The 509967-nt window shown below is 37.8% G+C and overlaps 9 protein-coding genes across 14 annotated transcripts; 5 read left to right on the plus strand and 4 right to left on the minus strand.

Annotated features, from left to right (window-relative positions):
- Positions 1 to 12326: 12326 nt before the first annotated feature.
- SESTD1 (SEC14 and spectrin domain containing 1) lies at positions 12327 to 55974 on the plus strand. 2 transcript variants are annotated; one of them, XM_088527005.1, is made up of 19 exons: positions 12327 to 12343; positions 13033 to 13135; positions 22506 to 22590; positions 24830 to 24938; positions 28411 to 28501; positions 29824 to 29937; positions 36142 to 36255; positions 37662 to 37759; positions 38584 to 38639; positions 39774 to 39985; positions 43666 to 43788; positions 45633 to 45827; positions 46598 to 46712; positions 47588 to 47747; positions 48141 to 48222; positions 48533 to 48655; positions 49808 to 49999; positions 51789 to 51910; positions 55225 to 55974. In XM_088527005.1, exons 3-19 carry the CDS (start codon positions 22536 to 22538, stop codon positions 55352 to 55354), a joined length of 2091 nt encoding a protein of 696 aa, XP_088383131.1. In that variant the 5' UTR covers positions 12327 to 12343; positions 13033 to 13135; positions 22506 to 22535; the 3' UTR covers positions 55355 to 55974. The 2 variants fall into 2 exon arrangements, with proteins under 2 accessions (XP_088383131.1, XP_010220847.1); XM_010222545.2 differs by lacking the exon at positions 12327 to 12343 and having other exon boundaries at positions 12965 to 13135.
- A 12523-nt stretch (positions 55975 to 68497) lies between these two features.
- Positions 68498 to 125262, plus strand: CCDC141 (coiled-coil domain containing 141). The gene is given in 30 exon segments (XM_088526951.1): positions 68498 to 68643; positions 69799 to 69921; positions 75730 to 75921; positions 78622 to 78730; positions 79690 to 79943; positions 80837 to 80956; positions 84559 to 84753; positions 87826 to 87998; positions 91190 to 91331; positions 93134 to 93253; positions 94379 to 94570; positions 96076 to 96252; positions 97873 to 98052; positions 98909 to 99034; positions 99687 to 99875; positions 100166 to 100345; positions 101482 to 101631; positions 106437 to 106577; positions 107098 to 107292; positions 108870 to 109053; positions 110125 to 110234; positions 111606 to 111716; positions 112420 to 112506; positions 114616 to 115505; positions 116801 to 116973; positions 121416 to 121573; positions 121672 to 121801; positions 121896 to 121974; positions 121976 to 122055; positions 125141 to 125262. Coding segments are annotated over 30 exon segments (5184 nt in total). The 5' UTR covers positions 68498 to 68541.
- A 7442-nt stretch (positions 125263 to 132704) lies between these two features.
- Positions 132705 to 364901, plus strand: LOC104572228 (titin). The gene is made up of 312 exons (XM_088526952.1): positions 132705 to 132795; positions 136679 to 136882; positions 137470 to 137757; positions 138183 to 138271; positions 138362 to 138606; positions 140308 to 140601; positions 140857 to 141004; positions 141494 to 141613; positions 142964 to 143101; positions 143910 to 144047; positions 144524 to 144661; positions 146213 to 146488; positions 146593 to 146715; positions 147634 to 147903; positions 148187 to 148252; positions 148787 to 149045; positions 149361 to 149421; positions 149535 to 149747; positions 150469 to 150611; positions 151241 to 151443; positions 151574 to 151804; positions 152345 to 152589; positions 153249 to 153472; positions 153577 to 153741; positions 153873 to 154041; positions 154455 to 156145; positions 156238 to 156519; positions 156813 to 157079; positions 157196 to 157468; positions 157586 to 157849; positions 157949 to 158209; positions 158750 to 159010; positions 159353 to 159616; positions 159709 to 159969; positions 160107 to 160367; positions 160780 to 161040; positions 161141 to 161282; positions 161370 to 161535; positions 161720 to 161951; positions 162503 to 162787; positions 162896 to 163021; positions 164639 to 164827; positions 169047 to 169097; positions 180591 to 183143; positions 183833 to 184111; positions 185140 to 185703; positions 186186 to 186467; positions 186561 to 186839; positions 187240 to 187518; positions 187615 to 187893; positions 188014 to 188301; positions 188423 to 188701; positions 188813 to 189094; positions 189210 to 189488; positions 189609 to 189887; positions 189983 to 190261; positions 190377 to 190664; positions 190773 to 191051; positions 191184 to 191465; positions 191584 to 191862; positions 192006 to 192284; positions 192382 to 192660; positions 192813 to 193100; positions 193341 to 193619; positions 193868 to 194149; positions 194767 to 195045; positions 195155 to 195436; positions 195954 to 196232; positions 196358 to 196645; positions 196843 to 197121; positions 197218 to 197496; positions 197596 to 197874; positions 197994 to 198281; positions 198414 to 198701; positions 199597 to 199878; positions 200627 to 200905; positions 201019 to 201300; positions 201446 to 201724; positions 201842 to 202129; positions 202323 to 202601; positions 202716 to 202994; positions 203072 to 203350; positions 203499 to 203786; positions 203947 to 204234; positions 207024 to 207305; positions 207554 to 207832; positions 207976 to 208257; positions 208374 to 208652; positions 209120 to 209407; positions 209559 to 209837; positions 209948 to 210226; positions 210325 to 210603; positions 211114 to 211401; positions 211544 to 211831; positions 212439 to 212729; positions 213533 to 213820; positions 214791 to 214883; positions 214999 to 215281; positions 215626 to 215809; positions 216152 to 216241; positions 216353 to 216620; positions 216717 to 216977; positions 217590 to 217799; positions 217906 to 217983; positions 218098 to 218124; positions 218829 to 218876; positions 219777 to 219833; positions 219943 to 220020; positions 220287 to 220535; positions 221180 to 221272; positions 221727 to 221804; positions 222455 to 222523; positions 223156 to 223239; positions 223483 to 223545; positions 223802 to 223873; positions 224235 to 224315; positions 224778 to 224855; positions 225051 to 225131; positions 225606 to 225683; positions 225927 to 226007; positions 226175 to 226258; positions 226609 to 226707; positions 227528 to 227605; positions 228409 to 228483; positions 228650 to 228724; positions 229005 to 229080; positions 230025 to 230116; positions 231052 to 231135; positions 232692 to 233000; positions 234934 to 235011; positions 235212 to 235286; positions 235498 to 235581; positions 235782 to 235865; positions 236405 to 236485; positions 236724 to 236813; positions 237021 to 237104; positions 237994 to 238092; positions 238264 to 238347; positions 238983 to 239066; positions 239264 to 239347; positions 239539 to 239910; positions 240560 to 240640; positions 241556 to 241639; positions 242065 to 242145; positions 243522 to 243602; positions 243801 to 243881; positions 244875 to 244955; positions 245156 to 245266; positions 245493 to 245573; positions 246186 to 246263; positions 247708 to 247788; positions 248162 to 248245; positions 248576 to 248692; positions 249459 to 250382; positions 250485 to 250568; positions 251269 to 251352; positions 252046 to 252144; positions 252477 to 252541; positions 252578 to 252644; positions 252909 to 252992; positions 253953 to 254036; positions 255104 to 255187; positions 255329 to 255526; positions 255859 to 256053; positions 256279 to 256377; positions 256659 to 256742; positions 257399 to 257482; positions 257821 to 257916; positions 258490 to 258564; positions 259294 to 259374; positions 260765 to 260950; positions 261387 to 261464; positions 261842 to 261901; positions 262119 to 262202; positions 266470 to 266526; positions 267208 to 267603; positions 267805 to 268080; positions 268283 to 268558; positions 268727 to 268866; positions 269354 to 269480; positions 269572 to 269835; positions 269927 to 270193; positions 270332 to 270595; positions 270750 to 270889; positions 271012 to 271138; positions 271261 to 271527; positions 271629 to 271895; positions 272354 to 272620; positions 272709 to 272848; positions 273533 to 273659; positions 274439 to 274581; positions 276921 to 277044; positions 277895 to 278161; positions 278250 to 278347; positions 278533 to 278701; positions 278801 to 279067; positions 279199 to 279465; positions 279553 to 279831; positions 279938 to 280346; positions 280449 to 280573; positions 280678 to 280944; positions 281582 to 281851; positions 281961 to 282263; positions 282407 to 282709; positions 283056 to 283243; positions 283331 to 283445; positions 283817 to 284101; positions 284390 to 284541; positions 284681 to 284828; positions 284942 to 285119; positions 285212 to 285333; positions 285436 to 285723; positions 285818 to 286114; positions 286211 to 286397; positions 287031 to 287146; positions 287250 to 287549; positions 287839 to 288138; positions 288225 to 288330; positions 289467 to 289663; positions 289772 to 290077; positions 290177 to 290455; positions 290896 to 291195; positions 291295 to 291597; positions 291692 to 292066; positions 292164 to 292466; positions 292977 to 293276; positions 293373 to 293669; positions 293772 to 294056; positions 294148 to 294441; positions 294847 to 295146; positions 295249 to 295557; positions 295648 to 295838; positions 296125 to 296554; positions 297087 to 297395; positions 297810 to 297958; positions 298055 to 298087; positions 298185 to 298314; positions 298409 to 298708; positions 298796 to 299113; positions 299201 to 299497; positions 299602 to 299901; positions 300584 to 300898; positions 300995 to 301143; positions 301435 to 301585; positions 301685 to 301966; positions 302065 to 302367; positions 302450 to 302752; positions 302870 to 303151; positions 303520 to 303819; positions 303905 to 304207; positions 304309 to 304617; positions 304695 to 304976; positions 305217 to 305516; positions 305631 to 305924; positions 306027 to 308993; positions 309093 to 309413; positions 309523 to 309807; positions 309988 to 310287; positions 310441 to 310743; positions 311715 to 311990; positions 312105 to 312404; positions 312495 to 312797; positions 312994 to 313293; positions 313414 to 313701; positions 313826 to 314122; positions 314235 to 314537; positions 314628 to 314933; positions 315702 to 315989; positions 316103 to 316393; positions 316488 to 316775; positions 316901 to 317491; positions 317574 to 317678; positions 318167 to 318364; positions 318453 to 318749; positions 318867 to 319454; positions 319549 to 319851; positions 319959 to 337064; positions 337421 to 337717; positions 337819 to 338406; positions 338509 to 338811; positions 338952 to 339248; positions 339656 to 339943; positions 340031 to 340330; positions 340422 to 340724; positions 340883 to 341188; positions 341298 to 343064; positions 343179 to 343475; positions 344322 to 344609; positions 344712 to 345011; positions 345091 to 347157; positions 347249 to 347551; positions 347632 to 347937; positions 348037 to 348327; positions 348440 to 348739; positions 348847 to 349152; positions 349412 to 349717; positions 349815 to 350096; positions 350384 to 350977; positions 351060 to 351347; positions 351470 to 351769; positions 352263 to 352565; positions 352857 to 353159; positions 353279 to 353863; positions 354006 to 354311; positions 354401 to 354700; positions 354930 to 355505; positions 355598 to 355903; positions 355996 to 356589; positions 356710 to 362651; positions 362731 to 362884; positions 363799 to 364092; positions 364226 to 364901. The coding sequence occupies exons 1-312, from the start codon at positions 132705 to 132707 to the stop codon at positions 364522 to 364524; spliced, it is 103167 nt and encodes a 34388-aa protein (XP_088383078.1). The 3' UTR covers positions 364525 to 364901.
- LOC148594306 (uncharacterized) lies at positions 170346 to 176384 on the plus strand. The gene is made up of 2 exons (XM_088527033.1): positions 170346 to 172772; positions 173067 to 176384. The coding sequence occupies exons 1-2, from the start codon at positions 170361 to 170363 to the stop codon at positions 176382 to 176384; spliced, it is 5730 nt and encodes a 1909-aa protein (XP_088383159.1). The 5' UTR covers positions 170346 to 170360.
- A 4189-nt stretch (positions 364902 to 369090) lies between the features above and the next one.
- PLEKHA3 (pleckstrin homology domain containing A3) lies at positions 369091 to 381229 on the minus strand. 2 transcript variants are annotated; one of them, XM_088527046.1, is made up of 8 exons: positions 381141 to 381229; positions 375537 to 375653; positions 374449 to 374604; positions 373904 to 374040; positions 372701 to 372865; positions 371501 to 371544; positions 370817 to 370932; positions 369091 to 370533 (listed from the first exon to the last, which is right to left on the minus strand). In XM_088527046.1, exons 2-8 carry the CDS (start codon positions 375556 to 375558, stop codon positions 370406 to 370408), a joined length of 768 nt encoding a protein of 255 aa, XP_088383172.1. In that variant the 5' UTR covers positions 375559 to 375653; positions 381141 to 381229; the 3' UTR covers positions 369091 to 370405. The 2 variants fall into 2 exon arrangements, with proteins under 2 accessions (XP_088383172.1, XP_088383171.1); XM_088527045.1 differs by lacking the exon at positions 381141 to 381229 and adding an exon at positions 379525 to 379617.
- Positions 379967 to 384421, plus strand: FKBP7 (FKBP prolyl isomerase 7). The gene is made up of 4 exons (XM_088527054.1): positions 379967 to 380154; positions 381170 to 381321; positions 383318 to 383451; positions 384191 to 384421. The coding sequence occupies exons 1-4, from the start codon at positions 379967 to 379969 to the stop codon at positions 384350 to 384352; spliced, it is 636 nt and encodes a 211-aa protein (XP_088383180.1). The 3' UTR covers positions 384353 to 384421.
- A 1690-nt stretch (positions 384422 to 386111) lies between these two features.
- PJVK (pejvakin) lies at positions 386112 to 393818 on the minus strand. Its single transcript, XM_010219376.2, has 6 exons — positions 393537 to 393818; positions 391600 to 391795; positions 389859 to 390000; positions 388825 to 388942; positions 387704 to 387808; positions 386112 to 386472 (listed from the first exon to the last, which is right to left on the minus strand). The coding sequence occupies exons 1-6, from the start codon at positions 393745 to 393747 to the stop codon at positions 386171 to 386173; spliced, it is 1074 nt and encodes a 357-aa protein (XP_010217678.2). The 5' UTR covers positions 393748 to 393818; the 3' UTR covers positions 386112 to 386170.
- Positions 393819 to 409635: 15817 nt separating this feature from the next.
- OSBPL6 (oxysterol binding protein like 6) lies at positions 409636 to 449249 on the minus strand. 3 transcript variants are annotated; one of them, XM_010219379.2, is made up of 24 exons: positions 448979 to 449249; positions 442781 to 442876; positions 439895 to 440017; positions 436886 to 436939; positions 435065 to 435178; positions 434773 to 434937; positions 434145 to 434277; positions 433796 to 433899; positions 432807 to 432899; positions 428000 to 428074; positions 424469 to 424634; positions 423576 to 423706; positions 422834 to 422941; positions 419586 to 419720; positions 417689 to 417776; positions 417225 to 417478; positions 415884 to 416021; positions 415471 to 415534; positions 414835 to 414913; positions 413844 to 413988; positions 412545 to 412689; positions 411404 to 411530; positions 410706 to 410828; positions 409636 to 409921 (listed from the first exon to the last, which is right to left on the minus strand). In XM_010219379.2, exons 1-24 carry the CDS (start codon positions 449078 to 449080, stop codon positions 409813 to 409815), a joined length of 2871 nt encoding a protein of 956 aa, XP_010217681.2. In that variant the 5' UTR covers positions 449081 to 449249; the 3' UTR covers positions 409636 to 409812. The 3 variants fall into 3 exon arrangements, with proteins under 3 accessions (XP_010217681.2, XP_010217679.2, XP_010217680.2); XM_010219377.2 differs by lacking the exon at positions 428000 to 428074; XM_010219378.2 differs by lacking the exons at positions 428000 to 428074; positions 432807 to 432899.
- Positions 449250 to 498456: 49207 nt separating this feature from the next.
- RBM45 (RNA binding motif protein 45) lies at positions 498457 to 509091 on the minus strand. Of its 2 annotated transcripts, none has more exons than XM_088527006.1 (10): positions 508687 to 509091; positions 507573 to 507695; positions 507322 to 507448; positions 505976 to 506089; positions 505470 to 505649; positions 504513 to 504642; positions 503380 to 503476; positions 502939 to 503105; positions 501555 to 501751; positions 498457 to 498839 (listed from the first exon to the last, which is right to left on the minus strand). In XM_088527006.1, exons 1-9 carry the CDS (start codon positions 509089 to 509091, stop codon positions 501559 to 501561), a joined length of 1536 nt encoding a protein of 511 aa, XP_088383132.1. In that variant the 3' UTR covers positions 498457 to 498839; positions 501555 to 501558. The 2 variants fall into 2 exon arrangements, with proteins under 2 accessions (XP_088383132.1, XP_088383133.1); XM_088527007.1 differs by having other exon boundaries at positions 502939 to 503102; positions 508687 to 508993.
- Between the last annotated feature and the right edge of the window lie 876 nt (positions 509092 to 509967).

The raw sequence follows: 509967 nt of genomic DNA on the forward strand, positions 1-509967 counted from the left end.
GAGCAAGGGTGTAGGGGGAAGCGTGGGAGCATAATATGTGGAGCACAAATCTGCCAGACACCCAGCTGCTCTATACATATATATGTATAGTATTTTTAATTTTGGGGAAGCTGCAGTGACACCACAAAGTCTCCCAAATCATGGCTCTGTATACTCATATTTTTTAGATCCTTTTCAAGTTCATCCTTTTTATACATGAGCTTGTCTTTCCAATAGCGTTTGGATGAAGCCATGAAAAGCTCTCCCTCTCTTTAGAGTGTATGTATCTTAATCATTTGATTAATCACTTAATCATTTGACATCCTTCCTTTCTTTAACCTCTTCTGCTGCATCACGCGCCTTTAGTGGTGGAAGTGATGCTGTAGCCACCGGCTGTTGCAACTCCCCTTCGGACTGCCATTTCCCCTGCGTCTCACCCGAACTGCTCAGTAGCTGCTTCCTTCTTTCCATATGCTGCCATCTATCTCTGTGACATTCATTTTCAAAGCTTATTTAACTGTACCTTCAGATTTGGGAACGGGGAGTGTGAGAGAAGCTGGTTTTATTTATGCTTTCTATTAGTGCTTCCAGGCTTTGGTGAATTACCAGCAGTGTCTATACAGTCCCAATGACCCCTCACTTCTGTGGCTTTGCTCGGACCTATTCAGGTCAGGAGCACTTGGCTGGGAACATTCAGAGGGGGCTCTGCGTGCTCCCATGAAGAGCAGGGATGTGTACTGCGCTTCAGTACCTCTTCCTACCGCAGCACTGAGCACAAGGGTCTTCAGTAGGTTTTGGTGCAGTCAAACACCGTCTCTGAAAATCCGCTGAGTGCCAGTGTCCCTTGGAGCACATCAGCCCATTAATGCTTGCTGTGGAAAACGTGGGTCTGATGCTAATGCAGTTGGTGGTGGATAGAAAATGCTCCAAATGCAAATTTTAATGCTGTTTCCTTATAAATCAGTCCCTCTAGCTCCTTAATTATCAGTGCCAGTCTCTGAGTTGTCATTATACTCCTGATGTTGAGGTCTAGATTGAAAGTGGTGTCTCCTGTGCTTCACAGGGAAGGATTTTCTTTACTGTTCTGCCAGGGATCTGTGTGTGCAACATGAAGCTGATTAGTGCGCTTGTCTCTCTCCTCTGCACAGGGCTCCATCACTGTGCCTTTCCTGTTGCAAAGCTACTTATTTTTTATTCTTCTTACAAAAAATATCCTACACGATATTTCTGCAGTATTGTCATTTATAACTATTTTTGAGAAATGACAAAGTGAAGCAAACATCAGGCTTATTTTATTATGCAGTTCATAAATGTGGCTATACCTGCTGTTTCCCTTTCCTCCTGTGCTATAACGTTTTTGCAGCCTTTTGCTTCTTCACAGCAATATTAAATCTCTAGATCAATAAAAAGAAAGTGAATTTTCACTGGAATGGCTTTCAGACATCTAGGCTTTCAAAAGCACAATGAAATAATTTCCCTCTCCAGTAAAATAGATCAGAAATTCTTTGGCAAGCAAATGCATGTACTGCTTTGCTATGTGTAATATAAGGACAAAAATAAAGTATGATTCTTATATTATTCTTGTTTGGAAAATGATTGTATACAACCTGTTTCCATTACCAATAAGCACAACTTATTCTTTTAACAATGCAAAAATAATCATATATATTTATTAGGTTATTTAGTTTCCTTATGACTAGATGTCACCTTGTTATATCTACAGTATATGTAAAATCTATTACTGCTTGTGACTATTGCTAACAAAATAAATTGAGAATTTGATCATATGTAAGGAGTAAAATAATCTCATGGCAATGAACTGTAAATATTTTGCACATTTTCTAAAATTTATTTTTGACTCTTTAAAGGGAGAGTCATGTGAGTTTGTTTTTTTTTTTTTTTTTTTACAAAGCTTTGAAAAAAGCTTTGTCTTTAAACATAAAATTAGAAATGCATATCATTTTTAGCAGATAGGGCAGCAAGTACAGCCCTTCGGAAGATCCTGCAGTTCATTAATGACTTTTGGAAGCATGCTCTGCCAGGGAAGGCTGAAAATGCAATTAAAAAAAATGCACAGGGGTCACTGATAAAGTAAAATGAGTATGCAGAAAACTATCCGAGGGTAAAAACGTTAAGACCTAATCTGGAATAACCCCAAAGACAGTATTTTATTTGCCAGCTACAAGGAGAGGACATTTCAGGCTTTGATCTGCTTTTTGTTTTGTTTTTCTGCAGATTAGCTGCTGCAAATGACTAAGGCTGTGTATTTGTGCCCCCTCAGTGAGAGAAGCAAAGAAATGCTGTGCATTTTGGTTATCATCTGGGAAGTATCCAGCACTCTGGCTCTGGGAGGTAAAGCACGTTTGTTCAGAATAACACAGACCTGGCCTCTAATGTCTCTTGAAAGAAAAGGGAAATTCAAAGATAGGTTTGTTGGTTTGAGTCCTGTTTCATGCAGCTAAAAACTCTTCTGTGTTATTCCAAAGGACTTTGGATAATTAAAAAATTCATTTTAAATCCTTTATATGGCTCATACGTTTATATGGTGTGTGTGGGTATGTATATATATATATTCTAAAATCTAGACCACAGTTCTGCCAATGGACCTATGGAAATGTTTGAAATCAATAAGGCTTAATTGTGGTAGTATCTCCCAATGTAGATTTGATTATAGAATTTGCATTCCAGTGTAAAATTAATAAGCACAAATCCAAAATTTTCAGCTATATAGCACAGGTTCATCTAGTTCATGGTAAAAATAACAATACAGAGTAGGTCCTCACTCTGCAAACATTTTACTCAAATAAGCACCTTCCTATTTATGTGAGTGGTCACCATGAATGCAACAGAACTAATTATATTTATGCAGATTAGTGGGACTGAAAGTAGAATAAAGTGGGTTTTTTTTCTATTCTAGCCCATCAAAAATGGTTTATTCTTGATTTTAATTTTAAAAAGAATGAAAGAAGACGACGTGTGATGTCTTAGAGAATCTCTGCAGTTTACAAATTCTGAAGGATCCCAAAGCATTTCTGTGTTACTAAATACATCAGTGTATGCAGAATCTGCCACTTGCTGCCAGAGATATGACATATATGCTGAAAAACTGGAATACTGGAGGGGCACTAAACTCAATTTGATCAGGCAGAAGCCACTTGAGGAAGGGCACAGCAGAAGCTTAGAAAATCCCAGATAGTCAAATTGGTTGGACAAGAGAAAAGGTCCTCGAAGACTTGTGAAGTCAAGGGATGATACTAGGCACTGTGAGAGCATTCAAAGGGAAAAGCATTTAAGACTTTACAGAAGAGATTTACTCTTTAACTTGAGGTAGAGTTTGATAAATATTTCTTTCAATGACAGTATTGGCTGGATCAGCTTTGGGGAAAGAAAATTATTTTTGCCTAGGGGAGGCTGAAAAGCTTGTAGCCTCTGCCTGCAGAGACACAAGCTTAGTATCCTTGTGTATGTCAAACAAAAAGGTTCATTAGGACAATTTGCTGCTTTGCCGAGATATGGAAGACTGGAATGTTTCTTGCCAGCTCTGAAAAAAATCTCATCTTTTATATTTTGTTCCCCTATTTTACTCCAGGTTCTTAATACTGAGGCACTTATAAATATGGGACAGCGTATTAGAAACAATTTGCCATTAGGATAAAAAGGCAAAAGGCTGTCTGGATCCAGTTTCTCATTATTATTAGAGGACACATACATATTACTTATGGATAAAGTATAAAAAACAGCTATGGTCCGTTTGGAAAAAAAGAATTTTAAGAAGAATGAAAACAATTATTTCACAAAATCATGCGAATCTAGCAGAATCCCTGCAAAACGCTTAAGCAAAAGGACCTTGCACCTCTGCATTTACTGGGTTCTTTCAAACGCCTGTACCCTTGAAATATACTTTGGATTCAGATAAATCAAACATGTCAAAAATCTTGAAATCTTAGGCTGTGTAAAAGAGGAGATAGAAGTGAGCAATAGCCTTACATCAGTGGTATCTTAGAAATCAAGGCATCCATTAAAGAACTCCAGAACTTGGAAAGTCTTTGGCCCAGCTGGCTATTTCACTAGGTGTAAATTCAGCTTTCTTCCTACTCCGCCTCAAAAGACAGTTCTGCAAAATCTGCAAAGGAAGAGAAGCGCCGCTGTTCTGCTGAAGGCTCAAGCGGCTGCTGCTGCAAACAGCTGCTCCTCTGCTGAGCAGTCTGACAGCAAACACACACCTCGGGCTGGAAGGGGCTACAAAACACGGGCATCAACTGGCCAGATTTCGCGGACAGATACAGACAGACCACAGCGATAGTTACACGCTCTGCACCAGACTATGAAAAGCTTCTATCCTACAGAAAAGCTTTCATCCCAATCCTGCATGTATCTCTGAAACTAAAAATAAGAAATGACAAAAACCCTAGCTCTTGGTTCTGAAATATGAAGTAGATTTAAGCACCTTTATTACCATTACAAGAAAGACACCTTTGGAGCAATAAGATACTCCCCAATATTTGATGTAGTATAAGAAATTAGATCATATGCCACCAAAACATTTTAATTTCTTACTTAATTCAAGTATAGAAATATTTTCTCCCACTGCCATGTCCTAAAAGGAGCGTTGCAGGCACATACTTGAGCTGCCTCTTACTGTGCTCCCCAAGTTTCCTTTCTTATTTTTTTGTGTACATGTAGCAAGTTTCTTTATAGTTTGTGATACTCAAAGGAATATAGTAGGGAATTTTAATTTTGCAATACATTGGGGCTTTAACCTACTTGAGGGCTCATGGGATGGGAAGAATATGAGGATTTTTAATGATCTGTTCTTTAGAAAGGATAACTTGCTGAAGTAAAATCTGCTACAAGTCTGCAAGGGAAGTGTAAATTTATTATATTTTGCAAATTTTGTAAAATGTTGCGCATGGTAACTTACTGCAGGATTACATTCTTTTACAATATTTCTTATTGTGGATTTTTTTAAGTATTACCTTATTAAGTAAAAACTGATGCATGATTTTGTTCATCTCTTGTCCTATTTTTTCACATCTCAGTATGAGCTGTTCTGAAATTATGTTAATGTACTGGAAGACAAAGTGCCAAGTACCTAATTTAGTACTCAACAGTACATCCAGATTTCAGTTGTTGTATAACACTAAGTACAGTAAAGATGAAAATCTCAAGAAATCCTTCCCTCGGATCGGAATTATTGCTAGTGTTTTGGATTGGATGGTAGTATTCATTTTCCATTTGAATGGTAGCTGATTCTCAAGGTGGCCTTACTGAAGTCAGTATTCTGTTTGTAAGGTGCACGAACTCTATGGAAAAGCTTGGGATTTTAAAACACCTCTCTGAACTAGAAGCAACGCCCATGACTGGGCTGCTGGGGCTTTTGGATGTGTTTGAAAATCCTAGTCATTCTGCCTAAAAACAGATTTTCAGAAATATTTTAAAGATAAGGAATAGCACAATTAGGTATATTTGTGACTTTTCCACTTTGAAGTGAAGGTTTTACAACACAGTTTTGATAAAACAATGAGAAAATACTTCCCTGCATTCCAAAATATTCCAGGTCTCTCTTATAGTTATAGATGTAATTCCTTTATTTGGTAATATAATTATTCCTTTAGACATGAAATTCCATCTTGCTGGAAGAAGATTTCTGGCATGCAGGGTGAACTCTGAATATTGAGTAATTGAATGCTCAGTAACATTGAATCTCTGTAATATAAGGCACTTTTCTACTCCAGAAGTTATATTTTGAGGCTCTTTAATGCTTAATAAACATGACAAACTATAAAGTCAGGCAGCTTTAAAAACATCCACAGACTATTAGACACGGTGATGAATTTTGACCAGATCAGCCACTTACTCCTAAATATGGCTTTCCCTTAAGAGTGAGGAGCTCTGGCTTATTGCCTCTAAAAATAGCTCCTATTTCTTATTCTCCTCCTATTCACTGCAGCTATTGGTGATAGTGATTAGTGTTAGTATACACTATGGAAGGCAGTAGTTGTTCATAAAGTTAAAAATCCAAGCCAGAAGAAGAGGAATCTGTATAGAGAATGTATTCAAAATCCATAACTGAGCAGCTGTTAACACAGAAAAATTTGCTATTTACACACTGCAGAAACAGATGTTATTGAGAATCTTCTTTCAATCTATCTTCTTTCCAAGTGCTTTCCATTCTGACTCCCCCAAAAAAGTACAATTTTTTTTCTCTTATTCATTAACTTCATGTGTATACAAATATCCTGGCTTCTGGCCACTGATACAGCTACTCTTATGTTGTGTATCTTTGTCACAAAAAAACAATGATATTTCTTGGTTAATGTGCTGGCTATTTTCAAATCTGTGAACCTGTAAGGATTTTCCATCAAAGGTACAGACTCCTTTATAAATATGCCCTATGGAAGTATAACACAAAAAAACTTGCTTTTCTCCATCACTTTTCAGGTACTTTATACATTTCCTCAGAAGGCGCACCCTTTTCACCTCTCCTACAGTTCTATAAACCACAAGTTGAAAAATACAAATATAGATGATGACTAAATCCTCTCTGTGTTCCCTGTTGAAAACATGAAGGCACAGCAATCTGGGTGTTCTGCATAGCAGAATAGTCTTGAAAAGGGCTTCAAAAAAGAGCAGGAACTGACTGTACAATGTATCTCTTGAGGTTGCAATGCATGAAAATAAAATATTTAGAATGTCAAGCAAATTGTGTGGTGCCTTTGTATGTCTGACTTAGGCTGTAGTCAATTTATTTCAGAGCAGAGATTTTAATCTCAGCTCATTCTGAGGGAAAACAGGCAAGTCAAGCCTACCTCCTACCCCGCAAGGAAGTGTCCTAACCAGCAATGCAGCTAGATTTCAACACCCCAACATTCTTCCCAATTTTTTTTTTCAGAAAACTGAATCAGAAAAAGAAGTTTTTGATTGAAAAATTGCACTTCACAAAAATCAAATTTATGGTAAAATATTTTAATCAATTTTAATAGGATTATCTCCTGGTCAGACCTGCATTATGATCTGCAATAGCCCAATACAAGGAAGGCACAGAGAAGGTATATTGCCCTCTTTGTCTTCCTTTTTGCTAAGACCACAGTACATAACACCTATAGTATGGCACACCTTTCTTCATCTCTGACTTAAGTCACCATCTCACTGCTTTTACCCTGCTAACATTTTCCTATATCTGCTAATACTTAATTTTGAAGCTGGAAATTAAATATAAATTTAATAAAAGCAAAAACAGCGATAGTAATAAATACAACTTCTTCTATAGGCTAATGCTAATAAACCCCGTGGCTGGGGAGTGAGCAAGTTGTAGATGTCAGTAAGTAATCAAGCCTCATTAAAAAATCTCTGTTCATCCTTTTTGTGGTGCAAGCAGAAGAAAGCCATGCGGAAGAGTGAAAATGGTTCCAACTAAACATTGGATACTTTGTGTAGGAGTAATTCAGAAGGGCTCCAATAATCAGCATTCTTTCTTCTATTTCCGTAGCTAGCACTGTGGAGTCGTGTGCTCTCTCGTTGCTGTTATGCCCTGTGGGGTCACTAGTGTGGTGAGTCTGGTTGTTGCTTTAGTCCCTGGCCCACTGCCAGACAAAAATTACTTCTCCCTCCCATGCAGAAAGCAATTGTGGGGAAACCATGTTTGCATTTAAGAAACCTGGGAAGCAAGAAACACTTCCTTGTGCCTCCCTTTCGTGCTCAACTTTGAGACTGCTCCAATCAGACCAGTCTGTCTCCAAGAACGGAGGGATATCTTTCGCAAAGCCACCGACCATGGATAGCTTTGCTCCCCCTGGAACATTTCCCTCATGTACCCACTCAAAAACAATGCAGCTTTCAGGCTTTTATTTTATATATATCTTATATATAAGTATATATATATATATAATATGAAAGCCCTTGTTTCCTAAGTAAGAAGAAAAGGACAAATTACAAAGACTGTAATTTATAGAAAACACAAAGTATTCGAACAAATCAATAAGTCATTGAAAAGTTTGCTGCAAGGCATTCAACCTGACAGCCTCTAGTATCTGGAAGGATATAATGAAGTCAGGGTGTGCTTTATTATTTCTGCCTGGGCACTAGGAAGCATGTGAAAAATACACAGAAATGTTTCTTCGGTAGCTTGCAAAAATTCATGCTGATGTCTTTCGCTACAGACATACATCACTCACGCAAAGACCTTTGCAAAACAAAAGCTTTCCCTATTTTACATTTTCAATGATGAACTTCAAAATTACTGTCAACATGAGCTAGCTATTTAAAAGACTGGCTTTATACACCTATTATGCAAGTATGGATATAAGGAAACACATGTTTTGATACCTGCCATCAGCACAGCTGCCTGACTCGCAGCTTGTGCTAATGACAACCTGGAATCTCACCAGTCTGTGCTTCTGGGGACACAAGTTTCTACTTCTAGTAAGCACGCCATTTAAGGCTACATTGCTAATTGTTTCAGCAGAGTCAAGATCTCCTCATTTCAGGATTATAAAGCTGTTACTTGTCTTCAAAGGAACATTTCCTCCCCGTTTTTCTGCTAATAGCAGTTAGATGTGGCCGAGTTCACCCCCGGTATCTTGCTTGTTTCTGTGACCTGTTTGAAGGTGTGCTGAGTGCTTGTATTCTTACTGTCACTCCCGCTTTCCCTAAGCCTTCTAGTACTGCTCATCAACATAGGAGGGAATTCTCATACTGTTCCGCTAGCATGGATTTGGCTGTACAACAAATATGTAACGCACTGGAAAGCACTAGATTCCACTGCTGGTTACTGCGAATACTGTCTTGTTACGATCATAAAGCTCCACATAGAAAACTCCCCAGTTTTCCTTTACGATTCATCAGTGCGAGCCTACGTGAATCCTACAGTACACGGATAATTGCTGAATTTATGATACATGATTTATGAACTGCAATGGCAAGCTCTAGCTCTAGCCCCTTGCGCCGGATCGCACTAGCTTGCGCCAGCGTGACTGCTGGCAATCATTCCTGCGCTGCAGGTGAAAGCGAGTGCCTCCCTGTCGCCTGGAGAAGTGGAAGCAGCCACAAAGCGAGGCAGCAGGATAAATCCGTCCAGGTGGAGGGTTTCCAGCCCACTGCCACAGGACTGTGCCCAGTAGTCGCTCCTGGTGCCCGCAGCAAGTGCAGGCAGCGCCAAACTGAAGAGCAAGCCTCTCTTGCACCTGGTGGCACCTGGAAAGTAGTGTTTTTCAGATGAGATGAGATAGTTTTTCCAAGAGAAAAGCAGGAAGCAGTGAGTGCATTGTGAGAGCACAGTTTTGTCCATAACAAGGGCCCTGTTGTGCCTTTAAAGCTCAGGATGTTTCCAGCCTATTCACTCTTATTCATACTGGAGTAAATCTATCATGGCTGCTGGAACATAGACTAAGGCCATTTTTAATCAAATGGATCCTTGATACAAAACTATACTTTATTCTTTCTTCTGATGGTGACATATATGCAAAGGAAGTTAACCATGGCTCTGGACTTCCCGTGTGATCCAACATGGTTCCCCTCAGATCCAACCCTAGCAAGGCCTGCAGCGGCAGACGCGGTGAAGAGTCAGGGAGCTGGTTACGTCGTCCTGAGAGCCAACCCCGCGTGGCTGCAGCTACACCGCAACCTGTGGCGACTGTTGGGTTGCCCTGACTGAAAGGCCTGACACCCGCGCGTTGCACAACTGTGAAGCACCGAAAGGTAAAGAAAAATCCTTATAAATTTAAGTACATGAATTTGATGCATGGTTCATGTGAGATGAATGGTGCCATGTACTGTCAGCACAACAGATGCCTGTACAAGTATGAAATAGCAACTAAAAACATCAGTACAGGAGTCAGCTGCCGTTTTCCCCTTCACTGATTTAACTTGCAGCGTTGATGACACGTTCCGCTGGATTTTCCCTTGTGCAAGCTTTAAAAAGTGTCCTAGAAGTTGATTCTGGGGCACCCTCCACACACACCACCAAAATAACGTGGTTTTCCTCTGCGATTCCTCCGGCCGCGCCCCCGCCCCTCGGCTCCGGCCCCGCCAGGACCGTCGTGGCGGCGGCGGCGGCGCCCCCGAGGGGGCCGCGCGGGCGCCCCTGGCGGGCGGGCGGGGGCGCCTGAGGCCCCGGGGCGGGGCCCGTGCAGCCGCCGCGCCCCGCGGAGCGGCGGGCGGAGCGGCGGGAGGCGGCGCTCGGTGCCTCGCAGCCGCCGGGAAGGGCGCGGAGCCGCCCCCGCTGCCCTCCCCTCCTGCCGGGCCGAGGCGGCGCAGGGCGGCCGGGTGTCTCCGGGCTCCGCCCCGCGCCCGCCCCGCGCCGGGCACCGGAGCGGCGCAGCCCGGTGAGTAGCCGCGCCGCGGGGCTGGGGCCCCGCCGAGGGGCGGCGGCGGCGCTGCGGCCTGGGCGCGCTTTGTTCGCCGGGCGGCGGGAGGAGCGCGGCGGCGGCCGGGCCTGGCGGCAGCGCGGGCGGCCCCGGCGCAACAGGTCGCGGCGCTCGGTGCCGTTGTACGGGGCCGCGGCGGGCGCGCGGGCGCGGAGCGGCGCGGGGGGCGCGGGGACGCGGGCCGGGGCAGCGCCCGGGGCTGCCGCGTGCCTCGGGCGGGCAGCTCCATTGTGCGCTGCGGCCCGACCCGGGGCTCCCCCTGGCCCGGGCCGGCCCGGTTCGGTTCGGTGCCGCCCCGCTCGGTGCCCCGAGGCGGGCGGCTCCGCCAGGTGCTTCCGTGCGCTGCCCCCCGGGCCTTGGTGCGGGGCGGCTGCGCAGGGAGGGGCGATGGCCGGGGGCGCCGCTTTGTTGTATATATTATATAGGTGTTTCTTTTTCCTTGTTTTTTTTTTTTTTTTTTTTTTTTTTTTTCCCTTCGCGAGCACAGCGGGCAGTGCTTGCGCGACTCGCCCCGGTGCACGGATGCTTTTGCACTTGTCCTTTTATCCCTCCCTGTTGAACCCGCAGCAAAGGCGGCTTCCTCGTGCCTCGTAGCGCTGCATTGTGCTGGTGGCTCAATGCAGACTTTGTTCCCTCGTTAAAATTCACGGGGAGATAAGGAAGTGTTGCCTGCTATTTTTTTTCTTTTTCTTCCCCCCCCCCCTTTTTTTTTTCTTTTCCTGCCCTTTCCCGTTCCGTGACATTGTCTGCCAAGGTAGGGGCCATAGTGCACAATGAAGGTGGCCGTGGTAGCAACAGCTCTGCCAATGAACCCTCCTAAGGGCTCCTATTTCCGCAGCACGGTCTTGTGTTCTTATAAAACTGCATCATTTTTATTACGCGCGTCCTCTACTGAGCAGATGTTTAACGAGGAGCGAAGGGGGGCCAGTAAAGCCTGGTCGGAGAGGCCTAGCGCTTGCCCTCGGGTGCTGGCCAAGCTCTGCTCTCTGGGAAAGGAAGCCCTCGCTGGTTGAGGAATTGTTTTTAATGGGAGGGATTTCACATTTTGCACACATTTTTACATTGAGGGTTGGTGCTCCTTGGAGAACCTGGGCAAGCAGCTGTGGCCAATTGTTTTTCCTAAAGTAATATTTTATATGACACTACAGCTTTCCCTAGAGTCAGAAGTTAAGAAAAAATATAGTATTAAATATTTATTATATTTATTGTAAAATATATTTGTATTGAGTTTAAGAACTGGTATCATGATTTTTGTAGTGACCACTGTTTCAGTAAATATGAAAGCTATGAAACGTGTTTGGCTTCACCTGTAATACACTCCACACAGGTTTGTGTCGTGAGGTTTTGCCAAGGGATGGGAGTTGATCAAGCTTCCATGTGTGTCTTAAAGCAGTCACTGAGGTTTTTCAAGTGACACTTTTAGTGTCTATCTGTATTACAAGATGCGAGATTAAGATGTAGTGATTCATTTTAGTTTGCAGGAGTATCTTTCTTTTGAGTAAAAAATATATATATCTATATATACACACACATATAAACACACACACATATGTATAATATGTTGCCTTTGCCCTTCTTTCCTCTTGCCTGAAGCTCTGTGTGGATTACCACTGGTTGAAGGCGTGCTACAAGGACTCTGGTTCTTGTTACTTTCCCACTGCTTCCGGTGCTGCCTCAGGAGCATTGCCTGCTAATTATAAACAATGTTGATGTCTACCATATGTTTTGGGGGAAAATACGGAATTCCTGCTGTCCCACTCCAGTCAATGTCTAGCTTACCAGTATTCATCAATCTGTAAAGGAAACATTGACTCCCTTATCATGTAACTTCATAATAAATTCTTGTTTTCAATCTCCAAATAAATTAAGGTTTATTTGGACTTATTTGAAAGGACTTTTAGTTTCTAAAAATATGGTCAAATCCATTTTTCATTTAAATTTGCAGAACCCAGGATCCATAGCTCAAACTTGTGTCCTTAACAGATATCTCAGTGCAAATGGTAAGTACGATCAATCTGTTCTGTAATGAGATCATTAAAATCTTTGTGCGTTGTTCTTAGATCTGATGAATACAATGTCTTTGACAATGTCCTCGTGACTAGTGTTGGACAAATGTATTTAAACTGTAATTCAAACTCATGCCTTGTTTATCTTGGGTGTGCTACTTGGGTTTTGTCTTGTGACTTTGTAAAATTTTTAAAAGCTAGCATAACAAAACCAAAGTTTCACATATTTTAAGTTACAGAATTTGGTTTAGACTTAGTTCATACTTACTAAGGTTATTAAAATGCTACAACTTGTGAATAAGATATATTGCTGTTTACAGTGGCTTTTTACAGTATTAGTTTTTAATGCATCAGAGAATGAGCAAGCTCTAGATGGGAGATTGGCAAATTCTAATTTGAAGAGGGAGATAAGATTCTAGCTGATAAGGAAGCAAGAAAAAAATAAATAGCATCAAGGAAGATTGCTGCTGTTTTCTTAGTGTGAAGAAGCTTGTGCAGAGAAGAGAAATGAGAGAGTGAGCACCTCGAGTGAAAAGTAGAAAAATCCACTGGCGAAACTTTCTATCCTTTAGACTAAATGAGAATGGGAGATTCCAAAGTGAGGTTTTGCTCACAAGGGACTCTAAACTGGATAAGGAAGCAAGTGAAAATATGGAATATGGAGTATTGTTTTCCCATTCTAGGTGAGAAGATGAACTGCTGCATTTTGGACAAGCTGAAGTTTGGAAGGCTGGGACATAAAGAATCCATTAAGAAGGAAATTACAATAGTTAAGAGGAGATGAAGGTATGATGTAGTGCTTGACAGAACCAGTGATTGAAGGGAGGTAGTTGTAGTAAGCACACAAGAATTTAGAGTAAAGCTAAACGCTTGTGGAGTTGGCAGAATTGAATTTGAGAGAGATTTCATGAAGGATAAATGCTGGCCAGACCAAATATTGCAAAAAAGAAGGAAGTCAGAAAATAAATGGCCCTCCTTAAGGGAGAAAGTCTGGATGGACACAAAATACGTAGGTAGGAGGTGCTGTCGGTCATCTGCTTCTGGTGTTTATGAAAATGTTGCTTTCCTTCCAGTCAGTGCACTTGCTCAGCGTGGATTGTCGGTTTTCTCCATGCCAATATAATTTTTGCTCTATGCAAGTATGTTGCATATAAGATGTTCCAGGCAGCAGGTAACAAGCTTGTCATGATCTTCCCTGAAACATGTGCCCCTCTCAGAAACATTTATTTGTATATGATGGTGGAATGTAATAGCCTTTATTTCGAAGGGGTGGGAGAGATGCTGTGGCTACTGCAGGTAGTTTCTACAGCCACTTAAATTTGTGGGTTGAAAAAGAGGTTTAGAAATGTATTTCTTTTTGCTACCCTGCAGTTGTAGTAACATTATATTGATCTGCCCTTTTGCACTGAAATGGTGGAGGGTCTGAGCCACACACAGTTATGGCCAAAGCTGTTATACATGTTGTTAGGCGGTTGTAGAATTTGACTGTTCTCTTACGTAAAATGTTATAAAAGGAACAAGAAGTACTAATCTTGCATCCCAGAGGAAAGTTTGTTTGCTCCACACTGCCAACAGTTGCAGTCATCAGTGCAGCTGTTTCTTTTGACTTTGACTCTTGACTCAGCTGCTCCTGGCCTGGAATTCTCCATTCTCTTTACTCCTGCTATCTTTTCAGTTAGTTTTTATCAAGAACTGAATACTTGAGTGCCATGACTTTTCATCACAGAAATCAGTACCTTCAATGCTATGTTTTGTGTGCGTTGGCTTTCTCAGTAGAGTTAGCTGGGGAAGAAAGTGTGTCTTTTTATTCCACTCTCATTGATGTGTGGTTTTTTTTTTTTTTTTTTTTTTTTCCCCCCGGCATGTGTCCATGAGGATTTACAGGCTGTGTGGTTTCTGTCTTGCTTCACCATGAGCTCCAACTAAGTAAAATTTTAAGAGCTGAACCTGTGATTCTTGTTGGTGTTACAGAAGTGTGATGAACAGAAAACTTCTGCCCGATGCTTTTGAACACAACATTTCAATTGACCTATTGCCATGTAGAATGTAATGGAGAAGCCACCTCCCAAATTGCATCATGTTGCTTGTTTTGTGGTCACTTTATGCTCTGATGCGAGTTGGGACTGTTTCAGATGACTACAGTTTATGCTGTTTTGGATGTGTGTTGCAAGAGAGGGAAGAAAGCTGATCTCACTCGGCTGTCACCACAGGCAACAACATACACAGGCAAGCTATAGAGTTCTGCAGAAAGGTAGACACAAGGTCTCTTTCTGTAAATGTGGTGGAAAAAGAAACGTGGAGACGCATACAAAAGCTGAGACTTATTTTCTCCTTTATTCTAAATTAGAGAGGTCTGGAAATGCTGAAATTTGAAGTATACCATATATGTTTGGAAAGGCCTGAGCCTGGAAAGATTAGAAAACTGTAGCAAATTGTCGTTTTGGTGTGTCATATGCTGCAGCATCATTAGAGACTTCTGCATGTTTTTCTTTGGATAAGGGCAAAACTGCTTGGAGCTGCTGGTCGTGGGCACGTCCTCTGATGCAACCAAGCAAGTGAGATTCTTTTGAGTGTGCTAACTGCTTCAGACTGTCCTGCGCCTACCCTCGTGTGAACAGACCGAGGTGTAGTGTTCCATAGCTGTGTGTGCAAACGTTGTTGTGGCTTCTCTCTTCGAGTGCTTCTGGGCTCTGGCCTTCTTTCCCTCTGGCAGTTGCTGTAAAGCAGAGGAAAAGGGCTCCCATTCTGTGAAATTAATAGTTAACTGGGATCAAAGTAAACCCTTTTTCTTCTCTGATGGCATAACCTGTCTTATTCACTAGTTGTCTTTTTGCTGTCTCACTATTCATTAGATTACTCATCACTCCTTTTTGCCACTCATCTTTTATTCCACTTTTCCCAGAATGTTAAACAGGGAGTAGTTAACAGCAGAGGGCTCTTCTAAATTCTGTTATTAGAAGTCCTTAGCAGACCCAGTGTCTAAGGTAACAGTGAAGCTTCCAGTTGAAAGGGGGGCACAAGAAATGGGCTCTAGCTTCCAAGCTTTGTTTTTTTTGTATAGCTTTGACCATATGCTTTGCACATTAACTCAACTATTAACCAGAAGTTGGATGCCTTTTTTCAAACCACGTGTGCATCTGCTGTGACAAGTTGCTGAATTAGAGTACTAATTGCTTGTTTGTAATGGAACTGACAAAATATGCTTGTGTGTTTGGGTTTTTTGGGATTAATTTTTTGCCTTAAAATTAATCAAGCTTGCATATTGATGAAATGTATATTGTCTGTGGCTTTTGTTTGTTCAATCCTCTAGTATGAACTAATTGCTTGTGGAAGATCAGGAACATTGTGTACTTACAACTTGAAAATTGGTTGCAACATAAAACTTTAGAATTCCCTCTTTTATCTGATAGTTTGTTGATCAAAAGAAAATAATCAGCTTATAATGGAAGAGGATAGTTTGAAAAGGTGAAGCCTTGCTTTATCTTCCACAAATGTGTGAAGTAATCTCTTTGAGGTCTTAAAGGGCTCTAGCTTAGAACAGCTTTACCTTGAAGAGTAAAACATACTGGTCATCTGCATCAGAGTAACCTCTGTTCCTCTGTCAGGTTTTATTGTTGTTTTGAAACTGTGCAGCTGAGTAACTGTACCCGGTGCCTCTGTGCTCTTTAATTACGAATTAAATCAATGAGTGAATGTTTACAGCTTTTGTCTGCTCTTCAGGCCCATTTGTTTGGTGTGTTTCTCAAATTACCCTCGGGTGCCAGCAGTCATATGGAGATACCTTTCTTTGTGTTGTCCCTGACTTTGTGACACCTCTCTCCCACTGCTCTAAGATAGCTTCAAAGCAAGGTGGCACAATAAGCTACATGGATATTAGTGTTACTGAGCTTTCTGTCTGTCTTATGCACACAGATTTTATTTCCATGTGGGACAGATGAACTTTGTGCTTTGCGGGCTGAAGTTAGCATATGAAAAACTTGCATGGTAGCTCAGGGAATTAAGCTGTTCATTTTGAGAGCCATAAATTCAGAAGCTGATTTATTATTTATTTTGTAATCAACATATATGATTAAAGGCTTTTTTTTTTTTTCAGTACGTCAGAGATGTCTAAAGTTATTTGCACTATTGTTTGTGCCTGGACTTGCAAGCTGCTACAGCTTTTGAGTGTAGCTGCCCATCTGCTTCTTGGTTATTTATAGGCAAATCTATGGAGTTTCTTATAATCTCTCAAGTCTTCAAAAACCTTACTGAATTAAACATCGTGATACACTTGTAAAGAGGGAATTAATATATAACAGCTCCATTTTACAGATGGAGAGATCGAATGAAGACTAAACAGGATAATTGGCTTGCTGAAAGCCATATGTATATTTCATAGTGGAACAAGAAATGGAAACCAGCTTTTTTCTAGTCCTGTATGTAACAGAACAGCTATGTTCTCTTGCTTGATATATGATGAGAGAATGATGAAATTACTCATTCTTTGAACCTTACAGTGGTTATTTGTGCACAGACTAATCCATTTAAAGATCTTGCTGTATGTACTGAGAGTATTAAATGTTTTTGGATCCAAAGAATTTGTGTAATCATTTTTATCTTAATTCTCTTGGAGCTTGGGTTCATTTCGGTGGTTAATGGTTTTTGTGGAGTGATTCCAACTGGATCACTTCAGAAGGAAACATTAACTGCAGGGCCAGGTTCTCCCTGATGTCTTCAGGGCATCATCTCACTTTTGGTCCTCTAGTCAATTGCAAGTCCTTCAGCTTCTTTCTTCCTTTTGTTTCAAATAGTGTTTGAGCTTCTGTTCTTATTTATTATGAGAGTAAAGATTTCTTATAGCAAAATCAGATGATACGCTTTCAGTTATCAGAAACTATATGCATAGGACAGTGCTTTTTTCCTTAAGAATTTTGAACTTTCCTTGGTAACACAGTGTAATTACAGTCTTGTGGAATCTAAAAATAAGAAGGAAGACCACCTGCATAGGCATGATTTGATTCTATGGTGGAATGCAGCAAGAAATAGTATTTGCATTTTATGTATTGTGTAAATTTGTAGCTGACCTGTTACTTTGTTTACAGTTGCCCGTTCCCACCTATTCCTATCACACTTATGTATTTAAGAGAAATGTCTTCATGAGTAGTATTAGTTTATGCTTGGGGGTAGTGGGAAGAGTTTTCACTTTTGCTGTGTCTTTCTCCAACACATTTGGAACACCTTTCTGGTGCTTAGGTTTAAATACATATATTTACTGCGTGGGTTTAGTCTTGCCACATTTCTCTGGGGGAAAAAATGGTTAATGAAGAACAATACTATATTGATTTTAAAAAGCCTGAAAAAAATAATTTGAGTGATTTTTTGTGTGGCTCTTTAATGGGTTGCTTTTATTCAGCATGTTTCCTGTTAACACAGGTTTTATAATTTGGCATATGGTATTTTAATTGCCTGAGTAAATCGAAGGTGGGCATTCAGCACTCCGGATTGTTTCTGGAAACCAGAAAACCAATTAAACCTCTTCAACTTGGCTTCATGTCTGTAAAATTTGAGCATGTTATAAATACAGCATACTGTGTGTTTTGTTTTGGAAGTGATAAAGTTCAGCTATTTTTTAAATACTTAGGTTTCCTTAAGTGAAATCTGTACTTTTCAGTGTTCCTGCTTTTCCTCTGTAGCTTTTTTTTCTTTTCTCTTTAATGGGTCCAGATGCTTTCATTTATTGATGAGTAAACACTGGTTCTGTTCCTTTCAGCTAAACAGTGATGCCACATAGCTGCTCATTATTCTATCCTAATTTTAAATTGAGAGCTTGTCTTCCTTTGAACAATGACTTTGCATGTTACTTACAGGACTAAATATGTCTATTTCTTTTAGTAGGGTACCTTTGGAAAATACCTTTGACATCTCCCAGTAGAAAGTAAAGGCCAGCCCTGTTGAAATTGCTTATTTGCTATAGAGAAGTAGCATTTACGTTTACTCGTTCTGATATTCTCTGGAGTGTAGAAGATAGAGAGGGGTATTAAACCCCTTTTTATTGTGGAGATTTTCTGGCATGTTCTGATAACTTACTCTGGTGAGAGTTTCTTTGTAGACAGAGTGCATTAAAACTTTTACAAAAAACAAAAAAGGGTAAATGAAAAATTTAGGAGTTTCTGGAACAAAGACTAGGTGGTTGGAATCAACAGTAATTGTTCTGACTCAGTTCCCTCCACTCTCTGTGGGCAGAATGCTTCCTTTGGTTCCAGGAAATATTGAACAAAAGAACTATTTTAATCGATGGACAGCAGTCTTGCACTGTGGCAGAAAGCCAGGCAGTGCTTTAATATTAAATAACCTGGTATTTTAACAACAGCAAAGAATAAGTACTTCTTAGAGTCAGTAAGTTTGTATAAACTTCTGTTCTTATGTGAAGGTATGAAGATGTGTGTGTAGGTTTGTGTTCTCTTCATTGATTATACTGGAGAATCATTTATAGTCATTTTGAAATATATCTTGAGGAGAGGGTAAAATCATTACTAGGTACGTGTTCTGCCTGTTAGCTTTGGCAGCTGTCTCCTAAGTGACTTCAGTGGGGTAGTTCAAGTGTGGTTGAACAGTTGGGTGGTTTCTGGAAAGAATTGAAATTGCTGTTCGTTTGCTGTTGTTTGCTACATAGTTGCCCAAAAAGACACCAGTACTGAGGTCCTGGTGGGAGCAGTGGGGATGAACTGTGTAAAGCTTTGCACTTGGGAAGAGGAGGGACAGCAAAAAGTTGTTGAAATGTTATTTCTGTGTTTCGCAAAAAATAATTATTAGACTTTTGGGTCATAATAAAACTCATTGTGTTCAACAAGAAGAGGAATAGCTTTTATTTACCCCACTCAGGCTCTCTATTTGAAGTTTATATTTTTTTTAGAGCATTTACAGTTTTGATTCCATTAACCTCCCCCTCCCACATAAGAATATACTGTTTGTATATGTAAATACTACTTAAGCCTTCATAGAGAAGCTGAGTTCCCAGTCTGAAGCATTATGCATGGAGTTGAATATATGTGTATATGATTGATCTGTTTTTTGTTGTAAATGGATATCGGCATATCTCTCAACATAAAAAAATTATTTTTTTTGGATTGATCCATGCAAGTATGAGAAATAGGTTGCTTTGTAAAGGAAAGTGAAGAACAGGATCATGCAAGATAGATACCCCCATTTATGGTGACCTCAGGTTGCTCTCTTTTTCCCTCAAGGCTGACAAGTCCCTACTTTTACCTTTCAGGTCTAGTGTGTGCAAATCTGACCAGTTCCTAGCTTGCCTTGGCCACGGCAGCAGCAGTTCGTATAGTCAGAATTCATGGCCCAGTGACTGCTTTGCATAATTCCACCCTGTAAGGGTTTAAACAGTCTACTGAAGAACGCTTATCTAAATTCAAAATTTAACTTTCCTGCTGGGCTTCCCTCAACCTGAAGGTTTCGAAGTCTTTCTATGCTAGTTAGGGTGTTGATATGGTTAAATGTCTTGTGATAGATGAGCCTGCAGCTGAGCTGAGGATGGCGTTAGGATCATCAAGTGTGTGTTCTCCCCATGCTGGCATTACTGGCTCCTGCTTTCATGAAGGATGTCCTGCCCATGACTTGTAAATTCATCTCTGAAAACGCCATGCTGACCCATAGTGCTGCCGTGGGCTTTGCCTTTTCGCTTTAGATGCCGCTCTGCCAGCACCGCGTGAATGACCAAAGCTCCCTCTGCCGGCATGCGCAAATCCCAGGAATCGACTCCTGGCAAAATGCAGCTCTTCCTTTCAGAGCAAATGGTGCAGGGAGCCCTTCTCTTTGGCTAATGCAATACTTGGAATGGCCTCATAGGTTGTAGCTTTATAAAGCCCTTGAGTTCTTGGCATCCTGATGTTCCACACATTTCTGCAAACAATAAATTGCCAAAGTATTGGACAGTTTTCCTTGGCTCAGTCAAACATCTTGACGTTGTTTTATCCAAGTAAAGTAAATCCCCCAGTTTGAATGGTAGCCCCGGGATGTTAGTTTCATGCTGCATTCTGATGATCATGTCCTGAGTGCTTGACTGAGCACACCTTCCGAAATGGGGCTTGCTGCTTAACCTGCTCCTTATCTCCTTCTTCTACCCTGATCAAAATCCCTTCCAGAGACCACCTTAAACTGTCATATCTCTGGCATTCTTGAAAATCCTCAGCCCATAGTTAGATTTTGTGTAGTCTCCTGATGGAACCTGATGAGCAGGACACGTGTTTTTCTACAGGTGGTGACAGCTCATCCTACCAAGCTGCCTGCTGCCTTCTCTGACCCAAACCAGGTACAGCACCTAGCTGCCAAGTGCAGCAGTTGCAGCGGTTGATTATTCTGATTGCTTGCTAGGTATATTTGCTCTGAATTAATTGCTCACTTTTTGTTTCTTTTGTTTTTTCTTGGTCTATATTATTTTTATTTGTGATCTTGCAGAAGTCTATTCCTTGCACTTAATATTTATCATATTATACATTCAAAGTATATTTAAAGGAAATATTTAAAGAACACTATTTTCGTAAAAGTTTTTGTTCTTTTGCTTACTGTTTCTGATTCACTTGTGGAAGTGTTATACCCTAAGATTCAGAGTTGGCTACTGTTTTTTACTGCGTTCTATGGCATAACTCAATAATCTATTGATTTTTAAAATTGTTTTACATGGTTTGGCTCTCTTATTCCTTGGGTTAATTTATACTTTTACTTGATATAGTATAACATTTTATCTGTATCACGTTATTGATTGTTCCAAATATCTCTGAGGCACTTGAAATTTCAGGTAACCGTTTAAAAAATTGTCTTTGGGAAATTGCTTCCTGATGTTTTGTATATACAGTATTTCTTGTATATAATTCTCAAGAACATGTTGCAGTACTTAGAGTCTCCCTGTGTTTGCTTAAACACTTCTGAAAAAGAGTAAATTGTCTTGATAGGTGTATCAAGTGTGACCCCTTATTCTTGAGTAAATGAAGTGCTACTTTATAATAGCTCTTAAACATGCACAAATCTAGTGGAGTGAGTGACTTCTGCTTCACTTGTGTGTGATATCTAGGAACAGGAAAAAATAATGCTCAAGTGTAAAACAGGTTTCTGATAAAGGACTCTGGTGTTAGGATTTTTTTTGTGGCTGAGCAGACTATCTGCATAGTCCTTCCACAGCTGAAGTTTTATCAGTTTCCTCAGTTTCCTGATGGAATGATTTATATGCCTCTGCATCTCTTTTTTTTTGAGAGTTTGTCTAATTGGAAAGAATAAATTAACCTGAAAATGCAGAATGTACGTGGTCCATGGTGTAGGGGCAATGGGAGGGGGCAAATACTCAAGAGCAGGAGTGGGTTGCTGGGGAAGCGTGGGGCACTGCTCTGCGGTGGAGTAAAACACCAACTGAGAAAGGCTCCCGAGGGACACCTCACTGCTCTGCCTAGGCTGTGGGTTTGATGTCCGCTCCATTCTCTGGGAAACGCTGGAGGTTAATCACAGCGAATCATGGGGGATAATGTAATGAAAATGGGATGAGGCTAAGAAGGGATTTGGAGACAAAGGGAGAAGCAGCATATCATGTATATGCTAAACCTTTTCTCTCTGTTTGGGTGGTTCCGGTTTTGTTTCTTTTTTTTTTTTTTCTTTTTTTCTTTTTTCCTTTGACTGAAGACCTACTAATTGCAGGTTAATGACAGTATCCTGACATAAATGCATAAGTATTTAGCATGAGGTATTTAAATAATTACTATATTCATAGTAATACAACCTAGGCTATGTAAAAGTGTAAAGAGTACTAATCTTACTTATTTTATACCTGAATAACCAATCAAACAGATAATCTGTCTGTAAATTGCTTACATTTTAATGGGTTTTAAAATAGGGCTGTTACATAAATTATCTCCTTGTCTTTGCCTGAGACTATGCTATAGTTTCTTTAAACTGGGGAGAAAGAAATGTTTAATTTTACATGGATTTACATGGAAAATGAATCTGTGTCCCCTCCCCCCCCCATTTTTTACAACACCTTGAATTGCTAAATGTTATGAGTTGGTTTCGATTATAGTGTGCTGTACTTCCTTCAAGAAGTGTTTTGGCCAGTGCTCATTTTACTGAAATGCGGTAATTGATTTCCCATAATCGACAACCTTAAATTCTTGTGTTTCAGAGCAGCACAGTGCAAACTATCTGAAGTAGAATGGAAGCTTCAGTGATACTACCCATTCTGAAGAAAAAATTGGCTTTTCTTTCAGGTATGGTTTCTGGTTTCCTTAAATGGTTCCTGTCTGTGTAATTTGGGTGGGGATTTCAGCTTGCATTTTTTTATACTTGCTGGATGTATCTAACAGAGCAACGTGGGATGTATTTAACAGAACTATATTGTAGCTTGGCATGTTGTCATATTTCAAAAGCATCTCTGAAACTTTTAATCTAGTAGCCAAGCTACTGCTCTTGGTATTTGGCAGACTGCTTTCACTGTAGACTGTAACTCAACAGAGCTGATACCATGAAGTTTTGCTCCACAAATAAAAAAAAATGATTTAGTAGGGCTCCATGAATAACTCTCTTGGTTTTGTAAGTGGTTAACTGCAAGAGTTTCCAGGTTTTTTTTCTTCATTTTTACCACCCCATTCTTTTCCACGTGGACAGAAGCAAAACGAACTATACATTGCAAGATTTTGGATCTTACCAAGTACTTAATCCATGCCACTCTGGTATTATTGTATTTATTAACTTGATTTTAACTCTCTGCATCCCCTGTCCCCTCAAAGCCATGAAAGCCAAAAAGGAGTACTAGGTAAGGATGAATGATGTTCTCATGCTGATTTCTCTGCTGTCAGATAGCTGTGCTGGCTCCTGGCACTTTAATGCTTAATTTGGAGGAGGTAGGATGCTTCTCAACTTCACAAAATGAGAAAGATTTCTATAGTATTATTTTGGTTTAGTTTATTTCAGCTAGAGACTAGTTTATGTCTCTCATTCATTTGAGAAGTGGAACTTGTTCCTTTTTTTCTTTTTTATAATAGGAGTTTTTTGATTTCTAAATTGCCTGAAACAGTAGACATTTTTTTCAGTAGTATCAACAGATGCGTAGTAGGGCTGATAAGCATTATACCTCAAGCAAATTCTGATTAACTAGAGTGCATTTGCTGTTTGGCAATTAAAGCTGTCTGTTTCATTTTGAAATGGAGATGATTTTCATGAGAAGTAATTTACTGAGAGGCAGTTTAAATGCTAGAAACCCTTTAGAACTTACTGGCTACATACCAGTTTAGGTTTCTCTCTCTGAAATGCGAAGGTTATGGTAAATATTTATACAGCAGTTAGCTTTTAGAAATAAATTAAAATAATGAAATGAAGATGATATTACCATAACTAAAACCAAATAAATAATTATAATTGTTTAGTGTGGTTATTTTTGGAAATGTTACAGACGAAATTTATGATAGCTAACACTTCTGATACCTTAAGTTAATAATCCCTGAAAACTTAGGTAGGTTTTTAATATTTCCTTGAAAACACAGTTTGGAGTTGAAATGATTATTAGGTAATAAAGACTTAATAGTTAGTTCTTATATAAACCACCAGCTGTTGCTTTTCATGGAGAAAAGAATCAAAGATAATCCCTACTTTTTCCTTGTGTCATGCTATGACAAGCGTGGCAGGCTATTTACCTGAACTGTATATACTGAGTTGCTTAAGAAAACTACAGAAAGTCACAGTGCAGGTAGAATATGGATGTTTGAATTCTCACTGATAGTGTCTACAGGTTGGGGGGACAAACCCTTAGCTGGAATACAAGATGTCACTGTTCTTTAGAGTGTTTGTGCGTTCAACAGTAGCCAAGCCTGAGTTGTGGAACAGTCTGCTTGAAAGTAATGCATTTACATCATCTTATCTTTGCCGCCTTCAATATTTTTGTTACTGGTGCTATTAGTATAACTCGTGCCAGAAGGGTTTAAAAGCACTTCTGAAGATGAAAGCATCTCTGTGCTGTGCGGTACAGGGCCCTCCTTTGTATAGTGGATGTGTCTAGAAGGTTTTGCATTTCAGTTACAACTGCTGTGTCCATACTTATATTGGAAGCTTACCAGATTTCTGACAGACCGATAGTGTAGAAAGTTCTAGGAGATATTTCTTTGAAAAAAATAATCTAGATATGCCAAAATGCTTCTGGAACACTTAATTTTTGATGTTATTTATGTTGAAACACTAGATGAGAGACTGGCAGATGCAGATATGACCTATACTCTACCTTTGGTGGTACATGAATGTGATGAATGAATCCTCATAACTTCAGCTGTGATTTTTTTGTAATAACTTAAAACTTTAGTTTCTTGATGCATTTGGAGACCATCTAAGTAGAATTATAGAATCATTATGGCCGGAAAAGACTTTGAGTATCGTCAAGTCCAACCATGAAAGTACGAAGCATTTCTGTTACTTTAAAGCCATCACATCTTTCTGATGACTTTTTTCCCCTCTAAACAGGAGGGAAGGACAGAAGAAGTGGCCTCATTCTGACAATTCCGCTATGCCTTGAACAGACGAGTATGGATGAGCTGAGCGTCACACTAGACTACCTTCTCAGTATCCCAAGGTGATTTCAAGTCATTCTGTTCAGGGCTGCTCAGTTTTCTGGTGCTGGAAGGAGTTGTATTTTGTCTTTCATTTTTCCATTATCTTTTAAGACAAAGCTCACGTAGATGGTTGTTTTAAATGTGATAGCATCTGGTTTAATTAGAAACAACCTATTTCAATAAACCGAGGTATATCTACTAATGATAGTGTAAGTCCTTTTATTTTGTAAATCCATGGCTTTGCCTTTTTTTCTGTGGGTATTTCTCCCTCCTTTCTTGGCGTATCTGTGTTAATTTCATTTATAATGGCAGTGTGCTTTACATTGCTATATAAATTAATGAGCCACTACAAAGAACTCATAAGTTTACAGGGATAGTTCATTGCAGTTGCTGGATTTGCTCAAACTAAGAAATCATCCTTTTCTTCCTTTCTTTGCTAAATGCCTGTTTTTGTAGCCTGTAGTGCCTTAAGCATGTGCTTAATTTAAAAATATATGAAGTATCATTGATTGTTTAAAGTTGAGAGCACTTAATGTGCTGAATTGCAACTCAAGTAAACTGCTTTTCAGACCTTACTGTAAAACTATCATTGATTAAGTTCTGCTCTTGTAGCCCTGGAAGCTAACAGTGGCAGTTCTTGATCTTACATTTGTTATTACCTTTTTTCTCTTATGACAGAGGTTGGCCTCCATTAAAGCCTTGCTTTATTTTGCTTTTGGAATGGATTTATAAAGAATAGAAGTCCTTTAGCTAAATGCTTATTTCTAATCCTTTCAGTCTGTATTTTTAAAATGGCAAAACACTGATGTAATTAGAGAATGCATTTTGTACTGGAATCTGCAAAGGCTTTAAAAATGTGGATCTGAATTTTTGTAGTTATCAGTATTTAAAAAATGCCCTGGTTGGAGAGATGGAAGCAGGGAATTAATTCAGGTTGCTTCCAAATAAAATATCGAAATGAAGATGTGTATATTGAGCAACATTTTAGTGATGGAAATTTTAGGGATTTTTAATCAGCTTATTGTCTTTTATTAAAATGATGAAAATCCCAGATCATCATCTGTGCGAGCTGCCTCATTGGCTTGCAGACTTGGCTGTGCTCGCGGAGCAGATGCGGGTGGTGGTGTTCTCGCAGGCATTCATTATTCTGCAGGCTGGCCCTGATGCGTGGCTTTAGCTGTGTTAGTGTAAGAATAACTCTCTGAAAATTCAACCAAACCATGCCTCATACACCGTGCAAACTGGGAAATCCGTTTGGAAGAGAAGCTTCATGTTTTCACTTCTAATATTGTTAGTCAGTTATGTGGAAAAAGTGGCCTTCCTTTAGGGGCATAGTATGGAAAAATCATTGTCATTTTTGTTTGTGTGTTTTCTTAGTGGGAATTGCATACTTTTTAGAATAATCAGTTGGCTTTTTTGTCCTAGAAAATCTATCTAAACATTGTTTGGGGGCATGGGAAGGAGGACATGCCCAAAACCCAGATGGGTTTCCATGAAGCTTTAGGGTTACTTTTCTTCTAGCTTTTCCATGGAAAGTAACTTGATATATTTACCTTTGAATTCAGTTATGCATGCCATGACATGCTTTTCAACTTTTAAGCATGAATATTTGGATATTTGACTAATCCTTTCAGAACTAGTAGCTTGTGTGTTTGACTTTTGTTGTTTTTGAATGGGTTAAGTAATGATAGAAAACAGGTGCTGATACTGCTCGTTTCCAGTGAGCATAAAGAAAGCAATGTCTCAAATGTAATAGTGACACCATTCATCTTGCTGCTCTTGGAAGCAGTGTTGATTTGCCTCTGTGATTTGTTCTGATAAAACAGGGAAAAAAAAAGGCTTTTAAAAAGTGTTTTTAGGGTATTTGTGTGTGTAATCTTAGAAGTTCCTTAAAAGGTTGGTGGCCAAATTTGTAGTTATTTTTTCTTGAGTAGCATAATAGGGTAGCTTTGTCATTTTTTTAATTCCAAGATAATTTTTTTTTCTGTCCTCCATCCAGATCCGATAAAGTAAATATGGATATGCTTAAATGCAAATTAAAGATCGGTTTAATTTTCTGAACACGTGGAATAGTGATTGCTTTTCCAAGAAAGCTGCATCTTTTTTTGTAAGCTAGAGATCAGAGGTGGCTTTGTTTGGTGATGACATATTTGAAAGATTGGGCCCTAAAGATTGGCTGTAATGTTTTTCGGATACTCATGAGTTTGACGGATAGAGGTTCAGCCTCCAAAGTTGCAATACCAGGCATTTTGGTTCAGGGAGAGGAAACTTCTCTAGTCCTTCATTTCGGAAAGTAAGACTAGAAGAGCACGACATAGCAAAGGGACAATTAAGAATTATGCGGCATGTTCATGTCTGAGAAGCTTTAAGGCTTCTATTTGAATTTAGAGCTTGTGTTTTCCAAATTCCACTAAGTTATGAAGTTGAAGTTGTAGATCTTTAAAAACTACTGCTTGTGTTTACCTTGTGGATGTGTCTTACGCCTTGCTGGCTAAAGTCTGTGAATGGGGCTTTGCTGCTTTATGCCTGTGAAAGGGAGAGACTTTTCTTTGGGGACTGCTGTGCTGTGCGATGCTAAGATTACAGGCTCCTTTCCGTGCCCTCTGGCTGCTCCTGTGCTCGCTTTGAACAGGTCACTCTTCCAACTGGTGGTGGCATCCAGAGGTTACTGCCCGCTTGGAGCTATCTGCTCCAGCTGGAGCTGGCAAAACCAGCTGCCCGCTTCATTCCGAAGGAGCTGGATAGGTTTTGTGGAGATGGGCCGAGAGTGAGGAAAGTTTTCACTGTGCTTTCCCATTTGGTCCTTCAGCAGAAGTGCCTTGGAATATTTGGCTTTGCAACTAGGTACTTTCAGCAGAGCTTTTGTTTGTAGGACATGTACTCAAAGCCTTTTAATTAAAAGCATAGTAGACGCTGTCAGTTTAACATACTTTCTGTAGAAAGCTATATGCAGAGCTTCTGCGTTGAGGCTTTTTATGCACTGTAATTATTAGATCACCTATTTTAAAAAGAAATTTAGCTATATTTGGATGCTTTCCTGCTTGGGCATGTGTCAAATGATTTTTTTTTATTATTATTTTTAATTGTATTTTCACGTCTGCACCAATTTAAGTCACCTTATGAAAACTAACACCCCTTTGCCTTCCTTACTAAGCAGCAAATTAATTTATCCTTCAGATGATTTTTTGAAGCTTTTTTTAGTGCTCGCAAAGCCATTTCAGAGGTACCGAAGTTTAAACAAATGCTTTTGTTATGAGATACACTTCAGTGCTACTGCAAAATTATAATTTGGGATATCTATTAATATGCATGAGCATTAAAAATGAAAGCTGTTTCTAATGGCGCATACTTAATATTTATACGAGCTTTTTAAAGGAAAAAAACAATGTAGTTTTATTTGTATGATTGAAATACAGAGTACAGAGTCACTGTGATAGGGCACTTGATGAATTTTACTTTATTTGTAAGGTTTGTTTTTTCTTTTACTTTTAGTGAAAAATGTAAAGCCAGAGGATTTACTGTGATAGTGGATGGCAGAAAATCTCAATGGAATGTGGTAAAGACGGTCGTGTTAATGCTGCAGGTAAGCCTGCTTTTTATACGTTCATAGTTGACAAGTTAGTTTTATAGATAAGAACCCAATTAGCTGCATTACTGTAACAACAGTCATTTATTAATATTTTTATTTTTTAAAAAAAGATCCCATTTGCTCTGTGATAAGATTTGGAACAGGAAGAAACAATCTGAAGAAGAGTAATAGGCTTTGTGCGTTACACGCTCAAAACATAATGTTACAGACATTTTTGTAAAACAGATGATATGAAACTGATTTAGTTTCAAATTCTGGAAGCTTCACCTTGATATCATCAGTCTGGATGTCTGTGAATGGTAGAAAGATATGCAGGGCAAAGTACTAAAAAGTAGGGGGAAAAAGGTGCCAATTACTGGTTTAAATGTTTAATAATAATTTGTTGATTTATTTCTTCAGAACTGTGGGCTTAGTCTTCTGATTTCTGCCAAACAATATAGGTTATTCTGTTGTCTCAAAGATGAAAGAGGCTATAATACACAGTATGTGAATAGGCTGGAGAACCATCATGCATTTTGGATTGCTGTTTTTATAACTCCGCAGGTGATGACTGAGGAAAAGTGATCTCTGTTTATCAGAGTGGTTTTCCGAAGCCTCAGAAAGTGTATCAAATATCAATAATTTGATTTTCTTGTCCCACTGAACAAAATTTGTGCTCACGAGTTCCTTGGTCTGTTTCAAGTTGTCTTTAATCTACTTTTGCCTAAGATGCAATTTCTACAAATAGCATCCAGCAATAGTAATTCAGTCCCTTGTCTTCCAGTTATGGCCTTGACTGATCCTTCACTCCAGCTAACACCCCATTGTGACAGTTAGTATGAGCTTTTGATTATGATTGCTGACTTGTGTACATCTTTGACAATGTTTTGGCAATGTTTTGTTTCTTCCCATTTTCAAATACTAGTTTTATAAAGCTTATTTTTTTCTAAAAGTAAGATTGTATGCATATATTTGTATAATATATATATATATATACACACACACACACACACACACAAAGCACAGGGCATAGATAGAAAATCTGGTTCCTTAATACTTTTATTTTAAACGAAGTACCATAAATAAAATTCAGTTAAGCCAATAAGTGTTCTGTGATTAGACCGCAAAACTGGGAGCAGAGGCCAGATTTTCTTTTTAGTTCTAACACTACCTTGTTAATGGGATTTAGTGCACTTCAAAATAGGATGGCACCAACAAAGCATCTTAAATGTAATAGCTTTTGTTTAATTTATATCTGTAACTTCTAAATTCTTGAACGGAGGGCAACATATAAGTGGTATTTGGACCTCAATCGTGTAAATGTTTTTATTTTACAGAATGTTGTTCCAGCTGAGGTATCGCTTGTTTGTGTAGTAAAGCCAGATGAATTTTGGGATAAGAAGGTTACACATTTCTGTTTCTGGAAAGAGAAAGATAGACTTGGCTTTGAGGTATGTAAAACTGTTGTTTACTTCAGTTAGAAATGCTGTTTTTAGAATACTAGTAATTGGATAAAAAGGAATAGTTCTTAAAAGATGGATTTCTTTGTGGATATTCTTAAATTACTGCTGCTGCTCCATTAAATGGAGTAGCTACTGTTGCCGCTACATTAAATGGAGTCATTCTTGAATGTGAGATCTGCTTTACTTCTTTACCAGATTATAAAGGTGTTTGATAAACCTGGTCATGTGCATAAGAGATTATTGTAGAGTGTTTAGTGTGAGTTTTTTGTAAATGACTCTTCAGTAATAGGTTTCAATAGAGTTAGATTTTTCATAGTGTCACTGAATCTGTAGCAATTATTTAGAACAGCATCTCGCTGCTGGCACAGGCATCTCCTCCTCTTTGAGATGATCTTGCAAGACTGGAGGGAACCTATTCCCCTGGGTGCTGAAGATGGGCAGATAGTGCCCTGGCCTCATGAGGCAGAACGTGCACAAGAGCCTCAACACTAGCTTGAACAGATCCATTCTTCTGTCTTTTCGGAAAGTTAACAGAATGTAGGTTGTTTCTAATATTTTCTATATTTAGAAAATTAGTCATCACACAATCAATCTTTCCAAGCATTTTTGGAGCTGATCTTGTTTGAACTGGAACTGTTTTCCTGTTTTTACCAAATACTAAAAGGTCTGATTGTTTTGCACAGCAAAACACTATCATTGAAAGTGGTGTGTGTGTGTGTTTGTTTATTTATTTAATGGAAGGGTTTGGTTAGGAAAATATTTTGCAGCCCCTTCTAATGCTAGATAACTATTACTGATGTTAAGATCATAACATTCCTAAATGTTCCTGTAGAAAAGGTAATTTGGGGAATATGAGCATGGGAAGGTATCAGCTAAAGAGTTACCTAACTATCTACTAAATAGTATAAACTCAGAGTTTATGATTCAGGTATAACACTGTTAATTCACTTCAATTTTGTCCGGTTACTCTTTTTTTTAATCAGTCCTTACAAAGAATAGGTGACTTAATTTTAGAAACATACTTCCTGCATGTGAAAGTGCCTTGAAGGAGTGTGGGGGCGAGGGAAAACTTCCATTTTCCAGTCAGCTGGCCAAGCCCTTTTATTTTGTGTTTATTTTTGTAGATTCCTTTTACAGCATTGCTCAGTGCTTTTTTTTTTTTTTTTTTTTTTCCTTCTTTCTCATCTACTTTACATTGTGATGGGTAAGCAAGTCCTGCAGCTCTGCCTTCAGGCTGTTTTGTCTGTATTTTCTCTTTAAGCAGTTTCTTAAGGACAAATTAGAAAAGTAGCCCAAGTTCAGCAGAGTCGCCTGAAGATTCTCTGCAGCCAGTTGGATGCTACCTAGTAAAGATACTTATGTGCTTGAAACTTTGCTATGGCATGCAGTTGCAAGTGTGACCATCTTGTGACTTAAATTACAGTTAGTGAAGTCTCTTTTCGACTTCACGGAGTGTCTATCCCTTTCCCTAAACCCCACGAGGACCTTTGTAAAGAAGCGTAGTCAAGGCATATTTGTTCTACCACAATACCTGGGAGTTCTGCACATACCAGCTCAACTATGGCTGTTTCCATGCAAGAATGTGATGATGAGAGGAAGAAGAGATGAGTCTGGTGCTTGTGCCTGTGGGCTGGTGCACCTCCAAGCTGAGCATTGAAAAAGAGAGACCAAACCACTCATCTGCACTCAAAGATATGATTTAAGAGCTTATGTTCAGAAAGTGATTTAAGTTTGCACTGTTTAATTTCACATAGTTGCCTTCAGGTCTGTAGTTATCAAAATTCAGGGAATAGCAGCAGTAAAGATGGACTCTTTCTTTATCAGTTCTTACTGTGTGATTTTAGGCTGTCTTTCTGCATCTGTGGATTTGGTCCTTAGACAAGTTCATTTGAAGGCTGTGGTCTAAAAGAATTTTTCTTGTGCCATCTGTAAACCAGTGTGGTCATAAACATGGTCTTGCAAGCTTTGAAATTAATCTTCTGCAAGACTTTTTTTATGTGGTTTTATCTTTAGTATGACTCAGAATGTATTTCTAGACAAATATGCAGAATGCCTACAGAAAATTTGAAATAGTAGTGAAGCAAGGATAGTTTAACATGGTTATAAGTTTATTTATTATTGTTATTAAGGATTGACTCATAGTCATTCCTGGTATTTCTGTAATGAAATTTCTTACACGTAATAACGTTGTGAGAACTAACTTATGCCAATGATGATGGAATTGTTGGCATGAACCAATGGAACTGTGTTTTTTTTTTTTTTGTACTTTTTTGTTACTGAACCATGACCATGTGTTCTTGGTCTGAAAGTTTGATCTGTGTTTCTCTTGTTATTTTAAGAGTTCAGAAATTTTTAGGAATGGGGAAAATATTTAAGCATTAAAGATAAATTCTATGCAAATATAGAGCAAAATGTGTCAACTTTTATTTAATAATTAGAGTGATGAATTGATTTAGAAGAAAAAAATCGCATTGAAATACAACAGCTGCATGCTTCTCAGGAGGAAAACTAGCTTCTTTTTTTTTGTTTTTGTTTTTTTTTTTTCCCTTCCCCTTAATGACTCCTTGTATTTTGGTTAGACGGGAAGGTCAAAAGTTTATCTGACTAAAGGGTAAATAAGTAGTTACTAAAATCTCACTTGGATTGTTGTTTGCTCTGGAGGTTTCCCCCCTAATCCAGCAGTGCCGTTGGGCCGACCGCGACAGCGAGTGCCCCCGCGCAGGGAGGGCGCCCGCCGGCTTGGGGCGCTTGTGCTGCAGCTGCCGGCAGGTGACGAGCGGCTGTTGGGGCAGGGAGGCCACAGCTGGCTCTGAAGAGTGTGCGTCATGTGCCCTCCTCCTGCTTTTCTTCGCCTTGCTTTTTTTTGTGCAAGAAAATGTGCGTTTTCTTAAATGTCTTCACTAAAACATAGAGAAAGCTTGTGAGAATAGCAGGATAAAAATACTTGCTTTTCCAGATGACAAAGAATGACCCGTAGAAATAGGTAAACTCATGTTCTTCCATTAGGATCCGTTAGTCTCTGTTAATCTATTGCTTGGCTGTGTTTAGGCAAACTGGCTAAGATGACCCACCGTCTCCCAGAAATCTTTATTTTAGAGAAAGTCATACATCTTACTGTCTTTTTTTTTTCTTCCCTGTTACTGATGTGACTGCAGAGCACTGATAAGAGTATGGAAGCCTCTAGCTTCTGCATGTATTTATAGCTGCATAATTATATATCACTGGCATTAAAAACAAAAACCACAGCGTGTTTCAGATCACAGAGTAATTTGCATAGCTATTAGTCAGGAAGATCAAGATTACTCTTGTACCATTGAATAAATATGGTGTAAAATTTTAAATGAAAGCATGGAATCTTTTCATTCACTTCAGAGTATGATCTCATTTTATTTGAAATAATTGCTGTGCACTTGTGGTTTCAAATCTCTTCCCTATTTCCTGCTACCTGATCTGTTTTGAATATGTTGCTTAATGCTGCCATGCAAAGCTATTGCTTGCAGTACCCTCCTGTTGGTTCCAAAGCAGAGCTTCTCTGCTGCCCTGAGAGGTGTTGGGCTGAGCTGGAAGGCGCCCAAGGTAAACGCGGGAGCTGAGAAAAGCTGCTCTGTGGATAGGTGTCAGCAGCTGGGCTGACTCAGCTGAGGAGCAAAGCGCACATCCTTCGTCTTCCTTGCCGATAGTGCTGGCCTTGCACGCTCCTTAGTGATTTCTTTTACTGTCCAACAGAACTTTCCTCTGTCCATTTAGTCCTCCCCAAAACGTGTATTAGCAACCACTCCTTGTGCTCACTGAGGTGTTTCTCAGGTCCCCTCCGCATGGGTATAAGCGTGCCCTGTAACCCGAGAGTTGTTTGAGTAATTGCTCAAAGAAAAGTGTCCCTCGACAGGGATGTTACACTGTGTAATACTTAAGTAGTAAGTCATGTTGCTAGTTGCTTTTTAAATGAATGAAGAATAGGATGCTAACATTAAAGTTGCTAACTTTTATTTTTGGGAGTTTGGGAGCTGTTGCTTTTGGCCTTTTTATTAACGTACTGCACACAGTGGTATGAAGCAAACCATTCTCTTGGGGAGTAGCCATTATGTCTTGTATTCGATTGAGCTTTTCATTCAAGATAACTAGAACAACTGGAGGAAAATGGGTACCATAGAAGTAACAGAACTGGTAAAAACTTCGTGTTTTGCTGTTTGCACACAGTGCATGACCACTCGTAGGCTGAACGAGCGGGCTTTTGTTTTTGCATCAGAGTGGGAGCGTTTGCATATCAAAACCTTGGTTTGGATATTAAATTAGTCCTTTGAAAATCAGTTTGCTTTGAAAGCGAAGAAAAAAGCATGGCTGCTATTCTTACCCTTGTGGAAATTTTGGAGCAAAATTTAAAAGTTCGTTTAGAATTGATATATAGGAAATCATGGGCTCAGTAATAAACATGAAAAATTTAAAGTGCCTGGGGGGCAGCTGAAAATCAGACCTTAGAATACATAGCAAAAGGATCCTGTTTGTCCTAGATCCTGATAGGTTTTTAATTTGTATTAAGAAATACTTTTGAGTCAACGAAATTACTTAACAAAAATAATCAATTGCAGACAGCCTCCGTTCATACGTGTGCCTTACCCAGGGTTATTGAGAGCTGGTCAAATGGCAGAAAGCTATCCCAGGGAATGGCATCCTGCTCCCAGAGGGAAGAGGAATCGATGATTTCTGTGGTTATTAGGCTAGTGCAGTTTGATAGTGATAATTGTAGAGGGAAAGATGGCAAGGAATTGAAAGTATGCTGATAACAAAGTATTAAACTATTGAGGATTCAGAGGAGCCTGTGTGAGCGAGTGCTTTGTGAAGCATGAAGGACAGAGGAGTATGATGGAATGTGAAATAATGTAAATGTACCTGTCCTAATTACTTGAGTGCGTAATGTCAGCATATCTTGAGTAAATTATTTTTTTCCTTTTTCATAAATACATAGGATGTGAAAGAGAATATAAAAATGACGTCAAAATATAAATATATGTCAAAAGAAGAAAGAATAAAACAAGCCTTTTACCTTTTGGTCCTGGTGTCATTGGACGTTTGGCCTGGTTGCCAACATGCAAAGTAAATCTATATATTGCAGTTGTATGGGATGAGAATGGCAGAGCATCTCCTATATTGGCTGGATGTTATTGGAAGACATTCACATACTAGGATGCATTAAATATTCAGTCATTTGTTTGGAACTATTCTAAAAAAAAAAAATTACAGAATAGTTCAGGCTGGGCAGGTCTGTCGTCCAGCCTCTGCTGAAAGCAAGATCATCTGTGAAATCAGACTATTCAGTCAGGTCTTGAAAAACTTCCAAGGATGGAGTCTGCATCAACCTTTGCTTTTCAGTTATTGAAGATCCTCTTTCTCCAACCATGTAGTGCCAATGTGTCTGCTTTCAGAGACAGATTTTTCCATATGAGTTGTTCCAGTGGTAGCATGTCATGTATTAAAGCAAGCTGTGCTGTCTTCAATATGGATAAGGCTCAGCTAGGAGGCTATAGTTTGCAGTAAATGAGGGGAGGATTTCATTGTCTGACTGGCAGTGGATCCCAGTGTTTTTCTTCATTTCCTGAAGTAATTGGTGCTCTTCAAAATTGTCTTCTGGGTAAATGACTCAGGCTTTTGAGCATATTCAGATTTGAACTTGGCTGTTCATGGGAGAAATATGACTGATACAGCTCTTACTGGGCTTATTTGCACAGCAAATGTATGCACTTGTGTGGCACAAACTCAGGAGTGGATCTGCAGGGTAGTGGCACAAACCATTCTTTGAATGGCTCTGCAGCACTGTATCTTGCAACTGCAGTCTCTAAAAATGGATCGTGTGAAGAATCACTTAATGAGAAGGCATCAGTTACCATCAAGAGAATAGTTACCTGAGAAAAACCTTAAAAAAACAAGGTGATAGAGGTCATGTCCTTACAGGGTTGAGCATGGTATGTAGGTTCTATATCAAAATTATGCATCTTTTAAGCCCAAATTAATTGCAACTGTTTACGTAAGCATTTAGCAGCACGAGGGTCACCTTTTGATATCAAATAAAAGGTCATCTGCTTGGTACCTCTGGACACACTTTTTCAAAACCTATGAGGTTCCTAGGGAAAAATATGAGCATTAACTATCTAATATGAGCATTGCTAAAAGTATGTACAATTTTCTGTATTGTTGCAGGTTATTTTAGTATCTGCCAACAAGCTCACTCGATATATAGAACCATGCCAACTAACAGAAGATTTTGGAGGAACTCTCACCTATGATCACATGGATTGGCTGAATAAGAGGCTGGTTAGTTTTCTTTATTTCTTTCAAATGTCTTGAACCATGAATTTTTATTTGTGTAATAACTTATATGTAAAGAATTTTTCATACATATATAGTAGAGAATTGTACAGTTCAAATGCATGAGTAGCCTCATCATTATAACTAACACTGGCTTTGCTCAAGGCATGATAAAGCTAACATAATCAATTTGTGGAGGCAACAAGTTTCTTAGGGAAGCTCTTAGGTAGAGCTTCACCATAGAAGGGCTGGGCACAGGGCAGAGTAATTGCAAAGGGAGGCTACTGGTAGGAGAAATCCAAGACAATGAGGGAAAACTTCATTCTGCAGGTCTGTAAGGTTGTTTTGTAGGCCTGGGTTTCTTGGTTGTTGCATGGTTTTCACAGACTCACAGAATGGCTGAGATTGGAAGGGACCGCTAGAGATCATGTAGTCTAACCCCCGTGCTCAAGCAGGGTCACCTAGAGCACGTGGCACAGGGCTGCATCCAGGCAGGTATTGAAGATCTCCAGAGAAGGAGACTCCACAAACTTTCTGGGCAGCCTGTTTTAAGCTGCTTTGGCAGTGCAGTTTTCCATGTGGATGCAGTGTACATGTAGAAGCAAATACATTGTTAAAATCAATTGTTAATTATTTTGTCTATTGTTAGTGCACATAGCAGAATACATTCTTAATCTGTTCTTCGTTGCTATTTGTTTTTCAGTCATTTAAATTGAGTTTTAAAAACAGTGTAAAAACGTGGGTGAAAATATTTGCCATTTCCATGTAATATGTTTTTAAAATGTGTGTTCCAATCTACAATCTCGAGGTTGCCTTTAGTATCGTGTATCTGCTTATACAGAAACCCCTGTTCACTCCCTCATTTTCCTTAATTTCAAACTTGGCCAATGTTCTGCTAATACCTCTGTAAGCCTTCTTTCCTTCCTGGCTAGGTGGTTATAATTTGGCTTCTAATTGCTTCTTACATTCAGAAAGTTCATAAGCACAGTACTTCCATCCCAGACAAGACTTCATATTTGGTTCAGGTTTCAACCAAAAATATATTGGTCATGCCTCTTCAGTTACATAGCACTAGCTTCATTTCACCTACTTATATGATAATGAAGAACCTTCTTCAGAGGCTTTTATGAAGTTGATGAAGATATCCAATATCACCATTCTATGATAATGACTAAGAATTTTAAAGAAAATTCAATTTTCAGTCCTCCTGCAGCCATAAAGAGTTTTAACATTCTGTGTTCACAATACTCTATTCTTCTAGTGTTTAGAACCTACTGTATGAACGTTGGGTAAATAATTGCACTTTATTACCATTGAAATATATTAACAGAGTTAGTGAATAAATTTGTACTGATGTCTTCAATACTGTCTGTTACTTAATTTGCCTTTTTTTTTAATACATATCCTTTTAGGTATTTGAAAAGTTCACAAAAGAATCAACATCATTGCTGGATGAGCTTGCTCTAATTAACAATGGAAGTGATAAAGGAACTCAGCAAGAGAAAGAGAGGTATGTGGTAACTTCTTGAAAGAGAATAAACTCAGTATAAACTTTTGGAAATGAAAACAATATCAAACAAGTAGGATGTGTCTTTAATATATTGTGAAACGTATAAAGAAATTTTAAAGCCTTATAGTGTGGACAACAAAATTCATCAGGGTGTTTTTGTACAGGTTCTGTTAGCTCTTGACTGCATATGGTTGAACTTTTGATACAAGTTGAAAAAAACAGGCCTTCCTGGCTAATTGTTTTTCTTGATATTTAGAATCAAGATGATGGATGCTAAGCTTTCTAATCAATATTTGTGTCAACGTGCTGCAAAACCATCTGAAGAACTGTGGTTTTTTGTTGTTGTTGCTTTAACCAGTGTGTTAAAATATGCATCAAAACAATGTAAGGGACAAGTTGTTTATTTCATATGACTTTGATAAGTAGGTCTTTTTACAGATTTCAAAAAAGAAAAAAAAAAAGTGTATTTAAGGTTTTGGATTGAAATGCAGAAGATGAAGTTTCAGTTTCAGGCTTTGTTGGAAACTCCTTACATGACAGACCAAGTCTCTAAGGCTTTAATCTTGTGCTGTTATCCTTGCCAGCAGGTCACGTTCCAAGAACAAAGCTTGTAACAGTGATAGTGGTGGTGTTCAGTTCTGTTAAAGTGAAAAACAGCACTGTTCATAGTTATCTGCACTTTTTATGTCTTGTTATATACAATGTGTTCTCTGGAGGAGTACAGGGGGAGAAGAGGTGTGAAGAAAAGCATGCAAGCTCTTAACAGCTGTTTAGTGCTACTGTAGTAAGGATGATTAATAATATATTTATTACTTTATTTCAAGATCTATAGATTTGAACTTTCTTCCATCAGTCGATCCTGAAACGGTACTCCAGACAGGTACAGTAAGTTGCCAAATGATCATTTTGGTCAATAAAGTAATGAAATTTGTTTCAAGTTTTTTTTTTTTTTTTTTCTGGTAATATAAATGTCTTTCAGGGTGGATTTATTACTCATAGCATAGTGCCACCACTGATTTAGACTAGACTACAAATTTCTTTATGGATTTGTGCCTTGTAGGAACAGGAAGTAATGTATATCAACACACTGGTCAGGGTTTTAAAGAGTGCTTAGGATCTTGTAGCCTTGTACTAACTAACACACAAATCATGTATGTAAATTGCTACAGAGAACTGCTGTACATGCACTCTCCATAAGAACTTTAGCTTATTTAAATGGGGGAGAATATTGTTGAAATTGAAACAATGTTCAAGTTCCTTCCTGCAGCTGTTAAATCTCTTACATATAAAGTGGCCATTGACCATTGGGCTCTCTTATATATAAAGTGGCCATTGGTAGTAGATTTTAGAGTCTAAGTGTGCATTCTCCTCTAATGGTAAGATTCTTTGGCAAAACAACAGCTTTAATCTTGAGTAAGTAGCTCCCAAGAATGTTAGTTTATATGCATTATTTTCTTAATTATCACATAATGACAATTCTTTAGAGCTATTGACTTTAAAAACTTCCATTACGTGTCTCAGGAACTCATCAACCTTTTACTTTGCTTGACCCGCTATATTGACATTTGAGAAGTCAAAGATTAAATAAATTGTCACCAGTTAAACTTTTCTATTCTTTAATGGAAATTACATACATACATAAAGGAAGAAACCCTTTTTTTTTCTTTTTTCTTCCTTCCTGGTCTGGGATGATTCATTAACATTTCCAAAGTTTCCATTTAATCTAAGAATAGTTTTTTTTGTTAATCATTATTATTCTCAGTATAAGTGTCGAAGGTTTTTCTGTGTCTGAAATTTGTCAGATGATTTTTGCCTCATGTTGACTGACAGAACCCCACACACTGGATGATTTGCTGCCTGTTGTTAATAAAATTATATCAGTAAATGTGCCCAGTGCATAAAAGATGTATCACCAGGGGATCTAAAAGCAATTTTGCCTACAAAGGCAAAATTTTGTCTTTGGGATTTGCTTTTTGGATCTCAGTGAGCCGTGTCACTATTGATATCTTTAAAGGTCATGAGTTACTATCTGAGTTACAACAGCGTCGATTCAACGGCTCGGACGGAGGGGTGTCCTGGTCTCCAATGGATGATGAGCTGCTGGCTCAGCCGCAGGTCATGAAGCTGCTGGACTCGCTCCGAGAGCAGTACACCCGCTACCAGGAAGTGTGTAGGCAGCGTAGCAAGAGAACCCAACTAGAGGAGATTCAGCAGAAAGTGATGCAGGTAAGCACAAAGCTGCTCTTCATACTATGAGATGCAAGTTTGAGTTTGTGCCCCAGGGTGTTACTTCCTACCAGTACAAATCAGGGATGAAGATCTTCATTCCAGTCTTTATGATCCCTTTCACTTCTCAGAATGTGACATGCTGGTTTGACTTGGTCCTTTATGCTTTGGCTACATTCAGTGAGTTTCCAAAGTCACCATGTTTTGATACACAGATAGGTTTAGCATACAGAATCCAGATGGAGTCTCTCTCCTCTCCCCGCTGTGTTTATGAAGAATCCCTTTGCTACATAACATGTAGCCGCTCTTGTGCTGTCAGCGGCTCAAATGCCTCGCATGGTAGCAAAAAAAACAACCACTCACACATAAGACACATTTGGCTGCAGTTTAGCTTGTGAGTTGGAAAACTTCTCCTGTTCACACTGAGTTCACTACATTACTGAAAATAAGCCAGCACTAATTCCTTTTTGCCTAACCCTTGATGTTTTACTGAAGATAAAGTGATTAAACTTTCCATCTTTTGATTTCCAGGCTACCCTGACCAGAGTGATTACAAACCTTTCTAGTCAATTGGGTGTTAAAGGTCGTAATGAATTGATTTGGTCCTTTGGATGTAGGCATGTAATTGGCACTTGCAACAGTTTTATAGGTGTAGTCTCAGTAGAAATAATCAAGGAAATTGAATTAATGTATTATTGAAATTAGATTTATATTTTTAAGGTTCTGTAATAGTTTGAATATCAGAAAATGGAGCGCATATTGTTCTTAACCTTTAAACGTTGACATTTCGAATATGCAGGGAAGGAATCAAGTACTTGCACCTCACAGCATTCCAGGTAGGGGTAAATATAAAAACTGATCCATCTTGCTATTTCTAGCAATAAAAATATAAATGTACTGAAATAGCATTTTGCACTTGTATAGTCATTGATCTTTTTGAAAAAGGGAGTGAGGGGGATGCGAGTGTGATTTTTTGATATTTTGAGCTGAAAACAATAAAAATATGTAAAAGATGAAAGCAATAGTGTGTAGAACACATTATCATGGCAGTAGATATACTCAGGTGATAAGGATTTTTTTTCCCTGTGGTTAAGTTATTCAGTTTGAACAAGATGTGCTGATTTAAATGAGTTTATAGCGCAGTTTGGCAGACAGCCATTGTTAATGCATTTAAATAGACCTGTTTACTGGGGCATCAGCCTGATTTTGCAATATTTGAGTTAGAAATTGTTATTGGTTTGTTCTATGTATGCTAAGTAAATCAGCTAAGTCTCAGCACATAAGAGGAATGCGCTTAGCTATTGTAGTATATTGATAGTTTTATAAAATACATTTCAAAGATCTTTAAATAGCATACAAATGTGTGTGAGGGGAAAAAAAAACTTAAATCTAAAAATGGATTTAGTTTCCAGGTAGTCTGTAGGAGAAAATTAGCTTAACAGAAAAATAGGAAGATAATGAGGGAGTAGAGGAAACTGATTGAGGCAAAATGTTCTGAAACTTACTTTGCCAAACGAAACAGAAGTGGCAAGATAACGTGCTGTAACAGTATGTGGCTGGACTGAGTGGGTACATATGACACACGCTCTTGCATTGCAGATTGATTTAAATGATTTGGTTTCCCGTTATCTTGTGTTACAGTTATGTTCCTCTTTCATTCTTCTTCGTGCTTTTGATATTGCTTATCGCTTCTGGTTGTCTTTTATTTGTATATCTATTTTATCTTCATTATATGCTTCTTCAGCAAACTGTGATACGCTTAGTTCTTGTTCTCTTCTCAAAACACTTGTGAATGACCATTCCTCTTCCCTTGTGTCTTCAGAATCCTGCACACTCTTCCAAGCCACCACTCCTTTTGTTGTTTCATAATTTTCATAATTTTATTTCTTATGCTTTCCTCCCTCATTCTGAGGCAGAAGATAGTAATCATTTTCAGAGGTATTTTGATGAGTGGTTTTACTAAGCACACTGCTAACAGACATATATAGATATATTATGATAATCATCTCTTTGTCTCCTCGTGCAGAATTGTTAATTATTGTTCTAATCACTTTAGAAAAAATATATGCCTAGCCTTGCAGTTGTGGCTAGTCACTGACTATTTAAAAGAATATTTTATGAAAATAATACTACTTTCTTCTCTGTGTCTCTTAATGATCTCTCTGCTTGGCTCAATTAGGTTTCGTGTTGGGCCACAAGGATTCCTGGGCCACAAGGATGACTGTGCTGAACTAATCTGTTTTTCAGAGGCAGAACAGTAGTAGCTGGACACTTGAAATAGGGCAGTGGCCTTGGCTGCAGAAGGGGCTACTTTCAGCAGGACCATGATTTCTGTATTTGAGTTTTCCAAGCCCCACTAAGGTCTTGATGCCTGTACTTCTAGGTCATGTTTAACTAGAGAGATGGCTATGCAGGGATGGTGGGTGCAACAGGGAGTTCATCTTAAAACAAAAAGATACTAGAAGAGTAGAGACAACTGAAAGACCCTAGAAATGATATATAAGTAAATAAAAGCCAGGATGGTCTTGGAAAGAAAGAGTATGCTCTGAAGTAGAGCTTCTTTAAAAAGTTTGTTACAGTCATGGATGACTAGATGTTGGAGTGAATGGATCAAACTTCCTGTAATGGTGATGGTCATTCATGATCATGGTCACAATGTGGCCCAGTGGCACTGAGGAAATGGTTCAGTTCCTATATTTTGAGGAAGTATAATACAATATACAATGTCACATTGTAACCATAAAGACAAGCAGAGAAAAAAATGTGATGCTGTTTTGTCATATTTGCTTAAAGTCATACAAAATAGAGGAAGCTGTTTTTGCATGCTTTTTTCTTTTTTTCCCCCCTAAGAATCAGAATGAGTGGTTTTCCTATATTTATTTCAAGACTCTAGTCTTGTGCATTAGGTTTCATCAGGATTGCTTCTGTTTCTATTTCTGCTTCTGTCTATTATAGCATTTTTGCCATAGGGATCATCTAGTAATTCTGATTTATATCAAGAAAACTCAACTCGGCTTTCCTTTGAATAATTTTAACATGCTTAATCTATTAATTTTCCAGAAAAGTAAATCCAGTACTGTAGTCTAAAATGCTATCAATGTCACCTTGTTGAGAGTTCTGCAAAGGCAGATACCATGAAAAGTTGCTGTTAAGACTGAAAGATGTTTCCGGTACATGAATGAATTCAAGGCCTAAATATATAAAATACAAAAGGTGTTTGATTTTGAAAAACGTGTGTTTGTTCTGTGTATGCTAACATATTCCAAAAAAAGAGAGGACTCATGCATGAGGTAGAATGCAACAGTTCACTGTTGCTATGGGCATTTTAAGTCATTTAAGGGAGAAAAAAAATATTCATTTGAACATTAACTCCATTATCAAGACAACAGTTTTAACCTTGCTCATTGACAGAGATATGAAATGACAAGTATTTGTGTGACAAATCTTTTCCTAGGAGACATGCTTTTATGGGGCTGACAGGTTAAGGTTCTGACAGTGAAAGGTTCTTTTTACCTCATGAAAGCTTTTGATGAATGTAAATGGCTTAAAGACTTCTATCAAGCCCTTTTAAAAATAAGTAATAATTCATGCTTTTAAAATATTTTTGTTTATGTTTTGAAACTCATTTTATGCTAGTTTTGGTTTAATTAATTTTTTTGTCATCTTTGTGTTCTTGACAGGTGGTGAATTGGCTCGAAGGACCCGGATCAGAACAGCTAAGAACCCAGTGGGGAATAGGTGATTCAATTAGAGCCTCACAGGCTTTGCAACAGAAACATGAGGAGATCGAGAGTCAACACAGTGTGAGGCTTCCCCTACCCTCTTCAAATAGTTCTAAGTACAGGAAACTATCTACAGAGTATTTTGGTCACAAATATCTAAAAATTGGGGAGGAGTATGTGGTGATATGGGTTACGAAGATGACTACATGGGCAGTTTAGGTTGTTAATATGTCGCTGCATATCAGTATTTTCTAGTGTAGAAAGATGCTGACTTTTATGTATGATTTATCCTGTTTTAATTGCACTATAGCAGTTATTAAATTTTCACTTTTAATTAGGAGGAGTAAATTTCCTTTCAGCCATTTTGGTAGAGAGAAGAACTCCCTTCACTTCTGCAGGGAATAGGTTAACATTTGCTCTTTATTAAGCTACATGAAACAAGTTTCAGCTCTTTGTAAATGCTTTTATTGGTTCTAAACTTAAAGTATAGGTACAATAATGAAATTTTGAAGACATTGATTTATAACTGCTTTGACTTGATACCTTTGTTGCTTCTAATTCTGAAGACTTCCTATGGTTTAGTAGAATTAGATACTTTATTCTAACAAATTCCGTGTTCTGAAAGAGAAAGTTGCCCCCAGGATGTTTCCTCTTGTCAGACTTTCTACATGCAGACACTGACAATTCAAACAGCATTTCCTGAGCTCCCTTTTCAGTCATTTCTTCTTTATTGTATGTTACTGTTCTTTTCATTCAGTTCGTTCATATACTAGAGATACCATTTTGGGCAAATATTGGTCTTCATGGTTTTAAGCTTTCCTTTCACTGCTGTGTCTAACTAGAGGCATAGTTCCATATTATTATCCTGCTGATAATACAAAAAAGTCATAATTATATATTTTATTTTTGATTTTAGTCTCTCAACTTCAGAGCTATTTTGCTGAAAATCAACTATTGTAACCATTGATTTTAATGAAAAAAAATGCTGTTTCTTTTGATTCTCATGTCGTAGTTGATTTATCACACTCAGTAAGGTTGATTTGTACGTCTAAGTGTCTAAAGATAGTAACAGGAGTTGCTTGTTGCTGTTGTTTAAACTGAATTTATTGAATCCATAGATCTATATCCCCCCACCCACCTACCTTAAGTGCCCCAGTTGGAGTAGAGGAGAGATTTATTATGCTTCTAAAATTTGGCTGATATAACTTAGAGTCATTTTTTTTCTTCATCTTTTCATACCTAATTTCTTATGTTAGCAGACAGAAAAGGTTTTGGGTAAACAGGAAAAAAATCAGAATATGCATATTTACGCTGTACATTTTGCATGCTTTGTAAATAAACGTGAAGCTTAAGGCATAATTTTTTAAAAAATTGCAAACATCCTAATTAGTGACAAGTGTGCTAATTAAATCAGATACTTAAAGCCAATAGATGGTGCTGTTCAGTTGCATTAGAAATGCATAGGACATTTAAAGGTCATTGAACATAGACCAAAATGAAAGCTGTTGAACAGACATGTTTTGCTTTACAGGCTTGTAATTCATGCAAGGTGTGAATTTGTTCTTGCAATATCAAGTAGTTTCCATATCCCCCAGAATGATAAATTTTCATACTATTTTTTTTGTGCATACACCACCATGGCAACATTAGTAAACTCTGCTGCTTGTTTTCAGTAATCAAGATATTGGAAGATGAATTTTACATATTTTTAAATAAATAGTATAAATCTTTCCTTACATAAGAAACAACTTTCTTCAAATAAGAAACAGCGTCATTTAAAAATAAATTTCCATTTTTGGATACTCTGTTTTAACCTGAAGATAGATGTTACTTTTATTTCAGCAGTAGTGCTTTTTCCCCAAATATTTAAGAAATTTACTGCTGATTTAATAATATTTTAAAGCTCAATTTTCTTGTATTTTTAGGAATGGTTTGCTGTTTATGTTGAGCTTAATCAGCAGATTGCAGCCCTCCTAAACGCAGGGGATGAGGAGGACCTTGTGGAGCTGAAAGCGCTGCAGCAGCAGCTGAGCGACGTGTGTTACCGGCAGGCCAGTCAGCTGGAGTTCAGGCAGAACCTCTTACAAGCAGCACTCGAGTTCCACAGTGTTGCCCAAGATGTAAGTTTTTGCTGTTGGTATCTTACTGTCTTGATATTGAAAGTATTCAAAATATTGGAAAAGATATAGCTGGAAGAAAGTTGTGATGTCACTTGGGAAATAAGGAAGGTCTTCATTTACCAGGACTGAAACTTTGTGAGGCTGAATGTTTCCCTTTGTAAGTGGGAAATACACCGTAATACCTCTTACACTTCAGTAGTAGTTGAACAGAAGTTTACTAGAAAAAAATTGCTTTCTTCTGTCCTTTTCTATTACAGGCATATGCATTGACTGTACCAAAAGATTATATACTCTTCACAGCTTCTTTTTAACAAACCAATGTTCATTCTTGTACTTATCTAATGACTTCTGGATTGTAGTGGAGTATTTTATTTCTTTGCTTTGTTTCCCTCTAGCGATTTTTACCCTTAGAATGCACATAAGCAGTTTTTTTTTTTTTTTTTTTTGTTTTAATCCTAATTTTCTGGTTGGTAGAGATGCAAAAAGAAACTTGAAAATGAGAGGTTCTCAAACATTTAGAAAGATGAGCACAAAACCAAACCTCTGAAGTGTAAAACTTTCTGAAGATGAGTACTTAACTAACCTTATGATTTGCGAGGAGTTGTTGAGGGGACACAATCTTGATAATAATACTCTTTATGTATAAAGAAGTAGGTAAAACTAGTACAGGATCTTTGCTATTTAACTTCTTAGAGCAGTTAGAGTGAACTAATTAACAATGGCAGGAAAAAATATGGATACAATTTGTCTTTTTCTGTCTTTCATTTTAGTTGTCTCAGCAATTGGATGGCTTACTGGGAATGTTGTGTGTAGATGTAGCACCAGCAGATGGGGCTTCAATTCAACAAACTCTAAAACTGCTGGAAGAGAAATTGAAAAGTGTTGGTAAGCAAAATATTTCTGTGTTTCGATCATACACTTTTAATAATTACATTATAGTGAGGCAGGAAAAGTAATGTCTACCTCTTGTGGTTCTTGCAAAATATTGCCCCACTGTTTGACTTCCTTATGCGTAAAATCCAGGCAAATTTTCTGGAAATGTCTTTTAAAGGTTTTGTGTGTATTATAAATCTTTTTTACATGCAATTACCATGTTTTGCCTTTGTAAACACACCTTGGTGGAATCTTTTGTTTTTATTATATTAATCAGCCATGGAAATACAATTCTTTAAATAATCTTTTCTTTCTCTTCCCAGCAGTGACCCTTTGATAAATAAAATAATCATCTATTTGGTTTTAGAATACTTGTCTTGAACATTTTGCAGTAGCATTGGATGTGTGTTTTAGTAAAAGTAATACTTAACATTGTTATATCGTCATGTGCATCCTGTTAGGAGAAAGGGCTGTGAAACTATGGGCTATGAAAACATATATGGGTGAAGTAATTATGCTTGGAATAAAATACTGCATAAGCTGGATACTCCTTCAGGAGAACACATAGTAGACCTGCCAGATAATAGATGCAAGAACAGATTTTTAAGGGTCGGCATATTGGTACAGAAAAATGTGTCAGCCATATGAGATGTATCATAAAATAGTAATTTCTGCTATGAAAGAATGTTTAGGCAGCAACTGCCTAGAGGTGATAAATATTTTAAGTATCGCGCAACTGTGTGGAAGAAAAATGTTAATTAGCTATAATATGCTGAAAACTTGTTATAATGCTGTCAGCTTTCATTTATTTTCTTTTTATCTGCTGGATCATAAAACGGTAAAGGCTGTAGAATTTTTTTTTTTTTTTTTTTTTTTTTTTGCTTTAGACTTAGGCTTGCAAGGCTTGCGTGAGAAAGGTCAAAGTCTTCTTGATCAGATATCTAATCAGGCATCATGGGCCTATGGAAAAGATGTAACCATTGAAAACAAAGAAAATGTGGACCACATCCAAGGAGTGATGGAAGATATGCAACTGAGAAAACAAAGGTAGTAACAACAGTCCTAATCATTAGGGTTTTCTATTAAGATTTTACTGATAGCTTACTTTAAAAATGCGTTTTTAGAGAGACAGTTTTATCTTCAGTTAAGGGATGTATTACAGTTAAAATTTACCCTATTTGTAATATAGTTAAATGTAACTTGCTCTTTTCTTTCTCCTTGCTTTCCCCTGCTTTGTATTAGTTTGTGAGCTAGAACTTGTGTGTAATACTGACAAGATATGTGAACTTCATTGGCTTCAGCTAACTCAGCTGAACAGAGTATGTACATTTTGAATGCTATCACTGTAGTATCCTTCAGGTGGTGACAAGAAATTGGAATGCTAGAATTTTACTAGGTTTGTAAAAACTAATCGGTGTAGTTTCTGTGCTGCTGTTTAAGGTGTGAGGATATGGTAGACGTGCGTCGACTAAAGATGCTTCAGATGGTGCAGTTGTTTAAATGTGAAGAAGATGCTGCTCAGGTATGAGAAGGGCTGCATAACTTCATTTTATTCTTTGTAGTCCACTGACTAAATTCATGGGGGTTGATGGCACTATTTTTGTCAGTTTCAGATGTAATTTTATTTAAATGAATTTGCAGATTGAAAATACAAAAAGAAATAGCAATTGACTGAAAATAGTGTATTTGGTGATTCCATGCATGATCAATTAACTATTTTTTCCAAATAAAAAGTATCAACCAGCTTATGTCAGTTGGTTCACTCCTCTGGAAGTTTTTATACCAAAATAAGAAATTCAATTTCATTTGTAAAATTTACCTCTCTCTTTAAGGCAGTAGAATGGTTAAGTGAATTGTTGGACGCTCTGCTCAAGACACACATCCGTTTGGGAGATGATACTCAAGAAACTAAAGTTTTGCTGGAGAAACACAGAAAATTTGTTGATGTTGCACAGGTGAAATGACTTTTTTCTCTAGAAATTTGAGATCTGTGCAGATTCCAAATCGGATTGCTGCCCTATATATATGATTACTGAACCACTATTAACTAGTTGTCTTCTTAGTTAACCTTAATGCTTGAATAAAGAAATGCAGTTTGCTGGAACTGGTGATTAGATTAACGAGATTTTTTGCAGTAGTGACACTGCAGCTCTGCTGCCTTTAGTTTGTTCTGCTTTATATAGGCAACGCAAACCAAGAACATAAATGACAGTGACTTTTTTTTAAAGGCGTGTATTTCAGACAGTCTTTGTAATGATGCTTGAAGTATTGCAATGAAGATAATGAAAAACGAGTAAACCGCTTGATTTCTCAGTCCGTTATATGTTATGAAACGGAGCTTGCCTTTCATTTGGTTGTCCAGATCAAGCTGACTCAGAGTATGTTTGTCATGCTCATAAAAGGAGCCCATTGTACTAGTAGAGTTAGAGATAGAAGAAAAGTAACTTCTCTTGGCTGTATCAGCCAAGTAAAAAATCCTGTTGTACAGAAAGGTACTGAAACTCAATTCATTAAAGCCATGGGGCTTCTTTGTACACTTGTTTGCAAACCTTCAATATGCAAAAGGAGCGTGTGTAAGTTGGACCTTTTTCGGGTACGTTTTCAGATGCTTGCTGTTATTTAGGATCTCCTAGTTCAGATTTGCCAATTAACAGATGTGTTTCTCTTCAAATTACACCACCTCTGTGATGAATAGTGACCATGTAAGGACGAGGAGGAACTAGAATTGACTGTGGCTGTCAACCAGCATGCCATGGATGCTGGGTGACCAGAAACATGATGGCAGTGGAGTTGGTGATACTTGGCAGTAGATATCAAGCATCCCATGTAAGATCCAAGCCACTACTTGCTATTTTGAAGAAGGTCTCTTTTTTAGCCAGGATGAGTGCTGCACTTTAGAGGGCTCTTTGAAGAATATACTGCCAGTTGCAACAATTTGGTTTGATAAACAGTTTTGTTCATGCGTCAGCAGTGTTTTTCTAGTAGACCAAATTAGTTCAATGTATTTTGTGAATCTGATTTAAGGAGGTTTGACAAATCTGTCAGCTGTCATTTTAAGATCATTTGAATGCAGAAGTTCTAACTTACTTTCTCTCCCCCCGCCCTAGAGTACTTATGATTATGGGAGACAGTTACTGCAGGCTACAGTTGTGCTGTGCCAGTCCCTGCGATGCACTTCAAGATCCTCAGGGGACACCCTTCCAAGACTGAACAGAGTGTGGAAGCAGTTTACATTAACTTCTGAAGAAAGAGTACATAGGCTGGAAACTGCTGTTGCATTTCATTCAAGTGCTGAAAAGGTGAGTGTGATAAGAAAAGTAGCATCAAAATCTAAGCATGATATAATAAAAACATGTAAGGAAAAATAAATTCCCAGTGCATATTTTGGACATTTTGAATGTTAAAAGACAGAAAGAATAGGAATTGAAGAAATAGAATTATTTCAAAAGAATTATGTTGTTACAAGAATTATTTTTTCAGTACTTTATTATTTTCCCATAATAAGTTGATTTAGGGACTGTATAACAAAAAGGAGAATCATCTTGAACAGATGGCGTTGGATTGGAACTGGAAGTAATTTTTTTAAAACTGTTAATACTAAGATGTACTCTGTGTAATGTTGATCATAAAGCATTTTTTGTTTGTTTAGACTGCAATTGTTAAGATTGCTTGATTTGTGTTTTTATGTAAGATACAGTACAGAGTTGTGATACTAAAGAATTTTGCAGAATTGAAAGCAATAAATTGCCTTATACACTGCTTATAATTTAATCTTCTTAAAAGTTGTGTAGGTGTATGAAACTCTGAGGCATTTCATTTTCTTACATGCTGAGTTGCTGCACCTTTATTTTGCACTTGGAACATGCTTGTTTCCAAGCTCTCCTCTATCCTCGTGTGGCTTTCACACTTCTACTGCATGTCGCTAGAAGCCACAGAGAAGGATGAGTGGTCAGCAACGATGTTAAGGAAAACTTGCTGCTCAATAACATCTTACCTAAGGGGGAATGCTGGGAGTTCTCAAATACCTGAATTCCAGAAAGCATCCTTGAATATAATGGGGGACTTGACCTTTTGGTATTGGAAATGTTCTTTCTCTGGGTTTATAAGTAATAAAACAGTTTAGGACATCCATTTCCAATGTTGACACCATTGTCATTTTAAAAAAATGCAACTTTGAACACAGTAAAAGTTATGTTGTCTTTACATAAAAACATGGATGAAAAGTTTATCAAAATGCTCGTCTTCATTCCTTTCTTGTTTGTATTAATGGAAGATACTCTGAATTCATGAGAATTAAAAGTTGCTGGAGATTCATAAAAGCGGAAGTATATCATTTGTGCTGCCAAAGAGCTGAAAATAGTCTTACTTAACACTATATTACAAGCATTCTTTCCTTATTACAGTAGTTAATTGCTATATTCTTAGGCAATCATAAATAAAAGCAAGTAAGTAGATGCTTGAAAAAAATGTCCTGTCCAAAAGTTCTGCTGGCACTATTTTTGCCTATTAATTAGTGAGAAACTTGTGATCATAATATCCATGCTTCATAACTGGGCGGGAAGTGAAAAAGGAGGAAAAAAGAACTGCGCATTTGGAAGAAAGCATGAATTTAAGCACTAATATGGATCCCACTCCAGCACAGAAAGACTTGCAATCAAATTTTTTGATCCTAATTTACTGTGTGAATTCATTGCAGGATATGGTTTTTAGTTTTCAAATGGCTTGAAAGGGGTTCTTCATTATTCGTGTTTTTCTATTTCATATTACTGTCTTGCATGTTTAATGATGCAGGTTAGTTATTGTTGGAATAGCAAGACTTCTGGCAAGACCTCATTCTTCTTTTCTTTGTACTCACTTAGCAGTAGTACAAAATACATCAACACAGCTGCACTTGGCTGAGCTTTTCAGAATAGCTGAGCGATTCTCAATTCTTCAGATTTATCAATCTGTTTTGATTGTTCAAGACTGATCTCATATAAACAAAGTGCTGAAGATGCTGAAAGAGCTTTCACTGTGCCACTTAATGGCACTTTAAAAACTAGTTGCTATCCTTTGTGTACTTCAGTCTGTTCCCTTATTGTTTTACAGATTTTGCAAGAATGTCCAGAGCAGCCTGAAGCTCTTCATGAAATGGAACAATTTGATGAAATTGAAACTGTTGGGAAATCGCTGCTGGACAGATTAACAGTGCCTGTAGTTTATCCTGATGGGTGTGTAAAATGTTACTGTAATACCTTCTGAATGTGCTTTTGGTCAAGTTTCATAATGGTCTCCTGTACCTAAGAATTAGGAATGCTTATTGCTGAAATGGAACAGGTATTATTAGTGCTCTAATGCTCGTTAAGAATTCTTCCCACTTTTTCATTTATTCAGCTTATAACACAGTAACTCTTTCATACTCATTGAGAAGTGGTTGCTGTCTCAGACTACAAAAAGTACACTGAATATGGATTCTCAGTGAGGATAATACTGTTCTCTATGTACAGTAAAATACACTTGCCCAGGGGGATGCTCAGAATTGATTTCTTTTAACCAGATATAACCAGACCTTGGAACTAGGCTCTGGGTGTGCATATTTTGTTCTTTATACAATGAGTCACCCAAGAAGACAAACTAGTGACTGAAATAAGAGTGATGTATTCCATATGCTGATTGACTGCTCTTCTGCCAAGAGCTGAGGCGCTTGTCTGGCTCCTGTTGCTGCAAAGTCTGGTTCTTCACTTCTGCTGCGGATGTTGAAATGCAGGAATCAAAGGACTAAAAATATTAGAAAGACTGATGCAATGGTTGCCTTATGTGTTTCCCAAGTGTTCCTTGCCAGTCTTTTCCTAAGACTTTTACTAACAGCTACCATGTCAGCTACTCACTAAGTTGCAGTTTTGTGGTGCTTTCTCGATGAGTAATGATCCCAGTTATTTTGACTTTCAATATTACACATCTGTGATCAATCTCAAACTTGACTGTAACTTTCTGAATGCTGTGGACTATTCCTTCAGCTCATTAACGTGAGTGTGAAGCTCATCACTTTTGAAAAGGCTGCTTGCTACTATCTGGTCTTTCCATTCCTAGACTTAAAAGAATTTTTAGAATGACATTGTGAATGTTTCCCAAAAAGGAACCATATTTTCTGTTTCCAGCATGCTTTGAAATAGAAACATGGACATATTTTTGAACATATGAAAATACAATCTAAACAGTCATATTTTAATCAAACTTGTTTATGTCTCCGTTGCTTTTCTGTTTATCAGAAACGCATGCACTCTCTTAAACTGAGTCAGTGCATACCTGATGTGGTGCTGGATAGTTTTTGTCTTGCCTATGAACCTTGCCATATACTAGATAAATATTTTATTGGAAAAAGTCGTCTTTCCTACTCTTGAAAACAGTTTTATCCTGTGTTTGTGTAACTGTGGATTAGGGAATACTGCATATGCCATGCCAGGGAGCATAAAATCTTTTCTATGTAAAGATGGAGCCCATTTGTAATGCCCCATAAAACTGCTCTTTTCTTACACGACTGTTGGTGTTCTTAGTAGGTTTAATTCTTTCTGTTTTTAAATACAATATAATTATCTTCAAGTGTAGGTGGTAATTTTGTCATATTTCATTTTTAAAAGGACAGTTTAACCATACTTTTTTCCGGAATATATCTTTACATTTAGAATCTGATATATAGCAACTAGCTCATCATGTGATATATATTTTTAATTTATTGTGGATGAATGGCAGAAGACTATTTTTTCAATGCACAGCTTAGCGGTATTCTAGTAGCACTCTGTGTACTGAATATTTTACTACTGCCTCAACAAATTTTTCTCTTTGGTGAAGTGTTTGTAATTTATTTTTTCAAGAAAGCAAGATATGTTAATATCTGTAAGTGAATTGCATGCAGTTGATACTGTCCAGCCATATGGCTTGAAGCAACTAGTCTGTACTTTTTCCCCTATAAGTGGTGTACCTTTATGATAAGGATGGTAAAAGAGACTTCAAGGATGCCATCGATACTCTTTTTTAGATGATGAATCAAAATGCTTTTACTTAATGACTTTGTTGTTCGGAGAGGTAGCATTTAAACGGAAACCATCCTTTCAATAATGTGTTTGAAAATAGCCAGGGCGTTTCAGGCTACAAGAACTAACAAGCATGTTGTATTTGTTTATATTTAAAACTTTTTATAGCAGATTTTGCATGCATTAGTGACATGATAAAAATAGTAGTTGCTATTTAGTCTTAAAATGATTTACTTTAGTAGACTATTGGAGTAAAACCAAATGTGAGTGTTTTGCAGAACTTGCCTTGGCACCAGTAAGCTTCTAGGAAAGTTCCCCATTAAAGAACAAACTTGCTGCACTGCTGAGTTTTGACTCCTAGTGCAGTGTTCAATGCAAGCACGAAGCACAAGAGCTGCAGGTGCGCGTGCCTGTGTTCTAGGCTGCCTCACTGAATCCTGAACACTATTTTTGGCCTATCTGGAATTTCTTCATCTGAATTCTGCCTGTGCCTTCTTCCTCAGAAGTGGAATTTTAGGTGTCCTAACTCCCAAGATCCCATGCTGATCCTCCCTGGGCATTCTAGTCTTTGCAAATTGTTTGTTAAATATTTCAAAAGGGTTTTCTCATTAGTAGAAGTGGTTTAAGAAATACAGGGGAAACATCAAAACATCGTAAAGTGCCAACGGGCTTACTTCTTCATTAGCTTCTTCATCACTTTTGGGCTTTACTGAGTATCTGCTGGGAAGTCCAGATTCCCCTCCCTGTCCTGCTCATGGCTTCTGGACTGCATAAGAAAAAAATGTGTGGCCTTATTTGTGATCATGCACACAACTAGTCACCTCCTATGCAAAATACTATTTTTGTTTGGTATTTTCATCCTCTAGAGCACTCAAGTTTCTGTCCTACCACCATTTCCCAAGTCTGTTACCTCTGTGCATTGTAACAGGGTTTGATGCCTGTTTGGCTTCTTTTGAAACATTTATTCTGTTCATATCCTCCTTTTGCTGACAAGTTGGTTCATGGTTTCCCTAACACATCAGCTGCTATTTTGTTATATTTGAATGAGCTAAATCAATTTCAACTTGCTTGTCTTCAGTTTGGGAGAAAGATGATGTAACTTGATGGGATATCTGACTTCACACACAGAGATCATACAACTTCATTAAGAGTTCATGGATAGACAGACCTCCTTCATTGCCACGCTGCTCAGAACTCTGATTGGCTTGTAGGTAGCTAGACAACAGAAGTACAAATAGTATTGAGAAATCTTCATGCAAACTTTCAGAACAGTAAAGTACTGTTCTGAAAGTTCAGGGAAACTTTTGGGTGTGAAAAGACAATTATTTACATTAATTTTACCAAGATGTGACAAATTTCATCACTGTTGTGTCCTCAAAGCTTCTTTAAAGGTGGCCTTTAAACCTCAAGAGAAAAAACTGCCTATTTTTCTGTGCTGCTTCCTGTTTGTGGAGTTTGACATTCACATGTATATTCATGCACTAATTTTTTTTTTTTTTTTTTTTTTTTTTTAGTTCTGAACAATACTTTGGGAGCCCAAGTGATATGGCTTCTGCAGCAGAACACATCAGAGAAAAGATGAAGCTGGTTAGCCTGAAAAAGCAACAGCTGAGACAACCAGAAGCTACTACACCAGAGAGCTAATAGACTGATCCTTGTCTATCAATTCATCATAGGACTTCAGTTTGTAATCCAGCATGTTGTTTGCATATTACAGAATTTGGCATAATATATTAAAAAGCATTTCACAGGCATTATAAAAATCTCATCTTTATTTCAAATTAAATGTTCTCAGTATCTTAACACTGTACATCTATCAAGCCATAATTATTTAACATGCTATGAAACCACAGATTTCAAGTATCTTATGAAAAGGAGCTGTAAACTTTGCACTGAAATTTGCTGTAAAGCTTTACCTGACCTGTCAGCTGCTTCTTAGTTAAACAGCTGATGCAAGCTTTGAATGGTGCTAATGAAAGCGTTAGGAATTCCACCTTAAAAAATTGTAGCTCTTTGCTTCCCCATTCCCAGGTGATGTAGTAATTTTAGCCTGTAGGCAAGTACCTGCAGTGTAGACAGTGGTGACCCTATAATTTTAATTTGAAATACTTTAAAAAAAAAAATCATTTTTATTGTGCCAGTATGCAACCTGTCCATCAAATCTTTGATATATCAAATTCATTAAACAGATGGTTTTCCTCTTTGTATTGATAATGTATTAAAAGCTGTTTGTGCTTAATAAAAATCATCTTTTTAAAATCTAATATATATTTCTTTTGGCTTGTATTCTCATTCATGTTACACTCTGTGATAAATGGTAGTAAAAATCTCTCAATCTCACAACATATTTACAATGCGTGTATTGTTTTTTCTTGTAAACCACACTGTTTAGTACCTTGTAGCTATAAATGGAACTGCTGCTGGGAGTGGGAAGCCATTCCTTTTTTTCTGACTTGCTGGTAACGGTCCTCACACATGCCCATAAGTCACCATTATACTAATAACAGCCTTGTTCCCAGGTAAGACTAGCAGGCATCTCTTGTGCTTTGTTTTTAAATCTTGTTTCCATTTGAATGCGCATCTTGAATAGTGTGATACCCGTAGGTGCTGCCTTTGAGGATAAAGACCTTCATCTAGTTAAACAGAGTTAATGTAAAGTTCTTAAATTAAAACCATGATGTTAGTAATAAAGTGAGATTTAAGGGAAGGGAATTGAACTGAAACAAAAGCAACCGTGCATAATTTAGTTACCTCCTTATTCTTAAGGATTTAATTTGAATAAACTTAGTATCTTTTTTTCTAGAAAATGGTGTGGTATCTGACCATTTCCAAATACTGTCAGAAACAAAATAGTTTCAGTATATTTGGTATCTCACCATATTTTGCTCCCAGTCAACAATAATGCTCCATTCTTGCAGATTCTGCTATTACTTTTCACATTTTATGGATGGATCTGTCATTCAGATACAGATTTGTCTTCGGTTTTTCCATTTTTCTGCACAGAACAGTCATGTGAAATACAATGATTTTTCTATTAAAAAACAGTCAAACTTAATACCTAATGTATTTTGGAAAGAAACTGTTTTTAATATATTAGATGCTATGGTATGATATTACTGTAATGATATAGTTGAAAATGAACTGTAGTTTTATAGACTGCACTTCTAAAGGCTTTTTTTTACATATAACATCTTACACTTGCATTTAATTTTTCATTCCATGTGAGATTGCAGCTTATGCAATGGCTAATGGGAGAATTTATTAAGAAAGAAAAAAATATATATTTAATGGTCGCTCATTTAATACAAAGTGTAAATATAAAAGTAAACCAAGACTATAGTCATTAATAAGCACTATGTCTCTACTTGTTCCGTGTTTGTTTAGAAATAGATTCTTGTTAGAATTAGTCTGCAGTGTAAAATCATGTTAAAATGTTAGTTTACAATGCACAATTATGTTATGAACTCTCAGGTTTTCTTAGGTTTCTAATTCTATTTTTTTGTTCAGTAACATGATTACAGCGCAAGATCCCTAACTGCTCGTTCACTTGTTCATAGGACCTTTTTTGTTATTTGCAGTGAGGAACACAGCTGGGAACAAGATAGGGACAGGATTTTTCTACCTCGGAAGTGAAGTGACATCTGGAGTAAAGAAAAATTAATAATAAAAGAGTAAGTAGATTCTGATCACAAGGAGAGGCAACTGAGGGCTTTCAACAACAGTAATGATCTACAACATGTTCATGCTGCCTCCTGCTTCTGAATTCTTTCTTCAGGATAATTTTAATCTATAAAATAAGGGAGGTGATGCGTAGGATGAACTAGGTACGTAAAGGCTAATGAAGCTTGGTGATGCTTTGTACATTGTTTGGAAGGTTTTTTTCCTGAACTCTTTGTGTCTCAACTCTCTCCAGGCTCTTGTAACAGCTGGAAGGGGATCACTGCTGTAAGAAGGGCTTATGTTAGACTTCTGTTCTCATATGAAGAAACTGAAGCTATAAAGAGAATTACTTTTTTAGTTGTTGCAGGCAATAACTCTACAGTCATCTTAAAATAAGTTTAAATATTAAGCATGCTTTTTATACTTATGTGGCTTTAAATATAAATCCTATATATGTTTGCAGGTTCCTTAGCTCTTCTGCAGTTTGTTTTTGATTACTGTCAGATACCTGACACAGATATGAGCTCCTCTTAGGAAACATCTAATGCACTTCAGAGTTGTACATAAATAGGAGGAACACTATGCATATCTAACAAATCCTTCTCATTTAAGTTCAAACACCTGTGCATAAAACCTCTGAGTAGGCCCAGTAGAAATATCATTAATTTCTAAAGCTCTGTGTTTACTGGCCTTTCTTTATGGAAGCGGATTTAGCTACAGGCCATCTGTCCAACTTGCACAGTTAACAATGTCACTGGCTGCATTTGACCAAAATGATCTGAAGGACTGCCTGCCAAAATGTGCTTCTTCCTGTGGAAGTGTAAATGCTTTGGGTTCTTTTGAGGATCTAGCCATTAGGTATTCCACTTTGTTCTGTTGTCTTTGCTGTAATACTGTCGCTACCAGAAAGCAACATGATATTTACATTAAGCAAATTAGAAAATAGTAAAAAAAGACTCGTCCTGGAATACACACAATTAGATGTTTGGGTAAAGTATAAATATTTATACATAAATAATAAATAATATATAAATGTATTTATAATATAAATAAGTGTTTAGACTAAGACTGTGATAGCTCAATGTAAAAGAGGCTAAAGACTTCTGAAGTAGAGACCTTTGGCTCGATCTAAATGTGCTATAAATGCTTGCCACACAGTATGCTTTTGGCTTAACCTTTAAATACTCTGCTGAAACATATTCAAAATTTTAAACCAAGCCTTCATTCTAAGCATCTACACTCAAAGCCCTCATAAATAATAAACATAGTTGGGAAAGATGAAGTGATTCTTCACCTCTAGACCCTTCCTGCCCCAGGAACACTCATTCAATAAGAAGGAGTAGACATCTATCTAGAAAACGTTGCATATAAGCAAATATTGCAGCATCTGAGGTGGTTCAATCTGAGGAAAAGGTTATGGTGGTAGGCAGATACACAACAGTGCATGCAAAAGACTTGCAAGCAGAAAAGGAATCGTGCTTTGCTGGTGGTGATTAGGACTAAAGCAGAGGACTCGAGCTGCAGCCTGAAGGATTTACAATGGCATTGGCAATGAAGTTCTGGGATAGATGGTCTAGAGAGACTGTAGGGTCTTCATCACGAGACATGTTCAATAGCAGTTGGCAACAGAATTGCAGGACTGAATATACTTTGATCCAGCCTTGTGGATCTAGCCCTATTTCTGACTGTGATTACATAAGTAATTGGCAGATCACTCTTACATTAATTTCTACTCAGGAACCTGAATCACAGCATCACCTTTGAGTGTGCCTCCTCCCAGTTTTATTTTCAAAAATAGCTGGCAATTTGATTGATTAACTGAGCAATATAGAATTGACAGCATTGTTGAGCTGTTTTGCTGGTATAATGACAGGATTTGAATTGTGGGACAAAATGGAGACTGAAGCTCATCTTAATGGTTAAGAACCACCTCTCAGAGGAACTGATGGAAAACCCTTTGCTTGAGATGCTTCATATCAGAACAAAACAGGAACAAATACTTCACCTCTCAACCCCCCTGATTGCCATTCACTAATGTTCTCTTTGCAGAAGTTTGTGTTAATTTTAGTAATATAATTTTGAGAAGTGGTTCATTACATTTTGCTTTATAATATATGGATTAATATTTCAGTTTTGGGGGAGTTTTCTCTGTATTCACTTTTTATTTTCTCAGAGTTTCGAATGCTGGGTACATGACAGCACATTCCCACTCTCATCGCTGACTTTCCAGGCATGTGTGGATTGCTGATGATCCCCATGCCTCACGGGATTAGAGTTTGCAGAGTTCCAGTGGGCTGGAGAGCACTGCTGAGAAATTTATTTTAAATACTTCATACTGCACCAGGATTTCTTAAAAGCCTTGGCCAAGAGATAAGTACATTTAATGTTCCATTTTCCTCGTAAGGCTATTGGCTATGAGGAAAGTGTGAAGGTTCAATTTTGTCAGGCAATTATGCAGCATTGCTACTTGGTATTATGAATGTGCGATGCGAGTCTGGCTTTTAGAGGCTCTGGAACAAGCAGACTGCTCTGAAGCTTTCTGTGCAGCTCTGCCTGCTGCTGGTGGGCAGTAGATAACTGTAGGCTGTGTAGGGTGAAGCTCGTGCAATCTATTGTACATGTTTGCTGCTGCGCATATCTGTGGTGATGACGTGAACATGATGCCCCACTGTCTGCTTTATATCACTAACTGCTGCTTGGAGCATGGTCTTCCTCCTCTCAGACACAAGTGTGTACAGAGAAATGTAGCAATGCAGTTGTCTGTGGCCAGGCTTTTTATTAATGCTTTGATTAAGCATTGACAAAAGGCTGTAGTGATTCCTATGTCCAATGAGTTTGTGAGGTTTGTATTACCACCCATCAGATATGGCCAATCTGTTAGGTACCTGCTATTTACAGGCATTATTTCATGTTGCCTTACCTCTGCAGGGCTAGGCATTCATGAAGCCAGGGCTTTTGCTCTTGGAGATGACAGAAAGCACATGAAATACTGGGGATTCTTTCTAGTATTCAGCTTTAGCTGTAACATCTTTGCTATGTAGATGTATTTGTCTGCAGGTTCTTACCAGAGGAATGTCCGCATTCCTACCACTGAGCTGCCTTTTCTGCTTACGGTTTTGTCAAAGACCTTGCAAGTCAGCCAACAAATGTTTTTAAAGAGGTCCTGCAGTGATCCAAAGGAAAGAAAATCCAGTTTCAGGATGGACTATTGGCTACTGCTAGTGAATGGTGGGAGGAGGGTGGTGGGTGCGTTCCCTGCTTCCCAGCAGTGGTAAATGTAATGTTAGTCATGGAAGCCATGCACATTCCCCAAAGGATATTAAAAATGCAGCACAAAACATTCTCATCTCAGAACACTGTGGTAAGTTTTTGTTGTTTGTTTGTTTGTTTTAGATATACATCTCTGTGTGTGTATACACACACACACACATATATATATATATATATATATATAGTGGTGAGAGCTGAAGAGTAGTATGCTTTTTAATTGTGTACTGACAGAAAGGAGAGGAAAACTAATAGAGTGCCATAAAACCATTTAGTGAGTTGAAAGGGCTTAATTTGCAATGAAAATATGTGTATAAATCATATTTATAGCCAAAGTATTAAACAAGTGGGCTGCAGGGAAATTTGAAAAAATTTATCTGGCCACTTGAAGGCTGTCAATCAAATACCATGCAAGCAGAAGGAACATGGGCACAGTGAGAAACAGTAACACAGAGAAAGGAGTTAAATACAAAATACTTATTAAATATCAGATCAAGTGTATAAAAAGCTACACAGCCTGTCAGGTAGTCTAGCAAACTACCTTTGAGTGCCCTTGCCTGGAATACTGTAAGCCAGGTCTGAAACATGTATAGTTACTGTAGATGATGCTGCCTTAACAAGGGTGACTTAAAGTAAATTCATTTTGACCTTATGAAAAAGCATTTGTGCAAGGAAGGTGGAGAAATCCCTGAAAGTTTGTGTAATTTAGGCCTCGTTCGAGGATCCTTCTTTGACATGTGGCTATTTAGAAGTCTCAACAGCCAGTCAAAAGATTTTGTTGGATTAAAGCTTTGTGATGGAGTCCTGCAATGGACACAGTGAAATAGGTTAAAAACAAACAATAAACCCATATACTCCCTAACACTTAAACAAAAGAAACAAAAGTGCACGGTGGTTGCGTAACTAGAAAGGAAGGGGAAGGAGGGAAAAGTATCCAAACCTAAAAACATAGTTTTCCATCTTGCAATTTCTCTTATTTAAGCTTTTTTTTTTTCATTTAAAAATCACATTGTGTGTTTATAAAGATCCAGTGCAAAAATAGAAAAATATGAAATATTAATAATGTGAATCCATTAGCATTATTATGATTTTTGGCATGCTACGTATACACCCCTTTATCCCAGGGACTCACCTTTTAAATGAGTAACATCCCCGCTTATGGCCATTCGCACATTAGCAGATAGGGACAGAATAGAGCAAGACCCACTGCAGTGCTCAGAGATTTGAGAAAATTACGTTGATGATACCATGATATGTTCTGTTAAATGTCAGTGGATTTTTAATGTGACCTGTCACTAATCTTGCTTTAGAAGTTATTCACCATCGTGTGAACTTTACCTCAGTGCCCTGGCAGTGTTGTTATTACCAGTGGTGACACAGTTCTGTTCTCAGACCATAACGTTTAGGCAAATGAATATGCTGAGAAGTATTCCCAAGTACTGTCTCGTGTTCTAATGCTGAAACTATATTAAGCTTAAAAACAAAACAACACCCTCTCTGCAACTTAGAAAATGCAGGAAGTTTGCAGCTGTACTCAACCTGATTAATATTTCATCTTTTTTCCAATCCTGTTGCACAAAGAAGGTCCTCGGCGCTGCTTTGTGTCAGCCTTCAGAGCTGTTTCATAGTGCTTGCCTGCCTTTTGTCTCCATGCTGTTACATAAAGGGATAACAGGAAGTTATACAAACAGATGTACATTCATCCAAGATGACATCCCCACAGGGTTAAGTCTGTTGCTTCCTGCTATGGTTCCTTGTAGTGCACTCTTGATGTGCAGACAGCTCGGTCACCACAGTGACACTTGGAAGTGATGTAAAGAACACATGAATCACAGAATGTATGAATAAAAGTGATAGAAAGATACAAATATAGACAAAAATAGTGTGGTCCACTGCTATGGCACTAACCTGCTGTTGCAGATGGAGGCCGTCAGATGAGATTTGAGGCCTTAGACCCAGAATGAGGAGCACATCACTGGTTCCTGGTCACTGTACAGCAGTGTGAGCTTCTGCCCTGGCCACAACACACAGATTCCAATGTGTAGGAACAAATCTTCTCCAATGTGTAGGAACAAATCTTCTCTTCAGTTAGCATTGAAGGAGTATGGAGAAATAAAGTATACCTATGTACCACAGAAAGTATACAAAATAAAGCTTCCTAACTTTATGTAGAACTTAAATTCCTCATTGTTGTATGTCATCTTCTGCAGGGTGTTCAGTGTCGCTTGGATAAACTGGGAACAGTGTGAACGTATTAAGGAGAAAATCTTTATATCCTGTAGTCATAGGCCTGCTACATTGGGTGTCAGCAGGGAGCACACGTGTCTTTTAACAAGCCATTTCTAGGCAAATGAGCAGTGGGGAGAAAATTTTTCCTGTTGGTGCTTGTTGTTTTCATTTGTCTTTAGCCTTAGTCACACAATTCAGCACTTAAGGCTGAGAGGGACAGGCAGGAATTGGTATGTGCTTGGTTTTTCAATGACCATGGTCTGAAAGAGGGAAATGTGTGACCAGAATATACAGAGGAATGTTCAGCAGTGAGAGCCCCCAAGTAATAGTGTTGTACAAGCTGGAGTTATCTTTTTAAAACAAACCAAAGCACTGCTATTTATAGTTCCACTGATAAATGTCTTTTCTAAAAGGATTATAAAGCCCTCGTGGCTCTCTAACACCTAAAATTGAACTCCCCTGTTCAGTTCTACTCTTCTGGATAAAGCCTCCTCAATATTATATGCCTAAAGTAATGTGCTATTAAAAGTATGGCTACATAAGATACTTCTCTAGTTGTTCTAAATTTAGCTTTTTGAAACTTGTGTCCATCCAGGCAGTTACTGTGTTTTTAAATCAGTTCTTCCAAACAGTGAAAAAAATGTGTCTGAAATATTTTGTTGCTGTTAATATTACTAATTAATTTCTGGTTAAATGAGTGACTCATACTGGTCTTTTTTGCATCAATTCTGACTTATTAAGGTTAAGCAGAGATATCCTTTCCTTAAAGCATGCTCCTAAGAAACCAATTGCACAAATAATGCCTCTTTGGGCAGCATATATGATTTTAATTGATGTTTAATGTAAGTACTGAAAAAAAATAATTACATGGAACAGCCTTTCTATACAGCTAAGTTGTAAACATAAATTGAATGCAGGAATTGGTAACATGTGCATTGTATAACTGCCTTGTTAGTGGGACAGCGTGCAGCTGCCTCAAATATAGACCGGGGCTGCAATCTGCCTCTTGGCCCTCCTTCTCTAAAGGGAGAAAACATCGTCTCACTCACGCCTATATTTGGTACACGGTGCCGGTGCTGCTGTGCTAACGCACCACATCGCAAAGGAATTTCAAATGCTCCTTGAGAATTTAGCAACAAAAGTCCTGCTGGCTTTCTCGATGTGCTTGAATGAGGCTACGTGTAATAACCAGTCTTCTCCCTGCTGCTGCTTGTGGAGCCTGAATGATGGATTCATGAGTTGCCCAGGGTCTCTTTGTCCCCCTAATGGGATTGAACAGACCAGGCCACAGTTTTCACCACTGACCAGCTTGCGATTGTGCTGAGCAGTGCTTGTACCACCTGCGAGTTGGCTGCTACGACTGCTCCACTCTTGTACTCATCAGTAAAGACCCATAGGCCAGGCAGTCATTTGCTTTGGACACCTCCCAGCGAGGCGGAAATGTTCAGCGTCCCCAGCGGCGCTGATAGGTGAGTCTGAACTGGAGGATACTGTGGTGGGGAGAGCCTCAGCTGCCACTTCCTCAGTAACCTCGGGAGGACGCCCAGGTCCACTTCTCCACCATGAAATGAGAAGGCATAGATGGTTTCACACCTCACACTTTTGAGTGTTCTTTTTTGCTTAGTCTTTCACTCTATTAAGCTGTTAAAACTCAGTTATATTTTTGCTGTTATTTGCTGCTTGAATGGCTGACAAGTGTAGGTATGTTTTCCTTTCAGTCTTTCCATTATTTGCAACTTTAAGGAAAGGCATAAATGTGACTTGATTTTTTTTATTGGATCCAATAGCAAAATAAAATAAAACTCGCAAAGAAAAATGACAGTAAGTAATTAATGTGTTTGCAGACATCTGTTCAGATGAGTCAGCTTAACGACGCACCCTTTAATCAGGCAGAGCTGCCAATGGTCTCAGAGTTGACTGTGGAGACTAGTGCTCCTCTCACTTTCTCTCTTTCATTCCCTCAGGTGTTTTCATGCTCTTCAGTTTATTGTAGTGTTGGAAAAGCCATTAGGCTTATTTGTGAGTAAATAATCCATAAAGAAGATTCAACAAGGAAAGGAAATGCTATTTGGAAGCACTGAAGTTTTCATGCCTTTTCCAAAGAAGAAATGTGTTTTCCTGCTGCTGGAGCTCTCAGTCCCAACACCTCTGTTCTCTGTGCTGTAGCTCTTGAACCATGCTAAGCTGACAAGATAAGAAGAAAGCAGACCAAGATAAGCAGGCTACAACAGAACTGGGTTTGTTATTTCTGTATATTTGAAAACAAATTGATTCACTGGTGACTCTATGGAGGAATTCAAATAACATTATCATGGTGACCAGAAACCTGAGCTGTTGCTATGTGTCAGCATTGCTTGCTCCCCCTTATATGAGCCAGGTAAAGACCAGGAAGGCAAATTTTTAAATAACACATGCCAGAAAGAATGGTCCCTATCTATTCATGGTTTAGCTGGAGATCTAAATTTAAAGGTTAGATGAGCTTTCTTAAAATATGAGAGGAGGCTGCAGTGACACATGGGCTCATAAACCCGAGTTAAACTGGGAGGAACTCTTGTGTTATTTGGGACATGTTAGGGCTTCAGGTACTATTTTGGCAAGTGTTGGGTACAAATAGCCTGTGGAAATCCTCTAGTATCTGAAAAAGAGGGAAGCAGGGAGAAGAGAGGGCTGGAGAGTAAAGAACAGGACATGAAATATTAATGATCAATGCACCAACAGGCATATCAGCTGTCACTACTGCCCAAGTCTGTTTACGGGTTTTTTTTAAATGTGGTTGTCCATGGAAGCAAACAAACAGCAGATACCGTGTGTATTCTTGCACTTAACCAGAAATGTTAAGTGTTTTGCTGGTGTTTTGATCCTTGGTGTGTTCTGCTTTTCGCAGCTTGCTTTGCTTGTGCAGCTCCGCATGCTGAGGGCAACAGGCGGCTGTGCCTGGCGTCGCCCGGCCTCTCCGCACCACTCCCTCAGCGCAGGCCCGGGAGGGAGCAGAGGGAGGACTCGTGTTGTGGCTGTGCGCTGGACCGAGGGAAAGGCCCAGCCAATTTTATCTGATCAAGTGAAACTGCAAATGGTCCCACCACAGTGGTGTGCTGGGGAGCGAAACGTTGTGGAGCTGCTGTGGGAGCCACATGGCCCCGGCCTGCAGCCTGGGCTTCAGGGAGGGAACGGCCAGCCCATACCCGCCCTGGTCTCATCGTCACTGACTTTGCTTGAAAAATGGTTATGACTGGCTCCCCTCCAACGCCTCAGTTCCCCTCCATTTTCCAGCAGCCTTCTCTGGTTAGTTTCAAAGTAGTCATAGCATAGTCATTTCCAAGTAAGTAGTTGCATGTTCCTCATTTGACTTATATTTACTTTTGACTTCTTTCAGGAGGAGACATCTGATTTTCCTCCCTTTGTTGTCTGTCAGGGCTGCCAGACTGATTTTTGTTGTATTTGGGTTTGCTTTTTTAGGAACAAAGTGGTTTGGCCAGGATTATTTCAACCAGCTTGTTTTGCTGAAATTCGCTCAATGAGTGTTTAGCGAAGAGGGGTCCCCTTAAGGAGAATTACCTCTCTCCTGCCCCACCTTTGCTTGTGCCCTCTATCAGGCATGTTTCCCTCTGCATGAATCCAGGGCTTCCAGGTCATTTCCCTTAAGACCCATCCCCATGAGGATCTTGAGCCCACCAGAAAATGGCGCCAACGGATGAGAAAGTAGGACCCCACAAAAAGCAGTGGCTGCAGACTTGCAGGGGTTTTCTTAGTTCATTTGTTAAATGTCTATGTTTTTCATAGACAGATGATGAATACTTCCATTTCCACTTGGTGCCGTTCTTCTCTCGTCTTTCACAAAACACTAGCTGTGAGAAAATATTTACCTTCTGACACAGTTTGCCTGTTCCTGGCTTTCTGGCAGTTTTGTCTCTGCTTCAGATTGAGGAAGTTTGACAGGTAAGTAAACAAGACTGAGAAAGGCATGCATATGCTGTTAAATTTTGTTCCCTTGGTCCATGATTAAAAAATACAATAATAATAGTAATAATAATGCTGCAGTCCCCAAATTCTCAGCTTTGTGCCTGTGTCATGCTATAAGATTTTTTTTTCCTGATGCAAAATAAGGCTATATATTCTGTTTTAAAATTTTCCTCATGTCTTCTACCTTCAAATTTTGTGTGACCATTAAATTTTAAACATTTTGTTCTGCCACACCAGTTAACCAAATGCCTAATCTTGTCTCAAGGATTACTGGTTAATATCTTTGCATGAAACTTAGGAATATCTATACCAGGCTTGTTTTAGTCCGAAGGCTTCTGGGCCTGTGAAAGGTATTCCAAGTAGTTTAAGAAAGTTCTGTGATATTTGCTTCCATTGTTGGTCACTGGAAAGTTCATGGTTCTGTTTTGGCATAAAGGTTGGGTGTTCTTTGACAGGAAAAAAAGCCCTGTTTTGATTTCCTAGCCCTGTGTAGTTCAGGACAGTCATCAAAAATTTGGAAGTGGGGGCACATGGAAAAATAAGGGGTTGTTAGATCCAGTTTCCTGCAGTTCAGAATGGTTAAGTTGCAATGTCTACACTTTAAACTGCCACACCAGCCTTCCAGATCCTCTCTTCTAAACTTAATATATCTAAGTGTTACATATTTTTAAGCAGATACAGCAAGCAGATGCTTATGAAGCAGTTATGGCTGTAGTTACGTGGGATAGTGTTGCCTCAGTGACCTGCAAACCTAAACAGCAAGTGTCACTTTCTCAGCTGTTCTGTCAAAAGAAAACCCAACAGCTGCTGCTGCTTAATACTGTAGGCTACTTGTAGCATGCTCTGGGCTTCTGGCAATAGAATTAATATGCTGAACAAATACTGTGATTTAAAAGTGTCCATTATTTCCATGAATGAAAACCTTGGAGTGCAGGCTTTAAACAACTAAACTTGAGTTTTTACAAAGACTGCATTATAGATGCCTTCCCACTCTGCTGATTTAGATCAAAATAAAGACTACAGAAACAAAATTAAAATGAAAACCAGAGGAATTGTCTTAACATTAGGAAATAGTTAGGAATTCGCATGAAGTACTTGCTTTGCTTCAGTTGTTATGGTGACTATACATTTAAATATTTTGGAGAAAAAATACCATCTGCTCTGATTCAATAGCTGATTTATGTAAACGTGCTCATCCTGTTTAAATACTTTGACTTAGAGGAAGAACTGTGTTCAGCAAATATATTCAGTAAAGAGTGGGAAAAAAGTTATTATTTGCAGAATGTGAAAATATAGCTTACAAAGGTGCTTTTTAAAATGTTTGAAACCCCACGACGTAGGATTTGCCTCCTTAGCTTCAAAAGTACAACTGATTATAGCTATTTTAAGAATAATTTTTTCCTTTAGTTATCTGGTATCAGGTGATGCTTGTGGAGGCAGCCCGTCACATTTCAGATGGTGACAAAAAAGAACAGGCAGTTTAATGCTACCAAACTAGGGGTGTGTCAAATCTCTCTCTCAAGTACGATAAGCTCAATGGGGTTGTCTATTTTTAACCTCCTGTTCTTTCCTTTTGGCAGAGTAATCGGTGTTAGCTGAGCTCTTTCGCTGAATGAATCCAAGCAACCCTGCTTGTTGCGTTCTGAAATGAGTCGTGCACCTTGGAGGGGTATACCAAGACTTCTTTAATGTATGAAGTCCTCATTTGAAACACAATGTCAAATGAAAGCAATTTAGAGCCAACGTTTTCGACGACAACCATCAGTTCTGTTGCTGTTCAGGCTGGGGATTCCAGTATAGTTATAGCTGTACTTAAGGTAAGGCAAGAATCTCTAACACTTTGCCCTCGACTTGGTACTTTTCTGCTACTCTGTGGTTATTACTTGGGTAAATGTTCTGCACAAATGAACAGCCATATAGCATAAATGACAAAGCATATATCTGTAATTAAGTAATGTTTAAAAAGTATTTCTTATAAGTTAATGCTTGTTTCTGTTCCTGTTGTTCTATTCTCATTTGGAATAGAATAATTTGGCCAAAATGCATAAGCTAGTTGAGGCAAGGAATTACTTTTGCTTAGTTTAAAAAGTAACAGCTGCAGGGTGCCACAAAAATTTGCTAATAAGCATGAATATTATCTTTTGAAGAGCTTAAACCATAATTCAAATTATTTTTAACTGTACTTAGACTGCTATGTAGTCTTATTGATACCAACTTCACAAATACAGATTTTGCGTGTCAGCTTTGGTGTATTTGCTGAGAAAAATCAGCTCAAACAGGTGGTTATTTTTTAAAGCTGTGAGTTTGTATTCTCACATGTGTTCATAGGAGCCCTTATGCATCTGTAGCTGTCCTCATGAGCACCTAGAGGCCTGTTTGTGAACTGGAACATGCACGTAGAGATTGCTGAGAACTTGGGATGTGGAGTAAAGCTGAAAGTACTCTAGGTGCCCAACTGCAGTTGGAATTTATTGGCAGTCAGAGCCTTCATTCTCAAGGCAACTTGGAAAACGCTGTAGCCGAAGCCGCTAGTCTGACTGTAATGCGACATAAAGTGATAATGTGTTAGGGCTGTCACCAAAGGTTTGGGTGGCTATTCAGAATGGTGCACTGTTACTCCAGCCCTGCAAGGGAGTGAGTGTTCTGTCCTGTCAGGTCTTGCCCTTCCTAGAAGAGTTTGTCTGCAAGGAGTAGGGGTGTAAATTTGTTACAAGGAAGGTTAAGGTATTTAAGGGTGAATCTTCCTGTGTGCTGTGGGATCCAGCAACATCGCTGCTTCATTCTCTGTCATTGCCCTTTATCAGAGTAGTGCTTCTCGGACTGCAGCAGTTTTGTAGCACAGAGAGGATTAGGTGGTCCTGGAAGAGAACTGGGTATGTATGGATGTATAACCTGAAAGCAAGAGTCTGAATAAATCAAAAGAAGGAAAGCCTGTATTTTCTGAAACATATATATATATTTTATTATTACAGTGTGGAAAATGGGTGAATCTTCAACTGGCTGAATCAACACCAAATTTATTAGAAATTGGCAGCAATCAAGATGAGACTCAAAAACTATTGCAAGATCATGAACTCCTCCTGGCTAAACTTAAGGTAAGGCCTCTGATAAAGCCACCCAGAAAAAATTTAGCCTTTGCAGTTCAGATACAGCAGTACATATGTGCAACAGTGACATAGGTACCTGGACTTCTTGTCACAATCTCTTTGTTTAGGGGGTTTCACATAAATATATTCAAAGACTCACAGAATGTGTGAGACTGGAAGGGACCTCTAGAGATCATCTAGTCCAACCCCCCTGCTCAAAAAGGGACACCCAGAGCATGTGGTGCAGGGTGGCATCCTGGCGGGTTTGGAAGATCTCCAGAGAAAGAGACTCCACAACCTCTCTGGGCAGCCACCAGGGAGGTAGATCCAAGATAAGTGTTTGCACTGGAAAAACAGGCTAAATGGTAAGGGTGTTTTTTTGTTGTTGTTTTGTTTTGTTTTGTTTTGTTTGTTTGTTTGTTTCATTTTTTCTTTTCTCTCCTTCTCCCTGACAGTGAAGATACACTGTTTTTTTTTTTAGTTTATGCATTACTGTCAAATCAGAAAATTGCTACAGTAACTCATAAATATAATGGAATTTCAAGACTTTAATTTTTTTCTTCAGGTTGTGAAAGGTTTGTTCAGTTTGTTTAGTAAACACAAGCAATCTCTTCATAATTGTGAAATAGATATTCCAAGCACATTTTTTATCGAGTATTAATTGATGCAAGTTATGGCAGGAATGACACTTCAGCATCAGGTATTGCTTGTCTTCAGGAAGGAATGTTTTAGTCCAGTAGTAATGCTGAAATTACAGATGCAGCGTTCTTGAAAGCGAAATGTATCAACAGTGACATTTAGACACTGAGCAATTACATGCTTACATGAAAGAAACTGAATTATTTTAGATGTGTAATTGCGACATAAAGATGAGTCTAAAGGCATCCCAGAAGGCACTGCGACTTCCTGATTCAACGGGGCAGATATTTATTTCTACGCACAAAAAAAATTCTCTAAACTCTTGGAGCTGTATGAGGTAGCATACCTTAGCATGTTCTATCTAATTTTCTTGAGACTGCATGAAATTAAAGAATGTGAGCTGGTGGATACCTGTTTGCATCCTTTAATATTAGTGATCTTGTACTTCCCCAGTTACTTCAAACATATGGGAGGTAATCTATGTAGAGTGTAATCTAGTATGGCATATACAGTGGAATTTTAAGTAGTGTGAGGAGTAGCATGAAAGAAAAAAAGCAAGAGGAGAGTGGCCCTGCTCTTGTTACTTTGGCATGTGCCTCATCTTTACTGCCGTCAGTGTCAGACCCAGGCATCTGGAGATCAAGCTGCTACATATCCTTCAACTGCTCAGGGTTAGCTGGGTTCTTATATACTTACAACCTGGAGAAACTGAATCTTTGTCAAAAATAATTTTAAAGCCTATATAATTCTAATCTTTAAAAGCAAAAAAAGTTCAAACTACATTTTAATATTGAATCATGTTAAAATAGTAAACATTTATAATTAATGTTAATATTTTAAATTGATTTAAAAATGACTGTAACTATTGTTCTGTGAGCAATTGTGCAGGTGCTACTGACAACTTGACCATGACAGTTAACGATGACAGTAAAAAAATCAAACACTTTGAATAGGCTCCAACTTGAAACCCAAGTATTAAAGAAAACAGGGAGAAAAAAATATAAATATACATATATATATATATGTATATTTATGTATATATATATGTATATATACATAATGTATATATGTGTATATATATATGTATATGTATAATGTATATATGTGTGTATATATATATATATTTATGTGTATATATATGTGTGTGTATATATATATATATATATATATATATGTATATAGATATATAGGTGGATGAAATTCCTAAGTGCATCCACAGGCTCCATTCTATTCTTGTTTTACGATCTTGAAACTAAAAAATAAGTTTTAGGTATTTCTTTATGTTACGAATCACTTAAATTATAAGAAAATGAATAATCTAAATGTATTTGATGCTGCTGATGCTGATTCAGTTGCTTGATGAATATAATTTATATTCAGTTAGCCTAGGTGCATACTGTTCAAGAAGCCTTTAGCTTCTTTTTCATGTAGCAGTGTTTACTGCCTGTTCTGCTAACAATGAAAATTAAAATAATAAAATACTCACCAATATTTTAAATAATACTGGTGAAAATACTAATATTTTTCATCTGACTTGTAAGGCCTTATAACTGTGATTGTATGAACCCAGATGTCTAATCTTTACTCAGTCTCCCGAAGTTTAATAGATTCGATCAGAAAAACTTACTGTGCATTATCTGTTACAGGTTGATTATGAGTGACAAATATCTTGTTTCATTATTGGCGTAATTTTTACTGACTGTGCATTTCATCAAATATGACCATTCCTTCCATATAGTAAGCTGTTAACATTTGTTGGTAATTATCTAGCCCGCTGTTACTAAATCTAGTTATCAAAATTTTTTACAGGAGTGATTCTCAGTTCTGGAAGTATTTATTATAATACTTTTTTTCCACTTAGTATTTATTCATGAATTATGCATTTCCTGTGTGAAGATGGATGAAGTCTAAGAGCTCATAATGTTTCTATTGAATATTTTAATTATTTATCTGAGCATAACAAAGAAATTTGAAGTGCGGGCAGCAGAAAGCTCAAACTACAACACAAAATAGCAATTTTTAGATAGTACCTGTTTTAATGATGTTTTGATTCTCTTTTGTGTTCTTTCTTACCCTCTGTGAGCAACATAATTTCGTAAATTATAGCAGTAATGATTTTGTAGTGCAACACTGAGTTTGTTTTGAATTGTTTTCCAATTTCTCATTTATTAACAAATTCATAAAATAAATCGTTTTTCCTGACACTAAGATATTGATCCTGGATACACTTAAACACATGCTTATCTTTATTTTGCTGATTACTTTAATTAAATTCAAAATAAGGCTCATGTGCAGGACAGGCAAAAAAAAATCCAGAACTGACCGAGATTTACATGGCACTAGTCCTCCACAGTGGAAGAATTACATGTTTACTATTTCATACTTCATAGAATCAATGCTGAAAATCCTGTGCACTTACAGGAGGTAATTTATGGAATATCTGACCGTGTTGGCAGATAGAAATATTCTGGGTCTTTGTCTCACATTATATTGTAAACTCAGTCTGTTTGGATGATGCATTTGGATTTTTTTTTCAGATGTATTACTTTTCATCCCAGTACAAGTACTGTAAATTGTAATTAATATTCATGACAATTTTTTTGCTCTGCTTCATATGTTGAGGATTCACAGGTGTAAGGAATTATAAAATCTGGCACAGCAAAGAATGATCAGTTTGTGGTATTTTTGATGCTGCAGGAAAAGGAATGTAATCCAGCGCTCTGTTCCAGGCAGCTGTTACTGACTCAGCATTGCTAACGGAAGCTTTTTTTTTTTTTTTTCCTTTAAAGAAAACTAAACTGATTTGGCATTTAGCTATTCTAATGATACTTTAATGCAAGAGTTAATTGATAAAGTACAAAATCATAGTATATTTATTTTTATATTTATTTTAATTTTTATGTTACTTTGATCCCTAAAAAAAAAAAATCTCTGTATGTACATCATTAGGATATTAGGAAGAAAAAATACTCAAAATACTTTCCTTTAATTAAAAAGTATTGTGTTGTATTCAGTTACTAATTTAAATTTGTCCTGGTGAATTTGGGAATTAGGTCCTTATGTCTGTTTTAATGAAAAACAAAATAAATTTTTTCAGAAGATCTCCATTTCAAGTATTCATGGTTTAGAATAACAACGGACATGTTGTTATTATTACTCCAAGAATAAATGCTGAACAGGAAACAGTAGATTTGAGACTATAACGTGCACATGATACTACAGCATCTAGTAAAATTTTCTTTCAATACTCTTTCATTTATATTTAGAATAATGATATTCTTTATAGCTGGAATTATTTTATTCATTTTCATTAAGTTGTCATGCTGACCAGCGATCACTGGAGAAAATGCTGTCTTGGTGTTTGATTCTCCCAGTACTATTGCTTTCTGGAGCAAGTGGGTGTACTCTTTGCTACAGCAAGTTACTAAGACAGATGGTGGGTATTCTTGATTTCCCTTCCAAGTATAGTCCTCGTATCATGAAATAAACTGAGTGACAGAAATGCTACACAATAGAAACAAATTTAGTCTATAAACTAAACTTTAAACCTACCATCGTAATTAATTTGGCCCATATTGCTCATAATTATTGACTTCAATTCATACTTCACAAAAATAAATTACAAAATAAACTATATAATTAAGTAAGCCATTTCCACAGGTGATTTCAAGACCTCACCAGAATTTCTCAAACGAGTAAATAATGTGGACAAATGGGCAAGTATATGCTGTCATTGTGCCTGTAGTTTACTTCTGCGGATGATTTCTGTTTAAAATAAATATTTTCTATAAACTGTAGTCTGATTTTTGAAGAGAGGTTCTATCTGTTACCCTTTTGCTAACTTCCTTGTTCCATGGCAAATACCAGGGAAAAACATCATTATACAAATATGATTTTTTAAAAATTTGCATGAGCTCAGTTCATTAACTCTGACAATTATCATTAGTTTGCTCAAGCTGACTTTTAAATTTTATTAAATCATACAACCAAATAATCTCTGCAATATAAAATTATCATGAGTCTGTACGCTTTAAGGGTTCTGACTGCTGCTTATAACACTTGTCAATCACTTGCAACAGTGTATGACTGCCTATATATTATATAGGTAAGCACTACTGAATAAAAATTGATCGGAGTACTATGGCTTAGGTTCTTAAGGCCAGCTGTTTTTCCTGAGCTGATTCTTATCTCACTCTAGTGTAATGGAGATATAAAAGAGTTTCTATCAATAGTTATTTCAGCGTGATGGTATCTACCTCATGAAACTGATCTGAATTTTTCTTAGTTGACTCTGTATAGAGATAACTTAAAATAATTTCACTGTTTCTTTTATGAAAAAATAAAAACTTGCTTTTTCAGTACTGTTTTTAGAGAGAAGTGATCAACTCTTTTAGTTCTAAATATAATTTCTGTGTGGTCTACAAGGTCTAGAGAAGTTTGGAGATTGTGGTTGTGGGCTTAAAACAATTCAGAATTAGTTTTCTGCAATCTTTTTGGTTTGATATGTAGGAGAATTTCAAGTTTTCCTGTTTTAGTTTTATTACAGGCTCTCGTATGAATATGAACTATGATAGATTTAAATTTGCCTATTATAAATTTATTTTTGCATTACACATTTATTTGATAGCACCTGTAATAACAGAATAAAATGGCACTTTATTAATTCATGCTCATGATAAATGCCCCAAGTAGGGGGGAAAAAATTAGAACAAATGCTAATCAAATATTTTTACATACAGGAAATGGCCCAACAGTTATCTTTCTCATGATGTTAGTGAAAGGAATGAAATACAGTAGGATGAACCTCTTGACAATATGGATATTTGTGTGAATATTAATATTATGAATATGTGGCCAATTTAAGCAAAGTTGCAGAACAGGAAGTAGTGCACATTGTTGTGGGTGGCTGTTCCCCCCTCCCTTGCATTTGTTCAAATTACTCTTGCCTGGGTTTTTAAACACTTGTTTTTAAACAAAATTGCATTAAAATGTTGCCTGTAAGTGAGGAAGAAATTCAGAAGCTTGCTGTGAAACGTAAGAACAGCAACATTGCTGTCATTAGGATTTGATTTGCTAGTTCCACTGAAAAGATACATTGAGGAGGCCAATATCAGCAGTATGGTCTTTTGAGTTCTGTTTGCAAATTTCTTTTTTCACTTTTTTTTTTCTTCTTGTCAGACTTTGGAAGACCAAGTGTGGAACCTGCTGCATGAAGCAGACAAGGCTGCAGAGGAGAACAAAGACCAGAGCCTGGTGTATGATGCTATGGCCAAGACTCTTGGGGATGCATGGGATGCGCTCATCATTATGCTGGAGAAGCGGAGGGCACTTCTGGAACTTACAACAGTGTTCTTTGAAAATGCTCTGGAGGTTTGTATTTAAAAGCAAATGACTCTTGATTTGAAAACTAACTCCCTCATCTTTCAAGAATTCTTTCCTTTGTCTGTCCTTTATTTTTATATATCCATTGCACTCTGAAAGTTTGGTTGTTTAAGAAAGGAATTTCTAATGCATTCCATCCTTTTTTTCCCCCCTGCTTTTCTGAGTAGTAGAAGATGAAATTGATACAAAACCATACAGATTTTCAGAATTATCTTACTAATGACATATCCAAAATTTGTTTGAAAGAAAACAAAATTTGTTTGAAAGAAAAAGGACAGTGAAAAATGGAACTGGACCAAAAAGTAAAGTATGTAATTCAGTGACTATTACATTCTTCAGAACATCTTTCATTCCTTTTGATTTAAATTATTTGATACTGAAAGCGCTAAATTCTTGAAGGTCTTCTCTAATGCTTGCTGACCACTGAAGATCTTGCAGTGAAATATGTACAGCTGTTACAGTTATGCTTAGAAACTAATTTAGTTTGATTTGCTAATGCTTTACTCAAGATCTCCATATACAGCCATGTGCAAGTGGCAATTGTGTGAGCACAGTGACGGATTTCAGGTTGTTGCTGTTACCCTGTCTGTCCATTTACCTGTATCTCTTAACTCACAATAGGGAGCAAAAGCTGAGAGGGTTTCCACACCCTGCAGCCTTGTGCTCACCCTGTGTAACCCCATGCCTTCTGCTCTCCTCATGTTCTTGGAGTTATGTAGGGGCTTTAGATTACGGAAGAAGGCAAAACTCAATCCAAAAGTTGAAATTAAATAATGTGAAAATTTCAAATCTTTATTTCAAAATGATACATTAAAGAGCAGGACTAGGTCACCAACATGGGAGAAAAAAGAGAGTTTTAACAGTTCTCCCAGGTTCTCCACTGATTTCTTTAATGATCTAATGTCAGAGCTACAGAAGCAACCATTCTAGTGCAAACTGTCCAAACACCTCTGAGGGGAAAGATCTCCAGATCAACAACCTGCTACAGTCTACAAAGAGATTACTACAGATTTTACACAGGCATCACTGATACGTTGCATGCAATCAAAGGTTGACCCAGTGCAGAGTAAAGAGTACTTTAATTGACCCTGTAACAGGCTTTCATTACTAAAAACATAGCTGGGGCAGGGCATAGATCATACCTGCTAGATGCAAAAAAAGAATGCAATAGAAATTGTTTAATTTCATTTTTCTTTAAAAGATAGCCTGTGATTATTAATCTGTTTTTAATTGTGATAAAGGACAAGCTTAATCTCAAGAGTATTCTTTAATGAAAATTAAAACTCAAATCCCAAATGTTGACATACAATGGATTTGTTTTATAGCACACTATCAAGAAGGAGAAAATATGGAGTAATAGAAAAAGCAATGAACTTTTCATCTTAACTTCACTGTACATATCAGCATCTTTGATTACCCTGAAATACCAGTGTAAACTATCTTGATTTCTTTGTGCTTGCAGTGAAGCAATAGAAATGATAAACACCAGACTAAGATGCAGAATTTGGGTCTAGATTTTTAGTATGTTTGAATATCCTAACCCAAGATCATCATCATTCCAAGTAATCATACTAGGAAATGCCCCTTTACAGATGGAAACCAAATAAAGAATCCCAGTCTTGGGCTTTCATTGAAACTTTTGGCAGCCAGGGCCTGGTTTCATAACAATGAAATTATTTAGAAGGAATGGAAAAGAGATGATAAAAACAACTGAAAAAAAGGATTAACAAAAGGAGGAATATATTGCTAGCTGACATTATCTCTTGATTTAAGTCTTTTGAAAATGCATGAGTAATACAAGCAGTGTTTTGTATATTGAATGTCTGACAGTCATACTTTAAATTTGTGGCTTACCATTTTGTGCTAAAACTTCTAGTAATTCTGATTAGTATTCTGAATAATTTTTCAGTATACCTGTCCATGGGTAATATCCATTCTAAGGGATAATACCAATTTTAAATCATTCTCTGCAATCGTAAGGCAAGTCAGAAGTTTAAAGCATTTTAATTACTGTATAGTGGGACTATCTTGGCAGTCTTTTGCTTATGCAGTTGCAGAACTAGTTGAACAAATCTGCTCTATATCCATGAAACACAACATGTTTCAATAATTAAAATATGCAACATCTGGAAAACTGAGCTGCTAACTTCAATCTTTATGACAGATATAGTCCTGTTGCCCTATAATCTGCTAATGTTTTTACCATAATATTGGTTTAAACTTGCTACTCATTGCTACTGTCACAAGATTGCTTTGAATGTCTGATCTATGTCTGATATTTCCTTCAGCTGTTTGGAATTTAATGTTTTAACATGAGAGAATTCCTGGATATGAGACCAAAGTTAACAGTTCATTAACCTTCTTTTAAAATAGGTCTTCACAAAAGGCTTTAGAATTCACAGATTCTTCCATAAGAATTGTCAATGGATTTGAAGACTGTGTAAGATTCACAAAGTGACAGATGGTAATTATAGGATACGGAAGTTGAATATGGGTTCTGAATGTGAACTTCGGAAGGATTGAAGAAGCTCAGAGGCTACAAAGTGTAGCCAGCAGTCACTAAAAATGCTTATCTTTTTCCGAGAATTTAAATTTCTCATAAATTTCTCCTAAAATACAGAAATTATTTTGGAGTTCTATAAAAGAATTATGATGTGTTTCCTCCCACCTTTTATTTTCATAATGCAGTTTGCTGTTAAAATTGACCAAGTTGAAGATTTCCTGAGAAATACCCAAGAGTTTGAAAATACTGAATCTTTGAGAGAACTACTTTTGCAACAAGAGCATCATACAAAAGGTACAGACAATATTCCATTCCTGGTAGTGTGCATTGACATTTGAGTTTAAAACATTTTAGAACAAATATGAAAATCTTCTAATAGGGAAAAGAAAATGATGCAGTAATTGAACTCTGTAGCAGGCCTCCTGACAGCTGTGAAATTCCTGGCTGTTGAGCTATCTTGTGGTTCCATGTTTGTGGCTGCAGTGTATCAGGGCAAGGCAGTGTTGGTTCTGTGAGCTGCTGAGAGCCTAGGGTGACTTTCAGTGCTGATTGGCAAGCAAGTTCGAAAACGATCTGTATGTTCCACTGGAAATTTCGTCAAAGTCAGCACTTTGCTAAATGAGCTAGGATTTTCCCATGGAAAAAATTCCATGCAAAAGCTTCCAATCAGCTCTAGTACCACCTTTAGAGTCTTGCAGCTTCTTGAGAGTGGCCAAGGGATAAGCTTTACCTTTGCTCTCCTGTATTCAGGGGTGAGGTTTGAGGAAAAGTGCTGAAGTGAGGATGGGAACTGTGAGCTGTAGCTGGCAGCTGCACGGCTATGCAATCTAGTTGCATATGTTAGTTCTCTGTATTCTTCCTCTGACTTTGAGAAGCTGGGCTGTGTTTTACATCCCTGTCAAGCTGTCATGTCTGTTCTAAGATGTTCTGTAGCCACAGCCCTGCAGCTCTGGTAGCAAGGTGACCTTTGCCCTTCCACCACAAACTTTCTGCACCTAGACAAATTCTTGTCTGTTGCTTCTCTTTGTTCCTCTATGAGAAGCATCTTCTGCCACATTATGGTATTCTTAATTAAGAAATGCCATAGGATATAAACTTTCTAGAAGTCAATGTTTATAATGTATATGGGCAATGTATGAATATATATTAAGCTTGTGTATGTTGATAGGTATATAGCTCTAAACAATTTTTAGAATATGCCACTGCATTTAAAAGCACTTTTTTTTTTTTTCTGTGAAATTCTATTCTTACAGAGCTCCTGGAAAGGTCACTGGCCCTCTTAAACAAAAGTCAAGAACTAACTGAATTCATAGAAGGATTCAAATCTGAGGGGCCAAATGCAAATCCTGAACTGATTCAGGGAGCCCACAGCAGCTGCTTGAAAATTGACAACCTCCTTGAACTGTTACAAGACAGGAGACGGCAACTGGACAGAGTTCTTAAACATCAGCGCCAGGGACTGGAGCAGGTTCTACATGTTTGTGTGTGGCACCAACAAAAGAAGCAGGTAAGATGCCCTCCTGCACCTTCTCCTTTGTGCTCATCTGCCAGGGTTCAAATTGGATAACACAGAGGATAAAGGCAAATGCTACCACAGAAACTTCAGCAACATCAAGCTCTATTCTTTCTCATGAGAGGCTCCACAAAAGTTTCACTAACTTGTTAGTGCAAATATACAGAAAGTCTTGCAGCCCTAGAGTTGTTGGGTATAAAGTTTGCTCAGAGAAGGAGGAACCTATACAAATTTAACTGAAAAGGTCAGTTAAAAGACTCAAGTGGAGGGTTTTTTTTTTTTTCAGTATTTTCTGAAGTAGGCTAATTTTGGTATAGTCTGCAGCAGTGCATTCCTAATTGTGATAACCCTGTAACTATCGTGCGGTGCTTCCAAAATAAAGCTTCCCATTGTGTCAGAGGAATATTAAAGACCCTTAGCTATTGTCTACTCACTAGCTTTGCTTGTGAGGTTAGTTGAATTGCAAAGCACCTTATTCAGCAAGATCTATTCAGATTTTTTTTTGAACTACATAATAGCTTATATATATATATATATATATATATATATATATATATATATACTGACGTAATAGTATGTCATTAACTTAAGTTATTGAGGCCAGAGATGGAGATGTCCTTAGTCTTCGCTTGAGTATCCTTGTAAAATGTTCAGACTTAGCATCACGAGATTTTTAGGGAAAATTTGCAATATCATTATCCTGTTAAAAAACATGCGCTCATTTTTTTTTTTTTTTTTTGTCAAGTTCTAACTTAATTTTGCTTTTGCCATAGGGCAAAAAAATAGGGCTTCCTTTGTAGATGATACTGTTTTCTAAAAGTTTTAGAGACTGATCAGTCATTTCTGAAGTTCTTCATTAATGATTGGGATTTTTGTTGTTTATCTAGGTAACATCTTGGTATGAGAAGAACATCAGAGATTATTTTCACAGGCAAAACCTAGGCATGTCTTTATTGGAAAATGAAGAGTTAATTCAAGAGCACAATGAAGTGGAAGTCAAAATGAAAGTAAGAAATATGATAGTTGATCAGAGAAACAACTGCAAAACTGAAAAACAGAGCAAATTCGTGCATATAATATATGTATATATGAGTAGGTATCTGGTGCAGGTGCATATGTTTAAGTGAGAAGTTTTTCACTGTTACTGCCTTATTACACACACATGCACCCACACATGCACAAAAGTATTTCTTATGATTTTCTCATTTAAAACTTTTATAATTATTGATGAGGCAATCGAAGAGTAATCTTTTCTGTTGTGTGTACTGCTTGAACTGAACACAGCTATATACTTTCCCATAGTGTCTGAATGTCCATGAGCAGTTTGTAGTGGTATTCTGTGAGAAGTAAGGAGGGCATTCATAAGTAAGTCTTCACCCACTTTGGAATTTCTGTATTACAACCTTCAGCGGTGAAAATGCATCTTTTTGAGGAATTTTGCCTGTGTATACTGTGACTTTGAGGATCTGGTGATAAGTCACTGTGACATGCTGAATGAGCATAGCTGTTCTGATGGAAAGATGGTGGAAAGTTGTGTTCTGAACAGTCTCACACAAAGATCTGTATGTATGTTTGTTGGCATGTGTTGTTGCATTAAGACTTACATGACAAGCAATTTGGTTAAATTGCTCAGAGATTAGCCTTGTACCCATTTGCAGGGCTGACAAGAGATAGAAGAATGGCTTCTCACATTCTCCACTCAATATCATGGCATGAAGTTCAGGTTGCTGAGCTGGAATGTGCAATGATTTTGACAGAGGTGAAACCACTTAACATTAGCAATGTTTTGTATGAGAATCAAGGTCAAAGATAAAACCAACAATTCATACACAGTTTAAAGCAGAAAAACCCTCACCCACATGTAAGACTTAAGAATAGAAAGGGGAGAAACTGATTCAAAGGAGAGTGATTCTGTTGCTTTCTAAGCTTTTGTTTAGGAAAAAGTGATTCAGTGGAGCCATCTGCTAGCACTGATGAACTGCTTTCTGTTGCATTTCTGTGAATTGCTTGGCACAATAAAAAAAGAACTACTAGCTCCACTTTGTGGCCAAGCAACTGCAGCGATGAAGAAAAGCATTCAAAATTGCATTTTACATAGTTTCTGCCACTTTTCAGAGCTGGACAGGGCAGGGGGCAGTTCTACCTTTAATAAGAACTAGTAATGTAATGATGAGTGCTTCTTTCCTGTGTTATAGATCTGCACACTTGCTCAAGCTGGAATAGCCGTGCCAGGTCCTAATGTGATAGAGATTCAGTTTGTTCTACTGCAGTCTCAGGATGCTGCTTAATGATCGAATGTGTGAGACAGTTAAATGTTTGCCCGGGGCTGCCCTCTCTGTCTAGCCATGCACCTATGTAATTCTCTGTGTGGATGCAAATTTACTGGCTTTCCCGGGAGTGGCAAGCTCTAGAGGAGACTGGCAATTGTTTATCAGATCTAGCAGATGTCTTAAAGCTCTTTTTTTATAGCTAGAATGAACTGTTTTCGAACACTGGAAAAGGACTATGGGCAACTTTATTTTACCTAATCAGTCATCTGTTTTCTAATTCTCATTAACATCTGTATGTTTAACTGTTCAAATGTGAATAAAATCCCTATTAGGACCTGATTATAGGATGCCTTTGGTACCAGTCATCCCAGCTGCAAGTAATGGAAGATGATGACATTGTGTTGCTGAAAGGATTGAGTATCAGTCACCTAATTTGAAACCCCTTGCTCACAAATAGATCTATTAAAGATGAGTACATGGAGAGTCATTCTGTGCTATCCATTTCCAATATAAAGACAAATAAGCATAGCACAGCAGAATATTACTTTGGGCAGGGATGCAACGTAAGAATTTTATGGACGAGGTATTGTGCATTAAAGAGTGCACTGCATGGTCTCACTTAATATAAATTACAGGCTAAAGAATATTGCATCCTGAGCTTAGGAGTGATCATTTTAATTTGAAAGGAAAATAAGGAAGAGTTAGCTCTAAATGCTAATCAGTAGTAGAAAAATAAATAAAAGAAAAAATATCTCTCATTGTTCCCCATATTCATCTCTTTCTACTTCACCGGAAGCTAAAAGCATCTTGTTTAAGGCTTCAAATAATACTTATGTGAGGTATTTTGAGTGTTTTCCCTGGAGAATTGTGCAATTTCATTGGGGCCTTTGAATCTTCCAAAGCAGCACATTTTCTGCTATATGCAAGCAAATACAGTGGGCAGGATTTGGCCTGCAGGTGCTTGTCTGTAAAAGAGCTGAACTTCAAATGGCTCAGAGAACTTAGTCCTTTTCACCGTAATCACCACACTTCTTAAGCTTAGATGTGTTGTGCACGAGTAAGTTGGGCATTGTAGGAAGTCTCTTGCCTGCCTGTTTCAGGTTGAGTCCATAGTGAGGGACAGTTATAATTCATCTGGAGAAGGCTCTATTAAATAAGGCTTTGAAGAAATGTTTCTATCATACTGGTTGTTGTGAAACCATGGATGGTCTCAGAAAAGGAATGCACTGGCCTAGGCCAAACTATGTCTCATCTCATTTTCTGTATTTCAAAGAAGGGAACAGCAGCATAGTGGAGCTTGCAGTTGCTTGTCAAAGATCTGTGAGTAACCAGATGGCTTATTTTGTGAAAACTTTCAAAACTACATCTTTTTCTAGCAATAGTGTAACTAAAAAAAACCAAAGTTGTGAAGCCAACATTATTCTGGCATGCTGAGAAGGAAAAAAGAAAACCTGCTCTATGTTCTTGCTGTGATATATTCACACTTTACAGCAGTTTTATGGACAATTGTCACATTGTAAAATATTTTTCTGTCTGCTGATCTAGACATTTGATGTAAATCTAGGGAAGGACATGTTAAATGAATTTCAAAAAGGTTTTTATCTTATTTCAAAGTATATTTAATTATCAGGAAAAGTTAAGGGAAAGATGCTGCCTGAGATGTGGGAAATTGCACAATAACAGCAGGAGGTGCTTTTATTTTGAATAGCATAATACAGTCCTCTTAAGTGTTGACAAGCACAGTAGGAACAAAGTACATTAGTACATTATCTAACAGTTTTACTACCTTATTGCCTCCTCTAAAGTAATAAAGCAAAGCAAAAAAAAAAAAAAAAAGTACTTGTGAGACAGACATGGAAAGGTTTCTTCTTGACTCCCTTCAATATTTTTTATGTTTGAGTTATCTAGTCTAATACTCTTTAAATATCTCTTTATAACTTGTTATAGTATAGATCATACTGGCATTCATCATAGGTAAAAATGTGGAAAGAAAAATTTTGTTCATGCAATAAAGTGCCTTATTTGCAGTATTGCCTTGGTTGGGTAATATTCAGGTGTCAGTGGAGTCAGTACGCTAGAAACACAAGACAGATTAGGATGAACAGTTTAAAAAAGAAATAGCAGTTGATACAGATAATCAATTTCGATTAGGTGAACTTGCTTCAAACTATTCAGTGCAGACAAAGCTCCTCCATGCAAACTTGTACTGATTCAGTTCAGTCCATTTTAAAGCATATCAATTTTAAAGTACCTGTCTCAAGTCAATAATGTTTCTGGCTGTGTGGCTGGAAATTCAGTGTATGATCCCCTTTTTAGACTACCCCTCCTATCTGTCATAGGAATGGAATTCTACTGTGGAACTACTGAAGGCTGAAGGATTTAAGATCTTGCTTTGGGAGGACTCTGCAGATAAAGAACATCTGAAGCTTTCAAATCAGAAAATCTGTCTGCTGCAGGAAGAGGTGTGCTGCCGTATGGAAGAAAGGAAGGCCCTGCTCCAAGAGGCCAATGTTTTTTTTAATGCTGCTAATAAGGTTGGTAACAAGCCAAGTTTGCCATAGTATGCTGCTAATACAACTGTTACTTTGGTTTTAAAGACTGTTATACATGGGATTGTGCAAATAGAATTTGTAAAACTGTTTTGGAATGCGTAATTCTTAATCTGATTAGCCTTACTGTGATTGTCTGCCTCAAAATTATGTCAAATGGCAATTGTGTATTTTCAAAATGCATTTTAAAAAGTGTGTATGTGGGGAAGAGCACTCAGCTTTCAAAATAAGGATTATATCCTTCTACAGATAAGGTATATGAGAAATGTGATCTGCTATACTTTAAGATCACAGCCTCTGTCATAACAAGGTAATGCTATATAAGAAAAGATACAGGAGTTGCTCTAAAATGTGCAAATTGTTACAAGCTAGAATGGGCACCAGAAGCAGTGTCTATATGTGAGGAGTTCTTCATGGGCATAATTAGTAATCAGACATAGCAGAAACAAGAACAATAAATAATCTTTCTTTTGGGGCTTGTTATACACTACATGGACTAGACATGATAAAGTGGAAAAGAGGCAAATTTTTAAAAAAGCCCAAAACTAAGTCACCACACAAAAGGTGAATGAAGGCCCTGAATTTTGAGGATGTTTTTACCTTCTGAAGGCTATAGTGAGGTCAGCAAGGGAATGTATAGGCAATAATTTCCATCACTGCAGTGCTCGTGTGGAGATCCAGTGATTCGGGTTCCAAAATCAGGTACTTGGAACTTTCACGGGAATTTTTTAAACTATGGAGAAATGAGCTGTTGGAACAATTTATCACCTGTCTACTAGATGTTACGTGACCAAAGAGTGATATTCTTTGGTTAAACTCAGAAGTAATCCGGAATTATGTAGTTTATCCTTGTGACAAAATAATTTCTGGTATTGTATTCTAGTATTACAACCCAACAGTTAGTTGAAGGAAATTGATTTGTGCTAGAGCAGAGGAATTAGGCAAATAATCTTTTATCTTATTTGTCTTTCTTGTCAGTAGAAAATGTATTTTAGGTTTTTGCAAATAAGTACTGTCAGAACTGAGATGTATTTTTGTTAGAAATGTTTTCTCGGTATCCTCGCCTTGATTTGGGAGTATAAAGCTTTTGAAACATGAGGTCTTTAGTCAGCAGTACTGAGCAGCTGTATATTACATCAAAACTAAAGAAAACAACGGTTTCTGAGCTTTTTGGAAATATTAAACTCTTACATTCTGCTATATGAAGTAGTCCTGTTTAGTTTTAAGACTGGATAAATTTGAAAATGAATTGCTATATTTATCATAGAATCATTATGGTTGGAAAAGACCTTCAAGATCGACTAACTATAAACCCATCACCATCGTGCCTGCTCAACCATTGAAAAGGAGGACCTCAGACTTAAATGCTATGCTTAAAATGTGAAATCTCTGTTTTACATTTTATGATAAGTCTATTCTTCTCAAGAAAATTCATCAAAGAGTATTAATAAAGAAAATCTTTTTCCAAAAGTTTCCAGTTAGAAGATAAGTTTGAAAAGCTTCTATTTTAAAGTGTCCAAACACCAAATTGTCATTTGGAGAATCTTTAAGAGCTGGCCATATCCAATAGAGATTGAACAACTCTCTTGATAGCTCAACTAAATGTTCTGAAGACACAATCTTGAAGACTTTGCCTGCGCTAATTTGTGTTTTGAGCAGCAGGTGGGGCTGTAATCACATGTTGCCTTGGAATTTTTTTTTCTAACAGCTTTTGACAAATACTTGGTATTGAAATTATTTACACACCCTCAAAGTTCTAGATGTCTTTTGGTTCAACGGGGCTGACCTTTCTTGACTACTGAAAGAAAACTTTCTTAACAGTGAGGGTGACAGAGCACTGGAACAGGCTGCCCAGAGAGGTTGTGGAGTCTCCTTCTCTGGAGATCTTCCAAACCCGCTTGGATGCAGTCCTGTGCCACGTGCTCTAGGTGACCCTGCAAGTGCTTGGGGTTGGACTAGTCAATCTCTAGAGGTCCCTTCCAACCTTAAACATTCTGTGATTCTATGATTTATAACAAAAGAAGCCCAAGAAGGGCAGGTGAACACAGTGCTAGGTTTGTTGCTCATTACTCGATTAGGAGGAGCTGCACTAATGTACGTCTACTGCTTTGACAGCAGAGGTAGCAACTTTTCACAATACAGCAAAAGCTTGAGAACGTTTTCTTAAATAAATTTAAGCAAATAAGTAAGACTTTACTGAGTTGAGTATATTTGCAGATTCACGTTTTTAGTTAGCTGTGGAGCATCTTGTGCTTTGGTCTCTCAGTTACTTTAAAATAGTTCTGATTTGGAGACTTTTCAGATGTAATAATTTTAAAGATTTTTATTTTGTAAATCTATGTTTTAAATGGGAAATTAAGGCTATTAGATATTTCCTACAAGAGAGAACCAGCTGAAGAGATTGTAGATGGTCTCTATTTTAAGCTAAAAAAAAATGAAAGGCTTTCTTTTTTGACACAATGGTATGTTGACTAAAACAGAATTCTCTTCTTTTGCTTGTAATGGCTTTTATCATTTAATGATGATATAAAATACTAAAAAAAAAAAATGCTATAAGAGTCATTGGGTTAAAAGGTGTTGATACTGTAATTATTTCTTTATTGCCAAATCCGTAGTCTAACTTCTCATTGGATGTCCTTTTGTTGGATGGGTTGATGGATACACGTTTGATGTTTTTAAAACATTAAAAACGGGGTGAAATTAATAGCGTACTCCACAAACCCTAGCGCAGTAGCATGCCTTCGGTTGTATTCCTTGTGTTACTTTGGTTTTACTTCAGTTTCCAATTGGCCTGACTATTGCTGAAAAAGAGAATAATTTTAAATTCTAAGGCTTTTTCATGCTGATATTAATCTTAAATGCTGTGGAATTATTGCTGTTTTACTTTCTGTGATCTGTGAAGTCAGTATCATACAGTGATTCAATATACTGCTGTTCATTTCTGAAGAAATAGGCAATACTAATTATCCATTGATCATCTGTTTTATGTAAAAAAAAATCATACATGTGTAGATATTTTAAATAGAAATACTAACAGTAGATGCTTTTCTTTTGCAGGCCCTTGGTGCTCTTGAAGATATTGAGATTCACCTTAAAATCGTTAATGCAGAAGGCTTAAGTTTGCCTATTTTGGCAATGAAGCATGAAGAGTTACAGGAAGAAATTAAAGTGTGTGCAGCCAAAGCCTTGCAAAAGGGACAAGCCTTAGTTAATAAAGCAGATTCTCACAGGTATTCCCTCCATTATTTCATATCTACTCCATTTTTCCGTATCTGCCGGTTGCTTTATCATAGTGCTAGCTAGAACCAGGCTGCGTTTACAGCCAGTGTAATAATCGACGTGGGTGAGGCCAAAGTGACCTCAAAATCACATTTCAGTTATATATATATTTTTGCATCTCACTGTTACTATTCATACAAGCTGAATCTCTTTCCTTGGGCAAGTCCTGTGCTATTTAGAAGACAGATATCAAATAGCGAGATCAGAATATTGGGGTAGTAAATAAAAAGTAAAATGTCAATAGCTATGAATACTCCTTGCTGCCCTTAAGACCTTTTTGAAACTTATCATTGTAATAAATAATGTGATTTGCTGCAAGACAAAAGATACACCTATTAAGCCAAATGCAGAAAATATGGAAATCTCCCCACTTCTCAATATCTTTAATTCATGAATGAAATCACTTTGTTCTTCCATGCATTTTGCTAATATTAGTGATGATATGCTCTGCAGATACAATTGTTATATTGATGTAAAACATTGATGTAAAATCTGTCCTACTAGTTTAATATGTGCTCCTTTTCAGAAGAAGAGTATACATGTGTTTTGAAGGACAGTGAGTCGTCTTTGTCTTGTGTAAACCAGGATTCTGTCCTTAAACACTGACCAATATTTAGCCCAGTAGTGAGCCCGCATAGGACAGGAGAATTAGTATGAACATGAGGCCCAAGGGAGAAGAGAGATTTTGATAGGAAACAGGACTTTTATGAAGATTAAATACTGATTACTCTTTATTTCCCATACTGCACAACTTACCGGTAGTCAGAACTGCCCTTGCCAACTTTTCATTTCCTTTACCCACCAAGATGGGAAAGCCTGTAGGAGATGAGCAGTCATCACTTAAAGACAGTGAAGGGTGTGGATCTGAAAAACTTTACATGTCTTTTCAAAAATCTTCTCTGTCATCATATAGAAAAGAAAATATTATCTGACAACAAGATACATAGCTGTTAAGTGTTTGCCATCTGGTAGGTTTCTCAATCCAGATGGCAGCCAGTAGAAATTTGTGTGGAATTAGCAAATAGCTTTGAGAGCCCTGAAGGAATAGTTAAAGCACAGTTGTTTTAGAACTTCTTCATTTATGACAGAGGAAATAATGTCACATCCTCAGCTACTTATCTGATTCTGCTGGTTTTAAGAAAGTTGGATCACACCTTGTTCATTTGGATGGAATTATGCTCTCCATTGCATAATTTCCTCTAAATGAGATAGTGGAAAATGAATTTTAATGCAATATCAAAGGGACTATGTGTGGTCTCTGTTTAACTGCACTGAAAGAAGACGGAGTAGGGAGCATTAGGAGAAGAATTAAAATGTAAACGGATTTCTGCATCCACATGGTTTGTTGTCGTTTTCAGAATACCCCAAAAATGACCCACGGAATTTATATGCATGTGCTCCTGAATAGCTTATGATCTATAAAAGTAATACTGCCAACCCTTAGACAGGATAGCTATATCTTTAAGGTTTGTGCCACTGAATTAAATGGCATTATTGTAAATAAGACTCTCGGTAGAAATGTAGAATGATGATATTTTCAAATAAGACACTGCAGTCTTATTATATTATAGCTTATATTATAAGAATAAGATCAAATGTCAATAATTTACACATGGAAGATGAGTAGATTATGGAAAAGCCGCAGAAGCAGTTGTTAAAGAAAGATAATGGTAAACCTGATTTTGAGATTCATAATATTAAATCTAGCTAGTAATGCAGAAGTGCAGCAAAAATATATATTTTGTAAATCTAAAAAAAATTATACAATTAATATATTTGTTGATAGCCCTTGTTATATTTTCAACTAATTTTTGTGATCATGATTGTAAGAATTATGTTTATTTTTAATACAGATTAAAATTAATTTCACTGTTAAAAATTGTGTTATTTCATCAAAGCAGTAATGCTTTTGAAGATTTGAAGATTTTATTAAGATCTAACTTATTTTAAAAACTATAAACCTTAATGTTAAGGAATGATGCTAGTAGAAGTTTTTTCTTTAAAAATTACATTTTAAGGAGTGGTAAAAGAGAGGAGTAACATTCTTACAGTTCAAGAATAAACAGCAGATTAAGAGATTACTAATTTTTGAAAGCGCAGTTTACAAAGCAAATTAAAATTTGGATTTTCTTGGTGAAGAATTCTTGAATCATATTCAAGCAGAACAGTCTGTTAACACCATAGTTTACATAAATGCTTGTAGAACAAGGTTTCCTTTTAAGAGAATTTAGCTATTTAGCCTGAAGTTAGGAGAAAACTTCCTGTAATTTGAAAGGGCAAAGGAGAAAATATTGAATAAATACAGAAATCAAAGTAATCTTATGATGAAATTAAAGTGATGAAAGTCATGTTTTGAAAGGGTTCATCTTACAAAACCTCTTACTAGGAATACATTTTAGTGATAAATCAAACGATATGTGGGTTTTCTCCTATCAGAGTTTCAGATTTAAGTGTATGTGATAATTTCCTTACAGTTCTTTACAGGAAGGTGTTTACCTCATTCATTCAGATTATGAATTGCCTACCCAATGTTAAATGTTTTAAATTCTAAAATAAGACGGAGTTTTGTTAATTGATTTGTTCTTTACTCCATCTTTGTGCTGTTTGTAAATTGGGAATCTGAGCCTGACCTTAGACTGCCACATTGGCTGCTGAAGGCAGCAATTGGTGACTTAAAATGCGTGCAACATGTTTTTTTTTTGTTTGTTTGTTTGTGTTTTAATGCAGCTACTGTAATAATGCTGAAACATTTTGAAAATCAAAAGAAAAAGTGTCTTTAAAAGTAGAAACAAGATGCCAAGTATTTCCACTCTCTTTAGGGACTTTCTGTTTATGACCTTATTCTTCAGACAATGTGATTAAAGCCATATGAAGCTATTTGTGAAATAAGATGAATCAGGATGTCTGGCATGCAAATCTGATGTATGCACTGGTAGTAAATGATTAGTTTGGAAATACTGTATTGTTCTTATCAGCTTTGCTTGCATTAATTTTGGTTTTCTTTTGAGGGTTTTTTAAGGGTTAAAGTTCTTGATAAGTTACTTGTGACAGAAATCAACAGAAGGATTTTTCTTTTAAGCATTATTCTCTTGATTGCCGGGCAAGCCTTGTGAATACTAATAGTTGCATATTTCACTTCTAGCTCTTGGATAATGGGAATTCAGAAGATGATAGAGTGTATTCAGAAAAAAGTAGATCAACTAATTGGGCAGTGTCCAAATTACAAAGAACTTACTTTGAAGAAACAACAATTGACTGCATCACTTGAAGATCATCTAAATAAGGTACCTCATAAAATGCCTTCTTGTTAATGTATTCATGAACAGTGCATTGCACTTCTGTAATTTAGCTGTGTGAATATTAAACTTGACTTGAATAATTCCAAATAACATATTGGCTTGTTAGCACACATGATTGTATTTGGAATGCTGACTACTGTTACAGGCACCAGTGAATCCAATGCTATTCTGAAAAATGCAGCTGTTTCCATGAGAACATTATACCAGTGATTTTTAATAAAGCATGGATTTGTTTAGATAATGAGCTTTTATAATTTGTTCTTTGTTGGAAAAGAAGCAAAGCAGCAAACAGTCAGGACCGTGACTTGAATGCAGGCTGTCTGTATTCTTCCTATGTCTTCAATTTCATTTTCCTGAAGCTAAAAAAAAAAAAAAAAAGTATGGCAAAATTGAGGTTTAATAAGAATGGTGACAGTGGACCGCAGCAAATTTTCAGTAATGCTGAAATAGTGTGTCCTTTCACTATAATTGCCTTAGCTCTTTCATGGGTATGAAATGAGTAGACTTCTTGAAGTGGCTGAATGTTCTCTTTTACTGCTGACCTTTTTAATGATTTATCAGCGATGAAATGGAGACAGGCCTTCAAAACAACATGCCCTGTGTATATTCAAATTCAAATGCAATATAATCTTTTTAACAAGGTTCAGACGAAGGAAATTCCAAAATGCAGACTGAAAAAGGTAGATAAGATTTAATAACTGAATAATTAGTTCTGCTATTTCTCTGTATTTGCGTAATGTTTATAATGAACTGTTCATTCTAGTGAGATTTCAGTTTGCAATAAATACATCCGTTTACACATATTTTTCCAAAGAAGAGATTTCTTGAAATTACAATGTGATAAAAAATAACTTAGAGGGTTTTTTTTTTTACCTAAAAAGATATTTGCTGGTAGCTGATGTTGTTTTTGCAATGGTTGTCACTGTGACATGGTGAATTTAAAGATTTAATTATGAATGTAATTTTTACTCAGGAAGTAGAACTAGTTTTGATGCATATTTTCATTCTGGCTTTTTCTGCCATTCTGTTCCCCATATTGTATTAGAGGGCATTTGAAAATCTGAGTCATATTATCTTTCATTGTAGGAAACACTGCCCATGTTGCTGTTATTTTACCAAGCAAGGTACTTAATAGTGCAACCTTTTGCTAATGCAGAACATTTTTCAAAGAATTGGATGCTAAATTCAACTTCTGCAGAGCTTCATTTAATAAAGATTGAGCCTCATTCGGCAGACACTTATTAATAGCTTAATAATCATTTATTATACATGTGTGATGTCTGTTATCTGCCATTGCTTTCCACAACGTGTTCTGTTATCATTGTCTGATATATCTGTACATCTTGCAGAAAATTGAGTTATCTACTTGTATCTGCACAAAATTATTTTTTTTGGCTCGTGAGAAAATCTTTAAATGTATCTGTTGGAAAAAAAAAATACGTATAGTCTTATTGTAAAATGAAGCATAATCAAAGTATTTATGCCAGGATTATAATATAGTAAGGACTTCCTGAAAGAAAGCTGAAGAGTTGGGAGCACTTCACAAAACATGAGCAAACCAGAGTTTTTTTCTTCAAATTCTGACCATGTGTGTTAGGTTTATAATAGTAGAATTTTCTCCCTTCATATTTTAATTTATCGAATAGTTTGATTATACGAAGTACATAATATAAACACTAACAATCAATTGGGTTTCTTTGTTCTAAAAAACCTAAGATTTTTAAGCTGTCTGATTAAGTAAATTAACTATATAAACTGTATAACTATATAAATGTTTTCAATTAAAGGTATCACAATCAATTAAAATGATCACCCCAGTGATTTTAACTGGTATGGAGATTGGTTCTTATTTGTCCGAGTCTGAAAGAGTATTGAATAGACATCTTGAACTGGCTAATCAAACGAAGGTAAAGAAGAGAATATGTTAATATGTTGAATATTTTTAGAAATAAATGTGTATTATGTGTATTTCTAAACCAGATGAGAATCTTTAAGTTTGTTATGTATTCTTGGAAAGAAAATAGACCTTATTTTGTTTAAACCTGCCATTAATGAATGAAAGTACAGAAAGCGCTGCACATCAGTCTTCCTTATATGTTTAATTATGTCACTGCCTCCATCTTGTGTTGTTACTACCTCAAGATGTTGCTGTCAAACTTCAAGTGTCTTTTAAAAGAAACACCTAAGCAAATACCCTGCCGTCTGAAATGATTTCTTGACTTTGTCAACTTTTTCATGTTTAATTCAAGACCATATACTTTAGGCTAGGTTGGATGTCATTCTTTACTTATGTGCGCTTCAGAACAAATAGTTTCTAAAAGTTTCTTTCAGTATAAAAATTGAAATTAGCATTTAAGAAAGGAGAGAGTATATATGGCTTTTATGTGCTAAGGATGATGCTATTTAACAGGAAAAGTAGCTGCAACTAAAAAGAGCTGTACTCGTATGAACCTATGATTTAAGAAAGCAGCTTTGAAAACCAGAATCCTGGACCATGGAAAGTGGTAGCAATTCTCAGTACATTTGCACAGTCACCTGGATATTGGCATTTGATGCAGTAACAAACATGATCCACTTCACATCTGACTTGGCAGATTTGCTGCGTGCAGGAGCATTGGTTTGGGCTGGTATATGGCAGTCTATTATAGTTAGGAAGCAATCACGAATGGGCCTGTGCATACAATTATCATTTATTTATCACTTTTGGCTACCAGTGTGCACACATGAAACATATCTGTGGTTGATTCTTTACAATGTGATGTGGCTTGCTTAGTCTGAATGCTGACACTCCCCCCCCTTTTTTTTTTTTCATTCAAAATTACTATTTTAACTTCACTGATTGTTTCTGGTGTCAGAATGTTACAAGAATAAATGGTCAATTCCTGCATACGGTAGTGTGAACCACTCTTCAACTAAGCAATTGAATTATAAATATATATACATACTACTAATGAAAATTAATCATGAGCAATCAATTTTCACAAGTTCTTTTCAGTTATTATACAGTTTGTCCTTTGCTTGTTTCCTCAAAGGAAACTTCACGTGAACTGGAAGCAGCTGAAAGAGTCATAAAAGATTTGGAAGAATTTGAACCTGTGCAAGTGGCAGTTCTTTCTAGCAAAGCTGACTTTTTGAATGAAGAACTGAAAAAAATTAAAAGAAATATTAATTCAAAGCTAGAAGTTCTTGAAACTTATGTGCTGTTTTTAAAGTCAGCTACGGAGGTATGCTTTATTGTCTGGCTTTGCTGTGAAATCTTACAAGTACTTTTACGTGTACGTTTATCTAATAAGATAAACTATATAAGCTACAGCTGCTGCATCACTGCAAGTCTTTGTAATCTGTTTTAAAGGAGATCTCTTTCCTCAGAGCAGGTGGTCTTGACTCTGTTAATCTCTATTGTAGAAAGTATTATGATTGAATTATTACTCTCTCTCTCTTTCTGTATCCCTCCCTCTTCCATTATATACGTAATATAAATATTCACATGTATGTACTCTGATTTAGTAAATTTGCTGGTTTTACTTCATTGATTTAAACATTTCTTATAATGTCAATGTGAACATGTTAATGTGAACATGTGAACATGTTAACAGGTTTAACATGTTAATGTGGTATGGTGAGGCCACATCTGGAATACTGTGTCCAGTTCTGGGCCTCCCAGTACAAGAGGGATGTGGATCTACTAGAGAGAGTCCAGCGCAGGGCTACAAGGATGATCAGGGGCCTGGAACATCTGCCCTACGAGGAGAGGCTGAGGGAGCTGGGCCTATTCAGCCTGGAGAAGAGAAGGCTGAGAGGGGACCTGATCAGTGTCTATAAGTACCTCAAGGGAGGCAGTGAGGAGGATGGTGCTGGCCTCTCTTCAGTGGTGGCCACCGACAGAACTAGAGGTAATGGCCACAAACTGAAACACCAAAAGCTCCCCAGGAACTTAAGGAAAAAATTCGTAACAGTGAGGGTGACAGAGCGCTGGAACAGGGGGCCAGAGAGGTTGTGGAGTCTCCTTCTCTGGAGATCTTCCAAACCCGCTTGGACGCAGTCCTGTGCCACGTGCTCTAGGTGACCCTGCGTGTGCAGGGGGGTTGGACTAGATGACCTCTAGAGGTCCCTTCCAACCTTAAGCATTCTATGATTCTGTGAATGTAGTATGTTGATATTTATCTACATACAATCTTCAATTGAAATGCAGATTTGACAGAAGTTTAAAAGAAGTATACACCAGCCCTTGCTGAGATAATCTGTGTGATTAATTTTGATATACTACATATTTTAGGATATTTAAGATAAAACTGTTGGTGCTTTTTGTATATTTAGAAAGACACTGAAGATGGAATTGAATCTTTTAAATAACATGAGCCATCAGTTTTAATTAGTAGTGTGAGTATAAATTGCCAAAAGACTGGATCTTATCTACTTCTGAGTATTGCTAATTTTAGTTCCTGCATATTAAACAGATAAAGTAATTTCATTGATATAGTGATATATAATATTAATGTAATGATATATGACAGAAATCAAACAAGTGCCGCCAGCTATCTGCCTGCCATCTGCAGGTTTACAGGATATGTAACACATTTTTATTAGCTAATTTAAATATGAATTTTGGATAGACATTTTTTAAGCGGTGGAAAATGGCTAGTGCTCAACATTACCGTGCCTATATACTTACTGATTACAACAACTCAAATTTTGATTTGTTTTGAGTGTATTTGATGTCTTTCCACAGGTGAATGACCATATTCGAAATCTGAAGGAGCTGTATAAATCAGAAGTTCTGCAAGCAAACACTGAGACTGAAAATAAAACTGCAATTGAGTCAGCTAATAATCAGTGGCAAAAGGCTATAAAGAAAATATTTTCCACTCAAGATATGGGTCACAGTTTTCTTAATTTAGTAAATATGGTGAGATTGGTTCATGGCATTACCATCTTTAAAAAAAATGATTGTTAGAATTCAAAAAAAAATCCTCTAAATCCATGCTTAAACAAATCATGGCAGATTAAGTGTATGGGTGAAGATAGTTTTCATTAGATAATCTGCCTAGGACAAAGTGGTTCTGCTGTGTTTCAGTGTACACATAAGAAGAGGAGATAGGAGAAGAATTAAATGATTGGCATGTTTGTATAGAATCACAGTTAAAGATCAAACTAATTCAACAAATAAAAATATTGATGTGTTCATTTTTAACCAGAATGAAAAATGTAGTAACCAAACTTTCACAAAATAGGACTGTACAGAATTTGATATGGAAATGTCAAAATGTTTGTAAAGGTAGGATAAAAGAAAATTTTAGCTTGAAAAGATCATAAAGTGAACAAGCAATTTGCAGCATTTGTTTGTTTTGTTTATTTTACCTCCACTAAGAAGCAGTCTGTATCTGTGGAATGTAGAAAAATGTGCACGAGATCTGCTTCCTGAGAGATAATCTTCCTTGGTTTCTGTACATAATAATTCGCACATGATAATTCGAGATACATGTGCACATCCCCCTGATTCATAATATCAATTAGTGTAGAAGGTTTGATTATTTGGCTATTATTTTTGTTTTCTAGGCCAGATTAGGCAGATGAAGCAGATGAAAGGGTGGTGATGAGTGCATGGGATGGTAACCAGCAGTAGCATGCAAGATGAGCTGGAAAACAAACTCAAGCAGGATGGGGATACTCTGGCGGTTAGTCTGAGCCGAAGTGTTCGCTGTCGCAGCTGGATACAGCCAGGCACAGAGAGGCTAATAAGACTTAAGCTGAGCTGAGTGCATCTGAATATGTAGTTACACTTAATTCCCTCGAAGTAGAGATGTGTCTTCTAAAAGATTAATTTATCTATAGCTAGAGGTATGTTGCCAGCATATTTACTGCTGCTCATGATATAGTTAGATACGACTTTCAAGGATCTGGGAAGACAGAGACACTAGTAATTTACACATCCCTTTCCTTAGTGGAAAACATTGTAAAATAGGAAAAGCTTAAAGAGCATTAGCAGATTTTCTAAGGTGTTTGTGAGCTGAGTTCTGGCAAAGAGGAAAATAAAACAAAAAAAAACAACATTCAAATGCTGACCACGGTATCCCTCCTTCAGTGCTGCCTTGTTTTTCAAAGGAGCAGTCTTGTCTTCTCTCTCTTTGCTTTCTATTGATAATTCCCCAAAGTATATGTAGTTCTGTCCATTCAAAAATTGCTTGTTTTCTTTCTCTGTTTTTTTAAATGAGGTATCAAACAGCCATCAGATGGTAATACGCCTATTTTTTTGTGTTTTAAACATGAACATTAATCATACTTTCAGTATACAAATTTGATTCCCCTATGTTTGTTTAAGACAAAAACAATGCCTTTTTAAAAAAAAAAAAAAAAAAGGCACAATATATTTAAAAGCATGCAAGCTCCCAGGAGTTTTCGAATAAACTAGAGCAGGTTGATAGTTTCTATTAAGTTTCCCAAAACTTTACTTTTAGTATTACGGACACTGTACTTATATTTTTATGCAAATTTGTGAAAGAATCATGTTTCATTAATTGTTTACCAGGTAAATAAGAGCTTAATAGTAGAAGTAGAAAAATCTGTACGAGTAACAGAAGACATCATTATTGATCTCAGTAAAGAAAAGAAAGAGCTGACTGATCTTTGGGCAATCTGGAATTACAAAGTTAATCAAGTAAAACCCATCAAGCAACAGTGCTGGATATTTAAAGAACAACTCAAAAAGGTAAGTAAAATACTTACAAAGAAAATAAATATAGCAAACACTTCTGGATTATTACTTGTATATGACTCTCACCAAATGTTATAGATATCATATAAGAAAATGAGATTATCTGTAAAACACTTCTCCATAGTCTATTTTACCATTATGATAGTCATCAAGAAATACTTGAATTTCAAATTTTTCTTGATTTATTTTTGGCTTTATTGAAATGCATACAAATAATGATTTGAAATGTTCATATACATGTATACCATAGCAGCACTGCTACTTCTGTGTGTTTATGTTTGGTTTGTTTATTTTTAATGGCATTTTGCTGTGGCTCAGTAGTTACTAAACCAAAGGGTTTTTTGTTATTGCAACTCCCAGAGTGTCCAACCATGTCATAAGGAAAGAGGATTTAAACCTTCTTGGCATAGAGATGGTGCGTAGGGTTCCTTAAAAGCAGTATTAGCTACTCTAGCAGGAGAACCAGAGGTCTTTGACCACAGTGTGCATGTAGTGCAATTTGTATTTGTCACTCAATCACAATCCTTGGAAGACACTGTATGATTGAGTCCTCGTGTCTTGGTGTCTGAATCATTTTTGTGTTCTGTTATAAGGATCTCTGTTTTCCCATGGTAAAGTCAGAGGATTTGAGGCGGAGGTTTGTAGTTTTAAAAAAAGGGGGGCGGGGAGGGGGCAAAATGAAAGATAGTATCATCTTAAGAATCTCTCATTTTCATAGTAGTAGTCTCACTGAATGAAATTTACTGTCAGCATGAGAATGGTTTGGGGTGGGTTTTTGTTAAGAGTTTAGATTTGGATTTAATTTTATTTTCTACGGATAGAAAAACTGAAATGTTTCTCTATCTTTTAGACTACCTTGGGGTTAGAGATTCTTCAAGATGCATTCAGACTTGCAGCGATAGTGGATCTTGGAAGTGACCTTCATATTATTTTGGAGCTACAAAAAACACTTAACCAAAAGAAACCACAGTTTCAGGTGAGAAACTGAGCGAAGTCCACAGAGGAGCAAATGCTTTTTTTGGTGCTGCAAAGATTCACAATCACATTTACCTTACATAGAGTGTCTGGGATTACAGTAATTCACATTTTTTGTATTTATATTTTGCATGTTCTTACATTACTTTCCTGAAAAGAAGATTAGTGTACATTATAAGGGAAGGGAGAGAGAATTTGCCTTTGGTGTCCGTAGAACATCTTGTGTGATGTCAGCTGCCACTTAAGGTGATACGCAAGCACAGGAAGGGGAAAAAGGGTACTCATAAAAGGAAGAGCACCAGCACACATGGTTAAGAGTTGCAGGCCTGCTCTGAGACTGGGATAGGTCATATTGAGCTTCCTACCTCTTCTGAATGCTATTTCTGATTTTTAGTGAGCTGTTCATTCATGTGCTTCTGTTCTCTCTTTCCTCTAAGAGTCAGTGTGTGGCTCTTAAGTTTTGGTTCAAGACTGTTCCTGGGTCAGATTCATGTCTAGAGAGTACAAAAAAAAAAAAAAAAGAATCTGGAGAGTAATATAAGGAGTGTGACATTTATTTTTCTCCAAGACAATTCACCATGGTTATGCTATTTTTTCATTAATTGTAAGGGAAATCTTGCAAATAAGAGTAAATTATGTTGCTCCTTTTCTAGCAACTGAATGCTGAGCTTGAGTACATGGTAAAATTATTAGAACTGCTGAGCCAAGAAGGATTTTCTGGCAAAGAGAATTCTAAGAGAATAAGTGAGCTGATTCATCTCCATCAAATGATAAAGGACACAATGAGGGAATATGATAATGTCTTCAACAAGACAGTCCAATTCCATCATGTTAAAAAAGAAGTGAGTATAATCTTTTAAAATGTACCTTCTTGTTAATGCAGCTAATCTCTTTCTGGTTTTGGTATTTGTCATCTCTCTCTTTCTCCCCAAATTAGCAGCACTGATCCATCTAGTGTTCAAGACTAAAATTCCGGATTTGAAATGACATGAAATTTGTAGAGTTCAGATTCTACAACCATTTCTTTTAATATTTACATGCATCTCCACACGGTTTAGGTTAACACATTATGGTTAAGAAAGGAATGGTAAGTTTCCTTTCACACGCTGATTTTCATTTTAATACTTTCCAGCTGGAATGCTTGTCAAAATCAGGAGAACTGGATATTCCTGAAATAAATGAGAGCCCTGAAGATGTGCACTGTGCGAAAGCCCACCTTGTGAATGCTCAGGAGAAACATGCATGGATCAGACATCTGTATAGACTGGCTCTTACACAGGGAGCATGTATTGTGTCTGCAGTGCAGCAACCTGTGAGTAGGATTACAACCATCTGTGAAGTCAGGGCTGAATATGACAAAAAATGACAGGCACTATCTGACCAGCTTTGAGAGAGAGAGAGAGAGAGATATTTATAGATATATGAATATATAAGGTATTAGTACATTAAAAAACCGAAATGCATAGCTTTTAGAATAATTTTAAAAGAAAGAAAAAAGAATTAATACAATCATTTTTAGACTTTTGTTTGCAGATACACATCAATCAAATTAAGAGACATCTAGGACTATGGAAATCTATTCTTCCGCAGTTACTGTTATATTATTAATTATTTTTGCCAAGAGAAAATATGTGTTTTTTCTGAAATCTCATTTCAATTTTTATATGATATGTAACAATCTTACCTTAAAGCCATTGAAATAGATTTGAAGCAGGGAGGTAATGAGTCTTGAAATATTAGCACTTATTATTAGGAAAATAATTAAAAAAAAAAAAAAGACTGACTTCCAGCTCTAATATTTTTTGTGCAGGTCCTTACTGGTGCTGATTCTTTGATAGCCATATCTATATATTAGGCTTCTGCTACTTCAGAAAAGCAGCTTTTCAAATAATTTTTTCTGTAAGCAAAGGATAACAAACAAAAAGAAATCTAGAAAGAAAATACAATAATGTTACCTTAGTAGTGGATTTCAGGCTGATTTACTTAGAGTATTGGTCATCATTTTAGAAAGGAATTATTTATAGGGGACAGGATTGTCATTGCTCTGTATTCGTTTACTAGGCAGAAACAAAGATACTCCTTTATGAGCTGTTCATGTTATCCACATAACCAGTCTGCTCCTCAGAGTGGGAAACTAAGATGGAAAAGGCATAGTCAGAAAACTACTGGTATTCCCGCCTCCAAAATGTGTTGGGCAGCAGGGAGGAGCTCCCCTCCAAGTGGCAAGGGTTTAGAACTACTACTACTTCTTGGTTCAGAGTATCACCATGGTGACTTTGACTCAAAATTATTTTCCAGTCTGTCTATGAATTACACAGAAGAGGTATAAATCTTTAATCTAGCCCATTAAAACTAGTTATACATGTTCTGCCTCAAAAAGATTTTAAACTGATTAAATCAGTAAACTACTTGTGTTTCTTATCCTTTTCCTGTCTCTTTCTTGTTTAGAATCACTTAAATCTTTCTGTAAATAATCTGAAGCGGGAACTTGCTAGACTTGAGTTTGACAGCATTAGCTGGAGCTCCAAAGCAGAAAAATATGAGGAAGAACTATCACACAATTTCCAACACTGTGCTGCTCACGAGGAGATAAATGAGGTCAGTTAGAGAAATCTCAACATGCTAAAAGGCATGTGTGCTCTAAAGAGCTATAGTGTGGTATAATGTGTAGTATTACTGTTTACCATAGCCCCAAATGTAAATGAAATGGGTGTCAGTGACACTTGCTGCTTGTCACATGCTCTGTATATCTGATTTGTAAAGTATAACAAGTATATTAGGTTGTCATAGTTAATGGCAATCCACTGCAAAATAATTGCGAAGCTTACTTTAGATTTTGATATCAATTGTGGGTTTTTATTGTATTTTAATCTGGGAATGTCATCTTGTCTGACTAGGTTTAATACCTGTCAATTATAGAGCTAGTTATTGAGTAATCTAACTGAAATAATACTGAATTGCCCTGTGATATCTTTTTCTTTAGTTAGATACTCTTTTTTACTATAAGTTAGTATTGCAGATAACAAATATTAATCTGTATGCATTAACCTGCATGTGCACTACCATTTTTTTCCTGTAGTATTTATGATTAATTTTAAGGGGTCAAGAAACTAGATGATCAACTAGTTCAAGAATTCTGAAGTTATGAATAAATCAACTTCAATCTTTTAAAATTAATTTTATCGTTTAATTTTAACGTGTTAATTTTAACAATTTCAATTACTCTGACAGCATTGTGAATATCAAGCAGATCTATCTTAAAATAACAATTCTTTAACCATCTGTCCAGTCTAAGCTAATTATTTCAATTAACATGTGAGCAGAAAGGAGCAGCTCTTAGTATCTGTCAGATGCTGAACAACCAACCAGGTAGTTTAGCTGAGGTTAACCAATACACAAACCAAATTTTAAAGCTGGGGGAAGATGCTTGAAATTCTGGAGCAGCTGCTTAAATTCCACTATGTATAATATGGTGGTTTTAAAAATATAAATAAAGCATATGAGTCAGGATTGTGGGGAATATGACTCAGTGGTGCCTGAAAATACCATGCTCTGATCACAAGCTAGCTATCTATGTTGCTAATACATTAGTGTTTCTTTAAACAGTAAGGAAGCAAATACTCGTGTTTATAGCAAAGTGGTATCTAGTATGAGTTTTGAAACAATCTTGGAGGACCAAAGAGTAAAACATGTCTTTTTGTGAATCTTATCAAATTTAAAGAGAATTTACAAAGGCCAAAAAGGACTTACTCTTGCCTTCTAAATCTTCGTAAAGTATAAGGAAAGTTCATATGACATTTGAGATTGCCAGTTTGGGCTTCCTGCCTCACTAACTAGATTGGATAACAGCCTCTGAAGAGCTGCAGCTCAACACTGCCCTGCAGTCATTTGTAGCACAGTTTATAGCTTTGTGATAGAGCTGAGTCAGGCCAGTAAAACTTCACATTTCTGCATGCCTGCATGTAACCTGCAACAGAAGCGTAACAGACCCTGAGCTCTCAGCTCTCCCCGATCATATCCTATATTTAAGCCTGAAAATGTGGTTTTCAATCGTAGAGGGTACTGACCTATTGCAGTTCGCAGGTCAGTAGAAATTGATGATTCAATTGACATTTCTCACATTTCTCATCATCACAAATTGTGATGTGATCTTAAGTCATGACCACTAATAAACTGAGCAACCCCTTTTCTTTTTTTTTCCTGCTTTCTGGCTGACTTTAATGTTTGTCCCTCTGAACAGCTATTTTTAGTCACCCTACTTTTATGGACTATTTTAATTACTAGAGTTACTAGAAGTTTTTTTTGTGGGAATAAAAAGGGAGAGGTGGTTAACATCACTGAAATGCCTCCAAGAAGCTTCACACAGGAACTGAAACTTTAGTGTTAATACAAGCATTTCAAAAGCAGCTTTATAACTTGCTTTTTTTTTTTTTTTTTTTTTTCTCGTTTATTATCTGCTGCTTGTGTGATAAGTCTTAGCAATTGGCATCCAGCCCCCTCCTCCTGCCCATGGGTCTCCACCCCTGCCAGGCCAGCTATAGCTGGGAACAGCTGCCTGATTAATGACTCTGACACAATGGACAAGTCACACGCTTCCACCAGGCTGCTGGGCTGAGGTCTCTCCAGTATCAGAATGTATAGTTTCTTTAGCATTTCTCATTCCATTTTTCAGGAAATGGTGAAAAGCTGAGCTGTGTTATGATTTGTCTAAATATTAAGAGTCTTTTATTTTCCTTAGTACAATTGCTGATGTTAACAGGAGTTCTGTATATTTGTGCTCGGTGGGGATCAACTGAATCAAGCCTGAGTTGAGTGTGGTTTTCCACTGAGGCTGAGAGAGAAGAGTGACAGCAGCTGCAGACCTTTGACATACGAGCCATCACATCTGAAACAAGGCGATCTGATTTCGCATACTGCTCTTCGGAGAGCCTCTGGCCTTATAAATGATCCTTAGCAAATGTACATGCATAAATAAACATACAGAATACACGAAAATAAACTCACTCATCTCTTGTTTTCCTCAAATAAGCCAACAAATAAGAATTCTATGTTCTGAGCACAAAATATCATTCTACAGAATGCTGTCAGATAGATTTTTATTATCCTGGTGGGATAAAAAGCTTAAACTAATTGAAGATCACAAAGCCGCTGATAGCTGCTTTTTCATTACACTGAGTGAATGCCATCTGTTTGTCCATTACTGAAATCATGGGTAGCATCTTGCTAGATGAAATGAAAGCGAAAAATGTATCCCTCAATGGATCAGCATTAGTATGTAGTAATAGTACTACTAATAAGAATAATAATGCGTATTAGCTGTTCCACTAGCAATAGTTAAAAAATGAGCATTTATTTCACCCTAGGTTTGGAAAAAATGTCTTTATGACTCTCTGATGTTAAAAATAAAATAAAATAAACCCTCAAATATGTTAGTTAAATATCACATTGCTGGTATGACCTAAAAATACTGAACAAATAAGTAGACTTAGTTCCATTATGCATGTCTGGAGAAATGGACTGTAAAGCATTTTGAATGACATTTCTCTTATATCACTTCCTTTAGATTAATTTAAATCAGCATAATTTATTCTACACTCAAAAAAGCACAAAATCCCAGAGAATCTGAAATTCTTAAATCTTTCAATACTTTCTATAGTCTTCTGTTTCAAATTTTATAAATCAATTGAAGATATTTTCATGGCATTCAAATATAACCAAAATAGTACCTTTAATAATATACCAGATCATTTTTAAGCATTTTTTTGTGTACAATATTCAAGGAAATTGCTCTCATATCTGAGGCATTAATGACAGCTTTAATATATTAAAAAAAATCTTTGCATTTGAAAAAGACTTTCAGATGAAGAAGTTTTGAAATAATATAGTATTTTATACTCAGTAAAAGTTCATAAAACTTTAAGAGTAATTTAGCTGTGCGTTTGATATGCTTATTTATAGCACATGACTAGCGTAAAGACTGAGATGGTTGAGTAAGTACATAAAAGTAAAAATATAACGACTATGCATTATAATTAATTTTCATGGTATGTAAACACAGAAAAAATCTCTATCAAATCTATTGTAACTAAATTTAACATTGTTTGTTTCAGCTAGTGTACGTCCACCTAAGAATCTTAAAATGCATAAATTCTCCAAAATTGGAGCTAATGAGTCACCTTAAATTATAACATTATAAGAATCATTTTCTGTATTGTTTGTTTGCATCACCAGACAGTACTGACTGGTAATGGTACTCTTGTGTAGCACACAATTTCTGTAGCTGTAGTTAGATGACATTTTCTCTGAGTATTTGTTAGGCAGAGCTTCTCTACTATACCACCACACTCCCCAAATCTTTATTTTAAGTACAAATACTCATATATTCTGATCCTGAAAAGAAATGAATTCATCTTTGCTTGTTGAAAATAATCTTATTAAGATGTTTGGACTACAACAGTGTATAAAATTAAGGTCAAGTGTAACTTTCATAATAAGGACTTCCAGTATTATTCCATTGTTAATTAATAATATTTTCTTCCAGCTTATTTCCTGTTCATTAACATTGTTGCAGGTCAATCCGTAGCTTTTATAATGATTATAGAATCATGGAATATAATTGAGGTCAGAAGGGACCTCATGTAGCCTTAAAATAAATTCTGGTAAATATCAACTTTCTTCTCCGCTTTAAATGACCCTTGAGTAGTAGTTCCCAATATAGTGATAAATTCCTATTTGAATCTCCTAACCCTGCCCCAAAAAAGTGATGTAAACTAAATGTCGAAGAAAGGCGCTTCCAAAAAAATCAACTCTACGTGCCCAAAGCTAGTTAGACTGGTTTTCTGGAAGGTAGGCATGGGTAGCGATTTTTATGGCTATCACTTTTCATTGTTGGAATGCATACAGTGTCTAAAGATTGTGTTCTGCCTGCAGTTAAAAGCCTAAAAGGAACCTAAAGGGAGTTTTTACACAGAACAAGGATCTAATCATATTTTGTCCCTCTTTTTTGTACCAGCTCTTCTGGAAACAAAGCGCAGCAGTCAGAGCAAATAAAGATTCTTATGTGACTGCTGTCATCTTGCTGTAGACATGTTATGGTCTATAGTCTATGTTGTTGTCTATAGTCAACTGTAATCTTGCAGAAACAAATTGTACTACCATATATTTTTGGTTATTTATAACCAGTATTATTTAATGTTCATTCTGCAAGGTTATGAGTTTCCAGTGCTGTTAAGAAATTATGAGGCATTAAGGATGCTTTATGATATGCTTTACAGTGTTACTAATTTCTATATCAAATTCTCAGATTAGAGTGTTTAGATTGTTGCCTTTTAAATTGCTCTTGAGAAAAGCTATGTTAATGTGTGCTTTCCTTTTTACTGAAAAATATGCTCACTCTGTTTCAGCTCAGAGAATCATTTAAGGATCTTAAAAAGAAATTCAACAATCTGAAGTTTAACTATACTAAAAAAACTGAAAGAGCTCGAAACTTGAAAGTACTTAAAATACAGATTCAGCAAGTTGATACGTGTGCTGAGAAAATACAGGTAATATTAGAAATCGTAATCTTGATGAAAACTTCATTGGTTAAAACGTTCTGGCCTATACTAAGTAGATGAGACGAGATGCAAAGTATATTGTGAGTCTTCCTGTCAATCCTTTTGATCTCCTTTTTTCTGTCTTGGACTTGGTTACCCAGTCAGGTTTTGAATATTTCCAAGGAAGGAAGTCCATGGAGACTTCACAGCCTCTCTAGGAAACTTGTGAGTGATACTAACTGTATCAAATCTTAAGCCATATGTTAATACTGCAGGCCATAAATGTCTGTGGTGCTTAAATGGACCTGAATTTTGACTTAGTAGCCTTAGTAGTTTTTTTTTTTTTCTTTGCAGATTCAGTGAAAGGTTTGTTCAACCTTAAATAATATAGTCTTACGTCTTATGCGGATATTTATTTGTAAGCTCAATATTTAACCCAATTCCACCTTTAACAGGTATAGGTTATGTTTTGTTTCTAGAGACAAATATTTTTATTACAGTATTTAACACTGCTATATATTTCAAACAGATTCTTAAGAAGAAGATGGTTCATTTAGAGAACAAAGTCATTGATTCTGTGGCAAACCCAGCTGATGCTAAAGGCAAAGTCCTCCTCGGGTCAGTCAGTGAGTTACAAAAACAGCTGAGTGACTTCGGCAAAGTTGTGGAGGATTACAAGCAAAATCTGGATCTTGTGGAGCATCTGCAACAGATGATGGAAGAGGTACTATTAAACCTGAGAACCCCACTCTGGCTGTCATAAGGAGCTAGGCCTGTGATAGATACAAGTGCTTATAACTACCTCAGGCAAAATATGTGGCTTTCAAAAGTAGCAGCTTAGTGAAAATCTGGATTTTCTTCAACTTTTTCTTTGTGATTTTGTAGAGAAAGGGGAAAAAGCAAATAACTACCATATTTTTGCTCTGCTACGGGTAAGAATGTGGTCTCCACCTCTATATGATATTCATAGTGATTCAACATATTAATTATCATACTTCTGAGCTTTTTTTTTTTTTTTTTTACAAATGTATTCGGGGGTAACAAAAGTGCTGCAGGGCCCTCTTTAGTAGCTGTCAAACTGCAAGATCTGGATCACCACAAGTCTCTCCTTACTACTTGCTAGCAAGAGCTGTCGGTGTGGTACGTAAAGTAAGAAATGAAATGCAAAATATTCAGCTCCATAACACAGCAGCACATAAAATTCCTTAATTTCTGTGTGGTATATTTTTACTGAAGTGCAGTCTAAGTCTTTCTCTAGCTTTATTTTAATATATCCGAGGACTGCCTGATGCACTGTTTAAAAAAAAAAAAAAGAGAGAAAGCTTATAACAGTGTTATCTCTTGTCCTCTTGTGTTGGTGCATCTGTTGTGAGTCAACCACATTCCTATCATCATTGTTTATTTTTAGAATTAATTCTGTACAGATTTCCACAGTGATCTAAAGACATGATGGGTAAATTCCCTAAATGATAGATCATAATGCTAAATTTTGGTCTAAAAGAAGTTACCAGTGTCCAATGATCTGAAAAATGTGTCATTCCATATATTGTTAGCAAAACGATTTAATAACAGCTGTACATTTACTTTTTTTAACCTCCTTGTAGCTAAACTTTCAATTGTTATTTACTCTAAAAGTGTGAAATAGTACCTTTTGCTCAATAATTTTCTTTCAGGGGATAGGCCCAGTCTTAAACACTAATCTTAATGATAATTAAAAATTGTGACTATTAGGTGTTTGCCATAAAGCTGCAATACACATAGTGCTGAAGTGAATACCAGATTCTGCCCTACTCTATGTATCGTTAACCAAAAGTGATTATTAAGAGTTCTAAAGCCCATTCTTGTCAGCAGAAAGACTCTGAAGAACTGTCATGTTTTCTGAGAATAAACCCCGTTTTCCAGTGGAGTAGATCTAATCAACCTTACTGCCTTTATACAGGTAAAACTGTGGCCAGGATATGAAGTGTGGGGAATTAGCCGGCTGATATTTGAGATGGAAAGAACTCAGAGATGTGTATTTGCAGAAGCATTAACCAATAAAGAATATCACTGTGCTTGTAAAACAAACATGGTTCTAACGTTTAAAGAAAATGCAGCAACTATTAATGTTTCAAAGAATATGGTAATATTGGTAATGAAAAAATGTTTTGCAGGTTAAATTGTTACAGGAAGAGTACAGCATGTCACTAATTATTGAAAGTTTAAAGAATAGTCACGTCTATTCTCCAAAAGCTTGAACTGCTTAATTCTTTATAATATAGTTTTTAATGCAGTATTTTTATTCTTCCAAATGCACCTCAGTGTCAATTTTGGTTTGAAGATGCGAGTGCAACAGTTTTTAGAGTTCACAAGTATTCTTCAGAGTGTAAAACAAGAGAAGCAATAGAGTCTCTCTACAAGCAATTCAGTAAGTTTATTGAGCCCACAGTGCCTCAACAAGAAGAAAAAATTCAGGAGATTACGGAGCTTGCTAAACGATTATATGGTGAGGATCTATCTTGTACTGTGGAAAAAACATAAGATAGGAGAAAGTGGATTTCCTATTTTTTTTATTTAAGAAGAAAACACCATGAAAAACCAAGTATTGAGGATTGACTGAGAGAGATGAAGTATTTCAGAACAAGTTATTTAAAAAAAAACAAAAGTAAAAATACTGGAAAGCTGGTAGTTGATATGTTATCTGTATACAGTCTGAGGTCACCTCGAGATTTAAGAATGGATGTCCTTGTAATATTTATGAGTTTGGAAATAAGTCTTCATGGCTTGTGCTATTTCCTGACAGGAAAGCCTCTGAATTCAAAGTGTATTACCATGCTACTCTCCGTGCTGAGTGTGTCTTTTACAATAACACTACCATTACCTAGTGATATTTGATTGTTAACTTCTTAAGTATTATATTAACACAAAATATGGACTGTTCTGTAAATACTTTATTTGCAGTTGTCTTGATTTGGGACATTGCTCACCAATGAGACTTGGGGTCAACAAATTTGAAGATCCGTGTAGTTTTCCTGTTTACCTTGCTCATGTACTTGTTGAAGTTACTTAATCCAAAGCTAAAGTATCTATCTGAATGTGCAAGGATATGGTATAGCCTATAAAGAAAAGTAGTAAATCTGATGAAATGTCACCAAAGTCAAACAGAGCTTTTAAGTGCCTCTAATTTAATGTCAAAAAGCCTATTTAAAGAATGCTGATGGCGCTTATTTTTTCTATCTGTCAAATATTTTAAACATTCCTATTTATAAAAGATTTGGGAGAGTGGATTTCTGACACCAGCTCGTTAGAAAGAGTAGGAGAAAGGAATTGCTTTGTGTTCATTAAGTTTTTACATGGAAAAATGCTTCCCCACTCCACTACTTTTGCAGAGTCTGTGAAGGTCCATCTGAACTAAGGTAATAATAGGTAGAAAAGCACATTTGTTCTGTATCATAAAACTCCTTTAGCAAAACTAAACTTAGATTAGTATTATTGTAGTATTGTGGGATTACAAATTACATTAATTGCTAAGCATCTATTTGAGATATTCTATTTTTATGCTATTTTCCCTTTACAGGTATTGAAGAAGGAAAGAAATATGCTCAAAAAACCATATCAAAGTACAAAGAGGTTCTTAATTCTATTGATGAGTTATGTAGATCTCTGAGACAACTTAAGGAGATTCAGGTATTTTTCTTTTACTTGGATTATTTTGCAACTGCATCAAAATATCAGCTCTAGTGTCTGGAACAGTACTTTTAACATGTTCTGATAAGCTTCTTTTAGTTAAGTATGATTAACTAGAACATATCAACTTAGGAAGAATTATGGCAAGGCAGCAGGCTGCAGATAAACTTCTTAGTAAAGACTCAGTTTACTCCATCATCCACTCCAAAAAAGGGAATGCATCAGAAATGTGCCAGATGTGACAATAGGTAATGGGGTAATTCTTTTGTGAACTTAAGAATTAATATATTTAGATATCATGCTTTTGTTGATATTGAATGTTCTTTCACTTATCTGTGGTGCAGTTACTCATTATTGCTAATAATACAAGGTCTGAGTAACACTCAGGAATTACCTTAAAAGCTGTGTAAGAGATTTGAAAAGTATAAATGAGTTTCAGAAGTCATTGGACAAATGAATGGAAGAAATGTTAAGACTGTCAAGCTTAATTTCTGAATCCGAATGCTAGCTTAAGTGCTTATACCCTGCTGGTTATGAGTATGTGAAATACATAAAACTGTAACAATGGAACTTCTGTTTCTCCTTGGCTGGTACTACTGTGATATTCTTTGAAATCTCTAGATTTGTTATAACAATTTTGAAGAATTTGTGAAGTCTTCATAAAGTACTGTATGCCTTTCCAGATTTCTTCTATATTTGTACTTGTTTGCAAGAAGTTGTGCAGTATTTTAGATTTAAGCTAGGCTAAGTATTAGCCAAGAAGCTTGGTGTAGCTGATCAAGTAGCTGGTGAAAGCTGAGTTAAATCACAATGAATATGGACTATCTGTCTGAGAAGTAGAGGGATGGAGTAAAAAGTCAATTGATATTCCAGCTGCTTGTTTTATGCATAGAAGACCTTTTCCTCTTGCCACCTTTTAGACAAATTTGAACATTCTAGGGATTCCCAAATGATTCTTTCCTCTGCAGTCTTGACCTTCCAAAATGTCTTTCTGATGGATGTTTTTTTCTTTATCCTCGTTTTTCCCTAGTAGTTTGACTTTCCTAGTCCTTTGTTTTCCCTTAGTTATTCTTGGTACAAATTTGTTTAATATCCTTAGATTCTTGGCCAACTGTTTGAGGTCATCTGTCTGTGATATCCTTTGTTTTCCCCACCTCAGAAAAGTTCCCTTCAGCTTTGAAAAAAGTGGTCTTTGCTTATCTTGAAATGAATCATATTTGCTGAATATATCTCCATAAGAAATTTACACCTGTTCTGATAATATGTTATAGATTAGATTTTGTTTCTTTTTTTAATCCTGTGTTGTTCAGAATGCAAGTCAGTGTATAATTACCAATCGCTACCTTATTTAATTTTCTTTTTACATGACAGAAAGGTGCGTTTGCTGAAGAGTTGGCTGCAGTACAAAAAGCAGAAACAGGAAATGGTCAAGATGTATGTACGGATGCTATTAAAGACAAAGCAGGGGAACAAAGGCAAAAGGTTAGTTAGATTTTCTGGACTAGAAATCTGTTTCTTAAAACACTTGGTATACTGCTGAAAAAACTTGCTTATTATTCTAGAGCCTCCCTTAAGATTGGTGTCATCAGTGTAATCTATGTACTCATTTATTCCTCTCTCCTTTTTAGTCCCCCTCTACCTCCCAACCAAACTCCATGTTCTTCCTGTCTCCCTTTGTCTCAGCCTTCCTTTTACTCACCTTTGCATGGAGTAGGCTCTGGTCAGGTGATGAGGTTGATGATCATCTCTGAAAATAATTTTCCATTTTAGTCACCAGACTGTTGCTGCTGTTCTCCATTTCTCTTCCTTACCTATATGTCATCTTGCATGGCACTGTATTTCCTTTGTTTTCATACTCATACACATACCAGTGTTCCTTCTGGCTTGTTACCACAGTATTTCTAATGCAACCATCCTGAATGCAACCATTCCTGCTTCTCTCAAGGGAAAGCAGAATTTGCTCTCTCCTTTCTAATCAGATTTACTCGATGTGGAAAGTAGTATTTTGCAGAACACAGAATTTTCATATTTCTCTGTGGAAGAAGATATCAGTAGAATTATAAATACTTCCCTCAGAGTTCAGCATTCAAACTAAGAAGTGGTAGCTGGGAAATATATTTTTTTATCTGCTCAATTATGAAGTTCGTCATCAGGAAAACATTAATATTTAACATTTTTCTTTCAGGTTACGTCAGATATTTTACGCGTGAATTCAGAAAGCATTGCAGAGAAGAAAAGCTACACTCTTTCTCCTTCTGCCAACACTAAACAGGTATCTTCAGTTTGATAGTCTTTTTTTTTTTTTAATCAGATTGATGTTCTTGCATAGTCTCAAAAGAATTTTCTCTCTTAATTCACTGCTGCTCAGAAATGACTGACGGACTTGTAGAAATTCAGCCAAAATTAACATTCCTTCCATGTAAATAGAGAAGGTCCTCTTCTCTGTGTTGAGCCATAACTTTATCTCCATTGTAAGTCAGTTTCACTATTGAGTTTAAATTTTGTGGCTGTTCCAAAAGCCTTCAAGTGTCTCACCCAATATATGACTGTACCCCTGTTTTGTATTTTGCTAGGCCACAGTGTTGTCAGTCCTTGACAGACTGTGCCTCAGCTGCCAAGGGGAGAAGTCAAGGGAATATGAAACCTCAGATGTGAGGTATGGCAGCTAGATACTTCTCCACCCTTTTCATCACTCCATACTTCACTTACAGAAGTAGCAGGTTCTTCTCACTGGGGCTTTTGTCTTCCATTTCCATCCCTTTTGAGGAAAGGCCTGGCCTAGCCCCTCATTCAGGATTAGCAATATCTAGCTCAAGGCTAGTAATATTTAATTTTGCCTGTGCTTTTGAGAAATTACAAGAGAGGTTTCTTGTATTAATTTGCTTCAGTAAGAACTGTCACACAGCCTAGACCTTCTCCTGGTGCATTCATCATTATGCTCCTCTCATTCCAGGTGGCATACCAGGGCTGAAAGTCCTTCTGGTGGCCAGGCTTGTTTGACAGCATGCCCACTGTCCTCTTGACACTCTTTTTCCCCACTGGAAAGTATTTTCCCCAGTTCATTTTCCAGCAATCTCTGGAGTAATTACATTCTTTTTACTGAAAAAATGAGTACACACAGTAAAGAAGCTCTCAGTGGATATTGTGGTTTCTTTGAGCAATTGGAAGATTGTCACATATTTCTCCAAATTGGAAAGTGGTTTATTACTTACCTCATTTATACCCATGATATGTTCAATTTGAGAGATATTTTGGGGATCAGACTTCATTGGGGAATTTTGTAGAAACAAGTTTAATACCCAATCCTGAACCTGATCTTACTGCTGAATTAAGTGATTTAGACAAAGTAGATGCAGTAAAATTCTAGCTTCTTGTTTATCAGTGGGTCTGGCAGGGCACACTTAGCTTTGTAATAATACAAATATTAAGCTAAAAAAAAGAAAGGTACTTTCCTGCTTCTATATTAAAACTAACATTGCTATAGAAGGCAGTTCTATTAGTACTTTTTCATTTTGTTCATTTTGTGTTTGGATTCAGTTATATTTAGAGCAGTAAAGCAAAAATAGAGGCCTGATGGATGTGTCAGTATAGTTTCGTGATGGATATTGCCAGATATATGTGGTTCTGAGAGCAATGATGTCTTGAATATCACCTAGTTGATTTGGTGCATCTATAGGTGATAGGAGCATTGGCTACCAGATTAAGGGTTTTTGTGTAGAATTTAACAACAGTAGAATTCCATAAGAAAACATATTGAATACCTTCGTGAGGTAGGCCTGAATATGTGAGTGTACAAGAGGCACCTAAGTAATTAATAAACCAGATAAGGTCTTGTTGCTTTGCTGTTAAAATTAATGAACTCATACGCTACAAATACTCCTCCTGAAATAAACGTGTGGCTTTTTTTTTTTTTTTAATCGAAGGTAATAAAAATAATTTTAACAGGCAAGATCTTAAAACAACTGACACAGAAGGAAAAACATAAAATGGTTGGAAAATATATTAAAGATTTTGGTTTAACACCATGAATCTTGAATGTAACTAGTGATCCTCTTTCTCTAAGAATCGAAGTGCAATAGCTTGACTTTCTGTATTGTTGTGTGTCTGGTTCCCATATAGGTGTCATATAGAACATCTCTTCCTCTATCCTCCTAATTACAAGTAAACAGCACTTAGAGGAAATAAATCCACAAGTTGTTTTCTACATATTTCCTGCTGCTTCTCAGAACTGATTAATTTAGCTTAACTCAAAGAAATTTTTCTAATACTCTTGCTATCTTTTGCATAAAATGTTGATTGGTAGATTGATAACTCCTAACTCCTCTCTCTTTTTTTTTCCTTTTTTATCTCTTCCTTCTCTTCTTTCCCCTCTTAATTCAAGGAAAGGAATAAACTGGCTGATGTTCCAGTTATCTGCCCAGCTGGTGAAGATTTTGTTTCACAGGATATAGAGCTGTCATCTTCAGCCAAAGAGGATAGTTTACAGACTGAGTTCCTGGCAGAAGAAACACCCTCTGGAGATGAATATGAGTGTATATCACCTGATGATATCTCTTTGCCACCGCTTTCTGAGACACCAGAATCCAACCTCTTGCATTCTGAAACAGAGCTAGAAGAGCAGTGCTGCTGTAGCACTCATAGCCTGCATGTCAGTTCCCATAGCTTGCACATGCAGAAAGACATTAGTTGTAAAAAAATTGCTCAAGCATCTGATCTCTTAACAAATTCTGCTTATGCTGATGCTACAAAGAATAGGATGCAGAGCCCATCAGAGCAGTTTGAGAAATGTTGTGCGTCTTCAATAGATTCTTCTCTGAACGTCGGAGGGGAGTCTCCTCTGACTGGCAGTTTACAAGAAATACCTGAAGCTAGCACTGCTTCCTGCACAGTAAATGCCAAACCAGCCTATAGCATGATAAGTGAAGTGTGTGAAACACACTTGAAACACCTTGAACACCATAATAGAAGCATGTCAGAAACACAAGAACAATTGCATGACTTAAATAACTTTACTAAAACCCAGGACGGGCTGCATGCTTTGCCTGATGCATTCTCAGGTTTCATGTTTCAATCAGACACCAGCAGAAGCTGTCAGAGGCAGATGGTCACCCGAGAAGAGATTAGAAGTGCATCAGAAAAGAACAGCATGGCCAGTCTTTCTGGACAGGCGCCTAACTTCTCCCAGCTTCTGTCTAACATAACCGTCATGGAAGGTTCTCCGGTAACTTTGGAAGTAGAAGTAACAGGATTCCCAGAGCCTGCACTGACATGGTGGGTAGCTTATAATGAGAAGAACTAAATATACCTACTAGTAAGACAAACTGAATCACATATGACTAGATTAATTAATCTATACACTAGAATAAATGACTTGAGACTTTTTTACTCGCCACACATTTGCATGGTTCCCACTTTGAAAGTTTTGACAATTAACCATTTGAAATAATCTCTCTGCACTTAATTTCATGAATAATGAAAATATCAAACCACTGTAAGCATATCAAACACTTTTTAAATACTGCATATACTTTTTATGCTCATTCTCACTGACATTCCACATCTTTAGCAATTTGTCAGAAAATGTCCACTCCAGATTTATTGTACGTGAACTCTTCTGCATTCTTGCCATTGTGTATTTATATGTGCAACACACACAAATATGTATTTATAGCCACTACATATGCACACATGCACACATAAGAGCGTTACCAAAAACTGGAGACATGTTACATGTATAAAAAGCCTAAATATCTGTACCAGAGCACTAGTTTTGTATTAAATATTTTGTCTCTCTCTTTTTGAATTGCTGTATGTCCTATGAGATTGCTTTATTCTGTATTTGTTAGAGATGTAATATAAATACATTTTAAGATGACTTTTCAAAATACTGTACCAAAGATAGAGACTGAAATAGGGGCAGAATTTCAGCAGTAGTCCTCTATGTCCTGACATATTTTGATTAAATTTTACTTTGCTCTCTGTGTTCTCATGTTTCCCAGGAGAAACCTTTCTTTTCAATATATTACATTTAGATAACATATTCCTTGTAATATATTTCCTGTCAGATTGTTGTATACTTTCTGAACTAAGTAAATATCAGGGGAGTGGACTGCTTTATGCAGCCCTGAAGACAGGTTCATATGTTGCTTGCTTTATAGGTTGCTTGTTCATCTTTAGACCCTGTTCACATGGGATGAGTATGGATTAATTCAAAACCTTATTAGAAAGAAAAAACATTGTCTCAGTGAAAAACTGAGGGTCCAATCCTTTATTCTACTGAGGGTCCAGTACCGAACACAGTCACACACAGCTGTGTGACTTGCCCATGTAGGACTGTTTTCAGAACCGTGGGACCCACACTTTCTAGTATGAAGAATATATTATCCAGCAATTTAAGTCATTTAAATATACATCCATATTGGCATGTAATTGTTTTAAAATAGGCACTGCGACTAGCTCCATCTCTTGTTGTCCAAGTTAGTGTTATAGAGATTGTCTGAATTTAGGAAGTTCTGCTTAGCGTGTAGTAATATAAATCTGACTTGAAAACTGCCTCTCTGCTTCAGGTACAAGAAGGGCCAGAAACTGACTGCAAATGGGCACTTAAAGCTTTTACAAAAGGAGACAAAGCACACGTTGTTCATTCAGAAGGTGTGTGATAAAGATGCTGGCCTCTATGTTGTTCGGGCTAAAAATTCTAATGGTACTGTCTCATCAAGTGCCATTCTCCATGTGCAAGGTAACAGGCCACCTATCACAAGAATAGACTGGATAACGCTGTGTGTCATCTATATGAGCATATCACTAATGTACTGGCTATTCACGTAAATACAGTATTGACTGCACTGGATTTAACCTGACAACCTGAAATTGAGCATCTTACTGCATCTTTCACAAACTGTACCAAACTGCTTTTATGTCACACTTAATATATTGCTTGTTTAATACCAGTATTATGTTTATTTTCCTTTGTCATAGTGATGTTTAGATAAAAAGTTAAAAATATTTTGTAGGATCTGAGTCAGAGTACTGTATTTAGAAGTTTTGGCATTAAAAGCATTGAGAACAGTTTTAATGTTTATAGGTATCATACATTAAAATGCAGAAGTATGGGATCAGTGTTTATTTCACATCAGTATATATTTTAGGATATACTTATGGTTTTGAGGGGTTTGAAAATTTTTTGAACATCAAATGTGTTATTTCCAATGCCATTTTTCTCATACACATTTTAAATAAATTTCTTTGTGGGATAAGGCTCCTTAGGCAATCGTAACATTCATGATTGCACTAACATAAATCAGATCTACATCTCAGTTTCAGCCTAGAAAAACACAGATAGTCTCAACAGATGAAAGATGCTAATAGAGATGCACCTGCCTGCACTGGATTTGACCCAGAACTGTCAGTACTTGTGTGTTACTTAGCATACAGTAGATTAACACTCCCCCCCCCCCCCCAAATATTTACAAAATAAGGATTTCAACATACCTGTCTTGCTGGTGCTTATGTTGGTCATGATTCTTGTGATACTTTCTCTGCCTTCTTATAAAATATATCAATATGTCAAATAATTTACTAAATTGTTAATACAAGGAAAAGTATTACCTTAAGTGAGCATTTATGCACATTTAAAATATCGAATAATCATCTTAATTGAAGAAATACTCAGAAGAGTAATGCACACCCACATCAAGTAGAGATTGCTTTATTCCAGTCAAGTAGAATTCTTTTATAATTCAAAGGACTAATATTCAAACCACGAACTTCTTCCCTAAAGTATTGAATTTCATTCTTGATAAGAACTCTAAATATTATTCCTTGAATAATAATTTAAATATTTGATACAACCAAAATAGCTGTGCCAATATAAAATTCATTTGAAGAACCTCGAATGTAACTTTTAATGTATTCTTAATTAATGTATTAATGTAATAGCTACAACAAGCAAGTTTTTTTTTTATTTAAAGAGCGATATTAGGGAGAGATTAGATATCCTGGCAATTCAGTAGGATACTGAAAGGGTCCTGGGCTTTAGTGCTTGCAGAGAAAGGTGTAATGAATGTTGATTACTGATAGGTTAGCAAATCTGGATTCTTTCATATACATATACAGTGAATGAAAATGAGTTCTAAAACTTTCTGATGGAAACTTGTAGCTGTTTTCAGCCCTGATTATCTAAAACAGTGGCAATGATGTGCTCTATGCTATGCTAGTATTTGTATGAGAGAGAAGCACACTCCTTCTTTGGCAACAAGTCCAAAATCCATTTTTTTGCTTTCGGTGTTTTTTTTATAGTCCATGTTGTGCAAGCTTCAGTTCCTCCTTCACTCTGCAGGAGCAGACAATACACAAGGGGGTTACTTCTTTCTGGTTCTGCAGCTTTCCTGTTTGTTTTACAGTACCGAGCTCCTCTAATCATCGTCACATGATTCACCTTTAAGGATGTGGAGACCCCAAAATATTTACAGCTCTTTCTGCTCATTTAAAAAGCAAATTTAAATATCAGTCTCCCCAGTTTTAATGCAGCAGTTTTATCCTTAAGCATATTGCAAATGTAGTCTCACTTTCTGCTTCCCTGCATGCAGATTAAAAAAGTGGCGAGCAAGATTGCTTGACTGCAAGAATTTTTTTTTTTTTCCCCCCATTCACCTAAAGAAGCAGCCCGACTGTGGGCCCAGGTGTGAGTATTTAGGCAAATGGCAGCAAAGGCATTTGGCTGATTAGGTAGGGATAAAATGTAGCTGAAGCTACAATGGAGAAGGTGGCTTCTCAAATGTTTGCTGAAGTATGCCTGTTTGTCAACCTTGATCTGGATGCGTTGCTTGGGTAAGACAAGATTTTTTGTTTGCATGTCTGTTGTAGCTTAAGGAAGCCTGTATATTTTTTTAAAAAAAGAAGCTCTGCACTCCTAGGACTATGGTATTCAAGGCAAGTGGAGCTCTGCACATGGACATTTCAGATAAATGGGGAATGTCAGACCCACATGGTGTTCCTTAATAAAGCACCTTCTGGGTTTGCTAGATGCTTGGTTAAAACAAAATCTCCAAATAAAATGCAGTTTCTTAATTTAGAGCAACACCCAACAAATCTAAAGTTAATATGTAGTGTGGTGTGAATATTGTGTGACCAGAATCTCAGTCTAACCTACATTTTTGAGAAGATGCAGTTAGGAGCGAGTAGAGTGGCTTGCTAATAACACCTTGCAAGACATTGAGAGCTTTGAAATCATATGCCAAGAGTAAATAGACTAAGAATAACTGCTAGGCAAGTAATAAAAAATAACTGGTGAAAACAATTTGGCATGACCAGGTGTCACCTGTGTGGGAGACTGAGGATGAAAGCTCTTTAATAAGGCCAGATCTGTGTGGGTTCTCCACCTGCTGTTTTTGTTCAGAGCTCTGTTTTACTTTTCATGGCTGCTACTTGATCAGTTTGCAGTAAAATTTGACTTATTACTACAAATATTGTAATATATAATATTACGGGCTGCAAGTTAGCCTCTCAATGAACACACTTATGATAAGCTGTGAGAGTGAGATTTCAATGAGATTTCATCTGAAATATTCTCCTATTTAAAGCCAGAAGCAAGAGATCTCTCTTGCTACTTTAAATATTCAGAAGGCAGGTATTGAAAATTTCGTACTTCATTGCCACCCTTGATTCTGCCCTGCTAGTGTTAGTGGGCAGGCTCAAGTACATCAATGACTGCTGCTCAGAAATGTGTAATTTCCTTGATAGGACTGGTTGTATTGAATACCTGTTTGTGACTTAATGCTGGCTGTCTGCTACAAAGGTACAGAGGTGTAAGCTTGGTTCTCCTACTGAAGTGACTGAAGCTGCAGAGCCCAAATGTCTGTTTGAACCATTGGGACCAGCTAATAAGATCTGAGGTTAACATGAATATGGGAAGGTAAAATTCATATCTACTTCTGCCCTGTAGAACTTACATGCCATGCCATGAACTTACAGTTAATGGACAGAATGTGAAGCAGCTAAGACTTTATTGTATACTGAAAGTTTATAGCAAGTAGGAGCTCACCTAAGCAATGGATTTATAATCCCGAGAATGAAAATATCTGTCTGACCATTCTGGGATTCCCACATTTGGCTGAAGTAGTCACAGGTTAGATGTATTTTGAGTTCAGATGTTACTGGGTGCTTTTGTGAGATATGCTGGGTTTTGTTTTACGGAAGTGCAAAATTATTGCTCCTAAAACAATGGAGTGGTGTTGGCCCAACTATGAACAAATTCAAATCTCCTTCTATATTAAACATTTCACCAACTTTCCATTCCTGAGAAGCACAGTGACTAGTATTTTGCCAAATAATTTGGACATATGGTGCACTTTATCATAAAGAGGAACAACAGAACATAATTTGATAGAAAAGTACAATGCTTATTTTTGTTATTTGTATGTAGTTCTGTGCATCAGCATCTGGGCTGCTTTGGATTCCTGGTTTTATGAGTATTTAGATTGAGTTCTGAGCTTGTTTTGCTTTTTAATGTGCCCCTCAAGGTAGAATGTAAGTGAAATTTAACGTAGCAGTACACTGATCAAATAAGTAAAGCCTTACAGCTCGTTAAATAATGTGTCAGAAAGGAAGATTCTGATCTAGTACACTGACTGATGAATTTTTTTCAAACCATTTTGATGAGTTTAAATTTGCCAGGCTTTGTGTGGCCTCAGGTATCGGTTGGCATGAAGGCAGAATAAACTCCTGCTCGTGTGTGTCCAGAGTTTGTCCAGTTCAGCAAAACTTCTCCCTGGAAGAACAGGAATCTAAGCAAGGGAAGGAAGAGTATTATATGTGTTATGTAAACTAAGCGCAAGAGTTTGCTGTCTTGACTATGTCCCTTTAAATTCCTGTGTGGAATATTTACTCTTTTATTCTTCACCGAAGCACAATAATTCACGTATTTCTATTTACACAAAGAACATGATTCTTTAGCTTCACCATGAAACTAATATTACTGTGTTGATGCATGAAAGTCTTTGATGCTTAGTATCTATATGTGAAACTTTACATTGTATAGATAAAAAATGTTTGCCAACTACCATTTGCAGAAAAATTCTGAGTTCCAGACATCAATAAAAGCTCTCTTTGTCATGCTATGCGAGTGTTATTTTGCTTTGATTCCTTTAGTTATGCCTTTAAAATACAGCAAATTTTTTTCAGTACAAGGAAAACAGCCAGACTTCACACAAAAATTTGGACATACAACTCTACAAGAAGGGGAGGATTTAATCCTACATTGCAGTGTATATGGAAGACCCAAGCCACAAATCTCCTGGATTAAGGATGATATTCCAGTGACAGCTCAAGGAGGAATCAGTGTATGTTCTAATGTTCTCAAAATATTTCTTTGGAGGAAGATAATACATTTTGAATTATGTTACTAATAATCTCCTATGTACATTCTATTCTTTTACAGATTGAGAAATTAGGAGACACCTATTACCTCTTAAAAAGAAATGTAGTCCTTGCTGATAGCGGGAAGTATATGTGTGTTGCCAGCAATGAAGTTGGGAAGGCAAACTGCTCAGCTTACGTAACAGTGATAGGTGATTCCCCCTGGCCAGCTGCTTACTTTTAGGCTCCTTATGATTCTAAATTAGAGACTTTGTGTCACTTACTGATGTGCATGTTTTGTTTCAGAGAAAAATAACTAAACAGAAATTTCCACTGTAACTCAGACTAAATCAGAATGGGAACATGAAAACCTGTCAGAAAAAGTGTGTCACTACAGCTGAACTAGCACAAGCCTAGGACACATATTAAATGAGAGGTCAAAGGCCTGTGGCTAAACCATCTGCCTGTAAGGTAACTTGCAATGTAATCTGTGTCGCATCTAGCAATACTGTAATAGCAGAATGATGCTAATGTATGAAACACACGTTGAACACACTTTCCAATCCTATTAATTTTTGGATAATGTAAATGAAGTGCATAAATTTATGCCTTTTACAATTAATAATTCATCAGAAATTATAATTCAGCATAATTATAAAGACCTTGTCAGAATAGAAAATAGATTTTATGTGGTATAAGGTGTTTAGATCAGTCAAGTAACTTTTTTAATCTTCGTATCTAATCTAGGTACTAAATTAAGACTGAACAGTGTAAAGGCACAAAATCTAGAATTTTAAATGGAGATAGCCAAGTATTTTTGTGGTGTGGAGATGAACTTTTGACGTGGCATAGAAATACACTATTTATTAGCCTGTCTCAAATATTTGTAGGATTAGATGGGTGAGTAGCCCAGAAAGTTAGTAAACCTATTCTTAAAATTATCTGTGAAACAAAGAATTGTTTCTGTGGGTGTAGATCAATGTGTTACCTTTCACTCTTAAAAAGAAATCTACCATATCTGACTTCCTTATTTAACATTTGCACAAAAGTGGTGCAAAAAAGCCAAAACTGGTAGGAAAAAAAAAAAAATGAGCGTTGTTATTTGTAGCAGCACAGTACCGCTTGTATGTATGTATTTGTGTGTATATAACATTAGCTGCTTAAGTAGGGTTATTGATATCATATATAGAGTACTCTTTTTTTTATTACCACTATATATTATTCAATATCATTAACATTAAACAAATGCTTAAAAAAGAAACACTCGGAAAACTCTGATTTCTTATTCCAGAAAGGCCACCATTTTAACAACCTACTGCATCTGTAAGTCACCCAGTTACACAAGTGGCCTCTCACCGTTTTTGACAGGCTCACACTGAATGATTATATGTCTGCAAAATAATCCCATATTCATGGTGACTTAAATTTAAAAGGTAACATCAGCAAAAAAGATAAGATTTTCACAGTAAAATTGCGAGTTTTCCTTGAAAGAAGTTGCTATTTGACAGTTGTGCCATGCAGAAAATGGCAAACACTTGTAATATTTTGAATCCTTAATAAAAGGAAGTTTTTCATAGTGGAACGGCAGGCTGAATTTTAATTTCCACTCAAGCAGTAAAAGAATATGTAATCAGTTTTCTATTAAGTAAACATTTCAAGAAGTAGGAGTAGTAGCAATCCTAATAGCACAAGAATGTACGTTGCTTGTTTAATTCATTGCAGATTACAGAATTTCCTGTGGTTCAACTTGAGAGATTTAGTGGAATATATCAAGTCAGTAGTCCTTGTGGAGGCTTCTTGCACAAAGTAATAAATTTTGGAATGTAAACTTTACCTTCTGAATTCAAGCTCCAATGTCCTACCCTAGATTGTTCTGCCTGAACTGACTGTCTTCTATTTGAGCAGTGTGTTCAGAGCAGGAGAGTTTTTATATCCTGTGACTGTAAATAATCTGGTTCCTCCTAATATCAGTTCAGTGTTGATTTAGAAATGTCAGATTAGATGAAGTAAGCTAAGGATGATTTAAAAAAAAAAAAAAAAAACCTGAAATGGCAGACTTGGACTCACTGGCCAAGAAGTTTTAGAAGGGCAGATCTGCAGATGGGTTGGTGACTGCAGTTGTGAAGCAAAAATGGTAGTTGCTGCTAATGAAGCACATTTGACAAGAAGAGTTGAGAGAACTCTTCCAGTAGTGAAAATACTGCTATAATGCTTTCTTGCTTTTGCTTGTATACTTTCAGTGTAACTCCAGTGAATGTTTAAATATAGACAATTTCAGGAAACACTTTTGAAAAATGTAGATGTTTCAAAACTTTGAGTAATACCAATATAGTTCAACATAACTGGTTTTGTTTATCAAGCAGTTTCTATGAGGAATTATTGTGTTTTAGTGCTGGGGGAGATCTGGCCATGTTCCATCTCCAAAATAGTCATGAAGAGCCTCTTTCCCCTACAGAAGGAATGCTACCTCATCCAACACGCTTGTGAGGCATAGCAGTAGCCAAAAGGGATGTGCTTCAGGTTAAAATGGCACCTTCAAGAAGTGAAAACATTTGCCTTAATGTAAAGTATAGACTCTTTTTCAGAAAATAGAAGGATTCTATATAGCAAAATCGTGGTTGTAGTTTGGGGTAAGGAAAAGGTGGTGCGCTTAGAAGCCAGAATTGCTTTCAAAGGTTTTTCAATAGGAAAAAAGTGAACAATTTTACTGATAGCGTTTATTAAGTGCTTGTCAAACTAGTGAGAATGTTCTACAGTGAAACTCTGGCTTCGAAATGACAGTCACGTGGAAAGCGTTTGGACCACTGTAATGGGAAGGAGGCTCCCGCGGTCTCATGGCTCTAAAGAAGTAGTAGTTAATGTGACCTGGGAAGGTAGCTGCACATTTGCAGAATTGCTGATCTTTCACTGTCTGCTTAAAATGTTAGATTTATACTTGTCACACACACACACACACAAAAAAAATACTGATTGCCTTAAAAAAAAAAAAAAGGAAAAGCAGGAATGGTGGGGTTTTTCTTTTATCAGATGCTGTTGTCTGTCTAGATATAGATCAACTTGTGAAAGGAAAGGAAAATTATTACATATGTTGATTCAAAAGCTGTTCTCACTTCATGAAAGGTTTCTGTTGCATCTTCCTTCATGTTTTTTTTCTGTGCTTTCTGTTTGACTGGGAGAGTGCAGGTATTCCAAAGCAAAAAAAAAAAATAAAATGCACCATCATTTTAATTCTACGTAGGACAAAGGAACAATATAGCCATCAATATGAGTAAAACACACAGATTGTATAAAAAGATTAAATGTCACCTCATTTTTGTTCATCTCTTTTATTATTTGTACCTAAAGTAGGTGCTGGTTATTAGTTCTGGTCAGTAAGATAAGTTTTGGCTTATTTATGTCCTGTCTGGAATCACTATATATTTGATCTTTAATCTCTTAGTACCTCTGAAATATAAACAACCTATTGCAACTGCTGCAGTCCAGCTTAGGAAAGGGAATGCTACATCTGCTGCTAATTAAAATGGAGGTGATAATTGACCCTTTTTTAACAGGTTTAAAGAGAATCTCCGGCTTCAGGGGGTCTATTGAACTTGTGAGGTCAGAAGAGATAAGCTTCAGTTTGGACTGTGATCTTGTTCCCTGGGCTGCTGCAGAGGATCGGAAGAAGGACTGAACAAGATACCTGATTCACAAGGCTGGCTGTTGTCTGCTGTGTTCCTTAGTGGGTCTTGGCTGTGGGTCAGGAGAATGAGAATCTTTGAATGCCATTCAGTTTGTATTTAGATTATAATTTGTACTTGTTTTTTTTTTCTATAAATATGTCGTTAATAAAAATTCACCCATGCAGAGCATTTATTAGACAGTGATTTCTAACTTTGTTTTATTCTGGACTGTGGGATAACTATAGTAGAATAAAATGACAGAAGAGAAACATCAGCGTTAAAATTGCAAAGCTTCTTTTTATCAGTTCCTGCCCTTTTTTTATTGTAAGAGTTTCATAAATGCAATTTAAAAGGAATTTGAAGGTGATGTACAGGCACTAGTGACAGGGGAAGGCAATTTTTCTTCTTTGACTTCCTCCTTTTAGTTTAGGCTATGGAATTCTTTCCACCAATGTATATAGGGAATTCGGACTTAAACGTGGTCTCTGAACAGGGACTTAACAGAAAATGATGACAGAAAATGCATCCAGTTGCTGTATGTCACTACAGTCTAAAGGATTGGTCTATGAAATGATACCTAAACTAGTTTCAAACCGCGATCTCAATTTAGCCAAGGATTCCTCAACTATATGGTTCCTCAAAACCTACATTTTGGTCTCGAGAAAAGTTAGCCTGAAGTTAAATCTTTTCGATTGTTGGGCGGATGATTAGCAATTTTTTTTTTTCCATCTGTCTCTAAAGCAGGACATTTGGAGTAGCATCCACTTGCTGTGTTTGAAAAAAAAGTAGTTCAGAAAAAGGTTGAGATTGGCCAACAGTTTCATGGGTGCAATAACCAAGAGAACATCAAGGTAGATTTGGGAATATCTATTCCTCACCTCAATGCTTCTAATTGCAGTTTTGAAAGTCCTTTCCAGCAAATGATTCATGCTGGTCAGACATCCATTTCAGTACATCAGTTCAGCAGTGTGGTCTGGCTGGCACAGCAGATGCATATTCATTTTCTCCAGCTGCCTATTGTATAACATTTTGTCATTATTTATGTAAACATTCTATTAACAGTAGGCCTATGTTGGGTCTATATACCACAGGAATCCACTTGCGCTTCTAATGCAGAGCAGATGGGCATAAGCAGTGCAGCATCTTTGTCCTTCATCCAGGCAAGTGTCACCTGGGCAAAATAGAAACAGCAATAATATGTTGAGAGTTTTCTCATTCACTAAAATGTTAAAACCTGGCTCCAGCAAAACGTGGGCAAGATGATAGAAACTTTAAATTTATCTCTAAATTAAACTACAGACCAAGAGAGGAAATGAGTCGAAAGAAATATCATGTACATGTCTTGCCCTAATCACGTAAATCTCCTGCTTGACAGTGTGGCAGTCAGTGGCATCCTGCCTACACCAGAGTCACAAGGCTGTTTGTGTGCACACAAATATAGTAGCTGAGGACTAAGGCGGCTGCTTACTCTGCATCTCGCTGGTTTTTTTTTTGTTTGTTTTCCAAAACGGAATGCAGACAAATATCAAGCATCCTGTACATCTCTCGTGATTACATTTTGATCAACTGAAAGTGCTTTGCCCATTTTGTTTAAAGATTTAAGAGAAAATACTGTTTGTTTGGGGTTTTTGTGTGTGTGTGCTTTTTTTTAATTCACTTTCATAGGACTGGCAAAGTACAAATCAGGTATCTCAGAAAATGAGAAAAAAAAGTATGTTTGTTTATCAGCTGCATTCCATAAGCATGGCATATAAAATTACTTTTAAGAAGCAGTCATTCTGTAGAAATGAAATTTTCGAATTCAGTGGCTGCTGCTCTTGATTCCTCAGCAAGCTTGGTTGGGGAGTTGGGTTCTTCGTCCCTTTATTCTTGCTTGTCAGCCTGCAAGCACAACTTGAGATTTAGTATTTGAGATGTGTTTTTTTTCCCCTTTTGTTTATGTATCACAATTTCATTTTAAAACTGTTAATTCTTTACTAAGTAATAGATGAGGCAAACCATAACTTTGTGTATGTATTCTTACTTATGGTTTGCTACAAATTTCTTTTTATAAATATGTAAAAAAAAAAAATGCGGCAACCCTCTTTTACTAATAAAGAGCACAACTATTGCTCCAACTGATCCCAATGAATGAATTATTTACAAAGCATAGTATGTGGTTTCCTTCCTTTCTATAAACCATAGATACCCATAAATAGGTATGAAAATCCTAGAAATTGGGCAAAGCATATGTGTTTATTAAATTCTAAGGACTATCTCCATGTTAGTTAAAATATGTTCTCTGTGTTATGATTCAAAATGCTGTTTTGTGGAAGGAAATACAACTGTGCTAAATACATTTTACATTAATAATAATACATTAATTGGGTTCTTTGGTTTTGATGATTGGACTATGGGAATTTTAGGTGAGTTTCCAAGGTAATCATTTTTTAATTCCTTCCTTTTTCTGCATATATAAATGTAGGGGGAATAATACGTATATAAGGAGGGTTTGCAACATACGTGCTCTTAAATTCTTGTCTGTACTTCTTAGACATTTACAAAGGCATGCTCTGAGTGATGGCTGTGAAGTTAGTGAATACAGAATCTGATAACTATTCAGGAGCCAGGTAAATCCAGTCAAGTTCTCAGTAAGTTGATCACGTGTGAAGTAGCTAAGGTTGTTTCAAAGACTGCTATTCCTTAGCTCTCTAATAGCTTTTGTGCGCAGCAACTGATAGTGCCCTTTTTTTTGGTAATGAATATGGCAATTTTCTGTAAAGAACTTTTAGCTTGTTCTGTAAAGGATTAATAGAGGTCATAAAATCAGTTGTGATAGCTCAAGTAAGAGTTGTTAACATCTGAAAATGCTGCAGCTTTTCAGAAGCCAAATACCTGCCACAAATGCTGTTATTGGGAATGTTAATGAAGCTCAAGGCCTGCACTGGAAGTTCTGCAGGTGTCCTTGCAAAGTATCATTTAGAGCATTTGTGGGGAAAATTGTTATGCTTTGATTTCAGATGAGGATAAAATGGTTTAAAGTTTCTTTCTGTGCCGCTTGCTAGTTAGCATATTTGTGTCCAGCATATTGCGCCACACTAATGTTCAGCAAGTAATGAAGAAAGGAAAGGTGGTGTTATTTAAAAAAAAAATAATTAGGGAAATCCCACTTCAAATAAGTACTTTAAAACCTTGCTTAAACATTGACGTGAAGAGTTTGTCTCTAAGCTCTGACTATTCTATCTTGATCTTTCAAGGCATTTTCACATGAGCCTATTAAATCGTTTCTTTTGTGGAGCTCCACTCATGAGGTCCATAAGATTGTTAGAACAAATGGAAGGGAATCGCATACAAAGGGGTTACTGGGATCCACTCCACAGTGTTTCATTATGTTAAAAATTGCATTCCTCAAATACATTATTGCTATACAATATTAGATATGTACCATGATAATATTGGCCATGTATAGTTTATAATTAATTTCTCACTCTTACGTTCAATAACAAACTGAAAAAATGCTGAAGTTTTAATAATTGCCTTTTTGCCTGTCTGAAAAAATAATTCTTTGTCATTATCTTGATCTGACTTTTGTTTATTCCTGGAGTAAAAGAATAATGCCACATTTTTACCAGCAGTGTGTTTGCTACACAGTGTTAAAAAAAAAAAAAAAAAAAGGTATGCCTCTGGTTTATTTTGTAGATCTTCTATGTGACACTAAACAAAAGCATAAATTGTACTGGAGCTGATTCTGTTAACAGAAGGCATGTAGGAAATGTTAATTTGATTCCATTTCTAAATCAGACAGCATAAGTAAAACATGGAGAAAAATGGAGGCTTTTTTTTTTTAGGAAGCAAATAGGTTTAGCAGGTTTAATAGGTTTGTTCTCTTGCAGGAACAAACATGCTACAAGGATAGCACTCATACAGCCACAGGACATTTTGTAATGTGAATCTTGGGAACAGCAGCCTGAAGTCCCGTGTTTGCTAAGACACTGAAGCATGTACTTGACTTAAACATGAGGAGTCTTAGCTATGTGCTTAAATGGTTTTCTTGGTAAGAGTTATGTACATTTTCCAGGGAAGAAATAGGATGTTTGAGTAGCAAGACGGCAGCGAGGAAAATGGGCAGATGTGGGGGTGCAGTGATACGGCTCCGGTTCCAGTTGGAGACAAGAATAGTCTCCTGGCTCGTGACCTCTGTTTCTGAGGGAACTATCTAGCAATACAATTAGCTGGGGAGGCCGGGCCAGTGAAAACGAATGAACTGATAGGCTGGTCCATGTCTGATTAACTCTGTGATCTGCACAAGGCCTCTACAGGCATTGGAAAAAAAACTTTCAGAATTAAATTCTGTGTTTAAGTCAATTGCAGTAGTTGCTTGTATTCCTTTACATTCACAAAGCTCAGATTTCTGTACTTTTGGTGTTATTCACTAAATTCAACTCCTTGGAACACCCAACTGCCAACAGCAAGATTGTAAAGGGAAACAAAAGAGACTCTAAAATCTGTATGTTACCAGATATTGTTTTACAATTTGTAATTATGGGGGAAAAAAATAATTTAAACAGTGTATTCTAATGGCATGCCACTTTGTGTCTGAGCTCCGTTTGCTTATTTTGTCTGCTGATTGACAGATGCATTTGGTAGCTTCTTGGTTGCTTGAGAATATGAGAGAAAGTTGGGCTGTGTCTCACCCATGAGACTACTTCTGGCTTGCCCATGTGAGATGCTAAAATTCTTTGTTACTTTTGTCTTCTTACACTTAGGACTTAGGAAATTTGCAATAGCTTGGTAAACTGGGCGTTGTAAACCAGACTGAGTTATAAACCAACATGTCTCAGGGACAGATTCACATTTCCTTGGTGAATCCCTTTTGTACTTCCAAAATTAGAGTTGCCAATCAAAGCAGCAAGTGGTGTATGATTACACGAAGTGGAGCCCCTCTCCCAAAATACTTTCTTTTAGGAAACCAATCAGAGTTGGCTGTGATGTGACGCTGCAGACCTGTCAGCTGAGCTGGGGTATATAAAGTAAAACAACTATGTTAGCACTTCTGAGCAGTCGTGCATTCCCCGCCTCGCCTCGGGTGTAGGGATTGCAAAAAAACAAAACTACACTGTCACGACCGTGTAGTTTTGTTTTTCTGATTAGAGGCTCTACATTTCTCATGCTGGGATTGTCTAAAAAAACATACTCTGGATAAGGACGTCGTTCAAGAAGCTTTCGTTGGGCTTAGCCCACTCTTACGGGCACTTTGAGAGATCAGGTTAGTAGCATTTTTTTGCTACTCTAATTTGTCAGGTGTGATGGTCTTGATGTGATCTATTATATATAAATGTGCATGCATGGCGTATAGGTAGCAGCGTATGGAGTGTTTAAGTTTTCTAAGTTTTTCTAAGTCTGGGGTCTTAAATTTCAGGGGGCAAGTTTTAGTCACATTCGGCTTTTTTTAAAAAATATATTTTATTTTTTTTCTGCCAGGAGACTTGGTGTTAAAGACTGTTTAAAATAAGATTTTTAAAAGTGCATGAAAATCTGCTTATCTTAAACTCTTTTCTTTTTGGGAATGTTCAAGGTTATGCTACTCAGAGATAAACTGAGAAGCTCCAAGAATAGCTCTGATAAAATGCATATGGTATCAGCTAAGCACTGATGACTTTTTAAGGGAATCAACTGCTAAGGTATCAATTGCATGGCAGCTCTGGAACACTTGTCTGCTGTCATTCATAGCTAGGAAGGTTATTTTTGGAGCATGACATTTCAGATGCATACCTTCTAATGCTAATTATTCAAAAAACCATATAAGATCAGATCTTCATCATGAAATTTTGCCTAGACAATAAGTAAACTTTTCCCTGACTCTGTGTTAATTATACTTGATTAGATGAATTCCAATCCCTTCTGGAGTGTTGAAATTGTATAAGTTTTCTTTATATTTATTTGCATTATAAATTTATTTCTGTGTATATTAGTTGATCTTCAACATAGTTATAAGAAGTAGAAATTAGTGAATTATGTGACAGACATTTGTCTTTATCTTTCAGAAAACAAGTTTTGTGATGTGATGAATTGTTGGTCATTTCTCACTAACTGGGGCACGTTTTTTCTCCCCTGAAAGCTGAAAAATACAATAAAAATCTATATCAAGATGGAACAAGTATCAGAAAACCAGTAAAGACGATAAATCCAGCACAAAACCCCAATACAATATCTGTCTCTTCCCTTTTCCACTTTTTACATATAGATTCCAGGCACTGATTTGAATGAGATAAAAATTATTCACAATATAAGTTATCTCATTTAAATATACCATAAATTTGTCTAGAAGTGAAAAAAAATCCATTTTCTCATTAGTTAGGTCTGGGACTGTCACAAAATCAGACACAAAAGCCAAAGTAAACAACAATAAATATGTGAGTGAAGTAGATTTGAGAAGATTATGAGGTTAATATTTATTTTGAAGACATGATATACTGATATAGGGGAAATTTTTTAATGAGAGGGATTTTAACTTCAATTTAGGAGGTGTAGAACACTATCAAGTTATAAAACGAGCTTTTATAAACCTTTAAATGAATTTGTTTAAATTCAACATCAGTAAATAAATACGGTCATGCAAAATATGAAATAGTTCTGGCAGAGGAGCCTTTCTGGTTGCAGTGTGCTTTTTCCAAGTAAGATCTCATTTCATAGGAAAAGAAGGCAAACTATTTTTCTTTGGGATTTCACATGGATCTGCAGTTGTTCAAGCCATCAGTGTCAGTGGCTACCTTATACCCTAGCTCGCATTTCAAAGGTGGCTGCCTCTTCATATTCAAAATTCCGCTGAGATACTCTCTAAGAAACAGTTGAATTTAATCTGCATCTTTAATGCCACAATGTTTCTGTGTAAAATTCACTACTTAGATTGCCTTTAAAAGGAAGTTTCTTTACTTTTTTAAATTATTATTATTAAAAGCCAAATAGATTGTAGACATTCCTATTTCATTTAATTTACTACTCAATGACGTAGTTGCCTTCCCATGTGAAGGCAGCAAATATTTGTCCTAACAAAACATTTTCAATTCATTACAATGAACTTTTACATGGAGATTAATTTCTCTTTAGGCAAAGGAGATTAATGGAGAAATGGAGGCCAGATGACCTGCACAAGGTCATGCAATGAGTCAGGGAGAATATCAGCCGCAGAACTTTGTCTCCTGCTGCATACTTGTGATGCCAAATCAAAGCTTTGCTAAATATAACAGTTTTGCATTTGACTCAGTGGTGTAAGAGAGTAAGTTGCTACACAACTTTGTCAAAACCTACATTCTTCACATCTCAGTGGTCAATGTGATTTAAAGCTGAGACTAATTATGAGTAATAACAAATATTCCTAAACTCTAGTGAGAAAAATGTGCATATTGTAACAGTTTTAAAGGGTTTGACTACTGATATCTAATTATATTTTGTTGCTTTCAGAGTGCCTGTAAAGATGACGACAAAAGCACCAACATTTACACAGCCGTTACAAAGTGTTGTGGCACTGGAGGGTAGTGCCGCAACCTTTGAGGCTCATATTAGTGGTAAGGCTTTGACCTATTCTTGCAAGTATTTTTTTTTTCCTTTGATAACATTTGTGCTGTGTAAAATGAATTAAAACGCTTGGCTAGGTCATAATCTAAGTGGATTTATATGTAATCGAAATCCAGTGATCAGTGTTGATATGTGAATATACCCACAGTGTGAGGTGCTGTCAGATTTCCACAAACACGCTGCATCAAGCTGCTTGCAGTTCCGGGGTTCCCAGGCCTTAGCCGTCATGCTGCCAGCAAAGCGGGTGACCGTGTATGTTCTCGTGTGGATCTCAGGTGCACAGGCAGTAATCTTCTCACATGGTAACAAGACTGAGGAATCAAGGTGCAAAAGGGATGACGTCTTTTGAGTTTCTACCTTCTCTGGAATCCCCTGAATTTTTCTTAGTATCAGAGTTCTTACAGAGGGCTTAAAAGAAAGGGATCTAGATCCCTGTGATCACTGAAAACAGTAACAAGCCCTAGATTGCTAAACAGAAGTGCATAGATGGCAGTGCAGCACTAGGTTAGTATAACTAAGTTGATGCAATTTCAAAATGCGCATTTAAAAAAAAAAAAGGCATGAATTTGTCAATTTTGCCACAGTGAAAATACCCAATGCTAGAATGTGCTAAATGCCATACAAAACCTGAGATAACTTACCAGAGAAACCAACACCCTGTTCTAAGAGTGCCTCTGACATTGGCAGTGACTAAGAAGAAATGACATATGTTCCTGCTGAGGGATTTATATTGTCTTACAGGCATTAGCAATATGATGACCCACATACCATAAAACACGCTCCTCAGTCTAAAACTGCACAGATGCTCCAGGACAGGTGCAAGCACAAGGTCTATCCATACGTAATGCTCTCTGACATCTATGAGCCACTGCGGGGGATCAGTTGAATCTTTTGGCTTGCAGGGCTTCATACAAGTTGTTTGAATACCTCCATTTCTGTGGTCTAAATCAAGGATAAGGATATTATCTCAGGCTGTATTTTGCTATTTGGCACTATAGTCTTCTGTTAACCATTTTAGTCTTCTTTCATTGTCAATGTGTTTTATGTGAAAATTTTCTTTCAAATGAATCCACCTTGAATCCAGTGACCATTAAGAAGAAATAGAAAAATGTATCATCGGAAGCAGCTGGGATGCTGCCATTATGGCTAGGCATGTGATTTCAGCTATATTCATTTGTGTGATATCATGGAGAACATAGGAGGGGAATTTGATTTCTTCTAAGAGAATATACAGCACTTTTCCTAACTATGTGTACCATATTTGTAGTTTAGCCACAAATTTTATGTGGAGCAGTCTCCTGTTAGCTTTTTCTTTCTACTTTCTGGATTTCTGGGATAGCTCTTCTGGTTCAAAATCATTGCTGAGGATTGACAGATCTGTCAGTGACTTGGTATTTAGTTTTTCTAATGCATAAAAAAGTTGTGAATGATTTATCTCCTGAATTGATTGCATAAATCACTGAGTACAGAGTTTATTTCTGCAATATACTCCATCCTTTTTGTCTGCCACAAATTATGACTTTCAGGCTTTGTTTATCTCTCATAACACTGCTCTTTTATATACAAATCGAGCTGCAGATTCAATCTAAAGAGCCCAATTAATCTAAGAGCACGAAGAAGAGTTTAGCAACCGTGTGAGATATAATTTTGTAGTCTGTAACACTCGAAACGATTAATTCTACCATTGTACTAGAGAGTGAATTAAATGCCACATTACAAAAGCATAGTATCTGATAAAAGTACCCAGTATCCCCACCTGCATTAGAAAGCACAGGCCTATAACCTATGATTCACAGTAATGCCAGCAGCTAGGACTTTATAATGTCCCTCATGAAGGGGACATATGAGGCAGCCCATCTCTGTCAAGGAGATCTGCAGTGCTGCCGGCATTAGTTCTGTGGCTATTCTCACATCCATGCATATGTACAGCACAGCAGTCTCCAAATATTGAATTCATTTATAAAGAAACTAACTTGTACATGTATTTTCATGCATTACCGAATGCGAGGCAGAACTTTGCATACTGTTAAAGCAGTACATAGATTTTATGTAGCTGGGCAGTTTCTGTCATGTCATTCAGCAATACAGAATCATGATATCCCGTGTCATGTCATTCAACTTCAGCAGTGAAGTTGAGGGATTTTGGGTGCATTTTCTGCCGTTTGGCAGCAAAGCTCAAAAAATTCAGCGATCGTTTTGGAACAGAAGAGAGGAATGTCCTAATAATAAATATTCAAGTAATGGCATAATTTGGCATGTATAATACACACAGTTCAGGAAAAAATGTCTGTATTCTTAAGATAGACCATATTTTTAGTCCCTTGCTCTGTGGTGTCAGACTAGCAAATTGCAATTAAGTTTATAATTGGAGATTTCATTTAATCAAGAATTTAGGCTCAGATTTTCAAAGATGGCTTCTAACTTTTGGTCTTTTGAACATGCCAGTTTGAGACATGAAAATAACTTCCAGCTTTTAAAATGTGTGCCTTGTTTGAGCTGCAACACAAATACCTGTATTAACTAATCATCATATGATGCTGCACCAGGAAAAATAAAAATTGTAACAATGTTTCAAAAAATTCATAACTGATGATACAGCTTCTACTTGCCTTACTTAAGCTTTGGTCCATGCAAATATTGAGCACATATTGTGAAAAGTGAAATCAGTGAGAGTAGCTGAAAACCCCTTATTTATGAGAATAAGGCCTAGGATGTCATATTTCCATAAAATTTAATTGTATCAAACCCAGTCAGGGCTGTTTGATAACTGCCATCTATGAAGTTAACAAGGCTTAAATGTGTTTTTCCTTCTGATTTCTAATCTCCTCCACATTTCCTCTTTTGGGGTGTATATATCTGTGTTTTGCTTATATATTAAAAAACAAATTTTAAGCTATGAGTAGTCCATGAAGTAAATAGATATTTGCAAAGATTTTCCTCTCAGAGAAATGCTGTTCTAGGGACAGCAAGGAGACTTTGGCCTGGAACTGTCTACTTATATTACTGCTTCTCCCTGTTTATGTGACCCTCATAAGACCATTATTTGTTTGCCAAAAAGATTTCAGTTGCTTGGTAGAGTCATCTGAGTAGAGCACCGAGAAAATAATTTCCGTTATGAATCTAAAATCACCATTTGAAGCTAAAAAAAAACAAAAGCTTGTGCGTATATGGTTGGAACCTTTTTGACTAACAGAGCCTTGCACATGGTGCTAACTCTGAAAGAATAATATACTTTAACAACAAAAGCTGATTTCAGTTGACTACTTTCCACAAAAGTCAAGGAGTAATCACTCCACCACGAAAAAGGAATAAAAAAATCCATAAAAAATCTTGATGTTAATATTGACCACAGTAACCTTTCCAGTTGCTTTATTCCCTAAAATCATTGATTGTTAGCACAACTGTTTAACTTGGCTGGAGGTTTTGATTTTTTTTCTTTGTCTTCAAACTATTTCACTGGATAATGCTGTTAGGAATAAGCAGTATTACTAGCTTAACTAGATAAAATACTAGCCAAAAAAAAAAAAAAAAAAAAAGGCACACTTCCCAAAAAGATCCCAGGCTACAAATCTTTGCAAACTTGATTTATTGCTCTGCTAATTTTCAAAGATGATGAACTGTTGTCCACTCAGGTGATCACCTAAATGCAATAGGAAATGCATCTCTGCCCTTTTTCTATTGTCTGTGTATTTTAATGGTATTTCTTAAAGAAGCTTCTTTTACCACTTTGTTACTGGAAGTGCAATGAGAGCTCTGTGCCAATGCCATCACACCCCAGCATCACTGGAAGTAACTGTGTGCATGCATGAGCAAGTGCTAAGGCAACTCTGGGTTTGCAGTGCGTTAAATTTCCTTTTCTTCTTTTCTCTCCAGGTTTCCCAGTTCCTGAGGTGAGCTGGTATCGGGATGGCCAGGTTCTTTCTGCTGCAACGCTGCCCGGTGTGCAGATCTCGTTTAGTGATGGCCGCGCTAAACTGGTGATCCCCGCCGTGTCGGAAGCGAGCAGCGGAAGGTACACCGTGCAAGCCACCAATGGATCTGGGCAAGCAACTAGTACCGCCGAGCTGCTTGTCACAGGTATCATGTGGCCAAAATGGCACTTCTCTCTGCTCGCAGTCATGAGACAGGGAGCCATAGTAAGAAGTCAAGAATACCAAAAATCTGGATTTAGAGCACACCATCAGCAAAGAATATTCCTTTTCTACTGCAGTCCAGAGTTTAGTATACTCACCAGTAGTTTTCAGTATAGCCCTTTGCAGCTTAAACCCTAATTTACAAAATGGTAAGCATAATTACAAACTCATGCCCTAGCCCTTATGATACTCATGGAATTACTTGAAAAGCCAGACTGACTTACAGAGCCAGAGCCACCCGTGGTTATAACCAACACATTTGCTAATCCTGAAAACTTTTGTAGTAATGGTCATTGAGACTTTACACATATTAATTAAAAAAAAAAAAAAAAAAGATTCTGTGCTTCGGTAAAATCAACTCTTTGAATGTCTGAGAATGAATTCCCCTGTCATTAGCACATAGAAAAAGACTTTGTGCGCTTATCATAATGAAAATATTTGGTACTTACAGATTTTTTTTAAACTGCATTTTAAAATTATTTTTACCTATGCCATTATTTTTATATTTTTGTTTTGTCAATAAAATTGCAGCTGCAACAGCTCCACCAAACTTCTCGCAACGACTACAGAGCATGACTGCAAGACAAGGAAGTCAAGTTCGACTTGACGTGAGAGTGACTGGAATCCCTACACCTGTGGTGAAGTTTTATCGGGATGGAGTAGAAATCCAAAGCTCCCCCGATTTTAAAATTTCCCAAGAAGGAGACCTTTACAGCCTAATCATTGCAGAAGCTTATCCTGAAGACTCCGGGACCTATTCAGTAAATGCCACAAATAACGTGGGACGTGCTACTTCAACAGCCGAATTGCTGATTCAAGGTAATGGAGCTGAAATTGTAAACCATGAAAATAAAAAATCATACATTATTATGATGCTAGGATATGTATCACTACCATCAGTGTTTTATCAATAAGTTCATTTGTAACTTATTTTTCAAGAGTTACTAATTTAGGGTGAAATTAGCCTCTCTCTTGGAAGTTGGCAAAGATATTTTGTCAGAGAATTTCAAGGACTATTTTTCCAAGGTCGTCTTTGAGTTGAGGATAAAGATGACACAACTTCTATTGTTTTTGCTGTTATCTGTCTGTAAATAATGCAGGAAAAACAGATGACTACTTAATTGTTTTTTTCTGTGGTTTATATACGTTTTATATAATTGATATTGACCATTTATTTCTTCTTGGAACTGCATCTTGTTTTTTGCTATATGCAATTCTCCTAACCATGTTTTCTCTTCCAAAAGGTGAGGAAGAAGCCGTTCCTGCTAAAAAGACAAAGACAATTGTTTCGACTGCTCAGATTTCACAAACTAGACAGGCCAGAATTGAAAAGGTGTGTTTTTCAAAACTAAAAGAGGTAAGACTTACGCATGGATGATTACTCCTACAGTATGCCGCACGTGTTTTCTTGTTTTCATTGCAGAAGATTGAAGCCCACTTTGATGCCAGATCACTTACAAGTGTTGAAACGGTCTTAGAAGGTGCAGCAGCACAACAGCTCCCACACAAAGCACCTCCACGAATGCCTCCTAGACCAACATCAAAATCGCCAACCCCACCGATAATTGCTGCCAAAGCACAAATGGCACGACAGCAGTCACCATCACCTGTAAGACAATCACCATCACCCGTAAGACATGTCAGAGCACCAACACCCTCACCAGTAAGGTAAACCTCATTCGTCTTTCAAATAAGGTTGCATTTTGAACTGTTTCCACACATAGCACTAATGCAGGAGAGTGAGAACATACGATAAGATTTGAAGAATGCACTGACTTAATACTGGCTGTTAGTTTGTTTTCACTGTAGCTTATGATCTGCTGGACTTGTCGCTATTGTGAGAGATGCTTGCCTTCTCTTTAAGTTTTCCATCCTGTATGGGAGAAAATCCTTTAGAGAATACATTCTGTTTGATTGCTCCTCACACAGCTGAGGTAATCCTTGAGCTGCCAGGTTCATGATGAGAATTAGAAAACAAAACAGTAGACCAGGTGGCTCTTGATAGTTGTTTTATATGAATAGAGAAAAGAGCAAAAACGCTCTGATGAGTTGGAGACAGAATGGAAGACTCAGTATAAAAAATAGTGAACATATGTTTGTGAATGTGCTGGTAATGACTGCAGAAACGAAGTTTTGTAAGTAGGTAAAGTAAATATTGTTTCGGGGGAAAAAGAGTTTTAGCTCTGCTGTCTTGAGGGTAAGACAGTTATGAAGTGCAGGGCTCACAGCTGTGGTCTGGGAGACACCAATAGGTCTATGCTGAGAGGGAGCAAACAGAAACGAATTTCAAAGATCTTCTCTCTCAGCATCCCAAGCAGCAGTGAAATGAAGCCTCTTGGTACTGAGCACTCAGCAGAACCCCATTTAAATTGACAGGGCTTGGGGCCTTGCTGAATTCTGCCCCATTGAGATTAATTTGCAAGGACTAGAAAAAATATATTGATAGTGGCTAGCTATGATTTACAAGGCACATAGAAGAAAGCCTGATCCAGTAGTGCCATCTAGAGGATTTAGGGAATTAAAAGTTCTCCTCAAACTACTTCTATACTGACTTAACCTCAGAAAGTACGCTCAAATATTAATGTATGATACTGCTGCCCCTACTGCTGCAAATAGTTCAGCATTTTGCAGTGGTATTGGGGAAATGTGACAAATATTTCCTCTTCAGGAAAAATCTAAGACTATTAAAGCATTTACAGAAGTGTTATATAACTATTTGTTAACACTGGGATTCAGCTTTAGAATCTTGTTTCTTCATGACTTCCCATTGGGAAGTCATTGCCTATGAATTTCTGTAGCTCAGATTTGCAAATGAAAGTATTGGAAAAAATTTAGACTCTGATTTTTACAGAGCACTGACTGGAACAATTTTGACTCTCTACAGAGATTGCACCTCAAAGATAATATATAATACTCTCAGCATGGGTTGTATATATTGTGTAAATATATATGTGTAATACATATACACATATGTAAACATATGTATCAAAAAACACACTCTCTATGTATTGTTGTTCTTATTAGGAGAATGAACACAGAGCAAGTGGAGATTAATTAAGTATTCTTTTATTTTAAAATGTAGATGTTTGAATTACACACACTTTGATATTTGCCCTTATATCTGCTTGAAAATCTGCTTAGGCTATTAAAATGGTAGGTTACAGTTACAAATAAGACAAAAAAGGATGTTTGACATAATACTAAAACCAGATAAATCCTTATTTTTCAAGTAGAATTCTTTAAAAAAAATAAACTGGAGGGATAAGAAACCTCAAAATGGTAGTGAATTCCAATTCTCGCTAAAGTCGTGTATAATGTTTTCATTGTATGATATTATATTAATATGTTAATGTTATATTTTTTCATTAGGTCAGTTTCTCCTGCTGGCAGAATCTCCACCTCACCTATTAGACCAGTGAAATCTCCCTCTCCAATCCGTAAAACACATATAATGACAACAACTGGAGCTGAAGTTCTTCCTCCTTGGAAGCAGGAAGGATATACTGCAACCACTGAAGCCCAGATGAAGGAAACCAGGATATCTACTAGTGCTACCCAAATAAGAACTGAAGAAAGATGGGAGGGGAGATATGGGGTCCAAGAGCAAGTTACCATTAGCGGTGCTGCTGCTGCTGAGGTTGCTGCTGGTGCTAGAGAGGTAAAGTCTGTTTTTGAAAAGAACGCTGCCTTTGCTCAGTGTGTGTGGACTCATCACTGCTGAATAGATCTGCTAAATGTAGTCTGAGAGGCTATGTATAAAAACTGCTGTGTGAGTTTGTGTGCAACTGCTGTTGTGAGACCTCTGCTGGAAATGAATATTTCTCTGACTCCAGCGCTATTTGTATTTTGTTTTGTGCTGCTTCTGGGTATCTGCAAAACATCAAAACAATGTTTTTTGGTGTGACTAATATAGGTGAGAAAGGACAGTGAAAAAACAGCAGCTGTTGCTACGGTTATTGCTGCTGTTGATCAAGCCATGGTGAGAGAACCGGCTCCAAGTATTGTAGAGCAAACTGCTAAAAGGACAGCAATGACTGCAGTCCACGTTCAGCCTGTTCAAGAGCAGGTAGAAGTAGAGCACAGATATTCTGTAATTTCTCTTCTTCCCTTCATCCATCATGCAAAGGAAGCATGTTTCACTGTGAAAAATTAACATGATACTACCTCATGGCCCACAAAAGCATGCATGCTCATACACGTCATCTGGACTGTAAAAGAATGCTTGTGGACCATTTATTCCACCACATTCTATCATGGCAGGATTGTACTAATGATTTTTGAACTCTTTCTAAGGGATGGATCTCTAATAACTTCAATGAAAATGATCCTGTAGTCTCCTTTGTCGGTTATTCTCTAACATTATTCTCATCCTAATGGATTTTTCCACTAATGTCTCAGGCATACTTTCCTTTTCTTCCTTCCTATTTTTCCTTCACTTATATTCCTTCCTTATTTTACTTTCCTTATTTTTCCTCCTCCTTTTCTTTTGATAATCAATTTGTTAAAGTCAATTCTAAGGATTTGATTTTTGTTTGTCTGTTGCTACAAAAATCAGATGAGAAAGGAGGCAACGGTAGTAGTTACTGCTGATAAAGCCACAGAACAAATGGTAATAACAAGAACTAGAGAAGGAGTTGCTACTGCACAAGAACAAATGCACATCTCTCATGAAAAGGTGAATACAGATGTTACCCCTGACGGTCATGCCGTATTTTGTTCATAATACCTGATTAAATTAGTACCTAATTAAAAAGATAAGCCTATGAAGAAGACTAGACTACAGTTTTATTATTTTTCTCTTTTATATATGTTCATTCTTTTAGTTTTCATTGCTGTCATTCTCTTAAACCTTCCCTGATGATGACTGTCTTTCTCTTGTTGTTGACTTCCATGGAAAAAATAATTTAGTAAAAACTTATTGTTAAAATATTGTATGCTAGTTTACCAGATAATATTCTCAATTATTTTAAGAAATGGCATATAGGAAATATGTCTTAAACATACCTTCTTTTTCTGCATCTGTCTCTACGTTTGCTGTTTGTAGGCTGCTTTATTTGTTGGCAACATAGTGGGTCAAAAAAAGGAGGAATCATAGAATGCTTAAGGTTGGAAAGGACCTCTAGAGGTCATCTAGTCCAACCCCCCTGCACACGCAGGGTCACCTAGAGCACGTGGCACAGGACTGCGTCCAGGCGGGTTTGGAAGATCTCCAGAGAAGGAGACTCCACAACCTCTCTGGGCAGCCTGTTCCAGTGCTCTCTCACCCTCACCATTAAAATTTTTTTCCTTAAGTTCCTATGGAACTTTTGGTGTTTCAGTTTGTGGTCATTACCTCTAGTTCTGTCGGTGGACACCAGTGAAAAGAGGCCAGTCCCATCCTCCTCACTCCCTCCCTTGAGGTACTTATAGACACTGATCAGGTCCCCTCTCAGCCTTCTCTTCTCCAGGCTGAACAGGCCCAGCTCCCTCAGTCTCTCCTCATAGGGCAGATGTTCCAGGCCCCTGATCATCCTTGTAGCCCTGCGCTGGACTCTCTCCAGCAGCTCCACATCCCTCTTGTACTGTGGAGCCCAGAACTGGACACAATACTCCAGATGTGGCCTCACCAGGGCTGAGTAGAGGGGCAGGATCACCTCCCTCGACCTGCTGGAGATGCTCTTCTTAATGCACCCCAGGATCCCATTGGCCTTCTTGGCCACGAGGGCACACTGCTGCCTCATGGTCAACTTGTTGTCCACCATGATGCCCAGGTCCCTCTCTGCAGAGCTGAGCTTATTTTGTGATTGCATTTCTTTTATTACTGCCTACAATAGGAAAACAAAAATTTGTGGAAAATTACATTATTTTTCTGCTAAATATATATTATGTATTAATTATATAAAAAGGCTACTCATGTTGTTATTGCTGCTCCTCCCTTTTTTTCCCTTTTGAATATGTTTTTCCAAATGCATAGAAAGTCATGTATCTTATACTTGAAACAACAGATAATTTAAACTTTCTTATATATAAATATATATATAAACAGGTAAGAAAGGAACCAGAGAAAGCTCCAGTGCCCAGGGTAATAATTGCTGCAGATAAAGTCAAAGAGCAAGAAAGAATATCAAGAGCTAGAGAAGAAATATCTACTAGACACGAACAAGTGCATGTTGCTCATGAAAAGGTAAATAAATCTGTTGTGGATGTTTAACTCATTTTATACTCCACTAAATTTCTAAGACCTCATTCTCCATCAAATATCCTATATGTCTTCCTTCTACTTTGTTATGAAAAGAGATGGCCAAAGTAAATATTTTGTAAAGCAACCTATTCCAGGCATAGGCCCAGTGTTTAAGCTTCAGTCCTGTTGAATTCATAGCCGTTTGAATTGGCCCTTCATATAGGTCCTTTGAGCTTTATGGATTTTATCACTAAGAATTTATACTAAGAATTTCCTCTGAAGAATAATAACCCTTGCTTTTTGTCTGAAGGTAGATTTCTAAAGATAAATTTTAAAGGTTAATTCTCATGGTAGAATAGAATTTATTTACATATGGAGTTTGATATAATGAAGCTCATATTTGGGCAAGGACTGAGTGTGCTTGTTAGACCATATTCTATAACTGTTGTTCACTGGAGTAGCATGTGGATAGTTCCATTGGCTGATGAGAGTAAACAGTCAGTAATACTAATCGTTACGGAAACAGTTTTTGCAGAATACGTTAAGGATCATCTACTATAATTAACTAAGAGGCGTGAAGATTTTCTTTAATTCATACACAGATTAATATAATACAGAATGACTTTGAATGCACCTTGAATGCAGATAAGATAGATATTACTCTGCACAAAGGATTTATTCCATGTCATGAATGAGTGATGTTTTTCTCCTATTGATATATATTCTCAAACTTCTTCCCACTTTCCTGAAAAACATCTAATTCTGACAAAAGACATAATTGATTACTATTTTTCTTTACCATAAAAACTAGATAAGAAAGGAAGATGTGAAACCTTCTGTACCTAAGGTAGTAATTACCACTGATAAGCCCAAAGCACCCATCATAATATCGAAAAGTAAAGAAGCAATTGCTACAAAACAAGAACAAGTGAGCATAACCCATGAAAAGGTGAATTGCACTATTATGAATGTAATATTTATTTTCTTAACCTCTATTCTCTGCAAATCTTTTTTTTCCTTCAAAAAATACTAACTATACTTTCCCAGTTCTCTTTTGTTTCTAAAATATATTCTACCTATAAACTTTTCCAACTGCTGTTAATTGGACTGTATTATTCCACCTCCATCTTTCTCTAATAGTTTTCATTAATAAGATGCCTATAATTCTCTTATGACTGACCTTGACTTTTATCTCTTGAAATGCACTTTAATATTTTTAAATCATTACTTTTTGTTTAAATGGGTGTTAAGGCGTAACAATACTCATCAGTATTCATGTACTACAGAGCTGTTCTGTATGCAGTGCACAAGAAACTAAACCCTTAATTACCCTTCCCTATTCTTATTCCAATATTCTTTCCCATTGTTCAAATACCTTTCAAGATCATATGTAACTGTAACTTTTGTTTCTACTATAATAATCAGATTAAAAAGGAAGCTAAGAAAACTACCGTAGTTCCGAAAATAATTGCTACTGATAAAACCAAAGCACCAGTCACGGTGTCCAGAACTAGAGAAGAAATTACAACCAAGCAAGAACAAATTCATCTAGCTTGTGATCAGGTGAATAAAGCTGTTGCAGATGTGATGGTTACAGCTTATTTTATCTGCAAATATCTTAAACGTTCAAGGGCTACTTGAGTATACACTTAGATTTGAGGATGTACTCAAACAGAGTCAGTGTTACTAATTAATTTCTAGTAATAACAAAATTAATGTTTTTTTTTCCTTTTAGGAAATGCCACTTTTAAGCATATATTTATGTTTCTTTGTGAAAACCTGCTACCAGTCTATGACTTTCAAGTAGCATTTGCTTGCTCATATTTCTGACTCTGCAATCCTACAGACTAGAATCCCCACAATTTTATAACCAAACTAACTATCTCTATTAGGGTTGGAGTTGTATTGTTCTTTGTACAGTACATACTTTAACATTCAGTTCAATTCTGCACAGTTTATTACTTTAGAGAGTCTGATGTTTGTTGATTCTGTTCTTCTATTCCACTAGACTCCACAATAGAAAAGTTAATGTATTATAGGAAAGGCCAGAGCTCTCATCTGTGGAAGAAAAGCAGGACTGCTACCAGCTTTAAAAGTATTATTTTGGGGAGTCTGTTTATTTTGTTAGAAACAGAATAGTACATTTAAAAAAATACTGTAAAGAGTTACAATTAAGTAAATGTGGCATGTAAAATACACTCTGAGGAGCCAGAGGGCTAAAAGATTAGAAATAATTGTTAGATGGTGTAATTCAAGAGCAAATTCAAAGTGGTAGAAATGATCTGGAAATTGGCAACAATACTGAGGAAGCTGTCCTGTAACTTAAAGCCTATTTTAGTATTAAAACAGAACCTCTGTGAGCAATCATGTTTTGGTCTAGCTTAGATATTTTAAGGCGATAATGATCTTAAAATCTGCATTAAATTATCCATTAGATATTTTCCCACTAAGGTGTATATTTTCCTTTACATGAAATGCCATATGTGGGAAATCCACATCAGCTTTAGATCACTGTAGAAGCTGACATTATTGAGCAGCTATTAAGAAAAAAAAAAAAGTGCTCCGACACAAAAGCATTATTTCCCGTTTCTCAGGAGGTTCAGTTTTCCTACTCTTAATGGAATAATTTAAGTAGATTAGTACAGAAATTATAGATATGCTTGTTGTATATTTTTTAGGTACATTTAATTTACTAAATACCTTTAAGTCAAATGCCAGACACATGTTGTTTTTATTCTTTTAGTAACATCTAATAGTTAAGTGGAGCTGATGAGCAAACAAACTTTAAAATTATATGCACATTTAAATACACACTATACTATTAGCCATAAATGTAACTATGAACTATTCTAAGTAGATATGCAGACAGATATTTATATATATAAACCATATTTTTGGCATATGTGAAGATAGAGCTTGGAAAGAAGTTGTCTATATATATGAATCTCCTGACTCTAAAATGTGGTTATAAGTGAATATATTTGAAGTTTACATCATTATTTTGGCATATGTATGTATGAATTGAACCCTCTCTTTGTCTGGAATATTGTTAGATATCTAAGCCTTTAATATCGTGATGGACATTTATATGAATTTTGCCAATGTTATCTGTAGATTGAAGCTGGAAAAAAGGCTGAAGCTGTAGCTACAGTTGTTGCAGCAGTTGATCAGGCACGTGTTAGATCACCCTGGGAACCAGAGCACGCAGATGAAGCCTACATCAAGCAGACAGCTTTGGAATATGGCTATAAAGAGCGTGCTGTATCAGAACGCATTGCTGAGGCACCGGCAGAACATCATGTTGTCACTAAAGAAGTTAAAACTGTCTATGTTCCTCCTGAAAAACATATTTCAGAGGCTGAAAAGAAGGAAGTTCATATATCAACAGAGGTTAGACTCATTTTATGTTGAAATCTTTTCTAAAAACTATGTTTCAGTGGAGCATTCTGTCTTCAGTTTGGAAAATTCTCAAGAGTTTTCATTGCTTCTCGTAGATTAAAAGAGCCACAGAACTGAAGACTGAAAAAATCCACGTGGAACCCCCGCGGCCACGCACAGCAAGTCCTCATTTCACAGTCTCCAAAATTGCTGTTCCTAAACCAGATCATACTTACGAGGTAAAACTGTATATAAGGAGGATAGCATGCTCATTTGAAATAATTGTTGGGTCTCCTATTCCATTTGACTCTTCCTCCCACTCCAGCATGGGGCTCTCCTGGGAGGAAGAATGGTTGTATACTTTCTGCAGGTTTTTTTCCTCTTTTTTGACATGCATCAGTCTATTTGTACATTAATAACCATGCTTATTTCTTAAATTTACTGCATTCTAAACTAATTTTTGAAATACATTATCTCCAGACTGCATAATATGACACCCTACATCTTATGTTTTCATTCTTCAACTTGACTCCATCACATAACATTAAATATTCACAGTTATTTAATTTTCTTATTTGAATATTCACAGTTAATTAATTTTCTCATTTGAACATACTTTATCTCTTCATCTGGGTTTTAAAGGTGAGATTTTTTTTTCCCTCGAGCAAAATTAAAAAGGACAAAAATGACCTAAAATATTATTCCCTTAAATACTTCAAAATTTAAAAAAAAACACTGCATATTATTCATTATTATATTATGCCTACAATAACATTTTGAAGACTTCTCAGGTATAGTAATCACTACCAGACCTATAATTAGTGGTATAACTTGTTGCAGAATAAGTCTAGAGAACACATAGCATGTTTCATTTAAGAGCAACTTGACCATTTAAATATTAAGTTCTAAAGGAAGACAATATTTATGGCTTTATGAATGTATTTATGTGTGATCTTTGATCATACAAGGATATTCTATTTCCAATATTCTGATACTATAAGCTGAAGCTAAAAGCCAGTTTTACGCATTGTTTTTTGCAGTGTCAACAAATAAACATCTAAGGAAGCAACTGGTGTTTATACAATCTGCTTGAGAAATGTACTGCTTCGTAGGAAAACGGAGGAACAAAGCTGTCATTTTTCTCCTCTCTCCCTTAGGTTTCAATAGCAGGCTCTGCCATGGCTACTCTGGAAAAAGAGTTATCTGCGACTTCCGTGCAAAAAATCACCAAGCCTGTGAAACCACCTCAGCTAAAGCCACATGAAGTCAAGATAAAACCAGAGCCAGTAGCACCTCCCTTTGGGGAGACTGCTGAGACCTATAAAAGCCGCTATGATGTTGAGACCAGAAAGGAGGCAGCTGTGAGCATTAAAGGTGAAGCGGTGCGGGAGGAGCACTTGGTATTGCGGAAAGAAGGCGAAGCAAAGGTACAGCACTAAGCAAATTTCCATCCCTTTTAACTGAATTGCATCTTAAAAAACTCATAGCAAAACCAGCTTAACTGGTTTGTTGTTCACTTAAAAAAAATTTCCCCTTTTACAACATCCTGATGACTTTTTTAGCTCTTCATTGAATTATACAAATACTTCTAAGGACCTGGTATTTTTCCCATAGCAATAAATGGGCTTTCCTTATACTGATTCTTGTTTTTCCTAAATGCTCTCTGAATTTCCTTGACTTTGTTTATTAACTGTGCTTTAAACCACCTAGGTGACAGAAGCTGCAAGAGTTCCTGTGCCTGCAGAAATCCCTGCTACTCCACCCACCTTAATCTCTGTAAGTAATTTGAATGGAGACAGGGAAGTACAGTTTTATGCATTTTGTATGTATTGAAGTATTCTGTTTTTTGTTTGTTTGTTTGTTTGTTTTGTTTTTTTACTTTGAAAACCTGGGTGTGAAAATTTGGCATTATTTGAACTTTTTACCTCTTTGAGGGACTTACTCAGCCATAGACTTGATCACTGAAGCAAACTACCTTGAATGTCAATTATGGGGATGATTCTTTGCAATCATGGCACATACTAGGTTGATCTTTGCTGCAGGGGAACGAACAATTTCTCCTCATGATCTACATAAAGATTGAATCCCTTTTGTTTTGCTCGTTGATAATAGTAATGTTCAGAGATCCCAAATCAAGTTTCAAATAATTCTATTTGGAAAATGCCTATTTTTTTCCCATATGCGCTGCTAACTAGATCCCTGTTTTGCAGTACACATTATATGCTCCATGTTAAAGGGGGTTAATTATTAAAAAGCCTATATAGGAGTGAAAATATATACAGACTATGATCCTTATTTTTTGTTACACAGGGCCTTAAAAATCAGACTGTGACTGAAGGTGACTCTGTCACTTTGGAGTGCAGCATCTCTGGTCATCCTCAACCAACGGTGACATGGTACAGGGAAGACTACAAGATTGAGAGCTCAATGGACTTCCAGATCACCTTCAAAGCAGGACTTGCTCGCCTTGTGATTCGTGAAGCCTTTGCAGAAGACAGTGGAAGATTTACCTGCACTGCCACAAATAAAGCTGGGAGTGTCAGCACATCTTGTCACTTGCATGTGAAGGGCAAGTATATTTATCGCAGAAACTTTCATTTTGCTGAATTCTTATTGTTTAGCATATAACTTAGACATTTTGTCAGTTGCCAAAGTAAAACATGTCTTGAATTGCTCTCCAGGATGTTAGGAAATAGGGCTGTTAAGAATATCAGAAGATGGCCAATTGTGGGCTTATAGACTCCTAATTAGCTCCTACAGAGTAATTATTTGACCATTTCAGCCAACTTATTATCAAACTTTCTCTGTCTTAGTATTACATAAGCTCACCGCTTAAGCACTTTTGAAGTATTCTAAAATCTGCTGTACTATATTCTCCTTGCAGTTTCAGAGGAAATCGAGACTCGAGAAACGATTTCTGAGAAGGCAGTTACAGAAGAGAAACGGTAAAGTTGCTATACCAAGCAGACTATTCCTACTGTGGTCATTAGTTTCTTGCATGCTGTTTATGACAGCTTCAGATGTAAGCTCACCTTTCTGCACTGGAATCTTTTTTCAGCTATGTGGAGACAAAGGATGTTGTAATGGAAGATGTCTCCATTGCAGCAGAGGAAGTATCTGGAGAAGCGATACCTCCTTTCTTTGTAAGAAAACCTGTAGTACATAAATTAATCGAAGGTGGGAGCATCACTTTTGAGTGCCAAGTTGGGGGCAACCCAAAGCCACATGTCTACTGGAAAAAAGGTGGAGTTCCTCTAACGACTGGCTACAGGTACTGTGAATATATTAAAAACTATTTAAACATATTTTTAAAGATTTTTTTAATGGATAATATCATATTTTGGTTCTGCTTTGGATGCTGAGCCAAATTCATCCTTCTTAAAACGTCACTGATTTCTTTGGATTTTTACTTTTTGAAGGAAAAAAATCGTAGGACCATCTCTTGTTCTTGACATACAACTTTTGCAGGATGCTAAAATTTTAAAATGTAAATATTCAGAGAACCATAAAACAAGAAATGCTACAGATTTTTAAAAACAATTGAGAAAAAAGCCTTTCTTGTGTATTCAGTCTTTACGTTGTTTGCATTCTCTCTAATTTTGTTTGTAGAAAGCAACACACTTTCTAGGAGAGAAACAATATCCATACATTTGTGGCATTCTTGAAATATATTATGCTGTGATCACCCATGCTGAAACAACCCATATTCCCATGGGATATACCATTTTACTGTGCTTGGTAACTGTATCTCTGATATTTTAATGCTGCTGTATTCTTTCCAAATCTATTAGTAGCAGTAGAAAGAAAGCAAATTGCAGCATTGTTACCTATCCTATGGTCTCCTCTAAATTCACTGAATTAGAATTGCCCTGCACAAGGGGGAGGACTCAGGTATAAGTTAGTTATATGATTAGGTAGAATTGCTCTTAGAAGAAAATTCATTAAGAAATATGCTCATCAGAATTTAACCTGTATTTTTATGCTGTCTATAGATACAAAGTGAGTTACAAACGAGAAACCGGGGAATGCAAACTCGAAATTTCCATGACCTTTGCCGATGATGCCGGAGAATACACTATTGTTGTTCGTAATAAACATGGAGAAGCTTCTGCAACGGTCTCCTTATTAGAAGAAGGTACTCACCAGATTAAGGGGATCCAAAAATAATTTTAAAAATTCACTTAAAAAGGGGAGGAAAGATTTTAAATTATGCCTCAAATTCTTCACAGTCTAGTCCAGTCAGTGTGAGAAATGGAAGAGGCAGAGTGTTAGTAGCTTACTTGTGACTCTGTGGAAAACATTGGCATCAGTTTCTTACAGAATTTGTAGTCTTTGCTAGAATGTATAGCCATAAGAGCCTTGTTCTGTTGGTGTTGGTAGAAGTCTGCCTAATGAGAGGTATACATAAAAGCGAGTGATGAAAAATAGTTTTAAAAACTATTTTTTTTATTGTCCTTTTAAAAATTTATGAAGGGTTGTCAAGAGATAGAGAATTGTCAAGGAGAAATTGTAAAACAGTCTCTCTAGAGATGATTCCAGTTTGACAATTAGAACCTCTAAATTTCAGAATTAAAGTTTTACTAGTTTATAAAGTTCATCTGAAGATACGCATCTTTGCATTTTATTACTACTCATTTTATTTGCTATACAAACAAAATCTATTTCAGTCACAAAAGTTGCTAAAATAACTTTGTACTTATTTTCTTATTCAAGTCAATGAAAACCACAAAAACTTAGGAAAATTAACTTGTTCTTAATTTTTAGCTGATTATGAGGCCTACATAAAATCGCAACAAGAAATGTACCTAACTCAGGTGACTGCATATGTACAGGAACCTAAAGTGGCTGAGGTAGCCCCAGATGTTTCATATGGTGATTTTGAAAAAGAATATGAAAAAGAACAAGCCCTAATTAAGAAGAAAATGGCAAAAGATACAGTGGTGGTCAGAACTTTTGTAGAAGATGAGGTAAGTCTACCACTCCGAACACATTTTGTACTCTGATTCAAAGCTGTTTGAATCTTCTTTTACTATTACCAGTACATGCCCCTTCTTTTGAAAGATCATTGTCTGACTCTCCTCATGTTTTTGTCTCTAGGAATTCCACATTTCTTCTTTTGAAGAAAGACTTATCAAGGAAATTGAACTCAGAATTATTAAGACCACCTTACATGAACTCCTCGAGGAAGATGGAGAGGAGATGATCGTTGATGTATCTGAATCTGCAGCTGTTGAAGCAGGATTTGATTTAAGATTAAAGAATTACAGAGCCTTTGAAGGAACAGGAGTTACTTTCCATTGCAAGATGTCTGGATATCCATTGCCCAAGGTGCGTCAAACATGCATGCCATTTATTTATATAAAAACCCCTCTAGTGCTCTACTTGAATAGGTAATTCCTGGGGACCTCCTTAGTCATTCTATATCAGTAGAAAACAACAAATGTATATATATATTAAAAAAGACTTTTATCAAGCTGGATTTTCATGTTGTCCCTTAATAGGATAGTGTTAGACTGATTAGCTAAATTCAGCAGATTTTGCAGTTAAATAGGATTTGCTTCTGAGTATCTCCAGATTAGCACACAGAGGTTGGGAGCACAGTAGTGAGTCTGGGCTATATCAAGACAGGCTTTATTTATAGTCCTAACTGTAGAATACTGAGATTCATGTCTTGGGCTGTTGCCAAAATATATTACTTTAGCCTTATTCATTTTAACCAGAAATACTCGCGTTAGCACCTGTATGTAGGCTCTGACAATGTATCAGGTGAAAAATGGGGAGTTAGCCATGTGTTGTATGTGTGGGTCTTTACTAGATATCTGTCTTTAGGAGAGCTCCCTTAGCACTCCCCTGTTTCTTTCCATGCAGATTGCGTGGTACAAAGATGGTAAGCGCATTAGGCATGGAGAGCGCTACCACATGGAAGTTCTGCAAGATGGCAGTGCCAGTCTGCGCTTACCTGTTATTTTACCTGAAGATGAAGGAATTTATACTGCCTTTGCCAGTAACATGAAAGGAAATGCCATTTGCTCAGCAAAGCTCTATGTTGAGCCAGTTGCACCCACTGCAACGCCAGGCTATATGCCAGGACCAGAAGTTATGAGAAGATATAGGTAGGTACAAAGTAATGTGTAATTTATGAGTTCTGCAATAAAGATTGTCCAGCAAAAAGTCATTACGTAGCTAAACAACTTAGTTATTGGAGCTTGTGTACATCTAGAGAATTTCTAAATGCTGTTGTCATGACTTATATAGATTTATGTGCCTGCTCTTTGTCTGTTTTGCCTTCTTAATTAGCAGTGCAATTCACAAAGTATCATCTTTCACATACATGTCCAGCTGTAGTATCAATTTTACCTTAATAACCATATTTCTTCTCATTTTTCTGCATTTTTTTTCTGTACTGGGAGTCTTAGCAATGCATACAACTGTACCATCCCATCCTAGAAATAGCTTAATTTCTGTAATAGTGAAAATTCAGTGTTGCCGTTCTTTGTGGTCTTTCTGTGTACACAGACATAAATACAAACATGTACGCACAAATGTACCCAGAATTTCATCTATGTCTCTAAAGTGTCCGAAAAACATTAATTTCCCTGGCTGTGATGAATCCTGATACTATTTAGCTGTACAAATTTACCTTTACATAAAACAAGAAATGCTAAAGACAGGAGTTGAACGCTATTTATCAAGGTGGCCCACTGCTGTGTGGCATTATTATACTTTTAAATTAACCACTAATTATTATATATATATATTTCCCCCTCTCCAGGTCCATTTCTCCACGCTCTCCAAGCCGATCTCCTGCACGCAGTTCTCCTTCTCGTTCTCCTGCCCGCAGATTGGAAGAAACTGATGAAGGACAACTAGAGAGGCTATATAAGCCAGTTTTTGTGCTGAAGCCTACATCATTTAAATGTTTACAGGGGCAGACAGCAAGATTTGACTTAAAAGTTGTTGGCAGACCTATGCCAGAAACATACTGGTTCCATAATGGTATATCAGTCTCATATTCACCAATAATCAATTTTAAGAGCATTTTACATCTTCCTTGACCACTGTTTTGAGTGCAACATTTTTTTGTTCACATGTGTTCACAGGTCAGCAAGTGGTTAATGATTATACCCACAAAATAGTGATTAAAGAAGATGGCACCCAGTCATTGATCATTGTTCCTGCTATGCCTGAAGATTCTGGTGAATGGGCTGTAATTGCACAGAATAGGGCAGGCAAAGCTTCAGTCTCAATGACACTGACTGTGGAAGGTAACTACTTTGAACATTATTTCTGGGAGGCTACAGAGTATTTCATATTTAAGAAACAACAAAAAAAAGGCCGTAGTTGTGTAATTTCCTCTTGTGATAATGTTGCTCTTTCTTTGCCTTTGCTCTTTCAGCTAAGGAAGACCTGGTCAGACCACACTTTGTGGAAAGGTTGAGGAACGTTAGTGTAAAGGAAGGTTCTAGACTAGAAATGGCAGTGAAAGCTACTGGTAATCCTAATCCTGACATTGTATGGCTGAAGAACAGTGACATTATTGTACCTCATAAATACCCCAAAATAAAGTAAGCATTTTTTAAAAAAAATATTAAGGAGTTAATAATCATAGTCTTGCATGCTTCCTAGTGTTCGCTTCCACAGAACGGACACACGGTGGGCTTGGTCTGATGATTACTGAAACCAATAACAACTTCTGTGCTGCGGCAAGGCTAAGAAATGCAAAATATCTTGTAGGACTCCATTCATTTTTTGCGGTTTGTTTGTATAACTGTAGACGTTTTATATCATGCAAATCTGATGTTTTTAACACACTAGCCATTATTATTTGTTGAATGCCTAACACAGGAAGATTCTGGTCTGTTTGATCTTTAGGCATCGTACACATAAACAATATGTCAAATTCTGCCAGAAATTTGCCTGTGGAGGCTTTGACCTTACTGTGGGGACGGAAAAAAAAAATAATCTCTTAAAATTTCAGGATTGAAGGAACAAAAGGAGCAGCTGCCCTTAAAATTGAATCTACTGCCAGACAGGATGCTGCGTGGTACACTGCTACTGCTATCAATAAAGCTGGACGTGACACTACTCGGTGCAAAGTAAATGTTGAAGTCGAACATATAGAACCTGAACCAGAAAGGAGATTAATCATTCCAAAGGGGACTTATAAAGCCAAAGAAATTGCAGCACCAGAGTTAGAGCCTCTCCATTTGCGTTATGGTCAAGAGCAATGGGAGGAAGGGGACCTTTACGACAAAGAAAAGCAACAGAAACCATTTTTTAAGAAGAAGCTCACATCTTTAAGACTGAAGCAATTTGGACCAGCGCACTTTGAGTGCAGGCTTACCCCAATTGGTGATCCAACCATGGTGGTGGAGTGGTTGCATGATGGCAAACCCTTGGAAGCAGCCAACAGACTCCGCATGATCAATGAGTTTGGGTACTGTAGCCTGGACTTCGGAGTAGCCTATCCCAGAGATAGTGGAGTGATCACTTGCAGAGCAACCAACAAGTATGGCACAGACCATACATCTGCTACTTTGATTGTGAAAGATGAAAAAAGCCTTGTGGAAGAATCCCAGTTGCCTGAAGGTAGGAAGGGACTGCAGCGAATTGAAGAGTTGGAGAGAATGGCTCATGAGGGCGCTCTTCATGCAGTTACACTGGACCAAAAGGAAAAACAAAAGCCAGAAATCGTTTTGGTTCCTGAGCCTGTAAGAGTCCTGGAAGGTGAAACAGCACGGTTCCGCTGCCGTGTGACTGGCTATCCTCTGCCCAAGGTCAACTGGTACCTCAATGGACAGCTCGTCCGTAAGAGCAAAAGGTTTAGACTCCGCTATGATGGAATCTACTACCTGGATATTGTGGACTGCAAATCATATGACACAGGAGAGGTGAGAGTCACTGCAGAGAATCCAGAAGGCTTTATTGAACACAAAGTGAAACTTGAGATCCAGCAGAGAGAAGATTTCAGATCTGTCCTTCGTCGTGCTCCGGAACCTAAGCATGAACCTGTAGTGACAGAGCCTGGCAAACTTCTTTTTGAGGTACAGAAAGTAGATAAACCTGCTGAGACAACAACAAAAGAAGTGGTGAAACTGAAAAGGGCTGAGAGAATCAGTCATGAGAAGCTTTCAGAGGAATCTGAAGAGCTGCGTAGTAAATTCAAGCGTAGGACAGAAGAGGGCTATTATGAAGCCATCACTGCTGTGGAACTTAAGTCTCGCAAAAAAGATGAGTCATATGAAGAAATGTTAAAAAAGACAAAAGAAGAACTTCTTCACTGGACCAAAGAGATTCCAGAGGAAGAGAAGAAAGCACTTCCTCCTGAAGGCAAAGTCACCATTCCAACATTCAAACCAGAAAAGGTGGAGCTTAGTCCAAGCATGGAAGCTCCGAAGATATTTGAACGAATTCAAAGCCAGACTGTAGCCCAGGGGACAGATGCTCATTTCCGTGTGAGAGTGGTAGGGAAACCAGATCCTGAGTGCCAGTGGTTCAGAAATGGTGTGCAGATTGAAAGAACTGATCGTGTGTATTGGTACTGGCCTGAAGATAATGTTTGTGAATTGGTCATCAGAGATGTGACTTCTGATGATTCTGCCAGCATCATGGTGAAAGCAGTCAACATAGCTGGTGAAACATCCAGCCATGCTTTCTTGTTAGTACAAGGTAATTTAAATTCTCTTACTTTATCATGCTTATCACTGTGTGTTAATCTATATGGCCAGTGCATGATTGATTCACTCAATGTTGTTTTGCAGCCAAGCAATTGATTAGCTTCACCCAAAAATTGCAAGACGTTGTTGCTAAAGAAAAAGATTCCATGGCAACATTTGAATGCGAGACATCAGAACCCTTCGTCAAAGTGAAATGGTTTAAGGATGGAATTGAGATTCATTCTGGACACAAATACCGGATGCACTCTGACAGAAAGGCTCATTTTCTTTCTGTGTTAGTGATTGAAAAGTCTGATGCCGATGACTACAGCTGTGCACTAGTAGAAGACGATTCTGTAAAAACTACTGCAAAACTTACTGTTGAAGGTGAGAACAACACAGTTTAGTACCTTGCAGTACTTTTAAAATGAAATATGCCAGTGGAAAAATAGAGCATGAACTATTAAGTTATCGTCTTTGACATTATTGTATAATAGACTGTAGAAATATTGAAACTGCTCTCATATTCTTTGAACCAGTAGCAAAGTTTGGAAATACGTTTTCATAAAGTGATTACATTATATACATTTTTATTTCTTTAGGGACAGCTTCATAAGAAATGCTATCATTAGAATAATTTGGTTAAGATCATTTATGAATGTGATTATTCTTACTTGTAGGTGTTGTGGTTGAGTTTATTAAAGAGCTTGAGGATGTTGAAGTCCCAGAATCTCTCTCGGGTGAACTTGAATGCGAGGTTTCTCCGGAAGATGTGGAAGGGAAATGGTATCATGGGGATGTTGAACTCACTTCTAATCATAAGTATGTGATTGCATCCCGCCGTGGTCGCCAAATCCTCACTATTAAAGATGTTAATAAAGATGATCAAGGAGAATATAGCTTTGTTGTTGATGGGAAAAGAACTCACTGCAAACTGAAGATGAAACGTAAGTATTTCTAATACTTATGTTACCTATATAATATAGGTGACATATTATATATAGCAATATGCAATGCTATTTTGTTTATCTTTTATGACGATTAACTTAATTTTATTCTATAGCTCGTCCCATGGCTATTCTTCAGGGACTTACTGATCAAAAAGTCTGCGAGGGAGATATTGTACAACTTGAAGTTAAAGTCTCCCTAGAAAATGTGGAAGGAATCTGGATGAAAGACAATCATGAAATTCAATCAAGTGATCGTATTCACTTGGTTTTGGATAAACAGTCACACATGTTACTTATTGAAGATGCGACAAAGGAAGATACTGGAACTTACTCTTTTAGTGTTCCTGGTCTTGGACTTTCAACCACTGGACGGGTCACTGTGTACAGTAAGTTATTATCATGATTTTGGAGTTGTGGTTGATTTTGCAGTCTTTTAGTACTGCTTCTTCTGAGTCGTCTTAGGCTTATTTTTTTTCATGAATAATATTTTTGTAATTTGACAGGTGTGGATATAGTAGTGCCTTTAAAAGATGTTCACGTAGTTGAAGGAACAAAAGCTATACTTGAATGCAAAGTTTCAGCTCCTGATGTGTCTTCCTCCAAATGGTACCTAAATGAACATCAGATAAAGACTGATGAACGTGTACAAGCTGTGTGTAAAGGCACTAAACAAAGGCTAGTGCTTACCAGAACCCATGCATCAGATGCAGGACATTACAAGCTAATGGTTGGCAAAGTTGAAACAAGTTGCAACATCACAGTTGAAGGTAGGTGTTCTTTAAGATGCACAGTTCCTTGCAAAACAGTTTATTTAAATACAAAACAGTGAAATCAACTAGTGTATTTGGAATGTGCTCTCTTTACAGAAATTGAAATTATTAGAGGTCTTCATGACATCACCTGCACTGAAACACAGAATGTAGCCTTTGAGGTTGAGCTCTCCCATTCAGGAATTGATGTAGTTTGGCAGTTCAAAGGCCAAGAGATCAAGGCTGGTCCTAAATATAAAATTGAAGCACATGGCAAAATATATAAGTTGACAGTGGTGAAAATGATGAAAGATGATGAAGGCGAATACACATTTTATGCTGGAGAAAAGAAAACATCTGGGAAGCTTATAGTTGCAGGTTAGTAGGCTTAAAGTTCAAGATTCTTATTTTACTGTGATTTAAGAAAATAGGCTCAATGTACTCTGTATTGTAAATGTGGCAATTGTGAAATTTCAGCTCTTTATTTGTATTATCTTCTTTTATCTCTTAAGTTCTGTTTGCTCTTCCTCACATCTTTTCTGTGAGCTGTAGAATTTATGTTCAACAAAAGCTTTAAGCAAGTGCTTATGTTTTGCTGAATCAGAGCCATAATGTGAAGCACTATAGCATGCTTTTGATGTCATTAATGTAAGAAAGAAGTTTGTTTTTCCTTCAATATTCATAAATCTGTATGAATGTTCAGTGTGTGAGAAGTAAGAAACATCTTTTTTGTCATGTTCAGGCCACCCTCTATTCTCAATTTTTCACAGAAGTCAGAATGACACCAATGAGCATGCTGAAAATTAGGGCAAAGAATGCTACCCACACCTGCTTTTCACCTGGTTTCACCTGGTTACACCATATTTCAGTATAAGAGAAAGTCGAAAAGCAACATAACGTGTTTTTACTTTGCAACAGGTGGTGCCATTTCAAAGCCTCTCACAGACCTCACAGTGGCTGAGTCCCAAAGAGCTGTTTTCGAATGTGAGGTGGCAAATCCTGAATCAGATGGCCAGTGGCTAAAAAATGGTAAACCACTGCCTATGACAGATCACTACTGTGCAGAATCAGATGGTGTAAAGAGGAGGCTCAATATCCCTGCCACGAAACTGGATGATATGGGTGAATATAGCTATGAAGTAGCAAGCTCAAAGACATCTGCTAAACTGAAGGTTGAAGGTCAGTATTTTTTGTAACTGATATCGTTAAGACTCAATCCAACACCACTTATTGACTTTTGGTTCAGGCCCTAAGATGAAGTTGAGCTTTGCTTCGCTGTTTGAAAATCTTTTTGTATTATGACACAGTTTCTGATGTTGTAAGTTACCTGTGTTTTTCTTATCAATGCTACCAGGAAGTACTCTTTTATTGTTTTCCAAGCTTACCACTGTACCATTGGTGGTAACTATATAAATCAATACAGGCATGCTAGACCCTAAAATACTGTGATTATTTTTTAAAATATCATATATACTATAGTGTTTAATGTTGGTGTATGTATTTTTTCCTTTTTTTTTCCAGCTGTTAAGATAAAGAAGACACTGAAGAACTTGACTGTGACAGAAACACAGGAGGCAGTTTTTAGTGTAGAACTGACCCATCCTGATGTGAAAGGAGCTCTGTGGATTAAAAATGGTGTTGAACTTGAATCAAATGAGAAATATGAGATTTCAGTGAAAGGAACTGTTCACACACTGAAAATCAAGCACTGTGTTGTCACCGATGAGTCTGTTTATAGCTTTAAGCTTGGAAAGATAGGGGCAAATGCCAGACTTCATGTGGAAAGTAAGTTGGTCTGTTTTGAGCATTTGTTTTAAAGTGCGAGTTAAAATTCAAATTGAACACACTACTGATTTCTGGTAATGTTTTTCCTTAAGCTGTCAAGATCATCAAAAAGCCAAAGGATGTGACTGCTTTGGAAAATGCCGTTGTTTCTTTTGAACTGAGTGTATCCCATGATACTGTACCAGTCCGATGGTTCCACAAAAATGTTGAACTTAAGCAAAGTGATAAATACAAGATGATCTCTCAGAGGAAAGTTCACAAGCTGATGCTGCATAACATCTCTCCTGCTGATGCTGGGGAATACACAGCTCTCGTTGGGCAACTTGAATGCAAAGCAAAACTGTTTGTGGAAAGTATGTATTTCATGCCACACCAAGTTCTTATAAAACTACTTGACCTGACGCTTCATGCAATGTTACTCTTGTTTTTGCAGTCTTACATACATACTGGCTTTAAAAAAAAAATCATTTCCTTTTCTTTTTTTCCATAGCCATACACATCACAAAGACCATGAAAAATATTGAGATTGCTGAGACCAAAACTGCCTCTTTTCAATGTGAAGTTTCTCATTTCAATGTACCTGCTGTCTGGTTGAAAAATGGTGTGGAGATTGAAATGAGTGAGAAGTTCAAAATAGTGGTCCAAGGAAAACTCCATCAGCTCAATATCATGAACACAAGCACTGAAGATTCTGCAGAATATACATTTGTCTGTGGAAATGACAGAGTCAGTGCAACTCTGACAGTAAAACGTATGTGAAATGAAATTAATCATTTTTTTTACAGTTACCAGCAATAGATTTTACATTAATATATGTGCTTGATGCAATTCAGACAAAACTAGTGATGTTATAGAAGTATTTTCAAATTAAATTTCTAAATTTTGTTTTTAAAAGAGATCTAGTATTTGTGAATTTGAAAGTCAACTCTTTAATCCTTCTATTTTTGGCTAACATGCCAAAATTACCATAGAGGACAGAGGTTGTGTTGCTCAGAAGTTTTGGAAAATCTAATTATAGCATTGATTTTGGACACAGAGACTTGGGTTTTGATGTTAATGTCACCAAAAAGCAGAATCTATCTTAAATTTTAAACATCTGAGATCCAGTTATGGTTTAAAACAAAACAATAAAATCCAAACAATGTCCATTTGTTTTCTTTTAGCCATCCTGATTACCTCTATGCTAAAGGACATCAACGCTGAAGAGAAAGATACAATAACATTTGAAGTTACTGTTAATTATGAAGGTATCTCATATAAGTGGTTAAAGAATGGGATAGAAATAAAATCAACAGATAAATGTCAGATACGAACAAAGAAGCTCACGCACTCCCTCTCCATAAGAAATGTGCATTTTGGTGACGCTGCTGAATACAGCTTTGTTGCTGGGAAAGCAGCTTCATCAGCCACTTTATACGTGGAAGGTATTTGCCATCTTAATTTATGCATTTAGTGGCCTCTGTGGCTTCAATAAGAGCTTAAGAACAAGGCACTGATACTGTTTTTTTTTTTTTTTCTCTTTAGCTCGTCACATTGAATTTAGGAAACATATTAAAGATATTAAAGTTGTGGAGAAGAAGAGAGCTATTTTCGAATGTGAGATTTCAGAGCCTGATATTCACGTCCAGTGGATGAAGGATGGACAAGAGCTCCAGATTGGTGATAGGTAAGGTGATTGTTTCTGAATCATATTAACTTTTTAATGTATTTAGCCACGGGAAATAACTTTTTTTTTTTCCCCTAATGTCCTTAGGATGAAAATTCAGCGGGAAAAATATGTTCATCGTCTCATCATTGCTTCCACAAAAATGTCTGATGCTGGTCAGTACACTGTAGTAGCAGGTGGAAACACATCCAGTGCCAATTTGATAGTGGAAGGTCGTGACATTCGTATCAGAAGCACTCGCAAAGATGTTCAGGTATAGCAGATACAGAGGAATAAATATTTCATAACTTCTTCACTCTCACCCAAAAAGTAGCTCAAACGAAGTGCATGAGTCCTACAACCAAATGTCAGGGTCTCTTTCTAGGAGAGTTTACTGGAATGGGGAAGTGTCTGCAAAAACAGATGCTATTAGTAATATCTATTCTGCTTCTTTAAAGGTCATCGAGAGGCAAAGAGCTGAAATAGAATTTGAAGTCAATGAAGATGACATTGAAGCCCAATGGTACAAGGATGGTATTGAGATCAACTTTCAGTATGAGGAAAGATACAATTATGTGGTGGAAAGGAGAGTTCATCGGATGACCATCGTTGAAACCACTTATTCTGATGCTGGGGAATATACTTTTGTGGCAGGACGGAATAGGAGCTCTGTTGTTCTCTATGTGAATGGTATGTGTATCCATAAACAATGCTTTGACTGCATTTATTACCCAGTGTTGTTCTGGTGTCTGAATTCTAACAGTGAAAAACAAAAATAACTTTAAAGGGACTTGTGTCTGGAACACTGACAAAATCCGTATATACATGGATGATTCTTGTTCATTCATTCTACTGAAATAGCCAGCTAGCCGGTGAAAATGCTGTAATGTTTCCCTGTCCATGTATATTTAGATTAGGAATTTCTTAACACAAAATTAATTCGTACACATGGACAAATATGCCTTGCCATAGGAATCAAACTAACAATTCTTTGAGTTACTTTACCTGAAAACACTTATATCAACACAGTGGCTTCTGTTAAGGCATTTATTCCTTGGTCATTCCACTGTCATCACGCAAAAGAGTAGATTTTTCATGAGCAAGCAAGAATGAGTGCAATAAGATTTAAAAAAAAAACATATTTTTGCTGATATTTATGAAGTCTTGTTAAATGCTGATAATGAGACTTCTTTCTCTGTCCCTCTCTTCTTTTTCTTTCCCCTCCCACACACAATTTGCAGCTCCGGAGCCACCCCAGATTATCCAGGAGCTACAGCCAACCACTGTAGAGTCTGGTAAACCTGCCCGATTCTGTGCTATGATATCAGGCAAACCCCAGCCCAAAATTTCCTGGTATAAAGATGATCAACAGCTTTCTCCGGGCTTCAAGTGCAAATTTCTTCATGATGCACAAGAATATACTCTATTGTTGATCGAGACTTTCCCTGAAGATGCAGCAGTGTACACCTGTGAAGCAAAAAACGATTATGGAGTTGCTACAACTTCAGCTTCACTTTCAGTGGAAAGTGAGTTTTCCATGCTTGTAATAATGGCTGTGAAAGAGCACTGTCCATGTTTTGCTAGGTGGGCTGCTCTTCATCAATTGACAATGATTTCTTTGTCTTGTCCTTTAGTCCCAGAAGTAGTTTCTCCTGAATTAGAAGTGCCAGTGTATCCACCAGCTGTCCTAATACCACTTCGTGACGCTGTTACATCCGAGGGACAGTCTGCTCGTTTTCAGTGCAGAGCTACAGGGACAGGTGGGTATAATGAAGTCCTGTCCGTCTTTTCATCTCCCAAAATTCTTTCTCTTGAATAAAAAAAACAACAGAAATAGTGTATGTGCTGTAATCAGTCTTTCCTTAAAGATACAATTATTTTATATACTTCTCACAGCAAAGTGTTAGCCTAATAGCTCCCTGCCAACACTAGCAGTTAAGCAAGTCACGTATCAGGGAGAGCAGCAAATAGGGAACTTAGAAATTCTCCTATGCTTTTAAAAGAAGATCTAGTATATCTGTTTCATAAAATGTGTCTTTGGAGTCCTTCTCAGAGTTTCAAATACTAAATGAAGTAGGAAAACTGTGTGGGTGAAGTAACATGCAGGGTTTTAGAACATGAAGTATCATGCTGGGAAAAGCATTATCCTGTTAAATTAACATGAAAAATCATAAAGTTTCTGATTTCACCTACAGTCACAGCAGTTAGTTAAAGAGATAGACCAAGATAGTACCTGAGCTTTTGCTCTAAATTCCTTATCCTATAGCTGTGTAAGAATCGGCATGGAACAGGTAGTGTACATACACACCTATACATATACATGTAAATGTATATGTGTGTGTGCATTTCTGTCACTTAGATTTATTTTTCTTTAAAGCTTAAAAACATTTTTTTTCTCATGTAGAAGTGGTGCAAAAGCTGAGAACATTTGTATTGGAAAGATTGACTTGTCCTCTTTTACAGCTACGCAAAACATGCTAGTATAGTATTGGCTTGTAAGAATTTTATTTATTTTTATGTAGAAGCTTCTTTTATGCACAGAGCATGAAGGACCTCTGGTCCTCTTTCTTGAATACTGTATACAAACACATTCTTCTCACTTGTTCTATGAACACCTTTTATGTTATCCTAGGTAATATACTATTGAAAATACGGTTCTTTAACTGTACACATTATGCAACTGGCTGTTGAAAATGCTGCCTCTTCATTTTGATGATGACAGCAGCAGCATGCATGCTATTTGTGTATAAAAGCTTGATTTGTGTGTTATTCCAGAGCCAGGTGGAGGGAAAGCGTAAAAGTCTGCTTCAGTCCCCAAATCTACTTCTTCCCCCAAATTTAAAAAATCTTAAACAAGTCTAGTAACTGTAGTATATTTCTGAACAGGACAAAGGTCCAAAGACCTGACCTTTCTAGAGAAACAAGAGGTGTAACCTTGTAATAATTACAATAGAAGGAGACAAAGTCCTGTCTGCTGCAAGATAACATTTTAATTTCTTGAAACTGTTTGGCTCAAACTCGTGATTTTGTAGCCTGTTTAATGAACAATCAATTGCATCAGAATTCATTTTTTAAAATAAGATTTTCTATGATTTTGTATTTAGCAACATATTCTAAAACTTATAGTTGAAGGGGGGAAAGGGATAAAAGTTCTTTTACTCAGAACTGTAGCAGCACCAGAATCAGTGCTCTATGCAATATTGCAATCTGGAAATCAAAACAAAAGCAACAAGTAGGTCATTTCCCACTGATTATACATTAGAACAGAAATCTTTCATCTCAAATAACTTTTTTGATGTATATGTAAAAGTAGTATTTACTTACTGATCTAATGTAGTATCTTACACATATTTTCTTTTTTTGTGTTGCTTGAGCAGATCTGAAAGTCTCTTGGTATAGCAAAGACAGAGAGATCAAGCCATCACGGTTCTTTAGAATGACTCAGTTTGAAGACACTTACCAGCTGGAGATTGCAGAAGCCTATCCAGAGGATGAAGGAATTTATACCTTTGTGGCTAGTAATTCTGTAGGCCAAGTGACAAGCACTGCTACCTTGAAGCTGGAAGGTACAGCATGCAGTTGAAGAAGAAATCTTATTTAGGTTCCAGTCCCGTACTAATCTTAATACACACTGTTAATATATGTGAGTCATTGTCTGTCACATCGTTGTCTTTTAACTTAACTAACTACTGCCATTTACAGTGTTCACAGCCTATATGTGTGTCTCCAAAATATAAGCCAGGCATAGGAAAATTTGTTTCACATTTTTCAAGTGTTCCGTATGCTTCACCTTTTCATTGTCTTCAGGATTAGAAAGGAAATTTTGTTTCACAGTTTTTCAGTGTTCTGTATACTTCACCTTTTCATTCTCTTTGGTATTAGGATCTGGCATGCACCAAACACAGTAGAAACACTCTTATGGAAATACATTAAACAGATTTGCACCGCTTACAGAATTTTTGATTTGCTTGTGAGGAGAAACTAGTAGTAGTTTTAGTGCATATAAGTTGTTTTGAAAGTGCTGAAAAGGTGCTGAATGAAGGTGTGAACTAGCCTTGGGTAGCTGAATAGTAGTAGTTTATATTCAGATAAATTGTTAAAATATTGACAAAGCAGTAATATTGACCAAAGAATTTGATATTTAAGTTTTATATTGTTCTTGGTATTCATTATAAATATTTCATTTGCTTTCTTTTCACAACAGATTTTATAAATGGTGAATTAGAATGATTCATACTGTTAAGTTGCAAGTTAGGAAAAGGCCTTGAATGAGAGAGAAAACTGATTGTAGTGTAGGGTAAGAAATTAAAAGTTGGCATGCTTCTTTTCAGGATTTAAAAAGGTTGAAGAAGTTACATCAGAGTCCCATTGGCATGTTTCTTCATCTGTTTCACTTAAGGAGGAATATGTTGGCCAGAAAAGGCCCACCTTTATCCAGCCTATTTCAAGCTGCAGGGTATGCAGTGGGGAAACAGCCAGATTTCAAGCTACAGTTTCTGGCATCCCCAAACCAGAAATACAGTGGTTTCATAATCAACAGCTAATGTTGCCAGCAAAAGACATAGTTTTCCACTTTGATGACTCTACAAGTGCAGCTATGCTGATAATAGTAGATGCTTTCTTAGAACATGCTGGTCAATACTCTTGCAAGGCAAGAAATAGTGCTGGAGAAACAACTTGTACAGCTACACTTGCAGTGACTGCAGAAGGTAAAGCCCCATTTTTACTTCAGAGGGATTCAGTTTGTTATATACCACACTTTCACACTGTTACTAATATTCTTTCCTCATTTCACACCTTTCCTTTAGTAGCTAATGTTAGTATACTATCTGTAACCAAGTCACTCCCATTTCTTTCATTTTAAACTGCAGTGTATTTAGAGATTTGTGAATTTGTTTGTTGACATAGATCAGAAAACAGTATCAATGCGTGGAGGCGTGAACAGGCTTTAATACAGACTTAAGTAGTGGTGAAGAGACAGGAACTGTGTCTCAAGTGCATGGCTAGATTAGGCATCACTTGTCATTCTTTGTGTCATAATGCATCTAGCATGCTAAGTTTTCAAATGAAGATATTTCATTTTTGTCCTCCATGCTCTATGATATTGCTCAGAGCATGGTCCAGGAAAGTTCTTTAGATACTAATAATATTGTTATTTTTTGTTACTTGATTACACAGTGCAAGTCCTAGATAGGCAAAGTTCTGGGAAAGATGTAAAAGAGTCTATCCAGTCGCAGGCAATATCAGAACTTCATGTTCCTCCTTTCATAAAGAAAGACATTAAAACTTATCAAAAAGAATTTAAATCAGTGCAACAACCATCACAGGAATTGGGTATACAGGTTTTTGAAAGCCTATCAGAGAGTGTGACAATGAAAGCTACATCAATCGAAGAAACAGAAGCCGTACACACAATGATCCTTTCCCAGACATCTGAGAGTACCAAGATCTCTATGGTCGCTGCCCAGGAAACAAAGGATGCGCCTCCGAAGATTGTGCTGCAGCTCCGAGACCTAACCGTGAAATGTGGAGACGCTGCTCAGTTCATATGTGCCTTAGAAAATGAATTTTTCTCCAAGTTTCTTTGGGCCCATGGAGGTGAAAGGATAGAAGTATCTGAAAAATTTAATATATCACAAAATGGAAGTGTCCTGCTGCTCACAATTCTAAATGTCCAGATGACAGATCAAGGACTGTACAGCTGTACTGTATATAATCATCACGGAGAGACAACATCTGCTGCAGTACTAACTGTCAAAGGTGGTTATCTGACTTTTAACATGACTTACCTGTTTCAGCTTCCTTATCACTGCACCAACTCACTCATGTTTCCCTTATTATCAGCATTTAATTGAGAAAGTTGTAGTCATAATGTTTTGGGTTTTTTTCTCTCTTACATTTAGAGCTCTATTCATAGCTGGCATCTGGAGCTCCAGGAAGGTAGTATTATAGTTTGCTCAGAAAGACTTTCACATTTCTTTCTTTATGAGGCTTTTTATTCCTCAATTTCTTTGTAAAGTACAGTGAAACATAAAGCTGAACAGGATGGTAGGAATTTTTGCATTTTGAGATGATTTCTGAAGCTGGAGCTTAAGGAAGACAATAATGTCAGATAAACGTTGTTGAATTAGGTATCTGCTCTTTCCCGTTTGTGCAGGGTAACTTGTTTTCCGTATGTCAGTCAATGTAGGGCCACATACTTGGAAGGACAAGTAGGTGAAAGTTTTGTCTGTATCCAAGAATGTGTTACTGAGTTGTCTTCTACCCTTCCTCTGAAAGACAAGTATCTGTTTTCATTAAGATTGCTTCCCTTTCACCTGACATCAAAGATTTAAAACATTGCTAGCATTATCACTTGTTGCAGTGGTTTTGGACTGTAGGTCATTATGTTCTTTGATAGAGAAGACTCAAAAAGGCAGTTTTGCTGAGCCCAAAGGAATCAAGTGCAAAAGAATAAGATGTATAATGAGGAAGATACTGACCTTGCATCATTGACTTGGCATTTTCATATTGAGGTTTTTTTCACTGCTAAGTTTTGGGCAATGCTAACTTTACATAATTTTCCAATGCTATCTTCTATGTTTAGAGGAAGCAAACTCAATTAAAACCAAAGATGTGCTTATATTAGCTCCTGTGAACCAAGTCTTACTCCCTTAGTTTTAATTAGGAACTCCACTCAGCCCAGCATGATAGAACTCCTAAATGTATAATCATTCACATATTTAGTAGCCTTATTTTAGCACTAATATGCTGCAAATTCTTTTAAGTACTAAATAATGGACTTTTTTTTCCCTAAATATAAGGACTTTTTATTCTCGTAAAACATCTGACTTAATCCTTTTCCTAACTCTATTCTTACCTAGCTAAAGAAGCACAAGGCAAAGCAGTAACAAAAATTACTCTTGAATCAGATACTAAAAGTTCTAAAGCAGCCAAAGAGTATCAGTTTAAGACATCTGAAGTTAAGCAAGAATCTTCCAAGAAAACCTCCAGCTTGTTCATATCTACATCCCAAAGACCATATGAAAATGAGAAACAAAGGGACAGAGGCTACTATCCTGACGTTGTGCCATGTGAAGATATCACAGAAACTGTCGCCGAAGCACCAGAGTTTCTTGAAACTTTGCCTTCAGAAACCACAGTAAAGGAAGGAGACGATGTGTTACTTTTTTGTATAATGAAGGGCCTTGCTGCACCTTGTGTGATCTGGCTGTGCAATCAGCTAATAGTTGAGGAGTCTGCACTGTGTTCCTTAAGACACGATGGGCCACTGTGCAGTTTAAGGTTATTAAAAGTTGGTCAGAACCACAGGGGTATATACAAGTGCAGAATAGTTAATTCTGCAGGACAAGCCGAGTGCAGCACCCATCTGAGAGTGACAGGTTGGCAACTGCATGTTCCTTCCAAGTATCAATTCCTCTTGCATAGCATCATTCCCTGGGAGATTATAAAGACCGAGAAGCATCTTATCAGTCTGTGGATTGCTGAATGTTTTCCTCAGGCATTTAAGGCATGATAAAGGCATGTTACATTAGAAATCTTCCCCCTTCCTGCAAAAAGGAAAGCAAAACTTGTAGAAAACTGTATGTTGCAAACAAGTTTGAAAGCATTCAGTTATTTTGTTCTCCAAGTTTATCAAATGTTTGAGTTTTTTAGCATGCTTTTATGTGTATGTTTGTGTGAATTTCTGTATCGTTACAACAGAGACTGAATGTTCTTACTTCATAATGAATTGATTGACATTTTTAGTAATTAAGTTCAAAAATCTTTGTGCTTTTATTATAGCTCCTGAGAAAATTATTCATGAGGAGGAAGAGATTGAACTGGAAGTGAAAGGTACAGTCACTGATAATGTTACACTGAAAGAGATAATAAGTACCAGTAATTTGTAGTATTGTGAAGGGTTTTAATTTGCTTATATATAGTGTCTGATGGGGGCAGTATAAAACACTTTAAAATATTGGAATATGCTGCATGTTTGTTTTGATATGCAAAGGGTTACCTGCATTATAAGATTATTTAAGTTTTAAAATGTTTAAAACTTTAAATTTATAATTTTGCAGCCATATTTTTAACGTCTACTTCATGCTTTGCAGCTGTTCACAAAGCTTTTATTTCCTCAATTTCCTTTTGAATGCATGGAATAATTTATTTCAGAAGGAAGTTATAAAAATCGTAATTATTTGATTTTTAAGTAATTTAGCAACCTAACATTAATCAATACAGTGGACGCAATTGGATGGACAGAGTATATTAGAAAGCATTTGTTGTTTAGGATATGTGAAAGCTTACACATTCTCATCAACTCCTTACACTTTATTTATATACATTAATTCATCTTTTTACATCTCTTACCCTGGCTTGCAGATAGCATATATGGTCCATGTTGCTTGCTTCTTTTCCTGTGCATAACACTGTGAAGTTAGTGGCTGTATTAGTTCGAATAAACGCCTTCTCATTTCGTGTTAGCTAATTACTTACATTTTTTGTATATCTTTCAAAATATTTTTTCTCAATTGTTTGAACATTTAATCCACAACCAGAAGGGTAAGAAAGGGCGTTTATTCTACTGTCTGCAAGTCAGGTAAGAGTTTCTTCTTTGCCACTCAAAGACACACACAGCTTTTCCCGTCAGCAAAACATACACGCAGAGGAATGTGTTATTTTGAAATTCATTTTTGCCTGTTCAAGAAGAAATTTCCACAGTCTGAAGAAAGAACAGACAACGAACGATTTTCGTGTCAATCTTTAAAACAGAGCAAGGCTTTGCGTTTATTCGAACAAATATGGTGAGTGAATTACTTTTCTTTTCCTGGGTGTGTGATGAAATCTGTTGCATGCCCATTATTTAATTCAATATATTGCTATTTCATTTTTTTTAATCAGATGGTAGACCAAGTGGGGCACAGTGTAACTCAGCGTCCTTCTTTTGCAGAGCAGCACAATGAAGCGAACCCCGAGGGACCTGGGGAGGCAGCAGTGCTGGCTTGCCCCCAGAATCGCAAACCGACCTTCACGCAGGGCCTCAAGTGTAGGTCTGTCTTGGAAGGGGACCCCGCGCTCTTCCAGTGCAAGCTGGTGGCATGCCCGCCGCCCCACATGGCTTGGTTTCACAACAACCGGCCGGTCCACCAGGACTGCCGCAAGGTGATCCGCACCGAGAGCGAGGCGCACATGCATCGCGCCAGCCTGGAGGTGCGGGACGTGCGGGAGCGCGATGCGGGCAGCTACAGGGTATTTGCGATTAATAGTGAGGGCTCAGCGGAGTCCACCGCCTCGCTGCTAGTGGCACGTAACGCGGAGCAGCAGGCCTTGGGCCTGGCAGGGAAATCGGAGTGGATGCGTAAGCGCTGGGAGTGTGTGCTGCAGCAGCGGCAGGAGGACCGACTGCGGGTGGTGCTCCGTTGCACTGGCTCTCCCTTTGACAAGGGGCAGGAGGCTGAGCAGCTATTGCGGAACCTCTCCCCAGCACGGGGCATGGTGCGCACCATCCGCTTCCGGAGGCTGCCACCAGTGGAGCCTCGCTGCCTGAGGCTGGCATGTGGCAGGGAGCAAGGTGGCATGGTGGTGGATGGTGAGGAACTGCTGGATGAGGAGATTCGCGTGAAGTTACGGCGGTTACGGGAGGCAAAGAGGGCAGCACTCGAAAAGAAGAGGGACTCCCTCACTTCCCTGTCTGTATCAGGCTCCCCTGGGGAGCCTAGCTTGCCTCAAGTGCCTGTCACTGTAGATAGGTCAGAGCCCCTCAAGGTGCAGGCAGTGGTGGGGCTCAGAGGGCCCAAGGCAGCAATGGACAAGTGGAAAGGACCAGGTGGGCTCCTGGAGCCCTGCCCACCGCTCTTTGTGCAGGAAGTTGAGCCCCAGGAAGGCATCGAGGGACAGAGCTGTGCCTTCTCCTGTCTCTTTCATGGCTGCCCACAACCTACGGTCACCTGGTACAACAATGCTCAGCCAGTGGGACGCATTCAGGGCACTGCCGTTCACACAACAGAATGCCGCTCCACACTCAGCTTCCCAGCCCTGCTCCCACAGCATGGTGGCACTGTGACCTGTGTGATCTTCAACCCTCTGGGAACAGCCAGCACCTCAGCTGCATTGCACGTACGGCAACGGATGCTGCCACATGAAACTCTAAAGGAGAAGCAGCAGCAAGAGAAGATGGAGAAAGAGGAAAAAGACGTCAGCCTGGCCTTTACAGCAGCACAGGAGCTGCTGAGTGCTGCTCCGGTCTCAGACTTGCTGTCGCTGCCTGTGGAAATCAAAATCACTGCCCCCACTCCAACACCAGAGCAGGACACCGAGATGAGGGAGACTATGCATCCCCCTCCAGACCAGACTGTCCCTGCCATAAAGCACAAGTTCAAGTTTTCCTTTGATGTGGGAAATGAGCCACCTGAAATAGTATCAGAAGTCCCAGCACATATCCATTGCCAGGAAGGAGAGGCAGTGGTGCTGGAGTGTGCAGTGTCTGGGAAGCCACCACCATCTGTGGTCTGGTCTCTGAATGGCCAGAGCTTGTCTGCCAGTGAGAGGCTTAGGTTTGAGGAAGGCGAGGATGATAGGCACCGCTTGCATATCCAAGGGGTCTCTGTCCTGGATGCTGGACTGTACTCTTGCATGGCCGAGAATGTGGCGGGAAGAGTACAGACTGCCTGTGAGCTATCAGTGCAGCCGAATGCATCCAGGTTATATAGCAAGGATGGAGGCACAGAGGGAGCCTCCACCATGGAGGATACCATGCACCTCCAAGGCATGGTTGGACAGGAAGAAGAGGATCAGATCACATGCTCCAAAGAGCAAGACCACCACCTTCCCTGGTCCCTGCAGATGTCTGTACCTCATGCTGAGCACTCAGAAGAGGAATGTCAAGACATCAAGGTTAGTGAGATGGAGGAAAAAATGGTGCTGAATACCACAGGGGTTTGCGCAAGGCAGGAGATAGCTTATGCAAGGGAGAGTGTGAGGGATGCTGATAGTATTTCTGAGATAATGCAGCACAGGGAAAAAGTCCCCAAGGAACACAGCTTGATAACTGGTGTCACTGACCCATGCCACAACATGTCTGGGAAAGAGCATGAACTGGTGGCCAAGGACTCAGGCCACTTTTCAGAGGAGCTGGAAGCTGAAGGAGACAAGCCGGGACCATCCTCAGATACTCTGTCCTGGGACATGTTGGAGTCACCATTTGTGGAAGTGAATGGACAAACACATGTCTTTGAGCAGACTACTCTGGAGCAGGAGTGCAAGGATCCACAGTTTTTCTTTCCTATATCTCCTGTGGAGCAAAAAGAGAGTAATAGCAGCTACATGGCAGAGGGCAATGCCCATGTCTGGGAGACTATTCCTTCTGATGCTCCTCCTGTAGCACCTGCAGTCCACCTGCAGGACATTACAAGCACTCACACAAAGGAACAGTTCAGCTTTTATGATTTCTGTGCAGAAGAGCAGCAGGAAGAAAAAGCCAAGGAGCAAGAGAGATCAGTAGATATTGAACAGGAAGTTGACTTTGATGTTTCTGTCAGTAAAGAAGAAACTGCATGTGTAGGGGATGCTCGATCGGTAGTTATTGAACAGGAAGCTGGGACTGATTCTCTCAGTAAAGAAGAAATGCCACATGTTGATGATGCTGGATCAGTAGAAATTAAACAGGAAGCTGTGGTTGATGTTTCTGTCCATAAAGAAGAAATGCCACATGTTGATGATGCTGGGTCAGTAGAAATTAAACAGGAATGTGCGGTTGATATTTCTGTCCATAAAGAAGAAATGACACATGTTGATGATGCTGGATCAGTAGAAATTAAACAGGAAGGTGCGGTTGATGTTTCTGTCCATAAAGAAGAAATGACACATGTTGGGAATGTTGGATGCTGGGAAATACACAATGATGAACAAAAGCTGCAAGAAACAGGGTCTGCTAAAGGCAGCTCTTCACTGGATTTAATCCTTACTCCTCCTGTTGCAGAAGACGCAGGTGAGAATTTTCCTGAGAAAGTTCAGGTTTATCCAGAAAACGTATATTCCAAAGAGCAGCTGCTGCCATCTGAGACTCATGTGGTCAATATCATATTTGATCTAAAGAAATTTGTGGAGCCTTTCCCAGCTGAAGAGAATGTGGAAAGCACAGCACCGGCACAAACCCCCACAGCTGAGGAGAGCATGCAGGAAAGAATGACTGGGCTTCTCTCTCCTGTGCACAAGCATGACATCCTTGGGGAAAAAATGTCTCTGAGTGAGGAGCTACGTCAGAGCTACAGGGTACAGCTGGAGGGAGCCAATGCCCAGGAAGAGGTGCAGCCAACAGAAATTCAAAGGGATGATTCACAAATCCCTAATGGGGATCTCACCAGTGTCGTGCTGTCTGCTGAAGAGGTAGGAGTTTATGAGCCAGAGGTGAGTGTCTCCAAGAAGGAGTCACTTGAGGGACAAATTCATCCATCTGCTGAGTCCACAACAGATATCCAAAAGCTAGTGCAAGAAACACACATGTGTGAGAGTGAGGAAGGGTGGGAGCTGTCTCAGAGTGACAGCTTCATAACTGACTTGAAAAAAGCTGCATGTGAAAAAAAGATCCAGATTGGGCTTCAGGCAGAGGAAAAGGAAGTTCCTGAAACAGAAAAAATCTTTGAGAAAGAAATAAGCAGGTCCACCTTTAAGGAGGAGACCACATGTTACCCTGAAGGGGTGCTTAGGGACACTCAGCAGGAACCAAGCACAGCGAAAGGCTTTTCGTTTGGGCAACTCCTGCTTGGTTTAATAACCAATGATCCTGTATCACAGAAGGAGGAAAGGAAGGAATCTGAGGAAAAGAAGAGGACTTTCACCGAGGAAGCTGTTGAGAGTAGCCTGGATGATGAAGAAACATGGGAAGAGGTTTCTGCAAGTCCAGAGCCCACCACTGTTCAAGCCTCAGAGACAGAGCCTAAATTCTCCTTGGCCAAGTATTTAAGGTCAACAGGGCAGAAGGAAACTCCAGTTGTCAAAGAGGCAGGTCAGAAGGGGCAGCGAGAGATCATCACTTCCATGGAAGTGGAGGAGGTTACCTTCAGCACAGTGTATGACTATTACAACAGCCAGCAGGAGCTGGCTCGGCCCTTCTCTCCCGAATCAGAAATGTCTATAGAGCTGGAGAGTGGGTGTGGAGAGGAGTCTCCTGATTCAGACCGCTTCTACACACCTCCTTCTTCAGTGGAGATCTTTGAGACTGCTTCATCGGCATCCTATCACACACCACTCAGCACACCTGAGCGCTACTCTACGCCATCTGAGGGCTCAGGGTACAGCACACCACCTGAGCGCTACTCTACGCCTTCTGAGGGCTCAGGGTACAGCACGCCGCCTGAGCGCCACTCTACGCCATCTGAGGGCTCAGGGTACAGCACGCCGCCTGAGCGCTACTCCACCCCATCTGAAGGCTCGGAGTACAGCACACCACCTGAGCGCTACTCTGTACCCATTTTGGCTTTGTGTGAAATACCACCTAAGGGGGCCCAATCCCCCTCAGGGGACAGCACACCGCCTGAACGTTACAAGACACCAACTGGAGAGTATGTGGATGCCCTAACCACCCTCCCTCACTATGAGGAAAGACAGAAATCTCCAGAGCAGCCACAGGTTGAGGTGTTTAGGACACCCCGTGAAGCCCTGGAGCCATCAGAAAATGAAATGCCACCTGCTTTCCTGAAGAAGTTGAACAGGAGGAGGCTGCATGAAGGCAGCACACTGTACTTTGTGGCTGAGGTGGTGGGTGTGCCTGAGCCGGAGGTGAAGTGGTACCACAATAAATCTTTGCTGGAGCTGGATAAGAGAGTGCACATAAGGAAGGATGGAGTCAAGTGTGTGCTAGAAATCACTAACATCCAGAAGGCTGACAGAGGTGACTATCTGTGCCATGCAGTAAACATTGTTGGGGAAGCTAAAAGCATTGCCCAAGTGGAAGTTTTGTCGGAAGATGGGCGGTCACTGGCACTGCCACCCCCTGTCACCCACCAGCATGTTATACACTTTGACCTGGAACAAAGCACTTCCTCACGGTCACCCTCACCACAGGAAATCCTATTGGAAGTGGAACTGGATGAAAATGAGGTGAAGGAATTTGAGAGGCAGGTTAAAATCGTAACCAGTCCTGAGTTCAGCCTAGATAAAAAGAGTATGATAGTTTCTCTGGATGTCCTTCCTCTTGCTCTGTTGGAGCAAGCTGCGGGCTTGGCCGCAGAGGAGAGTGAAGATGTAAAGATTGATTTCCAAGTGACTGAAATGCCACCCCGTTTTGCTGTGCCTATTGCGGATGTGGAGGTCACAGAAGGCTCAGAGGCAGTGTTTGAGTGTGCAGTGACAGGTACCCCTGTCCCGGTAGTGCAGTGGTTCAGAGGTGATATCTGTGTGACCCCTGAGGTGGGGAAGTATGTTGTGAGTCAGAAGGAAAGCCTTCATAGTCTGAAGGTCCAAAACGTTGGTCCGTCTGATTGTGGCGGGTATCAGTGTCGGGCAATAAATAGGCTGGGAGAAGCAATGTGCAAAGGGTCCCTCATACTTATGGCTGCACAAGGAGCAAGCACTAAGACGAGCAGTGAGACGATCACAGACAGTGCTCCAGACAGGCCTGAAGAGCGTGGCTTGCTTTTAAGAAACAGTGTGACCTCAGGTGGCAAGACAGAAACAGAGTTCGAACTGCACACTGACAACTTGCAGAGACCAGTCCAGCTGGTGGCAGTGACTGAGCACGAGCAAAAAGTGGAAGGGGAGCAGTGTGTTGATACGTTTGCAGAGCCATCCCAGGAGGAACAGGTTGAGTTTAGGGCAGAGGACTCAGAGAGCTGTTGCTTTGAATTCCAGGTCACAGACGTGCCTCCCAGCTTTCTCAGGCCCATTTCTGACTACAGTACATTTATAGGTGCCTCAATGTGTTTTCAGTGCCTTGTGACTGGTTCCCCCCACCCAAGTGTTAGTTGGCACAAGGATGGGGTGGTGTTGGAAGGGGACAGGTACTGCATGCAGGAAGAGCAGGGAGGTTGTCATAGCCTTACTATTAAAAACCTGATCCAAAGTGACAGTGGGGAATACAAATGTATAGCTACTAACAGGGCAGGAACTGCTGAAACTTCTGCTGTGTTGACATTATACTAGATTTACACATCTGATTTCAGAGTCTCTTTTGAAATGTTCAGCATGTTTCTGTTGTTGTTCACTGTGGGTAAAAATGTAGCACTTGTTTTAGGGGCATTGTTTATCATGTCTTTAGGGGTGAAATTCACTCCATGTGGGCATATTTCTGGCTCACTTAAACTTGCCTTCCTTGGGGAATTTAAGTGAGATTTAAGCTGTGCATAGGTCTTGTGCACACTTTCTGCAGCAAGGTGTATTTCAGGCTCCTCCCAAACTGGTTAATTGTTCTTGTAAAGATATTTTAATTGACAGTCATTTATGTAGGACTCATTCATTTCATATATTGTACATATTCATGTGTTTTTGTAACAGTGCAATTACTGTAGGTATGTTAGAAGTTCCTTGGAAATGTAGAAGCCACTTTTTTCTTATAACTTATAGGTGTGGAATACTAATTTATAGTTGCTATTTAGTTTGACTATTGTTCCATGAAAGAACTCCTAAAATTGGTATTCCCCCTTCACACAATGTTGTGTCAGAAAATGTGAATATCTATGATTCAAATCCTGTAAACATTTACAGTTTCTATCACTGCAAAGCTCTTAAATCAGTGAGCCTCATTCTACTAACTCGTGTAATCCAATGACTTTTCTTAAGTCAGTGGAATAATATTGTTATGAAGAAAAGCAATGCAATCAGAAAAGAATAAAAGTTTTGCTTTAGTAGAGACTGGACAGGATTTTGTTTTCTCTATTACCAAGTAATAAACATGCAAACATATTTTGTACTGTATCTTTAAAAGTTAAAAGGAGATGAAAGGGAGCATAATAAACTAATGATGTAACTGTAAATTTATTAAAATAATCTTGGTAGCCCCTGTATTCCACTGTTGTTCATAAAAATTGCATAGGAATAAGAAAGCAAGAGATTTTTATGCAGCATTCTTGTTCAACATAGGAACTAAATTTTAGAGATTCTTTTTTTTTTCTTTTTTTATTAATAAGTTAAGTGTTCTGTGTGTCAAGATGACCAGAAATAGAATACATTCAAATATTATCTGTGGTATTTTCTCAGCAGAAAAGATTTTTACATTAATCTTAATGGGAGTATTTTTTTTTGTATTTAAAGCAATACAAATATTTAGGAGGAAGAATTAGCAGTAGTTGAAATAATAAAATCAGAATTTACAATAATCCATTTAATCCAATTTACATGGACATTGCTAAATTGTTTAAACAAATATTTTAAAAACATGAAAGTTATTAATTAATTTGTAAGAGATGTTAAAGAACTCTCTAATGCCAGCTTTCCAGTAACCTATACATCAATGTTAATTGCTAAATTCAATGGCTCCGAACTGTTGCTTTACACAAAATTGATATTTGTTCTGATTACCTGTTACATGAGGTTCAGGTTATTTACAAATTGCTGGCAGTTGCCTTTCCAGCTGCTTTAAAGAGCATGGTGATTTTAAATATATCAGAGCTATTCCTATAGTACCTCCAGTTATCTTAATGTGTGTTCTTATTTCTGAGTTTGATGTGTCCTCACACAGAAGTTAGTGTGCCTCAAAGACTCAAGTATCTTTTCCTATCACTTATTTGGGCTTGCCAGTTTTGATCCAAAGATTAACGTTGTCTAATTGTGCCACCCATCTAATCCTTAAATTGCAGGAATGGCAAGTTTTAATGACCCAGCACATGGGAAAATGACCTGAATGGGCAAACTATTGTCAGTGTGTCACTTTAGTTTCTTCCTCGTAATAATGCTAAATGTTATCAATTTTTATGTGGTTAATAGGCATGGATAATTGCAGTTTTTCATAAATAATGGTGGTAGGGAAGAGAAGGGAGAGTGTCTTACCCAATGTTATGCTGGGTAAGTGTTGTTGTTTACTCTTGTGTTCTTAGCCATTCTTTGTGTAGATGTGCAGAACTAACTGGGCAGCAGAGGTCTCTAGGGAAGTTGACATGAATTGTTTTGTTATATATCAGCTGTGACATGAAAGGTCTTTTTGGTCCAAAGCCAATGAGATCAGAGTGCCTTTGGTCAGGTCCTAAGCAGTTATAGTGTGTTTAATTTTTATGTAAACCACAGACATTTTTGGTAGAAACAGGCCTTCTACAACATCTTAGATCCAAACAAGTCCAAATTCATGTTCACAAATTCATATATGGCCATCCATCCGTATCTCTATTTTAAAAGTTTGTGGTTTACGTACATTTAAAAGTCTTGTTTTAATTGTTAGCATCATTCATTGGCCAACAGCACTGTAGTAAGTGTATGAAGAGCCAAAGTCTGACTTAAGGTACACTGATATAAATTTGGAATAATTCTCATTTTGAATAAACCTACTCTGGGGTGATTAGTATATCTTAGAGCCATGTTTGACCATCTTTCTCAAAATTTTGTGCTTTCATAGGAATTACAAAATTCATTATTTCATTGTCAGGTTTAACATCATCTTCATTTTTACAAACCAGATATATTAAAAACAATATGAATAATGTTTTTCATCAATGTATATTGAATGTTAATAAGTATGATTAATTTGTGAAATAAATGTTAACTATGCAAGTCCATCGCTTCTTGTACTTTATTCATTTCACAGGCATAACTAAAGTATGAAAAACATCTGTATAGTTTTTCTGTCATAAATAGGTAGGAAAACTCAAAATGTGTGTGTGGTTTTTTTTCCATATTCCTTTGTGTAAAGCTTTTGAATATGTATTACCAAGATTCCATTCTGCATTTTTATACTTTCTTCACAGTTCTACCCTATTCTACATGCTGTCATCATATTTACTAATTCTAGTATTTCTGCAGAAGTTGCAATATTGACTTTAGCAAGGCTGGTAGTAAAGTGCAAGTGTAATAGTTTTTTTGCTTAAGCTTCTCTTGCAGGTAGTCACTGTATACACTGTGATATTCATGTATATTAAGATATTTGGGGAAAAGTTCGTAACTACTAAAGCCAATGAGAAAGAACTGGATATGGTTTTTGGGTTTTTTTTGTTGTTGTTTTTGTTTTTTGTTTTGGGGGTTTTTCGTTTGTTTGTTTTTTTGTTCTTTTTTTTGCTCTTTCCTGTATTGTTCTTGGAGTAGAGCAAAAATTATTGTTGAAAATATTTTGGATCTTTAAGTTTACTATTAGAGTACTTGGAGACTTGGAGGCCTTTTTTTAAATCTTTGCTTTTTCTTTTTTTCCTCCCCCTTTTCCTCCCCCTTTTCCTCCCCCTTTTCCTCCCCCTTTTCCTCCCCCTTTTCCTCCCCCTTTTCCTCCCCCTTTTCCTCCCCCTTTTCCTCCCCCTTTTCCTCCCCCTTTTCCTCCCCCTTTTCCTCCCCCTTTTCCTCCCCCTTTTGTCTCTATTTTTTCTTTTCCTTTTTTCTTTATTTCTTCTTTTTTTTTTTCTTTTAACATTTCCTGTGTTCTCCAAGTGTCAAATACTGTGAGGCATAGCTGAACAAACTTGGACAGCAGGATTTTTCTAAATATTATCTTTGCGTTGTACTTTTCCTGGATGTTTGTTCTGTTCCTGGAAATCAGAGAATTCACTGGTGTTTCTAGTATCAAGGGTCTGGAGAATAAAACATGCTGTTCCCTTGAGGTCATCTTCTCATTTTTAAACCACCGTTAGAGGAAAGTGGTCCAACACACATCTTGAGGTTTGAGAACTTCAGTGTTCTCAAAGTTCTCTCTTTTTTCTTCTCCTTTTTTTTCTTTTTTTTTACTGATATTGCAGGGGGTTTAATAGCAATATTATTTCAGGAAAGGGCTTACAGGTGTAAGTTTTGTGTGTGTTGGTGTGGATTAAACCAGGCCTTAGCACTGCTCTGCTGTATTTGCTTGTTTATTATGCATGTGAATACGTATGACACACAACACTTTGGTTATATTCGTGAAATGTTCCAGTGTGGCTAGATTGTTACTTGCGTTTTATTTTGGGTACTCTAGGGTACTCCCTAGAGTTTGACCCATACCATACCATGCTGCCGTGTTTAAAGAGACTCCTGTGTTGATCCAGATGAGAAGTTCTCTGGTAACTTGACAGCACAACATGTCTCTGCTTAGAAGTGTGTAATTAATACAAAGGGGTTTCATGTTCATTGCTAATTGCTGTAAAAGAGCTATGTATTGCTATTCTCTGCTTATTGCTATCTGCAAGTATAGTATATATTCACTGAAGTATTTTAGTAAAATTAAACTTATTTTTTTTCCCCATACAGACATCTCTAGTACTCTTATTTTGTCTGCTGAGGAAGGAAGAGAAGGTTACAGCAGCGGCCTTCAATTGCCTGATAGAGATAAAACACTTGAATTTGAGCCTGAGAAAACAGTTTATTCCAGCAAAACAGAGATGAAAATGGAGGAGGGAGGCAGTGTCCCTGTTTTCCTCAAGCAGGTCTCAAATGTTGAAGTCTCGCAGGGAGACGTAGCTAGGTTTTCTGTTACTGTTACTGGCAGCCCCACACCCAAAATCCAGTGGTTTTTCAATGGTGTGAAGCTATCTCCTTCCATGAACTGTAAGTTAGTGTTTGCTGGCAATGACCACAGCCTCATCCTCCCATATTCCAGTGTGCAGGATGAGGGTGAGTACATGTGTGTGGCCAGCAATGTACATGGTGAGACAGCGTGCAGTGCCCACCTCTGCGTGCATCACCAGATAGCAGGAGCCCCTTGTTTTGCCAGGACTCCAGACAGTGTGCAGTGTGCAGCAGGCCTCACCGCTGTCTTCGAGTACATCGTGGTTGGAGAGCCATGCCCTGAAGTGCAATGGTTCAAGGGGAGTGAGCGGATTTTCTCCGATGTGCGTCATTCTGTTTTTCATCACCGTGATGGCTCAGGCTCTCTGACAGTGCACAACTGCATGGAGGAAGATGGTGGGATCTACACATGTAGGGTATTCAGCACCTTGGGAGAGGCAGTGTGTTCTGCAGAACTCCTGGTGCTGCTGGGGGATGATGCTGTGTGCAGGCAAAGCCCAGCCTTGCAGCACTCAGTGGTGATGGAGGACCAAATCCCCCTCTCCTACGAGGAGGCTGTTGAGCTTCCTGCCATGGAAGGATCACTCAACCTTGAGGCCATACAGGAGCCCCTGGCTCTCCTTCAGCTCCAGACAAGCCAGACAGACCATGTGCTGCCCAAGGAAAACATCCTTCCTGGCCTGCCACCAGCCTGCCTGGCTGTGCAGAGTGCAGAAGAGATGCTTTCCCAGGTGGCAATAACACAGGAGAGCCGCAGACTGTTGGCAGAGCTACTGGAAACTCTACCTGCTTGTCCTGGGAGTGTGGTGCCCAGAACAACGTCTGAAGCACAACTGCCAGGCTGCCTTGGGACTGTGGCTGCACAGATGCTCTTGCCCAAAGAGCAAGTCATCCCTGATGCAGTGGAGCAGATAGCTACTCTAAAAACAGAGGGTTCCCAACCCCTGCAGGTACCAAACAACACCAAAATCTTTGCTATAGATGGTGGCCACACCCAGCTCATAGATGGCCTCCAAGCAATGCAAGGTGAGCTGAAGGCTGAAGGAGAATTTCCGTCCAAGTTGGCTTGCACTGTGGGCCAAGCTGTTCCTTTGGAGAGCATTTCTTTCCTGGAAGCAGCAGAGGAAGATTTTGCTGCAAGAATCCATGAAGGACAGGCTGTGAGACTTCCCTTACTGATAGAAGAAAGCCAGCACCTGGAGGAGGAACATGCCACTGATCTAGCCAGTCCATCAAAGCAGAGTCCAAGGGCAAGGAAACAACCCCATGAAACAATACATGCCTACCAGCTCCAGGCAAGTGAAGTTCTTACCAAAGAGAACAAGCTCACTGCTCAAGTTCACAAGAGCTGCTCCTTAGACATAAAATCTCAAATTAGAGATTCCCTGAAAGCTGCAGTGGTAAATGAGCAAAACCTCTTGTTTTCAGAATGGTTGGCTGATAAGGAAAGTGTTGAAGTACAAACAATAAACATCACCAGGGAACATAAATGCACCCTGTGCACCTACGTCGTGACCACAGGTGGATTGACTCCCACAGAATTCTCCATTTGCCTGGGAGAAGCCAACATTCAGACAGCTGAACAGAAAACAGAGCTGAAGGAGGCTTTTTATTCTCTTGTTTATGAAGAAAAACACCTTTTGACAAATGAAAAATCCAAAGCTTTGCCAGCCCAGTCCAGTCCACATCTCCTTGGAAAAATCTGCAGTGAAGCCACAGGGAGAGATTACTCCAAGATGGAGCCTCAGCAAGCTGAGAGGACTATGGAGGCAGAAGTACCCCTGGAACAGCCTTTACTGGTGAAACACATCAGTGTTCTGATGGGACAAGGTCAAATCAAAGATGTGGGGGCAGCAGCAGCCACTGCTGATGTAGTCACTGCAAGTGTTCCGACCGAGAAACCCGCAGAACTATTGAAAAGGAAGGAGAAAAGGGAGGAAATATATGAGGAAGAGCACCAAGAGGGTCTGGAAACTAGAGATGGAAAGCTAGAGGAAGAGCTAGGCAGAGAGAGATATCCCATCATACATAGCAAGCTAATTGACACTGTTGTGGAGGAAGGGGAGAGTGTCAGTCTGGTGTCTGTGATAACAAATGCCAGAGAAGTGAATTGGTACTTTGAAGGTAAACTGGTGTCTTCAGGCCACAAATTCAAGTGTTTGCAAGATCAGGACACATACACACTAGTAATCAGCCAAGTGTGCAAGGAGACACACCAAGGAGAGTATGCCTGTGAGGCACTGAATCAAGGTGGAAAAACAGCTACAGAAGCAAAACTCACAGTTGTTAAAAAAGGTTGGATTATAGAGATAAAATCCTGCCCTTCTAATACACTGTTCTACTAATGCAACTGTAATTGCATCTGTGGATACAGATATGATATTATTGTCATCACCACACTAATCAGGAGGTCCCCTTTCTGAGTGTATAGTCCCCTGTTGCCATGTTTTAAAACCTTCCCTCTCAGGCTCTGAGGATGCAATTAGTTACTTCATGTTCTTATCATGGACCAGAATGGCATGTACCTCAGCGCCAACTGCTCCTGCCTGTAGCCACCTGTGAGATAGACGTGTTCTTCCCACTTTTCTCACTGCATCCAGTCTTTAGCATCATTGCACTTTTAGCATGATTTCTCATCCACGTGGTCATTTCTCACTGCTTCAGGATAAATATGATAAATTTTGTATGTCTGTATCACCTTGTTTCTGCACATTGCTATTGCACTTTGCTGTTTCATACTTTTTGCAGTTCTTCTGGGATCACCACTTTGTTTCCTGATTTCATTATGTGCTACAACAACACACTCTGTCCACTGAGGCTAGTGCTGCTTTCATTTCTTGCAGTATTTTTTTTTTCTTTTACAGTCACTTTCTGTGGATTATTAGTAAATCATGCATCTTCTTCCAAACAGTGACTTCACTAACTGTTGTTTTCCAAAATGCCAGCAGGCATGACTTTGAGTCACTCTATGCTTCTCATTTCAGTTGCACCAATCCTGAGGAGAAGACTTGAAGCCCTGGAGGTGGCAGTAAACCACGTGGCCAAATTTACCTGTGAAGTAGAGACTACTCCCAACGTCAGGTTTCAGTGGTACAAAGCTGGCCGAGAGATATACGATGGGGACAAATATTCCATTCGCACCTCCAACTACCTCTCTACACTGGAGATCCCAAGGCCTCAGGTTGTTGACTGTGGCGAGTATAGCTGTAAGGCTTCCAATCAATATGGCAGTGTAAGCTCTACAGCCATTTTAACAGTAACTGGTGAGTCCTAAGTCTCATTTTCTAAAAAATGTCCTGATAAACTATACTGTTTTCACCAAGCTACTTACCAGGGCCCTTACTTATTAGGGCTCATGATTTTTCCGAATGTGCTTTTAGCTGCTTTCTGTATTCAGAAAGGGTAATCAGCATGAAAAGTTTCAGAAAGAAAGAAACAATGATAGAAGAGACACTGGAGAGGAACCAAATCTTCAACAGAATGAGATTGCTTTTTGAGTACAATCTTGAAGTTTTTTTTTTTTTTTTTGATTTTCAGATAATAAGCTCTTAAGTCTGATCTCTTTATTGTAATAATCACTGTTATCCTAGCACTTTACATTTATCTTGCAGCTATACTTGCGAGACAGGTTCTGCTTACATGAACATCTGTGTGTCATGGCTGGATGGAAACAATTTATGTGGGGAGGAACAGATTATCTTAAGCAAAACTCTTATTAACAAAAGAAGGGTCTAAAGGTGCTTCTCAGCTTAGAAATGATTTTCCTTCTATTGAGTAACATGCAATTCTGGGTTTTTTGTTGTTTTTTATGTTGTTGATTTTTTTAAACATCTGGACAATCGGTGTATTGCAGTTTTTCTTCAACTTTTTATTTTGTGTGAGGATCTTTTATGTGGTTATTGTTAAGTGCCAGACTTTAAAAAAAAAAAAAAAAAAAAGATGCACAGACTGCTAGAAGTATACCAACTTGGCAATCTTGGGGGAACGGTGTGCAAATTTTACAATCTTGGGTGAGGAAACTCTGTCATTCTGCTTATTTCCTTGGGTTTGTACATTACTCAGAGAGTCAGTGTTCCTTCAGGCTTTCAAGCAATATACAGACCCAAAAAGTTTTAAACCAGTAGGCAAAATTTATTATGTTTAACTCTTCTTGTCTGCTTCACATTGACCTCTTTGCTTTATGGTGTTTAATGCAAACCAACCCCTCCTGCTCCTTTTTCCTGGCAAATGTGGAGATAGCATAAGCTCTGGTCCTGACCTGTAGATAACACTGAACCCCTTTGTTTTGCAGAAGCATTTCCACCAACGTTTCTTACCAGACCTGAATCTATCACTACTTTTGTGGGTAAAAGTGCCAAGTTCCTGTGTACTGTTTCGGGCACTCCAGTCATCGATGTCGCCTGGCAGAAAGATGGCACAACCATTTCACCTTCAGACCACCACAAGATCTCCAAAGTGGAGAATAAGCATGTGTTAGAAATTCCCCTTCTCACCAACAATGACAGAGGAATTTACACTTGCAAAGCCTCCAACAAGTTTGGGGCTGACATCTGCCAGGCTGAAATGGTCATTATAGACAAGCCTCATTTTATTAAAGTCTTACAGTCTGTACAGTCAGCAGTCAATAAAAAAATACATCTGGAATGTCAGGTAGATGAAGATAGGAAAGTAACTGTAGAATGGACAAAGGATGGAAACAAAATCCCTCCAGGCAAAGATTATAAGATATATTTTGAGGACAAAATAGCTTCACTTGAAATTCCTCTGGCCAAGCTCAAGGATTCGGGCCATTATGTATGCACTGCCTCAAACGAGGCAGGGAGCAGCTCCTCTTCTGCCAGCGTCACAGTCAGAGGTAAGCGAGTCCTAGACCCCCTTTGTCTTTGCTGTCCTTGGGTTCACCATTTCTTCTTTTGCAAGTAAAAGGCTTCCCTGCGAGGAAGTCGTTCTGCAAACTCTTCTCAGGTCTTCCATTCATCTCTTGCTCGTTTCCCCCTTGCCTTCCAGTGCATTATGGAATGCACTGTGTAGTGCACAAACACTTCAGTGTTTCTTTTGCCAACCAGATTGAAGGGTTGCTCCTGCATGCGAGGGAGAGATGGAGGGAGAGGGCTGGAGAGCAAAGATTGCGTCTCAGCAAAGATTGCGCCACTCTTTTCTAAAGTAATATTTTGTTCCTCTGTTAGTAACCAATCTCTTAAAGCCTCATATTTCAGGCTTCTCCTTTTCTTTTCTTTTCTTTTCTTTTCTTTTCTTTTCTTTTCTTTTCTTTTCTTTTCTTTTCTTTTCTTTTCTTTTCTTTTCTTTTCTTTTCTTTTCTTTTCGTCCCTTTTTTAGAACCACCATCGTTCGTGAAGAAGGTCGATCCATCTTATTTACTGACACCAGGTGACTCTGCACGCCTTCAGTGCAAAGTCAAAGGGTCTCCTGAAATCCAGGTCACTTGGTTCAAGAACAATAAGGAAATCCGTGAAAGCAACACCCACAGGATGTCCTTTGTCAATTTTGTGGCTGTGTTAGATATTTCTGAGATGAAAGTTGATGACAGTGGGAGCTACTCATGTGAAGCTGTAAATGAGGTTGGGACTGACAGCTGTACCACAGAAGTAGTTGTCAAAGGTGTGTTCTTCTTGACATTTCCAGTCAAATTCTTGGGAAAAGCCTTCCTTTTTTATGGCATAGGTGACTAATTCTTTCTTGATGCTTTTATAGAGCCTCCCTCTTTCATCCGAACTCTCGAACCAGCAGAGATAGTGAAAGGAACAAACCCCATCCTTCAGTGCGAGGTTGCTGGTACTGGACCATTTGAGATTAGCTGGTTTAAAGACAAAAAGCAGATTCGCAGCAGTAAAAAATACAGGTTGACCTCTCAGAAGGCTGTTATTTCTCTGGAGGTGTCCTCCTTTAATAGTGCTGATGTCGGTGAATACGAGTGTGTGATAGCTAATGAAGTTGGGAAATGCATGTGCAGTGCGACGTACATCTTGAAAGGTCAGTGGGAGAGAAAAAACTCTTTCAAATTACTGCAGGGATTGCCAAGAACCTCTTGTTTCTTGAAATGTCATTTCTTTGGATTTGTGGGTGGTTGTTGGGAGTGTGGGTAGGGGAAGAGTGTCGTCGACTTCTCTTGAAATTTTATGCATACCTTACCTCTTTCTGATGCCAAACTACTGAATTTGCAAGCCACCTTCATGCCTCCCAGACACTGAGTTTAAAGGTTCATATATTAATATCACAGCAGGGGCATGTGGCTTTCCTCCATACCTGTACATTAGCTAGATTGCACCATGTACCGCACAGACTGTCTTACAAAACAGTTTTAAGCAGCACGTTTTATGCAGTAATGTAGTAGCAAATGAGTATTTCTTTTTGTCTCTCTTCTTTGAATTAGAACCACCATCTTTTGTTAAGAAAATTGAGAATGTGACAGCTCTGGCCGGAGATACTATTGCGTTACAGGCTGTGGTGAAAGGGTCAGAGCCTATTTCTGTGATATGGATGAAGGGAAAAGACATTGTTCAAGATGATAACAGAGTGAAAGTGATGTTTGAACATGGCCTAGCAACACTGCAAATTGCTGGTGTCCAGCTGAGCTCTGGTGGCAAATACTCCTGCGTGGCTGAGAATGATGCAGGGAGTCAGTCATGCTTTGGAGAACTAACAGTTAAAGGTCAGTGTAGGAACCCTCTGACCTCCTGCAATGTCTCCTATGTGAGAAGAGCAATTCTCTTTTGTCCTTAACAACAGTCCTTTAATTCTGTTGTAGAACCTGCCAAAATCATTGAGAAATCCGAAGTGATTCAGGTAACAGCAGGAGATCCAGCTGTTTTGGAGTACACTGTCATGGGCACTCCAGAGTTAAAAACCAAATGGTTCAAAGATGGAAGGCCACTACCTGCCAGCAAAAAATATAGGATCAGCTTTAAAAATAATATTGCTCAGCTCAAGTTTTATGCTGCTGAAATACAGGACAGTGGCGAGTACACCTTTGAGATATCCAACGATGTGGGGATGAGCTCTTGTACTACCAGCTTTACTGTGCTAGGTTGGTACTGACTCCTTGCAAAAAGTCTTGCTACTCTGCTCTGAGCCTGAAAGACCCAGAAGCAGAACTGCACCTCTCTTTGCTCACGTTGCTTTCTTTCATTCTTTTCACGCCCAACAGATCGCTCGCTCCCTCCCTTCTTTACTAAACCACTGAAGAATATTGACAGTGTCGTTAGCACCTCGTGCCGCCTAGACTGCAAAATTTCTGGATCTCTTCCAATGACCGTCTCTTGGTTTAAGCAGGATACTGAGATCACTACAAGTGCCAAGTACACAGTACACTTTGAAGAAGGGTCTGCATCTTTGGAAATAAAACACCTAGACACAAGTGATGCCGGGGTTTACATTTGCAGAGCCACAAACTCTGCTGGTAGCAAAGACACCAGTAGCACTTTGTTCATAAAAGGTTTGGCAATTTGGTTTGCATTTCTTTCTTGCGTATTTTTTCTTTTCATATGATATCTTTCTTCTACAATGCGGGTCATGTGTCTTACTCTTGACAATTGTTTTCCTTCAATGCAATCCAGAACCACCCAGCTTCGTTGTAGAACCAGAATCCAAAGATGTACTGCCTTCATCAACTGTACGTTTCAAGGGCACATTTAAAGGCACAACACCACTGACAGTGAAATGGTATAAAGGTGACAGTGAACTGGCAACGGGAGGAGCCTGCTACATTATGACAGAAGCATTAGCAAGCTACCTGGAACTTTATGCAGTCAAACCTACAGATTCTGGAAAATACACTTGCAAAGTCTCCAACGTAGCTGGTTCAGTAACATGCAGTGCAGACTTGTTTGTAAAAGGTTTGCATTCTCACTCTTTTCTTTTTAACTTCTTTCAACTGCTGGGCTGATCCAGTGGAACTCTTGATGCTTTTTTTTTTTTTTTTCTGAACACTTTTCTTAAATCCACAGAACCTGCTACCTTCAAGGAGAAGCTAGAGCCAACACATCTGGTCAAGAAAGGTGGATATGCTGAGCTGACCTGTAAAATCACCGGTACTCCAGAGATTAAAATCACATGGTTCAAGGATGATAGGGAGCTAAAAGAGAGTGACAAATACAGGATGTCTTTTACAAAATCCATAGCAATACTCCATCTTATGGAGGCTGAGACTGAAGACAGTGGAGAATATATTTGCGAGGCCAGAAATGATGCTGGAAAAGATATTTGCAGTAGCATTGTTACAATCAAAGGTGTGTGTGACACCCCCTCATCCACCCAGCCAGTTTGTCTGTCTAAACTCTGTGCAGTTTTACAGGCTTCCAAAGCATGATTAATACAAACTGCATCTTTTCTTTTATGCTCTAGAGTCACCTTATTTTAGCAAGGAGTTTCAGTCCATGGAAGTCTTAAAGGATTCTGATGTGGTTTTGGAGTGCGAGGTGCTTGGCACACCTCCCTTTGAAGTATTTTGGGTGAAGGATGATAAACCTGTGCGGAGCAGTAAGAAGCACAGAATAAGCATCGAGAAATCTTTCATTAGCCTCCACCTCTTCAGGTTTGATGCTTCAGATGTTGGCGAGTATCAGTGTAGAGTAACAAATGATGTTGGGAGCTGCTTCTGCAGTTCAGAGATCACTCTGAAAGGTTAGTGCAAGCTGCAGAATGACACGGGCACACTGTTATCTCTATCACACGCAGTGTGGTTTCCATGCCACACTGCCATACATCAGACCTGTACTTACTTAGACTCTTTCTTTCTGCTAGAGCCCCCACAGTTTTTGAAGAGGATAGAAAACATTAGCTCCCTTCGAGGGGGCACAGTTGTGTTTCAGGCTGCCATTAAAGGCTCTTTGCCAATCACCGTGTCCTGGCTGAAAGACAATGACGAAGTGATTGAAGATAACAATATTAAAATGACCTTTGTGAACAATGTTGCCACTCTTCTGGTGAGGTCTATTGAGCTGAAACATGATGGGAAATATTTCTGCCAAGCTAAAAATGAGGCAGGAATTCAGAGGTGTTCTGCCCTGTTGACTGTTAAAGGTTGGTCCAACTTCTGAGTGCTTGCAGTAATCTGAGACGATTGTGATTTTTACAGGTGCCCTTAACATGCCTCTCTATCTCCCTTTTCACAACAGAGCCTGCTACAATTGTGGACAAAGCTGTGTCAATAGATGTGACTGAGGGAGACCCAGCAACCTTGCAGTGTAAATTTTCAGGAACTAAAAATATTACCGCCAAATGGTTCAAAGATGGCAAGGAACTGACTTTAGGCCCAAAATATAAGATCAGCATTACGGATACTGTCTCAGTCCTGAAGGTGCTCCATACAGAAAAGAAAGATAGTGGGGAATATATATTTGAGGTTCACAATGATGTTGGGAGCAGTAGCTGTTCTGCCAGCATTAATGTCCTAGGTGTGTATGGGCTCTTTCTTATTGCTTTTACAGACGTATTGTCTTCTCCTGGAATGAGGTCTACCACAACTGTAACTAAATTTAATATTTTGTCTTTTTACTTTGTTTTGGATAGATCTCATTATACCACCTAAATTCACCAAAAAGCTGAAGAAAATGGACAGCATTAAAGGGTCTTTCGTCCACCTAGAGTGTATAGTGTCTGGTTCACATCCTATAAGTATCCAGTGGTACAAGGATGGGCAAGAGATAACAGCAAGTGATAAGCACAAATACTCTTTCCATGACAATACTGCCTTCCTGGAAATCAATAAGCTGGAAGGCACAGACAGTGGCTCTTATACCTGTGAAGCAACAAATAAGGCAGGAAGCAACCAATGCAGTGGTTTCTTAACAGTCAAAGGTTTGAGCTCCTTCTTTCGCTTGTGTTAGACATTAGTAATTTAGGATTTCTCTTGTCTTAGCGTAATTCTCTCTCTTTTTTTTTTTTTTTTTTTTTTACCTATTATAGAGCCACCGTATTTTGTGGAAAAACCCCAGTCCCAAGAGGTTGTGCCCAATGCTAGAGTTCAGTTCAAAGCATTGGTGAAAGGCTCTACTCCTCTACAGATAAAGTGGTTTAAAGACAGCCAAGAGCTCCTTTCTGGAGCCAATCGCTCTGTCTGGAAAGATGACACTTCTAGTGTGCTGGAACTCTTCTCAGCTAGGACTTCTGATTCTGGGAACTATACTTGTCAGATAAGCAATGATGTGGGGACAGCAACTTGCAAAGCAGCTCTGTTTGTGAAAGGTGTGCAACCTAATGTTCTCTTTTTATTGCTGATTTTTCCTTATAATTTGGGGAAAGGAGGGAGAAACCTCCTGTATTTCCCCTAGCTACCTTGAGCGTTACAAAACCTCACCTTTTCTATGCATCTTCTAGAGCCCCCCAAGTTCATTCAGATGCCAACTCCTGTGGTAGCTTTGCGTGAAGGACAGTCCACCACTTTTGAATGCCAGGTGGTAGGCACACCAGAGATCCATGTCACCTGGTACCTGGATGGGAATGAAGTGACTGACCGAGCTAAGTACAGCATCTCCTTCGTAGATGGTTTAGCCACTTTGAAAGTCAGTCAAGCCAAAGTGCATGATAGTGGGATTTATGTCTGTGAAGCCCACAATGACGCGGGTAGTGAGAGCTGCAGCATCGAGCTCAAAGTGAAAGGTTGGTTGTGAACATCTCGCTCTCATCTAGCCATGCCATATGGTGGGAGTGGTGGAATGGGGAGATTTTTTCTCCCCTCATCCTCTCGGGCTACTCTCTACCTTGTTTCTCTTTATAGAGCCCCCAACATTTGTTCGGGAGTTAAGACCCACTGAGGTGGTGAAGGGTATGGAGGCTACGCTTGAGTGTGAGGTGGCTGGTACTCCTCCATTTGAAGTGAAATGGCTGAAGAACAATAAGGAAATGTTCAGCAGCAAGAAATATGCCATCTCCACCAAAGAATCAGTGTTTACTCTTAATGTGACCAACTGTGATGTCTCGGATGTTGGCGAATATCAATGCATTATATCAAATGAAGGAGGAAGCTGTTCTTGTAGTACAAAGCTCAGCTTGAAAGGTCAGCGCCTTAAGAAGTGTACCCCAAACATTCAGTTCCCTAGTTTTAATGCAGTGACTTGGATGACCTTATATGATCTCTTTTTTCCCTTCTCCCTTTCCATGGCTTCTTCTCCAAACCAATAACAAAACCTCACACTACAGAACCACCGTCCTTTGTCAAGAAGTTGGAGAATGTCACTAGCGTTTTGAAGGGCTCTGCGTCCTTCCAGTGTATTATAGCTGGTGCTCAGCCCTTATCTGTGTCGTGGATAAAAGATGAGAAAATATTGGAAGAAGATGAGAACCACCATATTACCTTTGAAGATGGTGTGGCCACACTTCAGCTTACCAGTGTTGACCTCAGCCATAGAGGGAGGTACACGTGCCAGGCAAAGAATGAATCCGGAATCGAGAAGTGCTTTGCTTTGCTTTTTGTACAAGGTGTGTACACCCCTTTGAGCTCATCCTGGAGGATTGCTTGTGAAGTTAGGCCCCTTCTGTGTAACTAACTGCCATTTTTGTACACTTTGTACCTCAGAGCCTGCACGAATTGTAGAAAAGGCTAAGTCACTTAAAGTAACTGAAAGAGACCCTGTGACTTTGGAGTGCACTGTGGAAGGGACACCAGAACTCCGAGTAAGATGGTATAAAGATGGCAAACAGCTCCTTCCCAGCAGATACTTCACGATGAGCTTTGAAAACAATGTGGCCAGTTTCAGGATTGAACCTGTGTCAAAGGAGGACAGTGGTACATACAGTTTTAAGGTTGAAAATGACTTTGGAAGCAGCACCTGTGAAGCTGTTCTGACTGTGCTAGGTTTGTATTGCCATTTGCCTAACTTGCCAGTCTAGCAGGGAGAAAATAAAATAAAATCTGTATCTGTGAAAGACAAGCAAGAAGATAACCTGAGTGTTTTCCCCTCTTTTTTTTTTTTTTTTTTTTTTTTTTTTTTTTTTTGTGTTGGGCAGATCAATCAATTCCTCCCTCGTTTATTAAAAAGCTAACTAAAAAGGATACCATTCTGGGAGCTTCTATCCGAATGGAGTGCAAAGTCTCTGGGTCACTCCCTATTACAGCAAAATGGTTTAAGGATGGAAAAGAAATAACTGACAGCGCAAAATGTAGAAGCCTGTGCCACGAGAACACCATGTCACTCGAGATTGCAAATCTAGAGCTGGCAGACACAGCAAATTATACGTGCAATGTCTCTAATGTTGCTGGGAGCGATTCTTGCAGTGCTGTCTTGACAGTGAAAGGTTTGAAACTCTTCGATCACTTCTTATGTGTGATAGATGATGGGAAAGGGGCCTAAATCTTCAGCTAACCTAACAGTCTTACACCTTTTAATATTAACTTTGAAATCTTACTATCGCCGTTTTCTTTTTGTGAATCTTTATGCTCTTAAGTTTACAGTGTCTCTTCTTTCTTCACTCATTTTTCTTAATTCTTAGGTATTTCAGATGTAACTGAATATTTCTTTTCTTTAAAAAACCCAGAGCCACCAAGCTTCTTAGTAAAACCTGAAAACCAGCAAGTCATCCCAGATTCCACAGTGGAGTTTAAGACCACACTGAAAGGAACACCACCTTTTACAGTAAAGTGGTTCAAAGAAGAATTAGAACTTGTATCTGGACCAACTTGTTTCATTGGGATTGAAGGGTCGACTGGGTTCTTAACCCTCTATTCAGTGGATACGTCTAGGAGTGGACACTACACTTGCCACGTTTCAAATGATGTTGGCAGTGACTCTTGCACTACAACCTTGACAGTAACAGGTGTGCACTCTTTTTCATTATGTTGCTCTTTTTCTTTTTCTTTTTCTTTTTCTTTTTCTTTTTCTTTTTCTTTTTCTTTTTCTTTTTCTTTTTCTTTAGTATATCCATCTCAGTGATCTTTGAAACACTACCAAGAGAATCCCCAGATCTGTGTTTGCGACCCTCATTTACTTGACTTCTTCTTTTCCTTTCTTGTTTCTTTTCAATATTAATTCAGACCTTCTGATCCCACTTTTTTGCTTTTCTAGAACCTCCCAAGTTTTCCAAGAAGCTAGAGGCTGCAAAAGTAGTCAAGCAGGGTGACTCAGCCCGGCTTGAGTGTAAAGTAAGTGGATCTCCAGAAATGAAAGTAGTGTGGTTCAGAAATGACCATGAAATTGTTGCCAGTGAAAAATTCCGAACCTCATTCATTGACTCTGTGGCTGTACTTGAAATGAATCATCTCAGCACTGAGGAGAGTGGTGACTATATCTGTGAAGCTCACAACCCTGCCGGCAAGGCCAGCTGCAGCACCAAAGTCACAGTAAAAGGTTAGCAGTCCTCTTTTTTTCCGACCACATACTGTTAGCTTTTCCCTAGTGGTTTCCCCTGCTCAGTAATCCACAGGAAAATGAGATTATTTCAGGGGCTGCCTTTTTCTTCATGACCTGTTTGTTTCTTGAAATCCCTATACTTATACTGCTAGATCCCAAACAAGAAAATTGTTGTCCTTAGTGCCGATATGTCCTAAGCTAGCTGTATCTCCGTTCCATCATTGCCAAGATCCAAGATAGATTGTAGTGGGATCTGCTGTAACATGGAGCTGAAATCTGAGGGGGAAAAAAAAAATACCCAAACTCTGAGCAGTGCCAGTTTTATAACCCTCATTTGAGATGACTACCTGCTAAATGGGACCTGTATCCTCTTTGCCAAGGGTCACCTATTCTGTGACATTGCTACAGCAATGCTAAGAGTTCTGGTACTGGTTGATCACTTACCTGCAAGATAGTTGGAGATCATTTCATGGTGTGCTGAGAAAATGAAGTCCTTTACTGTTCTACTGCTTTTTCCCAGCAGTCTTATTGTGGAAAGCTGGTATCAGTAAACTGTATTATAGCCAAATAACTCCAGATTCTGTTCTAAAACTGCTCTTTTCTTCCCTTGGTAGAACCTCCTGTCTTTAGCAGGAAGCCTTCTCCAGTAGACATGCTCAAAGGGACTGAGGTTAGCCTGGAATGTGAGATTTCAGGAACACCGCCATTTGACATTACCTGGTACAAAGACAGGAGACAAATCCGCAGTAGTAAGAAATATAAGGTTACAGCCAAAAACTACCATACAAGTGTTCACATTCTTAATGTTGAAGCTGCAGATGTTGGTGAATATCAGTGCAAAGCTCAGAACGACGTAGGAAGTGATACTTGCTTTTGTACTGTGAAGCTGAAAGGTAAGATATTGGCGTATATGCATTCTGCAGTGCTCCCAGTGGCATTGTACTGCTCTTCTTCTATGCAAAAACTCTGAATATTTACTTCAACTGCATGTTTCTTGTCCAGAACCACCAAAATTCCTGACAAAAATAAACAGCATGACTGTTGTGGTTGGTGAACCAGTAGAGTTACAAGCAAGAGTGGAAGGCTCCCAACCAATATCTGTGCAATGGCTTAAAGACAAAGAGGAAGTTATTAGAGAAAGCGAAAACACAAGAATCACATTTGTGGAGAACATTGCAACTCTACAGCTAACACGCACCGAGACAAGCAGTGCTGGAAAATATATATGTCAGATCAAAAATGATGCTGGAAGTCGCGAGTGCATGGCTACCTTAACTGTTCTAGGTTGGTAAAAAGCATAAGTTCATAAAAGATGTTTATAAGTTAGGCACTTGGTGATTTATTGTCAGCTGCATGCTTTGCCTACGACCCTTACTTCAGAACAACCAAAGCAGATTATTCTTGTACTCCCAGTAAGCAGTAGTCAGGAGTTATTTCAAGTCATCCAGTGATAGGAGTGAAAGAAGCCTCAGGCCTTTACACTTTGTTGGGATCTAGTTGCCTACATCCCGAAGTCCTATCTTCTACTAGAGCCTCCTTAGAGAGGAACAGATGCATGTCACTCCAAGGAGTTCCAAAATATTTTTATGTCATTTAGGAGAGTGTATGAACCTCCAGGCTAGGGTGGCACACAAGGTGGGAAAAACAGAGATGAAAACATTGTGCAGCCTAGCAAAGTAGATAACCTTACTATGTATAAGTCCTTTTACATATACATATGTATCTTATAGTGCCTATAACCTATACCTACTGCAAGTCAAATCAGGTTTTCACCATGTGTTTTGCCTATCTTTCCTTCTAGAGCCTGCAGTCATTGTAGAGAAAGCAGAGCCAATGAGAGTCACTATAGGAGATGCCTGTACTTTGGAGTGCAAAGTAGCAGGCACACCAGAGCTTTCTACAGGGTGGTTCAAGGATGGAAAAGAGCTGACCAGCAGCCACAAATACAGAATTACTTTCCTCAACAAAGTATCTACGCTTAAAATTATGGATGCTGAAAAAGAGGATGGTGGATTGTACACTTTTGCAGTTCAGAACGATGTGGGGAAGAGCAGTTGCACAGCCTCAGTTGATGTTTTAGGTTGGTTGGGTAGTTTGTCTTCTATCTTTTACCAAAACTTTCTTTTGGCTGTTTTCTTTTTCATTTCCTTCCGTCTTTCCCTCTTTTTCTCTCTAACTGTGAATATATCTTATTTTCTTATGCAGATCGAATCATTCCTCCTTCTTTCACAAGAAAACTAAAGGAAACCCCTTGTGTCCTGGGTTCCTCAGCGCTTCTGGAATGCAAAGTGTCGGGTTCACCCCCTATTTCTGTTGCCTGGTTCCAAAATGGACATAAGTTAGTCAGTGGAGATAAACATCAAATCTCCTTTTCAGATAACCTATGTATTTTAGAAGTGAATTCACTTACCTCCTCAGATACTGGAACTTACACATGCAAAGCCACCAACATAGCTGGTTCAGATGAATGCAGTGCTGTATTGACTGTACAAGGTCAGTATATGACAGTCAGCAAGCTCTCTGAGCTATTCTTTTTTCTTTTCCTCTTGAAATTGCCTATAGTCTTTTGTAAGTATATTACGGGGAAATTATGCAGTGGAAAGTAAAGATATAATTCTTTTTCTTCAAGTGACACTAAGGTTATTTTGTAGCAACCTATCTTCACCTCTCTTCTTTTCTTGTGTGTTTAGAACCACCTTCTTTTGAGAAGACACCTGAACCTTTGGATGTCTTGCCAGGCACAAGCATCACATTTACAGGTGTTATCAGAGGAACCCCTCCTTTTAAGGTGAACTGGTTTAGAGGGGCCAATGAACTTTTGCCAGGGGATAAATGCAATATCTACTTGGAGGACTCTGTTGTGGAGTTGGAGTTATTTGATGTGTCTCCTCTCCAAAGTGGAGAATACACTTGTCAAGTGACTAATGATGCTGGCAGGGCAAGCTGTACAACGCATCTTATAGTGAAAGGTTTGTAGAGATTGTAGTTCTCTATTTACTCTGTTGTTCCCTTCACTCCATTTGTAATGCTGTGCTCAACACTTGTGGCTTCTTACAATTCATTAGAGCCAGCTGTCTTTGTGAAGAAACTGAGTGATCAGTATGTGGAGCCTGGCAAGCCCATCATCCTGGAGGGCACTTACACAGGCAGCCTGCCCATCTCTGTGATATGGAAGAAGAATGGCCACACCATCACTCCGTCTAATAAGTGTAGCATAACCACTACAGAGAAGTCCTGCATCCTGGAAATTCTTGAGAGCAGCAAAGAGGATGCAGGAGAATACACTTGCCACGTTGAAAATGAGGCAGGAAGAGATGTCTGTGAGGCTGTAGTCTCTACTCTAGGTGTGTGCTTCCTTTGCTTCTTTTTTCTTACTTATCGTTTCCAATGCATGCTTCCCAAGGTCTAATTAATGAGCCTATCTAATTGCTTTTCTTTTTTAGAACCTCCCTATTTTGTTACGCATTTGGAACCTCTTGAGGTGTCAGTTGGGGACTACACAACGCTGCAGTGTCACATTGCTGGAACACCAGAAATTACTGTGTCTTGGTACAAAGGCGATACCAAACTCAGGTCTACTCCTGAGTACAAAGTGTTCTTTAAAGACAACATTGCTACGCTCATTTTCAACAAAGTAGGTAGCAACGACAGTGGAGAATATATCTGCAAAGCAGAAAACAGTGTAGGAGCTGCATCTACAAAGGCTCTCTTAACAGTTCAAGGTGATGATTTTATATTAGTTTGCACCAAACATTTCTTTAGTGCTTTTTCTCTTGCAAAGTTTCCAAAGAATAAGCATTGGTTCCTGGGAGATATTTATGTTTTACTTGATTTATTCCAGAACGTAAACGACCACCTTCCTTCGCAAGAAAATTAAAGGACATGGAGCACCCCGTTGGCTTACCCCTTAAATTTATGTGTCGACTTAATGGCTCAGAGCCCATTACTGTGACTTGGCATAAAGATGGCGTGCTGCTGAGTGATGACCACAATGTGCAAACATCCTTTGTAGATAACATTGCAGTCTTACAACTGGTGCGAACTGAGATGAATCATACTGGACAGTACTCCTGCACAGCCACCAATGCAGTGGGCACTGCCACCTCTACTGCTAGGCTAACAGTGGCAGGTGTGTTGACTGGCAAAGCTTTCGCCTGGATGACAGGATCCCATTTCCTTTTCATGCATACAGTGGCATTTGTGTGCTGGAATGAACTTTTGCATGAGGTATGAGCATTACACTCTTTTCTTGTGTTTCTAGAACCGAAGCAGGCTCCTGTCTTTGATATCAAACCAGAATCTATTGATGTGCCATTTGGAGAAAGTGCTGACTTTGAATGTCATGTCACTGGAGCCCAACCAATACACATCACCTGGTCAAAGGATGGTCGGGAGATCCGAACTGGAGGAAACTTCAATATTACATTTGTAGCCAATACAGCTCACCTTCGGGTGCTCAGAGTGGGCAAAGGAGACTCTGGCCAGTACACTTGCCAAGCTAGTAATGAAATTGGGAAAGACTTCTGCTCAGCCAAACTTAGCGTCAAAGGTATTGAGATTGTTATCTTCATTCTTACGTTTTCTTTGTCGTGGGTAAGTTTAAGATACTTCTGAGTTTCATCTTCCACCATTTCCAGTTTGGAAATGTATAGAAAGTAGCTTTTCAGAAAGCAGACACTGCACAATAAGGTGACTCTTCCTGCCACACTGTATGGCAATGGAAGCCTTGTGTGCCTGTAAAATCTCTAAGGTACCACATCTGAGCTCTCTTTGCATAGCTGTTTGTTTGGTGACTTGCATATGGTACTCTCCCTACTTTTTACTTTATCATTCCTACTTAAACTACAATTACAGTGGTATTCATGCATAGCGATTACTATGTAGGAAACTATATATCACTAATGGAAAGCATATATCACTATACAGTAAAATATCTTGTCTTTGTAGGCCAGCATTCTTTCAGGTTTACTAAATATTTAACTTTGATGTCTGAATTGCTGATTTAATGTAGAGTATGAATCAGTTCTTCACACAGAAATACACTTTAAAGATGTGGAAACAAGTGAAACTGTTCTTACCATGTTTCTGCTGCACTTTGGGAAGAATCTTGGGAGCGAAGGGAGCTATCAAAGCTTTTATGACAGCCTGGAAACATTTTCAATGATAATAGCAAACTTTCCCTTTTCTGAAGCAGTCGTCCTTCACATGTCTTTTACAACTTGCAGCAGCAGGCTCCGGTGTTGGTAGTATCTGAATCTAGCTGTTGTCTTTGCCAGTTTTCTTTTTCTTGTGTTTTATCTTGAGAGGAAATGAAAGGTGGGATTAGATCCATATGCTGTAGCAAACGCAAGATTCTTTTTCACCCCATGACTCATGTGCAGCTCTGTAGTTTTCTCTTGGCAAACAGGTAGACTGTTACTCTATGCACTCATTTTGTTCTGCAGAACCTCCCAAGTTCGTCAAGAAGCCTGAAGCTTTGCGGTTCGTGAAGCAGGGGGACACAGTTCAACTTGAATGTAAAATCAGTGGCACACCAGAAATCAGGACTGTGTGGTACAAGAACGATCAGGGACTCCAGGAGAGCGACAGGCTCCACATGTCCTTTGTAGACTCCACAGCAGTGCTAACCATCTTGAGTGCCAGCCTAGAAGATGCCGGTGATTACATATGTGAAGCCCATAATTCTGCAGGCACCGCCAGCTGCAGCACTTCAGTCACAGTGAAAGGTTAGCAGTGGCACTCCACACACAGACCAGGATCCCTGGTCCTCTCTTGCATGGTCCCCTAGAGAGTCAGATGCTGCTGTGCGAGTCAGTGGCTGCTGGGACATGTCCCCAGCTGCTCTCTTGTTCAAATGTTGCTGTGGGTAAGCGCTAGAGGAAGGAAATGGCAGTGGATGCTCAGCACTGTGCAGCCACTCGATAGGCTCCCTATTTTTATCAAGTTTAAGTTGATTAAGGCAAGGTTATCAAGTCACAAGAGAGGAATAGAACAGCTTGAGCACCAGGGAGCTGGGCACAGTTTGAAGCTATCCCTCTGCCGCCTTTTTATATGGTGATCCAGCAGAAATGAAACTTAAGAAGGAGGAGGGGGCTGTGGTGCTGAGCCTCACTCATGATAGCTTGCATGACTAAAAAGAGGTGGGGAAGGTTGGAATATGGCCCTGGAGAGGAGGGAGTAAGTAGCCCTTGGGTAGGGGTGAGTGCAGCAGTGGATCCGGAGGATGTCAAGTGTGCTAGGCTGGACAACCACACACTCACTCCAAACAGGTGCAGCGGTGTCACCTTTCATGACCTGCTGAGAGCTGTCAGGGGCTCAGCAGTTTTTGTGGAGGTGAGGCCACATATTTGAAGGCTAAATATGGTTTTACAAGAATAAGTGTAGGCCCCCTTCCTGATATGTTGCCTCCTGCTGTTATCCAGAAACCCACTGGGGAAGCAAGCTCACATATTCTGATGTGATTCTTTTTTATAGAACCACCTGTTTTTAGCAAGGTGCCAAGCCCTGTGGACACTCTTAAAGGCTCGGATGTTATTCTGCAGTGTGAGATAGCAGGGACTCCACCCTTTGAGGTAGCTTGGTTCAAGGACCGGAGACAGGTCAGGAGCAGCAAGAAATTCAAGGTGACAGCAAAGCACTCCGTTGCCAGCCTTCACATTCTCAATCTGGAAGCTCAAGATACTGGGGAATATCAATGCAAAGCCATGAATGAGGTGGGAAGCGACACCTGCACCTGCCCAGTGAAATTTAAAGGTTTGTATGCTAGAGGATTAACAGCACTAGCACATTCTTTTCCTCTTGTCTGTCCCTTCTTCAGGCAGGCATGCGTTATTAACTCTTCTCTGCCTCCTTGTTTTCAACATTAGAGCCTCCACGCTTCACCAAGAAGCTGAGTGACACTGCAATCTTTGTCGGAGAGCCGACAGCGCTGCAGGCAGTGGTGGAAGGATCCCCACCAATTTCTGTTGTCTGGCTCAAGGACAAGGGTGAAGTTATTAGGGAGAGCGAAAATGTTCAAATGTGGTTTATGGACAATATTGCAACTCTTGAGATTTCCAGTGCAGCAGGAGCAGATGTTGGGAAGTACATCTGCCAAATCAAAAACGATGCTGGCATGCGGGAATGCTCTGCCTTTTTGCAAGTGCTAGGTGGGTACAGCCTGCCCCACAGGTGTTACTTCTTGTGTTTTGCGCGGTTGCTTCTCCCAACCTTTCTTTGCTGCTTTTGTCTTGCGATCACTATTTTGTGGGTGGATTTTCTGATGACACACTTTCCCCTCCCTTACTATTTCAGAACCAGCAGTCATCTTAGAGAAGACCGAGCCGATCACAGTGATGGCTGGAAACCCTTTCACCTTGGAGTGCAAAGTAGGAGGGACACCTGAACTTATTACCAAGTGGTACAAAGATGGCAGGGAACTAAGGAGCGACCGTAAATACCAAATTACCTTTTTGAACAATGTATCTACACTGAAAGTCTTTTCTGCAGAGGGGGGAGACAGTGGCTTGTATACATTTGAAGTGCACAATGATGTGGGAGATAGCAGCTGCACATCTTCAGTTGATGTTTCAGGTCAGCTGTATTTCTTTATTGCTCACACTTGTCTTAAAATATTTTTTTTTCTCCTTGCTTTCCACTGCAAAAAAAACCAGCACTTTTCTTACAAGTTTTCTGCCTTGTCCTACTTAGATCGCCTTGTCCCTCCTTCATTTTCAAGAAAGTTAAAGGAAACAAATGGGGTGCTGGGATCGTCAGTCCTGCTGGAGTGCAAAGTGTCTGGCACATCTCCCATATCCGTGACTTGGTATCAGGATGGGAATGAGATTGTTAGCGGGGAAAAATATGAACTATCATTCTTGGATAACATTTGTGCTTTGAAGATTAATGCCCTGGATGCCACAGATACAGGGCCATATACCTGCATGGCAGCCAATGTGGCTGGCTCTGATGAATGCAGCGCCTTCTTGATAGTACAAGGTCAGCTTCTTCTTCAAAATGCTTCTTCCTTCTTCTCTTTCTGCCCTCTGGTTATCCATGTTTTCTTTTGCATTATCTTTTTTCCATTTTCTACCTCTCTCCCTCTTTTTACTCCAAGCCTGCATTAGTTCCCAACACCTGGAGGAGCTCCCCTAATAATGTCTTTCTTTCTCTTCTTTGTGTGACACCTTAGAACCACCTTCTTTTGTGAGGACACCTGACCCCCTGGAAGTGTTGCCTGGCTCAAGTGTGACATTCACGAGCTTCATCAAGGGCAGCACCCCGCTCAAAGTGAACTGGTTCCGGGGCATCAGAGAAGTGGTGCCTGACAGTAGCTGCTCCATCTCTCTGGACGAGTCTGTGGCACAGCTGCAGCTGTACAACGTGGAGCCAGGCCACAGCGGAGACTATGCGTGCGTGGTCACTAATGATGCTGGCAGTGCCTCGTGCACTACTCACCTCTTTGTGAAAGGTGTGTGTGTGTCTGTGTGTGCCTGTGCACATGCACAGGTGTCTCTCCATACACACTGTACCTGCAGCCCTGCCACAGCAGCCCCTCTTACTATTGACCTGTGCCTCCCCACAGAGCCTGCAGTCTTTGTGAAGAAATTAAGCGATTTCAGTGTGGAGCAGGGAAAGTCCATTGTGCTGGAAAGCAGCTACGTGGGCACCCCTCCCATCTCTGTAATCTGGAAAAGAAACGGCATGCCTATTGCTCAGTCTCCGCGCTGCAGTGTTACCACTACCGACAAGTCTGGCATCCTTGAGATCTTTAGCAGCACCAAGAGTGATGAAGGCGAATACACCTGTGAGGTTGCAAATGAGGCTGGTGGGGATGTTTGCCACAGTCTTGTATCCATCCTAGGTGTGTGTCACCCCTGATCCCTCCAGGGCAGCCACACGATGCTCTACTTCTGCTCACTGTGCTATTTTCTTCCCTAGAACCACCCTATTTTCTCACGCACCTGGACCGTATTGAGGTGAAGATTGGTGAGCCCTTGGTCTTAAAATGCCAGATCGGTGGCGCACCAGAAATCAAAGTGTCGTGGTACAAAGACGACACTAAGCTCAGATCAACACAAGCTTACAAAATGCACTTCAAGAATAACGTGGCAACACTGGCATTCTCCACGGTGGAAGATAGTGACATTGGAGAATATGTCTGCAAAGCAGAAAACAGTGTTGGCTTTGCTACCTCCACAGCTTTGCTTGTTGTTAAAGGTGATGGATTAAGACCATTCTTCTGTGGCATAGTTGTAGAAACTCTTTGCTGTTTATTTAAAGGGGTTCTTATTAATGTTAACGGTAATTAATTCTAGACTGACAGGGTTCCTTCCTACTTACAATGGTGATTATTATTATTTTTCAGAACGCAAACTTCCCCCTACATTTGCCAGGAAACTTAAAGATATTCAGGAGACAGTTGGCTCTCCAGTGACATTTGATTGTCGCATAAATGGCTCAGAACCTATCCATGTCTCTTGGTACAAAGATGGGTCTCTCTTAAGCGACAGCGATAACGTGCAATCAGCCTTCTTAAATAATGTTGCAACTCTTCAGATCTTGCAAACTAGCATGTCTCATTGTGGCCAGTACACTTGCTCGGCCCAAAATGATTTGGGGACTGCATCTTCCAGTGCCAAGCTCATTCTTACAGGTTTGTAGTTCACTTTTAAAAAAACGTATTTTGTATCTCTTTGCTCTTTTATTCTTCTGCCCTCCCCATTGCATGTCCGTAAGGGATCTGCACATGACATGGTGAGGTGTATGGTGGGCAGGGATCAGCAGTGAGCTCTGCAATGCTTTCCTCTCCGCAGAGCATCTACAACCTCCTTTCTTTGACATCAAGCCGGTATCTGTCGATGTGCCGCTTGGGGAGAGCGCAACCTTTAAGTGCCATGTGACAGGCTCTGCTCCAATGAGGATTACCTGGACGAGAGACAACAGAGAGGTCCGGCCAGGTGGCAACTACAAGATGACGTTGGTGGAAAACACTGCCTGCTTGACGGTCCTGAAAGTGGGTAAAGGGGATGCTGGACACTACATGTGTACTGCCAGTAACAGTGTTGGAAAGGACGCGTGCGCAGCTCAGCTAGCTGTACAAGGTATTGCGTTACTCTTCACCACACTTTTCTTCTTTATTAGACTGACACCCAGAAAACAAACCCCAGACAGTAGAGATGTACTTGGGACTATCTTTATAGGAGGCCACACAGTGAACTCTTCTTTCAGTTAAATAGTAATTTAATTTATAAATACTCTTTTGGTGTGACTGAATCATTTGTCTTATCAAAAGAATCTCTTCATCTAACTGTTCACTCTGGCTTTATACCCCACTGTACCTCTATGAACAACTTTGTTTTACAGCAAAATTTCTGTCTTTTATCCAAAAATGCAGGGGAGAAAATTGTAACTGGGAGAAATGAGTTCACTTATGAGGTTTTAATTTACTCATACTGGGTCTTTTAGCTCCTGCAAATATTTTTACTCTTTGAGTAAACATAAAATGTTTAGAATAGAATGTCTATGAAAGCATAGAAAATTGCTGAGAACAGTGAAAACAGTGAAAATCGGAGGGTTTAAGGGCAGTCTTGGTAACAAATACCTGTTCCGCCAACACATTGCTTCTTTGCATCGTGCGTGGATCTTATGATTTTCACAGATCTAAATTTATTACTGATATAAATTACATTTGTTGATTAGTGTAATTTCCTTAATGTAGGTGGGAACCATGTATTTATTTATAGCTGTTCCGGTTATCTCATTCCTGTTTATTTTATGGAAGGATGAATATAAAATAGACCTCTTAAATCATGAATGAATATCCCCATTGTTTCAGGGCATGCATTTTCTTTTCCCTGTGAAAATTTTAAGGGGAAAAAAAAAGCATTTTAAGTGTAAATACTCTGGCTTTTATTCTCTGCAACAGCTAACATGAGAAGGTGCATCAGCTCCAGCAAAATTTTGTACCAAGTACTGGTCAAATGTAGTCAAATGTATTATATATCTGGAGTATATATATATATATATATATATCCAGATATATGTAGTGGTATATAGATAGATAGATAGATAGATAGATATCCATACATATTTGTATGGATTTTTCTTGATAGTTTTGGGAGGAATTGGCAGAAAGTATAGCAGACTACTTGTGAATTCAGTGGCATGTAGGAATGCCCTTTTTATCTAGTTGGACTTACAGCAATCATAGTTAAAGACTGTAGTGAGAAATCTAATCCCTTTTAAGGATTTCCATCTTGCTTCCACCCGAACTGCAACTCTTTCTTCTTTTTTTTTCTTAATGATAACATAACTAATAGGTTTATTATTCATAAAATGATACTGACTGGCATCACTATTTTCTTAGGCTCTATTTCTTAATTGTTAAAAGTCCAAAATACATTCCTGTATTAATTTTTTTTCAGAATTATTATTATGTTTTTTGATACTGAACTTATATTGGCATTCATTCAAATCCTATAGATTTTGTACAACTCTCCCAGAGCTGTGAAATTAATATTCATTGCTTCTCAACTGATTCCTATAGAGCTTAGAAATGCAAATTCTCTGTTGATTTTCATGTGTCTAATCTGAGCAAATTATATTACATGCAGAGTATATATACTCTATTTTTTGTAGAATCCAGGCCTTTTGTTAAATTGTCCTTGAACATCTCATATTTTTGTTAGCTTTTCTCCCATTAAATTTTATGTTTTCAATCTGTTTAAACAATTGCTTTTAGATTATACAAACTGCTTTGCTTAACATGCTAAGCACATACCTTACTAAACTACATTCTCATTTTTGAAAGAAAGAAAAAAAAATCCCAGAATTAAGAGTGCAATTGCTTAGCAATTGTCGCTACAGACAGGTAATCAACTCTTTGCCAAAATGAAATCTGATGGGAAACACTGAAGTTGCAAGAGTCCTTGTGTTAACAAGCCATCACTTTTATTTTTAGAAACTGTAAGGAAGTTTTGTTACTAACAACATAGTATGTTTTGCAAAACATAGTGTGGTTTGCAAATGCCCCACAGGTTGAAGTGATCTGCAGTAAAATAATTTTTCTTCCTACTCTTCACAGACAGATGCATAAACAGACATTTCATCCTGTTTTGTAGAGAGATTTGTCAGTCCCATCTCTTTATTTTACTAGGTAGATCTTTGATCCATGAGTACTTAGGGGTCTTGTGATTCTGAATCATAATTATGGTGCTTTTGATGTGCAGTGTCAAGCCTCCACTCCTTCCTGTCTTTACAGAACAAAATGTAACCATGTGTTTTAACTTTCAGTCACAGGACTTGTAACAGCAATTTCAGTAATACCAGCAGTCTTGTAGTTCTTCCTAGCATGACTGTTTTGAACCTCTTTTATTTACTTATCTCTTTGCACTTTCATTTCTCATGTGCCCCTTTGGATTTGCAATAAATGTGTATAGGATTCTAACTAATATTTATTGACTGTATCAATTATTAATGGCATGTTAAGATATGAAGCAGTTGCTATAATGCTCAATATGAGTGCTCTTCTTGATTGTAGCTCTCAGGTGAACAGTTTGGATTCTTTCATTTCTAATGGGCACGTGTTTTATTACCTACAAAATGCGAGAGGATACTACTTTAAAAAAGCCACATGTGCCAGCTGATATGAACTAATAGCTAGACAGAGAGCAAAAATGGAAAAACAGACTAAATGAATTACTGATAGAGAATTATTTGATGCCTCATGTACAGTTTGGACAGACTTGAAATCATCCAAAAATTAATAGCAGGTGCAGAATTAGAATGCTTGCATACTTCACCAAAGTTGACATTTTGTGTAACATATACCGTGTTTATTCAAAGAATCAGTGCAATTTAAAGCATCATCTTCCCCTTTTTGACTTTCCAGAACCACCAAGATTTACTAAGAAACTAGACACCTCAAGACTTGTGAAACAGCATGATTCTACTAGGTATGAATGCAAAGTAGGTGGATCTCCGGAAATCAAGGTCACCTGGTACAAAGGTGAAACCGAGATACACCCCAGTGAGAAATACACAATGTCCTTTGAGGAGTCAGTGGCGGTCATTGAAATGCACAACCTCACTGTTGAGGACAGCGGTGACTACACTTGCGAAGCAAAGAATCCAGCGGGTACTGCAAGCACCAGTACCTCACTGAAAGTAAAAGGTCAGGATCCGAGCTCTTCCTTTCCTTTTTGTATGAATCCTCCTGTGTTATCTCGCACATTCTTTCATTGGACAGGCTAAAACCTGTCTGGAAACATAGAATGTCTCTTGCCTGTTTGTTATAGTGTGGGAGATAACTTTTATTTATGTTTTGTCCTTGCTGTTCTACATGAATATGGCTACTTGAATAGTCTTTCTGCTTTAGTGTCTTTCACTCAAATAACACAAATTTTAACTCCTCTTTTTTAGCACCTCCTGTTTTTAGCAAGAAACCCCATCCAGTCCAGACCTTGAAAGGGTCTGATGTTCACCTGGAATGTGAGCTTCAGGGCACTCCTCCATTCCAGATTTCATGGTATAAAGACAAACGAGAAATTCGGAGCAGCAAGAAGTATAAGGTCTTGTCTGAGAACTACCTTACTAGTATTCACATTCTCGGTGTGGATGCTGCAGATGTTGGTGACTATCACTGTAAAGCTGTAAATGATGTGGGCAGCGACTCATGTATTGGCTCTGTAACCCTAAGAGGTTTGTATAACAATTGATGCCTTCTTGGCATTTCATTGTTCCTGTTGTTCTCCTACTTTTTCACTCCTGATGCTTCTTTTTTCTCTTTTTTTCTTTTCTCTTCTTTTTTTTTTTTTAACTATTAAATATCTTTTCTTAAATAGCACCACCAACCTTTGTGAAGAAGCTGAGTGATCTCACAGTTGTAGTCGGGGAATCAGTTGAACTGCAGGCTACAGTAGAAGGATCACAGCCCATTTCTGTTCTATGGTTGAAAGACAAAGGTGAAATTATTAGGGAAAGTGAAAACCTCTGGATCTCCTATTCAGAAAATGTTGCAACCATGCAGATTGGAAATGCAGAACCAGCCAATGCTGGAAAGTACGTCTGTCAGATAAAAAATGATGCTGGAGTTCAGGAATGCTTTGCCACTCTGACAGTGCTAGGTTGGTAACATGGGGAAAAAAAAGCATTATATATCTTTTTACTGTTCAGTTTTTATGCTACTAATAACTTTTGCATTGTGGTTTTTAAAAATGCTGTAACTTGCATCTCCTTGCAGAACCTGCAGTCATTGTAGAGAAGCCAGGCCCAGTGAAAGTCACAGCCGGGGACTCGTGTACTCTGGAATGTACAGTAGATGGCACGCCAGAGCTTACTGCCAGGTGGTTTAAGGATGGGAATGAATTGTCCACTGATCATAAATATAAGATCAGCTTCTTCAACAAAGTGTCTGGACTTAAGATCCTCAATGCAGGACTAGAAGACAGTGGAGAATACACTTTTGAAGTGAAAAACAGTGTTGGTAAAAGCAGCTGCACAGCTTCAGTGCAAGTTTCAGGTTAGTTGACTAGTCTTTTTGAATAATGTCCAATCGTATAATTTTTTAAAATGCCTTCAGATAGCACACTGACATTTCTCATGACTGGCAGTCCAGGAGACTCACTGCTTATATAATTGTAGGAGAGCTTGGGGCCCGTTGTGGGAAGGAAGGAGTGAATTTAGCCTAACCTCAGAGGGCAGGAGCTGTGGCGAGGGCTTGGCTTCTTCAGCATCAATCTACACTTCTTTTAAGACAGTCGTTGCTTATGTCGCTTATGAAAAACCATACCAAAAAGCAAAAGGTGTCCTTTAAAAAGTGTGAATGAAAACTCCAACCTATCCTTAAGCATCAACTACCTATTTTTCAGTGACTTAAGCATGCAAAAACAGATCCTTAGTTAACTGAATGTTAATTATAAATGGGGAAACCTTCTGGCTTTTAAGCTCCTGTATGGTAAAAATGTTTGTTTTTTTAAACACATGCAGATCGTATTATACCTCCTTCTTTCACAAGAAAACTGAAAGAAACACATGGTCAGCTGGGTTCTTCTGCTGTACTGGAGTGCAAAGTTTACGGGTCACCACCTATTACTGTTTCCTGGTTTCACGATGGAAAGGAGATCACCAGTGGAGACAAGTATCAGGCTACTCTTACCGACAACGCTTGTTCTCTAAAAGTGAATGCACTTCAGGAATCTGATATGGGAACTTACTTGTGCACAGCTACTAATGTGGCTGGGTCTGACGAATGCAGTGCATTTTTGACTGTTAGAGGTTAGTATCATTAAGAAATTAGACTCAGAAGACATAAACTGTTTTCAAAAAGGCTTCATTCTTGGTTTTGTTGCTTTGTTTCTGATTATTATGCTCTTCATCTAAAGTCAAAAAGTACTGATTCTCTGTCTTTTTTTATATGTGTGCTTAGAACCACCATCTTTTGAGAGGAAACCTGAACCGCTGACTGTTTTATCTGGGGAAAATGTAACCTTTACAAGTATCATAAAAGGTTCCTCTCCATTGGAAGTTAAATGGTACAGAGGTAGTGTTGAGCTAGTACCAGGACACAGATGCAATATCACCTTGCAAGATTCAGTTGCAGAACTGGAATTATTTGACGTACAGGCACTTCAGAGTGGAGATTATACCTGCCTAGTCTCTAATGATGCAGGGAAGATTTCTTGCACAACACATCTTTTTGTTAAAGGTTTGTCCTGATTACAGTTCCTTATGCTTCTTTTTTTTTAAAAAAAAAAAAAAAGGGGAAAGCATCTCGTGGCTTTATTTAATTTTTATTCTTCCCGTTTCTCATTGTAGAGCCAGCCAAATTTGTGAAGAAGGTGAATGATTTAAGTATAGAGAAAGGAAAACCTTTAATCTTGGAATGCGCCTTTATGGGTACTCCACCAATTTCAGTGACATGGAAGAAAAATGGAGTCAAAATAATGCCCTCTGAAAAGTGTAGCATCACCACTACAGAAACCTCTGCCATACTGGAAATCCCTAGTAGCAAACTAGAAGATCAGGGACAGTATTCTTGCCATATTGAAAATGACTCTGGACAGGATAATTGCCATGGTGCAATCACAATACTAGGTGCGTTGTCAAGCCACCACCTCTTCATTAGTTAGCTGAATTACTAATGATCATTGTGCAATATCTTCTTGTACTAATGGTATGTGTTTGTTCTTCAGAACCACCTTACTTTGTTACACCCTTGGAGCCAGTTCAGGTGACAGTTGGGGATTCTGCATCCTTGCAGTGCCGGGTTGCTGGAACACCAGAAATGATTGTATCATGGTACAAAGGCGATACAAAGCTAAGAGGAACTGCTACTGTTAAAATGCACTTTAAGAACCAAGTAGCCACTCTGGTTTTCAGCCAGGTGGACAGTAGTGACGGTGGAGAGTACATCTGCAAAGTAGAAAACAGTATTGGGGAGGCAGCTTCATCATCTTTACTCACAGTTCAAGGTGAATATTTCACTTCAAAAATGGAAAAATGACATATTTTTCTCAAGTATACTTTGCTCTTTTGGAAAAACAAAGGTTGTCTTTCCCTTCTTAAATGCTATAATCTTTTCTGACCTGTAAGAGACCCTGTGGCACAAACTCCAATTAACAAAGGCCTACCAGAGAAGCTAATTTAAAAAAATCTCTTGCTGGGCCACAGTTCTTCTGTAGGGATACAAGCTTCTGCCTCTTCATACCCAGTTTAGGATATTGCTTTGATTACTTCCACAGATCAAGAGTCCTGAGAACATCAGCCTGAGGATTAAACAGGCCCATTGAGTGTAACTGAAGGCAGAATTATTATCTTTTTTCTTTTTTCTGGAAACCTAGTGATAGTGCTCCTTTCACTAGAAATTAAATGCTACTAAATAAAAACATGTACTCCAGAATGTAATCAGAACTTAAGAGCAAAATTTTGTATTGAATACAGTTTCTGAAAGCCCTCACTCTGCAATCTCTCTTTTCTTACAGAGCGTAAACTTCCTCCTTCTTTTACTCGAAAATTAAGAGATGTTCATGAAACTGTGGGCTTACCAGTTACATTTGATTGTGGCATAACTGGTTCAGAACCTATTGAAGTATCTTGGTATAAAGATGGTGTACATATAAAAGAGGACTACAACGTACGCACATCCTTCATAGATAATATAGCAACTCTCCAGATTTTGAAGACAGACAGAAGCCTTATTGGGCAATATACCTGCACAGCTACCAATGCTATTGGAACTGCTTCTTCTAGCGGCAGGCTTGTCCTTACAGGTTGGTGGGCTGTGAAGATTTTAATAGAAATATTGCTCACTTTTATATCTGGATTTAATATTACAAATAATACTTATTTCATAGAGCTTTAAAGGAAAATGAGATCTTAAAGTGATGCTTTTTTATTTCTTTCACTCTTTAGAGGGGAAGACTCCTCCATTCTTTGACATCCCAATTGTACCTGCAGATGGTATTATTGGTGAAAGTGCAGATTTTGAATGTCATATTTCTGGAACACAGCCTATTAGAGTCACCTGGGCAAAAGACAACCAAGAAATTAGAACAGGAGGAAACTACCAGATCAGTTATGTAGAAAACACAGCCCATCTGACGATCCTAAGAGTTGACAAGGGAGATTCTGGAAAGTATACATGCTATGCAAGCAATGAGGTTGGAAAGGACTCTTGCACAGCTCAGCTGAATGTTAAAGGTACTGAATGGATAATAAATTATGTGTATGATTTTCCTCCTTTAATTTTAAAGGAAGCCTTGTTGCTGCAAGATAAGTTGGAGATCAGCTTTAAGCACATACATTTGAGAAATAATTTGAAAATTCCTATTTGGAGATACCCATGAGTCTGAAGGGAAATAGGAAAAGACATTAACAATAATAGGAAAAAAGAAAGAAAGAGAATATGTTCTTCAACCTGATTTCTTTATAGACTGTGGCATGTTGAATGGCTGATACATGTGTCTGATTTATTTCTTGATCATGCTACAAAAATCCTGATTTTAACATGCTTGATCATACTACAAAAATCCTGACTTTTTTAATGATATTTGATTTCAGAAACATAAAAGATTACTTTGTTTGCTTATTTTAAAAAGCAAATTAAGCTATCACAATGACATTAAGAGCAAGACACTTGTCATTGATCTTGGTATATGTTAAAAAAAAAGAAAAGCTGTTTAAATGAGAGCAACTATTGATTCCCTAAATATTAAATGGCTTTATTAAAACTCTTGAAATGTTTTCTTAGAATATTTCTTTTCAAGTTAGATTCACAGAGTTTGAGTAACATACTCCTTTCTTGCAGAACGAAAAACTCCACCTACTTTTACTAAGAAACTGTCTGAAGCCGTAGAAGAAACTGAAGGGAATGAGCTTAAACTTGAGGGCCGTGTTTCTGGCTCTCAGCCTTTGACTGTTGCTTGGTATAAAAACAATCAGGAAGTCCATTCAAGCCCTCGTTGTGAAATATCATTCAAAAACAATGTCTTACACTTGCATATAAAAAACATAGGGCAATCAGATGCTGGCTTGTATACCTGCAAAGTATCCAATGAAGCAGGAAGTGTATTGTGTACTTCTTCTGTTGTTATCAGAGGTTAGTTAAAGTCATATTTTTTTCTATTATGGTTTTACTTTATTGTATTTTGGCTGCGAATATTCAGCTTCCATCTTACAAACTTTTACAGCTTATAAAATGCAGTGCTTATATGGTTTTGCTTAGCTTAGCAGCAGTGGTTTTTGCTTTTACCTTATCATTAGCCACACTGATCCTGTGTTACTGAGATGGACAAGATATGAAACTGAGTGAAACCGCAAAATCAAGGAATTCTTTCATTTTTGTAATTAAAATTTAAACAATTGCTTTTTTTCTTTTTTTCTTTTTTTCTTTTTTTCTTTTTTTTTACAACTAGCTATTTTTTACAACTTTTTTTTTTCAACTTACTGTGGCCAAAATCTTTACTTTTTTGCTGAATTTTTATCTATTCTCTTTTGGAAGAAAACAGATTTTCTATGCAATTGCCTCTAAGCTTGGATAGCATGGACAGTATGTTGTGACAGCATGGCACTTGGCTGTATTACTCTTGCAGGATATTCCAATTTGTTTCTATAAAGATACTTGGTCATTTTTGCAGTCCAAGCTCAATACTTTCTTTCTTCTAGCTTTTTTTTTTGCATGTACGTGCTTGCCTTTTGGAGAAAAACTGCATTTCAAAAAATGTTTGTAAAAATACTCTCTTCATATTAATTACCTTTTATAAAACCGTAATGATTGATATTCTCAAACTTTTATTTAACTTTATTCTTTCCTCGGTGTCTTCTTTCTTAAGAATCACATGTATCTTTTTTTCTCTTACACTCTTAAAGCATGTTTTTCACCCAAAAATTTTCGCATTCCAGAACCTAAAAAGCCTCCAGTATTTGACCAGCCTCTTCAGCCAGCAGCAGCAGAGGAAGGTGACATCCTTCAGCTCAGCTGCCATGTCAAAGGGTCCCAACCAATCCGGATCCAGTGGCTGAAGGCAGGAAGAGAAATAAGAGCTTCTGACAGATGTAGCTTCAGCTTTGCTAATGGAGTAGCTCTTCTGGAAGTTGCTGCAATTACTAAATCTGATGCAGGAGAATATGTCTGCAAAGCTTCAAATATGGCCGGCACTGACACTTGCAAATCTAAAGTGACAGTTAAAGGTACAGTAACATGGAGAAAATCGAGGCATATGGTGGAAATTTAAGACAAAATTCTATCTCATTTCCTGCAGAAGTAGGATATTAATAATCTAATAACAAACAATTAGTATCTTTTACTTCTTTGCAAAACTGTAGCATCTTAGAAGGCAATATATTTAATAGCGTTTTGCATACAAAGAGCAGCATAAAACACAAGAGAGAGTCTTACAAAATTGATTAATAATTTAATTTCCAAACCTAACACAGAATTGAAGACTTGTGCAAGCTAAGTGTGTGTGAAAACACTTGGAGGAATTTTGTTTGGAAGGTAACCTCATGAGCTACTTGCTTCTGGACTGTTACAGCTCTGAGACGTTTTGGCCTCTTAGTCGGAAGTGAATTGTCTAAGCACAAGGTTTTCCATGTAGTCTAGCCTTACCATCCAGCCTTACTGTTGCATTCAAGATCTATATGACCAGTAATATACAGAAGCGTACTACTACCCTGCTATATGAGTAGCAGCGTAACAGCAGGACTACGAAGGACTACCCATAAAAAAAAAAAAGAATTAACAGATAAAAGGTGTAAATAACTTTGTGATGTTTTCGGAAATAAATACCAGAGAGAAGAACTCATCAGAAAAAAAGAAAAAAAAAGAAAAAAAAAGCTTCTTATTTGCATATACTTTTATGAATTTAAATAGAATGGTTTTGATATTGTTTACATCCATTCAAATTAAAAATAACATTATTGGAGTTAGCTAAGAGTACAGTATGGCCCCCAGTGTTTATTTTCATCTGAGATAGTAAAATACAAATTGCTATAAAACCATGAAAGTATTTTTCATTTTTTAACCTCTCACAGACTATTTTATTCTGTCTCAGTAAGTCACTTCTTTTCCGACAGGTAAATTGGAAGCATCGAACATAAAAATGAATGATTACATTAAGACAGCAATTTTATTTATTTATTTATCTGTTTATTTTTTTAGAAAAAGCAGCAGCTGCACCAGCAGCTAAGAAGGCAGAATTGGAAGGAAAACTTTATTTTGTGTCAGAGCCTCAGAGTATCAAAGTCATGGAAAGTAAGAACTCTCTCAGAAAAGTCTTCTAATTGTCTATAACTGTTATTCGATATTATGTCCTTCTGTCATAGACACTTGGAAAGATTAACTCTCTAATTTTTGTATCTTTCTGAAGAGACTGTTGCAACATTTATTGCAAAAGTTGGAGGAGACCCAATTCCGAATGTTAAATGGATGAAGGGAAAATGGAGGCAACTCAACCAGGGAGGTCGCATTACCATTCAGCAGAGAGGAGATGAAGCCAAACTAGAAATAAAAGACACAACAAAAACTGATTCTGGCATGTACAAATGTGTAGCTTTTAACAAACATGGTGAAATCGAGAGGAGTGTCAACCTACAAGTTGAAGAGAGAAAGCAAGAAGTTGTTGAAGGAGATCTCAGGGCAAAACTAAAAAGGTATATGCCAAAGTCTATATAGGCTACTTTATCATCAAGGCAGAAGAAAGATTTTAATATATCTCAGATCAAAATATAATGTGTCAGTATTTGTGACATATTTAGAAAATCGTTGCTTTGAGATTTTGATCCTAGCAACAGTCAGTCAAATGGGCTGCCTCCGAGCAGACCAAATTTCATTTAGAGTAACCAGAGTAACTGTACAGAAGAAATAGAAGCACCTGCCTAGACTATACTTAGGGTCATACTGCACAGGGCAATTCTGAGCTGATGCATTTTTTTCAAAGAAGAACTTCCTAGCAATTAAGTTCTGTATATATAACTTGTGTCACTGATTTGAATAGAACTCCGACCAAAAGGAAGGAAGAAGAGGAAGAGAAACCTATTGATATAATGGAACTTCTCAAAAATGTTGATCCCAAAGAGTATGAGAAATATGCTCGCATGTATGGAATAACAGATTTCCGTGGCCTCTTGCAAGCCTTTGAGTTACTAAAGCAAACCCAAGAGGAAGAAAGCCATAGACTGGTAAGCTACAGTGTGACTTTGTTGAGAGTAGCATGGCTCCTGTGAGCAGACTTGGTGGCCACAGCGTGACGTTATGGTGTGTGTAGGAGTTTCTGGTTCCTATTTAGATCTTCTACTGACACTTCTCAATTTCTTGCATGGTCAAGAATAAGAAATGTTTTTTTCTGATGAATTATTTTCTGTAATGATTGTAATTTTTAAGATCAGAAGATATGCTAGTTACAGTATAGTTACTGAAATTTCGATGCAGAGACACATCAGTCTCCTAGGTCTATGCTGGACAAACAAGGTAGCTTGACTTTTAGTATCTTTCATCTTTAAGCACACTCTGGCTTTTTGTAGGAAATTGAGCTCACTGAAAAGGCTCGAAGAGAAGACCAGGAGTTTGATGAACTTATATCATTTATTCAGCAAAGACTTTCACAGACAGAGGTATTGCACTGTTTTTGCCTCATTTGCAAAATATTCAAAATAGTGAAATATTTGAACCTATAACAGGAAACTTGAAATGAGACCTAACCCATTTGATCTAATATTTTTCAGCCTATTACTCTGATCAGAGACATTGAAAATCAGACTGTTTTAACAGATGAAGATGCTATCTTTGAATGTGAGATTAAAATTAACTATCCAGAAATTAAACTTTCATGGTACAAAGGAACCCAGAAACTGGACTCCAGTGACAAATATGAGATTAGAATTGAAGGTGATCGCCACATATTGAGAATCAAGAACTGCCAACTTGAAGATCAGGGAAATTTCAGAATAGTGTGCGGTCCACACATTGCCAGTGCTAAGCTAACTGTGATCGGTAAGTATTCCATTAAATGTATATTTGAACTAATTTGCAATTTAAGTATTCCACTGTCTGATGTCTGCTAAAATGTATGTTTTAACATGCTAATAGAACCTGCAGTTGAGCGGCATCTTCATGATACTACTTTCAAGGAAGGAAAGACATGCACCCTGTCTTGTCAGTTCTCTATTCCAAATGCCAAGTCTCAGTGGTATAGAAATGGGAGGCCTATTAAGATAGGAGGGAGATATTCAACACAAGTCTCCGACAAAGTACATAAACTCATCATCAAGGATGTTAGAACAGAAGACCAGGGACAATATACCTGCAAGCTTGACAATCTAGAAACAACTGCAGATCTGGCCATCGAAGGTTTGTAAACAGATATGGAATCTCTTTGTTGCATTAGTGCTAACAGTTTCTGAATACTCCATTAACAGAACAAATGAAATTAAGAGATTACGTTAAAAGATATCCCTGAAGTAGAAAATGGACTGAACAAGAAATTTTGCTTTACTTTACTTTCTCTTTGAACATATGTGATATAATTGTGTAAGCTTTTTTTTTTTATCTGTTATTAACGACTCCTTGCCCTCAACGCTGGGTCGTACTTGCTCTTTTCTTTTTTTTTTTCCTGATGCTCTTATTTTTGAGTCAGATTTCCTCTTTATTTTAATTATTGCTCTTATTTTTGAGTCAGATTTCCTCTTTATCTTAATTATTCTTTATCTTCTTTGCCATAATGGCTTCTCTTGTATACATTTTCTACAGAGCAGTCTTGTATTCTTATGTCTTCTAATCTTCAGTCTTAAGTAGAAAGTCTCACAGAAGATCGAATTCCTTTTTTCTTACTTTCCTTTTTCAAAGTCTATTGTTAGCTGTTTTATAATGTACCTGTTACTGTGAAAACGATGAAAAGGAATTACATAAGCTAAATGGTTTGGTGATGTATAATAATTGATATATTTTTTCTTTCAAAAACAGCTGAACCAATTCAGTTCACAAAAAGCATACAGAACATTGTAGTGAGTGAACACCAGTCTGCAACCTTTGAGTGTGAAGTGTCTTTTGATGATGCAATTGTGACATGGTATAAAGGCCCCACAGAACTGACAGAGAGTCCTAAATACAGCTTCAGAAGTGAAGGCCGTTGTCATTATATGACTATCCACAATGTTTCTGCAGAAGATGAAGGTAAAATCAATTGAATTGTTGTGCTGACACCATTCTATTATATGATTTTGTGTTTTCCTTTTTAGCAATAAAAGAATTTAAATATAAAAATTCCTGTCTGCTGCAGGTGTATATTCTGTAATTGCTCGTCTTGAACCAAGGGGAGAAGCAAGAAGCACTGCAGAACTCTATTTGGTAACCAAAGGTTAGTAGCCTTGCTAAGCAAATTTGTGATCATAACCACCTGCAAATTCATAAGCTTGAAATGTGATGCTGTAGAACTAAATGGTTCTAAAAGAAATCTAATATTCTTTTGCAGAAATCAAACTGGAGCTGAAGCCACCAGGTAAAGAAAATGAGGAGAAAAAAAAAGTGGTGGCGGGGGGGAGAGGAGGTGTGCACAAGATCAGTTACTGGAAAATCTGGCATTGATTTATTATATTGTACTACTACATTTTCTAAATCCCTTTTTTTCCTGGCTAAGATAAGCCAAACCTATATCCTTGAAAAAAAAATGGTCTGCCTGGCAAAGTGGTGGCAAAGATACTATAATATCTCCAAAATCTGTAATTATTATTGTTTCAGGAGTCATTTTTGTGCATTTTGGATGCCACTTTCTCTAAAACATAAAAGAACATAAAAGGATTTTTTTTTGTTTTGTTTTCAATGCCTGAGCATAAGTATTTGAAGAGATAATGATGAATCAACATCCTCTACACAAATGAAAAATATTAACCAAGGAGGCAAAAGGGATAATCGTCATCTCCTTATGATACATCATAATGTTCTGTTCTGAATGTTCTTTGCCAGGAGCACACTCCAAAATGCTGCAAGAATTATTTAGAAAAAGTGAAACAGTATAGCGTCTGCCTGGATTGAAAGCTTAATACAAGTTGTTCAACCTAGATTGGGTAGTTTATTACAGAGGAGTAGGCTACAATAACTGACTATGCTAGAACAAGAAAGAGTTAAAGCACCATAAAGTATTCTTGGGGACAGCAAATTCAAATCTGTATTCTTTATTGTCAACTAAACGCTTTGACTTTGCAGATGTTCCTGATGACAAGGTTGCAGTTCCAGCTAAAAAGCCAGCTGAAGGTAGGGAAAGGAACTATACTTGTTCCATAATGGTGTTTTATATTAGCACTGAAGCAGAAGGGCAATAGGAACCTCAGAAAAAAGTTTTAGATTGCTGAGTGATAAGATCTAGTTAGTCATGTCTGCAGAAACATAAAATGAGCAAATCTTGACTTGGATATACTTGTTTTGCAGTATGGAAGGTGCAAACTAGACACAAGTAGGAATGAAGCAACTTTTCTTAGATTGTGTCCATTCCATCTCTTATCAGTCTCCTGCTCACCCAGAGTCACCTGCTCTGCCTTTTATTTCCATTTTCATCTTCTGATCATTCTTCCTCTTCACCTTCTTTTCACTATACAAATATCTTTTAAATAAGTTCTATGAATTTCTACCTTTTGCATAAGAGAAGGGAAAATAAAAGACAAAAGTTCTTACACAGACATACTATGCCTTGCATGTACATTGCCAACAGTATCTTTTCACCAGGCTCTGGACTGCAGACTATAAATATTGCATGTTTTTCTCTTACGTTATGTACTTAGTAGCATGAGCCTTTGATACTCAATTTTCTTGAATTCATTTCCATGAAGATTTGAAAAAAGCTTGGGGTAGCAGCAGCATGGGAAAGCTGTTGATATTATGATGATTTGCTATCAGCAAAGATAGAATGGTCATGGCAGTATAGAAAACAGTAGTGCCGAGGAGTGTCAATATTCAAGTACAGGTAGATGGAGAAATTCCAACTCAAAGTCTATTGTTGTAGCTATTAACAGACCTTTAGTGAAAACACTCTGTTTGTTTTTATTCTGCAGTTGTGTAAAATCTTCTCTGATATCTTCCTTCAAAATGCACTAGAATATTTCTTATTAAAGAAAAAAAAAGTATTGACTTACTAATGCTATTTTTTTTTCCCATAAGCTGCCCCTATTCCTATTCTTCTGCCTCTTGTTCCACCACCAGAGGAGAAAAAGACAGGTAAGAAAAGTTTAAGTTTAAAACAGGAAATGTTTGGACAGTGTGTATGTTTGCGATTACAATTGTTTTATTTTAATTTTTAAATTAAAAAATATAAATTCTTTATAAGCAGAAAAGAAGGTTCTAGTAAAGAAAGTCTCCAAAAAGGTGGTTAAAAAAGGTCCCGAAGAGGTTCCACCACCTAAAGGTAAACATAATTTATTTATTTATTTATTTAACATTTCTAAAAAAATGTAAAATTTTCTTGTAGAAAAGACATCTGTTTGATTTCTGTCTTTATGTTAACAAAGTACACGTTTAAAATTCAAGCATAACCTGGTTGGGATCTCTGAAGAAAAGTCAGATCTTGAATGATTTTTGAAAGTGAAATCAGTCCTTTAACTGTAGGCACCCAAAACACTTTGCAGATTCCAGCCTGTGATATGAACAATCTTTTTTGTTGTTGTGTTTAAGTTCCTGAAGTGCCAAAGAAGCCCAAAGAAATCACAATAACATCTATGGCGAGGAGAGAAGAGATTCATGAAGAAAAGGACATATATGAAGAACCCAAGCAACCTTATGAAGAATGGGAAGAAGATTATGGAGAAGACCATGACTATTATTTCAAGGAAGAAGGTTATGATGAAGGAGAAGAGGAATGGGAAGAGGCTTATGAGAAAAGAGAAGTAACTTATGAAGAAAAACGAGTCATCCATGAAGAAGGTATATCAAAAGTTATTTATTGTTTCAGTCCTTCTCTTTCTTCGTGTTTATTAGCTTAGACTGAATAGTTTTAATTCAGAAAGCACGTTTAGGATTGCTTTTACTATAATAACTTTAATATTGCTATGCTGCCAATTATCCCTGGTACTTGATAAGACAAGGATCCCAGTATGGTCAAAACAGAGATACAGATGAAAGGCAATACATTATAATATGGCTGCCAATGGACTTTGCAGTTTGGAATATCTGTAAAATACATAACGAATTAGTAGTGAAAGATTATGTGTCATTTTTATTTGTTTTGGATATTTTCCCTAGGATTATCAAGTATCCTAGTTAAACTCAATGGAGGTGAAATGGTTCAGTCATGAATTGCTGGATTTTACTAGCTGTATTTTGCAATTCTTTGCATGCCTTTTATTAGGCTTAGGTAGTTGTACTGTGTATGACTAGGAACAGATTTTGATTCTGAAGAGAGATAGTCATGGAAAGCGCAGAATGTTTTCCTGCAGCTGTTGGATGTTCAGAACTCTGTGCATGCATTTCAATTTAATAAGATGGAATAATCTTATAATAGCATCTAACTGTATTCAGCAACCAGGTAAAGCATTTCTCATCATTAAGTAATGTTATTTTTATTAAAGTGGCTGAAGTTCCTAAGAAAGTTGTGCCTGAGCGAAAACCACCAGCAATTGCAGCTGAAAAGAAAGAAAAGAAAGAAGTGACAGTTCATAGAGGTATGACTTTCTTGCAAAACTAACAGGAATGTTCAGTAATATGCATCATGAAGAGAGATATATCACTTTCAGTCTGGACTGTGGTTCCTCACTTTTGCTTGGAAAGACTTCTCTTTAATTAGTATGAGGGGTCCTGGCAACCCTTCCTCTTCTCCCACCTGAGATTCCTCAACAGATAGAGATTAGTGATTAAGGCAAATCAAGAATTGCTAGGAAAACCAATTTTCAATTGTCTTCGCTTCCCACTGTTTAGTAGGCTTAGGATTGGACAGTGTTTTCGAGCCAGTGGAGGCCACACTTCTGGCAATTGTGTGCATAGATCCCTGCACATCTCTCAGTGGAGGGTGGGCTGGGTTGCCTGTAAAACTCAGAAGGGGCCAGCTCTAGCTGGTTGGTGTCTGGAAAATAGTTTGTGAGATTACCTAAATGATAAATGTATCTGCATCACTTACAGTTGTCAAGAAACCTGTTGAAGAAAAAGTGGAAATAACCACTCAGAAGACTGCAGAAGAAAAAGTCAAGCGGGCTGAGGGTAACTACTATTTAATTTCTGTATGTTATCTTTATATGAAAGTAGTGACTGTTGTCACTTAACTGATCTGCAGAAGCCTTGTCTTCATTTAACGCAGATCTGAAGGCCTCTGTTCAATTGGGTAAAACGAAGATAAAAAGACATTCGGGGGAAGCAGTAAATGTAGTTGCTAACAACAAATGCTTTAAGACAGGAAATGAATGTAAAATTGCACTGAATGAAATGATGTCTCATTCTTATCTTTAGATGTGAAATCCACATCTTCTTCATGTTTCCATCTTGACTTACGCCCAAGATGTCTTAGTTAATTGTTTGCTTATGAAATAAAAACACATCCCTACTGTCTTGTTAACGACCTCCTCTTGTATAGCCCTTAGTGTTCTCCAGCAGGAGGCTTCTTTGTGGAACTCAAAGTCAGGAGATGGTCTTCTGCATGCAAAATGTCCTTAGCCATACAACCCTCCCAAAAGTTACCAATTAGCAGAAGCATTCACACCTTCTGTAGTTTTGCATTGTTTGAGGGAGCCTGGCATAGTTGCTGAGATAGCGTGTTTGTTTTGTTGTGTTTTCAACATTACTGTGAAATAGCTATAGATTTATTTTGATCTCTTTAAATATACGACTGATTAACGAAATTTTAATGCCAGCAGTTACCAAGAAAGTTCCGCCACCTAAACCTACACAAAAGATCGTTGAAGAAACAGTTATTAAAAAAGAAGGTACAGATCAGCATCTTTCAATTGCAGACAGCACTTTTTTTCAGCACTCCATGTATTCTTCTGCCCTTAGTGAATGTGTATGCCCATGTGTATATTAGCGGGGTCTGTTGTAGTTGTGCACTGACTGCTCTCACTGTTTAAATAGCTCCTGTATCGTGCTTCTATTATTGTATTCCGTTTTGCTACAGTCTATCACAGAGTCTGTTGTTAACATGTTTGTGGCTAGCCCTTTGGTTCTTGTTTTAATAGCCTACTCGGTATTGCAGTATGATTTAGCTTTTTCTTCATTTATTCTGCCTGATGGCACATGATTATATAATAATGACTCAGTGCTCAAAATTTCTTGAAGAAATGCATTTGTAAGTCTTCTGATATACTATTTCCTAAAATCTGCGTGTGCATTTGTTGTAAATTTTAGGGTTAACGCTGTCTTTAGTTCCTAACGCATACTAAATATTGTACTTATATGTTTGTTTTATGTTCAGTATTTTAGACCATGAATACTGACTGTCTAAATATGTCTAAGACTTGAATGTACAATACGAATACTGATTTGATAAAAAATCACATATTGTCTATTACCAATATGGATCTAGAAAATAAAATACTAAACCAAAATCCTATCTTTAAAGTACCGACAGTAGAAAAATGGACTGTTTCAGAAGAAAAGGTGTCGGTTTCTGTCCGCAGAGAAGAAGAGTACTCATACGTCACAGGTATGTACAAAACCAGAAATCCATAAATTCAAACCAAAACAATCTTTCAGTCTTACTCAACTTTCTTTAAAGCTATCTTTTTATGTGACAAATTACATATTTAGACACATCATACATTTATGTTTCAGTATGCATTGCTTCTTTTTGTTCATTGTGTTATGTAGCCTCACTTCTCTTTAGATTAACAGATGCGAACATTTCAGCTATTCTGTCTTAACATTATTTAAATGCTTTTCTTTGAAGAGCCAACAGAGCATGAGAAAACAGTTGAAGAAAGATTCTTTGAAGCTGTTTACCCAGTTGAAGGTAGATTGATTAAGAATGAGAGGCTAATGAATACCTACAATTATAAAAATTATTTGAACCTATAGTTTGTCAAAACCAATTGTGATATTTGTATATTCTATTGGTTTTCTGGATTAAATTTTTTTACATATTGACATATGTGTACACTTTTGGTGAACTGAACGCACATAATGTCGTCTTAAAAAAATTTCAGATTTAGTATAGGGATTGGCATTTGCTGTCTCCAAATTTAATATTTCCAAAATTCTTGTTGTAGCAGAAAAGGAAGTTGAAGAGGAAGAAGAAGAGGAGGTAGTTTCAACAGAAATGGAGATTCCTCATGTTGAAGGTGAATAAAGCCTTTGCTCCATCATGTGCTCCATTTTTCTGAACTCTATGTCTCAGTCCCAATGTCTACTAAAGTACGTCATATCAGAACTGCTCAGATCTTTCCATCTCAATGTGGTTCTATTTTAGAAGTTCAAGCCACAGAACACCTCAAAAACAACCAGAACTGTTGAAAACAATTCATAACTGTTTCAAATATTTCTTTGAATATTTTTTTTACATTAGCATATAGTTTCTGTTTGATAAAACAGACTTTTTTCACTATATAATAATCACTTACCCAGTGTTTTGAAAGCAACCTACTGTGATTTTCTAAGTAATTGTACTAATCTTCTAAACATGTACCAACTGTGTCTTTAAAGTGCCTGAGATACCAGAAAGACAGGTCCCAGAAGAAAGAAAACCTGTTCCTGTCCCTAAAAAAGAAGCTCCACCAGCTAAAGGTATTTCTACTGCCCCAATTAAACAAAATCTTATTGTCTTTCATTGTATTATTTTCTGTGTTGTCTTGAGTTTACTATCTCTGTAGCTTGGGCTTTGTGTTATCTCCATATGTTGTAATCTGTTTGGACTTTATAATTCGTGTTGTAACTTAATTTACCGTACTTAGATTTGCCTCAGTCTTGGCCCTTCTCTTTCTTAACATTCCTGTGTTTGTCCTATGTACTTAGATTGTGTGGCTTTTGCAAATGGGGATGGGGTGTTTTTACTCCAGTATGGTGCCGTGAAAGGTCACGGTACAATAATATTAACACTGGAATTCTATTTTGTGCCTTAGTGTCTTATTATGGTGTGCTTACCTTCTTGTCTAGACACAATATTCTATAACACAATTTTGGAATGCTGTAATCTGGATAAGTATTCCAAAAACTAAAGCTCTCTTATTTTGATGATAATTTTCAAAGTGCCTGAAGTCCCTAAGAAACCTGTTCCAGAAAAGAAAGTTACTCTTGCTAAAAAGGAAGTCACTCCTCCAGTAAAAGGTACGGCATCTTCTGAGTGTGAGATTTAACTAGTAGCATACTGTTGTATTCTGTTTTTCTCATTACTGTTCTCTTCTAAATATATACATTTTGATAAATGTAGTCTTTGTATGTTGTGTGTTGTGTTTGTTTTCATCTAAGACGTATTCAGAAGCATTAGAAAGTTTACTTAAACAAATTTTAATATCTTTAAAGTGCCCGAAGTGCCTAAAAAACCTATGCCTGAAGAAAAAGTACACATTCCTGTTCCCAAAGAAGAACCTCCACCTGCCAAAGGTATACCTAATGATGCAATATATATACACCTCTTGAATATCGTTTTGATTTTTTGTTAGCTTGTATGTAAATATATTTGTGACCAAAAAAAATGATTTTTGTGTGTATAATTGTCTCTGCATAAACAACACTTTTTAAGGCTAAATAACGTGCTTCTTCAGTTAAAGAGTTCAGTCATTATTCAGTCAGTTCAATCAGTTCAGTCAGTTATTTTCAGTCATAAAGCACCTCCTGGGCTTCCAGGAGCTGGTTTGATGTGACTTAGCTTGCTTTTGTTGTTGGCTTTTTTTCTTTTTTTTCCAAAATATATATTCTTCTTGTCACTCATCTTTCTATGCTGTGTATCATTTATGTGGTATCATTTATGTTATGTGGTATGTCTTGATATTCTTACGAGTGGATGAATCCAAATCTGTATACTGTAAATCTTCCCAGTACAAGAATTCAGTTAGCTTATATTTTATCTCTTTTAAGTGCCAGAGGTGCCTAAGAGAGTGCCCCCAGAGAAAAAAATTGTTGCTCCAAAACGAGAGGAAGCTCCACCAGCTAAAGGTATATCTAAGCAAAAAATTCTTTTCTTCATGCCTTAAGCATCTTGTCTGGATGGTGGGGTTTTTTTGTTTGTTTGTATGTTTTGATGATGAAGTGAATCTGGTTTTAATTACAAAACAGTTAAACAGTTATATTAGCTATGTAATCTTTGTGTCACTTTTATTGATAAATGTGCTTTAGATGTAGTCTTGAAATATCTGTAACTTTAGTTATGTAATATTGTTATAATTAATATCTCTGAAGTGCCAGAGGTGCCTAAGAAAGCAGTTCCAGAAGAAAAAATACCACACGTTCCTAAACTGGAAGAGGTTCCACCTGCGAAAGGTACAATAACTTTTGTTGTAATCTTAACTTAGTTTGCTCATATGTTTTGTTTTGTAAACAGAGTATTTGTTTGTGTGTCATCTTCCTCTTGAATAGTAATTTCTGTTGCATGATGTGTCTGATGGTTTCGGCTTTATTGAACCTAAGACTAAGTAATTTTTTTAAAGTGCCTGCAGTTCCTAAGAAACTTGTCCCTAAAGAAAAAGTACCTCCAGCTCTTCCTAAAAAAGTTGAGGCTCCTCCAGCTAAAGGTATGCTTTTCATTAAAATGAAAGAATATGCTGTTTCTCAGCTTCTGTTTGTATGTTCTGTATCACTGTCAGTCGTTATTTTTGTGTTCCCGCTGTGAACTGTGTTCTAGGTGACCCTGCTTGAGCAGGATGGTTGAACCACAACCATTCTGCACTTATTTAACAACAGTGAATCACTGGATTTTATTTTTTTATGTACAATAAGTAAAAACAGTGTTTCTAGATGTTGAATCTCTGTTATGTGTTGTGTGCACAGTGCCCTTCTTTGAAAACTTAGATTTAGTGATTTGCAACATTGCTTTCACACTGAAATTAGAAATTCATCCATTTTACATTATTATCTTTCAAAGTGCCTGAAGTGCAAAAGAAAGCTATTTTTGAAGAGAGAGTACTCATTGAAGAGGAAAGAATATCTGTTGCTGTTCCAGAGGAAATCCCATCACCTGAAGGTACACTGCAACATAGATACCAATAAAAACTTGCTCTTGTGCTTTATCCAGAAATCCGTTGTTTTAAGGCAAAGAGCAAAATACACAAATATTCTGTGGTAGTTATTGTAGATGAGCTTTGTGTTGGAATACTTTACAGACTTGGAGGCTTTTAAGTAGTAAAATTTCACTGAGTTCTGCTTCAAGATAGCCGAAATATTTTGACCAATTTTTATATGCCATTAATGACTCGCAATTCAAGACATTTTGCATAACTTTATTATGAAAATGCAGCTGAATTTTTAAAATCAGATGCATCACTTATCCTTCTAAAATATGAACATGCAAATAGATATTCAGATGGATACATACATTGTTAATTTCTATTTGTTTCGTGCAATGTAACCTATTACCCCAGAACAGGGTGACGTTTTCCCTGATACAGTCATATTTGTAGACATATAAATGCTGACCTTCTCCTTTATCATTCATTCTGTTCCTGTCCTCCTACTGTCTGAACCAGTTAGATAAAGGAGCAACCTCTAGCTCCTTGGCTCTTGTTTCCCTACTTCAGCTGTTGTTCTGGGGAGCTGACGCATTGCAATAGACTGACACTTGCCAGTGAGAGAGATTTAGGAGATAGAACAGGGCAGGGTACATGGGACATAGATAAAACATACCATTTCAGAGTAAATCATACATGTTTGTGTGCACAGCACTTCCTATATTATATGCATATCTATCATTAACATAATGAACTCAGAAGAATAATTCCACATCTCCTTCTATCCGCAAGTCCATGCATTCACCCAAAATACTAAAAAAAACATCTTCTTTAAAGAACCAACAGTGGAAGAATGGTCTGAAGAGGAAATGGAAGAAGTGTCTATCTCAGTTCATAGAGAAGAGATTTCTGAAGGTATGACCACAATACAGGAATACAGGATAAAAGCAAAAGCTAATTTTTGTTTTCTACCAAAAGCAGTGTAAACTAGCATTTTAGATTTCCTAGTTGTCCAAAGTCTTGAGGTTTCAAGTAGTACTAACCTTGCTGCTATGCATACCCACAAATTCTGAGACGTACTGTTAAAAGGTGTAAGTAGTCTCTTTGATATAGTGAAACTTCTTGGATGGTGAGAATTATCAGGCCTTCACTTTCTTAAAAAAAAATCTATCTTGGAAGTTATTGCTCCACCTATTTTTATGTATAGTGTAAAGATTCTTCAGAATATCACGATGCATTTTGTTTTCTCAGACCATCTCATGGTAAAATGACTAGGTTGTTGCCACACGTAACTTTATTGGTGGCAACATCATGCTGTGAACAGCAGCAAAACACAGGTTAACTATGTTCCTTTTACAAGGGACACCAGAGAAAGTGTTCTCAAAAGGCAACTTTGGTCAAGGAAATTTAAACAGTAGTGAACCAGTGGGACTAGAAAGTGCTGAATGGCTACTCCAAATGCTTGGCATTTTCAAATTAAATGGAAATACAAGATAAGGACTCAGTTACAGTTCCAGGGAAATTACTTGTAGTGACTCCATTGATTTCAGAGAGAGCAGGATTATTTGGATACAGTTTTTTGCAATGTAGTAGTACTGGAGGGGCACACACTGCTCATTCTTGTCTTTTTAGTTACTTTATTACTTCTCAGTGTAGTAAATTCAATAATAGATACCAAATATTGAAAATTAAGTATTTTTGATTTTAATATTTTAAAGTGACTGAAGAAGAGTCTTACTACGTAGAGGAGAGGGTAACTGTTCCTAAAAGAGAAGAAGCCCCACCTGCAAAAGGTATAGATTCTTTTCATTACAAAATTTTGATTATTTCAGTCTCAGAGTTCTTTATTTTGTCAGTTTGTGTCCGCTATATGTTTGTTTATCTTATTCTGTGTTCGTCTGTTTTGGAGGCATGCGTACTATTCCCTCTTTTAAAATTATTCAATGTTTGCTTTTAAAGTGCCTGAGAAGCCTAGGAGAGTTGTCCCTGAACCAAAAATTCCAGCTGCCCCTAAAGAAGCTCCAGCAGCTAAAGGTATACATAAAGGTATACATCTGAATGATGTATACATATATCTTCAAGGGGGTAATGTTTGTTTTACTGTCTTGTTTGTGCACATTGATACCAGTAGTGTTTGCTTCCAGTGATCAATGTTTCAAATGCCACTGTGAATTGTGCAGTGTTTGTGTTAAGTTAGTAAAATGCTTTTTTATACTTTTTTAAAAAAAACACTGTGATATAGTTGAGAATTATAAACGTTGGAGTTTAATATTCTTTCTCATCTTCCTTCTCATTTTTACTCTTACACATGAAGTGCCTGAAGTTCATAAGAAAGCTGTTCCTAAAGAGAAAGTATCTGTCCCTGTTCCTAAAAAGATGGAAGCTCCACCAGCCATAGGTATATCAGTGTTCCTTTTGCAAAAAAAGCTATCTCTTTGCTGCATCCCTTAGCTAAAACATAAGCATGCTAGTAAAAAATAAAGTTATCAAATTTCTGCAGTGTCAAACATGTACTTATGTCTGTCTGTCTACAGTGTAGCTTGAGGCCTGTGTCTTGTTGATGGGATTTACATATTGTTTCCTCTTTTATCTTATGCTTGTTAGTGCAATAAATACAATTGTCTAAAGTTACACAATCTTTTTTAAGAACCTCCAGAAGAACAAGTGCCCACTTTTGAGGTAGAAATTGAAGAGCCGCCAACAACTAAAGGTAAATACCACAATATTCTATTGGAGCTTTTTGTCTAGTCTTACAGCGTTTGTGTTTAGGCATTTTAGATGTATTTCTTTGTTAGTCTGTAATCTCAGTTTGGATCTTCCCTTTTATTTTGGCTATTGCTCATCATCTTTGTTTTACTGTGACTATAAGTTATCCTCTTCTGAAAAGTATTATTTTTGCTCTTATTGGAGATTCTTTAAACTTTTTTTCAAATAAAAAAAAAATCAGATGAGGTAGGACAAACTTGCTTATGTGTGCTAAATACAGAACTACATTTCCACTTGAGTATTCTTATGTTTATTTAATATTTTAAAGTGACTGAAGTACGCAAGAGAATTATCACAGAAGAAAAAGTTGCTGTTGCTAAAAAAGAGGAGGCTCCACCAAAAAGAGGTATATAATTTCTTAGTGCTATACAAGAAAACTTTCTTATAATACTGACTGACTTCTACTTCTAACATCTGATTGTATAGCATAAATTGTATGTTTCAGTGTTTCCCTTTTTATTTATGTGCCTTAAAGGAATTTCAGGTGTGTGCCTTTGTGTTTTGCCATTTGATTATGTTCGGAAATGATACTTAGTTCAAAATCTTTTAGAATAAACTCTTTTTTTAAAAAAAAAATACCACCAGTGCCCAAGAAGCCTGTGCCAGAAGAGAAAGTGCCTGTTCCAGTTCCACGGAAAGTGGCAGCTCCACCAGCTAAAGGTACATAAGTTCTTTTGAAAGTAGAGAAGGCTTCTACACATCAGAAATCAGTGCACCTTATACTTATTACCTCCTTGGTTAATAGAATCCCAGTCTCTACTAACTCGATTATAAAGTTAAAGGAACTTTATCCTTTCCCCATCAAAGTGATGCAGGTGATAGAAAACAGTCACATATCTGTATCTGTCATGTATATATATAAGCAGCTAGTATTCTCATTGATTACGCTAGCTGCTTAGAGCTTTGGAAAGCTGAGTGAAGAAATTTACTCAGTGAAGAAGTTGAATAAAAAGTATTTAGAAAAAAAAATCCAGGTTTTATGATGTCATCAGTATTCAGAACAAAGGTTCAAACTTTCAAGTGTTTTCTTTGCTCTGTGTTTTTCTTGTGTTTAGGAAGTGTTATGTGTTCTGTATGTATGCTGTTCTGTGGTTAAGTTGTACTTCTGAAGAGCCTAGATATGGACATTGCATCCTATAGCATCTTACTTTTGTCTCCATTTTTGCATCTTACTTCATGTTCTGTGAATATGCTTTTAGATTTTTGATGTTTTAACTTTTATCTAATCTTATTTATTATTTTAGTTGATAAAATATATTATTCTAATATTTATCTATGTTCTTGCTGTCAGTAAAGTATCTCAAAGCGTCTGATTTATCTAGGGAATTTTTTCCCAGGAAACCCCACAAACTATTGATCTTCAAAATATTAAATACATATTTAGCTACTATGTGTTAAAGCTTATTTAGCTACTATGTGTTAAAGCTTAAGCGTGCCATTGTCTTTGTTTGGTGCGGTTGTGGTGTTTATTGTAAGATATGTAAGATTCTTGCTATGTAAGTGTGAAATAGTTCCCTGTAACTGTTTTGTATGAACTTCAGAGTGTGTGAGAATTTTTTTAGAATTTAGTATTCTTACAATCACTGTCTTTAAAGTGCCAGAAGCTCCAAAGAAAGTTGTCACAGAAGGAAAAGTATCTATTGCTGTTCCAAAACGAAGAGCGTCTCCACCGCCAGAAGGTACTCCTGATCATCATTTAATTTACAAACAGACTGTCTGTAATGCAGTACCACCAAACCTACAAGCCTGCTGCCCTGGCATTTTTCTTGCATTGCTGACATTTTGTGATAATCCCAAAGGAACTTGAATCGGAACCCTTAAGAAATGCTAGAGATATATTCTCCCCAGTTCCTCTGGGAGTGGGAGGTGTAATGAAACAATAACTGGTTTTCTAAGAAACCCTTAATGGGATAGGTAATGTACAGTGTTGCACCAGAAAAAAAAAATTAAAATAGATTCTGTCTTTGAAGTAGCAACAGAAGAAGAACACTGGGCTATGTCAGAGGAAGTATCCATTTCTCTTCACACAGAAGAGGAGATTTCATACACAGGTATGAACAAACTGAAAAAAAAAATCTTGTAAGCTATTCTAAAGAAACAAGACAACAAAACACATGCTTTCAAGATCTGTGCATCAGGGATTCCCTGGTCCCAAATGTGAAGTTTTTAGAGTATCAAAACAATTCCAGAACAATACTGGAGTCTCACAAAAGGCTTAAATCTTTCTTCCTGGCTTGTTGATGCTACAGTGGAAGCCCAGACACTTAACTTAGCACAGTCCCAGTATTGAACATGCCAGTACAAGGGCTTCGTAAAAAAAACTCCACAGGTTTTCAAGCAAGATGGATTTCATCTCTTAAGAAGATTGGAAAGTTCTCAGGTTGATTAAGAAAATGCTGTAGTTATTATCTGACTTGGCAAGTCTAATGGTTCCCCACTTGTTAACCCCTAGAGTGATTTTTCTGGGAACAGTTTCCCATCGTGTTGATCACAAATTTCCAGAAGACCTGTATCAGAAGAGGAGAGCCGTGCACTACTGTTCTTACAAAGAGAATATGCTACTTAAAGTGTGTGTTCTTTCTGAACAAATCTTAAAGAGTGAAGAAGATTCACACCTTAATCTTTTGGAACCTTTAAAATTGTGAGAGTTTTCTGCTCTCATTGGCGACGGCTACTGAATATAGAAGCCACAAGGCAAAGTAGTCAACAGAAGAGGAAGATTGCCTTCCTTGCTGAGCAATGAGTTCTTCTGTCTTTCATTAGGCCAGAGCTTTCACCTATTGAAATGTATATCTTTTCTGTATTGAATAGACACCCAGTTGCCTTCATAATAACATGTCCAATGTCTATAAGCATAGTTTCCTTTTATGTATTAACCATGTAATTCGTAAAATATCTTTTTGTCTTTCTAATATTCTTAAATGTAATATACTGTATCTTTTAAGTGCCTGATGCACCAGAGAGGGCTATCATTGAAGAAAGACTACCAATTTCTCTTCCTAAAAAAGTGACAAGACCATCAGCTAAAGGTATATTGGATAGAGTATTGAAATACATGTATTGATATACATGTGTTTTGTGTATTGTATGTTCCATGTGCAGTGAGTATGACTTTGTTTTCTGTGGAATGTTCTTCTGTCAGTTTAATTCTTACTAGTATATGCCATGTGGTCGTTACTATCCATAAGATCTGTGTGCTAAATTTTAAGATTCCTATATTTGCTGTCTTTTTAAGTGCCTGAAGTACACAAGACAGTGGTCCGAAAAGAAAAAGTATATGTTGAAGTTCCTCAATATGAAGAGGAAGAAGAGGCTCCACAATATGAAGAGGAAGAAGCCACCAGATATGAGAGGGAAGTAATCCATTACAAGGAAGAAGTCAGCCACTATGAAGAAGTTACTCACTACGAGGAGGAAGTTCCTCAGTATGAAGAAGAAGTCACCCAGTATGAGGAGGAAGCTTATTACGAAGAGGAAGTACCTCAATATGAGGAAGAAGTACAAGTTCCACAATATGAAGAGAAAGCTCCCCCGCCAGTTAGAGGTATACTTTAATTTTAGGGTTATATAAGAAAAATGCCTTTTCACTCTGCTAATATATTGAAGCTTACTTTAAATATATCCTGGTGTACATTCCAATGTACATTTTCCCAAGTTATTTAATGATTAGCATGCACTATAGAAAGCGTGGTGGATGGCTGTATGCCTACAGTTCAGTACTAATATCTTAAAGATAATTGTTGTATGTCATAAGTGTGCATTCCTGTTTCACAGAAAGTGGGTATAATCCACTAAGGCAACTTAAATCAACTTTATTTCATCCTTGTCTGGGGGTTTAATCTTGCTATCAGTCAAGAGTAGTTTGAAAGATCTAGAAATCTTTATGGGAATTCTGCAAGCACAGACAAAAAAAAAGTCTTTTCAGCTAGGAAGGAGGTGTAGGATATTTGAAAATTAGTGATTTAGGAACACAAGTCATGTTGTGTTACACACAGAAATATTTTGGATTTTTTTTCTTTTTTTTCATTTATTTGCTTGCTTGTAAGGGAGTAATATATTTTCATGAAACAGAAGGCATAAAAGGTCTGTGAAATTACCGTATTTTCATACTTTTACTTGTACATGCTTTCCTTTGAAATATATTTTTTTATGGAGATAAATTTTAAACATTGTTAGTACAGCATGAAGATACTCTTCAGAACTTAGAGAATGCAACTAGGTCATTCCAAGATTTTGATAATAAAGCCTTTCAACATCGTACATCATAATATATAGACTAGCTATGCCTGATTTTCCAAAGGGATCTCAGTCATTTAAGAGTACTTAAAAATGTGCATTATTTGCCAATCCTTACTCAAATCATGCCATTTTATCTCTTCTCTAAAGAGAAGTTTAGGATTTCTTTTAACTAATTAATGTGTGTCAAAACACAAATATTCAATTTTATTGCTTATTTGCAAATTTTGAAACATTGCTTAGCACTTTTTCCTGTGTGCCGTGAAAGCAAAGTTTGTCCTGAAGAGGAATAAGATTCAGGTTAACTAGGATTTCCCTTGACTCTGTGATAATAGTTAAACTTAATTTATATGTACTCAAAAATTTCTTCAGCCTACTCAGTGTCAATGGGCTTACTCTCCTGCAATCATAAAATTTGTAGGGATAATTCTGGCTTCTGATTCCAGAGAACACTAAGACACATTTTCCAGTTAAAGGGAAAAATTCTATTGATTTTTAGCAGAATCAGGATTTCTATTATTATTATTATTATTATCATCAAAGTGAGCCACTCAAAACATTGCCATTGCCCACCAAGGTCTCTTACAGGTATTTGTATTGTGTCCATAGTTCTATGTTAGAAGCAAATTCCTTGATAAACTTTATCCACTTTATTGGCAGATTTGTGAGGGAAAAAATGTAATCAACAATTTATATTATATATATCTCCTAAAGCTGCTTATTCAACATGATTAAATGTTTTCTTTTCTATGTCGGAAGAATTAGGAGAATAATTCTTGGGGAAATAGGAGAAAAATAGTAAAAACATTGATAATCTGATACAGAAATTGAAGTAGTTATTTACTAGAATGTCCGTTTTTGACCATTTTAAGCATTTTTAATTTGCTCCAAAATCTAAAGAAAAAGTACTATTTTTTTTTAACATTTCCCACCATAATAATCTTCTCTAATAGCTGGTTCTGAAAACTCAAACTACATCTTATTCTTTGAATCAACACATTTCCCTTTGGATTTAAAACCATTATGCTTGATGACATCAGCGGCTGGGGCGGGGAGAATGGGCTTAATAGAAGTGACTGCATTCTGTTTGCTGTTTTATTTTGTCTTAATGTGCAACCTGTGGTAAATCATAGTTGTATGTTCTGGGTGTGTATTTGAGGTTTGTGCTAGGGATGCTTGCTTGAACTCTATGTTCCTCCCTCTTTAGAAGTAAATTCTAAAACAATATGGTATCTTTCAAGTGCCTGAGGTGCCCAAGAAGCCTGTTCCAGAGGAAAAAATATCTATTCTGAAGAAAAAAGAAGCTCCTCCAGCAAAAGGTACATTATCTTTTCTTAGAAAACATTCTCCAGATTTCTAATATGCAGTATTTCTCAGATGCTTTAGTTAAATATTTCTTTTCCTGTTCTTGTGGGAGGGAGTTCTTCATATGAAAAGTTTGTGGTGCTGTCTTTTTATGTTTCATTTCTGCTTTAAATAGCTTATGCACTATTCTTAAACCAAAATAATATTTTTCAAGCACCTGAAGTACTGAAGAAACCCGAACCAGAAAAGAAGGTTCTGGTGCCAAAGAAGGAAGCTCCACCAGCTAAAGGTATAGCAACTTGTAATTAGTAGTGCTCAGAAAGATCTTCTAGACTTGTTTTATCTTCTCACTTGTTTTAAATGTATGATAGCAAAAGCATTGTTGCTGTTAGGGATTGTCATTCTTTGTGTTTGTCTTCAATAGTTTAGTGTCACTGTCTTCTAAATCATGACATTTTAACTTCTTGTACAAAACTCTATTTACAATGATATCTTTAAAGTTCCTGAAGTTCCAAAGAAACCTGTACCAGAAGAGAAGGTACCTGCTCCTGTACTGAAAAAGAAGGAAGCTCCACCAGCTAAAGGTATATCAACTCTTGATGGAATGCATTAAGAAAAAAATGAGTTTTTTTCTTTATTCAACTTCTTCAAAATAATGTGGTGCAAAAAGAGAGATTTCTGTTTTTGTCAGTATTTGTCGTCACTGTTTAATTCATGTCACTTCTCTTTACCTTATGGTTAAAAACTTAAACTTAATTCTTAAACTATAATGATATCTTTAAAGTGCCTGAAGTACCAAAGAAACCTGTGCCAGAAGAGAAGGTACCTGTCCCTGTACCTAAAAAGATTGAACCTCCAGCAGCCAAAGGTACATGAATTTGTGATTCAACTACGTAATTCTAATTTTATTTCTCAACTTTAGAAGACTGCAAGTAATAATTCCATTCCTCTTCCTAATGTATTTTATCTGGAATCATACACTGACATTATGTGTGAGCATTTCTGTTAGTCTTATGTTTGTTCTATGCTTTGCAGATTTATGCATTTGTGTCTTGCATTGTGTCTCACTTCTGAAATGGAACAAAGGATAGTAGTTATTTATATAGCTAAATGATTTTAAATTACTTGATTTATCACAAACAGCTGTTCCATAGGTAAATAATGTATGTAAACAGTCAGATTACCCCTAACCTTACTACATCAACTTGTAATTCTGTACTTGTCACGTTTCTAAATTTATATTTGTGTGAATCTGTGATGAAGCATGCACTTTTAAAATCTGTTATCTTTCTCACTAAATTAAGTTTAACATACTCGTGTAGTTATTTTAATGTTAGTCATGTTATCGTTTTACTTTGCTTCGTGTTACATTGAAAATGAATTTCTTAAACAAAAATGTCTTTAAAGTGCCTGAAGTGCCCAAGAAAGTTCCAGAAAAGAAAGTAGCTGTTCCTGTGCCTAAAAAGCCAGAACCTCCACCAGCCAAAGGTATCTTTTCTCATAACTCAACATGCGAATGATATATCTTACTAGAGTACTGATAGTACTGCTTCTTATGGTAGCAGTTTGTGTCAAATGTACTTGCTAATTTGTACACTCCAGCTTCTGTGTCACTTGTGTCTTGGTTTGGGATGTCCTGGGTAGACTGCTCTGTGTGTGATGTTTTAATTTTCCTACTTAATTAAGTAAGTTACCTAACTTACCTAATTAAGTACTATCTTTGAAGTGCCAGAAATACCAAGACCTCCCCCTGAAGAGGTACCAGCTTTTGGTACTGAGGAAGAAGAAGAAGCTGTTCCAGAGATACCAGCAAAAGGTACAGTATTCCTTCTTGAAAATTATCGAAGAAGTCTGTTCAGTTCGTTAAGCTATTGTCACTTCTATATTTTAGGTTTGATGTAAATCTGAACTGTCGTTTTGAGAGAGTTTATCTTTTGGGTGTTTGTGATCTTGCTTCATGTTTTTAGTGATTTTGATGCTTTCAAAGTAATTGAAAAATTCTTACAAAATGATGTCTTTAAAGAGCCGGAGATGCCCATGAGAGCTGTCCCAGAAGAAAAAGTCCCTGTTGAAGTGCCCAAAGCAAAGAAATTTCCACCAGCTAAAGGTATATCACCTTCTGGTGTATGCAGACAATTCCTCTCCCTTGCCTGTTTATGTTTCTGTGGAATCTTTTTTTAAAACTCATAGTTTATACTCATGTAAAGTTAGACCCTTGTTTCTAGCACACTGATGATCCGCTGCAGAAAAAAAATGCTAGGTCTCAAAAAGGCTTTTATTATCTACTTTGTTTTTAACTTAAATGGGCTGAGGATCAGACCTCAAATGATCTGCTCATCTTTCATTGTAGGTATCTGCATTGAATAAAATGATGGATAGTGATATCATTGTTCAGAACAAGTGTTACTATGGCATAATGTTTAAACAAAGTGTCTGCAACTGTAACATATAGGCTGTTACCTGGAAAATTTCCAAGTCAGAAAGATCTTTCTCACCCATATCTTTACAGTGTATACTCAAATCTGATGCAAAAAAAAACCCATCAAAATTCAGTTGACTCTGTGAGTAGCTGGAAGACAGACCTCTCAAAGTGGAGGCAGATTATTACCACTGCCTGGGTGCTGAACAGTTTCTGCTTAAGCAGCTGAGTTGTTTAGAATAAATTTGGAAAACAGACACATTTTTTTGTGTGTGTGAAAACTAAGAGAGGTTTTTCTACAACTTCTCTTGTAGCATGTATTACTAATGTTTATGGTCAGCAATAATGCTGTGCAGTTAGGAACTGGGCATGGAAAGCTAATCTTCATATAATTTATACACCTCAATTCCATTTTGATATTTTTAGGAGAGGAAAGGAAAATAACTAATAAAATTTCCTTGTCAATTACCATTGTTATGTTAAACTTGGTGTCCTCTTATGTTGTGGTGTGTTTTATGTTCTGAATTTTCCTTTGGAATGTTGCAAAAGTAAAATTCTTAAAATAATGTCTTTAAAGTGCCTGAGGTGACGAAGAAAGTTGTGCCTGAAGAAAAGCTTCCCATTTTTGTTCCTGAGGCAGAAGAAGAAGAAATTATTCCAGAAATACCAGCCAAAGGTATACCATCTCTTCTTGCAAGTTACTAGGGAGATCTTTTGGCTTTGTTATTTCTTGTTCTAAATTGTCTGTAAGTCTTCATGTCTTTGGGGGAAATTTTTTATCTTGTTTCATGTTTTTAATGCTTTGAAAGTATTCTTGAAATATGTTTGCAAAATAATTTCTTTAAAGAGCCAGAGATTCCTAAGAAACCTGTTCCGAAAGAAAAAATACCTATACCTACTCCTGAAAAAATGGAGCTTCCTCCACAAAAAGGTATATAAATTAATATCTATGAAAATAATCTGTGTTGTTGTTCTTATAAAACAACTTTTTTTTTTTTTTTTAACTTATGTTATTTTTGTGTCCATGCTGTCTTGCTGCGTTTTCTGTCTTGATGTTTAGGGCAGTCTATAAAATTTTAGCAAAAAATAAGGTCTACAATAACTTGACTTTTCAAAGAAGTCTTTCCCTGGATATAAAGTATATTTTGTTTATATTTCTGTTTTATCTTTAAAGAAGAGCTGCAAATCGATTCTTATTCCATATATATATTTGTTTATGTTTTGTGTTGTCTTTCTAATCCTATTGGTCAATGACATTCTTTAAAAAAAAAGTCTTTAAAGTGCCCGAGATGCCTAAGAAATCTGTTCCTGAAAATACCTGTTCCTAAAAAGGTGCTAGCTCTACCAGCTAAAGGTATTGCAGTTTGTAAATGTTGTAGGATTAGTAGATAACATTCTTCATATAGCTGAATTTGGCACAAGATGTTTTAGTATGTCTGTCTTATATTAGTCACTATGTTGTTTATTTGTTTGTATGATTCTGTTCTGCTGTTCATAAGTGTCTGCGTTTGTGCATATTCAAAAATTGTACAACAAGAAAACTGAAGTTAAATCATATCTTTAAAGTACCAAAGGTGCCTAAGAAAATTGTTCCTGAAGAGAAGGTGCCTGTTGCCCACCCTGAAAAAGTGGAGGTTCCACCTGCAAAAGGTATATGTGCTTCTGATCATGATTATTATTATGCGTATTAAGAATACTCTTGACCTTCTTCTTTCTAACCATGTCATTGTCATGTGTCAAAAGTCTTTGTAAAACCATATTGTAGAACTGTAAAGCTTTGTTTCCTGTGTTGTTTACTCATGCTTTAAGATTATTAAAATTCTTAAAAGAAAAATGTATCTTTAAAGTTCCTGAGGTGCAGAGAAGGCCTGCTGCAGAAGCTAAAGTGCCAGCTGCTGTCCCCAAACCTAAAGAACCACCACCAACTAAAGGTATAGATTCACTTCCTATTTTTCCCAAAGATTTGTTTTCCCTCTTCATTTCTAAAATCTTTTAGAATGTATTTACTGTTTCAAGAGTATATGTTTCTTTTTTGTAACTTCTGTTTGTGGTTATCAAAAATAATTTCTGTTCTATATGGACTGTCTTAGCTAACTGTAAAAAAAAATTAAATAATTGTAAGGTAGTAACAGTAACACTGTCTCTAAAGTGCCTGAAGTACCCAAGAAACTTATCCGGAAAGAAAAAGTCCCTGTGCCTGCCCTTGCTCCAGCAGTGGAGAAATATGAGCATATATATGAGGAATATGAGAAGTATGAGACATATGAAAGTACAGAAGACTTTGAGCAGGCTCAGGAAGCTGAAGAAGTTGAAGCATATGAAGAAGCTGAAAAACCTGAAAGATATGAGGAGATTCAGGAACAAGAAGAATATGAAGAGGAAGTTGAGGAAAAGGAGGAAATCTATGAAGAGTATGAATTTAAGGAGAAGGAAGAGATCTATGAGAAGTTTGAGGAGGCGTATGAGGAAACCTATGAAATCCAACCAGCTATAGGTATCTCAGTTAATGGTTTCTTTATTCTTAATGCTGTTCATTGAGTTCCCCAGCTACAGCTTAGGTCTCCTTTTGGGGTTTATTTATAATTTTCCCCACTCATGATAGACTGTGTGTATCTGCTGTTGGTGACAAAAAATCTATTTGAAGTTTGTTTCTCTCCTCTTCCTTCCTTATTAAGGAATGTTTCCCTTCGAAGTGCAATGTGAAGGTTTCCAGTTAGACTGCCTGAAATGAGCTAGTGTTGGTGTGACAGACACAAATTAAATGATAATACTCTGATGCAATTCAGCTTCAGTTTATATTCGATATTTTTGTGTGTCAATATTTATTTCTCCTGTCCAGTCTAATGGCTGTGCTTTTCTTAAAACTTAGACGGGGCCTTCTTGTCTGTCATTTAAATTTATTAATTCTATAGAATTATAGGATCCATCGTGCCAAACAGAAAGCATCTAAAATACAGCAGACATAAAACAATATACCTTCATTTTAGCTGCTCATGCACTCTGAACCAAGTGGCTAGTCCTTGTCTCTGCATAATGATGATGTGGTGGTTCTATGGATGAGTGGTTATTCTGTTTGCTCTCTCTATATCTGTTGAAACTCCTTGTGAATAACCTAAAACTCCCTAATGAAACATTTTTTAAAGTGCCTGAGGTGCCTAAAAGACCTCTGCCAGAAGAAAAAGTGCCTGTTCCTGTTCCTAAAAAAGAAGCTCCACCAGCTAAAGGTATATAAACTACTATATAAATTTAAAAACAAATTCTTCTACCTTCTCAGAATCTTCCCTATCCCTCAAAAATAAATATTTCTTCAAGAAATAAGAATGACAAATTCAAAAGACAAATGACTTTCTTATTGAAGACAAAGGAATGAGGCTGTAAGGTTTGCTTGGTTCTTCAATTTTTAGTCATCATTATTAATGAAAGTTTCTAATTATTGAAAACAAATGGTTATATAAATCAATGTAGGTCCTTTACGCTATTCCATGATGCCTAGTTGTAACTCCCCGTCAGTTAAATCCCAATTACCCATAATAATCTAAGAATCAAGGACCCTTTTCAGCCATAATGATAAGTTGGATACAGTCTTAATGAGTATTTCCTGTATCAGCCTGGACAGAAAACGATTGTTATAAATACCTGTCGCTGGATTGAAGCAGAATTTCTATGCCATTCTGGAGTTTTGTAATTTCCTGTTCAAAGCACTGGATTTGCCAGAAACACATTTTGTGCTATTTTTGTAGTTGCTTTTTATACAAATTATGATAATGAAATCAGTGGGATGGGGTTTTATTTTAGCATGAAGACTTAGCGTTACCTCTAAATGAAAAGGAAATGAAAACTTTGTGTATTTCCAGCTGTCATCAATTAGAACTGATAGTCCATGGAGTAATTATTATGGACTATCCCAAAAGAGCAGTGTTTTCTTTTAGTGATTACTGAGGACTCCAGTCTTACGTATCAAAATAGAATTTTCAATCTGAGTCATGCAGCTGGAATCAAAAGGAGTGGCCTGTGAGGTCACCAGCATTAGACTGTGTTTTATAGTCTTTTAATTTATCTGACCTTTTGCATTGCTTGCTGTTGTTTCATTCTTCCATAATGTTCGTGCAAAAATTCTTAAAACAACAATGTCTTTAAAGTGCCAGCAGTGCCGAAGAAACCTGTTCCAAAAGAAAAAGTGCCACCTGCTGTTCCTAAAAAAGAAGTGGCTCCACCAGCTAAAGGTATACTTCGTTGCACCCATGAGTCATGAACTCTGATTTCACTCTTTCATCTTCATTACTTGTTATGCATATGTTTTTTGTTTTTTGTCTCTGTGTTACTTCTTTCCAGCTGTTTGTGGCTGAGCTTTTTGTCTACGTATTTCAAGTTCTTGTTGAAAATATGCATAGTTCCATTAAACGGGTCCTCTGTCTTTAAGGTGCATGTGACAGCAGTATAAGGAGTATTTCTGCTTCTTCTAAAAGGAGAATCAACTGTCCAAAACTATGTCCATCTTTCAAGAAAATGTGTTTTAGTATGTTATTCTTCTGTCTAATCTTCAAAGTCAACATTTTGTTGTGTCATGAATCAGCCTCTTAAATTTGTTCTTCATTCTAACTTCTTCCAAATAACTTTTAAAGTCCTAAAAGTAAATAATATCTTAAAGGGCCTGCTGTTGTCAAAAAACGTGTCTCCGAAGAAAAGAAACCTACATACGCACCTGAAATAGAAGTTCCACCCCTGAAAGGTAGAAGAACTTTTGATATGAGATTTTTATGGAAAAAGAAGTATTTGTATCTTTGCTGGCAGCTAACAGCTTTTAAATTGATCTCAATGTTATTTATGTCATGGCAAGCATATCTAATCCCTAACTGCAGGTTTCACTGAGTGAGAAATTAAAAACTCTTTTATATACATACTATATGTGGGCTAGTAGTGTGCTATCTATGTGCTACAATGATTTATCAACTAAAACATACTGAGAAGGCATCACTACTTATACTGCCAGTATATCAAAACCTCAGTACTTTGGTCTGTAGCTGTGAATGTAGCTTAAGCTAGGATTTTGAAGTCAATATGTTGGTCATGATATTCATAGAGGAGTACTAAGATGAAAAGTATTAAGTTAAAACCATTAAAGCTGTTACATGTATCAGAGGCAAAAGCATGAAGGTACAGTGAAAACAGTACCTAACTTACACTCTTTGAGAGCAAAACCTATATGTTTTTTCACACAATTAACTTCTCGACCAACTTAGTTTTAGAACTGAACAATATTCCTGCCACAGAACCGCATGGTATTGTAGACCTCAAGAGAACTTCTGTATTAGGGGATTTTATTTATAATTTTGAATTTTATAAATTGCAAATGATTTTGAGGTTGCTAAAAGAAAGCTAATATCTTTAAAGTGCCTGAGACTCGTAAGAGGGCAGACCTTGAAGTGAAGGTACCTACAATAATCCCTAGAGAAGAGGAACCCCTTTCATATGAAGGTACACCAGTGAATCAATTACCAAACATAAAACTGCAGAGAATAAAGACATTAATGTGCTATGGTTCTTTGTAAAACAAGAAAAAAATATGTGTTATCAATTTATTTTTTTCTCTTAATTATATAAAAGTAATTTGCATACATGTCTTTAGGACCTTCTCTCCTCAGAAATAAGTCATGTTTTAGCACATTCAAAGTGTTCTTTTCCCCTTCGTTGCTGGGAGAGAGATTCATATCAGATTCTGGAAAGCACTTAAGCAGCATTGAACTAAATGTATTAGTTTAAGCAGACATTGCTTAAGTGCCATCCTGCCTGACTTAATTCACTGTGTTGAGCTTTTCAGATACAGAAATGTGAAATTTGGTTACCTGTTCTATCTAATATACAGAGTGAAGAAACTAGAAAACAGTTTACTTTTAATTCGTATTTTCCTAATTAGGACAAGTCATTTGTAGCAATAGCAGTTAAATAAAGACCAAGCTATTTAAATAACTTAGGATATTTAAATAATTTAGGACCAAACAACTCATTAGTCATGTACACATCGAAGTGTTTGCATTATAAATTGTCTTTCTAATCTTGGCTTGTAAATACCATTGAAATGTGTAAAATAAATTAATATCTTTGAAGAACCTGAAGCTTATGAGGAAGTCCCAACTGAAGCAAAAGTCCCTGTTATTTCTAGTGAACTAGAAGCTCCAGCAGCAAAAGGTAAACCAGCTATTCAAACAATATATAAATTATCATATGCAACTCCATTAATCATCTTTATCATTCCATTTATGTTCCCATCAATTAAATAATGTGATCATTCTAATGCTCCCTTAAATACCATATGTCTTCCATTGCTTTTTTGTTATTCACATTATGTATATGATAATATTCTTAATGAATCTAATATCTTTAAAGTACCTGCTGTGACAAAGAAAGCTGTCCCACTTAAGAAAATACCTGCTGCTGTACCTAAAGAAGAAGCTCCTCCAGCTAGAGGTATATAAAGCCCATATTCAGTTCAGTTCTTGAACTTTAAAAGAAAAACATTGCCTTCAAATTCCCCAAATTCCTAAAGGATGTTTCACAGGGGATGGAAAAAAAGCTAACACATACCTTTTTAGAGAAGAAAGAATTCATACCTGTAACTTCCTAGTTGTTAGAAAACCAATGAACTACAGCAAGTCTGAGTTTCTGTATTCACTGCTTAATACCATGTATTTTCATGCTGCTCTAGTAGCACTTTTGTTTTAAAGACCTGTGCTACTTATTTCTTAGTGTGTATTAAAATAAACCAATATTTTTAAGTGCACAGAGTGCCAAAGAAAACTGTCCACAAAGAAAAAATAGTTCCTCCTATACTTAATGAGGAAGTACCAAATGTCAAAGATAAAATAAAATAAAATAAAAATTGTTGAGTGGGATTGGAAGGATAAAAGGAATTCGCATAGATTTCTTTAATGTCTTTGAGAATTTTCTGTGAACCATAACCTATGGAGTTTTCAGTGGGGCTTAATAAATGATAAAAGAACGTGAAGTGGTATTGAAAACACAGATAACTTGAAATTAATGAGAGCATTTTAAAAAACAATAACACCTAGCTTTGTTCTTGAGGGAAAAAAAAGGTGCTTGTTTAGCTTTAAGCCCAAAAGATAATGGCACGTGACCCTGCTACTTGACATCAGTTCAGGGAAAAAAAAGTTAAAGCTTAAATAGAAAGGACGGTTTCTCTTCATCTAAGGAAGTGAGTCTGTTTAGGACATATCACAGGACTTTCTTCTGACAATCTGCAGAGACAGACCAGGATAGAACAGAATATTTTTTCTTTCCTCAGTTGTAATGAGCCTAATTCTGAGGGAACATATGGAGTAGACATGTGTATCTTTAAATAAGCCTGAATATTTGTTTTTATTTGTTGTTTGTCTTTCACATCATTTTGTTGTATGAAGATACTAATCTAGAGTTAATTTATCTAAACTAATATCTTTCAAGTGCATGAATTTCATGAGGAAATTTACATAGAAGAAGAAGTTTCTACTGTTTTCAGAAAAGAGGAGACTCTACCACCTAAAGGTATATAATCTTCATCTCTTCCTACAACTTGCAAAATAATGAATTCCAGGAAAATTATTCATGTTCATTACGTAGTTCTTGTTCAATGTAACTAATCTTTGTGTTCATTCTTTTTATTCCTTACTTATATTTACAAACTTGTTTTTCTGTATGACCTATCATTCTGTTCTTCCTAAATTCTTAAACTAATATCTTTAAAGTGACTGCAGTAGTTAAGAAAACTGTTCCAGAAGAAAAAGTACCTATCCTTGTGCCTAAAAAAGCAGAACCTACTCCTGTGCCTAAAGGACCAGAGCCTCCCCCACCTAAAGGTAGTTTGATAAACTCGTAAAACTGGGGTCTTGTCTTTTGCTGCTCAAGTCTGTTGCATCTCTTGAACTGTGTCTAAAGTGTAATGATTTAATATATTTGTAGTTTACATCAGATTTATGACATCTGTGTTGTATGTATCCCTTTTTGATATGTCTTTACTAGTCTTATTTATTTGTATGTGTACTTGAAATTCATTAAATTAAAATCTCTTATGTGTCTTTCAAGTGCCTGAACTGCCCAAGAAAGCAGTCCCTGAAAAGAAACCTGTCCCTGTGTCTAAAAAGCCAGAAACCCCAGCACCCAAAGGTATAGGCCAGCATACCCTCTCCTTGTCCTTTTTCAAGTTGCTTCTGTCTCTTGTTTTTTCATTGTTGTCAAATGCTTAGAAATTAGTTGATGTTGGCTGTACCTTCTATAGCACAAATTATATCAGAAAACAGAAAAAAGGACTGAAAATAAATAAGGAAAACTGTAGTCGAGTCACTAGGCAGTGACATTAATGGAACAAATGTTTTCACGGATATGTCATAGGTCCTAGGAATAGCCTGCAAAATCCCATTAAACCAAGAAGTACATACCCTTCCTCTTTCACAGTACTCTTTAAATTTAGTGTTCCATTGATTCCTGTCACTGTCTGCTCGTGTCTACTTGTTTCTTCTTACTTTTCTGTTCTTAATGTTTCACATTTCTAATTCTTCAAATTAAGATACATTGATATCTGAGGTATCAATCTTCATTTCTCAGTTCCAAAAGTTCCTAGTTGAATATAGCAGTATACAACATTTTTGGCATAATATATCTCTTATTTGTCCTAATGGATCTTTCTAATACATGTCTTATGAGAGTCTTTCTTCTTAATAATTTACATGTCTTTAGATGTCTTAAATGTAACAAAAATGCATGCTGTTTTCTTTAAAGTACCAGAGGTACCCAAGAAAATCTCAGAAGAGAAAGTACCTTCAGTGCCTAAAAAACCAGAACCGCCACCAGCCAAAGGTATGTTTCAATAGAGATAAAAATATTTTTTGGAAGAAAAAACACACTCTGACTTGTTTTTGTGAATGCTATTTTTTGTTTTTTGTTGTTGTTGTTAGTGTTTTAAAAAACTGTTGGTCTATTACCTTTACTTTCTATGGCCACAGCTCTGCATATGCTAACATTTTAAAAACTTTAAACCCTCTTTTTTGAAAGATAGTCATAAGTAGTGTAAGACAGTCAGAAATACTGATAAAATTGAATGGAGAAGAGACTGAACCTTGAAGACCATATCAGAAATGTTAAAGAGAGAACCAGGGCTTCAGTGATCTGAAATATTTTGGACTGACAATGAAAAGTTAGTTCCAAAACAGAATTTAAGGATTTCCAAGTACATTCCAAGAATAAGTGACACAGGTCTGACACAGAAGGAGATTCTCCATTTATAAAAGAAAAATCAAGGCAGAGAAGAAGTCATAGAAGAGTGCATAGAAGAATGTAACCAAGAATGTAAAAAGAACAGTGCCAACCTCAGACAAATTTTGATCAGAGAGACAGTTTACTAAAAATTGAAGAGTAATATAAATTAAAAGCAGAAAAAACTCCAGAAGTCTGAGGTGCTCCATCAGATTCTACAGGGAAATAAAGGAAATTTAAGTTAATAAAGACATCAAAACCGTGGTTCCTTATGGAACATAACTGTAGAATTCCATCAAATAACAGAAATTAATCTCTTTAAATCGTCAGAAGTGCACAAGGAAGTGGTTCCTGAAGAAAAACATTAAAGTTACTGTGCCTAAAAACCAAGCACTCCACCAGCTAAAGATCATTGTCATTAATAAAACCTTGGAAATAATTCATATTCCTTTCACTGATAAAACCTTCCTGCTGCTATTTTCCATCTTTTCCACCTTAAAAACTCTCAGTTATGTATTTCATTTTGAATAGTAGCCTCTTTTTCCCTTGATACTCTTACATGACTCTTATCAAGACTGAAAGTAAAAAGAACATTTGGGAGAAGGTCACGTGTAACTGATACTGCCTGGTGTCCTTTTTGCTTTGTTTTTTTTTTTTTTTCCCACGTTACTGCTATTTACAAATAATTTAAATTCTTATAGTTAGCATGGGTATTAATTTTTAAGTGCCAGATGCGTCCAAGGAAATCCCAGACAAGAAAAGTACCTGTTTCTGAACCTAAAGAAAAACACAGAATTTCCACCAGCTGAATATATTTCTTATTTTGAAACAATTAACAGAAGGAAAAAAAATAGTCTGTTATTTTAATATTATAGAAAATGAGACACATCTCTCTCGGAATTTTATTCTGTTGTCTAATGTTTTTCTAGTCTGCTAACGTGAGAAAAAATGGATCTGGAAAGTGGTGTCTTCACTAATAGTGTTCTGCTGTTATTCTTTAATGCTTCTTATGAAATTATTATAGTAAAAGTTGTTATTATTTTTCAAGTGCCTGAGGAACCAAGGAAAGTCGTCCCAGAAGAGGTGCCAGTCAAAGTACCAAAGAAACCAGAACCTCCACCACCTAAAGGTAACAGTTGTATTATGAATAAAAGAATAACTATTTGTTTTCTAGAGTATTGTTTTAAGATATTGGAAGTTTTGTTTTTTGTTTTTTGGGGGTTTTATTTTGCTATAAAAGATTTATAAATTATATTTGTTGTATAAATTGTTGTATTTGCATGTGTGTGAAGAGAGAGAGAGAGAGAGAGAGAACTTGATCTTTTTCTAACCAGCAAGAGACATCAGAGAAAAATTTTCTGTAGGCAAGGAAAAGGTTGATATTCATATCCAAAAACAGTGAATTTTTTTATATCCCCAAGTTCTGCTTTTTCTTAGTGTCTTTAGAACTGCAGACATAGATTCAAATTTCATGCAAATAAAATAAAGTACTTTCTTTAAAGTTCCTGAAGTGCCCAAGAAAGTGATTCCAGAAGAAAAAGTACACATTGAAGTTCCTAAAAAAACAGAACTTCCACCACCTAAAGGTACATGTTCCATACTGATAAAATCATACATAATTTTTCAGTTGTTTCTGTGAATATTATCTTTTAAAAATTATTCATCATCTTTTTATATTCTGATATTTATAAATGTTACAGATTGTGTTGTCATCTTCCTCTGTGAATTGTTCCATACAAGCAGGAATAGCTAGTACTGATGTGCATCATGAAATATGAAAATGCATAAGGGATTTATCTGAGTCTCTTTTCATTTTTTCTGATGTTGTTTGATGATTTTCACCTGGGAGCTATTGTCTCCTTTTTAATTCCTACTATTCAAATTCCTAAAAGTAAATCAAATAAATATCTTTAAAGAACCTGAGATGCCGAAGAAAGCTGTTCCAGAAAAGAAAGTACCTGTGCCTAAAGAACCAGAACCTGAAGTTATACCAGAACCTGAGGCTGTTCCTGAAGAACCAGAACCTGCAAAAGGTAAATCTCAACAGTAATTCAATAATAGTAGCAATATCTTTTCTCTTATTTTTACCGCTGTTATTTTCCAGACCTTTTATTTTCTGAGTTTCTAAAATGTTCTTGTTCTATGAGTGCTACACATGTAAACACCCATGTGGCTCTTTTTGACAAACAGTCATAAATCTGGGATGTCTGAATTACCTGTGTTTTATGCTTCAATTCTTCATGCTGTACGACGTTATACTTGATGTTCTTCCTAGCATATGTTTGGGTTCATGAAAACAAATGCAACTAACATCTTTAAACTGATAATAGTCAAAGAAGGGAAGTACTAATTAGAGTAGCTAAGAGCAGAAACTATCAATGCGTTTAAAATACCAGAATCTCTACAAGGAAAAATTAGATGCCATCACCGATAATTCTTGAAAGAGTCTTAAGCTTATTACTTGCAGAGTTATTAATATCTTTTGTCTTGTCAATTTTGTGTATAATTATCATTAATTTTACTTACAGCTTAAGTTATACTGCAAGTGCGTCTGTGCTCTTCTGCGTGTAGGTGTAAGGTGTGCGTGGGTGTGTGCGTGGGTGTGTGCGCGCATGTGAAGGGAGAAAAGCCAAAATGTGTCTGCCCATCCTGAAAAAATACCGACATAAATGAGGGATGCTTGCTGATTTTGTTGTTTCTGTTACAATTGTGTTTTATGGTTTATGATTAACTTAAACTTGATGTGTATGTCTGAGCAGCTGTTAACTTAAGAACTAATATCTTTTTATGTACATGAAGTGGCTGAGACATCTCTCTCAGCAAAGAAAAGACCTGTTGCAGTTCTACGGAAAACAAAGCTGACTGCCGCACCCCCAGAATCAAAGCCCTCTGTGGCACCTCAAAAACAAGAGCCTGCTGCACTGCCTCCAAAAACAGAGACTTTTGTGGTGCCTGAGGTCCCAGAACCTCTTGTAGCACCTCGAAAACCTCAGCATTTCATGGCATCTGAAGAGCCTGAGCCTATTTTGGCTCCCCAAAAATCGGAACCTGTTGTGACACTGGAAGAGAAAGAACATGTTATGGCACTCCGAAAACCAGAGCCTGTTGTGGTACCTGAGAAACCAGAGCTGATAGTGGGCCCTGAGGAACCAAAGTCTGTTGTGGCACCCCAAAAAGTAAAGCATGTCTTGCCTCCCAAACCAAGGCCCATTGTGGCACCCAAAAAAACAGAACCTCTTGTGGCATCTGAGGAAGTACAGCTCACTGTAGCATCAGAGGAACCAAAGACCGTTGTGGCACCCTATGCTGAGGTGTCCCCAGAAACAAAGACTTTTATGGAACCCCAAAAATCCGTGCATTATATGGTATCTGAAGAAACAGAGTTTGTTGCACTTTCACAGAAAACAAAGCCTTTTGCAGTATCCCCTAAAACAAAGCCTGTTGTGACACCCCAAAGGCCAGAATCTGTAGCTTTACTTGAGGAACCAGAGCCTGTTTTGGCACCCCAAAAACCACAGCCTTTTGCAGCACCCCAGAAAATAGAACATGCTGTGACACTCGAAGAACTAGAGTCTGCTGTGGTACTCGAGGAACCAGAGACCGTTGTGGCACGTGTGGAATCAGAGCCTATTGGGATACCTGAGGAACCAGCACCAGCTAAGATGCCTCAAAAGCCAGAGCCTGTTGCTGTACGTAAACAACGAGCAGCTCCACGAGCTAAAGGTACATCTTATGATCAAGATCTCTTTTTCTTCCCTCAAAAAGTATTTCACCTTCATTTTAGAGCTTAATACACATAATTAAAAAATACTAATATCTTTAAAGAGCCTGTAATGCCCAAGAAGACTGTCCCAGAAGAGAAAATTCCTGTAGCTGTTACCAGAAAAACAGAACCTCCAGCAACCAGAGGTATATATTATCATGGTTATCAGGATAAGCACAACAAATCTTGTTTTAAGCACTATCGTAACCTCTTCTGTTCTGTCTTGTCCAGTATCAGCTTTTAAATGATATTTACTGAACAATTTGCATTGAGCATGAGTGTGTGCCAGACAGACTGATTAGTGGTAGATTGTTACTTCTGTAATTTCTACTATACTCTGTTTTAATCTATGCAATGATGTTTAATTGTGCTATAACTGTAAAATGGAGTGTACTAATAACTTTGAAGTCCCTGAGACTCATTTTAAGTAAATTGCAAGTACTTCCAGGTATCTGTGTTGACATGGGTACCATCATGGAACAGAATCCTTTTCTTAGGTCCTTAACTGTTATTTTCACTGAATTTTTTCATAGGTCATCATCCCCCACCGTTTGCAATATATAAAGTTTTTACACTATATTGTGGAAACCTAATTCATTGAATTAGGCATTTTTAGGACATAATGCCTTATAAAAGGTATTTATTTTCTCAATCTCCTTTACATATCCAAAATGGGAAGGATGGGAGACTTTATGATTGAAATATCAAATAAATATTTAGAGAAACAACTGAATGTAACCCTAGCATTGTCTCAGATAAGACTGTGTTCATGTGTTACTCTTTGTCTTATAGTTTTCTACGTGTCCATTGTCCCCACAAAACTAACATATACTAATATCTTTGAAGTGCCTGAAGTGCCCAAGAAAGCTGTTCAAGAAGAGCGCATACCTGTAGCTGTGCCAGAAAAACCAGCCCCTGCACCAGTTCGAGGTACTTGTTAGCGCTAGCCTCAACCTCAACATGACTGCTTCTGACAGTTTTAAATGTCATAATTTGTTTGATGTCTGTTATCATGTCCATTTGTGATGACCTGAAGCTTTTTTGTGTGGTGTAGGAGTGGTGTATTCAGTTATCTGGAGTGTTTTAAAGAATGCAAGAGATATTTGGACTTCGCTGCATAGCTTTTGTCGTCTGAATGACCTGATACTATCATTTTAAATTTATTATGTGTGTGTGTGAGTGTCAAGACACTGGGCGAAGCTGTGGGTCCAGTTCAGTTGCTTTCTGAAGTGCATCCTGTCTCATTGTTCTTCTTCCTGTTTAATATATAAGCCTGACTATTACTAATATCTTCCAAGTTCCTGAGGTGCCCAGGAAGGCTGCTCCTGAAGCAAAAGTGCCTGCGGCCACTCCCAAAGCACCAGAGCCTCCAGCACCCAGAGGTACCCTCTCTATGGATCTCTTGACAAAGGAGATGCTTCATCTTCCTCTCTTAAGTGTTATTGTGCCCTCCCTGGGCCTGTGTCTGTTTTGGGTTTGAGACGTGCAAGGTTGTGCCGCATGTGTGCGCGCAGTATGAATGGGCCTTTGTGATGTCTGATGTCCGTGTGGTAGCACTGCTTTCTGTTATGACTGGCACACGTTTTCCTCAAAGTAAAATGAAACACACCAATATCTTTGAAGTGTCTGAGATGCCTGAGGAGGAGATCCCAGAGGAGGAGGTCCCAGAAGAGGAGGTCCTGGTTGCTGTGCCTGAAGAGCCAGAAGCTCCGTCAGCCCCAGGTATTCAGGGGTGTCCTGAAAGAACCTGTCTTATCCACTGGCTTATCACTCTCTTGAATGCTCTTTTCCCTGTCCATGTTCAACTGGTGGGGGTGTGTGAGCAGTGTTTGGTCCTCTTCTGTCTATGTGTGTATGGGGGACTGGTCGGCAAACACTTTGTCGCAAGTCCACACTTTGGTTCTTTGTTGGCAACAGCGCCCGTGAGGGGAGTGTTGTTGTTTGAAGAGGATCCCTGGAATATTTCAAGGGCTTGCTTTATGGTCTGCTGTCCACCATTATACTGTATGTATATCTTTAGCCCTGTCCAGTAAAAGGAACTAATATCTTTAAAGCGCCAGAGGTGATTGAGCAGGAAGAAGCAGAAGAAGAGATTCCGGTGGCTATCCCCCAAAAGCCAGTGGCTGTGCCCAAGAAACCTGTGGCTGTGCCCAAGAAGCCTGTGGCTGTTCCTAAAAAACCTGTGGCTGTTCCCAAGAAACCAGAAGTTCCACCATCAAAAGGTATAATTTGATGGAGCAGCTGCTTTACTATTTCATTTCTTGATTAATTATTTCTTCAACTGTCCCTTCTTTTGTGTAACATGTTATTTGTCCTCTACCCCTGGCCTCCCCCGTGCTTGAAATTGCATGAGTGATTGGCCAGCTACACTCTGGTTTCAATGTTGTAGTGTTACAAATATCTAAAATCCTTAGTTTTCTGATCAGTGTTATAATCTTTTGTACTTATGATTTCTGTGAAATTAAGAGGAAATAATGTCTTTAAAGTGCTTGAAGTGCCCAAGAAAGCTGCCCCACAAGAGAAAGAGCCTGTTGCTGTACCCAAAAAAGCAGAACTACCACCAGCCAAAGGTACACGTCATCATTACTGCTGTTAAATAAGAAGGACCTATCATGTTTTTCTGGACTTAATTGAACTAGCTTTACTTGTGATGCTGAAATGTGAGTGAAGAATATAAACTGCAATATCAGATGTTAGAAACATTGCATCATGACTCAATTCAGTTCCTTGAAAAATATCTGCAGTTTGCTGACCTATTTTTAAAGCTTATCATATAAGATTAAGAAGTGCTTAATTTAAAGACGATGGCCATTTGTTCTGAAGAAAAAGCCTGAAAAGGTGTCTTCAGTTTAAACTACATGATGCTGTACTGTTGAATTTTCTTAACATTCTGCACTGGTGGATAACAGCAGCAGCATCAGTTCTCCACTTATCTAAAGGCTTGAGTCAGTGACCCCCCAAAAATTAATGAATATATCAATGAATATATCATTCCATTAGCACATGAAACAACGTATGTATTGCTAAAGTGAATTGAAGTGAAATATCACTTGAAGTGAATTGAAGTGAGTGTATTGAAGTGAATTACGTAGAAGATAGGAACTGTGCAAAACTGAAAATGGAGAGTTTTGTAGAAATGAAATTATTGATAGAAAGAAGTGATAACAGTAAAGCAAAGAATCTTCATAAATGATGTTATGATGACTTATAATGAATAATACAGATTATTTTAATATATATTTGTATTCCATAAGCAGTCTTTGTTTTACTGTTGTACGGAGAGGGTATACATTTTTACAGGTATCCTGTCTTGACTCAAAAATTGCAACTAGAAGCAGAATTCCCATCTCCTGCATGAAAGTATTTGAAACCTGGGTCATTGTACATATTTGAAGCAAAGTATAAATGACAACTGAATGTAACCCTAGCACTGTCTCAGATAAGACTGTGTTCATGTGTTACTCTTTGTCTTATAGTTTTCTACGTGTCCATTGTCCCCACAAAACTAACATATACTAATATCTTTGAAGTGCCTGAAGTGCCCAAGAAAGCTGTTCAAGAAGAGCGCATACCTGTAGCTGTGCCAGAAAAACCAGCCCCTGCACCAGTTCGAGGTACTTGTTAGCGCTAGCCTCAACCTCAACATGACTGCTTCTGACAGTTTTAAATGTCATAATTTGTTTGATGTCTGTTATCATGTCCATTTGCGATGACGTGAAGCTTTTTTGTGTGGTGTAGGAGTGGTGTATTCAGTTATCTGGAGTGTTTTAAAGAACGCAAGGGATATTTGGACCGCGCAACATAGTTTTTGTCTTCTGAAAAACCAGATACTAGCATTTTAAATTTTAAAACTTGATTGTATGTTTTTTTGGGTAGAGTCCAAACTTACAATGTTAAACTGACACAGCGAATGTCAGCATGATTTTATAGGCAACTTCATTCAGAGAATGGTTATAGACATCAATCTTCCAACACTTAAAAGTTTTTTTTTTTTTTTAACTCAGACTTTAATATATGAGAGCAATGAAAGAAAGGGTTGTATACGTATGTTATGAAATCCATATAGTATTGATATGTATGGCACAGGTATAGTGAAATCTGATCATTTTGGAGGCCAAAAAGAGCAAGGGATGGATACTAAATCCAGTGAAACACATGGGTTGTGGGAGTCAACACAAAGAAGGGAAAGCTGAGGAAAGAAGGGAGTTTCTGAGGACAAGGAAAGAAGCCAATAGAGAGAGCAGTTGAAACAAAGAGTAGAAATGGAAGAGGGGAAAAAAAAAAAAAAAGAGCTGTGATGTTGACAGGATTTTTATTCCTCGCTCCCAGAATGCCCTGGGCTGCATTACGAAGAGCTGTAATGGGTAAGATGTGGGCTTATGTCACTGCCAGGGAGCAACCAGCAGCGCTGAGGGACAGTGATGTCCCCTCAGAAGAAGGGAAGCCTGCTACATAGGGAGAGGGTGTATTTTACTCACACCCTCGCCTGGGAATCTCAATTAAACACAGCCATCAGTTTTCTCCCAGGATGCATCCTCCCGCACATATATGTGTGTGTGTGAGTGTGGAGACACTGGGCGAAGCTGTGGGTCCAGTTCAGTTGCTTTCTGAAGTGCATCCTGTCTCATTGTTCTTCTTCCTGTTTAATATATAAGCCTGACTATTACTAATATCTTCCAAGTTCCCGAGGTGCCCAGGAAGGCTGCTCCTGAAGCAAAAGTGCCTGCGGCCACTCCCAAAGCACCAGAGCCTCCAGCACCCAGAGGTACCCTCTCTATGGATCTCTTGACAAAGGAGATGCTTCATCTTCCTCTCTTAAGTGTTATCTTGCCCTCCCTGGGCCTGTGTCTGTTTTGGGTTTGAGACGTGCAAGGTTGTGCCGCATGTGTGCGCGCAGTATGAATGGCCTTTGTGATGTCTGATGTCCGTGTGGTAGCACTGCTTTCTGTTATGACTGGCACACGTTTTCCTCAAAGTAAAATGAAACACACCAATATCTTTGAAGTGTCTGAGATGCCTGAGGAGGAGATCCCAGAGGAGGAGGTCCCAGAAGAGGAGGTCCTGGTTGCTGTGCCTGAAGAGCCAGAAGCTCCGTCAGCCCCAGGTATTCAGGGGTGTCCTGAAAGAACCTGTCTTATCCACTGGCTTATCACTCTCTTGAATGCTCTTTTCCCTGTCCATGTTCAACTGGTGGGGGTGTGTGAGCAGTGTTTGGTCCTCTTCTGTCTATGTGTGTATGGGGGACTGGTCGGCAAACACTTTGTCGCAAGTCCACACTTTGGCTCTTTGTTGGCAACGACCCCCGTGAGGGGAGTGTTGTTGTTTGAAGAGGATCCCTGGAATATTTCAAGGGCTTGCTTTATGGTCTGCTGTCCACCATTATACTGTATGCATATCTTTAGCCCTGTCCAGTAAAAGGAACTAATATCTTTAAAGCGCCAGAGGTGACTGAGCAGGAAGAAGCAGAAGAAGAGATTCCGGTGGCTATCCCCCAAAAGCCAGTGGCTGTGCCCAAGAAACCTGTGGCTGTGCCCAAGAAGCCTGTGGCTGTTCCCAAAAAACCTGTGGCTGTTCCCAAGAAACCAGAACCAGTGCCTGTCCTTAAAAAACGTGAAGTTCCTCCAATTAAAGGTACTTGACATCAGTGACAAGGATCTCCTCTGTATTACCTGATGACTTTTTCTCTAGTTTTTCTTGTATAACCAGAGCTCCATTGTCTGAGTGGGTATTCTATTACTAAAATTTTAGTCCTAATCTTTAGAATATCTTCCTCTCTTGAGTCATTGCACTTTTCAACATCATGCATATATGTATCCTAATATTCAGAAAGGTAACAAATAACTAATATCTTTAAAGCACCTGAAATACCTGAGAAGACTGTTCCAGAAGAGAAAGTGCCTCTTGTAACACCTAAAAAGCCAGATTTCAAAGAAGCAGAGCTTCCTCCAGCCAAAGGTACATATCACCAAGAGGAACCTCTTGAGACGAAAGATTTGTTCTCAACTCTTGATTTTTTTTCTTATTCTTCTCCCTTGGCTTTTTAATAGTTGAGTTTATAAAATGTGGCAGTTTTATTTAGCTTACCTTCGGTAAAGACTGTCTGGAGCACAAGCATTTTTTCATTATTATTGATAATTATGTTACTCACTGATATTCTGTTTTTGTTTGTCTTTGTCTTTTTTGTTTCATACATATGTTTATATACATGCAAATAAAAGGACTTGATATTTTTAAAGTGCCTGAGGTGCCCAAGAAAGCTGTCCCAGTGGAGAAAATACCTGTTGCTGCACCTGCAATACCTGAACCAGAACCAGTTGAAGGTATATGCTATCATGTCAAGAAGATCCTTTCCTATTCTTGCAAACATAATATTGGATGCTGTCCTTTCTTTTTTCATTGAAACATTTGTATATTATTTACTTCCTATTTTTAGTCAATACCAATATGCATTTCTTTAATATTTTCATTTATAAAAGCAAAATATCGCTTCCAAAATTATATATTTTCCACTGAGGAATGCTTCTACACAGGTTATTCTTAAGAAAGAGCATTCTTTATTACTCTCTTAAGACAACAATTAATTCCCACTAAATATGAGTCTTTTCAAACCTATTACTAGGATTGATGTCATGAACTTAAGTGAACTGACAGCATTCTAGTTTTTATGCTTTCCAATTACAATGACTCATCCATGAATTCAATGTTACTTAACTTTTATTCTACACGCAAAAATCACAGTCCTTCACACAACCTTGAATCATTCATGCATATAAATAGAGAGGTTCTCAAAAACTCACATAATCTGTAAAAACTCACATAATCTGTTCATTATGTGTGAACAGATACTGAGTGATTACTTAGCTTAAGCCATATTTTTGAATATTAGAGTAGCTTACTTTTTAGTGATATACAGATATGTTCATGTGCAATGATCTCAACATGGGAAACTTATACTGCTTGTCAATATTCTTTAAAGAATATGAAATCGTAAAGGAGATTGACCTTGAAGAAGTAGAAGAAATTCCAGTTGCTGAAGCAGAGGAAGCTTTACCTGTTGAAGGTATACAGAGTCTCTAGAAGCTGTCAGGCACATTCTTTTCATTACTGTGTATATTTTTCTTGTTCTGTCATTCTCCACACATGTACCTGTATGTTGTAGGTCTCAGTGTATTTCCTCTTCTGTCATGTGTTGTAAATGTGTTCTGTTTTTTTTGTATCAGTGTGGATGTGCTAGCAACAAAGCAATGGTTTAAGGAGCTTTCATACCCCCATTTAAATCAATGGATTTTTTTCATTCACTTCTTTAGAAATAGAATAAAAGCCATCTTTATGTCTGTACTCTTCATCTGTCTTCTGTAGTAGTAAATTTGTACTAAATCCACCTAATATTATTTAAAGAGCCAGAACCAGCAAAGAAGATTCCTGAAAAGCGAAAACCACCAGCACCTACGCCACCAACAGAAGATATTAAAATGGCAAAAGAACTACTTAAAGGTATAAGCATTGAAGCCACAATTAACAGTGGGAATTCAAACATATAATCCTTACACATAATCCTTTTAAAATATATGATGCGTCCTGAAAAGTGTGCTTTAAAATATTCACTTTTTTTTTTCTAATTTACTATCACTCTGATGGTGAGCCTTACTAATGGTCAATCCTTTATTAATTTTTAGCAATATCAGGTTTTATGGGTTCTTTTCAATACTGATGGAAAAATATCAATCTATTTTTAAAATATCTTAACAAAGTTAACACATTCTTACATCTGTAACACATTCTTATATCTTTCTTTAATCTATTCTTACAAATGGAAAGAATCCTCCATTTTTTGTGAAAAATTTGCTGGTGCTACTACATGAACATGAGTTTCAGATCAGCTATGCTTCTTCCATATCATCTCACTTCTTCTAAACAGTTACTTATCAAGAATCTTAACTTTATATCTGTTGTCCTTGCATTGTGTCAACAATATTAATCAGTTGTTTGTTTTTTTTTTTTTTTGGAGCAATTTTCTTCTTTAAATCTAAGGATGTGTGTAGTAAAATTCAAATTATTTTATTTAAGCTCCTGAATCAAGAAAGAAAGTGGTGACTCCAAAACCCGTGGAGCCTCCAAAACTGGAACCTCCACCTGCTAAAGGTACCCAATAGAAGCATCTTACCTCATTCAAGTTTCTCATGAGCCCAGAATTGTATTTCTCTGCTTCTTTAATTTGCTTCCAAATATGAAATGGTGAACAGTTGACTCTAATATTTGTTTAGACAGAAATAATAAATAAATACACTGGTTAAATGCTTTTTAAAAAAAGTAATCCAAACATTGTTCAAATATATTTAATTTGCTATTTGCCTAAAATGTAACTTAATTTTCTGAGAAAAAAACTTTCCATAGCTGGAGATGAATAATGAATTAACCAAACCTTTCTAATTTACACTGTAGGCCACCACCTTATATGTAGTCCCCTATATTTTTTATATACAGTGAAGCTTAAGCAAGCTAAGCTTCATACAGTGAGCATCTCTTCTTAATACAGTTCAGAGTTCAGAAATTAAACTGTCTTGATTCTGCTGAGTATTATAGGTTGGGAGTTCAAATAAATACCTAAGGTAACATAAGCCTATAATGAAAAAGAAATATGACAACTACTTTTAAATACTGAACTTTTATAGTTTTGTCATACTTCTCTTTGTATGAGAATTTTCTCTTATGCATAGACCTTTAAGTCAGCTGGGTACAAATGTCTCAGTAGTTTATATGTGTTTGAATGTTCAGCTGAACTAGCTGTGAGTGTCTGGAGTGGCTAATTGTCGGTTACTTCTTATTACTGCTATGAACTCATATTAAAATATGAAATAATATTCTTTTAAGTGCCTGGGCTTGTAAAGAAACCTCGCAGAGTAATTCCTGAAGTCACCCCTCCTCCAAAAGAAGAAGTTGTTTTGAAAAGAGGTATAGTAACTTTGCTGTATTGTAGCAGCCTGGGTATTACAGTCGTTCAGTGTGTTTCTTCAACTAGTATTGTTCTGTGTGTGTGGTGTAGAAAATTGCATGAATGGAGTACTACCTGATGTCCATTTCTTGGGGAAGGAGTTTATAGCCTCATGATGAGGTAGGGACATTCTGAAAATTCTTCGAATCTGAAGGATCTATGGTGAAATCAGAGCATTATGCTGAGTCTAGTTCCCTGTAACACTTTTCTTTCATTTTGTTATTCTTTGGAAAGTTGATTGCCAAGTTGTTGGCAATTTTCTGGACTCTTAAATATTTTCAAGTGACAGTATAAACATTGTCAAAAATCACATATGTAGCAACTATATTCTCATTTGTGGATTCTTAGTAGTAGTTTTCAGATCTTAGGGATCCAGAAGTACTAATGAACATCAATCATTCTTTCTGAACATTGATCATTTTTTCCTGCAAAGCCTGGAGCTTTCTAAATCATTTCATTTCAGTGCTTTGAAAAGAGAAAGCATTAATTCCCATTGGAGGATTATTCATGTCCATAGACATTGCAGCTGAACTTCAAATATCTGACAATATCAAACATAGATACTCAGTTCTTTAGATGACAGTCTCATTAAATATCTAAGATAGCTATATAACAGGACAAAAATAGGTGGAATAAAACCAGGCATGATATAAACTTGAACTCTCCAAACATTATTATGTTAGGAGATTCTGTCCTGTTTCCTCACTCAAGTCATTAGGAGTGTAATACAGAATTGTTCATTTTATCCCTGAAAATGACTGGTAACAGGAATATTAATGCATAATTATCTATGTTAATTCAGTATTTAAATATAATGCATATACGAAGTACGATACCTAAAGTGAGCTGAAGCAATGTTATTTAACCTGCTGCATTTTTAATATCATATTGCTAATTTGAAGATAGGATTAAAATTAACTTCTCATAAAGTCTCCTTATTAAACAATATTCTACTCGATGAAGAGTTAGATGCAACTTGAACAGCTTTTATAAAAAATCGCTTTATTATTGTAATTACTTCTGCTATTCCTTAGAAATATGTACCTATCATATCTTTTCCTTGAAGGTACTGCAACAAGAAATTTTCTTGCAGTGTAGATTAAAAAATACCTTTCTACTTAGAGGAACTTCTCCTAACTAAAGCATCTTTATGCTTTAGATAACTTTGAAATTAAAAATGCTTTCACAATAATATCTTCAATAGTTATACAAAATCTTTCATTCCTACTAAAAAATATGTTTTATAGTCCCATTTCTTCTTTATTGTGATTATATGTCTAATATTCTGTCTTGTTCACCGTCTTTTTGTTTATTAGTGCTTTAGAAACTGAAATTCCTTTTCTTTTAAAGTTCTTAAAAAGACACCAGAAGAGGAAGCACCTAAGCCCGAGAAAGAACCTAAACCAGAAGTTAAACCAGTACCTACACCCACAGAAAAAATTAAGAAACCTGAAGGTACTAGATTACATTCATATTTGTCTGATAAGAGAGAGCTAAAAAAAAAAAAAAAAAAAAAAAAAAGAACACTTACAAGCGGTATTCTCTGAAATTCAGGAATGGAGGCCAGAGTTAGCTTTCGTTAGTCTATTTATATGAAATAAAACTATGCTGAATGTAAGATCAAATTTGACACACGCATTTGGGTATGGATTCTGCATTTTATGATTCTGTTTCTCAATCTTCGCTCTGTATAGAGAATTTTAGAAATATTTTATAATACTGATAAAAATCTAACTGCACTGACACAATTAATTAATCTAAATATTTGTTTAGTTAAAATCTTGCAAATATATGTCATTTTGTCCATTTAATGTTTCTAATTTATTCAAGTCTCACTCTTAAAAATGCGTATTCCTAAACTTTGAAAACATCATATAGAAAAGGAAAACTTTTTAAAACATTTTGGGACTGTGATATTTGGGGATTCAAGGCATTTAAATATATCTTAAAAAGTGAAAATAATCTTTTAAAGTCCCAGAAATTCCTAAGAAGAAAACCGAGATACCTGTCATAAAAAAAGAAGAGAAATATGTGCCTGAACCACCAAAAGGTACAGATGTGTGGCGGCTCTTTTCCTTATTGCTTCAACTAAACAATGTTTTAGAATGTCATGTTATACTAAAATAATGCATTACTGTCATCCAGCCTACCCATAACTATTCTGTCATGATTAATGACTTTGCATTCTTCTGGGTTTCTTTTTCATCTTTATTTCTTCAATGCTTGAAAAATACTTCTTTTTTTTTTCTATGTGTCTTGATTTAAGAGGGTCTGCCTCAAATTAATCTCTTGCTTTTTGGCTAAATAAAGTGTAAAACAACAAAGTCTGTCTTCCATTAACTCTCTGCATATTGTTGCTGCTAACTTATAGTTCAATGAGATTGTAAAGCATGGAAATTAACTTGTTTGTTATTGCTATGTTTGAAATGCCAGAATCAAAGCCAGCAACTATACCAGTTCCTGCACCTGAACCTAAACCTGCAGTAGGTAAGACTTCTTTAGTCATGAATAGCAGTGCTTTCTTTGTCATGCATCTTGTATTTCCCATTCAGAGACTTCTATTTGAAAGTACATTATACAAATATCTTAATTTCAGTATTGTGAGGAGTGAAAGTTTCACGTGCATTACAGAACGTTTTAGTGAAAATCATACTTAAAAGAATTTATAAAAGCAAATACATGAGTACTGTTATTCTTTCTACAGCTCTAAAATCTCCAAAACCTGCAGCAGAACCAGCACCCGCTGTTACCACTCCAGTGACAACCCCCGTGGTTGGAAAGAAAGCAGGTATTATCTTAATTCTATTTGCAGGACTTTCCTCTCAGAAATACTTAATTACATTCAGGATAAAAGGAGAATTAAGGGCTGTAAGTTCATATAGCTCATTAATTCCAAGAAGATTTAAGGTTCTCTCTGAAGATGCCATTGTGCTAGATACTGCCCCCTAATCTGAAACTCATGTTTCTGTGATATACCAGATTAATCTGTTTTCTTGTTTCTTGGTGGTCAAATGAGTGCCTTCATTTACTGTCCTGTTACAAAATATCTGTGTTTTGTTGAGTCCTTGGTACTCTTTATGTTCTTTATATCCTGATGCATGTCTTGTGAACTTCATGTTGTGTTTTCTGTATAACAAATGCAAGGTTACACACATTTCTAAAAAAAAAAAAAATCTGTATTGTTCATTTTTTTCTGCTTTATAATTTTTTTGAAGTGCTGATGAAAAGGGTCAGTAATACTGAAGAAACAGAATACTGCTACTTTTATTTGCTATACTTATCATCCTGGTCAGACCTGTTGTGAAAAATGAACCCTGAAGAGTCTCTTTGTGCTAAAGCATTCAGAGTTTCAGATTGAACAGTAGAGTTCATGTACAGGCTGCTCATCTGCTGTTCAGAGGGCCTTATCTTAAAGTACAGTTCAGGCCTTTAGCATCCAAGAAGCCCACTAATGAATGCCTGCTGGCATTTTGTAATGTAGCCAGACCTGCAGTGACACCGCTAGTCCAGGTAGTCATGGGCGTAATGGAGCCATCACTTTCTGCATTTCAATTGGCAAACCACTGGTACACTACTCTGTAGCCTAACAGCAATTTACTTAGGTCCTTTGTGCTGTTTGTGTGCGTCATTCTTATCTTTCTTTTTTTGTGTGTGAATGATTGCATTGCAAATTTTGTGTTGTATGAAGGAGGAAGTGTTCAATGTTCATTTTATTTCAGGTATAGAAGGGAATATTGTCTTAAAATATATTGTTCTTTGTGGTTATTCTTATGGATTTTAACTCTCTAAATTACATCTGAAACCTTTATAGCTGCAGAAAAGCCTGATGCACCAACTATACTAAAGCTTAAAGGTAAAATGCCCCCAGTGGAAGAAGAGGAGATTGAGACAATTGTGTTAAAGAAGATTTCAGTTGAGAAACGCTTGCATGTTAAAGAAATTGCAAGTCCTAAGGAGACAATTTTGGACATTCAGACAGGAGAGCCACTTGAAATAAAAATCTCACCAAAAAGAGTTTATGGAACACAGAAGCCAGAGGGAGATGAGCGGGAGAAAGAGGATCTTAAATATTTTGTGATGGCTCCTGAAGGAGAGGAGCTGGAAATGACACATGTAGATTCAAGAAAGAGTCCTACCCTTACATACGAGAAAGAAGAAGCTGCAATAGATCACATCACTTATGTTAAGGATAAACCATTAACACCTGATGAGGAATTGGAATCGATTTATATAGCATCTGAACATAAGGAAAGAGATTCCAGAGAAGAAAATTTGGGCAAAACTGAGTTAGTCATTCATAAGGAAGATGTTCCTGAGAGATTGCTGGGCAAGTCTAGAGTTCCTCACAAAGAAAACATTCCTGTGCATGAAAAAGAAGTGGTAGTTGAATCAAATTCTGTACATAAATATATCTTCCCAGAGCCTCATGACCAAAAAAGTGTTCTAAGAAAAGACAGAAAATCAAAAATCAGATTGCAACCTGAAGAATTTCCCCTTAAGGGTAAAACTTCATTTGTAAAGGATATCACAGACACAGGAGTTGCTGAAACATCTCTGCTTAAAAATGAAGAGGAAGGAGGATGTTTTACTTCAGAGAGATCTGAAGAAGTTCTTGGAGAATCTGTGAAGAAATATGACACAGAAGAGAAAGCCCATGAGACAGAGAAATCTCATACCACAGTAGCTGGTATTCCTATAGATAAGATTCTTAGTAATAAAGTAAAGAAAATGGAAGCTACCCAAAACAATGAGAAAAATGAGCACCTGGGCCTTCCTTTAGAAAAACTAGATTCCTTTGAATTACCTGAGGAGACTGAACCAATCATGAAAAAAGATGTCAACTTGGATCACACCGCTGATGGTACAGAGCTTTCCCGAGGAAAAACTCGCCAAATCATTAAGCAATCGATTAAGCCACGACTAGAGGAAATGCAAGCTGGAGAAAAATATTCTGCAGTGGAAGGGGAACCCACTGAAGCTCATTATGAAGAGCATTCAGGACCATCGTTAGTTGAGTTTAATGATAAAAAAACAGGAAAAAGCATGACATCAGAAAAGAAAGACAAAACTACTTTCAGCACCCACTTAAAAAATGAAAAATTTAGACAATCAACCCCCCATGAAAAGATACCTGTGGAGAAAGAATTTGATACTGTGATTACAAGAGAAGGAACAGAAAGTGAACTTTCCTTAGGAAAATATGAAAAGGGAGCCAGAGAGGAAATTGCTGACAAATTTGAGCCAGTAAAGAAAGTTCTTATTCAGCCATCAAGGATTCATGATAAAAAGCAACATCAGAAAGTTCAATTGGCTCTCCAAGCCACTCAGGATGAAAGAGAGGAACCTCCAGCTCTCAAAAACGTGAGCAAAGTTGAAACTGAAGAAAATAAATCTCCTTTGTCTGTGGAAGAAGCGAAGGTTTCTGGAGGAGAACTTCCAGGGATGGAAGGTACATCAGATGAAAAATCAATAATTAAATATGGTGTTGGAAAAATCATATCTGTTAACAGAAAAGAGAAAGAAAAGCTTTCAGACAAAACACCATCAAGCAAAGAAAGTACTGCATATGGAGAAGTTCCTTGTACCTCAAGCATAGGTAAGACCATCACTCCCAAGAAAGTAGAAGACCTAAATATAGGAAAGAAAGAATACCAGAAATCAGAACCTGCTCGTGTGATTGAGCAGGCCAGTAGCCTTTCAGGTGAGAACTTGGATTTGGATGAACCTGGAGAGTCACAAGAAGTTGTGGATGTTCCTGCAAAGTCTCATGCAAAGCGAGGTGAGGAAGACCACTGCCAAATTCTTCCACAAAGCGCTCATACCATTTCCTTCAGAAAATACCATTTGCAGAGAAAATACCATTTGTCATTTTTATGTGTCTTTCTTCTTTAACGCCACAACATTTCCATTTATTCTATCAGCTGTCTGAAATGGCATTCAGCCACTCTTGTCACATGTTTGTCTTACCTGTATGTGTGTGTACCCCTATAATTTACGTTCATCGTCTTAGTCTTACATTTTTGTAAGACTGTCTAAATCCTGTTATGTGCCATTTTCTTCTCAGAATAACTCACATTCCTTCTAGTATTTGTTTTTCCATCCACTGCAATAAAATGTCCTGCATTTCGTTCGTATCATTCTCCCATTTAAAGTATCTTTTATATCACTTTTCACAAACTGATGATGAGAAGCAGATCACATAGAAAATATATTCAAAAGTGTGAGATGATCCATTACAACCTGTGCAACTAACGAACAGAACATCTCTCATTTGTGAGAATATTTCACTATCCTGAAACATATATTTAATTTATACAACTTATATTTTGTTGACTTCATTACTGCTTTTTCTAGAATAACATATAATTTATATGTACTTAAGCTATTCTGGTTGACAAGTGGGTAGACCAGATATTTTTGTGATTATCCAGGGTAGTTGAATCAATACTGTGTGAATTTTTTTTTTCCAAATGTTTGCATTTGAGCAGGTGGCAGAGAAGCATGAGGTTCTTTCTTAGTGTTCTTTGGCATCACTTAACTAACAAGACTAAAGAAAAAAACCTGCAAATAAACAAATGTAAAATTATAACCAATAAATCTGAGCAAACCAAAAACAAACAAAAAAACCCACAGCCTGTAAAGTAGGGATTTTTATAGGTAAGAAATAGAAGAAATCTCCTTCAGTGTAATGATACTACCATCTAAAAGCATAAGGCTAAGAGCCCATCTGAGAGGTAAATGACGGGAAATTGCAAAATTTTACAAAATAATGGGCAGGACAAGAAACTGAGGGAGTGGAATATCCTAAACTGGATTTCAGGCTGCAATATAGATTATGTGTCTTCCAGATACTCCGCATACCATTAAAATATAAACAATATAAGTTGTATAAACATATATATGTTTATATTTTCCTGCACTCTGTGTGTATATATCCAAAGGAAGAGAAGAACTTATTTGTAAAAGAAATTTCTGTCTTAATTTTAATTAATTTATTTTTTATTTAATTGTTAACTGTTTATTTAACTCCTAATATTATCATTGTTCTACTTCAGAGGCCAAGCCAAAAGAAGAAACTCCAAAGGGTATCAGCCCAATCAAAGGTAAGAAGAGTTATAATTAAATATCTATGCTTACTATGGATTTGCATTCCTTAACTCTAATTATACATAATGCTTTAAGCAAAAATTATTATCTGCATTCATCTAAATTAGACTCTGTCCGTGAAGGAAGTTTATAACGTTCTGGATGATCTTAAGCAATATTTGTTAAGGGCACTCTTTTAATGAGACTATTTTCAAAATACCCTACATACCCTTCCAGGAAACAAATTGTTGGTGAGATCAAGGAAGGGGCAGAGTAGGAGGGCTACCCAACTTAGCGCTCCCCACCCTGCCCCAGGAAATCCATATCCATTAAACAAACAAATTTAAACACAGTTTTGCTCAAAACACCCGTCCTTTCAAATTGAAGACATGAATGAATGATTGTTCTCTCATATTTTGGTCCCCATAGAGGTTTTGGATTTGCAGTCAAGAGTAAATCCATGGAGAACATAGTAAGTCATACAGAGCCAGTCTTTTCATTTGAGCTTGCATTCTTAGTTATAGTACAAAATTTAACCTTGCTGTCTCAGCCAGCTCCACTGAAGTTTCATTAAAAGCACAGACATTGTTAGTCCTATGAAATGCATCGATGAAGAAGGTGGCCCTTCCAGTTCAGTTATGCATAATGCCTACAAGCAAAAGCAATATATCAGGATTTGTATGTTAATTTCTGAATATGAATTACAGCCAAGAAGACACCTTCACCAGCAGATGCAGAAAGAAGGAAACTCAGACCAGGCAGTGGAGGTGAAAAGCCTCCTGAAGAGCCTCCATTCACTTACCAACTTAAGGCTGTGCCGCTAAAGTTTGTCAAGGAGATGAAGGACATAGTACTGAAAGAAGCAGAATCTGTTGGATCTTCTGCAATCTTTGAAGTCCTTATTTCACCATCTACTGCAATTACCAGCTGGATGAAAGATGGAAGTAACATCCGAGAGAGCCCAAAGCACAGATTTATCGCTGATGGCAAAGACAGGAAGCTGCATATTATTGATGTTCAGCTGTCAGATGCTGGTGAATATACATGTGTATTACGACTGGGTAACAAAGAGAAGACTTCTACAGCCAAGCTCATTGTTGAAGGTAATTCCTGTTTCAGCTTTACAAATCTAGCTATTTCTAAAGCTAGCAGTTACTGGTATTTCGTGATTTTACAGTGATTGCTAGGTGCATCCATTCATTTCCATCAATAATTAGGTATTTTGATTTAATATGTAAAACGTTTTTGCATCACACTTCCTGTATATAAATGAGATAAATCAAAATACGGTGTGCTCTCCACAGAACTCCCAGTGCGTTTTGTGAAAACTCTTGAAGAAGAAGTTACTGTGGTTAAAGGTCAACCACTGTACTTGACCTGTGAGCTTAACAAAGAAAGAAGCGTGGTCTGGAGGAAGGATGGGAAGATTATCAAAGACAAGCCTGGAAAATTTGCTCTGGGCATTATTGGTTTGTCACATTCCCTCACCATCACTGATTCAGATGATGCTGATGCTGGTACCTACACTGTGACTGTGGAAAACTCTGAGCTGTCATGTTCATCTTGTGTTAAGGTAGTAGGTAAGCAATCAAAATCATATTCTCCTTTCTCTATGGAGTATTTGTGTGTTTTATAAAATTAGGAAAGCTTTTTCCTACTGTTTTACAATATAAACTGGCAGATAAGATTTTAATAGGTTTTGTCTATTTTTTTTCTGTTCATGAAACATTATTTTTGGTAAATATGTTATTCTTTATTTTTGTGTAATTTTTGATCATGCAGAAGTGATAAGAGACTGGTTAGTAAAACCTATAAGAGATCAGCATGTGAAACCAAAGGGAACAGCTACTTTTACCTGTGACATTGTCAAGGATACACCAAACATTAAATGGTTTAAAGGAGATGAGGAAATTCCTGCTGAACCAACTGACAAGACAGAAATCTTGAAAGAGGGAAATAAAATTTTCCTGAAAATTAAGAACGCTGGCCCAGCTGATATTGGAGAATATTCTGTGGAAGTTGAAGGTCGTAGATACCCAGCTAAACTGACCCTTGGTGGTAAGGAAGCTTTTGTTTGCATTACACTTAATCATCTCATATGCCGATGTTCTAAAACTTCTGAACAGACAAACAAACAAACAAAAAAACAACCAAATGAACTATAACTTGAATTAATATCAGGGTTATATAAAAACTTGACCTAATTCCATAATATGTGCTTTCTAGAACGTGAAGTTGCTCTGCTTAAACCATTAGAAGATGTTACAGTTTACGAGAAGGAAACAGCAAACTTTGATGCAGAAATATCTGAGGAAGATATTCCTGGAGAATGGAAGCTAAAAGGAGAAGTCCTGAGACCCTCACCTGTAAGCAGCCTTGAATTTAACAGCACAATTTATTTAAAATTAGAAGATTGTGAAGAGGTTTACTTGGGTCTTTGTGGTAACTGTACTGAAAGATTCTTGCAGGACTATAGTTGTCACTCAGACAAGAATCACCATAATAAACATTATGGTGATTAAAAAATGTGATTCTCTTACTAGGAGTTGTATGACTTAAAAGTTAACTTTTGAAGTGTTTCATTATCTCACAGACTTACAGCGTATTAAAATATCCTATATACATTGCTAAAAATGATACAGGCGTTAGAAAAGCTGTGGAAAGGTGAAGAAATATACTGTATTTTTATTATTTTTGAATAAAAAATGGCGTGTTTTTTAATTGAGAAGTAATTCTAGTATTTCTGTCTGACTGTCCACTGTATATAAAATAATGTCTGTAGAATTCCTTTAATAAAATAGTCTAGTAGTAGGCAATGTGCGCTCTACTTACCAAAGTCTGTCATTTCTCCAGACATGTGAAATCAAGGCGGAAGGAGGAAAACGCTTCCTAACCTTACATAAAGTCAAGTTAGACCAAGCTGGTGAAGTCCTTTACCAGGCACTTAATGCAGTCACTACAGCTATCCTGACAGTGAAAGGTATGATACACTACAAAGCAGAGTACAGTACACTGTTAGCCAGAGTCCACACAGCACATTTTACAAATGGTGTATTCTGGTTTGCTTCTAGAAATTGAGCTTGACTTTGCTGTGCCTCTGAAAGATGTCACTGTTCCTGAGAAGCGCCAAGCAAGATTTGAATGTGTCCTTACCAGAGAAGCCAATGTTATATGGTCTAAGGGCACAGATATACTCAAGATCGGAGAAAAATTTGACATCATTGCAGATGGAAAGAAACATATTCTTGTAATCAATGATTCTCAGTTTGATGATGAAGGAGAATACACTGCTGAAGTTGAAGGCAAGAAGAGCACAGCAAGACTGTTTGTGGAAGGCAAGTACCTCATAAATAAAGAATGCATCTCTTAGAACCACACTGGTCTCTTTCTGATGGTACTTACATATCAATTCTTTTTCCATTGTAGGTGTGAGGCTGAAATTTATCTCACCACTCCAAGATCAAACAGTGAAAGAAGGAGAAACAGCTCACTTTCAGTTTGAGCTTTCTCATGAAGATATGGTAGTGAAATGGTATAAAAATGATAAGAGACTCCACACAAGCAGAACAGTTCTTATCACTTCAGAAGGCAAAGTTCATAAACTAGAAATGAGAGAAGTGACGCTTGATGATATCTCTGAGATAAAGGCGGTAGTCAAGGACTTGAATACTCAAGCAAACCTCAAAGTCTTAGGTAATTATAAATACAACATATAAAATATGCCATGTAATTTGTATAAGCAATTTTTAAAAGTATAAAGTGACCAAATATTGATATTTTAGTAAATTTATATTACTAATTTACTGATTCATATCCAATATGCTTTTGTAGAAGCTGATCCATATTTCACTGTGAAATTGCATGACTACAGTGCTCTGGAGAAAGACGATGTTGTTATGGAGTGTGAACTTAGCAAAGATGTGCCAGTAAAATGGTACAAAGACGGTGAAGAACTGGTCGCTTCCAACAGAATTTCCATAAAAACAGATGGCTTGCGCCGTATCTTAAAGGTCAAGAAGGCTGCAGATACTGATAAGGGTGTTTATCATTGTGACTGTGGAACTGACAAGACCAGTGCTAACATCACTGTTGAGCGTAAGTGGTCCTGCCTTGGCTAATGAAAGGAACTGAAAAGGGAGAAAAGGAAGAGAAAGTTTTGATATGTGACACTGTTATGTTTCTAGGATATAAAATGAGTCTGTAAATCTGATATATACTTATCAGTAAATCTGATTTTTTTTTGTTTTAGCTCGCTTAATTAAGGTGGAGCGCCCATTGTATGGAGTCGAAGTGTTTGTTGGTGAAACAGCACGTTTTGAAGTTGAAATTTCTGAGCCTGATGTCCGTCCCATATGGAAGCTAAAGGGAGAAACCTTAACACCTTCACCTGTAAGACTTCTTCATTATTTTTAAAGCCTAATTTGTACTAGAAGAGCATATCTGATTATAATGTTAATGTGTCGCTTCTTAAAATAGTCATATTTTGGGGATTTCTTTTTCTTTGTCACCAGGAGTGTGAAATCATTGAAGATGGGAAGAAACATATTCTTGTCCTTCATAACTGCAAACTGGATATGACAGGAGAAGTGTCTTTTCAAGCTGCAAATGCAAAAAGTGCAGCTAATCTGAAAGTGAAAGGTACTATTTGCCCTTTGCCAATATTTCTGTGTGTATCTCAGAGCATTAGAACAAATCTATTAGCTAAAAGGCCTACATAAACCCATCATTGATCTTGAGTGCTCACTCTCCTTTGATTTCAGAATTACCGCTCATCTTTATCACTCCCCTAAGTGATGTGAAGGTTTTTGAAAAAGATGAGGCCAAGTTTGAATGTGAGGTGTCCAGAGAACCAAAGACTTTCCGCTGGCTAAAAGGAACACAAGAGATCACTCCTGATGAGAGATTTGAAATTATTTCAGATGGGACAAAGCATGCTCTGATTATTAAATCTGTTGCATTTGAGGATGAAGCTAAATATATGTTTGAAGCTGAAGATAAGAGAACAAGTGCTAAGCTAATCATTGAAGGTTTGTTTTACTTTGCTTTTCTGTGGAAGATTTACACCATAGTTGTCTTTGAATAATTTTTATTAGTAACCTTATTATTAATTAATGTCTTGCTGATATAGGTATTCGCCTGAAATTCATTACTCCTCTCAAGGATGTAACAAAAAAAGAACGTGAGACTGCAGTGTTTACTGTGGAACTCTCACATGAAAATATCCCTGTAATCTGGTTCAAGAATGACAAGCGATTGCACACAAGCAAGGTGGTTTCAATGACAGATGATGGCAAATTCCATACACTCACAATTAAAGATCTCACTATTGATGATACTTCTCAGATTAGAGTGGAAGCTATGGGCAAATCCTCAGAAGCTAAACTCACTGTTCTTGGTAAGTACACCCAAATGAAGTCACATGATTATATATATTATCAGAAGAATCTTACTTATGAGAAAGTAACAGGTCTTTTAGGGAAGGGGAGGGAGGGGAGCAGGAAGCATTGGCTTCTATTTATCCTTTAGAAGGGTAATAAAAATCTTGTTAAAATTTCACAGAAGTTGCAGAATTAAATATCAGATGCTTACATAGAGCTCTGTAGCTGTAGATCACCAGACGAATATTCTCGATACCATTACTAATACACCAAAATGCTGCTTCTGTTGCTATTTTTATAGCTATGCTTACAGATACTTACTGTTTTCCCTTTTTGCAACAAAGCTCTGTAATATTTATTAAGATTACAGTTAGTGCCTCTTGCAAGGTGTATAGACGAGAAAAATATAATGAGAACTAATTGTACTTTTCAAAAGATTAAAACTTCACCTGTTTATCTTAATTGGTACTTGTAGAGGGAGACCCTTACTTCACTGGGAAGCTTCAAGATTACACTGCTGTAGAAAAAGATGAGGTGATTTTACAATGTGAAATCAGCAAAGCAGATGCCCCAGTGAAGTGGATGAAGGATGGCAAACCAATTACTCCCTCAAAGAATGTTGTTATTAAGGCTGATGGTAAAAAGAGAATCCTTATCCTCAAGAAAGCTTTGAAGAAAGATATTGGTCAGTACACCTGTGATTGTGGTACTGATCAAACCTCTGCTAAACTCAATATTGAAGGTACAGTTATTTTACTGAGTAGTTCTGTTGTAGAGATATTTTGGGGTCTTTTAGAGATCGAGGAAACCAACCACTTTTGTTTTTCCAGACCGGGATATTGAGATTGTACGTCCACTGTACAGTGTGGAAGTAATTGAGACAGAGACTGCCCGCTTTGATGTTGAAATCTCTGAGGAAGGTGTCCATGGCAATTGGAAGCTGAAAGGAGAACCCCTGATTGAATCACCTGTAAGCAAGTATTTCTGGATGTGTTAATGGAATCTTCTAAAATATAACAGCATTTAAAAATACAATTTTAAAAATACAAAAATACAAAAATTTGGGATTCTTACCTTGTAATTTGAGTAATATTTGGTTGAAATAGAGGTGGATCACATTGTTTAGCTCTTCCTCATTTCTGTGTGAACTAAAATTTGTTTAAAATGGTGTAAGGCTTAACTGAGTTCTTACACTTCCATGTCAGTGGGATCTGGAAATTTAAGAAACAATGTAATAGTTTCCTTATACTTTGATGTAACAGTACAGATGTAAATAGTAAACAAAGATAACAAAGTCCATGAAAACCAGTGTCTGATAAGAAGGACCCTTCCCTGGGAAAGCACTCAGCATAAGCTCAGCAAGGCTTTCTGAGTAGCCTCCTAAAGGGCATGTTGGCTAGTTAATCAGTACTTGCATGCCACAAACAGGAATGTGAAGTTTGTGAGAGGAAGTAGACCATAGAACATTAAGAGAAAAAGGGGCTGCCAATGAAAGAAAAGTTTGTAGGATATGCTGTTGAGGGCATTAGGCCTGGAGTATGGTGAATGGAAAAGGAAGAGATATAAAATGCATGGAATGAGGAGAAGTAGGGGCTTTTGTGAGGAGGAGCATAAAGACAACATTGAAAAAGTTGTTTCATTTCCCTTTTTGCAGGATTGTGAAATCAAAGAAGAAGGCAAAAAACACTTCCTTACACTGTATAATGTGCGCTTAGACCAAGCTGGTGGAGTAGATTTCCAAGCAGCCAATGCCAAATCTGGTGCTCACCTTCGAGTGAAACGTAAGCGTCTTTGGAGCTAGAATTACTTGATTAGATGAAACAAAGTTACTAGTTGCCTACATATCATTCCTTTGGAGAGGGTGGGCGAATCTCTATACTGTATTCAGCCCAAAGCAATTCTTTCCAGGAACAGCAACTCAAGGATTAATTACTCAAATCATCTCTTTTAGTTGAGGAATCTCCTCTATTATTTAACCTTGCATACAGTTTATCCTAGCAGATATAGGAAATAAAGAGGATTTAAGAAGAAGTGAAATAAAGAAACGGAATTCAAGACTATTTAATGCTCCAACATGCTGTTATGTTGTGAAATTAAAGTATTGCAAGCAAAGACTTTACTGCATTAAAATATCCTGTTGACCTGAGAAGATGGGATCACAGTGATATTTAGGGATAGGGATAGGAGCTTGATGGACAGGGACAGACCACATGGTTGGAGACCACTTGTTTCCTTCTCCAATCCTAGCCCTCGCTATTTTGGAAAACACATGCCTTATCTAGCAAGAAGCATGCAGGGCTTGGCAGGGAGACAGATGCACAGCAACTTTCCTGCTGACCTTGTTCAATTTAAAGAAACATGCTCTGCAAGTAGGGAACTTTCAGTGACCGGCCCTCCCCTAAAAGTCCAGAGTGGCCCCTTCTATTTATGGAATTTAAGGAGCAGCATTCAATGTCTGTCTCTCTTGAGGGAAGCCACCATGGAGATTAGTGCCTAAAGGTAGAAGCTCTGTCTTGGCTAGAAGTAACTAATCTGAAAATGATGTCGTCTTCTTACCAAGCTCGAGTAATTGGTTTGCTGAGACCCCTCAAGGATGTAACAGTGACAGCTGGTGAATCTGCAACCTTTGACTGCGAACTCTCTTACGAGGGAATCCCGGTTGAGTGGTTCTTGCAAGGAAAGAAATTGGAGCCCAGTGATAAGGTAAAGAGACTACCTTTATTTTCCCTCTTGTTTCCTTCTCCTTCTCTTTCACTATTTTTCCTTTTCTTTATTTCTCATTCTCTGCTGGTAGAAGTATTAAAATATAGGGATAGGGTAGTGCTCTTTCCTGAGTGGTAAATTCTCATTAAATCGGATATGGCATTTTTTTCTGGACAAGACCGAAGAGCTGGAATACTACAAATACTTATCATGCAAATAGAAATTAAGGTTCCAAAATATTGATCACAATATTTTATACTTGTTTTTATACTTGATTATCTGGAAAACTCATCCACATGGATACTGCATAATGCTTGCACAAGTTACGTGCAGTTATAGTGAGGGGATTTTGGCAGGTGGTATCAGGAAATGCTTTCTTTTCCTGAATGCTAAACTGCAATCCAGTTCTGCATATAAGGGGATTAACAGGACTGAAATTCCATTTCAGGCATTTGTTCTGGCTCTCTAGATAACTTTCTGAGCAAATCTGCTCATCAAGCACTTCTCACTTGCTATTTTTAACCCTTCTTCAAGTGCTGGCTCTTAGCTCTGAGGTCTGAGCAGCCTGGAATGCAGTCAGATTAATGTTTAAAGTTAATGGTATGGGATTTCATGTTAAGAAACATAAAATAAAAGTGGATGTAATTGGTTTTAAGATTGTTACTAGCCATAAGGAAAATATGCAAACAAAAATGTAAATTGGAAACCTCAGGCAGAGTACACTTTAAAGGCATACTGCTGCCTTGGTACCAACTATTTACTTTTAAATGTAATTTTAAAGATACTATTTTCTGTTTTCAGTAATTATTTCCCAAGATTTGTTAAATTTTCCTTAATTAAAACAATTTCATACAAAAAATAGAATATAGAAATAGAAGAGAAAAAATGGTCATCAGAGAGGTAGCAATCCCAAAACTATATTTAAGGACAAATAGAGAAAATTAAAACTCAGAAGATGAGATATTCAGTAAATCAAAACAAAACTCACTTGGGATTTGGAGAATAAATTGTAGAAAGCTATTAATTATTGGAGTGGGTATGCTTGGCAATAGAAATTTTATAAGTTCAATATTTTCTTTGATGGAATAGTACATTATTCTTATTTGCCTGAAGTGTCATTTAAATTACATGAAGAAACTCTAGATTTTCATTTAGCTTCCCCTATACATTCAAATCCCACATTTGACTTGAATTGGAATCTCGTTAAAAAGAAATGCAAATTAAACCATGTATTTAGTTGATGTATGATTTTCTCCCCATTTAAAATAGCCACTCTGAACACTTCTACCACTGCCTTCAAGAATCAATCTAATTGTACAAGTATTTCAGTTCACATATTTTTAAATTAAACCATAATTTTACCTCTGTTGCTGGCATTCAGCTGTACCCATTTAACCTTTAGTGAGTTTTTTGTATATCCTTGCTGTTTATCTTAGTCAAGTATATATTTGGCTTCATCTCAGCTTGTTTCAGCTGAGTAATCACTAGAGTTAGTTTTCAGGGACCCAGTGACCATTTGGGAAGGACAGCCACTCAGTTACCAGCCTCCCTGAGGCTAGAGGGACTGCCTTCTCATAAGCAGCGGTCTTTTCTGTTTCTTTCTTTGCGTATTTTCCTCCATTTTTCTAAATCAGTATCTACTACTTGATCATGTACTTCTCTGAAAAGAAATTTAAAAAAAAGAAAGAAAGAGAGAGAAAGAGAGAGAGAGAGATTTCTTCAGAAATTATCTTAGACTTTACTGCATTAATAGTTGAATTGCAGTTCCTACAGAACAGGGACATTTGTGCAAGGATAGCCCAATTAAAACTCATTTTTGCAAAGCAGGAAGTAGGTTCAGCCTTAGATCAGCACAGAAATCTTTTCTCAGGCAGAATGTTCTACCAAAGTTTCATGACAGAAAGTCAAAATAGCATGTGATAAGGGGTATATGAGAAGAGTGTCAAATTCCTTCCGTAGAAGTTTTTCCTTTAAATGTAGCCAGGAGCTACATCTAGAGGTAGCTTTTCTCATGAAGCTGTACACTTACTTATTTTGGTATTTGTTATTATCTGGTCAAAATAAGCATAATCTCAATTTACTTTCACTGTGAGTCTTGTAGTAGATTCAGGTTTTGTAAAACAATGGCACAGATATTTTAAAACATGTTGGTTCCTTGTAAGCGAAAGGGCCAAGCAGAAATGATTCTTAAAATCTTCAGTTCATTCAAAGCAATTTCATACAAAAATAAATATCTCCACAGATAACAGTAAATAACAAATGCTAATTTCATTAAATATTTCATTAAATATTTCTTAAATATTTTTTGTACTGAGAAACTTTATTATATGCTTTATAAGGTTGTCACGCGTGCTGAAGGGAGAGTTCACACACTTATTCTTAGAGATGTCAAGCTAACTGATGCGGGAGAGGTCTCACTGACTGCAAAAGATTTCAGAACTCAAGCAAATCTTTTTGTGAAAGGTAAGATGGACATTTTAATTAATTAAGCCATGCAAGCTACTAATGGTTCATTCATGATTCTTCATAGAATAGAGTGTCATTATATATATATATCAAACTAAAAAAATCATACATACAATGCTGGAATAGTAGACAACTTTCCTGATTAAAAAAGCTGCTAACTTAAAAGTCTTTTGACAATTTTAAATCACTTCATGCTTCACAGGAGAGCTGAGGAAAAAAGGGAATTCTGGAAATGTTTTCAAGGTAGAAGATGAATTAGTTCATTAGAGTTCCAAAAGCTTCATTGGAGGCTTGGGCATGCATCTGGCCTCAAAGTGACCTGCCAAGTCCCAGTGACTTGTTTCTGGTTTTTGGAGCCTGCTCATTAGTGAGGTGATGTAACCCTAGAGTGGATACCCATTTGTACTACTTGCAAGCTGTGTGCAGTTAAGAGTTCCACACTGCTCACAATTCTAACTACTTTAGTAATTTAGAGAAAAATCACAAAATCACCCCTAAAGGTATAACTTCAGAGTTAGAAGTTAAAAGCTGTATCATGTGGGTGTAATCTGGCCAAAGAAACAAAGTTGCAGGCCTTTTCGATAATGATTAAAAAGTAAAACCCCTCAGACTTGCTTACTCTGTAAGGTCACTTACTCTGACCTTACAATAGACTGAAAATTTGGAAATTAGCTGAATTACCTGAATATGTTTTGTAATTAAAAATACAAAAGTTCATCATAAAAGAAATTAAAGAGCCTTGTTGCTTCAAAGAAAGCTATTAGATAGCATGGGACAGTTCTGTACTAGCAGAAGACTTGTTATACTTTAGCTCTTTTCTTTAAAAAAAACTATCTGCTTATTTTAGAACCCCCAGTAGAATTTACTAAACCACTTGAGGACCAGACTGTTGAAGAGGAGGCCACTGCTGTACTGGAATGTGAAGTTTCCAGGGAAAATGCAAAAGTGAAATGGTTCAAGAATGGAGAAGAAATTCACAAAACGAAGAAGTATGAAATTATTTCTGATGGCAGAGTCAGAAAACTCATTATCCATGGCTGCACACTGGATGATGCAAAAACGTATACCTGTGATGCTAAGGATTTCAAGACATCATGTTTCCTCAATGTAGAACGTGAGTCATTTGTCATTTTCTCCAAAACTGAAGAAATTGATTTTTCTGTTCCTTCAACTTTCTTTTAATACATTTTTTTCCCTCATAGCACTTCGTGTTGAGTTCCTGAAACCCCTAACTGACCTTGAAGTTAAAGAAAAAGAACCTGCTCGGTTTGAATGTGAAATTTCTCGTCCAGGCGTCAAGGTCAGTAATATTAATGGTCTTTTTTATCTGAATAATTCCTTCAATTATAGCTTTTCTTTTTTTTTTTTTTTTTTTTTTTTTTTTTTTAATTCACAATTTTATTATACCATTGGAAAGGAACACACAACTAAAATCTCTGCTAAGAATATTAATGTTAATAACCATATAAATTTTCCCTAATACAGGTCAAGTGGTTTAAAGATGGCATTGAAATTAGAAAAGGCAAAAAGTATGACATAATTTCCAAAGGTGCTGAACACATTCTTGTTGTCAGTAAATGTGTCTTTGATGATGAAGCCGAGTATGCCTGTGAAGCTAAAACAGCTAGAACTTCTGGACTACTTACAGTCATAGGTAAATGATAAGACAGTAGTCTTAGGACTGTTCCATGAAGAAGAAAAATGGTATTTTGATGACTGGCTTTAACTACGTATTTCTAAATTCCTATTGCAGAGGAAGAGGCTGTTTTCACAAAAAATCTCCATGATCTTGAAGTAAATGAAACCGATACTGTAAAATTGATTTGTGAAGTCTCCAAGCCTAATGCTGAAGTTACTTGGTTTAAAGGCGACGAGGAGGTGCCTGATGGTGGTAGATTTGAATACGTTTCTGAAGGCCGAAAGAGAATTCTTGTAATACGTAATGCTCATCCAGAGGATGCTGGCAAATATACTTGCAAACTTCCAAGCTCTTCTACAACGGGGAAACTTACTGTACATGGTAAGAGAATTACTTCCGTGTAGTAGATTTTTTCAAAGAAAATCACTAAGAGAGGACAGTGTGGTTTATTCTCTTCAAGAGTAAAAAGTATATATATAAAATGGTGTATCTATAAAAATGTTGTCTTTCAGAACTTGCAGCAGAGTTTCTTACAAAACCACAAAATCTTGAGGTGCTTGAAGGAGATAAAGCTGAATTTGTCTGTTCAGTATCCAAAGCGGCAATTACAGTGCAGTGGCTGAGAGCTGACACAGTCCTGGAGCCTGGTGATAAGTATGACATCATTTCAGATGGCAAAAAGAGGACACTTGTGGTTAAAGACTCTGTTCTGGGAGATGCAGGAAAGTATACCATCATGGTTGGTGAAACCAAAGCTACAGCACGCTTAACAGTGATTGGTAAGCTTTATTCTATCAACGTGGAGATATTTTATTGTATTCCTTATTGTAGATTATATCATGTTTCTTCTACTTCCTCAATTCCAGAAAAACTCAGGATTATAACTCCCCTTAAGGACCAAGAAGTTAATGAGGGACAAGAAATTGTCTTCAACTGTGAAGTCAATAAAGAAGGTGCCAAGGAGAAGTGGTACAGAAATGATGAGCCAATATTTGATAGTGCAAAATACATTATTGTCCAGAAGGATTTAGTTTACACTCTCAGAATCAGGGATGCACAGTTAAAAGATCAAGCTACCTATACTGTCTCACTGTCAAACCAGAGAGGGGAGCATGTCAAGAGCTCTGCTGCTTTAACAGTGTTAGGTAAATAACTTGCATAGTACTAAATTTATTTAATCATATTGTATTCAATTTCTCATAAGGATTATGAGGACATAAATTAATCACATTTTAATGTTTGTCTTAACAGAGGAGGATCTCAGAATTGTTGAGCCTCTTGAAGACATTGAGACCATGGAAAAGAAAACTGTCACATTCTGGTGCAAAGTCAATCGCCTCAATGCAACCCTCAAATGGACAAAGAATGGTGAAGAGATCACATTCAGCAAGCGCATTTTGTATAAAATTGATAAGTACAAACACTCACTCATCATTAAAGACTGTGGCTTTGTTGATGAAGGTGAATACACTGTTACTGCTGGGCAAGACAAATCTGTTGCAGAACTCCTCATCACAGAAGCACCGGCAGATTTCATTGAACATCTTCAGGACCAAACTGTCACTGAATTTGATGATGCTGTCTTTACCTGTCAGCTTTCCAAAGAGAAAGCCAGTGTAAAATGGTATAGAAATGGAAGAGAACTTAAAGAAAGCAAAAAGTACGCACATTTTATGATCCTTAACGTGCTAAAAATGTGTTATTTATTTTAACACTCTGTCTGGAAATTAACATATTGCTTAATTATTTTCCCCCCGTGAAGGTATCAGTTTGAAAAGGATGGAAATCTGCACAGATTAGTCATAAAAGACTGCAGATTAAATGATGAGTGCGAATACTCCTGTGGAGTAGATGACAGGAAATCTAGGGCAAGACTTTTTGTTGAAGGTATGTATAAAATTAAATAGGATTTATGTTATCCATTTTAGTAATAAGAAATAAAATAGTAATAGGAATGATAATCACATAAAAACAAATTGATTTTATTTCAGAAATCCCTGTGGAGATTATCCGTCCGCCACAAGATGCTTATGAACCACCTGGTGTAGATGTCATCTTCATGGCCGAGCTGAACAAAGATGGTGTGGAAGTCAAATGGTTAAGAAACAACATGATTATTATCCAAGGTGACAAGCATCAGATGATGAGTGAAGGAAAGGTCCACAGGCTGCAAGTGTGTGAGATAAGGCCCCGTGACCAAGGGGAATACAGATTTATTGCCAAAGATAAAGAAGCTAGAGCTAAACTCGAATTAGCTGGTGAGTTGTCTCCCTTATATTTCTTTTAGAAAATTTGATAGTAGTGAATTAACTCTTCTTTCTAATTAAATTCATTTTGTTGCTTTCAAAGAGTTGAAATAAAATTAATATGTAATAAAGCTGAGACAATTTAGAATCTGTGAAAATGTATGAATTAAAATTATTAAAAATAATTCAGACAACTAAGATTTTTTGATATTATACCACACTGATCCAGCAGTTGAGGAAAATACAGGATACTTTTCAATAGGTATAGTAGAGAGCATGAATTGAGCTTAAAGGAGACATAGAACCTGTTCATTAAGACACTGCTGATCTGAAACAGGCAAATACACATTTCAGTCCTACAAAACATTTAGTTTTTTTTGCCTAGTTTACAGGATCAGTAAAGTAAAATACCCTGAATTCAGGATCAAAAACTTGTTCCCACTTCCCAGATTTTAAAGGAGCTTGACCGTACATGCTAACCTGCCTGAGCTTCTTTCTCTGCAGTGGTCCCACACTCATATGAATGACTAGCTTGGAAATCACGTGCTGATCCATTTACTTTTTTATGCTAGATCCTTTGTTAATGGCATGAGTGTATCAAATTATTTTCAATGCGTAAATACTCACTTGTCACATTGATCTTCTTCAGCTGCACCTAGAATCAAGACTGGTGATCAGAATCTTGTGGTTGATGTTGGGAAGCCTTTAACCATGACTGTTCCATATGATGCTTACCCAAGAGCAGACGCAGAGTGGTTGAAAGGGGAGGAAAGCCTGCCTACAACAACTGTAGATACAACAACTGACTGCACTACCTTCAAAATTTATGAGGCAAAGAAATCAGATAAAGGAAGGTACAAGGTTATACTTCGAAACAAACATGGCCAAGCAGAAGCATTCATCAACGTAGAGGTCATTGGTAAGTGATCCCATTAAGCCCTTGCTGTTATTTCTTAAGCCAAAGGGGGGGGGGGAAAGGAAAAAAAAAGGGATGAAATGCTCTAAAATATCATTCATATGTTTTTCAGATGTTCCAGGACCAGTTAGAAACTTGGAAGTCACCGAAACGTATGATGGTGAAGTTGGCCTTGCCTGGCAGGAACCAGAAAGTGATGGTGGAAGTAAAATCATCGGCTATGTCGTTGAAAGACGTGATATCAAGCGTAAGACCTGGATTGTGGTGACTGATCATGCTGAAAACTGCGAATACACTGTTACTGGACTTCAAAAAGGAGGAGTTGAGTACCTCTTCCGTGTTAGTGCACGGAACAGAGTGGGTACTGGTGAGCCAGTGGAAACAGACAAACCTGTGGAAGCTAAGAGCAAATTTGGTAAGCAGAAGTTATGGATAACTCATTAGTGTAAGTGTAAGGAAAGTGTAAGATGGTGTAAGACAAGAAATGCCTGCTCTATTAATAGATAAAAGAATACCTACTTTGTTTTTCCTTTTTTTTTTTCCTAAAATAAAATGCAGAAGTTCCTGGTCCTCCTCAAAATGTACAAGTTACTGATGTGAACAGGTTTGGAGCTACACTTACCTGGGAACCACCTGAGTATGATGGGGGATCTCCAATTACTGGCTACGTTATTGAACTGCGTAACAGAGCTTCCATCAAGTGGGAGCCAACTATGACCACTGGAGCTGATGAGTTGTCAGCTGTCTTGACTGATGTTGTGGAAAATGAAGAATATTTCTTCAGAGTAAGAGCTCAAAATATGGTTGGAGTTGGCAAACCAAGTCATCCCACACATGCAGTAAAAATTATGGACCCAATTGGTAAGTTTGCAAACATTTGTTGCAGTTGCCCTATGAGAAATGGATATTTTGACAATTTGTATAGCATGTGTGCAGGAAAAGCCACACACTCAATTAGCAAATGCGTGAACTGAAAATTGTGTATGCAGAGTTATATTTTGCCTACTTTGTCCTTAACACATATGAGAAATACCTTGCTATCACTTGGTCCAGTAAAATATATTTCTGCTCTGTAATTAGGAGACAATCTCAGTCTGGAAAGGGTGCAAAAACATTAACAATAATGCTTTAAGGTATGGACAAATTATGCACAGAACCATAATCCATTTTCAGTTGCTAAGATTTATTTCTCTCAAATTATTTTCAGAGAGACCAAGTCCTCCCATTAACCTTGATCATTCAGATCAAACTAAGTCATCTGTTCAGCTCACATGGGAACCTCCTCTAAAAGATGGAGGAAGCCCAGTCTTGGGCTACATTGTTGAAAGGCGGGAAGAAGGAACAGACAAATGGATCCGATGCAACCCGAAACTAGTACCTGCTCTTACTTTTAAGGTAGGATATTGCATTTGTCATCAAAGTACTGAGAATGTACACCTCATCCTTAACATTAGTTACTAAATGAGTACTTGTGCTTTTTAGGTAACTGGATTGAAACCAAAATCCAGTTATTACTACAGAGTGTCAGCGGAAAATGCAGCTGGTGTGTCTGACCCAGCTGAAGCTATTGGGCCATTGACTGCAGATGATACTTTTGGTAAGCTGTATTCTATTTATTAAAGGTAATTAATCAGATAAAATACACGGCTAAAGAACATCATGTGGCCAATATGCATATCTTTCACCAGATGACTGTGATGCCAATTGGTACGAACAGCCTTAGAGCCTCTGAGATTCTGCATTATTTCTCTTCTGTAACCTGTGTTTCTGTATTTCTTCTGTATTTCTCTTCTGCGCTATTACATAGACACACTGACGTTAGGCTGACTGAAGAGCAAGACATGGCCTTCTGTGTCCTGGCCTAGCTGTGTGGGAGGTGGAAAGAGACAGACTAAGAGAAAGGCAGAGCAGGAATGTTCTTGAGCAGACTGAAAATATTTCATGGAATCTATTTTCCTCCTTTTCTAGTTGGACCTACAATGGACTTAAGTGCATTTAAAGATGGGCTGGAAGTTTTTGTCCCAGAGCCGATAAAGATCCATGTTCCTATCACTGGCTACCCTGTGCCAACTGCCACGTGGTCTTTTGGTGACCAAGTCTTGGAAGAGGGAGATCGTGTAACATTTAAGACCACAGCAGCTTTTGCAGAACTTGTAATTACTCCAAGTGAACGTCCAGACAAGGGAATTTACACCTTAACATTAGAAAATCCTGTGTCATCTGTTTCAGGAGAAATTAGTGTTAATGTCATTGGTAAGTGGACACGTGCATAATCTACTGGTATTATTCCATATTTAACTTGCTGAAATCTAATTGGAAAATTAATTATGGCAAATATCAGAACTTTCAGTTGCAAAGCAAGTATTTCAGTAAAGCAAGTATTTTAAATGATATTTTAAAAGTAGAAATGCATCTTTTAAAAGCTTTTTGTTTGTTTTCAATATCCAACTGTTTGTCATTTAGACCAGTGAAATAGAGATCATCTGACAAACTCTGATTATAAAATAATTGGTACTTTTTTTTTTTTTTTCTGATTTTTAGCTCGCCCAAGTGCGCCAAGGGAACTTAAAGTTTTAGACATAATCAAAAATACAGCACAGCTGTCTTGGGAGCCTCCAGAAGATGATGGTGGAAGTCCAGTGACTGGCTACATAATTGAAAAACGTGAAGTAAGCCGGAAAACGTGGATCAAAGTAAGTTTATTCTTTCTCATTTCATTCCCTATTTCCTATATTGTTTCTACAAATGCTACTGAATTTCGTGTTGTATTTTGGTCAATTTTCCTTTGCGAACAAATTTTAAATAAATGCTTGGTATCTTCCTTTTCCTTAGGTTGTTGATCATATTGTTGATCAAGACTATACTGTACCTGACCTCATACAAGGAAAAGAATATTTATTTAGAGTTTCTGCATGCAACAAAAGTGGCCCAGGAGAGCCTGCATATATTGATGAACCTGTAAATATGTCAACACCAGCAAGTAAGTCATCTTTTCATATTGTCTTATTGTGCTGATTTTCTTTAAGATAACATGGATAAAATATCTTTCGTACATTAGTTTCTGAGTTTCCATATGTATTTATTTTTACATAGCGGTGCCTGATCCACCAGAGAATGTAAAATGGAGAAATCCAACATCAAAAGGAATCTTCCTGACATGGGAGCCCCCTAAATATGATGGTGGTGCCCGCATCAAAGGCTATTTGGTAGAGAAATCCCAGCGTGGCACAGACAAGTGGGAGACATGTGGGGAGCCTGTTATTGAAACAAAGTAAGTCAACTAAAAACGGAGGATACCTCATTTTAATTAAACATACCACTCTTACCACTTTAAATATTTGGATTTTTTTTTTTAACTAACAGAATGGAAGTAACAAAACTCAAGGAAGGAGAGTGGTATGCATATCGGGTGAAGGCTTTGAACAGAATAGGAGCTAGCAAGCCAAGCAAGCCAACAGATGATATTCAGGCCGTTGATGCAAAAGGTAATTAATTACATTATTCACTGTATCACAATGTTTGTTTTCTTTTTATCAGTCATTGAAATACTGTTTCTATAACAATATTTTAATTTTCTTCTAAATCAGAGGCCCCAGAAATTTTCTTAGATGTGAAGCTGCTTGCTGGACTTACTGTGAAAGCTGGAACTAAAATTGAGCTGCCAGCTAAAGTAACTGGAAAGCCTGAACCCCAGATTACTTGGACCAAGGCTGATAAAATTCTGAGACCTGATAATAGAATCACCATTGAAACCAAACCTGGTCATTCTACAGTCACTATTACAGATAGCAAGAGAAGTGACAGTGGAACCTATATCATAGAAGCTGTTAATTCCAGTGGACGTGCTACTGCTGTTGTTGAAGTTAATGTACTTGGTATGCATGGATTTTACTTTGTCTAATAAAAACATCAGCAAGTAGCAAAGTGTGGAAACAGAAAAGATTAATGTTTATATTTTCTTCTCTACAGATAAACCTGGTCCACCAGCTGCATTTGATGTGTCAGAAATTACAAATGAATCCTGCCTTCTGACATGGAATCCTCCCCGAGATGATGGTGGTTCTAAAATTACCAATTATGTCCTGGAGAAAAGAGCTACAGACAGTGAAATATGGCACAAGCTGTCCTCAACTGTTAAGGACACAAAATTCAGAGCTACCAATTTAACTCCTCATAAAGAATATGTGTTCCGAGTCAGTGCTGAGAACATGTATGGTGTTGGGGAGCCAGCAGAGTGTAACCCTATCATTGCTAAATATTCCTTTGGTTAGTGCATTAAATTCATGTTAAATTATGAAAATATGTTAACCAAAAAAATACATATATGTGATGGTATTTTTTTTAATTTATTAATTTATACAGATCCACCAGGCCCTCCAACAGGTCTTAAGCCTACAGAGGTCACTAAAGATTCAGTGACCCTAACATGGAATGAACCAGATGAAGATGGTGGCAGCCCCATCACTGGCTACTGGATTGAAAGATATGATCCTGAGCAGGATAAGTGGATAAAATGCAATAAAATGCCAGTGAAAGATACAACATTCAAGTAAGGCTATAGTCAATGTAGTCTGAAATAGGTAACAGAGATGTAAGAATGTAACAATAATTTTTTTTAACAAGTTTGACATAGTTCTTGTTCTTTCTTTCCTTGCTTCCATAAGTTTAGATTCAACTAGTGTCAGCTGACATACTCTTTATCTAATAATTAGTTTTATATAAGAATATCTTCCTAGAATACTGAATCATCTTCTTTTTTTTTAAAAAAAAAGAATAATTGCTTAACAATTTCTATGGTTTGTATTTAATTGTTTTCTGTGATTACTCACAAGACATTCTAAAAGAGTAAATACAGCCATTTCGTGCATCTATTTGCCAAAACCCTTCCTAATTTTTCTACTGGTACTGTATTTTTCTACTGATATTGTATTGAATGACAACCACGGGTTATGCAAAAATGTATGATGGCTTTGAAATCGTTGATATCTGCTTGACATCATACCTTTTTACTGTTGACAATATATGCCTAATCTGAACAATCACATTTTCATACTTGATTACCACTACCTTAGGCATTTTCTCATTTTCTAAGCAAATTATAGTACAAAGAGTAGAGGAGACAATTTTTTAAGCATGAGTAAATAAGTGGATTTGGTTTAATCAAATTAACTTTTAATTTCAGAGTTAAAGGTCTCACAAACAAGAAGAAGTACAAGTTCCGTGTCTTGGCAGAGAATCTAGCAGGACCTGGAAAGCCAAGCAAGGAAACAGAGCCAATCTTAGTGAAAGACCCAATTGGTACAATAAATACTTTTTTTTTTTCATGGATTAATTTAACAACTACAAAAAATAATTATTTCTTTATTTTCATTGATCTAATTATTATCTGATGTCTGTCTAGATCCACCATGGCCTCCTGGAAAGCCAACTGTGAAAGATGTTGGCAAGACATCATTATTCTTGAACTGGACAAAGCCAGAACATGATGGAGGGGCAAAGATTGAATCTTATGTCATTGAATTATTAAAGACTGGAACAGATGAGTGGGTCAGAGTGGCTGAAGGAGTTCCCACAACTGAACATTTTCTCAAAGGGCTTATGGAGAAACAAGAATATTCATTCCGTGTAAGAGCTGTGAACAAAGCTGGGGAGAGTGAGCCCAGTGAACCCAGTGACCCTGTGCTGTGCAAGGAGAGGCTTTGTGAGTAGTGTCTCGTAATATGCTGTTACTGCAATTTCACTGTCTCTGTACTTAGAGATAAAATTACCTACCTATAGGTATATATTTACCTATAGGTAGGTACCTATAATTACCTACCTCAGAGATTACCAAGTAAATGCCTGTAGGGTTATTAAATATTAAAGTATACTATTTTAGCTATGAAAATAACAAATTTTAATAGTTTATGTATTGCATGATTCCCTGTCCTTTAAACATATTTGAGGGAGGAATAGGCTAACCTGTTTATACCTTTGTTGCTATTTTACAGATCCTCCTTCACCCCCTCGGTGGCTTGAGGTTATTAATATTACGAAAAACACAGCAGATCTTAAATGGACAGTACCAGAAAAAGACGGGGGTTCCCCAATTACCAACTACATTGTTGAAAAGAGAGATGTAAGACGGAAAGGCTGGCAGACAGTTGATACAACAGTGAAAGACATCAAATACACAGTTAGCCCACTGACTGAAGGCTCTTTGTATGTGTTCCGTGTGGCTGCTGAAAATGCCATTGGACAGAGTGACTATTGTGAAGTTGAAGATTCGGTGCTTGCTAAAGATACTTTCAGTAAGTTCCAGACTTGCTTGCTGTGAGTTCTGTAGAAACCACTCGATGGATTCCATTTCTGCTAACTTAATATTGTCTCTTTTTAGCAACCCCCGGCCCTCCATATGCTCTTACAATAGTTGAAGTAACAAAACGTCATGTTGATTTGAAATGGGAGCCCCCTAAGAATGATGGTGGCAGACCAATTCAGAGGTAAGATCATGAAGGTTTCTATAATATTTCCTGTAAATGAAAAGGTTTTCAAACCATTTGAAAATTAAATCAACATGTTGTAAGTGAAAAAGAAGTGCATGGGATATAAAACACAAACCATATGGTCACATTGTTAAGGTTTTGATATCAAAAAAATATAATTATTTATATTTATAATTATATAAATTTATATAAATATAAATTTATATATATTTATAATTTTTTATTATTATTTATATGATATGTAATATTATATAAATATAAATTATAATCTGCATAGCCAAGGAATGCCTATAACCATCCTCTAAATGTCATCGAAATAAATGAGATAAAATGATATTGTACACAAAGCCCAATTGCCTTTAATGCAGACACTTGGCCCCATTTACCAAATAGTACTGTACATTTTCTTTCTGCCTCAGTTTGTTCATTCAATCTGCATACAATCAGCTACAATGGAGCGTCCTCTTTTCTGTTACTCTCTTCTTCATTATGCTTATCAAACAGACTATTTTTTACCTTTGTGTTTTCTTTTAAATTCTCCTTTTCTGTGATTTTTCAAGTATTTCAACTCTGAAATTTACCCAAAATTTCTTCTGCCTCCTTGATTCCAAGCTACATTTCTACTCTTTATGTTTTCACTCTTTTTCTCCTTGCCCAATACAGTAAGCTTGTCCTAAACAAACTGGTACCTGCAGAGATCTGCCTCAAGCAACACCCTAAACCACTTAATTCCCATTACTTTCCCATAGCCAATTATAGATGGAATTTTGAAGGCTAATTTTGATATGCTTGGTACACTTTACTGTTGAGATCCAAACCAGCAAGGATACAGATATAGCTTAGATGCCCTTTCCTTCACTTCTGCAGTTCTCCAAAGCTTGAGAATAAAGCAGAGGTTCAGGAACGGGCTCTTGAAATTAAGTTGGTCAGTAATATCAGCCCCATTACATCCAAGAATCAGCAGAACTATGTAGCTGATGCATGAAGATAAGTTTACTGAGTTTGTTGCTCCTTTCTCTCTTTATTTTTTCATTGACTCCATTGTTCTGATCTCTTTCAGCCTATTTTATTTATAATGAAATCTGATGTGTTCATATTTCAAGTGTCTAATCATGTTTTCCGCTATTTATCAGATATGTTATTGAAAAGAAAGAAAAACTAGCCACCCGCTGGGTAAAAGCTGGCAAGACACCTGGTCCAGACTGCCATTTCAGAGTGACTGATGTCATTGAAGGTATAGATGTACAGTTCCAGGTTCGTGCAGAAAATGAAGCCGGCTGTGGTCATCCAAGTGAACCAACTGACCTCATTCATATTGAAGATCCAACAAGTAAGTAGTAATGTAATTTAAAGTATGCTAATTATGGAAGCAGTGTACTCTATAGCACAGATATTCTGGAGAAAAAAAAATTAACACAATCCAATTCCATTTTTGTAGGCCCTCCTTCACCTCCTCAGGATCTACATGTCACAGATGCAGGTCGAAAGCACATTTGCATTGCATGGAAACCACCAGAGAAGAATGGTGGCAGTCCTATTATTGGGTACAATGTTGAGATGTGTGAAGCAGGAACAGAAAAATGGATGCGCATCAATTCTCGTCCAATAAAAGATCTAAAATGCAAAGTCGAAGAAGGTGTTGTTCCGGACAAAGAGTACGTGCTGAGAGTCAGAGCTGTCAATGCTGTTGGAGCTAGTGAGCCATCAGATATCTCAGAAAAAGTTGTTGCTAAAGACCCGGACTGTAAGTAAAGGTTTACTTTTCAGATATGTGTAACAGATAAGTGACGAAAGACTATGAGTGTTTGTTAACTTTCTAATAATAATATACTTGCTTTCATAGGTAATCCAACCATTGATCTTGAGACTCGTGACATTGTTGTTGTTAAAGGACAAAAACTAAGTATCCCTGTACCCTTCAGAGCTGTTCCATCCCCGACAGTAACATGGCACAAAGATGGCAAAGAGCTTAAAGCTGGTGACAGAATAACAATGAAGAGTGACTACACCTCTGCATTACTTGAAGTCATAGACAGTGTCCATGCTGACGCTGGTGTTTACACTATCACACTGGAGAACAAGCTGGCAACCACAACTGGCTCAGTCAATGTCAAAGTCATAGGTAACTAGACTTCCTCCGGTTCGGAAGAGATGCTTATCTCCTTAGCTCCCTAGTTGATAGAAAAAAGGCCTAGAAGCATTTGTTTTCTACAATGCGGAGGAATTGCTTCAACTCAAATACCATGCACTTTGCCATAAATGGATTCAATATCGCAAAATCCAAAGCAATAACCACCTTATCTCAGAGAGACCTACCTTTGGCTCAAAACCCAACTATTCAGTATAGTAAAGTATATAAATATAAACAATCCTGCAATAATTTTTAATATTTATCATCTTTATGAACACAAATTAATATGTTTACTCTGTAGTCAATATTTGTGATTTTGGTCTGCTTTCTGCAAAGTGAAGAAATGCAATGTAACAACATATTTGTACGAGGTTTCCATCTATTTTGGTTCTTATTGCATTAACACATTTACTTATAATTGTTTAAAACAGGTCCACCTGGACAGTGTAAAGACATTAAGGCAAGTGATGTAACTAAGAATTCATGCAAGGTAACATGGGAACCTCCAGACTTTGATGGTGGTACTCCTATTCTGCATTATGTTCTGGAGCGGAGAGAAGCAGGCCGCAGAACATATATCCCAGTTATGTCTGGTGAAAACAAGCTTTCCTGGCAAGTCAAGGATCTTATTCCCAACTGTGAATATTACTTCCGTGTTAAAGCTGTCAATAAGATTGGAGGAGGTGAATACCTTGAACTGAGAAACCCAATCATTGCAGAAGATCCAAAACGTAAGTTTTTACTAGTAAATGATCTAGCAGGTTGATTTTTAACTAAATGTTTCATAGTTTCTTTTCTCACACGATCTCTTCTTTCTTACTGTTTCACAGAGCCTCCAGATCCTCCTGTTGACCTAGAGGTCCATAATCCAACATCAAAATCAGTAACACTTACATGGAAACCACCGCTGTTTGATGGTGGAAGCAAGATTATGGGCTATATAATAGAAAAGCTTACTAAGGACAAGGAGAGGTGGGAGAGGTGCAATGACTATCTCGTACCTCTATTAACCTATCCAGTGAAAGGCCTTGAAGAAGGAAAGGAATACCAGTTCCGTGTTCGTGCTGAGAATGCCGCTGGCATCAGCGAGCCTTCTCGTATTACTCCTTTTGTGAAAGCTGTGGATCCTATTGGTAAGATTTGCTTATTTATTTGTTTTTTGTAGTCATTAGCCTCAAACATTGGGGAAGATTCTACACTCCGTTTTCACTCTGTTTTATTACATAGAGGCTCCAAAAGTCTTCCTTGCTGCAAACCTACAGTCTGGCCTTGAAGTGAAGCGAGGTGATGAGATCATACTTGAGGCCCATATTTCAGGGTCACCTTATCCATCTATCACTTGGCTAAGGAACGATGAAATCATCAGACCTGAAGAAATCAAAAAGAGAGTTGCAAAGTATACTAGAAAGAAGAAGGGTGAAGTGGAAGAAGAGGAACCTTTTCAGCTTTCGCTGCCAGAACGTATGAGTATTGACAATCACAAAGAAGGAGAGTCTATATTATCAATTCGTGACTCTATCAGAGCTGACCATGGCACATTTACAATTAAAGTGGAAAATGATCATGGTGTTGCAAAGGCTTCCTGTGAAGTCAATGTGTTAGGTATGTAGTGAATGTCCTCATAAACATCTTCCAGTTCAGAGCATTGGATAAGAAGTGCCAAAAAAAGTGTTCATTATTTTTGCTTGCTTTATAACAGATACACCTGGTCCTCCAATCAACTTTGTTTTTGAAGATGTGAGGAAAAATTCTGTCAACTGCAAGTGGGAGCCTCCCCTTGATGATGGTGGAAGCGAAATCCTGAACTATGTGCTGGAAAAGAAAGACAACACAAAAGCTGAAATGGGCTGGGTCACTGTCAACTCAACGCTCAGGCATTGCACATTCCATGTGACAAAACTGATTGAAGGAAAAGAATACCTCTTCCGTGTATTTGCAGAAAATAGAGTTGGGGCAGGACCACCATGTGTTTCAAAACCAATGACAGCAAAAGATCCTTTCTGTAAGTTTTGTGTTAATTTTGGATTTCGAGTCATTCAGAAAATGGCTTTAAAATTACACACACTCTTAGAACACTCAGCTACATCCAGCTGAATATTTCTATGGAGAAGCTTGAGCAATGTAATTATTATCTGTTGCATGTTTTGGATCATTGAGAGAAAGGGAATTATTAATTCTGTATTTTAATAATACATAGATACATAATAATACATAAATAACTGTCACTGTTGTAAACCTTTGCCCTTGGAAAAGCAACTTCTAAATCCTAAAATTCTGTATTTGGTAAACTGGTATTCTTCCCAAAAAGAGAACAACATCAAGCTTAATTGATTACTAATTATTCTTAGTAGTCAAAGTTAGTAAGAAAGAGATTGATGAATTTAAGAGTGACTTTAAATTCGCTATTTCTCATATCTTTGTTCTCTCTTATCTTGCTAAGATAGATAAAATTAAACTTCATCTCTGAATATGACAATATTAATGGCAAAAATATCTTTTTTTTTTTCTTCAGCTCCACCAGATCCACCTAATAAACCCGACGTGGAAGATGTTACCAGCAACAGTATGTTGGTTAAATGGAATGAACCAAAAGACAATGGCAGCCCTATCTTAGGATATTGGATTGAAAAACGTGAAATTAACAGCACTCATTGGGCTCGGGTCAACAGAAACCTTTTGAATGCTCTGGAAATCAAAGTTGAAGGACTTTTGGAAGGCTTAACCTATATATTTAGAGTATGCGCTGAAAATGCAGCTGGTCCTGGTAAATTTAGTCCACCATCAGATCCAAAAACTGCACAGGACCCAATAAGTAAGTACTTTAAGAAAAGTTAGTAGCAGCAAAGAGATAACAGAATAGGATTAATAGCCTTTGATTTACTTTTTTTTTTTTTTTTTTTTTTTTAAGTGCCACCTGGTCCGCCCATTCCCAGGGTTGCTGATACAAGCTCAACTGCTATTGAGTTAGAATGGGAACCCCCTGCATATAATGGTGGTGGAGATATCACTGGTTATCATGTATACAAGCAACTGGTGGGGGTGAAAGAATGGTCACGTTGCACAGAGAAACCTCTTAAGGTTCGGCAGTACACTGTAAAGGAAGTCAGAGAAGGTGCAGACTATAAACTTCGAGTCACCGCGCTTAATGCAGCTGGAGAAGGACCACCTGGTGAAACAGAACCCGTAACAGTTGCAGAACCTCAAGGTACTGTAATTGCATCATTTTCAAGAAATTTTAAGAAATGTCCAGCAAGGTGTACCTGAAGCTCTCTCTTGAACTAATGGGCTGCTTTACTTTCTTCTGCAGAACCTCCCACAGTTGAGCTGGATGTTTCTGTCAAAGCAGGCATTCAGATCATGGCTGGGCAAACTCTCAGAATTCCTGCTACCGTGACTGGGCGTCCTACTCCCACTATTACATGGACTTTGGAGGATGGTGAAATAGATAAAGATCGAGTTGTTATTGAAAATGTTGGCACAAAATCTGAGCTAACCATTAAGAATGCATTGCGAAAAGACCATGGAAGATATGTAATTACTGCTACCAATAGTAGCGGTTCCAAATCTGCAGGAACCAGAGTAGAAGTGTTTGGTAAGAAATACATTCTCTGAAATCGACTGAAGTTTAATTTGGTGAAATAAAGATTGGCATTTATCATACTGGTCTTGTTTTGTTTTCACAGATGTCCCTGGGCCGGTGCTCGACCTAAAGCCAGTGGTCACAAACAGAAAAATGTGTTTGCTTAACTGGTCTGATCCAGAAGATGATGGAGGCAGTGATATCACAGGCTTCCTTGTTGAAAGAAAAGATGCCAAAATGCATACATGGAGATTGGCTATAGACACAGAAAGATCTAAATGTGATATTACCGGTCTAGTTGAGGGGCAAGAGTATAAATTCCGTGTTAGTGCCAAGAATAAGTTTGGAACTGGTCCAGCTGTGGAAATAGGACCCATTCTTGCCGTTGATCCATTAGGTAAAATAACTAACTTTGTAGTGTTTTATTATTTAAATCTATAGAGATATAAGTTATGTATATAGATATACTCAGTTATTCCAGTAATGCCATGGGGATTATTTTCAGTGTAATTTGTGTTTACTTTCCTACATTCCTACTATGCACTTGCTTTTAAGAAATTTAATACTTAAGTCAGAGCTCTAAAATACTATGACTCTTTATTTAAAAATGTACTGCTGAAATACTTGTTACCTTCTTACCTACATACAAGAGAAAATTTTTGCTAGCCATAACAATAATCAAATATTTTGCATACAAAAGATAGGGCTTTAAGAAGTCAGAGCTAGTAAAACTACTGTATTCATATGATTAAAAAATCTCTAGTATATAATCTTTTTCATTGTGATTTATCTGTGTTAATAGGTCCTCCAACAGCACCTGAGAGGTTCATGTACACAGAGAGGACAAAGTCAACCATTACACTTGACTGGAAGCCTCCACGTAGTGATGGTGGCAGTCCTGTCCAAGGATACATTGTCGAGAAAAGGAGACACGATTCAAAAGACTATGAAAGAGTTAACAAAAGGCTCTGCCCAACCACATCTCTTCTTGTTGAAAATCTTGATGAACTTCACATGTATGAATTCCGTGTGAAAGCTGTTAATGAGATTGGAGAGAGTGAGCCATCACTGCCCCTCAATGTAGTTATACAAGATGATGAAGGTATATACTCTATAAAGAAATCCATACCAACATCTCTGAAAGATTATAAGGCATTTTTTTTATCCACTCCATTTTCACACTGTAAATTTTCCTGTTTTTCAGTACCTCCAACTGTCACATTGCGCCTGGCTGTGAGGGGAGATACAATCAAAGTAAAGGCAGGAGAACCAGTTAATATTCCTGCGGAAGTGACAGGTCTGCCAATGCCAAAGATTGAATGGGACAAGAACGAAACTTTAATTGATCAAACATCCAGTGCCCTTAAGATAACCAAGGAAGAAATGTCCAGAAGTGAGGCAAAGACTGAGCTTATCCTGCCTGCAGCAGTGAGAGATGATAAAGGCACTTACACCGTGAGAGCTTCCAATCGTCTTGGCATGGCCTTTCGCAATGTGCATGTTGAAGTGTATGGTAAGGACACAACCTTTTAATTAAATGTCAGCTAATAAAATGCTTTTGCCATTTTCTTAATGTGATTCTATGTTCTATGCTTTTACATAGATCGTCCTTCGCCACCAAGAAACCTTGCAGTTTCTGATATTAAAGCTGAATCATGCTATTTAACGTGGGATGCTCCTCTTGATAATGGTGGTAGCGAAATTACCCATTATATTATTGACAAACGTGATGCTAGTAGGAAGAAATCGGAGTGGGAAGAAGTCTCCACAAGTGTTATTGAGAGAAGATTTGGGGTAATTTATGAAATATCTTTATTATATATTTCAGAATTCATTTAAAAAATAAACAGTAGTACATATGTAATGAAAACTCCTGTTAGCTATCTGATCTGAACTCATGCTCCATCTGAGTCCAGAATTACTGGATATATGTTGCCCATACATGTATGTGTATTTTCCTGAACTGTCAAAAAAAAAATGTGTTTAGCTTTTCCATTTTACAGAATGATTTGAATATCAACTTATTCAAATAAGTTTATCACAAAAGCAGCCAGATAGTGATTGAAATCTTATTTTTCAGGCATGGAATCTCACAACAAATGAAAAATACCAATTTAGAGTCCGGGCTGTAAACAAATATGGAATAAGTGATGAGTGCCTCTCAGAAAAAGTCACTATTAAGGATCCTTATGGCCTCCCTGGACCTCCTGGAAAGCCAAAAGTTTTAGATCGTACTAGATCATCAATGCGGGTGACTTGGGAGCCTCCTCTGCACAATGGTGGAGCTCCAATCACTGGCTACTGGCTAGAGAAAAGAGAAGTGGGAGGTGTCTATTGGTCACGTGTTAATAGAGCTCCAGTAACAAAACCATCAGTGAAAGGTCTAGAGTTTAATGTTCTTCGTTTGGCTGAAGGCGTTGAATACCAGTTCAGAGTTATGGCTGAAAATGTTGCTGGAATTGGCCCTCCCAGTGAACCATCAGACCCTGCTTTGGCAGCAGATCCCATATGTAAGTATATAGTTTATATGGCTGTCTTTAAGGGCTATTTTGCATCATGCTGGACTAGAACCACAGCATGCTACTACAATATGTATTAAATTCAGTGCAACTAATCCAATGCTTTATGTTTACATTAAGCTAAAAATGTTGTTGGTTGCTTTCTTTATTTGCTATTTTTCACTTTTTTTTAAGGTAATTAGATGTGATTTAAATTTTTTACCCTCTTTTATGCAAATTCTGGGTGCAGCAATGGATATGTTGCTGAATAAAATTATTTAAACTCAAAATCTGATTTTCAAAGTATTATTTTTCATTACTGTTAAAATATTAGAGTTCAGGCTTTATGCATTGTATCTTAAGTACGCCTATATATGTAATTACTATGCAAATTAAATATATTTGACTACATTTGAATAATTAGTATTGTTTACTCTAGATGTGATAGAAAAAAAACTCAAAATACTTGCATTCTTGTAGAAGCTATTCAGAAAAATACAACCACTAACTCTAAGCTAATTTTTGCTTACTTTTGTTTTACAAGTTGTGCCTGATCCACCATCTTGCCCAGAAGTCAAAGACAAAACTAAATCAACTGTAGCTCTTGCATGGAAGCCTCCACAAAAGGATGGTGGCAGTCCAATAAAGGGATATATTGTTGAAATGCAAGAAGAAGGTACTACGGACTGGAAGAAGGTGAATGAAGGAGACAAACTCTTTCCTACATGTGAATGTGTTGTTCCCAATTTGAAAGAACTCAGAAAATACCGATTTAGAGTGAAAGCTGTAAATGCTGCTGGAGAGTCAGAACCAAGTCCTGCAACATCTGAAATACCTGTCCAAGATATTCTAGGTAAGAGTTACTGGAATTAAGTTAGGTATTTGTATTGAAATACCACCTATTGCTGTAAATCTTCACACAGAATGTCAATCAGGCTCAAGTCAAAAACAATCAAGTAATTATGCAAAAATACAACAAAGATTGATACATATTTTGGAAAGCAACATGATGACCATCGCCAGAGCATAATCAATTAAAAAACTGATGAGTACCTATAACCATACTGAGCATATTCTATGTGTTCTGTGAAGAAATTACAGCAAGAAAGTCACTTTATTTCTATGCTTCCCAGCTTCTGTTTTGGTGCACTCAACCTGTTCTTACATAATTAAGTTTTCTGAATGCCTGACTGGGGTTCTAGCTCAGTACTGGCAGAAATTTGTTTTCAGCAGTTCTAAAAAATTATCTATTAACATATTTTTGCAGAGGAACCAGAAATCTTTCTTGACATTGGAGCACAGGATTTTCTCTCTTGTCGTGCTGGCACAACAATAAAAATCCCAGCTGTTATCAAGGGTCGTCCAGTTCCAAAAACATTTTGGGAATTTGAAGGAAAAGCAAAGACAACAGCAAAGGTTAATAAAAGAAAAATCTCGGTTTTTTTCTTTATCTATTTCTAGGTTTTTAAGTATATTCCCTCTATATTTACTTTCTTTCCTTTTATTCAATAGGAGGGAGGTCATACTATACCAGAAGCAGCTCAGGTAAAAAAGAAAAAAAAAAAAAAAAAGTATTGTTATTTTTTCGTGTGTAAATATTTAAAGTTGATCTGTATCTTCTCTATCTTCCTATAACGCGCAGGTGGAAGCAACTGATACGCGTTCAGTGATTACCATCCCTGAGTGCAACAGAAGTCATTCTGGACGATACAGCATTACAGCAAAGAACAAAGCAGGACAAAAAACTGTTCACATCAGAGTCAATGTCCTTGGTATGACTCACACATATTGAAGTGTTCAAATAAGAATTATTATTCTTATCTTTCTGTATATTTATGTAAATTTTATTTTATTGTGCTCTAACAGATGTTCCAGGTCCACCAAAGGACCTGAAAGTAAGTGATATCACAAGAGGAAGTTGCAAACTTTCTTGGAAGATGCCAGATGATGATGGTGGAGATAGAATCAGAGGGTATGTTATAGAAAAAAGAACAATTGATGGGAAAGCCTGGACAAAAGTCAATGCAGACTGTGGAAGCACTTCCTTTGTTGTACCTGATCTAATATCTGGCCAAGAATATTTCTTCCGGGTACGTGCAGAAAACCGTTTTGGTGTTGGCCCTCCTGCAGAAACTATCCAACGGACAACAGCCAGGGATCCCATCCGTAAGTAAGATAAAACTGACTTGATTCCTTCAAAACAAGATAGTGCCGTTCACTGGGTTTATTCACATTTCTTTTTCCTTTATAAAGATCCTCCTGATCCACCTATTAAACTGAAGATTGGCCTTGTAACCAAGAACACTGTGAGCTTAACATGGAAACCACCGAAGAATGATGGCGGAGCTCCTGTTACACATTATAATGTTGAATGTCTCCATTGGGATCGCACTGGAGAGGTGAAAGAGGCTTGGAAGCAATGCAACAGACGTGATGTGGAGGAAACAAAGTTTACTGTTGAGGATCTTCTAGAAGGTGGAGAGTATGAATTCAGGGTCAAAGCTGTAAATATAGCAGGCCCTAGCAGGCCATCAGCCACTGTTGGTCCACTTGTTGTCAAAGACCAGACATGTGAGTACTGACTGATACAAGTAAATACAAATTCATTTTACATCTATGAAGCATTTTTAATGTTTTTTTTTCAACATTTCTTTGTAGGTCCACCATCTATTGAACTCAAAGAATTTATGGAGGTTGAAGAAGGAACCGATGTTAACATTGTGGCCAAGGTAAAGGGTGTGCCGTTCCCCACATTAACATGGCTGAAAGCTTCTCCAAAGAAACCAGATGACAAAACCCCAGTGCAGTATGATCAACATGTCAACAAGCTCATCAGTGAAGATACTTGCACTCTGTTGATTCAGCAGTCACGCAGAAGTGATACAGGGTTGTTTACTATAACTGCAGTAAATAATCTGGGAACTGCTTCCAAGGAGATGAGACTAAATGTTCTGGGTAGATATCAAGAACTTTTATATGTTACATATATAGATTACATTCATGTGTTAATTTATTTTAATTGCACTTGAATTAATTCTTTCTAAAAACTTAACTTTTAGGTCGTCCTGGACCTCCAGTGGGACCTATTAAATTTGAATCCATCTTGGCTGATCAAATGACAATATCATGGCTTCCTCCACTAGATGATGGTGGTTCTAAAATTACAAACTATGTAATTGAGAAAAAAGAAGCAAATAGGAGGACGTGGGTACCCGTTACTAATGAACCTAAGGAATGCATCTTCACTGTTCCCAAGCTGATGGAAGGTCATGAATATGTGTTCCGCATTATGGCACAAAATAAATTTGGTATTGGAGAACCTTTGGACAGTGAACCAGAAACAGCAAGAAATCTTTTCAGTAAGTAGAAATATTCTTTCAGGTTATGTAAGCTTTTTTTCATACTTCATACTTTTCATACATGTTAACATACATCTGTTAAATACACTTACTGCTTTTTTTTCTTCACTTCAATAAATATTCTAGAATATCTTGAAGAATTTTAGCATTAGTAGTTTGTTCTTTTAAGCATTTAGAGTGCTTAAAACATTTTTCTCTCTTGGTTATAAATTAAAATATAATCTCCAGCTTTTTATGGTTGGAACATATAGATAGGAATTATTCTGGTAAGATGTGGCTCATTATGCTATATCTGAGACATTATTGATTTTGTAGTTCTGGAGGAGTCATTCTGGAACATGACAAGGGAAATTAAATGCTTTTTTTTTTTTTTTTTTTTTTTAATTTGGAATAAGTCTGGAAAGAGAAAATCATTCCTAAAAGATGGAAGGTTAGTCTGGGCACTGAAAAAAGGTACTGATTCAGGAAGGAAGGAAAAATTAATTCTTGACAATTGTTGTTTAAGATATATATTGCAGAGGAGGAGGTATAGCTAGGTGAAAGAGGGAAGGAATTGCATGCAGATGGCTGATCACCTTATCAAACAGTGGTCAAGTGGCTCCGTAGTACTGTTTTGTATGTTAGCTGTCTCCACTTTCCTTTGGCATTTTTACAAGCGTGTGTAATTTTTTTTTCCTCCTAGCTGTTCCTGGGCCATGTGACAAGCCAACAGTGAGCAGTATAACACGTGACTCTATGACTGTAAACTGGGAAGAACCAGAACATGATGGTGGCTCCCCTGTAACTGGTTACTGGTTGGAGCGTAAAGAAACTACTGGAAAGAGATGGACCAGGGTCAACCGTGATCCTATCAAACCTATGACATTAGGTGTTTCATACAAAGTTACAGGTCTTATCGAAGGCTCTGAATATCAATTCCGTGTATCAGCTATTAATGCAGCTGGTGTTGGTCCACCAAGCATGCCATCGGATCCAGCAATTGCCAGAGATCCTATTGGTAAATATCTTAGGTCGCTAATTTCGAATTTGAAAATGTTCTAATGAAAACACAGAACATATTGTTATGCTCTAATGATGTGATGATATTTTCCAGCCCCACCTGGCCCTCCTATTCCAAAGGTTACTGATTGGACAAAGTCTTCTGTAGACTTGGAGTGGACTCCACCACTAAAGGATGGCGGTTCCAGGATCACTGGCTACATTGTTGAGTATAAAGAGGAAGGAAAGGAAGAATGGGAAAGGGTAGGTTGAATACTATAACAGAATCTGGATTTCTTTTTTCTGTGTCTTTGTCTAAAGAAAAGAGTAAATCTTCAGAAGAGTAGCTTCTATGCCCCTATCCTGTATTTCTTTACACTGTCCCTAAAATTCTCTATATGGACTAGATCCTCCTATGCTTAAGAGCATTGTGTGCTTGTAAATGTATCTGATCTAAGATTTGTTCCAAATATCACAAAGAAATTAATCATAGCTTGATGTTGCCTGAAGTTATAATGTTTTTAAAATTTTATGTTTTTATAATATTATTCCCAGGTGAAAGATAAAGAAATTAGAGGAACCAAGTTTGTTGTGACAGGATTAAAGGAAGGATGTTTCTACAAATTTAGAGTGAGAGCAGTGAATGCTGCCGGCATAGGAGAGCCTGGAGAATGCACAGACATTATTGAAATGAAGGATAGAATTGGTATTTGTTATTTACATTTACATTTTTATTATTTCTAAGTCAAATTAGAAAAAAAAAGAAGAAGGAAATTCATTGCAATATTTTGTTTTCCTCTCATAGTGGCTCCTGATATTAACTTGGATGCAAGTGTCCGGGACAGAATTGTCGTTCATGCTGGAGGAGTAATTCGGATCATAGCATATGTCTCTGGAAAACCAGCTCCAACAGTCACTTGGAGTAGGGATGACAGAGCTTTACCAGAAGAAGCTAAAATTGAAGAAACAGCTATCAGCTCTTCTTTGGTCATAAAGAATTGTAAACGGAGCCAGCAAGGCATATACACTCTTCTTGCTAAAAATGCAGGTGGAGAAAGGAAGAAGGCTATTATTGTTGATGTGCTAGGTAAAGAGTAACTTCAGTGCTTGCGAACAAATAGACTTTTATAACATTCAGTATGTATACTTAAACATTTCATTTCTTCATTTCTTCATTTCTTTTAGATGTGCCAGGTCCTGTTGGCATGCCGTTTCTTACTGAGAACCTAACGAATGACTCTTGCAAATTGTCATGGTTTACTCCAGAAGATGATGGTGGTTCTCCTATTACCAACTATATAATTGAAAAACGTGAATCTGACCACAGAGCTTGGACTCCAGTAACCTATACAGTTACAAGACAGAACGCTACTGTTCAGGGACTCACTGAAGGAAAAGCCTACTTTTTCCGAATTGCAGCTGAGAATATAATTGGCATGGGTCCATTCACTGAGACACCAAAGGAGCTTGTCATCAGAGATCCAATAAGTAAGTATTATTTGGGGGATGGATTATTGTGAGATCAGATGAATATGCACTTGCTATATATATATGTATTTTTTTTTCACAGCTGTTCCTGACCGTCCAGAAGACCTGGAGGTGAAAGCAGTTACCAAGAACTCTGTTACATTGACGTGGAACCCTCCAAAATATAATGGAGGCTCAGATATCACCATGTATGTTCTAGAAAGCCGTCTCATTGGAAAAGAGAAATTCCACAGAGTTACAAAGGAGAAAATGCTTGATAGGAAATACACAGTAGAAGGCTTGAAAGAGGGTGACACCTTTGAGTATCGTGTGAGTGCTTGCAATATTGTGGGGCAAGGCAAGCCATCATTTTGCACAAAACCAATCACATGCAAGGATGAAATTGGTATGTATTTCTTTCGGATTTATTTTGAAAATAAAGACATATGAAGTGATTTCTTATTTTTTCGTACTACTCTTGCTGACATTTTGGGACATTGCACTTTTTAATTTGATCTTTCAGCTCCTCCGACACTTGACCTGGACTTTAGAGACAAGCTTATTGTTCGGGTTGGTGAAGCTTTCAGCCTGACTGGACGTTATTCAGGCAAGCCTGCACCAAAGGTTACTTGGCTAAGGGATGATATTGTTTTGAAAGAAGATGACCGTACAAAGATCAAGACAACTCCTGCAACTCTTTGCTTGGGAATACTGAAATCTGTCCGTGAAGACTCAGGCAAATATTGTGTTACTGTAGAGAACAGCACAGGATCTAGAAAAGGATATTGTCAAGTTAATGTTGTTGGTAGGTTTTATTGATTTATTTTATTTTTTATTATTATTATTCATGTTTGTTTTTAATAGAGATTAGCATTCATTGAGTTATATAAAATGTAAAAATTAAAATGTGTTCTATATAACAATATTTTGATTTACTCCCCTCTTTGTTATGCTAAAATAGTATTTATCGATACTCAGTACTTACAACTTCACTTATTCATTATGAATAATTTAATGTTTTCACATTCAGAGAATGTCAACACAGTGTAGAAAATGTTAATCACCAGAATTGCTATAAGCTATGCTTCTAATTGCATTATATATTTACTGTATTGACATATGTCATTTGACGCTCATATAAAAGCATGCATTTCTTTCTTTTTCCTTTAATAGATCGTCCATCACCCCCAATAGGCCCTGTTATATTTGATGAAGTTCATAAAGATCATATGGTAGTTTCCTGGAAACCTCCACTAGATGATGGAGGCAGTGAAATTACAAATTACATTATTGAGAAGAAGGACACACACAGGGATCTGTGGATGCCAGTTACATCTGCTACAGTTAAGACAACATGCAAAATTCCTAAGCTGCTTGAAGGAAGAGAATATCAAGTTCGAATTTATGCTGAAAATCTTTACGGCATAAGTGATCCTCTCATCTCTGATGAGATGAAAGCCAAGGACCGTTTCAGTATGTCATTTCTTCTCCTATTTTACTTTGATAACTTAATCTTTCCTATATATGTTATTGTTATGAACTCATTATTTTTTTTCAGGTGTTCCTGATGCACCTGAGCAACCAATCATTAAGGATGTTACCAAAGACTCTGCTGTGGTGGTTTGGAACAAACCATATGATGGAGGCAAGCCAATAACAACCTATATTGTAGAAAAGAAGGAAACAATGGCAACTAGATGGGTCAGAGTTACCAAAGATCCGATTTTCCCCAGTACTCAGTTCAAAGTGCCTGACCTTCTTGAAGGCTGTGAATATGAATTCCGTGTTTCAGCAGAAAACGAAATTGGTGTTGGTGATCCTAGTCCACCATCAAAGCCAATTTTTGCTAGAGATCCAATTGGTAAAGTATTACATTTTCTCATTCAAATTTTAATGTACTCTTCATTTCAGTTACAAAACAATTTTAATGGTTGGTTTCTTTTTTTTTTTCATTTTTTAAAGCTAAGCCAAGCCCACCTATTAATCCAGAGGCAGTAGATAAAACAAAAAATTCAGTTGATTTGTCTTGGCACCCACCACGCCATGATGGTAATGGCAAGATAATCGGCTATCTTGTTGAGTATCAGAAAGTTGGAGACGAAGACTGGAAAAAGGCCAATCTAACAGCAGATTCTTGTCCTGAAACAAACTTTAAAGTCACTGGTCTTACTGAGGGTTTGACATACAAATTCAGGGTCAAGGCAGTCAACGCAGCAGGTGAATCAGAACCAGCCTATGTTCCTGATCCAGTGGAAGTAAAAGACAGACTTGGTGAGTAAAATCATATAAGTTTACTGAAGAGATTTTTTTAAAAATATATTTTTAACAATCTGTAATTTTGATTCCAGAACCTCCTGAGCTGATACTTGATGCTAATATGGCTCGAGAACAGCATGTAAAAGCTGGAGATACCCTGAGACTCAGTGCTGTGATTAAAGGTGTTCCATTCCCAAAAGTTTCTTGGAAGAAAGAAGATCATGAGGTCTCACCCAAAGCTGATATTGAGGTTACAGGAGTTGGCAGTAAGCTTGAAATTCGTAACACTGTCCATGAAGATGGTGGAGTTTACTCTCTGACTGTTGAAAATCCAGCTGGTTCCAAGACCGTTTCAGTAAAAGTTGTCGTCTTAGGTAATCTTTCTGGTGTTCTTTCTCTACTGCGTGTTTTTTATAATTTGATTAAAGATTAAGAAAAAAAAAGATTGCCTGGAAAATATTAATAAGCAGAGATATAGGAAATCACAAAATACCCAGGCTATGTAGAAAATGGTCTAAAAATGATAAGAAATACATTAATTCTCTTGAAGATTAGTTTTGTAAAATACAATTTTGTTTTCAAATATCTAATAGATTTTTTTTTGACAATATTAGATACGCCTGGTCCACCCAGAAATCTGCAAATCAGTGAAGTTAGAAGTGATTCTTGCTACATCACTTGGAAGGAACCAGAAGATGATGGTGGTTCTGTCATTACCAACTATGTGGTGGAAAGAAAAGATGTAGCATCTGCACAGTGGCTACCCATTTCATCATCCTCCAAGAAACGGAGTCACATGGCTAAATATCTGATGGAAGGCACTCAGTATCTCTTCCGAGTTGCAGCTGAGAATCAGTTTGGTAGAGGTCCATATGTTGAAACTATCAAGCCAATTAAAGCTATAGATCCACTACGTAAGTTCAGTTATATGATTTGTTTTGTTGATCTGTTGGTAAACATGTGCTTATGGTACTCTGATACCATGGACAGGACATCTTAGAAACCACTTTGTTTTTATATTTTAAAAGATCCTCCAGGGCCACCAAAAAATCTACATCATGTAGATGTTGACAAGACTGAAGTTTCCCTTGTTTGGAATCGACCAGATCGCGATGGTGGTGCTGAGATAACTGGATATTTGGTGGAATATCAGGAAGATGGTGCAGAGGAGTGGACTAAGTTCCAGACAGTCCCTATGCTTGACTGCGTTGTTACAGGCCTGGAAAAAGGAAAGATTTACAAATTCCGTGTGAAAGCTCAGAATATTGTTGGTCTTAGTCTTCCAGATACAACTATACCAATAGAGTGTCAAGAAAAACTAGGTAACTTCTAGTTTCTTGTATTGATTCACTGATTCTTTCTCTCTTTAAGTAGTCCTCTTGAAATGCATATGGTAATATGTATGTATTTTTCTGTAATTTCAGTGCCTCCATCTGTGGAACTGGATGTGAAGTTGATTGAAGGTCTTGTTGTTAAAGCTGGTAGCACAGTAAGACTTCCTGCAATTATGAGAGGTGTTCCAGTTCCCACTGCAAAATGGGTTACTGATGACACTGAAATTAAAAGTGAAGGCAGACATAAGGTTGAAACTGACAATTATTCAACTGTACTTACCATCAAAGACTGCATAAGAAAAGATACGGGAGAGTATCTACTCACAGTATCTAACGCAGCTGGCAGCAAAACCGTTGCTCTGCATCTTACAGTTTTGGATGTTCCTGGTCCGCCTACTGGTCCAATTAATATCCTTGAAGTCACACCGGAGCATATGGTTATTTCTTGGCGCCCTCCGAAAGATGATGGTGGAAGTCCTATAATAAACTATATTGTTGAGAAGCGTCAATCAAAGAAAGAAACCTGGGGAGTGGTTAGCTCAGGAACAAGTCACACAAAAATTAAGATTCCACGACTGCAGAAAGGCTGTGAATATATTTTCCGTGTTCGAGCAGAAAATAAGATAGGCATTGGTGCACCCCTTGATTCAGAACCAACAGTTGCTAAATATATGTTTGATCCACCATCCCCACCTGGCAAACCAACAGTTTATGATATTACAGAAAATGCTGCAACAGTGTCTTGGACCCTACCAATATCTGATGGCGGAACACCAATAACTGGTTATATAGTTGAACGTCGGGAAGCATCTGGTAAATGGGTTCGTGTCAATAAGACACCGGTACTTGATATGAAATACAGAGTCACTGGTCTCTTTGAAGGCAACACCTATGAATTCAGAGTTTTAGCAGAAAACATGGTGGGCTTAAGCAAACCATCTCCAAGCTCTGATCCAATAAAAGCATCACGTCCTATCACTCCTCCTGGACCACCTATTAATCCAAAATTAAAAGACAAAACCAAGGAAACGGCTGATCTTGTGTGGACAAAGCCCTTCAAAGATGGTGGCAGCCCGATTCTGGGATACGTTGTGGAATGTCAGAAAACTGGAACTACCCAATGGAATAGGATTAATAAAGATGAACTCATTAGACAGTGTGCCTTTAGAGTACCTGGGTTAATAGAAGGCAATGAATATAAATTCCGAATTAAAGCTGTCAACATTGTGGGAGAGGGAGAACCAAGAGAACTGGCAGAAACTGTACTTGCAAAGGATATTCTCTCTCCTCCAGAAATAAGCCTAGATGTGACCTGTCGAGACATAATCACTGTAAGAGTAGGCCAAACAATTCATATTACTGGGAAAGTAAAAGGCAGGCCGGATCCTGACATAACATGGTCTAAGGATGGCAAAGTACTAGTCCAAGAAAAGCATATTCAAATAGTTCATGATCTACCTAATGTTGAACTACAAGTGAAAGAAGCCAAAAGATCTGATCATGGCAAGTATATAATAGCAGCAAAGAACAGCTGTGGACATGCTCAAGCTTTTGCCATTGTTAATGTACTTGATAGACCTGGACCATGTCAGAACCTGAAAATAAGCTATGTCACAAAAGATTCTTGTATGATCGCATGGGAGAACCCAGTGGATAATGGTGGCTCAGAAATTACAAATTACATAGTAGAGTACCGGCAACCAAACCAGAGAGGATGGTCAATTGTCTCCTCTGATATCACAAAACGATTAGTAAAGGCAAATCTTATAGAGAACCGTGAATACTTCTTCAGAGTTTGTGCAGAAAACAAAATAGGTCCAGGTCCTTGCATTGAGACAAAGACTCCCATTCTTGCCATCAATCCTATTGACAAGCCTGGAGAGCCAGAAAATCTTCACATTGCAGACAAAGGAAAGACATTTGTATATCTGAAATGGAGAAGACCAGATTATGATGGTGGAAGCCCTAATCTAAGTTACCATGTTGAAAGAAAACTGAAAGATGCAGATGAATGGGAAAGAGTGCATAAAGGCAGTATTAAGGAAACACACTACATGGTAGATAAGTGTGTTGAAAATAAAATCTATCAATTCCGAGTTCAAACCAAGAATGAGGCAGGAGAAAGCGACTGGGTAAGAACTGCTGAAGTTGTTGTAAAAGAAGACCTGCAGAAACCAGTGCTAGACTTGAAGTTAAGTGGGGTGCTGACTGTAAAAGCAGGTGACACAATTAGAATTGAAGCTGGACTTAGAGGGAAACCACAGCCCGAAGTTGTATGGACAAAAGACAAAGATGCCACAGATCTAACCAGATCTCCAAGAGTCAAAATTGAAACAACTTCGGACGCATCTAAATTTATTCTCACAAAATCGAAACGTAGTGATGGTGGGAAATACGTGATTACTGCAACTAATACTGCTGGTAGTTTTGTAGCATATGCTACTGTTATTGTTTTGGATAAGCCAGGTCCTGTAAGAAACTTGAAAGTTACTGACATTTCAAGTGATAGGTGTACTGTTACTTGGGACCCTCCTGAAGATGACGGTGGTTGTGAAATACAGAACTACATCCTAGAAAAATGTGAAAGCAAACGTATGGTTTGGTCTACATACTCTTCTTCTGTCCTAACAAACTATGCAAATGTGACACGCCTCATCGAAGGTAATGAATATATATTCAGAGTCCGTGCAGAGAATAAAATGGGTACTGGTCCACCAACAGAAACACATCCAATCATTGCAAAAACTAAATATGACAGACCTGGACGCCCCGACCCTCCAGAGGTCACTAGAGTTAGTAAAGAAGAGATGACTGTAGTTTGGAATCCACCAGAATATGATGGTGGCAAATCAATTACAGGATACATTTTAGAGAAGAAAGAGAAACGATCACTGAGATGGGTTCCTGTTACTAAGACTGCAATCCCAGAGAGACGCAAGAAGGTTACAAATCTCATCCCTGGCCATGAATATCAATTCCGTGTAAGTGCTGAAAATGAAGTTGGACTTGGAGAACCAAGCTTGCCTTCAAGACCTGTAATAGCAAAGGACCCAATAGGTACCATACTACAGTATTTTACTGTATTTTTCTCACTGTTAACAAATTGTTTAATTGCTCAAATGTATCCTTATCTGTAACTTTTATTGTGTTTTTTAGAACCACCTGGTCCTCCCACAAACCTGAGGGTGGTTGATAGCACAAAGAGTTCCATTACCCTTGGCTGGGGAAAACCAGTGTATGATGGTGGTGCTCCAATTATTGGATATGTTGTGGAAATTAGACCAAAGGTTGAGGGTGCTGATCCTGAAGCTGGATGGAAACGATGCAATGTTGCTGCACAAGTTATTCATACAGAATTTACAGCCACCAGCCTGGATGAGAAGCAATTATATGAGTTCAGAGTTTCTGCACAAAATCAGGTTGGCCTTGGCCGTCCAGCTGAACTGAAAGAAGCTGTGTCTCCTAAAGAAATACTTGGTGATTTTTCCTATTTTCTTTATGAATGTTTACATGCAGTCTCTATTTGTTTTGTTCTTATATTATTTCATATGATAAACATTGCATTTTGTTTAATTTTCTCTTTCAGAACCTCCTGAGATAGAGTTGGATGCAAGCATGAGAAAGTTAGTCACAGTCAGAGCAGGATGCCCTATCCGACTTTTTGCTATTATTAGGGGTCGCCCAGCACCAAAAGTCACCTGGAGGAGAATGGTTGTTGATAATGTCATCAGAAAAGGACAAGTTGATCTGGTTGACACTATGGCCTTCTGTGTTATCCCCAATTCAACACGTGATGACTCAGGCAAATATTCATTGACACTTGTTAATGCAGCTGGAGAAAAGGCTGTGTTTGTGAACGTCAGAGTCCTAGGTAAGTAACCATAAAAATACTTGTAGACAATTTTTTTTTTTTAATTACAGAAGTTTTTATGATGTCTAGCACTTACACTAGTAGTAATTCTCTCCATATAAGAAGCTACTAAGTCACTTAAAATTTACCTTGTTAAAGAAGAAAAGATACCGTAAATTCTCTTTTTTTTTTTTTTAATAGATACTCCTGGACCTGTGGCAGACTTCAAAGTTTCAGATGTCACCAAGATGTCATGTCATCTTTCATGGGCACCTCCAGAGAATGACGGTGGTAGCCCAGTGACTCATTACATCCTGGAGAAACGTGAGGCTGACAGAAAAACCTGGGCAACTGTCACTGCAGAACTAAAGAAAACTAGTTTCCAAATAGCTAATCTGATACCTGGAAATGAGTACTTCTTCAGAGTAACAGCAGTAAATGAATATGGGCCGGGTGTTCCAAGTGATATACCAAAACCAATCCTAGCATCAGATCCCTTATGTAAGTATGCATTTATGCATTTTTTATTCTTTTCCTTTATTATTTATTCCTCTATTAATTATTAAGATTTTGCATTTTTGATAAAACAGGTATTTCTAAGTCAGATAATGCTCCTAACCACTCAGTGGCTTCTTTTTTTTCTCCTTTGTAAAGGTGAACCCGATCCACCAAGAAAGCTTGAAGTAACTGAAATTACAAAGAACAGTGCTACTTTAGGCTGGCTGCCACCACTGCGTGATGGAGGTTCTAAAATCGATGGGTACATTGTTAGCTACAAAGAAGAAGAACAACCAGCCGATCGATGGACAGAATATTCAGTTGTTAAAGATCTATCCATTGTTGTAGCTGGTCTGAAAGAGGGAACAAAATACAAATTTAGAGTGGCAGCTAGAAATGCTGTAGGAGTAAGTTTGCCAAGAGAAGCTGAAGGAGTATTTGAAATTAAAGAACAGCTCAGTAAGTATCTGATTACATGCTTCCTATGTTAAATAATCTGTTTTAACAATCAAATGAGCAAGAATTTTAATTCTTGGACTGAGTCCCAGTAAGCCAGCAACTTTATGAAGTCATCTGGAGGTTTATAGTTAACAGTACTGAATACATTTAACATGTCAGAAAGCATGAGGGTTGAACACTAACTCAGAATCATTAAAGAATTTGGGGGTATGTTTCAATTTTGTACAAATGGAAGCAGAAGGTATGAACTGAGAAGAAATATGAAATACATTTCGTGAGTTTAAAGAGGAAGAGTCGGCACAGGAGTTCAAGAGACAAATGGGGCCAAAATGAGGAGTTGTTTTAAGAAAACAGAAATGAAATTGTTTGTAAAGTCAGTATAAATGTGAGAGAAGGAGGGAAGAGAGATTGACCCAATTAAGGTGTGTGATCCCTGAGGCACAAGAAGGCCTAGGTTAACGGGCAAATCTGGGGACAATTTGAAAGATTTCACACAGATGAAGTGGGAGAAGAGGGGCTCTACTTGAAGAATAATTCAAAGAATAATTCTGCCTGTGGAAGAACGTTTGGTTCGGTGAGAACTTACGTCTTTTTGCAAGATAGACAAAAAGGATGGGAAAAGCAAGGCAGCACTACAAGACAGAAACTTTTTCAGAGTGGGCAATGACATATTCCAGACATAAAGAAGAACTATATGTGATGCATAAATAGTGTGCTAGTCTCTACTTAAAAACATGAGAAAGTAAACCAAACTCAAAGATGTTCTGTAACTAGTATCAGAATGCAAAAGTAAAACTGGAGTAGATAATTGCCCACTGCAGAATCTCAAGTTGTCCATAAGCAGAACCTAAATTAAAAATTATTCGTCATTACTATTGAGAATACCACTTTAGGTAGAAGCAAAGAACTTTTGCATGAAAAAATAAGAAAAAGTTGAAGTTGAATTTATATGCTTTGTGCTTTTTTCCTAGTCCCACCTAAGATCCTGATGCCTGATCATGTTCACATTAAAGCTGGAAAGAAACTCAGAGTTGAAGCTCATGTATATGGGAAGCCTCAGCCAGTCTGTAAATGGATGAAAGGAGACCAAGATGTACTAGTATCCAGTCGCCTTGCTATACATAAAACAGAAAAATCTTCTGTCCTTATCATTAAGGACGTGACTAGAAAAGATAGCGATTTTTACACTCTTACTGCAGAAAACAGCTCTGGCACTGTTAGTCAGAAAATCAGAGTGATAGTCATGGGTATGTGTAATTTTATTACTTTTAAACCCAGACTTATAGAAAACAAGTTTTAGTAAATTCCACTGTTTGCCTTTTTTCTTATGTCCCTTCTTCTTAATGTATATCTATTTGCAGATAAGCCAGGTCCGCCACAGCCTCCCTTTGACATTTCTGAAATCGATGCTGATGCTTGCACTCTGGCATGGCATATACCTCTGGAAGATGGTGGCAGTAACATTACAAACTATGTAGTTGAGAAATGTGATGTAAGCCGAGGGGACTGGGTAACAGCTGTAGCTTCTGTTACAAAGACAAGTTGCAGAATTGGAAAATTGATTCCAGGAGAAGAATATATGTTCCGCGTTCGTGCTGAAAATCGCTTCGGCATTTCTGAGCCACTTACATCTGACAAGATGATTGCAAGGTTCCCATTTGGTATGTCAATATTTTATAACAGTATTTGTTTTTATAGTCCTACTAGTAGGAAAGCATGTAATTGATATCCATTCTTATGTTTCCCTCTAGATGTTCCTAGTGAGCCGAAGAACGCACGTATTACCAAGGTCAATAAGGACTGCATTTTTGTTGCTTGGGATAGACCAGATAGTGATGGAGGCAGTCCAATCACTGGTTATCTCATTGAGCGTAAAGAAAGGAACAGTTTACTCTGGGTGAAGGCTAATGACACAGCAGTGCGCTCCACGGAGTACCCTTGTGTGGGGCTGATTGAAGGCCTCGAGTATACTTTCAGAATTTATGCACTGAACAGAGCTGGTGCAAGTAAACCTAGCAAGCCAACTGAGCTTGTCACAGCAAGAACACCAGTCGGTAAGCCAAACAGACTAATAGTAACTGCTGTTATTATGGTTATTTTAATTATATATGCAACAGCATAATCTTCAATTTGCTCTTGTTTTCATGTTTACCATAACAGTGCTGTAAATAGGCTCCATTAAAGCCATTCTTTTTTTCATCAGATTTTTTTTTGTCAAAACAGACTATAACATAATCTTATTTGGCTTAGATCCCCCTGGAAAACCTGAAGTTGTTGATGTCACTAAGAGTACCGCATCACTGGTATGGACAAAACCAAAGCATGATGGTGGAAGCAAACTTATTGGCTACTTTGTTGAAGCTTGCAAATTACCTGGTGATAAGTGGGTCCGGTGCAATACAACTCCTCATCAAATACCTCTAGAAGAGTACACTGCTACAGATCTGGAAGAGAATGCTCAGTATCAATTTAGAGCAATTGCCAAAACAGCAGTTAACATTAGCCGACCTTCAGAACCTTCTGATCCAGTGACCATTCATCCAGAAAATGGTGAGAAATGTAACAGTATTTGAGAACTCTGATAAGAGTCTGTGCATTTTAACTAATACTTATGTGAGGAATTAGATGTTTATTTCTTACTAGTTTAATTTTTGTGTTGTTTCCTTTCAGTTCCTCCAAGGATAGAGTTGGATGTATCTATGCAGTCACAGCTTACAGTAAAAGCTGGAACTAATGTGTGTCTGGAGGCAAATGTATATGGCAAGCCTATGCCAACAATCACTTGGAAGAAAGAAGGGGAAGTTTTAAAACCATCTGAAGGTGTTAAGATCACAACTAAGAGAAACCTTGCTACAGTTGAGTTATTCAGTGTTAACAGGAAGCAAACAGGAGACTATACTATTACTGCTGAAAATGCAAGTGGATCAAAGTCAGCAACCATTAGACTTAAAGTACTTGGTAAGCTAAAGACTGTCTGTTAATAAATATATTTATAGTTAAATGATATAGCAAGAGCTAGAGCTGTAATCCAAGCTGTGATCCAAGAGCTAGAGTGGTAAGAATGGGATCTTAATTTTTCCAGATAAACCTGGTCCTCCCGCCTCCGTTAAAATCAAACACATGTATGCAGATCATGCAGCGCTTTCTTGGGAGCCTCCTCTGGAAGATGGAGGTTCAGAAATTACTAACTACATTGTTGACAAGCGTGAAACAAGCAGACCAAACTGGGCCCAAATCACTGCCAATGTACCAATTACAAGCTGCACAGTGGAAAAACTGATTGAAGGACATGAGTATCAGTTCCGCATATGTGCTGAAAATAAATATGGTGTTGGAGACCCTATCTTCACTGAACCAGCAGTTGCTAAGAATCCATATGGTAAGCATTTTGCAGTATAACTTCATAAATTATTGCTTTTTTGTTGTTATTTGTTTGTTTGTTTTGTATACGCTTATGAATGCGAACATAACTTTCAAATAAATCTTCACAGATGTACCTGGACCTTGTGATCCACCGATAATTAGTAATATTACAAAAGATTTTATGACTGTTAGCTGGAAACCCCCAGCTAGTGATGGTGGATCCCCAATAACTGGTTATATACTTGAGAAGCGCGAAACTAAGGCTCTGAACTGGATGAAGGTAAACAGAAAGCCTGTCATTGAAAGAACTATTAAGGCCACTGGACTCCAAGAAGGAACGGAATATGAGTTCCGGGTAACAGCACTGAATAAGGCTGGACCTGGCAAGCCTAGCGCATCATCTAAAGCGGCATATGCCCGGGATCCTCAATGTAAGCTAAAAGTAATAGCTATCTATCTCCAATGGTATGTCCAAATATTCTTGTACAACATTTTATATGACTAACTTTGCTATTTTTCAGATCCTCCTGGCCCACCTGCCTTCCCAAAGGTGGTTGATACTACCCGTAGTTCAATAAGCCTGTCATGGAGCAAACCAGCATATGATGGAGGAAGCCCTATTATTGGTTATCTAGTAGAAGTAAAAAGAGCTGACACAGACAACTGGGTCAGATGCAATCTACCCAAGAATTTACAAGCCACACAATTTGTGGTAACCGGCCTGATGGAAGATACAGAGTACCAGTTCCGTGTTTATGCTGTCAATAAGATTGGATACAGTGATCCAAGTGATGTTCCTGATAAACACACTGCCAAAGACATTTTAAGTATGTTCATTGAAAACAATTAACTCATTGACTTTTAATTCATAGGATAGGTTTGTAACAGGTCAGAGAAGGAGATTAATCTGGAATGTGATATTTCTGAAAAATTGTAGATTAAAAGTGGATAATCTGAAACAAAATGGGGCAGAACCGAACAGAATCTGAATATGGCGTCTGCTTCTTTTACTTGCATGCCAGATGCATTCACCTTGGGCCTTGAAGAATCTTTTTCTGTCTCTAATTATACAATCAAATTTTTCAGACCTCTCTCCCATTCTCAAAACTTTCAGTCTTATTCAGACCTTCTAAAGAATTTGAAGTTGAGATTACTTTATTAAGATTCTGTGTGGCACACTATTTAACTGTATGGCACTCATTCCTTAATAGCCATGCTGCCTACTCTATGTGCTTTGCTGTATTTACAAAAGCATTGCTTCATAGAGCTGTCTTGATTCAGTATATAGGGAACTGTTTGGGAAATTTTGAAGCTCCTTTGAATTATGAAGGAACTGTGAGACTTCTTCACATAATAAGAAATGCAGGTAGTGGTAAAAGAGAGAAGAGAAGGAAGAGAAGTTGGTTGAAAAAAAAGCCAAGTTTAAGAATTATTTTGAAGTTTGGAATGGGAATCAGGTCACTAACTAACATCACTATAGACATAAGAGCGAGTTAGTTAATCTAGAAAAATGATAGTAAACAAGATTTTCCTGTCACAGTTTAATGATATTCTTAAAGATGTTGTTTTAATTTCATGCTTTTTGTTACACACAGTTCCTCCTGAGGGAGAACTTGATGCAGAACTAAGGAAAGTTCTTGTGTTGCGTGCTGGAGTGACAATGAGGCTTTATGTGCCTGTAAGAGGACGTCCACCTCCAAAGATTACATGGTCTAAAGTGGGTGCCAACCTAAGAGATAGACAAGGATTAGACATCAAGTCAACTGATTTTGATACCTTCCTGCGTTGTGAAAATGTAAATAAATATGATGCAGGAAAATATGTCCTAAGTCTGGAGAATAGCTGTGGCAAGAAAGCATACACCATTGTTGTAAAAGTACTTGGTAAGTGTCAGAGTTTCCCCCAGACTAATATATTTATTCCCTTCTTACCTGAAAAGTTTTTGGGTTTTTTTTCTTTACTAAATCAAATGTGTGTGGGGGGTGTATTCATCTAGATACTCCAGGACCTCCTATTAACCTGGTTGTAAAAGAATCATCTAAGGATTCTGCCTTCATTACATGGGAGCCTCCACTAATAGACGGTGGCAGTCCAGTCAAAAATTACGTTGTTGAAAAACGTGATGCAGAAAGGAAGTCATGGTCCACAGTATCAACAGAGTGTCCAAAGACAAGCTACAGGATAACTAACTTAGAAGAAGGCAAATCTTATTTCTTCAGGGTTTTTGCTGAAAATGAATATGGTATTGGTGACCCCTGTGAAACTCGTGATGCTGTTAAAGCTTCTGGTAAGAAAAAATAAACTATTTCTTCTACTTCGCTATTCACATCATTTTAATTTTTAGCTTGAATGGGCCCTTACTATGCTTTTCTGTCTTCCAGAAACACCTGGACCAGTTGTGGATCTAAAAGCTTCAGCTGTAACAAAATCGTCATGCAATTTGGTATGGAAAAAACCTATCAGTGATGGTGGAAGCCGTATTTTTGCATATGTTGTTGAAGTTCTGACTAGTGAAGATAAATGGCATGAAGTTATGCGATCCAAGAACCTCCACTTTTCAATGAGGGACCTAAAAGAAGGACAGGAATACACTTTTAGAGTGATGGCCCAAAATGATGCTGGATATGGAACTCCAACTGAGCTCACAATTGTGGCAAGAGATGACATTGGTAAGAAGCAACTTAAGATCATTAGTAATAATCATTATTATGCATACCTACATATCAGGTGCCTTTAAAACAGCATCTGAATTTTAAAAAAAGAGTTGAGTAATCGGTTACTTTTGTTTTTGCAGTGAAACCTGATCTTGATTTAAGAGATCTACCAGATTTGTGCTATGTAGCTAAAGAAGGTAGCAATTTCCGTCTTAAAATACCCATTAAAGGCAAGCCTGTACCAACTGTAAGTTGGAAGAAAGGTGAAGACCAGGCACTTACTGAGAGTGGAAGAGTTGCATTTGAATCTACAGCAGTTAACACCACGCTTTTAGTACGTGACTGCCAGAAAGCTGATGCTGGAAAGTACACAATCACTCTGAAGAATGTTGCTGGCAGCAAAGAAGGCACCATTTCTGTAAAAGTTGTGGGCAAACCCGGTATACCAACAGGTCCAGTGAAATTTGAAGAAGTCACAGCTGATGCCATAACCTTGAAGTGGGGTCCTCCAAAAGATGATGGTGGTTCAGAAATCACTAACTATGTCCTAGAGAAGAGAGATAATGTAAACAATAAATGGGTTACTTGTGCTTCTGCAGTCCAGAAAACTACATTTAGAGTTACAAGACTTCATGAAGGAAATGAATATACATTCAGGATCAGAGCTGAAAATAAATATGGAGTAGGTGAAGGACTTAAATCTGACCCTGTCATTGCCAAGCATCCATTTGGTAAGTATATATAATTCATTTCTAAGCCTTAAAATAATGTTTCAGGAGAGAGATTTATTTTTTCATTTTTTGTATTGTTTAGATGTGCCAGATGCACCTCCACCTCCCAACATTGTTGAAGTTCGACATGATTCTGTAGCTTTAACTTGGACTGATCCCAGAAGAACTGGAGGCTCACCAATCACAGGTATATTTACAAAGGCCTGTTAATATTTCCCCTCTTAGTAGTTCTTCCTCCCTGTCAAAGAGCAAGATAAAACTATAAGCTTTATGTATACACATATATATATATATAAAATATAAACTATGCTTTAAATTGATTGATTTTACTGTTTTACTTCCTATTCTTTATTTATACTGTATTATTTTTAACGGTTGAACTTAAAAATCAGTAACAGAGAAAAAATATTTTTGTACACATTGCTGAAGCACCTAAAGAAAGAAAAATAAACCCAACTATGTACATTATCTGGGTCTTTAAAATTAACAATTTGCATTTATACAAAATATATAATTGCATACAGCTGTAATGTATATTCATGTCCATTTCTTAATCTGTTTTTCATTGTCACTCCAGCACGGTTCCTATATGACAATGCCATAAAGGCACAGTGCTGTCGTACAGGAAGATTTCTACAGAGCTTTCATACTTTACATCTTAAATTTATCTTTTAGGTTATCACATTGAAGTGAAAGAAAGAAATAGTCTTCTGTGGAAAAGAGCCAATAAAACTCCGATAAGGATGAAAGATTTCAGAGTGACAGGGTTAACCGAAGGTCTGGAATATGAATTCAGAGTCATGGCAATCAATCTGGCTGGAGTAGGTAAACCAAGCCTGCCATCTGAACCAGTTGTGGCACTTGATCCTATTGGTGAGTCATCAGGAGAACACAAATCAAATAAAAATTCTCAGAGTTGAAATCAGTGCTGTCTGACCATGGCTTATTATTTTTTCTTTAGATCCTCCTGGGAAACCTGAAGTTATCAGTGTAACTAGGAACTCAGTGACACTCATTTGGACAGAACCAAAATATGATGGTGGACATAAGTTAACTGGGTACATTGTTGAAAAACGAGATTTGCCTTCAAAGACATGGACAAAGGCTAATCATGTCAATGTTCCAGATTGTGCATTTACTGTAACTGACCTTAATGAAGGTTCCAAGTATGAGTTCAGAATTAGAGCAAGGAATGCTGCAGGAGCTATCAGTCCTCCATCAGAACCCACAGACACCATAATATGCAAGGATGAGTACGGTATGTAGATGGCATTAAGAACTGAAGGATTTTACTTGAATTATTAATGCTAAATGTTTTAATTTTTTCCTATGTTCTTGTTAAAATAATCATGGGGTTTTGGTTTGTTTTTCACAGAGGCACCAACTATTGTTATTGATCCTCCACTCAAGGAAGGTTTAACAGTGAAAGCAGGAGAAACCATCACACTGTCTGCCATTAGCATACGGGGCAAGCCACTTCCAACTTCATCATGGTCAAAAGCTGGAAAAGATTTTAGACCTTCAGAGCTTGTGCACATTGAAACAACACCAACTTCTTCAACTCTAAGCATTAAATATGCAGCCAGAAAAGATTCTGGTGAATACACAATCACAGCAACCAATCCTTTTGGTACTAAGCAAGAGAGCATACATGTGAAAGTTTTAGATGTTCCAGGACCTCCAGGGCCTATTGAGATCAGTAATGTTTCATCAGAAAAAGCCACTCTTACATGGTCGCCTCCTGCGGAAGACGGTGGATCACCAATCAAATCATATGTTCTTGAAAAAAGAGAAACCAGCCGCCTGCTCTGGACATTAGTTGCTGAAAATATTGAGAGCTGTAGGCATGTTGTTAGCAAACTCATCCAAGGAAATGAGTATGTTTTCCGTGTCTCAGCCGTAAATCATTATGGCAAAGGTGAACCAGTGCAATCAGAACCGGTTAAAATGGTGGATAGATTTGGTAAGCAAAATAAGACAAAAAGTGCAAATGTGTTTTTCTTATTTTAATAGATTTGATTTTTTTCTTATCTTCATACTTTTTTCTTCCTTATCAGGTCCTCCAGGCCCTCCTGGAAAACCAGAAGTAACAAATGTGACTAAAAATACTGCAACGGTTACCTGGAAAAGACCAGCAGATGATGGGGGAAGTGAAATAACAGGTTACTATGTGGAGAGAAAAGAAAAGAAAGGTTTAAGATGGGTCAGAGCAACAAAGAAACCAGTTTCTGATCTAAGATGCAAAGTAACAGGGCTCCTGGAAGGAAATGAATATGAATTCCGTGTCAGTGCAGAAAACAGAGCAGGAGTTGGGCCACCGAGTGATGCTTCAAACTCAGTCATATGCAAGGATGTTGCATGTGAGTATCATGCTTTTCTTTTAGCAAAGTTCATACAAATGGTAAGAGTGACTGTCTATATATTTATCTAACATAATGTGCTATCTTATCTTTTCTTTACTTTTCAGACCCACCAGGTCCACCTGCAAATCCAAGAGTAACTGATACTACAAAGACAAGTGCATCTTTAGCCTGGGGCAAGCCTCACTATGATGGTGGACTTGACATCATTGGCTATATAGTAGAGCATCAAAAGGAAGGAGAAGAGGAATGGATAAAAGACACAACAGGGACCGCTTTAAGAATCACTCAGTTTGTTGTTGCTCATCTGCAGACAGGAGCCAAATACAATTTCAGAATCTCTGCTGTGAATGCTGTAGGCGTTGGTGAACCAGCAATAATTCCAAGTGTTGAAATCAAGGACCGGGAAGAGATTCCTGACTTTGAGTTAGATGCCGAGCTGAGAAGAACACTTGTTATTAGAGCTGGACTAACTATTAGGATTTTTGTGCCAATTAAAGGACGTCCAACTCCAGAAGTTACGTGGACAAAAGATGATGTTTCACTCAAAGGGCGTGCCAACATTGAAAATACAGACTCTTTTACACTCTTGATTGTCACAGAGTGCACCAGATATGATGCAGGAAAGTATGTAATGACTCTCGAAAATGCTGCTGGTAAGAAGACTGGCTTTGTAAATGTAAAAGTTTTGGATACCCCAGGTCCACCAATAAACCTTAAGCCTAGAGAAATAACCAAAGACAGCATCACCCTCCAATGGGATATGCCTCTCATAGATGGTGGTTCACGTATAACAAACTATATTGTTGAGAAACGTGAATCAACTCGAAAAGCATATTCAACAGTCACAACTAACTGTCAGAAGTGTTCTCTAAGAATTCCTAACTTGGCTGAGGGGTGTGAATACTATTTCAGAGTGCTGGCTGAAAATGAGTTTGGTATTGGTGAACCAGCTGAAACTGCAGAACCAGTAAGAGCTTCTGAGGCACCATCACCACCGGAGAGCCTCCATATTATGGATGTAACACGGAACTCAGTTAGCCTGGCTTGGCCTAAACCAGAACATGACGGTGGTAGCAAGATCACTGGGTATGTAATTGAAGCCCAGAGGAAAGGCTCCAACCAGTGGGCACACATCACAACAGTCAAAACACTGGACTGTGTAGTGAAGAATCTAACTGAAAATGAAGAGTATACTTTCCAGGTTATGGCGGTTAACAGTGCTGGAAGGAGTGCCCCAAGAGAAAGCAGGCCAGTTATTATCAAAGAACAAACAATGCTTCCAGAGTTTGACCTCCGTGGTATCTACCAGAAAACAGTTATTGCCAAAGCTGGTGACAACATTAAGATTGAAATCCCTGTACTTGGTCGTCCAAGACCAACTGTGACTTGGAAGAAAGAAGATCAGGTACTTAAGCAAACACAAAGAGTTAATTATGAAAATACTGCAACCGCAACCATATTAAACATCAATGAATGTCTACGAAGTGATAGTGGCCATTACCCACTGTCAGCTAAAAATATTGTTGGAGAAGTTAGTGAAGTTATCACTGTTCAAGTTCATGACATACCTGGGCCTCCTACTGGACCAATCAAATTTGATGAAATTTCATCTGACTTCCTAACATTCTCATGGCAGCCTCCTTTGAATGATGGAGGTGTACCTATAAGTAACTATGTTGTAGAAATGCGTCAAACTGACAGCACCACGTGGACTGAACTGGCAACCACAGTGATACGTACCATGTTTAAAGCCACTCGTCTTACAACTGGAGTTGAGTATCAGTTCCGTGTTAAAGCTCAAAACAGATATGGAGTTGGTCCAGCCATTACTTCAGAGTCTATCATTGCCAACTATCCATTTAAGGTCCCTGGACCTCCTGGTACTCCTCAGGTGATTGCAGTCACCAAAGAAACCATGACCATTAGCTGGAATGAGCCAGTTACCGATGGTGGAAGCCCAATTCTGGGTTATCATGTTGAAAGAAAAGAACGAAATAGCATTCTTTGGCAGACTGTAAGTAAAATGATGGTATCAGGAAATATCTTTAAATCAACTGGACTTACTGATGGCATTGCATATGAATTCCGTGTTATAGCAGAAAATTTGGCTGGCAAAAGTAAGCCAAGCAAGCCATCTGAGCCTGTCTTTGCTTTAGACCCAATAGATCCGCCTGGCAAGCCAGTTCCTCTGAACATCACAAGACATGCAGTGACACTGAAGTGGACTAAACCAGAATATAATGGAGGTTTTAAAATAACTGGCTACACTGTTGAAAAAAGAGATCTTCCTAATGGCCGTTGGCTGAAAGCTAACTTTAGCAATATACTAGAGACTGAATTCACTGTAAGTGGTTTGACAGAAGATGCTGCATATGAATTCCGTGTGATTGCTAGGAATGCTGGTGGTGCTGTTAGCCAGCCCTCTGAGCCATCAGATGCCATAACATGCAGAGATGACATTGAAGCACCAAGAATAAGGGTGGATGCTAAATACAAAGACATTTTAGTACTGAAAGCAGGTGAAGTTTTCAGACTGGAGGCTGATGTTTCAGGTCGCCCTCCACCAACTATGACATGGACAAAAGGAGAAAAAGAACTTGAAGATACAGCAAAATTAGAAATAAAAATAGCAGATTTCTCTACTGTTCTTATTAACAAAGATTCTTCAAGAAAAGATGGTGGCGCCTATACACTTACTGCATCTAATCCTGGTGGCTTTGCCAAACATATCTTCAATGTTAAAGTTCTTGATAGACCTGGTCCTCCAGAAGGGCCTTTGACTGTGTCTGAAGTCACCGCAGAAAAATGTGTGCTGTCATGGTTACCTCCATTGGATGACGGAGGTGCAAAAATTGACTATTATGTGGTTGAAAAACGTGAAACCAGTAGATTGGCATGGACAAGCGCAGCTGCAGAAGTTCCGTTAACTAAACTGAAGGTTACTAAGCTGCTGAAGGGCAATGAGTATGTATTCCGTGTTATGGCTGTTAACAAATACGGTGTTGGTGAGCCACTGGAATCAGAGCCCGTTCTTGCAGTAAATCCATATGTACCACCTGATCCACCTAAAACACCTGAAGTTACAGCAATTACAAAAGATTCTATGGTTGTCTGCTGGGGTCACCCTGATTCAGATGGTGGGAGCCCAATAACTAACTACATTGTGGAACGTCGTGACAGAGCTGGTCTACGCTGGGTGAAATGTAACAAAAGGGTTGTTACTGATTTACGTTATAAAGTGTCTGGACTGACAGAAGGCCATGAATATGAATACAGGGTTATGGCTGAAAACGCTGCCGGACTTAGTGAGCCAAGCCCAACCAGTCCATTCTATAAAGCCTGTGATACTGTATTTAAGCCTGGTCCCCCAGGTAATCCTCGTGTTTTGGATAGCAGCAAGTCCTCCATTACAATAGCATGGAACAAGCCAATATATGATGGCGGCTCAGAAATCACAGGTTACATGGTTGAGATAGCACTGCCTGAAGAAGATGAGTGGAAGATTGTCACACCAGCAGTAGGTCTAAAAGCTACTTCCTTTACCATCACTGACCTCAAAGAAAATCAAGAGTATAAGATCCGGATATATGCTATGAACTCAGAAGGCCTTGGGGAACCTGCTGTTGTTCCTGGAACTCCAAAAGCTGAAGAAAGAATGCTACCTCCAGAGATTGAGCTTGATGCAGAGCTACGTAAAGTTGTCACTATCCGGGCCTGCTGTACTCTAAGGCTCTTTGTCCCAATCAAAGGAAGACCAGCGCCTGAAGTAAAATGGACAAGAGAACACGGAGCATCTTTGGATAGAGCAAGCATTGAATCAACAAGCTCTTATACTTTACTTATTGTTGAAAATGTGAATAGATTTGATAGTGGCAAATACTTACTGACAATTGAAAATAGTTCAGGCAGTAAGTCAGCATTTGTGAATGTCAGAGTTCTTGATACCCCTGGGGCACCTCAAGATTTGAAAATAAAGGAGGTTACAAAATCATCAGTTACACTCACATGGGAACCTCCTCTCGTTGATGGTGGCTCTAAAATAAAAAATTATATTGTTGAAAAGCGTGAGTCAACAAGAAAAGCTTATTCAACTGTTAATGCCAATTGCCACAAGACTAGCTGGAAAGTTGATGCACTGCAAGAAGGCTGCAACTATTACTTCAGAGTCCTAGCTGAAAATGAATATGGAATAGGCCTTCCGGTTGAAACTTCAGAGTCCGTGAAAGTATCAGAAAGACCACTTCCACCAGGGAAAATAACCTTGTTGGATGTGACAAGAAACAGCGTTTCCTTGTCTTGGGAAAAACCTGAGCATGATGGTGGTAGCAGAATTCTAGGCTACATTGTAGAAATGCAAAGCAAAGGCAGTGAAAAGTGGTCAACTTGTGCTACAGTAAAAGTTACTGAAGCCACTATCACAGGATTGATCCAAGGTGAAGAATACACCTTCCGTGTTTCAGCTCAGAATGAAAAAGGCATTAGTGATCCTCGCCAGCTGGGTATACCGGTTATTGCAAAAGATCTTGTGATTCCACCAGCTTTCAAGCTACTGTTCACTACTTTCAGTGTTCTGGCAGGAGAAGACCTAAAGGTTGATGTTCCTTTTGTTGGTCGACCCAAACCAACAGTGCTTTGGCATAAAGACAACGTGGCATTGAAGCAGACTACAAGAGTAAATGCAGAAAGTTCAGAGAACAACACACTGTTAACAATAAAAGAAGCTTGTAAAGATGATGTGGGAGCATATTTGGTTAAACTTACGAACTCTGCAGGTGAAGCAACTGAGACCCTAAATATTGTTGTCCTTGACAAACCAGGACCTCCAACTGGACCCGTAAAAGTAGATGAAGTAACAGCAGATAGTATTACTATTTCCTGGGAACCTCCAAAATATGATGGTGGCAGCTCTATCAATAATTATATTGTAGAAAAGCGAGACACTTCTACCACATCTTGGCAGATTGTGTCAGCTACTGTTGCAAGAACAACCATAAAAGCATGTCGATTAAAGACTGGCTGTGAATATCAGTTCAGAATTGCAGCTGAGAACAGATATGGGAAGAGCACTTTCCTCACTTCTGAGCCAATCATAGCCCAATATCCTTACAAACTTCCTGGTCCACCTGGAACACCTTTTGTAACAGCTGTGTCAAAAGACAGTATGGTGGTAGAGTGGAACGAACCAGTCAATGATGGTGGTAGCAAGATTATTGGCTACCACTTGGAGCGCAAAGAAAGAAATAGCATTCTGTGGTCTAAACTGAATAAAACACCTATTCTAGATACTAAATTTAAAACAAGTGGCCTTGAGGAAGGTCTTGAATATGAGTTCAGAGTTTCTGCAGAAAATATAGTGGGCATTGGAAAGGCAAGTAGAACATCTGAATGTTATATTGCACATGACCCGTGTGACCCTCCAGGTCGTCCAGAACCTATTATTGTCACAAGAAGCTCAGTAACACTTCAGTGGAAGAAACCTGTATATGATGGTGGAAGCAAAATCACAGGCTATGTTGTTGAAAAGAAGGAGCTACCAGATGGTCGCTGGATGAAAGCAAGTTTTACAAATGTCATTGATACCCAATTTGAAGTAACTGGCCTTGTTGAAAACCAGAGGTACGAGTTCCGTGTTATAGCTCGAAATGCTGCTGGTGTTTTCAGTGAACCATCTGAGAGTTCAGGGGCAATTACAGCAAGAGATGAAATAGAACCACCACAGATAAGTATGGATCCAAAATACAAAGACAATATCATAGTACATGCCGGTGAGTCATTCAAACTTGAAGCTGATGTTCATGGCAAACCAATACCTTCTATTCAGTGGCTAAAACATGATCAGGAGCTGACAAATACTGCTCGTATGGAAATAAAAAGTACTGATTTTGCAACAAGCCTTAGTGTAAAGGAAGCCATTAGAGTTGACAGTGGCCAGTACGTATTACTGGCAAAGAACGTTGCAGGTGAAAAGAAAGTTCCTGTTAATGTCAAAGTTCTCGACAGACCTGGACCACCTGAAGGACCTGTTGAAATTACAGGCGTTACTGCTGAAAAATGTGTGTTGGCCTGGAAACCCCCACTACAAGATGGTGGTAGTGATATTTCACATTATGTTGTAGAAAAAAGAGAAACCAGTCGGTTGGTTTGGACTGTTGTTGATTCAAATGTGCAAACCCTTAATTGCAAGGTTACCAAACTTCTAGAAGGAAATGAATATGTTTTCCGCATCATGGCAGTAAATAAATACGGAGTTGGTGAACCTCTTGAATCTGAACCGGTACTTGCGAAGAACCCATTTGTAGTGCCACTTCCACCAAAGGCTCCAGAAGTCACAGCTATTACCAAGGATTCTATGATAGTTGTATGGGAGAGACCACCCTCAGATGGTGGTAGTGAAATACTAGGCTATGTCCTTGAAAAACGAGATAAAGAAGGTATTCGCTGGACAAGATGTAACAAACGCCTGATAAGCGAACTGCGATACAGAGTGACTGGACTTTTAGAAAATCATGATTACGAGTACAGAGTTTCAGCTGAAAATGCTGCAGGTCTTAGTGAGCCAAGCCCACCTTCCACTTACTATAAGGCATGTGATCCTATTTACAAGCCAGGTCCCCCCAATAATCCTAAAGTTGTGGATGTCACAAGATCTTCAGTTTTCCTCTCGTGGGGTAAACCTATCTATGATGGTGGCTCTGAAATTCAGGGGTACATTGTGGAAAAATGTGATGTAAGTGATGGTGAATGGGCAATTTGTACCCCTCCAACTGGGATTAAAAACACTCATATGGAAATAGAAAAATTAGTAGAAAAACATGAATACAAGTTCCGTATCTGTGCTGTTAACAGAGCAGGAGTTGGAGAGCATGCAGATGTTCCTGGTTCTGTTGTCGTTGAAGAAAAGATGGAACCACCAGATCTTGACCTTGACATGGAATTAAGGAAGATTGTAAATGTAAGGGCAGGTGGCTCCTTAAGACTGTTTGTTCCTATCAGAGGCCGCCCAACACCTGAAGTAAAATGGGGTAAAACGGATGGTGAGATCAGAGAGGCAGCTATTATTGATATCACTAGCAGCTTTACTTCCCTTGTTCTAGACAATGTTAACAGATTTGATACTGGAAAATATACTCTGACTCTAGAAAACAGCAGTGGAACAAAGTCTGCCTTTGTCAGTGTAAGAGTATTGGATACCCCAAGTGCACCTGTTAACTTAAAAATCAGAGAGATCACAAAAGACTCTGTTTCACTTTCATGGGAGCCTCCTCTCTTGGATGGTGGAGCAAAAATAAAGAATTACATTATTGAAAAACGTGAAGCAACAAGAAAGGCATATGCAGCTGTTGTAACAAACTGCCACAAGACTTCATGGAAAGTAGATCAACTTCAGGAGGGCTGCTATTACTTCTTTAGAATCTCTGCTGAAAATGAATATGGAATTGGCCTCCCTGCAGAAACCAGTGACCCAATTAAAGTTGCTGAAGTTCCACAGCCTCCTGGGAAAATAACAGTGGATGATGTCACAAGAAACAGTGTCTCACTAAGCTGGGAAAAGCCTGAACATGATGGCGGCAGCAAAATCATTCAGTACATTGTTGAAATGCAAGCAAAGGGCAGTGAGAAATGGTCAGAGTGCGCTCGCGTAAAGACACTTGAAGCAGTTATTACTAACCTGACTCAAGGGGAAGAATATCTTTTTAGAGTAATGGCTGTAAATGAAAAGGGTAAGAGCGATCCTAGAGCACTTGCAGTTCCAATAGTCGCCAAAGACTTGGTAATCGAACCTGATGTGAGACCTGCTTTTCATAGTTACAGTATCCAAGTTGGACAAGATCTGAAAGTAGAAGTGCCAATTAAAGGTCGACCTAAACCAACTGTTACCTGGGTAAAAGATGGCCAGCCATTAAGGCAAACAACCAGAGTCAATGTTAGTGATTCGACTGACCTGACTATATTGAATATTAAAGAAACTAGCAAAGAGGACAGTGGCATATATGAAATTACAGTGGCTAATGTCGTTGGGCAAAAGTCTGCTTCTATTGAAGTTATAACTCTAGACAAACCTGACCCTCCAGTAGGGCCTGTGAAGTTTGATGAAATTAGTGCAGAAAGTATTACAATATCATGGAATCCCCCAGCATACACAGGTGGCTGCCAAATCACCAACTATGTCGTTCATAAGAGAGATACAACCACCACGGTATGGGAAACAGTCTCAGCTACTGTTGCAAGAACTACCCTGAAAGTGGCTAAACTGAAGACTGGTTCAGAGTATCAGTTCAGAATATTTGCTGAGAACAGATATGGGCAGAGCTTTGCTTTGGAATCTGCCCCAGTTGTAGCACAGTACCCCTACAAAGAACCAGGACCTCCTGGCACCCCGTTTGTGACAACTGTTACAAAAGACTCCATGGTTGTACAGTGGCATGAACCAGTAAATGATGGTGGCAGTAGAATTTTGGGCTACCATCTTGAGAGAAAGGAGAAAAACAGCATTTTATGGACTAAAGTAAACAAGACTATTATTCATGACACAAGTTTTAAGACAACTAACCTTGAAGAAGGAATAGAGTATGAATATAGAGTTTCAGCGGAAAATATTGTTGGTGTCGGCAGAACAAGTAAGGTTTCTGAGTGCTATGTAGCTCGTGACCCATGTGATCCTCCAGGACGACCAGAAGCCATAATAATAAAAAGGAGCTCTATCACTCTGCAGTGGACCAAACCAGAATATGATGGTGGCAGTAAGATTACTGGTTACATTGTAGAGAAACGTGACTTGCCAGATGGTCGCTGGATGAAAGCCAGTTTCACAAATATCATTGAAACTGAGTTCACTGTAACAGGGCTTACTGAAGACCAAAGATATGAATTTAGAGTGATTGCAAAGAATGCTGCAGGTGCAATAAGCAAACCTTCTGACAGTACAGGACCAATAACAGCAAGGGATGAAGTTGAGCTTCCGCGAATTTCAATGGATCCAAAGTACAAAGATACAATTGTTGTAAACGCTGGTGAAACATTCAGACTTGAGGCTGATGTTCATGGAAAGCCACTACCAACAATTAAGTGGTACAAAGGAGATAAAGAACTTGAAGAAACTGCTAGATGTGAAATAAAGAACACAGATTTCAGCACATTAATGATTGTAAAAGATGCTATTAGAGTTGATGGTGGACAGTACATTTTAGAAGCCTCTAATGTTGCAGGGACAAAGACAGTAACAGTAAATATAAAAGTCCTGGACAGGCCAGGTCCTCCACAAGGCCCAGTACATGTGACAGGAGTTACAGCTGAAAAATGTTCATTGGCATGGGCTGCTCCTCTTCATGATGGTGGCAGTGATATTTCTCATTACGTTGTAGAGAAGAGAGAAACTAGTCGCCTAGCATGGACCGTTGTTGCTTCAGAAGTTGTTCCTACAATGCTGAAAGTAACAAAACTCTTGGAAGGAAATGAATATGTTTTCCGTATTATGGCAGTTAACAAATACGGGATTGGTGAGCCATTAGAATCTGCACCAGTAATGATGAAAAATCCTTTTGTAGTCCCTGGTCCTCCAAAGGCCTTGGAAATTACCAACATCACAAAGGATTCTATGACCGTCTGCTGGAGTCGACCCGATAGTGATGGAGGCAGTGAAATCATTGGTTACATAATAGAAAAGAGAGACCGAGCAGGCATCAGATGGATAAAATGTAATAAACGCCGAATTACCGATCTTCGATTAAGAGTTACAGGATTAACAGAGGATCATGAGTATGAATTCAGAGTTTCTGCTGAAAATAGTGCTGGAGTGGGTGAACCAAGCCAAGTTTCACCTTACTTTAAAGCTTGTGATCCAGTGTTCAAGCCTGGTCCTCCTACAAATGCTCATGTTGTAGATACCACCAAAAGTTCAATTACACTTGGTTGGAGTAAACCTATTTACGATGGTGGTTCTGAGATCCAGGGATACCTTGTAGAAATCTGCAAAGCAGATGAAGATGAATGGTCACTTGTTACTCCACAGACTGGAGTGCGTGCCACTCGATTTGAAATCACAAAGCTCACTGAACATCAAGAATATAAACTACGAGTATGTGCTCTCAACAAGGTTGGTGTAGGAGAGGCTGCATCCATTCCTGGCACTATTAAGCCAGAAGATAAACTTGAAGCTCCAGAACTTGATATTGATTCAGAGCTAAGGAAAGGCATAGTGGTTAGAGCTGGTGGGTCTGCTAGGATTCATATACCATTCAGGGGCCGACCAACACCTGACATCACGTGGTCTCGAGAAGAAGGTGAATTCACAGAAAAAGTTCAAATTGATAAAGGCATGAACTACACACAACTCTCAATTGACAACTGTGATAGAAATGATGCTGGAAAATATATCCTTAAGTTGGAGAACAGCAGTGGTTCTAAAACTGCCTTTGTTACAGTAAAAGTCTTGGACACACCGGGACCACCACAAAACTTAGTGGTAAAGGATATAAAGAAGGATTCTGCCCTATTATCTTGGGAACCACCAGTTATTGATGGTGGTGCAAAAGTAAAGAACTACGTAATAGACAAGCGTGAATCAACTAGGAAGGCATTTGCAAATGTAAGTGCTAAGTGTGGCAAGACAAGCTTTAAAGTTGAAAATCTTACAGAAGGAGCAATTTATTACTTCAGAGTTATGGCTGAAAATGAATTTGGAATTGGTATTCCAGCTGAAACCGCAGATGCTGTCAAAGCCTCAGAACCACCTCTGCCTCCTGGGAAAGTAACACTTACAGATGTGACTCAGAGAAGTGCATCACTTATGTGGGAAAAACCTGAACATGATGGAGGTAGCAGAATTTTGGGATATATTGTTGAAATGCAGCCTAAAGGAACAGAAAAATGGAGTGTTGTTAGTGAGACCAAAACATGCAATGCAGTTGTGTCTGGTCTAAGTCCAGGGCAGGAATATCAATTCCATGTGATCGCCTACAATGAAAAAGGCAAAAGTGATCCCAGAGCACTTGGAGTCCCTGTGATAGCTAAAGATTTGACAATTGAGCCAAGTTTCAAGTTGATGTTTAATACATACAGTGTACAGGCTGGAGAAGATCTAAAGGTAGAAGTACCGTTTATCGGTAGACCCAAGCCTGCTATTACTTGGACAAAAGATGACCAGCCACTTAAACAGACAACTAGATTGCAAATTCAGGATACACCAGCATCAACTGTCTTACATATTAAAGAAAGCAACAAAGATGACTTTGGTAAATATACAGTAACAGCAACAAACACAGCTGGCACAGCAACAGAGCATCTGAGCATAATTGTACTGGAAAAGCCTGGCCCACCAAGAGGACCTGTCCGCTTTGATGAAGTTAGTGCAGATTTTGTTGTTTTATCATGGGATCCACCTGATTATACTGGTGGATGTCAGATAAGCAATTATATAGTGGAAAAGCGCGACACAAGCACTACCACATGGAGTATTGTTTCAGCAACTGTTGCAAGGACAACTATCAAAGCAACAAAGCTTAAAACAGGTTCTGAATACCAGTTCAGGATTTCTGCTGAAAACAGATATGGGAAGAGCTCTCCTTTGGATTCTAAATCAGTTGTTGTGCAATACCCATATAAGGTACCAGGGCCACCTGGAACTCCGTTTGTAACAGCTGCTTCCAAGGACCATATGATCGTACAATGGAATGAACCAGTTAATGATGGAGGAAGCAAAATTCTTGGCTACCACCTTGAACGTAAAGACAAGAACAGCATTCTTTGGACAAAACAAAACAGGTCGCTCATTACAGACACCAAATATAAAACAGATGGCCTTGAAGAAGGTCTTGAATATGAGTTCAGAGTTTCTGCTGAAAACATTGTTGGCATTGGCAAAGTCAGTAAAGTTTCAGAACTATATGTTGCCCGAGATCCATGTGAACCACCTGGCCGCCCTGAAGCCATTGTTGTCACAAGAAATAATGTCACACTGAAGTGGAAAAAGCCGGAATATGATGGCGGAAGCAAAATAACAGGATATATTGTAGAAAAGAAAGAACTGCCAGATGGTCGTTGGATGAAAGCCAGCTTTACAAATGTGTTGGAAACGGAATTTACAGTAAGCGGTCTTGTTGAAGACCAACGATATGAATTTAGAGTAATTGCAAGGAATGCAGCTGGTTGTTTGAGTGAACCATCTGAAAGCACAGGACCCATTACTGCCAGAGATGAAATTGAAGCACCAGGGGCTTCTCTGGATCCTAAATACAAAGATGTCATTGTCGTTCATGCTGGAGAAACCTTTGTTCTTGAAGCTGATATCCATGGCAAACCCATTCCTGACATCATGTGGTCAAAAGATGGTAAAGACCTTGAAGAAGCAACTGCAAGAATGGAAATCAAATCTACTATTCAGAAAACAACTCTTACTGTCAAAGACTGTATAAGAGTAGATGGAGGTCACTATACTCTTAACCTCAGAAATGTTGGTGGCACAAAATCTATACCAATCACTGTAAAAGTGCTTGACAGGCCAGGACCCCCAGAAGGACCTTTGAAGGTTACAGGTGTCACTGCAGAAAAATGCTACTTAGCATGGGCTCCACCTTTACATGATGGTGGTTCTAATATCTCACATTATATCATTGAGAAGAGAGAGACAAGCAGGCTTTCATGGACCCAAGTAGCTACAGATGTGCAAGCCCTTAACCACAAGGTAACCAGACTCCTTGCAGGTAATGAATACATTTTCCGTATAATGGCAGTGAACAAATATGGAACTGGAGAGCCCTTGGAATCTGAGCCAATTGTGGCTCGTAATCCATACAAACCCCCTGGTCCTCCTTCAACACCTGAAGTTTCAGCAATCACAAAAGATTCTATGGTTGTAACATGGGGTCGCCCAGAAGACAATGGGGGAGCTGAAATCGAAGGTTACATAGTTGAAAAACGAGATAAAGATGGTATCCGATGGACCAAATGCAATAAGAAAAGACTGACAGACTTGCGCTTCAGAGTAACAGGCCTTACTGATGGGCATTTCTATGAATTTAGAGTTTCTGCTGAAAATGCTGCTGGTGTAGGAGAACCTAGTGAGCCATCCATTTTCTATCGTGCCTGTGATGTCCTGTACCCACCAGGCCCACCAAGCAATCCAAAGGTGACAGATACTTCCAGGTCATCAGTTTCCCTTGCCTGGAGTAAGCCTATTTATGATGGTGGTGCTCCTGTTAAGGGATACGTAGTAGAACTAAAAGAAGCTTCTGCTGATGAATGGACTACCTGCACACCACCAACAGGATTACAAGGAAAACAGTTCACTGTAACAAATCTCAAAGAGAACCATGAGTATAACTTCCGAATCTGTGCCATTAACTCAGAAGGCATAGGAGAACCTGCTATTATACCTGGTACAGTCATTGCAGCTGACAAGATTGAACCTCCTGAAATTGAACTTGATGCAGACCTCAGAAAAGTAGTCACTGTACGTGCTAGTGGTACATTACGTCTCTTTGTTACCATCAAAGGAAGACCAGAACCTGAAGTTAAATGGGAAAAAGCAGAAGGAACAATTAGTGATCGAGCTCAGATTGAAGTCACTGGTTCCTATACAATGCTGGTCATTGACAATGTGAATAGATTTGATAGCGGTAGATACAACCTAACTTTAGAGAACAACAGTGGCAAAAAATCAGCTTTTGTTAATGTCAGAGTGCTTGACACACCTAGTGCACCTGTAAACTTGACAATCAGAGAAGTGAAGAAAGATTTTGTAACTCTAGCCTGGGAACAACCACTTATTGATGGTGGAGCTAAAATTACAAACTATATAGTTGAAAAGAGAGAATCCACAAGAAAGGCATACGCAACCGTTACCAACAACTGCACTAAGAATTCCTTCAAAATTACTCAATTACAGGAAGGATGTAGTTATTACTTCCGTGTTTTAGCTGTAAATGAATATGGGGCAGGCTTACCAGCAGAAACATCTGATCCAGTTAAGGTTTCTGAACCACCTTCCCCACCTGCAAAGGTAATTCTTGTAGATGTGACTCGTAACTCTGCTTCAATTAAATGGGAAAAGCCAGAGAGCGATGGTGGCAGTAAAATTACTGGTTATATAGTTGAAATGCAAACTAAAGGAAGTGTAAAATGGAGTGCATGCACCCAAGTGAAAACATTAGAAGCAACGATAACAGGCCTAACTATGGGAGAAGAGTACAGTTTCAGAGTGATTGCTGTTAATGAAAAAGGAAAAAGTGATCCAAGAGAACTTGGTGTCCCAGTCATCGCAAAAGATATTGAAATCCAGCCTTCTGTTGAGCTCCTTTTCAACACATTCACTGTGAAAGCTGGAGATGATCTTAAGATTGATGTGCCATTCAGAGGGCGACCTCTTCCAACTGTTACCTGGAAGAAGGACGGAAATCCCTTAAGAGAGACCACCAGGGTAAATGTTCACACATCAAAGACTTCAACTTCGCTATCCATCAAGGAGGCATTAAATGAAGATTTAGGACATTATGAATTACACCTTTCAAATAGTGCTGGATCAACAACAGCTTCTTTAACTGTAATTGTCCTTGACAGACCAGGACCTCCAACTGATGTACATATTGATGAAATTAGTGCTGATAGTATAACTCTGTCTTGGAAACCTCCAGAATATGATGGTGGATGCCATATTAGCAATTACATTGTGGAGAAACGAGATACTACCACAACAACATGGGATGTAGTATCTGCAGCAGTTGCAAGAACATCAATTAAAGTATCTCGTCTGACCACTGGATCTGAATATCAGTTCCGCATTTGTGCAGAAAACCGCTATGGGAAGAGTACTTATGCTAATTCTCCCTCTGTTGTGGCAGAGTATCCATTTAAGCCTCCAGGACCACCTGGAACTCCTCATGTGGCACATGCAACTAAAGCTTTCATGATTGTAACCTGGCAGGTACCAGTTAATGATGGAGGTAGCAGTGTACTAGGATATCACCTGGAGTGTAAAGAACGAAGCAGCATTCTTTGGACAAAAGTCAACAGAAGCCTTATACCTGATACACAGATGAAAGTTACAGGTCTTGAAGAAGGACTGCTATATGAATATCGTGTGTATGCTGAAAACATTGCAGGAATAGGCAAATGCAGTAAATCATGTGAACCAGTTGCTGCAAGAGATCCATGTGATCCTCCTGGTCAGCCAGAAGTCACTAATATTACAAGAACCTGTGTCTCACTGAAATGGACTAAACCAGAATATGATGGTGGTGCTAAAGTAACAGGATATATTATTGAACGCAGAGAGCTACCAGATGGTCGTTGGCTAAAGTGTAACTTTACTAATGTGCAAGAAACATACTTTGATGTAGGTGGACTTACAGAAGACCAGCGATATGAATTCCGTGTGATTGCCAAGAATGCTGCTGGACTTTTTAGTGAGCCATCTGAATCAACTGGGCCTGTGACTGTAAAAGATGATGTAGAGGCTCCAAGAATTATGATAGATGTCAAATTCAGGGATGTTGTAGTAGTGAAAGCTGGAGAAGTGTTTAAAGTCAATGCTGATATTGCAGGACGGCCAATCCCAGTGGTTTCTTGGACAAAGGATGGCAAGGAACTAGAGGGAAAAGCTAGAGTTGAAATATCCTCAACAGATCACTCTTCTGCAATAACTGTTAAGGACTGTATTCGGCGTGACTCAGGACAGTATGTACTAACATTACAAAACGTTGCAGGAACAAAGTCTTTGACAATTAATTGCAAAGTGCTTGATAGACCTGGTCCACCTGCAGGCCCAATAGAAATAAATGGCCTTACTGCTGAAAAGTGTCATTTATCGTGGGGACCCCCTCAAGAAAATGGTGGTGCCGATATTGATTACTATATTGTAGAAAAAAGGGAGACCAGCAGAATTGCATGGACACTTTGTGAAGGAGAGCTTAGAACAACATCCTGTAAAGTTACGAAATTACTTAAGGGTAACGAGTATATTTTTAGGGTGATGGGAGTTAACAAATATGGTGTTGGTGAGCCTCTGGAAAGTATTGCTGTCAAGGCCCTAGATCCATTTACAGTTCCAAGCCCACCTACATCTTTAGAGATCACTAGTGTGAGCAAAGATTCTATAACTCTGTGCTGGGCAAGACCTGAGAGTGATGGAGGCAATGAAATCTCTGGCTATGTAATTGAAAGACGTGAGAAAACTAGTCTAAGATGGATCCGTGTGAACAAAAAACCAGTTTACGATTTAAGAGTGAAATCATCGGGTCTACGTGAAGGCTGTGAATATGAATTCCGGGTTTATGCAGAAAATGCTGCTGGTCTCAGTCCTCCAAGTGAAGCAACACCACTGATTCGGGCAGAAGATCCACTCTTTTTGCCATCTCCACCATCTAAACCTAAGATCATAGATTCTACAAAGTCAAATATCACAATTGGGTGGACAAAGCCACTATTTGATGGAGGTGCTCCTGTAACTGCATACACAGTTGAATACAAGAAAACAGATGAAACTGACTGGACAACTGCTATTCAAAACTTAAGAGGTACAGAATACACTGTAACGGGGTTAACATCAGGCTCCGAATATGTCTTTAGAGTAAAATCCATCAACAAAGTTGGTGTCAGTGAACCAAGTGATGTCTCAGAACCTCAGGTGACAAAGGAAAGAGAAGAAGAACCTGCCTTTGATATAGACAGTGAAATGCGGAAGACTTTAATTGTAAAGGCTGGTGGATCATTCACAATGACTGTTCCTTTCAGAGGCAAACCAATCCCAATTGTATCATGGAATAAACCAGAAACTGATCTCCGTACACGAGCAAGCATTGATACTTCAGATAATTGCACATCCCTTACTATTGAAAAAGCAACAAGAAATGATTCAGGAAAATACACATTAACATTACAAAATGCCCTGAACACTGCTACTTTGACTTTAGTTGTCAAAGTTCTTGATACTCCTGGACCACCATCTAATCTTGCTACAAAAGATGTAACTAAAGAATCCGCTGTACTATCTTGGGATGTTCCTGAAAATGATGGTGGAGCACCTGTAAAGAACTATGTAATTGAAAAACGAGAAGCTAGTAAAAAGGCATGGGTCACTGTGACAAACAATTGTCATCGACTTTCATACAAGGTGACTGGCTTGCAAGAAGGTGCCATTTACTACTTCAGAGTTTCTGGAGAAAATGAGTATGGTGTTGGAGTACCCACTGAAACCAAGGAGGGAACTAAAATAACAGGTATGTTTCATAAAGAAAAATATTTGATAATATTTGGTTACATGAAGTACACATCTTAAAATGTTTACTTTAAAATAATATTAAAATATTCAGTTTACCTTGTGAAAGTTGAGTTTGTGGTAGGTAGCTCTGTGATTTTACAAATGAAAGTAAGCTTGAATAAGCTACTTAAGTAGCTTAAGTAATAGCTTGAATTTTGAATGTCTTGTATTTTACCTAGAATGTTTCTAATATAGGAATTCATTAAAAAACACATTTCCTCAATCCATGTGACACTCCTGTGTAATCAGCTAAAAAAAAACAGAAAAAAAGGAATAGTTGTAATATCAATTAACCCATTGCATTTTTTTTTCCAGAAAAACCAAGCCCACCAGAAAAGCTTGGAGTAACAAATGTCACAAAGGACAGTGTTTCTCTTTCTTGGCTAAAACCAGAACATGATGGTGGAAGCAGAATTGTGAGCTACCTCATTGAAGCTCTTGAGAAAGGACAACAAAAATGGGTTAAGTGTGCAGTTGTAAAGACAACTCATCATGTTGTTCATGGTCTCAAGGAGAATGTTGACTACTTCTTCAGAGTGTCTGCAGAAAACCAAGCTGGTTTAAGTGATCCTAAGGAACTATTACTCCCAGTTACAGTTAAAGAGCATCTAGGTATGCTTCCTGACATCAGAGACAAAAGCTGATAAACATAACATTGGGCTCCTGCTTAAAAAAAATAACATTTTAAATGTTTGTTTTGTTTTGTTTTTCAGAATCTCCTGAGGTTGACATGAAGGGCTTCCCTCACAATACTGTATATATTCGAGCAGGATCAAACCTAAAAGTTGAAATTCCAGTTTCTGGAAAACCGTTGCCAAAGGTGACTTTGTCTAGAGATGGTGTTCCACTGAAACCTACCATGAGATTTAATACAGAAATCACAGCAGAAAGTTTCATTATTAACCTTAAAGAAAGTGTGGCTGCTGATGCTGGCAGATACGACATTACTGCTGCCAACTCAAGTGGCACCACAAAATCATTTATTAATATTGTTGTGCTGGATAGACCCGGTCCTCCGGTTGGTCCTGTTGTCCTTAGTGATATCACTGAAGAGAGTGTAACTCTGAAATGGCAGCCACCAGCTTATGATGGTGGAAGTCAAGTTACCAACTATATTGTACTGAAAAGAGAAACAAGTACTGCTGCGTGGTCTGAAGTGTCTGCTACAGTTGCTAGAACTGTTGTTAAAGTCATGAGGCTCACAACAGGAGAAGAATACCAATTCCGTATCAAAGCAGAGAACCGCTTTGGCATCAGCGACCACATTGACTCACAGTGTGTGGTTGTCAAGCTTCCTTACAGTAAGTAATATGCTTCTCACATGATAAATGTTGACATTTTAATGCTTAATTGTTGATAGATTAATTTTGTTAACAATTCACCACTTCTTTTTATCCCTTCAGCTACCCCTGGGCCTCCTTCAACACCGTGGGTCACTAATGTTACCCGAGAGAGTATTACTGTTGGATGGCATGAACCAGTCAGCAATGGAGGCAGTGCAGTTGTTGGATACCACCTAGAAATGAAGGACAGAAATAGTATACTGTGGCAGAAGGCTAACAAGACCCTCATTCGCACAACTCACTTTAAAGTCACAACCATCAGCGCTGGCCTAATCTATGAATTTAGGGTTTACGCAGAAAATGCAGCTGGGATTGGAAAAGCAAGTCATCCTTCTGATCCAGTCCTTGCAATTGATGCTTGTGGTATGTATCTCTAGAAAATGAAGAAGTCTGGGCATTTTAACTAGTGTGCTTTTTTTTTCCCTGTGATATTATTTTTTAGCCTGCAAGTTAATATATAAAGCTAACACCAGCACTCATTATCCTCATGTTTTCTATTGCAGAGCCACCAAGAAATGTTCGTGTCACAGATATTTCCAAGACTGCTATCACTCTGTCATGGCAGAAACCAGCATTTGATGGCGGTAGCAAGATCACTGGATATATTGTAGAAAAGCGAGATCTTCCAGATGGCAGATGGACAAAAGCAAGCTTCACCAATGTTATTGAGACTCAGTTTACAGTATCTGGTCTGACACAGAATTCCCGCTACGAATTCCGGGTCTTTGCTAAGAATGCTGTTGGTTCCATTAGTAATCCATCAGATGTTGTGGGTCCGATCACATGTGTTGATACATACGGTAAGTGTATTTTGCAGTGATATAACAGTACTGTTCTGTGATACAAGAAAGCTTAAAAGAAACATTTTTTTTGAACCATTGTCTTTTTAATAGGGAAACCTAATTTACCTTGATTTAATAAGCTTCAGCGATTGTGAGCTACTTGGACACGATCATAATGCATTTCTATGGCTATGTGTGTATTTTTTAAGTCTTGTGATATTTTTACTTTTGTTCTTTTAGCAACAGTAGTCTGCCCATATGGACATACATGCTAGCTTTACTTTAATCAGCGTTTCTAAAACGCTTGTAACTATTGTGCATAGTAACTTAGATAAAGAAGTACTACTATTTTTATTCTTGTTAAATACAACTCTAAAATAATTTTGTGGTTTTAATTGTTTTTATTCTTATTGTTTTTTATTAAGGTGCACCTGAAATTGATGTGCCACCAGAATATACAGAAGTAGTGAAATATAAAGCAGGAACTTCTATTAAGCTAAAACTAGGCATCTCAGGCAAGCCTGTGCCTACAATTGAATGGCTTAGAAATGGTAAAGAAATACAAACTACTGCACTACTGTCTATTGAAAACACAACAGAATTTGCTTCTATATTCATCAAGGATGCAACTCGACATAACAGTGGCACCTATGAATTAAAACTGAAGAATGCAATGGGCTCAGCAGCAGCCCATGTTAGAGTACAGATACTTGGTATGTTTTGGGCTATAATACTGCTATGCCGTTGAACGATAATTCAGTGAAATATAATTAACATCTTATTTCTTCTACCTTCAACAGACAAGCCAGGACCTCCAACTGGGCCTATACAGTTTAAAACAGTCACTGCTGACAAGATCACAATTATGTGGGAACCTCCAGCAGATGATGGTGGTGCACCTGTAACACACTATGTTGTTGAAAAGCGAGAGACAAGTCGGGTGGTGTGGTCTTTAATTTCTGAAAAATTGGAGGGATGTATCATATCTACCACAAAACTCATCAAAGGAAATGAATATATATTCCGTGTCCGTGGCGTGAACAAGTTTGGAGTTGGTGATTCCCTAGAATCTGAACCAGTTATAGCCAAAAATTCATTTGGTAAGGAACATATATATTAACTGATGAAACTGAATTGTCTTGTCTTTTTTCTTAGTATTGATCTACTGACATGTATGTATTTTTAATTCAGTTACGCCTGGACCACCTAGTGTACCAGAGGTTACAATGATAACCAAGAATTCTATGACCGTTGTCTGGAATAGGCCCACCGTTGATGGAGGCAGTGAAATATCAGGATATTATCTTGAGAAACGAGACAAGAAGAGTCTGAGTTGGTTCAAGGTTACTAAAGAAACTATTCGTGACACAAGACAGAAAGTGACAGGTCTGACTGAAAACAGTGAATATCATTTCCGGGTTTGCGCCGTCAATGCAGCTGGACAAGGTCCATTCTCAGAAGCTTCTGACTTCTACAAAGCCGCAGATCCTATTGGTAAGAAACAATATGCAGTGCGTCAAATTGGATAGGGATTAGTCGGCCATTTGCATGAGACTGAACAAAATGTAACTGAGAGTAGATTTCATTCTTTTTTGTTTGACAATTAATTGTAAATAGGGCTTCTGATCTTTTTCTTAAACTATCAATTTCAGATAAACCAGGTCCACCAACAAAGTTGAAGGTTGTGGATACAACCAAGACATCTGTGACCCTTGGCTGGATCAAGCCTGCTTATGATGGAGGAAGTCCAATTACCAGCTATGTAGTGGAGAAAAGGGAAGGTGAAGAGCAGGAATGGACTGTAGTCAGTACTAAGGGAGAAGTGAGAACAACCGAGTATGTTGTATCCCATCTTCAGCCAAGCATTAATTATTATTTCCGTGTATCTGCTGTGAACTGTGCTGGACAAGGAGAGCCTATTGAAATGACAGAACCTGTTCAAGCTAAAGATATCCTTGGTACTATGCTTTTCAGTGATTTATCATTTTTAATGTTTTTATGTTTCAAATCATTTCTTACTTTACATTTTAAATATGTATTACTCATTTTCATTATTTATATCCACAGTGGCACCAGAGATTGATCTGGATGTTGCTCTCAGAACCTCTATCGTTGCTAAAGCAGGTGAAGATGTGGAAATAATGATTCCATTCAAAGGTAGACCTCCTCCGACTGTCACATGGAGAAAGGATGACAAAAATCTTGGAATGGATGAAAGATATATCATCCAGAACACAGAGTCATCTACTTTACTCACTATTCCTCAAGTTACCCGAAATGACACAGGAAAATATGTTCTTACAATTGAAAATGGAGTTGGAGAGCCAAAATCATCATTTGTGAATGTAAAAGTACTTGACACACCATCCGCCTGCCAGAAACTGCAGCTTAAGCATGTTTCTCGTGGTACAGTTACATTGGTATGGGAGCCTCCACTTATTAATGGTGGTTCAGAAATAACAAATTACGTTGTTGAAAAAAGAGATGCTACCAAGAGAGCCTGGTCTACTGTAACAACAAAGTGTTCTCATACCACCTTTAAGCTAACTAACTTGTCAGAGAAGACAGCATTCTTCTTCCGTGTTCTTGCAGAAAATGAAATTGGACTAGGTGAACCTTGTGAAACTTCAGAACCAGTGAAAGCTGCTGACATACCTGGACCTGTAAAAGACTTAGCTATGAAAGATTCTACAAAGACCTCTGTTAAATTGCACTGGAGCAAACCTGACTATGATGGTGGTAGCATTATATCTGACTACATTATTGAAAAGAAGCTGCAGGAAGAAAAAGAATGGACATATGCAGGTACAAGCAAGACCTGTGAATATGAAGTTGAAAAACTTAAGGAGCTTTCTGTTGTAGAATTCAGAGTATTTGCTAAAAATGAAAAAGGCATGAGTGATGGTGTTACTGTTGGACCCATTACAGTGAAGGAATATACAATAACACCTGAGGCTGATCTTTCCGATATACCTGGAGGTCAAATTTCTGTAAGAATTGGACATAATCTGCACATTGAATTGCCCTATAAAGGCAAACCTAAGCCATCGATGAGCTGGCTGAAGGACAACCTCCCTCTTAAAGAAACTGAACAACTTCGTTTCAAGAAAACTGAAAATAAGATAAGCTTAAGCATCAAGAATGTGAAAAAGGAGCATGGTGGCAAATATACTTTAATTCTTGACAATGCAATCTCCAGAAAATCATTTACCATCACAGTCATAACTCTTGGACCTCCATCTAAGCCAAAAGGACCTTTAAGACTTGATGAAATCAAAGCAGATAGTGTTGTTTTGTCATGGGAAGCTCCTGAAGATGACGGGGGAGGAGAAATTACTGGCTACAGTATTGAAAAGAGAGAAACTTCACAAATCAACTGGAAGCTGGTGTGTTCAAGTGCTTCTAGAACAACCTTTAAAGTTCCAAACCTTGTTAAAGACACTGAGTATCAGTTTAGAGTTCGTGCAGAAAACAGATATGGAGTGAGCCCACCTCTTGTCTCAGTAGATGTTGTAGCAAAACACCAATTTAGACCACCAGGTGCACCAGGCAAACCTGTTGTATACAATGTAACTGCTGATGGAATGACTATATCTTGGGATGCTCCTGCTTATGATGGTGGTTCAGAGATTCTTGGATACCATGTTGAGAAGAAAGAAAGAAACAGCATTTTGTGGCAGAAAGTTAATGTTGCATTAATATCTAGCAGAGACTACAGGATTACTGGATTGCTTGAGGGCCTGGAATACCAGTTCCAAGTATATGCTGAAAACACTGCGGGTCTAAGTCGAGCTAGTGAGCCAAGCAAGTTTACTTTGGCAGTATCTCCAGTAGGTGAGTGAATGATCAATCACTTGGTCAAGAAAATTCTGGTGTTGTATACTATGGTAAACAATAATTTTAAAAAATGAGTAAAAATATATCTTGATACAATTATTTTCCTTTCAGACCCACCTGGTACTCCTGATTATATTGATGTCACCAGAGAAACAGTCACCCTTAAATGGACCGCTCCACTGCGTGATGGAGGCAGTAAAATTGTGGCCTACAGCATTGAAAAACGGCAAGGAAGCGAAGACCGTTGGCTCAGATGTAACTTTACTGATGTCACTGAATGCCAATACACAGTTACAGGACTCAGTTCAGGTGACCGATACGAGTTCAGAGTGCTCGCAAGAAATGCTGTTGGAACAGTCAGCCCACCTTCACAGTCTTCAGGCTACATCATGACCAGAGATGAAAGCAGTAAGAATCATTTCTTAATATGCTTGTGTCTGAGTAGCGAAGCCAGTTTCTGGCTGTACTGATCGGAGATATGAGGCCAGCTGGGGAAAGAATGCATGACTGCCCTTCTGGTCAACTCAGGACTCCTTTCTTTATGTACCCTAAGGCAAGAAGGGCTACATTTAAGTCCAGAATATAGCAGACTCATGTAATGAGTTGCAGTATTTGAGTAACATTTAGACTTCTTTTTGCCTCGTCACTACATTTTTGTCTGCTGAGATTTAATGGAAGTCAAAACATGTCTTGAAATTGTGCAGCATGTATATTTTTGTATTAAAATATATTTATGATTTTGCTACCTTGTGACAATTTCAACAGTTTACATCTAAGGTTTGGCAAGCTTATTATGCATAGCAGCCCTGTAGTTTTCCTTTCAGAATCAGAAAAAAAAAGTTCCTAATAGTTGTGAACATCAGGAAGGTGCTTGTGGTAATTTCAATCTGACCAGAGAATGCAGAGACTCCTTTGCTCAAAGGCATCAGTGTTGGATAATCATCAGCAGCAAAGCTGGAGGGAAGTCATAAGATGATGTGACTGAATGATTTAGAAACAAAATTTTGCCTCGGGTAGTTTGACATAGTGTAGCAGCATATATTGAAATCTTTCAGCTTTGTAACATTATGCACAGTGTGCTAACAAGAGAATTAGGTTTATAGTTTATAAAGTCTACTTTTTAGAGAATGTCATTTTCTGTGGGAAAGAAGCCTGTATAACAATCTTTTATAATAACTTCTAAAAGAGTATCAAGACAAAATACGCCGCTATATGGTAACTGATTGACATTTTTTCTTTCTTTTTTTTTTTCAGTTGCTCCAACAATTGAATTTGGCCCTGAGCACTTTGAAGGCCTTACTGTTAAAGCTGGTGAGAGCATTAGACTTAAAGCCATAATCAAAGGCCGTCCAGTACCTCAGGTGACATGGTTTAAGGATGGTAAGGAGATTGAGAAGATGATGAATATAGAAATAACTACAGCTATTGGATATAGCACAATCTTCATAAGAGATACTACCCGGGACCATCGTGGAGTATACACAGTACAAGCCAAAAATGCCTCAGGCACTAAACGAGAAGATATTACATTCAGAGTACAAGGTACAGCTCCAAACATCATGCTGTTTTAAAATAGTATTTTCTTATTATTTCTTAGTATCCTAAGTGCCAGCAAATTACAATTCTGAACCTTTAATATTGCAGATACACCAGGAAAAGTTGGTGGACCAATACGATTCACAAATATTACTGGAGAAAAACTGACATTATGGTGGGAGCCTCCTGCTAATGATGGTTGCGCTACTATTACCCACTACATAATTGAAAAACGTGAAACCAGCAGGATTGCATGGGCATTAGTTGATGATAAGTGTGAAGCCTGCAGCTACACTGCACTTAAATTAATCAAAGGCAATGAGTACCAGTTCCGTATCTCTGCAGTAAACAAATTTGGTGTTGGCAGACCATTGGAGTCTGATCCAGTCATAGCACAAATACCTTACAGTAAGTTTCCACCTCATTTTGTAGAAGTAACTGTAGACTTACTGTCTCATTTTTCTAATAATGTTTTTCCTTTTTTTAGCTCTTCCTGATGCACCAGGAACCCCAGAGCCTACCAATGTAACAGGAAATAGTATTACACTCACATGGGCAAGACCAAAATCAGATGGTGGAAGCGAGATCAATGAATATATCCTAGAAAGGAGAGAAAAGAAGAGCATGCGCTGGGTTAAAGTATCCAGTAAGAGGCCCATTGCTGAGACAAGATACAGAGTAACTGGCCTTATTGAAGGCAATGAGTATGAATTCCATGTCATGGCTGAAAATGCTGCAGGAGTTGGACCACCAAGTGAGGTATCAAAGTTGATCAAATGCAGAGAACCAGTCAGCCCACCAAGTGCTCCTAATGTGGTAAAGGTGACAGATACATCAAAGACTAGCGTAAGCTTAGAGTGGACCAAACCAGTTTTTGATGGAGGCATGGAAATAATTGGGTACATTATTGAGATGTGCAAAGCTGACTTAGAAGCATGGCATAAAGTTAATGCAGAGACTGTTCTTGCTACTAAATATACTGTTGTGGACTTGGAAGCTGGAGAACACTACAAATTCAGAGTTAGTGCTGTCAATGGTGCTGGCAAAGGAGAAAGCTGTGAAATTTCTGCTGCAGTTCAAACAGTGGACAGGCTTTCTGCACCTGAAATTGACATCGATGCAAACTTCAAGCAGACCCACATTGTCAGAGCAGGTGCAACCATTCGTCTTTTTATTGCCTTCTCTGGACGACCTGCACCTACCGCTGTGTGGTCCAAAGCAGATGCAAATCTTAGCTTGCGTGCTGACATTCAAACAACTGATTCATTCAGCACATTAACTGTGGAAGAATGCAATAGAAATGATGCTGGCAAGTATGTCTTTACTGTAGAAAACAACAGTGGAAGTAAGTCTATTACATTTACTGTCAAGGTTTTGGACACTCCCGGTCCACCAGGTCCTATTACATTTAAAGATGTGACCCGAGGATCTATTACTTTAATGTGGGATGCTCCTGTTTTGGATGGAGGTTCACGCATCCATCACTACGTTGTGGAAAAACGAGAAGCAAGCCGTCGTAGCTGGCAGGTAGTGAGTTCAAAATGCACTCGACAAATCTTTAAGGTCACTGATCTTGCAGAAGGTATGCCATACTACTACCGAGTATCAGCAGAAAATGAATATGGTGTAGGTGAACCCTGTGAATTAACAGAACCAGTTGTAGCCACCGAAGAACCTGCCCCACCTAAGAGACTAGATATTGTTGATACCACCAAGTCTTCTGCAGTTTTAGCCTGGCTTAAACCTGACCATGATGGTGGTAGCCGTGTAACTGGTTACCTTCTTGAGATGAAACAAAAAGGATCTGACTACTGGGTTGAAGCTGGTCAAACCAAACAACTTACTTTCACTGTCGAAGGCCTTATGGAGAACAGCGAATATGAGTTCCGGGTCAAGGCAAAGAATGATGCGGGCTACAGTCAGCCCAGAGAAGCTTTCTCTTCTGTCATTATTAAAGAACCACAGATTGAACCAACAGCAGATCTCAGTGAAATAAGCAGACAGCTTATAACTTGCAAGGCCGGAGGTACCTTTACTATTGATATACCAATTAGTGGACGCCCAGCTCCAAAAGTGACTTGGAAACTTGAGGAGATGAGGCTGAAGGAAACGGAGAGAGTGACCATCAAGACAACAAAAGACAGAACCACTCTGACTGTTAAGGACAGTATGAGAGGTGACTCCGGCAAATACTACCTGACACTTGAAAACACTGCTGGTACAAAAACATTTACTGTCACAGTGGTAGTCATAGGAAGGCCAGGCCCAGTCACTGGCCCAATTGAAATATCATCTGTCTCTGCTGAATCCTGTGTATTGACCTGGAAAGAACCTGAAGATAATGGTGGCAGCGACATTACAAACTACATTGTAGAGAAACGTGAATCTGGCACAACAGCATGGCAGCTGGTAAATTCCAGTGTCAAACGTACACAGATCAAAGTCACTCATCTCACAAAGTACCAGGAGTACAGTTTCCGAGTAAGCTCAGAAAACAGATTTGGTGTCAGTAAACCCCTCGAATCACAAACAGTAGTTGCTGAACATCCATTTGGTAAGTGAAAAACAGTTTGCAAGGTTCTTTTTCCTCCTGATGTAAATATTTGTAGTAGCTAACCTTTTCCTCTGCTCCTGTTTTCACATAGTTCCACCAAGCCCGCCCTCAAGGCCAGAAGTCTATTCTGTTTCTGCAACTGCCATGGCCATTCGCTGGGAGGAACCATATCATGATGGTGGCAGCAAAGTCATTGGGTATTGGGTTGAAAAGAAAGAGCGCAACACCATCCTTTGGACGAAGGAAAACAAAGTGCCATGCTGCGATTGCGACTACAAAGTCACAGGATTGGTGGAAGGCCTGGAATATCAGTTCAGAACCTATGCCCTAAATGCTGCAGGTGTTAGCAAAGCTAGTGAAGCTTCCAGACTTGTAATGGCTCAAAATCCAGTTGGTAAGTATTACTTTTGGAGTTATTTTATTATTTAACCTAAAGTAGAGCTGCATTTCTCATTTTCTATTTTCTTTCTCCAGATCCACCAGGAAGACCAGAAGTAACAGATGTTACCAGATCTACAGTGTCACTGAGCTGGTCAGCACCACTTTATGATGGTGGAAGCAAAATTATTGGTTATATTATAGAGCGTAAACCATACAATGAATCTGGTGATGGACGCTGGCTGAAATGCAATTATACTATTGTCTCAGAAAACTCCTTTACAGTGACAGCTCTTGGTGAAGGTGAAGCATATGAATTCCGTGTACTAGCAAAGAATGCTGCTGGTGTGATGAGTAAAGGATCTGAATCGACTGGTGCTGTCATTTGCAAAGATGAATACTGTAAGACATATTCATTTGAAACAGTTAGAAATATTCTCTCTTTCCCATTTTTCACTCCTGCCATGTAATTTGTTTTCAATCTCTTTTCCCTTACGACAGCACCACCAAAGGCTGAACTCGATGCCAGACTGCAAGGAGAAATTGTGACCATTAGGGCTGGATCTGATCTTGTTCTTGATGCAGCAATTGGTGGGAAACCTGAACCAAAAGTCTTCTGGTCCAAAGGTGATAGGGAATTGGATCTGTGTGAGAAGATCTCTCTGCAGTACACCAGCAAACGAGCCATTGCAATTATCAAGTTCTGTGACAGAAGCGATAGTGGAAAATACACCCTAACAGTTAAAAATGCCAGTGGGACAAAGCAAATTTCTGTTCTTGTGAAAGTCCTTGGTATGTATTCCATGATTAAGTAATTTAATATACAATTAAAAAAAAAAAAAAAAAGACTGGGAAGCATATCCTTTAGCTGCTAACAACAGTACTTATTTTCATCTCTACACAGATTCACCAGGTCCCTGTGCAGGCAAAATCACTGTTAGCAGAGTGACAGAGGAGAAGTGTACTCTGGCATGGAATATTCCTGAGGAAGACGGTGGGGCAGCCATCACCCACTACATTGTAGAAAGGCGTGAAACCAGCAGACTTCACTGGGTTATTGTTGAGGATGAGTGCCAGACATTATCATGTGTGGTAACAAAACTTATTAAGAATAATGAGTATATCTTCCGTGTGAGAGCTGTCAACAAATACGGCGCAGGCGTTCCACTTGAAACAGAACCTGTCATTGCCAGAAATGCTTTCAGTGAGTGTTACCACCTTTGGTTGCATGTCAAAATGTTTGGATTATTTGTCATAGAAAAACAATTTAAAAAAATAATACTACATTTTTTTCAACTTTTAAAAAAACAGCTATACCATCACAGCCTGGTATCCCTGAAGAAGTGAGCGTTGGCAAGGAACATATCATTATTCAGTGGACTAAACCAGAATCAGATGGTGGCAGTGAGATTAAGGACTATCTTGTAGACAAACGTGAAAAGAGAAGTCTGCGTTGGACCCGAGTGAATAGAGACTACACTATTTATGATACTAGACTGAAAGTCACTGGCCTTATGGAAGGCAGCCAGTACCAGTTCCGTGTCACCGCAGTGAATGCTGCTGGGAACAGTGAGCCTAGTGATGCTTCACAATACATGTTATGCAAAGAACCAACATGTAAGTTGACAACTTTAAAATATACTTTAATACTTATTTAAAATAGTATAGCGTAAAGTTAAGCTGACACTTCAATTAAGATAACCAAAAGCATATGTGAACTGGCTTCTATTATTAAAAAAACAAAAAATCAAATAGAAGCTTGATATTTCATTTCAAATGAATTTCCAGGAATTGGTTTTTTAGAAATTTTAGTTATGTTTTTAATTGTAAAATGTTCCCAGCACCAATGTGAAATGCATTTTCTTCTGTTTCAAAGATACTCCTGCATCCCCATCAGCTCCAAGAGTTGTGGATACTACCAGGCACAGCATAAGCTTAGCATGGTCAAAGCCAACATATGACGGTGGTGCTGACATCTTAGGCTACGTTCTTGAAATGAAAGAAGAAGGTACTGAACAGTGGTACCGACCACATACAACTGCCACTCTAAGGAATGCTGAGTTCACCGTGACTGGTCTTAAAACAAGCCAGAAATACCAATTCAGAGTTGCTGCTACAAATGTGAATGGGATGAGTGAATTTAGTGAATCAACAGCAGAAATAGAGCCAGTGGAAAGAATAGGTAATTTTAAAAATTGATATATATTTTTAAGGAAGAATTATATTTTCCTTTAAAGGTTAAGATTAATTCATTTAATGTTTCTTACTCTATTCATCAGAAATACCCGAGCTTGAGCTTGCTGATGATCTGAGGAAGACAGTTGCAGTCAGAGCTGGTGGTTCCCTGCGCTTAATGGTCTCTGTGTCTGGCAGACCTACTCCAGTAATTACATGGAGCAAGCAGGGTATTGACCTTGTAAGTCGAGCTATTATTGATACTACAGACAGCTACACTCTGCTTCTTGTGGACAAAGTTAATCGATATGATGCTGGAAAATATGTTATTGAGGCTGAAAATCAATCAGGAAAGAAATCAGCAACTATTTCTGTAAAAGTGTATGGTAAGTACTGCTACAATTGTATACAGTTTTTACACCACTCAGAATGCATGATCCTCAAGAATAAGAAATGAAGTTATTCCCAAAGAATCTTGCAGCTTAAATAACATGAGAGTGGTCAGGATGGGAGAAAAACAAGCTAAAACATAAGAAAGTGCATGATTTCTAAAGCTATGCTAGTTTATGAAAGTCAAACACAGTGGTGTTTTGCTTTGTATGCAGAACTCAGTCATTGAGCAATAGAAGAAAGAAGCAAAAAGAAAAAATAATATTTTCTGATTTTGTTTTAGATACACCTGGTCCACCAGCTGCCGTGAGAATTAAGGAAGTATCAAAAGATTCTGTGACACTTACTTGGGATATTCCAACCATTGATGGTGGTGCCCCAGTCAACAATTATATAATTGAGAAACGTGAAGCTTCCATGAGAGCTTACAAGACTGTCACTACTAAATGCAGCAAGACATTTTACAGAGTTACTGGGCTGCTAGAAGGAGCTATGTATTATTTCAGAGTACTGCCGGAAAATATTTATGGCATTGGCGAAGCTTGTGAAACATCCGATGCAGTGCTAGTATCCGATGTTCCCATGATACCACAGAAACTTGAAGTGGTAGACACCACTAAATCAACTGTCACTCTTGCATGGGAGAAGCCACCACATGACGGCGGCAGCAGATTGACTGGCTATGTTATCGAGGCCAGCAAGGCTGGAACAGAAAGATGGTTGAAAGTAGTGACACTGAAGCCTACTGTCTATGAGCATACAATTATCTCTCTCAATGAAGGTGAACAGTACTTGTTCAGGGTTAGAGCCCAGAATCAGAAGGGTGTGTCAGAACCACGAGAGATTGTCACAGCAGTGACCGTACAAGACCTAAAAGGTACATATCAAAAAAAATGCATCAAATGAATGTAATATTTATAAAATAGATGTTTAAAATATCAATGTTTTTCTTTTTGTAGTGTTACCAACAATCGACCTTGCTGGAATACCTCAGAAGACAATTCATATACCTGCTGGCAGGCCGATTGAGTTAGCTATTCCAATTGAGGGGCGACCACCTCCTGCCGCATCTTGGTTCTTTGCTGGTTCTAAACTAAAAGAATCAGAACGCATCAAAATAGAGACTGTTGCCAAAATGGCTAAACTAACTGTGCGTGAGACCACCATACATGATACTGGGGAATATACACTTGAACTGAAGAACACAACTGGGACAGTTACTGATACAGTAAAGGTTATAATCCTTGGTAGGTATTTAAGATAGTTGTTTATGATCTTTCTTCATCAGCAACTTTGTCACATTAACAGTATGATTCCTTTTCTCAGCATTAATTTATAATTTGTTTTATTTTAATTTTCTTCTTCCTAGACAAACCTGGACCACCTATTGGACCTATCCGAATTGATGAAATTGATTCAAATTATGTAACCATCTCCTGGGAGCCACCTGAACTGGATGGTGGTGCTGCACTTAGTGGCTATGTGGTCGAACAGCGTGATGCTCACCGTCCTGGATGGCTACCAGTTTCAGAATCAGTAACTAGGACAACATTTAAGTTCACTAGGCTTGTGGAAGGTTCAGAATATGTTTTCCGTGTAGCTGCTACAAATCGCTTTGGAATTGGATCTTACCTGCAGTCTGAGGTTATAGAATGCAGGAGCAAAATCCGTAAGTCTGAATTTTCATGATTCTCTAACTCTGTTCTCTTTTTACTAATTTCTCTATAGCAAATAATTTACATGGGCTTATATGCACAGACATAGATAAGATTTTCTAGATGCTATTACCTTTTTCTTTTTTTTTTTTTTACCAAATAATGTCATGCATTATGAGGCATAGTAGTCTTCCTATACTTCTGGAGAAAAAAATGCCATCCATAAACCTAAATATATTGCTTTGTGTAGATGCACTGCATAAACCTGGTTTGGAACTTGGATTTTATGCCCAGGACTGCACTAGCATAATCAAACTGTTCTTCGCCCTTACAAACACAGGAGTAATTTCACTGACCTAATTTGTAAAGTACTGATAGCTGCTGATTAACAAGTGTTCAGGAGGGTGTTGATGTTTACTGTCTTTGTAATTCCCAATTTGTTACATGTTATTAATGTGTAGATTCATTTTACACTTTCTTCTCTAAATCTGTATTTTGTTTTTACAGGTGTTCCTGGTCTTCCTGGCACTCCAGAAGTGTTTGATATCTCTCGAGATGGCATGACATTGACTTGGTATCCTCCAGAAGATGATGGTGACTCGCCAATAACTGGCTATATTGTGGAACGCAAAGAAGTTAGAGCAGATAGATGGATACGTGTAAATAAAGTTCCAGTCACTATGACTCGTTACCGTTCCACTGGATTGGTTGAAGGATTAGAATATGAACACCGGGTTACAGCAATCAATGCGAGAGGTGCCGGGAAACCCAGCCGTCCTTCCAAGTCTGCTATTGCCAGAGACCCAATTGGTAAGTAATTCCTATATAGATTGAGCAATTAATGGCAAAAGAGAATGATACTAATAAAAGTTACTCCTTTTAACTATTTGAAAATTCTATCTGGTTATGTTAATGAATAGCAGAAAAGATTCTGACTAAAGAAAATCAAGCAAAATATTACTGAATATCTTTCATTCTTAAGTTTTCCTGCATAAATCCTACATTGATTAAATATATATTGTGTCTTGCAAGTTAGCAGTCATTACAGCGGTTAAATATTCACAAAAATACCCTGCCATCCTATCTGTTCTTCTCTTCCAGCTCCTCCAGGTAAACCTCAGAATCCAAGAGTCACTGATACTACAAGAACATCTGTTTCCCTGGCCTGGAGTCCTCCAGAAGATGAAGGTGGTTCTAAAGTTACCGGCTACTTAATTGAAATGCAGAAGGTTGATCAGATTGAATGGACCAAATGCAATACCACTCCAACCAAGATTCGTGAATATACCTTGACACATCTCCCACAGGGTGCAGAGTACAGATTCCGCGTGTTGGCCTGCAATGCTGGTGGGCCAGGAGAACCTGCTGAAGTGCCAGGAACAGTTAAAGTAACAGAAATGCTTGGTAAGGCATTCAAAGTCTTAATTCTTATTGAAAGTTGTCCTAAATAAGTATTTTGCCTAAAGAAGGCATGATACCATCTGTAAAATAGAGATAGCATGACATGTTGATTTTGTTTACAGAATACCCTGACTATGAACTTGATGAAAAATACCAAGAAGGTCTTATGGTGAGACAAGGTGGAGTTATCAGGCTTACAATACCAATTAAAGGCAAGCCCATCCCAATATGCAAATGGACAAAAGAAGGACATGACATCAGCAAGAGAGCCATGATTGCAACTTCTGAAACTCATACAGAACTTGTGATCAAAGATGCAGAAAGAGAAGATTCTGGTACCTACGACTTGGTGCTTGAGAACAAGTGTGGCAAAAAAGCTGTATATATTAAAGTCAGAGTGATTGGCATTCCAAATCCACCAGAAGGACCACTTGAGTATGATGACATACAAGCTCGCTCTGTCAGAGTAAGCTGGAGACCTCCTACAGATGACGGTGGTGCAGACATTCTAGGTTATATTGTTGAGAGACGAGAAGTACCAAAGGCTGCCTGGTACACCGTTGACTCTAGAGTGAAAGGGACATCATTGGTGGTGAAAGGCCTCAAAGAAAATGTGGAATATCACTTCCGTGTTTCGGCGGAAAATCACTTTGGTATTAGCAAATCTCTCAAATCTGAAGAAGCTGCCGTACCAAAAACACCTTTACGTAAGTCTTCATTTTAGATTTGGTGAAATAAACATCCTGGTTAACTGCTACACTGTAGTTCTAAATGTGCAATTATGCAAATGCTTTAATGATTTGTGGTTGCTTTTGCTATCATTCTTATTCTTATTATCATTATTAACAGATCCTCCAGAGCCTCCAAATAACCCACCTGAGGTGCTTGATGTCACAAAGAGTTCTGTTAACTTATCGTGGTCCAGACCTAAAGATGATGGTGGGTCTCGTGTGACTGGGTACTACATTGAACGCAAAGAGACAACTACAGAGAAATGGGTTCGGCATAACAAGACTCAGATCACCACTACCATGTACACAGTCACCGGTCTTGTTCCAGATGCTGAATATCAATTCCGTATCATTGCTCAAAATGACATTGGTGAAAGTGAAGCAAGTCCTGCTTCTGAACCAATTGTATGCAAGGATCCATTTGGTAAGAAAATTCTTGCATTAACAAATCTGTAGAGTCATTTAGTGTCACTGGGAAGGAAATTTAACTTTTGTGAATATTGCAATTTTCAGACAAGCCAAGTCAACCTGGAGAAATTGAGATCACCTCTATATTTAAGGACAGCATTACCTTAGAATGGGAACGACCTGAAAGCGATGGTGGCAAAGAGATTCTTGGCTACTGGGTTGAGTATCGCCAGTCTGGAGAAAGCACCTGGAAGAAATGCAACAAAGAACTCATCAAGGACAGGCAATTTACAGTAGGAGGTCTATTAGAAGCTACAGAATATGAATTCCGTGTTTTTGCAGAAAATCAAACAGGCCTCAGCAGACCTCGAAGGACTGCCATGGCAGTGAAAACAAAGCTAACATGTAAGCACAAATATATTGTAGCATTTCCTGTGATTTTGGATGTTATAAACTGTGGTGCTGCACTTAAAATGCTCTTTGCTTTAGATGTTATTTGCTAACATGACTGTCCTAAAGCATGATGCTGCAGATATGAGAGGCACAAGTATAAATGAGGATTAAATAACAGTAATATAGTAATCAAGGAAAAATTGATAGTAATCTCCATTATTTTTACCTTTCTTGGTCACAGCTGGAGAAGCACCAATCATAAGAAAAGAAATGCAGGATGTTACAGCTAAGCTGGGTGAAGCAGCTCAGCTGACATGCCAAATTGTTGGGAGACCTCTTCCTGATATTAAATGGTATCGCTTTGGCAAAGAACTGGTGCAAAGCCGAAAATACAAGATGTCATCTGACGGTCGCACCCATACACTGACAGTAATGACAGATGAACAAGAGGATGAAGGGCTTTATACTTGTATGGCTACCAATGATGTTGGAGAAATTGAAACTAGTGGCAAGTTGTTACTGCAGGCCCCTCCTCAGTTCCATCCTGGCTTCCCACTGAAAGAGAAGTACTATGCAGGTGCAGGTGGTACCCTTCGCCTTCATGTTGTGTATATTGGCCGACCAGTACCAGCAATAACTTGGTTTCATGCCAACAAACCTTTGAGAGGATCAGAAACTGTTACCATCGAGAATACAGAGCATTATACTCATCTTGCTATAAAGAATGTCCAGCACAAGACTCATGCTGGGAAATACAAAGTGCAACTAAGTAACACATTTGGAACAGTTGACACTGTACTTAATGTTGAAATACAAGGTAATTTATTTTTATTTTAGTGTCTTTGCGGAATATTTTCTGAAATATTTATTAATAAAAGAACTAAAAATGTGTTTTTTTTTTCCCCACAGATAAGCCAGATAAACCAGAAGGGCCAATTGTTATAGAGTCTGTATTGAAGAACTCTGTAGTAATTAGCTGGAAACCACCAGAAGATGATGGAGGTTCTATGATAACAAATTATGTTATAGAGAAATGTGAAGCCAAGGAAGGAGCAGAATGGCAACTTGTATCTTCAAGCATTTCAGGCACAACCTGTAGAATTGTTAACCTAACTGAAAACGCAGGCTATTACTTCCGTGTTTCTGCTCAGAATACATACGGCATTAGTGAAGCACTAGAGGTTTCATCCATTGTTGTTATGAAGCCGCCATTTGGTAAGCTGACACCAGAATATTCATTTTTTTTATGTTTGCATAATTGCTAAGGCAAGCTCACTTGAAATTTTGAATCTTTTTATCCTTTACAGAAAAACCAGGACAACCAGGTCAGCCGGTAGCAAGTGCTGTTACAAAGGACTCTTGTGTTGTCTCATGGAAACCGCCTGCAAGTGATGGAGGTGCCAAGATTAGAACTTATTATCTTGAAAAGCGTGAGAAAAAACAAAACAAGTGGATTTCAGTAACAACAGATGAAATTCGTGAAACTGTCTATTCTGTGAAAGATCTTATTGAAGGTCTTGAATATGAGTTCCGTGTTAAATGTGAAAATCTAGGTGGTGAAAGTGAATGGAGTGAAATATCACAACCAGTCATTCCCAAATCTGACGTAGCTGTTCAAGCTCCACACTTCAAAGAAGAATTAAGAAATCTGAATGTGAAATTTCAAGCTAATGCCACATTTGTCTGCAAAGTCACTGGTCATCCTAAGCCTATTGTTAAGTGGTACAGACAAGGTAAAGAAATCATGCCAGATGGTGAAAAAATCAAGATACAAGAATTCAAGGGTGGATATCACCAGCTGATCATCACAAATGTAACAGATGATGATGCCACTGTATATCAAGTTAGAGCCACGAACCAGGGAGGATCTGTGTCTGGCACTGCCTCTTTGGACGTTGAAGGTGAATAAAGGGTCTTGATGCCTACAACAAATTCTTTTCAAGCTCTGAATATTTAGACTATTGATGCTCTTCTCATGTATTGTTTTACTAACCTTTTTATTCTTTCTCTTTCTGTTCCAGTTCCTGCAAAGATTCACTTGCCCAAAAACCTGGAAGGCATGGGAGCTGTTCATGCCCTCCGAGGGGAAGTAGTGAGCATCAAGATCCCATTCAGTGGCAAACCTCAGCCAGTGATCACATGGCAGAAGGGGCAAGACCTTATTGATACCAATGGACACTACCAAGTCATTGTTACACGCTCCTTCACCTGTCTTGTTTTCCCAAATGGTGTCGACAGAAAGGATGCAGGTTTTTACATTGTTTGTGCCAAAAACAGATTTGGCATTGATCAAAAAACAGTTGAGCTAGATGTGGCTGATGTCCCTGATCCACCAAGAGGTCTGAAGGTAACTGACATTTCAAGGGATTCAGTCAACTTAACCTGGAATGAACCAGCTACTGATGGTGGAAGCAGAATCATCAACTACACTGTTGAAAAACGTGCTACAACAGCAGAGAGATGGATTCGCGTTGCACAAGCTCGTGATACGCGATACACAGTGGTGAATCTATTTGGCAAGACCACCTACCAATTCCGTGTAATTGCAGAAAACAAATTTGGACAAAGCCAGCCTTCTGAACCTACTGACCCAATTATAACTAAAGAAGATAAGACCAGAGTAATGAACTATGATGAAGAAGTTGATGAGAGCAGAGAAGTCACCACAGCTAAAGCAGCTCACTATTCTACAAAGGAGCTCTATGACAAATATATGATTGCAGAAGAGCTTGGACGTGGGCAGTTTGGAATTGCACACCGTTGTGTTGAGGCAGTTTCTAAAAAGACTTACTTGGCCAAGTTTGTCAAAGTAAAGGGTGCTGACCAAGTTTTAGTAAAGAAAGAAATTTCCATTCTAAACATTGCCAGGCACCGAAATATCCTGTATCTTCATGAATCATTTGAAAGTCTGGAAGAATTGGTCATGATCTTTGAGTTCATATCTGGAGTTGACATCTTTGAAAGAATTAGCACAGCTTCATTCGAGCTGAATGAAAGGGAAATAATAAGCTACATACGCCAAGTCTGTGATGCACTAGAATTTTTACATCGTCACAGCATTGGACATTTTGATATTAGACCAGAGAATATTATTTACTTCACAAGAAGAAGCTCAGTAATTAAAATTGTTGAATTTGGTCAAGCCAGACAGCTGAAGCCTGGAGACAGCTTTAGACTGCAGTTCACTTCTCCTGAATATTATGGACCTGAAATACATCATCATGATTTGGTCAGCACAGCTAGTGACATGTGGTCAGTTGGTGCTCTAGCATATATACTACTCAGTGGCATTAATCCTTTCATTGCAGAAACAAACCAACAGGTTATTGAAAATATTCTAAATGCTGAATATAACTTTGATGATGAAGCATTCAAAGACATAAGTATTGAGGCCATGGACTTCATTGATCGCCTACTGGTGAAGGAAAGAAAAGCTCGGATGACAGCTGCTGAAGCACTTAACCACGTGTGGCTGAAACAGAAGACTGAAAAGACCAGCACTAAAACCATCAAGACATTAAGACACAGACGCTACTACCACACTCTAGTAAAGAAGGAATGGAACACAGTAGTGTCAGTAGCCCGCATTTCCTCTGGAGGTGCAATCAGATCTCAGAAAGGGGTAACAGTGGCCAAAGTTAAAGTTGCACCAATTGACATTGGGCCCATTGCTGGGCAGATAATGCATGCTGTTGTAGAAGAAGGAGGGCATGCCAAATACGTGTGTAAGATTGAAAACTATGATCAGTCCACAGAAGTCACCTGGTACTTTGGGATGAGGCAATTAGAGAGCAGTGAGAAATATGAAATTAAATATGAAGATGGCGTGGCAACAATTTATGTCAAAGATGTTTCTAGATCAGATGATGGTACCTACAGATGCAAGGTAGTAAATGACTATGGTGAAGACAGCTCTTATGCTGAGCTTTTTGTTAAAGGCGTGAGAGAAATTTCTGCATACTACAGATGTAGAACCGTTAGGAAAGTGAAACGCCGAGTTGATACAATGAGACTACTAGAACGTCCACCAGAATTTACTCTGCCTTTGTACAATCGCACTGCATATGTTGGAGAAAATGTCAGGTTTGGAGTAACTATAACAGTCCACCCAGAACCTCGCTTAACATGGTTCAAATCGGGCCAGAAAATCAAACCTGGTGATGATGATAGAAAGTATACTTTTGAATCAGACAAAGGTCTTTACCAACTCATCATCAATAATGTCACTGAAGAGGATGATGCTGAATACAGTATTGTGGCACGCAACAAATATGGAGAAGATAGCTGCAAAGCTAAACTGACAGTGATTCCACATCCACCTCCTGCAGATGCCACCCTACGGCCAATGTTTAAGAGACTGCTGGCAAACGCAGAATGTCAAGAGGGCCAAAGTGTCAGTTTTGAGATCAGGGTATCTGGCGTACCAAAACCAACACTGAAATGGGAGAAAGATGGTCAACCTCTATCCTTTGGCCCTAATTTTGATATAATTCATGAAGGCTTAGATTACTATGCTTTACACATCAGGGATACTTTACCAGAAGACAGTGGTTATTACAGAGTTACTGCTACAAACAGTGCTGGATCTACAAGCTGCCAGGCTTACCTTAAAGTTGAACGCTTGAAATATGTCAAGCGTGAGTACAAGACAGAAGAAGAGCGGGAGAAGCATGTACAAAGGCAAATTGATAAGACCCTAAGAATGGCAGAAATCCTTTCAGGGACTGAAGCCGTTCCATTAACACAGACTGCACAAGAGGCTCTCAGAGAAGCCGCTATATTATATAAACCAGCTGTTAGCACTAAGACTGTCAAAGGTGAATATGAGATTAAGAAAGAAGAGAAGAAGGAAGAAAGGAGACTTCGTATGCCATACGAAGTCCCAGAGCCTCGCAAACACGCTCTTGAAGAAGATCAGAATATTAAACACTTTGTGCCTCTGTCAGATATGAAGTGGTACAAGAGACTGCGAGACCAGTATGAAATGCCAGGAAAACTCGAGAAAATTGTTCAGAAACGTCAGAAACGCATACGTCTTTCCAGGTGGGAGCAATTCTATGTGATGCCATTGCCACGCGTTACTGATCAGTATAAGCCTAAATGGCGCATACCAAAGCTAACACAAGATGATCTTGAAACTGTGAGACCAGCACGTCGGCGTACTCCTTCGCCAGATTATGAATTTTACTACAGACCAAGAAGACGATCACTTGGTGACTTGTCTGATGAGGAGTTACTCCTGCCTATTGACGACTATTTAGCCATGAAGAGAACGGAAGAGGAAAGACTACGTCTTGAAGAAGAGCTTGAGTTAGGCTTTTCTGCCTCCCCTCCAAGTAGAAGCCCCCCACGCTTTGAACTGTCTGCTCTCCGGTATTCTAGTGAAGGAGCACAGGTCAGTTCAGAGGAGGAAAGAAAGAGAGAGATGAGATATTCAACCTATCACATCCCAACTAAAGCTGAAACCAGTGCAAGCTATGCAGAGCTTCGTCAGCGCCATGACAGGGCAGCCTACAGACCACCAAAACAAAAGCAAAGAATAATGGAAGAAAGAGAAGATGAAGAATTGCTCCGTCCAGTTGGCACTTCTCGACGACTCTCTGAATACAGGAGTGAGCTTGAATATATGGCAGAGGAGGAAAAGAGTAGACTTAGGAGAAGACGGGAAAGAGAAATAATGGAGATCGCATCAGAAGAAGAAGAAGAAGAAATAGAAATGGTGCATCATGTCCACAGGGAATTTTCACCTCCCTCTAGATTACTAAGGAGAAGAAGATCTCTTTCTCCAACTTACATTGAGCTGATGCGCCCGGTATCCGAATTAATTCGACCTCGGTCACGGCCCCCTGAAGAAACTGAGAGACGATCCCCAACACCAGAGAGAACTCGACCACGCTCACCTAGCCCAGTTTCTAGTGAAAGATCACTCTCTCGGTTTGAGAGGATGGCAAGATTTGATATATTTTCTAGATACGAGTCCATGAAATCTGCTCTGAAAACTCAGAAAACTATGGAAAGGAAATACGAAGTTCTGACTCAACAGCCTTTCACTCTTGACCATGCTCCTCGTATCACATTGAGAATGCGCTCACACCGGGTGCCGTGTGGCCATAATACGAGGTTCATTCTAAATGTCCAATCAAAGCCAACTGCTGAAGTGAAGTGGTACCATAATGGTATTGAAATACATGAGAGCAGTAAGATACATTTTACTAATACCAGTGGTGTATTAACTCTAGAGATTCTTGACTGTCATATTGATGACAGTGGCACATACCGGGCTGTGTGCACGAACTACAAAGGGGAATGTTCTGATTATGCAACCTTAGATGTTACAGGAGGAGATTACACTACTTACTCTTCTCAGCGCCGAGATGAAGAAGTACCAAGATCAATTTTACCTGATTTGACAAAAACAGAGGCATATGCAGTCTCCTCTTTTAAGAAAGCATCTGCTACGGAAGCAACTTCCTCGGTAAGAGAGGTCAAATCAGAAATGTCAGCAACAAGAGAATCATCATCATCATACGAACACTATGCTGCTTCAGAAGAGAAAATGACTGCAGCTGAAGGAAAGTCATTGGAAGAGAGGACTGTACACAAGGCATTTAAAAGCACTCTGCCAGCAACAATCCTTACAAAACCACGGTCAATCACAGTTTCTGAAGGGGAGACTGCAAGATTCTCCTGTGATGTGGATGGTGAACCAGCACCAGTAATAACATGGCTCCGTGCGGGTCAACCTATTGTTTCTTCAAGACGCTTCCAAGTAACACGAACACAGTACAAGTCTACCTTTGAAATTTCCTCGGTCCAGATGTCAGATGAAGGAAGTTACACTGTTGTGGTGGAAAACTCTGAAGGAAGACAGGAAGCACACTTCTCTTTGACCATTCAAAGAACAAAGGTTCCTGAAAAAACAATTACATCGCCTCCAAGAATCAAATCTCCTGAGCCTCATGTAAAGTCTCCAGAGCCAGTTAAGTCTCCTAAACGAGTGAAATCTCCTGAACCCATCAGCGCGCCCCCAAAAGCAAAGTCACCACCTGCAGACAAAACAGGACCAACAGAGAAAGTAAAATTACCAACTGCTTCTCCCCCCAAGATAAAACAGCAGCTGAAAGCAGAAGCTCTTGGAGATAGCGTAAAGTTATCCTGTGCAGTTGAAAGCAGTGTTTTAAGTGTCAGAGAAGTGGCTTGGTACAAGGATGGCAAAAAACTGAAAGAAGACAGTCATTTCAAGTTTCATTATGCAGCTGATGGCACCTATGAACTCAAAATCCATGACCTCACAGAATCTGACAAAGGAGAATACACCTGTGAAGTCATTGGGGAAGGAGGTGTTTCAAAAACTAACTTCCAGTTTACTGGCCAAGTATTTAAAAATATCCATTCTCAGGTAAGAGGTGTATCTGAAACACATAAAACAGTTCAGAAAGAGGCTGAGGCACTTACAGTTTCTACCCAGAAGAAATCAGCAATGGCAGCTGAAGAAAAAGCAGCAGTTCAAGAAGTCATTAAGAAGTCAATTGTTACTGAAGATATTAAGCAATTGAAGGCAGAAATTAAAGCTTCCTCAACTCACATGACATTGTCCGAAGGGCAGAAAGTTACCTTGAAAGCCAACATTCCTGGTGCCTCTGAAGTAAAATGGGTGCTGAATGGAGTGGAGCTAAGAAATTCAGATGATTATAGATACGGTGTTTCTGGAACTGATCACACTCTAACCATCAAAAAAACTAGTCATAAAGATGAAGGTATACTCACCTGTGAAGGAAAAACTGATGAAGGCATCATTAAATGCCAGTACAGTCTGACCTTTTCTAAAGAACGTTCCAATGAACCAGCATTTATCATGCAGCCTAAGTCTCAAAATGTCAATGAAGGACAAGATGTGCTGCTCACCTGTGAAGTCTCTGGGGATCCTTCTCCTGAAATTGAGTGGTTTAAAAATAATCAACCTGTAAGTAATTATTAAAATACTGTGAAATTGTAATTCTTGATAAAACAGATCTTAATGAAACGTTGCTTTTCTTCTTCAGATTGCTGTTTCATCTCATGTCAGAGTAACTCGTTCCAAAAACATATATTCTCTTGAGATTCGAAATGCTGCCGTGAGTGACACAGGAAAATACACAGTCAAAGCTAAAAATTATCATGGGCAGTGTTCTGCCACAGCATCCTTGACTGTACTCCGTAAGTTTGCCTTCTGGGCTTGTGCTCAGACTGGTGTTTCTGAGAAACTAATTGCTGTGGTGTGTTCAATAGAATGGCTAATGATGAAATGCACTGGTAATGTTATTTATGTATTTTGACACATTTCTCTTTCTCCTGTATCCAATGACTAAAAATAAATCCTCATAATGCCTATACAAAAAGCCTATATATTCCTTATATATGTAATAGTTAACAGAAGGCTATAAGAAATCCTTCTAGGATGACCCTGATGCTGGTGATTAATCCTTCCTCAATTATTAGTTTCAGTAAAACACATTAATTCTATAGTTAAAAACTGCTGTGGTAATTTAACCTAAACTAAACGGGGTTTAGTACTTTACTGACTGTAAATCAGTTCCCAGCATCAAGGGGTTGCTATGTTTGCTTTTATATATGTGGGTGTGCTTATGTTTAAAGGAAAGCTGCAGTGATGGATGGCTTCTCCTGCCTTAGATAGCTACACAGCGTCTACAAATATAAACTGAACACACACATGATTTCTCAATGTGTAATTCTAAGTAGTGGTTTTAATAGGAAACGTTGTACATTGCTGTGTAATGGCCTGTTTCAAATACAAGTAGCAGTCAGACACTGAGGGAATAGCAGGACATTTAAATAGCTCTCCTCAAATACGATTTTTCCCTCAAGTTCATACATATCATAAACTAATGACAGTTCCATTTCCAATTTGTTTCTTTTAAAAGTTACTGTTAGTGATTTGGACATCTTGAACCAACTGGTTGGAAACAATTTTATGCCCCACTGCAGTTTTCCACGGAAAGCAAACTTTGCTGTCTCTTCTTTGTTTTAAAGTTAACCATATAGAACTGCATGACTTCCTTAGTTAATGTGTCGTTATTGGTTTTTCCTTCTATGTTTGCGATGCTCCACAGCTCTAATTGAAGAACCTCCAAAAGAGGTAGTATTGAAGACAAGTGGCGATGCAAGCATGCAAGAAAGTTTTTCTTCTCAGTCCTTTCAAATGGCTTCTTCTAAACAAGAGGCTTCATTCAGCAGTTTCAGCAGTAGCAGCATGACTGAAATGAAATTTGCAAGCATGTCTGCCAAAAGCATGTCCTCCATGAAAGAATCCTTTGTAGAGATGAGCTCCAGCAGTATTATGGGGAAATCTAGTATGACTCAACTGGAGAGTTCAACTAGTAAAATGCTTAAATCGGGTCTGAGAGGTGAGCAATACCATTACTGGTAGAGTTAGTATTTCAAATATCCTGAAGTAGTCCTTAGAGTAACCCTGCTGCATGACAAAAGATCTTAGTGAAAGTCAACTAACTTGATATTTCTTTTCCTGTTTTGAAAAAGGAGTGCCACCCAAAATTGAAGCTCTGCCATCTGATATCAGCATTGACGAAGGAAAGGTTCTCACAGTATCTTGTGCATTTTCGGGTGAACCTGCTCCTGAAATAACGTGGTATTGCAGAGGGAGAAAAATTACCAGTCAGGACCAGCAAGGCAGATTCCACATCGAAACCAGTGAAGATCTAACCACCCTGATCATCATGGATGTCCAGAAGAACGACGGTGGCCCTTATACCCTGAATTTAGGAAATGAATTTGGTACCGATTCTGCCACTGTTAATATTAATATTCGATCAATTTAGAGAGCTTGATCTGTATTATTTACACTTGTCTTTTTACAAGTGGTTCATATATGGACTGAAATATCTGATTTGTAAATATAAAAAAAAAATATTTTTGTACCTACCTGAATGAGACAAAGTCCAAAGATATACGTTATGACTTATAGTCATTATTGACCTAAGAATTTTAAACACTTTTTTCATTGACATGTACATACTGTATATAGCCGAAGTTAACGGTTATAGAATTTTCTACCATTATTTTATGACATTTTGAAATGTAACTTTTGGAACTATCCGTTGGTAGGAGAAAATTTCCTAGGAAACGAATATCCTGCTCAACATTTAACTAATTTTTGTGCCTCAACTCATTGTTGATGTCTAAGAATGCCTCAACAGGTAGAGAGGCTCCCTGTTGAAGATTACCTACACCTAAGAGATGATACTGTGCATAGTATTTCATACATGCACAAACACTTACGTTGAATCAGAAATGTAAGGCATTGGTAGTGTTTACAATTACCCTCCTGTAAGCATTGCTTTAATGCTTTACATTAGATCTGATTATGTCATACTATAATTTCCATGACTGAGTGACAATTTTGGACAAAGTGCAAGCGGCCAGCACTTTGTTCACCCACTATTTGGGTACTGCTTCTGGCATACTGACTGCCTAAATGGCTTTTAAAAAAAGTAACATCACCTGGCCATCCCCTTACACAATAAAGCCATTTAGGTTCTCAAGTGCAGGAGCAGTACCAACTCTCGGAGGTTCGTAGGATGCAGTGATTGAGAGTTTGTGTGGTAGTATTAGGTATCTATTAGTCACTTCTGCGCAACTAAGCAAGGAACCACAGTTTGAAAACAAGCTGTTGTTACAACATCAAATACCGCCCCGCACTTCAATTTGCTTTAGTTCTTCTAATGTAGTAATAAATTTTTTTGTTAGCTGTTGAACCTCCCTGAGATAGTATTGTTCATTTGAAATAAAGCATGCTATCTGCACCTCAAAATCTGTTGCTTATTTATTTATTACACTGTCTGTATGGTTTCTACACTACATTACAGAAGCTGAGTTGGTGAAAGAAAAGATTGGGCAGAACTGAAATTCTCTGATGTAGACTGGATAGTGAAGTGTTGAAAATCCAGCCACCTACCAGGAAGGGTTTGGCTGATAATACGAGCCAGCAGACTGTCAGCAGAGAGATCTAAAAAAGTTTTCTTTACAGGTTAACTGCATGTGGCCTCCAAAAGCACAAAGTTGACACTGAGGTTCTTATCGTATCACTGAAAAAGGACAAATTCTACCCAGTCAGCCTTATACCAAGAAAATATTAATCTCTCCTTTTTAATAGCAAATCTCTGCTGAAAGTAGTTTAAAAAAAACTGACTTCAAAAAGCTTTACTATTGCTCCTGCCAGAAGAGAAGGCAACTCATTTGTCACCTGTAGATTAAAGTTCTCTCCTCCTGAGGGTAAGGACCCATGTCCCCCATGCTCTCTAGGCCTCCTGTCAGCTGATAACACTTATAAGAATAAAGCAAACCTGCTCTGGGAAGAAAGATCTGGGAAGTAAGGTATATAGAGATTAACAGGAGTATTTCCTAAGAAAACAGTCTGAGTAGTCTCTGAATGAAAAAGCACATCAAATGAGCATTAAGATTTCAGATGATTTGCTTATTAGATTCAGGTAGAATGGAAGGATTTCTAATAGCACAAGCTGCCATACACTATGTTTAAAGATTGCACTACAGGAAACATTTTAGAAGAAAAATTTTGCCACAGAAGTGTGCGAAGACATTTGGATACCATGGTTCTGGGCCATTACGCATAGAGGAAAAAAATCCGAGCACAGAATAGTGAACTAATAGCTAAAAATTGTATTAGCAAGATGATGCACGTTTTCTACATACAAACATTTTATGTCTGGCAGTCTGAGAAAAATATGTGTCATGGTGGATAGTCGTAATAGTACTTAGAAATTCATCTCATTGCTAGGGGACAAGAAACTCTAGTCTTAACTTTACATTTCAATTTCCACCGTCATCTCCAACAACTTTTCCTTTCAAGAAGCAGGGGGAACAGTTTAACCAAAAAATAAAAAGATTTTTTCTTTTGCTTGTGTTTCAGAGGTCTCCAAACAGAAAAGAACCCTAAATCTCTGAAAAAATATCTATTTAAACTAATTCTCCTTTAGATTTTGCTTTTTTTTTTTTTTTAAGACCACAATATTCTCAAATCAGGTTCAAGTTTGGATTAAAAAAAAAATCAGAAATGCTAATGCATATTAAAAATATATATATATATGGTATGGCACAGTCAAAAATAAATCACCCTGTCTTCTCGTCCTGGAAAAGGGAAATGCCATGGTAATAGCAACACTGATACAAAAGAGAAAAGATGCCAGAAAAATAAGAACTTCACAACATGTGTGCAGAACAGTAAGAGCCATCTACAGCCACAATTACAAAATGCCTAGTTCTGAATCTCTATCACTTTCACTAAGTAATGTGAAAGATGCTGAGTCCTTCAAAGATGCTGAGTCCAACCAAGACAGTGCCCATTCTATGTACACAGTAACTGGCGCTGAAACAAAAATGTACACAGGCCTTTGTGTTTCACAGCAGAGAGTTGCAGGATGACAAAGCTGGATGTGGGCCCCCCAGTTCTACATAAACCACTTTTAAGCAGTTAAGTTCTCTTCTAGATCGGGTCTAAAACTCTGGTTTATTTCCAGAAGAAGTCTGTAATGATAGACAGGCTTTACGCTTACTCTTTTAAAGCAGCATAATGAGGAATAGCTGAAAACAAATGTTAGATTTCAGTGTCCTTCATTCAGGTAGCATGCACCTTTAAAAAATTATTAACCTAGATCAGGAGGAACAAAAGATACACTATCATTCTTAACTCAATGGCAAGAGAATGAACGATATTGAAATTTATAGTTTGTGAAAATAAATTAACATAAGTAGTTATGACTTCTTCCTTTAACTAAATCAAATTCAAAATTTTTATGTGCAAACATTATCTAAGGTTTTCATATTCCTATCATTATTCTCCCTGGGAAACAAAAAAGTGTATTAAATAAGTTGATATTTTACTATATACTGAGTGAGAAGAAACACAAACATTAATTTTCAAAGTTTAAAGCCTTTCTGAATGTGGTGCTCATTCACTCCCAAATCACCTTTCTGAGCAGTCAGTGATCCTTTAAGCTGGTATGCCATTTAAGGATGTTCAGTTGTCTACCATTCATTTTCTGATATTAGAGTCTTTAGAGATAAAACTCAGTAACTAGCAATTCCCACTTTTTGCCTAAATATATTTAGCATGCTTGTATGTTTTATATGATAAACACTGTGAGAAAAATTAAATTTCATTTCAGACCATCTCTTAAAAAGGAAGGGAGATTAAAATTAAAAGCACAGCTTGTACATTCTTTGCTTAGACTCAGCTCCCATTCTGTGCCAGAGGGAATAATGATACTATTATGCACTACTTACTTATTAACTCATCCTTAACTTCTGAATCTGCAAAGAATGAAAACATAACAGTCAGAATCCAGATTTTATAAAGTTTTACTACACACTGACCTTTGTGATTCAATCAATCAGCTAAGTTTTTTTTTAGACGTGACTTTTAGATTCAGATAGTTAAGAAAGTGTGAAGGCTTATCATCCCCCTGATCTAATTTAAACACATTTGAAGACTGACCAAGAGAGTTTGGCACAGATACATTAAAAAAATACCTATTTAATTTTAGTGGGAATATGCTGCTTATATATTAAAAGACATCATTCCAGCTTTAGTCACCTGGAAAAGCCAAAACAGTACTCCTACAGTTATGTGCAACTATTAAATCTAGGGTATTACAACTTAAGTTTAAATAATCTTACCTTTTCAATGATGATTTAAGGTTACAGGCCTAGACAGTCTCATGGATTTTTTTTTTTTCCCACATAGTGTGCAGCCCAAACTTCTGCTCTAATAGCTGAACAGCAGAAGTAACTTTGCATTAATGTGATACGTATTAAACACTTCATGAGCTGGCAGAAACCTCAGCAACATTTCAGCAAATAAATCTAAGTGCATATGACTCAGGACAATACTCACATTGCTTTATGACATTTACTTCACTGAAGAAGTCTTCTTTTTTTAATATTTATTTTTTACAATTGCCAGAAGACAAGTGTAATACAGAATACATTAAAGCAAACATTCAGAAAAAACTGTACACGTGTGTGTGTGTGTGTGTGTGTGTGTGGGGCTGATACACATATGCAAATGCTAGTTACATAAAAACTGACAAAACTGAGCACAAATGACAGCGCTGAGCTTGTATCCACGAATAGCTCTGCTCATCTAAGCTGTTCTATTTGTTCCAGACATAAAGGTTTGTAACTGGTACTCTGGGCGGGCAACAGCCTATATGTTTCTGTCAGCGTTTCAGAAATTTATAAAGAAAAAAACGTAAGAAGTGTCTGTTTTTCCCATCCTGCTTCAAAAAACACCAAGTTATTCATACATACCAAAGGAAGACTCAAAAACCAAATTAAAGATTTTGGTATATGCCTGAGTGAAAAAAAAAAAAAAAACCCTGTACATTTATTTAACACTTACTTATGTAAATCAAAAACAGTGAGCCATTTGTTTAAAGTGCTCTACAGCAAAGATTTTATATACCAAGTTTATCCCTAAATGAATACCAAAAAAAAAAAAAAACCCCAAAAGCTTACAATGCAAACACTAGCAACCTTATGGAGTGAGGTGCTAGCAGGCACCATTATACCATATTATTCATCAATTATTTAAAGAGGCGGAATCTGATCTCACTTACAGTTAATGTAAATTTATACCAATATAACTGAGATTAGACTCCTTCTCCCGGTATATATCATCCTGAAGTGATACTGAGAAGTCACAAAACAGAAGTCCCTTTTTTTGTATAAATATGTCATAAATAAAATATGTATAGATACAAATATTAATTCCAACAGCAGCTTAATGGCCTAATATTTCAACTCTTGCTTCTATAATACTTTGTTAAAAAGATACCTTCATCAACAGAATAAATCTTAGCAGAGCTGAATCAGCTGTTTGTGATGCTACACACCTCAGAAACACTTTATGCACATTTTGAAGCCTCAGTAGATCAGTAGATCTTTACATCTTGAGTAGTGAAAGCAGGTAGAAATTTTTGATGCAAAAAAGAATAAATAAAAATTGTTAAATATCCAATGCTTGGTACAAATGCTTTATATTAAGTTATTTTTTATACATTTGTTTAGAAAAATACACTAAATATTTCTACTTTCATTGGCTAAAAATAAGGACCAGATTATGTATAGCCTTGTGTTTTAAAGAAGGCAATGTTAATTACCATCAAGCTGCTAAAGTATACCCATTAATACCTAATCCCAGAGCCCTTCCTTCTTACACAGGCAAAAAAGCCACAGCAAGTGTATCACAGCTCCAGGAGGACTGAATGACCAGGCTCTAGAGTTTGTACAGATGACCAATAGGCCCATGGCACAAGTTATATTTTCTGCAATAACTGAAAAAAATCCTTTTGCTGAAGTTTGTAATTTGCAGGTTTACCAATGTATCAATTAGACCTTCACACTTTTTTTTTAAAAAAAAGAGCTACATTTACAAATGTATGTACTTATCTGTTAAATCATTATTTGTTCCAAAAATGCACATTCAAACTGTGAAATATTAGGAAAATACTCTTGCAAATAAACTATATAAAGATAAAATACACTTCAAAGATAGTTTTGTTATTCTATAAAGTGCAGAGAAGTCCTTCTAAAAAGGGAAATGACTACTTCCTATAAGAACTGTATAATTACAGCAGCCTTTGCATAGCATTACTTATAGAAAATTGAACACGTTCAGTTTCTTCAGGAAGAAAAGGATGGAAGAGTCTCTTCCAGTTCACATCTTTCCTTAGACACTGATTTATTTTCTTCAGGAATGGTTGATGATACCAAATCTCCATTGACAGCACTTTTAGGACAGTGAGCAGACCCTATAAAGATAGTATTTAACTTTCAGTATTTAAATTTCACCTCAACCACTCATCCAATTCTGTCAGTTACTCAATTTGCTAAATATTTCCATACATAAGGAATGAACCACACAACTGCTTTGATTTGTAAGAGCAACCCTACAGTAAATCTTTGTGCAACTAGAGCCACCAAGACTTTCCGTATCTTCTTCATATTGATACCGGCATTTAGACACTCATCGTAAACATAGGAATAAGTTCTACAGAAAGACACAAAACAAAACCATCCCTCTTCCAAACTTACTCCGAGACTCTTCAAGAGGAGGATCACTGTATGATTCTGTGTCAGAATAGGTTCTTCTGCGTCGCTGTGATAATCGGTAAAGAGACGAAATCGGTTCTTTTACAGTGTGACTATTCCTGCAAATGGAATCAAACGTATTATTAAGAAAAATCTGTAATAACCCATACTCCCAACTTAACATATTTAAAATAATTTTGGTGCTTAATTATATTGTTAATATAGACTATATTTTTCACTGGGCTAAGTTCAAAATGTCATGGCCAACAAAACATTAATAATTTTCACAATTTTAAAGCCTCAAAAATGAAGTATTAATGTAATTGTGCACATAAAAGAAAACTATTCAAAAATCTGAAACACCAAACCAAAAAGAACCATAATGGTTCAGCTTTATGCATAACTTCATGAAGTTAGCAAAAGGAGTCATTGGCAGAAATTTTCTAGCATAAAGAAATATTTGCTAAGTGACTATTAGAGAGAGCAGTTCCATTATTTGTCGCTGAAACAGATAATCCTCACCTTATTTTCCAAATCTGGAAGTAAGCAAAATTAGGTCAGCTTATTTATTTATTTATGTATTCCCAAGTAAGCAATTTTCTCACATTTTGCTTTTAATGTTGGCAGATTCAGGGAGATATTTGGATGAATTTGAAGAAAAAAATGCTGAATGAAATAGAAAATTACCTCTCTAAATAGCAAGTGCCGGGGTGACTAATGGAACGCTTCATCTAGGTAAAGAACAAGAAAAAATCAAATGCAGTTTATAGGAATATTATGCATAGCCACACTAATTAATATGCTATTCTACATAGCAGAGGGCTTTCTTTCACTAAAAACCACACTTCTTGGCTAAATATCTTATGTAGCTGTATGCAAATGGATGTATTGCCATCAATATTAAAAGTTTTAAAGCACTAACACAAGAAGTAATAAAATTCATTTCCTAAAATATTATCTAATTTCTATAGAATTTAGTCTCTCTTGCCCCAAATTACTCATATATCCATATCACCATAATTGTGGTGAACTGCAGAAATATCAAGACACTTTTTCCCAACAAATGCAAACTTCAATTCCCCATTACACACATACGAATGATTCTGCCTCTTGATTCTTTGTGTTTTTTTCTGACAAATCTCTACACATAACCACTGACAAACTTCTACACATAACAAAGTAACTAACTGACTAAAATTACTAACAATCATCATCATTAAAAGTAAATTGATTGGATGGAAGACAAAGAGCCAGGAGATCCAAGTACAAAGAAATGGAATCCCACTAAATCCTAAAATACTCCTGATCCGGGAACTTTATATATATGATCAGCATTATAATGATGCCATGTACAATAAGATAATCGCCTGTCCTAATGAAAATAAATAACAGCAAAGAGTTATGAAAATACCAGCTTTACCATTACTTCATTTTTCGTTAAATAGGGCATGTTAGATCAAAAGAAACATTTCTGAGTGATATACATTGAAACGTAAGCTCTCTTGCTGAAGTCCTGTAATGTGAAAGGCAGTTGTCTGTTTAAACAAGAAGGAAGCAAGGTCAATGTACAGTTCGCCCTAGAGAAAATAAGGAGTTGGGCTGAGGCAAGGTTAGATTCCCTTCATTTATGAAATACCTGAATACAATCAATCGGAAATGTCTTCATACATATGACAAGTTAGTCTGATTATGTGATGGATGGTAAACAAAGACTGAGAATGGAGTAGTACTGATTTGTACTTAGGACTGGTACTGATGTTAATAGAGGGAAGGTTTCATCTGCTGACATCACAGCATATAGCAGTAACAAGTCTTTTACCATTCTTCATCCCCATCTAATCAACAATATGACACTTAGAAAACACTAGTATTTTAAAATGTCTAAACCATTTGAACAGGTGATGGTGATACAGGAGAAACTAAGGGATCAGGATGAGGCAGCTGAAACATTTCTGGCTTAAACTTGGCATTAGCAATCTTCACACATTCTTCAAGTGTTGTGATAAATGTATTACACGTGGCACTAAGCAAGGAAGAGGCTTCATTCATGTTCTGAAAACAAATGAAAGCACAGTCATCAGAAAACAAAACAAAGCAAAACAAACACCATTGATTTCTCTCCTCAATAAAAAGACCCAGTAAAAACTTACATTTCTCATTTTATTTAATCAGATGTACATTTTTCAATGAGGTCAGTTTTAATAAACAGATGTGACAACACTCCAATTTCCTTTTGAATTTCTTAACGGTATCAGCAAACAATTCTATAAATTTTTCTTGCAAATATAAGAAACTTTTCTCTTAGAATAACTAAATTCCTACAGGTAAGGGAAGATCATGCCATGAAATAAAAGAACTGCAGCAGAACAGATACACAGCTTTATTAGCTTCAGTGCAAGCAGTCTACGGGTCGACTGCAACTTTGCAGTAAGTGACACCACCTTGCTGTGCTGTGACTACAAAGTTACAACACTGCTTTATTTTGCTTGCTCACATACTGCTGAAGGACATGTAGGAGGAGGTCACTTCCAAATTTCTGGCACTAAATTTCACTCAAAAGCAAAAATACTAGAATATTTTTACTTGTGTGTATATATATATATATATATATGTATATATACACACATACACACACAAGTTTATATATTTGTACTGCAAGTTTGCAATAGAGGTATCTTTCCTCAGCAAAAAAAAATAAATGCCTTCATACACAAAGAAATAAAGAAAGAATAAACAATAGGTTTCACTTAGTCACTCAAATACATGCTGCTATTGCAATAGATGCTACTACTCTGCCTATGATGAAGCTCTCAGATAGGACAAATTATGGCACAACTAATAAGGCACCTCTTCTGGCCTTTTAATCAAATGACTCAAAACACAATTGTTTCCTAATACACATTAGGATTACAGTTAAGTTATCCAGGAACTTTATGCATATATAATCTCATAGATAATTCCTGGACAACCTGCTCTTGGTGACTCTGCTTGAGCAGGGTAGTACTGGACTACGTGATATGCAGAGGTCCATCCCAAACACAGCTAGTTTGTGATTCTGTTCTACAAACTGGCATTCTATAGATTCAATACCTCAATGCTGGGAGGAGACCGAGTCTCATTATGGTGAACAAATTCTTGTATTGTATGAACTTGCTGCATTAAAAGATCACAGTAGAGACGAAGTTCAGACATTTTGGTTTTAAGAGATTCATTGGTCTCACTTATTTCTATAAAAAATAAAAGAAATAAAAATTATGGCATACAATTTACATTCATATTTTAAAATATGCTCATTTAAATTTTCATTTAAAGATCCTTTAAATTTTCTGTTAGTTTGAGGAAGAATGGTTTTTGCAGTGAGTTAAGAGCTTTATCCAAAGTGGACACCAGTTTGTATTTAATGATAACTAACGCTACTTTAATGAAAAAAGCATATATCTATAATGCATAAATTTGAAATTTGTTCATTTGAAATTATGCAATTTGAAACTACAGATACACTGTAATGTTGAAAACTTTCAATAGATGAAATTTCCCACCCCAACAGAAAAATGGAATTTACCAAATAGATCACCAGTTCCAATTATAACCACAAGTGGTTTGATTGTGCATGCTCTGGGTGACATAGATGATACCTTTTTCTTTTCTTGTTCTGGTATCTGCCAAACAGGCTTTCGCACTCCCCAGAGCTACCAGCCATCTTTGCCTTTCAGCTGCATTAACTGCTTTCATATAGAAATGCTGCTCCCCTGGGATGATTAGCTCCATTCTTGTGTTGTCTGTTGCATGAACTTGGGAGAGAGGAAAGGAAAAAAAAAAAAAGGGCAAAAAAAACCCTCAATGATCAAAGTAAAATAAGGATAATTTATTTATGCAGGTCAAAGCACTTCAACATTTTATTAGAGTAATGCAGTAATATCATAAATCATAACATATTGCCTCCAAATAATGGAAAATAGCTCAACCCTAGCACACTGTGGAATAAGCAGTCCAGGAGTATCAGCTACCAAACAAGAGACAGACTCGAGCACAGTGAGGTTCCTTTACTGCAGTACCAATACACAGTTTGTAAATCTGTAAAAGCTGTTCTATGCTAAACCTTGATCTAACCATGGCAAACAAGAAAGTTTTGTTGCAAGGCCAAATATTTAGAGAATTAAACTAAAAAGTGAATGAACGCCCCTCCTTGATGAAATCCTGATTCGACTCAGATCAAAAAAAAAAAAAAAGGAGAGGGGAGGGGCGGGGGGGGGGGCAATGGGGGTGTGTGAAACAGTACAGGTCTTCCTAAAAGACATCTCCCTTTTATTATGAGGTCACTGCAGCTGGAAATCTGGAAAACTACTTACATGATTCCTACCTCTGGCCAGAAGAAGGAAAAAAGACAGCTAGCTTAGGTAACTTCCATAGCCCATATGCACACAACTTTCTAAAAAGGTAAAGGAATATATGGCGGCTTCTAGATCTCACAAAAGAGCTTTATGTATCTAAATCTTTTTTCTTATTGCCATGTCATAATTCACATAATTATTTGTGAACTGTGAAGGAATCACACCTTCATCAAGGTGTGGAATCCATCAAGGATTCCATTTAAAGCAGAGTTTAAAGTACATGCATTTAAAGTACATATAAAAAAAATGTGATGCAAAGAGTATGGAAGCTGTTCTTATCTATTATTGCGACAAATAAAAATTCCTCTAGCAGAAATCTCTTTAATTCTTACCTTTAATTTCACAAACAGCCATCTTTATACTTCCTTTGCTGCCTTTGCAGACGTCATCCTGTGAATCATAGTATGACAATATGCCATTGTCTAAAACAAACCATCGAGGCTGCCAACCTAGAAAGATCAAAAACATAAAACGGAAATTTTAGTCTAATTGCTAAACTGCAAATAAAATTCAGTTCCTTGTCTATTAAAACTTTCATAAAAGATGCAAACATTTTAATATGCCTGTGTTACGCAAGAAGGAAAGAATCTCTGTTCTGAAAACCAAAGCTCCTCTATAATCAAACTACTATTCTACAGATATTTCATTCTTACTCTTTTTGAAAGCAAGATTAGCAATATTTCAGTCTTTCTATGTTCCATTCTGCAATGGGATGAAATTGTAGTTTAGCTAACTCCTATTCTGAAGGCTAATAAATTACATATATCTGATGAACCATTCTCTTTCAGCTATATTTTTCAGGTAGACTTTCTTCAGAGGGTCATAAAAATAAATATAGTCAAACAAATAAATGACTGACGCCAACAACTGCTTTGCTATCATCTCCTCTGCATACTGTATTTCAGCAAGAGCCTTTGTAATTCATTCTTAACTAACAACATGCCACTTTCTCTGAAAATAGCCCAGCTTCATTACTCAGCAACATCTAAATTTCAGGCATTGTGCTGGTATTTTCTACTATGACCTAGCAGAGACATGGCTTACACTAGTAAGAGTCCACTTGCGACAAAAGCTCACTAAGTTCCTGTATTTATGCTTTCACAAGCTTTGCACTGGCAAAAAAAAAAAAAAAAAAAAAAAAGTAATGACCATAGCATAGCGGATTATGCATATGCACAGATATCTGTGAGAGCTGCATGCAGGATCATACCACATATAAATGCTAATCTCCTTTAATCAGATGAAGAGAGACCATGAAGTAATTTACTTTGTTTATTTTATTTTTTACAGCTATTCTATGGGCAAACTCACCATTTCATAAAATCCAACACTCGGCAGAATAGATGCCCTAATTTTTAACACTGATGGATACAAATCATTGTCTAGTAAATCACTCTTTTGTTGGAATTAACAGGTTTCTATAAATAATGTGAAACTAAAGCATTCCACAAGAACACTGGCTCTTTAGAGCCTGGCTCAGCTGGACAATAGCAGCAGATCCTACAACCAGACACCAAACTTTCTAACTTTCAGCCTGGACAGCTGGCTGGGTGGCCGTGAAGTCACCAGTTTGGTGACATAACTGTAAAGTCCAGAGCACCTCACACAAGCTGTAGCCACCCATTGAGTCCATTAGTGCCCTGGAACACAAGGGGCTCCATCAGGTACAACACTGCTCAACATCAGATAAGGTTTCATTTCTCACGTTAAGTCACTATAAGTTTTAACGCTAATTAAGGAAGTGCAAGACCAGTCTCCACTGCATCCTGCTTCAACTCCAGGATAGGGAAGTAAAAACGTGCTACTATTTCTTTTTACTAGCTGCATTAGCAAACATTTATGTCCTTCAAAATGCAGAATGGTTAAGCAATAAGCAGATCCACACTCAGGTATAAAAACAGAATGCAAAAAAAAAAAAAAAAAGTGGGATATCAGCTCCCATAGGAAAAGATAATTATATATATACACATCACTATTTACAATAGAAGAGTACCTAAATAGCTGTGAAACTACCATACTGAAGACCCTGTTCTGTAAAACACAAAAGTGCCCTGATATATTCTCCTGCTACACTGCATTGCAAAACACTGACTATGTGCTCCCCTTTAGCCTCTAAGTGCACGGGGACGTTTTTTTTTAAACAGTCTTATGCTGATAAAAAGGGACCCTGCAGAGACGATTATTCCAGCCTCACATTGTGGCTGGATACCCAGAAGCAAGGCACACCATGTGCCTTGCAGAAGCAAGAAAGCAATGAAAACAAAAATACCTCTTTTTATATGAACCTGGGTCCTTGAGAAAGTGTTGTATGTTTGTCAAAATATTAAACAAATTCATACTTTTACAAATTTTTAGATGCAAATGCATTACGCAAGCAAGTGGGAAAAATGAGTGGTATTTTGGGCTTGTTTTTATTAAGGAGGAAGGTAAATAATGTGGTTTTTTGCAACGCTTCAGCAATATTAGCAAGTTCCTTCACTGCTGGGCTTCTGTGGTTAGTGAAAACAAGCAGCATGTCTTATTTCTAGCTACAAAAACATACAGTTGAGCAACAAGAAAGTCACTAACAGTATTTTTAAAAAATCCAACTAACACGATTAGGTGATTCTGTTGCATCAGCTGGCCCACATATCCCAAGCAAGGATTCTGGAGACTGGTATCCTACCAACTTCCAGTTGATAGAAGAGTCTATTATGCAGAGTCCTATGAGAGTCTCTTATCCAGCGTTCACAGTTACTAGTAAATATTTACTTATAAAATAGACTTGAAATGTAAAGTTTCGAATACCAACTACACCACAAGGACTCACTATCTGTGACCCTTTACATTTTGCTACAATAAGTTTTTTGGTCACAAACATGGAAGTGAGAAAACTATTTTGGAAAGAAACATATTCATTACTTCTTTCTTAAAAAAAAAAAAAAAACATTTTTTTCTCTATTAGTATCTCCATATCTAATGTGGAGAAGTGAGAAAAAAAAACTTATCAAATAGCTATGTGCCTGCAGTACAACTGCTCTTGTCCCTTGGGAGCCCTGTATGCACGGACTCACATTTGCTCATATATATATGAGACTGTGGTGTGTGCATTTTGGTCCACAGCAAGTGCATGCAGTAATGGGTTCCAAATAGCAAGTGAATTAAGCAAGTGCATAGTTCTTCTTCATTTAAATTATGCAAATTCAGGAGGTAGGCTGGAGCTTGGCGCAATCCAGGCAACATGTAAGACTGTGCAAGAAACAGAAAAATACAGCAGAACAAGTTAGTCTGAGTTGATCAGTTGTTCTGAAGGAAGAGAGCAGGTACCATGGACAGCCCTGTGCATGGAGACCCCACTTCATGTCATCTTCATTTGCAGCACTGCGACGTGGCCTGCGTTTTACCAGTCCTGAGAACTGAAATCCACTCCAAAATCTGAATTTACAAGCAGGGCCGCACACATGTGGAACAGCAGGTGTAAAGGGCAAGACAACCAGAGGACAAACAAGCACATGTCAAAGCAGTCAAAAAGAGGCCTGATTACGCATCGTGTTCAATCCACTACCGAGGGGTACCGAGTACTGAGGGACCACAGTCCTATCACAGTGTCAGAAAAGAGATCTATTTCACCTTGAAAGTACAACCTACCCAGTGCTATTTCCAAGGGGAGGCACCTCTGTTGTTATGGGGGATGAGGCAAACAAAACTAGAATTTTGAAAGCAAACGAAGGCACTGAATTCCCTTCCTTCTGCAGCACTTAATGTGCTTCCCGAATAAACTACCTAAACTAAAACTTTTTGAATGTATTACAGGTTTTTGTATGTTTTACAGAAGCGCAGAAAAATACATACCATCTAAAAAGTATTCTGGGAGAACTTTCACATTTACCACTTCCAGATGAAATATTAAATGACTCCTTAACGGAAACTGGCGAAACCTTTCAATTTCGCATGCCACAAGTAACAGCTACTTCCTCGGGACACGGAGGGTGGAAGGGGACACGCAACACGCCGGGGGCCACCATGTGACATTGAAGGCAGCTGCCCGGCTCCTGGGGCTCCGGACTAACGGGGTCACGGCGACCCATCGCAGGGCGCCCCCGCGGCAGCCGGGCCCGTCTCGCCCGGCGGGTACCCACGGGAGCCCCGCGCAGCGGCCAGGCCCGGCTCGGTGGCGCGCAAATACACGCGCGACAGCGGCGACGCTTCGGCCACGGCCACCGCGACGCGCCCGGGCGCCCCGCGCTCGCTCCAGCAGGGCCGCGTTAGCCCCGGCTCCTCGCGGCCTCTTCCCGGGACGTGAACGACCGTTGGTCCCGCGCGCCCGCCCGGGCCGCCTACCCGCCAGGTAGTTGGTCCACTTGTACAGGACTCCCTCCATAGCTCAGCGCCCGCCCGCGGCCCGCATCCTCCTGCCGCTCCGCTCCGCTCCGCGCGGGGAGGCGCAGCCGCCGCCGGCCTTGACGCCGATCTCCCTCCCCGCCGCTCGCTGCGGAGCTGGAGGCGGAGCCGCCGAGCTCCGGGCGCAGCGGCGGCCCCCGGCCCGCAGCGGCGCCGGCCCCGGCCCCGGCCGCGGCGCTGCCCGCCCGCGCGCGCGGCCCTCCCGCCGCTCCTCCCCGCGGCCTCCGCATGTGCCTGACGTGCCGTTCACTTCCCGGGCGCGAGGGGCCGGCCCGGGGGGGCCGAGCCCGCAGCCCTCCCGCGCCGGGGCGGCGCCAGGGCCGCCGGCTCGGCCCCTGGGCCGGGCCTCCCTCCGCCCCGCAGTGCCACGCAGCCCGCCGGCATGGCCCGCGCGCTGGGCCTGCTGCTGCTGCCGCTGGCCGTGCTGGCGGCGCGGGCCGCCGAGGAGGAGGTGAGGATAGAGGTGCTGCACGTCCCCGAGCAGTGCGGTCCCCGCAGCAAGAAGGGCGACCTGCTCAACGCGCACTACGACGGCTACCTGGCCAGCGACGGCTCCCGCTTCTACTGCAGGTAGCGGCCGCCAGCGGCTCCCGCTTGGCTGCAGGGCCCCAGCCTCGCCGAGCCGGGTCCGCTCGGAGCGAGCTCCCTGCGTGGCAGGCCCGAGGCCTGCGGGTGGGGAAGGGGCGCGACTCTGGCTGCCCGAAATCGCACCCAGAATCGCACCCCTTTGCTAAAAGCCAAGCGGACACGCGCGGCAGCATCGCCCCCCTCGACCTCCTGAAACCTGCGCGCAGAGCTCGGTCTGGGGGAGGAACGGCCGAGTGGGGGCGTTGGCAGCTGCAATACGGCATTTGCTTTACCCCTTCGCAGCGCAGCCACGTTACAGTAGTGGTTTGCGGTGTTTCTGCCACCTCCCTGCTTTCTCCCCTTTCTTTTTTCTTTCTTTCTTTCCTTTTTTTTTGGAGGGGGGGGAGGGATGGCTGCCTTCCTCTTCGTTAGCATTTATGCGTCTGCATCTCTTTTGCAGCCACTCTCCAGGCTGTTTCTGTTTGCCTTGTCTTTGCACAGAAACCCTTGTGCAATCTCATTGTTTTGACAAGGCTGCTCTTTCAGTGGCCTGTTCGTGGAGCAGGACTTGCCTGCTCAGAGCTGCGTGGGGGAGCCTTTCCTCTCGTTTAGGTACCAGCCTCGTTCCTCACCTCATCCAGGGCAGCCTCGCTGATTGCACAGCCGAGAAGCGGGTCAAGCACCGATGCTGTTAGCGGCGCAGGAGGCGGGTGGGCAGGGACACCACCCAAAACATGGATGTTTCTCTCCTTCCTCCCCCCTTGGTTTAAGAAGTCAAGTTTTGAACTTTGCCTGATTTCAAAAAGAGGTTGCACTTTGTGTATGTCAAGATATGACCCTCAGTGAATGATAGTAGAAAAATAGTGTTAGTATTTCAAATATTATTGTAGTCTATTTGTGTTTTAGTACTCTAATGCACACTTTAACTGCCAGTAGTAAAGTTACTTTCTTAAAGAATATGTATAAATACCCTATTCATTGTTTTCCACTCACCTTTTTTTTTTTGTTTTTTTAATAGTCGGACACAAAATGAAGGTCACCCAAAATGGTTCGTTCTGGGTGTTGGACAAGTCATAAAGGGCTTAGATATTGCTATGATGAATATGTGCCCTGGAGAGAAACGGAAGGTGACCATTCCTCCATCATTAGCATATGGACAGCAAGGCTATGGTAAAAAAAACAAAAACAAAAACCAACACTTTATATCTTTTCTCTGTTTCAGCTACATTTTCAAATGAACATATAGTATTGTAAATGTCTGTAGGAACAGAGAGCAGACTTGCCAGAAATTTACAGCCCATACAAGCACTTTTTGTCTTACTCTGTTATATTATAATTCATGTTTAATTTCTATCATGTGAGTGCTACCTGCCTAACCTTTTAGTGAAATCCTGCATTTTCTGAGCAAAATGGAATGTAATCCACTGCATGCCACTGTATCAATTTAAGTAGAAATCATTTCTTTAAAAGACTGCTTACATTCTGGAGAGTTAAAGGACAAAGTCAGGACTATATAATAATTGCAATAATACAATGCACGATATGGGATTTGAATTTCTGATATTTAAAAGTGCTAAAAGTAAAAAAGTAGTTCTGGTCTTAGTCTTACGTGCTATTTCAGCACTTTAAAATTAGATATTTTAAATTCATCTCTAACTTGGGTGTGGTAGTTTCCCTGGATAGGTAATTCCTGCTATATGATTATAACTCTATAATGATTTTGTGTCAGAATATCATGTACTAGGTTCATGCTGGTTCATCATGCTACAATTCCATGGCAGCTAGTGAAGGTTTCTAGTAGTGAGATTTACCCCTGAACATAAGCAAGTCTTGTAATAATAAGGCAAAACGCTTGGTACCAAACAGAAGTGTTCTTAAAATCTAATACTAGCTGTAACTATTTGTTCTAGGTGGGACTTGAAGAAAGTATTTTTTTCCTGCAACATTCTTGTCCTCTGTCTCAGCATATTCCTGCATGCTGGGGAAGATGCCTGCCTAACCTTGAATTAGAAAAGATGCATGTGGCTTTTTAGGTCTTTACATATCTTTTCTTGTTGGTATGTATATTCTTAAAAAACAACTCACACTGAATTCTTATCTTGTATCTTTCTTTCATAAGTAGTGTATAAACCATAAAATACATTCAGGTATATTTAAAACTTCTACACAGTTAAAGCTTGTAAGATTTAAATCTTTCAAACTCTGAAACCTAACACTTTCTTATAGGTATTTTAGGTGAGAAGTGCAAGTAATAGTTTTGTTTTACTTCTGCTTATAAACAAAATAGACTCTTCACGTGTTCTCCAGCTCAAAGGATGGGCACAAGTTCAGAAGTGCCCTCTGCCAAAGTTTTGAGGTTACAGTGTCATGCTCATGAGCTTTAGTTAAGGATTAAAAACAATTTGCATGTTTACATTTTAATTGTACACTGCATGATTTTTAGACACTTGTTTGGCTTGACTTTTACATCTTTTTAGTTTATTCGTATCTAAAGCCTGCCATAGTTTCTTTTCTGGGACAAGGCAAAATACCCACTAGTTCACCTTTTTGTAAATCTCTCAACTTGCATTCTGTTGCTTCTTTCTAACAGGTTGCATACTTCAAGCACTGTTTTGCATATTTTTTTTTTACCATAGGTGTAATCTCATAGGAAATTTGTAAAAGCTGATATTATCTGCTTGACCCCTCAGGCAAGAAAAATACATACGAGCATCACTTTTCTACTTTAAAAGCAGATTGCAAATATTAAATAAAGGCGTATGTTAAGCCCATCATGTGACAGTCAGTAAAATGGTCTAGACTTAATATTTTTTTTGGTCATGATACACAAATGCTTCTCGAAGTTGTACATACTTTAATTTAAAAAAGAATTGATACGAGCAATCTAATTTTGGCTCAAGCAAATATATTGTTTACAAATCTCTTTCAAAACTATTTTACGTAACACAGTGTCCTGATCAACCAATCCCATTTTCTGTTTTGCCAGAACCTAAAAAAAATCCTTCCCTGTAGCAACGTAATATATAAATTAGGGATTTAGATTGTCATTCTTTTACCAAATAGATCTGCATATTAACCCAAGATTGCATAGTAGAAAAATAAGGCACTTTATGTGCGCTTTTGTCATAAGTGTTTTTTTTTTTTTTTTTTTTTTTAATACTTATAGCACAGGGCAAGATTCCACCCAATGCAACACTGATCTTTGAGATTGAACTTTACGCAGTAAATAAGGGACCACGCAGTGTTGAAGCATTTAATCAAATAGACAAGGACAAAGACAAGAAACTTTCTCAACTTGAGGTAATGTAACTAATTTAGAATAGTCATATTCATAAACCATAAGCATAGTTAATTACTGTTATCTTTTCATGAGCTGCCACTGCTTCAGTTATCATATAAAAATGTTATCATGTAATCATATTATCATGTAAGTAAAGCTTTTGTATGCTCACATAGACTACACCGTGCCTTGTTGACATTTGCTTCAATAAGTTGGTACCTCTCAGACTTACTGGGAAACAAACCTCCATGTGTATGTAGCAGTCACAATAGCTCATCTTGGTATCATGGATGTGCTTGAAGGTAACTGCTGAGTGCCCTGGCCCAAAAGCCAAAATAGAGCAGAACTCAACACTAAAAACAACCCTGAGTATTTACTCAGTTTCTTAGACACAATTTGTCCTTGGTGTTCCTGAGAAACAGGATAGAGATGTCTGGACTCTTTCTGCTTCTGACAGTCTTTAAATTGCTGGAAAAATCATGGCACATTTTGCATGTAGGTTATTGCTCAGTACAAATTCAGAAAGTACCAGAAACTTTAGTGGTAACTACTACTTAAAACTACTGTTATCTTTGCTAATAAATGTTATACCCTCAAAATTTAAAGGTTTAACATTTTGAGGAGGTTTGACGGGATTTGCTGTGGAATTTGAAATAGTAGGATTTTTTTTAGAATATATAAAGTTAATTCGATTAGAAATATACTTACCTACCAATTTTGATGATACACATGGCAAATACTGTTTTTCTTTTATTTTAGATAAGCGAGTATTTGAAGGAAGAATTTGCAAGAGATGGCAAAAAGCGTCATCCCTCAGTCCACGATGAAATCTTAACTGATATATTCAAGAAGAATGACCATGATGGAGATGGTTTCATATCAGCAAAAGAGTACAATGTCTATCAGCATGATGAACTCTAAGTGCTTACAAAATCTGTTTTTTGGACATTCAATTTAAAAAATTTGCTAAATAATTCTTTGTCACAGATTTTTTTTACATTTTTGTGGCATGTTTTTATATATCTTAAGGTAACTGTAAAAATCTTGGGTTTAACACTTTATAGTCAACTATGTGATTTTACAGCAGAAAAAAATAAAATTGTAAAACAGCCTGATCTATTATTAGTTTTTTTCACATCCTTATCTATAATATTGCTCAGTGGTCTTCCTCATAATACAAATCATTGATCAAAATAGTTATTTCTGTCCTAACAGTCTCAAAAAAAATTGTTCCCGGACTTGTTTACAGAAGTATTCATCAGTTCCACGTCCCCTGTAGACCAAACCAGGAAAACAGAATCTCAGGAAAGAAAAATTATTAAAACTCTGGAGAGTTGCTGCTGGCTTTTAGGTCAAGTTCTCTAGGAATTACTATTTACTACTTTGCAGATTTAGGCAGCAAATTTATCTGTTAGAAAGTTTAGAATATATGAATGCTATCTATATCCTTCGAAGAGAAAAGCAGGTTTTTAAAGGAACATAAAATAATCTCTGTGGTGTAATACAAAATTTAATATTTGGTGTTTATGAAAACTCAGTATTGAAATGATTTTTTTTCTAATTTTAAAATTAGACAATTCACTCTACAGCAAAAATTTTAAAATCTATGAGACTGTTTTATTTGAATGAGATTGAACATGAACAAAGATACTCTGTATTCACTTGAGTACCTATCTGGGCATGATTCTGTTTTCTCTCACACTGGAAAAAATGCAAAGAACAATTACAGTCAGATAGTCTTTAAATTTCAAGTGAGAAACGTGATAGCTGTGCTTATTTCAACATGTATTCGTTAGATGTACACAGTGAAGATGGCAGCACAAATAAAAAGGCTTGTCACAGCCTTTTATAAGTTAATCATAAAGGTACGGGAAAGAAAAAAATTATTGTTTCTTCACCTAAAATTCACTTTAAAATTGCAGGAGAAGTGGCTGGACAACCTACCAATCCCTAGCACTCCTAAGGTGTATCTATGGTGTTTGCATCTATTCTGCAGTGCCCTCTTGCGTGTATTTTCTGAACAACACAAACTTAACTTTTTAAAATTGCGATCCCTGAACGTCTGAGTATGTAAGTCTGATACTTTTGTAAACATTTTCCACTAAAGAGTTTTCTGAGGACACAGAAGGCACAAAACTCAAAAGCAGATACGCTCTAAAATCCAAATGCCAAATGTGGACTGGCTGGTGCTATTTAGTAACCAAAACAAACTACTGATATGTGGTAATCACATCCTAATATGAAACTCCGATCTCCAGGCTTATTTATTCTCCTTTGTAAATGAAACGTTAGACTGAGCGAACCTTTTTAACATGTTTTTTAATCTGATACTTAAATTAAACATTCATGAGAACACTAAATTATTAACACGTTTTTCTCATTTTGCCATCATACACCAGTGTAGATAAAGGCGCAACATCTTTGGGTTTAAGAACCAGCTTATGTAAACATTTATAAATATGTTCTAGCATATAGTATGACATAAAATTTTGTTTAAAAGTCTATTTAATTATAATAAGGAAAAGAGAAATTGCTGAAAAGAAGTAAAATGTTAGGGAACGCACTGGGGCATTTCCAAGTAATTAAAGCCATTATTTATATTTGAGAAGCAAATCATTTGGAAATAACAGTAGAGTAATAAAATGTTTTACACATTTACTATTTTACATTTGAAGTTTTGAAAAAAAATGTGGCACATTTATGCCTATTTCTGCAACAACAGGCACTTACCTAGCTCAGTTACCTTGTTCTCTTATGCCAGAGGTCAAAACAGGGCACAGCATGCAGTCGTACATACTTTTGTCCATTGAAAGAACACTCTAGGCACCCATAGACTGTCTCCCTTTTAGAACTTCCCATTCCACAAAGAATGCAGGGACCTTTAGGGATGTTGTTATTAAGTAAATTAATTCGGATATGAGTTCCTTCTCTGAGGTAGCTTGTAGAGAGATCAGTCATACTCGCAGCTTTTTCATAATAATCTGTAAAAAGGTCCTCCAAGTAAGTATCAGAGTGAGCAATGGTATCCACTGCTCTCTTATCTGAAAATGAAAACACAAACATAGAAACTGTTTGTCTTTATTAATTATTTACCAAACAATCTCATAACCTACTGGTAGATTTACAATCTGATTTATGAAAACATTATAAACTTTACACATTGAAGGTTACTTTCCATCAAAATCCTTGTGAAAATTTTCTTTTAACTTCACAAAAGTTAACTTCACTCTGAATTTTTGTATTACCTGTACAACCCTATTATCATTTTTAAAAGATAGGTATGATAGACAAGCTCTCAAAAAAATTGATGCTAAATTACAGCTGAGTACTTTCCTATTTTAATTTCTTTTTATTTTTTTCATTTTAAATTTTGTTTTTCCCAAATTACAGATTATGCTTATTTTGAGTACTTCAATGCTAATGCTTTATGCTTATTTTGAGTACTTTAGTTTGGAAATTTGCAAGTGTCCACATTCACCGTTTAATGGGGGTTTCTGAGCATGTAAAAACCATAGGAAGAAATCACTTCTCAACTACTTAATTTCCTCCTCTCTCTTCAAATACGAACTAGTTTAAATTAGGCAACAAAATTCGAGGAAGCTACTGCTAAGTGAAATGTGTTAAACCCTCGAAAGATCTTTCCCTTGGGGTAGATTGGAGCAGCACAGAAGGTTTTGACTATAAAGCCCCTCGGTTAAGAACTGGACAAATAGGAGCAAAGGCACTTAAACAGAGCATTCTTTTTAGGATTTATGTTCACTCTCCAGTTTGCAGCTTTCCACAATATTTAGACCAAGAAGTATTCAAAAACAGGCTCTTGTTCTATATTGGTGAATAAACTCTAAACTTGACTGCCACAGTGTCACACACAACCTGCATGAAGTATAGTCCCATACCAGTGATCAAGACTGAGTTTTACTAGAACATGGTGTTCATGTCTCCTGAAGTGAGAAAAGAAAATTATGCTATCTTGCCCATTTCCTGCCAGGTGAAGATACACCCCAAAAAGCGTGTTCTAATACTTCATTAATATCATTTAATATATAAACTTAATCATAAAGTCTTGAGTCTTTGAATTTTAATGAGCAAAAAAGCCAAACATTTATTATATGTCAGACAATCTCAATATAACTTTCAAGAACCTTACAACCATTTAGGAAATTAGCTTGATTCAACATTAACTAAATAGTGAATCTTGCACACAAAATTAAACAAAAATACAGACTTCATGCATTAATCAAGACATTCAGTTATAACTATTAAATGTCATACTTCGATGAAACAGATTGCTCCTCAACATCCTTAATTTGGTGAGTGAAGATGGCCCAGATTTCTCTTTTTCAAATCCTCCTTTTGAAATTGGAGTCACACAGAGTTCTGTAACAAGAAAAGTAAGTCTTTGGAAGGAATCTTTAGAAAATTTTACATGAAGTATAAAAATGCTAGTCGTATAACACAGCTTACCATAATATATTTTTCTATTTTATAATAGGTTTATAAAATTATAACATTTATAAAAAGCTTATATTTATGAATAGGAAGTTAGATACTGTGCATGCCAAAGGATACAGAGCTATTTGCAACTTCAAGACCAAATAGTGTTGCATACATCTGAAGAAATAAAAACTATTTCCCAAATGATGTCTTACTGATTTTTCTATTAAAAACAGTGTTAATTATAGCATCAAGCAAGTTCTCTAAAAGTTGAGTGACTGCTACAGAGATCTCTGTATTAAAGTACATGTGAAGCTGGCTGTTAAAACTTTAGTAACATCGTGTAAATCAAAAGAGAGTTTTACATTTGATATGATTATGAAATTTAATTAAAAAAAGAATGTCTGCATTATTAAAATCATATTGCTAAAATTGAGTAATTAGTTACAGGCTAAGAAATACTGAAAAATAATGTGAATATATAAGGTCTATCCTTTCCACAGAAGAATAACTTACAGGAACTATGTAAAGTCATGCATTTATTTTGAGTAATTGAGGTTATTTGTTTGCAAATAACTTTAGATAACCAAATGCTGTAGCAATCTATCAGACTGAAGTTAAGGCTCTGACAGAAAACCTATTTGCTTGGTCTTATGAGCCAGGTCAGAAAGCAAGGAAATTATTTTTGTTCCATCCAACTGTGAGATTTATTTTTTAAGTTTATACTTACCTTTTAAAACTCTTTCCATGACAGACTGTTTTCCAATACATACATTGCTGATCTTTTCAAGTATTCTGTCCCTTATAAAGTCAGAATGCTTATGTTCATAAAATTAAGAAAAAAATATTGCATTTTATGGGATTGAGTTTTATGTACACCAAGATCAAGAAAATTGTTTTAAAACAAACTCAGGCTTCTATAAATAACAGCAGTAATTACAGTAATGCATGCCACTTACCAAAATTACCATCCAAATGAATAAAAAGTTCAAAAGCACTAAATGCAATAGTTGTATGCGCAGGAAAAACAATGACTTTGTCCCGTCCTTTAGAATTTTGATCTTCAATAATGTGAAACTGTGATTTATAAAAGCATTAAAAGGAAAAAAAGTTTCAAATTGAAATAATAATAAATGGAAAACAAAACAAAATAATACTTTAGGTATATATATTGGAAATAATAATGTCAGCAGGAAACTTTGAAACTGAACATCAAATTTCACCATTAAAGAATTTCAGAGTAATAACTATGTAGTTAACAAAGTTTGCTATAGAGACAGTAATCTAACTTGCATCATGGTGATTGAGAATTATGTAAACGATTCATAAATACTAGAAATGGACAAACACACTGATAATGTGTGTATGCATAAGAGTATTTGCCAATTCCATGCCTTTACCTTCCCAGTGACCTCATTTCCAATAAACCTTAGCTCTCTGATCACTTGAATGAACCCCCACATTGTATCCCTTGCCTCCAACAACTCTGTCAGAGCCCCTGTATAGAAGGATACGTACCCAGTCCAAAGCCAACTAAAGACTAGGGGAACTTTTGAGAGCATATAAGACAGGGAACAAGATGCTGACCATTTAGTCATAACAAACCAAAGACAGAATGAGTTACAGAAGATGAAGGTAATAATGAAATATATGCTTACTGGAGGTTCACAGTAAAAAGGAAGTAATTTCCACAATTTTACTGAGATTTCACTCAAAGCAATGGTCTACCCATCCTTTCATGAATTTCCCATCCCACATCCAAAAGAGCAATACTAATAAAAAGCAAGTTTGAATTCAAATTACATCAGTGCAACATACTAATTTACTTTCTTTCAGGCAATCTTTCACAGATTACATGAGTAAAAAATGTGATTAAATAAAACCATAAACAGCTATGAAGACAAGCCAAAGAGCTTTTTTTAAATAAATAAATAAATAAATAAATAAATAAATAAATAAATAAAAATATAGGACTTAAAAAAAATATATTTACTCTCATTGTTTCTCCACGCATTCCAGTATGGACAGTTAATGAGCACTGCCTTGTAGTTCTAATACTTTCCATGACCACGCACAAAGTTTCCATCTTGCTTTTTCTTGATTGGTGGACTAGACAATGATCAAAATTTATTTTTCTGAAATCAAGAGGAAGGAGGAAATACAGAGATTAGTAGTAATTTACAAAGCAGTTAATATAATCAGTAACTTTAAATCAGTAAATCATCATAACTTCTGTCTCTTATCTATGAAACAGCTGACTGAGTGGATCTCAGGAACCTTAAGATTGATTTTTAGTGGCTGGAAACAAAAGTGCCTAAATATTCAAATAAAGTAAGCTAATAATGCATCAGTGTTAAAAGGGTAAGTGGACATCCTAGAAAATCATAAATCTATCCGCCTAACACTTTTCTAAAAATAGTTAAGGAGCTGTCAGCACAGACACTAATTAATATAGATTTTTAAAGAAGATATGTAATTCTTTTTAGCAAATAAGAATTTATGAAAACCAGATCTTTCTTAATACAGTTATGAGTCCAATTAATAAAAGCAATAACTTTAATGCTGTATTTCGGGATTCAATAAAGCATTTGGCCATAAAATATTTTAGTTAAAAAACTAAAACATAACCACAGAAGCTGGCATATACTAAATGGAAAAGAATCTGGCTAATTGAGAGGTGCCGTAAAGCAACTGTAAGCACAGAATGCTCATCAAACAAGTGCATTTTCTCTACAGGCATTGGCTTTTAATCTTACAATAGTGAATATTTTTATCAAGAAACAAGACACCTTCACATACCTATTAATGATAATGTTTGGCTGTTACAAAGGAAAACTAGGTATAAAACAAGACAGGATTACAGATACCAAATGACTTGCACTGCTCTTTAAATAAGCAGAAAAAAACAGTATATATGTCTGAATATACCAAATGTAAAGCTACACATAATGAATAATTTATTGGATGCAGCACTGGAATTCACAGGGTCAACACTGTGGCCAGGCACTCATCTTTGAAAAGATAAAGAGAAGAATGTCACCTAAAAATAGATGCATTTTATACTTCTGAGTTTGGCATTTGTGCCAACACTACAGGAACACTGAGTTCAGTTTCATGTCCACAGTTCAAAAAAGCTGGTTTAAAAACTGTACTGCATCTAGAGAAGAACCACAGAACATTATGACAAAAAAAAAAAAAAAAAAAAAAAAAGAAGCAGGTACATCTGTTTTGCCTTTCAAAGGATTTGGAAGTTGAATAATAAGCTCAAAAAATCTCAAGTACCTATATTGGTAATAATTTGAGCAACATATGGTTCTCCAGTTGATCAGATGAAGGCAGAGAACTTATTCTATTTCTGAAAGCTGAAAATGGACAGCAAATTTGAAGCAAATTTTGAATTTTCAGTAGTGTAGAATAACATACATAACTCTTATTTTCTAGATATTAAGATATTTATTTCTAGATATTTATATCTTCCTAAAGGATGCACTGTAATTCAAGACTTAATCCAGAATAAATTTATAGCCTCTACTATGCAGAAGGTCATGTGCCTAATCACAGCAATTTAACCTAAGACTTTTTAGACCTAAAAGAAACTTTGAAAACTATTGTGACTGCTATTGACTGCCTAAAACTAATCAAAAACTAACTATTTTTGTGTTAATGGGATTTTATTCAGAGGTTCAATCTAACTGTGCAATTACGGAACCAGAACACAATATATGCAATGTAACCTTGTACTGAGTTCTTTAAGTAGTGTTGGTACTTCAACTTCATGTTTCGTCACTATGCCGAATGAAGCTTTAAAGGCAATAGAATCTGATCCAGCAATGTCAAAACCAACATCATTCATTATCTGATTTCCTCTTTTGCCGCTGAGTGAAACATCTGATTTGTCTTCATAGTTGAGCAACTGGTAGGATGAGACACCTGAATAAAAGAAGATAGACACTCGATTGGAGAGCTGAAATGCAGTATTTTTATATATCATTCTATGTTTGAGGACAATGATTACCTTAAACTTTAAAACAATGGATTTAAAGAACAGAATAACTTTTACTGTTCTTAAAATGCTTAACCCTGAAATCTTATTCTTCTGATGTAAAATTCACATCATCATGGTGCACTTTGTTACCAGTGCTGGTAATACTAGATTCAGAACCAGTTTAGAAAGACTTGCCATACTTTCCAGAGTTCATATCTAATATTTCCAGACACTATGTCAGTTTATTTTGAAGGGAAATAATAGACCAATTCTGACATATTTGAAATTTTGCATGTGTTTATTGTAAAACAAAAAGTTTGCCTTGACGCATTTTTATAATACTTTCATCTTTCAAAACTTTTCTGTTATGCTAAAAGAAAAAGGAAAAAAAGGAACCTAACGGTTGCCAACTTAATATGAATGAACAGATAACATACAGGCATTAGACATCTTAATATATTTGATAATCTGGGTTTTATGTCATCCTTTTTGTTTCTTTGAAGATTTTTTGATAAAATGACATTATAAAATCACCTAGTACAAATACTATTTATTTTTTAAAACAAGAAGTTTTTCATAAGGCTGAAAAGAATGCTTGTATTTATTACAAAAATGAAAATTAAATTACAAAGTTACAAAGTTCTTTCCCTTTAAAAAAGCACGGTGCATTCTAATCATGACATCTAAGCTTTTCAGAAAAGACTGTTAAGCAAACTTTTAAATGAGATTCTGCAATGTTTTACTCAGACAAGTAGGCTAATGATCTTGTTTTACTCTAGTAGAATTAGTAGGATTCTCATATTTTTCATCTGGCATTTTTCCTGCTGTCACCTGTATGTGCAGTCTTCCTGTACACACACTGACTTGTTTTAGTAGAATTTTTAATTATTTTTTAATGAGCTTTTTTTTTATTTTGGAAAATAAAGCAATGAAAAGGTTTCAGAAAGTTTCAGAAAGTATAACGCATAGATACTAATTACATGGACGTTTCAAAGAAAAACAGAGGAAATACAGGCAGGATAGTTCAATTCTGTAGCTCCTAATTCTGATGGAAACTCCTCAAAGCTCCTGGTATTACACAGCAAACATAATTTAAACACAAATAAGCCTTGGTATATATGAGAAAGGTTAAAATCATGGGAAAACCTTTCAAAATCCCATTACTGCAGCCGGAGAGCTGTTGTCAAATGCCCGTGTAGAGCCCAATTCAGTAAGATAACACAAGGAAATACAAGCATGAACTAGCTGCAGGACTGAGACCATTGGCTCAGTTGTGTCATCAATATTCAAAAGTGAATATACAGAGCAAGGTGAACATTAAACCTCAACAATCAACATACATTGAAATATTTATCAGGAATCTGATGCAAATTTTTGAAAAAAAATAAGGTTTAACTGAAGTTGTTAGGTATTAGTACAGGAAATTTAGAGATTTGTTAATATAATTGAGATATTGATATATTTTTTTCCAGAAAGTCAAAAAGTTTCCAGAAAGTTTTGTATTTTAATCAACATTTGACTTGTACTTTTTTCCTAAATATTTATTGCATGAATGAGATATTAACTTTGCAACAAATGTGCTAAAGAACCATCATATTACCTGTACAAGGTTCAGCTGTAACTACTGTTCTGTATTTACTGAAAAATATACATTTTTCAGCTTAAAAAAAAAGATAGAAAACTTACCTGCAGAAATTTCTTTCTCCCCTTGAAGAATGTCTTTTAATGTGAATGGCGTTGAAGCAAATTTTGACTTATTTGAAAGAAAACATTTTCTTTTCTTAATTACAAGACTCAGAGGTTGGTATCTATCAGCTTCACTGAGACTGGGCACAGGAACTAGTCTTCCTCCATCACCAACCTGTTTAACAAAGTTTTTGGTTGCAGCAGCAAACATATTATGGCATTAGTAATAATAATAATAAAAAGCTCTTTACCAAGTGTAACTTCCACACCTAAAACCCATGTTCAAATTGTTTGCAATATTCTTTCAAAAAAGTTAATAAAATAAATTAAGAAAAAAAAGCTGTCAAACTTTTTTTATAGAGCAAGTTATTTTTTCACTTGGAAATAACCAACGGCACCTTCGCTATGCAGCGTCTAGAGTCTATTGCTCAAGACCTCACTCAAAGCCCTTTGGTTCAGCTCTCTAATTCTAGGCAATGAATAATGAATTAACAGTGTAAAGCGATATGGAAAATGTTGCCCTTTCCTCAGCAGCTTAATGCTTCTACTTGAAAACCAAAATTATAATCTTAGAAACTTTTAGAAGACTGTAAATTCTGCTGTCTTCGGTTTCTTGTTAGCATGTTAATTACTGTTTTTTGTGTCCTCAGTGCAGCAGGATTCCAGGGTGTTTCCCCAGCAGCAAAGCGGTCCAGGAGACCTCCTCAGTTTCACATTCATGAAAGCTGGTAGCTCTGCTCAGGGGTATCTCCTTTCAGCAGCAGTTGCATAACACACCTGCAGAATAGCTCAGACTGTGTGTAAATAGTGTCTGCCTCGGAAACACATGGACCAGAGCAGAAGACTCGTGACAGCCGGGGTCAAGGTGGAAAATAGGGATGGGTGGTTGCAATATTTTCATGTTTGCTCAGGTGTAACCCCAGTGTCCTTGGTCCAAGGGATTCAGCCACCTGTGATTCAGGGCCTACTTTTGACACAGACTAGTTACACAGAATTGGCTCAGATTTTAAGGAATTTGTTCTTCCGGAAGTAAAAAGGCAAAAAGATGAATGTGATGCTTAAGCTATTTATGATACCTTTTTCACAAGACGAAACAAAAGGCTGCTATAGTTTCCTGCTTGCTCTAGAGGGTGCTGGCAAATCTAAGCTGGCTACAGGCTTTGAACAAGAATCCTATGAAACATTACAACTCAGCTGACTGTTATGCATATGGCACTTCACTAAGCAAAATTATGCATATTTAGTTAAAGCACATTAACAGAACTTAAAAGTTACAAAGGGAAAGAAAAGCTAATTTTTTAAATTAGAATCGGTCATTCTGTCTTGATTTAGATTTGTCCTGTTTATTGCTTATAATAATTATATGGGAAGACATATAACGCCCATTTCTAATGGGCATTAAGCTTACTGTTTATCCAGTATCCAAGGAATCAGGCAGAGGCAAGAAGTCTCAGTTTTAACTGACTGGATAAACTGAGCTGACTTGGAAGGGCTACATCCACCTAATCACTACCAAATTGCGCTGGTTAAATTGTTTGCTATATTCTCTTATCTACAGAAAGAGGCTTTTATTTGTCTGATCTCCTGACGTAATTTTGAGTTATATTTATGTACTTTTACAAAAGAACAGGTGCAAGAATTTAACATTTTAAAAAACCAGCAAAATAAAATGCCATTGAAAAATTACTTGCAAAATTCCATCATTTCCCAGCAGGTGGCATGAATATTTCCTTAGGAAGCAGGGGTCTGAGCAACACAGATCTTCCTTTATTTCAGAAGGTAACAAAAATAACAGGAATTATGGGACCATATATCACAGAATCCCAGAATGGTTGAGGCTGGAAGGGACCTCTAGAGATCATCTAGTCCAACCCCCCTGCACATGCAGGGTCACCTAGAGCATGTGGCACAGGACTGCGTCCAAGCGGGTTTGGAAGATCTCCAGAGAAGGAGACTCCACAACCTCTCTGGGCAGCCTGTTCCAGTGCTAAGGAATGGGCCTTGTTACGTATGTGCAGTTTTATGTTAAATTCCGATTTGTGAATAAATCCAAAAGCTACCTTCATTCAGAGATAATGAATCTTGGGTTTTGTTTAAAAATTAAGGAAGCTATGACATATTATCAAACATAAGTGTTTGAGCTACTGGATGGAGCAGGGGAAAAGAGCCATTGAATAAATTTTGTCCCATCACTTTACATAGGCATGCTGCTGTATAGAGTCTGATATTCTCTCTTGGAGGGACTCTGCCAGAATAGTTTTCTATGTCTTATAATTAAAAATAAGTTTCACATGACTATTGTCACTTTATTATAAGCAAAGGCATTAATGAAGCCATGGTTTAAAATAAAGAAAAATCTAGCTCCTTATTCAAGTTGAAAAATGAAAAAAATGAAAAAAAAAATCAGGATGCACTTAGGGGAACTCATCAGAGAAAAAAACTACTCCTCAATTGAGGAAAAGTCCACTAAGCATTTGAAACATCATTTATATCCACTACTGGGAGACTGCAAAGAACAGCTAGGTTGTGATATAACACATGGTTATCAAATACGTATCGGACAGTACTTCTGTCATGGTGGACTCTTATCCGGTTACCTAACATAGTTTGCTATGGTACAGGCTCTCGTCTAACATTCACAATGATTGCTGCTCACAGCGTGCTACGTTGTTTAGAAACTAAGAGGAAGAAACATCATTTAAAACAAGATGAAAGATCCTTAAACAACATGAAAGCTTTCCGAAAAAAGACTTGCATGTTGGATTTTTACTATATAACTCAAGTGTGGTGAAACTTTAAAAATTAAATCATAAATTCTATTTTAATTATACAGTATACTGGAACAACTAAATCAAGCTATGGTTAGATTTTTATTTTGTGCAGACTCATTGCATTAAGGTCTCATGCACATACACTATAATGAAGTATTTCCTATATAATGCCATTTTCTTCAGGTTTACAGCTCAAATAATCTTTATTGGAGCCTCCTTCTGTTTTCTGTCACAGAATTGATGGTGATAATACATATTCATAGGCCAAGCTGCAATGTACATTAAATGCAGGCCTCCTGCTAGGACGCTTTCTGTTACAACTCGACCGACGTTCAGCAATCAAAGCATTAAAAGCTGCACTTTAAGTATCACATGAATGAAAGGCCGCAAGATGTGGAGTTCAGCTTACTTCTCTAAGCCTTTTGGTGGCCTTTAGACTGGAAACAGCTGCTAACCTGATGAAAAGGGCACGTGCTGCACAGCTGGCTCCTTTCCAGCACTTCCCTGCCTTCCCACCACAGCAGCATTAACGACGAAAAGGAAACACAGAAGAGCTTAAAGAGCATGAATTCTGGTGATAGTTTTCAATGCTATTCCACAGACTTACCTTTCAGTTTTCAGAGTTTTGATCACAAAAAGGACAGAGACCACTTGGTCTGTGTTTCAAGTTCGTATCTTCTATTAAAATGATATTAAATGACTACATCTATTGCTGGTTGAAGTGTCTGAAATATCCCAGCTTCTGATTCTCTGCGATTGCCCTAATTTTGTATGCAGTATTTTGAAGGACAGATGGATGTGTTAGCTACAGACTATTTAGCAGTAAGAAATGTAGAAGTAGTATTCCATGGAAAGGCTTGCAAAGAGAGTTTGACTGTTCTTAAACTTATCAACTATGAGGAGCTGATACATATTTCAGCCAAAAGAAGTGCTCTGTCACTTGCTGCATAAACCCTATTCGTACACAACAATGCTACTTTCACCTACTAACATTAGGTGAGTGAAAATAAATATCCTGAAAACAAATATGTTTGTATGACCCACAAATGCTGTCTCACTGCTGGAGGATGCTACCCTAAATGGCTAAACCCCTTTTACTATAATCTAAGCAGGGTACTTGGACTGGGCTTACTTCTGGCATTGTTGCTAGTTGTCCTGTAGTACTGTACAATTAACCTCAGTCTGACAAAACCTCTTGTATTTGATTGTGTTAATATATCACTTTCCTAAGTAGGAGACTGCAAGAACTGAGTCATAAAGTACTTTCAAATCTTTGGATAGAGAATACTTATAAGTAGACAGACTTAAGTAGGTGTTTCTAGGGCAATCAAGAATTCAGTATCCTCTTTCATAACTACACCTACTCTTGTTTAGGGTGTTCTTTTTCAAGCTGTAAGAACATTTCCTTAGCTAGTCCCCTAGATTTTTTTTTCTCTTTTTGCACATGTAGACATAGGAGATACTTGAGCAGTTTCTTGATAGTAAACATTTTAACAGACAAGTGACACAGACTACTTTTTACACTTTGTGACAAGACTTTTCTGAATAATGAATTCTGAATAATACTGGGTTGGCTGGTCAGCATTTAAGTTGAATCAGCTCCTGAACTGGAATTAAAGAATGGACATTTCCTGGCATTGTATCACTTCGGTTGGTCTGTCTGATAAATACCAGGCTCCCAAAAATAACCTAAAAAGGAACTTAAAAGATATGTCCATACCTCTAAGTTTTAGCAGTTTAAAAGAATATAACTTGAATGTCCCTACCAGTACTTATGGTCCAAAAACTTCTAATTTTTGCAAATGTTTTCTCAACTGACTAGTTTTCTCAACCAACTTGTCAGAAAACCTGCTCAAGAAAACTAGGGAAGTACTTACATTTGAGTAGTCTCATTCATTTGTTGAAGATGGGTGAAATATATCCAGACACTCAACAATACAAAATGCTTATGGATATTTGATTTTTACTGTGGTACTTCTCCACATGAAGAGAGAAGTCAGAGTTTGGCTATATATGCAATCTTAATCAAAACTGAAGTCACTATTCGCACCTGATTCATGTCTATAACATGTTTCTCTGCACAGTTTGAGACTTTGGAAGTCTCTCAATAAAAAGCATAAATCAAAACATTTCATGGGACACAGGACTTAGCTTGTCTCTTACTACCCAGTTTACTAGTTGCATCTTCAAAATCACTTTCAGAATTGAAAATACAAGATGCTTTTGCAGGACAACATTTTATAGATATTTACTGGTTTGAGTTAAAAAAAAAAAAGACTCAGTTCAGAAAAAAATCTCATAGTATCTCTTCATCTTTATTTAGTAATGATTATCTAATAAGAAAAAAACATATTCCATATTTAAATTCACAAACTGCCAAAATCACACAGTTATGGTGCTCTTTAACATTTAGAATATACTAAATATTTAATAAGCTAATAAGGAGTCCAAGAACCATGTGTCGTTATATGTTGGATAGGCAAAAATCCTGTGTATCATCACACCAGAACAGATTTTTGTACCAGCAGTGGAACTTGAAACAGCTTTCTGCGGGCAACTGTTTTAGCTGACTCAGAACCAAATCTTGTCAACAGCTTCCTACGCTGTCTCACCGCGCCACAGTGTCTACATGTTTGTGGTTAAGAAGTATCATCTGTCTCTTCGTTAGATTAAATTTTAATATTTTTTAATGCTAAAATAGATATCAAAAGAGGGTATACTGCTGCCTCACAGGCCTCTCTTATCTGTTCCCGAAGGTGTTTGTGGGTTGTTTTTTTCCCTCTAACCAATTAAGTAGTGGCAAGTAATTGTTCAGAATTATGCACAGTAATTTTGCTGAATAAACTTGCCCTTGAGAAAAGGTAGATTTCTCCTGCCAACCATTCAGAGGCAAAATATGGATCCCAATACCTAAATGCAAGACCAGACTCAAATTCCACTAAAGAGCCGTTTAGCTGAGAGCAAGTTCTCTGCACACAACCTAGCACTGAGCAGCTCAGATGTGTACTCTGCAGCATAAAAAAACCCCACATTGCCATTCATGAGAAAAGCATTTTCCAATCATTTGCTCTTGCTTTCACGCAGATTGCATTCCAGACTGTTTGAACACTTGTTCTTTATCATGCCAAGAAAAATCACCCCCCCTCTAAATTCTCCTTCAAAACATGCTACTTGTTTCTATGCTTTAATTTTAAATAACAAATCTTATGAGAATATAATGGAAAAATTCGATATGCTCTTGCTTTTCTTAGAAGATGCGAAAAGGGATAGAGGGCTGGTATTTTTTTTTCTTCACTTTCATGCCTCCCATTTTCTCCAAGCTTATTACAGACCATCAGGAGCCCATTTTCCTTAAATCTCCTCACAAAACTTAAGAAATGTTCTGCAAGGTCCCTTTAATCATAAGCAGCAAGCTGAAGGGAAAAAAGCAAAAGGCTCTTACCAGCTGTAGTATGAAGATAAAACTGAGAATTGCCAAAAAGAAAATTATCTTCTCGGAGACAGCACTAGGGAGCTCCTGCCAGATTTAAAGGAACTGCACAGACTCATGTGGGAAAATTTTACAAAAATACTCCTGCAAGGAAAAAGGTTAGAAAGGGAGAGGATGGTGATTCTAGAAGCAGCTGTTCTAGTGTTTTTGCTGTTACTATCACCCACCTACATAAAATCAATCTGCACAATGACATTCTAAATTACGAGATCGATGGTCAATTCATTTAGCGTATAAACAGTTCCTTCAGGAATCATATTTGGAAGTGATTGTGAAGGTTCTTATAGTAATAAATCAGAAGACAGATGACAGCAGTTTAAACAGTGTACATTGAGATTTATTAGAACAAGCACTAATAGCAGCAGTGTACAGAGTGATGGAGACAATGTACTGTATGCACTGAACAATAATAATTATACAATTGCACTTCTTCAGAGATCTATTAGAAAATGCTTTTCAGTAAACAGTTTCCCAAATCTAGCATTGTTTGGATTTGCCTCTGAGGAAAAAAATACAAAAAATATGCTTTTTGTTTTTTGGTAAGGCATTAGCAACATTCATTGGCAGGCTAAACAAGTCATTTGTACATGCATTATCCAATTACATTGCAACAGGTAAAAGAGCATCATGTTTCCCCCAAAAAATAGAATTGTGTGTTTTTTGACACAATATCCAGGTAAATCTGGCTCAGCCTGAAGGAAACAGGTGGCACCTTTTGCTACGTTTTAGAGCACAACATAAACTACAATATAGCCAAGTTCACCTTCATTTCCTAACAGAAGCTGTAGGGCCTCCCTCAGTTGGAGTTGGCATTAAGGGCACTGCATACACCACATACTTCACTGGAATAAACTCTTAATTAAGCTAATTTCTCTTGTTTATTATTCCTCCCACTACTGCCTCCTCAAATCATGTGGCCAACAGATGCTCCTGTTGCCAAAGGACCAAAATCAACATCCGCTATGGTAGGAGTTTGTTATTTATTGCATTGGAGGTAGTCGGCATGAGGCCTCCTCTGCCTTCAGCCTTACTACAACAAGATGGTCAAACCCAGCGCCCTAGTGCGAGGACACCGAGTGCCCGTGCTGCAGCTGCGCAGCGTGGCAGCTCACACCGCCTCCTCACTGCTCCTTCCTGGCTAGCAAACAGGCTCCATCTCTGATGCAGCCCAAGAATTTGATATACCGAAAAAAAAAGCAATTCTGTATGTGATAAAGTCTAAAGGGAGAGAAGGGAGGCACTTTCTCACATTGCTGTTTTTTTGTGGGCTGAGATCAGGAGCAAGCTCTTAGTTGGCCACCCCCTCAGAGCAAATTGGAAGGACAAGGCAGAGTGTCTCCTGCCTTCTTTGGCACAGCACTCCTCACTCCAGGCTAGCACCATCCTGCAGGAAAGGTGAGGAAAACAGGGAGAGGAATTGTCAATGAAATTAGTTACACTTGCCAGAGTTAAGATATGGCCTCACCAATTCACTCCGTGATGTCATCTCCCGTTTTCTTGCACATGCCACACCTAATTCAACTTTACAGAGAAGTAAAGTTAACCTACTATTAAATACTACAAGAACAAGGTCCCAAAACGCAAGGGAGTCAAAGGGAAATCAAATGTGTTAGCTCTGCCCAGCAAGCAGTCGAACCCACTCTACTTCACGCTTTTAACTTCCATGAGGCAGTGCACTTTCAAAATGAAGCTAAAGTATCACTAGTTGAATGCCTAGGCCTGACTGGTCATCAGGTCTAAAGCTGAAATACAGTTTTGGCAAGTAGATCACTCACATGGAAGCTCACTGAGTTCAGTGGCAACCCAACAGGAGCTCAGCCTCATTCATACAGATGCTCGTTTGTTTAAGTATGTAAAGATTAAAAACGAAGTATTGTAAAGCCTGACATAACCATTGTTTTGACTTCTTAGGAATGTCAGTGTTGAGCCTTTTTATTTGAACATTAATATCTGCATCTTTTCAACTAAAATCAGTGAGACTGTTTGCAATGTGTATGTTTAAGCACATACTGATGCCTGTGCAAGACCAGTGTACAGACAGAGGAAGAAAAATCTTGACGTGTGCATTGCTGTTAACTCTTGCATTTGAAATTAAAGTCTACTTTTTTATATTTCTAATGTAAAAATTCTATATTGCAAATCTATCTATGCTATTTTTAACTGTGAATGATTAATAACGGTAAGCCATAGAGGTGCTTTTACAGACACGATTATAGTCAGTATTTGGAACTACAGAATTAACAACATGTAAAGAATCATCATTCTGAAAGGCCTCCCAGACTTGTCCAGCAATTTGCATGCATTTGCAGGCCCACAATCAAGATCTTTTCTTATTTTAAATTACTGAATATAGCATGAAAGATTACATTTACAGTTTTTAAAATTGCAATTCTTTGAATAGTTTATACAGTTTTCAAAACAAAGATTTGCAAATCAGCTGCATTTTCTATTGAGTTACTTAAAAATTATGGCACTTTTTTTTTTTTTTAAAGTATCCTTTTCTTCTTCATATCCTTATGAAAGCCCACAATGAAATTCTGTGCTCAAAGTGAAGTGCTGCAAGTGAGGGTTAAGTATTCAAAAATTTTTTTTGTTGCAACATTTGGATAATTAAGCAACAATACATAAACACTTTTCCTCAAGTAACAGTTTTCTATTGCTTTCAAACAATAGATTCTTGTCTGGTTCACCAAGGCTCACAGATCCTTTGCAGTTACAGTCTGTTATTCCCATCTATAATAATCACTGTCTACCCAGCATTTAAAAGAAGCACTGGCTCTACATGTCAGCCTTTCTTCTAAAAAGAAACCATATTAGCTATCTTTAAAATTCATCTTTAAAACTGTGAAGTGAGTTTCTGTATATATTTGTAGATGGTATAATAGCACAACCCATTGGAAAGATTCTGCGAACCTCATTTCACAAGGATGCTCTGCAGAAAGGTGTACAAGAAAGTGTACAGTTTGGGTTTCATTAAGCACACAGATATGGGCAATCACCAGAGAAGGTTCTTTTTGCCATATATATTTTCACTCCCTGGCCTGCTAAAGGGCAAAATCAGGCAAGACCATCTACAATTAAATGCCTTTGAAACTAATGAAGCCCAGTAAGGCAACATAAATTGACTACTTACCTAAACCTTAATTTTACATGGCATTCTAAAAGACTTGATCAGGGTACAAATATGGGAATTTACACTTGACATGTGTGCATGGGATCTGATCTCACCAAAAAAGTGTGGCATTATTCCAAATATATGTTAAATGTGCAAACAGAGATAATAATATGTTATGCCATTGAAATGTTCAGAAAACATAATCCACCATAGTTATACAGTGGGAAGTAGACACGGCCTTTAAAAAGCAATCTTGATACTGTTTAAAAAACAAAAAGAAGATACCTTAATCTCCTAACACAGAACTATCATTATGATCTCTCCAGATGTCCCAATCGTTAAATTTTAAGATGCCTTTTTAAGCGCCAAAAACAGCATCCTCCTCAGACAATCTAGCAGTAACACTTAGAGAGCAAGCAATTTGTTCTGCATTTTAGTGAAGAAAAATATTTGTGACCTCAGATGCTAACAGCTTGATTTCTTTTTGGCTTTATAGTACATAACATTGATACAAATCAGTATACAAAGAAGCCAAGAACTCATCCAGAAAAGCCCACTGGTAACTCTTTTTAGTCCAAGGAAAAAAAATTAATAAATAATCAAAGGTCTGTCTTGTTCTGAGAGCTGGAGATTAAGCAAGATCTGAGCATTATTTGCTAAATAAGGGAACCATTCTTCATGTTTGCAGAGCTCTAAACATTATTTTAAGCTCAGATTTGGCATGCAATTATTTCTTAATGTTTAAAAATAATTTTCTTAATGTTTAAAAATAATTAGTTTAGAAAATAATTCCAAAGGAGCAAGAACAGTGCTTCGGTTAATTAGACTGAAAGCTTAAGTAAGCTAGAAGTTGCCATCTTTGAATTTATGTCTGTATACCAAAATACACATATCAGCATTTATTTCTCAGTTCAGTCAGGACTTGTTTGAGACTCAGATGAAACCATATTTTATTGCAGAATTACTATAGTGATCTGAATAGGCTATACTACATTTTCTACCACTAACAGATACCAGTAACATTTATTTCAAGACCTAGATGAGGCCAATTCCTAAACTCCTATTGAAATGATGGTTTTCATTGTCTTGGCTTCAAGATGGGTTACTGATGCAGTTTAAACATATTTATGCATAATTTATTACTAAAAATGCCATCTCAAGGCATTTTTATAACATATTAAACAAATACAAGGATAATGGCAGATCTCACCTGAATTTAATCAACAGAGTTTTTAAAAAAAGAAAAAAAAGAAAAAAAAGAAAAAAAGAAAAAGCAATATTCAGAATTCTCCTTTACCTGGCAAGAACTGAGGATTAAGCTAAGATTAGCCTGGTTAATATTAATTTCATATTCCTTGCCCAGAGAAATTTATCAAAGGAAGAGGGAGAACATCCAACGGAGGATTACAAGACAAGAAATCTATACTTATACTGCCGGTTCTGCCACTATCTGTACTCCAAGGACCTGACAAGGCAACCCAGGTTGCAGCAGTACGTGTGTAATGCTAAATTGCAATTCAGTTTGAAAGAGAGACGTTGTGCATGTGGCTAAACTGACTGGCGCAAGGAACTAGTAGCTTAAGGAAAAGGAATAATTCTAGCTGAATACTTACCCCTGAAAGTGCTTCTCTTTTATACCACTTGCATCACTAGGATGCTCAGGGCATAAAAGATTACATTACCCACTCCTGCCTTTCTGAAGAAAACTCCTCAGTTCTTTCCTTTATGCATCCCAAATGATTGGGGCCAGCAAGATTAGAGGCTAATATAAGATATCCCAACACAATTATTCTCCTTCACTAATGCAAATCATTACAAGTAGCAATAAACATGGAAATAATTTTTAATGTTTCACAAGAGACAACATCTGGATCATTCCTCAGGTAGTATAAATTGGCAGTTTTATCATATGTCCAGAATATGCAAAACAGACTATATTACATGGTGGCGTATATATATATTCCAATTTTATAGTTCCCTTACCTATAAAATAAGCAATTTTCTTTGCTAACATTACCAACATACCTTTGACCAAACCCTGCCTACAGTCATTTTTATTTATAAAAAGAATAAAAACTTCCTTCCATATTCAAAATTCACTCTGAGCAAATGTCACTAATCCTCTATTTTTCCATGCAGTCATTGATTAGTGGAAAGTAAAGGGTATTAACATATCCAGCCTGAAACTGATGTAATGGCTGCTCTAACTGACATCCCAATTAACAGAGATTGGAAAACCCTCCTTTTTAACAACTTTGAAACTAGGTACAGCAGTTCTCAGTGTCGCAAAGTTCTCCACTGTAGTCTCTCCCTCCTTTTCCCTTTCTGAGGTTTGTCAAAGATGATATGGGAAGGAAATAAACATTTTAAAAACAAGACAGCTTGTAATACAACAGAAGTTCAGAAAGGAGAAGAAATACAAATATGTTGAAACCACTTTTTAAACCTGCAAGACACCATATAAAAATTGTTTTAAGGAGTTTCTATAAAGACGTTTTTCAATTTAGACAATGCAATTTGCACCAAAGCTAATGAACATCAGAGCCATTTTACATTCTCTAGTTTAAAGAGTAAAGACTGTGTTAATTTTTGTATGTAGGCCCCTTACAGCGTATAATACAAAAAGAAAGCAAACTGCTTTAAATAAGCCATTTCTTTGAGTTACTCAGATTTGTGAAATCATTGTGGATTCACTATTCTGAGAGAGCCCAGGGAGACAGACATTTCTATTAGCACCCACAGTGTAGATCCTTCTGCAAAAAGCAAAAGCGAAAACCTCAACCCTCTCTTCCCCACAACTCTCTTCATGACACTAATCTTCATCTTCTGAGTGATACAAGTATAACAGAAATAAGCAGGTATAGTAGTAAAGTAGAAAATTAAACTACTAAGATGCAGTTAGTTTTGCTAATGGTTCTTACACATTTTTGTCAATATTACTATTTTTCCTTAGCTAGGTCAAATTCTTCCTTAACACATCCAGTCATTTTAGTATATGAATACACATACCCTTTTTCTTTCAAGTGCCTTAACGATTTCAGATAGATTTAATTTAAACATTCTACTTTTGCTTTCATTATGCATCTCCAGTGTTAGTAATATCTAAAATAGAATTAATTCCTCAGATTACTATATATCACAGCCAATTGCACTTTCAACAGCTAATGTTGATCTCAACACTAGGCAGAACTCCAAAATTCTTTAAGATAAGGAGACAATACCAACCTTCCCTAAAGTAAAACATTTTTGATAGCAGAAAATAAATTTTGCAAAACTGAGAGACCACCAGTACGTTCAGCTTCCTCAAGCACTGCATAAGCACACAGCAAATTCCAGAGCATTTCTAAAAATTCAAGTCTCATGAGATATCCTATGTTCAAGTCTGCTTTGCCACAAAATGAGAGAAATGAGAGAAAATACAAATTATCTGTAAGATGAAGAGAGTACTATGTTGGGAATTTACTTCTAAAGCCAAATGCAAACATGCTCATTACTTATATGTGTTTAAAATTAATGGCTAGATGATTTTTAATCACATCGAGACTATACGAAAATAAACTCATTCAGTTTGCATTTCTCAGTGAGATAACAAGTTCTAATATGCAGAAATATCTGCCATCTTGTTAACTGTGGTTAAAAATAGGAATAAAGGTATTTAAATCTCTATTAAAAACATTACGTTTGATGATAATAGCTAGTATTATCCTATTATATCCTCAGTACCAGAACAGGGAACAAACTAAGGTATGTTTGTAAAATTAACTACCCGAGTCCCATGTTGGACGGGTGGGATGACTGTGCTGGCCCCAGGACTGGGAGCGAGGGAGCCCGGCGGTCGGATTCGGGCCCTGCATCACTCAGCATCACCAGCGACCTGCAGAGAGACACAGAGCGCAGCCTCCAGCTTCGCAGATTATCTTAAATTAGGAGGATCAGGCAACAGGCCAAATGGCAGAGCTCTGACCAGGAGGATCTCCCTAAACCTGAGAACTGGGCCAGAAGACACTTAAATTCAGTAAAGAAAAGCGCACTCAACACCATGCAGGCGTTCTTTCAGAGCTGCTCGAAAAACACGGTTTGGATAGAAGCCCCCAAATCTGCCCTGTCTTAACCCATTTTCTTTAGAAAATATGTTCTCATATCCCCCAAAGGGTCAGGAGAAAAAAACAAGATTATGCATAGAATCCAGAGATTTCTGTACTATAAGAAAATGCTTCATGGTATATTCTTTCACACATTTAGAATTGTGACCAAAAAAATCATTTTGTGATGCATTGATTTGCATATATTATAGCTATTAATTCACTAATTTAGCATTCAGCAATTGTAAAGAGTGTTTTCAACAGAAAGATTTATTATATCACAGATTTTTTAATTTCTATTCTAATGTTATTCTTCTTTCAATGAGTATCAGAAAAACAGTTGGAAAAATAATTCAGTCAGTGACAGTATCTTTAGGCTCACCAATTTTCAATCTGCACTGCAAAGAATGGCATTCACAAAACACTATCAGAACACTGTAAAACTCAATGCCTTATCTTTGTTTTTAAATTAAGATCCAACTTTCAAAAAAAAATGTGGACATGCAGATTCTGTCTCAAATATACTCTATCATGCCTATATAATACTTTTCAATGGTACAGTGAACCCGCACACAAGGACTGGAACATGAGGGATGCAAATGTTTAATAATGATATATTTAAGAAAAGTGAAAGAGTAATTAATTGCCATTTTGCACACAATGTGCAGATTTGATCCACAGTCTAATGCCATTAAAGCAAGTAGAGTGAAGTTAGCCCACTAAAACAAAATTTGTTCCAGATAAAATCTTGAATCTTTAAAAAAAAAATCTAATTCTCTTTTCTAATTGAATCAAATTTGAATCATTTTCAGTGATTAATTATAAGAAAATGAAAATATATTATCTGGAACAAATCCTCTTAATCTGCATAAAGTCTTTATATCAAGTGTTCATAATCAATGTTTAGCATTCAAAATTCTCATAAATTCAGCACGATTTTAGAGGGGTAAAGGGGCTTTCATACTTTTCCTTATAACTGTGGGAAGAAAAGAGGAACTCATTCATAGCTAGTTGCTCTCCTATACAAGCAAGAGGGAGAACTAAATCCACACCAACTAATCACAGCAATCCTAGCTCTGTAAGGACCTGACTCTGCAAGGACACACGCATGCAGGGAGCTGGGTGTACGTGGAACTCCCCTGAAAACAGCTCTCCTGGCAGCTCCTGGTAGGATCAGGCACCTCTCTGAATTTTTATTTAGTTTCAGTACTAGAACATCTCTTAAATAGAAAAATCTATGTGCACTACGCATGTTATGTATGTGAAAGACTGTATATATGCATGAAATTTAGTCTGTCGTCAGTACCTGAGTGTGTAATATATGCATAAATGGACAACTTAATCAAACCACATGAAATGCATTCTTTTCCTAATAAAATTACTTTTTCTTTCTTTTAGTAAAACTTGCCCTCCTATTGTTAAGTGCTTCAGAGACTATCAGACAGAAAGTGCCACACCTCCTCCCTTATAGATTAATTGAGGCATAACAACATACAAGAGACTTGGTTCTGAATCAAAAAATATAGAATTTATGAAAAAACAATAAAATATAATTTTGCATAAAAGCCATTTTGGCAACACAAGAAGAAGTTGTTAACTTCTTGTTCTTGTTGTTACAAAGCACTGGAGTCTCTGCCCTACTGTCACATATAAATTTAGATAAGAAAAGTGGATGAGAAGAAAATAAAGCCAGTAAAGTATATGGTCTGTATAGCAGAAAATATTAGTTATGTTCACAGTGCTAACCCAGCTTCTGGGGAGAAGCTGGAGACTTTCCTATGAAATGTTTCTGTGCTTTTAACACTGTTGCAAAGTTTCAGGGAATTCTAATTGCATAAACAGGGGGAAATGAGATATGCCATGAAGCTGCGTCAGATCAGTGTATAAATGATGATCACATCTCAGCCTCATTCACTTAGAATATGAACTTTGTGACACACAGTTCAAATGCATTTATCCAAATTGTCTCAAATTTAGCCAGTTAGTAATGCCTTTTCAGTCTGATTATACAGTCAGCTTCCCAAAGCTAAAGCATGTACAGTAAATCTCCTTCCCTTGAAATAGTTAGATGCTTGTCTGTCTTTTGATTTTTATTTAATAAATGTTCTCCAACATTTATATCATAAAATACTACTGCTTTAAAAATCTGCCCTCCAAGCAAGCCTAAGCATACACATTTTTAAATGACTTACTGAACTTCATATTTTAAGGCATGAACAATGGCATGTGAATGGAAACAGCTTCCAGAAAAGCACATCTTATGTCTTTTTGAGAAAGGTTAGTCCAAGCACATCACGCCAAAGGACTAACCTGAAGCCAGAAATGACGGTGTTGCAACCCAAGAGTTTTTAACAAAAACAGTTGAAACAAAATGGATTTTTTTCCGTTTTTTTTCTTCCCTTTTTTTTTTTTTTTCTTAATTTAAATTACATTACTCTTAACGTCTGTTTAAAGCACCGGTTGCAGTTCTGTGTTTACCACCTCTTCCAAGTGACTTTGGATAATTCTTCTGCTTCTTTTGTTCTCAGTTTCGCAAGAAACTTGAAAAGGTTTTTATTTGTTTCTTTTTCTTTCCTTTCTTTCTTTTCTTTTTCTTTCTTTTTTTTTTTTTTAATGGCTGCTGCAAAATTAAAAAGATTCAGAAGTGGTCAGGGGCCTGGTCTAATGCACTTTCAAAAGTCCTTTATAAAGATGAATACAAATGCAAATGATAGGTTTTCCGTCGACCCACAAACCACACTTAGCTATAAGAAACATATTGTGCATAGTTATTTTTTTCTTCAGAGAGTGATATGTTTACTAGATCTACATTCTCAGTTTACCAGAGTATGGGAATTTCTACTTTACTAAAGCCAGGATCCTTTCGTAGTTCCCAGTAAGTATCATTGGTAACCCAGGCTTCTCTCTGATTAGCATCCATAACTTTCCTGCAGGAAAAATAAACAAGTAAGCAAAAAGCAAAACAATCAACATGCACACACACACACAGAAAAAAAAAAAAAAAAAAGAGAGAGAGAGAGAGAGACAGGGAGAGAGCACAAGTGCATGTGAGTGAGAAAGTTCAGTCCTTAAATCACTGCACTTTTACAGTATGAAATCAAATTCCTTGCCTCTGGTCTAAGCCCAAAACAAAATCTGATTTCGTACTTTAAGAAAACACAAGAACAGTCAGGGGGTTAAAAATAAAAACCAATCTCTGCTTTTGTCAAAAGTGAAAGATCTAGAGAGTAGCCAAGCTTTCAAACCTATTGTCTGTTCTGCGTAGGCAGGTCCTACAGGCACTGCCATTTTGGCCTTAACAGATCCTTGTTTTGTTTAGGGGAACACCCAAGAGATCTGCTTCGCAGAACACAAGCCTTTTAGCAGCTATACTGTTTGTCGTCTTTGCACTTGGCTCATCTTCCACCAAAAAACTCCATCAAGCACTTCAAATGTTTTCATTTTTCACTATTGCTTCCCCACACTAAACATCAGATTATCATCATATCTATGATGCAGGCATTACATATATATATAATGTTGTGTAGTATTTTATATATATATATATATATACACACACACACACACACGCACACAAATATATGTATAAAAATGCCATTTTCCAGGTCTTTATGCCTGAACAGAATATGTTGGTGGTAATTCATGTAATACCTGGTGCAAGTGCTCAGTAGAACACAAATAGAGATTTATTACTGAAATGAATAGACTCACTTAAAAAATTTCGGTACATATTCAATGCTGTTTTCTTCCATGTATCGCCTACGACTTCTCTGGAGCTCCTCTATTCTTTGCTTCTCTGTTGCTGCTGCTTCCACATTTCCTTCTTCCAGAAGCCTGTACGAATAACAGCATGCCCAATAGTGATCATGTAGCGTCTAGGACAACTGATTTTCTAGCACCAGTCACCACAAAAGACGAGCAAATGTCACCCATGCCTGCTGTTAATGTTGTACCTACTTTAAGATCTAGTCCAACCTTTCAAAATAAGAAATCACCTGCAACAATAACCAACCTTTGCCTCTCCAGCTGCATGTACCTGACCCAGCCTACAGCACACCCTTCCTTTAGATACTTCAGCACATCACCAATGGTGTTAGGAATGAGTATGAGAGAATTAAGGGTGCTTCCTTTCAGAGCATCTTTGTCATGAGGAATTCTCTCTGCTAAAATATTTCCTATTCTATATGTAGCTATACTACAGCAACAGAAGGCTTTTTACGCTCCTTTTCTTCAATTTGAAAACATAAAAAACTCAGAAATTTGACTACAATACAGAATACCTACTCTTCCAGCAGCATCTTCTGATGCAAAACTTAGTTCAGACTGTAGTGAAGACTTCAAAAAAAATCAAACTCAGCAAAACCAAGCCTTAACCACCAAATATTAAAAGTATAAATGAACATTCTTGCCTTTGATCTGGCCTGAAGCGTGCGTCTGTTGTAGGAAGAAGATCTTTCAGTGCAGGATCTAACTCATTGAGCTCAATAGCAAACCTTGTGAAACCATAATAACGTTCATAATTGGTTGGCATGGAGCCTGTACGAATAGGTATGAGAAAGGAAAATGCTTTTTAAACTATTGCTCTAATTAAGCAACAAAGTCTCATATACTAAATTATAAAAGCAAAACACATTAATATATTTTATTCTTCTCATATACAATTAAAAGGCACTAAAAAGCTATCCTCTAGGTGAAACAACTTTCACTAAATATTGATTTCAACTACTTTTCTGCAGAGGTTGTAATTACCTGCTAATAGCTTTAAAACTTTTATGGTTTTCCTTCCTTTGAAAACAAAAATTACTGTTTTCAAGATTTTTGAGTAAAATCTACTTTCCTTTTCTCAAAAAAGCGTACTTACAAAACATCTGTATAAAAGTTAACCTTAGCTGATCCTTAATGCTAATTTTGGAACACAGGCTCGCTCACAAACTGACTCAGCACTGTCCTGAACTTTTAACCCAAGTTTCAGTCTGAGCAGAGAGGGTGCAAAATGTCATCAGCAAAGGCAGTTCCTGGATAATCACTGTGCAGGAAGGCAAGATACTGCAGATAGATATCAACAGTAATGCAAACCTAAGGTCTCTAAGTTAGCAACAGAAACCTGTCTTCAGCTCCTGAAGTCATCCAAAGTGCAGCAAAGTGCATTCTTTGTCCTTGGAAGACAAATCCATTAGGTTAATAAAGTATTAGCATAACAAATGCCATCAACTAGCACCACCTTTCTCTTGAATACATCTGAGATACACCCTGTGAAAAGAAAGTCAGGCCTGGACATCCAAATATTTTTTTTTTTTTTTTTTTTAGGGTGGTCCCAAGGCCCCAGTACTTTTAATCAGCAGTCAGATTGAGATGTTGAAGTCTATACTCTGTAGGAATATTTCCATTTATCATTATTATAAACTCAGGTAAATTCTTGTTTACTTTTCTAGCCAGGTACTTCCTGAATAGTTTTTTGTACATTTAAAATGATAGGCAGTACAGCTTTACATAGTTAACAGTTATACCAAGGTGGCTGCCATAGTTTAGCATTTATTACAAGCTTCTTACCAGGCCTCCATATACATTTGGCTGAAGGTGCAACCCCACAATAAAGGCCTTCGTGCCACTTTCCAAAAAGGCGATGTACCACCTTTCCTTCTTGATCCATCACAACACCCTGCACCTCATTTACATTTGAATTCCAGTAGTTTACCTGCAGATTTAACCGAACAAAGAATTACTAGTTCATTCCTTCACATTACGTATTATATTATCCCCTGTGCCATACACACGTTGCACGTATCTTCGCTTGTGTGACTGAAGATCCCAAATTTTGTATCAGAACTGCTCACCTGGAATCAAGAATATTATAAATCAAAATTTAAATGATCCAAGTATTAATTGCTTTAGCACATGAGAGAAACTCTGAGTTATTTGATATGTAGTTTTGATAGATATGAATTTAAAGCCAACTAATTACATGCACATATAGGAACCATATTGTTCAAAGCCCACACAGCTCAGCAGTAAGAACATCACTTTGAAAGCTGCAGAACAAGAGCCAGATAAATCTTTTCTTCCTGTGTGAAAAAATACTGACTAAATCTGCACATGGAAGGGAATTTTTGATGATCCTGCACAGTGAAGGCTTTCAGACAGTATTACTTGGTATTTGTTTTGTTTCTCTTCGCTATTGCACTTTCTCTTAGACACATCCGTTTCTTACACCTTCCCCTACTGAAACGGCTGCCCATTTTCAGAACATCCACCAGGCCACAGCTTTCAGCTATGCAACAATGCACCACTGCTAATATTGCAATGCCATCGGTATGCTTTGTTGCAAATGAATAAAATGTTATTTTTAGGTAAAATAATCAATATTAACAGAGCTATACAATGATCTTTTATATATATAACTTTATAGTTTTATATAACTATAGTTTTATATATGGTTATATATAGTTTTATATAGTGCTTGTCTGCATACTGAAATAATGAAGAAAAGCAGGATTATTTAACCTAAAATGATTACAAATAGGCCTATATTCTAATTAAGATTGAAATAATATGCACAGCTGTCCATACAACGACTTCAAAGATGAAATTATGGTATTCATTTTTAACCTAAAAACAAAAAAAATCACAAAGCTATCAGAAATATAACATATGATATCAAATAGACTGGTTCAATGAAATAGACACGCTTCTTATGAGAGCACTCTCAACTGACGATTTTCATAGGGTTTGGTTGTTTATCAAAAACAGAGTTAATAAGACAAAAATGGGAATATGAACTTCAGGAATACTGAAGGAACAACTAAAGTAAAATTACGCAGTTTTTAGTAAGTATTAGAGTAGATAAGTTACCTTGACAAATGTGAGTTTACAAATACAAACACTGCTTTTTGTGTTTCTGATAGTTATTTCTCCGTAATGTTCTATCCACCTCCTTCCACTAAGGATATTATGTATGCAGGTAGTGACTTTGTTCCAGACATAGTAATCTCCATACCTAAGAACAGATCAGCAAGTAATTGGCGATTTAAACTAATCATCATTAACAAAAAAGTAAGACATAGCTCCTTTAGCATACATACAAGACCATATTCCTCAAAAGTTTTGGAACAAAAACATGTTTAATTAAAAGCATAGCTTCTGTGTGCATCACTAATGCTCTATGGAAGAGAGCTAAAGAATGCTGTGACTATGAGTCTAAGAAGCAACATTGAGAAGCATGGAAGCCCTGTGTTGAATATTCTTCGTCCAAAGGGCATCAACTGCTTTGGCCACAATTTCAGTCGGACTGGACAGAGACCTGAAGATCTATGTGTCTTAAAATCACAGGCTGGATTTAGGCTACAGATAGATAATCCAAGTAGAAAAAAATACATATGGAAAGGACAGAACAAAAGGGGGATAGGAAGCCGGAGCTCACTGGCACACCATCCTTTTCTCTAACAATGACCAGAGTCAGAGCATCACTACTGTCAAGCAAGGTAACCATACTGTGATATGAGCTGTGGATCTGCAGAGCTGTGGAGCAAACACAGAGAGAGAAGGCAAGCTGCTCGTGAGTGCACCTCCCTCAGTTTTATAAGATGCATGAAGAGGTTAGGTCCTGGAGTATGCTGTATGTTAAGTTTCCAGATACTCCATATATTTTCCTCCAAGAACCCAAACAGATCCTCTCATTTCCAGCAATGCCTGGGTAACCCCGGCTGCAAGGTCAGCAGAGAGTCAAGCCAGGCACTAAGAGTCTCACCAGTGCTCTTTATGTGACGATTGTCTACACATCACCCGATTCATTAACAAGGTAAGGCTACAGATGAAAAATTAAACAAAAAAGACAGTAGCTTACTTTGGGAGAGTTGCATTCAATGTTCCAACTGGCAGAATTTCCATTGATTTTCCCCAGAATTTATTTTTCCATCTGATATCTGAATACATTAGTGGAAAAAATTACAAAATTGAAAAGACCAGAATCTCTCACTTGCAATGAACTTCAGCATACCAGACGATCTAGGATAGACCATGCAGCTTAGAACAGGACAATATAAGCATGCCATGAAAACAAAAACATATATAATGAAAATTGGCATTAGGTCAGAAAAAGTAAATAATATGTAATAGCCTGTTATATTAAATAAATATTTCTCAATTTTCTTACAGAAGTTGCCCCATGCTACATTATTGTCCAATCTTACATGAAAACATTCAATATAATTTAAATACATATGCCAGTACAGTCAAAGCAAGAAACAGCTTCTAGTTGAACTGTACAATGAAAAAAAAAAAAAAAAAGCTGCCTCTCACTCATTAGAATGAAGATATAGAGTGAAATAATTGAACACAGCAGCTTGCAATATGCAGCTACAGTACCAAATACAAAAAAAAATGTGCAAGTTTCAAATGCAAAACTAAATCTGTAAGAAGAGACAAGACTTTTTACTTGCTAATTAAATAGTTTTTGTAGTTTTGAATTAAAAAGGTATACCTTGCCAAAATACAAAGTTCTTTGATTCACAGTGACAGGCAGAAATGGGAGGATGGTGGCTAACCTAGAAAAAAGTTGGGGAGAGTTAAGAGCAATTAGTTTTCATTTCTAAGACATTGCCACTGTTAATGCAAGTTAAAAATAGCCCATGTAATTTATTAGTCTATTTTACTGGGAAAACTAATGTAACTTAAGCTTCTTTTTTTTTACACTATGTACTTGAAATGACTTTACTACTGAAATGATTGCTATAAAACATAGTCTTCTAATATTTAATGAGATTCACTCCAGGTAACAGCTTGCTCTATTATCGAGAAAAGAGCATTTTAACTACAAAAGAAAATTAAGGCTATTCTATTGAACCAAAGGAACCAAAATCTAAACTGATGTGTCTGTCTAGAAACAGGCTTTACCTGCTCTGAGAAAAATCGAAATCCTTTGTCTTCTCTAATACATTCATAAGTTTCACCAAGCACTGGGTTAAAAGGCTTGCTTCCTGCTCTGAAGTATGTAGAGGCATACCCTGATGCTGCAAAAGCAGCTATGAGAACCTGTAAAAACAGAGATGAGAATGTAATATGAAGCTGGAGATTCTGGCATACATGCAAGAATATTGTACTCTGTCCAAAATTCACAGTGAAATTTTCAGTTATGAAGCATGCCTCAGAGTGAAGCCATATATCCCTAAAACTAAAAGCAGTACAAACTGTATTTCTTCTGTTGATGTCATTTGTTCTTCACGGCTTCTGTCAATCTCTTCTAATATTTTTCTAAAATAAGAGTCTTAGAAGATAAGGCTGTTTTGTTTTGATCAGGATTTTCATAAATGACCTAATACAAAGAAGTCTTTTATCTCTAATGACAATCACTGCTCCTTGCAAAAAACTACTATATGACAATTTTTAGTGACAAGATTACATACTATTTTCCTCTGAGATCTCCATTTTATTCAGTGTTGAACACACAGAGCTTTCACTTAGCACATTCTTCACGCAAAGCTGCATCAGGATCATCTGTGTGTGCGGTCCATCAGGCACCTTTTATACAAAGCCCAGATTTAGCAATCTCTGAACCAGGGCCAGGTGGGAGTAATAAAATGAGTGATATGCCACTTTTCAGATTGCAGCTCCAGCTAGAAGAGGTCAGAACAATCAGAAGCAGTGGAAAAAAAAAGAAGCACCACTACTCATGGATACTTATTTCAGATGATAATAAAGTCCTGATTTTTCAGGGAACAGAGCAGAAGTGAGTAAAATATGCAAAGCACAGCTACCACTGATGTTTTGGGGACCCGGCATGTCTATCAATTAGTCCCTTATGCTTCAGTTTAGGCATACAGTCTTTGCTTTTAAACTGTCCATTAAAAGTTTGCCTTGTATCATCTGCCTCGTGTTTTGGGGTTGGCTTGTTTGTTTGTTTTGGTTTTTGTTTTGTTTTTTAATGAGATCTCTGTAGCAGACACAGGGTGAGAATCCAGATTTTTAAGGATGTTCTTAGTTGCACCATGGCTTTTCCTTGCCTACCTATTCAGTCCTAGACAGCATTTGTCTTCACATCAATGATTGCCATTCTTGCTTTGAGGTAAAGACTTTGCTCAGATCAAACCTAAAAACTGAAACTGTTCACAGCCCTTATCCAACCCAGCAGGAGGAGTGTTGCTTGGGAACAGGAGTGAGAGATGATCCCTGCACAGACCTCCATGCAACAGCTCCTCTTTAATATAAACGTAAGAAGCACTATGCTTCACTTATTACCATGCGTTCATAGGGATCATCGGTTTCAGCAGCCTTGTCCAAGAGTTCACTGTATTCCAGCTCTTCACAGAGATGTTGCAAAGTATTCAGAGGTTCATTTAGCTCCACTGGCATGGACACTTTGGAAAGATCTTTGCCAATGTTATTTCTCAAAATATTCCATAGATTGATGTTACTAGTGTCAGGACTGGGAGCTGGGAGACACGTTCGTCGCCCGTTCCTGAATGCACCTCCTGTCAGCTCACCATTAAGAACTGGGAAGGGAAAAAATATTATTGTAAAAAGGCACCAAAAAGAGGGAAAGGGAGAAGGAAACAGACTTATTCATGGAACCAAACCCACTACCAGAACAAGCAACCCAATTTCACTGATTTTAGCTTAGTTGCTTTGTGTAGACATGCAGTAAATCTGGTACATGAACAAAACCAAAATAATTTCCCAAAGTTTAAAACATAGTAGTATACTTTGCCGAGAAATGTTGTCTGCAACACTGGTGTTGTCCTCAGATATATTATCACTCACATCACTGATGTAAGATTCATCATCGGAAGCCTAAAGCATAAAAAAGAAACATTAATAATTCAAATACACACAAAACGCCCTAACAAAAGTAATGACAATAAATATGCAAAGAAGTAATTTCTAGCCTATTACAGCTTTTAAATAAATCAACTGGATGTTTCAATCAGCCCATACTGCCAACGCATTAACAGCATCAAGAGGAATGCTATGCTGTCTGTCTGTTTCTGAATTCCTTTAGCAAGAGGCCAAAACAGAGATTGAATTCATACAGAGTGAGTCCTCAAATGCGGTCAGGGATGAACAGAGAGAACAGTGTAACACACTGGAGATGGAAGGCAGGAAAGAATGGCCACCAGACTTGAGCTCTTTATATGGAGTGAAATGTTAAAATGCAGCCATTTCAGCAAATCTGAGTTCTTCTGATAATCCAGAGGAATCGTATAAGCAAGTTAAGATCAAGTTCTGTATTTAGTAGATGAAAGTTGTTCTTAAATGATCCATGTAAAGGAGAATGTCAAAAAGCATTGCTGGTATCTACAAATACGGTTTTGATCAGATCACTCAGCTTTACTAAAGAATCTGCATAAATGTTCTCCCTTTGTAGTAAGAAAACCCCTAAACATTTTTCTTCTTTGTTTCTGTACAATTGCTTTTAAATGTTTCTATTTTTTCCTACAATACAGGGATTTTAAGGGTGTCAGAGCACTGATAAAGAATCCTAAGGGAAAAAAAAGAAATAAAAAGATTTTAAAGTCACACCAGTTTCTGTGGTCTACCATAAGACTGCTATTTCTCTAAAATCAAATAATAATGTGCCAACATATTGTCTCTTTGACAAGGAGATCACATGCCAAAGCACTACGGTGAAATCCAGAATTCTTCATAATTCTTCATGAAGTACATAATTATGCTACTGATTCTGTCAGATTATTTATGTACATAGTTATCTCTCTCTTCTGGGTTATCTGTATCTTACATCTATACCTAAGAGTCTGCATGGCATAATTAAAATGTAAACTTTATATAATCACCTGCAAATCGTATTGGCCTTACAACAAACACTCTGAAGGTAAATGTTGTATAGTATTTTGAAATCAGCATTTCTGATAATATAATTTTGTTAGGAAAGGAAAGAAGCAAAAAATAGAAATTAAAAATATGGGCCCTCAATAATCTAGCAGGATTTAGATGTAACTTAAGTGTGTTGTGCCTCTTCTCGGTATTGCCTCTTTCTCTGTACTGTAGAAGTCAAAGTCTACTCTGATCTAAAGCTATGACTGAGGCTGAAATTGAAGTCAAGTCAAGACTGTTAGCTTCCAGCAGACACTCTGAGGTCTTGTTTTCTGACAACAGGCAATAGCACTCTTCATTTAATAAAAATGAACTCAAAGCTGCATTTGATTTCCATTTCAAGGCTGCAGCTATGGAAACCACTACTTGGGGGAGCTCGCTTTCGGAATTGTTCTATGATCTTCAGAAGCCAGCTGAATCAGCAATTTGCAAGAGGAAACTGGATATTTGGATAAAAAAAAATCCTACCATTTGTTGCTGAACAATTCACATTGGAAAGAAACAATTTAAAAATAGGATGTTGTTCCCTCATGCCAAACCACTGTTTGTTTTTATTTTGTCAGGGTAGGAAAACAAAGCTGGAGAAACTGCAAAGCTATAAAATCTTGGCAGAACTTTATTAGCCAGCAAGATAAATAGACTAGTGTCCCTAACAAAGGTGGATGCAAACTATAATAGGGCATGTTCTGGAGACAATAATCACGTTATTTAGACTGGTAAGTGATATTCCACCAGACAGACAAACCAGGGCACACTGTCACAGCCTACCTCGTTCTCTGACGAGCTGGCAGACAGCAGCACTTCCTGCGCATCAAAGAACTCCGAAACGGATTCCGACATGGAGAGCCGGCTCTCGTTAGAAACTTGCTGGGACAACGAACTGACATGAATTTGCTCACCTGCCTGCAAATAAAGCACAGAAAAAAAATCAAAATATTATTTCTCGGGTAAAAGGAACAGGCATAAGAGGTAAGGGGTAAGTCACCCAAACAGTCTTTCCATGCCGAATATAAGAAATAAAGCATAAGAACAGCCTTTTGTAGTGCTTTGTGTATATGTAACAGATGAGATCTGAACAATGACAAAATAAAGCAAATTTTGAACAGTATGCTATGGATGTCTTCATTGGAGGTGTTCTTAGCATTAACTGTGTTAGAAGCGTGAGTAATCACAGATCTAGTTTTTCAAGAGAAATGAATTTGTGAACAATAGCTGTGTCAGACAAGTACAACCATGAAATTCATTTGAAAAGGCACTCGATCATGGTGGACATCACTGGAGGCAGCTTTGATACATCCAGAATTCAATTATAAAGCTTTGTAAGACCAAGGAGTTATTTTAAATTATTTTGAAAATGATTTTACATTTTAACTGATACAGCAACAAATGTTCAAAATGTTTGAGTATTCAGGCTAAAACATAAATGTTTTACTACACATTTGTACTCCAAATCCTAACTGAATTACGCCATTAACTCTGAATCTGTACTACTCTCCATGGCTTACTAGAATAAGAATTTAAAAGCAGAGACAAGGGTTGCCAAATCGTGCTGTGTTGGTAGGTGAGGGGTGTGCTCCTTCCCTAGCCCAGTGTGACTTCCCCACTGTTCACTGGTGACATTATCTGACCGTGGTGGCTGCCTCCCGGACCTCTTCCCCGACTCGGACAATAACAGTCCCAATGGCCACACTCTGCCGGGGGACATCTGATGAACTTGGGGAAGGTGGGTAACAAACAGCAGAATAACCAAGGACCACTTGAGCTTGCACAAGCCAAAATTCCGCTGACATGCAAAAATGACTATAAGTCAATCATGATATCCCACAAATACAGGAAGAGACCCAGAGGCCAGTGAGATCTCTTTGCAAGGCAGCAGGCTGCATCCAGGATCTCCCTTGGAGAAGGGACAGCTCAAGGATACTCCTCGAAGCTGAGGGATCCGTTGCTGGCAAGAGTGAATATAGCTAATACGCTAAAACTTTATAAAATTTTGTAAGTTTTGCTAAATTGTATCTGGGATTGATTGTACACATAATCCCTTGGGAATAAACCATTGACCAAGTCCAGGAGTAGGATTGAATCCAGGTGCATTAAGGCTCCTCTGAGAAGGAGTTTGGAAAGCAAGGGAGTCCAATCTGAATCTGTAACTCAAGGAGGGTCCCCTTGCTAATTGCATAGAAGCTTGTCCTCCATGCAGTAAATAAGTGACCCTGCCACTGCATCGTGTTAAAACCACTATCCATATCAATAAAACATGCTACTATTTCTTTCACATGAGTGAAGTGCATTGCATCTCTCACCCCCCACCATCAACACCACTTGTTCCATGACATGGTATCTGCACCTGTACAGGCCACGAGCTCATTCAGTATCTTCCTCTTCCTGCTGTTCTTGAGAGGAACACCAGGTTTCAAAACGCTATGCTATCAAGTATAAAAAGAAGAAGAAATCTTTAAGAATCCCTCCCTTCACTGTTCCACCAAAGAGGCTGCTTCTGTTGAGGGAAACAGGGTTCTGTCTCTATCCCCAAAACAGTGTAAGGGTTCGGGGAGATAATACAGACAGCACTTCTGAAGCCTTTCTAAAGGAATGATGTTCAGATTTCAACTCCATCCCCACTAATCTTGCTACAGAAGTCCTGCAAATGGTTTTGTTGACATCTTAATCCTGCAGAATCGTCTTATAAAATTGCCTCAAAAGGAACAGAAAGATCATTTAAATACAAGTCAAGAGGTGAAACATTCTTTTTTCACTGGAAATGGGAGGTTTGTGAGCTTGTTGATGGCTTATGAAGTTTGATGAATTATAAAGGAAATAAACTCATTTCAGTGTTACATTTAAATTTATAAGAGGTGATTAAAATTTTAAGTTTTGTAGAGGAACTTGGAAAAAATACATTTACTGCTTCCCCAAAAAGGTGCCCAACAAAGGCACAAATCTACACACTGTAAGATAATTTTTATACAGCCTTGAAGAGAGAGAGAGACCAGAGATGCTCTTCAAAAAACTCCTGCAATCACACTTTGTACCAAGTTAAGCATATACAGATTAAAAAGAAACAGCCCAATAATGTTAACCAACAACAACGAAGGAAAAGGACACAGAGTCATTGCCATGGTCTTCAGTGCACATCACTCTGATTGCAGACTGCTGTGCTGTGGCTGCTTCCCCCATATCATAGGAAGATGAAAGAAAAAAACAAAAATGGGTTATCATCTTATACCACTTGTGTCCAACATATCAGACTCCTGGAAAATTGCCTTGCACATTTTCCAAAAACAAACACAAGTAAATTGAAACAGATGTTCACCTTCCTTTCTTGTTAGGAGAAATAATGAGGACATTACAACACATTAATGGAAATGGCTAATACAAAAAAAAAACAGTGAAAATTATGAGTGGAAAATTGAGTGGTAAAATGCCAGCAGAGAGGTTGCCAACCCGACTTTAATTGTAAGATATTATAGCTCACAAGTTCAGATTTGCCTTCTTCATGAAAGAAACTGAATTGCCATTAATACAAATGCTCAGCACAGAATAATCAATAGACTGAGTAAACAAAAACAAGAAAGACTATATTTTGCAAATGTGCTATTAGTTTCATGCCTGGTTCAATGAATGAACCACTTTAGCAATGCCAGTCAAGATATTAAACACCACTTTAAGCACTTGCAGGATTAGGCCACCAAATAATAAACTGCTGATTTTGCATGAAATAAGATACAGCAATGGTTAGCTACTGTGCATTACATTCAAATATAGCAGCATCTCACTAATTCCCATGCCCAACAATTTGTGTTCAAAATCTGCAGTCTTTCCATATTTCTCTGAAAAGACCAATCAGCAGAGTTCTTTAATCAGCTCCAACAAAAGAACATTTTAGTTGAGAATATATAATCTGACATTTTCAATAAATGATCACTTGTCAATTTGAAAGATTCAGGAGAGTTTCAGATACTAGTGAGAATTAGCAAGGTTTGTTTGTACTCTAAAACCAATAAACACCAAACTCTTACCTCATCTGGGCTAGGGATAATATTTACACTGACAACCTGATCACAAATAACAGATTCTGAATGTATTCTGTTTAAGCGACTCCTCAGTTCAGCATTCTGGTTGAGAGCCTGGAAATAAAAACAAAAAATGCACATTTATTAAGAAGCAAACATTAAATTGAAGGAAAAAAAAAAAGACCTCACTCTTTTCAAAAATTTCCTAAGAAATTGAAGAACCTCTCAAAACCTTATCTAACCAGCAACAGACGATTTATGCTTTGGGTTGGTTGGTTTGCAATGATTTTCAGGAGTCAGGAAGACCAATAACCAGTGTGCTTTGGAAAATGCAGTTTACCCATAACTACGCTGTACCCCATGAGTCCGTTTACAGTTGGGAAATGAATATATAAAACAAATCTCAAAATATTCATTCAAAATTTAAAACTTCATTAAGAAAATGAGTACAACTTCTTGACTCTGCTGGAAATAGCTCCAAGAAAGGTTTCTATCATTTGTATAAAAATATTTCATACTGTGGAAAACTATAACAAATATATGCTTACACAAATGATGTTTCACCTCTGCATGCACTGAAGTTAGACATACTCTCTTGTCCATAATGAAACATGAATCAGAGCGGTTCTAGTTGCAGAACTTGACTTTCTTGGCTTTTCCACTTCAGGAAATGGCCAAAATACAAAAGCAACTGCATTTGGCAACCTGGGCAGTTCCAGATGTGCTTGAAATCAAAGCAAGAACATACCTGAGAGAGGGATTGTCTGAGGTGTGCTATTTGTGCATTGTGGCCTGTAAGATCTTGTTCAGAAACAATCTGCTTAAGCTTCTCCTTCTCTATAGCTATGCTGTTAAAGGCAGACTTCAAAAGAGAATGCACTAGGCAAAAAAAAAAAAAAAAAGTGTTTTCTTAGTTACAGGACTGCAGAGCTCCAATTACAGCAATATTTAACAACAGAGACCGAGAGTGTGATTTCCTGCATCCTGCAATTACAGAAATTTCAAACAAAAATCTGGACTTTGGATAATATGTGCCCAAAACTACAACCATCATGTACTGCTTGAGTTTGTAATGTGCATATGGTATATCCAGTTTGCATACACTTAGCATATAGAAAGGTACATATTTGGAAAATCTGTGTTCAAAGTTATCTTTTTCCTTATAAATCAACTTGCTCATTGTTTTTTTCTCTTCTGAGACATCAGATTCATCAGTATTCCTAAGGCTTAATATAGCACTAATAGAGAGGATTACTTTGATCTTTAAACAGGTTTGCTGATGAGCTCCAAGGTGAATGACATGTTTTCCCTGTATTACCTAACATATAGCAAACTGATAACAAATACTTATATTAGCATTTCCCAGTATTTAGGGCCATTCATTCATTAACCATAGAACACTTTGGAAGCACATTCTCACAGTAAACAGCCCTCCTGTTATTTCCACTAGCTAGAGAAACAAATTGCACAAAAAAAAAAAAGTGTACTACACATTTCAGCATCATTTTGATTTATCTTTGAGGAGAAATAAAAGGTTTGCAAATAGAGCCAAATCTTACAAGATGCAAGAAGTTGTTCAGATTATGGAAAGCAACTAAGAAGCACAACAAAGCAGCTCAGTGGCTGGATGTCCCCAGTTACCTTTCTGTGCCATGAGGCAGAATTCTTCTTGTAGCTTGATGTACTCAGTCGAGCACTCCAATGGGTCAGTTACATGACTTGGGGGAGTCTGAAATTCAATGTCTGCACAAAGATTGGGATTGGATGAATGCAGCCGAATGGGGGACATTGTAGCACTGAAAGGGACCTATGAAGAGAAGGAAAAATAATAATGTATAACGTGCAACCAATTTTTTGACAGCATGCTCTGTGGAAGTGAAATAGAGATTTCTTCTGAAAATAGAGCAGAAAAAAAAAAAAAGACCTGCTTCACAACATGAGAAACACAGTAAGAACAAAGGTGTAACTTTTTACTTTCCTAAATCTCAGCACTCATTGATGCAGAGTTCCTTGTGCTTCCTGAAAATTTACACTGAAACAGACAAAAAAGTCTAAAAACTAATGAGAGTATTTCAATTCTAGCATACTCGAAAATATAGCACTGCTAAATGCGTAAAAGACTGGAAAAATGAACCATAGTGAACCTCACTTCATCCTTGGACATTAGAGAGTACATACAATATGATTCAGTTATGACAATATCAGCATTTGAAATATGTAAGTTCCTCCACAGATCTGGAAATAGGATACAATATTCCCAAAGATACTACTGAAGAGTTTCAAAACTACTGATTAATCATGAGTTATAATTCACTACTGGCAACTACAAAACAGAGAAAAAGTGTATATATTTCACATGGGTCTTTTTAATTAAACAATAACAAAACTTCTGCACTATTTTCATTTAAGACATATGAACCACAAATTAATGCAAAATGACATAACCTAATAAAAACAGTATTTATTATATTATTTCCGCTTCTTTCCCCTACACTTTTCACATACAGTAAAAATACACATGAATACTTTTATATATAATTTTTATATATGTGTGTATTAAAAAGTATATGCAGTGCATGAGTATCACTTTTATATACATGATATATGCTACTGTCTGTGAATCTGTGTGTGCGTGCACATGCATTTGCACATATTTTACCATTTTCACGCATTTCTCTCAAAATTATGCCAAGAAGCCATTTGTCAAAACTAAATGCAAAGCTAAGGCATACAGAACTATATTTTGGTACTTATATATGAAATACTTCTAAAGACATTGAACTTTCCAAATCTAGTTTATCTCATTATAAAAATATTCACACTGCAACCCAATATAAATTGTCTAAATCTAAAAAATGGGGCCAAAATATAGATTTTCTAAGGCAAGACAAAAAGCAGCAGATAACATAAAAAGTCATATTACTAAGAACTTTATCAACAGATAGGATGACAAGTGGTACCGCTACTATTATAAATTGATTCTTTGTTATTTCATTGCATCAGGGAATGGTTCTGTCAATTCTTCTCTATAAAGCTTCTCTCATCTGTACATGTTTCTGGTCTCTTGATGGAATCCTCAGAAATCTCTTCTATCAGTTCATCAGATCTCATTGCACTCTTCACCCTCTCTAAATCAGCCTTTTCTACCTCTTATTCCTCAAGTTCCACATAAACATAAGCACATAAATTAACAGCTTTATGGAACCTATCTGTTGCACCATTTATTCTCTTCTCTCATGTGCTTTGATTCATAACTATGCCAAAGTAGATATTTTTTTCCCTAGACCTCATGTTATATTCACATCAAGAAGACTTTATTAACATGGGTACAGAATAAATATCTTGCATTCAAAATGGATGCTTGTCTTGTTGTGTTCTTTGCTGGTATCAGACCGTCTCTATCAACAGCCAAACAAAATTCCTTTATATTTTTAAATGGATTAATTTTAAGTTTCTTTTACAAATTGTTTCTATTCTTTAAGTCAGAGAGCATGTTCCCAGACCTTCCTGATTCAGTGCTCTACAACAGTACAACTGCCCCAGGTAACTATCAACTCAGGGTATCAAGGACCCCGTTTTCTTAGTCTTGGTCACCCAGCACCCCAAATCCTCAACTCCACTCAGAAGGCAGGAAACACCCCTGCCCTTGGCTCTATGCCACACACAGACCCCTTAAAACCATATAATTTTTCTATCATAAGGTTATAGGAAAAAATAACATTTTAAAGTATGTCCTAGAAACTGTGCTTATATGTTCTACAAATACTGCCACACTGATTGCAAGAAATACATGTTCACATGGCAAAGAGAAGTATATGCTTTACAGATTGCTTTGGTGAGCTACACGGGAACTGCAAATATTGATGGCCACGAACAAACATCCTCTACATCTTTGAAGAAAATCTCCAAATTACTTTCCACAACAGATGAAAAAAATCTCCATTGAACAACCTCTCTCAATCACTGGAATAACCAATAGTCTGAGAAACACTGCTCAGAATTTTCTTCCCCTTTCATTGCTGTGCTTTGTCTCAATACCCATGGTGACTTGATATTGACGCTATTACTTAACTGATTTTTTAATCACCAGCTTCTTGATTCATCCCTCAATATTCCTTTTTTTTTTTTTTTTTTGCGTTGTTCCCCCATCCTAGCCCCACCTCTCACTTTTCTAGACATTACTTCAAGCGTACCTTGATCTTTCTGCTTACCCCACGGCCTGAAACACCCACTCATCCATTAGCTTCTTCAGAGCTTCTATGTCTGATCTAGGGGGTTGCAGCTATGATCTGGTGCAGCATGTTCAGAGTCCCTGAACTGCTTTTGCCTGGTGAAGATGTTCACTGCTTGGGCTGGGTAAGAGTGGGCATGGGCAAAGCTCACTAAGTTTTAAGCTGCACGCAAGTTTTTGTTTGCTTTTTTTCTCCCCCATATGTTTTTCTCTTCTCTATCTGGCTGTTCTAGCCAGATTTCTATTCAGCTGTCCTAGTCTGATTAATACGGATGTCCATTTTTTGTGCTGCAGATAAGTGCTTTCAAGAAGAAGCTGCAGCAGAAGATACCCTGAAAATGATCACTTGAATTCACATATAATGTTTCTCCCCCTCATTTAGCAACCCTCACGTTGACTTTGTAGCTACAGATTTTATGTCAAAGACTCTGAGAACTAACAAAATAAAATATAGATATTAGTGGTAGTAATATGACTTTTTGGGATTATGGAATGTAAACAGAACGTGTTTTAAATGAAGAAGCTAACCTTATATTATTAAAAAAATAAATCAGGAAATCTCAAGATGGATTTGTAACAAACCTCCTTGGTTCTGCTGTCTTGCTATGGCCTGTCAGGAAAATCTTTTACCAGAATTTGGTGGTCCATTTTGTTTCGTATAGTACACATAGTATACCAAATATGCTTTGAAATAGCTCAGGGCCTGAGTCTGTCACTTGCAGAAAGGAGAAGGGACATGTACCATGTAAACAAGCTCAAACCCAAATCTATGTGCTTCATTTGGGTCAGGGCTGACAATACTATTTCTAATCAATTCAGATGCAAGCGGGTAACATGGACACCTCCCTGAAGTGCAAGTAGCATTTTCTGTAACTTATTACACCCTCAAGTTAAAAAGCTTCCCATCTTTAGAGCTATCCCTTGATTTTAAATCCACTCACTGTTGTAGCCACTGCAGCTGCTAGTCTCTGCCGGCGTCGTGTTGTGCTGAACTGGCCCTTCGGCGCCGGCCCTTCCTGACAGTGAACGCAAGAAGAAAAGGAAGTAGAAAAAAGAGAAGGGAAGGGTTGATGGGACACAGGAAAATGAAAAGTGATCAGAAAAGGGAGAGGGAGAGTCTTTCAGCGGAGTTTCATTTTGTTAATTCTTACGGCCTACGCATTCTGAGAATACGTCACATGCTCTCAGTTGTGTATGCCAGAGATTTAAATAGCTAGTTACTTTGCTAAATTTATTTGTGGATGACTTGGGTTGTGATGCACTTGCTAAGGCTAAAAGAAAAAGAAAAATAATTCTATTAACATTGACGTTCAGAGTAATAAGGCAATTATGGAATATAAAAACAAAAGAATGCTGCAGCATGGCAGAAAAACACAAAAGCAAAGCTCATTTTGGGCAGGTCACAACCACCTAGAACAGGAATTCTGAAAGAGATTGCATTGCATTAGTGGAAGTGCGTGAACTGGAGCTATTAAAGTTTATGGTAAAACTTTTCAAGGGTATGTTATAGGGAGCTGGCTTATATAAATATTTCTGTGCACAACTCTAGTAATTTGTAGTCCATTCCTAGGTTTATTTGCCCATTTTCTCTGCATACCAGTCTTCTGAGTTCCAGTGGATCTAGTTACTCCTTTTGTATATATTGCTGAATGCTTGGCTTCGAAAGCACCGCAAAAACTCAGGAAAAGCAAGAGAAATGAAGACTAAGTATTCCAACAAATTCGTCCATTTTGGCATGCCAAACCCTACTTAATTTAACTTTTATTTTAAAGAAAATTCATCAGTAGTTTTCTAATGCAGAGGAACTGCACACCAATCACAGAATCTTGTATTTAATGTCTGATCAAAATGTCATCATCTGAATGCCATTTCAAAAATTTTTATAAAACCAGTAAAGCAACATTTCTGTTTATAGAAAACTGTTTTCCGTTCCCTTACACACCTTCATATTTAGCCATTTCAATGGCTCCACATACCTGTGTGCCTACTTTAAAGGCAGACTGGGCACTATATAAATAACAATGGGACAGAGTGGAGACATGGCCACCATGCTCCAATGGGGTACTGGAGCTCAGTAGCTAACCGAAGCTTCTTGCTGCTTGAGCTTCTAACCTGCCAGGTAGCAGGGTGAATGATTCTGAGCGTACCTGTACCTTCCTTCTCTGCTTGATGCTACAGAAGATGCAAGATGCCACAAGACCATGGAAGGGTCTGTAGATCACAGTAATAGAGTCTTTGCAATTGTTTTGTAAAATCCTCGCATTAAAACCATGCATATATTCAAAACAGACACTACAAACTGTTAAAATTGCATCATACGATCAGTGTAAAGCTCTTTGTACTCTACAGATGTATGTCTTACTTATGAATATATTTGGCAAAATATATACATATGTACACAGAGAGAGATAAACACATGTTTGCGGCATTCATAATGTATAAGGTTCTGAATGCAGGTATAAAAACTACTGAAATTGGAACAACAAGCTCTGCAGAACCTCAAAACATAATATAAAATGAAATAATAATCTATGAGTTCTACTTAGAAATATAAATATATAAATAGTCATTTAAGGGAAAGAGTAATAAAGCAGGCTTTTGATCTGGTTTCATTCCAAGCTAAAAGCCTCAGCAGAACAAGATGACACTTCAAGTTGCTCCGTTTTGAGTAGTTCTCCTATTAAATTAGTTTTTTATCTTTTCTTTCTTTCTTTCAATCAGTCGCATAACTTCAGTGCTCTGCATTTTGAGAGAAATCAACTATCTGTTACTTCCATTTGTTGGTATTAAGTATTTTATTTTTTTTCTTCTTCTGAAGATCCTTAGAATAACACAAGATTGACAAGTTCATCTTTTATGCAAAGAAAAAGGAACTCTTTTTTCTCAGTTTTGTACAATTTGTATCTTTAGCAAAATAAAGTAATTTAGGTCAACTAACCTGTCATTGCCAACCATTTTCATAAGACTTTAAATAGACCGTATAAAAACAAAATAAACATTCCTCATAAAAGAAATCCTTGTTCAGAAAAGCAGTCCAAGTGTTATTCTCTTGAGTAAGGGTCTGAAAATTAAGCTGTTAATTCCACAATACCAAACCCCAAGACCTGCAAATACATATCAACAGGCTTTATTTTATTCAGGGACTAACTGCATTCTAGTCACTAGCTTACTTGTGTGAGCAAGTAAGTGCATGCTGAATGGGTATCTCCTGGGTATAAGCAGCCAGACTTGTCCTCATATGCAGATTAAAAAAAAAAAAAAAAAAAGCAGCAATGTTATAAACAAAAAGAGGTAATGATTTCAGTACAGATGGGACAACTCTCTTCTTGCATCTCTGCAGTGAGGTAACAGCTAGTAAAACTCACAGCATCATTCATCATTATACTGTTAAAAACAGGAGACTAATCTATACAACTCCCTGGTTTCCAGTATCCTGGACGGCTCTTGAAGTCATATAATTAGAAGCTCCCCTGACGGAAGTTAACCATTGCTCTTTCTAAATATAAATAAATAAATAAATAAGGCAAGTGCTTGGAAATAATAGTGCAAGTAGCTGGAAGTTAGTATGTTAGTATGACAGCATGATCCCCTAAAACTACCCTAAATACCCCTTAAGATGTGTGGAGACAGGCAGAAAGGAAAAAGTACAGTGGAAGCCATCCTGACACCAAATCTGTCAAGCATTTAATATGAAATCACGTGTAGTCTCCACAAAGAAACAAAGACAAATTAGAAAAAGTGATTCCCATTAGCGACTGTCATGGTATGTAATTAATAAAAGTTGGAAAAGTCTTGAAAACAATGGCCTATAAAGGAAGACCAACGAAGATGGAGTGAATGGCTAACAGAAGAATAAAATAGGATTGTAAGCGTGGAAAAGCAGGTAGGAATGGGAAGCAATCCATGTTTTAGTGCAACAGCAACATGAGAAAATTAAGGATAAAATAGTAAGTCAGAGTGAGGCTTTCTTCCACAGATCACAGCTTTAGCACATTCCCAGGACAACAGAGCTCTTGGAAAAAGCAATAGTTTGTTAAGGCCAAACCAGGTAAGACGTCTGGTAAGCAGTCAAAAAAAGAACTCTCAGCCTTCTGCGTGCCTGCATGCTTTGGAATAATTTTATTATTTCTGTTCTTCCCCTGCAAATTAATTTCTAAAACAGTCACCAGTAATTTAATGCTTTGTTCTAATAATATAAGCTTTTATATTTCCAGCTTTAAGCTTGCCAGGAGTCAATGCTCACCTAGGTCAAGCAGAACTCATTATCTCCCCAGAAGTAACAGCCCCACATAAAACAGGGCCATGTGCACAAATTAGCTCAAGAGAACTGTAAACCAGACTGTACTTGAGAATTGCAGTAGCTGGGGCAGAGCTCCTGCTAACTTGCAAACTGCAGTGTACGCATCAGGTGCCAGAATCAGACAAAAAGTCTATCACGGGAAGCACAGACCCTTGTCACTTGGCAATGGCAGGCAACACGGGAACTGCTTATAATTCACTATCCACCCTAAATGACCATACACTGACTGCTTTCATGATTCTTCTTCACGTCTCAGAACGCCAAAATTCTACAAAATTTTTGTCGAGCAGAGTTTTCCTGAGACCACCACGATATGAAAGAACACACAGTGCTGACTTCACAGACACAGGGTACTTGCATCTATTTTCCTGAAATTTTTATTCCCCTGTGAGATTCAGCAGCACTGAAACGCAGTGATTTTTCAAATGCAGGCAGCAGGACGTGATCTCAATCATCAAAATTCCTTTATTAATAGGGTTTGTTAATCCTAATAGATGCTTCATTGTTCAGCCTGCTGTCATTTATTTAGTATAACTGGTATAAAGAAAAGGTACTTTCAATGGCTGCTCTGAGAAAGCTAATGCAACTACAATTTCTGCTTTCCTTGAGATTATCAATTTTAAACAAGTCACAGAAACTCCTTATTGTACCTCTAAAGAACATAGTAAAGGCTTTGAAAGTCCAAATGAATTTCAAGGAATTTAAACAGATCAAAAGTTGCTGACCCTTAGTTATTCTGCAGTTGTCAGTGTTTCTGTGATTGTTAGCTTCTAAGATCTGTTGAATATAATCTTTATTATCACTTTCTCAATTAGAAAAATAAAGGGGGAAGTTATTCTTTGGATTAGGACTCAAAATGCACAGCCACTTTTGACAAAACACAATAAGGCACACTGGATCTAGCAGTGCTGCAAGTATAATATGTTTATAACTGATTTTACTTCTCAACGATAAGGAAACATGGGAGAAAATATTCTTTGGTTTATTCACTTTGTTCCCACAGAGGCTTTTTCCACAATAGAAGGCTTTTGAAAAAAAATCTGAATGGGAACATTCCTATGTACAGATCTTAATAAAGGCAACCAGTAAGTTTAGCTTTTCATTCATGTTTTCTACTTTCAGCTTGATGTCACCTGCTCCGCTGCTCTTCATGGTAAGTTTAACATGATACGTGTGTGCTGCATGCATGTTGCCTTCCTTGAACCTTAACTGACCAGTGTACAGTCTCTCCTTTCCCTAGATGGCAATGTTTTCATATGAATGAAAATAAAATCAATACATTTCTCACTATCTTGTCTAGGTTTTAAACACCCAGCTGGGATTTAATTCACATCATCAAGAACATAAGACACAGCACATTGACTTCCTGCTTTCAGCTAATATATTAGTTCATGCTTAAAAGTTAATCTAAAAGTACAGTGAAAAGAAAAATATGGTGTGTTCAGTACCTGAAGTTGAATTTTTGCATCTTTGCTGACACTTTTTGTTCTCCATCGTCTTGTGACCCGCTTGTCTTTCTTTGAAATATCTACACAGTTAGCCTACATTACACAAATAGTTAAAAGCGACAAGTACTATTAAGTTGACACAAGCAACACAGACAGTACACCAAGTTAGTAAAGAATAATAGCGTTAGACATTTAAAAATTGGACAGTAGAAAAAAAAAGCCAGTGGCCATGACTACAACAATCACTGACTGCAGCTATTCACACATTCATATAACCTGATATTCAAGCTATTTTATGAAGGTATTGGTCTATTTTTTATGAGCGCAAAATATTTAGGACTAGATCTTGAAATCCTCATAGATTTCTATTCTGTTTTGTGTTGTTACTCAGAGAAATGCAAAGTTCACCTCTTTGTGAAATCAATGATAGATGTACTTCACTGGAATCAAGCTTTCAAATCTATCAACACCATTGGAAGATATGTATATTCAATGACTGAGTTTTTTTCACTGAAGCAAGAAAGCATTTAGGATTTGGGATTTGCTACTGCTTTTCCTGTGATCAGCAACCAAACTCATCCTGACTTTGGAAATAGTCCAAACCTTAGGATGTTTGTGACCATACGATTTTTTTTTATATAATGCGCAAGATGCTTCATTTTAGTTCTCCACTCATTGAAAACTTGATACCTTACTCAGCACAATACAAGTACCTCAAATAACATTTCAAAGTGTACATCTGTTTTTAGCAGTTCTTAGTCCCACAGTTGCAGATGATTATGTGCATAACCCTATTTCATCAAGTAAACTTAACACAATTTCCTTATTATTTGTTTCCATGCGAAGGATGATCATTAACAAATTAGACCTCTCATCTAAAAATTACTTAGATTTTATAAAATCATTCTGACTTAATAGACAACACCTCCGCACCTTTAATACAAAGAGCAAATATTACAAGTTGATTCTTTATACTCAAGCACATCTACCTGCATGTCCGTGAAGTTTGGTGCTGACTGAGTTCTTTGTAGTATTTCTAGATTTTGAAGAAGTTTACTGAGTTCCACAAGGTTCGACTGACAATGAGCAAGATCTAGAAGATATAGAACAAAAATATATTAGGTGCTTCATTTCAGACTTTTGGGTGTTCTTTTGCAAATAGTATATTTTTTGATATAGATTTAGATAGATCTAGGTTTAAATTTAGATAATTTAGAGCTGTTACTTCATGTACAGTACATATGAAGATGTAATTTGATGAGTTTACTGGTTGATTCTTATTTTCTATCAATAAGAAATGTTGCTGAAAGAGCAAGGCATGAAAAGCTGAAGACTAACCTTCTGCACATCTGTCCATTTCTTCAGAGTCCTGCAACCAAGCTGCTACTTTACTCTGACCGGTAGTGCAGGTTGCAGGAAGGCTATTACTGCATGGTATAGGAGACTGCCATGGGAAGCTATTTTGTTGTACCTAAGGCATAATAAAGTGTTTAAATTCACTGCTCCAGTCAGTGCAATTACCACGCTTGTTTGGAATAAGTATTATGCATTGTGATTTCAGTGACATCATTGAGCTTGACTATATAGTGCCCAAGATGCAGGTTTTTCTGAATGGCATGTTGGAGAACCAAACCAGAGATACCTCAGAGAAACTGTATCTGCTAACCACCACCTGGAAAAGCTATTGTTTAGGAGGAACAGTGTTATCAAACAATAAAGAACAAGATTAATTCCTGATGACAAAAGGAAATGTAAATCACCGTCAGCAATGGTGAATTCTTTGCAGGATCTCTGTAGAGTTCCGTTAATGAAAGCAGCAGTAAGGCTGAATTCAGGTCTTTGAGCAGCATACCCCCAGATTTTTGCTGGCCGCTGGTTTCCACAGCAGAAACTTCTCCCTCTTAGCATTACAAGCAGAACCCCTTGTTCGTTGCGCATGGGTTTCCAAAGAAGGGGAACTACCTACCTTTCCATCTACCACATTGGCAGCTGGTGAAGACTCCGAAGTAGAAGCTGAAGGAAATATATGAAAGCTGGCATCTCTTGGAGATCTCACAATTTCATTTTGACGATACAAACGGTGGTGCCGTAGTTTTGAAACCCAGGCATCAAATGAATCCTGGGATTTCACCTAAAAAGAAAATCAACATCAAAAAGGCACTCACAAAAATACTACTTTTCCTCACAGTTTTACAGCTTGCTTATTTATCTATTTCCACTGTGGCTGAAAAGAGAATAAATATTTGCATCGATGTTACCTTCAGATGATAGATGTGCTCTTCTGTGTCAAGATCTATCCTACGAGCTTTCTTTTTAATAGACATAACTGATAAACCAACGTCAATGCTCCCATGTACTTTGCCTTTCTGAATCTGAAATCAAAAAGCAGGGTAATATCATGTACTTTGTTATTTTTAACAGAAACATATTTAGTGTGGAAATGGTAACATTTAAGTTAAAGACAGATAAAAACTGCAGTAGGACTAAACATTTGTTTATAGAAAGAAAAAAATATCTTGCAAGTAGTACTCACTCCAGAGCCATCTCCAAAATAAATGTGTTTGACTCACATAACCAAAGAACTACAAGTAAAGTGAGAAGCATGGAAAATTAGGTGGTACTTAGCTCTCTGCTGCTACAGCACCATCATTAGTGTTATCTAATCTAACCAGTTTAATGTCACTTCAGTACCATGTAAACACTTCTCTATCCTACCCACCAAAATGATCAGCTCTGACACCAGAATTGATAAGGTAAAATACAGCTAAGCCAATCTGTCAAGTATCTTACTTAAATAAACCTAAGCAACCAAATTAAGTAAAATTAATGTGGTTTTTAATTTGCATGTAAGAGAGAAAAGTGTTTTCCTGAGGATATAACTAAACCAAACCCTTACATTCTTTTCACCTATAAATCTCTAAATGACAGAAGATAATCATAACAGATATACAATGTTAATCTGAAAGCAGAATTTTGCCTATTAACAATTATCTTGGTTAACTCGGAAGTGGTCTCCCTTCTCTGAATCACACTAAGAAAAGCAACATACAGGCTTCATTAAAATGTAATGTGAACTTATGATCACACGTATAATATAAATATATATATACTTATGTGAGTCCCGTATATGCATATATAAAAAATGTGTATATATACACACAACACACATGCAACATAAATGTTTAATGCAAATGCATATAACAAGTTTGTTGAATTTAATTTAAAAGGGGTTTTAGAAGTCTCTACACAATAAGCGCAACTTTAGTCCTAACTTATCAGCCATCATACCTTATTTTTATATCTACTGGAATATTCAATTGAGGAACATGCGCAGAAAGTTAAATAAAGGTCCTATGGCAGATAATTAATAAATATAGGGCAATGTCCCAATAACTGTAATTACAGTTTCTTCATGGCTGATTTAAATGGAGACACTTTTATGAACCAGGTGACTAGGATTTTCTCCTTAGAGATTTAGTAATGTCAGTTGTTCCACAATCTGAATGTAATTCCTTACAACTAAACACAATTTTCTGAGCATGCATTTTTCTCAGTAATTCATGTTTTCACTCAGCAGCTTCTTTTGTATTCAGGAGAGGCTCAGGCCTAGAACTCCTAGGTTGAAATGAAGGAAGGCAGGCTAGGTTTGTTTGCATGGTGTCTTCTCCAAGCCTTCATGCAACAACTATAAGCCTACTTTTCTCCACAGCTGTTGCTTGGGGATGTCGGTGAATAATGTGGGATCTTGCACAAATCAAAACTAACCTCATCAGCATAAGTGGATGAAAGGATGATTAACAGGTAGGGAGGTGTCCTTAATTAGCCATTATCCTCATTTATAAGGCTCAATATATATATATCTTGTATATCTTTTATATATATATATATATATATGTATATATATATAAAGGTCTGTATATAAAAAGATCTGCCCAAAAAGTAGCACTCCCTGCTCTGAATCCCTCAACAACTTTCGTGTGTGCGTTGCTATAAGCACGCATAGGATCAGAATCAGATTTGATGACCCTCGCAGGCTGACTTCCAATACATATTTTAAAATGGCCTTCAACTTTACTTACATCAATTGGTGACTTTGAATACTTTAACATTCCATTATCCAGGACAAAAAACCTCTGAAAGAAAAAAGGAGGATTTCTTTTTTAATGAGCAGATGTGATTTAAACTGTATACAATAGTTAATTTGCAAAAAAACAACTATTATTCTACAGCAATTAAGGAATGTCTGTGGGTGGGAAAGACTTTATAAACACAGTATTGAATAGTTTTCTTCCTTCTTTTTTTGACAACTATCTTCTAAACAAGAAAAACCGGATTCTCCTTTTCCATCATTATATTCTAGGTTTGACTTAAGAAACCTCTATATTAAAGGTATTCTTCTGCTTTAAAGCCGGACCAACAAGGTCTATAGGAATGGCAGTATAGACTGCAAGAGTTATGTCTTCATTTTCTTTTTGCTCTTCTTCACACACGTCGGTCACATTTCAGACTAATAACTCACTTTCCCTATCTGTAAACTGAAAATGAAATGTTTTTACTAGTGTAATTTCCACACCCCAAAAGGAAGGCCCACATTGATCTTTCCTGTGGTGTCCTTGATCCTGAGATGGAGATGCAGGCTGTGAGACCCTGTCCTACCATCCAAAACTTTGTGCCTCACAGCAGACATCTACAACACAAAGTAAAGGAGAGACTGTAAATCACGTTGATGAAACTTTTACTAGCTTTAATCTAGCACAATACAGATATTTGCTAGACTAAAGTGTAAATAATACGGCATTCCCAGCAGGCACCATGTCACTGGAGGGCTTCTGTCTTGGTTGTCAGCTAGTGGTATAGGCTGGTCATACTTTCTGAATATTCCCTAAAGCACTAATATATGTTAAGTCTATAGAACACAGATAACAAAATGTCATCCTGAACTCTAAGCCGTCCGACATTGAAGGGAATGACAATGTTCCCAAGGTGTGAACTTTTTAAATCAACACTATGAGCAGGGACAGTGTTCACATGGCAAATCTCTGAAAATACCTCCTGGAGATGCTTTTGGAAATGATGTCAGTGACACAACAGATGGCACCAATATCTCACATACAGTGAGAAAATGGTGCTTTGCTGGGGACATAACTTCTTGAATAAGACATCAAAACAAAGGAGTTTTTGACTAGGTACAGTCATTAACCTCATAAGAGGAAGACATTAATTGATCATTGCTGTCTCTAAATTCCTTCTTCAAGAGAAAATACTGCTTCCACATTTCCCTTTCTAATTACTATGGGGCAACTGAACACCGCAGAGAAGTGGCTGAAGTGTTTTGCTCCAAAGCATACTGCATTTCAGAATGCAGTAAACCAATCTGTAAGTGGTTCACATGATAAATGGTATGCTATTAAAGCACTTTCAGGCCTTCAAAATATAATGTGCAACATTCAATAGACAGACGTTAAGGCTTTGCTGAAGGTTACTAATATGGCACACGCTACAATTGCTGCTTCTGGAATTCTTCACTAGAGCTCTCAGCATCGAGGTACAGAAATCGCAGTATATACAGGCAGTAGCTGGAAAACAACACATCTACAGTTTCTGAACCCAAGTTCAGCACAAATCCTTAGATTTATAAATCTCATAAGGCAGGACAGAGACAGAGGCTGCATTGCGAACTTTTTATTCACATTAAAAATTATTACACAAGTAACTGCTCCAGAGTAAGCATGAAAAACAGCTTACCAGTAATAATCTCCTCTATAATATATTTTTTTTTAAGTTCACTGCTCTTGCTCTCCCTTGAAGTTCCCCACTGAAACAGACACATGTCCAAAAAAAAAAAAAAAAAAAAAAAAAAAAACCCAAACAGATTGACATAATGTATTTTAAAGGATTGGAAGCAGTGGGTTATCACAGATGTTCTTATCAGTTTATACATTATCAGCTCTCCCTTTTTGGTCCTTCAAACATCAGGTTGAAATTCATTAATGTCATCAGGCTAAATTCAAGTAGTGTGTATGTATGTGGTTACTGAGACAATAAACTATGTTTAAGTAAAACCGAAACACCTATGTCAGACAAAGGGTGCAGAAAAAGGGCAAAAGGTGGGAGAAAATGATACATTGCTAGCCAGTTAGTATAACATTCATAAGGAGAGAAGAATTGGAAAAAATATATATAATTTACACTAATATACACTGCAACTGGACTCAGACGTGAGTAAGTTCCACAGTATTGAGCAAAAAAAAAGAAGTTAATGCTTTCCTGGAATAGAAAAACTATGTTTATACAACAACTATATAACCATTCTTTGTAGCAAAATGCATTTTTTCCAAGAACATAACCCCACTTCAAGTACCCTGAGCTGCAGAAGTACGGATCACCATCAGTACCACATCTTATTGCTAAAAGGAAAAAAAAATGTTGTAATTACTATGGCACAAAATAAAGAGAAAGGAGTAGGAGGACATAAATTTTAGGGCTGATAAAAGCGGGCTGCATGGAGAAAAGTCTTCAAACTAATGGAATAGAAACAAGAGATTTGGGGTTATTTTTTCATTAACACATCTAATAAATAACAGCAAGGCTGTTATTGTCCCAAAAGCACTCCTAAAACGGAAATTAATTCCAGAGAAGTTCTCCAGTAAGAATACAAGGCTTCCACATTAAAGCCCCTTAGTTCTCTTCTATTATGCATCATTTCAATGTAAAACTCAGTTCAGACTTTTACTACATTGAGACATTTGTTACAACTGTAACTACAATTGTAACTACATTTGTTACAACACATATATTGAAAAGAATTAAATGAAAAGAGATATTTGTTACACTTTTCAAGCCATGAGACATTTACTGCATTATTCCCCTCCTCTAACTGGAGTTTGAATGCAACATTTTTCAGAAGGCAATGGAATTCAGAAGCCATGAAGCTGTGTGTGTAGACTAATTCTTTACACATTTTGGAGAGAAAGTCACACACAGAAATCCTAGGTATTAATTTGGCAGACATTTTAACTTACTCTACAAAAAATACCAAACTCATAAAACAAAGTCACTATACTCTGACTGTTTTATGAGACATTTACCTTGTGCCAACCTTTTAAAGGCCATTTTCTCTTTTTCAGCATGAAACCTTCATGTTTGTCTGGCTTCTGGACATTGGTCTGGCCTATTTTCAGGCCCTCTATGATTTCCCAGCTGTCAGGTTCCTGAAGAAAAAGCATGAAGACACATTGATTAGTTCTGCACACATACGACAGAATTGCACTTTATGTAGCACAAATTCTCAAGCGCAAGAGGATGAGTAAAGGAAAGCTAGACTTTTAAACTGGCCTGTTTAGGCTTGCCAAAGGGTCACTGTGTTATGCCTGGCTCTATCTCACTGATAACTAGTGACTATGAGCATTTTTGGAAGCCTATCCCTTAGTAGGCAAGTATATCAAAGCTGAAGTCTTTGGGGAAGCACGGTTACAAAGCTGAACGACAACCTGAAGGCCTGTACAGTCTGTTCAGAACAAGGACTACGTCCCAGTAAAATCAATGTATCCAAATATGCAAAAATTGGACCAAATTCTGGCTGACCTCAGCACACGAAAGGCTTAGATCTGCAACTGGTGGTTGAAGTGCAAACTGCTGCTCTGATTCTGACCACTGGGCAATCTATCTACAGGTTCCTTATGATAAGAACCAAAAAGACTGAACAAATATTGCAGGTGAGGTAGGGGCAGAATCTGCATGTTAAAAATGTCCCTTTATAAGAAGTAATGCATCTCTAGAAAAACATGGGATTGTGAGATGCAATGTCAAAGTACCTTAATGCATACCTGTATTTCTAGCAGCAACAGTGCACTTTGTGATACTCCTCAATCATATAAACTTGTCTTTACATCCCAAATCTCCAAAACCTTCCTGATCTTCAGTGTATAATTTACAAAGATTCTGGATAATCTAATTTTTCCTTAAAAACAACCCAAAAAGTCTTTTGTTTTAGACAAACAAAAGAACAGCCAGCACTTGTCTTCACTAGCATTTTATTACACAGCTTCCCAGGCTAATTGTGCTTGTAGAATTCTGTAAAAGGAAATGCATCTTCTTTCCTGTCATTAAGCTTCATTGTTTTAATGAGAATTATATAGAAAAATCCTAACTTATTTTCTCTCCAGAGTTATCAAATGTATCATTTCAGATGCAACCAGTTGCAAGCCTGAGAGCTCATAAAGTATATTCCTTGTACATACCACTTATTATGCATGATGACTTCTATGACCCAAGGCAGACTTGCACTACACCATAGTGAACACTTAAACAACATTTTTTTTTAAAAAAAATGAAGACTAAGAGAGTTGTTCCTTTATTTACATCCTCTTGCTATTGTGGTAATAAACATTTGGTACAAATTCAAGAATCACATATTGCCTACTCATTAATACAGTATTAAGGTAGTTTAACAGTATCCTACACAGCTCCAAACTTGCATTTTCTTAGCTGGACTGTCACAACACCCTGGGATGTTACGAAAAGCCACCAGGGGAGGAACAAAGTCATAAAGCATCACACACTTAAAGAGTCAGAAAAGCTGTCTTCCTCCATCCCCCACAACCTGCTCAAAGCCAAGCACCTAACCAAGTTAGGCTGTCATAACACACTTCCAAAACAAAAAACATGGGTGTGAAAATGTTAGTATTAAAAAAGTAACAGCATATTTTAAGTTTCTTTACAAATTACTGTAAGGAGCTGCTAATCTGACAAAGATGAAAAGTATCAAACCAGTCAATACACACTGCAGTGAATTCTCCTAAAAATATTTTTATCTAAATCAGTTTAGTTTTCCCTGTAAACTGGAATTTTCATACTTGCCCATAGAAGTCATGCTCTTTGAAACATGTTCTGATTTTGCTATGGCTCACTTGGATACTTTATTTCCATTAGTGTAGAGGGAAGCACTTAAATATTTTTTTTTTCCTCTGAGAAGCAGCCCTTGGCACTTGAGGGGGTGAAATTGAACTATGAGCCCCTGGGGCAAGCAGAGAATCCCTCTCCTTAACTACACTAACTGATTCCTCACTGCACTGATTTCTCATTTAGAGGATAAGTCGAAGGTGTATGTCTTTTATCTACAGGTTTGTGCCAGTATCGATTACTTTTCCACCAGAAATCACAGTTTCATCCAGCTGATCATTTAAAAAAATTGCCAGATACAGAGGTAAAAAGAGTAATTATTCAATGCAAGGTGGATACCTGTTTTGTGCTGCATGAGTGTGACAAGCTGTTATTCAAACCACCCCGACATTTTACTGCATCTCCCCCCTCTCCCAAAACAGTGTGGAGAGATACGTTGCACGCTTGCAATCTTGTGCCATTGCCCTTGTACTGCAAGGGCAGCCAGAAAAAGCCGAGTACCAGCGCAAAAGTGAAGTGCCTTAAGAGTCCTCTTCCAATGATGATGCTCAGGAACAGCTTTAGCACTTCAGGACTTCTTTAAATCACTGTGTAACATGTGAGAAACGGTTCTACATGAAGCAGCATGACCAGAGAAACACAGGCACAACTCACAACAATTTCTTTTTTTAATTGATAATTATTGATAATCAGTGCTGTTGAACTTGCACGTGATTCTCTCTAGCTTAATAAGAGAGCTGGACTAGAACATTTTTCAATGTGCCTTCTATCTCCGTATTGAGATTCTAAAGCTTGTTCCCAGTGAATATGCACAAGGACACTTCCCTGCTCCTCCTCTTCAAAACCTAACTAAAATCCTTTATTTTGTTAATATAGAATATTGATCGACTTCTCTGACATCTTAAGGAACATTTATGTCCTGATTCAGCTGGCAAATAACCATCTCTGGGATGGACTCACAATATACTCAACCCTATAATCACAAAAGCCAACATCCCATAGCTATCAGTCAGATATTCTGAAATTGAAAAAAGAAACTTCCCACTTGCATTGCAGCCTATGCTTTTGCTTACCTTGGATAGAGAAATAGGGTCTGCTTCAAGGAACTGCTTGCTTAAAGAAAGGTCTGTACTTCCTGAAGAAGCCTTCCGTTCCAAAATATGAATGCTCTAAAGAAAAAAATAAAGAAGGTGACCATTTATCCTTCAATGTTACTTTTGAAAATATGCATTAATCAAACAATGATTGATCTTTACTCTTGTTAAATAAAACATCAGCATAGTGCTTCAGTTGGCTCCAAGTGTATCAAGGGCTACCAAGAGTACCAGAAGTACATAAGTTTGTCTTCTAGGCCAGTATACCTGTCTTCTTTATCCTTCTCTCTTGCTTTTCTCATTACTAGACTAATTTTCTGTTTAACCTAGACATGACTTGGAACTATAAAAAGTCAGGCAGGAAATGGTAGTAATATGATTTTTAATCTATAAAAATTCAGTGTTCCCTAACCAATTCTACTTGCTGACAAGATAAGAGGTACTGACTGCATATATCATGACATGGGCACTGTCATACATCCACTTCTGAAACAATCCATTGCACATGAGATATTACTGTCCCTAACATATTAATTATCACACCTTAGCTTTTTGCAACTAGCTTCTCAAAGTGATGTGAAGTCATCGGATGAATGCCTGTAATAAACTATAACTGTTAAAAAGATCAGTTCCTGGATCTCAGCTAATGGGATTGCTAATGAACCTTTATGGAGTAAAACCACTGCATCTGCTTTTACTGTAAAATTTTGCATCTCCAAAGCCTGGTACAAATACAAACTACATAATCACAAAACTTATCTTGAAGAAACTGCCATTCTTAAGGAAAGTACATCTAAAACTGTAATGCTGTTTTCCAGAGAAGTTTTATTTACATTTTGTAAAATAAAAACCATTTTTACTACGAGCTTGGGCAAAGATAATCACATTTGGCCTGTTTAAACCTGCATTTTGTCCTCTGTTGAAATGTTGCTACTTCTCACATTATCATTTTGTGCGAGTTCTACCACAACTTATCAATAGTATCTCTCTGGTATGAAATAAACTATTTCATTTCCATCACATGTAGCACAGTAACTGTCAATTGCAATTGTACTTCTGTGAGAAAGGCCAGTTTTTCCTCAATGAAAAACACTAATTAAATTTTGTGGAGAGTTGAGTTTCGTTATGTCCACATAAGAAGAGATTGCAGAGGCAACAATTGACAGCAGAAACAATAAGAGAATACAAAATCTATATAAATAGCAGAGTAAATATTTTTTATACAAGCAACTAAGTATATAAGGACCAGAACCAAAATAATTAAACACAGCTATTCATATAAATCTTCATACAATGCCCAGACTGCATCTTGCCATAGACAGTGACTAACAGAGCTTCATTGTTCTTTTGGCATTTGCAGCTGTGAATCAAAGGGAAAATATGGGGACTGCAGCTGTGGTCAGCGGCGAAGACAAAGCAACCCTGCCACAACACAACAACTATCATTTATTTTCAGTTACTTTTAATTTATTTTTGCAGTGAGGAATAAGGAAAAGCAGCAGCATTATGTTACCTGTTGCACTCCCCAGGGCCAACCACCAGTATCTTTGTCATCTGTGCTTTGAAACCTCTTGTTTTATAAAAAGAGAGTCCAATCTCATTAACCCATTAAGCCCAGTATTAGCCAGATGAGAAAAATGCAAGAGCTTGTGTTTACTGAGTATAAAAATTATATGGTGAGTGATTTGCTATGCTTGAGCTGAGCACCACAAAGTTACTAGAAACAAACTATGATAAAGTTTTCTAGCTAAACACATAAAACACTACATTTGTGCAAAGTATCAGATTTAAACAGTATACTGCAAAACCTAAATCTATTCTTCTAAGAAGGATTATAATCACCAGGATGATTCCCAACTTTCTTGCCAGTTTTGTTTGGCAGGCAGGAATCCTTCCATCTCAAGATGGAGCAAAGCCCAGCACAGATGTTCAGAAGGTCTCATATGTTGCAGCCAATGCAGTTTGTTGTTACATAACTGCAATCTCATTTTGTAAAATATTTAGAGTGAAGTAACCCAGCAGCCCCTGGCTTGCCAGATTTCCAGTGACATTTTCAACAGTAGAATTTTAAGGCAAGCCAGCCCTCAGTTACTGCAGTTCCACTTCATTTGAAAAATGCATTATTCGCTAACAGCACTTTAACTACGATTTCTTTGGAAAAAAAGAAAATGAATACTTTTCATATAAAATTACTTTCTTTACATTCATTACTTCCAAAAGCGGTGTCTGATTTTCTGTAAATGTCTCCTTTCCTTTTCTGTCATGACCATTACACTAATGCAAAATAACTGCTTTAAAATTGTGACGTTTATAGCATAGAAAACAGGGGATATTATTTGGTGCAGAATATTTTACTTTAATGCATGTTAGATTTATGAAAAAATATAGCTAGCAATCACCCAATTGTTTGATATTCTGAAAACCAGCAATTTTTACATGCAGGATTTTTATTTAGGGTCACATAGCGAGAAAAAAAAAAAAAAAGTATTTGGGTCCAGATTTGTTTGTTTGTTTTAGCAACAAAAATATACTCATTAAAGGAAGTTGTTAAAAAAAAAAGCTGATATGAAGGAAAAAAAAAAGAGGCTATTCAAAGCAGAAGCTCAAAATAGTGGAATTGTTTACATGAGCAGAAAAATGGTTAATCCATGGATCTAGGAGCATCGTTCAGCCTAGAAGTCATTCAACTTCTCCCAAGAAAACAGAAAGAGGATTTCACTCTGCATTACTCAGCTGCAGACTCTCCCATGCTTCAGCGTTACCTGTGTGCTGACTGTGTCATCGACTTGGGGTCCCAGTGAAAAACATGGCCAGCACTGAACTCTATGCTTTCTTGGAAATTAATGCAAGCAGACTGAGTTTAACTAAAATCACTTGGTAATCCCTTTCTACATCCCTTAGGCACAGCCCTCCTCCTATTAATCAATAACTCTCTTATAGAAAGCAAGAAAGATTAAATCTAAAAGGCAAATGATTGCTGCTCTATAAAATCTTTTCTCTTTTTCTTTCAAAGCTCCTATCTTTCAGTCTTCACATGTGGCTGAAACGGAATATTGCTTTGGAATATGAAAGACCTCTGAGTAGAGAAGATCATCATACAAGGTTAAATACACTAGGACTAAAAGCTTTTCTCCTTTTGTGTTTGCTGTGTGAGAAAAGAACCAAGGATTTGTAGAAATAGCATCTGGCAGACAGAAAAAAAAAAAAGAAAAAAAGGAAATAGCTCATCATCCTTCCTAACTAGGAACAAAAAAAAAAAAAAAAAAAAAAAAAAAAAAAAAGAAAAAAAAGTAATTAGAAGAGAGATCCTTGCATTTAAAATATCACACCCTGCTAAATTCATTTTACATCATATATCAACCCTTTCGATGTTGATTGGAAAAGTCAAATTCTCCTCTTTGTTCACAGTCTCATCATTATCACTTTCCTCCTGTATTTACTCCCTCTTTGTTCTGCGATTGCAGGTTTAACAGCCTGGGGTCAAGCCCCAATTTATGCAACTGCACGAGGTTAATGGTTAATGGCTTACTTCTTTCTGCCTACTCAGCACAATATTACAACCCTTGCATTACACAGAATATATAACATTATAATTTGCAGTATGACTTGCATGCTTAGTTGATGACTAAAATAAGCAACATTTATAAGGATATTACTGCAATCATAGTAAATACACAACATATGCTTTTATAATATTCAGCTATAGTTTCTAAAAACATTGTTATTTTCACTCTTACTTGTTAAGCAACAGAATATGACTCACTTTTTTGGACTTTCACAGAGGAAGGAAGATGAGAGCTTCCCCCCCTTTTTTTTTTTCCATGGCCCACAGAATTACCTGTTATAATTGCAGTTTTTACACTTGCTTTTTCACAGGGACCCTCAGATTTCCTAGAATGACCCAGTGCCCCCTGACAGTGGAAAAAACAGGAGGTCGTGGCTCTGCAACAGCTCTCACAGTAGGACAAACAGCTGCTGCACCATTCCAAAGTATTCCTGGTGGGATACTGTAATTGCACTGCAACCCTATCCAGCTCAATGATTAAATATCATTGCTTGGTCCTGAGCCTTCAATCTTGCAAATTAACTAAGATTTTTATGTAAATGAATGGTGCTGAAGTTCCTATGATGCTTCAAATACCTAAACCCAGTTTTTCAGTTATTGTTGGCTTTCACAGACTTCACTGGTTTATCAATCACTTAGTTATGGAGCCTACAAATCGACAATGTTTTGCTGACTGCTAATTCTCCTAGGTGATGCATATGGCACAAATAAAAAACCTATATTAAAATGCCAGTATTATATACAGAACAAGATTTTCCACTTACTCTAAAATGATTTATTATAGTCCTGTTCTCTCTCATTCAGCCTCCTGCACCATAATTTATTGGAAAACTGTTCCATAATTGCTGGTATGACTTTGACAAGAATTACAAGATGAGAAGACTTCAGTCATTAACTATTGAAAAATATATCAAGCGTTATTCTTGTATAGCACAACAAAAGCTACATTGACACTTTATCCAATCACATCACATTTCTTATGCTATACAAATTATCCCTTTAAGAGGGCCACTATTTATCCAGCTGCTATAAGAAGGAGGCAGCAAGAAAAAAAAAATCAAGCCTTTTCAAAATTAAAAACAACAATCCACAAAAGAACCCTCGCCAAGTCCTTAGCCATTATTATGTTTTTGGGAAAGCCTGCAAAAAAACAGAACACCTAAGAAGACGCTCAAGAGGAAACATTTTTATGCTATTTTCCTTGAATATACAAGCATCATTGCTCATGCTGTATGACGTGTCATAGTTCAGTTTCACTGCAGAAGAATTTGCCCCCAGAATCCATTCATGCTCTTGGATATTTCTCTGCCTATAACACTAAAAATTAAGCAAATCACTAAGTCAACTAAGCAAAGCTCCACAATACAAAAGGGATGTGGAGCTGCTGGAGAGAGTCCAGCGCAGGGCTACAAGGATCATCAGGGGCCTGGAACATCTGCCCTGTGAGGAGAGGCTGAGGGAGCTGGGCCTGTTCAGCCTGGAGAAGAGAAGGCTGAGAGGGGACCTGATCAAGGTCTATAAGTACCTCAAGGGAGGCAGCGAGGAGGATGGTGCTGGCCTCTTTTCACTGGTGGCCACCGACAGAACTAGAGGAAACGGCCAGAAATGGAAGCATCAGAAGTTCCACAGGAACTTAAGGAAAAAATTCTTAACAGTGAGGGTGACAGAGCACTGGAACAGGCTGCCCAGAGAGGTTGTGGAGTCTCCTTCTCTGGAGATCTTCCAAACCCGCTTGGACGCAGTCCTGTGCCACGTGCTCTAGGTGACCCTGCGTGTGCAGGGGGGTTGGACCAGATGACCTCTAGACGTCCCTTCCAGTCTTAAGCATTCTATGATTCTATGAAGTCAAAAAATGAATGCATAGCAGCAGTCTTTCCAGTCTGTACTGATGTGCCTAAATACATGTGTTCAGGATCATCAGACGTCAGACCCATGAGATTTCAGGACAAACCACACTACTGTCCTCTTTGTCTTTATTTTAAAATCTGTCTCCATGTTTCAGTGACAAAACATGGACTTAAAGTTAAGCAGCCATTTTATAATGATGACAAATTCACTTTACCAGTTGCCATGGGAACTGGGAGAGTAGCCACTAGACTTACGGTAAAATGTATTCCCAAATGTAATTGCTTTCTTTCTGACTCTTACGATCCTACCAAGCTACCTAATTACCCAGAGAATTCAGAGGATATGCTGTCAGTTGAGCTAAGCAGTGACCCATATCCTCCATTAGTCCTCTTTGGGTCTAACTGTGGAAGGATAAAATAAACAGATGCTTTCATCTAAAGATGTTAAAATACTTACTCCAGGTGGAAGTCCTGAAAAATCAGAGGGAATCACAAGCTAACCGGGGCCTTAACTAAGTACAGCTACCCCAAACCCTTTATGCTATGAAAGATTAATATTTACCACCTGTGAGAAGACTGTTTTTGCATTCAGTGAAGGGCAATAGAAATAATAGCAAAAATATTTCAGACATATTTCCTGCCTGTTATCTAACACACATTAACACTCTTTTCCCAGTTTTAGAGCTACTGAAAACTAGTTGCTTGGCTAAAAGAACAAATTAATCATCTCAACCAATGCTACACATATCTATATATTTTACTTACCTGCCTCCTATCCCTTTGAGATGATGAAGAGGAAGAGGCACTTCTGTGTGATGGAGTGGATGTTTTGTGAGCAGGAGATATACTCTTCTCCTCTGAACTCATCTTTGCAGCAAACTTGTAGTAATGATCTTGTGCTCTTATCACTCATGTAGAAAAAGAGAAGAGAATACTTTTCCACATCCTTCTGTTTCACAGTTTATGGAGAGGTGAAGAAGAGTTCAAACAGCTGAAGTGCACTTTAATAAACAAAAAAAAAAGAGAGAAAAAAAAGAGTAAATATATTTTCATTATAAAATACTGTTCTGTAGCAAAGAAACCAGTAGACAGTCCCTATTTAACCCAATACATCTCCATGTTCTTCACCTCCTTTCCTAATGCTAGCCAGTACTGACATGCGTACACTACTCTGCAATCTCACAGAAGGTAGAAGTGGTATTACAATATTCCAAAACCTTCCAAGAAAAGGTGTAGGAGCAGAGATAACAAACCCATTACTAGGGGTTGTTGTCCCCTCTTGCACAACCTCCACAGCATATGTGGCCTCATCCATGGGCACTGTGGAGGCATTGACCTCCACCTCCACCATTCCACCAACACCAGGTAGAGTGCGGGATTCAGCTCTGCTTTATGACCACACAAGAGCAAGTGTTCCTCTTGCCACCCATCTAAACCTAATCCTGCAAATATTGTAAGCGGGTAACTCCTTGGGACTTCCAGCACTACATAAACACTGCTGAACATCCCGTTATAATCAGCACCTCTTTAAACTCTTGTGAATATAAGGACTCTGCATGTGCAAGTAGATTCCTGAAAACAGGCGCTGACTTCAGCGAAAATCCCAGTTTCTGGACTCAGTACCTTTCCAAATTGTGCCAACCACAGGGCTCACATCTTGCTCTCAAAGACAAGTGAAAAAATGGAGAGTGTTATAAACAGAAATTGCTTTTGGACATAAAACCAGAGTATTAACCTTTTCATTTAAACTAAGATCTCAGTATATTTGCTGAGCTGTGTATACAAAAGCTGTACTGATGAAGGCAGGAGCTACCCATGGCCTAGTTCAGCCTGGACTGCACAGACCACCGGTTCCTCTTGCCTATACAGCTGCTGCTGACATCCCCTCTGCTCTCATGGTGCTCCGCTGCGTGTGAGTAGTTCTCTCTCATTTACTCCTCTCCACCCAAACCTTTGGCTTCATCCAGCAACAGAAAATTAGATAGTCATAGCACACAGAGAAAATTTACGTTAAATACAAGCACTGCCAAAAGCTGCGAGTACATCAGGACGGCTCAGGCCTGGAATTACGGCAGTCGACGCACACAATCGATCGCTTTGAACTTGCTTCCACTGCCTGTTCTTCCATTAACCTTGGGTGAAACCATTCCCCTCTGCTTGCAGCCAGCATCTATTTTCTCCACCAGTCTTCCCCTACTCTGAAATACTGTGCCCTTTTCTTGTATACTGTGATGGCAGGACACCAAGGGCAGCACAGCACAGCCAGATTCAGATGAGTGTAGAGAAAAGCACTGTCCTGATTCATGTGATCAAGACAAAAACATATTAACTAACATCCAAGCACGACTGCTGGCTCAAGAGATTAGGAAATATTGAGGACAGAGCTGCAGCTTCCTCGAGCAGAACAGATGTTTGTGCAACACCACCATCATGAACCCAGATACTCAGAAGTGACTAAATAACTAATTACATGGTGGCTTCCAGCCACCAACTTCTGGATCCTGCACCCTAACAACCAACCTTCTGCTGGAGCAGAGATCTGTGATGACTCATAAACAAGAGACTCCTTGGGGTTGTCTTTTGGCAGCACTGACAAAGTCACTTTATTCCAGAGCATGGGAATGTGGTCCTTTGTATGCCTTCACCAGGAGCAGTTTTAACAAGCAAGTCAGTTTTCAATGAATATATATACACATTTTCTGTTTAGTGTACTAAGGAGAATGAAGCAACTTCACTTTATTAGTTAGCAGCACTTTCGCAAGCATCAGTATCACCATAACCGTGTGGATGAACTTCCTTCATGACCAAAGAGCCCCCAGGAGACTACAGAGCTCATATAACACACTTTGAGGCATGACTGGGAGGACTCAGCTGCTCCATGGCAGAAGCAAAAGCCGTCCACACATGCTGAGCATCTCAGCAACCTCTGCACTCTTTTGATTTGGAAATGGTTCTACTACAAAGGATCTGCTACAAGCCTAGCAAGACCAGTTGTGCTGTAGCTGTTCTGGCCATCGACAACTAGAAAAGAGTTGCAGGAAGCTACTGAGACACAACAGCTTAGCTTATCAGACGACGAAATATTACTAGTAATAGAAAACATTTTATCTGTTATTTAATTTTACTGCTCTGAGCACGTGATCTAGAAGTGTTTCCTTTCATCTATGGAAATATATATATGTATTTTAATAAAAACCCCAGCCTCACCACACAACATAACGATCATGTCTTATGTCTCAGGTTGGCAGTGGTGAGGGCCCCTGGCTGCGCGGCGCCCAGGGCAGGCTCAGGGAGCGCAGCTGGGGCCAGGCTGTGCGGAATGGCCACGAGCCAGCCCACACCACCCGGCTCTGGGGCATGAAAAGTAACATGAAATTATTTGTTATCTGATAGCAGTACTCCAGCTCAGGATGTGGGCAGCGATCCAGCCGAGAACTGTCTCAGGGAAGTTCAGTTTGGCTGTGCAGCTCTGCTCTGCTTTGCTACCTGCAGCCTCAAAAAAAGAGGATTTCCTCACCTTCTAGAACCACTCTGTTTCTTCATTTGTCACTTCTGTTTGCATTGGTTTAAAGACAAGGTTTACATTTGCTTACATACAAGATTTGCATTTATTTAAAGGTGCATATCACAGCACCACTGTGAAATTTATTTTTACACCTCTTGTAGCAACCAAAAAAAATACTCAAGATTGTAAAGATATCCAGCATCAGGTCAAATTCACCTCTGATAAGAAAACAGCTCAAAGTACTGAACGTCATCTTTTACAGTACAAACCTGCTGGACAAAATTTACACTCCACTTTAAGGAACAAGTGAACTGCATTTTGGGAGGCATTAACCAGTAGTACCATTCTTAATAGAAACAAATTGCACAGCACATTTGTTTCACAAATTCAGAGGGAAAATATAATGAAATTGTACTCAAAGAGAGAATATTCCTGCCAGCCTAGCGTTCCCAGGGACTAGTGGGTAGTTTAACATTATTTGTACACCCTGCAAAGGTATTTAGGTGCATTTTAATCAAAGACGTGTGCAAAGATCTATACAATTTTCATACAAAAAAAATCAAATCAAATTACAAAATATAGAGATAACAATGCAAAAGTGATAATCTCAGTTTGCAAATCTGTACAGATCACTTCAGTCATTTAAGAGCTCAGTGGACAAGTATCCAGCCATTTTTGGTCACGAGGTCACTGACCAAATTTCGCAGAGCAGCCTTTGGGCAAATAAAAATCAAATGTTTTTTACAATATCTGATAATTTTTCAGATGATTCATGTGGAAAAAATGTATATTTAGTATTGGCATGGGAGGACAGCAATCTGACACATCAAGTGTGTTTTTAAAGCTTTTGGTATTGGCAAATGCTGTTAGAAATGCCAGCAAGTTGTACTCAAGAAAGGCAGCCCTGTCCCCAAGATTGAGATTCTGTGAAACACATTTTGTCTTTTGAAAGGTGTTTAAAACAAAATAGTGGCTCGTACCTGAGCTATACTATGGAGTGATGCTGTGGTAGACCTCAAGTACAAAAGGCTGTATCGAACTAGCAACTTGCTCAAACGACAAGTGTTTTATCATTAACAGTCACTCAAAAAAGTCAAATACAAGTATAAAACTGTACCAATCCTCTTCATACTGAAACATCACTTTTTAATCCTAGTTAACAGCAATTACTCTAACACACAGTCAATATTACTCATACATGGAAATTTCTGATATAGCAACAGTTCAGTCAAAAAAAGGCAAGCCAGACATTTGAGAAAGGTAAAGGTAAAGGTAAATGAGAAAACATTTGAGAAAAGGTAAGCACTGTATACAAAACAAAATTATTACAGCAAAGCAGCCAAAGCTAGTGTTGAGCTTTTAGTTATTGTTCTTGTATGTTGAATTTGGATTCTAATTCTCTATATTGCTAAGAGCTTATCTTTCAATTTTGGCTTAAAATCTGCACAATGCATCTTTTTTGGAATACATTAGATAGAATAAATGTAGTAAATTGATGTAAAGAGCCTTTAGGCTCTCTGTAACTAAGACTTAAACACCCAATTACAAATCTTATTTTTTGGCTAAACTATTAAATTTACAAAAATAACACCAATGCTGTTGAGACTTCTTTTTCATGAGATTTTCTCACAGTAGTCCTTGGCAGTCTTGCTGTTTGTTTCAGTGGGAAGAGAAGCAAGCCAAATACCATGTTAGAATACTTCTATAAAATAAGAGAAAACCCAAAAATCTAAACATTTAAACACTAAGATTTAAGAAAATCTATCTTTTTTTTTTATCTCTATTCTCTCTTCCCCCGCCCCCCTTTTTTTTTGATTTTTAATAACTGTGTATATATTACCTATCTACCAAGGACAGGAATGCCTCCCTGGATATAGAAGGCCAATTTTATCACTCCTTTTCTTCACCACAAACACTACTTCAACTTGAAAATATTCCCACAGATTTCAGTTAGAAAACTCAAAAAGAATAGCAATATCAAGCATCAATAAGCATAATAGTATTGGCCATTAGTTACTAAATGCTGCTTATACAGGTACAATTGACCTAAAAGGTGCATTTTGTACCACATCCACTAAATCCCTCAGGAATACACAAAACCACCTAGCAATTTAGGTTCATCAATCGATTCAGTCAATATAGGAGCTCATGCTGGCTCACTTCAGAACTGCTTTGCCATGAGTTCTCTGGCCAGGTAAGTGGCAAATAAATTTTTGAGTATATTTTGATGTTAAATTTTATTTTAAAAAATACAGCAGAACAGAGAAAGGTTGTTTCTATTGGAAAAAAATGAGGTCAAATACAAAGTTTAAAGTAATAGGTTTAGGTAGGTTTAAAAATCAGAGTGATAAATACTTTGACAAGGAGTGAAATGAGACAATACACACCAATGAAAAAGACTTGAGAAAAACAAGCTACGTAAATTTGCACAGAGTAAATGGAGGACACAGTAGTGAAGTAGTGCATGGAAAATATATATTGGAGAACCAGGGATACAGATATGAGAGGTATCTCACTCAGGTGCCATCACTGGCTTTAGAAGAAATCTCTGCCCTCTCCCAGAAATTAATTGTGTCCCACAGAATTTGTCCAAGTAACTCTAGCTTGGGGTTAAGCAGCTTGTGAAAGAGCATGATTAATTTTTTTTAAACGCTATTAGTAGAAGCAAGGAAAGTGTACAAATACATGACTCACAAATGCATAGTTATAAATAGACTCCTATAACAGGTAGGTGGAAATTTTCAACAGTAAGTCCAAATGCAGCCTAGACTCAAATAACAAACTTCTGTGATAAATATTGTTTCTCACTAGCTTTGATTCCTGTGATTAATTCTTTTCTGCAAAAAATGCTCATACTACTTTATAGTCCATTTAATATTTTATGCAGTACTGGAATAATTCAGGAAGACAAGTTAGGATGTAGAACCAAGCCTCTACACAAGCCAACTGAATATATGTGACCACCCCTGTTACTAGCCTTATTTCAACAAACACATCCTTACACATCTGTAAATATGAGATTTTCTTTCATTTGGGAAAAGAGAGTTTTATGTGGTACTTTGCTATTATACAGTATAGACACACTACACTCAAGCATTCATTGGAGCCCAACCTTTTCCTAGGTTTGTGGAATGTAACAGGACACCTTGCCCTGCCTCATGCTGACCTCCTTCCATGCATGGAAACCATAACCATGCTTTGGTTACATGAATGTGGTAAACACAAGTATACTGCAGAAACAACAAATAACACCGCTGTTGTGTAGTGTTGATGATTTAGCACTGCCTTTATGGCAAATGAACAATCTTTCTTCTTTTTATTTTAAAATAAAACCAACAAACAATCACTTTGTAGCCACTATCAGTATGAGGAACATCAGCATTTTAGTTTCACCTGCATGGAAGATTTAATAGCACAATGGCTCCAGTAATAGCTTTCCAAGATAAAATTCAAAATAGTCATGAAAAATAACATGTGTAGGCCTTTAAACTAGTGTATTTTAAATCCTACATATGCACTAAAACAACATAACTGATAGAATGGGCTCACTGATAGTTTTCAAGTCCAGTACTTATTCCCAGGAATAAATGAGATTCTACAGGAAAGCTGGGAAATCTTTCTAGCACTAAATGACTTTTAAGATACAAGATATTAAAATTCATGTGCCTGCATTACCATTGCCTCCTGCAAGTATTTTAAAAGCTGCATAATTAAGGTTTGAATATCAAAAATGTTCACATCCAACTGTAGGCATTCATAAAGACACCAACATGCAGGTATACACATTCTGGTACTGCATACACGAGCATACACAGCTCCTAAACACTGCCACAAATCATACCTTATCCCACAGTCAAAACCATCTAAAACGGAGTTTAGACAAGGAATGAGTGTGTGTTACCTCTGAAGAGAGGTGCTGATGCAGCCTCTGGCCCCAGAGCAGACCTTGCTAGGAAGCCCTGGCAGCGCTGTCTGTGTGCCAGGAGGTGCACAGCACACCTGCACCATGCCATGTGCTAGCTTATTAAATGCAGTTGTCTTTTTCTCTGTACTTAAGGTCTTCTTTTTCACACACTCCCTACTTCATAAAGTCCATACTCCACAGAAGACTGCAGTAGCAGCAAACATCACTGAGACCTTGTTTTAACACCAGCCTCTAGCATATCGAGGTGTTTCACGCTGGGTGCAGTATCTTCCACAATGACAAATAATTTCTTTTCTGAGTGGTTGCTGCAGTATGTCTCAATCATATAGAAAATTATTTGCGTAAGCATAACTGACTCCTGCACAAGGAATGCAGCACTCTGACAGACTCGGCCAAAGGGATGGACGAGGTCAAAGCACAGATAATCAGACCAAGATGAGAAGAGGTCAGCACAACATCTGCCTTTCCTATTTTCTGCTTGCCTTCCTGATTAAGCATCAGTTTCTGCCCTTCCAGATCCCTGAAGCGTGTGTGGTAATTAGCAACGTTCCAGCATGCCCAAACCTCCAGCTTAAGTGATAATTTCAAAACGAGCCCGCAGCTCATCTGCCATCTCCGAGGACTGCATGGACAGCTGACGTGACCCTGGGATTTTTATTAGGATTCCTTTGTTGGGCTCCTCCTGAGGAGCAAGCTGTCACAAATATAGAATATTATTGATTTGAACGGGGAGGACATATTTTACATATTGTGGAGGCAGCATACTGACCTGTGTTATATGCATTTGTAGCAGCTTCTGTGAGCAGAAAGTTAAGCATGTTTACGTGCTTACACATAAATACTAATATGCATTGTTTCCCAGTTAAAGATAAACAGAAAAAAATATCTTATGGACACTACATGCCTTTATGAGTTAACATAAGTCTAAAGCACTTTTAAAAGCAATAAATAATAATAATAATAAACCTGATCCATCTCTACACCGCTTTTTAAGCCAAAAGCATTGCTGAGGAATTTGTTACTATCACAATTTTTCAAGGAGAAATTTTTCACTTTTTTTAAAATAAGTCATGAAGAGATTAGAAAACTTTAATTCAAACTTCAGGAAAAAAAAAGTCTTAAGAAAAAAGCGAGCAAGTTTCATGTATCTGGAAGATATAATGAAAAAAAACCCTTTTTGACCTACTCCTTAAAAATACTCTTCTTAATCTTATTGCAGTACTGGATTTTTTTAGCACAGGCAATTTGGACAAAAGGAGAGGAAGTTAAAAGCATAAAGACTTTCAACTGGGCAGTGATCTAAAACAGAGAACCTGATTTCCTTTATAACAGGAGTGCAAGATATATTCAGAAAAAATATATGAAGCCTCAAGAGCACAGGACCCTAAAACGCATATGTAGCCCTTGAAATCTTTACCTAGCTGCATTTTACTATCCTCCTTTTATTAACCTATAGTTTGTCTCTCTGTACTTTGTATTTCCACTGTTTCATGCACTTTTCATTATGGCTATAAGCTTCAGAACTACCGAGTAAAATTTTGATTTATGTGCCTCAGCAAATTAAAAGTTGCCTATTATATTGATCTTCACTTTTGCATGGTATATCATCAAACTCTTGTAGGGAAGATGTCACAAAGTTTATTGCTATCTCAAAATAAACTCAAACACCAGTTCAATAAACATCTTGGAAGCAAATGCTAGGGTGTTCACCCAGCGTGCACAGAGAGGGGAGGCAAAAAACTGCAGCAATAGTGAGAATTTGCAAGGAAACTATTTTTTGGAATGCTAAAGAGAAGGTCATAGCTAGCGTCATAACTAGAAGAAAAAGAAAAAGAAAAGAGAAAAAAAAAACAACAACAAGATGCAATTACAGGATAGGAGTTTTATTCTTGGAAGCAATTAGCCTGACAAACCATTAAACGTCGCAGTAGATCAGAGCTGTAAAGGGTAAAATCCTGAATGATTTATATATAATCAGAGAAATATCAAGAGGAATGGGGAGGTTGTATTATCTCTGTGACTGCTACTAAATCACTGTGTCCTGTTCTGCTGTCCGCATTTCATAAAGACATTCACAAATTGGTTCAAAAAGCAAACCAAGAGCATGATGAGAGAATTGAAAAGCATCACTACTAATAAAAGATTTATAGAGGTCAACCTATTTAGTTTGTCAAAGAGAAGATTAAGAGATCATTGGGTGACAATCTATAACAAGTTGCATGGAGAGAAAGGAATGTAATATTAGAATTCTTCTCAAAGGTATAACAAAAGCTAATGGGTCAAAAAAGGAGCTATATATATATATACACACAAGTTAGAAATAAGGCACACACTTATAAGAGTACAGATAATTAAACATTGATAAAACACTGAGGATCACGATGGATGTTTATATGGGAATGAGAAGACATTTTTAGATCAGACTGGATTTTAAAAAAAAGTTCCAAAGCTCAGCCACAGTTACTAATGTGGGAGGGAAATTCATTCGGCAAAGTGCATTGGCCTCCTGCAAGAGGCCAGACTGCAGCATAATGCAGATTCTCCCTCTCCTTTCCCATAGTCCTAAGGGAATAAAAACTGATGAATGAACTAAAAAAAAAAAAAAAATTATTTATTATTCTAATCTTTAATGCATGATCTCTCATGCTTTAATCTCTCCATTTTGAATATTCCAATTTTATCCTCATATGTCACAAAGCATTGATTTTTTTTTATATGGAACATTATTAAATATTCTTGAAGTCTAGAGAAATATGTATTCTGCTTACTGCTAACACTTATTTCTCTTACTGCTTTGAGAAAATCTCTCTTACTGACACTAGCTTAAAACCTAAGTGTCCATGGAAGCGCAGGAGCACATCATAAGGTCTATTGTTATCTCATTACTACCTGAATTTCTTTGCAGCTCACTGAGTGATGGTTTCATTAGAAAAACAGAAAAAAAGAGAAAACAGATTATTGCTCATGCCAGTGAAGTACCAAAAATGCATCAAGCACTTTACAAAAACATTAGAATTCACAGACATGCTTGAAGAGAGAAAGAGATGAAAAGCTCATTTTTAAGCGTCTGCAGAATTCTAAGACACAATGACTAGAATTAAACTGAGCAGAAGAAAGGGGGAATTTCTCAAGAGCAATTTCCTGACAGAGCAAATCAGTGGGAAAAAATCTTTTTTTTCTCCCTAATGTGCATCTGATTATCTCTTGACTATCGTCTATGAGGGAAAGGTATTCAATTTTGTACCGGATTATTACTTAACATCAAGTGCAGCATACATCAATTGTTAAGTAAACTTCGTTCTTCCTGCTTTCAAAATGCTAGCAAGTTACTATACAATTTCATTGGGAAAAGAAACAACATCCTGCAAAAACACTCAAAAGTAACATTCACTTAGCATGGAAGGATCTCTGTCTCCAACATTACCAGTAACATCAGCTAGAATTACACTACACTAAACTGCTCCCTTCTGTGAAGTGCACTAAGCATGTCTTAATATGAGAACAGAAATGCCCTCAGGCACCTTTCACATAAAAATTATCTTAGCAGCCCTAGAAAATTCTCATAATGGAAAAGCTGTATGTTGTCCATCAGTCACTGATTTCCAAAATATATTATACACAGAAGACTGTTCATAACATGTATTGAGCTTTCTACATAAACGCTTTGCAAATCAGAAGAGACTACTGTGATCATTTAATACAAAATGGACCAAGGGAGTTTTCTGACTTAAGCCCCATTTGAATTATACCATATAATTTGGCAAATCATCCAATATGAATGCAAGTGGCCAGAAGTGGGAAGCCACCACAAACCCTAATCAGCTCTTGTACTAATTAATTACCCTGCATTATTAAAAATGTGCATATTGTATCTCATTTAATTATGTTTAGCTTCAAACCTTAGCCAATGGATCTTGTTAGCCTATTGCACTGAAGAACTCCCTATTATAAAGTTTCTCGGTGCATGTACCCATTGGTTTTGGTATTGATGCGACACTTTGGGAATCTAACATTGGTTTTCACACTTTTTGAAGGATTTCATTGTTTGAAAAAACCTGGAGAAGAATTGGCATAACTAAGGAGCTGATAAACGTTTAGCATCAGATGCTCAGAAAAGTGTGTATTTACCTAATTCAAAGGATGGCTAAAAGGTTCCTAGAACATCTCAGGTGAGACATCCCTTCCCTCGTAGCCCTCGTAGCCCTCCGGGATGAGGCAGGTGGCCACTAGAACTTGCAACTACACACGTGGTTTTATTCTCATCATAGATATGTTTCATGTTAGCCAATTGCTCATATACTACATTAACCCATACTACATTCACCCCTTTTTATGAAAAACTGTACAGGGTATTACCTTCTAAAAGGTATGCTGCCTGTGAGGCTATGCAGGCTCCACAAAGCGTGACTCCAGGTCTGAGGAGAGAGGAGGTCTCAAACTACATAAATGAAGAAGTCACAGCGCACCACAGGCCTCTGTCACAGTTGTGTGGCAGTAACTCAGCAGCGCAAGGAACACGGCCGCTGGCAGGCAGCGCTCCTGCTTATTTGTGTGTGCACTGGGAAACCACCACTCTCACCTCCTAGCATCCAGCATTGCTACTTTCTTGGAAGGGAATATACAGAAATCCTACTCACAATTCCTTACAATTAGGGACAGGACACTTGCATTTAGTATTCCCTGGTGTTTCACAGAAAGCAGCATGGGTAGTAATGCCCAGCTGAGATTCCTGTTTCATCTCTCTTGAAAAATGCCTTGCCTTTAAGCACTTCAGTGATTGATGATCATTATTACATGACCTGCTGCATTAGCACCACTTGCAAGACGTGAAATTGCTTTTCCTCTGCTTGACACACGATAAACCAGAATGTCCACAGTGGCAGTGGAGAATAAGACTGAGACACTCAAATGGAGCTGTGTAATCAGGAAATAGGGTGTATGGGTCCAGTCAACTGAAAAATGGGTTAATTTTATATCTGGCACTCCCACCTCCTTTCAAAGCTCATCCCCTCTAGCCCCTCTCCAGTACTTTTCAGTTTCTCCATCCCCCATTTGAGTACGCAGCATCTCCCTACACACCAGTTTATTCCCTTACATTTCCTGACCACATCAGTTAATGTTTCCTCCTGCACCTGCTCCATTCATGAAACTTCATGTCTTTCTTTTCTAACCCAAACTCTATACTCAAACTCTTTTCTAATCCAAACTCTTTTTTTTCCTAGCTGAGACATTGCACAGCATGGCCTAGAGGCAGCAACAGAACAGCTCACAGCAACAAATTCTTTTAAAACAGTGCAAAACAAATGCAATATTTGCAAATAACTGCTATTTGAGGGAATGGCTGGTGTTGCAGATTCAATTTAAAGACAAACAAAGATAACCTTCAATTCACTTTACAACACATGGATCTGTGCCTCCAACCTCTCTACCTCAAAGGGCCAAAGTAAGAGAAAGTTTTTTTCCTGCTTGGTTATCACCAAATATTAAATGGCATACTGAGAAAGAGAATATGCCTTGTTTCAACAGTACTAAACCTGTGGCAGACTATTATTTTATCACAAACCATTTGCAATTTTCTTTGCAATTTATAATCGAGGGGATTAAAATAATATCAGCCACAACATCAGCACTTACACAATGCTTTTCATATCAAAAGCATTTAAGGAGTTTAATTTTAGCATGGAGTCAAGTTAGTTATAGCAGATGCAGAGTTTGCAAGTTGCAATGAATTCTCACAAAGTCCTCATTAATGATCTGAAATAATTGTTCCATTCAAGATTTAAATGGAAAGCGTCTGCCAATTATGCACAACAACTGTGGTTTAGCAGAATATTTACTAAAAAATAATACATTTTCTTTTGTGCCCAAATGCAAAATTCCCAAACTGATCTCAAGAGCACAAGGGAAAATTCCAAACTACCTAATTTCAAAACAACTTTAAAGAGACTCAATCTTTCCTCAACACCTTCTTCAGTTTCCCCAATAAGAAGTAAAATCCTCGTTCAGACCTTTTAAGTCATGGTTTAAGTCACCTGTGTTGACCACACAGCGTAAAGGCAAGCGGCAAAACCCAAGAGCTGACTGTAGTATTACTCTACTGAACAGAACTCTAGTGAAAGAACTGATGAAAGGAACATATGCTGAGGAATGAGGGCTCTTCTGCAGTCTCTCCAGTTTCCACCCTGCTTAGTTATATGCAGGATGAATCATCAGTCACAAGTCAGACAACTGCTTTTCATGAATACTGCTCTTGCCTAGTGCATAAAGGAAAGGTCTTTTTTTCAGTATGTTTAGTTAGAAGCAATTAAAGATGAATTTAGGTAAAGTCATACATAGATAGTTATGTCATATACATGGAAATCTATAAAAAAAGATGGCAAAGAGAGGCAAACTTTACAGTTTTCTACTAAATCGGATAATACAACCTTTCATGCAGCAGGTAACTCAGCACTGACCAACCATCCCCACACTGCAGTAAAAGCCTAAACCTGCTATCATTTAAAAAGATTAACAGTGCAGTGTGCAGTGACAAAACCAAAAAAAAAAAAAAAGTAAGATTAAATAGCCATATCAAATGTTAGTATGGGTGATATACGCCCTGGACATTTCCTAACTTGATCAGGTTGTCCCTGTCTCACAGTGTACTGCTGCATATCATATTTATCATATTTTGCACAGGGCATCAGAAACTTGCAACAAGAGCTCATGCAATAGGCTAGCATTTTTAGAGATATTTCATGAATTTTACTCTATCTAATTACATTATGTCAACTGGCACCAACTCTATGGAGCTAAATTATAAAATATTTCTAATACACAGAGTAGCTTCTTGGACTTGACCTGTAATCATCCCATGCAAATGAGAAGGCAGCTCACTTGTTTTAAAATGTAATTTGGAGAATCTAAAATTTAAAATGCTACTTAATGACTCATTTACAATAAAAAAGGTTTCAAATATAGAACAGATTCCAAGATTTTTTTTTCTTTTTTTTCCCTCCCAAAATATCATCTTTGTTTCAAAAACAGGAAAGTAAAACTGTCAATCTAAACCTGGCAAGCAGCGAATACCCATAAAATTAAGAGTTCTGCATTAAGAATGGTGAGCAACTGCAAACCAAGCTGCCTGCAGATGCGATGAAGCCAGTATGACTTTGCAGTATTTTAATCTTCTGCATTAATTCCTCAGATTAGGGACTGTCTATTCAAGATAATAATGGTGTTTTCTTTTGTGATGAGAAGAGACGGAAAAGATGATAAGTGTTCCTGAGGTATAAAATTTTTATGTACTGGAAAAAGCATCAAAGAAAATCCTTGAACTAACATGCAGCTAATGTCTCAAATTATTGAATGAAATGCCCACTGCAAGGCATACACTCTACAGTTGGTTCAATAGTGCCCAAAGATTTGTTTGTAAAAGTGCCAAGTACTCTCAGGCCAGCACCAAGCAGCATGAAGCATTTTACACTAAGCAAGAGCTAATTGAACATGGACAGAAGAAGAATCTTCTCAAGTTTGCAGTAGCCCATCGGAATCTGTTAACAGTCAGCTGCTATGATAGATCATGCTCTCTAGATGCCCCTTTTACCCAAGTTGGCTTCTTTTCCAAGGCTTCCCCTATCACAAGGGAGGAAAAAAAAAAAAAAAAAGGTATAAAACCTAGAAATAATACATCCTATAAGTTAATAAGGTTTTTGCTCTGCAGAACGTGAAGATACATTTTTGTCCTTCTAAAATGGATGTTATGTTACCTTCAGTTTGAAGACAGAAGGAAACATAAAAGACAGAAAGATTACTAAGCAACTGTAATATAAGATTAAAACTACAATATTTGCAATTGCAGAAGGCTTGAGCACAGCATAAGGTCTTAGGAAAAGGATGCACTATAGCCTTACATTATTTCAAATTTGATTCACCCATATAAAATGACCACAATAGCCCATGTTCCAAATGAGGAAGTTGCATAAGAGAGCACTAGTGAAAGAAACATCTAGTAAAAATACTGTAAGTTAACATTTTTTCCTACATACATCTAGGAAATATTCAGCTATTTCCCATTACTTAAAAGCCAAAGGAACTTGTAGACAGTATAGAAGTCCAATATTGTTTCATTTTCTTAAAATGTTTGCATGTTATCTCAAAACCTTTATGAGGCCATGCACATTTGTCCAATATAAATATTTATTTTCTTATTTTCCCATCCTCCTCCTGTTTTTCCTATCGTTCTAGAAGGTCTTACCAGTTTGGATTTGGTAGCTGAGTATGGCTCTTCTTATAAAAGAGGAAAGTACACAGCTGTAAAAGGCTTGTGACTACCAGGAGGACCAAGTCAATGATGAACACAGACCCAAACCCTACCTAGCACATGAAGGACTCTATGGTGGCACAGGTAAGGAGGGCTTGTCTGCAAAGCCCCACTCAGAACAGGATAAAGGACAGGTAACAAAGCCACTTCTACAAGATGCCAAAGACTACACTTTTGTTTGGTCAATGCAAGAGAGGAAAAGGATTGTTTCTCGATTTTTTCATGCCTTTCTCTTTCCCTATCTTTATTATTTTTGCTTATCAACCAGCTATCATCTTGCTCTCCTGAGCAAAATAAGCTGGAAGTTAATAGCTTGAAGATTTGTAGCACAGAAACCTTCTACATATTGTGCTTCATTAATTCAACTATAGCTGGTTCATTATACAACTTTTTTTTTTTTTAATTTAACTAAACTATTTCTTCTGTTATCAGAGTAGCAGTAGCTTACAGGACCTGGAGATTTTCTGAATTTCTGATTTTCTGATTTTCAGAAAGGTTTCCTTCATGACTTGATCCACCAAACAAATAAATAAACATATATATATATATATATATATTTAAAAATGAGGTGTTAAGAGAACTCCATAACCAGATTTCCAACATGCATATTTTTTGCTGTCTTGGATGTCACTATCACTTCAAAGCTAGACTTTTTTATAGTCTGATTTTTATGCTCTTCTTTGCCTGAGTCAGAAATGACTCATTACCTAAGTTATGATGAAATGCACAAAAGACGTAATGTTCAGTCAAATGGAGTAGAGCCAAAGGCTTGAGGTACCCTTGCTTTAAAGCATTTTCCAGCTACAAATACACTGACTGTTCCAAACTGACATAAACTGAAATTTCCGCTCTCATTTATAATTTTTGCACATGACACTATTAGATGAAATAAGGGAATGGACAGAAACAACTTGCCTACGTTTAATGTTCTAGTCTTACATCAGCTAATTTTTGCTGTACAATATTGGAAATTAATTTTCATTTAGAGCTCAGAAACAGAATGCATCTCAACTAATGTGAAAGTATGTTACAAAAAAAAATGTTCCAATAAACAATGAATTACCTTAGTATCATGTTTTTATTGATAATGAGACAGAATAAAAAGTAGCTGTTTGTAGATCTGCAAATATCCATATATCATTTATCTGTCAGCAGGAAAAAAATGATTCAATAAACAAACATGTAGTTTCCACCAGATTAAAAAGTTATTAGGAAGAACACTTTTCATTTTTTTTTTCTCTCTATAGGTTTGGAAAGAAAGAAAATTAAGAATAAAGAAAAATAAAGAGGGGAATTGAGAGGGCCATTATATAGAAGTTCCTAAATTTAAGCCTTGTAATGTGCTTTCCCATCAGAGCAAACTCAAGATTCATCATTTTATTTATGGAAGGATTCCCAGAAAAGTCCTATTCAGCTCTGCTGCAACACCCATGTCAAATATGGGAGCAGCAATCCAAAACTCAGGAACAGCAAGAGGTTTAGATAACAGCTTTAGAAGAAAACTGGTAGGAACCAAATCCTACTGGTCACTAACAATAGCTAGTGGCCAACCATATCCAAAAGGACACTGGTGTCACCAGCGCAATCAGTACAAGTTTTCCCCTCACAAAAGTGCATGGTGATGACTGCCAGTTTCGCCTGAAAGCCCCTGAAGAGAAGCCAAGACTACAGAAATATTATTATTATTTTCGTCATTAAGAAGTCAGTTCAGAGGAACGTTTCTGACTCACTGCCTGCACTCCACGGGGCACATAAACAAAACTATCTGCAATGTGTTAAGCATCACATTCACATGGAAAAATTACAATTTTTAATCACAGTAAGTGACATTGACCTCGGACCTTGAAATATCTTATTTATCTGAAAATACTAATATTTTGAACTTTGGCCATTTTCCTGTCTGAGGGGCTGAAAGTTTTTAACAGCCACCAAATATTACAGAGATACTTTTGCTCAAATGGACTACAGGCTTTGTAATTTTACTTTGTAATATTAAAACCTGTGCCATAATTGAGATGATTTAATAAATCTCAATAGTTTAAAACAGAAATGCGGCAAAGGTCAAAAAATAGTGGAATATATTATCTTTTTGAACCACGAGTGTTGCCATGTGCATGGCACTACAGGAACTGGGCTGCTCTCCAGCAGTAACTAGCACCATCACGACTGCCAGCATTTCCTGAAAACCGGCAAGTATCACCTGGCCACTGCTACAGAAATAGCATTTTTTATGCATGGCCACTGTTGTCCTACAACTTTAGGATACTTGATCTAAGCAGCAAATCTCACACATGAAATGAAGGAGCTGGAACAAACCATAAATGCTTTGCAAAAAAAAAAAAAAAAGTGTATCAGCACACTCAAAGACAGTATCTATGTAAATATTTGTATGTCACCAAACTGCGTCACTGCAATTAATATTGCCATTTAACAAGACTAATTTCCTAATCTAAAAGATTCACAGAAAGGACACAGATCTTCTTCTTACTGTGAAGACCCATTCTTAAGGCACATAACACGCAAAGCAAACCCGTCGCGGTAACCTCATGGTGTTTCGCACTCTGGCAGAAGCTCTGAGCAGGCAGCACATCGGGATCCTGACATATGTGGGAGTTTCACAGCACCTGCAAAGCAGCAGACGCTGCTTGTGAGGCCCCCCGGGAACCAGAGCTGCCAAATCTGCTACAAGACAGGTCAAACCCAGCCCACAAGAGCCAAATACATCGTCACCAAGAGCAAGGGAGAAGGTCAACCATCACTTCAGGCCAGCACACTCTCACATGCCACTGCACACCTAGGCCTAGCATCAGTGATACAGCTCAGTCGCCCAATGTTTACTGAAGTCTTTTGCACCCAACATTGCCACATACTGAATCTTTCAAGCCACACAAAAGAAGAGCTCACCAGTCCCAGACTAAAGCAAGCTTGTCATATACATAAAAATCACAAAAAATAAAAAAATGGTTAAGTCTGAGCCCATTGTCATATTGCTCTTTCTTCAGGAAAAGATTTTAACCACGAGTATGCAAGTATCAAAATAGAAAAAGGGGTATTTTATATTTCATAATAAGTGTTTTTCCTCTGGTATAGTCAATCAAATAATTGTTTGTCTAAAGATCATATCATGCTAATTTCTTTGGATAGACTCCACTGCATTCTTGTCATTTAGAAATTCCGATTTTAATTAAAAAAATAATAATTCCTCAACAGCAAAATTTGGCAGCAGTTCTACAGGCTGCAATCTAATATTGCCCAAATAACTCCTTAGGGTATCACAGAATCAATACTCCAAAACAAATTCTCTCAAAAGTCAGGTGAGTTACAGTACTGTGGGAACCTTCATTTACATCTTCAAAAACTATTATTTTGTATTTAATACATATAACCCTCTCTTTGTTTTTCGCCCTACTAGAATATAGCTTTGTTTAATAATTACTGTTATCCTGAAAAGATGTAATGAGCCAAAATTATGACAAAAATCTATTATTTAATCCAATTTATCATAAGCTAATGCTACAACAATTAACAATGCTGTCTATTTTGGCAAATCATCTGTAGTTTAAATACAAAAAGAACAACCCTAAAAAAATAAAGATGACTTGTATGACATTTAGTATTGGGAACAGTTTATCTGAGTCACCTGTCCGACCATCACAGCTTAGTTAGTTATGAACATGAATTCAAAAGCCACCAGCTGCCCTCATAACCATCATCTCCCGTCCCACCACCTCGCAGAAGCTTCTCAGTGGGCTTTGCAACCTTTCCTTCCTCCAGCCAAGAATATACAGAGAAAAGCACTTCTGGGATTATTAGACACCCTAAATAAAAGTTTGTAAATAAAAAGCAACTCAGAAATGACATCATATTTAGCAAGAGTTCATACATTAAAATACTTTAAGACCTTTATCAGCACCACAATTTACACAGTCAAAAAATACAAACAAACAAAAAAATAAAACCAGTACCATTGTGATGTGGCTTTTAAAAAAGTACACTATCCCCCTTCCCACTGCATTTGGTTAGTGAACAGCACAAGCTCATCCTGGTCACCGGGGCTCATGTTCAGTTTCATCTACAAAGACCTGGATCTGGGCCTGTTCTAAATTCAGAAATTTAGAGAAAAAATAAGTACTGGTCTGAAGTTGAAGTTGACAAACTCATACCAGAAATAAGACATAAATTTTCAAGCAGAGCTATTGGCTCAAATTGTGTTCACTTAGTCAGATTGACAGAATCAGGAAAACAACAGACTTTACACTGGAAGGTAAACTGAATGAAATGGCTTTGCTGTTTCATTTTTCTTAGTTTATTCAGATCACATTACCAGACTTAGGATCAAGAACAAATTTTCCCTTTAGCTCAAACTGACAGGGCTTACAGAGATGCAACCATCGGACTTCCTTGGCTTGCATAATGATCTATGACAACATGCTCCAATACATGAACACGGTTGGGAGGACGCAGCCAGAGAGTCCCTTCCCAATTACGTTAATAGCAGGCGTACGGAAAATATTCCCAAATTCCATTTTAATCTAACAATAACACAGAGAAATCTCCTGGGAAATATGGGATCAAAAGAACAAAAATTAAGAAGATTAAAGAGGCTGCCAGTGAAGGAGATAACTGGAAGGGAAACGATGTTCTACAGTTACAAAATAGTCAAATTCTACTTTTAAAGAAGATTGTTACAATTAGAACTACTTCAAATATTATAATGAGTATATTGCTCAAAACAGGAGAGATTTTATATTTGTAAGATAAAATTTACTGGACAGCTCGTAAAACATACAGCTTTGCAAAATACAAAGACAATCAATATTGTATAAAAACAAATAAACTTTTGTTTTAATCAATTTATAAAAACTATGGATCTTTAAATACATATATACAGAGACAAGAGGTCTCTGAATCTAATGTAAGCAGAAAGACAGTTAAATAAAATTGATACAATTCCTTAAATGTTGAGGAATGTGAGCCTCTCTGTTTATTGTTTATAAAATCCACTCAGTGATGGAAAGAACATGTAGCTGTAGATTACATTTTATATAACTTTTTTATTGTTACTATCTAAAATAAATTAAAAATCTCTATTACATAAATGGACAGGCTTTACTCTGAGGAAGGTAGAATATAAAATGTACCACTTCCTCAATTCAGTTAGCTGCATTTTACAGATTAACCTCCTAAATCTGTACTTCGGCTTGAAAATTAGTGGCTTCCTCCTTAGCAGCTCTAAATATTCAACAGTTCATGCCGAAGCAAATGTCAGCAGTGTTTGAGGGCTTGCACCACTGAGAAGAGGTTTCTCTCCTCAGCAAAGCTGATAAAAGCAACAAAACAAACCACAAAGTGAAATAAAAATTCCCAATAGCAGACGTTGCCCACTCAAAGCTCTTGCAAGAAATCTGCTCAAATTTATATGGCAAGATGGGTATTTTAAATGCCTAGCTACTAGAATTACTTGAAGTTTCTGAACATGTTAGCAAAAATACCACAAGGAAAAAGGAAAAAAAAATCAAGTTCACTCTCCTAAGGAAAAAGATAGTACCTTTGAAAGCGGGGTACTATGCACATTGACTTGTAGAGGGACAGGACAGGGCAAGCTCATTCCACACTTACATAGCAGGTTCATTAAGTTCAGTTACTGCAGCAATGGAGACTCCTGCAAGAACCTGGATAAATCTGCAACCAAAACTTCATTTAGGTATCAAAAGAGCACATGCTAACATGAAAAGGCTCTGGCCAAATGATAACAAACTAGGACATGAACACATAGGAAGATGACGACCCCATAAAAGCATGGGATAAATTCAGGTCAATTAGTAAGTAACCCAGGAAAAGGAGGTTATTTTTGTTGTAGCAGGTGGTAGAGCTCTGTGATTTTTACATCAGTGAACCCTGCTTTCTGAACCCAATTCTGCACACTTGCATCTTCTGCACGTAACTGCGACTACTGCAGCAGCAACTACGTTGAAAGCAGCTGACAGAGCAGAGCACTTAGAGTGACCAGTGAAAATTAGATTTTAATAGATTAGGACACACATCAACGTAACAGGTTTTGTTGATCAAATTAAACCAAATCACTAGAGAAAAAAAAGCCCTGAAGATGACATCAGACAAAATGGATTGTATAAATGAAACATAGCTAAAGGAAAACAAAAGTAGTTCTGGAACTAACAAGGAATGTCCTCCTTTAACGACTAAAAGAACCTCTATCTAAGTGGGAGAATAAACTGACTCTTAATGAGACTCCAGATATCATACACACACACACACCCACACACCCACCTTCAGCAAAGCACTGATGGAAGATGAGTTATCTTCTGTTTAATTCTTTGGGTTTGTGTCTCATATTAGTTTTATTTTGAAGGTCTCCCTCCTCTTAGAATTCCTTAAAATTCTTTAAAGCAAACAGTTAAGATTAGAGCTCTGCATTACTCTGAATTTTTTAAAAAGCTTAAAGGATCTGAACAGATGGAACAAATCCATCACAGGGACATGAGCAATCCTCAAATTCAAAGACTTTATGGGCATAAAATGAGAAAAAATAAAGTGGGTTAACAGCAGTAAAGTGGCTAGCGCATCCCAGTATGAACGCGGAGACACAAGTGCAAGCCCTTTGCCTGGGCTGGTGCCAAGGCTTGCCTGCAGTTACCCAAGCTGTAAATAGGTAGCTCTTCAGTCAAGCAGAGAAGCGGCAAGGGAGACAGCTGTGATACTCACCATATGGTTCCCTTGGGTGCTGTTGGCTGCAAAATACAAGTCTGCCTTAACTGCATATGACCAATAAGCCACCTGCACCCAGAAGGGGTCTTTGGTAGCCTCATAGCGGGGAAATAAAACTTCAAGCTTGCAAGCATCAGAAAGTCAGTTGATTTCTTTTTAATTGAGGGGAGAGAAAAAAAAGGGGGGGGGGAATACAGAAATACAGATTTTTCGACAAAAACTGGGCGTCTCATGCAAAATGCACCATTTTAATGTAACACTTCCAACATGCTTGAAAAAGGCTCCCTTCCCATTTTTAATCCCATTATCTACCCCCTCTTCTCAGTATTTCCTCTGCATTTTTATTATTTTCTAAGCGTTTTTATCCTGTTCAAATGCTTCTTCCACTTCACCAGTCTTTTCTGCTCCATTTTTTTTTCCATTCTTTGTTTTATTTCTGCATCCACAGAGCAAAAACCATCCCCACTGCCATTTCCCAGGCAATTCCCTCCTTCACTGACATGACTTTTTACATTTTTCTCTCCTCATGTGTCTACCCTGTGCTTATTTTCCATGAGTCCAGCAGAAAGCAGAGCGCAGGCAAAGATAAAGGGGGAATTCCTCCGGATTGCCGCTGCCGCCGCGAGGAGGGCCGCGTGCCGCTCCTGGCGCGCCGTTCCAGCTGGCGGAGCAGCCATCCTGGTGGGATCTGCCAAGGATGCTACGTTGCTCGGGCAACCACTCCTAACAGTCTTTTGGGATGCTGAGCAAACAAGATGCTTGTCCCAGTGTGCACGAAGGTCATGCTCGCGCTGTACCGGCGCACGCGGGTTACTGCTACAGCAAGCAAAGCGCTGGGAGAACAGACGAAGCAGCCCCGCACGCAGTCGCCTTTCAGTCATGTATAAAATCCAATCCACTCTGCTGCTACCCCCACGTAGAATAACACGCGCACGGCACAGCTGCCATACAAGACCGCAACGTTTACCGTGCCAGTGATGCCAGACACATGAATGTTATCCTAGACTCCTGCTACAAGCAAATCCAGATGTTTCCTGTGGCTTGAGAAAATAAATTACCAACCTGTTTACATACAATAGCATCCTACAAGAAACAGACTGTCACCTTGGCAGGGTACTGTTAACATCGTTCAGCTAATGGGAAGAAAAATTCCCAGAAAGAAAGTCTCTCTTAAAACAAATAAAGGCTGATGCTTTGAGAGTAGTAACTGCTGTCTCAAAGTTCCCTCAGAAGGTTCATCACAATATATGAAAATTTTACATCTCAAAAGAAACTCACCATATGCTGGGATGGCTTTTCTTAACTAAAAAAGTCTGCCTCATGTTTTTGGAACAGAAAGATCTTTCCTTGGGCATGTTTATTGACATGTTTCATAAACTGCAAATTTTGACTGAGAAAAGGACATACTTTAGCTGTATCCATAGCGATTTTTTTTCTTCAATTTGGTGACCAGAAGGAGAAGGAAAAGATAAATTTCAAGTAACTTGGAAACAAAAATTCAGGTGTAACATCAAGACACAGAGAAATTAAATTTGAACTTTTCAAAATGTTCCCCATTTTTTCTTCAGTGGAAAGTATTTGCTGAATTTAATCTAAATTCACTAACAAAGGTACTGCTACCCCTAAAGAGCACTTGGTATTCCAGCAGAATCAAACCCCTCTTCTGTGGGCGCAAATATCGTCTCCCATTATTTTCTGCCTGATCCACAAGACATACAGATTTGCCTGAATTTTTTCATTTAAACTGGTGAGTTACATGGCAGATTCCACTTAAACTTGAAATGGATCCTTTAAGAGCCTATCAGAAAAATGGAAAATGACTCAAATTCTTCTTTTAACTATATTTACTATATTTGTACATTAATAGCTACACTGTGACACACAGAGATTTCCTACAGCCAATGCTAGTTAACCCATATAGCTGTGTGTAATGTTTTTATCTTCTCCAATATTCTTCCAAACATACAGACATTGCAGCACCCTAAAATAAGCACATATACCTACCAAATTTAAGCTCTAGAAAATAACTGGACAAGCTAAGGAGGGAAAGATCTATCACGACTGATATAAAAACTTCTGGCCTAGGAAGTCTCCCAGCCCAAAAGCACTTAGGGCTGACCATGCCCCGGGAAAGCAACAAGAGCAGAGCAGGGCAAGGGTACAGGGCTGCCTATTGGCAACCGCCAAATCCCAGATGCCAGGCTAAGCAGATCTGGTGTGCTACAGCCATCCTTCTCTTTGCTATTCTTCCATTTGGAGAAGAAGGAGTATAAATAAAGTGTTTTCAAAATCAGAGTTGCTCCAGCGTCCAAAAAGTACTTTTCTGATGAAGTCGCCTTAACTGTAATTCAGCTTTTTTTGAAGGTACTGTCCTAGTTTCAAAAGCCTGAGAACAGTTAAACTGAACTGAATATGAGATACAAATTTAGCAGCTAGATATATTTAGCCTCAGTTGGTTGGGAACCACCAATACAGTCTTTGTTTAGACACATTTGCAAGCACATACAGCAACTATTTTCGTTCAAACTTTCTTGCCTCTAGCACCTCCATAGTAGTTTCTTAATACAGTGTAGCAGTAGCTGTTTCTTAATAGTAGTTCCATAGGATTTGATTCTTAATACAGTGTTTTATAATATCAGAAAACTCTTAAGGACCACAAAAAGTACTCCTATTCTTTAACATAAGATTTTATCAGTAAGAATGCTTAAAAACAAGACCATCTGAACAGGCTCAGGTCACACAACTGACTATCAGGAGGTTCTGTATCATAAAACATTGCCACTAGCACTTACTACACCCACAAGCTCAACGATATCCTAGCGCTATCATTCAATGGCTTTCACCTTTCATAAAGATATTTAGAGGCTTTTTCAACTTCAGAATGATGTTTTGCCATACATAATATAATTAGATACAAAAAGATACTATTCTTTTTTAAGGCTGGAGAAAGAGAAAACAGGAGTCATGTTTCTCTATTATAAACTATTATGCATTCTGAAATGTTAATAGAACAAGTGACAGTGGTGAAATGCACTCAAGAAATAAACGTCAGGAAAATTAGACTAAGCATTAGCCTTACAATTAATGCTACTGACAACATGGTAATTTTCAGAGGAACTATGTGAATTACTGAGGAGTTAAAATATTCCTTGATAACTCCAAGTAAACAAACAAATTTTGATGTCTTGCTGTCTGTGTGTCCTTTGTTTTTAGTTTTGAGCTAATTTTCAAAGGCATTTTTTGCTCATATCAGCACAGATATTTACATGTAGCCCTTGGAGTTTACAAAACCCAGCACTGCAGTGGAGCATGTGGGCAGTACAGAGGACAGGGACTCTCGCTGATCTGCACCAATCTTTAACTGAAACAAATAACTTGTGCATAACTAGTATTAGAAGTAGGAAAGTAGGAAGAAATGTGGAAAGAAAAAATAAAACGCAGTATGTATTACTATATAATTTTAAATACCATATTGCTTTTTTATGTCAAAGACATAAAAAAGACAAAGAACAATGAAAAAAGAAACAATGAAAAAAAAACAATGAAAAAGAGAAAGACAAAGATCAAGATTCTACAGTCATTTTGTACTGACATCAAGATGAAAGAAAACAAGAAAACATATATGGTATTTAACACAGATTAAAAAACAATCTACATTTGACAAATTTAAGATAACAAAAAGACTTCCAGCAGCTAACAGCTAAACATAAATCTTCTTATTTCAATTACTATTGTACCAGTTTCTCAGGAGGAAAAAGACCAGTATAGATCTGCAATTCTATTAAGGCTGACTATCAACACAGGGTTCACCCAAGGGGGAAACATTTATTACCGTAAATAACGAATCACTCTCTTGAAATAGATTTCTAGGCGTTATCTTTCACGATGACATCAGACTTCTTTACCAATACATCACAGTATCCCTACATGCCAGGATCCTCCCAATGCCTCCAGTGCTGCTGCTAATAGCGCCCGGTTACACGCGAGGTCTTGGCCCGAGCCCAGCACTCGTTCCAATTATCATATGCTCTCATCTGACCAGGTCTGCTGAGCGCTCCTCCTTTCCTTGCTTATTGACGTGGATAAATCACTGAAGGCTGTCCTCACTCCATGGACTTTTTGTTCTCACTTGAGATGCTGAGATACTTGGATTTTCTAAAGCAAGTCTCTTTGCTGACAAGAGATTGTCAGGATTCTACAGATCAATTTGTATAAATAAAAAATGATGAGTAAAACACAAGTTTCTCTCTCTTACTTCAGAAAAAATCCTTATTTTTATGAAACAGAACTGTTCTGCACTACAGCTGAAGCAGAAAATGCGATAGAGAGTTTTACTTCATGTTTTTCTGGCTACAAAGACCTAAGCAGCTTGGGTTTGAAATTACAACTTGAGTCATCGGTTTTGCCTGAACTACTAACATGAAAAAAAACAATGAAAAAAAGAAAGACAAAGAACCATGCTGAAGGTGGTGAACATGGACTGAAGCACCATGTCCCCTCTTACTGTCATCTACTTATTTCACAGCTACTGAGAAACGTCCTAGCATGATCTGGCAGCACCCTCTAAACCTCAGTATGTCCTGTAAACAACATAATAGGCAAGATAATGTAATGCCAAAAGTATAAATGATAAAATCCTACTACATTAAAAAATATAAGAGAAACATACTCACAAAAAAAAAAAGAAAAAAGAAAAAATAAACACAGCTAAAATCTTTTCCTCCTGTTCCTTGCTATCATTCACAAATTATAAACTCAGGTTATATGGAGGGTAACTCCACATTTGTAAATTCCCTAGAATAAAACTGTTTGACTGCACTGACTCTGAGTCATCTATCATCCAGAGAGTAAAAACATACTGCAATGTATATTTATACATATTAGCTGAAAAAAAAAATACTATCCATTACCAGTTATAATATTGTCACTTTAACAAATAACCATTCAGAAAGTTACATCAGCAGACTCATTTACCAAGAAGATTCTGAACTCTACTCAAAAGTGAAAACTACCCAATATTTTTCAGTTGCTACTTTTCTTTAGCATATATTTTTGTAGTGAATGGGGAAAACAAAGCAAAAACAACACTTTATTTTACCCATTTTTTTTTTAAAAAAAGAAGGAACTTAATGGGATATGAAAGTGTCCTAATGCATTTTATTAACCTTGCCACCTTGTGGGTGCAAATAGTGCTAGTGGTGGTGTTTTGGGGTACAGAACCTCGTAATAGCCAGTTATCTGTTACCTGAGCCTCCTCAGATGGTCTTGTTTTCAACTGTTCTTACCAGTAAAATCTTACATTCCAAGTTACAAAATTTCCCTTTGGAGGAGACATAATTTGAATTTAAGGACAGTAATAATTTTTAAAGTGAGTAATTTTATTTATGCTACATTCACTGATGCTTGAAAATAGCTAGTAAATAAGCATGTATGTGTATGTATCAGAAACCTCAGCCAAGATGCTCATAGCCATACATACTGAAGAGAAACTCCCGGGCTGTACACAGTACCTGTTCCAAATTTATCAGCATCATAAAATAGGAGCAAAACGCTTCTTGAAAGACTACCAAGAAAATATGCTAAGGAAGAGAAAAGGACTTGAAAGATTATATTACTGCTAAATAGCTATGTCTAACAAGTATTTTAGAGAACTTTCCTAACTATTCAAAAATTAAAAGGAAGGTTAATAAAAAGACAGATCCCATAGTATACAAAAAGTATACTTTAGATTTTCAAACTGCAGTGTTCCAAAAAGCAAATCTCAGATTAATCCTATTTCCTTTGATTTCAACACATATTCTGAGGTAGAAAAACTGCAGGTATTGTACAAAACTGAGGTTCATCCATGCATTTGGAAAAGTTGCAATTCACTCCCTTTCCCCCATTATTTTTTATAAGCTCTGCCTGCTACAAAATGCTCTGGATTTAAATTCTAAATTGCAACCAGTGCCTGAAGCTCCAGCAAGACACGAGGAACTGTGAGAAATGAGCATGACGAGTTGGAAGTCTGTTATTATCTCCTTGTTATTTAACAGCAAGACTTAAAATATTTACTTTTTAGTATTTGAAACAGTTTATGAAATGTTATAATCCCTCCTAAATCTTCCAGTTATAGAACTGGAAATGGTTTGCTTCAATTTTGACTTTGTCATTTATTGTCTCTATACAGAGAACAGTTACACAGTTTTCTTTAACACTGTCTTGGCCTTTTAAAGCTAGGTTGTTCAACAACAGAGATGGGAAGTACATTTTTGTGTGTAGAAAGAACAGAAACACAGTACTCAACATGCTGAAAAGCAATAATTACAATGAGAAATACTGAAATATGCTGCCGACTCTCTTGCAGGGTTGCTAGTCAAACTGTAGAGCCGTAGAGGTTAGCAGAAACAAGGTACCTTGTGCTTAAGGACTCTGATTTGCTGTCCCACACGCACCTGTGCTGCAGCTAGAGCAGCTCTTCAGGTTTATAAACTCTGAACTGTCCATTGCACTCTGCCCTCTCCAAAAGTAGAAAATATTCAGTCTCTGCTTAAAGTTTCGGAAAAATAGGGCCAGTTTGCTGAATGTATGTACAGAGAATTCAATTGTTCTCCACCCACTCCTTTTTCAAAGGCACCACGTTCCACATTTTTATTCACACAGGGCTTCTGTGGATCTTTGGCGAAGCTTCATGCTATGCAGACCCTGTCCTCCACTGCTAAAACATAACATGGCTATTACATTATTCAGGCAACCTTTGCTGCAAAATATAATGGGATAAACTTCTGTAAATTGAAATATCACTATTTGCAAGATTTATCTTCTCACAGAAGGAAGCACCATTGACTAACAATTTTATTTTCCTACTTTTTATCTGGCAGAGCAAAAGCTTTTGCTTCCTGCATTCTGCTCACAGGAATATATGCTCTTATTAGCAAAAATAGAAATAATGAGAGCAAAAACATACTTGACATTTGCTATATTTCACTTTTGACCCTTCATATTACCTTTCATCATGCTTTTTCCTGCTCCTGATAAATCTACGAAACTGAAATGCAAAGTGCATATCTGCTTCAGAGATAAAAATATCTGATTCAAACCTAAGATATCTCTGAAATATATGCATTGGATATTTAGGACATCATTCAAAAGTTTTTTTTAAAAAAAAAAAAAAAAACACATATTTAGCCTGCTGCCAAAATGTTAATACGAAACCTTAGTTGAGAGATGTGCGAATAATAACATTTTAAGCTAGAAAATATAAATGAAAAAACTAAGTCTCTACAGTACCAACATTTACCAAGATTAAATAATTTTATAGTGACAATAAAGACAGCACAAAATAACCTCATTACTAAGTTAGCAAAAAATTACCTGATAATAGAGATCATTTTCTATTTTTTAGTCTAGTCTTCTCAAATAAAATATCCATCCTTGTAACTTGAAATACTTGAAGAAAGGATCTTAAATCCAGAGAATTTCATCATCCTTTGAGTTTTCAGTGCTTAAACACAAACCACGGTTGGCAAAGAGAAAAAAAAATGCCAAGTGTTGAGTACACATTCTACAAAATAGAAAGATAAATTAAGACTGGTTGTCTGGGAAATACATAGAAGCCAAAGAAGCCTAGGACCCTCATACTTCCTCATCTATCCTTTAATGAAAAAATTGACATTAGCTGAAAAAGTATTGATTTTCTGTGCTGCAATCTGTGAGAGCCTGAAGAACTGAATGTCATTTTTGCAGAATACTGGGGTTGTTTAAAAAGAACTATATCAAAGAGGTCTACTTGCATTACTGTCTGGAACCCACAGGACAAAAATATTTATTTCTGCTGAGACTTGTACTTCTACATGAGAAGCTCACATTCAGTAGTTTTACCCATTAGTTTTAAATCTACTTTAGAGAATAATTTAAAACTATAATCCACCTTGAAAGGATCACCAGCATAAAAAGTATAAAATACTTCGCTTGCTCTCATTACAAAAAAGCATCCTCCACTGCTAAGACATGAAGGTCATTAGGAAAACAACTTATTTCCTTGGTATGTTTCCTTTGTGAATTTCAAAGCATTTTGTTTAAACTTCGTCTCACTTTCTCTCTAAACAGTGAGCAACATTTCCATATTATCAGAAAACAGTAGATTAAAAAGGGGGAAAGCATTTAGAAGTGGTTAATTGCATTGTGATCACTCTTAAATTAACAGATATATTTATTTAAAAGAAACTAAAAACAGATATACACACACATATATATAAAAAAATAAATAAAACCGATTTCCTTAAAGTTTGTGGGTTTTTTTCTTCAATACTGTAACACCAATTTATGGCACATATTCATTTGAAACTCTCTGAGAATCAGAAACAACTATACCAGAAATAGCTGAAGGTAGCAGGAGATAACAACATCAGAGTAAACCTGCACCATGAGATGGCAGATTCAAAAGCAATTTTTACATGTTCAGAAAAAGTAAAAAGCATATCAAAGATACTTTTCAAAATGACTTCCTCAAACTCAAAGATATTCCATAATCAGATGCAATTATTAAGCAGTCTTGTGCTTGAGGGTTATCCACTTTGACTAATTCTAATCCTAATATTTTGACCCGAGTCCTATTGTATTAATCCTGAACTCACATTTCACAAAAAAGCAATATTCTTAATATTCTTCTATTAATTAGAAGATGAGACAGAAACCACTCATCTCTTTCTCTTTGTAGGTTTTGTATTTATGGTGATTGGGAAAGAGGACATATTTCATCATCCAGGTTGCAATGCACAGCTATTAAAGGAAATATCTTTTAATTTTTTTCCAAGATTATTTTGCATACCTGTCACTGAATCACATGCCGCAAACAGAGCACTGCTTTTTGGTTACGTTGCTCTATCTGTCACAGAAGGGACTCAGAGAAGTCTGTGCCAATAGAACATCTCTTTCATGCTCAGTGGCACATGGCACATTTGCACAGCCACACAAATACAGGTCACAGGGTGGGAGAGTTAAAGAAATATTGGCTTTCTTTTTCTTTTTTTTCCTCCAGTCAGAGAATTAGAGAATTGCTCCATTTTTCCTGTGATTTTGTCACCTAAGAACATTAAATCAGGCTGGCATCAATGACCTGACCGTAGTTATCAGGAGTTAACGCAAAAGCAGCACAGATATCAGGTGTAAGTGAACAGGTAAAGACAAACTTCATCTGGCCGATAGAAGCAGGAGGAGGGGGGAGAAAGTTGCATTTTATGCATGAGCATCCATTACAATGAAAGATACGGAATTGGTGAGGCTGCAGAACTAACCCTCTAGTACCGGAGGTGCACTAATACTTTATAACCAGACCTATCTTTTGAATAAGCTATAGCTCCATTTCATGTCATTCCCACCCTGGTTTCCACAGACAACTTTTGAAGAAATATTATTTTATAGAAACAGATTAAAACTAAGAAATAGAGATTTTAAAGAAAGGCATGTAATTATTTTCCAAAGGGATATGTCATGCTCACAAAACTACCCCTCTCCTCTCACCTCGAGTTGACTCGAAAGCAACTTTCAGCTTCAGAGCTCAATGAGCTATTTTCTTTTTGAGCTTTTTCCTTTTAATCGAGTATGATTTCCACTGCCAACCTGTCCCAGCTGACCTAATGTGTTCTGAAGGAACCGTTTGTCACTGAACTAGGCATCTCGGTTTTGCATCTGCAAGCCGTAATTCCTTTCATCTGGTATATTTGTCACTACGTCGGTGGTTCTGCCTCAGTGGTTTCATCTTTCCAGTTTCCCCAGAAGATCAATCCACAGCAGATGGCAACAGGGCTAACTGGTTGCCCCCTACTACTTTCTGTAGTAAAAAGAAAATGTAAGAAAATAAATCAAAGACGCTTTTCTCTTGGAGGCAAGACCTCAAAAATCAACATCTCAGAAGATGAGCCTTTGTGTTGATTCGTTTCCTTCACGCAAAGGTGCAGCTTGTCAGATAACAGTGCCATTCCTTTCCAGACCAGGTGGAATTTTATTTTCAGGAATCTATTTTCAAGACCAAAAGGGAAGCAGCAGCTGAAAGTTGTTTTTCTGAACAAGATCACAAAGGTGTAGAGCGAGGTGACCCTCAGGGCACCAGGAAAACAGCACCTGTGGCAGAGGCAGGAACAAGCACCCATGGGCGACTCCAAGGCAGACCCGGCGTTAAGCACCAGGAGAGGCTGCGATGCCAGCAGTGAAAGCCGAGTGGAACCACAAGCGCAGCAGCTTGTGGTCAGCCCTGTAAGCTGTCCAGACAGCCTCTCATTGAAACAAATCCTTCTTAACATCACCATATCCATACCCCAGAGGCAGGTTTGTCACAGGACAAGGGAGGGGGGTGGTAGAAGAACAGCAACACTCAGAGACACATGCTCTGAAATCCTTTTCACCAAACAAGACGGTGCGGTAGATCGCCAGAGATCTCTAACGTGTCTAGCCCGTGGCACAAGCATGAGCATACCAATGAAGGTGCAGGTCACACTGCCACCAGAGACCCGGGGCACTCACCCCACTGCTCACGGTGTCCATGTCCCCAGCCTAAGCTGTTCCCTCCACCCTAGCTGTCCCCCCAGCCTCAAAAGTCACTGAGTGCTGTGCCCCACCAGCCCCTTATTATTTATTGCCTTCCCATTTAAGTTGTCAGCATAAGTAGACGATACCCTCGCTTATTCTGTAGGCCAATCGCTGACTTTCTTTCCACATAAGGTGGAACTGCAGTTACCACCGTGGTTACTGTAACTCTCCCACCACAAATGCCTTAGAAAAAGTTTGATATTAGCAACTATTACAGAATAAAGTTCTATTGCTTCTTCATCTTCCAGCTCATACAGGATTAACTTGGTCAGAGACGGCCAAGATCCACTTTGCTTGCACAGTGCTTTTGGGTAGCTCTCACCAGATGAGACCAGTTTCGCAGGACCTTTTCTTCGGGCAACCTAGGCTTGCAACTCTCTGCTAGGCTGTCCAATTTACTTCAGTGATATGCAAGTGTTTTCTAAATTAGATGTAAGGGCCCAAGAGTCAGTGCTGACTCTAGCTCCCAGAATTACAGTTCTGCATTATTTTTACTCAGATCGACACTTGCAGGCACACATTTGAGAAACATTCTCAATGCAGACACACACGCCATATTCAAGATCTAGGCCTCTCTGAAAAGGAAAGGCATCACAATGTTTTTCGCATAAATTCCTCCTCTGCCCCGACCTATTAAACTTCTCATGTTTTCAGCTTAAAAATTCAAAAATCAGTGATTTTTTCCCTGGTACTGTCACCACTTGTTCTTCTGTTTCTTAGTTCTGCATTGAACTAAGCTGCATGAATACTGCAGTGCTCTTGAAGCCCTTTTATTCCTCCTACTTCACCGAACACACAGTTTTATTCTCCTAGAAGAATTATAACTGCTGTGAAAGTACATTATAGCAAAAGATGGATTTCTACACAATAAGGTATCTCCATGGGTGTTTCTTACTGGAAGCAATAGAAATTTTTTCCATTCATCATCTAAAAAAGGATGTCACAAACCAAGATAAGATGCCTTAAACTAATCTAGAGCTCATTCTTACATGAATGTTAGTTACTTTAGGCTTAGTTGTTGTTTTTAGAACAAAACAACCCTAGATGTGTAGCCTACTGCACTGATGTAATGGATTCTAATACACTATTTTAATATGTTTGTAAAGGATTCAAAGGCAACTTGCTAACTTCTTACTGGAATCAATACATCGGTACAAAATAGTTTTGCATCAACAGAACAGCATTTGCATTACAGGGTACTATGTTCAGCATCATATACAGATAAACTAAATAAACACAAAAGGTTTTACCTTTTTCATACACAGATAAAGCCTTTTATGAAAAAGCCTTGAAGTTTCTTAACGTCTCCATTTGGACTACAATATGGACAGCAACAGGGGTTAAACATAGTTTTTGTGATGGAAAATAATCAACATTTTCATGTGATTAGAAAAATATCTTTTTAATATAGTTTCAAGGACAGAAATATTTTGATCTCTTAATTTCAACTGTAACATGGAAACAGTAAAAGTCTCTTACTACAGTAGACAGTTAAGAATGCAAAGCATTTGGATCCCACTCTGTGGGAAAATACTCAAGACTGGACTTTCTATCTACAAACTTCTGAGAGTCAACTCACCCACCATATTCTTAGCTTAAATAAATGTTGAGAAAAAGATTTATAATCATTTCCACTGCAATGGAGAGAGGGTTTACATTTCAAAATTTGATTAAGGGATTCTACTAAAAATACAAATACTATTCCCCTGGAGACAACCAGGAAGTCAAGCTTCTTAGAAGGAAAATGTTGCATCTGTGATTTCAAAAAATTATCATGACATGTCACCTGTTACTTATAAAGTAAAGTACTTGCAATGCTACTCAAAGATCACCTTTAATGCTAAAACAAAATTATGCACTAAATTTGATTCAAAGTACCCTCCAGAGCTTGTTAGGCCCAAAACCACTGCTGAGAGTCATATCCAGCTTCAACCCTGTTTTTTCCTCTTTTAGTAGTCACCCCTAATATTTTAGTATTGATTCTCCCCTTTTTTTTCCCCTCCCTTAAAACCTTCACCAGTGTGTTCAGCCCAGCAGCTTCCTTAGAAAACACCGATTTCACTGCCTGTACATCATTACTCACAGGTCCTTGTACTATCTTCTATATTTTGCTCTTTAGCTGGTCACCGTTTCACATGTGTCTCAACCGTCAGCACTGAAAATATCTTCCAGTGTTTCTCAACTCTTCTGAAAGGCAAGACCCTGAAAGGGAGTTATGCCAGAAACACCATTCACCAGAATGCATTTAACAGCCTTTAAAGATGACTTGCAATTGCCTTCATGCCTACATTCTGGTAGCTGAAAGCTGCAGGTTTGTATTTATAGCTTGGAAAACCTAACTACAGAGATAGGGCAATTAATCACAAACATCAATAAAAATCAAATAAGTAACACCATTCATAGGAAGCACACTGCTATGATTTTGCATTCTCTAGAATCTCGTAATAGTCCATTTAAATTCAGTTCACCTTACTTGACACCTTATTACAAATCTTCCCCCTCCCCCAGCAAATCAAATTTCTTACAGTTGGAGAATTTCCAAGCCTATCACCAAAGCTGTGCTTTGAGTCTGCCAAAAATTCAACATCCTTCACATGGCCTTGGTTTGTATACTGATGTAATGACCTGTTGCTATTTCCTTTGACATCCATAACCTTGATATAGCAAGCTCAACAAATAAAAAAGTAACATTTACTCTGGTATTCCACTAGTTTAAAAAACAGTTTAAGAATAAAATATATGCCTTAAGGAGATTTTCGAGGAAATTCGTTTTAGAAGTAACCAGAGTAATACTCCTCATGAAAATTATCCATAGAAACAGTTACCTTTTCCCTAATTACAGGCTTTCCATATAGAAAGCATCCCAATCTTTAACAATCATTTGCATCTAGAAATATCTGGGAATTGAGTTATTCTGTGTTGTAGAATTGAACAATTATTTCTTGCTGTATACGTGAAACATAACGGTCTAATTAGGACAGACTCGTTGTATATATCCACATTAAAAACACAGATGCATGAATGCTGCCCCTTAAGACACGAATGTCTGGCGCTTCCCTTCTCCATCTCCCTTTGCAGTATTAACATTAGAGAGCGTGTTCTGCAGCAGGGCACAGAAGTACTGAACTGGAGGGGTCACATTCCTGAAGAAATATAGCTCTCCTGAGACAAAGTCATGTGGTGCTAGAGACATAAATTTTCAGAAATCTAAGAAAAATATGCAAAGGAATCCCCAGAGAAAACCTGCACTGATACCTCATATACTGGGCAAAAACAAAAGCAAAACCATCCATTTTTGTCATACCATGTAGTTCAGTGGCAGACTGTACTTCAGAAAAAAATGTAGCATCGAAGTGCAGACTTATGAACATAACCTGCACACACCTGTGCCAAAGGAGCAAAAACAAAGCAGTAATAAATATGAACATTCTCTGTCTTCATCTCTCTCTAGCACAGATTAAAAACAGAGGTAACAAAGGACATCTCTGTCTCTAGCAGCACGTGCAATAGATCAAGAGGCATAGACTGTTGAGAAAGCTGCAATGTTTTATCATTCAGTAACATAATCTCAGGTCTGATGGGTTGTTCAGCTGTAGAGCAACTGTAACATCTGCAAGCAAAGCTGTATTTTTGATAGCTATATAGAAAACCTCCAAACACATATACATACAGCAAAGGCTTTCTGCACTAGCCCTTGAAAGAGAATTGCTAGTTATTGCAAAAATTGAGAACAGCAGCAGGATCTTAGAGCATCACTGAGATTTAAAAATAAGCTCCTGAAATGGACTAAGAACAAGAAATGGGGTAAAAAGAAAGACCACTAACAACCTGGCAAACACTAAGGCTCACAGTTACTATGAACAAACAGGAAATGTAATAGGAAAATAAGAGGAAGAAGCAACCTTGAGGAAGTCCATTAAAGTTACCTGTTGTAGACCTCAGCAGCAAGGGAAATTTTTTGAGAGAACTTTCAGTCACAAACCCTACAATATATCCTACCACCTAAACATGTGTTAAAAACAACCAAAAAGGTAATTTAAATATAAAACTCCTGAGAATATCTTAAGTAATAAACCTCTTACCTGCATGCATTTCTGTTAATTCAAGTGAGATGGAGAAAAAATAAGCCCTCTCCCTGTGTAAACTTTTTAACATATCAATAGAAAACTATTATTTTTATATAGCACTATCTATAGAATTAATGTTCTATTAAACATGTAAGATATGGTGATCCATACCAAGCACCTTTGCTTAACCACTAAAGGTCAAGGTCACTTCATTTACACCAAGATAAAATGATTCAATTACAGTATCGGCAGCTGAACGGACAAAAGCCGGTTATTAGAAAAGCGCAGTCACACACCAAACAGAGCTATAAAGAAACCATTAGATACTTGATGAGATTTTAATCTATAAACTGGTTCAACCTCACAAGTTAATCATCTGGAGAACAGAAGAGAAAAAAAAAGAACTGCTAGGAATGCAATTAAATAGAGCAGTTCCATTAAGACTGAGCCAATATAGCTAATTGTACTCCTAAAATAGCCATTTTCTCACACCTCCCCTCCGCAGTTTTATTTCACCTGTTCCGTAGGAGCGGCCTGTTCGAGGGCCGCTTCTGCGGGGCTTCGGCTCCCGCGGCACTCACAGGCCCTTCGCCCGCTCCATCTCGGCGGCCGCGCCGCCCCGCCGCTCCCTGAGCGACCTCGGGGCCCAGGGAGCCCTCGGGTCGCAGCCAGCGGGCGCAGCGCGAGGAGCGGAGCTGCAGGGAGGGGCGGCCGCGCCGCGGGGCTCCGGGGGAGCCGCCGCCGCGGCGAGTCCGCGCCCGCCCTCACCTGCCGCGGAGCGCGGCCCCGCCGCGGAGGCGGCGCACGGGCCCGCAGCGGCTGCAGCAACTGCCGACCCGCGCCGCGCGGGCAGCTCCCAGGGCACCGACACTGCTCTGCGGGGAAGGAGATGCGGCTAAGGCGGGGGGGAGCGGCTGCGCGACCGGCTGCTCCCTGCTGCCTCCCCCGTTACATAACGGCGCTAGCACCGCTCCCGATGCTCCGCGCCGCCCGCGCCGCCGCATCAGGCCGCGCCGCTGCGGCCTCACCCCGGCGCCTGCACCCGGTACCGACAGCGATACCGGGCGCGGCGGAGCCCTCCTCCTCCCCGCCGCCCCTCACCAACCTCCTGGCGCCGCCGCTCGCGCCCCGCGGGCTCCGCTCGCCGCCGCTCCGCCGGCCAAGGTGCCCTCCGCGCCGCGCGCACCCACCTGGGCAGCGCTGCCCGCCGCCCCGCCCCGCAGCGCCGCCCCGCGCCGCGGTGACGGCCGCCCCGGCCCGCTGCTCCCTTGAGAGCTGGAGGCGCCCGGGCCGCCCCGGCAGCGCGAGCCGCGGCACCTCCCCTGGCGCCGGCACCCGGCAGGGCTCGTGTCGCGACAGAGGCGCCTCGCGGCACGCGCTGCGCTGACCCGCGCCACGGAAAGGGCCCGGGCGCCCCCGCAGCCGCCGCTCGCTCCCTGCGAAGGAATTCCCCAGGCAGCACCAGCGGTTACAGGCCCAGAGCTGCGGAAAGGGCGAGCAGGAGCCTGGGACGAGTCACGCGATGAGAGAGTAGAGCAGTAGATGGACAGCACCGTTTAAGGAGCAGTTATGATCACTGAAGTAAGTTTTCCTGTAAAATCTTTGGAAATCTAGGTTAAAAACAAATATGTAAAGCTTAATACTATTACCTATGTAGTCATTTATTCCCTTAAGAGGAATAAGCACCAAGGCACAAGGGATTGAGAGGAGCCTTCAACAGTACCATTCCTAATTGCAGTCAGTTGTCCACTCAACGTTTCCAACCCAAACGAGAGAAGTAGGGAGCTAAGGAGGCTGCAGAAGCTGTACTGTCAATGCAGGGCCTTTGCAGGCTTGCTTCTCAACAGTGAACTTGCTACCAACTTCTGAAGCTGGTTAAGGCTCTTCTACAGGGATTGTGTTATTACTTGCCAACACTTAAACAGAAACAAACAGGTAGGAAGATAAGTATTTTTTAAAACCATACAGTTACCCTACATAAACGATGGATCACAAAATGCTAACATGTATGCACCTGCAGATACACCCCTCAAGCTCTCCAGGCTTATTTACATAAAATGTAGATCATGAAATAAGCTCTCCTTGGATGGATTCATGCCAACATCACTGGGTTAACAGGAAGAAATTACAACCCTATCACTTCAGAAACACCAGCAAGAGATTTTGATGTCTGCCAGTGCTAAGGAATCTTGTACAAATTTTGAAGGGTACAAATTTTACCCTGGGCCATGAGAATACTTTTCACTGACATTTTTACAATATTTACAAATACCAGGAACAAACTTTTGAACATGCTGTTGAATTCTTTATATGAGAACAGAGTCATAAGAGAAGGTGAACTCTTTGCCCCCCCCCCCCCCCCCATTCTTTTCAAGGAAAGTCTCATTGACTCTTGGGAGGATAAGTCTCCAACCAAAACAACCACCACCTCCACTGGGGTAAACTGTAAAACTATATCCCTTTATCTCGGCAACACACAAACGCTTTTAAAATATCCCCTTAATTTTAGCAGAAGGGAAATTCACCAAAAATAACAAAGTCTTTATGTACCACCCACATACTAAACAGATTGATGGGCATTAAATTAATATATTATGAAAATAATTCATTATCATTTTCTCCCATATTATCAGGAAAATAAATACATAAAGTGCTACATTTTCCCATGGAGTTATTTGTTTCTTTGTTGTTCATTGCTATGGTTTGTATGTGTGAAATCAGCCCCTTTAGGCAAGGCATAGGAGGATTCTCAGTTCAGATAAATGTTTTCATTAAGGACTTTTGCAGATAATGCCTTTTTGCAGGTTAATTCAAGCAAAGCAAAACTGAGAATACAGTACTAGTGAATTGGAAATGCTTTAAAGAATGAGCACAAAGTAGCATTAATGAAGTACAAAACACCAAAAAGCATTAAGGAGTGGGCAATGAGTAAAACAAGTTAGGCAGAATGAGATTCAGGATGCAGCAGGAGAAACATGGCAAGCAAGGCTAATGCTGTAAACATGGCAAAAGACCACACAAAGGACATGACCTAGAGTATAAAAATGTAAGGTTGAAAAGCAGTCTCCAAAAATCAGAAAGTGCAACTAACACCATGATTAGCATCATGCTGGGAAACCAGATCCATTCCCTCCCGCCTTGCCCCCCCCCCCCCCCCCCATGGTTATGGACTACCCAACACAGCCTTATTTCATTTTTTTTGAATCTTCCTTGGGGCTGATCTTTTTGGAACCTCGAATCAAACACTGTTGCATTGAGATAGCCCAAAGTAACTTCAATGAGAATGAAGTATCTGCCATTTCCTGATGAGGCAAAATTACTGTTAGGAAGAACTAGAGCTGACTTGGAACATTTGTCCAAGAGTCTCATAATACTGAATAACAGGTCACTAAGATGGCAGATGAAATTCTATGTCAATAGAGGCAAGATAGTGTAAGTAGCAATGGAAACAACTCTAAACCTACACAGTAACAGGCACTAAATTAGGCTTTATCATTTGGAGTCATTGTTTACAGCTCTCTGCAACATTAGCTAACTCCTCAGGAGTTGTCAAAAAGGCAAACAGCATTAGAAATCACTATAAAAGCATCTGAGAACAAAGCAGACGACCTCATTACATCACTATGTAAACCTGAATACTGTGTTCAGTTCTGGTTCATATAAATACATAGAACTAGAAAATGTATGTACAAGGCTAAAAGACCATTCCAAGTATGGATATTCTATAGAAAAACTTCGGTGATAATATTTTTAACAGGAAAATATGCTGAGAGAGGACAGCCTCTCATCTGTCATGAAGGACATGGAGGAGGTCAATAGGAAATGATTATATACTACTTGTCAATATACAAGCTTAAAGGAGACCCAGTAAATGGTCAGGCAAGAGACTCAGAGCAAAAAGGCGAAGAATTTTTCAATAGGAATTTTATTAGATTGGATGGCTGGCTGCTATAAGCATCTCCAGAGCTGAAGACACAGAGGTATTTAAGTAGGGATTACAGGAATGAATGAAGGATATCAGTGGCTATTAGGCTTTCCCTTTCAGTTCCTACTTAAAAGGCGCCTGCCTGTCCCCTGCTGAAACGCTGCTAAAGGACACTCTTTAGAGGCCTTATTTCAACACATATTGCGCTTTCCGGACGTCCTGGGGAATGGGATGCAAAATTAAATATACTTCTACTCTGATTCTGTACAGCCATTCAAATAGTTTAGACCTTTCTTTATATTCAGATAGATATGAGAAACTAAAGACAAACAGTACCTCTGAGGTAAGAAAGCATACTCCTACTTTTCCCTATCCTTCCCTGGGAGTTAAATCATGAGGTTTTTTTGCATGTTTATTTAATAATTATTCCCCTGAAGAGGATCTGGGGAAAAAAAGTTTTTCCTAGTTCTCTAGGATTAGATCTCTTCAGGAGGCATAATCCATATGCACTGGTCTATTCATGTCAGGACTATCTTTCACTCTCCTTTACATGAAATCAGGGCAGTACATAGCAGGAGAAATCTGAAAGTGTAATATCATGGGATATACATAGACTAACTAAAAAATCTTACATGTTTGTAGATCATCACAAGAAGAAAAGCTAAACAATTCTCTGAAACCCTGGAACAGAAAGGAATAGTGACTCTGCACTGAAAAAGAAGTGGAAAAGCAAGTAGAGACTCTCAAGAGATGCTTTAGAACTGAAATGATAGGTACAAAGCATTTATCTTACAAAGTAGGAAGAGGAATACTCCAATTAAATATAAGAAACTAGAATTCTGTAAAGCAAGTTTGGCATAACTCCAAGAATCCCTGAAAACAAACATATGATATATCAGCCGGAGTGGTAAAATCTAATATAAACAAAATCTGTATGGCTGATACTAGCTATACAAAGTATCTCAAAGAAAATAATGATTCATACTTGACTTCAGCAATGGATAGTACATCCATGGCCTTGTCTTGAACAGATGGATATGCTTTCTTTTCTGCAAAGGCTGCAAAAACTAAGCACTATAAACACTTTAAAATATATATCTTATACGACAACAAAAAAGTGCTTGCAAGTGTTGTAATAAAATTAATTTACTCTTTTGCTTTACATTTAAATGGCACTTCTGCAATTTAAACCAAGAGCCTGGAAAGATTCTTGACATCTCCCTCTATTACAGAGTCCAAAAACCCCAACATTTACAGTTTTTGCATACCACCAGTCCTTCACTTCACCCTCACAAAGAGGAGATGGGTGAGTGTACCAGCCATCGCATTTAAACTATTTGCATTGTCAAATATCTGAATGCTGTTTGATAGCTGAGTAGTATTTCACTGCTCATTTCTCATTTAGCTTTGACCACAATAGTCACAATAGCCTTTTCCTTATTTTTTTTTCCACATATGGTTTTATATGTCACTGCCTTTGATTTTGGTATTTTAGAAATTTTTTTAGAAATTTCACCAATCAAATATAAAGACCCCACTCCTGCTATCCTTGTTTGTAGCAGCTACATTAGGAGGGAGAGATTTAGCACGCCCTGGGAAGAACGCAATCAAAATCCTGATACTTAAAATAATGCTCAGGGCTCTTGCTGTTTTGTTTGTGAAGTTGCTTATTTCAATTTCAGAAAATATTTCCAGTATATACTTGCATTTTCAGTAGAGTTTCGATGCCATGTAATTGCAAGGGCTGTTAACATTGTCTTGGATTTCATTAAGTGACATCTGGAGAAATTACTCACAAAGCACTTTCAGAAAACAGACTTGTGCCACTACATTCAAATGATGAAAGGCTGGAAGAATTCCCAGGGTATCTTCTTAACTCTCATGCTCAATATTTGTAAACACTTTCTCTAAATATAGAGTAAGCTCTGGTCAGCAGTTAACTCTTCCCTCTTATCAAGGTCCCACAAGTGTGGGTGTTAACATAATGCTGCTCCTCTTTGCTACTGCCCCTCAGCTTGAAGGCAAGTGGATTAAATAGAACTCTTTTCCTCAGTATTCCAGATTTTCTGTTCAGTGACTCATATCTTCCAAGGTCCAGCTCTTCCACTGCTTGCTTGTAGTCGCAGGTTAGGGCAACATGCAGGCTCTGTTTACCTTCTCGTACTCCCACCCTTCAGACCTTGTGATATATTAGAGCACTTGATGCTTCCCTTTCTGTGGTACTACCTCCTCTATTTGCCAGCAGGTAAAAAAAAAAAAAAAAAAAAAAAAAGACATATCCTAAACATCCAGTTCTTCAGATTTGTTTTAAACACTCAGAACTTACTTCAAGAAGAGAACAGTGATTTGAGAAATCAGGATGAAAGATCTCTTATCCCAGGTTTCTCTCCTAGGAAGCCTATCAGTTGAAGTATTGCTTTTGTAACCATTTTACTAGCTATTCTGAAATGAACCAAATTCTCCCATTTTATTAGAACTGGCACTCTTTCTCCTGTTTCCTTATTATGAACTGCATTGTTTACTGAAATAAAATGTTTTCTTCTTCATGTTTTCTATCTTCTTCACAATCATGACAACTTCCATGCCTAGAAACAATATTTATCAGAACTTGACAATCCTACTGAATTTAGAATGCAAGCTGTACTATGCAGAGTAGTGACATTAATTTTCTATGTTATTCATCTATTCCAATTTCACATTCTCTTTTGTCAACTTAACCCTCCATGTAACACTTCAACTTCTGTATTAACTCAGACAAAAATAGAAGGAAATGCTCTGGTTCACACTACCATGTATAAACAATACATATTTCACTATCTTTTTCCACTCAAAAGTAACAGGAGTGCCATGTATAGTTCATGACTATGTACAAGCGCCATCTACAAAATATGATTGGTACAGTACTGAAATACTATTTTCAAGCTGTGATACTTATAAATCACCACAAGGCTGCTTTAAAGAGCCTTTCATTTTTTGTTTGTTTTTGTTTTTTTCTCTCCTGCTCCTACAAGATTTAACTACTGCTTTAAATGTTTGGAAGCACTCCTGAGCTCCAAATGCTATACAGCATCTGAAAGGCCTAATCCCATCTGTAACTCAAGCTTCTGCTGCTGTATTTGTCCCTGACAAAATTAGAGGTGGTAGATGAGCTATCTGATCTGAAATCAAACCAGAAGTTGTTCTGCTAAGTTCAAGAGAGCTACAGCTAGGCAGAAGGGACAGAACACAGTAGAGGAATGAAAAAGAAATTACCCAACATAAAACAACTCAACAGAAAGCACACACTTTGAATGACAGAAATTGCTTTAAAAATAAACCTAGTTCTACAATATTAAGTATGTGTATCCAAAATGTATACTGTACATAATATAGTCAGTAGGGAGCTCCATGTTGGATATTTTGGAAGTTACAACAAATTGCCTAAGAACTTCTGTGGTTCATTTATAATAGACATCTGTCCAAAAGACCCTGAATCCTTTCACCTAAACCTAACTTAAAACATTTGGCTTCCAGAGCATCCTAGTCCTCTGCATCTTTTCTTTCTTGATCTGTCTCTTTCATACATCCTGAGACTCCTATGCCTCACCTCTTGTTAGACTGCCCATTTCCTATTTTATTGCCTGAAAATCAGGACACCTTAGCAACTTCCTTGTTTTCCTCTTGCTTTGTCTTTTTCCTCTGGTACTTTTCCTATTTTCTACCTATTATCTCACTCTATTCTTTACATTACTATTTTCTACTGATGTTGCAGATAGTTAGGGAACGGCGGCCGGAAGATATCGTGCTGTACGGAAAGATAGGGCCCCTAGTAGCCAATAGTGTTTAGTCTATGGTGTAAGCAGACGGATGTGACGTTGTAAACCTAGCTATATAACACCTTGTTACCCATCAATAAACGCCATTTGCCGTCCACCACATTGCTGTCAACTAGCTGATGGCCCGAGTGGTTTGGGGGTGGTCGCCGTGCCGTCCCTGAACCAGGTCGCTGCAGCCGTTTGAACTGCAACAAGTGGTGCCGAAACCCGGGAACGTCATCACCTGGATGAGCGAGCAGCGTGAGCAGCAGCCAGAGCAAGTGGACCACCCCGGCGAAGGGGACACTACCGAATCAACAAGGAGGATGGAAGCCCTCATAGAGGTCGTATCGCAATTACATAAGCACTGGGGGATTGATTGTAAGCCAAAAGATTTTACTCTTGCAGTTACAAGGCTTTTGAAAATTAAGGCTATAGACCAGCCGGTGGATATTCTCCACCCTGAACTGTGGGACAAATGTACTAAGGCATTAGCTGAGGAGACAATGTTCTCAGGTTGTGGGAAAAACCTTAAGGCTTGGGGAAAAGTTGTACAAGCCTTACAGAAAGCTATGAAAGAGCAGGAGACTTGGGTAGCAGTAAAAGACTGTTTATTGGCCACGTCCAAAGTGGGAATCGGGACAACTGCGCAGACTTTGGACCCCCCAGATGATGGCAATTCTGCTGAGCCTAAAGGTCAGCAAGAGGGTGAAACATCCCCTCCATCCCCGAGCCCCGCCCCGCTTACAGAGGAGCAGAAACAGCCGAAATCTGTTTGGAGCGAGCTAGCCGAGGAAGCCAGGAACATTGAAAAGAAGTCAGAGCATAATGACGTCTGGGCCAGGCCACCACCCTATGCCCCTCAAAATGGCGCCGAGCCACAAGGGGAAGGGCGGGGCGAGGGTGCCCCCGGCACGAGTGAGGCGCCGGAACCGGAAACCAATGGGAGTGACCGGACACCTGAGGGCGGCCCGAGGGAGGGGCCGAGAGGAAGTCCGAGGGAGGGGCGGAGAGAAGACCCGAGGGAGGGGTCGAGAGCAAGTCCGAGTGAGGGACAAAGACAAGACCCGAGTCAGGGGTCGAGAGCAAGTCCGAGTGAGGGACAAAGAGAAGACCCGAGTCAGGGGTCGAGAGCAAGTCCGAGTGAGGGACAAAGAGAAGACCCGAGTGAGGGGTCGAGAGCAAGTCCGAGTGAGGGACAAAGAGAAGACCCGAGTCAGGGGTCGAGAGCAAGTCCGAGTGAGGGACAAAGACAAGACCCGAGTCAGGGGTCGAGAGCAAGTCCGAGTGAGGGACAAAGAGAAGACCCGAGTCAGGGGTCGAGAGCAAGTCCGAGTGAGGGACAAAGACAAGACCCGAGTCAGGGGTCGAGAGCAAGTCCGAGTGAGGGACAAAGAGAAGACCCGAGTGAGGGGTCGAGAGCAAGTCCGAGTGAGGGACAAAGAGAAGACCCGAGTGAGGGGTCGAGAGCAAGTCCGAGTGAGGGGCAAAGAGAAGACCCGAGTCAGGGGTCGAGAGCAAGTCCGAGTGAGGGACGGAGAGAAGACCCGAGGGAGGGGTCGAGAGCAAGTCCGAGTGAGGGACAAAGAGAAGACCCGAGTCAGGGGTCGAGAGCAAGTCCGAGTGAGGGACCTGGAGCGAGCCCGAGGGAGGGGCGGAGAACCGATCAGAGCGGACATTTCAAAAAACGCCGAAGCCCAACGAAAAAGTACCGGAGCCCGGAAGTGACCAGTCAGTCGAGTTCCGACTCCGGATCAGCCACTAGTCAGGACGAGTGGCTCACAACCGATTCAAACTTAAGGAAGAAGAAAAAGAAGGTAAACATCCGAATTAAAGAAAAACCGGCGGGAGCGTTCATGATTAAGCATGTTGCAAAGGAAGAGCATCTGACCCCAATTCAGGTGGCTGTTACCTTTAAAATAAAACTAATGAAAATTGTGAGTTTCTGTTCACAGGACCGGATCATCGGACACCCCCGTAACCCGTACACCCCGGTGGCAAGCATCCCGCCCGAGCCTGCGAGTTCCACGCTGACCGAATCCAGAAAACAACAAAACAGCCTCCGCAAGAGGGGGCCGCGATGCCTTTGCGTTATCTTAATTTTGCAGCTTGTCACTATAGGACAGGTAGAGTCACACCAGCCCTTTAAATGGGGTACTTGAACAGATCGAACAATCTCAAGCAATTAGTACAAAAATAACTACAGGGCTGATCACAATGATCATGATGACGCTAATCTTTGGACCCTGTATATTGAATAAGCTCATGCCGTTTGTCAAGAATCAGCTAGAGAAGGTTAACATCATGTTAGTAGAACACCAACAACTGCTTTAAGAATATATCCACTCAGTATTACCCCCAAGTTATCCCAAGGTACACCCTATTCCTACACCCTGGTATTACCTGTCATCCCCTACCTTCTACGCGCCTTCTTCTTTGTGCCTTATGTTTTATGTCAAGTTTATGATATGTAATTTTAAGATTGGTATAACTATAAGAATAGAATAAGATAGTAATAAGAATAAGATAGTTGTATTTTAGCTAGTTTTGTTATGCATAGGGAGGGGGGAAGTTGTTGCAGATAGTTAGGGAACGGCGGCCGGAAGATATCGTGCTGTACGGAAAGATAGGGCCCCTAGTAGCCAATAGTGTTTAGTCTATGGTGTAAGCAGACGGATGTGACGTTGTAAACCTAGCTATATAACACCTTGTTACCCATCAATAAACGCCATTTGCCGTCCACCACATTGCTGTCAACTAGCTGATGGCCCGAGTGGTTTGGGGGTGGTCGCCGTGCCGTCCCTGAACCAGGTCGCTGCAGCCGTTTGAACTGCAACATACTGAGATTTTTGTCAAGATATAAAGAGGTGTTCTGTGTACATTGTTTTCAGGTGTCCCATAGTAAATTTTCACTCTCAATATTATTTCTGCAAGCAAAAATGATTATTCATATTTCAAAATCAAAAGAGACTATGAAGTGAACTGTTTACAAAAGTAACAGAGATGAAGTTCAACTAGGAGTCTCCCTTCTCTTAGTTACTTAAGCTAGATACATAGGTTTTTTAAAACCTATTTTTGAAAATTAGAATTATCTCAAGAGGTATCCATCTGTCAAAAAAAGGTGAAACAATTCTATATCTTCTATACTCAAATTGTCTTAGAAACCTGTTACAGATTTCCAGAAGTAGCATCTGTAGCTACACACATCCAAGAGATCAGTGACCTCTGCTGGAACTGGGTGGATCGCCTAGCAATACTGCAAGCTCCAAGGTCCCTCTTTGTCCTGGATCTCTAAGGAGGTTAATTGAACATGAGACCACCAACCCTCTGTTATTCATCTATAATTCTTCTGGTTTATTTTGAAAAAAAAGGTACAAATATGGTTCAAATTTGAGATTCTGTGGAAAACTTTGTTTAAACTTTGTCAAAGATTCTACTAAAGTGTTTAACAAAAGCAAACATAGAAGTTCAGGCAAATGGTATCCAGAGAACATAAGACACGTGACTTTCCCAAACCAGGCCTTACACAGCTGCATGCGCTCTTCTCCAACAACTAAGATTCCTTCTCCTTTTGATTCCTACTTATTCTTTTAGTAAGTTCCCAGCACTGCAGACATTAGGTGATACTCTCGTAAGCACAGAAGCAACATAAGAAAGGGTCAGAAAGTGGAGCATTAACAGGGAGGAGGGAGCACACAAGCAAAACCTGATCGCATCCTGCATGTGACCCCAGGCTCTGCCTCCACTTTAGGCACTCCAGCACTGGCTTGTGCACAGGAAGAGCAAGGTCTCCACAGGAGCCACAAGCCCCAGAGCAGCGAACAGTAATTACAGACTCACAGAACACTTACCGAATAAACAGCTCCCGCAAGAATGGCCTTTTTTCATTTAACGATCTGAAATACTTTAATGTAAACATTCAGGCACCACACACAAGGATCTTTCTCCCATTTACACAATGACTCTTCTGCTAATCAATAAATGAATAATAGCATTTCTAATGGACATCATTTAATGTAATATATGAAACCTGTATTTTCTCTTTTTCAAGAGCTACAAAGCTCTTGCGCTTCAGTGTCAGCAGAAACTATGATGAACACAGCCAAAATGCAAGTCAGAGATAAACATACTAAATTTTAGTTACCAATATTATACCATTAATACTAGGAAACCATCAACAAAAAAAAACATACAGCTATGACCAGTTTTCTAACTACTAGCCAACTGGAATATATGTGCTACAGTTTCCAGTAGAGAAATCTAATATTAATTCTGCCTGTAAACACAGTTTTGACCTACCAATGTAAAGACCTGTAAATGAATGCAAAGCAGCCTGGTCACAACCGTTTAATTAAGAAAATATAGCAAAACTCCAAATTCTACTCAAAAATTTGTGATGAAAAATGGAGGAAAAAAATCCCCCCACACACACCTTCCCAGAAAAAGCCCAGAGAAATGGCAACTCTTGGCAGATATCATCTCAGAGTCTGAGATAGGATCCAATTCTCCAAGTTCAGCCATAAATCAGTTTCATTCACTATATAATTTCCAACATCTATAGCAAATTAAGCAGACATTTTACAGACACTGTTAAACATGCAGCTCTGATTCAGTTGGATCACTTGTGCTGAATGAAGCAACTGTTCTCTGGGAGAAAGGGCACAAAACTGGGTGACTCATGAAGGACTGCACCAAAATACATATTAGAATAGAGATGAGCAAAACAAGGTTTCTTAGGCAACCACTATTTTCCAGCTTCCTAATATCTGCACATTAGACACTGCATTTTTTTCTATTTAAATAAGTTTCTGCCACTTTTACTCTTTTGTGCCTGTGACACCAACACCCTCTTCAGGGCAAACACCTCACTGAAACTGTGCACAGTAGCTGTCAGGTGACCATCCTGAATGCTGGTAACTAGGGGAGTAAGTTATTATTTCACTGGGCACCTGGGATTTCTTTGGAAGGAAACAGTCCTTTAGATGTTCCAGGGATGTACCAGTAGGTCTGACCACACTGGTATCAAGGGAGTTGCACTGGAAGTGCTGGGAAGGGATGTGCATCACAGAGCACACTGGTCTCCCAGGGTACCTGCAATTAGAATTTATCAAGGAGCAGAAAATTCAGCGTTCTGCATGGACAGAGGGAACAGAAACAAAGCATATGCACATATATAGCTTCAAGTCTAGACTTAGGGCTCTAACATAGGAATCACTTCTTAGACCGGTGGTTTTATCTTTTAATAACCAAGGCATTTGCAACTCAACAAACGGCATTCTAAGATACACAGAAAAGCTGGTGTTTTAAAGTTATCTATGCAAATACTTACTGGGACTATCTTAGTTTACTCTTCATCAATGGTCCTGCTGAAATACTAAATTACCCATTTCTTATTCAAACAGCATATTCACAACAAGCTTCTTAAACCCATGAAACAAAAGCCCTCTAACCCAACCCCCAAGCTCTATACATTCCCCCACAATTACAATCAAAAGGCTTCTAAAAGGCATGCAGAAGCTTCAGTAGCTCAGTCGTCTGACTCAGTCAAATGTCCTTTGCACTAAACAGTGTATAAAGCAGAACTAATACTTTTCACCTAAATCAGCAAAATACTACTAGACTACTAGAACAACCACCAGTTTACAATTTTAAATGGCTGTGTAATTTTAAAATTACATGTTCTCATTTTTAAACAGATAATACCATATATAAGATCAACTATGTAACAATAAAAAGTAGTCACTGTCCACAGGAACCATGTCTAGTCACGTTTCTCAGTCAGTCAGCTAGCTGAGGGTCATGTCATTATTTAGTTTCTGTAAAAAGAACACAAGCACAAAAATAGTATCAAAAAGCAATATATCTATTTTTATTTTAACATATACATATTAGAAAACAGAATTCTTAACAGCATAAGTGATAAAGTCTTCTAAAGATATACAATAGTATTAACATATGTTTATCTTTTTAATGAGTACCTCTTTCTGAGCAGCGTATGAAAGCCATTTCCTGCCATATGCTGTTAATAGAAAATATAGTTAACTTATAGTTAACTTACTGAGATTATTTCCACTATGACATAACTTTTTAAAATATGTATATGTATAAAAATAAATCATTATAAATATGCATGCTATGAGTTAGATCTTTAACACAATTTTAGGTAGAAAATTGAATGCAAACAGAAGCAATAGTACAGGACTTTGCAGGACAAGGATGACAAAGAAAACAGTGACCAAGTATTTCAGAACAGAACATTTTTTTCCAACTTAATAAAGAATTATTTTCAAAAGGTGCATGTGCAAGAGGCAAAAAAGAAGTTATCAGTTACAGAAGGAAAAGCTATAGTTAAGCTATTTGTGACAGGCTACTGCCTATCAACAGTGATTATTATGACCCACAGACTGGAACCAGAGCTTAACAGCTCTGATGGCTATTGGGCATTCACCAGTGTTAGCCAGAAACTGGGTTTTTAAAGGACTGCTCGAAAACATCTTCTTTGTCTGATGCTTGCTTTTAATAAAGCTAATATGTTGCAACGAGGAGATTAAAATTCTACAACATATTCTTCTGGCAAGCACCACATTCCTTCCCTTCTCTCAGCTTTAAGTAAATGTACTACAGGTATTGTACAGTTTCAGTGAAATTTGAAATACCCTGCAAAGCAATGCAAAAAACCTGCATAGAGAGTACAAGCAAAATGGAATTAAAAATGAGACAGCTGTAAAAAGCGGCAAAAAAACACATCTTAGTTGTCTTTTCAAGCCTGAACTTAGGCCTAAGTGAAATGGTTTACAACAAAGAGCTTACAAAGCAAATAGTTGAGAGAACATTACTGAACTGGATTTCCATCATTTCTTTGCTACTCTAGCAATTTGTGATAATTAACTCTTCAATGACCTTTACAAGAGCCAGAAGAATTGACTAGATCCATTATTTTAGCACATCAATGCACAATAATTCAAAATTCCCTGATAAGCAAAGGCTGTTGTAAAATAATTTCTGATCACAAAAAAATGACTACTTGCATCATATCAATAACAAATTATAATCATACAGTATCTTTTAATTTTGTAAGTTACATAGGGCTTACAGTAAAAAGTTGAGAAGAGACTTCTAAAACAATCACCAATCTGAAAGAATAATTTAACTGAATTAAACTGAATGATTCAATTTAAATCAAGCATTTCTTTCCAAATAGAAACCCTTATTAAATTTCTAGATTTGAATTATAATCTTATACAAAAACTACTCATCACAGAAATGCAGTCAGCTTTTAGAGATGAAGCAAGCAATGTGAGATTGTGGATGGGAATTATTTTTAAGAGACATTGAATTCATTAAGTGAAAATTCAGAGAAGTTTTAGCTAAGATGACTTTTTACCACTTAAAATTTGAAAAGCACAAAAAGTTCTCACATCTTCAAAGTATTTCAGAGGTAGGGAATTCCACCCATTTTCACATGGACAATTTAAAGCTTTAGTTTGAAGGAAGATTAAGCTAAGCTGTTACTACAACACAAAAGTCATTATAAAAAAAGAAAACACATGCAGGTGAAATCCATTTTGGTCCTTGTAACTCACAAGTCAAGGAAAGTATCTAGAGATTCTACACCAAGAAAGATACAAGGAGCAAAACAATATTAGAAGTAAAATACTGATACAGAGTCAGGATTTGATATGATGGTTTCTGATGAAGAAAAAACAAGACTGCATTTTCCCTATGATGTGGCTACTAAAATTACTTGAAAGCAATCGTAATATTTGAGAATTCTTTTGTATATACACACTAAAAAGTATTTAACCAGTAAGAGACTTCTGTTGATAATCATCTTATTGTAAGAAGTTAATCGTAGATAAATCTGTTATCATTTTAATGAATCCAATGTCTTAAAAAAAGGCCAAATTTCACTTAAAGGCAATAAAATGACATTGTCAATAGGCCAGGTACTAGAGGCCAAAAAATGTTAGCTAATTAATCCACAAAAACAAGTATGACTTTCATATTCAGATATATTGTGACATATCTAAAACAATCCCAACTACACATGCCTTCTCACAGCCCAGATGACCTGAATCTCTAAAGTTTTCAGTTTGCACCCGGTAACCTTCCCTGTCCTTTCCACATCTATCTTATTTACCCTTTCTTTCCCTGTCCTTTTCAGGGATAACCTCTTATGCAACACCATTATGAGGCCATTTGTTTCTAATGACAGACAGACACACACAAGCTGAACTCAGTCATATTGTTTATTTTTCCCATACTCTTCTCAATGTTATGGGATATGCTTATGTACATAAAGTGAATACTATGAACATGCAAATTGATACCAACCAACTTGCTCATATTTATTCAAACATTACAAAAATAAAGATTTTTAGTAAAAAGTGTGCACGTCGCACACAAACACGGTATGTGCACATATCACAACTTAAGAATTCAAATTTATCGTATTTTTCACATTTAACCTGAAATACTCTTATTATTTCAAGTATTCATACTTAAAGTAACAGCTCAGACTGGGTACTTACCCACTTAGTAAGTTCTCTGACGTTTGTTAGATTCTTCTGTAGGAGAGTCTGCCAACCTTACTTTAAGCCTGACACCATTTACAACCTTTCCATGTAATGCAGTTATGGCATCACTGGCACTTGCTCTGTCTGCAAATTTTGCATATCCCACATTTTTTCCAGCCACAAGGTAAACTTTTATCAGGTGCCCAAAACGACTGAAAACAAAATTAGTAGGAATTAACAGCAATATATGCCTTGAGACTTTGCTGCAGCACCAATACCTAATACCCCGTATCAAGCACACACACGAGATCTTGTGCTCTACCCCACCAGGACCCAGGATATTTTCTTATGCCCTTCCCTCTTAGTCCAAGCAGCGATAGGTAGAAACCCATGGGTTGGTAGGCCACATTTTCTGTGGTGTACTACAACGGGAACCACGCATACTTGATTTATCTTATTTTAAATAAGACATACAGCTAATACTTGCATCCTATTAACATGAATTTTAACAGCTGAGATTATCTTTGAAAAGGTCTCACTGAAATGACTCAGAAAGCAAGTGTTAAGGCTTTACAGAAAATGACAAACTTCAAACCACTCAGGGGTTTCCTAGGCAGCTCCTTAGCAAAGTTTGTATATTGCTTACTTGATAAGGAGTTTATTGAAATGTGAAAACCAGGATTTATAGCCAGAATGAAAAAAATCTAGCACATCAAATAGGCATAATTTTATTTATATTGCACATAAGTCCATGTCTTTTTTCTCTCCCTCCTTGTGTTTTGAAAATATTTTGGCTTTCCAAAGAATTACTGCATTGCCAGCCATAAAAGGAGGGGAATGCTGTCTTTTTATTCAAGATTATACTAAAAATAATAAAAATACCAGTAAATAGATGAAATATTTGCTTTAAAGACAGTAAGAATCTTTGCTACTAGTATGTGGGTAGTGGGAAATGATTGTTGGAATGTCAGAAGATGAAAAACACTGAAGTGTCCCAGGATTTAACCATATCAGAAAAACGTTCCCTAAAGCCTACTCCCTGAAGTTACTGGGGAATTCTCAAAATATTTAAATTCCTTGCAAAAAATGTGGCAGGAAAATGCCAAATTAATTACACTGATATGAGGAACTATAGTGTTTTTGGGTAAAAAGAGAGAGAGATTAGGTATTTTTGCCAGATTACTCTATCGGTATAGCAGGTTTATTAGTAATTAGTGCTACAACTTTTTTTCTGTATCAATTAAATGACTGTTTCAAAATTGACTGTTACCTACTGATTACTTTTGCTGTAAACTTTGTTGTAAATAACTCTCAAAATAAATGTTGAAAATCTGGAAGTTTGTTAGAAATTCAGCTTATTTTTCTGGCTAAAAAACACTAATTTGTAATAGAATCTTACCAGAACACATCTTCCAATACATTTACGGGTAAAGGATGGGGATTAAATAGTATGAAAAGTCTTTCTTTCACAGAAGTGTCAGGAGGAACCTTTTTTTTGTGTGGTGGAAGTATGGCATCTGTTTGGGGCTGAAGTAATTGTGAGCTACACGTTCCCCCAAATACCTGCTGAAACGAACAGAAAAGGCAAATATTAATTAATTGGCCAAAAAGTTTGATTTTCTTTTTTTACATTTCGTTTCAAGCATAACACATTAACAAGATGGAACAGTTCTAAGCTTAATTAATTACTTCTCTTATTTCATTAATTTGAAAAATAAATTCCAATGTCACACATCTTTAAAGAGAACAATAATGCACAAACCAACCTGAGATACTAGGTTTAAAAGAGTAGTATCTAAAGCAGATAAAAATATTAACAGTATCCATTATATTAACTTACAGGAGGTGTCCTACACTGATGAGAAATGGAATTACTATTCCATAACAGTGACGACATGTGTGCTGTTACCAGCTCCGTTGCCATTCTTCTAATGAGGCTGCAAGTAGAAGTGATAATAAAAAAAAAAAAAAAAAAAAAAAAAGCAAAGTTACTACAATCTTAAATTCAGCAAAAGAAAATACCCTTTGCACATCTAGAAGTATTTTTGAAAAAAAAATCTAAGCTTACATAGATGGAGGAAAAAAGCCAACTGTTCATGACACTCTAGACATGCCTGGAAGTACACATGGTAGCTAAAAGTCAGCAGAAAGATATTCACATATCTCTACACAGAGCTCTTTTCCCCGACTACTAAGAAAAAGCAAAGTAAATCTACAGCACTGTTCCATATGTTTTGGGGAAGGTACATAAGACAGTAAAGAGAAAATTCATTTATAAAAAGTCCCAGTAAATAAAGAATAAATAGAGAAAAATGGACTTGACCTCTCTACCTAGAAATGTTATCATCTAAAATGTGCATTTCGTATAAAATCAAATATAAACAGAAAAAAAATAAAGCCTTTATTCTAAGCATGGTGAATGTTTCAATAAACATTGCTAAGATTGTTGTAACATTGTTGCAGACACAGAAGTCAACTTCCAAATCACTGAGTATTTTCTTATTCTAAAATAGAATAAAGAAAAAGGCAATTGCACTTTTGCATTGTAAGACATTGCAACAGCAGAAAATAAAGAGTGAAAGAAAGGTTGACAAAGTCTGGTTACAACTAATTATTGTTTTAGTCTAGATCAGGTATGCATTTCTAAAGCGAATCTCCCCATTTTCCTTCCTTATTGTGCTTTGGTTCATATCCCATAAAAGTCAAAAGATTCACTAAAGGATGCATCTTGAGAATACATATTTTTCTTCCCCTTGTCAAAGAAAAGTAGCACAAGTTTCAAAAGGCTTATTCCAAATTATATAAACCCCCTATACTTCAGAAAAGAATATTTACAGATGTGAAACAGCACTGCAGTTATAAAAAGGAACAGCAATGTATGTATTTATGTATTTTTTTATTCTTTAAAGTAGGTATTATTTTCATTTTACTCCCCAAACACATGCCTTTCTCTCTGTAAAGATTAGTACTTACTCTGAGCTATCACTCCCATCTTCTAGAAAAGTGACAGTTAGTCTGTTTCCAGGAGGGTACTCAAAACCATGTAATTTATGTTTGGCATATATAGCTGATGCAGCACTGCTATACTGAATCACAGCATACCCTAGAAATACAATATACATATTTAGTGTGATAAACATCTATCCTAAGAATAAACTACACTATATAAAGCAGTAGGATCAAGCTTCACATTGGTTATGGATGTTAGAACACTTCAAGGGGCTTTTTACCAAACAGTACGTTTAATAGCAACATCACTAACATTTGTGAAGAAAAAATTACTAAAACTTATGACAGAGCAGCTATATTTACATTAGTTTGAGAAGTTGGTACTACTTCCTTTTCTCTGAAAACCTATACATTGCAACAGAGGTTAAAAACAGATCTTACTCCATATTACATAAAAAATACTTTAGATTCACTGTGAACGGAATACTTTAAAAATGAATCTATAAAGTTGCATTTTGATTCTCTGAATCATTTCCATATCAAGCTTGCTAAAGCAGACAGCTGTTTTACATTTTTCCAGCAGTAACAAAAAACCTGAAACCAAAACAATCCCACACACACAGAGCCAGTTATTTCAAACGAGAACTCAAAAGATTCATTTAGAGAACATTAGAACTACATGTCTAGTCACATTCAAAATACTTTCTCCTTTTAATCAGCCTAAAGTTTATTTGACCATAACAAATACTTTTGCTGGTTTTGATTCTGTCCTTCATGAAATTCTACGCTCTGGATGGAAAAAAATAATAATTGGTAAGTATTTAAGGCTATTTGTAAAGAGGGGTGCAAACAAAACTGAATTTTTATGCTCACACAATGATAGCAGTAACTGCTAATACATACAGCATTAATTGTCCTACAAGTATACTGCATCTTGCAGTACTAAAATAAATTTAAAATGCTTTCTGTACTTTCACTTACCATTATTAGTATGAGGATCTCGCTGAATATCACAGTACTCCAGTCCTGGGATCAGGTCGAAGAGGGCAGACAGTTGCTCTTGGACAAAAGGAAGCCTTGATACCACTGACAGACGCTTGGAGACTGACTCCTGAATTTTAACCTCATTTTTTTCAAAGCTACAAAACTCTGGGTGCCCACCTCAAGAATAAAAATAATGTTAGTCACCACACTAGCAGGTCTCCATTTCGTTTCTCTTTTAATTCATTTTTTAAAACAACCTAAGCCAAATTTACACTACAGATAACATGTTTATTTCATCAAGGCAGGTGATAAAACAGTAAGCCAGCTAGTGCAAATCAAGTCACCTGTTATATACCTGACTAATTTTTAACTCAAACACCCAATCTATTACAGAGAGGTTTGATCACAGCCTCTTTTGGCTGCCCTGCACCCAAACCACCCTCTTACTTTGTGATCATATTCAAAACTACAAAGCATTTTTAGTATAAAGAGATAGAACTTACTAAATGGAAACATATTTCCTCTTGGTTCCTGCCTTGTATGATTGTTGTTATAATATTCATGTTCAAAGGACTCAGATGACTTATTTTTAGGTTCGGCCAAAATGGCCCGGTAGCCTGAAAGAAACAGCCATACAAAGAGCATCACCTCAGCACTCTGTAAATCTGAACGACTACATCTGTGTGTTTTGACTACAGCATTTAGAAACATGCTATTCAGAAAATACAGTAAATGCTGCTTTTAAGAAAATAACTAAGCTGCAACTCTTGAAGCCTCACATAATCAGTGCTGTAAAAAACATCTTCTATGTAAGACTACTTCTAATCACAACTGACATAAAACAGAGACCACTTTGCAGTATTCAGATATGCTCTAAAGGCAACCTGCTGAACTTTCATGCCATAGCAGTAATGCATGCCTACTATGCTTTGCACTGAACTAGGATTTGCTTTTATGAACAAATTAGATATTACTCTTAGACTATTCAACTCTTTTCCTTCTCAAATTTGAAAGGAAATAAATTGTAACTGTTAAAAGCTCACACACATATCCCTATCCAAGAAGGGTCACAAAGAGAATAGAATAGATTGTGAAGATACATTTAAGATACAGCAGGCCTCTCAAAAACAAGAAGCTATTTAGTATCTATGATTAAATGAACAATAATCATAAAATTAGTGTCTGACCTTCTGGCCAAAGCATGATCAATAAAACTGCTTGAGGTTTTTTATTTGCTTCCCAGTCATGTCTTGCGAACCTCCAAGGTCAGAACTTCTAAAACCTCCAATAGTCTTTAAGTTCTTAGTTATCCTCAGGGATTTTTCCCACCTTTATAAGCCAGTCAGAACTTCACCTGTTGAGCACAGACCACTACCTCCTATTCTCCTGCTACGTCCCTCAGCAAAGAGCCTGACTCCATCTTCTGGGTAATATTAAGGAGCAGCTGCTACATCTCAAGTCCCTCACCTTCTCCTCAGGTGTCCCACACATCAGACCTCAAACCATTTAAGTGGCCATCAACTGAATGCCCTCGATTTTACTAACACCTTTCTGGAACTAGGGTGTAAGTGATAAATCACCTGCATTAGGTGTAATTAGGTAACTAATTACTATTTTTCTATTTTCTATTACATTTTTCTATATTAGTCTATTAGTCTCTTTCCTATGGACTAATAACTATTTTTCATTTGCAGCACCAGCATAACTTCTGGCTCAAAAGGTGTTTACACAATAGTTCATCTACAAACCAAGTTGAAGATAAAGTATACTAACGAAATGTGCATCATATATTCTTATTGAAGAAAAAAAAAAAAAAGGCAAAAATTCAGTCTGATAGTCTGATCCTTACTTCGATCACACTCTTCAATTGCTCGGGCAGCTTCAGATGGTTTTAGGTATCTCACATAGCCCAAACCTTTACTTTCTCCAGTGGTCTTGTTCTTAATAATGCTGCAATATTCAATGTCTCCGTACATCTAGAATGATTAAAAAGCATACCAACTTACAATAAACAAAAATGCATTAGAATATTATCTTTTAAATTCTTCTGATAAACAAAATCCCATTGAAAATAACAATCCACAAATACTGAATTAGTACCTTAAACTTCTCCCGGAGATCCTCCTCTGTGTAGGTTTTTGGTATCATAACGAAGATTCGTGTAAGTTCTTCATCTTCAACATCTCGGTGGCTGCCAGAAGCTCTTGATTGTGCAATAAACACCTTTAAAAACATATAAATATACACACATAAATATACATATACACATACATTAATTACTGGAGAATGGAGAAAGTTTAACAACCTATCAAAAAGAAAAGTTTCTTGCGAAACAAATCTTTAGCTTTCACATAATCTAGATTTCCAGATTTGAAAAAAGAGATGTCTGATGACTGATGCACCTATAAGGAAAGCTGATCTATTTGTTAAGTATGGTGCATCCCAGCATTTTTCCAAAAGGAAGAGAAGCCTGCAGAAGTTTTCCCGAATTCCTAATAGTCAGGAGTAGATGAGGCCTGATTCAGTAGCACTGTCAAGGTGGCAAGTAGGCTAGCAATAAATGCACTAACATTAACAGGCAAGCCCTAATAAGAGTATTATTTACAAAACTAGCCAGCCAATCAAGTAGTTTAATAAGGCCTTGCTTGAGTTCGCAGTAACAAATTCTGTGAGAAAATACTTTTACAGCCTCAGTTACTGTTCAATATGTGAAATCTTATTCCACTGTTTAAAGCCATTCCTAGCTTCTCACTATTTGGGGAACATGAAAACAATTCAAGAGGTTAAAAGTTGCCATCCAGGCTCTACAGAGTAAAGAAAAACATGGAAAAAAAAAAAGTTTTGACAAAACCTGTCTACAAAATTGAACAAACAAAAAAAAACACTTTCCTGCAAATATCGTTCCAGGTCCTTGTCTTAACTTTAGACAATACATGCATTATATACATTCGCTTGAAATAAAAAGATAGAAAAGAGTTTTAAGCACTGCATGCTCTCCAACGCCGCTGCAGCTCCGATAACGCGCGGGCGCTTCAAGTCGGCCCGGAGCTACCCGCAACCAAGAAGGCCCACTCCGAGGAGCACAAGGGGCGCGGGACTGATGCAAAAACGGGGCCGGGGAGGGAAGTTAACCGCATGGAGCAGCCTCGCGGGCAGGGCCGCGGCCAGGCAGGCGCGGGCCGCCGCCATGGCGGGCGGGGGGGGCAGCGTGTACCTTGATGGGCTTGGTGTCGGGGGCCAGGCTGCGGCCGTGCATCGCCTCCATGGCGCGGCAGGCCTGCGAGCTGCGGGCAAACTTGATGAAGGCGATGCCGCGGGACTCGTTGGTGCGCTTGTCACGCAGGAGCCAGATGTTCTGGATGTCGCCGAAGGGGGCGAAGCTCTCGCGCAGCACTGCCTCGCCCGTGTCCTTGCCCAACACGACGAACACGCGGCTGTTGGGCGGCTCGTCCAGGCACTCGGCCGACAGGCGGAACCCGCCGCCTCCACTGCCACTGCCGCCGCTCTCCTCCATGGCCGAGCCGCCGGCGGGCTCCTGCTTGGCTGGCGACCGCTGGCTTTTCTCGGGCGAGCGCGGCGGCGAGCGTTCGCTGGGCTCCTTCCGCGCAGGCAACAACATGGCCGCCCCCCGCCCCGCGGCGGGCGGGGCAGCCGGCGGGGCGGGGCATGCGCAGGGGAGGAGCCGGGAAGGGCTGGGCGCGCATCTTAGTTCAGCACCAACATCTTCCAGCTATAGCGGATAATGCCGGTTTTTAAAAGGTTGCCTTAAATGAGAGCCCGCCCCCGCGGGGGCGGGAGCGCGCTCATACAGCGAGGCAGGCGCCCACAGAGGTACTGTCTAGGAGAGGTTGTTGCTGCAATGGTTGTGGGGTGGGGCGGCTCGCGAGCTCTGGGCTTATGTAGGAATAGGGGTGTTTCATGAGAAACCCCAAAGTTTGTTTAAAAAAGAAAAAAAAAAGCTAAAATGTTTTTTTTTTCTTTTTTGAGTACTGAACAGTGCTGAAGATACAGGGTATCTTGTTGGCAGGGCATAAGTGAGATGTAAAGCGATTTAATATAAAAATCCAGTGTTCCGGCGTGGGGAAGGAGCCTGCGGAAGGAGGGCAGAGCTGCTGGGGGCTTCGTGCTGCCTGCCCCCGCTCACGCGGGAACGGCCGTTCCAGCCGTTAGGACCGTTAAGAGCGCCCAGCCCACCCGCTACCTGCTGCTCCCGCCACAAAGAGAGCGGGTCTTACCCCGCCCCTTGGGCCTCTGAGGACCAATGAGAAGAGAGCCTGCTGAGTTAGTCTGCCCGTGATTGGACGCCGCTCTTGACGACACCTGCTCCGGCCCTCGTCGAGGGCGAAGAGGCTCCTGAGGCCGCTCGGGAGCGGTTCGGGTCTGCCCGGTTTGAGCAGCGCAGGGGCCCCGCGGCTTGTCTGGGAGCAGCGGTGTCCTGGGGACATCGGGCTTCTTTCCATGTGGTCAGGACTAGGTTATTATATTATAAAGAATT

Source organism: Tinamus guttatus, unplaced genomic scaffold (assembly GCF_059628265.1).
Source record: "Tinamus guttatus ecotype Peru unplaced genomic scaffold, ASM5962826v1 Tinamus_guttatus_pri_ptg000260l, whole genome shotgun sequence".
NCBI classification, from domain to species: domain Eukaryota; kingdom Metazoa; phylum Chordata; class Aves; order Tinamiformes; family Tinamidae; genus Tinamus; species Tinamus guttatus.

Coding starts and splice junctions, on each gene's coding strand:
- PLEKHA3 (XM_088527045.1), bottom strand. CDS start 379,564: ATGGAGGGAGTCCTGTACAAGTGGACCAACTACCTGGCGG. Junction 375,654..379,524: donor GTGGACCAACTACCTGGCGG/GTAGGCGGCCCG, acceptor TGATCTTTCTAG/GTTGGCAGCCTCGATGGTTT. Junction 371,545..372,700: donor CACCATCACCTGTTCAAATG/GTTTAGACATTT, acceptor TTCTTTACCTAG/ATGAAGCGTTCCATTAGTCA.
- RBM45 (XM_088527006.1), bottom strand. CDS start 509,091: ATGTTGTTGCCTGCGCGGAAGGAGCCCAGCGAACGCTCGCCGCCGCGC. Junction 507,449..507,572: donor ATCTCCGGGAGAAGTTTAAG/GTACTAATTCAG, acceptor TAATCATTCTAG/ATGTACGGAGACATTGAATA. Junction 505,650..505,975: donor AGGAAATATGTTTCCATTTA/GTAAGTTCTATC, acceptor TTTATTCTTGAG/GTGGGCACCCAGAGTTTTGT.
- LOC148594306 (XM_088527033.1), top strand. CDS start 170,361: ATGGCTTGGTTTCACAACAACCGGCCGGTCCACCAGGACTGCCGCAAG. Junction 172,773..173,066: donor AACAGGAAGTTGACTTTGAT/GTTTCTGTCAGT, acceptor GAAATTAAACAG/GAAGGTGCGGTTGATGTTTC.
- LOC104572228 (XM_088526952.1), top strand. CDS start 132,705: ATGACGACAAAAGCACCAACATTTACACAGCCGTTACAAAGTGTTGTG. Junction 260,951..261,386: donor AAAAAGAACACTTACAAGCG/GTATTCTCTGAA, acceptor AATCTTTTAAAG/TCCCAGAAATTCCTAAGAAG. Junction 297,959..298,054: donor AAGCAAAGACAACAGCAAAG/GTTAATAAAAGA, acceptor TTTATTCAATAG/GAGGGAGGTCATACTATACC.
- FKBP7 (XM_088527054.1), top strand. CDS start 379,967: ATGGCCCGCGCGCTGGGCCTGCTGCTGCTGCCGCTGGCCGTGCTGGCG. Junction 381,322..383,317: donor ATATGGACAGCAAGGCTATG/GTAAAAAAAACA, acceptor TAATACTTATAG/CACAGGGCAAGATTCCACCC. Junction 383,452..384,190: donor AGAAACTTTCTCAACTTGAG/GTAATGTAACTA, acceptor CTTTTATTTTAG/ATAAGCGAGTATTTGAAGGA.
- OSBPL6 (XM_010219379.2), bottom strand. CDS start 449,080: ATGAGTTCAGAGGAGAAGAGTATATCTCCTGCTCACAAAACATCCACT. Junction 435,179..436,885: donor ATTCAAAGTCACCAATTGAT/GTAAGTAAAGTT, acceptor TTTTGATTTCAG/ATTCAGAAAGGCAAAGTACA. Junction 417,777..419,585: donor CCAGCTCGTCAGAGAACGAG/GTAGGCTGTGAC, acceptor TTTATGCTTTAG/GCTTCCGATGATGAATCTTA.
- SESTD1 (XM_088527005.1), top strand. CDS start 22,536: ATGGAAGCTTCAGTGATACTACCCATTCTGAAGAAAAAATTGGCTTTT. Junction 24,939..28,410: donor TACCTTCTCAGTATCCCAAG/GTGATTTCAAGT, acceptor TTTTACTTTTAG/TGAAAAATGTAAAGCCAGAG. Junction 39,986..43,665: donor TTCAGCAGAAAGTGATGCAG/GTAAGCACAAAG, acceptor TGTTCTTGACAG/GTGGTGAATTGGCTCGAAGG.
- PJVK (XM_010219376.2), bottom strand. CDS start 393,747: ATGTTTGCTGCTGCAACCAAAAACTTTGTTAAACAGGTTGGTGATGGA. Junction 391,796..393,536: donor GGAGAAAGAAATTTCTGCAG/GTAAGTTTTCTA, acceptor TCTTTTATTCAG/GTGTCTCATCCTACCAGTTG. Junction 388,943..389,858: donor TGCGTGGAGAAACAATGAGA/GTAAATATATTT, acceptor TATAAATCACAG/TTTCACATTATTGAAGATCA.